The sequence below is a fragment of the Schistocerca nitens genome, chromosome 1 (genome assembly GCF_023898315.1).
Source record: "Schistocerca nitens isolate TAMUIC-IGC-003100 chromosome 1, iqSchNite1.1, whole genome shotgun sequence".
Classification (NCBI taxonomy): Eukaryota; Metazoa; Arthropoda; class Insecta; order Orthoptera; family Acrididae; genus Schistocerca; species Schistocerca nitens.
Window position 1 is genome coordinate 642,845,408 of NC_064614.1, and position 533,180 is coordinate 643,378,587.

Here is a 533,180-nt window from a genome sequence, read left to right on the forward strand (position 1 = left end):
ACTTGATTTGGTAACTGACTGATATTGTACTGCATTTCTACATTTTTGTGTAGTGCACCGTTTAGTCTAGGGTTACTATTAATACTGTCTGTTAGGTCATTAATGTATATAATCTACTGCATTGAAATTCCGAGAGTGGAGCCAAGCTAAGTGTGGTAGAGAGTACTTCTGGTACCACTATCATTTCTTTCCTTCCCTTTTACATTCGCAAGCTGTGCATGGGCTCTAATTTTTTCTAATTTCCTTGTCCATTTCGAGAGATGTATGTGGGAAGACATAATATGTTCCCCGACTTTTCTTGGAACCTACTCTCTTAGAATTTAAACAGTAAACCTCACTATGATGCACGATTCTTCTTTTGCACCATCTTCTAATAATTTCACTCAATGTTAGTGACAATGCTGTATTACTCCACCTCAATTTCTCTTTCTCAGTCTGCCAATCATGATTATGACAAGGACAGTAAAGGTTGCAATAGACAAAAAGTAATAATAGGTCACAAAATCTTTTTGTTGCTGCAGCTGTCTTTTGTCCAAAACATTCAAACTTCACCTTGATTCAGAAAAACATGATTTTAAGAAGTGTGTGATTTTGTTCTAATTACACACATCTGAATGCATCTACATTTTTCGAGTATTGCCAGCTATTTTTGCTGGACTCAAATATTACTTCTAGCACAAATATCAATGCCACATGCAAAGATTATTTTTGCTGTTGGATATAGTTTAACCAGTTATTACTGCATGACTATCAATACTTCATAGCTTGAAAGTTTAAGAAAAAGTACCAAGTGTAACAGACTGACAGCAATATTCAAGAATTGGTGAAATGGTTTGTCTTGGAAACCACTTCTTTCAAGGATGAATTAAATTTCTGTAAGATTCTTTGAAGGAATCTAAGTTTGGTACCAGCTTTTTCTGCAAACTAGTGTTATGTCATCTCCCACTTCAGTTCCCTCTGAGTATTTTGCGCTTGTAATTGCTTCTAGTGATTTATCACCAATATTTCAATCGAGTAACAATAAATCTCTTCAGTATTATAAAAAGGATAGATTGCTACTCGTCGTTTAGAGGAGATATTGAGTTGCAAACAGGCACAACAAAAAGATTGTTATACTTTTGAGTTTTTGGCCAACAGACCTTATTATGATGTAGAAAATGCACACACATTCACATGAGCACAGCGGCCAGAGACAGTGGTCATGTGAGTGTGAATTGTACTTCTGTGAATGCAAGATCTACCGTTTCTTAGGAGTGCTTCCAGCTGTGGGATTTGGGTTAAACATTATGGCAATTGATCATTATATTTTTACAGTCTCACCTGGGTATACACTAATATATTGGGGTCTCATGAGGCTTTAATTACCTGTACTAGACAGAGTAGCAAAAACCTTGTATACATTCTTCTAATAATTTCTGGGCATGCAGTCACACCTTGTACAGACTCCACAGAGTCAGTTTAGCTGGGTAGCAGTCTCCGATTTGTAGTAAACACCTGAGCCATTTAGGGAAACCCAAAAGTTTTCAACCTTGTAACACAAACCTAAAAATTTGCAGCCAAGATTACCATAATACCTTTGAAGTCCCTTGTTCAAGCCTTTCACTTAATACAAGGGGTTTACAATGAGTTCTGGGGACAATGCTGCAGACTGCGAGTTTTGTTGAAATGACAAGCTGCCTGTTGGCTTCTGTCTCAAGTTTCTTTGCCCGATGTTCATCTGATGCTTTGCCAGCACGAGTGACTGGCATTGTCTAAGTCTCATCCTCCATTGCTGGTGGTGGACTGGAGTCGATATCACTGCCTCAAACTATACACGCCAATTTCCAAGGGCTTCTCCCTGGTCATTTGTTGCAGCATCGAAAGCCAGGATCCATTTACCTTGAAGCTTTCTTCTTTATTGTTGAAGCTATTCTCGTGTTTATGTATTTCTATAGCATCTCTGAACAAGTAGGTTTGATAGTTCTTCTGTACAGGCTGAACTTCCATGTCAGCAAATTTTACTACATGGTCCATCTCAAACAGCACGTGCTTTGCCACAGACAATTTCTCCATCTGCCCCATTGTGCAATGTCGCTTATGTTATGCCTTGACCAACAACAGAAGAAGAAAGCGTGATTGATGTCCTCTCTCACCTTTCTGTCCCGGTGCTGGGATAAAGGTGCTACACCAACATTCTTGAAATGTATGTAGCTGTTCACCACCGTCCAGGCACATCCAACACAGAGACTTGGCAAGAACGGATGAGGAACTTCTGGATATTTTCTATCAACTAAGTAGCAGGATGCATCGAGACGACTGGGACAAGATCGACAGCATCACCCACAGAACCATGCAGAAAAAACTTGAGCGTTTCACAGTGCGACAGAAAAAAAGTTTGCAAGATGCCAGAAGCAGATCGACAAGGCGATTCCCGACATGTCACGCAGAGTGGTCAAACTCACTGAACAATAATGATCGAAGAGGAAGGGTCTGTCCTACAAAAAGGAGGGAATTTCACTATCATCCTGAGAACTATACCTATGGAGGACATCACTGCTAATACCGAAGTGGTCATTCGGACCCTTCCTTGTGGAAGAACAGAGGAAACACCTATGATACTGCACCAAGCAAAACCAGCAGCTTGCAACCTGAAGACAGAAGAGGTACACGCTGTTAAGAATCTTAACACTGACTAGAGTAAATTGGTATTGCCTGCTGCTAAGGGAAATGCGACTGTTGTAGTAATGAAGATGTAGATCATGAGCAGAAGATCAGTGAGCTATTAGATCTGACCATGTATTGAAAACTAAGCACAGATCCGATGCAGCATATCACACGAAATACAAATTGGTTAATCAAGGCGTCTTCTCTGGCGATGGATATATAGAGGAACCCATGCAACACAGAAGCCCTACCACCTCCGCTGTATGGATTAACTACGATCCATAGGAATAACATTCCACTAACAACGATTGTTAGCGCTCCTGGCTCACCGACGTATAAACTAGCAAAACAGCCCCAAATAGGGAAGACTGACACATACGTAAAGGGCTCAGGACATTTCATTGAGAAGCTGAAGAAACTAAAACTTGAACCAAATGACATTCTGGGCAGCCTTGATGTTGTTTCTTTGTTTATAAAAGTACCACTCAGTGACTCTCTGGAGCACATTGGTTCCGTCTCACCATGAGCTATTTCACATGGAATGGCAATGTCTATGAACAGTTGGAAGGTGTTGCCATGAGTAGTCCTCTTAGTCCAGTGTTGGCCAACTTCTTCATGGAACAGCTCGGTGACTTCCTAAGATACCTGAACAGCCTCCATGCCAACATAAAATTTACCATGGAAGTAGAAAAGGACAAAATAATACAACTTGAAGATGTGCTGATCACAAGGGATGGTGAAAACCTGAGACCCAGCGTGTATTGAAAACAAATACCCATGGACCGATACCTGCACAAACTTTCAAATCACCACCAGAGCCAGAAAAGAGGCATTATTAATAAACTCATAATGCGAACAAGATGAATATGTGAGCCGCATCATCTCGGACACAAAATACAACACTTGGAAAGTGTTCTGAGGAGCAATGGGTACTTCACAAGTTATATTAGGAGTATAACGGGGCCAAACACTCAGCGAAGTGACAAATCAGAAAAAGAGATGTCAGGTGTGGGCTTTCTGCCATACATTCCCAGAGTGACAGACAGAATTGGCCATTTATTGTCCAAACATGGCATAAAGACTACTTACAAACTGACAGAGAGAGTGTCAGATCGGCAAAGGAGAAAAAGGACCCACTTGCAATGTCGGGAATATACCACACACCATGCACATGTGGAAAAGTTTATGTTGGAATGACTGGACGATCAAACACCAGGATCACAGAACATAAGCGACATTGCAGGTTGGGGCAGGTGGAGAAATTGGCTGTGGCAGAGCATGCGCTGTGTGAGATGGACCACATAGTAAAATTCACCGACTCGGAAGTTCTGGGTGTGGAGAAGAACTACCAAACTCGCTTGTTCAAAGATGTTATAGAAATACATAAACACAAGAATAGCTTCAACAAGAAAGAAGAATGCCTTCAGGTAAACAGCTACTGGCTTCCCGTGCTGCAGTGAACAACCGTCGCAGGTAGCAAGAGAACTGCAGCCGACATTACTGCAGAGATACCTTGGATGTTGGCGCACCAGGTACATATAGTTCGTGGCCGCGAGCTCAGCTTCATTCCACCACCAGCAATGGAGGGTGAAACTTTGACAATGCCAGCCACTTGTGCTGGCAAAATGTCAGAAAAATCATCAGACGAACTTCAGCCGAAGAACCAAGACAGAAGCCAACAGACAGTTTGTCAACAAGTAGCCACAAAAGCCTTAACAATTATGTTTTGTTGAAATCCTGTGAGTAAGGCTGGTTTTCTTTACCCTATCTGCTAGAGGCTGGAATGAACTAAGTTTTGGGATGGTGCATAAGTTCGTAGCATTTCTCCGTATGTTTAATAAAACAATAGATACATGTAACAGAGATTTTAGTCATCAATAATGTATTCTCCTTCACTATTTATAACAGTCTGCCAATGCTGGGGTAACGTTTTGGTTTCACAACTGTAGAAATCACGTGCTTTTGATATGAAGAACTCATCGAGCCACGTTCGGAGCATTTTTTCATCCAGAAAGGAAGTTCCTTGAAAGTTGTTCGATAGACATCAGAAAAGGTGAAAATCTGAGGGTGCAAGATCAGGTGAACAACATGGGTGCGGAATGGCTTCCCAATTCAACTCAGTATACTGTTTCTGTCAGTCTAGCAGAATTCAGGCAAACATTATTGTAGAGAAGCATAAATTTATGCAGTCTTCCTGGTCGTTGTTTTTGGACTGTGTCTGCAAGACGACTCCATTGCTAATAATAAATGCCAGCAGTAAAGGTTACACCTCAGCGAAGCAATTCGTAGTACACCACACAGTCACTGTCCTACTAGATGCATAAAATTATCTTTTGTGGATGTGCAGAAGTCATTATATAGGGAGTTGCTGCTTTATTTGGCTTCAGCTGTTCCCTTCTTTTCGTTATGATGGCATAAAGACTCCATTTCTCGTCACTATTAATGATACAGGATAGGAGTGGTTGGTGTCATTCACAAGCCAATTGATGACGAGCAAGCAGAGTTGCACAAATGGCCACCAACTGACTGTGATTTTGGCTTATACCATGCAGTACCCATACACTTGATTTTTGAACCTTCTCCATTGCATGCAAATGTTGCACGATGGCAGAATGATCACAGTTCATCACATCTGCCAGTTCTGGAGTAATGTGTTTAAAGGAGGTGTTCCTGAATGTGGAGAGTCACTAATGTCATAAGATCCCGAGAAAACCATTTTATTGCTGTGCTCTGTCTAATGGCATTATCCCTATACATGGCGCAAGTGTTTCTGGCTGCTTCCGCTGCTGTCACCCCCTCAACTCAAACAGAAGAATATGTTGAAAAGGTTCCGATTTCTCCACTTGGCAATCCATTTTCTGGTAACCACAGCTCCACTCATTAACTCCAAATGATACATGACAATATGTAAACCAGTAACAGTGAACTACAAACAAAAAATGACAATCGACAAACTCATAGTAACCAGAATACCAAAATGCAAAATAAAAACATTACGAATTTAAGAGGGTCCGGATGACAGACGTATTCATTCCAATGCATGCTACAATCCGCAATCTTTGGTCATGCCCAGGTGCTGGGCCATAACAAGGTACCCTTTGTCAATACCTCTTTACATCAGTGGATTTCCCAATTTGCAGCTCATAAGCTGGCAAAGCTGGTCAGCTGTTTGCATGCTACTGTCATGACAATCTATGCAAAGTGATTGAAGGACGGGTGAAACTACAAGTAGGCAACAAGGTGTTGGATATTCATGCGTCATCACACAATATGAACGTTGGAGGCTTTTCTTCTCTGCAAAGCAGGAGAGACAGTGATCTGTGCCTGACCTGACAACAGATTATACAGTGCTGGTGCAGGCACAAGTGTTTCGGAACACACTGTTCGGCATGCATGTGGCCCTTCCATTTTCCCATGTTAAGACAGCAAAAATTATGATACCATTGGGCATACAGTTAAGACTGGAACATGGATTAACAGAAATGTGTTGCCTCGTTGAGTGAATCACATTTCATGCTACGTCAGGTTGATGCTCATGCCAATATACACCGACATTCAGGTGAACAGCTGCACAATAAGTGCACCACACTACAGATGCAGCCCAGTGAGGTTAGTATGGGACATTCACCTGGGCTTCCATGCAAGCCATGGAAGTAATCTAAGGCATCATGACAGCTATGGACTAAGTGAACATTACTGCATACCTTCATGCTTGGTGTCTTCCTCAATGGTGACATCATCTTCCAGCAGGATAATTGTGTGTGTCCCAAAGTCAGAAACATTCTACAGTGGTCTAAAGAGCTTGATAGTGAAATCACAGATATCTTGACCCTCAAAAACACCTGATATGAACCTGACGGAACACATCCAGGATGCTATCGGGCACCAGCTCCTTGTTCACTAAGCACAGGCCTGTAATTTACAGGACTTGTGTGACCAGTGTGTACACATCTAGTACCAACTATGGACTATACGACGCACCTTAATTTTTAAGCATTTTTTTAAAAAAATAGCATTTCTACCATTTTTGTTATTAGATTGCAAAGTCAGACTAAAAATATTCTTAGTTCATAAAACCGAACTGACCTTTAAAATCTATGTAAATTCATCTTCTGAACTTTCTTCTTCTCCTCCTCAGCACTTCTTGAAAGATTTAACAAAAATGTGTTCTCTCACTCTAGACCATGACTGTTTTATCCACTAACACACTTGTTTGATTTTAGGTCATTTTCAAGCTCCCTTCAGTGCGAATTAATGTTAGGTTTCATCCATTTGTTCCTTTCCTCTCTCATATACATTTTAAGTGGTTTATTTATCGTGACTTCAAGAGGTTGCAATTGTGAAGTTAAGTCCTTCCGGATTAACAGCAAGCTCTATATTCCCCCATCTCTGTTTCTCTTTCAAGGGACTGCTAAACTGATCTAGCACAAGAAGAGAACTCTTCTTCAGTAAAGCACCTTTCCCTTCCTCCCACACACTGTTAATCCATAATTTCGTACCAGCCTTCTCCATCCAACCCTTGTCATGTACGTGAACATCACCATCTGGCAGTATTTCAGAAGATTTTGGCATTGTTTTGCACTTGAAAAGCATCAGTGGATTAAGTTTAGTACTGTCAGCACAAGAAGAAAGAACAAAAGTGTAGTGCATTTTTTCATGTTCACTTGTTTTTATAGTTACAGTTTTAGCACCTTTCGTGGCAGTAGTTCTGTTACTTGGCACATCAAATGTCAGATGAGTTTCATAAATATTCGCTACTCGGCTAAGTTCCACACAGGTTTCCTTTCGAACCTGAATAATAATGCGATGGAAGAATAATATTTTCTCTTCAAACTCTTGTGGCATTTTATAAGATGTGGCTTTGGTTCGCATGCAAAGTCCATAATGCTTCATAAACCTGTGGCACCAACCAAGTGCCACAGCCTGTCAGGTTCCACTGCAGCACTAACTTACAAGCATGTATCTGAGTTATTTCTGTATAAATTCCAGTGCCATTTTGACAGTGTCCCTGAATCCTTTTCAACACATCACCTTCTAGTTTGGGCCATTTTGCACGCAGTCCTCTATTTACACATTTAGTCTTCCTCATTTTTTTCAGTTCTCCTTTACTAGCCCACTAATCACGAATGATTTTTTTTTTTGTTGGTGGAGGGACAAAATGCCACTCGGCTGCTTTATTTTCATGTTCTTCTGTGTCTCTATTACTCTCTGTTTACAGCCCCCATCACATGCATGAAACTAGCTACTAGGAAAAATATTGTACTGTTACCGATAACACAAATCACTTTCAATAAAAGTTCACTGGCACCATAGACGGCAATGATACATCATAGGCTACACAGTGTTCTGGGTTTGTCATGGGGGCTAGAGGGAGACAGTGTTAGCAAGCTTGTGAATCCCTCGGACTTGTGTTCATCGCATTGGTGCACTGCTGCTGCCGCCAGTTGAATCAAATGTCGCAAGCTAGAGATAGGTTTCCCGTTCTGTCTGATATATGGCCATTTTTAAGACTGGAGGGAATTTAAGAAAAGACATTTTTATATTTATTATGAGTATAAGATGCACTGGAATTTTGGAGTCAATTTTTTGAAGAAAAAAAAGGAGGTTTTAATAGTCCATAACATATGCTATCTCTGGAAACTTACCAAGGGCTTTTCGAATCCTTGCCACATAGAATAGCTGCTGTATTGCATCAAAAGGTGGACTGACTTGCTATTAAGCAGGTGGTAGTATTAATGTTATGGCTAATCTGTTTATTTGCTACATCACCAATCCCCTCCACACCACAACAGCAATCTTGACTCACAAGCTTTCCTCTCTTGCAACTACCACGCAGATCTTACTCACAAACAAATCCTCCAACCAGTATCCTCCTTTCACTCTATGATAAATACAGTTGTCCCTTCCAAACAATGCAGACGTGAACTCTGGATTACCCAGACCTCATCACATTACTCTGTTAAAATGATTATTTTCTTAAATCAAGCCCTGAAATGTGGTAAATTCTCCTTGATATCCTTTTGTCACTTTTTGAACTCTGTGACATCAAAGTCAAACCACATGTATTCTCAGGCCACTATGCATCCCCTAAGGTTCCTGCTACAAAACATGACTCCTGCATTCACCTACTGCTATTTACTCCAGCCCATTACTGAAAATCCTACATCAAAGGCATTGCAACAAGCAAAACAAAAGACCAAAGTGACAACTTAATGAAGGTAAATAGATGAACATCCGAAAATGTGGAGAAGTGACATGGAAGACCATAATGCATGTTATAGTCTAAAGAACACCTTTGTTCAACAGTGGATGTCAAATGAATGGCTGATAATAACAAAAGTTAAATTCATAGCAGTTGACAATAACAACACTCTTAGGCATAAGGATTGTTACAAAATAATTACACTTAATTGTGGGTCTCAATGCCAGTTTTATTGATATAATCTCAATAAACATACAATTTCCTAGCAAAAATATGTTTTCGTATTCCATGTGACTATAAATGTAAGGTGACACTTCAATTTATATGTACTTGTACATCTCAAAGATACAGTGACATTGGTTAGTGTTGAATGTCATCATGCCACAAACTTCTTCACTGTTCTCCCTACATTTCAAGAGCCAGTAGGCATCAAATTTAAAGTACATCATGTCAAGTCACGTTACATCACTAGAATTTGACTCATCACGCTTACGAAAGAAACCCTTTTCTGTTTTACACTCCCGGATTGTAACAGTCTTCAGATTGACTGTGACATCAGTGATGAATACCTGATCCGCCACTGGATTCACTGTTTGCCAATAGCGAGCACTTGGAATAACAGGTGCACGGGATGCCTTTACGCTTTGCTCTTCTGCTGTATTCCCAGGGCCCTCTGTTGATATTTCTGTGATTGGTGAGACGTGGCTGCTGCCTGTGTCTGTCTGGGAGTCTGCATTTTTCTGAAAAAAGGATAAAAATTTCGTGAGTAATTTTCTGTTAGAACTCTCACCAAAAAATTATCAGAGCTCAGCATGTGAATTCCATTACTACTTGGCTCACCATGTATCCTCACCAAGTCTTACTAAAAACAATAACAATGTATTAAAGGAATTGTGAACTCATATTCTACCATGGCAGATATTAAATATAAACCTAAAAAAACAGTTATTTATCTTGAGCAATTTGAACACGGAACACTCACAAAATCTAGTTAGAGGATGGCAGATATCTAAGTATGTGTTTTTCACCCATGGAGATTGTTTAAAACACCCATCTTTGACCAATACTTGAATATTATACATTTGCCTGGCACCCTTACCAATTTGTTTTCTGTTAATCCAGAGTCAAAATTTGAGGGACAGCTGTACAAGAGCATTGCTCAGTTGCTAAAACTTCTGTGGGATACAGCATGAGAAATCTACTGGCATCCATGTTTTATTGAAAGTCGAGAATCTTATTACTTGTTTTCATGAGTATGGGCATAAAATTACACACATTTGGACATAAACAAAGGTACTGGCAACTTTCTTCTCACACACCAATCACAAAGGAACAAAATGGGTGAAACATTATTCTGGTGCACCAGGTACTCTTCACCATGTAATACTGAGTGGCTTGTAGTGTAAAAAGGTAATGTTCAAAACACACACACAATCTAATGCAATGTGTAATGAACTAAATTTACAATTTGCAACAAATTTTCCTCGAATGTTCAGATCAAATAAGTCTACAGTTGGAAAATCAATTTCATTGCTGTACTACCCCACAGGAGATAAATTTGACGTTCCCATCCTTTCAAGTACCACAGTAGTCTTGTTATTCTTGCTTCAACATTCTTATTTAAATTCCTTTTTTTTTTTTTACTAACATAATGATAATTCTTATTTCAGCCCACTTCCTCATACCAACAATTGGTTCTCACTGCAAACTTCTGTTACACAGCATGGAATTTTATTAGGGTGAATAATTGTATCTATTTACAGTCTCTTGCTGTTTTGTCCAATTACTTGTTATAAAACAGAACCATTCTTGACAAATGAGGGAATTGATAGTAATGGCACAAGGTGATTGTTTGGAATTTTACAAGCTCACTCCAAAACCAATGGATGGTTCATAAGCAACAATTTCATGTCCTCACATCATAGGACACTATTGTGATTTGGATTTAGACATATAAGAAACTGATAATTTTTTTTTTCTTCCAGGAAATAATGTTCAATCATAACACTTTGTAACACAGTTACTTGGATAAATTAAAAATGTTTTATTGTAAGTTTCATCTGTAGTGAGAAAACTCATACTAGACAAACAGATAACAACAAAGATTCTGAGGCAGGTGAGCATGCTGGAGGTAGTTGGAATCAAGCAACAAGCTCGGCAACAATTCAATCTACTTCACCTTCCCTTACACAATTCCACATTCATTCTGAAGCAGTGTGATTTTTCTGCCAGTAAAAGTTCAACTTCCCTAGAGTCTCTCATACTTCCCAAATGTTTCCACAGAAACTATTTTTCGTGAGAATTTCATATCTTCCCAACAAGATGACACCCTTATGAACATGTGATCTTCACTCATGCTGAAAATATCAATTACCAAATTATGCATTTCTACAGACTTCACATCAAAATAAAAATGTAAATACAAATGTCATGCAGCACTATTGGCTGGGACATCCCACGGGTTGGATTCAGCCGCCTACAGAAAGGGTGTTCATCCATTGTGCTCATTGACACCTTTCCTTGCAGATATATGAGATATGTGTTATGTATGTACCTTTGGAGTGTAGGTGAGTGTAACAGATGTGGGTACACAGCAGTGTCATAATTGTGCTGTATGACGACAAAGGTGATTACAAGAGGGCCGCCAAGCTTAATGCTGCCCCAGTGGCTCATGCCCTGACTTCATGAGACACTGTAGAGTTGTTTGGAATTTAATCCAGGACATTGGTGTAAATACTGGTGATCAGGAGCTTTACACCACCGCCACTCCTCTCCTTGCTGATCAAATAATGGCAGTGGAAATTTCTTCCACCATCAGGATTTGACCCAGTTTACCACTGAGTTGAGAGCACCGCCACACATGCATGCATTTGCAATTTTGGCTATGGGGGCTACCTCAAGTTATATTTTTTCAACAATTCGGGATGTTTTGATACTCTGCGGATCAGAGCCGTGCATCGCACCACATTTTCCTGCCTGAGTCTGACCGCTCTGTCCTGTTGCCCACACGATTGGTAGTCAAGCTCAACTGCACTGGAGACAGAGTGCATGAGACACAATGCACCATGAGGCCTGTGACTCGTCAGGGTACCCGGCTGAGCCGGGAGGCAACAGGCAACACCACGCAGCACTGGTAAGGAGGGATTGACTGACCTCACCCTGTGGAATTCCTTTCTGAATTGTTTGCACTTCTTTAAGATTTGTGAAGGTTTGATATGATAGGAATAGAATGTAACACAAAAAAGTACTTATAGTCCAAATGCTTTGTATTCACCCATACCACATCAAAATGGCTGCTGACGCTTTTGCACAATGGGTAGATCTAGCACGCAATATTAAAGTACTTTACCCTTTTCTGTTAATTTACAAGTTTCCATTACAGGACTGACTGGCTCAACCCTTCCTCAGAATTCATTGGGGACGATCCGCCTGCTTTGCATGTGACATAATTTTGAAATTAGGAGCCACAGAAAGTAAAGATGGACAGTTTCAAATTACTTTCACTGTGAAGTTAGCTTATCGGTGACAAAGGTATATTTTCCATAACTTAGTCACTGGAAGTTTCTAGTAGCTTCTCGTTTCAGTTCACACTTTATGTGCATTCAATTTTTATTGTCTTTCCCAACTGATTGCGAATCAAGTTGTAATTACTACATACAGCAGGGAAATAAGTGTTTGAAATTTTCCCAAATGTCTTCAAATTTTCTTTAATTTTATTGAAATTTGGCATATTTCCCAAACTGTGAGGCTTTCAATCAACAATTCATATAGTCTTGCACATTACACAGGTTTGTGTTTGGTCCATGAAGTAATAAATTTCAACGGATGATATTTCTGTCAAATAAGCTGCAGTTGGAAGCCAGACTTTTCCCACAGCAAGGTGTACAATACGAGAACTATTCTGCTGTTATATAGCCATCTTACATCCATGTTACCCAATAAAAACTTTTAAATAATTAGTTTAGGGACCTAGAAACGACTGAGGCTCTGACCCCGCCACAGCCGCAGTGGTCCACAACCCCATGACGACTATCGCAGTCCACTTCACCGCTCCACCACCCCACACTGAACCACTCTTTCAGGGTTATTGTGCGGTTCCTATAGAACGCATTTGGGATGTTTTGGAATGCCGACTTTGTGCCAGGCCTCACTGACTGACAACGATACCTCTCCTCAGTGCAGCACTTCATGAAGAATGGGCTGCCATTCCCCAAGAAACCTGACTGAACGTACACCTGCGAGAGTGAAAGCTGTCATTAAGGCTAAGGGTGGGCCAACACTATACTGAATTCCAGCATTACCGATGAAGGGCGCCACGAACTTTTAAGTCATTTTCAACCGGGTGTTCAGATACTTTTGATCACATAGTGTAACAGCAACCAGTTTCTAAGCTTCGATAATTATATGAATATTATTCAATATAAATTAACACACTTTTAAATATAAAGTATTTTATTTTATAAGTTTGTGATTTAAAACTCAATAAAACTAAATTTTAATGCTAGGTTAAAAACATAGAATTTCTTGAGATTTTATGAAATTCCGTAGTTTTTCCTTATAAAATGTATGCCCTAAGAATTACAGGTTTTTCAAAAGAATTGCCACCCTGTCAACTAGCATTTATGGTTCTGAAAATAGTATCCTTTCATTAAGGCACTATAAGAAAAATTTGTGAATTTTGTGTTGGAGAGTGAAACATGAGAACTTCGTGCTGGACTGGAACATGAAGCCAGACCCAGAACCTTGCCTGCAAATGGCAATGCTCTGACCTATCAACCACCACCCACAGCTCACTTATTACAGTTGTGACAGTGCCCTGCACACTGTTCTAATGTACCATGAAGTTTCAAAACAGTGCAAGCTCCACTGCACAGTGAAACATTCACTCTGGAAATAGCTGTATTTTAGCAGCAGTCTGATGACTTCAAAACTGGCCACTGCGTAGGAATGAATGTGTGAGTTAGTGTATTACTGTAGCACATCTATGAAATTTGTGCATTCAGTTATGTCCATATTACACCCATGCAATATAAGATTTGTCAAGAACAGCAAGTTTGCTGTTGCCACTCACATGATATCATGACTGGAATGATCTTTTAAAGGATTTTTTGTTTAGTTCGAAATTATTTTTTTGCCTTCTCAACCTTCCATTTTGTTGGCACGACTTATTTCAATGTTTTGATTACTAGTATGAATTCTCAAGGTTCTGACTGGCAGCAAATTTGATAAAAAATGTATGAGAAGACAGTGATAAATGGGCATTAACAAGTTCATCTTCATAATCAGTCTTTACTGGTTTGTGTTCTATATACTTTAAAAGAACGGAACCATTTACATTTTACATGTGTGTCCAAGAAGTTATAAAGAATCTGTAACAAAATTGAACGTACATTTTGTTTACTGATTTGTTATTGAAATTAAACCTCACTAAATTTCAGTACAAAAGCAACTGTATTTTGATAGAATTATAACCTGTTTTGACATTTCATTAAAATATATTGTAGCACGACTACCATAAAAAATTGCAAGTATATTATATACAGCACTATGCATCCTAAAGTCGACCCACAGCCACCACTACTCGGTGTTACATTTTATTGCAAAAGGGCAAGAATGTGACGAGCAAAATTTATGTCACCAGATTCTATGGGCTTGACAGTACTATAGCTAAATCAGAATTACTTCATGACTGACAGATGAGTGTTGAGGGGTAGTATCAGTGTGCAGCCAGCCATGCATGGAAGAAAACACTGCACCCACCTAAAAACAAGGCAACACAGTGAACATGAGGCACTCAAGAGAGAAATACAGCTGGATGGTGGCTGTCACTCAACTTGCTGAAACATCAATCATAAAATTCTTTTAATTTTTGTATTATATTTCAGAAGCATCATAGTAAGGTAGATAACTACAAATAAAAAGATCTGTATCTCAAATGCTACACCTTTCTACAGAAAGCTTCTTGTAACTACTTATCACAACCATTCTCCTATGCAGCATCCTCCCCTCTTTGCCCCTGCAACCTATCATTTCACTGCTTCCTTTAGTACACTACGGGACTTCAACTCACGATGCCAATGCTCTTATTCAGTTGCCTTCACAACTTATGGGACTCTCCCACAACATTCTTGTATAACTGAGGAATGAATCATTTCTCTGCTAAACCAGTATTACACTGATTACAACTCAAATATACTGACCAAAGTATTTACAGTTGGAACATTAAAATGAGTAGTACAGTGTAATCTCAGTATGTAGTACATCCATTTTTTTGAAGTCCCACTCTCAGCTGCATTAAACCCATGTTAAACGACTTTATTATACAATCCACACCCCCCCCCCCCCCCCCAAAAAAAAAAATTAACATGTTCAAATTTTGTGGTATCAGTTCTGCCAGGCGACTGCAACTTTTGCCAACAAGAGTTCTGTGAATAATGCGAGTAGGATGTTTGCAGCGCACAGTGCTGGTCACTGACAGTAACTTTGGCAGCGTGCAGACTTTTGCTATGACAGAAATGACGTGCAGAAGTAGTTCTCATAGGGTTAACAATGACTTCTCACTTCTACTGACAAGTAACAATCAGAAGCAGGGGCAGTGGTCAAGCAATAAACATAATATTTATTAGCATGTAACTAATTTGCTGGTGTTCTATGTTTATGTTTAGCATTTGATCGACTTTCAGTCGTGTGTGTGTGTGTGTGTGTGTGTGTGTGTGTGTGTGTGTGTGTGTGTGTGTGTGTGTGTGTGTTTTGAACCTAGTAACAAACAAAGAAAAGCAGAACATGAGACAAAAATTCGCACATGAAGTGTGCTGATGTTGTACGAAAACTGAACACTCCTCCATCAGCATTAAATACAAAATTGAGCAAACAAAAAAATAATTGAAGCTGCACTTTCGGAAGTAGGAAACGAGAAACAAAAGTCAGTTTCCAAAACATGCTAATGTGCAACTAAGCTTGACAAATGAACTTGTACTCTGAATATTTCAAGTGATGTTACTGTTGTACATGCCAAGGCAAAATACTTGGAACAAGAGGTGGGACTCAAAAGGTTTCAAAGCATACAATGCTTGGAAAAACTGGCATTTAGTGTATAATTGTGTTCAACGAGAGGCTTGAAGCCTAAACATTGACACTGTTCAGTCACGGAAATATATACACACAAAGATGATGTGACTTACCAAACGAAAGCGCTGGCAGGTCGATAGACACACAAACATACACACAAAATTCAAGCTTTCGCAACAAACGGTTGCTTCATCAGGAAAGAGGGAAGGAGAGGGAAAGACAAAAGGGTGTGGGTTTTAAGGGAGAGGGTAAGGAGTCATTCCAATCCCGGGAGCGGAAAGACTTACCTTAGGGGGAAAAAAGGACAGGTATACACTCGCACACACCCATATCCATCCGCACATACACAGGCACAAGCAGACATTTGTAAAGGCAAAGAGTTTGGGCAGAGATGTCAGTCGAGGCGGAAGTACAGAGGCAAAGATGTTGTTGAAAGACAGGTGAGCTATGAGCGGCGGCAACTTGAAATTAGCGGAGGTTGAGGCCTGGCGGATAACGAGAAGAGAGGATATACTGAAGGGCAAGTTCCCATCTCCGGAGTTCTGACAGGTTGGTGTTTGTGGGAAGTAACCAGATAACCCGGATGGTGTAACACTGTGCCAAGATGTGCTGGCCGTGCACCAAGGCATGTTTAACCACAGGGTGATCCTCATTACCGACAAACACTGTCTGCCTGTGTCCATTCATGCGAATGGACAGTTTGTTGCTGGTCATTCCCACATAGAAAGCTTCACAGTGTAGGCAGGTCAGTTGGTAAATCACGTGGGTGCTTTCGCACGTGGCTCTGCCTTTGATCGTGTACACCTTCCGGGTTACAGGACTGGAGTAGTTGGTGGTGGGAGGGTGCATGGGACAGGTTTTACACCGGGAGCGGTTACAAGGGTAGGAGCCAGAGGGTAGGGAAGGTGGTTTGGGGATTTCATAGGGATGAACTAAGAGGTTACGAAGGTTAGGTGGACGGTGGAAAGACACTCTTGGTGGAGTGGGGAGGATTTCGTGAAGGATGGATCTCATTTCAGGACAGGATTTGAGGAAGTCGTATCCCTGCTGGAGAGCAACATTCAGAGACTGATCCAGTCCCGGAAAGTATCCTGTCACAAGTGGGGCACTTTTGTGGTTCCTCTGTGGGAGGTTCTGGGTTTGAGGGGATGAGGAAGTGGCTCTGGTTATTTGCTTCTGTACTAGGTCGGGAGGGTAGTTGGGGGATGCAAAAGCTGTTTTCAGGTTGTTGGTGTAATGGTTCAGGGATTCCGGACTGGAGCAGATTTGTTTGCCACGAAGACCTAGGCTGTAGGGAAGGGATTGTTTGATGTGGAATGGGTGGCAGCTGTCATAATGGAGGTACTGTTGCTTGTTGGTGGGTTTGATGTGGACGGACGTGTGAAGCTGGCCATTGGACAGATGGAGGTCAACGTCAAGGAAAGTGGCATGGGATTTGGAGTAGGACCAGGTGAATCTGATGGAACCAAAGGAGTTGAGGTTGGAGAGGAAATTCTGGAGTTCTTCTTCACTGTGAGTCCAGATCATGAAGATGTCATCAATAAATCTGTACCAAACTTTGGGTTGGCAGGCCTGGGTAACCAAGAAGGCTTCCTCTAAGCGACCCATGAATAGGTTGGCGTACGAGGGGGCCATCCTGGTACCCATGGCTGTTCCCTTTAATTGTTGGTATGTCTGGCCTCCAAAAGGGAAGAAGTTGTGGGTCAGAAAGAGGTTTTAGGTAGGGTGGCAGGTGATCAGCATGGTCCTACTCCAAATCCCATGCCACTTTCCTATACGTTGACCTCCATCTGTCCAATGGCCAGCTTCACACGTCCGTCCACATCAAACCCACCAACAAGCAACAGTACCTCCATTATGACAGCTGCCACCCATTCCACATCAAACGGTCCCTTCCTTACAGCCTAGGTCTTCGTGGCAAACAAATCTGCTCCAGTCCGAAATCCCTGAACCATTACACCAACAACCTGAAAACAGCTTTCGCATCCCGCAACTACCCTCCCGACCTGGTACAGAAGCAAATAACCAGAGCCACTTCCTCATCCCCTCAAACCCAGAACCTCCCACAGAGGAACCACAAAAGTGCCCCACTTGTGACAGGATACTTTCCGGGACTGGATCAGATTCTGAATGTGGCTCTCCAGCAGGGATACGATTTCCTCAAATCCTGTCCTGAAATGAGATCCATCCTTCACGAAATCCTCCCCACTCCACCAAGAGTGTCTTTCCGCTGTCCACCTAACCTTCGTAACCTCTTAGTTCATCCCTATGAAATCCCCAAACCACCTTCCCTACCCTCTGGCTCCTACCCTTGTAACCGCCCCTGGTGTAAAACCTGTCCCATGCACCCTCCCACCACCACCTACTCCAGTCCTGTAACCCGGAAGGTGTACACGATCAAAGGCAGAGCCACGTGTGAAAGCACCCACGTGATTTACCAACTGACCTGCCTACACTGTGAAGCTTTCTATGTGGGAATGACCAACAAACTGTCCATTCACATGAATGGACACAGGCAGACAGTGTTTGTTGGTAATGAGGATCACCCTGTGGCTAAACATGCCTTGGTGCACAGCCAGCACATCTTGGCACAGTGTTACACCATCCGGGTTATCTGGATGCTTCCCACTAACACCAACCTGTCAGAACTCCGGAGATGGGAACAGTACATCCTCTCTTCTCGTTATCCGCCAAGCCTCAACCTCTGCTAATTTCAAGTTGCCGCCGCTCATACCTCACCTGTCTTTCAACAACATCTTTGCCTATGTACTTCCGCCTCGACTGACATCACTGCCCAAACTCTTTGCCTTTAAAAATGTCTGCTTGTGTCTGTGTATGTGCGGATGGATATGGGTGTGTATGTGAGTGTATACCTGTCCTTTTTTCCCCCCTAAAGTAAGTCTTTCCGCTCCCGGGATTGGAATGACTCCTTACCCTCTCCCTTAAAACCCACATCCTTTCGTCTTTCCCTCTCCTTCCCTCTTTCCTGATGAAGCAACCATTGCGTGCGAAAGTTTGAATTTTGTGTGTATGTTTGTGTTTGTGTGTCTATCGACCTGCCAGCGCTTTCGTTTGGTAAGTCACATCATCTTTGTTTTTAGATATATTTTTCCCACGTGGAATGTTTCCCTATATATATATATATATATTAAAAACAAAGATTCCATGACTTACCAAATGGGAAAGTGCTGGTACATAGGAACAATAAAAAAACACACACAAAAAACTTCAAGCTTTCGCAACCCACGGTTGCTTCGTCAGGAAAGAGGGAAGGAGAGGGAAAGATGAAAGGATGTGGGTTTTAAGGGAGAGGGTAAGAGTCATTCCAATCCCGGGAGCGGAAAGACTTACCTTAGGGGGAAAAAAGGTCAGGTATACACTCGCACGCACACACATATCCATCAATCACAATGACATACACCCCCAAAGATGCTTTTAATGCGAACTAAAAAAGGTGGAAAAATAAGGCTTTATTTTTCCACCTTCTGCTCCACAAAACTCTCAGGTTCATAGGAGAGAGATGCCACAACACAAAATTTAAGTCAAGAGAAGCTAACTGTCTTACTGCATATTAATGAGAATGTGACGGGTCCACAATGATTTAAAAATGTGCAGACATCTCCATGAAGATATGCATAACAGGTCTGACGTTCCTGGGATGCAAGGATGGGCCTTAGAAATAGGAAATTCATCCATTTTATGGACCACTGTGCAGTGCATCCCTAAGATACATCACATCTGTGTATATGTTTTTTCTTCCAAATTGTACAAGCCACCTTCAGCCTGAAACGAAACTACAGTAAGATTCTTGTACAGAAGAGGTCGGCCTGTCTTCACACTATATTGAGAAAGATAATGATTTGGATACTACGCATTTTGTAAGAAGTGCCTGGGATTTCGTGCAAGAAAGCGCAATCTGAAACTGCTTGAAGGACAGTGGTTTTCAGCAGAAACTTACAAAAGACATCATGCCATAAATCAAAGGAATTGCAGCTGAACAATAGCAGCAAATACTGGGCAAGAAGAAAACACTTTGCTATGCCTCCCACGGGGAGATGCTCGATAAGAAATAATAAGACACAGGTAATCAAGAAAAAGGGGTTATTATGACCACAGTAGAGAGATTTAATCACAAAGGAAACTCTTCTCAACAAAAAGATGCAACTCCTCAGGCACTAACTAGCATACACCGTATACCTTAAAATGATCATATTCTTCGATTGGCCGGTGCTAGGAAAAATCTACATTGTTTATCACCTTCCCTGAGTAAGGAACGAGTGCTAGCCGCTCAAAGAATGTGACCTTTTATCATACTCATTTGTAGTGTTTCTGGTGCAGTTAGGCAGGGTTCTTTTTAGACTAGTTTTATCAACTTTGGAAGTTATTTTCAGCCACTTTACTTGTCATAGAGAAAAACTGTAAGTGTGGATTCATAACTTACCATACCTTAATTATACTTATTTTGTAACATTAGTGTAACTCAGCCCCGCTTCATAAGTAAAAATATACATCATACGCAAGGTTAAAGTTTTGGATGCTAGAGGCTATACTGCACATCACGTGACTTTCCTACACTCCAACTGGCTGACAGCAGAAGTGTATATGATTGACATTCTAGGTTTGGCCGATGTCACTGTATGTAACATATTTTTGCTTCTTGTATACTAACAAATAATTTTGAGAGCTTTTGAGAGTGACACCTTGAACATGTTCTCAAAAAGGTATATTTTGAATTACAATTTATTGAGATAGTGTGGCGTGAAGAGACTGCATATTGCCTCAAATCCCACAATATGGTACCTTTAATTCTGCACTTCCACCACATGATTTTTTTTTTTTTTCATCAGCAAATCAGCTATTTTTCAATAGTATTTTTCCTGCTAATGACATTCAAAAGACTGCGGTCCCTTCAAAAATGTGCTAATGAGATTCCACTGTACACTATAATGCAAACTGATGGACTGCTTGTAGAAACAGTAAGTTTATATGCTGATAAATAAAGTAATGTTAAGGCCTGTGAAAGTTTCCTACTTACCACATTGTTCACCTGAGCTGGTGAGAGCTCTGGTGCAATGAGGGTGGTGACTCCCACCTTCGGACTTGGTGGAGTAATCAGTGTTGGAGGAGGCGGTGAACCAGAGGCAGGTGGGGCCTGACCAGCACATGGGGAGCCCTGTGATGCCCTTCTGGCAGAAATAGGCTGTGGCTGTGAAGTCAAAATATTACACAATAACTAACAACTCAAAATTACATGTTTTATTATGTACTAATGTGCAACACCACAAGATATTTCTGTAAGTGTGAAATGTATCAAATCTTATTCCTGTCTAATTCTTATTCCCATCTAATAATACACTAATCGGTGTAAACATTAATAATACAAAAGTTAAGATCTGTTCCCAGCGCAAAAGAGACACTTGCAGGAATGTCATGCTAGCTGCAATAATAACTGCAATATATAATGAAAACTATTGTCATAATTCTAGGGAAAATCCTGTTAACAATTACTTCAACTAATCTATGACATTTCAAATACAGCAAACCCCTGATTATCACAGGGCAAATTATCTAATGTGCCCAATATCCTTGCATACTTTGGCAACTACTGATACAATAAAAAAGCCTGTAGTATTATGGTACAACTAGCACGAATTCTATTGTTTGGAATATGCTATTAAACTTCTTCTGAGACCAGAAAATGCAAATCATCTACTCCTTGAAAGAAGAAAAGAACACAGTATTATGCAAGTGACTCGTCTGCCAGAAGACGGTGGGAGCCCCAATCCTTTTGTCAGACATCCCTGAATTATTTTTCTGTTGTTTCTCATTTTATCTTCAATAAATGGAGGGACTCTACTTTTGTAACACGTCCATGACCAATTTCTTGTCTTTATATTTGCTTAGACCTTTCCTAAAAGCTATACCCAAGAGTAAAAGAAAATGATTTAGGTTTTCTTCTGGATCAATCCCTTGCAGAATTCTTGCTCTTTGATGATGTGAAATGAAAGCATAATGTTAAATATTACCAGGAGGAATGCACTGTCGATCGCACTTCTCCAGCCACCAATAAGTCTCAATAACACTGTAGCTTCTAAAATGAATCACTGACAATGAGTGTTAACATAAGCCAAGTTTCTTGTTGTTGCTGAAGTTATGGACAGTTTACGCGTGCTAGCAAGTAGGCAGAAAAATGCAAATATGCTGTTTTAAATACTGAAAAGGAATTAGAAGTTCTAGATATGTTATAAAAGGATGAATTTACAGTAAAATTATCTCAGGTGTATTGGACAGGCAAATAAGTAGTGAAAGACTTAAATAAAAATAAAGCTGTTAAACTTTGCAACCAAAGCTGACAACCGCACTGGAATGCCTGAGAACTTCAAGTCTGCACAAAAACATAAGCAGCACTACACATTAACACTTCATTAGGGTAGTTTTAAACATCACTACTGGATTCCAGAAATTACTGCTCCGTGTGAGAAACTTAGTGTTATAAAGATGCAATTGATGCTTTTTGTAATGAATTCTTCAGTTATATCTAAGAGAACAATTTTCTCCTAAAATAGATTTACAACTCTGTTGAAACTGGTCTGTATTGGAAGGGGCATGCCCGCATGAGCTTAAGCGTCTAAGACTGAGGTGCATGTTACCTTTTTTCCCCCTAAGGTAAGACTTTCCACTCCCGGGATTGGAATGACTCCTTACCCTCTCCCTTAAAACCCACATCCTTTCGTCTTTCCCTCTCCTTCCCTCTTTCCTGACGAAGCAACCGTTGGTTGCGAAAGCTTGAATTTTGTGTGTGTGTTTGTGTGTCTATCAACATGCCAACGCTTTCGTTTGATAAGTTAATCATCTTTGTTTTTAGACATATATGTTCTATTAAAGATAGGCAAACTGTTCTTTTGCTTACAACAGAAATAATCACTCCTCCTCCTTTTTTCATACCTTTACCCCATATCTTTACATGGTTGGCATGTTAATTTAAGAATTTGGCAACGTAGTGGTGGAAGATGGCTGGACATCTTTCTTGTAGTCAAATACAAATAGCCACACATTATTGGCAATAGAGAAAAAAACCTCACACAGTGAAGGGAATAATGAACCTACCACTTCATTACATGGTGTCAACAAGGAACTTGGACAGCCGGTAGTATCTTCAGAGACTGATTCTCTGTTCATTCCTGCTGTGTGTAAGTATTTGGAGGGAAAAATATTACCTGAAAGAGCTGCTGCTTTACTGGATAACACACTTTGTCATCATACTGACGACGTACTTGTTTCAGTTGACAGAATGATTTTCATGAGGTACCTTCCATCCAGTGTTATGCCGTTTATACAACCAATGGAATAAGGTGTGGTCGCAGCTTTGAAACAAAGTTATCGGTTGAATCTCATGAAAGTGCAAGAAGGTTCATACATCCTGTTTTCGCAAATTCCTCATCGAGCTCAATGCGATCCGCAGCATTTGCAAGCACGGGAACAAACTGACAATACAGCAAAAGCTCACTTGCAGAAGAAAATTGCAACACACTCTGCTGAAAATGGTTTTGAAACAGTGAGGAATGTGACACTGCTGCTCATCTGACCAATTTTGTGAAACAAATTACAAGTTGCAAAAATGTAGATGACATAAACATCTGCAAGTCGTTAAATAATGATGTCTATGGACCAAGATTTGAGCAGTTAAGAGACAAAGTATGTTCTACAGAAACAGTGTATGAAAATGAAGCGATCGAGGAACACGTTATCAAGCACAGTGAAACAATGAAATATGTTGATCTGTTATTAGAAGATGCAGGACAAAACCACTTTCTTTGTGTCAAAGTTTTGAGTCTCTGGTAAGTGAGAACAACTGAATGACAAATAAACCAAATAAAATGGGATGGTTACTTTCTTGAAGTGAACTGAACCTAAGTGATTTGAAACACACAGTATGTTTTACGTATAATTTGTAGACAAATTGTCAGTTGCCAATGAGTAACGTGTAAATGGCACAGAGTGTTATTGAATGTGACATGTTTTGTAAACAGCATTTTCCAGCAAAAATGTGTGTGTTTTGATACATGTATGTTTTTTGGTTATACATCCAGTCTTCAGCCTCATTAAAACCAGGATAACAGGGAGCTTTTCTTAGCAAATGAAACATTAAGGAAACATTCATCATATAACTTTTTCAGTTCAACATGTTTTACGGGATTATGGAGTGTAGACAATAATGTAAAGGTTACTACAAAACATATCTGCAGATGCAGAGATGTATTTACCAACATGAGATCATAAACTACTTCCCATTAGACAGTAATGAATACTTCTGTGAGTCGACTTCAGAAATCCTACTGAGAAATGAGGCTCTTTCCACATGCAGTTCACTAACAGCTGTCTTTTGTTGTAGTTACTTAATGTGTACATAATGTTACACAGAAATTAAATTAAAAAATAGCATGTATGCTGTCATCTTGCAACATCTTCAAATATCAATTAAACAGAAAATCTCTTATTCTCTTCACTGAAGATTTTCTTAATTGTAAGTTAATGCTAAATGACACAGCAGTAACTGTGGACAATAAAAAAATCCTGAATTACAAAAGGCGCAGAATCCATGTTAAACTGTGAGTTCTCCTAAAACTGACTGGTTAAGTCAATTCAATGGTCAAAGGAAGGCAATGACATACCAACTACAACAAGGCGTGCTTAATAAAGCAATGTGGTGTTCAAATCCACCTTTGTTGGACAACAGCTTAACGTTTTACTTTTTTTAACTTGGGGAACAATGTGAAATATAATTTACTATGATTGAACATGTAGTGGTACTTCAGTATTTAGGTGCTTATATATCTGACTCACCACTGAAAGTAGAGGTATAATGTTTTCAGAAAATTTTGATTTGATTTGCTACACTGTTAATCCACTAGTGTTAGAATGAGTCATTATTTTTAATGTTAGTGGGTGTTAAAATATTGAAACTAAAAAAAATTTTTAAAAATGGGAGTAGATATCAGTAATCTGTTTAAGGGTCTTCCAGAGAAGCAGAATGAAAACAATAAACAGTTACTAAAATATGGCTAACAATGTAGGAAAAGAGAGGTACGAAATGAGAATGCACATAATTTAGATTGTTCGTGTAAGTATATCTGCCAGATGGAGAAAGATGTCAAGGACAAATCAGATATGAATAAGATTGTGAGTTTGAATGTAGATATAGTTACATTGAAGTATTCTTCCACTGACTCAGATATTTGTTACTGACAGACAAAACACAGGAGAGAGATGTGGCATCTATAAATTTATAAAATACAGTATCCGTGAATTAAATTCTAAATTTTCAGACATATAATAGTATAACCTAATAGCATGCTAAACGAAAAGACAGACAGAGGAAACACTGCATTTCTCAATACTCCCCTTCACATAAATTGAGCCAACAATGCATATTTAATGAGATCAAGGAATTTTCCAGCTTAAAACATTCAGTGTAGAAGGTAAATCTGAGGAGAGACTGTAATACCAGCAATATGGTTTAGGATATAATTTCTCAAGCTACAGATATCTTCAGTATATGAGTTGCTTAGTTTATATACAATTTGGTATGTTATCTGACCCCTAATCTAAGTCAATATGTTTGAAGATTTAAATAATCCCACAGACTGTTCTTTTCCTGTGTCTCACTCATCACATCATCTATCATTCCTTCTAAAATATCAATTTTGTAACTCATACTTGTAAAAAAAAATTGTAAATACTGCAACGGAAATTTTGTTTTTGTACAATTTCATGTAAATGCAGAGTCAAATTACGTCTTTAGAATTAGACAGCACGTTTTCACGTCTGTTTGCTGTGACAACAGGGTGTGTTAATGATGAAGCAATTTAGCACAAATTAAGCATGGAAAAATAGTGAAGACTTTTGTAAAATCCAGGTATTTAACAGCACTGCAGTATTATTCAGGTTAAAGCTCATAGAAATTCTTTCTCAACACAACTTCCTTCAGGTTTGATTGCTCCAACAGTCCACAATGAATACCACACACACACACACACACATATTTGACGGGTTCTATGAATACAATCTGTACAATTATATTCCACTGTGTCCATATGCAAAAATAAGTCGTTACTGATTTGTTAAATTTGTTGAAAATGTTTACGTCTAACAAAATGTGTGCATTAAACACATTATATGGTGCTGAACCCAAAGTTACAAAATGAGAACTGGTAATTAAAGTGGAACTGTAGCAATGTCCTCCTATGGATAACAACAGAGGAAGAAGTTACCTGGTATGATGCAGGTATTATCTAGCTTACTTGCTAAGAACTTTCGTAAAGAAGCAATGTCACAGTGATGTAAACTTTGCTTGGGTTGCAAATAATAACGAACCTAAGTTTAACTGCTGTGCACAGGACAACAAAAGTAAAAAACCAAATAACTAAAAAAAATGTTTAATGGTTAATTTGACCTTACTAAAGTACAAAGAAAACTACACGACTGTGTCTAATGTTGAACAATTCTTCAAATATAAGTGTGTGAATCACTAAATAAATAAGCTGTATGTAGATTAATGAAGATATTCAATTTTACATTACTACAGTAATTTGTAATATGTCAAATCTTTTAGCCTTGGTAGTACTAATATTTACTTCAACAATGTAGGAAAAAGTATTTACATCAAGCTTTTGGCCACAGCCTTTATCAGTAAAAGACACACACACATCATTCACACACACAAGCCAGCACACCTCATACACAAATGACCACCAACTAAAGCATCTTGGGCCAGAAATAAATAATCACATGGGATGCAAGCAGTAATGTGGAGTGAGCAGGGAAGAGGAAGGGATATTAGTTTATGGGTGGGGAGAGAGACGAACGCTGTCTGCTGGAGTGTGCAGGGACTAGACTCCCAACAGGCGCAGTGTCAGGAGGTTGTGGGACAGGCAGGTGGGTGGAAAAAAGGAGCAAAACAGGAGTGGAGCGGGAAAAGACGAGCAGATATGTCTGCATTGGGCTCCAAATAAACAGGGTGGGAGATGAGAATGGGGAGGAGGTGACAGGGCAGAGGTGGCAGACACTATTGGGTAGAGGGTGTGGGGACAGTATGTCACCGTAGGTTGAGGCCGGGATAAATATAGGAGCAGAGAATGTGTGGTAAGGATAGTTCCCATCTGCGCAGTTCAGAAAAGCTGATGGTGGAAGGAGGGAGCCATGGCTCAAGTAGTGAAGCAGCCATTGAAATCAAGTGTGTGATGTTCAGCAGCATGTTATGCCAGAGGGTTGTCTACTCTGCTCTTGGCCACAGTTTGACAGTGGCTGTTCATCCCGATCGACAGCTGATGGCTGCTTGGTGGCCCGGCCACTGATGGGGTAGGATAAACTTGTGACAAGACTGGAATAAGAAGTATTTGGTGGATGGACTGGGCAGGTTTTGCATCTGGGTCTTCCACAGGGCTATGATCCTTGTGGCTAGGAGTTGGGACTGGGAGTGGCATAGGGACAGGCTAGGATGTTGGGGAGGTTTGGTGGGCGACCGAACACCACTCTAGGAGGGGTGGGAAGTACCTCGGGTAGGATGTGTCTCACTTCAGGGCATGATGATAGGAAATCAAATCCCTGGTGAAGGATGTGGTTCAGTTGTTCCAGTCCGAGGTGGAAATGGGTGATGAAGGGGACACTCCTTTGTGGTGGTTCTTGGGAGTGGTGGGTGGATTGGAGATGTAAGGCAGGTAGGTGGGTTTAATGTGGACAGAGGTGTGGCAGGAGCCATCAAAGAGGAGGATATAAACATGTACCAACACTCCTGCCATAGTGGACTATTGCTCCATCTATAAGCACCATTTCAGAAAAGTATCCCTTTTCCTGGCTAAACCCTGTCCCACATCCTGTTCCTCAAATGCTACATAAACCATGAAATTCCTCCACACAGCTGTAATTTTTCCTCCTATCTATGTAATTATGTAGTTCTCAATTCGTTCGAGCAATCAATCATTCATAATAGGAAACAAAGTCATAGCTCAGTCACTCAAAATGATTCAGAAATTTTACTTGTTAGAATGAAATCAGGCGTTTTCATATTCCAGAAATGCCTGGCCCTCACAAACCTGGTACTGCAAAAACACATCTCCATGGCACAGGCATCCCAGAACCACCTCTGCTTCTTCCGCGAGATACTACTACTCTGCAATCCATACTCCATACATCACAACTCTGAAACTGAATCCATTGCTCCCCAGCGTAAGTGCATTCCAAACACCACCTCTGTAAGTTATCCAACCTACTGACATCCTACTGCCACATTGGAGCACCCCTATTCAACCTCTATTGTACCCACAATGTTCCTCTCGTCCACCTTCCTTAGCAGCTAAACCCTCCTAGATAACCTTTCCGACTTGCCACATAACCAAACTACCTACCAACTCATCACCAAATCCAGGGACCAAATGTTCCCATAACAGTGTTGTTAACTTTTCCACAAAAACCCTCAGCCCCACAGAAGTTTCAGTCTCACTCAAAGGACTCACCTTTAGCCCTACATCTAAATTTAACCATCCTAGACTCGTCAAAGATCTGCTCTCCTTTTCCCGATCCCTGCAATGGAAGCAGTTCTTTGCTGCCAATCCCTCCAGACAAACCCACCCTAATTTCAACATTGAACTCTGCCTCTTCCAGTTCATACCACCATCCAACCGTGATCTCCCCCCCCCCCCCCCCCTCCACCCAGCCACCCACTGGTCACCTTCCAGGGATTCCTTACCTCCTCACCATCCTTCCCCAGGTTCTTTCTTTAGGACACCAACTTTTCAGTAGATGAAAGTACAGCAATACAGAACCTCAAAACAAGTCCTGATCTGTTCATCCTACCTGCAGACAAAGGTTCCACCACTGTTGTTATGAGTTGCAGTGACTACCTAGCAGGAGCCTCCACTGATCACCTTAAACTGTGCCAGAGTGATTCCATCCCCGAAGTCCAACACAAACTCCAATTCCTACTTAAAGCCCCTAAGAAAATCTCCCACAAATCTATTTCCCTCCTCACCCCTATGACGGTGCACACCCACCTTCTACATGCTCCCCAAAATCCACAAATCCAACAATCCTAGTCCGCCCACTGCGGCTGGTTATTGTGCCCCCGCTGAAAGAATTTCAGCCCTCATTGACCAACACTTCCAACCAACTGCCTGTAATCTAGCCTCCCATGTCAGACACCAACCACTTCCTTCACCGACTCTCCGGTTACCTCCTGGATCCCTACTTATCATTGTTGATGCCACCTCCCTATACACCAACATCCCCCATGCCCATGGTCATACTGCCGCTAAAACTATCTTTCCCACGTGATTCATCTGAGATTTATTTCGTTATCTTTCTCACGTTCTCTGGACTCCAAATCCACAACCTCATATAATATTATTATGGCTCAAAATAAGAAATTAAACTCTTTGTTATTGAACTAGTGTGTGTAGTGTCTCTGTATGTCTGTGAAGGACAACATCAATCTCCAGAGCGGTGTAAACTACTCCCACAGCGTACGTAATTTTGTACACGTAGACAAGTTATTCTTGTGGTGTAGAAGCAGAATCCGACTCCAACGTCGCCTGTAAAATTCTTGAAATGTAAGAGAAAGAAAACTTCTATACGATCTTCTCAAATTGGGATACTGCCATTCACATTTGGTCATTCAATGATTGTCTGGGAGTGAAATGAGCTCGTTTTAGCAGAGAAAACTTTCTCTATGCTTTTGACTGTTTATTGAAGAAGGTTCTACAACAAACATCGACCACCAATTGTTCGAAGTCCTATACAAGCTCATCGTACATTACAGTTAATCACAGAATCTTTTGATCAAAAATAAATAAGCGAAATTACCTTTCAAAATGCACCAGACTGTATTATGACTGTTACTAAACTCCACATTAATGTTACATATCGCCTGTGAATCTCAAAAAATACAAATTATACAATATGGTGGCTAACCATGACTGTTTCATTGCACACGCTTTATACACGTCTTCTCGTTATCCTGTCTCGTAACAAAGACGTGTCATATACCGATTTTCTCACATTTCTCTGCTTGTCAAGGAATAAATATTTCACTCGTGCACGAGAAATGCGCCGCCTAGCGATGAACCAATAACAATAGGAAGGTCGTTGAACTTATCAGTTGATCAATTCATGACTCCTAACTGCTAGTATGGGCCATGGGATGTTATACTCATTCCTCAAACACCTTACTAACTTTATCCTAACCCACAACTACTTCGCATTTGAACGTAAGGTATATAAACAAATCTGTGGCACAGCCTTGGGCACCAGCATGGTACCCTCCTATGCCAACCTCTTGATGGGTGTTCCAGAGAAGACCTTCCTAGCCTCCTCAAACACCAAACCCCCAGCCTGGTCCAGGTTCATTGACGATATCTTCGTGATCTGGACTCGGAGCCAAGACACCTTATCTCCATTCCTTCCCAACCACAACATCTTCTCTACCATCCACTTCACACGGTCCTCACCAACCCTGCACGCCACCTCCCTAACAGCTCCATCCACACCTCTGCCCACATTAAAACCACCAACAGTACCTGCATTTTAACAGCTGTCATCCCTTTCACACCAAAAAATCCCTCCCATAGAGGTTGGCCAACTTGAGACAGTGTATCTGCAGTGACAAAAACTCCCTTGCTCCGATTTCTGAGGATCTCACCTAGGCTTTCAAAGACAGGCAGGCAGCCTCCTCCTCCTCCCCCCGACCTAGTCCGCAAATAGATCTTCCATACCAATTTCCCTCACACCCCCAATCCTCCGTGCATCCCCAAGAACCAGCCACAAAGGAATGTCCCCTTTATCACTCAATACCATTCTGGACAGGAATAACTGAACCACATCCATTGCCAGGGCTTTGATTACCAATCATCATGCCCTGAAAAGACTGACATCCTACCTGAGATACTTTGCATGTCCTTCGCCCAACCAATCTCCACAACACCCTAATCCATCCCTAAGTCACTCCCAATCCCGACCCCTTGCCACAAGGATCATATCCCTGTGGAAGACCCTGATGCAAAACCTGCCCAATCCACCCACCCGAACTTCCTATTCCAGTCCTGTCACAGGTCTATCCTATCCCATCAGGGGTCGAGCCACCTGTGAAAGCTGCCGTGCCATCTAACAGCTCTGCTGTGATCATTGCACAGCCTTCTACGAGGGCCGTTCAGAAAGTAACCTCCGGTTGATTTAAAAAAATACACCAAGTTAAATAAAAATATTTTAATATATACATCTTACAACTACATCTTTGCACTATTTTTCTACATAGTCTCCATAGCGATTGAGGCACTTATCGTATCTCTTCACAAGCTTTGAAATTCCTTCTGCATAAAAATCACCCGCTTGTGCCTGGAGCCAGCCTGTGACCGCATCTTTGAGCTCTTCGTCGTCATCAAACCGTACAAGAGAGTCTTAGAAATCTGTGGAAAACCAGTAGACGACTCCGACATTGAGAAACGTCGATTTTCACGAACTTTTGCATCAACTGTCTGAACGAGTTCGTCAGTCACCAATGATGGTCTACCACTCCTCTCTTCATCATGAACGTTTTCTCGTCCACTTTTAAATAAACGTACCCATTCACGGACAACTCCTTCACTCATAACTCTTGGTCCGTACACGGCACAAAGCTCACGATGAATAGCTGCTGCAGAATATACTTTGGCTGTAAAAAACCTTATGACAGCACGCACTTCACATTTGGCGGGGTTTTCTATTGCAGCACACATTTCAAACTGCCACAAAAACTAAACTAGCGCAGGTACGACGATCACTCGACCACGGCTTGATGCCGACTGACCTGTTGAGTGCGTGAACGCACAGATGGTGTCACTACTCCCCCCACAACCCGCACTGTGACCAATCGGAGGTTACTTTCTGAACCGCCCTCGTATATTGGTATGATTATCAGCCATCAAACTGTTGCCAAGAGCAAAGTAGACCACCCTGCGGTACAGCATGCAGCTGAACATAACACACTTGATATCAATGGCTGCTTCACTGCCCAAGCCATCACGGTCCTTCCCTATACCACCAGCTTCGCTGAACTGCGCTGATGGGAGTTATCCTTACAGCACATTCTCCGCTCCAGTTATTATCCCGGATTCAACCTACAGTAATGTACTGTCCTCACACCATCTACCCAACATTTTCCACCCCCTCTGTCCTGTCACCTACTCCCTATTCTCGCCTCCCACCCCGTTTACTTGGAGCCCTCTGTCCAACGCATCCGCCTGTCTTTCCCTGCTCCTTTCCTTTCTTCCCCACCTCCCTGTCCCATATCTCTTGACCCTGTGCCTATTGGCAGTATAGTCCCTACACACTCGCACCAGATAGCATTCATTTCTACCCCATTCTGCACACTAACATCCCTTCCCTACCTCCTTCAGATTGCTGCTTGCATCCCACCTGATAGTTGCATTCCAGACCAAGATCCTGGAGTTGGCAGTTATGTGTACACGAGATGGACTTGTGTGTGAACGACGAAGGCTGTGGCCGTATGTTTTAATTGTGCCTGTCTGCAACATGATGTGTCTTCTTTATGGTAAGTAGCAATCTGTCTTTTCCTACATTGTTGATATTCCTATCAAGAGTTTCCATTGTTCAAAATTTACTTCAGTGTGCTGATTGTTCAAAATTTACTTCAGTGTGCTGCAACAACAAGAAAAATTTTTACTTATTATGTGTATATAGTATAGTAGAAAGAAAACATTAAATTTGTAGGTGATTTAGGGGTATACAGGATGCAAAATTAAGTGCCAGAGCTGCCACTACTGCCAGCAACCAAGCTATAAACTGGTTGGCCATCGAGCTGGACTTAGCTTGGATCACAGATATATGTATGTCACTCCACAATGATTCAACTCTGCGCCAGAGTTCAACAATCATAGTGGCTGGCAAATTGTGGCATTCCAGTCTCTTGGCAAACCAGAACCAGATTATTTCAGTAGATGAGAGCTCTGGAGAATGTGCTCGCTAAGGCAATTGTCAAACCAAGGTCAGACAGCGAGGGAACCTTATGACACAGATCTAAAGATAGATCACAGTTACACGTCATAACAAGCCAGAAACGTAACGCAACAGCAAACTAAAGCATCACGCCAGGTGCTGGGCCTTTATGATGTCGACGAATACAGTCTTGGCAACAGTTGTTCTACTCGGAGCCTCCACACACAGAAATGTTCTTTGTGGTACTGAAAGCTATCTTAAACCGCAACACGATGCTGTCCTCTTGTCATCTGGTGCACCACTGTTGGTGCGCCTCTTTTTGGTGGTGTGTGAATCACAAACCTAGACATGAAACAGAATAGCTGAAAGGCCTGGCAACTTCTTAAAAACATCAATAATGACCCCTCATCTAATACACAAAATTTGTATAAGGTCACACCAAATCAAATAGCAAATCAACTTCTACTTAATGGTAAAACCAATAGGAAGCACCCAAGAAAGAAACTACAGAGAGGCACTCAAGAAAAAGACCACCTAGGCACCCCTTTTACTCTGAAAGAATTAGAAGATTCCATCTCCATAATGAAAATTAATAAAGCCGCTGGCCTAGATGATCTACGCCCAGAACAAATAAAAATGTTCGGACCTGTTACCAGACGGTGGTTACTAGATATGATGAACAAATGTGTTCTTGAAATGAAAATCCCCAAGACTTGGCAGAAGGCAAATATAGTAGCTATACCAAAACCTGGAAAAAAAACCCACAGACCCTAAAAATTTTCGGCCTATCTCCCTGCTTTGTCAGCTCTATAAAGTCTTAGAAAGAATGATCCTTAACCGCATCTCAGAACATGTAGACAAGAATATAATTAAAGAGCAAGCAGGATTCCGCACAGGAAGGTCATGCTGCGGACAAATCCTCAACCTTACACAGTACATAGAAGATGGATACGAGCGGAAACAAATTACAGGTGCAGCCTTTATCGACCTTACAGCAGCTTACAACACCATAAACCACAGTAAGTTAATATCAAAAATACATAACACCACAAAAGACTACCGACTGGCGCAATTCATCCAGTGCCTGTTGCACAATAGACAGTATTTTGTCACGCTGCAGTCGAAGAAGAGCCAATGGCAGACCCAGAAAAACGGCCTACCTCAAGGTAGCGTCCTCGCTCCATTGCTGTATAATATTTATACCAATGATCAACCGATCAGCATGGATGCTCGCTCCTTCATCTATGCAGACGATACAGTCGTTGCCACCCAGGGGAAAACCTTTGAAGAGGTAGAAAGTAAATTAACTTTAGCGATTGAAAAGCTGGGTGACTATTATGATAATAATCACCTCAAGCCAAACCCAGCAAAAACCCAGGTCTGTGCTTTTCACCTACGTAATAAGGAAGCAAGGAGGAAACTCAACATAAGCTGGAAGGGACAACATCTATCTCACTGCGACACACCAAAATATCTTGGGATTAAACTTGACCGTGCTCTCACCTACAAGGAACACTGTTTGGCCACAAAGATGAAAGTGAGTGCCAGGCACAACATCATCCGCAAGCTAACAAATAGCAGATGGGGAGCGCAACCTACAGCTCTCCGCAGGTCAGCTTTAGCTTTATGTTTCTCCACTGCGGAGTACTCGGCACCCGTTTGGCAAAATTCCACCCACGTTGAACAAGTAAATATAGCATTGAATGAGACTGGACGCATCGTGACAGGATGCCTCCGCCCAACTCCCACAAAGCAGCTGTACCACCTCATGGGCATAGCCCCGCCAGACATCAGAAAAAGGACTGCCGCAGAAATCGAGAAACATAAACAGGAGACAGATCCCAGGCATCCAATGTTCAGATACAATCTTCAACCTCGCCGACTTAAATCAAGGAAGAGTTTCCTACGAACAACTGAAGCAACTCTTTTATCGCCTAGAGCACGACGAGAAGAGCTGTGGTACAATGTGGACCCAGGAAGACCAGGGAATAGCCCCAGGAAGAACCCACAGCTGGCTCTGAACTCCCATATACGACGTGGAAAGCCCTGAATAGACTACGAACAGGCGTATCAAGATGCAGAGCAAACTTGGAAAAATGGGGCTACATCAGTGCAGACGAGCCCTGCGAGTGCAGAGAACAGCAAGACCCATAACACCTACTGGTCTGCAGGAAACTAAACAACCCGTGTTCGACTCAAGACCTATTTGAAGCAAATGACAAGGCTATTCAAGCTGCAGTGTATTGGGCTTCATGTGGGATATGAAAATCGCTCTGTTTCGCATTCTTAGCGCTTATCATTATATGTTACATACTTTTCTATATTATTGTAGTTAATTTACCTTATAACCATGTATTATTGTATTATAACTGCTTCTCTTGCATTGTAATATAATTTTTTTTTTTTTGTAAAATGGTGATGTCTTGGATACGATAAATAAAATAAATTTGTTGGCGAGTTGTCTACAGAGGTACAATGCCCGAGCCATCAGTGATACCCATGCAGCTGGAAACAGTCTCGCACCATGGACACTGCAGCCAGGGATGTGATGCCACTGTCAATACTGTAGAACATGGGGAACCAGCTGAGCAAAACCTCTTGTACAGTCCTGGTCATAAATTGAGTTGATGGAGCAAACTCCTCAGTCCTTTGTATTCAAATGCCTTCAGCTGGACTTAACAAGCATATGAATGGTTTCTCTCCATGATGATCAGCATATTCCATGGACCTTGAAGTAGATCACTGAGTAAGGTTATTCAACGGGTAGCATACTAGGCTGACATTTGAAAAGTGTTAGTTCAAATCCCCATTTGCCCATAAAGATTTAAGTTTACTGTGGTTTCCCTAAATTTCTCAAGGCAAATGTGGGGTTATTTTTTTAAATCAGTGTCGACAATTTCCTTCCCTATCATCTCCCAATTTAAGATTGTGCTTTGTCGCTAACAATCTTGTAGTAAATGGGATGTTAATCTCGAACCTTCCCATGTTCCTCTTTTCTCTTTTGAGTGGGCCCTCTTCGAACTACTTGTGTTTTGCTGAGTATGATTCCTTGTTGTGGGCTTGGTTACAAGAGGAAACCAGCATAGGCTACACCCTGTGTCATTAATGAAAGCTGCACATTAATGGCAACCCTTACTTTTCTGCTGTTAAGCTTTTCAATACAGGTTGGGTGTGACTTGATGACACATGATAATGAACGACTTTACTAATACACTGCTCAAATCAAGTTAGCTAAACAAGTCTTGAAATTATGATGAAAATAACTAGAACAAAAAGAAGGGTGAAACAACAACATTCAGGAATAATGTCTTGCCCCATGAATATAACTTCATTAACAATGCAGTGTTACCCGGATACAGGCAAACCCTGCAAGGTACTCATAATACTGCCAATAAAACAACAGGTTTTTGAACAAGTAAACACCTGTACAGCAGCCACACAAACCAAGTTGGAACCTTGGTATAAAAAGCACACCATGAAAGTCTAATAGAAAACAAACTCATCTGAAAAAGGGATGGGTACTACATTTGCCACAAACAAATATGTTTCCTGTATTTGCCACAAGCTAACATGTGTGCTACAGTTTCTCCAAACGAACAGTTTACTTGCTATATGTCTTGAATAATTTTGAGCTCAAAGCTTTTGCTACTATCATATTAACCATTGAAGTACCTGATTGCATTTCACACACAATAAAATGATAAAATTAAAAATCACAGTATTACTGACTATGTCACTGCATCCGCTCACCATTCAAGATAGTGAGTGTTCCTGAAATTTTGTAATGGTATATGGAGCAATTAAATGATTCAATTCTTTTCGCTGTAAATTATGTGGACAATTCTCGCAATCTAAAAGTGCAAATTCTTTGAAGAGAAAGTTACTTTCAGAGAACATAAAGTTTTTTTAGTGAAAGTAAACTATTACATCAAAATAACTGTTGACTCCCACCTACAGAGGGATAAACAAACATCATAATTAAGTAAGAACACACGTACAAAAAAGGGTTTTGTATATGCAAGCTTTCAGAGCCAGTGACTACTTCTTCTGGCGGAGGGGTTGAATGGGAAGGAAGACGGGTGAAGGAAAAGGACTGGAGAGGTTTATGAAATTGGGTACAGTTTGGAAAAGTCACCCAAGACCCTGGATCAGGGGACACTTACCCGAAGGGATGAGAAGGAAAGACTGATTGTTGGGGACTGCACTAGATGAGATTTGAAAATCTGAGTGCTTAACGGTGGAAGACAGGGTAATATGCAAGACAGATACTACTGCTAAAACATTGTGCACAAGTTGATAAGAGTGAAAAGCTAAGTCACTGTATGTAATAAAGGTGGGAGATCGTCATGATACTTTTTCAATTAGAGGCCACATGTCCTATGGATACCCATTATGTGTCTTTAACGTAGTGGTTTCCATTGCCTTCTGCATCCTCATGCTGTTGATCATTGCTGATTCTTACGCCTTCAGAGGCAGTTTCTCACCCTAAGGACAAGACAGTGCCTTGAACCTATGTCCACCCTCGAAGACAAGGCCATTGGCAGAATGAGGGTTACTTCTTATGCCGGAAGTCTATGGCTGCCAATGCTGATTATTAATCAAAATTTAAGCAGCAGTGAGTTATGAATCCGGGACCAAGGACATTTTGGTTCAAATGGCTCTGAGCACTATGGGACTTAACATCTGTGGTCATCAGTCCCCAAGAACTTAGAACTACTTAAACCTAACTAACCTAAGGACATTACACACATCCATGCCCGAGGCAGGATTCGAACCTGCGACCGTAGCAGTCGCGCGGTTCCGGACTGAGCGCCTTAACCGCGAGACCACCGCGGCCGGCCAAGGACATTTTAATTATTAATCAAAGACGCTATCCCTAGGCTGATTACAGTGTCATTAAACTGTTCCCCCCCCCCCCCACTATTGTTCATTGTACAGAGTGGTCTGTGCTCGAGTGCAAGTAGTGAAATAACTGAGAAAGAAAAAAGTAGCTCAAAGGCAATACAGTGATAATCATTTATCTTACCTTTTTTCTGGTGTGATGATAAAACAAGCCAAATCCCCAAGTGTGTGTGTGTGTGTGTGTGTGTGTGTGTGTGTGTGTGCGCGCGTGCGTGTGTGTGTGTGTGTGGTGGGAGGGGGGACTGCTATGGTTCCCAGTAAACTAAAATGACATTTGCGAAACAAACATTCCTCTCCATTAAGGAAAGGTGTATTTGTTTCTCATCGGTTGTTGGAACAAAATAAAAACAAGTGAAACTCCAGACTATTTCAGCACATTTCACCAAAAGTACAGGAAGCTACCTATAAGGTAACATTTAACGTAAAGGCCAAATAACCACACATACTAGCAGAAAAGTCAATTACTCAAAATGACAGTCACAATCGCATTATTCATTTTGCCGCCAACCGGTTTCAAACCGCGATGGGGTTATCTTCAGGGCAATTTACACTATTTGGTCGCTCGCTCTGGAGTTACCAACCGTGCACAGGCAGGGTGACGACTCCAGCGAGCAACCAAATGGTGTAAATTGCCCTGAAGATGACCCCATCACGGGTTGAAACTGGTTGGCAAAAAAAGAGCATTTAAGTTGTTAATGTCCAATTTGAAGAAATGGTAAATGCAGTTCTTGGTTCAGAACCTGCTACTAAAATTTCAAAAATTCCTCTCCAGTGATATGGAAACCATTTTGAAGGAGAAAATAAAGATACAGTTATTGTGATCGTTTCATAGCTTTGGTTACTGATAACAACTTGACACCAGCACCTACAAGCTTTAATTTGTACACTAAAAGCATTGAAGATGGTCATTATGTGTGAAGATGGTCAATATGTGATCGAAAATCGATTTTGCTGTCAATAAACCATCAAAATTACGGCCAACACTGACCTTCCTTCTAATTACATTAGAATTACTACTTACGTATCTTCTTTAGGTCATTCGTTGGTACTTGAAGATGCGATTATGTCAGAAAATTAGTAGTGATTAATGAATCATTTTGTCGCAGCTCTTCAACATTTGAAATGTATCATCACAGCTGTGGCCGCCCCTCATACTAAGTCATCTGTAGTCACAAAAATCATTCTACTTTCTTTTTCCCCAATTTTGACCAAATGTATCACAAAAATGACACAGCCCTGAAATTTTGTGTTGAGCACAAAAGTTGTGCATCCAAACCAAATTATCTCCTTTGAATTACTATTAGCTTCATTTTTAAAGTCCTTAAATTTGACAAAGTGCCAAAATGCTCACAAGATACTTTGCACCTCTTCTCAGCAAGACCTTGTAAAATTACAACTGTTTCGTATGCTGTGTTCAAATTTTGAACAGTTTCGTTTTTTTTTTTTTTTTTTTTTTTTCTCTATAGCAAACAGCAGTTCAAGATTTCACTCAGATTGCAGATGGTCAGGAACAATCCTATGTGCAATCAGAAAGTGTGTCACATTTGTTGTTTGCAAGTAAGCAGATATACTGTTACAGTGTATACTGGTAGAATGTTTAAGGAGCACTTTCCAAGATGCCTTTCACCAAAAAATTCAATAACAAATTACGGTTCGCACTACTACATAAAACAATTATATTTAGAAACTCTACATAATTAGCTGCAAATTAGTTGCTTAATGAATTATATTATACCTAAAGCACTTATCCATAGGACTATTACTTACCGAGGGAAGTGGTGGTGAACCAAGACGAGGTGCTTTGGAGACAGGTGATGCGCAGCTTGTAGTAATTGTGACCCCAATTTTGCCCGACTCCTGGGACAGTACTTCTGCCTTTCGTTTTGTGCCAGTGTCACATCGAGGTGATGTGGAAATTGCATCTTCCACAGTTGCAGCAGTGTTTGTCTCTACTGCATCCTGAACTGCAGGTGTGGGAAGTGGAGTATGAGGACGTGTGGTCTTCACTTGGGCAATTACTGGTGGTTCGGACACTTCTCCGGGTTCACTGGCTGCTTCATTCAAATCTCCAGCAGTTACTGTTGGTTCAGGATCCACAGTGTCCACAGGTACAGGCCCTGAACATTGGGCAATACTCGTTAAATATTTGCTAATGCAATTAAGTCATCAAAATAGGAATATGGATATCTTTAGTACCCATTTAAGATAATGAGAGACACAATACTGAGGCATAAAAGTGGCTAAGTCCAAACATTTTCTGTTCAATAAGGCCCACAGCTTTCACAATGAAAAAAATACGTAACTCACGACTTTAATCTAAGAACATAAAAGCTCTTGTCCAGCTTGAGACTAGATACAGTTCTACACCTACATCTATACTCTGTAAGACACTTCACAGTGCGTGGTGAACAGTACTTCTGACACAACTACCCGATTCCCCCCTTCCCTGTTCCATTCATTAATGGTGCATAGGAAAAACTATTGTAGGTATACCTCTTAATTAGCTCTAATTTCTCGGATTTTCTCATTAGGGTCATTTTGCGAGACATACGTGGGAGGAAGTAACATATTGCCTGACTTTTCCTGAAATGTACACTCTCAGGATTTCAGTAGTGAACCAGTTCATGATGCACAATCTCTCTCACAGAGTCTGTCACTGGGGTTTGTTGAGCTCTGTAACGCTATCACATTGCCTAAATGACCCTGGGACGCAATGCATTGCTCTTTGTTCGATCTTCTATATCTCTTCTATTAGTCCAACCTGGTAAGCATCGCAGAATGATGAGGAACACTCAACAACTGGCCAAACGTATTTTGATGCCACTTCTTTCAGGGATGAGTTACATTTCCTTAAGATTCTTCATTCTGAATCTCAGTCTAGCATATCTATTTTTCTTACTGATTAGTTTATGTGTACTTCCACATTTCATTGCTACAGACTGTTACTCTTAGATATTTTATGGAAGATGCTGTTTCCAGCAATCTGTCATAATAGTGTAGTTCTACAGTAATGGAGTTTTTCTCCTATGTGTGTGCAATATGTTACATCTATTTACATTCAGGGTTAACTGCTAGTCTCTGCACCACTCATAAATCCTCTGCAGGTCCTTTTGCAAATTGCTGCAGTCTTCTGGCGTTGCTAAGCTCCTGCAGATAACAGCATCATCTGTGTATAGCCTTATGAAGCTTCTGACGTTTTTTACTAGATCATTTATATATATCTTGTAAACAGCAACATTCCTTCCACACTTCCTCGGGGTAGTCCTGAAATTGTCTTTACATCTGTTGATTGAGGTCCATTAAGAATGCGTTGAGCTCTCTCTGCAAAGAAGTTTTGAATACAGTTGCGAATCTGGTCCAATAGTCGATAATCTCATAATTTTTTCACAAAACAGCCGAGCAGGACGGTGTCAAATGCCTTCTTGAAGTCTAGGAACATGACAACAACCAGAGTGGTGATGTCTGCAGCACTGCGGATCCCATGAAGGAACAGAGCGAACTGAGTTTCACAAGATCTCGGCTTGAGATATCCATGTTAATTTTTTGAGAGAGGATTTTTGTTCTCCAAAATCGTCATAAAAAGCTTGTTCCATAACTCTAACAGACCGACATCAGCGATACAGGCCTACAATTATGTGCAATTGTACTATGACCCTTCTTGATAATGGGAATAACCTGCACTTTTTCAGTCACTAGGTACCCTTCATTGCTCCAGTGATTTATGAGAAACTGCTGCTACTAGGGATCAAGTTCTTTCGCATAATCTCTGTAAGATCTTACAGATACTTCACCTGGTCTTGATGCCTTTCCACTACCAAGTGATTATAGTTGCTTTCCTATTATGTGATCACTTATCAAAATATCTGGCTTTCATGTTCATACAATGATTGAAAGTAGCAACCATATTAAGAGCTTCTGCAGTGAAACAATTGCAGAAGATCAAATTTAGTATTTCAACCTCTCTCTGTCATCTTCAATTTCGGTGCCAGTATGATTCATTAGTGACTGAAGAGATTATATAATCTGCTTACTGATTTTACATACGACAAATAACTCTAACAGTTTTTGGTCAGATGGGATGGCACAATTTTACTTTTAAAGTCATTGAACACTTCTCCCATTGTTTCATTTATGCTTCATTCAGCTTTTGTTTGTCAGATAGGTTTTGACTTCTCTGGAATCTGTGGTGGTGGTGGTTAGTGTTTAACGTCCCGTCGACAACGAGGCCATTAGAGACGGAGCGCAAGCTCGGGTTAGGGAAGGATTGGGAAGGAAATCGGCTGTGCCCTTTCAAAGGAACCATCCCGGCATTTGCCTGAAACGATTTAGGGAAATCACGGAAAACCTAAATCAGGATGGCTGGAGACGGGATTGAACCGTCGTCCTCCCAAATGCGAGTCCAGTGTGCTACCACTGCGCCACCTCGCTCGGTCTGGAATCTGTGGTGAAGCTCTCTTTGTTTAGGAAGCAGTTTTATATAACACAGTTATTAAACCTAGTCTACGGCATACTGAACAATGCTTTTGGTTTTTTTCCATTTGTGCTTTATATCTTTGTCCTCAGCATCAAATATTTGATGTTGACTACTAAGATACTCAGCAATTTGTATCCTGTCACTCTTGCTCATCAAAAATACTTTCCTACATTTCATAACAATCCATGTAATACCCACATCATTGATGCATTCACTGCCTTATGATCACTCTGTGTTAACTGATTCTAAAAGTTCAGAGAGAAGGTCTAAGACTTTATCTTCATGAGTTGGTTCTCTCACTATCTGCTTGGAGCAATTTTTGGATTAGACATTCAGAATAATGCCACATGTAACCCAGTCTCTGGCACCATTTTTGGTCACATGACTCTCCTATGCTGTGTGGCAAGATGATGTCACCCCCTATTACAATAGCATGATCATCAGGAAACTTATTCACAAAATTCTGCAAGTTCTCCCTGGGCACGCAGTCTATAAAAGCATCCACTATCGTTTTTGATCTGCTGACTTCACCAAGATTTATTGACATTCAGAAACCATAATAACCTTAGTAGATATTACAGAATTCTTTCCTGCAATAAATACACCACCACTTTTGGCATTTAACCTACCATTACAATGAATATTCTAATTTGAATTTAGAATTTTGCTTTCACTCACTTCCAGTCTCAACCAACCTTCTGTTCCTGACACTGTCTGTGCATTATAACTTTCAATAAGAGATTCTAATACAGGGATCCTTCCTACGATGCCCCAACAGTTTATTAATATTACATTAAACTTTTCTACATCCAATATGCGAGGACGAACATTTTCTGAGAACATTGTGGCTGGTGTATCTTCGATTTTGGCTGGCAATTCGTCTCTGATCACAAGGGGCAAAGGGAGGGGGGGGAGGTTCACCAGAGGACTACGATTGACTCTTGGTATGATGCTACAATTCTAACTTTTTTTAAATTATTATTTATCCCTCTTAGAGCAGAAACAAAACCATACAACAATTCAGTACAATGACCCAAAAACCAGCATTTCTATCATTTTACACTTTCCTTCCCTAAAATAATATTGTGCAGATCTGTTTTGGTTTTTGCAAAACAGGTACATCAAAAATTACTGCACAGGGCATAACTCTCCCAAAAAAATAAAATTTTAGAGTTTTGCTGGTGACAGTACTGTTATTCACCAAATGACTAGCATTAACAATTTGAGCAGTTACCTTTCTGAACATTTACCAAAACAATCCCAAAAGACAAACTCTATTTCATTTTATGATTGTTAGAATGATTATATGTTATTCATATCTTAAGAAAAGCCAGTTGATAATTGTATAAGTTATTATACATTATGAAGACAAAATGTGATCCTCTAGTTACAGAAATCTGTATTGCCAGACTCTGTACCAATAATAAGAAAAACTGCCCACATTTTTAACCCTGTATGTCACCACATATTGTTACATCTGTAATTCTTCATACTAGCAATGCAATGTTCTTCATACTAGCAATGCAATGTCAATTTAGAGTGTACTTCTGTTACGACATCGCACAACTGATACTTTATGTCACATATCATGCAGACTGACTTCACAATGGGATAGTATTGCAACTACTTCTGCAACATAATCCATGTTCTCCTTCGTTTATATAAGGTAACCAAATTGACAACCAGGGCAGAACCTCCAATAGTACCATAGGAAATTCATTCTTTCAGTATTATTCCAAAGGATCTGTATCAATATTAAAATGGCTGAGTGGCCACGCGGAACATTAACTCAACTGCTCCTCATTCTTGGATTCCAAGTACCAATCGCAATCAGCTCTTCTGCAGAGATCTTCACGCTCTTAAGACAAAATCTTAGGCAGCTGCAAGGGTGTCTGTTCCCCATGTAAGCGACAGCCAGAATAATTCCTGGCAGTAGCTCTAAAATGCCTTTGGGAGTGGTGACACCACTGTAATCAAAGCTCCTGAATAAGGTTCAGAGTAGCCAACCCTGAAGGCTTTCAGCCTTCGTCCCTGGCATATCCCTTACTAGTTCACGCACAACGATAAACACTGACGCAGATGTCACTACCCCAGGGAGTATCCAGTCTCCCGTCACCAAGAGTGGCGCACTGAGGCCTTCAGATTCTGGGGAGCCTGACGTCATCATGCAGGGAAAGTCAGAGTTCCCTAAAATCACCACCTGATTGAGACCCAAAACTATCACACACTTTAGAACTATCAATATTCAAACCCGCTGTAAACCCGGAAAACTCTGGCAATTGACTGATATCCTGAATAAACGCAAAATTTCAAGAATGGCTGTCCAAGAAACCAGATTCACTGATGATACGGCTTTTGAGTCAGAAGGTTATAAAATAATTAAAGGGAAGCTGGCGTCTAAGAACACACATGGCTCCAGCGTTTTTGGAACAGCCCTTTTAATAAGACGTGATATGATGGATTCTGTCATAGGATTCACATGAGCTAGCAAATGCATCTCTCTGTTATCTACTCTATTGTAAATGCACACGCTCCAGTTAATGATGAAAACAAGAACCCTGAAAAGGTCCAAAGTTTCTGGCAGATGCTAGAAGAAGGGATCAGTAAGATCCCCGATCACCATGTCAAACTACTGGTAGGTGACTTCAACGCTCAACTGGGAAAAGAACAACAGCACCAAGACATACTGGGGCCTTAGACAACACATAGACAAACAAATGCTAACGGCAAACACTTAATTGAACTGTGTAGGTTGTATCAGTTGAAGATCACATCCACAGTATTCTCAAGAAAGGCAAGATACCAGACCACTGGCAGTCACCAAACGCTACTATTAGATCATTTCAAGTCGATCATGTTGGAATCAGTGTACAGAGCAGGAAAGAGATCACGAATGTCAGCGTACACAAAGGTTGGAATGTTGATTCTGACCATTTCTTCACGCAAATAAAGACCAGAATACTACCCAATCGAAAGGTACCTCCTACCACAATCCCACTAAGGATTGATCCCCAATTCTTTACAGAGAATAAAGAACGCTTTACAATGGACATCATGCAAAAATGAATGAAAGACTGGAACCAACTGAGGTCTTTTGTAAGCAAGGCGACCAATAACCTCAGACAACCTCGAAGGAAGCGAAGTCATAGGTGGTGGAATTCTGAATGTGACCTCACAGTTGCTGAGTGTGCCACAGCCTGGAGGAGGTGGAACTTGACTAAACGACAAAGACTGGGAGAATTTCACAACGGTGTGGAAACTGACAAGGCAGACTATCAGGTGTGTGAAGAGATCTTACGATCGCTCAAGACTGGAAAAGTTGGATGAAGAATTTGAAATGTACAACACCAGAAACTTTTATCGGGCCTTCAGAGGGGAATCATCAGGGTATAAACCACAATGCCTTCACTTTAAGAATACAGCCAGGGAGCTGGTCACTAATAACCACGAAAACGTGGAACTTTTGGCAAACTATTTTGAGCAATTGCTTAATTGTCAAGAGGCCACGGAAAGACTGCCTGTTGAAAAAGCTCAAGTGATGCTCTTACCATCTAACCCACCAACTATACAGCAAGTTGTTAATGTCATCAACCATAGCAGATCTCCAATGGCTCTGAGCACTATGGGACTCAACTGCTGTGGTCATCAGTCCCCTAGAACTTAGAACTACTTAAACCTAACTAACCTAAGGACATCACACACATCCATGCCCGAGGCAGGATTCGAACCTGCGACCGTAGCAGTCGCACGGTTCCGGACTGCGCGCCTAGAACCGCGAGACCACCGCGGCCGGCGCAGATCTCCAATTAAAACAAAAAAGGAGTATGAACATCACCGTGGTTTTCTTAGACTTTACGACAGCTTATGATTCCATCAACCGCCAAACACTCTTCCTAGTACCCCAAGAACGAGGTGTGGATTACAACGCACACACCCTCATCAAACACTTTCACGGATATAACCTCTAAGGTGAAGTTCAGAAAAGAACTATCTTGGAGTTTCAACATCCAAACGGGAGTATGACAAGGTGATTGTCTATAACCCATTCTGTTTAATCTGGTGCTTAAAAAGTCATCAAAACATGGGAATGTGCGCTGAGGAATCTAGGAATCAAACCAGTTACCATTGGAGTCAGGATCCGAAGAAACGAGATAAGGTGCCTTGTTTTCACAGATGACATTGAAATCTTAACCAGCAGCCTTAAGGATGCTGTCATTGCTGTCCAAGCCCTGCATGAGATGGCAGTGAAGTAAGGGTTACAAAAATCTTATAACAAGACCAAATACTTTGAGAAGTGGCACTCTAGTAACACCCCTTTGACGACTATACATGTAATGATTGGGAAGGTAATCGCTTTCGTTATATCAGTGAATGGGTCCACCCCAATGGTAGAGATGCATCTCTATCTCAGAAAGGAGTAACAAACTCAATACAGCATAACATCTGTCCCACAATCTGTACAACAAGAAGTGCATTTCGAAGAATGCTAAGGTCTGTCATTACAGAACTGCTGTCAGACGACAGTTTCTGTATGCTGCAGAGACCCTCTTGATGAACAGAACAGGCATGATGGATGACATGGAGAAAGCCAAAAGACATATTCTCAGAAAAATTCATGACCCGAGATTGCTCCCAGATTGAATTTACCAATTAAAGTCTAATTCTGAACTGTATCAACAGTTAGAACGAGCCAACACCAGTATGCAATGTAGGAGGCTCAAGTTCTAACGAATGAACAACAATAGGCTTCGTGGAGGTATGTACCATCTATGCAACTAAATGAAAGCAGTTTGTTTGTTGCCATACACTTTTCACTTCATTTATTTGGGAAGCATCATCAGTGGCCTGAAATACATGTTTCTTTTTATACGTACAATAAACGTATTATGTGATAGATATAATATACGGATATCTTACATTTTGTCATGTTTTTCTCTTACTTTTTAGGTTAGAAGCAACTTTTGTAGCACAAGTTTCGTATTAGGAATGTATCGTTTGGTGTTACTTATGATTTCCAGCGCTGTTAACACGTATGTTCCTGGAGATGTATTTGAAGGTCTTCATACTCCAGCTAGCCGATTTCTGGTGTTGTTTCATATGCACTTGTCACTTCGCATGTTTCACTTTCTCTTCCATTTGGTGATCAACGTACATGTGTTTTCAGTGAGTAGTGTTGCCAACTGTTGTGTGTGTGTGTGTTTTGTAGCGGGACTTTGAATTTCGCCGCGCTACACTCGTTCCCTCAGATATAAATTATACCGTCGCAGCTGTGTGAGTGCTCGACGGCAGAGAAAGTATTTATAAGAAAATGAAAGTACAAAAATTGGAACACTTTTTGTTTTCCACCCGCTATTGTCTCTCGTGAGCGAAAGCTTAATTTAACTTAATCGCTAGTCTTGATATGATTCAGACGTAAAACTTATTCGTTAGTCTTGGTCTGATTAAGACGTAAAAACTTATTGAAGTGCAGACATATAGTATTGTGGAAGCTTGTATTAAATTCAGAGGAGGGAAGCAGCTGTAAAATACATCGCATTCGATATCAAGATGGTTTTAATTTGTAGACATTAGTAATTCCTGGACGATGAAATTTACTGCAAGATTTTGGAGCAGCTACGACTTTTTCATGCAGAAATGAAGCAGGAGATCGTTGGAGAACAAGACCTGAACGCCGTACGAGAGAAGACATATTAACTTGGTAATGAATGTACTCTTATCTATGTCATGTCTCCCTGTTAATCACATTTTGTTATTCTCTGTTCTCTTTCAAATAATTTTTGTAGTGGAAATTGGTTTGACTTTTGCTCAGAAACACCACAAGGACCACCCCAACAGTAGCTTTTCTGAATCACGAAGTCCGACAGCTTTTCTGTAATTCGAAGTCCGATTTGCATTTCATTCTTTCCCTTTTTCACGGTCATAAACGATTTTAAAACCCCCCTTTTTTATTCACCATTTCTTCCAAAATTTTCAACCTTTTCTTTTCTTCTCTTTTTCTTTTTTATTAGCAACTACAACTGGCTTCTGCGACAGGACGCAATCTTCGGATGTATCGTTTTTGAGCAAACTTGAAACTTTAATCCGTATTTTTTCCCAACAGGGAATAACCAAAAATCCTGAAGTTTAAAGGGTAACTAAAAGACCAGCTTTATTGTACCTAAGCAAATGATTATAAAACAATATTGTAAAGAATTTTTGTAACTAATTCAATCTGTTTTTCTTTTCATGGCATATATATTGATGCAAAACTGTTCTTTTGAGACCTTTTGGTGATTATCTGATGGAGATGTATTAAGAAAATCCATATTTTGACGAATACGATTTATGCAGAAGTGATTGACCAGCCACTGCAGGACAGAAAATTTAATGCCAACTGCAGAATACATTTTTCCCTTTCCACACATCCTGTAGTTTTCTTCTACATTTTTCCAAAATTATCTACCTCTATTGTAGTTTGTGGTAATTATAGTATTGTTGTAGCATATGAAGATTGTGAATTTGACCGCCAAACAGTCATTTGTTACGAAAAATTTTACCCGCCCTGCTGCATCTTTCTCAAACCATTGTTGCAATAGAGCAATCATTTACATTAACGAGAAAATATTTCAACCTAAATTTGAGTCAAATCTTTATTAATCAGACTTATATTATTCCCTTTTTGATTTACGATTATACATCCTATTAAAATGGAATGCAGTGGTCATAAATTCAGAGAGCAAAGATGAGGGATGTAGCCTAACAAAGGAAACATATGTTGAGAGATTTGTGAAATGTTTGGCTTTTTTATTTGGCGTACTTCAATGACGGCACAATACAGATCCACCTTCCCAATGCACATCAGTCTCTTTTGGATTATGCTTATGTAAACAATAACAGCATGTTTTTAGCTCCTATTAAAATATATCCCTCCATCAGCAGCTTCTGAATTACTAATTGCCAATGAAGACTACGTAAGTTACATACTTCCACCCACCATCATCAAACAGAGTAATTTTCTGAGGAAACTCCACAATATGACAAGTTATTCACAACATGGAAAGATGTATTTATATCTGGCATTCATCCCCAAACTCTGTGTAGATGACCATTTAAAAAACTATGGATACTGCTAACAACACATTCACAATACATTTATTCTCTTAAGAAATTTATATGAAGAACCAAACACAATTTGGAAAAAAAAGAAAAAAAATTAAATCTTATAAACATAACACTAGGAACAAAAATGGCCTCCACTATTCATAACTTGATTTTACTTTTACACAGAAAGAACAAAGTATACAACTATTGGATATTTGATGACCACCCTTGAAAATTGAAGGTGGAAACAAAAACATTGCCAAATACAAAAGGAAATCATTTCTTTTTGGTAGTTCCTATTCTAATCTCTAGATACAATTATGCAATTCTCTAGCATATAGCAATATTTTCACTTGCTTGCGACATTAAATAGCTTATGAATCCTGAAAAAGGGAACAACTTTGCATTCACAAAAAGTGATCACAGACCTCTGCAGAAAGGAGAACCTGATCACTGTTTTAACTAAACAAATTAAACTGAGAATTTACCAGACAGAAAGGTAAAAGACATGTATTAGCCTACAATGACAAGACCATGGGTCACAAACTTTGGGACTACAGACAAATGGTACCTCGGTGTCAACTGAGTTGCATAATACTTTCCATGTTATTTTTAACCTTGGATCCAACGTTTATTATGCTTAAGATCATAAGTTATTGGCAGAAATTTAAATAGCCAACTGCAAAATGAATATGGGTTTCATTTGAACTATTGTCTGAAGTATGTATGTAGAATGAAGTGACAACTAAAATTGTAGCACGGAAGGAACCACAAAAATTCTTACTGAGATATTAAAACTTTTAAAGAATATGAGATATGTATTATTACTTAAAAAGTAATTATTCAAACTCCAACTTTTTAGTACTTCCATAATATTGCACTGTTTCAAAATAGCTTCTTTATGCAATCAATCAATATACTTCTGGCACATTCAAGATCAAGTATTACAGACACATACCATATCACAAGCAACTTCATTCAAAATCATAATTATTTTTCTGGTGCACATCCATACAAAGCACTCTGCTGCTGATCCACACTGAGAGACAGTGAACATTCAGATTATTGTGACTTTGTGTACCCCCCCCCCCCTCTCTCTCTCTCTCTCTCTCTCTCTCTCTCTCTCTCTCTGTGTGTGTGTGTGTGTGTGTGTGTGTGTGTGTGTGTGTAATGGTAGTCCTCCTTCCTGTTGTTGAAGAAGTAATACCAGTGACCAACAAATACCAGAAGAATGCAATTTATTGTTGACATTGTATGGAATGTCGAGAATTTGGTTTCTTTCCAGTTAGTGTCTTCACAGCGGATGAGAATGTACGCGAGTCACAATCTAAGATATGTCTTAAATTTAATCATAGAAAATGGAATTTGTTTACAACTTTCCAAGTAACAATACAATGCCCCATTACATTAATCTACAAACAAATTCAGCTAAAACTTCACAATATATAAAGCAGAAAATTTAATTTTATCTGGTACGTATGATGCAGAATTTTTCATATCTATTCTCAAACAGGTTACGAGAGTGCACTAATGATTCATTTAGTATTTCTAAGTTTAATAAATAATGTAACTGTATTTTATGCAGTGACATGCAAAACAGAGGATGTCGAAATGGACGTAAACTGGACAGAAGTGGAAGGAGTCATAACAACTACGAAAGGTAGAAGAAGCCTGGACTGGATGAAGCAACTGTGAAAATGGTGAGAGCTACTGGCATTGTTCGAGTGCATTGCTCTATCGGGTCATGAGAAAAGTATGAAAGAAAGAAGGAAGGAGCCCTAAAGATTGGAAAAAGGGAAAATTATATCAAAATTATTGGGAAGTTATATCTAAAAACAAATATGATGTGACTTACCGAACGAATGTGTTGGCAGGTCGATTGACACACAAACAAACACAAACATACACACGAAATTCAAGCTTTTGCAACAAACGGTTGCTTCATCAGGAAAGAGGGAAGGAGAGGGAAAGACGAAAGGATGTGGGTTTTAAGGGAGAGGGTAAGGAGTCATTCCAATCCCGGGAGCGGAAAGACTTACCTTAGGGGGAAAAAAGGACAGGTATACACACACACACACACACACACACACACACACACACACACACACATATATATCCATCCCATGGAAGGAGTCATAACAACTACGAAAGGTAGAAGAAGCCTGGACTGGATGGATGTGTGTGTGTGTGTGTGTGTGTGTGTGTGTGTGTGTGTGTGTGTGTGTGTGGGCGCGCGCGCGAGTGTATACCTGTCCTTTTTTCCCCCTAAGGTAAGTCTTTCCGCTCCCGGGATTGGAATGACTCCTTACCCTCTCCCTTAAAACCCACATCCTTTCGTCTTTCCCTCTCCTTCCCTCTTTCCTGATGAAGCAACCGTTTGTTGCGAAAGCTTGAATTTCGTGTGTATGTTTGTGTTTGTTTGTGTGTCTATCAACCTGCCAGCACTTTCGTTCGGTAAGTCACATCATCTTTGTTTTTAGATATATTTTTCCCACGTGGAATGTTTCCCTCTATTATATTCATATCATTTATTGGGAAGTTACTATGATGTGTCGTGCTGCCAAGATATTTGAGAAGATCCAGGAAAAGAAAGTACAGAAGACAGTAGGAGGAAGATTGAGAGAGGAACAATGTGGGTTTAGGCCAGAAAGGTAGACAGAGAACCTCATTTTTACTGTAAGCAAGCTTCAAGAGAAACACTATATACATTATAGGGATTTAGTAATGGTGTCCTAGGCACTGAGATGGTTATGACAGTGCGAATAGAAGCAAGATCTGGAAAATCCTTCGGAAAAGGGAAACTGGAAGGCTGACTATGAGAAGAATAAAGGAAACGTATTAAGGAAAAACGTGATGATTATGTGAAAGACAGCCTATAACTGGAAAGTTCTTCATGCAATTACAGATGGTTGCACGTTGCATGGCACACAGTGGCTCCCCAGTTTGCTTTTCCACACATATCTGAATACTTTTATAATACCTGGGACATCAGAAGTAATCTGGGTTGTGCTATCTTCAGCAGGAGGTAATTGAACTGCCTCCAGCTCAGGATTTGTATCACTGCCAGGCTCAGGACCACCTGCTGGATCCATTCCCATTTCAGCGTCAAGTGTCGTAGCATCTGTAGTAGCTGCTGCAGTAACTGTGCTGTCAGGAGCAGTTGTTTCTGGAGGTGTTGCAAGTTCTTGGTTTAACAGCTGTAAATAAATGAAACTCTAAATCACCTACAAAAAATTGCAGTATGGTGAACAAAGAAAGAACTCTGTCGCTGACTTAGAGCATGACACAGTGCACAATCTCTACGAGAGATAACAGGGACTTTTCATATAAAATTGCATTGATGGTGATACTTAAGAAAATCATTGTGCCAGCAGAAATTCTTTTAACAATGAACATAAGCTACTGAGATAAACTCACAGTAAAATTAATGCAAACTTGGAAGCCCTGCAGGGAATACAAATAATGGGAGGAGTAAAAGCGACCACTCACTATACAGTTCCATCAATGAGCAATTAACAGGAACACAAAGAGTATTCTGAAAATGTCCTGCCTTCTGAAAATGTCCTGCCTTGACAGTATATTTTTGAGGAGGGGTGTGAGGGAGGGATAGTAGATTCTACTGGTTAGACATCATTTCAGGAACAGACCAAACTAGGTTTTGTTAGGGACGGGGATGCTTTTTTGAACTGACATATGTAGATGGAGCAGGGGTCTACTAGAAATGTGATGTAGCTGTACGGAATAAGGAGCGAAAAGGAGTATAAATCACACTGGTGAGTGATCAATGGTGGTAAACAATGAAGGAAAGCACTAAAGATACTCCTGGAAAATGAACATTAAAAGAAAAATTCAAAGCAAGCATGCGAAATAAGGAAAAAAATATAAAAACGTCTGTAGAAAACTATTTCAGAAGTTGAGAAACAGAAATGGTGGCTCCCTCTCATTACAGTCTTGAGTGACCTGCCATTCCTTTTAAATCTTCTGCAACCTTCCCACCTCCCCCCCCCCCCCCCCAAAAAAAAAGAGGTAATCTAGGATGGTTTTGTTTACTTATATATATGTCCATCAGTGGCATTAAAAATTTTCCATACTTAAGGTAAGCACTGGCCAATAATTCTTTCTCTCTCCATTTTACAGTCTACATCTACATGGTACTCAATAATAGATGATAATTATGAAGTTCAAGTGAGGATAATTTTGAGTTGTCTGTCCATACTTATTTTTAACAATTTCAAGGTGTCCATAGGCAAATTGATGCCTTGAGATGTTGTAATTGGTATTTAGGGAGGTTACTTGCTCAAATTATAGTGTGAGTGTGGGCAGAGGGGGGCACATGAAAACTACTACAGTGTAAAGAGGCTCACTGAAGAACACCAGCCAGCGACTTCAATGTACTCTCATGACGGGTGTAGTAAAATCTTTATTTCTATTAGTGTTTTGATGTTTCATAGTTATGTGTCACACATCACAACAAATTTCTGGCCACTAAAACAAATAGTCAGCTTTAACTGAGAACAGGCCTCCACAAACTTTCTGAACTATCATCATTCAAGGCTAAGAACTAAACCCACTTCTAATATCTTAAATGTATACCGTATCTTTACATCAGGAAAGGATTGCTGTCTATGTGTACCACACTTCGCAATTAAAAAACTGCAAACTCTGTGTACTGAGTTGCATCAGTAAGAATTAATATTAACAGACATACTTCTGAATACCTATTACTATTCCCACTACTATGAAGAGGTGCCTCTTGATAAGCTAGCACAAAATACAAAAATTTCTTGAATGGAAACAATTCCACACCCGCACTGGCGTAGAGATTTGGTCCCATGTAATTTTTCCCACTAGTTCCAAAAAATAGACAATTCATATATGCTATGCATACCTTTATGACCTAAAAGTGGCTGTGTAAATATTTCAAACAAATTTCATATGGATGAAGGTTATGTAAAAATGAAAAAGAGTGGTTGCACAAAAGCTAAGGGAAGTTTATAGAGGAGACGTTACACACAGACAACTGATATAAATTTGTCATAGACTAAAAAGGAATTGGTCAGGCTAGTTACTCTTTGGTTGTGACTTTTACAAACATTTAACTGTAGGTAAAATACTAGTCTTGTATGAACTAAAATTACAGAGAATTTTACGCAGAGATCCTTTATTACTCCAGTAACAGAACACCAATTGAAATTCCTCACTTTCAGATACAACTACTACGTATTTCCAAGGGTACACAGTAGTGAAACCTTGGTTTGTTCTTGTAGCGGTCTCCCACTATTTTCTGATGGAAATGTTAATTAAGAAGTGCAAAAGCAAAATTACAACTAATTACTATAATAGACAATACAAAACATACTAATGGATTTTAATTACAAATGGATTCAACTAAATTTAACTGTAATATCACATATATACATAATGAGCACATGATAAATCTAAGATACAGTGAAGATATCAATACGAACAGAAGTTCCACATAACAAATTCACTGGCTTTCAGTACCAAAGAAAAGTCTGGTGCAGCTACTTTTCATACATAAGTAAAATATCCATTACCTAAGGTGGCTTTTCCCTTCCATTATGTCACACCATAAAACAACAATAACTTGATACATTTGTCTGCAGAACATATAAACAGTACCCTTGAAGCAGTAATGCTGAATAACAAAGTTTACCTATGAAATTTTTCAAAATGCTGGGTACTCTACAACTGAAGTCTTACCTGCTGGCATTTCACAATAGTGTCATGCAGTCAATTTCTTAAATACATGCAAGTATTAAACTGAAGCATGCACTCCGCAAACATGACTGAAAAATTAAAATTAGGCTGCACAGTACATCCCAATTCAATAGCTTCCACAGAGAATAAGATATTTTCGAACTTTCACTCTCAACAAACTTCCAGAAAATTGATATCTGCTCTCAGCTGCCGATGTTTTCAGCTTCTGAAGAAAACTTTGATAGAGCATGCCTTGGCATTACACTAAGGCATTATTACAGAATAATTTAAAATGAACCTATTATCAGCCATCACAGGATCAAATGTGCAGAACACTAAAAATATCACTACTAACCTGTATATTGTACTCAGGTATTAATTTCCACTATGAATGCATGAAACAAGATATAGTGGACGCAGATGAAAATTAAAATTGCAGCTATTTAATATTTTACATCCAACTAACATGTTTTCTGACAACATAGTATGATTACATATTTACAGTCCAAAAGACAATCCATGATATAACAAAGAAATAATTTTAAACAAAAAAAGAAAATGTAATTAACTACAGACAAGACCATAAAAGCATAAAAAAGTATATTTTCATTTGTCAAACAATGGAAATACCAGATTGGAACATCAACAATGTATGAAAAGATTTCCACTCTCAGTGGCAGATGTAATGCAGAAGTAGGTTTCATAATGAGAATGCAGGATTAGCTACTACAAACTGCGTAATAAATGCACTGTTGTAGCCAAGGTATACACGGAGCCCACACCTACCACAGTAGTCCAAGTTTATATGTCAACTAGCTCTGCAGATAATGAAGACATTGAAGAAATGTATGTAGAGATAAAAGAAATTATTCAGATAGTTAAGGGAGACGAAAATTTAATAGTGATAGGGGACTGGACTTCAGTAGTAGGAAAAGGAAGAGAAGGAAAAATAGTAAGGGCTAAGGTAGGAAGAATTTTGTACAAAGCATAACTTAATCATTGCTAACACTTGGTTTAAGAATCACGAGAGAAGGCTGTATATGTGGAAGAGACCTGGAGACACTGGAAGGCTTCATATTGATTACATAATGGTAAGACAGAAATTTAGGAACCAGGTTTTAAATTATAAGACATTCCCAGCGGCAGATGTGGACTCTGACAACAATTTATTGGTTTGAACAGTAGTTTAAAACTGAAGAAACTGCAAAAGTTACGAATTTAAGGAGATGGGACCTGGATAAACTGAAAGAATAAGAGTTTTTAGAGAGTTTCGGAGAGAGCTTTACGGAACAACTGACAAGAACAGGGGAAAGGAATACAGTAGAAGAAGAATGGATAGCTTTGAGAAATGAAATAGTGAAGGCAGCAGAGGATCAAGTAGGTAAAACAGACGAGGGCTAGTAGAAATCCTTGGGTAGCACAAGAGATATTGAATTTAACAATACTGTTGCATTCCATCCTGGATTTCCCATTGTTAGATATTGAATTTAATTGATGAACGGAGAAAGTATAGAAGTGCTGTAAATGAAGCAGACAGAAAGTAATATAAAAGTCTCAAAAATGTGATCAACAGGAAGTGCAAAATGGCTAAGTGGGAATGGCTACAGGACAAACGTAAGGATGCAGAAGCATATTATCACTACGGTTAAGATAGATGCCGCCTACAGGGAAATTAGAGAGACTTTTGGAGAAAAGAGGACCACCTGTATAAATATTAAGAGTTCAGCTGGAAAACCAGTCCTAAGCAAAGAAGGAAAAGCACAAAGGTGGAAGGCGTATATAGAGGATCTATACAAGGGTAGTGTACTTGAGGGCAATATTATGGAAATGGAAGAGGACGTAGATGAAGTTGAGATAGGAGATATGATACTGCGTGAAGAATTCGACAGAGCACTGAAAGACCTAAGTCGAAATGAGGCCCTGGGCATAGACAAAATTTCATTAGAACTACTGACAGCCTTGGGAGAGCCAGTCACGACAAAGCTCTTCCATCTGGTGAGCAATATGTATGAGACAGAAGAAATACCCTCAGACTTCCAGAAGAATCTAATAATTTCAATTCCAAAGAAAGCAGGTGCTATCAGGTGTGAAAATTACTATCAGTTTAATATGTCACGGTTGCAAAACACAAACACGAATTCTTTAGAGATGAACTGAAAAACTGGTGGAAGCAGACCTTGGGAAGATCAGTTTGGATTCCGTAGAAATGTAAGAACACGCAACTGAAGAGAAGATTAAGCACAACCGTAAGTTTACACTTAGTGCCCTTGCTATCGAAGTTCCACAAAGCTCACGATCACTAATTCATGAAATTGTTACTAAAAAACTGAAATTTCGAAAACTTGGCTCACGCTGGGGACCCACAATTCTTACTGAACTACACAAAAAAAGAATGGATGGACAGTGCACTTCAGTTTTTGACATACTACAATGAAGAAGGCGATGGTTTTCTTTCTCGGATAGTCATGGGGGATAAAACTTGGGTATCGTACGACATCCCTGAAACGGCAATCAATGAAATGGAGGCACACTTCAATCCCAACAAAGGTTAAGCCTAAGCAAATATTGACACCTCGGAAAGACATGTGCACCATTTTTTGGAACAGAAAAGGCATTTTGCTGATTGATTTCTTACCACGAGGCCAAACAATCAATGCACATGGTTACTGCAAGACCATTAAGAAATTGTGACGCATTTTCGATTACGGTTGACATTACAAAGAAGCACTACAAAGCACACGTCGGCAGCAGCAATCTGAAAATGGCGTACGTGTCTTCTCGTTGACTCAGAGTAACTGCTGCGTATGCTCGGAACTGCGATTGTAGTGCTGCCATGGATAAAAATAGAAACGGAACTTACTTTGTGGGTGACCCTCGTAATATTTCTTGCATAGCCCCAACGCAATTCCTTTTAGTATCCTTTCATCATTTCTACTCCACATCTATTTCTGCTACCCAGACTTCACTCTTCTGTTATAGCTCATTGTTGCCAATGCCCTACAAAAAAGGGCCACGCCACTTGTCATGTTCAAATAGCCCCATGGGCATATGTTTACCTGGCACAGGTGACAGTGGGTAAAATTCCATTCTTCCAGATAAAGTAGAACAATCCTCATTTTCAGAATCCTAAATGAGTCATAGCTAACAGTCGATGAGACAACATTGTAATGTTAAGTGATAAACATCAAATAACAACAATAATCATAAAACAGGCAAGATGCAGTAAGTACAGGAAGAGAAAACAGATTATATGACCTTTCTGTGCAGTACATAAGACAAAAGTCAGATACCCAATGTTCCAGAAGAAATTGAAATCTTAAAAAAAATCTCTGCTCCCATTAATGAACACACTAACACATATTTTTAAAAAAAAAGTTAATTATGGCGTTATTCTGGCAATTTACAGTGTGCATGTAAAGTGATATTTTTCCTTCTTTTCAGATATACAGGTCTCTTCCCTCATAAGATTGTATGGTTCTGCCTCCTTTCTAATGTAGCTTCCTGCTTTTCCAGTTAAAATAGTTTATCAATTACATATCTGTTTCATACCATGCCTGCATTATGGGTTGTGTATGCCCTCAATGCTCAGGAGTAGCAAGTATTTACTATTACACAGTTCTCTTGTTAGTGTTCCTAATCCAGCAGCACAGGGGAATGGTTTTTTATGGAGTTTATGTAAGTAATGTCATACAATAAGTTTTCTTTTGCTGACTTTATTCCATCTTATTTGTTTTATGATTTTGGAAACTCTGGTATCCAGTTGTGATGCTGATTTTTCAGGATTTTTCTAGGTTCCCCTTTTACTGTTTTAACACAGAACTTAAAAGTGTATGCAATAAAAGATTGTTGATTTGGCAACTGTTATGCAGTTTCTTCATTTTACAGAATGGCCTGATACAGTTGTGGCTGTCACAAAATGAGAACTCTTTGAACTAAAGTGTAGAATGTTACATCCTATAGAAAACAATGATACAAATGTAGACAACATGGACATTTGCACTGCTAAATCAAATTGTATACTGATATAATTGATAGTTTATGGATTATACATCCAAGAATGATGTTTCATTACTGGGGCACATGACGGTTTTCTTAAGACTATTGTTAAAATACCTATTTCTACTTAATAAACTAAAATACCATTATGACACAAACACATTCAGTTCTGTAGATAGATCTTCAGAACAGTTTAAATGTAAACTTAAGTCTTTGTTCAAAAGCTATAATGAATGATAGACATGAAAACAGCATATGTGGTAATTTCAGCAGGAATCTAGGAAACATAGAAAACTTTTAAGCTTTTTTACTATGGTCTCATTGTCACCTGAGTTGGAGGGCAGTAGTTCTCAAGGCAAACTGTAATCAATTAAAATATGGCACATCACACTACGCTTGTCCGTCCTTTTTTAGAATACTACTGCACGGCGTGGAATCCCTACCAGATTGGACTGAGGGAGTACATCAAAAAAGTTCCAACAAGGACACCACGTTTGGTATTATTGCGAAATATGGGAGAGTGTGTCGCTGAAATGATACAGGATTTAGGCTGGACATCATTAAAAGAAAGGCGTTTTTCGCTGTGACGGAATCTTTTCACGAAATTTCAATGACCAACTTTCTCCCCTGAATGCAAAAATGTTTTGTTGACGCCAACCTACATACGAAGAAACGATTACCGTGATAAAATAAGAGAAATCAGAGATCGTACAGAAAAATATAGGTGTTTGTTCTTTCCATGCGCTATACGAGATTAGAATAATAGAGAATTTTGCAGGTGGTTCGGAATAATAGAGAATTTTGCAGGTGGTTCGTTGAACCCTCTGCCAGGCACTAAATGTGATTGCAGAGTATCCATGTAGATGTAGATCAAGGTAATTTTTATTATTTTTACTTGTGAATAAGCTCTTTCATTGTATTTAAGAGAATTACTTAAAGGCAGGCCCAACTATATGTCTTCAGATGACTGTCACTCAAAATGGATCTTTTGCCCATGTTTATATAAAAATTAAACTAGCTTATCATTGATTGTGTGCTCTCAGGCTTCAGTCTCTGGGGACAATCCCCCTTCCTTTCCTCGTGACACAGCAGAATAAGACATCCTTGTACTTATACATCAACATCAGGGTTGCCACAAATTTCCCGTAAGTGAAATCCCTGATATTTCTCTGATATCCAGACAAGTTTAAAGATTTTTCCCCGGCAAATTTTGAGATCTCATGGGCAAGTAAAGATGTAAGTTGACAATCTGTCTTTGCAGCTACGGCACAAGAAACAAATCTGAAGTACTAACATATTCTGTGTGAACTTTTTTAGATGGAGAAAGCAAGCCAAATGGTGTGTGTGTGTGTGTGTGTGTGTTTCATTAAGAGCACTGATGTTATTTTATTTCAATAAAACAAAACATATTTGGTGACAAAAATCAGCATTTCCTTGGAGTCATGAGACAGATGTAAATATCTTCACTGATTTGAGAAATAACTTCAGAAAAAAAGAAGGCACCTTAAAAGTAGTGCATAAGGTGGAGAAGAATTGTGTAAACCAACACTGTAGGTGACCACCAATAAAATGTTGGTTCTACTATGTCCATTATTGTCGGTTATTACCCACTGTTTTGTATCTATTATTTTACAGGCATTGTGCGATTTTTCTTTCGAGAAATATATGAGTACATAGTGTAGAAAGTGCCAGCAACTGACACAACTTTCTTCTTCTTAACATCCATACTTTCTACCATATACACTACTTTTGAAGTGCCGAAGTGTATTAAAACAAGTAACACATTTGTGGTGAGACAGTCACAATTGCTGAAGTTGAGCACCCATGGCCTGTGGGCTGCTGAGGAGCACCACAGTCCTGGGTCCATGCATAAACCATGAAAATCTGCTGCATTATGCCATACACAAGCAGACCCAGCCTGTGGGCAGATTGGTGAGACTAGATCCGATGGGCAGGGCCTACAGATTAGTGAGAACCGAATCACTTCAGATCAGGAGGCCCAATCGATTACAGATACCTGCAGAAATGGCCTGCGGTTTTGGCCCACCGTGGAAATCCACTCACGTGGCCTGTTAGTCACGAGTCACAGACAGCATGTCGATGAAATGAGACTGTGGTGATCAATCCATGCAATAGATAACTTGTTCAAATACTCCGAGAGTCAATAATAATGAGGACAGGTAGCAACTCACCATAAAGATGATTGCTGAGCCACAGGCAGGCACATAGAAAAGACAATCACACTCTCACAACTGAATTTTCAGCCACAACCTTTGTTAGAAAATAAGAGTACACACAGACATTCACACAATCACTCAGAGACAACTCCTGCACACATGACCACTGTCTAAGGCCATTGTGTCTACTATCTCTGAGAATCAGATCCAAACAAAGCACTCCTCATGCCTCTCGTCAGCATCTGCTAGACTCTTGACAAGAACTGGTGGCAACAATGACTGAAAGCTGAGGGGGGTGGTAGGAAGGGGATAAGCTGTAGTAATGAGGGAGTATGGAAGTGGTGCACATACTCAGTAAACAAACTATTTCATCTACTGAGACAAAAACATGATTATTCCAGGTTTTTCTTTTCTTTTCTTTTTTTTTTTTTTTTTTTTTTGTCAAATTTTCCCTGATGGGTTTGAAATTCCGATTTCCCGAACCTTTGGCAACCTTGTACATATACACTCTGCAGGCCACCATACAATGTATGGAAAAGGGTGCCTCGCACCACTGCAAGTCATTTTTTTCTACTTGCAAATGGAGTATGGGAAAAAGGTTGTCTATATGCTTCTGCAAGAGCCCTGATATTTTTTTATCTTGTCTTCACAGTCCTTCCACAAGGTGTACGCTGGTGTCACAAGTATTGCAGTCTATAGCAAATTGCCAGTTCACTAAAAGTTCTTGATAGTGATTCATGACAAGAATGTTTCTTTTCTCCAGGGATTTTCATTTGAGTTCATAGGACATTTCCATAGTACTTGCATGTTAATCAGTAGCAAATCTAGCAGCATGTCTCTTAACTGTTTCGATGTCTTCATTTAATCTGACCTTACATAGATCCCAAGCACTTGAGAAGTACTCAAGACTGGCTCACGCAAGTGTTCGGTATAGTCTCCTTTATAAATGAATTACACTTTCCTAAAATTTTCCTCATAAACCAAAGTTAACCATTAGACTTCCCTTCAACTGACCTTATGTCCTCTATCCATTTCACATAGCTTCATAATGTTACATCTGGTTATTTTATTGGTGTGATTGTGTTAAGAAGTACACCACAAACACTGTATTCACACACTACAAGATTGTTTCTCCTACTCAACTGAATTGATTTACGTTTTTCTACACTTATAGCAAGCTGTCATACACCACGCTGAATAAAAATTCTGTCAAAGTCATCCAGTATCCTCCAAGAATCACTCAAAAACAACACTTTCCCTAACACAACACTGTCTCCAGCAAACAGTCAACAAATATTGTCACTTTGCCTGTCAGGTCATTGAAGTATATCATGAACAAGAGCATTTATATCACACCCCTTGGGGCACTACTGAAAATACCTTTGAATCCGCTGAACGCTCACCTTCCAGGCATTGTAATGGGTTCTACTACTTAAAAAGCCCTTGAGCCACTCACCCATCTGCGAGCATATTCTGTATGCTCTCACCGTTGTTAACAGTGTAACACTATGTCAAGTGCTTTCCAGAAATATAGGCATATGGAATCTGCCTATTGTCATTCATCTGGCAGCTGAGTTTCACACTGGCGGTGCTTTATAGATTTGTGGACAGAAGTTTCCATATCTGAAAGATTCTCGAGTAAACCTATTTTAAGGATATTGGTCTATAATTTTGCAGATGCATTCTTTTATATACTTATAAACAGGGATCAGCTACAGTTTTTGTCTCTGTACTGGGCAATAAATTCCTGATAACTGTGAGGTAAAGTGAGGCCCATGCCTAAGAGCACTCCCTATAAAACTGAACTGGGATTCCATATCAACACGTAGGCTTATTGTTTTCTTACTCTTCCAGCTGCTTTTCAATGCCAGGGATACCTATTTCCATTCACACAATGGTGTGTGTGTGTGTGTGTGTGTGTGTGTCCAGTTCTCCTGTTGTTGCCTGCTACAATATTTTTACAGACAGACGAATTTTTACTAACTTTTGTGTGTCAACATTTCTGTTTTCTTTATTGTACTGCAAGTTCAATAATCTCTCATTCCTTAACATTTTCCCAATTTTGTTATTAAACAACAGTTGGTCTTTTATTTCTTTAATCCACCTACTTGGCACACACTTCTCCGGAGTGTGATTTACAATCAGTTTAGGCTTCGCCCATAATTCCTCTATATCCATCACATTGGAACTGTATGATGTCCATTCCTTGTCTAAGTAGGATGCTAACAACTGCTTATCTGCTCTTGGCCAGCATAAAAACTCACCTAGCCCTTCTGATGGATTGATTAGCTTTAGAAATCATTGTGACTATGACGACAACATCGTGATCATTATACTAACACTGTCGATAAAGTCAAACCTGTTTGGAGCTATGGCATCTAAAATAGTTCCCTTACATGTGGGTTGTAAAGCTAATCATTCAAGACAGTTTTTGAAGAAAGTGTTTGGAAGGGACTGACTGACTGTACTGCCTGCAACAAATCCACAGAAGTGTCATAGTACACTCAGCAGGTTAAAGTTGCTTCCAACTAATACTGCATAATCAGTGTGCTACTGAATGTAGCCATTCTTTAAATGGTTTTGCATTTGTTACCCACTTAAGATAACTTCACAGTCAGACACAATTTCAACCTTGGCAGATATACTACACGGTACATGTTTGCCTACTAGTTGTCTGTGTTAAGTCTACATCAGGGCCAGCAGCGGACACGGCCTGCTTATCTGCTACTAACAGGTTGTCATCCATCTGGCTTCCTTTGTCTTTTGGATCCGTAGTGAGCTATCTTTTCCGGGGTAGGGTTGTCAGCCCCACACCCAGCAGTTGTTGCAGAGGTGGGAAAGGAAGATCCTTGAGAAAATCTGAAGGCCAGTGAGTGATAGGGATTTTGTTGAATCAGAAATAACAAGATCAGAGAGTTGTTAACAAACTAGATATCATGACAGAAAAAAACAGTAATAGACTATGTTGGTTAGATCATATGGAAAGAATTATGGATAACAGCACAGTCAAGAAAGTTTTCAAAGTAAAACGATGTGGACGCTGTGTAAGGGGCAGACAGGGACCAAGATGACTTGACAAAGTGGAGGAGGACTTCAGAAGAAAGGGAGTTACAAGATGGAGAGTCAAGGCAACCTGCGGAGAAGAGCTGGCCGAGATTGTTGAATGAGGCCAAGGCCCTACAAGGGCTGTAGTGTCAAGCAGTGGCTGAGTGGGTAATAGGTTGGCAACATGTCAGTTTCACGTAGCCAATGGGATGATTCTTAGACATAACCAATGACACGTGAGAACAGAGGCAATATATTTCTAGCACAAAAATTGAAACCATTGCCTTGTTTACTGTTTTTTGATGTATTAGTGAGCTTCAAGAGAAATATTTTGTGACTCCGGCAGCGACTGCTATAGATTAAGTGATTTAGTTCTGCATGGCAACATTGCCCATTGGTGCATATATCATGGATTAATTGCAGAGACACAAAATGCATCAAATGTGGTGGTGAAATTACTCCTTACAGTCAAAGGTTTTTACTGGATAGAATAATCTGGAAATGCAGCAAAAGCCACCGCTCTGAGTAAGTGGATCATTGTTTTCAATTTCAACGAGTAAGGTAGGTGGATCAAGGTTATTAATAACAAAGTCACACATTCGATGTATTAATAAACACTGATCCACCTACCTTCTCATATTATTCAATTACATAAAGCTGATCCATTTACTCAGTATATACTTGTGCAGATTGACTGTGTAGTAACACAAAAATATTTCACTGAATTTTCAAACATATGATGGGCTGTGAATACTAGCCCAGTTTAAAAATCTGTGACTGAATCAAAGTGCAACTAAATTTGTAGTCCTCATTTACAACATTGTTTCACCCTTTCTTTTGAATGTATTAATTCACATCATGCCGTATGCCTCATGTTCTCTCATTTGCTGCATAACACAAACAGCTGACACACCTTCTTTTGTTTCCATCATAACTCATGATAAAAGCTGACAACATTCCTGCACGGAACATGCCAAGAACGCCAATGGGCCGGTTAGAGACTTTTACCATTGTTTGGGCATGGATATGACATCCTACTACAACTAAATTTCAGATACACCTGATGATGGGGTCCAAGACCCTGAAATTGTGATAGCATACAGAAATTTCTGTCACGAAAGATTGATGTCAATAAAAACAATTTACAACTGGGGCAGATTTTCTCACCATTAACATGTAGCACAACAGTGGTGGATGACCCACAAATAAAAAATTATAGTATTTCTATCAACTGCCAGTATGGAAAACAACAGATTTGCAGGAATGTTACATGGTTATCAACTATAGCATTTGGTCCTCAGACTTTATATCATCTTCCATAACATCCAGAACAGATATACAGGAATGTTACATGGTTATCAACTATAGCATTTGGTTGTCAGACTTTATATCATCTTCCACAACATCCCCAAGAACAAAGGAGTTTCAGAGAAATTTCACAAATTGTCTAATATATTATGAACTGTATATTTACAGACATTTCAATCTACAATCAAATACATCTTTTAATCTTTACATCCTCAGATAAGGCATTCTCTTTCAATACCTTAACCACAACTCTGCATTCACTCTCATTCAACAATATGGACAGATACTAATGATGGTAACAACTGGACAATTTTCTGTATCCCTTTCCAAAACCTTCTGTATGCATCAAATATGCCACACTTCCAACTAATTAGTGAAGTTAGAGTTCTTTATGAGTCTGGTTTGTTACTCTGAAAAAATAAAAACTTTTCCTGTACTGCCTATTCATTGTAGATCTATTATTCTTGGTTTCAAATTTGGAGTGCTATACTGACAAAGCAAATGCTCTAAAAAAATTAAGAGGAAACATTTTCTGTGCACCATCACTTGTTCATAACTTTTTCCATTTATTTTATAGAAACACTTACGTAAATTAATCCAGTTTTTACACATATTTTCAATTAAGATATTTGGGATTGCTTAACCTTGGTAGAGATACAAACCTCCAGAAATGATCTACACGACATCCCTAACAACATCAAAACATTAGTAAACCAACAAGCAAATGAGATGTTTTTACAAAGTGCCACCTGTGAATTTTCTCTTATCTCAAGTATCACTGCAAATCTTCATCCTTTCAATAGGGTGTTCAACATTTCAACATTGTAAAAAAAGGAAAAGATCCACAGGGGTTGGGAAGGCGGGTGGGGGGGGGGGAGGGGAGGTGGGGGGGATAGGTCTGGAGAGTACCGAGGATGAGGCAGCACAGTGATTTCTTTTCCTGTGCAACAGTCACACACCAACAGGGAAGAATATGCAGTTGTGTTATGATGATGCAAGAGCCATGAATTGTCTTGCCACATTTTAGGCCGTTTTTCTTTTTTTCTAACAAGCATTGCAACACGTCCCGATAATACTATCGACAGTTTGTCCCTGTGGCATGAATTCATGATGCGCTACACCTTTGAAGTCACAGAAAACTATCAGCACAGCTTTGACATTTGACCTGAACTGACAAGCTTTTCTGGTCTTGGAGAACCTTTCCTGGCCCAATGTGAACATTGAGCCTTGGTCTCAACATCATAACTGTAGGTTCACATCTCATCACCAGTTACGATTCTCTTAAGGAACATCTTGTTCTGATGTACACATTCCAAATGCACTTCACAGATATTGAGGCGAAGGTCTTTTTGGTCTTGACTTATGAGCTGTGGGGCGAACTTGGCGACAGTATGATGCAATCCAAGATGCTGTGTCAGGATTTCATAACATGATCCAACTGAAATGTTACATTCTTCTGCAATCTCTCGGACAGTCAGTTTTCAATTGGCAAGCACAATTTCATTGGTGTTCCTGACATGAGTGTCGCCGGTAGACTCCGAAGGCCGTTCTGAATGAGGGTCACCTTTAACTTCTATCTGGCCATTTTTAAACCATGTGAACTATTTATAACATCAAGTGCAGCTTAAGCACTCATCACTGTAGGCTTCCTGCATCATTTGGTGTGTCTCCGTAAATGTTTTCTTGAATTTCACACAAAATTTAATGCAGGTGTGTTGCTCCTCTAACTCTGCCATCTCGAATTAGTAACTGGGTGAGACAGTATTCTATTCATCACAGCACTGAACAATGAGTATCAGACACACAACAATGAAACTTCTGGAAGTTACACATTAAACACATGCATGTGCCCGGGATGCTAACTACATTTTGCTCTAACATACCAATAGCGCAAAATTACAAATGTTCTGGAATTTTTTGAAACAGACCTCATGCACAATGTTTGTAATAAGATTTACACCTTCCAACCAAATTTAAGACTCAGGCTATGCTACACATCAATAACCACTGCCTTCATTTAAAAGAATATAAATAAAAAAAGAAATAGGTTTTAACGTAACACTTTCGTTGCCTTCACCAAATCACAACCAAAGCATAATCTTCCCACATAATATAGACACCAGGCTATGCTACACACTTATCTGCTGCCAAACCTGTCATTAACAATAAGTAAATAGATAAACAAAGGGATGTACAGAAGAAAGGAAAAAGACAACATGGAGAGAAGATGAGGGAGTACTGGAAAAATAGAAAACAACATGGAAAGAAGAGGAATTGAGGTTGATACGTGATCTTAGCTGGTCAATTGGGAGGGGGCAGCAGTGCAGTACTGCAACCTTCAATACACTCATACTTAGTACACCGACATAGACCTAATACGCAACACAATCTGAAGACAGTCTGCCACAAACAATACTGGTCTACTAGTCTAGTGCGATGACCACCTGACAGTATACCAGGTGGAACTAAGAGAATTAGCAAGACATATCTGTGTGCAGAAACAGACAGCAGTTCTCAACAGCCGTGAGTGCATGTGCACTACACAGCAATAACACACACACACACATAAGGTGATACTCAAAGTGCACATTGTGCTTGTTACTGTTTTCAACTAGGTGCCCAAGAAGGCCAAGAGTGTAGAAGTGTGTAATTCTAACTTGAGAAATAGTTATAGTTGTGCGGTTAAAAAGGGAGAACTGAAATGCTGAAATAACAATGCTAAAAGAATGAACTGCAGGTTACAATTCATAGTCAGTGCTTTAAGAAGCAATATTGATTCACTCAAGAAAGAAAATCTGGATCTACAATCGAAGCCAACACTGACTGAAGCAAGTCAAAAGTAATTGTCTGAGTGGATAAAAATGTTGTATAGAGATAGTTTTCCAACTGCAAAAAGAACAACAAAGTCTGCTAAAACTGTTACATTTTCCGATAAAAACAAATATCATGTTTTGCAAACAAGTGACTGTGATGACACTCCAAATGATTATAAACTTGTAAAAATCAGTGAGCTGAAAATGAATGAGGTTTTTGCAAAAAATGTCAACAACAAACACAGATCATAAGGGGAAAAGAGTAATGTACTATTACTAACAGACAGTCATGGCAGAAATCCATCCAGCATGTTCTGTGAGAAAAACCGCAACACAGCAGTGTGTAGTGTCATGAAACCAGTAGCGGGATGTAAAAATGTTGTAGACACTAACTCTCCGACAAAATTAATGCAGGAAAATGACTCGTCTGTATAATAGGATCAAACAATGTGGCAAAAACATGAAGCAGAGGTTTGCTTCAAAGCGCTGCAGAATTTTTTACAAGCTAACAAAATGCAGAGACACAGTAGTTGCGACACTGCCTCATAGGCACGATCTAATTTACAGTTTGTGCGTAAACAAAGAAATTTGGAAAACACACTTTAAAATAAGGAAACTGTGTTCACAATATCCTAAGTGCAACGTACTGGATATAAGCAAGCTGCATCGAAATCTGCACATAAAGCATGGAATGCATTTTAACTATGAAGGAAAAAGGTTGGTTTATGATCGTATTGGTGAAATAATTAAAGGAAGACTTTTAAGGAATGGAACATTCTATATTAAAGAAAGATTTTTGAGGAATAGAACAATCTCAGCTACCTGTACATCCTTCCAGCACCAATGAAGAAAATAAAATGAACTAGAAAATAGGACTCCCAATAATCAAATAGTGAATACGCCCAATCTAAAATTTTATCATCATAATGTGCAATCCCTGCGTAATAAGATCGATGAAATTAACATACTGTTAACAGATGAACTTAAAGATATCTCAATGTTGCGCATTTCTGAGCACTGCCTTAATCCAGAGTACGCAAAATAAACAAATTAATTTTGGCTTCTTACTACTGCAGGGAAAACAGCAAACAAGGTGGGGTGGCAATCTACACAAAGGAAAAAATATATATATAAATAGAGGGAAACATTCCACGTGGGAAAAATATATGTAAAAACAAAGATGATGTGACTTACCGAACAAAAGCGCTGGCAGGTCGATAGACACACAAACAAACACAAACACACACACAAAATTCAAGCTTTCGCAACAAACTGTTGCCTCATCAGGAAAGAGGGGAAGGAGAGGGAAAGGCGAAAGGATGTGGTTTTTGAGATGAAATGAGATCCATCCTTCATGAAATCCTCCCCACTCCACCAAGAGTGTCTTTCCGCCGTCCACCTAACCTTCGTAACCTCTTAGTTCATCCCTATGAAATCCCCAAACCAATTTCCCTACCCTCTGGCTCCTATCCTTGTAACCGCCCCCGGTGTAAAACCTGTCCCATGCACCCTCCCACCACCACCTACTCCAGTCCTGTAACCCGGAAGGTGTACACGATCAAAGGCAGAGCCACATGTGAAAGCACCCATGTGATTTACCAACTGACCTGCCTACACTGTGATGCATTCTATGTGGGAATGACCAGCAACAAACTGTCCATTCGCATGAATGGACACAGGCAGACAATGTTTGTTGGTAATGAGGATCACCCTGTGGCTAAACATGCCTTGGTGCACAGCCAGCACATCTTGTCACAGTGTTACACCGTCCGAGTTATCTGGATACTTCCCACCAACACCAACCTATCCAAACTCCGGAGATGGGAACTTGCTCTTCAATATATCCTCTCTTCCCATCACCCACCAGGCCTCAATCTCCACTAATTTCAAGTTGCCGCCACTCATACCTCACCTGTCATTCAACATCATCTTTGCCTCTTCACTTCCGCCTCGACTGACATCTCTGCCCAAACTCGTTTTGTGTGTGTGTGTGTGTATATATATACACGCTTAGAGCGTAAGTCCGCGGCTGGCACGCTGCCAACCTGACGTAGCACCGCCTTATCGGCGGGGTCAAAGGTCAAGCGCTCAGAGAGCTGACGTAACATGCTGTTGCATACTCTATGCCGACATATTCACAGGTACCTTTACCTTTACACCAAACAAATACAGATTCATTAACAGAAATTTTACGTCTACCACGTGTTGATAGGAAGAAGGGTGAGGGAGACATATAAGTAGATTTGCCAAAGTCTTTATTAGCATTTTCGGTAACATGATATGTCTTATAGGCGATGATGTCTCTGTCCACGAAAGATTCGAGTCCAGACACGCTTGACACACCTGTTCCTCCTCGTACAATGGCGACTGTTAACCATTTCATTTTTTGACACAATCCCGTACGGGCGCACTAGCCGTACTAGGTGCGCCCGCCGTCCGGTGGTCATGCAAGAGTATATGCGTATGACGTCATTATATACGCTTTATATATATATGACTTAACTAGAACAAATGTCAAAAAGAATTATGAAATTGCAGCTATAAAAATTATTCAGTTCAACCTGGTTATTGCTACAGTTTACCGAACTCCATCTGGAAATTTTGAACTTTTCTTAAACAGAACAGTAATTGGTAAATAAAGTAAATAAAATGGGTTGTAAGTTGATAATCTGTGGTGACTTCAATATTAATTTCCTCACAAGTAGTGGAAATAGAGAGACCCTTTTGAACCTTGCAACATCCTATATTTTAAAGGCTGAAGTAAAATCTGCTACCCGAGTAACAGAAACTTACCAAACAGCTTTAGATCAATTTCTAGTCAAGAAGAGTTTACACAACACTTCACTAAAATTTTTCAATGCAGATTTTGGTGACCATCTTGCTCAAATATTAAGCATAAAAGTAAAAGGCAGTATTATTAACAACAAGTCTTTAAGAACCTCATGTAGATGTTATAATTAGTCTAATGTAAACTACTTCAACAGCTTATAACAGAAAAAAGAATGGTCAGAAGAGTACAAAATGAATGATATAAATGAAAAATTCAACACCTTCATTGACACATTAACCCATTTCTTTCAAATTGCGTTCCCACTGAAAACTGTAACTGTATGGGGGCACTTGTTCGAAATAAGGGGAATAATCATTTCATGCCAGAAGAAAAGGCTACTTCATGAAGTAGGTAACTCAAAAAATTCCTCACCTGAAGTACATGCATACTATAAAAAAATACCCCAAAATATTAAGGAAAAAACGGCAAAAATAATGCATAAAGATGAAAACATTTGTAATTCAGCAAATAAATCAAAGGCTATGTGGAAAGTTACAAAAAAAGAATCTGGAGAATACAGAGAATCCTGCAAAAATATAAAACTATCACAAAAAATCAAAAAGTAACAAACCCCTAAGAAGTAGCCAACTCATTTGATAACTCTTTTTACAGGTTTTGCTGATAATATGTTACAATCAAACTTAAACACAGGCACCCAGGCAAACGAATATAAAATAAGTGCATGAAAAGTATCAATGAACATCAATTCTGTTTCACAAGATGAAGGAGCTAAAGCAATAAAAGGACTAAAAAATTCCAACTCTGCAGGCACTGATAGGAAACCTGCAACAATATCAAACAAGTGCGCACCAAACCTAATTGAAAGACACACCTATGTGACTGCTCACTTCTGGCAGGCACTTTCCCTGATGTATTGAAACAGCGAAAGTTATTCCAGTATATAAAAAGGATGATAAAGATAATGTAAATAACTACAGGCCCATCACAATTTCCTCCTGCATCTCTAAAGTATCAGAAAAAGTTATGTATGACAAACTCATGAAATTTATAAATAAAAACGACATCCTATGTAATGAACAACATGGATTCAAAAATAACCAGTCAACAACAACAGCTATTTATGAGTGCATCAATTCCATCCTAAACGTGATAGACAAAAAGAGGAATCAATAGGAGTATTTATTGACTTGTCAAAAACGGTTCACATGGTGGATCATAAAATTATGCTATCAAAAGCTTGAAAGGTATGGTATTCGAGGTCTGACCAAGAACTGGATCAGTTCCTACCGACTAATCGTAAGCAGACAGTCTGCACCAAGCACACAAATATCGAACTGACTATAAACAAATTAAATGTGGTGTACCCCAAGAATCATGACCCCTTCTGTTCCTTCTGTACATAAACAACCGAAACTTAAATGTTGATGCACATAAAACAATCATATTTGCAATGACACAACAATTCTACTAAAAGGAGACAGCAATTAACACATACAGCAGTCAGTAAACATGGTCACAAAACAACGTAGCAGCTGGGCACAGAACAATAATCTTGTAATGAACAGAAAAAAACCACTGCACTAAAATTCCACAATGCTCCTAATAAGGACATGTTTATCCCATCGGTCTCTATCAATGATGAACTAGTTGGTAACAGTATTGAAACCAAATTCTTAGGACTCTGCCTGCAGAGCAACATCATATGGAATAAGCATATTGGACATGTCAATGCAGAACTGAGCAAAACACATTATCCTCTTTGCTTACTAAAATCATGCTGTAGTGAGAAAATAGTATTGAATGCATACATGTCTACTTTCATTCTCATCTTAGATATGGGGTCACCTGCTGGGGTAACTCTAAAACAGCTAATAGCATTCTTAAACTACAAAAAAGGGCCATTACAATCTTGTATCTGGCATTCCTCCATTACCATGTGTATACATTACAGAAACCCCTCTATTCTTTAAAATAAATGTAATAGGTAAGGACTGTAGACTTCAAAAAAACTGTTATATACATGATCACTATATCAGACAAAACAGAAACTTACATATAAGCGAAATCAGCACAGCTCTGTGCCAAAAAGGTACTTTCCACGTGGGAGTTAAGCTTTATAACAAACTTCCTGAAAACATGAAAGCTATTACTGAGGTCAATACCTTTGGAAAATCTCTAGTCATATTTACAGCATCATTGCTTTTACTCCATTGAAGAATATTTTAATTTCTGAAGCGTGTTACATAAATACTCATGTATAAAGTGTATTATTGTAACCTTACATAAGTATGCCTAGAAATGACTCAGTTGTATACTTATAACTTGACTTGTACAATTTCTTGTGCATAAGCTGCTTTGTAGACAACAGGACCATTAATACAATACATACTGTTATTATTGTTGGCATCTCCGGCTTGCAGCTATTAAAAGAAAAAGCCACATGTTTTCATATTAGAGTTTTTTCATATTGTTCAATGAGTAAGTTTTCATAGATGCAATAATTAAACAAATGCAATATTTTTTTTGCTGGGAGAGTACCTTTTATACAAGCTGTTTACTGTGTTGTGTTTGTAGATGTCGTCTTGTTGTGGTTGGTGGTGTCCTCAGGTGGGGTGTGTATGGTCCGCGTGTTACGTGGTGTATTGGGTTCATTTTCATGTCGGTGCTTGAAGTGCGCATTTATCGGTCATGACTGCTACAGAAGAATAGAAATTAGTGTCAGTGAGTTAAGAATTAAGTTTCCGTTGTGCTTACGTTATTGTGGTGTCGTTTGATGTTATTGGTTTGCTGTTTGTCATGCGGTGAGTCGTTTAATTCATTTTTTTGCTTCTTTTGTTAGGTATGGATATGACTTCTACGTATAATAGTGCACATCTATGGGCTGAAATGGGGGATGACATGTTGTCTGTCATTAAGTTTCTGCAACTTTTTGAGCTTGTGATGGAGATAGTGAAATGCGGCATATGCAAGCAGAATGTGCGAGCTGGAGGTAAGTGCGTAGCGCCAGAACGTTTTTATGGTAAGTAATCGTTTTTTTTTGGGTCTATTGTTCGCGCCGTATGATGTTTGGTGGGGTTTTTGTGTGTTGTTGGGTCGGTGTTATTTACTGCATGTGTTGGTGGTTGATGTTTTGGTATTGGTATTGTGAGCTGTTGTTGACCTATATAGATCAAGGGAAATGTTCGATTCCAAAGTGTCGTCATAGTTATGTGTTTTTTGGTGTTGTGAGTTACTGTTGACCTATATAGGTCAAGGGAAGTGTCCGATTCCAATGCGACGTAGCTATTTTTTTCTATTGTGAGCTGCTGTTGACCAACATAGGTCAAGGGAAGTGTCTGATTCCAAGTTTTGTTTGTTTAGGTGTTGGTTTTGTGGTACTGATAGTTGCGGTGTAATTATGATTTTTGGAGTCGTTGGTTTCTTAATTTGCGGTATCGACAATTTTGGTCGAGCTATGTAGTGAAGGGAAATGACAAATTCCTGTCGATGATATAAGTGTAGCGGAATTTTGTGGTGTTTTTATGTCATCGTTTTGTGTGGTTTGGGATCATGGTGTGTGACTGTATGCATTTATATTTAGTTTGCCCCCACCCAAAAACCCCCACTTTCCCCTGCTGATCCTGTTCGTTTGATTATATTTTTGGAGAGAGATGTGTTTGTTGGTTTTGTATGTATTTTCGTGTTTGTTGTCGATTGTGCAATGACGTCATAGGCGCCATATTGGAGACATTGAGAATGGTCGTTTCCACCATATTGGCGATGTCATGGGTCAAAGCAGACGGGTGGAATCGGACGTTTCTGTAATTCCGATCCTCACACCTCATAATATCACTAGAAGGCACATTGGCAGTCATTTTTTTCTGTGTAAACATTCATATAACTTTAAATGTGTGCTGTTTGTTTTGCATATGTCGTGCCTTAATTAACGAAAGTTCTCATTTGATGTCACAGCATCTTTTGTTTTATATCAGCATGATAGGAAAGAGAAACCAGCAGTGTCGGCAAGATAGAATGATGAAAAATGAATAAACAAATGGTTTATAATTCTTATTTCTGACTAGGTAAAATTGGTCCTACATTACTGCGTCACTTGAGTGAAATTCATCCTGTACCATCAACAGCATTTTGTCAAAACAATCATGTCCATTTTTACAAACTTCCAAAATTCCACTGGATCTCCAGGGCTCAATACCTTCATTAATAGAGACTACATCCCCCTGTCTTTCTCGCTTCTCCCCAACCAGCTTCAAATTCAATGTCCATCATGTGCAAAATGCTGTATAAACATAAATGTAGGTATAAAGATGGTTATGCAAATAATAACCATACAATAAAATGAACAGTAGAGCCCATAATTCTGCACAACATATTATGTGATAGTTCCAAAGGGGAACAAGAACTGCTTAATGAACAGGAACCCTGAGTTCTCGGAAATTTTTGTTTTGGGTGAGTGATTGAGGAAGGAATCAATATACCCCTTCAAGTTCTGTGTCTTTTGCCATGTTTGTCGAGTATGTAGCAATTACAGTAACAATTCGGAGCAACTTCTCATAAACACTGCCATTTAGCTTCGGTTGAAAATTACTTAACTCACAGTTTCTTGTATTATCAATGACTTATATACACTGTAATAGTAATGCACATTTATGAAACATGCTTTGGAAATATTAGTTGAGGATGCAGGTGGTGGCAGCTATTGCAATTTCACAACTGCAGTATAGCCAACACCATGTGAGATGACATATTTCAGCAGCTGGATATAGTAGTGGAAAGGCAAGGACCACTTGAGATATCGTTAAGATTCTACAGAGATTATGCTACAGTACTTGCTCTCCTACTAGCAGCAGCTTATCATAGGTCGCTGGGGAAACAAAGGGTACGTAGCGACTGGAAAAAAGTGCAGGCCATTCCCATTTTCAATGAGTCATAGGACAGCTACATATAATTATATGCCTATATTGTGGTGTCAATCTGTTGTTGAATTGAGGAATGTTTCACACTCAAGCATTATGACATTTCTGGAGAACAAACATCTCCTCTATAAAAATTAATGTTGATTCTGCAGACATCTTGTGAAACTCAATTAGAGCTCCAGTGCTCTGGTTGATGCCCTCTTCCTAGACTTTATGAAAGCACCTGACACTATCCCGCACAGCTGTCTGGTGACACGAGCAACAGGAGTTGGCAGTTGTGTGTACACGAAGTGTGCTTGCTTGCTTGCATGAATGGTGTATCTTTCCCTTTTTCTGATGAAGGCTCTGGCTGAAAGATTCATGTAAGTGTCTCTTACTTGTGCTTGTCTGTAACTTAACGAATCTTCTTTACTGTGAATAGCAATCTATCTTTTCCTACATTGTTGATATTCCTACCTGAAGTTACCATTGTTTGGCAAGTCTCAGATGAGTATTTTAGTGCATATTATGAAATGCTTATCTTCCAGCAACTTTAAATTTCAACTTTCGGCACTCCTAATTTAATAGTTCCTGTTTCCTACCCCATGGATAATATTTTGCACCAATTATGGGAAACAAAAAGTAATGAATTAACAATACTATCAAGTGTTGTAACATATTAGACTTTTGTCAGAAGAACATTACACATACCTAACCTGGAAAGACCTGGGAAATACGGAAGCGTCCGATCCCGCCCGTCTGCTTTGACCCATGACGTCACAAATATGGCGGAAACAAAAAAAAACACACACTTTCCACAAGAAGCCTAATGACACTAACGGGACAAGCGCGGGAAATGGGGTGTTTTGGGTGGGGGGGGGGCAAACTAAATATAAACAAATTTAGACGCCTTGCGTAGCTACAACGTCTAAGTGAAGACAGCCATGCATGAATACCCACCCACCTCCCCAGGGGTCGTAACCCCTGCAACCCATAGAGGATAAAGATGCTTCAGTAGCTGATTAGTGTTTTTTGTCTTTTTTTAAAAAAAATCTCACGGGATAGAACGAACAGATCAGAAAAATAAATATAATAGGCTAAACTAAAACAGAAATTGGAGGAAGCAGATAATTAAAATTAGTAATAAGTGTTTTTAAATTAAAAAAAAAAAACTCACAAGTTAGAACGAACAGATCAGAAAAGTAAATAAAATAAAACAGAACTGGAGACAGCCACACTCAAACCAAACTCCGCGCCGTCATGACGTCACACACGACGACACCCTTACGTCACGGGTCAAAGCCGACGCGTGGGATCGGACGCTTCTGTCGACCCAAGACCGGTGAATCAAATTTCAAACTTACTTGGTATCGCATGTCTCTTCTGCGACCTGGCCGTCTGGCAGCTGCATCTGCTCTCTGACTCTGTTCAAATATTTCAATAAGACGTCTGTCGAGAATATTCTCTTCTGGCTCCCAAGTGCTGTGTCTGTATAATAAGAGTATTTTATTTACACTCACAGAAATTTACAAAACAATCCATATGGTATAATCAAAAAACTACATCTACAGGATAAATTCAATTAGTGTAGAAGGTATGAATGTAACAAATTTTAGTGCTGCTCAGTATTTAATAGTATTTAAATAATTATCACATATGCTAACCTTTGACTCCATCCTTTCCACTTAACGAAATATTCAACACGACCCTGAAAAAAAAAAAAAAAATTATTACACAAGTTTATGAAACAGAAGCAAAGCATAAATCACAACTGGGCAACTGCAAAAAATCTGTAGCATTTTCTAATACGCATAAAACAAGCTTTCAGGCAGTGTGTTACACACACTTCAACAGAAAACATTTTAATTTTGTCTTTGTACTGCCTCATTATCGTTCTACTAATATTCCGAGTTTATGTATAAAGCATCCTCCCATCCGTCAAGGTATAGCAAAATCAAATGCCACCCTCCAGGCCACAATTTACATCACTTTAGAAGCTAACCACACAAATTTAAGGCTACACGTTACCCTGATTATGGTTCCAGAACTTTTCTTTAAAAAAAATTAAAAGCTATTAAATTCCTATAGGAAACTATTCGCTTAATCGGTCTGAATAAAAGTGACAACAAAGTGAATCCTACGTTCATTAATACCACCAGCACATTGTAAGAGACAAAGCAAATTTCTAGGATGTATTTAATAAACCATGGCACAAGAGATAGTGAACGATTCACATATTTCTGGTGTTTTAACTGTGTTCACTCATTACGGGACGTCTTTCTACACTATGGGTGGTCGGCAACAGACTGCCATTACTACACCCAAAAATTGGAGGGTACAACATACCTTCCTCAGTCTCTTCCTCATAATCCTCTCAGCTGCATACACGCGATCACCCATTGGTAATTCCATTCGCTGCACGTAATCACAAAAGAACACGCTGTTATGAACAGCATCAAGTATCGAAACGCTGCATTTTGTAAATACAAATAAAAGCAAGTACCAGCTGGCTGTTCCGACCGTACTAGGTGTTTGTAAGCTAGTTGTAACTGTAGTTAACTAACAAACCACACAGTTATTATCAACTTCACATTTTCTCTCACTGTTTGAATGTTTCACAACACTGTGTTAAACAATAGTATAAAACACTTTCCACCGGCAAAACCAACGGTCTGCGTTGACACACAAGAGATACAAGAAATTACTATATTACAGGAAACATAGAAACACACATCACCAATTGTATGTCAATACACAATATAATAATGTTTCCACACTTGCGCAACACCTCCATTCAACGATTTCAGGTAAACCAAAGTTACTGCTATTAGAATATCGGGGATACAGATAACACATACAGGAACTGGCGACAGCAACCTAGCGTCACATGAAACTGCACAAGGTGACAACCCACGTCATTTATGGAACATGAAATTAATTAATCAGTCGCCTATCTACCTATCAAACTAGTCTTTTTACTCTTCTACTCGCGGAGTATTAAAGATGGTATTGTTATTTTAACTATAAAATCTACAATGTGGTTACAGATTACCATCACATACTGATATACAATGGGGAAGGTACCGTAATTACAAGTATCTTTGATTTACAATGTCACAAATTTAACAGTTTTTTCCGCAACGTAGTTTTTTTAAAGCAGCAAGTGCTATTCTATGGCTTACAAATAATTGTAGCAACCAAAGAAAAGCCTCTGTAGAACCACACGTATTGTATCATTTTAAAATAATTCTTAGAGTAAATCTGTAAGAAACCTTATCAAATGATCCTTCCAATTAAACTTTTGGTCTACATGTGTACCTATCAGTTTTCCAATGAGTAATCTTTCTAAAATGATAGTAGTCAACATACGATTAAGGTCTTCTCCCTGATTATCGCTCATATAGAGATCGTGAGGAAAAGATAAGGATAATTATATGTACTCAGGGACTTGATCAATAACTAAATACAAATATACCTTTATTCGGGAGAAATTACACAGTGTTATTCATCAGACATAGTTTTTGTTTAATTTTCTAAAGGGTACATCTCGTTTATGTACTGGGGGAAAGTAGAGGACCTAGTACACTATGTTTTGGTCATTGGCACCTGCAGAAATTTATCCAATGGGACGGAAAAGGCTCTAAAATTGTAATTGTTTATATAGATGGGTTGGTCAGTTACGAGATGCGTCATGCCTTGTAGCGTTCACATAATAAAAAGTAATGTACTGCACTAGAGTACCTCAATTAAATGCGAATAATTCATCAACATTTGAGCATTTGCGCTATAAAACAAATTCAAAGCATATTCTTTTGCGTTTGATACTGGAACTGTTAATGCAGTCTGTAACGCTTTATAGTCACATCAGTGTGGATTAATTATTGATTTTCACAGTTATTTAAATCGCAACACCTGAACGTCACAGTATTGAGGATAGTCTCCAATAAAAAAGAAGAAATCACCCACAATTGTACAGTTCAGGTTTCTAGATACAAATGAGAAGTGCATACATCAATTTACCTTAACATTAATATGGAATTCAATGAAATCCAGACCTTTAGCTGCTTACAGGCGTTGATAAATGTCAACGGGGGGAGTTGAAAATGAATGCCCCGACTGGGACTCAAACCCGGAATCGCCTGCTTACATGGTTGATGCTCTATCGTTCTGAGCCACCGAGAACACAGAGGATAGTGCGACTGCAGAGACTTATCTCTGGCATGCTCCCTGTGAGTCCCACATTCCCAACTTAGTGTCCATACACTACATTTGTAGAGCCCCAGCCCACTTTACTCATCACTCACAGCAGTCAATCTACCGATTTCCGTAAGAGTCTGGGCAATGTGACTGCATCCGCACTGAAGAAGATCACTGGTCAGTAAGTCTTATCTATATGAAGACAGTATCTATTCTTTCGGACATGTCTGAAAGAACAGATACTATCTTCTTCAGTATGGATGCACTCACATTGCCCAAACTCTTACAGGAATCGGTAGATTGACTGCTGCAAGTAATGAGTATAGTGGGCAGGGGCACTACAAATGTAGTGTGTGGACAGTAACTTGGGAATATGGGTCTCAAGGGAGCATGCCAGAGATAAGCCCCTGCAATCGCACTATCCTCTGTGTCCTTGATGACTCAGAAGGACAGAGAATCTGCCATGTAAGCAGGAGATCTTGGCTTTGAGTCCTGGTTGGGGTAGACATTTTCAACTGTCCCCATTGATATGTATCAACGCCTGTATGCAGCTAAAAGGTCTGCATTTCATCGTAATTTCGTTCTTTGAGAGCTGCAAGGTCACCAGTGGTATCTGTTCTTTCGAACATGTCCAAAAGACCAGATACTATCTTCATATTAATCTTAATAATCCGGTAAGTCCATTTAAAAAGCATTACACAAATCAATATGTCTCTGAGTGTTACACAACACTACGATATACATACATTATGCATGTAATACGCACTTTATGAGCGGTCCTGCTCATACCAGTACCAATGCTGGAAAGAGTGAGATGGAAGACTGAAAATTCAGACATCATGACAAATAAATAATATACAAAATTTAATCTGCAATGTGGTATAAAACGTTTTAGTAGCTCCTGTGGCTCAAAAATTAATTACTGAATATAATGCATAAATACTCAATACATATAAAACATATTATATTGCACAGGAATTATGGTTGTGCACCCAACATTTGTTATAAGAAGAAAACTTGAAGAAGTCAAGCATTAAAAACCTTGTACTACAGATTCCAAGAGGGACTAGCTGGGACATTTCTCCATCTACTTCACCTCCTTTACACCAGGAACCAATCATTATTTGTGCTTTAAATGAGTTGATTTGAGTTCCTTATCCTGTATTCTGCATTGCAGAAAATATTATAGCCACAGATCTCAAGCATGTGAATTCCAGGTGTCGGCAATTTATCTAAGAACAGGAAAAGTTGGAGAAATATATAAATACTTCCTTATCAATTTTTTTCGATTTTCTTGGTTTCCAATTACTACAAAATTCCAAACGTTAATTGATGTTACTATATGTCTATATTTCTCTTTTCAAATATGAATACTTTTTGTCTTTAGTGACATAACATGTCACCATTCTCAAAAATTCTTTGGAGAATACATGAGGCAATAATTTTCTATGTTATACCTGCTGTTGCCTTTGAACATCCTGCCACATTCGAAATTTTTAATCTTTGGAGAATAACTGAATCATAAATTGACAATGTCTGGTAACATTGCCTAATTTATGAAGTCCTTTTATCATACATTATATATACATCAACTACAGAAAGTGATGTATTATAGAAACAAAATCAGATTAGACAGTCAAATATTTACTATTAAAAACAGTCTTGATCACGATTTATTTATCAAGGTGACCAGTCGAAACCAGTCACCTTGATAAATAAATCGTGATCAAGACTGTTTTTAATAGTAAATATTTGAAAATATTTGTTAATAGTAAATATTTGTAAGACATTGATCACTGCCTCTCCCATAATGTATTCAAAAGACAGTCAAATAGCTGGAAGGTAGACCTATAATATACGAAATTTCAAGCAAAGGACTGAAATTCATGATTATCAACTAAACTAAATAAATGAAACCATTTTACTCGCTGCAAGTCATTGCTATTGAACCAAGTAAGTATGGAATTCTAACATATCACAGTTAAATTCAATACTTGATTGCAATAAACGAAATAACAAATTCAACTTCTATTCGTATGTATCCAACACATGTGGAATGGTGTGCCAAATCAGCATCTTCTATATTTCTTTTTTTCGTATAGTATAAAGTTATGTAATTTCGAGAAATTATTTCACAAAGAAACATTGAATGTGGATACAACATGTGTATCAACATCACTACAGCAAATATTTGATCAAGAGTCCCACTGTACAAACTCAGAATAACTGATGGCTAACCAGTATTCTATGAATGGAGCAGTCTAAACACTGATAAGATTTTACTCCCTACAGGATCACTGTCATGCCATATGACAGAACAGTTAAAAGGTGGTTAACTTACCAGCCACATGCACTCACCACCACCAACGAACAAGAGATATAGTAACTGATGCTAGGTGGATAACCTCTCATTCTGCTTGCACTATTTCGAAAGTACTTGAATTGTTTGTTTGTCTACATGAATAGTTAGCACCACAGCGAAAAATATTCTTTGCCTTCAACTAAGTGAATAAAATGACAATTTTTTTTCAAATCTTGTGAAAAGAATTCATTCTAGTTTCAGCAGTTCCTTATAGTCACTTATTTGTAATTAAGTAACAAGCATCATCTGAAGTGTCACTACATATTTCAGAAGTATGAGACTATGGTCTTGTTGACATTCATATTAGTTTGGAACAATCGATATTGCAAAGTTATTTTAATTTCAGTATAATGATAATAACTTTTTGCTTTAGCCATTGGGTGTAAATGTTGTAATAAAGTGTCAATAAAAAATTTATTTTCGCCTTTAAAGGCACTTCACAGACAAAGCTGGAGTGGAACTTCAAGGACAAGTCAAAGCCAAAAATTTCAATGAGGTCACCACCAGCCAACCGATGTTGGACATTGTAATGCATGATTAGCATCTGTGTCAGCAAATCACAAGCACTGGAAATGGGCCACCAGCCTGAAGTCATGTAATTGATGCAGCTTAGCCCATCTACTGCCAGTTACACTGCACATCCTAGACATCGACATGTTCCAGAGTTTCAGCGCAAACCAAAACATCATTGTTACTGCGGAATCAGCAGGGGGAAACAGTATTTAACCACAGCCAAACCAGCTCATCATTTTTCGACCAGCTAGGCAGTAGGTGATGCCCAGTCTGCGTCAATCAGAGCCATCTCTCCCGCCACTGGGCCATGAAGGAAGGACCTCTGCCTGTCTGACCAGCTGGACAACCAACGCCATGCCTTCAGTGTTGGTCCTGACTTCTTCGACTCTGGGCAACGCCAGCATCATGCCATTGTGACGACGTGATCTTCCGCATTCGACAAGACATGGTAGCTGCTCATGACCACAGTGTGACCACATCTTGCTGTCTCAGCTCGTCTCATATATCGGAGACGCCAGTGCAGCAAAAATTTGGAAATTTGTGGTAAAGTCTTATTCGACCAAACGTCTGAGGTGCTCAGTTCCTAAGCTCACACACTATTTAATCTAACTGAAACTAACTTACGCTAAGGACGACACACACACCCATGTCTGAGGGAGGACTCGAATCTCTGACAGGGGGAACCGTGCGGCTACCGTGCAGCTACCCTGCATGGCGCTAGTGCGGCACTTTGTCTCCCAGGCAGTATGTGCACGCCCTGCACAATATATGTCAGTGCCTTCAGCTATGATGCTAGAATATTATGGAGAAGCTCTGGGCCATGCCAAAGAATAGAGTGCACTCAAAAGAATATCAACTGTACTGAATGAATTGGTAGAGAACTAATAAAGAGTTGTTCCATCTTCAGGAAGAATCTCCTCAGCTCCTGTCCACGTCACACATCTTCGACAAACAACCCATCTCAGTCGGTAGAGCACTTGTCCGCGGAAGGCAAAGGTCCAGAGTTCGAGTCTCGGTCTGGCACACAGTTTTAATCTGCCAGGAAGTTTGATTACAAAGTTAAGCCAGGAAACGTTGAATTTGCATTAGCTGTGATATAACTTTAACCTTGGCTAACTTTAGAAATAAAAATAAAGCAGAAATGTTGACAAAAGCTTAACTTTCCAAAATATCCTCATGATATTGTAAGTAGCAGCCACAATTTTTCGCAAAATACTAAAAGGTATGCTTCTAGGAATGCAGTAAGGATACTGCAGCAATAGTAAAGAAGTCTCTACATTCCGGGTATTTTAGTGTTACTTGTAGTTTAATATGAGCTGCCACATCCTATCTCACATTTGTAACTGATTTCTGTATAATAGAGTAAGGAAAAAATCTCAAAGGAATTCAAAAGTATATTTACTGAATCATTTATTTTTCGAACCATACTTTGTGCTCTTTCAAGAATACTTTTATTAGTATACTTGACACTTCAAAACGATTATTACGAGATACCTACTTTCATACCCAATCTTTATGGTTCAAAATGGCTCAAATGGCTCTAAGCACTATGGGACTTAACATCTGAGGTCATCAGTCCCCTAGACTTAGAACTACTTAAACCTAACTAACCTAAGAACATCACACACATCCATGCCCGAGGCAGGATTCGAACCTGTGACCGCAGCAGCAGCGTGGTTCCGGACTGAAGCGCCTAGAACCGCTCGGCCACCGCGGCCGGCTCAATCTTTATGGGGCCATATCCTTTTCATTAAGGTTGCTGTGAGGCCCTGAGATGAAAAAATGTATGTTATACAATTTCCTATAGGCGATACTTAGAGCAGTTAAATAGGAAAGAACCTAACTCTATGAAATACCTGGATGATACTGTCTCAGCAAAAATTCCAGAAGAGCTGTTGCGTAATTTGAAATATATGCTTAAGTTTCTACGAGCAGCCAATCTGTAATGTAACATCGAGAAGTGCTGATTCTTTCAGAGAGCAGTATAATGCATAGAATCAATGACACCTGTAGGATGACACCATCTTGAGTAAGTACAGGTAGCGAATAAGATGTGTGCATGGACACCCTGGCCTCTACGGGCAATGATGGAAGAAAGCATATGAATGTTTCTGTTGCCAATGGAAATGCGGCTTAATAGTGGCTGTTAGTGTATTTATCTAGAATAATATTAGACCTAAGACGCTGACACAGTGAACTCTCAGTTCTAGAACAATATTAGACCTAAGACACTGACACAGTGAACTCTCAGTCATGATTACCAATGAGAATCTCTAAGCAAACAACATCAAAATTATCATATCTACTACATACATCAAAAAAAGTTTTGCATCACCTCGGTTCCGAGAATTCCGGAACCTGTACAGAAAACTGGAATCGAATTCAAGATAAACATCATTTCTGACCTTTTTATTGCTCATGAAAACCACACATTGCATGTTGCACCACCATACAATGAGACCTTCAGATGTGGTGGTCCAGATTGCTGTACACATCAGTACCCCTAATACCCAGTAGCACGTCCTCTTGCATTGATGCATGCCTGTATTCGTCCTAGAATACTATCCACAAGTTCATCAAGGCACTGTTGGTCCAGATTGTCCCACTCCTCAACGGCGATTCGGCGTAGATCCCTCAGAGTGGTTGGTGGGTCACGTCGTCCATAAACAATTTATCATTTTATCCCATGCATGTTCGGTAGGGTTCATGTCTGGAGAACATGCTGGCCACTCTAGTTGAGCGATGTCGTTATCCTGAAGGAAGTCGTTCACAAGATGTGCACAACGGGGCCGCAAATTGTCGTCCATGAAGACGAATGCCTCGCCAGTATGCTGCCGATATGGTTGCACTATCGGTAGGAGAATGGCATTCATGTATCGTACAGCCCATGATCACCAGCGGCGTACGTCGGTCCCACATAAAGCCACCCCGAACATCAGGGAACCTCCATCTTGCTGCACTCGCTAGACAGTGTGTCTAAGACGTTCAGCGTGACCAGGTTGTATCCAAACACGTCACCGAAGGTTGTCTGGTTGAAGGCATATGCGACACTCATCGTTGAATAGAATGTGATGCCAATCCTGAGCGGTCCATTCGGTATGTTGTTGGACCCATCTGTACCGCACTGCATGGTATCGTGGTTGCAAAGATGGACCTCGCCATGGATGTCAGGAGCGAAGTTGCGCATCATGCAGCCTATTGCGCACAGTCATAACACGACGCCCTGTGGCTGCATGACAAGCATTACTCAACATGGTGGCGTTGCTGTCAGTGTTCCTCCGAGTCATAATCCATAGGTAGTGGTCATCGACTGCAGTAGTAGCCCTTGGGTGGTCTGAGTGAGGCATGTCATCGACAGTTCCTGCCTCTCTGTATCTCTTCCGTGTCTGAACAACATCAGTTTGGTTCACTCCGAGACTCCTGGGCATTTCCCTTGTTCAGAGCCCTTCCTGGCACAAAGTAACAATGCGGACGCGATCGAACCTAGGTATTGATCATCTAGGCATGGTTGAACTACAGCCAATATGAGCCGTGTATCTCCTTCCTGGTGGAATGACTGGAACTGATCGGCTGTTGGACCCCCTCTGTCTAATAAGCGCTGCTCATGCATGGTTGTTTACATCTTTGGTTGGGTTTAGTGACAGCCCTGAACAGTCAAAACGACTGGGTCTGTGATACAGTATCCACAGTCAACGTATATCTTCAGGAGTTCTGGGAATAGTGGTGATGCAAAACTTTTTTTGATGTGTATATTAGCCAACAAATGGAATCAACATCAGTCATGCACAACTATGTCAAAAAGTCATGCAATACAGCAGAATAATAGCTGATAGCTTGAATATGTTTGTATTGTAAATGTATGATAAAAATCTACCATTTTATTACATTGAACACTGACTACGTTTAATGAATCTCGTTATTTTACTTGTTTGATTCGAGGAATAGTACTGATTTCCTAGAATGACATAAAAAGGATCACATTTGTAACATGATACATGTAGACAGATGTCTTTCTTGGGCCTCTGAAGCACCAAAACGGCTCGAAGCAAACGAGAATGTCGAGAAGGTATTTCTAACAAAGTACTGGTTTCAATGATTGCAAAAAGACAGTAGAATTTTACTCTTAATTCCTGAACACTTAGTTTCAGCAATAGTAGCTGCGTTCAACAAGTAATGCAAGACCTTTTTTTCTGAAAGCAGAACGGTTTCATTACACCATGTTATTCCCCACTATTTTGGCTGCAAAACCATGTTTTTCAACATAATTTCCGTTCAGTATGACTACTTTACGCCACCTTACTGGGAGGGCCTGTATGCCTCTACATGGTACCATTCAGATGGTACCACTCAGACGTCTTGCTACATCAGTAACCTCCCCATCATCCATGTACTGCTTCTCTGCATAGTGCATCCTTCATTGGGCCAAACAGATGGAAGTTGGAAGGTGCGAGAGCTGGGTTGTAGTGTGGATGAGACTTTCGTGAGCTCGTCTCGGAGACACAGACTTGTGTGAGGCCTTGCTCTGTCTTAAACAAGGAAAAGTCTGTTCACATTTTTGTGGTTATGGATTTCCTGAAGTCGTTTCTTCATTTTCCTAAAGCTAGCGCCATGTACTGCACAGGCGATCGTTGCACCTTGAGGGAGGACATCAAACAGAATAATCCTGGAGACTGTCACCATGACTTTATCGGGTGAGGTTGTGGCTTCGAACTTTTTCTTTGGAGGAGAGGAGACGTGGCCACACTCAATGGATTGCTTTTTTCTGGTTCTAAGTGATGTATTCATGTTTCATCGCGTGTGACGACGATCGACAAAAAAATTGTCACGATCAATCTCGTAACACGCAAGCTATTCTGCACAGATGGTTCTTCATTGATGTTTATGGTCTTCTGTTATGCAGCAAGGAACCCAGCGGTCACACAGCTTTGAGAATCGCAAGTGGTAAACGACTGTGTCAGTACTAATAACAGAGGCGTCCAGTTGTGCAGCGAGATATTTGATTGTGATATTTTGAGCACCTTGAACGAGTGTTCTACGCGTTCATGAAGCTAAAGGGTCTGAAGAGAGAATATTCAACGATGTGTCACAACAAATTCCGCATTTTTTTCAACCGAAATAGGCCGAGAAAAAAAGCGTGCTACATTACTTACTGAACTCCCCTCATGTAAAATATTTCAAAAAAGGAAAAATGCGACAGTTGTTTCAGAACGAAGATGGTCGCTTCAACGATTTTCGAAAACAAATTGGCTGCAAAAATACAAGAGAAGTCGATGTGTTGCCACTTCGCTTTTGTCTTTGATTCTGCAACTGGTGTCTCTTTAAGGATTTGTCTGACATTAAGTCATTGTAAGAAATTCGCTCTCCATTGCTGGTGCCAATTTGTTTCAGCGGACTGGATTTTCATAGCAGCAAAAGAAAGAGAATGAGTAATAGTAGAACATGGGCTGGAAGGGAGAAAAAAGGGGGAATCACCAGATAAAAGTTTTGCATAGAGCATAATTAATCATTACTAACATTAAGAATAATAAAGAATAGATGGAAGAGTTGTGGAAACCCAATAACGTTCCAGATAGGTTAAATATTAATGGTAAGACAGATTTTAAAACCAGATTATGAACTACCAAGTATTTCTGAGGAGAAATGCAGATTCTGACCATAATTTATTGGTTATGTAGTGCAGATTAATATACAAGATCGCAGTAAGTAAGAAATTAACAAGATGAGACCTAGATAAACTGAAAAAAGCAGTGATTGCTGAAAGTTTCATAAACAGCAGTATGCAAAGACTGATTGATATAGGTATACAACAGATGAAGAATGATTATATTTGAGAGATGGAATAGTGAAGGCAGAAGAGGATCAAACAGACAAAAGACAATGCTCAGTAGAAACCATTGTATAACCAAGACATAATGAATTTAACTGACAAACAGGGAAATACAAACATGCAGAAAAAGAGGTAGGCATGAAAAAATACAGACATATAAAAATGAGATTGATAGGAAGTGCAAAATGGAAGGGGACAATTGCAAGCCTATGGAACACTTCGGGAATAACAGATGCTACTTATAGGAACACTTCTGAAAGATAGAGAAGCACCAGCACTATAATATTAAAAACACAAACGGTAGGCCAATACTAAGTAAAGGAGCATAAGTTTAAAGGTAGAAAGAGTATGTAGAAGGGCTACGTAGGGGAAATGAACTGGAAGGCAATATTATAGAATAGAAGCTTTATTTGCCTTTCGGTATTTTTCCACATAATGGCTCTATCAGTGTGTTCAGTTCATAGAACAATAAAATAAAATTTATACGAAGACAGTAACTTGTTCTTGAAAGAACAGTTACTGTTGATGACCGTGCAGCTTTTCCCTGGAATAAATGATGACTAACTGAAAACCTCAGCTGCCGACAGGTGTTGTTGATATACCTCCATGTGGACAGCTGAAAATGTGTGCCCCGACCATGACTCGAACCCAGGATCTCCTGCTTACATGGCAGACGCTCTATCTATCTGAGCCACCGAGGACACAGATGAATAGCGCTTCCCGTGAGACTCACATTCCCAACTGTCCACAATTCTACATATGTATTGTACCTTATAGACATTTGCCCACCCACTCATTACTCGCGCACGCTTTGGCGATTCCCGTATAAATAGTAAAGGCTACCCAGCGATTGACCTTCGTCTGTGTGAATGCGCAGAGGTTGCCCAAACTCTTACGGGAATCACTAAAGCGTGTGCGAGTAATGAGTGGGTGGGCAAATGTCTATAAGGTACAATACATATGTAGAATTGTGGACAGTTGGGAATGTGAGTCTCACGGGAAGCGTGCAAGGGATAAGTCCCTGCAGTCGCACTACTCATCTGTGTCCTCGGTGGCTCAGATGGATAGAGCGTCTGCCATGTAAGCAGGAGATCCCGGGTTCGAGTCATGGTCGGGGCACACATTTTCAGCTGTCCACATCGAGGTATATCAGCAACACCTGTCGGCAGCTGAGGTTTTCAGTTATTCATCATTTAATAAAATAAAAATTATTTTATATAAATATGCTTGTAAACTCAATTATATATATTTGCTAAAGTAATAATGATAATCCAATAGTCATACACGCAATAGTACTGTATAGCATTAATATAGTAATAAGAAGAATAATATAATGATAGTAATAATAGTAATATTAATAATGTGTTATGGCACAATAATCACATACACAATAGTGTAATACGTAATTATGTTTTAACTTATGAGGAGCAGGACGAAAATAATGACACCTATTTTTGATGCACCAAAGCTTTTATTTTTTTCAAACAACAGTTTTGCTTGAAACTCCCTGGCAGATTGAAACTGTGTGCTGGACCAAGACTCGAACTCGGGACCTTTGTCTTTCACGGGCAAGTGCTCTACCAACTGAGCTACCCAAGCATGACTCACGCTCCGTCCTCACAGCTTTACTTCTGCCAGTACCTCGTCTCCTACCTTACAAACTTTACAGAAGCTTTCCCGCAAACCTTGCAGAACTAGCACTCCTGAAAGAAAGTATATTGTGGAGACATGGCTTAGCCACAGCCTGGAGGATGTTTCCAGAATGAGATTTTCACTCTTCAGCAGAGGGTGCGCTGATATCAAACTTCCTGGCAGATTAAAACTGTGTGCCGGACTGAGACTGGAACTCGGGATCTTTGCCTTTCGCGGGCAAACGCTCTACCATTCTGGAAACAGTATTGCTTCCTTCAAAGCAGGTCCCTTCGGCAGCTACAGACCAGCAGAATCATTGCTCCCAGGATTGGTAATAGCATGGAAAGGCTTCAAGTGGTAGATCCTTTAAATTTTGGTGACATTCTTTCGAATGTTCTCCAGATTCCCAAAATGATGTACTAAAAAAGTCACAAGGACTCAAATCAGGTGAACAGGGATGTGTGGAACAGGAATGCATTTTGAAGTCAAAAATTCCGTGACGGAATTGGCCGTGTGACATGGGGTTTGTTGTGATACAGCATCCACTTGCTTGCAATGTCTGCTCTCACTTGATTCACTCTTTGCTGGAATCTTAGAAGTACATATCTGTAAAACATTTGGTTGAAAAATTGTCCTGGAGGAACAAACTGTTTATTCACTATACCCCTACCATCAAAAAAGTGTATCATCACTGATTTGCTCTTTGTTTTGCTCACTTGAGCTTTTGTCACTCGAGGAAATATCTCTGTTAACGACTGCTCGCTTTGTCTCAGGACCATACATAAAAATCCAGGATTCATCACCCATGGTCATACAACTAAACTACTAATGATTATTGGCATTCCTTTCCCCTTTACCCAATTATGATATTTTTCATCACCATTTTGGCACAATCCTATCATGTGTGCAAAATTTCAGTCAAAATTTGATGTACAATGAATTCGTTTAAATTCAACAGGCCACCAATCAGCCTTACTGCTAAACACCTGTCAGATCTCACAAGATCATGTAGACATTTGACGACTAAGTTTTTTTTTAAGTTGAAGGACTTCCTGAGCAAGGTTTATCTCAGCCTTCCAAAAATGATTTGTGTCAGAGGAAAACATCTGCTCTTGACCAGGACCATTCCCCATAGGCCTGTTTCAGCTCTTCAAAGGCTCCACTCAGGGATTCCACAAGTTAAACACAAAACTTCACGGTATAATGTTGCTCTCAACAATCACTTGATGGCTGTGCATAACAGAAACCTGGACTGAGCTTCTGGAATGGATGAACACACTAGTCTCCATAAGTGGAACAACACAGTGTTGCCAGATTGCTCATAGTGTTGTTAGCCTCATTACTTTTGTCTCATACCTGGTAAGTATGCAAGTACAAAACAAAGTACATAATGTATGCTGATATAATACTGTCACACACTTACAGGCATAATATCCAGCCTGAGTCACTAACTATTGCACCAAGAATAACTGCAAAAGAATGATAGGAGCTGAAAAGTTTGTGGGACAAAAGTTGCTTGGCACAATGGGGGCCATTATATGGCGTAGGTTTTTTGTTGTTGGGTGGGGTCGCTTCAGAGATATGAACGTCAGCTTTATTTTTTTAAATGGGATGCTACAGTTTGGTACTTATTTTCTGATAGCGACTATCGAGACGAATCCAGTGATGTGTAACAGTAAGGTTTTGAAGGTCAACGAAGGTTGCAAAGGTGGCATGAACGTCCATTTACAGAAGGTGTTCGAAGGGATTACCATCGGTATCAATGCATTGTCACAATCTTCTTATGGATTGAGTGGTATTCCTTAGCACATTGGCATTTATCAAAGCACATGTTATGACAATTCTCTCTCATATATCGTGCAAGTAATAGATATTCGCCGAATATGGCGTATCCATCTACCGTGCCATTGACTTTTAAACACCATTCGATGGTTTTGCAATACAGCACTAATAGGAATGGTAAGGCTAGTATCGTCGAATCATGTCCCTGTGATTGATGTATTCCTTTGAAGAAAAAGTCGATACGCTTCTCATTTATGGAGAATGTTTACTACTCTCAGGGTTCATGCTACCTATTCTGACTCATATTCCATCATGATCAGATAACCATAACTTAATCACATCATAGTTTCAGTGATCCCTATTTTAGTACTAATTACATGGTCAAGGCAGCCTGCAGTCTAGCTTTTTTTTATTTGAGCAGTATAGGTTTTGTGCTTTTAGAGAAGTAATCAAGTGAGTAAAGTCTTTTCTACTTTCTCTTATGTCTATGTTAAAAACACTATTTTTCTGCTTAGTGAACAATCTGATTAATGCATTTACTTTATTTTTAAGAACTTCCTCATTTGATACTGGCATAACATAGACAGAAGCAATGATAATTTTTCGTATATGCAATACTAAAGCTGCTGTTTCAAATGAAGTCAGTTAAGTGTGCACTTAGGTCTATCTGTGACTGTTGCAAATTTAGATTTTCTTTGCTGTAAACTGCCTCTCCACCATGTGTAATATTTGTTCTACAATAATCTATAACTAATACGCAGCCCTAACGCACACATAAGTCTATTTCTGAGTTTTTCAGCCATGTTCATTAAGACACAGCATGCTGCAATTGTTTTTGCCTGACCAGCTTGTTTATTAGGGATTGTACATTAATATGCAACAAAATTGTATCATGTTCATTCATTAATTCTTCCTCTCTATTTTCTTTACTACTCATTGCAAAGTGTTGTGATCAAATCCAAAATGTGTCAGCATTATCACTGCTGGGAGTTTCCCTGTGGTAAGTGTTTAAACTGATGCCTACAGATTCTTTTTTGGGCACCTTAATCGGTTTCTTAAGGCCTCAAATACATTTTTGCTTAGAAGTGATTTTCCTAAAATGCTTAGGTGCTTCATATGTCTTATGAGGCAAGTTCTGCATTAATGAGAAGATTTCCTTAGAGGCAATAGCGTGGCTACACACCAGAAGTGTTTAAACCGATGCCTACAGATTCTTTTTTGGGCACCTTAATCGGTTTCTTAAGGCCTCAAATACATTTTTGCTTAGAAGTGATTTTCCTAAAATGCTTAGGTGCTTCATATGTCTTATGAGGCAAGTTCTGCATTAATGAGAAGATTTCCTTAGAGGCAATAGCGTGGCTACACACCAGAATATTGTTAATGTGAATCACAGTTAAATTTTTAAATGTTTACATTTTGAACATAGAGCTTATTTGAGGTCTTTGTTTTGTTATTAACAAATGAAGGCTCTATCAGATCATAACAGTGAGGTATTTTAGTTATTATTAGATTAGCATGTGTTAGCTTACCCAATGATTCTCAGTATTTTTGTTGCTGCAGCTATTCATTATGACGTACATCACAACTACCTACTGCAATTACTGCATAGCCTTTATATGATAAAGCATTGCAATTTTCTTTGACACTATTTTCTTTTGAGTGGACCCTGCAGCCTCAATTAATTTGGAGGAGGACATTATTTCATCAGACAGTGTTAAAAAATATTTTATTTGTACTACTAATTTTAGGCACTGACCATTCTCATGTGCATCTAGAAAACACAACACACTGTAACAAAAGATAAGAGGGCTAAAATATAACAATCATACAACTACATTGGATGAAGTGTCAAATGAACATAGTAGCTACCTGTAACAACAGATACGGGTACATCATCAACATTACATTAAAAAATCGCGTGTCATGCGTATTTATGAACAGAATGGTCGTCAATAATCATCATCTAAAATACAAGGAGCATGGCATGGAAATGCTTTCGAGAATAATATCATTACTACGTTATTAAAATGTCATATCTGGCTAGAAGCACAAAGGAAATAAACCTTGTAATGTTTACCACCAATCGGACAATATACACTTGTTCATGTGCATGACTGAGTGGGAACTCTGTAAGTATCATATACAGAGTAAAAATACAAGGATCTTATTTTACTATGGATAGAATTTCAGAGTACGTCTCTATCTTATACTAAAAGGTATATGGGAAACCAGGGTACTTATGTCCACAAAGTGTTGCATGCAAGCACCAGTACAGAAACTGTTAGAACAATTGTCAAGACATATCGCATGTACAGAATGTAAATATTTATACCATGTATTTAGTACAACATTAATAAGCCAGATGTAGAGTGTCGAATATAAAAACTAATATCTTAGTATATAAAGTTGAAGAATGTGTGAATTTTTACCTAACATAGGGAATATACATCAGAAATCAAGTGTGTGCAAAATGAACTTCGTAGGTGTCATAGATAACCAATACATGTACAGAAAATAATTAACGTAAAATATACACAGTTGTTCTAAGCTAAGAAGTAACATTACAAAGTCAATATGTACATGCACACCATGTTGTAAATGATATATCTTTATACTCGCTCACATTACACTGGTGTCGACACAAGGTGGGCACAAACAATAATACTTCACTTCTAAGTCTCAGAGCTAAGCTACCTCGCTCCCATTACACTGGTGTCGACACAAGGTGGGTGCAAAGAATAATACTTCATCTCTAATACTAGGTCAGTGGAAAACAAGACATCAGTGGTTCTGGTGAACCAGACAACGGATCTCCACAGAAATGCAATAGGCAGAACAGCTAGACTGGATCACATTAACTTAGTTAGTTGATGCAAGAAACGCTATTGGTAATGCAACAACATGTACCAAGGGCTTATACGAACCATTCCTAAATTGTAACAAACTCGTTAAGCAAGCTCGGCAGAGTGAGAACCCCTCGTACCTTCATAGCTGCAAGACCTATGTGACATGGGAAGTGATGTTGAGTAAACATTAGCCACTACTTCCTCCATAAATACCTGAACATTTTAGCTTCTAAGGCAGTTGGTCAGACAGACCGATAACGTAAATACTGTTCACATGCGATTCCCTGATTATAGCAAAGTGACTTCTGACCATGTCTGTTATAGATTCCTGCAGGCTACTGAGCAATGACAGCCGCTACAGGGAGAGATGGCTACATCACCATAAACACCAGTTGTAGAATTCAACACTACAGTCTACTACTGTTGCAGGTGGGTGGACACGGGGGTCTTCCATATCATTTTGGGTGAGGACACCAGCTTTCCTCATACTTTGGCAGATGGGCCAGAGCCTACTTGAATGGTAGGTCAGGATCGTTGCAACACATGGCTGCACATCAACCGTCATCATGGTTCAACAGATGAAGAAGAACTGTGGTGAGCGGGAGGGGTCAGAGCACCTCCTAAATCGGCATGTGTTAAGTCCAACACACACATTGCCTTCACTCATTGCTGCAGCATCGAGGTATAATCAGCGTCAGAGTCACAATGGGCAGTAAACCGCCATTGCAGCAGTCAGTCAGGATGGGCGAGTTTGACGTGAGCCACCTTGTGTGGCATCAGGCAACTACAGCCAATGTGAACGGCGGGTGAAAACACTGATTGTAACTTATGAAAACGACTAATGCTGAATCTTCTTTCACTACACCTACTGGCGATAACAGGTCACCACCATTCTTCCTTGGAAAACTGGCAAGGAGCGAACAAGGAGAATGCCTCCCGACACAGAACCAGCACTGCTTCCGCCCTCATAACAGTCGCTTCTTACAAACTTGTTGTCAAGAAGTGGTCGGACTTTGATGCTTGCAACATAGACATCAGAAGTCTGTATGAAGCGTTTGTACTGGAGCCACCCCAGCAGTTACAATTGGGGGGTGAGTCACTGAAAAGCTTTGTTTCTCACACAAATATGTTTCGGTCGTGATCATGTCCAGAATAGGAGAAAGTGAGTTAAGAGCTGCTTTTGGAAAGACTAGTGAACCTATAGATGTATCTGAATGTAAGAGGAATTATAGTGAAGTGTATTTAATACTGGCTGACTGTAAAATTTGTAATTTGCCTGGATACAGTGCGTGTGGTGATAAGTTTATCACTGTAATATGTTCCACATTTGGGAAGTATGGTCATGTAAAAAAGAACTGTGTCAAGTGTCATTCAGTGTCGATAAGACGAAGAATAAGCAATTTTTGATATTGACGATAGTGTATCAGCTCTGACAGAGCAGGTTAAATTATTAAAGGAACAGAAAGAGCAGACTGGCTCAGCAGTTGTTTAGTCGAACAAGAGATCCTTCAGTCAGGTCCTAGGCAAGTGAAGTCAATACTGGCAGTTTCTTCCCCATCCACAGATCCTGTAACCAATAGTTTTATCTTCGTTTTTCTCTCAAAACGTCGGAGGATGTCACTGTTTTCATTCAGGTCGCGGTATCCGCAACCAGCTTATGCAATTGGTCTGAACGAACATCATTTCATGTGGCCAAATTGGACTTGTCTGGTGAGGCTAAGGTGTACGTCATGTACCATGAGATTTTGAGTAAGACAATTTCAGTTACTGAATTGGTAAATGGCTTACAGTAAACAAAACAGTGTTCGAGAAAAGCCGAGTAATTTGAGACAAGTGCCAACTGAGACTGTAAAAGCGTTTTCGGACAGGATACGCATATTCAAAGTAGTAATTTTTGAGCTGACTAACAAACCAGGTACATTTTATTGTGAGAGTCTGACGATATGCCGCTGGATGTGTTTGTAAGGGAGATTGCTCCAGAAGTGTCTAGTAGAGTGACAATGGAAAATCCACAAGATATAGCAGCAGCGCTGCAAGAGACAGATAATACTACTAAATCTCGGAATGATCAGAAAATGTTTGTGTCAAATGAAGAATGTTACTGCTGTGTAAGAAAGGGTGATTTAAAGGCACAGTGTAGCCAACCACAATGTTGTAGTTGTCAATGGGTTGGTTATTAGATACAGCAATGTAGATCAAAGAAACAGCGTAATTATAATGGGAAAAGAAGTCGTTAAATGACAACAGGAATCTCCCTTCAGTCGAGAAATGCTCCCATTAAGTAGAAGTGTATTAAAAGCACTTGCAGAGAGTGATTGTTAGTTGGTGGCTTGCAGTGGCGGCATTAGGCTAGAACTGAACATCGGCAATGAATCAGCTTTGCGAGGCCTCTTTCAGTTTCCAGCCAGAAAGAAAATGTTAAATTAAACGAGCTGAATTAAACACTAATAATAATTCAAGACCACCTACAATAAATCAGACCTTAAGGCAGATATCGATAGTTGACAATATGTCGGCAATCGTGGGGGAAACAAACCAGCGTGATTGTGTTTCCATAACGCGTGTGTGTAACACTGTATACGTGACGTTCAAGAGAAGCGAAAGCATTTATTACTAGCTGTTATTTATGCTATATGCTATGAATGTCGTCAAAAGTGCTACGCTAGTATTTATTTTCTAGATTCTGTAGTAAGTTCGGCATAATTTAAAGTGTAAACTGTTCTTGCGAAGGGCCGTAGCTGTTGTGTACCAGGATGTAAATCCAATTACGGCAAAACATATGATACCTCAACATTTAAGTTTCCCAAGGAAACAGCATTGAGGAACAAATGGATTAAACTAATTCACAGAGATAATTTTGAAAGTGAAAGATAAAGCTGTGGTATGCATAAGCATTTTGAACCTAAGTTTGTGGTTAGGGAAGACATTTTTCCTGTGGAAAATAGTGAACCGATACGTGTGCCACGAAAAATACCAAAACTAACAAATGATGCAATTCCAACAATCTTTCCTAATCAACCTTCTTATCACACAGTACCAGTTCCTAAGCAAAGGAAGAATCCTGAAAATCGTGTTCAACGGCAACTGGAACGTGATGAATGTAGTTTCACTAAGTGGTGCGAAAATAAGAATATACCTGACTTTCAGCATTTTAAAAGTGAAGTGCAGAAAAGGAATGTTTGTCCATTTACAATTTTAGTAAAGGATGACTACGTATCTTTCATTAAATTAAAGGATGGTTCAGTCAGTGATGTGCCATTAGTTTCAGTGTGCTTCAAGATATCAAGTTCCTTGGAAGTAAAAGTGTTTCACAAAAATGTGTGTTGCGTACAGAAACCTTGAAATGGATACTACAGTCTGGGGAGGAAGAGAACTCGAAATGTGACAAGTGGACGAAATTTGATAATCTGGTGAGTCACCTAAATGGTTTCATAGATAACTCTACTGGCACCATTGACAAGATTATAATTTTAGTCAATGTTCTCAAGCACTAAAAGCTGGTAGTGATTTTGATGCTGAAATAGCACCTAAAATAGAATTTGTTTTGGAGCAATTACAACTCACAATAACAAAGCAAAGTAGATATTCTCCTGAGCTTTTGATATGGGCAGCAACCATTTGCTTTTCATTTCCTGGCGCCTAGCATCACTTGAGAAAAACAAATGTGTTAACATTTCCTCATCCTGTCTATTTAAGGCAGTTTCTATGCAAAATGGGTTCAAATAAACCTTGTATTGGTCCATCACAGGTAGCTTTTTTGAGGGGAAAGAATAAATTTCTTCAGGAAAGTGACAAGGTAATTTCAGTGATGCTAGATGAAGTTTATGTTAATTCAAAATTCTCTTATAAGGCAGGAAAGATACTTGATGTTGCTGAGAATACTTCAGATACTACAACAGCAGATACACTTCAGGTTTTCATGGCATCATTTTTATATTCTGATTGTAAAGAAGTGATAGCTCTCTTTCCTGTAAAAAATGTTAATTCTGATACTCTACTGAAAATGACAATTGATGTATTAACGTTAATGCATGAGCTTCAGTATGATGTTATATGCCTGGTAACAGATAACCATAGCACTAACAGAAAAATGTATCAGCTTATGTGTGGTGGCACTTCACAGCGGTGTATTACAAATCCAGTAGCTCCATCCAAATTTCTCTTTCTTCTGTTTGACAATGTGCACTTGCTTAAGTGTATCAGAAATAACTGGTTGAATGGAAAAAATGAATCCTTCATAATGCCAAATATTGAGGATACATTTGCTTTCATCAATACCTTTCTACACAGTGATGAAGGGAATGCTGCATGTGGATATACTGTCAGTGAAGCAAAGTTTTCAGATTTGAGGAACCTGTTTCATTCTGAGAAAAATAAACTGTTGAAACTTGCCCCAAAGCTAGTGAGAAAGGCAGTATATCCAACTTCTATTGAGAGACAGAATGTTACCCTTGCTCTCAGTGTTTTTGATTCTAAAAATGTGGCAGCACTGGAAATTTTGAAAAGTCAGGTGATTGAGATTTCTGATGGCACTATTCAGTTTATGAAATTAATCATTAAATGGTGGACAGTTTCTAATGTACAGCATCCCATGAAAGGTAAATACACATCAGATGATAATTCTAGCCCAATCACTGGACCTACTGACTCCAAACTTGTGTTTCTTGAAAATTTGAAAACATTTCTTGATATCTGGCATGCATTGCCTACTCATGGAAAATTAACCAATGAAACATATACTGCTTTCTCTCACACACTTGCAACAACAATTCAGTTATGCAGATACATTTTTAACACTTACAATTGGTCCTATATTCTTACAGCAAACTTACAAACTGATGCTTTGGAAGCAAGATTTGGAGCTTATAGAAGGCTAAGTGGCTGCACATATAATGTTTCAGTTCAGCAAATCTTGGAATCTGAGAGGAAACTGAAAGTAATAAGTCTAGTAAAGCTCAGATCTACTAAACATGGTGAATTTACATTAAATTATTTTGCAGCAAAAGTAAATTCCAGCATAAAACACCAAACGTATGAAAATTTAGATAAATTAGAACCTGCTCCAGAGGAACTAGCAAACATTCCCATGATGGACGAAGATTTGGAAGTCTTGGTTTGTGTTGCTAGCTACACCAGCAAAACAGTGCTTGAGAAGCTGCAAAAGGTGGAAAATGCTCAGGCTGCGAAGAAATGTTGCAGACACAGGATGAAATTTTCTTGCAGTGTGAAACCAAAGAACTCCTTTCCTATTTCAACCAACTGAATCGTGGGGGATTGAAGTGTCCTTCTTCTATAATGATTTCCTTGTGTTGTAATATATATAAACTTTTTCAAGTTCTGATTAGCAACACATATGAACCAGAATTCCTAAAACTTGAAAATCAGAGAGATGCAGTACTTGCCTTAGGAACTGACTTGTGTGAAAATGCCTTTAGTAACCTAAGTGATGTGTGCAAATGTGGCATTCCTTTAAAGACAATAATCAAGAAAAGTATTAAAGTGCTTTCAAATATTTTTATTAACAATTACACAAAACTGTTGAATGAAAAGTGTGTTTCAAAGGAAATTGCTCGAACACTACTCAAACAAAAAAGAGGCACTCATGAAGATATTGCAGCAAAAATAACAAAACGCAAAGTTGCCAAGCTGAGCAGCAAATAAATGCAACAGGTTCTCAAAATCAAACACTTCGAACATATTACATAATGACAGTGACTAGAATTAACTGCATATTGTTTAATACAATTTTGAGTTTTAGTTACACGCTTCATTTGTTATTGCTATGTAGCTTCTATTCTGCAAATTATTATTAGTGTCCAAATATGCCATTTACATGTGTTTTGTAGTAGTTTTTTGGACTTGATTTTGAGTTGCATCTCATAATTTTACTTCGTCATAGTTCTTATTACGTAATTTGTGGCTTTAGTGACAACTTTTTATTTAAGTTTGAAGATAGAAAAATACACAACAATACATTTCTTACGCAATTTAGAATCTACTTTCCATTTATGAAGTTTGTAAATTATTCGTATTAGGGTAGTGCTGAAATACTTGGTCTAAGACGGCCGCCATCTTGGTTTCTGTGTTGTGGTCTGATGTATTGTAGGTGGTCTTGTACTAATTACACCCAAATTTTATTATTATAATATACAAGTATTATTGCAATGACAAAAATTACATTAAACAAACACACATTTTAATTAACGAAACTTCCAGCTTTTCGCCTCACTGAATTTTTTAAAGATTACGTCATAATTAATACCAATCGTTATTTCTGCTTCAATTGATAGTACAGACAATGCAGATAGTCTTTCTTGGCACATCATGCTTCTTAAGTACCGGTATGTATTAATCAGTTTTAAGTTTGAGAAACCTCTCTACAGAAGCTGTACTGAGGGGAAATGTGAGCATTATTCTGATGGTCGAAGTAGAGAGGATGTAAAATGTAGACTGGCAATGGCAAGGAATGCGTTTCTGAAGAAGGGAAATTTGTTAACATCGAGTATAGATTTAAGTGTCAGGAAGTTGTTTCTGAAAGTATTTGTATGGAGCGTATCTCTGTGTGGAAGAGAAACGTGGACGATAAGTAGTTTAGACAAGAAGAGAACAGCATCTTTCGAAATGTGGTGCTACAGATGAATGCTGAAGATTAGATGGGTAGATCACATAACTAATGAGGAGGTATTGAATAGAATTGGGGAGAAGAGGAGTTTGTGGCACAACTTGACTAGAAGAAAGGATCGGCTGGTAGGACATGTCCTGAGGCATAACCGAACATTCGTTTTTACCGCGCTATTCTTTTTTTTAACTGAGGCTCAATTTCGTAACTACTTTTTTCTACAGACAGTCGAGCTTCTACAGTGCTTGTTTCAAATCCTGTGTTTCGGAACACTTGAATCCAGTCACTATATACGAGGTGCGTCTAGAAAAAAACCGGACTGATGCTGGAAAAAACATTTATTTACAATTATTTACAATTTCATGTTATCTCCTTCAATGTACTCTCCTCCTCGGTCTCTACACCGCTCCATACGAATTTTCCACTGTTCATAGCAATACTGCAGATCATTTTCGGTAAGTCCATATATTACTTCCGTCGCTTTTTCTTTTACTGCTTCAACAGTCTCAAATCTAGTTCCTTTCAAAGCTGACTTGACTTTAGGGAAAAGAAAAAAGTCACAGGGGGCCAAATCAGGTGAGTAGGGCGGATGATCTAAGATGGGAATGTTGTGTTTTGCCAAAAACGTCTTCACTGACAACGCACTGTGAGCTGGGGCATTGTCTTGGTGAAGGATCCATGACTTTTTTCTCCACAAATCGTTCCGTTTTCTCTGTACTCGCTCACGTAGGGTAGCCAGGACGCTAATGTAGTAATGCTGATTCACTGTTTGTCCCTCTGGTACCCAATCAATGTGCACAATCCCTTTGATGTCAAAAAAAAACAATCATCATTGCCTTGAATTTCGATTTTGACATTCGTGCTTTTTTTTGTCATGGAGAACCAGGAGTTTTCCAATGCATCGATTGGCGTTTAGTTTTGGGATCGTAAGTAAAAAACCACGATTCATCGCAAGTAATAACATTTTGTAAGAAGGTGGGATCACTTTCAATGTTTTCCAGTTTGTCAGAACAAATCATTCTTCGGCGTTCCTTCTGTTCAATTGTGAGACACTTTGGAACCATTTTTGAACACACTTTGTTCATGTTGAAACTTTCATGAAGAATCTGCCTAACACTTTCCTTGTCAACTCCTGTTAACTCAGACACTGCTCTGATTGTTAAACGGCGATCTTGTCGAACAAGTTTACCGATTTTTTCAATGTTTGCATCAGTTTTTGCTGACAATGGTCTGCCAGTGCGAGTGTCATCACTGGTGTCTTCGCGGCCATCTTTAAATCGTTTAAACCACTCAAACACTTGTGTTCGGGATAAACAATCATCGCCGTACACTTGTTGTAACATTACAAACGTTTCACTTGCAGATTTTCCTAGTTTGAAACAAAATTTGATGTTAACACACTGTTCTTTCTGTACACTCAACATTTTCCGACGCACAGACAAAACGTCAACTACTTAAAGCAGACGCCATGGGCAGACTGAGTGCAGGAGGCAGATGAAACTCGAGCAGTAGGGGGAGCGAGAGTCACGTGACAGGCCACGCGACTTTCAGCCTTATTGCATTCGTTTTATTGTTTCACCAGTACTAGTCCGGTTTTTTTCTAGCCACACCTCGTATATAGAAAAATAACATACCACACATGTATTGCAACAGTAGACTCAAAAGTTAACATTTCCCTCAAGACTGCTTCACAGTGGCTAACAGTTTCGGAATGATCAGTTCTATTTTTCAGTTCACTCACACTTTCGATGACATCATCAAATTGCAAAAATTTCCCTTTGACAGCTTCGATTCTACTTTCCCATCATGTTCCAGACAGAGGTTTCAGTGTAAATTTCAATTTAGTTTTTATAAGATCGCAATACTTGTTTGATTTTTTAAAAAGCACATAAACTTTACTGATGAAATCGAAAAAGTTTTAGCTGTTTTAGAAGTGTTAGCGGCATCTAACAAAAGCAAATTCCAACAATGGCATCCACATGGCGTGAACAAAGCTTGTGGATTGATACTGAGTACTCTTGTTCTAACACCTTTATTAACGATAACCATATTGGCACCGTTATCATATCCCTGTTCTCGACAGTTTTGGATGTCTAGGCCATTATTTTCTAGTTCCTTTAAAATGGATTTTCTTAAATACTATTCCATTAGTTCTGTGATGGCAATAAACCCAACGAAATGTTTCTCTAGTTCTCCAGTTGAGGAATTACAAATCTTAATAATATTGACATTTGTTCCCCACAAGTAGAATACCTGATACAATCACGCTTGAAGGCATAATATTTTGCTTGCTTGACTCTGTTTAATTTCGTTGATAACATATTTGACATTTATGTAATTAATTCATTTTATATGTCGTGGCTCAGAAAATGCTGGCAAAGTTGCTATTCGTTAATATGTTGTAAGTGTTCTTTTAGTGTTAGATCATATTTAGATAACAATTTAAATACCTCTATAAAACTTCCGCTATTTCCAATATTGTTCAGGTTAAGGGATTCTCGATGCCCTCTAAACGCCAGATTATGTGAAGCTAAGTGTTTTATAATATCGATCAATCTTTCAAACAAGTTATACCAATACCTTTGTGATTCCCTAATCAATCTCTCGTTTTCTTTATCGATCGTTTTTCCAAATTTGATTCCTTTACAGAATTCAATGCATCTAATCATGCACTCCATGTGCCTTTGACTGTGTTCATGCCTTTGCAATATCCTACTGAGATATTTCCAGTCACAACACCCTTGTTTTATCATCTGTGTCTGCAAATGTGAAAGAAGTCTACATGGAAAGTAGTGAACTTTGTCTTGAGATATGGAGTAACCAACCATCTGTGATGTTGCTTTTCGCTGTTACTCAGTCTTCTAGTAAAATAAAATGTCTTTTAATTGCATCCTTGGGGTAACTTTCATTAGACTTCTCCAGGTTTTGATGGGGACCATTTTGAATTAAATTAAGATGCTGTGATACTGTTGGTGTAAATATACTCTTTCCCAAATCTAATTCTATAAATAACTCTCTTATATGAAAGATTTGCTCTTGATTATCAGTTTTGAAGTCTTTATTTGGCTCAAATCTCGGATCACAGTAGTTTCACCCATCTCTGATGCTGTATCTGAAAGGCTAACAGATTCATTCGACCCCGAAGCTGGTTCTGTATCAGAAACTAAGGACAAGAGCTTCATCAGAGGCCTCTGGAAAAGTTACACCTGACGTTTTCTTAAGAAACTTCAACATACTCGAAATCATAGCTTGATTGGATGTAATCGTCTCAGCATTTTTTGTTTGTTTTTGTTTTTGATGCACTGGATTCCCATTTCCTCCCTATGTCTTTGTCTCTTAAGGGTCCTCCAGACATGATGATCTACAACACATTTTCTGCTAAGTACGTTGATCAGTACAGTAGGGTGCTTAAAGTACCCAATGTCATAGTATAGACCGAATAGGCTGTGCAATTATCATACATGGCAGAATATTTTTTTTAATTCTGTCATGTATGATAGCAGCCAAATAAATACGCCAAGAAATGTATTTGTATACTAACTTACCATAGGATGAGATTCCTGTAGTGTGGGGCGGCGGTTTGGATTAATTTTACTGTTGCATAAATGAATGTTTGAATGTAAAATCAGTTCCTGGCATTTAGAATGTTATTTATGCTGTCTTTTGCCGTTCTCAACACTGGCTCTCTAATTACACTTTAGCAACCAGAAAGTGATTTAACAAAACGTGAAGCCTGTAATTAGAATTCCTAGTGCCCACTTCATCTGAGAATATAATTATAGCTGCAGCTTATAGCTCTGAAGAATTAGGAGATTGTCCGGGAATTATAATCAAAAACGATATTCCAAAATAGTTGAGTATATTCTGAAAGTCACAGATAAAAAACACAAGTATCCATACAACCTAACTAACGGAGCAGTTCAGAGTCTAATGCGCTGATGCAACTAAAATGTTAAAATGTTAAAATGTTAAAATGAATGCTCACCATAATTTGATGATTAGTTTCATCAAACGCCACGCTAAATAATTGGTAGAATGTCTGTCACGCGACGGCACGTGAAAAAACGACAATACGCAAACTGAAGCTAGATAATTAAAATCATCCCAGAATTAACACTTCACTTGAAAATGATTTCATGGTTACGCGTATCTCGAGTAACTGAATACGGCATCCGAGGCTGTTTGTAGCAGTGATACCGACGCGACGCGACTCCCGACACAGATGGCGTGTTATTCAACGTCTGGAGAGAACTGGGACCTTGCTTCCTCGCGCAGCGTTCTTATATATAAAGCCGCGGTTCGGACGGCTAAGGGAACGCCTGATCAAATCGGCTCTCCCGACTAGCCGCTGGGCTAGTAATGTACCACATTAAGATAACGAATAAATCATAGCTTCTCTTGCTGATGGCCGATGAAGCTCTTAATTTAAATGTGCATTCAGCACGTATTTAAGTATTGATAATAAAATTTTGACGTGGCTAAGTTAAATATTCTGGGCGAGAGAATTAATTTAATTACACTACAAGCAGTAGATGAGCTCTGAACTGGTCCTTTGGAGATACGCTATCGCTATTGTTTTATAGGTATTCAAATGAAACTTTTCATATCTTCATAGCTATAGCGGATCACCAACCTATTTAAATCTAAACATCCTAGCCTTATTTATTAGCCTACTTAATCTATCTTGCTTCCTTAAGTTTTGAGATGAAAACCAGAAAATCATGAATTTCCACTACAATCTTAATTTGTGAAATCCAAAGTACTGTTTTTATTAAATATTTATGAAAAATGAATCTAAATATAAATTTTGAAGTCTCTAGCTCTTTTCTGTTGCGCCAATGATTTTTACAGAAAAACGTCCAAATTTCGAAAATGGCTTAAGTTATCGAACTGATATTCAACACACATTAATTTAGTATTACTTCTGACATGCTATAAAAGTTTTAGGTTATTTGCTTGATTTTTAAAATATTGCGCAACATTTATGACGTCAGAGCTAGTTACAGCGGACTGGCTGGCACACAATGGAAAGACTGATGTGAATTTACTACAGCGTGAGTAGGCTGCATCCCTACATCACCCTCTACTTAAATTTTTTGTTTTTGAATGTTAATGAATGAAAAAAAATTTAATTACAAAAAGGGAAGCAAGAGTACAGCTTAACTCCCTATGAAAAATCAAAATTGAAATGTAAACATGTAGAAACATTAAAAGAAAACTGATTACCTACATTAATTATTTAAATTGTGGGCATGTTCACTGCCTCTTAAGCAACATTATTACTCAAAATTTTTAAGCAAAATCAATGAAACACTTTGGCATACATATTGCCTTAGACAAACAAACACATACAATATGAAAAATTATGAAAATCTTAAATCCATTAAATACATTTTTACATACACAAATTCAGAGAAAATATAACATGATACATAAACAGATGATTATCTCTTAGCAGTCTTTTCTAAACCTGAAAGAAAATTTCACAAATAATTTTTACACACGTGGTTGTAGCCGCTTTGGCTGGCGTTCTACACTTCCATTCACAAGGGTAGAGGAGGGGAAGTTGCTATGGTGTGCGTCCTTCACGTTCACTCTTAATTACATGGGGAAAGGGGAGGGGTCACTGTGAGTTGTGTCCAAGTCACTCCACGCTTTCACGCAGCTATCAGGCTGCCATTATCTGGTTTGTCCTGTAGAACAAACAAAAAGAGTGCCTCAGACTCTGTTCACTTAATATCTAAGGGTGGGTCTCAATGAAATGGGGATATATACATTTTATCCTTCAATATTTTGCTGGAACATAGTTAACAGAACCTTTTTAATTTTGCTCTCGTAGTTACTTAATTGTCATAAAATCGGTAAACAAATGGCTTAAAACGCCTTTAGTCATGTACTCGAGAAAATTTATGCTCAAGGCATATAATCATAAATCATATTTAATCTGAATTTATTATTTCTGGGCCGGAACACTGAACCAATGCTCGGTACATTACTGACAAAGCTGTATTTTATTTACTTAACTGATTCATCTTCGATTACCTTATTCTTAGAGATAGTATGAGTATATTTGATTAGTAGTTGTTTTCTCAGCTTCTTTGTACATGTGAGTAACTTTTGGTAATAGTACAGTTGTGAGTGTTCAAAACATACTACGTTTAGTTGACTAAATCCACTTATTGGTCCTCTGCTGTTGTGTTAGTTCCACATCTGCAATTATGTACTTACTTTGAAGTGTATTTATGCTGAGCTAAAATAATGTTTCACGTCTGCCATTATGTTACTCAATTACTTTGCTAGTGTATGAACTTAAGTAATACTCACTCTATTAAAATTTAAAGCACAGGATAGCACATTTATTTCATATCCATAGTGTATTGCAGCTGATCAGCTTGCTCACGTGGCAATCCATTTCCACTCGATCGGACGCTGAAACCACAGGTAGTCTCTCTCGACCTACCACTAAAGTGCATCAAGTAATTATGGACGAGCGTAATGCTAAATTCCTTAAACCTATAGGACACCATGAGCTGCTCTGTCTCATCTAACATAAGGGTACCTATGGTCGCATTCACGCCTCCAACTCATAACCTCGATACGTGTAGGTGTGTCCTGTCACACACTACACCAAATAACGGCCAGCTCCAACCTTATAAATATTTCAAAGACATGTCCTTCACGTCTCAACCACAAACACTGTTCAATTCTATTACACTGCCATTCCTTGCTACACAAGGTGAGTTCATCCTTACTACTTATCTGCATATTTTTCATAACACTAAGCAATCTCTCTTACTATTTCTTAGTTAGCTCTACAGCATACACTAGGTTTCACTACCACTTCAGATCCTGCTTGTACATGAATTTGTACATCTTTTTAAAATATTATTGTGGGACCATTTCCAATAAAACAATACTTTGTACTTACTATATTACCAGGGTACTATACATACTTGTTACTCAAATACATTTGTATCTTAATTACATCATACTTCTCTATTGTTTGTCACTATTAGGTTTGTCATATCAGGTTTTGTTCTTCACTAATCGGTAGATAGAATGGTTACAGAACACATGGCTTAATAGCCATGACGAAAATTTTTCATGTGTTGGAAAGAAGAGGTCAAAACTTTTGTAGATAGGGAAGATGAAGAATGAGTGAGACCTGAAATGAGAAAGAAGATCTCACACAGCTGGGGCTGCACAGCTGCCACACTGTGTAGAGGTTACAGAACAACCTCCTCCCTACAGCATTCATTAGTTTAATGCTGGCTTGATAACCATACCGGAAAATTTAATGTTGGAAATAAGAGGTCGAAATTTTTGGGGACAGGAAATATGAAGATTGAGTGAGACCTGAAATGGGAAAGAAGATCTCACACAGCTGGGACTGCACAGCTGCCACACTGTGTAGAGGTTACAGAACAACCTCCTCCCTACAGCATTCATTAGTTTATCATTGGTTTGATAGTCATACCGGAAAATTTAATGTGTTGAAAAGAAGGGATCGAAATTTTTGTGGACAGGAAAGATGAAGAATGAGTGAGACCTGAAATGGAAAGAAGATCTCACACAGCTGGGACTGCACAGCTGCCACACTGTGTAGAGGTTATAGAACAACCTCCTCCCTACAGCATTCATTGCTTTCAGAAAATTTTCATATTGGAAAGAATGGGCCGAAATTGTTGGGGACAGGAAAGATGAAGAATGAGTGAGACCTGAAATGGGAAGATCTCACACAGCTGGGACTGCACAGCTGCCACACTGTGTAGAGGTTACAGAACAACCTCCTCCCTACAGTGTTCATTCATAACCTTTGACCACGCCACGTTGATCTGAAAATACTTTATGATGCCTTTTTAGAACTTGTCTCATTTCTTCCTTCTGATTAGCTGAAATCATCGATTTCCTGCAATTTAGCTTCTAGTTTGTCCAAAATAATTGCTTCTTCTTCTTCTGTGTTCAGCTTATTTTTACTATGATTAACACCTTCGTCCCAACACCTCCTATTTTTCAGAACTCATATAGGCAGCTCCCAAGTTTCATCATCAGTTACTACATGTTTATCACTAAAAGGTACTATAATTACTCCGGTTATTGGCAAGACCATTTTTAACTGGCTTCTTTCAAAGTCAACAACACTCTGATATTTTGACAAGAAATCTATGCCAATTAAAACCTCAATACTGAGATTGTTTACAATTAAACATGGATGATCAATTAAATTACCATTAATGTTAAAGGGCAGTAAAGCTTCTTGCTTTACCTTTTTTGACACCTTGCCAGTAGCACCAATTATTCTTAGTCCTGATACCCTCATTACTGTAAGCTTGTCTTTACCAGGTAATGCATCAAAGAAGGACTGAGATATCGCACTCACCTCACTTCCTCTGTCTAAGAGACAACGTACATTGATACCCAACATATTCACTATTATTATAGGGTGGCTTATTCTAGGTTGTACAGGTGGTTCCTCAAATTCATCTAATACTTCCTTTTGGATTTGTCTCCAACTAAAGTGATCGACATCTGTCTTCATTACATTTAGGTCACAGTGTGTAGGGGTTTCCTGAATTACATTTTTAGCTGCCTTTTCCAGTCGGTCTATTAATTTCAAATCGAAACACCGCACGACTTCATTACATTTAGTTTGCTGAACATAACCCAAATTACTGTAGTCTGGGCGATTCTGCGCCTCCAGGCCGGGCATAACATTAGTTTCAGCTAAACCATTATCGTCGGGTTCCTTCTCAAGTGACAACTGGTCACAGCTACTGGGTTCATCGACCCCCAACAGCCTACCCTCTACATTCTCACTTATCTCCTGTCCTAAATCTATTAGTACATTATCAACATCCTGCACAGGCACTTTAGATAAGAGCACATCATCTTCATCGTAAATATAAGCATGAATTTCTTCTGCCTCTTCACCTGACAATTCAGTATTTTGTAGCTCTTCCCTACCATTAAACTGCTGCGCCTTCTCTTTCTCTTCCCACTTAGAAAGCGTCTCTAACACGGTATCTATCAAATACTGTGAGTGATCTAATATTTCTGTTGTATCCGTAGATGCTACCGACTCTTCATCCACATGTTCAGTCTGAGTATTTTGATCTGTCTTACCAATTACCGTAACTACTGGCTTAGGAAAAGTAACCGCCTGGTGAGCGCCAGTGTCCTCATAGACGGGAACTAGTTTTCCTGCCTCGGCCTATTACTGTTTCCTTTATTTTCATTATAGTTAACTGGCACAGCATTACTTTCCGTACTGTTGTTTACATGCATACTTCTGTTTGGAACAAAATTATTATCCCTTGGACGCCATTGTTGGTTCTGATAATTATTTCCCCAATTCCTACCTCTCTTAGGATGGCGAACACCTACTGTTCTGATGTTTACATTGCCATTTTGCTCGTTCCTAAAATTACTACTATTGTTATTAGCATTTCTGTTATTACGTGCTTGCTCCTCATTGGCAGCAACACGTTCTACACGTTCCAAATATTCAATGAAAAGATCCAGATTGTCTCTAGGGGCAGATATAATTCTAGTTTGCCAGTACCATGGCAGTTTGGCTTCAAGACCCAGTATTATCATTTCAGGTTTCAGCTTTTCGTCCAAATGTGATAAACGTAAAATCCATGACCTAGCAAACTCTTTAATGGATTCCTTGCCTGCATTGAAGCGTTTTCCACTCCAAAATTCTCTCAACACTTCATTTTGCTTATTACTAGACCAATACTCATTAATGAAAGCTGTTTTAAACTCCGCTAATGTTTTACACTTCAACATAACATCAGCTGACCAACGCATGGCGTCACCTGCTAAATGGCTTCTAATAAATGAGATTTTCTCTCGTTCAGACCAAGTTGGTGGAATCACATCTTCAAAATCGTTCCAGAAATCTAGCGGGTGGATATTTTTATCTGGATCAAACCGCAAGAACTGCCGACACCCGATAAAAGCCGCGTTTGCAGCTACAACTTGTTGTATACTACCATTACCAGAAGTTACTGAAGCTACTTTACTCTCAATGTTAGCAATGTTAGTACTAATATTTTCTACTTTCATTTCAACATTATCTACTCTTTGTACAATATGAGTAGTATCAGTTTTGATTGCATCTACGTCTGCTTGACATATGTTTACTTTTATATTAACATCTTTAAATCTATCTGAGCACAGTTCAGATTCCGCCTCGATCTTTTCTGTTAACTTGAGCTCCAGCTTCGCATCTTCCATTTGGAAGTCTTTGCGAACCTCAGCAACTTCGGATTTTACTGTTTTATACATTTCAGAAAATTGTTGAGCAACCTTTTTCTTAATATCCTCATGATTGTAGTCAATTTTATAATTCAAACTGTCTAGATCCTCTTTCAACTTATTGCAACCAGCCTTGAAGGTATCGTCCATTACCTCCAATCGTTTATTAAAATTAGTTTGGCTGGCCACTATCCTGTTATTTACCTCAATTATATTAGATTTTAATTCAGCATTACTGGCTGACAATTTTGCATTACTGGCAGCTATTGCTTGTAATATAACATTTAAATCAATAGCCCCAGCATCTTTGGGTTGCTCACTAGCCGGCTTTTTATCACACTCAGGTGACGAAAAACTAGCTCCAACACCAGAATCATCAAAACTAAATGAAACTTCTGATTGATCAGTCTTATCTAACTTCTCCTGTTTAAACTCTACCATCTCTGATGGTTGATTCATTTTTAATTCAACAGAGAAACTATCATCCAATAAATTAACAATTTCTGCTTTCTGCTTTACTACAGGGGTCTCTATTATTGAATCATTGCCCCTTCCCACACTACTGTCAGGAGACAATACTTCATATTTCACTTTAACATTACTACTTTCATGCATATTTACACTTGAACCGTTGTCTGGATTTACAGTTCCCTCAACAGACATAGGTTCTGATTTAAGTTTAACTTCAGTTTCTTTTGGCGATTCCATCGCCGACAGTCTTTTAGTGCAGCTTAGTAAAATTTTTAACAGCTTTTCACTTAACTTAGTTCCTTCTGCACGATGTTGTCTGCGCGGCGTACCAGGATTACTGATGCGACGTGGCACGTTGAACTGCAGACGGCACTCCGACGGCTGTTGTGTGTTTGCGTGGCCCGCAATTGCAGGCGCGGTTCCGGCTGCTCCAGCGGACGACTGCGGTGTGGCGAAACTGGCTTCTCGCGATGCCGGCAGCACCGCTAGACTCAGTGCCAGCTCCGTCAATCCAGATGCGTTGTTAATCCAATTGCGTCGTCCACATGCACACGTAACACTTTCACTGTCTATTACTCAGCTGCGTGTCGCATTTCACTCGCGAATCCGAATAGTTAAAAATCACTTTCACTTAGTTGATTTCCCGGCCGATGCACCATATGTGGGGCGGCGGTTTGGATTAATTTTACTGTTGCATAAATGAATGTTTGAATGTAAAATCAGTTCCTGGCATTTAGAATGTTATTTATGCTGTCTTTTGCCGTTCTCAACACTGGCTCTCTAATTACACTTTAGCAACCAGAAAGTGATTTAACAAAACGTGAAGCCTGTAATTAGAATTCCTAGTGCCCACTTCATCTGAGAATATAATCATAGCTGCAGCTTATAGCTCTGAAGAATTAGGAGATTGTCCGGGAATTATAATCAAAAACGATATTCCAAAATAGTTGAGTATATTCTGAAAGTCACAGATAAAAAACACAAGTATCCATACAACCTAACTAACAGAGCAGTTCAGAGTCTAATGCGCTGATGCAACTATAAATGTCCGAATTAAATGTTAAAATGAATGCTCGCCATAATTTGATGATTAGTTTCATCAAACACCACGCTAAATAATTGGTAGAATGTCTGTCACGCGACGGCACGTGAAAAAACGACAATACGCAAACTGAAGCTAGATAATTAAAATCATCCCAGAATTAACACTTCACTTGAAAATGATTTCATGGTTACGCGTATCTCGAGTAACTGAATACGGCATCCGAGGCTGTTTGTAGCAGTGATACCGACGCGACGCGACTCCCGACACAGATGGCGTGTTATTCAACGTCTGGAGAGAACTGGGACCTTGCTTCCTCGCGCAGCGTTCTTATATATAAAGCCGCGGTTCGGACGGCTAAGGGAACGCCTGATCAAATCGGCTCTCCCGACTAGCCGCTGGGCTAGTAATGTACCACATTAAGATAACGAATAAATCATAGCTTCTCTTGCTGATGGCCGATGAAGCTCTTAATTTAAATGTGCATTCAGCACGCATTTAAGTATTGATAATAAAATTTTGACGTGGCTAAGTTAAATATTCTGGGCGAGAGAATTAATTTAATTACACTACAAGCAGTAGATGAGCTCTGAACTGGTCCTTTGGAGATACGCTATCGCTATTGTTTTATAGGTATTCAAATGAAACTTTTCACATCTTCATAGCTATAGCGGATCTCCAACCTATTTAAATCTAAACATCCTAGCCTTATTTATTAGCCTACTTAATCTATCTTGCTTCCTTAAGTTTTGAGATGAAAACCAGAAAATCATGAATTTCCACTACAATCTTAATTTGTGAAATCCAAAGTACTGTTTTTATTAAATATTTATGAAAAATGAATCTAAATATAAATTTTGAAGTCTCTAGCTCTTTTCTGTTGCGCCAATGATTTTTACAGAAAAATGTCCAAATTTCGAAAATGGCTTAAGTTATTGAACTGATATTCAACACACATTAATTTAGTATTACTTCTGACATGCTATAAAAGTTTTAGGTTATTTGCTTGATTTTTAAAGTATTGCGCAACATTTATGACGTCAGAGCTAGTTACAGCGGACTGGCTGGCACACAATGGAAAGACTGATGTGAATTTACTACAGCGTGAGTAGGCTGCTTCCCTACAGTAGTATGTATGACTTGGGTCAATTCTAGTGTCCGATACCACCCATCGGCTTTGACCAATGATGTAAAGTGTGATGTTATTTTGTTTGTGCCGCAGATTGCTGTCGATGAACGTTAAATTATTTCTCTGATTTCCTAGTTACATGTGTATATTAAAAATTCGATGTAGATTGTTTTGTTTTCATGTCGTAATTTGTTTTCAGCATCTTTTGTTAATGAATGGAGTAGTGATTTCTAAGTAGTCTTGATTTATAAGGTCTGTTAGTTGTGTTTACTACCAAAATTCTGCTTCAGAACATGAGTGACCATAAATCAACTATAAAATTTTTTCAATCATTTGATGTCATTGCTGAATTTTGCAAGTGCAGTGTCTGTGGAAATTATATGGTTTTGACAAAGGTTGCGTCATCACGAACTTCCAACGAATTCATGTGGAGGTGCAGAAAAAATAACATATGGAGATCCAAACGCAAGGCGACGTGGTTCGAAAGATCGAGGCTGAATTTGGAAGTAATTATCATGCTAACCTACTATTTTTGCTATGAATGTCATTGCAAATCTGTCATGCACGGAGCAGGGGTTTTGTGTGGCACTGTAGTCGACTGGTTCTCGTTTTGTAGAGAAGTCTGCAGGGAATTTATAAAGAATAGGGGGTCATTGGGGGGGGGGGGGCAGGTGTTACAGTTGAAGTAGATGAGTCACATTTTGGAAATAGAAAGTATGCAAGGGGGCACGAGGTTGTTGGGCTTTGGGTTTTTGGAGTAGTAGTTTCTGGAGGAGATTGTGCTGATGTATTTATTAGGGTTGTACCAAATTGGACAAAGGAAGTCTTGACATCTTTAATAGAAGAATATGTGGAAGAAGGTTCTATAGTTATGTCAGATGGGTTTGCTTTGTACAATAGGTTTGGTGAAATGGGTTATCATCATTTGGTCGTGAATCACAATATTCAGTTTAAAGATGATAAGACGGGGCATGTACTAATACTATCGACAGGTATTGGGGGGCTGTAAAATCTGTTGTCGGGTAGGGAAAGAGAAGAATTTCTGTGTTTCAAGGCCATTTAGAATTAGATGAATACTGTTGGAGGAAGAGTATTCCTAAAGGTTATTGTTTATTTCTTGCATTTATAGAGTACTCAGCAAAATGTACAAGAATTGTTTTGTTAGTTAAGTGTTGGTGGGTCTGATACTTTTTTCTTGTTTTACGTTGCGTCCTTTTATGTTACTGTATTGTGCCAGTACTACTTTTTTGGTTTCTCTGGACGGAGGTTTTTCTGTCGTTTTCATATTTTCTGTTTGCAATGGTGGGCCAAGGGATATTGCTGTGTCTTTGCCAGAGGGTTTATGTTATTGACTCGTGGTTTCATATTTTTTACTATTTTAAAATTTTGTGGCTGATTGAGGGCAGGTAATAGGGAAGAACTGATTTGGGTGGTACCTCATTTGTGCCTGGCAGTTTGTGTTTCTTATTATTTTTTCATTAGTTATTCTGGATTTTGCTTCCTTCATTACAGTTTGACCTTCTAACATTATTATTTCTTGTTATGCCCTTATTTCGTTGTTGTCAGCCTCGATCTTTGACTCCTTTGGAAGTTGATATGTGGTAAGTTTCTTTTTATGTAGCCACTTTTATGTTTTCCTTTTCGATGTTTCTGCTACGCTTCTCTTATTTTTACTGTCACTCATGGTGTATCAATTTTACTGAGTGTTATTTGGAGCTACTGTAACTGGTGTGACTTCCGTGTAGTATAGTTATCGGTTGTAAGGTTTGGTCATTTTTGCAGTTTTTCTTTGTGTGTACAGTAATGTGTGTAAAGATATTCATCTTTTTAAAGTCTAGTCGTATTCTGTAGTTCACTGACAAGATCATTTTTTAAGTAAATTTCTGATATGTTATAAGATTTTTGCGCAACAAACAGTAATAATGGAATCGGTAACTAAAATTACCTCCTACATAGGTTCCTTCTACTTACAGATTCCAATTATTCGACGGTTCATTATTTAGATCGTTTTTGCAGTACATGTGGAAAATATAATATATGCACTCGTAATTGCTCTCGTGCTCTTATTTGTTTGTCATCTCCAATTCGTGTAAATGAAATTCGCGCGGAAATAATAGTCGCGTTAAATGTATTATTTTATGGCATGCTACATTCGTTTGTTTAATAATTCATCCGAAATTAGTACAGCCACATCTTCAGTGCTAAAAGACTTGTTCACTTGTATCACTTCAATAACTTGAAAAAAGAGTGAATAGTCACTTGATAGCATTGGTTTTAGAGAACTGGCATGCTGGCCCAGTCAATACTCCTGCCGTCATTGTCTCTTTCACAGAGCACAGAGATCTGCCGTCTAGCGCGCATGAGCTGATTCGTGACAGCTGTATCAAGCGCAAATCGTGTAATGTAATAGGCCTAACAGAACCAGTCTGCAGTCCCAAACTTGTGCACTTGGCGCGCTGCCACATAGGTGTACATCTTAGATGCATCTTGTAATGCGGCTTAATTGTCATAATGTTGCCAAACATTCGTTTGGAAATACAGATGGACAATTAAGTAGCTAAAATTTTGACAGGTTCAACAATTTTTTTGCGAGGCCTCCAAAGTTGCGAGACAGGCAGCGGTCGCAGACGTCACCGATGCCTAAGGCCGCCATTGGTGGCTAGCTTGATTAGATTTAGATTAGATTTACTTTCATTCCAATTGATCCTTAATGAGGAGGTCTTCCAGGATGTGGAACATGTCAGAAAAACAACAATACATGACAAATAATTGCAACTAAAACAAATAAGCTAATGTACCATTCCACAGGTTCCAAGTGGAATGATTGTCAATTTTTAATGAACACTATATGAAAGTCATTTTACAAATACTAATGCACGGAATTTAAAATAAAAAAGGTTTTTATTTATTTATAAGGTAATAAACATGTAATACAACTACTATAATACTTATTTACAATGAACAAATTACTGCACTGGAATGGTGCAGAAGTTAGATTGTACTTACACACACACACACACACACTTACAATGAACTCATTACTGCACTGAAATTGCGCAGAAGTTATATATATATACAAATCAGTTGGTTTTACTTAGAAATTCATCAATGGAGTAGAAGGAGTTGGCCACCAATAAATCCTTTAGGTTTCTCTTAAACTGAATTTCATTGGTTGTTAAGCTTTTTATGGCTGCTGGCAAGTTATTGAAAATGTGTGTTCCTGAATAATGCACACCTTTTTGTACAAGACTAAGTGACTTTAAATCCTTGTGAAGATTATTCTTATTTCTAGTATTGGTTCCATGAATTGAGCTGTTGGTTTGAAAAAGTGATATATTTATAATGAAAAATTTCATTAAGGAATAAATATATTGGGAAGCAGTAGTTAGTATCCCTAGTCCCCTAAACAGGCTTCTGCAGGATGTTCTTGAGTTCACACCACATATAACTCTTACTGCACGTTTTTGTGCCCGGAAAACTTAAGCTTGGCTTGATGAATTACCCCAAAAAATAATCCCATATGACATTATGGAATAAAAGTAAGCATAGTATGCCAGCTTTTTCATTTTTATATTCTCTATGTCTAACAAAATTCGCATTGCAAACAGAGATTTGTTAAGACGCTTCAGTAGTTCTGTGGTGTGCTCCTCCCAGTTGAATTTATTATCAAGCTGTAATCCCAAGAATTTAACACTGTCCACTTCTTCTGTCTTCTTGTCATTGTATGTTAGACATATACTCGTGGGACACCCCTTACAAGTTCTGGACTGCATTTAGTGTGTTTTTTCAAAGTTTAGTGACAAAGAATTGGCTAGGAACCAGTGATTAATGTCCACAAATATTTTATTAGCTGATCTTTCTAAGACTACACTTGATTTGCTATTTATTGCAATGTTTGTATCATTGGCAAACAAAACGAACTTGGCATCTGGTAATGTTACTGATGAAAGGTCATTGATATACACAAGAAAAAGTAAGGGCCCCAAAACGGAACCTTGTGGGACCCCACATGCAATTAGTTCCCAGTTGGATGATGCCTGGTAGCTTGATACATGTCTCTTTCCTAATAACACCCTTTGTTTCCTCCCAGAGATATAAGATTTGAACCATTTTGCAGCATTTTCTGTTACACTATAATACTCTAATTTACTTAAAAGGATACTGTGATTTACACAGTCAAATGCCTTTGACAGATCACAAAATATACCAGTTGCCTGCAATTTTTTGTCTAATGAATTAAGCACATTTTCACTGTAAGTGTAGATAGCCTTCTCAATATCAGAACTTTTAGAAATCCAAACTGTGACTTTGACAGTATGTTACTTGAGATAAGATGGTTATAAAGCCGACTGTACATTACTTTTTCGAAAATTTTTGAGAATGCTGGCAACAGTGAAATTGGACGGAAATTTTATGCTATTTCTTTATCTCCCTTCTTAAACAGTGGCTTAACTTCAGCATATTTCAGCCATTCAGGAAATATTCCACTGATAAATGACTGGTTACACAGATAGCTTAATATGTTACTTAGCTCAGAATCACTTTCTTTAATTAACTTTGTTGACATTTCATCATACCCACTAGATGTTTTTGATTTTAAAGATTTTATGATGGACATTATTTCTGTTGGGGTAGTGAGGGTCAAATTCATATTATGGAAGTTGCTTGAAATTTCTGGTCTGAGGTATTCCATAGCAGCATCTACCGAACCTGACAACCCCATCTTTTCGGTAACAGTTATAAAATGTTTATTAAAAAGTTCTGCAACACTATACACATCTGTCACCAATGTATCATTTACTCTTAATGCTATTTGTTCCTCTTCATGTCTGGTTCTACCTGTCTCCTCCTTCACTATATCCCATATTGTGTTTATTTTGTTATCTGATATGACTATCTTTGCCTTGTAATGTATTTGCTTTGACATCCGTATTACAGTCTTTAATATTTTGCAGTATTTCTTGTAATGTGCTATAGCATCAACATCGGAACTGTTTCGGATTGACAGATACAGTTTTCTTTTTGTTTTACAAGATACCCCTATTCCTCAAGTAATCCATGGCTTTTTTGTAGACTTTGCTCCAACCTTGGTAAGTTTTGGGGGAAAACAGTGTTCGAATAAGGTAAGCACTTTATTAGCAAAAGTGTTATATTTTTCATTCATGCCATGAGCACTGTAAACATCAGTCCAGTGAATGTCTCTGGGGAGTGTCCTAAAACAAGCAATTTTTGGCTTATTGATTACCCTCTTGAGCTCAGATTTAACAGATTTTATATCCTGTTCAGTATTAACATTTAACAGAAGGAACTGCATGTCATGGTCTGAGAGGCCATTGACTATTGGTTTTGTAATATAATTTTGTTCATTGGACTTTCCTATAAAGATATTATCAATGGCTGTTTGTGAGTAAGTGGCTACCCTAGTGGGGAACTTTACAGTGGGAACTTTACAGTTGAAAGGAAAACGACATGAATTATAGTAGATATAATGGCACTCGTAACAGATATCAGTCAAGATCTCATGGATAACAGTAGACTACAAAAACCAAGGTACAGGCTATGTGCAACAGGTGACAATGCAGTTGATTCAGTTGGGAGTTTAAGATGCGAAACACGAAGTTCCAGGAGGTAATGGGAACGTTGCCAGCTGTGAGACAAGGTGTCGCCGCGATAACTGGGTAAGAAATTCTGATTATGCATCACACTAGAATCAGCCTCTGAACTTGGTGGTAAATTATTTCCGTCGGAGACAACAGTTGCAAATGTTTCTGTATCACAAGATACACCCGTTGGGAAGGTGGCATCGAATAAACTGTGTATAAGTGCATCAAAAGTTGTTTTGCATGACAGAGTAGTAGCAGGTTGAAGCCTGAAATTGATAGCAGCGAGATTTCTGGGGAAACTTGAAGTGGATATCGGAAATGGAGGTGTCATAGGGGACAGAAACTCCAATCAATTGAGATAGAAACTGAAGCTGGAAATGGAGGTGTCATAGGGGACAGAAACGCAAATCCATTGAGACAGAAACTGGAGCTGCATGTGAGGTTGGTTGAGCAAGACTCAGTATCAGAGGTGGACATAAACTAATAAAATGGTTCAAATGGCTCTGAGCACTATGGGACTCAACATCTGAGGTCATCAGTCCCCTAGAACTTAGAACTACTTAAACCTAACTCACCTAAGGACATCACGCACATCCATGCCCGAAGCAGGATTCGAACCTGAGACCGTAGCGGTCACGCGGTTCCAGACTGTAGCGCCTAGAACCGCTTGGCCACCCCGGCCGGCCATAAACTAATAGTTGGATCCTTCGACGTCTTATGGTCTCGAAAACTGACATACTGCAGGGAGAGTGATGTGCTGACACATGTCACTCCACATCCACATTCAGTGACAGCTATGGGCTGAGGATGATACAGTGGCTGGTCGGTACCGTTGGGCCTCCATGGCCTGTTCAGGTGGACTTTTAGTTCGACCTCTCACCAGACTCATCTCCTGATGCAACAGAAAACTTTAGAGAAAACCTCACTTTACTTGTATGTATGAATTGTACAGTCATACCGTAATTATCAGTGGAGAATTTGTAGAGGAACTATGGCTCAAGTTTAACAGAATAACTGACCATGCTCTGGGATATGTCCACTAGAACTCTTTGTAATGGGGCGACCCTACATGGTATACAGTCACTGTAAATATACTTGTAAAGAAACAGAAGTTACTGTATAATATGTGCAAAACAAAGCATGGGGCTATAGCTAGATAGATGCTTAATGGAATGCATCTGGCTGTCAAGAGAGCAATGTGCGAAGCTTTCAACGACTATCTTAGCAGAATATTGTCAAATGATCTTTCACAAAACCTAATTCTGGTCATATGTAGAGGTTGTTAGTGACTCCAAAGTTAAAGTCCACTGTCTAACGAATGAGACAGAAACGAAATTGAGTGTAGCAAAGCAAAAGCTGAGATGCTTAGCTCTGTTTTCAAACGTTCCTTTGTAAAGGAAAACCCAGGACAGTTACCCCAGTTTAATCGTTTTACAACTGAAAAGATGAATGAAATAAGTTTTAGTGTGAGCTTGGTTGAGAAATACCTGAAATCGTTAAAATTGAACAAAACTCCAGGACCTTATGCAATCCCCATCATATTCTATAATGAATTTGCGCCTGAGTTAACCCTCTTCTGACTAGAATCCATCGTAGAACCCTCAGACAAAAAACGGTACCCAGTCTTCCGAAAAAAGTATAGGTCACACCCATCTACAAGAAGGATGGTAGGAGTGATCCAGAAAACTACCATCCAATATTTTTGACATCGATTTATTGTAGAATTTTAGAACATATTCTGAGTTCAAACATAGTGACTACCCCATGTCAACCAATATGGATTATCTAAACATCGATCATATGAAACCAACTCGCACTTTCGTCACATGACATGCTGAAATCTTTGGGCCAAGGCAGTCAGGTAGACGCAGTGTTTCTTGATTTCTGAAACGCAGTACTACACCTATGCTTATTAGCACAAGTGCGATCATATGGGGTATCAAGTGAAATTTGTGACTGGATTGAGGACTGTTTGGTAGGGAGAACACAGCGTGTTATCTTGGATGGAGAGTCCTCGTCAGATGTAGAAGTAACTTTAGGTGTGCCCAAGGGGAGTGTGTTGGACACTTGCTGTTCATGTTGTATATCGATGGTCTTGCAGATAATTTTAATAGTAAACTGAGACTTATTACAAATGGTGTGGTTATCTATAACGATGAACTGTCTGAAAGAAGCTGCATAAATATTCCGTTAGATCTTGATCAGATTTCAGAGTGGTGCAGAAACTGGCAACTTGCTTTAAATCTTTAAAAATGTAGATCTGTGCACTTCACAAAAAGAAAAAACATAGTATCCTATGATTACAATATCAATAAGTTACTGCCGAAAGTAGCCAACTCATAGAAATACCTGGGTGCTACACTTCATGGGGATATAAAATTGAATGATCACTAAAGTTCAGTCGTAGATAAATCAGGTGGTACACTTTGGTTTATTGGTAGAATACCAGGGAAATACAATCAATCTAAAAAAGAAGATTGCTTACAAATCAGTTGTGTGACTGATTCTAGAATATTGCTCAAATGTGTGGGATTCAAACCAGATACGACTAACAGGGGATATTGAATGTATACCAAGAAGGGCAGCACGAATGGTATCAGGTTTGTTTGATCCATGGAGAGTGTCACAGAGATACTGAAGAAAATCAACTGGCATACTCTTGAAGATGTCTGAAGAAAGTCTGCTAACTATGTTTCCAGTATTCTTGCAATATACTAGAACCCCCCCCCCCCCAATGTATTGCTCACATAAGGATCATGAGGATAAGATTAGAATAATTACAGCATGTGTTCAGGCTGTCAGGCAATCATTCTTCTCATGCTCCATATGTAAATGGAATGGGAAGAAATCCTAATAACTGGTACCCTCTGTCATTTTCTTCACAGTGGTTTGCAGAGTATAGAGATGGATGTAGCTATAGATGTAGATGTAGCTACAGGAAAACTAATCTGTGTACCAGTAGACATTTATGTTTCACAGGATGTAGTGTATTTGGTAGAACAACTAACAAGTAATGAGCAACACGGTTTTGTATGTAGGTCTATAATGTGTTACCAGGGATATTAAGGGTCAGTTTATGGCGCCAATAAGCCTGCATAATTTTGGGAAAAACGAAGGTAGTCTTCTAGAGGGTTTACTGACAGCCACATTAGAATTTATTAAAGAGGAAGATGTCAAAGATTCTAGGATCTAAGGAAGAAAAAAGCGAACTATCAATATGTATATCTGCATTGCAAGAAAAAGTGGAGCATCTTCAGGGAGAAGCCAGATCATTAGTGGAATCGGTGTTAATATAAGGATTTGTTCAATCCACAAGTAGTTTTACCTGCTGTTTCAATCACAAAGAATAGAATATAACAGGAAATAATACGCCGATATTTAGAAGAAAGTATCGTTTACCTTAACATTTACTGTCTTTAGTAGAACTAATTTGTAGATCAACAGTTATCAAACAGTATCATAGAATGTAGCGATAGGCCACAGTCAGCAAGCATAGTAATTGAACTGAAAAAATCATTGACTCGAACAAAGGAATACCAGTTATGTTGCGACCATAGATTCTCAATGAAAGAACGGTCACAGATGTGAGAAGCAGGATAATGGGGCTCTGACCACAATTTTGATATCAAGTTGATATCAAACTGATATTCAAATTAATTAACTTGGTCAATTAATTACCAAACCCTCACCCACCCCCACCCCAGACAATTTCATGTGTTTTCCTCAACTGGCACGTGGGTTTCCGCCCCCTCTCCCGCTCCCTCCCCACTCCAATCCCTCCCCCTTCCCCAACTAAACTATTGGCGGGAATTTCGAATTTTGGCGGGAATTTCTTTCTTCCAGGGCTGTGCTGACGTTCCATTCCACCCTCCCACCTGGAAATTGGCGGGCAATTAAAAATGGAGATGCTCTTTCCAGAACTCGAATCCTGGTCTTTCTGGACAGAGCCCAAGTGCACCCCCCCCCTTTAACATATGGAAACTGTCCAAATGCTGAAGAGGAAGGTTAGGTTAGTGTACTTTATTTATTTTGGTTGGGAATCTGAGGTAGAGATCGGTCCTAATTACGTAATTACCATAAAGATCGGTCCCAATTACAAAACTATATGCATAGTGATACACAAGGACTGCCTAAAATCCCAATACAGCTCAATAATTGAATATGCCACACAACTGGTACTATCCTGCTGGAAAAACAGTTCACAATATGACTCGAAACTACCGGCAAATGTACTCAAACTCTAACCTTCAATTACAAGTTGGTGGGAAAAAAGGCGGGAGTGGGCGGTACTATCTTTATTTTTTTGGTGGGAAATATGTTCAACCAATGAGATGTTGTATTGGACAGAGGGGAGTTTAATAAGTGTATTAACTGTAAGCATACAGCTGAGGACTGTATCTACGGCTGTTTGACGTCAGAGTTTGCTACAGACGCCTCACCTTGCAATTCAGCTGATGGAAGTCAATACACGCTATTGCAACTGATGGAAAATGCTTCACTGCTCTAATTAATCATCGGAATTGTCGTGCAAAAAAAAAACAGCTCTTGTAATGAACAGGTCATAATGCAACACATGTACTGGGGAAAATTGTCATCCCAAAAGGTTGTAAAGGGCTAGGAGTTGAATGTGAACTCTCTTCGACATACAAACACAGACTGATGAAAGTAGAGGCCCTCTTATGTCTCCTCATCCGTCCCCCTCCTTCCCTCCCTCCGTCCCACCACCTACAAGGGGGCACAGGCTTTTGCAAATAGTCAACTCCTACCACCGTACGCCTCGCTGTTGTTCTGTGGCCTACTGTCCTTCCGCCAGCAGACGAGTTCGCTGCAGTTGCTGACCATCTTGAGGCGACGGTCCTTCACCAAGACAAAAGCATGTATAGTCAACTAAACAATAGGAGAATAATGGAGGGCTATTCTAAGTGCAACTTTTATGTTTGACTAGCAAACGGGAGGGCAACCGATGGCCCATGGGCCAGATTCGGCTTGCGATTGATTTGAATCCAGCCCATGGACAATATCTGCAGGAGAAGACAAAGAGCTCACACTGTACTCCGCCTGGGACCCATTGCCAGCTGTTCCTGCTGCAGTCAGCTAGGCTCGGCGTAGGTTATGATGTAGACCAGTGAAAGTCTTGCTTAAAGGCTTGGCCAGACAGAACGCAGACTGGTGACAAGTCTCTGGCCATGGCAGATGGCTGGTGTTTACAAGGCAAGGGACGTCACATAGGAAAAAGTTGGCCTTAGTGACTGGCTGTTGCTGCGTCAGCTGTTGCTGTGGAAGCAGCCGACACCTCATTAGCATCTTGCTTATGTAGTGCGGTACAGAGCTGACTGCCACTACTGCTGCAGCACAGTAGTCAATTGCACACGTTAGTTATGGCCTACGTCTGTGCTACAGACTGACAGTGCGCAAATGCTTGTAGTAGGCAACAATGCCACTCAAATTATCGACTGCCCCTGAAATGTGCCGATTCAACAACGGCAGCAGGTGCCGCTGAACTAACTAGTTCTGTGTTGTCAGTTCGATTGTGAAGTTCTGTGCTAGTTGTTTCTTAATTTCGTGTAAGTGTCTTTATGTGTCACGTTTATTCACAAAATGTCTGGCGTTAAGAAGAGGAAAGTAGATGCTGAATGCCATCAATTCCAGGAGAAATGGACTGAGGATTACTTCTTCATAATTTACAACAATAAACCTTTTTGCTTTTTGTATAGTGCATCATTAAAATGAAAGGCACGTTTCTTGGAAACACAGTGCTCAACAAGTTATTAATATCCAATTTGGACAAGCAACAGCAAATGTTCGCCAAACCGAGGACACTGTGTGACACTGTGTGACAATTTGGTTAAAGCTTGTTTTATAGTGAGCAGAAATATTGCCAAGCAATTGAAACGTTTTTCCGAAGGCGATGTACATGTCCTGATAAAAAAAAGTGTTTGACAAATAACCTTGTCACAACGAACAGTGGTTCGACGAAATGATGGCTGGTGACATTAAAAAAAGTGTATGTAATAGTGCCATCGCATTCAAAGCATTTTTCACTGCTTTGGACGATAGCACTCATTTATCACACACAGCTGAATTGGCGTTTTTTTGTTCCTGATGTAGATGTGGACTTCAAAATAATGGAATAATTATTAGCATTACGGTGATTAAAAGAAACTGCTAGTGGTGAATACGTTTTTCACGAAGTTGAAAAATCATCAAAACCTTCAACCTGCAGTGGAGTCAACTCGCTGGAGTTCGTTCTGATGGAGCACCTGTGATGGTCGATTTATGAAAAGGTTTTATTGGCACATTAAATAAAAAATCTTCTGTACTAAATGTTGGCAAAGAAAGTTTAACAATTCTTCACCAATAAAATCTGTGTGCTAAATCAATTAAAATGAAACATGTCATGGAGGTGGTTACCATGAGCATCAACTTCATTAACGTTCACACACTAAATCACTGCTATTTCAGTGTTCCAAACGTGAAGATTTAGCTTGCCATGGTGAAGCGAGATGACAGAGTAAGAGCAAAATGCGAAAACGTTTTTATGTCTTTGATAAGAAATATCAGATTTTTATGGCTATCAGAGGGGAACCATTGGCTGAAATTAATAATCTCCAATGTATTTGTGATTCAGCAGTTGTGGATGACATCACAGCTCATCTAAATAACTTAAATTACAAACTCTAGACACAAGGGTAGTTAATTCACGAATTACACAGTCATCTGAAAGCTTTTCAGACAAAGATGCGCTTGTGGGAAATGCAGATGAAATCTGGAAACTGTTACCTCGTCCCACAGCGTCAACTCATGAAAATGTTGATAATGTTACTTATGCTGATGAGCTGAAACCATTATTAGTGCAATTTACCACAAGGTTTTCTAATTTCAGGAATGCAGACAGCATATTCGCTCTATTTGCTAAGAATAACATGTGATGCAAAAAGGCCCCAGAAAACCTTCAAATGGAACTTATTGAACTTCAGGACATTTGTCTTTAAAATCCAAATTTCAAGAAGTAAACCTGGTCGAATTTTATAAAACTTATTTGACCAAAGAGAAATATGAGCAACTGAGATCATTTGCAAAAAGGAACATTTGTCTTTTTGGAAGCACATATAAGTGTGAACAACGTTTTTCTCTTATGAAGACAAATAAATGCAACACATATACAAGATTAACTGATGACATCCTTCAAAATACGTTAAGACTCTGTATCAGTGATAAAAATCTAGATATCAACAATTTTGTGTTAAAAATTCAAACTCAGAGCTCTCATTTATCTGCTGTTGAATATTTTTTAAAATCAATAAATCATTGTAAATACATTTATTAAGTGTAGTTTTTCAACTTTCCCAATGGCTGATAGCAAAATTTTAAATGTTTCATATGGGTTCCTGCAGAATCATATGAACTTGAAAGATTTTATTTTGGGGCATGAGTTATTTTGATGAATTATAAGGCACCAAGACGTTGAGCTAAAGTATGACATGAAAATAGATATAAACATCTGAAGATGAAATGTCATATATTGTCACAGTCATGGACAACAAAATTCACACTTACTTTCTGGACAAGTTGTTGTCAAGCCAGGTGAGTTTCCTTTTAGTTGTTTGGCGAGTTTTTGTATTACGCTATGTATGATAATATTCATGTCCTCTTGAAAAGCTTAGGGGTGAATCCAAATATATTATCTGCAAATCTGCAAGTCACAGACATCTTCGAACTTATGCATTACAGGTGTTGCTATCGTATCACCTGAGTACTGTCTTCTTATTGACTGTACCGTCTGTAAAGCCTCTCCTGTCATTGGTGTGAGTAGTTTTGGCCTTTTTAGGCAGTGTAAACAACATACGATTTGTGCATACCATTACCAATGGTACAAATTTCACATGGAAACTGGTAGGCCCTCTCACATTTAGTACTATTGTCAATACTTAAATACAATAACCGCCTGAAGGCGAGTGTTACCTTATTGTTAATACTAGAAATATTAAGAAAGAATATTGATGCCATCTGAAATATTCTAAGTATTACCAACTTGTATTGAGTGTGTCAATTATTATCAGTGTGACATATCACCATTCTGTTTACATGTTTACAGTTCTTTCTCATTCAAACATAAGCAACTAATTCTTGTCTGTTGTGGACATATTAGCACACATCAGCTGTCAAGATTGTCAGTAACTTATGATGAATTAACTGGAACCAGTTATTTTTATAGGAATTTATTTCTCCATGATGACATTTCAAGGTGCCCAGCATCCTATCTTCACATAATTTCATTAATTTGCATGTCATGAGCATAGTTTCTTTACTGATGGTGTTACACAATTTTCCAATAGAAGTTTTAAGCCAGGTATTGCAAAAACTCATAGATGAAGACAAATTGTTTATGATGTGCAAATAAATGAATACTAGAAGATTGGGTGAATAGAAACTTACATTCAACAATTTTATTTTCGAGTCATAATTTGTTGGCATGGCTTGGTGGGAAAGGAGTATCATTCAGATTGGTCCGTTACCCACAAGGGAACCTCCCCATCGCACCCCCCTCAGATTTAGTTGTAAGTTGGCGCAGTGGATAGGCCTTGAAAAAGTGAACACAGATCAATCGAGAAAACAGGAAGAAGTTGTGTGGAACTATGAAAAAAATAAGCAAAATATACAAACTGAGTAGTTCATACACAAGATAGGCAACATCAAGGAGAGCGTGGGCTTAGGAGCGCCGTGGTCCCGTGGTTAGCGTGAGCAGCTGCGGAATGAGAGGACCTTGCTTCAAGTCTTCCCTCATGTGAAAAGTTTACTTTTTTTATTTTCGCAAAGTTATGATCTGTCCGTTCGTTCATTGACGTCTCTGTTCGCTGTAATAAGTTTAGTGTCTCTGTTTTGTGACCGCACCGCAAAACCGTGCGATTAGTAGACGAAAGGACATGCCTTTCCAATGGGAACCGAAAACATTTGATCGCAAGGTCACAGGTCAACTGATTCCTTCACAGGAAAACACATCTGATATATTCTACACGACACTGGTGATGGCATGTGCGTCACATGACAGGAATATGTTGTCGACCCACCTAACTTGTACACTTGGCGAATGGGCAAAAAGATTCTTCTACCTTGCCCGATTTAGGTTTTCTTGGCGATGTGATAATCACTCCCAAAAAAGCGATGAAAACATAAGAATTTGTCAGCTAATAATCGTCTGAAAATAAAAAATTAAAATTTTCACTCGAGGGAAGATTTGAACCAAGGACCTCCAGTTCCACAGTTGCTCACGCAAACCACGAGACCATGGCGCTCCTGAGCTTACACTATCATTGATGTGGCCTATCTTGCGCATGGACTACTCAGTTTGTATATTTTCTTATTTTTTTCATAGTTCCACACAACTTTTTCCTGTTTCCTCAATTGATCTGTGTTCAGTTTTTCAAGGCCTATCCAATGTGCCAACTTATAACTAAATCTGAGGCGGGTGCGATGGGGAGGTTCCCTTGCCACTAAACATTGATGTCCCACACCCATTAGTATTGACTTCATGTGTTAGGAGCACTGTTGTGACATCATGTGAGAAAGTGGCCAGCGAGCTGAAATACGTACATGTGAGTCTGCCCCCTGGGCCCACGAAATGTTGTCCATCTCTGTCCTAAAATATAGCGACACAGCTCTGATCAGCATACTGAGGAGTAAACACTGAACTGTAACAGTTGTATTTAACATCAATGCATGTCCTATAATCGAGCATCTATTAAAACGAAGATACAATATCGATGATGATAATAAATCTCCTCTTTCCACGAAAATACGTGCAATCCACTTTCTTTTTCTAATGTTTTTCATTTGATCTCTTTTCGATTTTGATGAAAGGATATCAAGTGGAGAAACCACAAATTTAAGAGTGTCAATGAATCACGTTTTTTAACTCTCTATTTTCTTACAAAAATCAAATATAACTGTCTTCATTGTCTGGTATTAAATAAGTTTCTTTCCTATCAAAACAAAGTTATCTTCATAAACCCATGTGAATCATATCCCGATAAATGATCTAAAGAAATTGGTAAATATCTTCAATGTTTTAATTGTAAATTACATTTATTACATATTGTATTTATATATTTTCCAGTAAAAGAATCATGATTTTAATCTTTTTTGATGAATAATGATAGTTACACAATGTATGTACATTTTCTCGAACTCACATATCTTGATTGGTCTTCAGGAGTTAATGGATTCATTTCTTCATTTTCAGAATAAATTCTTCCAATTTCTTCAACCTCTTCTATACGTTTTTTATGCCAGTTTGGTCCTCTATAAACAACATGATCTTTATACACACCATTTAGATATTTCATATACTAACAGGTCAACTTGGTTCAAATTTTTGATGTTTCATTGTATATGAATTTTTTGGATTTGGTTGACAGTTATCCATCTTCAATAGAAAATTTCAAAGTCAGCACGAATAACAAATGAAACTTTCTGCATATTTTGATAATTTTTAAAACTTACATAGGAACCTTTCTCTGCCTTTTCGACTTTTATTGGTTTGTTAATTAACAGCTTGATGTGTGATTATCCAATTTTTCTTTACTAGTGAAATGGAGTAAACACATACCACAAATAAATTTTACTTCTTAATTTTTATGAATTTCCCCTGTAACAACCATGTATAAATTTTTTGTACAACAATAGTGTGAATTACTTCCTTCCAGAAAATAAAGAAGATTTACACATTTCTATTTCTTACTTTTCGTAATTTTTAATGGATACAATTGATACTATTCATTAAATGAATAAATGTTGATAGATGCGATGCATTAATTGTATTTTCAGTGTTTGGAATATGAGCAATCACTACAGCAAACTCAAAAGTTTCAAGTTTCTGATCAAAATCAAGACCAACATTTTTATATTCCGTGACTCTTTCTGAATTTTTATATACAGGATATAATGTACATTTTTATGCCCACAGAAAAAACTTCTGATCATTTCTTCACAATAATACATGCTTTATTTTATCTGGTAAAATGCTGTTAGGTGATTCTCTTAATGGAACGTATGTATTAATTACTAGTTGTAAACAATTGATTCTATTAAATGCCCATCCTGACTTGTGTGTTTGAAAATCACTCATTCTTGATAAAATATTTTGTTTACCAACTTTAAATTTTTTTAATTATCTCTATTTCATTGGTGAAACTATAGTTTTCTGTTAGAAACTGAAATTCTATAATATTTCTACTTGTCTGCATTTGGTATTCACAAAAAAGTCTTAAAGTTATTTTGAATCCACGATGTATTCTTTGATCATCTTTCACAATTTTCGTAATTTTCGGTTTTGGTGCAGTTAACAAATGATTATGTTTAGTTGAGTTTAAATTACTTTCAAAATCCGTTTCCACATGCAGTATCAGCTGCATACTCCCTAATTGTTCTTCTGCCTCCTGGTTTCCAAAAAAAATTACTACAAAAAGGTAATAATATTTATTTATTATCTCTCGTATTTTGTTTCACAAAAGCATCGACGGGAAATGGTAATATTTTTTCAATGATTTATCTTCATTGATTCTAGTTTTTTGCCTTAGAAACACATAGGTAGAAAATGTCAACGTTTTTTTCTGTGCTTTATCTTCGTTATTAGGTCTGGTTTGTTGTTTCTCATGGATATCGTTAGAAAATGGTAATATTTTTTTCTATGCTTCATCTTCTTTGATTTTGAAAAAATCATTATAATTTTAATATTCCAGAAAGGTATTGTTTACAAAGACTTTCACTTTGCAGATGTAATCTGATATCTTTTAATAAATCTAATTAGATCAGATCTATTTAATTACCAATATCTTCTTACATTATTTCTTTTACAATAATCATGATGTTCAATAACTGTGAATTGCTCCATTTGGCCTTTCTACTTATAGAAAATAAAATTCATTAGATTTGTAAAAATTAATTTTTCAAAATTAGATCACTGCGAATTCTCATTTATTAGATATTTAAAATTAAGTACAAGATGAGTGTCCTTTCTTGTTTTTCATACATTGTAAAACACATTTTTGTTTTTATTGTGTTTGGTTATCTTAATGAGAATGATTATTTAAAAACATTCTAAATTTTTCATCTCTTTACAGGTTTTACATTTCTTTGCCAATGTATCATTTTCTTGCTTTTCAATTTACAATAATATTTTCCAATATCCTTCACTTGGAATTCATTGTAAAACCTTTTCATAATAATATCTAGAAAATTTTTTTCTACATACACAAGAATTCGATTATTCTGGTAATTTTTGACATTATATTCATTTACACATTTTTTACACAGAATTCTCTATCCATCTTGTGTATATTTGTGTGAAATAAAATTACAGTTGACTTCTCTGTATTACAATATTTACAGATTTTGGATTTGGCACCATAAGACTGTTCTGCTTGTTTTTGAACCTGTTCCATTTATAGAGAAAAAAATTTATTAGATTTTGGAAAAGTAAAATTCAATAATTTTTCTATCATATTTTACAATATTCAGTAATGTTGCAAATTTAATACCAAATTTAATACCAAATAGAGATAAACCAACTGTACCAGATCTAACTACTTTCTTTTGAAAATTCATTATATTAATAAAAAGAATCACACTTGAAAAAATACAACAAATCATTAATGTAACTGAATGAAGATTCACTCTGGCAGGTAATCCTGGAAATTCTCTAGTTATAGCTCCTTGTGATTTATATGTAAAATTACATTCATCTAATTTCATATAGAAAAGTTCATTAAAAATAAAAATGTTCTACCTGAATATGTGTTGTCTACACCATTTAATAAAAAGGTTTTTACATAATCCTGTACTTGATATTGACTGGAATTAATTGTAATGTTTGTACATTTGCCATATATATCATACTCTAAACAAATAATACAATTTCACCACTTTGTCTTTGCATTCTTCCATCTATTATTTGTAAATCTTGAGATAAAAATTTTAACCAATTAGTTATTAACTGTGAATTCATGTCATCACCTATCCATACCGACTTCTGATAAAAATTTGTAGAACTCCACTCATAATTAATGAGTGATAAAGTTTACTAATTTGACATATGCTTTAACTAATTCATTTTAATTAACTGATGGTACAACTGGCGCTGATTTCATTATAGTCGTTTGTGATGATATTTTTTTACCATATAAACTTTGAATACCATCAATAACTACTTGAAATAATTCAAAAAGTGAATCATTACTCAATGGATACATTATTGATTCATAAACATCTGAATGATATATACTCAATGAGTGAACGATTTCGTGAACTATATATTCAAATAAATTTGTTTGATATTTTGGTGTATTTTTGTCAGTTTTCATATACCAGATATCATCTTTATCCATATTTATTTCTGTAGCATCACTATTCTTATTTGAAAAAAGTGCATGACCTAACACATTGCCTTTTCCATCAAATATTTCATGTGAAGGTACTGGTCATAGACTTGTTTAAAAATCAGATTATTATATCAGATTATTAATATCACAAGCAAACTGAACATTAATGTATTTTTGCCATAAACATAATGCTGTCTCTGTTACTTCTAATTTTTTATTTGTTCCTCTATAATTCCATATTATATTTTTCTAATTCCATTGATGCATACTTGTTCTATAAATACAAAAAAAATCTTTTTGACCACATCTAGGTCTGTTCATAAAACTTAAAGTTTCTTCACTTAACTCCTAAGTATCTCAAGATTGGTGTTAGTTGCAATAAAATTATTGATTTTCTTAATAAATCATCACTCGTTTTGACTAAGTACGTTTTGGGCATTAGTGCAATTTACAATGGTAATCCCAAAAGTAAGGTCTCCTATTTTTTTATAAGTACTTATACCTGTTTATTTCTACAATGGTTTACTTCAGTTTACAGCTTGAACATTTAACTATTTTTCGACATAATCACCATTTCTGTCTACGCATTTTTGTAGACGCTGTGGCAGTTTTTATATGTCCATATCATACCAGCTCGCCGCCATGCTGTTCAGAAAGTTATGAACCTCCCCTTTCACCTTGTCATCGAAGCTGAATCGCTTTCAAACCAAATGTTTTTTCATTTAGGGAACAGGTGATAGTCAATGGACGCCAAGTCAGGACTATAGGGTGGGTGGGAGATTATGTTCCACTGAAACTGTTGCAGAAGAGCAATGGTTTGACGAGCGATGTGTGGGCGAGCGTTGTCATAGATAATGTGTATGCTCTTGCTCAACATTCCTCTTCTCCGGTTCTGAATTGCCCATTTGAGTTTTTTCAGAGTCTCACAGTACCTGTCAGCATTAATTGTGGTCCCAGCGCTCATAAAGTCGACCAACAATACTTCTTTCCGATCCCAAAACACGGTTGTCATGACTTTACCATCAGACTGTGTTTGTTTGATTTTCTATGGCTTTGGCGAAGAAGGATTCCGCCACTGGCGTGTTTGTTGCTAGGTCTCAAGTGTAAAGTGGTATGCCCAGGTTTCGTCATCCGTGACAGTTGAGTCCAGAAAGTTGTCGTGTTTGGCCGCAGGGTGGTGAAGAAATGCCCGAGAAGCATCAACTCGTTGGCGCATGTGGTCCTCAGTCAGTATGCATGGCACCCATCTTGCACACACCTTCCGGTAGTTTAATGTTTCCGTTAAAATTCTGTGAGTGGTGCTTTGGGAAACATCAGCAACCAACATGCAGAGATCATCCAGGTTGATCGGCCAATGTTGACGCAAGCTTTGCTCAACCTTCAACACTGTCTCCTCAGAAACTGATGGTCTCCCACTCCTTCTTCGTCGTGAATTTCGGTCCGACCAGCTGCAAACTCTCTACACCACTTACGAATATTTTTGACATCCATGCACGACTCACCATACATTTCCGTCAATTGGCGATGGGCTTCAACTGGCGCAGCAATCTGCCTGAATAAATGCGCGCAATTCGCACTTGGCGGTAACATCCAGTGGGAGCTCCATTCTCAAGGCTGCCAATCAAGACTGAGTGTCTGAGAGTGGCGTGTGCATGTTTACACAGAGTGCGTGAAGCACTCTTCATAACAGTGTGACCAACTGCCACAAATAAAGAGTTCTGTACTTACAAAAAAAATAGGAGACCTTACTTTTGGGATTATCCTCATATATACAGTTACAATCTTATAATTTTAATCTATTCTCAAACATCATCATCATTATCAATATAAGTTTCATCAACAATTATTAAATCATCATCGAATTAATTTGTAGTAGACTCTTCATTATATCTTTTAATAACACTTTACACATTTGTTGTTTAATTTTTTAAATTTTGTTTTGAACTTCTCTAATAAAATCTTTTGATACACTTTTTTCGCTCGATATGTGATTTAATTTCTTTTGAAATTCTTTAATAAAATCTGCAAAAACTATTTGTCTATATCCAGTTAATTTTACCTTGAAATTCTCTTATAAAATCCTCAGATAATTTCAGATATTTGACATATTACTGCAGATTACTCTATCTTGAAATTCTCTTATAAAATCTTCTGATATTTTTTGCTCATGCTTTATGAAAAATATGATTACACTTTGTTTTTATAAACTGATTATTTTCATTACTTAAACATAGAGGACATTCAATTTTTTATTTTCCAGTTAACTTTATCTTCAAATTCTATTAAAAATCTTCAAATAATGTTTTTCACCTAATATGGAATCCCAGTTTAATTTGTCTTGAAATTCTCGCATAAAATCTTAAGTCATTTCTTGTGCATACAATATATTTTCCCTTTTTAATTTATCAGTTGATATATCTGCCCAATCTACTTTATCTTGAACTACTGCAATAAAATCTTCTGATAATCATTGTCCACTCAATTTATGATTCCAGTTTGATAGTGATATAATTATTATTTTGATCATTTCAGGGGTCAGTTTATTTGAAATATCGGTTTTGGGGACCAACGAAGGAAGCTTTTTCACCTCTGCAGTTTTAAATGTGGGGAGTAGACTTATTTCCGGTTTACAAGACCAGTGTTTTTTTAAAACTATTAATCTCTCTTCAAATCTGCAAATAACATATTTCTATACCCCACAAAATTCCAGTTAACTTTATCTTGAAATTTTTAAGTTCTCTAATAAAATCTGCAAACAAAATTTTTTAATACCCCACAATATCCCAGTTAATTTTATCTCTCATAAAATCTTCAGATAATTTCTGACATTTTATATATTACTCCAGCTTAGTCTATCTAGAATTTCTCTTATAAAAACTTCTAATAATTTTTGTTCAATCGATATATATTCCAGTCAAATTCATCTCGAAATTCTCTTATGATGTTTTCAGATAATTTATTGAACTTCAGTATTAGATGTTTCCATATGGATTCACAAAATGATCTTCCCTTTATAATTTAATCAACAACCATTTCATCAGTAAGCTCCATTTGTAAAAATACAATTCATATAATCGTTGAAAATTTAATTTTTTACAAATAAGATGAATTGTGTGAATAAGCGGTTGTTGCTTACTTTTTATTGCATTCATTTCATTGCACTGGCAAGAGCTCACATTTGACTTGTTAATATTATTATTCATTTCTTCATTAATATTATAGCTACTAATAAGGTCAATAAGTTATTATTTTCTCATTTTCTCATTTCAAAGGTTATTCCATTCTTTGAACGAAGAAACCCGTTAATTACAAATGATATTTTATCTTTTCTGTACATATTTCCAGGGTCTAGAGATTTAGACCCTGTACTTTTAAACAAATGTAAAACAGATTATATTGCTAAATCAGAACTATACTTACATTCAGATATCAGGTTTATTAATGAACCAGTGAGAGCTAAAGCTGTCTTTAGACTGCATGTATATTATATTCATTAATTAGCGGCAGCCCCAGAGCCGAGAGGACGTGCAGCAGCAGCACGTGATGATTAAAAGGAAATTAATTTAGTGTTTGGTTTTTTTCTCATGCTTATGGAAAGAAATGAACTATGCATATGTATTTCACAGGGTATACTAGTGGTTAGAAAATTAAGTTTAGTTTTTTGTTTTTTGCGTAAGTCTTATGTATATCTTTGTGTTGGTCGGCTTCATAGTGTATATTTTCCCACCACCAGACCGCCACGTCACCGGTCGTGTGACTTGGTTGAGAAATGACCGTTGACTACTCAGTGTAGAGGCTGCTGCCAAGCCAGGAGGACACACAGGAGCAGCAGCACTGGCCAGATAAACCGTAAATTAATTTAGTCTTTGTTTTTCCCACATGCTTCAGAAAAGAAGTGAACTACATATGTGTATTTTACTGTGTAGACTAATGGTTTCAAAAATTAATCGTAATTTTTGTTTTTGGGTAAGTCTTGTGAATATCCTCCTCTAGGGCGGCTTCCTAGTGTAACTTTTCCCATCGCCAGAAACTCTGTGCTATCAAACAGCTACGATCAGTACATCCTAGTTCGAATATTTATCTTGTGCAGTAACTTTTTGGTAAATGAGGTTTCTAATTACAGCTATCTGTAAATACATCAAATTCAATAGAGAAATGTATTCTGGTTTAATAGCTTGCAGTTTCAGAATACAGTAGGAAATCTGCGCAGCAACTTTTACTTTTACTTTATTCTACTTTGGTTTATTTTTGTATACATTTCAAACTCGCGCCATTTGAGACCTTATCTCTATTTTATACACAGTACGATTTGGCAAGGGGACTGTGCCTGTTGTGAGCAGACACAAGGAGAGTTTGGCTTCTGTCCGTAAACAGCTAGAAACTGTGTTGGCTACTATCGACAAGCTTATAGCTAATCTTCAAAGTTGCAGTGATGTCGGTTCACCAGTGATGAGATGTGCGACACCTTCGGTACCACCGGAAACCCTTGGTGACCCGGACGTCGCCTCGGCATCTGATAAGCAACAACTGAGCAGTCCATCCTCACTCCAGTGTGGGTGGCAGACAGTGAAGGGTTTGCGTGTCACTAAGCAGAAGGTGAAAGAGGGAGCAGGCCATGCGGTTGGCTCATTACATCTTAGCAACAGGTACAACGTGCTCCCCATTGTTGATGATAATCTTGAGCCAGCATGGGATACCTCTCCTGTTGGGCCAGCGACAGAGTGGTCGATTTTCCTGCCCAGTAAGGACAAGTACAGAGGGTGGGTATGCTTGTCGTTGGGAGCTCCAATGGTAGGCAGGTGATGGAGCCTCTCAGGGAGATGGCAGGAAAGGTAGGAAAGACTCCATTGTCCATTCAGTATGTTAGCCGAAAAGTCTCATCCAAGATGTGGAGGAGGTCCTGCCAGTGGCTGTTGGGTGCAGTGGGTGCAACTGGCTCCATGTGTTGGCACATGTCAGCACGAATGATGCCTGCCACTTGGGATCTGAGCCATCCTCGGCTCCTTTGGCAGCTGGCTGATTTGATGAAGGCAACTCACAATGCACGTGTGGTGCAGGCTGAGCTGTCTATGTAGCATTGTATGCAGGGTTGATCGTGGTCCTTTAGTTTGCAGAAGAGTAGAAGGTCTAAACCAGAGGCTCAGACGACTCTGTGATAGTATTGGATATGAATTTCTCAACCTCTGCTATCAGGTGCAGAATTGTAGGCTTCCCCTTAATATGTGAGGCGTGCACTACATGCAGGAAGCGGTTTTTAAGGTAGCAGAGTATGGGTGGCGTTCACATGAGGCTTTTTTAGGTTAGAGAACTCCTCCCTTGGGATGAATGGGGATTTGAATGTTAAATCAGCCACAGTGACCTCAGAGAATCTTGGTCCTCTCAGATCAGAGATAGAAAAGATTGATATGATATTAGTAAACTGCAGGAGCATCCGAGGAAAGATCGCAGATGTGTATCACTTACTGAAGGTTATAGTGCACAGATAGTATTGGGAACAGAAAGCTGTTTGAAACTTGATGTCAGTGACAAGGAAATCCTAAGCTCAGATTCGAATATTTAGCATAAGGATACGTTAAGCGCCAATGGTGGCGGCGTGCTTATTTCAGTAAAAAATTCGGTAAAATATATCGAGGTAAACATGGATTCTGAATGTGATTTAATGTGGGTGAATCTGAGTATCAAAGAACGGTCAAAAATAGTGGTTGGATGCATTTATAGACCACCTGGGTCAGAATCTGTAGTTGTAGAGCGCTTCAGACAGAACTAGCAAAATATCTTTAGTAATTTTCCTGATCATGCCGTTGTAACAGCGGGTGACTTTAACTTGCCAGGTATAGATTGGGAGTATTATGCCATCAAAGCTGGTGCCACAGACAGGGATTAGTGTGGCATTGTTCTGGATGTATAGCCAGAAAATTACCTTGAGCAAGTAGTTAGAGAACCAACTCGTGAGGGTACCGTCTTAGACCTCCTGGCAACAAACAAACACGAACTTATCGAATCAGTTAATGTAGAGAAAGGTATCACTTATCATAAGGCTGTGACAGATCTACGACGACGCGTCCTACAAGGTAGGTTAAGAAAGGTAGGAAAATATTATTGCTCAGCAAGGGTGACAGGATACAAGTTCCAGAATATCTGTGCAGTTGACATAAAATATTCGGTGATGAGGACGAAGATGTGGAAAACAATTGGAAAAAATTCAAAAGCATCGTTCAATATGCCCTAGGTAAGAATGTTGCGAGTAAGGTTTTAAGGTATGGGAAAGATCCAGCATGGTTTAATAGCTGTATTAGAAAAGCGCTACATAAACAAAGAGCACATCATCTCAGATTCAAGAGAAGTAAAAACCTAGTTGACAAACAAAAGCTGAACAAAATGAAAATGAGCGTAAGGAGAGCAATGAGAGAAGCGTTCAATGATTTCAAAAATGAGACGTTGTCAACCGACCCAAGTAAAAACCGTAAGAGATTTTGGTCGTATGTAAAATGAGTAAGTGGGTCAAAATCATCTATTCATTCTCTCAGCGACCACACCAGCACCGAAACAGAAGATAACAGAGAGAAGCCCGAAGTTGTTTCACCTGGAAGATAGTAACACTGTCCCTCCTTTCAATCGTCGTACGAATTTAGAAATGGCAGGTATTGTGATAACTGATCGTGAAACTGAAAAGCAGCTACAATTGCTTGGTAGTGGAAAGGCGTCAGGACCGTATGAGATACCTATAAGTTTCTGTAAACATTATGCGATGGAACTTGCTCCACTTATAGGAGTAATTTATCGTAGATCGCTTGAGCAACGAAAGGTACCTAACGACTGGCAAAAAGCGCAAGTCATTCCCATTTTTAAGACAAGCCATAACACAGATCCACACAATTATAGACCTATATCGTTGACGTCAACCTGTTGTAGAATTATGGAACATGTTTTACACCCAAGAACTATGACAGTTTTGGAAAATGAATATTTCCTCTATAAAAATCAACATGGATTCCGCAAACAGAGTGCCTGCGAAACAGCTCACTCTGTTCCTCAATGAGGTGCATAGCTGCAAGGGAGGGGAAGAAAACTAATGTGAACTCCGTGTGCATACCGGGGGGAGTCATTCCAGATGTGGAAAGGGTCCTTCCAGATGCCATGAAGGGTACAGGGTGCACCCATCTGCAGGTGGTCGCTCATGTCGGCACCAATGATGTGTGTCGCTATGGATCGGAGGAAATCCTCTCTGGCTTCCGGCGGCTATCTGATTTCGTGAAGACTGCCAGTCTCGCTAGTAGGATGAAAGCAGAGCTCACCATCTGCAGCATCGTCGACAGGACTGACTGCGGAACTTTGGTAAGAGCCAAGTGAAGGGTCTGAATCAGAGGCTGAGACGGTTCTGCGACCGTGTGGGCTGCAGATTCCTCGACTTGCGCCATAGGGTGGTGGGGTTTCGGGTTCCACTGGATAGGTCAGGAGTCCACTACACAGCAGGTGGCTATACGGATAGCAGGGTTTGTGTGGCGTGGACTGGGTGGTTTTTTAGGTAAGATGGCCTCTGGCAAGTACAGAAAGGGCAACAGCGTCAAAGGGTGCAGGGCAAAGTCAGGACATGCGGGGACCAAGGAGCAATCGGTATGGTAATTGTAAACTGTCGAAGCTGCGTTGGTAAACTACCGAGACTTCAAGCGCTGATAGAAAGCACCGAAGCTGAAATCATTATAGGTACGGAAAGCTGGCTGATTTCAGAGATAAATTCTGCCGAAATTTTTGCAAAGGCACAGACAGTGTTTACAAAGGATAGATTGCATGCAACCGGTGGTGGCGTGTTTGTCGCTGTTAGTAGTAGTTTATCCTGTGGTGAAATAGAAGTGGACAGTTCCTGTGAATTATAATGGGTGGAGGTTACAGTCAACAATCGAGCTAGGTTAATAATTGTCTCCTATTACCGACCTCCCAACTCAGCAGCGTTAGTGGCAGAACAACTGAGACAAAATCTGGAATACATTTCACATACATTTCCTCAGCATGTTATAGCCTTAGGTGGAGAGTTGAAATTACCAGATATAGACTGGGACACTCTGATGTTTAGGACAGGTGGTAAGGACAGAGTATCGAGTGACATTATACTGAGTGCACTATCCGAAAATTCCCTCAAGCAATTAAACAGAGAACAGAGTGCTCCCTGCCGCCGTTGGATAAGCAGCTGCCAGCAGCAAGTCGTATACTCTTAGCTCACTTATTTGCTACATAGTTTAATTCTTAATTTCTCTGCGTGTTTTTGGTATTTGCATTGTTTAATTCATAAATTTCGGGCTTATTATAGTATTTGAGAGTTGTAGCATCGCGTTTTAGTACCTGAATAGTGTAAAATCGCGTAGTCTCCTTCCGCCGCCGAGCAGTGTGCAAGTAGCAGCATTACTGCACTTACTAGGCAATCTTGTATTTTAATAACCGTTTAAATTTTGTGTCGAATTGTTTGTGCTTCTTGTAGATTAGTTCAGACGTTCTTTGCACAACAGTTTTTAGCATGGATAGGGACTGCATCTGCTGTGTTCGGATGCAGGCTGAGCTGGCATCCCTTCACTCCGAGCTTCAGGCAGTGTTGGCTTCAGTCACACAGCTTGAGGCTGTTGCCAATGGGCATCACTGTGGGGGCCGGATGGGGGTTTGCCGGGGACGGCCAGCTTGTCCCACGCATCCCCCGATCGGACTACGACTGTGGCTGCCCGGGATACTGCCGACATAGAGGCTGATCCCTCACCTGTGGTAGAGTGGGAGGTCGTCTCGAGGTGTGGCAGGGGGCAAAAGACATTCAGGAGGGCTGAACGGAAGGCCTCTCCAGTTTGTCTGACGAACCGGTTTCAGGCTCTGTCTCCAGCTGATACTGATCTTCGGCTGGACATGGCTGCTTGTCCTGTTCCAGAGGTTGCCCCTCAGTCTGCATGATCCGGGCGGTCGCAGAGGGTGGGCTTACTGGTAGTTGGGAGCTCCAACGTCAGGCGTGTAATGGGGCCCCTTAGGAATATGGCAGCAAGAGAGGGGAAGGAAACCAATGTGCACTCCGTATGCATACCGGGGAGTGTCATTCCAGATGTGGAAAGGGTCCTTCCAGATGCCATGAAGGGTACAGGGTGCACCCATCTGCAGGTGGTCGCTCACGTCGGCACCAATGATGTGTGTCACTATGGATCGGAGGAAATCCTCTCTGGTTTCCGGCGGCTATCTGATTTGGTGAAGACTGCCAGTCTCGCTAGCGGGATGAAAGCAGAGCTCACCATCTGCAGCATCGTCGACAGGACTGACTGCGGACCTTTGGTACAGAGCCTAGTGGAGGGTCTGAATCAGAGGCAGAGACGGTTCTGCGACTGTGTGGGCTGCAGATTCCTCGATTTGCGCCATAGGGTGGTGGGGTTTCGGGTTCCGCTGGATAGGTCAGGATTCCACTACATGCAGCAAGTGGCTACACGGGTAGCAGGGGTTGTGTGGCATGGACTGGGCGGTTTTTTAGGTTAGATGGCCTCGGGCAAGTACAGAAAGGGTAACAGCCTCAAAGGGTGTGGGGCAAAGTCAGGACATGCGGGGACCAAGCAGCAATCGGTATGATAATTGTAAACTGTCGAAGTTGCATTGGTAAAGTACCGGAACTTCAAGCGCTGATAGAAAGCACCGAAGCTGAAATCGGTATAGGAACAGAAAGCTGGCTGAAGCCAGAGATAAATTCTGCCGAAATTTTTACAAAGGCGCAGACGGTGTTTAGAAAGGATAGATTGCATGCAACCTGTGGTGGCGTGTTTGTCGCTGTTAGTAGTAGTTTATCCTGTAGTGAAGTAGAAGTGGACAGTTCCTGTGAATTATTATGGGTGGAGGTTACACTCAACAATCGAGCTAGGTTAATAATTGGCTCCTTTTACCGACCTCCCGACTCAGCAGCATTAGTGGCAGAAGAACTGAGAGAAAATTTGGAATACATTGCACATAAATTTTCTCAGCATGTTATAGTCTTAGGTGGAGATTTCAATTTACCAGATATAGACTGGGACACTCAGATGTTTAGGATGGGTGGTAGGGACAGAGCATCGAGTGACATTATACTGAGTGCACTATCCGAAAATTCCCTCGAGCTATTAAACAGAGAACCGACTCGTGGAGATAACATCTTGGACCTACTGATAACAAACAGACCCGAACTTTTCGACTGTGTAAGTGCAGAACAGGGAATCAGTGATCGTAAGGCCATTGCAGCATCCCTGGATATGGTAGTTAATAGGAATATAAAAAATGGGAGGAAGGTTTATCTGTTTAGCAAGAGTAATAGAAGGCAGATTTCAGACTAGCTAACAAATCAAAACGAAAATTTCTGTTCTGACACTGACAATGTTGAGTGTTTATGGAAAAAGTTCAAGCCAATCGTAAAGTGCGTTTTAGACAGGTACGTGACGAGTAAAACTGCTAGGGATGGGAAAAACCCACTGTGGTTCAACAACAAAGTTAGGAAACTACTGTGAAAGCAAAGAGAGCTTCACTCCAAGTTTAAACGCAGCCAAAACCTCTCAGACAAACAGAAGCTAAACAATGTCAAAGTTAGCGTATGGAGGGCTATGCGTGAAGCGTTCAGTGAATTCGAAAGTAAAATTCTATGTACCGACTTGACAGAAAATCCTAGGAAGTTCTGGTCTTACGTTAAAGTGGCTCGAAACATCATATCCAGACACTCCGGGATGATGATGGCATTGAAACAGAGGATGACATGCGTAAAGCTGAAATACTAAACACCTTTTTCACAGAGGAAGACCGCACTGCAGTTCCTTCTCTAAATCCTCGCACAAACGAAAAAATGGCTGACATCGAAATAAGTGTCCAAGGAATAGAAAACCAACTGGAATCACTCAACAGAGGAAAGTCCACTGGACCTGATGGGATTCTACACAGAGTACTCGAAAGAACTTGCCCCCCTTCTAACAGCCGTGTACCGCAAGTCTCTAGAGGAACGGAAGTTTCCAAATGATTGGAAAAGAGCACAGGTAGTTCCAGTCTTCAAGAAGGGTCGTCAAGCAGATGCGCAAAACTATAGACCTGTATCTCTGACGTCGATCTGTTGTAGAATTTTAGAACATGTTTTTTGCTCGAGTATCATGTCCTTTTTGGAAACCCAGAATCTACTCTGTAGGAATCAACATGGATTCCGGAAACAGCGATCGTGTGAGACCCAACTCGCTTTATTTGTTCATGAGACCCAGAAAATATTAGATACAGGCTCTCAGGTAGATGCTATTTGACCTTGACTTCCGGAAGGCGTTCGATACAGTTCCGCACTGTCGCCTGATAATCAAAGTAAGAGCCTAGGGAATATCAGACCAGCTTTGTGGCTGGATTGAAGAGTTTTTAGCAAACAGAACACAGCATGTTGTTATCAATGGAGAGACGTCTACAGACTTTAGAGTAACCTCTGGCGTGCCACAGGGGAGTGTTATGGGTCCATTGCTTTTCACAATGTATATAAATGACCTAGTAGGTAGTGTCGGAATTTCCATGCGGTTTTCGCGGATGATGCTGTAGTATACAGAGAAGTTGCAGCATTAGAAAATTGTAGCGAAATGCAGGAAGATCTGCAGCGGATAGGCACTTGGTGCAGGGAGTGGCAACTGACCCTTAACATAGACAAATGTAATGTATTGCGAATACATAGAAAGAAGGATCCTTTATTGTATTATTATATGATAGCGGAACAAACACTGGTAGCAGTTACTTCTGTAGAATATCTGGGAGTATGCATGCGGAACGATTTGAAGTGGAATGATCATATAAAATTAATTGTTGGTAAGGCGGGTACCAGGTTGAGATTCATTGGGAGAGTCCTTAGAAAATGTAGTCCATCAACATAGGAGGTGGCTTACAAAACACTCGTTCGACCTACACTTGAGTATTGCTCATCAGTGTGGGATCCGTACCAGATCGGGTTGACGGAGGAGATAGAGAAGATCCAAAGAAGAGCGCCGCTTTTTGTCACAGGGTTATTTGGTAACCGTGATAGCGTTACGGAGATGTTTAGTAAACTCAAGTGGCAGACTCTGCAAGAGAGGCGCTCTGCATCGCGGTGTAGCTTGCTCGCCAGGTTTCGAGAGGGTGCGTTTCTGGATGAGGTATCGAATATATTGCTTCCCCCTACTTATACCTCCCAAGGAGATCACGAATGTAAAATTAGAGAGATTCGAGCGCGCACAGAGACTTTCCGGCAGTCGTTCTTCCCGAAAACCATACGAGACTGGAACAGGAAAGGGAGGTAATGACAGTGGCACTTAAAGTGCCCTCCGCCACACACCGTTGGTTGGCTTGCGGAGTATAAATGTAGATGTAGATGTAGAGGTCCACACCACCATGGACAACCATGCTCAGGTTGATGCTGTGCTCCTGGATTTCAGTGAGGCATTTGACGCCGTCCCGCATTGCTGTTTAATGAAAAAAAGTACGAACTTCGGAGTATCGGAGCAGAATTACGATTGGATTCAAGACTTTCTTGCAGACAGAACTCAAATCGCCGCTCTTAATGGAACAAAATCGACAGATATCCAGAGTACCACAGGGTAGTGTGGAAATGTAGTAGCATCGTTGCTTTTTATAGAATATCTAAATGTAATATGTAAAATGCGTTTGATGCTCTTTAAGGCTATTCGAAGATGATGCAGTTGTCTGTGCCAAATTAGCAACGCCAGAAGATATTAAGACTTTACAGAACGACCTGCAGAGAACTGGTGAATGGTGCAGGCTCTGGCAGTTGACCCTGCTGTAAAATGCGACCTCAAGTGCAATGATCACATAAATTAAATAGTGGGAAAAGCCGACACCACACTCAGATTCATTGCAAAAATCTTAACGAAATGTAAGTCATCCACGAAAGAAGTGGCTTGTATGGCGCTTGATCGCCTAATTCTTGAGTATAGTTTATCTATCTGGGATCCCTATCAGGTAGGACTGATAGAGGAGACAGAGAAGATTCAGTGAAGAACGGCGCGCTTCGTTGCGGGATGCATTAGTTGCCGAGAGAGCGTTATGGAGATGCTACACCAACTCCATTGGTAAACGTTACTAGAGAGGCATTGTGTATCACAGAGATTTGCTATTGAAATTTCGCGACAGCACTTTTCAGGAGAAGTCAGACAGTATATTACCTCCCCCTCATGTGTTGGCAACGAGGAGGAAATTCGAGAATTTAGAGCTAATACACAGGCTTACTGACAATCATTCTTCCTGTGCACTACTATTCGCGAGTGGAGCAGGATTGGAGGGATCAGATAGTGGTACCGAAAGTACCCTCCACCAAACACCATAAAGTAGCTTGTGGAGTATGATATAAATGTAGATGTAGATTAATTTTTAAATCAGAAAATTAAAAGCATGATTAAAATTCTTTTCTCTTAAATGGAGTCGATTATAGATCTAATCGACTACAAGCTTACATGTTAATCATTTATGATTATTGACGAAAACAATAAAATTTGTTTTTGTGCGAATCAAGTTGCTGATCTTATAGGATATGCTTGTCCTTGAGATGCTGTCAACATCACATTAAAGAAAACTATTGTAAAAAATATGAACATTTCGTCAGTGGTGTGAACACGCTACTTCAGTACATCAAAAATTCAACAAAAGTTATGAATGAATCTGGCCTATTTTCTTAAGTTATGAGATCCAAATTGCCTTTTGCAGAAAATTTCCAAGATTGGGTTTATGAAGAAGTTTTACCATCCATTAGAAACCATGGAGAATATAAAATGAAAGAGAGAGTAACTCAATTGGAAAATGTAAGTAAAACCAAAGATGGAGGTATAAATGGTTTCAGAGAAGAAATTCATGATGCAGTTGGAATATTAAATGAAAGAAATGAAGGAACAAATAGTTTATACCTCATATTGTACCTCACTCAGATAATTAAAATTTTATACCAACTTCAGTTCTTGAAATTATTTGATGATGATTGTGAATACATTTACTATGTCCTTAGAACTCAGAGAAAAATTAACGAAAAAAGTTATATAAAATCGAAGATTGATATCCACATTGTGAAAAAAATGTTAAGACTTAGTTATACAATACTCATTTAGTAAATTTATATCAGAAAATGAATGAATCTTTAAAAATCATTTGTTGGCACAATTATTATAGTATTTTGTATGATTAGACTCAAGAACAACTGATTAATGATAAAATAAATCTGGGCTTGGTAAACTGAGTTTATATTTTCTGCATTGAATTCCAGGAGGTATGAGTATTATGCCTGAAAATTTTAAATGAATGAAATTTTATTATTTTTACAGGGGAATCGAACTATCCTTTGTGAGGGATTCACTTGTACGTGCAGCCTGATTTTGTTATAGATTTCATGAAAAATGACATGAAATGATTATCACATGTAGAAGAGGTTGTATCCTTGAGAGCACTGACCCAAAGATGTTGCCTGAGTTCAAAAATGGTTCAAATGGCTCTGAGCACTATGGGACTCAACTGCTGAGGTCATCAGTCCCCTAGAACTTAGAACTAGTTAAACCTAACTAACCTAAGGACATCACAAACATCCATGCCCGAGGCAGGATTCGAACCTGCGACCGTAGCGGTCTTGCGGTTCCAGACTGCAGCGCCTTTAACCGCACGGCCACTTCGGCCGGCTGTTGCCTGAGTGGCAGAATCGATTTTAAGTAAGGGTGCACAGAGTGCAGTAGTAGTTTCTGTTGTACTCTGTTAAAAGTGGGATGTAAGACTTTAAGCTAGTGGCCAGCTGTGAGAATTTAGCTATTGGCCTATGGACACAGAATAATACAGTTTTGTAATGTAATGTAATATTTTATATTTAGTTTTAAGTATGCAGCAACGCAATGTGGATTTTGCTAATTCAAATGGTACTGTCCCTTGACTGTAGGAACCAAGTATCTTCCATCAGATTTAATGTATAGGTTGATTAGTTATGCCTGAATTTTAATTTTGTGCATTTTGTAAACCTGATACAAGGAAGTTACATTTTGGAATATATTTTGTCAAACGATATAAGACCTTTTGTCACGTAACCGTCCAAGTATTGTTAACCATGGCACTAAGTGAGAATTGTAGAACAGTCGAGAAGTTCGCTGATTTGGAAGCTAGTGTGAAATGTTTCATATTAGATTTTGTGAAGGAGAAACTTTATTATGAATACAACTTCTAAACTGAAGAATTTGGTCTTAGCATATCCTGATATCACAATCTCATCCTCTACCATGTCATGGGACATTCTTTGTACAAAGCTATTTATTGCCAGCATTGCACTTTGCTGAGCTGATATTGAATATTTTTTATGGCTATTGTGGAGAGAACAGAATACCAAGATAACATCCATTGCAACTCAAGAGCTAAGGAAAATGTATTTCATTGTTTATTTGCATAAGGAATTTTATCAGTTTATTGAAGAGCCATAGAATGCGGAGGTCATGAGACTGAGTAAATTTCAGAGGAATTGATTTCATTATAGGCATTACATACTGGTTTTCCAGATTAAGATGTTTAATTTTTCTTTGGATGACAGTAAAACTGATTAAGTGAACCATTTGCTCAACAACAAATCACACAGTAAATCTGGACAACTCAAAGTTATTTTTAAAGAATGTTACACTTGTAACAAACAAAATGTTTTTAAGAACGTTACACTCATAACAAACAAAATTCTTTTTAAAGAACATTACACCCTGCCCACTCTGTATGAGTATACAGAGTGAAAAACAACAGATATTAAAGAGGATTTTACTTTGGGTTGCACCTACTTCCAGACGTTTTTAGTTGTCACCAGACTATTGATTACTAATGTTATTTTATTTCTTGTTTATCATAGAATTCCGGGCTGTATGAGTACAACACAAGCAAAAAATAGTAGATCATAAAGACATTTTCTTGGTTATCACTTGGTTTCATTACATGATAAAAAATGTATTAATAACTAAGGATATTTTATACTCTATGAAGATTTCCAGGAGACTACTAGTTTGCCCACCAGTAAAAACACAAATTTTTGTGTAAATTTCCAGGGTGGTAAATTTTACCCCCTCTGAAAACACAGATTGTCAGGTATGTGAAGATTTATAGATCTGCAATAACATACTTTTTCAGGAGGTCAAATATTTGACCCCATGCAAAACATAACACCAGAAAATTACATAAAAAGTCAGCAATCGAATATTACAATCACTGAAATAAGAATGAGAAAAACTATAAGATTATTGAAAAATTAAAAAGATAATAAAAATTATTTTTCGTAAATGGCAGCTATACCTAGTACATCTAATACAGTTGTCACTAATCTAACATAGTTGTCACTAGTTCAGAAACACATATGATAAATATATTTGAATTCATTCAAAAGAATAATTATCGGTGAAATTTGGGTGCTTGGTTTGGACATATTTAGATCCCATTAATGAGAAAAAGAAAGTAATAATTACTAATAATATTTTGTGTTTTATTCATTATGCAATTTCAGCCAAAATGAGCATCACAGCTGAAAATTATAGTAATATTAAAAGTGATTTCGTAAAAATACTTAAATGCTATAATATTGGTATACTGAAGTAAAATATAATGATCAATTAGCTTTAGAGAATGAATATATTCAAAACGAAGCTAATCAAATAAAACCAAATAATTTACATAAAAACCTGTATTTTATTACCTATTAAAAATTTCAAGAGTTTTGTAATGAACTTACGAACCAAACAAGGCAAGGAAAATTATAGATTATTACATTACTCTTGACGAAATATTTTTTGATTACGTTAACTATACAAAAGAAATATAAAGTCTTTCAATCTCAACAACAAGTTCTTTCAAAAATTATTCGATGATGACTGTGAATATCATTATTATGTCATTGGAATACAAAGAAGAAATTTACAAACATAACTATATTGAATTATAGATAGCATCCAAATTGTGCAGAAATGTTAAGACTTGACTACAATCCTAAATCAATAAATTTATACCAAAGAATGAAAGGAAATTTTCAGGATTGTCTGTCATCTGAACTATTTTGACATTATGGATGACTATACACAAGAACAATTGATTATTGATATAACAAATTTTCATCCAACTGAATTAATTAAGTCTGGTTTTTAAAATATTCATAAACAATAATTTCTTCCCCACTGACATTGCACAAATAATTCAGGTTTTCATCAGTAAATTCATCTATGAAGTTAGAGATTCTCTCTTCATTGTCACTTGGATAATGTATGGGTAGAAAAAATGAAAGAGCTAATTTTCTAATTTGTACTATTTGATTCATTCATATAGAAAAATTTTTATTAATAAAAAAATATTATTTCCTCCTAGACCTCAGTCTAAAAATTATATAGAATTAAAGTGTTACACTTACATACGGAGAAAAATCTTATTAATGAATTGTCCTAACTTTTATAAAATAACATTACTTTTATTTACCCAACTATTAAGTGAATTATCAAATCTGAACCATGGTCACAATTCTTTCTCAAAACTTTTTCGAGGTCATATAGATCAGAATATTTTTTTTAGTTCTTGTTCATAAAAAATTCCTTTTACTTCTTCACTATTTAAATGTTTATATTTATATGTTACTGGATCAGAATGAATAATATCTTTAATTTCAAAAATTTCTGTTGACCTATTGGCTGTATATCCTTTTTCTAAATGTTCTTTAAGTTTCCTGATTCAAACGTTATCTTCTCTTTTAAATTTATCATTTTCTTTAGCTACAATTACAGTTGGCTTCTAATCTTTTTCTTTAACTTCTCTTGGTTTCATTTTTATAGTTGAATGTTTTTCGTTATTATAGTGGTCAGCTGTTTTCGAAACTAAATCAGCATCAGCTGAAATGCACTTCAGATTGCTTCCAACCAATTTATAATTTTCTTGAAGAGAAAATTTTTTCCACATCTTTTCTTTCAGTTTTCGGCTACATCGTTCAACAACAGATTCTTGTAATTTTGCGAAGTTGAATAACGATCAGTGCTGTATTTGTTCAACAATTATTGAAAATCTTTTTTGTAAGATTTTTTGCAATTTTTTGATAGTGGCCTTCTCTAAATATTTATTTCAAAAGCATCAACTACATTCTTACCTGTTTTATTTTTAACTGAAATAGGCGAGGCAAGTTTTGAAAAAAGTCTATAACAGTTAATAAATAGTTATATTCTTTATTTGCTTCTGATATTCCTTTCAGGTCATCTGAATCCATTTCAATTAAATCAGCTTGCCATAAATCATCTATTTCAAAAGAAATTACATTTCTTCTTTTAAAATTTTTTCTCATTGCTTTATGAAATTCATTAATAGTTTCATCATGAATATTTAGGCCATCGCCCACAACTTTTTTTACAAATTTTCTCTTTTTTATTTTACAATCTGTACGAACTCCTTCAATTCATTGTCTTCCATTTTCAGTTGTTACATCTACATCTTCATCTACACTGATACTCTGCAAATCACATTTAGGTGCCTGGCAGAGGGTTCATCGAACCACCTTCACAATTCTCTGTCATTCCAATCTCGTATTGCGCTTGGTAAGAATGAACACCTGTATCTTTCCGTACAAGCTCTGAATTCCCTTATTTTATCGTGGTGATCATTCCTCCCGATGTAGGTTGTGTCAACAAAATATTTTCGCATTCGTAGGAGAAAGTTGGTAACTGGAATTTCGTGAGAAGATTCCATCACAACGAAAAACACCTTTCTTTTAATGATGCCAAGACCAAGTCATGTGTCATTTCCGTGACACTGTCCGTGGCTCGTGGTCTTGCGGTAGCATTCTCGCTTCCTGTGCATGGGGTCCCGGGTTCGATTCCTGGTGGGGTCAGGGATTTTCTCTGCCTTGAGATGACTGGGTGTTGTGTATCTTTCATCATCATTTCATCCTCATTCACTCGCAAGTCGCCGTAGTGGCGTTAAAGAACTTGTGGAGTGGCGGCCAAACCGCCCCGCGTGGGGTCTCCCAGCCACCAATGCCATATGCTCATTACATCTGTGACACTCTCTCAAATATTTCGCGATAATACAAAACGTGCTGCCTTTTTTTGAACTTTTTCGATGTACTCCGTCAGTACTATCCGGTAAGGATCCCACATCACATAGCAGTATTCTAAAAGAGGACGGACAAGGACAAGCGTAGTGTAGACATGTGGATGACCTCACACTTTTCGTTATTTAGGGTCTATTGCCACCTTTTGCACCATTCAGATATCTTTTCTAAATTGTTTTGCAGTTTGTTTTGATCTTCTGATGACTTTATTAGTCGATAAACGACAGCATCATCTGCAAACAACCAAAGATGGCTGCTCAGATTGTCTCCCAAATCGTTTATATAGATAAGGAACAGCAAAGGGCTTATAACACTACCTTGGGGAACGCCAGAAATCACTCTTGTTTTACTTGATGACTTTCCATCAATTACTGCGAACTGTGACCTCTCTGACAGGAAATCACAAATCCAGTCACATAACTGAGATGATACTCCACAAGCACGAAATTTCACTACGAGCCGTTTGTGTGGTAGTGGCAAAAGCATTCCGGAAATTCAGAAATACGCAATCGATCTGAAATCCCTTGTCCATAGTAGTCAACACTTCATGTGAATAAAGAGCTAATTGTGTTTCACAGGAACGATGTTTTCTAAACCCAAGCTGACTGCGTGTCAATAGACTGTTTTCTTTGAGGTAATTCATAATTTTCAAGCACAATACATGGTCCAAAATCCTGCTGCATATCGACGTTAACGATAGGGGCCTAGAATTTAGTGGATTACTCCTACTACCTTTCTTGAATGTTGGTGTGACCTGTCCCACTTTCCAGTCTTTGGGTAAGGATTTCGTCGAGTGAACGGTTGTATCTGATTGTTAAGTATGGAGCTAATGCATAGCAAACTCCGAAAGGAACCTAATTGGTATACAGTCTGGACCAGAAGACTTGTTTTTGTTAAGTGATTTAAGTTGCTTCACTAGGCCGAGGATATTTACTTCTACGTTACTCATGTTGGCAGCTGTTCTCTATCGAATTCTGGAATATTTGCTTCGTATTTTTTTGTGAAGGCATTTCGGAAGGCTGTGTTTAGTAACTCCGATTCGGCAGCACTGTCTTCGATAGTATGTCCATTGCTATCATGCAGAGAAGGTTTTGATTGTTTCTTGCCACTAACAGATTTCACGTACGACCAGAATCTCTTTGGATTTTTTGCCAGGTTTCGAGACAAAATTTCGTTGTGGAACTGTTATAGGCAACTCGCATTGAAGACCGCGCTAAAATTCGAGCTTCTGTAAAAGATCGCCCATCTTGGAGATTTTCCGTCATTTAGCATATTTGTTTCGTTGTTTCTGCAACAGTGTTCTAACCCGTTTTGTGTACCAAGAAGGATCAGCTCTGTCGTTTGTCAATTTATTTGGTATAAATATCTCAATTGCTGCCGATACTATTTCTTTGAATTCAAGCCACATCTGGTCTACACTTATATCATTAATTTGGAATGGGTGGAGACTGTCTCTCAGGAAGGCGTCAAGTGAATATTTTATCTCCTTTTTTGAATAGGCATATTTTTCGCTTATTTTTCGAGGATTTGGGGATTACAATATTCACTCTCGCTACGACAACCTTGTAATCCCTGAATCGGTTTTGAAGCTCGTTATTAACTCAGGATTATTTGTTGCTAAGAGGTCAAAAGTGTTTTCACAACCATTTACTATTCGCAGGGACTCATGAACTAACTGCTAGAAATAATTTTCAGAGAATGTGTATAGCACAGTTTCAAATGATATTTTATGCATACCTCCAGAATTAAACATGTATTTTCGCCAACACATCGAGGGTAAATGAAAGTCACCACCAACTATTATCATATGAGTTGGGTACATGTTTAAAATCAAACTCAAGTTTTCTTTGAACCTTTCAGCAACTTTATCATCAGAATTGGGAAGGCGGTAAAAGGATCCAATTATTATTTTATTCTGGTTGATAACAATGACCTCAGCCCATGCTAACTCACAGGAAGTATCTACTTCAAATTCGCGACAAGTTAAACTACTTCTAACAGCAACAAACACGCCACCACCAACTGTATTTAGCGTATCCTTTCAGAGCACCATAAGGTTCTTCGCAAATATTTCGGCTGAGTTTATACCCAGTTTAGCCAGCTTTCAGTGTCTATAACCATTTGAGCATCAATGCTTTCTATTAGCGCTTGGAGCTACGACAATTTACAACTGTTGTACGAATGGTTCCTGTTTCTACGTTATTCCTGTACTCAGCCTGCACTCTTTGCAACTGAAGCCTTCTTGTGTTTTCCTGAGACACTCTAACCTAAAAAACCACCCAGTACACGCCACACAGCCCCTGCTACCCACGTAGCCGCCTCCCGCGTATAGTGGACACTTGACCTATTCAGGGGAACCCAAAACCCAACCAACCTTTGGCGCAAGTCGAGGAATCTGCAGCCAACAAGGTCGCAGAACCGTATGAGCCTCTGATTCAGACCCTCCACTCGGTGTACCAGAGGTCCGCAATCGGTCCTTTCGACTATGCTGTAATGGACAGCTCTGCTTTCATCTTGCAAGCAAGACTGGCAGCCTTTACCACTTCTGTGAGCCGCTCTCTGTGAGGACCATGTCTTTCAGTAAGCGTTTTTACTTCAAAAGTCGATATGTTTTGCCATTTATCTAGAACAAAAATTTAAGAAGACTTATTTATTTCACATAAGATAATCAACTGTACATCAACTTGAAGAATTTTAACAGGATCGTTTAATCTTATAGTTAGAAAACTTGATTTATTTACTGTTATTGACTGATTAGTAGGAGTTATTTCATAATGATTGTCAAAAACTCTTACTGTAATATCAAAACCATTAAAAGATAATTCTTTATTTATATTTCGAACAATAGCAACAATTAAAAAAAATAAACTTATAGGGGAAGGTGGGGCAAAATGGGGAAGCTAACTTTAAACCCTTACAAAGGGGACGAAAATAAACAAATTCAAGTAGGTTTGATTATCATTTGCTTACTTAACCATTGAATTACAATAGCATGCAAAGAAACCTGCAAACTTGTTACATTTAGTTAGAAATATCTCGATTTGAAACATAAACTACGAATTCCACGTCTTGCCCCATAGGCGGGGTAAGATGGGGAACTAGCATGAATTCATCTCTAAAGCCTAAATAAGGACTGGAATAACGAAATCATGTGATGATAAGGTTCGAAACATAGTTCTGGGAATTGTAGAATCAGGTATTACGTTTTATTTAGGTCTCTTACTTTCACATACTACACAAGTGTGGACAGCCTCGTCATCATCACTTTCTATTCCTGCACAAGTGTCGTGGTCTCTCCGTCTGCAGCTAATACACCATATCCAGCCTCCTTCAGAGACGTCATAGCAGTATAAACATTCTTCACTCTCTTCCTCGTTGTCATTCGACCTCAGTTTATTATCCCTAGAGCATGAAGGGGTGGTTAAGACGTCAGTAAAGTTCGTCACTTTTTCATTGACATTATGTCCTTTTGGTGGTATCCCAGGTTTATTAAACGTCATTGAGAAGAGTTTTCATTTACATGTGGCACGTTTGGGGACTCCTTTTCCTTTAATTTCTTCAGATATTTCACTTCTATAAGGATATTCGGTTAAAACAACGGGTTTTCCACGCCTGTTATATGGTTTCCTTTTGGTTTTTTATTCCCCTTTGGAATAGCTAACACCATTTCAGGGCTGGTAACCTGAAAGTTAGACTAAACAGATGCTTGATCGTCAGATGTTAATTGTTCAGATGTTCTACGTCTTGACAACATCTCTGGTATTTGGTCTTCCGTTTCTGTAACTTCAAAAGGGGGAACTTGATGAATGTCTGTAGTTGAGCAGGGAAGGTAATCACTTTCTTGAAACACGTTTCTGTTTACAGGCCAAATGCCTGTTTTCCGAAACCCGTTCACTGCTGTGGACATTGTAGCTGAATGAATGAAGGCTTTGCCGAATAAACGTGCGATGTGATGCAGCGTAACAACTTTTCCAGGATGGGTGTGAAGCCACGATCTTACTAAAGCTACGTAAAATTTACTGAGCGGTTTCATAAATGCCACGTCCAGTGGTTGAAGACAAATGAGAAGAGTGGTGGCAGACACAGCAAGACAACCCTATTTTCGCGGGCCACATCTATCACTTCTAAATTCTTAGTGTGCGTTTTGTGGCAGTCCAATATGAGAAGTATTGGTCTTTTATTTGAAGCCCCAGTAAATGCAATAAACTTCTTAAACCAAGTCGAAAATATTTCTTTCATCATCCAACCAGTTTCTTGGACTTCTGCTCAGGCACCAGGGGGCAGGCCAGTCTCAAACGCTTGTTGCATTCGTTTTCGAGGATAAATTAACATAGGTGGTACGTAGCACCCTGACGCTGAAACACAGATTTCTACAGTCACAGTCTGGCCGCTTTCTGCTGAAGTAACTGCTCCCACCTGTATGCGCCCTTTCAAAACAACCTCCTTTGTGTGACCTTTTGGAATGACTGTTAAATCAGTCTCATCGCAATTGAAAATTCTGTCTCCCGTAGACTTTAATGTGTTTCATTGACTTTCTAACAGATCTAAAAACCGATCTACAGCAACTCGATTAAACCCCATCGATCGTGCGATTGATGTGGCCTCTGTTTTCGTACTGTTAAGGTAGGATTTCGTGCAAGAGACCCATTTAACCAATCTCTTCCTGCAGATTTGGCTGCAGTATTAAATGGATGTTTGATGTTGTTAAGGTTGAGCTAGCTGAAAAGCAAGTTTACAAAGTTCTTTAAGTGTTAGGCCCAAATACTGTCCTTCCATCTGTGTTAAGTAGTCTTTAAGTTCTGCCTCTTGTTCTGGGGTAAACACACTAGGGATTGGTCCTAACCTTTTCACAACTGTATAGCAAGGAATAGCACATTTCTTTGCCACATGTTCAATCGTTGTCTGTGGCACTTTGAACTGTCGAGCAGCCCTGAAAGAACCCATATGACCTTTTATAACAGCATTTACAGCGCCTTCCATTGACTCCAATGACCAATCTTGCCTAGACGTTTGTCGCCGATACTTGCGAACCATCTGAAATAAAACTCGGAACGTACTATTGAGTCAGATCATTCCTGGTAATCTATATTATATAGTAAATACCATATTTCCAATAGTCATTCGTTAAAGCATAGCAAGAATACTGACTTTGCAAGTTTTGTGTATTTGGATTCACCATATAGCCTAAGGCATACTTTGTAGTTAATTAGGAAACGTTGGACTAACGAATAACATTATATTTACAGTTGTATTCAACGTATAACATACGTGTTCTAAACCCGCAGCGAGGTAAACAAATGAGATGATAAGAACATAATGGTTGGACAAATAGTAGGGGCAAGATGGGGCAGCTCACCATCTTGCCCCACCCCGTCTTGCCCCCTACCATGCTGTCAGGTTATGTTACGCCTACATTAACACTATTTAGTGAACATTGACTACTGACAGAGCAGTTTACTGTTAATAGGATGTACTATTCAGTTCTATATATACAGTCTGGACAAATGTTCACGAAACACGTTTTAGTTCTTTGAAAGGTGTAAAACATTGCAAATTAGTATAACAATTGTATGTACCTTGCAAAGCTCACAGAAACCGCCGCGAAACTAAGGTTCAGCAATGTCAACACAGTGGGACCTGTGTATTGATGATGTTGATGTAGCTATCCACAGATGGCAGCACTCTAACTGCAGCTTATAGCCCTTCCCCGTCTTACCCCACCTCCTCGTCTTGCCCTGCCTTCCCATACACAAAATTTTGTATTTTTTGTTACCTCCAGTCGTAAAAACAAATTCGATAATTTGTTTACCATATGAATTTCTTTAAGATTACTTCAATCGTTTAAGTATTGAGTTAAATCTCTTTTACTGACATAATTATTCAACTGCATTAAAATACTTGTATATTCAGGTTTTGTAACATATTCCATTTCTAAGTATTGCTTAGTAACAGCATCATAACCATTTACTGGATCATTTACAAACGCAATTCTTCTAACTTTAAAACTGATATATCCTTAAGTTGTTTTAAAAGTGACACATAATTCTTTCTGGAATTGTTTAATTAAACTTGCTACTTTCTGGCCAATTTCTGCTTTTCATTCATCTTTTATGTATCCTAAATTTATTTGTCCATTAATTGTGTGAGTTTTAAGCTGTGCCTTATTTCCAAAAATGTACATTTATTAAAATTTGAATATCAAAAACCCTAATACTTCATACATAATAGTTTTAAAACAAATAGAGGCAAATATCAATAAATTGCTTCATATAAATTCTGAATTAGTTGTATATTATAGTCCAACTCACTTGAATCGAGATATTTAACCAGTTCTTTTGGAATATTTCCACAAAATGAATGAAATACAAATTTGTATTGTTATTCTTGTAATAACAAATCTAGTAGGTATCAGAATAATCAGATGTCTCTAAATTAATTATTCCACATTCTAATTTTTTTGGTTCATTAGGTAATTCATCAATCACAAAAATACCATGAAAATATTTGACTTTGAATTATTTAACGAACTCCTCTGCATCAAAATTATATAAAGGATTATTATGTACCTGCATGAGCAGGATAAGCCTTGTGGCACATTTTTTGATTATTTTTCGAATGTTTTTCTAGATGCAGCATCTTTTTTCTCCATTGCTTGATTATGTCTTTTCTTTTCTTCCAATTCTCCATTGGCTTTAGTCTTGTTTATTACCGCATTTGCGATTTCTACAGAACACCAGCAAGTGAACCAACAGTTGCTAGACATGGTAATACAGGTAATAGTAATGGAAGAAATCAACATTCATGTTGTGTTGATCCTTTACCTTCTTCCTTTTTTGTTATATATTCAATAACCTTTTTCACAACAGGAATACCTAATGTATTAAGTAAATTTCCACCAGTTTTTATTTCTCCTTCTTTTCTGTGCATCATTAAAAAATAGTTCAGTACTGTATAATTGTCCAGTATTCAATTTAATTTTATTTGATTTTGGTTTAGTTTTGCAACTTGGTAGTAAAGTATAATCAATTGAGAATGTATTGATTTATATAGGGTGGTCCATTGATAGTGACCGAGCCTGTATAGACAAAAGTTTATAAGGATTAAAATTGTTAGATAGTCGCACCATTTTCAACAACATCAATGCCCATTCTAATTTTCGTTTTCCATACATTATTCCTGTAACTGCAGCTGCAGCTATTTTTTTCTCATAATGAAGCATCACTTGCATGCATTCTTTCATGTCCCTTTACTAATTCTTTCTTATATATATAAGAAATATCATGTTCTTTACATGTTTCATGTAGGTAATCTTTCTTCTAATTTGGTTCACAGGCCACAAAATCGATAGCTGGAAAACGCATTTCAAATGGTAATTTATTAATCTCATTGTTTACTAATCCTTTACCATGTTTTTTACTTTACCAAAATGTGTGTGGCAAATTAATCAGAAATATAATTAAATACAGAATTCCTTTTGGGTTAGCAACTATGAAATCACTACATTTATTCGTTATAATCTGTGCTATACAAATTTTTTCATAAAGATAATTTTTATTTCCAGCTAATTTTTCTCGATGAATTACTGCTAATCTATCGATTAAATAGCTAACCTCATTCATCCAAACATATTCATCTGGTTTTTCTGTATATTTTTAAGTTAAACCATAAACTGTTTTTGCATCTGAATAATCTGGAGAATCTGAATCTAATGATAGTTGGTATACTTTTGGAAAATATATGTTAACAGTATCTTTTGTCAGTATATTGTATTTTTATACCTGTATTTTATTTTATTTGGGTACTCTCAGAGTATAATGCTCCTGGATGGTACAATATATCTGTATGATTTGATAAATCAACACAATCAAATTTTTCACATATATCATACATAGTAATTTGTTTTTTAGTTAAAAGATTCTGTAAACCATCTGTGCCTTCATATTCTTTTCCACCAATTTTTAATTTATCGCCATCGAAATAACTGCAAAACACCCAACAAATTTAAATCCCTCAACAGATTTTAATCCAAAACTTGGATATTCATTATGATTAATATACCTTAACAATCTTTCACTAACATTTATTTTTTAAACACCATCTTGAAGATTTCTGAAGCTATCTTTAGACTGTCTCTTTTTTTTATTGGACTGAATCTCATTTATTTTTGAACATCACCTTCAACATCTGATTCACTTAATGTAAAGTCATTACATACCAGGAATTCATCAGACCAATCGTCTACTTTTCTAATTGATTATAAATCCCCAAATTCTTCTAGATGAGGATGTCGATGATAATGAATGCTTTGTTTTTCAAATTCTCTATTTTCTTCAATAGCTTTAAAATCATTATCACCTAATCCTTCGATCCCTTGTTTTAGTTGTTCAATAACATCAATAACCGGTTGACCTTTTCTGTATATTTTTCACATTGTGTTTGTGGTTGTTTTTTCCAAACCATGAATTATTCTTTCAGTTCTTCAGCTTTCTTTCTATTTCATTTGGCTTTTTAAACAACTTATGGGTCATATTTTGCAAGCATTTATTATCTATATCTACATATCTACATATGTACTCCACTAGCCATAAGCGGTGTGTTGGGGAGGGAACTATTCATGCCAAAGTCATATTTCATCCCCTCTGTTCCACTCACGGATCGCATAAGGGAAAAACGACTGTCCGAACACCTCAGCACGAGCTCAAATTTCCCTTATCTTTGAATGGTGATCATTGCATGATATGAAAGTTGGAAGTAAAAATACATGCTCTACATCCTCGGCGAAGATCAGATTTTGGAATTTAATGAGCAGCCCCTTCCATTTAGCACATTGTCCATCTGCATGTGTGTCCCACATCAAACTTTCTATGAGATCTGTAACGCTCTCACAGTGGCTAAATATACCAGTCATGAATCTTGCCACTCTCCTCTGGACCTTCTCAGTCTCTTGAATCAGACCCTACTGGTAAGGGTCGCATACAAATGAACAATACTGTAAGACTGGACGAACTAAAGCATTGTAAGGAATTTGTTGAAGGACTGTATCGCTTCAGAGTTGTAGCAATAAATCGAAATTTAGAGTTCGCCTTACCTGTTACTTGTGTAATCTGATCGTTCTATTTGAGATCATTTCGAATAGTCACATCCAGATACTTGATGGATGTTACCGCTTCCCAAGACTGGGCATTTATTTTGTACCCATACATTAATGGGGATTTTCGCTTTGTTATACACAGTAGGTTACACTTACTAACTTACTAATGTTGAGAGATAGCTGCCAGTCATTACACCACGCATTTTCTACAAATCCTCATTGATTTTTTCACAACTTTCGTGTGATACTACTTTCTTGTAGACTACAGCATCATTGGCAAACAGCCTAATTTCGCTGTCAATACCTTCAACCAGATCGTTTATGTAAATCGTAAAAAGCAGCAGACCTATTACGCTGCCCCTTGTCACACCTGATGATATGCTTGTTTCTGTTGAAGTCTCCCCATTCAGGACGACATACTGCTCTCTGTCTGTTAGAAAACTTTCTATGCAACAACATATGTCATCAGATAGACCGTAAGCGCGCACTTTTTGGAGTAAGCGATAGTGCGGAACAGAGTCGAAAGCCTTTTGAAAGTCGAAGAACATGGCATAAGCCGTAGAACCGGTATCTAGAGCCTGTTGTATAACATGCAGAAAGAGGGCTGGCTGTGTGTCACATGACTGTTGTTTCCTAAAACCGTGCTTGTTTCTTCAGATGAGCTTCTCAGAGTCTAGAAAGGTCATTATGTCTAAACACAAAACGTGTCCCATGATTCCAGAGACAAATAAAGTGTTGATTAAACATTTTTAATGTCTAATGTTATTTGTTTTATGTTTTATGTTCTTGTTTATCAGTTACATTTATAAAGTTTAATTAGATGACGTATTTTAAATATACATCTTTCAAAAAAGTCATAACTACATGTAGCTGGTCCGGATTTAGATACATTAGTAGACTGTGAACAATTATAATAATATTCGCCAAAGTTTGATTCAATTTTTTCTAATTTTACCTACGTTTTAAACAATCAAGAGCTTCTTTAAATTCATTTATCTATTCAGGTAAATCACTATCTCTGTGGTCTAATACATATATGATACCACTGTTTAAAGTACTCATTTCATGAGGATAAAAAATATTAATACTTAACGAAATTCTGTATTTTATTTCTGAACTTAAATTCATACAGTTTCCTAGTCACATCAATCATAAAAAATTGAAACCGATCATTCCAACAATTACTGCACATTTCTTTAAAATAATGAAACTTTAAATTACCAATAACGAACTCATGATAAATATGATTTAAGTTTGTGTCATCTTGTCTGAAAATATTTAAAAATATAAGATTATCTCTAACTGTTATGGTATTTTTGAATAAGATTGAGATATATAAACATAATCTGTTCCTTATGTCTTCCTCTAGTAAAGTATTCTCCAAATATATCCTGATTTTCAAGAATGAAGTCATCAAATACTACTACAGAATTATCTAGACATTGATCTAATGGAATAATTTCTTCATTATTTTCAATAAAAGAAAATAACTTTTTCACTGAGTTTATCTTCAATTATTCCATTTCTTTTAAAAAATTCTTGATATATTGGTTGATCTGAACTTTTTCAATAAACATACAAATGATTAATTTTATTCCAATTCAACCATCCTGGAGATAGAATATAACCGTCAATCAATAATATAGTTTTTCCACAATCACTTGGACCTATGACAGCACATTGAATAGAATTTGATAGAAGTTTACGTTTATTCTTATGCTTTTTTTCTGGGATTCTTAGTTTTGGTTCCCAATCTATCATTTATTCAATAAAATAGTAAATGAGTAGATTATTTCAGTATAGTGATAAGTCATCCTTTCTTAAAAATGGGTTAACCATTCCAGAAGATAAACTTTTAAAAATGTTTCACTATTTGGCTTTTATTCAACTTAATTGCTTATAAAGAAAAATAATAAACTTTCAGTGATGCAGAAATAAAAAGTTTATCAAAAGATAAATTATATACTCTAATGGAAACTATTGAAATTCCTGTTTTCAATAAAGTTTGAAAAATTTAGAAAAATTTATTCAATCAAAAAAGTCAAATATTCATATAAAGCAGATGAAATTTTAAACAAAGTTGTTATTGAAAGTGATGTTAAATTATTTTTGGATAAAGATGATTGCATTGGTCAAAATTTAGGATTTAATAATCAAGTTATTGAAGCTAAAAAGGGACTGTTGCTAAAAATGTTCCTAAATTATTCCATTTGAATTAATAAATATAACTTTTAATCTAGCTGATGAAATATTTGTTAAACATAATGATCATTTTCATTGAAAAGTTAATATAATGCTTCATTTAAACCTAATGCTGAATCTGGTGGCCCAATAATTTATGAACCACATTATCTTGTAGATATTCCTATTTCTGGTCCTATTCAAGATGTAGAAATTACTGTAACTGATAAAAATAATAACCTTATTGACTTATGTTACAGTTTTTAAATTTCTTAATAAATTTTACCCTTAATAAATCATGTTCAAAATCGAGAGTTATCAGTTTCACTCATTCCATGTGAATGAGAAAATAAAACTAATTTATATGCACCCAATAAGGATTCAGAGATTGAAATAAATATTGGTGATCGATGGCTTTATCCAAATCATGCACAATTATACATGAACTTTACATTTGTTAGAGCTAATCCAGATAGATAAAACTCAGATTCTTGAACATATGACAGAAAAGCCATTAAAAAATTAATCGATCATTATGTGACAGAACTGTTTGATTTTGTGACCATAATGAAAGGAAATTATATTTTATCTAGAACTGAACATCCTTTTATTTCATCAACAGGTATGTTATAATTGACTTCATCTGTTACTGATAAAATAAGCTTGGAAGGACATATTGTTAATAATGGAAAAATAAAGAGTAAGAAAAATGAAGCACTTTTTCCATTATCAATGCTTGGTTTTTTTTAAAGATTATAAAGAAATTATGTGGAATGGAGATGTAACAGTAAATTTTATAAGATTTTTTATTTTTGCAGATGCAATTCTTAAATGGACTAATCATAATAATGTTGGAGTTTAAATTAAAGATACACTTCCTAAGCAAGGAAAACATATCATAGAGTCGATGGAAATTCTGTACCAATTGTTAACTATGAACCAACTTACGAGTTAGAACAACGAGAAAATATTCTGAAAAATCCGAAAGTTCCAATATCTTTTTATGAATTATAAACTGTAGAAACTTCAAGATTGAGTGCTAAGAAAAATTTTGGACTTGATATCACAAAATTTTATAACTCAGTGGAATTTGATATGCCATATTTCGTATTTGTAACGTTTCAGACAAATCGCAAAAATAATCAGTTACTTGACTCTTCATTATTCGGCCACAATAATCTACATAACATATACTTGAAAAATGGAAGAAAACGAAATTTTTCCACAGGAATGTGGAATATTGATGCTCCAAATAATTTTCTCAAAGCTTACAATGCACTTCTCGACTTTAGACGAGTTACACTACTCAAATCAGACACTGACATTACTCCATGTACGCTACTGGCCATTAAAATTGCTACACCACGAAGATGACGTGCTACTGACGGGAAATTGAACCGACAGGGAGAAGAAGCTGCGATATGCAAATGATTAGATTTTCAGAGCATTCACACAAGTTTGGCGCCAGTGTCGACACCTACAACGTGCTGACATGAGGAAAGTTTCCAACCGATTTCTCATATACAAACAGCAGTTGACCGGTGTTGCCTTGTGAAACGTTGTTCTGATGTCTTGTGTAAGGAGGAGAAATGAGTACCATCAAGTTTCCGACTTTGATAAAGGTCGGATTGTAGCCTATCGCGATTGCGGTTTATCGTACCGCGACATTGTTGCTCGCGTTCGTCGAGATCCAATGACTGTTAGCACAATATGGAATCGGTGGGTACAGGAGGGTAATACGGAACGCCATGCTTGGTCCCAACGGCCTCGGATCACTTGCAGTCGAGATGACAGGCATCTTATCTGCATGGCTGGAACGGATCATGCAGCCATGTCTCGATCCCTAAGTCAACAGATGGGGACGTTTGCGAGACGACAACCATCTGCAAGAAGATTTCGACGACGTTTGCAGTGGCTTGGACTATCAGCTTGGAGACCATGGCTGCAGTTACCCTTGATGCTGCATCACAGACAGGAGCGCCTGTGATGGTGTACTCAACGACGAACCTGGGTGCACGAATGGCAAAACGTCATTTTTTTGGATGAATCCAGGTTCTGTTTACAGCATCATGATGGTCGTATCCGTGTTTGGCGACATCGCAGTGAACGCACATTGGAAGCGTGTATTCGTCATCGCCATACTGGCGTATCACCCGGCGTGATGGTATGGGGTGCCATTGGTTACACATCTCGGTCACCTCTTGTTTGCATTGATGGCACTTTGAACGGTGGACATTACATTTCAGATGTGTTATGACCCGTGGCTCTACCCTTCATTCGGTCCCTGTGAAACCCTCCATTTCAGCAGGATAATGAACGACCACATGTTGCAGGTCCTGTACGGGACTTTCTGGATAAAGGAAATGTTCGACTGCTGCCCTGGCCAGCACATTCTCCAGATCTCTCACCAATTGAAAACGTCTGGTCAATGGTGGCCCAGCAACTGGCTCGTCACAATACGCCAGTCACTACTCTTGATGAACTGTGGTATCATGTTGAAGCTGCATGGGCAACTGTACCTGTACACGCCATCCAAGCTCTGTTTGACTCAATGCCCAGGCGTATCAAGGTCGTGATTACAGCCAGAGGTGGTTGTTCTGGGTACTGATTTCTCAGGATCTATGCACCCAAATTGCTGGAAAATGTAACCACATGTCAGTTCTAGTATTATATATTTGTCCAATGAATACCAGTTTAGCATCTGAATTTCTTCTTGGTGTAGCAATTTTAATGGCCAGTTGTGTAATTTCATAACCAACTACCCTATCTACATGATTAACATGACTTGTAGAAAGAATATTGTACCTTCATAGAAAACAACTATGAAACTATGTGCAACTTTTAATTGAAAAATTCTTACAGATACTTTAGCATACATAACAATGTATGGTAAGGAAAATTTAACTTATGGTGCACACCACAGAATACTTACTGAAAAAAGTTAAAGAAATCTTTGCAGCTTGTTTGCATTTCATTTTGAAGTATTTTCAGAAAGAAAGAGGAAATAAAATCCGAAAAATTTAGTATGGCAATTAGAAAAGGATATCCAATTCTCATTTTTCTGAATAGCTCTTTTTATGTACATTATGTTCACATTTTGAATTTTTAAAATCAGTTAATATTTGCATGAGATCGATGGACAGCTAGTTTACAACTGGTAATTATCTGGAAGCATGTGGATTCGTGACATCACAGCACTTCTTGATATTGCAACACTTTCTGTCATTGCAATCAAGGTTGTGCGATGAGTGAAGTTATGTAAACGTTTTCTAGTACTGTTCATGGTAGATCATTCTTTCGCACCAAACTAAGCAATTCATAACTTCATTCAGAGATGGTGCTGAAGTATGATCCATTGAAATATAATGGGAACATGTATCACTTTAAATAACTTTAAGGTTGTTTTAGGTATTCATACTAACTTCTATGTGTTATTTAAATTTCACCCATAATACAAAATAGGAAATTATGAAGAAAATAATTTATTATATCCGAAATAAACTGATGAAAGTTGTGCTTTGAGATTGTATTTTGTCACTCGAATATCAAATATATATACAATCTTAGAGGTTCAATACTCTGTCAAACTTCTTTACTGAGTATGTAGACTGAAGGATTTTGGCCATTATCCCACGAAGTCATCAAAACGTCGGTGGTTGGAGGAGAGCTAGCCATCTGACAAAACACTCAACATCATCACCTATGTACTTAATAGCAATGTGAATAAATGAAGCAGTTCTGTTAATTCAGTACATAGTCTTTGTGTTGGGCTGTGCACATAGGGTCAGAGGAGTCCAAAAAGGACAATTGGTGGTTATTTCGCAGTTTTGAGAATGAATTTTTATTTTTCCTAATAGTTTTTATAATCTTTAAATGGACGATACCAGATAGCTAAAGCAGTGTTGTGACTGTCTAGAGAAAAAGAATATTAATGATTTTCATAAAGATAAGTAGCAAAAAGATGGATTTTGTTGGATTTGTAAAGAATGTTTATTGAGACATTAGAAAATTAAAGTTACATGTGAATGTGGTAGAACCGTAAATAAGTTCTATCTCAAGAAACATATACAAACAACTGATCATAAAAATCTTATGGCTGCTCTAGAAGAAAGAATTAGAAACATTTTGCGGAAGGAATAGATCCCTTACATTCACCATAATTCATTTTATTTATTTTATTACGTTCACCTATTATAAAGAAATATTAAATTTTATTTTTTTATGTTCACCTTTTGTATGAAAAAATATTTGTTTTGAAAATTGGTGAATGTGATACGAAAAACTGTTCATTTTACTAACTTTTCTAAGTAATTTAAATGAAATTAAGTGAGTTAGACCTGAAAAAGTAGATTATAGTATGATGTTTTGGTAGGTTCTGGATACGTTTTCATTTTCTACTGAAAGAACGAGTGAAATGAATGAATGAGCCCATTAGTCAGATGGTATAGCACTGTACTCGAATGCACTCAGTCACTCTCAACCAAATATTCTACAGATGCAGTGCATTTGCTCTATTTTTGTATGTCTGTGTCCATGCATGTATTGTGGACGGCTCCAATAAACCAGACCCAGGCCTTCTGTTGCATTCGCCATGTATTATATCTGGAATGGTGTTCAAAGGATGGTTTCCAATCCAGTACACTCGGGATAGGATTCAAAGGTGGATTCATCAGCGGGAGGACTGGGTGAGGTTCATGGCAGCCAGCCATCCATCCCACTCATGTAGACATAGACACACAGAAAATAGAGCAAATGCTCTGCTTCTGTAGAATATTTTGTTGTGAGTGACTGGGTGCATTCAAGTGCATTGCTATACTGTCCAATTAATGCCCTGTTCTCTACTGTGCATAAGAATAATACTCATGAAGGACTGTCTCCCTCCATCCAATGGACATCTAGCACACAAAATAGTGGAACTGGGATGATTATGTTCTGCCATCTTTGTTCTTTAAGAATATAAAATGAAGTGTGATAGGTGCAGCAGCTTGCCTTGGTATGTTGTTATTACTGAAGGATCTAGACAATATTGTTAAGAAATATCGTTAATATAACTTACATCGAAGATGTTATGCACCTTTAGCAGGATAGTTAGTTACGTGTTCCATTGATCAATTGCACGGAAAACCGTTATGATGTGGAACGTCTGATAACTTTAAATGTTCTTCCATTCTCTACAGAGTCGTTTTGCGAAGAGTTTTTCGCTTTTTGTGGGTCTATAGCACTGTCGAAAATAACGTACAATCGGTTGAAACCGAGACTGGTAAAATGCATGCGTAGTCTCTATATGTATGTATGTTGAACTATCAGCGCCGGACAGGTGCGGTTCGAATGAATGATTTGCTAACTGTTCGTCTATAAATTACGTTGCCGGGAGTGCGCGTTCTGTAGGTAAAGGGAAAGCAAACTCTCACGTTCCAGGATGTTAAGTGCAGTCGACACGTTGTCAACTAACGAATATCTGATTACTAGGGAAAAAAAACGAAATTTACAGTTTGTAGATGTCCTAACATGGTTGTGGGGACATAAAACAGTTGGAAGGTGTTAACAAAAGTAACGAAGCTTCTCTGGTAAGCGGTAAGAGAATATACTTATGGAAAAAAAAATCAGAACAGCAGCATAAATCAGCTGTGTACACATGTTAAACTCCTGTTGCAGATCGCTACACGGTGGAGTGGAAGTCTGATGAATGTGTAGAACTGTGCCAGACTTTGGGTTTGCATCAAGTGCTATCAGTCTGCAGAAAAACACTCTGATGTACTGTAGCGGTACACTGATTTGTTTCCAGACTACGAGTTTCCAATCTACACCTTCATTGAGTCTCATCTAGGTACGAGGCGAGTGTAGATCATCAGGAAGAGGGGAAGTCTCAGGATTTTTTAGTAGGCTGGTGCATAGGACACGCAAATATCCTCATATAAAATCAAACGACACATGGGTATGTCGGTAATTTGACCATTTACATACGGATAAAGATAAAAATATGAAAAATGACAGAGAGTAGGCATAAATCGGGGAATACCTTCTATAATTAAGACAAATTGATGGTAAATACGTAAATCGAGGGAAATACGACGAAATATGTACAAACGTGAGAAAACTTGCAAAATTACGTAAACTGACTGAGAATACATAAAATTAGAGGAAAAGTATCACGAAATGCGGGGAATAGAAGTGAGTTGGGTGTACCCAGACACTCAAGACCAAGAAACGCACAAAAATTATGCTCTCGCTGCATCCAGTTTAAACCCTCCTCTGTAAACTATGTAGGTTTTCGTAACACATACTTAACAAAGGCGACATAATTATTACAGAGAAGCGCCATATTAAAACATGCAAAACAGATGTATCCCAATCCATAACTATGTTCTTACAAATGCAGACAAATAAACATATTACCAAATTACTGTTTGGCTCTCACAAACAATGTTATTCCTTAAGTACTCAGGAGGAGAATCAATGCGTTTATCAGACTTAAGCTATTCTCTAGAATGTTCTGTAGGACAGTGGACCAATGTCACATATATCACCTTTAATAGTGAGGGAAGTGTACCCGAGAGATGTTGTGTTAGGACAAAATTGCTATATTATCCTACATAAGCGCAAATCTACCAACATAAGACCAGGACTCCTTTGTGCAAGAGAAATGCTACTGGAGCTGTGGTGATGCTGCTGTAACAGCAATAAGACTGTTACATCTCCTTTGGCTACTGACTGTCGTGCTTAGTCCCTCATAAGAAGTAGCTGCTTCTTCGTATTTTCGTGTAGCAGGCCGTGGGTGATACCTCAATGTATCAGCTATCGAAAATATTCATGTCGGTTTTTCTTCACTCTACTTCCTTATTTCCAAGTGAGACAGCCGCATACATCAAAACCACCACCACCACCACAACCACCACCACCACCACCACCACCACCACTACTACTAAAGATAAGCACCACTGACACGGGAAGTGTGATTCAGGGTACGAACGTTTCCAACTTAAAAGTTACCAGGCTTCGTTGTAGTTGGTTTATAAGCTGCTTGTGCAGTGGAACTACAATGACAGTGCCTTCCTATGACACCAGAATAGTGGAGAATGAAGCAGTTTTACCATTTTAAAGTTTATCATAGTGATTGGGATAGGAGACCTGTGGGTGGTTATATCTCTGATGTTGGATCCTTCATTAGCGTATTAAGTGGTTTGAATTCTGCTCGACTAATACTTTGGACCATACGGCTTTAAAATATAGCATATTTATGTGCAGAACCATGTAAACATAGGAGGGTATGTTTATGCTCTATGATCATTTCTTCTGTGCCGGTACATTCCTGGTACTGACACCAGATTGTGGAATAATACTTCAGAATTGATAGCACAGTTGATTTATATGAAATGTTTCAAACTGCATACGTCTGGAGCTCCATGAGTATAAACCACACTTTTCCTCTTAACAGTCTGTTTTATCACTGAAACACTCTCATGTCTACTATACACCGAAAAGAGGCGCTACCCTCCTCAACACACTCGCATCTGACGTGATCTTGTGCATTTTGATGGTGTCATAGGTAAGACTGGTGCTGCGGGCAGGATTGTCAAGGACAATGTGGGGAGGATCTGTCAGTCTCCGACTTCATCCTACGAATGCGAGAATACTCTGTGACGTCCACCCACCCAGGGAAAGAAGGAGAGTCGTAATCGTAAATTCTCCACTATAATCAACGTGCTGGAAATATGTGGGTAACCAAATTGCATCGGTAGAGGACACTGTCTGGTATACTTTGAAGTGTAACGGATGTACTGCATAGTCACAGATTCTGCGTTCGCAATCTAGTACATTGTACCTGCAAAGTAATGGAGGGGTGATTTAACGACGATAAAGAAACTGGAAAGCATTGAGCTGTGTCAATGACTGGCGTTGAAATTACGGAACACTGGTTTACTTTGATGTACAGGGTCATTATAATTAAAGGTAAATTTTCAAGACACTGTAGAAATAACACCACTGGTCAGAATGACGTCAAGTTGCAACGGAAAATATCATAGAAGGGGGGAAACGTATGGCAAAAGAAAAAAAAAATTGAAGATTGATCAATAGATGGCGCTGTACATGACAGAATACGTAAATGAAAACACCTGTCATGCGCATGACCCATTGAAGTTGGTAAAACACGACGGTTACACGGCTTTTCCTCCTTTCGCGTCTGCGACGTTCCCCATGACTGTCTCAATACATGATCGCGCTCTGTTTGTAAAACTGTATTACAAGAATGATGACTGTGCACACGTCGCTCTGCAGAAGTTCCGGACACTGAAGTTTTTGAAAAAAGGCATTGTTCCGATGAGTGCCGTGGGTCTGGAGAAAACGATTCGGAAATTCGAAAAGACGAGTTCTTTTGGTGTGCGACCTGGTAGAGGGAGGAAACGAATTGATGCGACATCAGTAGAAGCAGTGGCCACAGCAGTGCAGGAGGAGACGAGTGGTAGTGTGCAAATGTGTAGTGCACAGCGAATTGCCCGAACATTGGACATACCCGTGTAAAATCCTATGAAACATCCTTCTTTGCTATTCATTCAAAATCACCTATGTGAACGAGTTGCTTCCTGTTGACCTGACAGCAAGAGAGACCTTAGCCCTAGAATTTCTTGCTCGCATGTAAGTAGACAATGATTGACCGTGGAAGATTTTGTGGACAGATGAAGCCCACTTCCATCTGATAGGATATGACAAAATAAGGAATTGTCGAATATGGGCAACGGAAAATCCATACGCAAATCAACCAGTACCACCTCATCCGGAAAAGGTCACTGTATGGTGCGAGTTTACGGCATCATTTATCATAGGGCCATATTTTTTCGATGAGACAGGTACTTCTGGTCCTGTGATCTGTACCGTCACTGGTAAGCGCTATGACTGTCTTTTGTGCAACCACGTAATTACAGCTCTCCAACAGCATGGATGTGTGGATGAGATCATTTTTATGCAAAATGGTGCACCTCCGCACATTGCAAATCCAGTTAAGCAGCTGCTGAAGCGCAATTTTGGAAATGCTAGAATTATCAGTCACCATTTCCCTACAGCGTTGCCGTCCTGATCACCTGATCTTAATCCGTGTGACTTCTGGCTATGGAGCTATCTGAAAGTATTTGTGTTCAGTGTTCCGAATGCAAACTTACTGCATAGAAGGCACACAGTGCACAACACATTCTGACCGTAACCCTGGAAACACTTCTATCAGTTGTAGAACATGCTGTTTCTCGATTCCAACTTGCCGCAGAAAACGGTGGACAGCATATTAAACATGTTTTGCGCCAGTCACACGGAAATTAATAATCCGATATGATTTTGATTGACGCTTTTTTGCGGTTTTTGTCCTCAGGACAATTAAAAACCGATTTTTCCCATCCGATGTGATATGACATTGCCATGGTGGATGGGCTTACATAACTAACAGTACCACACCTGTACACCCACGCACACTGAATAGTACAGTTTGTTTAGCATCAAATGTACACCTTAGGCATTGTTGTATGATTCATTTCTCATTTGTAGTCGGCCACTATTAAATTATGATACTTACAGCGCCATCTATTGCTACATTTTGAAACTATTTATTTTTCTTCTTCCATATGTTTTCCCCCTTTTCCGATAATATTCCATTGCAATTTGACGTCATTCTGACCAGTGGCGTTATTTCTACAGTGGTTTGAAAGGTTAACTTTAATTATAATCACCCTGTGTATGACCAAATGGGTGTACTGCACAGTCGCCTATCTGCATTTGCAATCTAATATATGGCTCACACAAAGTAGTGGAGAGGTGATTTAGCAATGATACAGAAATTGCTAATCATTCTGCCTGTCATTGGCTTGCGTTAAAATTACGGAACAACTGGCCTACCTTGTGGTATATGACCGAATGGACGTATGGCACAGTAATCTATTTGCATTTGCAATGTAGTATATGATACTTGGAAAATAGTGGACGGGTGATTTAGCGATGATACAAAAATTAGGAAGCATTCTGCTGTGGTATTGGCTGGTGCTGAAATTATGGAACAACTGGTAAAATTGCTAAAATTGATCACACTATCAACAGTGGTGCCTATTACAGTACATCGTTCTACATCAACGATGCCTTTCCCATCCCATCTGTCCACTGGGACGCTGAAAATTACTGATAATTATTGAGTGAAGCTACTCGTGCATGTTGTGAACAGTACCTTCTCATGGTGGTTAACTCCAGAACAGTAATCATGCACATGACTGCTAAATGAGGAAACAACGCTTCTCAAAATCTAACACCAAGACATCCGCTACCCCGTCACTGTGGAAGATGAGATTAATTGTATAGGTAATCACCTTCGGATAGCTGCTGGAAACACTCTACATTGCTGCAGTATCTTCCAGTTTCCATGTGTTCCAATGTTTTCCATATTTTTGTCACTGGGAAACATTGCCTCAGCGTTTTATTTCTACCAACCTGTGTGTTGTGGGAGCTGCTTAATTTATATCATACGATGTACAGCTTTCTGTGAGAGCTAATGGATCGAATTGTGCTATTGTCAGTTAGCACAGAGCACAGACCTCGAAGTCATGATAGAGAAACGAAGTGTATGGGCGTGTACAAAGGTGTAGTCGTACACTGCTTGGATGTTTTACAGCCAAGAAACAATGTATTACGAGTAAACTGCTTATGAAGAAGCAATACAGGAACCCTCTTGTGTGACTGACAGTTTGTTGGATATGGCCTTCCTCCAGTACAGTCAATAAAACTTTACTCAGGTCTGTGCAAGCGACTTTGACCACTGGTCACCTGTTCCAAATGAGTGATACATGTATATGTAATATGCTCGACGTTAACACACAGACAGTAATTGATTTTTGGTAAAATCTTATAGCTGGGTCTATTACAAGGGGTGGTAGAACTGGTTGATGTTAACTTGTAGGTGAAGGTTAGAGTTTGAGTAGGTCTGCCGCTATTTTCGAGTCCTATTGTGAAATTTTTTCCAACAGGATAATACCAGTTGTATGGCATCGTCAATTTTTCAGCTGTATTGCGACTTTAGGCAGTCCTTGCGTAGCACTATACATATAGTTTTGTAATTAGGGCCGATCTTTATGATTAATTATGTAATTAGGACCCATCTCTACTTCAGCTACCCAACCAAAATAAATAAAGTACACTAACATAACCTTGCACCAGGGGTATGCACTGGATATACACCACAGGGGTTAGACCTAGGATTTCCTATGGGGCTGTAGTGTGGTGGAAGAAGGTACAACAGCGAGTTGCTGCTAAGGAGCTTGCTAAGGTGCAGAGATTGGCCTTCTTAGCCATAACGGGCGGAAATAGCGGCACATCAACCGCTGGAATGGAAGCCATGCTGGATGTGCCTCCACTTCACCTTTGGGTCAAGATGGAGGCAGCAGCTAGAGCACACAGACTTAAAACTGGCTAAAACTGGGTCTCATTCGGATATCCAGAATCACACACTAACATAGTGAGTGAGGTAAATATAGGAATGGCTGGGGAAATGCCTGCCGACTATATAATAACTCCCAACTGCTTCAACAATCCTTACAACATAATAATTGGAAGTAGGGAGCAGTGGGAAAAACAGTTCGACAACGTACGGGGGACATCGTTTGGTTCACCGATGGGTCGAAAACAGACCAAGGTGTTCGGACAGGGGTGTAAGGGGTTCAGCCAAGACTGGAGAGCATCATCTCTCTAGGAAAACTGGCCTCTGTATTCAAAGCTGAAATTATTGCAATCAGGGCATCTGTGGAGGAGAACATGTGTAGGTGCTACAATGACCATTGCATCTACATCTATTCAGACTGTCAGACAGCCCTGAAATCATTGGCAGCTCCTGCAACAACATCTAAGATCATTGCAGATTGCCACAGGGCTCTGGTGGAGCTAGGGGGAGCAATAGGGTAAACCTAGTGTAGGTCCCTGTCCAGTCAGGGATCTGTGGCAATGAACAAGCCGATAGATTGGCTACGATGGGGGCAACAACTCCATTTATTGGACTGGAAACTGTCCTGACAATCACCAAGGCTATGATCAAATTAGAACTACAGAACTGGCTTGGGAAACAGCACATAGGATATTGGACCAAGGTCCATAAACAAAAACATGGTAAGGTAATGATGCCCAAGCCATGTTTTAAAAGAAGCTCTGTAATCCATGTATTGAACAGGAAAGAGATCAAACTCATGACTGGACTGATGACTGGCCATGGGAATTTCAAATAAAACGTTGGGTATAATGGAAGAGGACCCTAAATGTAGGATCTGTGATGAGGGTGAAGAACTGCATCACATCTAATTTCCGAATGCATGGCATTGGAGAGTGAAAGATACAGAATCTTTGGGACAACTAGACCTGAAGAAATTGTGTCCAACAGAAAACTGGTAGAGGGACTCCTTGCACTATTTAAGGGCACTGGTTGGCTTTACTAGATATACAGGGAGCGATACTGCACAATAAACCTAGTTTTGGTGCGGGCAGTGGCGAGTCAGATCTAAGCTGTTTTAGCTTCCCTCCTAAAATCAATCAATCATCAACTTAACCTTCCTCTCCTGCATTTGGACAGTTTCCATATGTTGACGGGAAGGGGGGGGGACGGTGTGCACTTGGGCTCTCCATCCAGAAGGACCAGGGTTCAAGTCCTGGATAAGGCACAGCCACTGTCATTTCCCGCCAATTCCCAGTTGGGGGGTGGCGTGGGACCTCAGAACAGCCTTGGACAAAGAAATTCCCACCAAAATTCGAAATCCCAGCCAATAGGGTAGGTGGGAGAGGGGGAGGGATTGGATTGTGGAGGGGGCAGAGTGGGACCCACATGCTGGTTGAGGAAAACACATGATGACATCCCGAGGTGAGTGTGGATGGGGTGGGGGTATTTAACTGATCAATTTAATTAATTTTCATATCAGTTTGATATCAAACTTGGTGTTAGAGCCCCATTATTCTACAACTGATGCATACGCAATCCCTAATGCATATTTGGTCAGCACAAGTTCTTTTCAACTATACATTTAAGAAGTGGATATTATGCAACTGAGGTACACTCTGAGGATAGTCCTAAGACAACATTTACCACATCTTCTGGTCACTACCAGTGTTTTAAGATGCCTTTTGGGCTGAAAAGTGCACCAGCTACATTGAAACATCTATTAGATGAACCACTCAGACGTTTAAAACCAAACAAATGCATCATCTTTTTACATGATATTATTGCATTAGCAAACAGTCTCAAATAGCATGGTCAGCATTTGTAGATAGTATTTGATAGGTTGGAAAAGGCTCAACTTAGGCTTAGTATTACTTTTCATGATCACAAGTAAATTAGCTGGGGCATGTACTTAGCCAAGATGGAGTAAGGAGAGATCAGTGCAGTACATAAAAAGTACATGATTTTCCAGTGCCTTAGACAATTAAACAATTACAATCTTTCTCTGAATTAGAAAATTACTACAGAAATTTCTTGAAGGAGTTTGCTGAAGTGGCAAAAACACTTACAAAATTATTACAAAAAGGCATTATTTGTAGGTGTAGGATGTTTCATAATTTAAAAGTTATATTAACTTTGGGTTTCACAAAATAATTCGATTGTCATGTGATGGAAGTGGTACAGTTGTAGGAGCAGTTTTGGAACAAATCATTGATGGGAAAGAAGACCAAATCGCATGTGTGTATCATAAGCTTAATTAGGCTGAGCAAAACTGTTCTACCACTGAAAAGGAGAGGTTGTCATTAATACACACTGAGGTGACAAAAGTCATGGAATACCTACTAATATCGTGTAAGATGTCTTTTTGCCTCGAATGGTGCATGAACTCTACTTAGCATGGACTCGACAAGTCACTGGAAGCCCTCTGCAGAAATATTGAGCCATTCTGCCCCTGTAGCCATACATAGAGAAAGTGTTGTCGATGCAGTATTTTGTGAACTAACTGACTTTTCGATTAAGTCCCATAAATGTTCGATTGGATTCAAGTTGGACGGTCAGTGTGGCCAAACCATTTGCTCGAGTTGTCCAGAATGTTCTTTAAACCAATTGTGACAAATCGGGTCCCAGTGATAAGGCGGATTGTCATTTATAAAAATTCCATCGTTCTTTGGCTGCAAATGGTCTCCAAGTTGCTGAACATAACCATTTCCAATCAACAATCGGTCTATTTGATCCAGAGGACCCCGTCAATTCCGTGTAAACACAGCCCACACCATTATGGAGCCACCATCAGCTTGCACAATGTCTTGTTGACAACTTGGGTCCATCGCTTTATGGGGTTTGCGCCGTACTCGAAATGTATCATCAGTTCTTACCGTTGAAATCGGGACTCATCTGACCAGGCCACGATTTTCCAGTTATCTGAGGTTCAGCTGATATGGTCTCGACCCCAGGAGAGGCACTGCAGTTAATATCGTGGTCTTAGCAAAGGCACTTGCATTGGTCATCTGTTGCCATAGCTCATTAAACCCAAATTTCGCCACACTGCCCTACATTTATCGTATGTTCCACATTGATTTCTGCAGTTATTAAACACTACATTGTTTGTCTGTCAGCACTGACAACTACGTAAACGCCGCTGCTTTAGGTCGTTAAGTGAAGTTCTTTGGCCACTGTGTTGTCCATGGCGTGAGATAATGCCTGAAATTGGGTGTTCTCGGCAAACTTTTCACATAGTGGTTCTCAGAATACCCAGTGCTGTTTTTCTGGGGGAAAACTGGGGGTTGCGTACCCTTAAACTTTTTCGTATACAAAGTAATTTTTTTACAATGTTGAGAACTTGGAAGAGTGCCAAAGATTTATTTCACGGACGTAAATTTTTTATTTCATTTTTTCGTGTTGGTAACTGCAATACGAACGATACCAGTGCAGTTTTTGGTGGGAAAATCGATGTCACTGACTGTTTCAAGCATTTCGAAGCTGCTGCAACCGTTCTCGACAACTGAATCGCTGGCAGCCAGTTCGACAAGCATGTAGTGCCTTCGCCCGTTAATAGTGGGCGATGGTAGTGGTAAACGGATAGTCGTATGCTCAAATCACATACTTCGTATGAGGTGATGTAAAATGAAGTGTTCGATACCACTTTCTTTTGTATGTTTGTGTTTATCGGTATCGCCTGCTTCATTTGAGCTCTAAAGTCAACTGAAGAGTCCGATACCCTTTTTTTTCGACATGTTGATGACGACATGGCTAAAAGCAGACGGGTGGTATCTCATGCTTCAGTTATAACTAATTTTCGCTGCATTATATCCCATGTCAGAGTACCCTCAAACTTTTGTTTAGAAAAAAAGCACTGAGAATACCAAACTGTCTAACGATTTCTGAAATTGGAATGTCACTTCCAACTAGCATTCTCCATTCAAAGTCTGTTAATTCCTATGGTGTGGCCATAATGACGTCAGAATTTTTTCACATCAATCACAAGAGTAGAATCACAGCTCTGCCAGTGCACAGCCTTACATGATACTACTGCCATCTGTATAAGTACATATCACTATCCCAAGGCTTTTGTCACCTCAGTGAATGGTATTTCTTATTTTAGATGTTATATGTACTGATGTAAGTTCACAGGGATTATCGATCATGCAGCTTTGAACTACTAGAGCTGAAAGTATCTTCAAGTCGTCTAATGAGATAGGCGTTGAAACTAAGCGAATTTCAGTATGATGTAATTCACAAAATGTGTGTTTAACACACAAGTACTGACACAGTCAATAGGAATATTGGGGTATTGCATGTGTCTGAGTTTCATATACATCTACATCATACTCCGCAAGCCACCTAATGGTGTGTGGCGAAAGGTACTTTCGGTACCACTATCTGATCCTTCCAACCCTGCTCCACTCGCGAATAGTGAGTGGGAAGAATGATTGTCGGTAAGCCTCTGTATTGGCTCTAATTTCTCGAATTTTCTCCTCATGGTCAATACGAGAGATGTATGTGGGGGGAAGTGATATGTTGTCCTACTCTTCCAGAAAAGTGCTGTAAATCTCTCCGTGATACACAACACCTCTCTTGTAACGTCTGCCAGAGGAGTTTCTTTAGCATCTCCGTAACGGTCTCTCGCCAGCTAAACGATCCCGCAACGGAAAAGGCCGCTCTTCGCTGGATCTTCTCTGTCTCCTCTATCACTCCTACCTGATAGGGATCCCAGATAGATGAACAATACTCAAGAATCGGACGAACAAGCGCCATATAAGCCACTTCTTTCGTGGATGGACTACATTTCCTCAAGGCTCTTCCGATTAATCTGTCTTGTGTCTGCTTTTCCCGCAGGCTGTTTTTATATGGTCATTCCACTTAAGGTCGCTCTGGATAGTTACGCCTAGATATTTTATGGCAGAAGCTGTCTCCAGCTGTTCGTCATCAATAGCGTAGCTGTAGAGTCGCGGATTTCTTTTCCTATGTATGAGCATTATCTTACAGTTATTTACTTACAGGGTCAACTGCCAGAGCCTGCACCATATATCAACGGGTTGGCAACACTGCGCCGACGCGGACTCTTCTAGTATTTGCTGCAATAAATAATTATAAAAAGCGGTTATTAAGCTGTTTTTAAACGTTTACAGTTGTTATGAATATAATCTAATTGTTGTTAAATTAGTGGAAGTGTTAGTGAAGTATAAAATAAGATTAAACGGGGTAAGAAGCGTACTTTTCTTCTCGCGCCTGTAGCACGAATCCTAGGCCTAATTTCACGCGCGCGTATCGTAAGTAAACAGTGACTTAAATGTAATCACCAGTTTTTCTATTCAGTACTCTTTCAATTTATTTATATCTGCCTGAATAGTTTCTATGGTCCTTTGTTTATGTTTTAGTCAGTACTTAAATCAGTTTATACGATTTCTGTTTTTACTATGAGTGAGAAGTGTGTGACATGCCGCAGGATCGTTAGTTCCGGGGTATGGTGTGATGGGTGCTGTAGTTTCTTTCATTGGGGCGAATGTAGTGGCGTGGGAAATGGGGACATAAATGAGGCGCACCAGTGGTATTGTAGGATCTGCAGTAGAGATAGGAAAATACTGGAACAGGAAGGGAAAATTGCAGCTCTTCAAGCTGACCTAGACAAGGCAAGGGAGGATCTGGACAGGTTAAAGAGGGAGAAGGTTGAACAGAGGTGGGAAGTGGCAACAGGTAATAGGGGGAACAGGCAAAGGAGAGCATCGGACAGCTTTGCCATAAATCTTGAAAATAGATTTTACCTGTTGCCTCAGTCAGAATCGGATGAGCCTCATGTAGCTGAAGCTGTAGAAAGGGCACAACAAGCTTTCAAGGACTTGAAAAAGGTAGGGAAATTTGTAAAGAGAAAGAAAGTTCTGTTGTTAGGTAGCTCCCATGGTAGAGGTGTTGGCCAACTACTGCAGGAAAATCTAGGTCCAGAGTACCAGGTCACAAACTTTTTCAAGCCTAGTGCAGATCTGGGTCAGGTAACAGAGGATGTAGGTTTTTTATGCAAGGATTCCACAAAGGAAGATGCTGTGGTTATATGGGTGGTCCAGGAAATAGCATTGACAGAGACTCTGAATATTGTGTTGAGACACCATGATCGGCCTCATTTGAACTCTTCCGTCGGGAGGATGAATTTGGAGTTGGAGTGGGTGCTTAGGACGGATATAGGGTCCCATATTGGGTTTGATTCCTGTGGATGCTATCGATAGGTGGGACTACACTAGGCATGGCCTTCACCTCAGTAGGAAAGGGGAGGGAAAACTGTCTGGGTTGATTGCAGAAAACTTAAGGGGGGACACTGTCACAAGTGGCAAAATACCAGTGATCACAGGTGTCAGAGGGATGCCTTTTTTAGGATAGGGAAGGGGGAAAGAAAACGAGTTTTAAGAGAGATTGGCAGACACACTCAGTTTGAGAAAACAGATGAACAGGAGTCAGATTTTATCATACAGCCTCCATTTAAACAATGTTTAACAGAAAGTAATCAGAAACTGCCAGTTCATCTTCGCCAAAGCAGTTATAATCCCATTAGTATGCAGTATCAGTTATCTTTATTACACCAGAACATTACAGGACTCAGAAATAAAGCTGATGAACTACTCATTTGTATTGATGAAATTAATTCATCTAAGCAAATTGACATAATCTGCGTCTCTGAACATCAAGTGAGCACTAGTATAGATATGTTAGACATTTCAGGATTTAAGCTAGCTTCCTACTTCTGCAGAGTAGATATGGATGGAGGAGTTGCCACATTTATTAAAAACTGCCATAAATTCAAGAACATTGACATTAATAAATTCTGTTTAGAGCAGCATCTAGAAGCATGTGCAACAGAAGTAGAGTTCCATAACAGATCCTATATAATAGTAACTATTTACCGAGCACCTGCAGGAAATTATAATCTATTCATAAATCATCTAGAAGCTCTTTTGGGTTATTTAACAGGAAGAAACAAAGAAATTTTGATTGCTGGTGACTTTAATACAGATTTTCTAATGCAATCTTCCAGTAATCATTTACTGCAGTTAGTAATGTTGTCTTTCAATCTAACTCACACTGTAAATTTTCCAACTAGGATCACTAAATCCTCAAGGACAGCCATTGATAACATTTTTATAGACATATCAAAGGAACAAAATCATATCATAAAACCTGTAATAAATGGACTATCAGATCATGACATGCAGCTCCTTGTTTTGGATGTAAACTCTAAGCAGATTATCAAGACTGCTACATCTGAGTACAGGAGAGTAGTCAATCAGCCAAAAATTGAGTGTTTTAGAAAGCTGCTCAAAGATATGAACTGGAAATATCTTTATAGTGCTCATGACATGAATGAAAAATATAACACATTTTTGAACAATGTCAGTTTTCCTCTAAAAGTTACTCAAATTAAACAGAAGTCTATAATAAAACATTGGATTACAAAAGGAATAAAGATTTCCTGTAAGACAAAAAGGAAAATGTATCTGTCGACCAAGAATAGCTCCAATGCTGATAATTTAGCTAAATACAAGGAATATTGTAAAATATTAAAAAAAGTAATTCAGACATCTGAACAAATGCACTAAGAGAAGAAGATAGCAATGTCAGGAAACAAAATAAAAACAATATGGGATATGGTGAAAGAGGAGACTGGTAGAACCAGAAAGGAGCAGGAGGAAATGGCATTAAGGGTAGATGACACATTAGTAACCAATGGGCATAGTGTGGCAAATCTATTTAACAAGCACTGTAATCTATATCCATTACTGATAGAATGGGATTGTCAGGATCAGTAAATAATGCCCTTGAATATCTGAAACTAGCCTTTACCAATGGCTTCAGGTACATGAATATGTCACTCACTTCACCAAAAGAAATAACTTCCATACTAAAATCTTTAAAAACAAAGCATTCTATTGGTTACGATGAAATATCAACAAAGTTAATTAAGGCATTTTCTTGTGAGTTTAGTACAATTCTGTTATTTGTGTAACCAGTCAATTATGACAGGGACATTTCCTGACTGGCTAAAATATGCAGATGTTAAGCCTCTATTCAAGAAAGGGGATAAGGAGATATCATCAAACTACAAACCAATTTCACTTTTGCCAGCATTATCAAAAATTTTAGAAAAAGGAATGTACAGGCAGCTTCTCAACCATCTGACCACAAATAGCATATTATCAAGTACACTGTTTGGATTTCTGAAGGGTTCTGATATCGAGAAGGCTATTTACACCTACAGTGAAAATATACTTAATTCATTAAATAACAAATTACAAGCAGCAAGTATTTTCTGTGATTTGTTAAAGGCATTTGATTGTGTGAACCACAACATCCTTTTAAATAAATTAGAATTCTATGGTTCACGGGCAGTGCTGCAAAATGGTTCAAGTCATGCCTCACTAACAGGAAACAAAGCGTGTGAGTGCAAGGGACTAGTGAATTAAGTCATCAGTCATCATCAGAATGCGAAGAAATTACATGTGGTGTCCCACAAGGATCCATCTTAGGGCCATTGCTTTTTCTTGTGTATATTAATGATCTCTCATCAGTTACACTGCCAGAAGCAGAGTTCGTTTTGTTTGTAGATGACACAAGTATTGCAATAAATAGTATGTCTAGTGTAGTTCTACAAAGATCTGCTAATGATATTTTCATAGATATTAATAAATGGTTTAAAGCCAACTCACTGACATTAAACTTTGAAAAGACTCACTATATGCAATTCAGAATCTGTAAGAGGTTTCCACCCAGCATATGCATGAAGCATGAAAAAGAGCAGATAGAAGAGGTTGACAGTCTTAAATTCCTGGGATTACAACTTGATAATAAATTCAGTTGGGAGGAGCATACCACCTAACTGCAGAAACGCTGTAACAAATCTGTATTTGCAACTTGGAGCATTAGCTGACATAGGCGACATCAAAATGAAAAAGCTCACATACTTTACCTACTTTCATTCCATAATATCATATGGTATAGTATTTTGGGGTAACTCTTCAAGTCAAACATAAGTTTTCAGAGTCCAAAAGTGTGTAATGCGTATTATTGTGGAGTAAATTCACGGACGTCCTGTAGAAACCTCTTCAAAGAACTGGGTATACTAACTACTGCCTCTGAGTATATTTACTCCTTACTGAAATGTGTCCTAAATAATATATCTCTTTTTCCAACAAACAGCTCAGTTCATACATACAATACCAGGAACAAAAATGATCTGCTCAAGGACTTAAAAGCACTTACTTTAGTTCAAAAAGGGGTCCACTATTCAGGAACACTCATTTTCAATAATTTGCCAGCAAACATAAAAAATTTAGTTACAAATAAAGATTAGTTTAAAAGGAGCCTGAAAGACTTACTGGTGGCCAACTTCTTCAACTCCATCGGCGAATTTTTTAATAGAAACAAATGATGTATTGTATATATTCATACTATTAGTATTGTTATTTCAGCCTAAAGAAAAATTGACATGTTCCACATCCACGAGGATCTCCTCAGCACGGATCTATGGAACGAAAAACTAATCTAATCTTATCTCTAATCTCAATTCTCTGCAGGTCGTTTTGTAAATTCTTACTATCTTCTGGCGTTACTACTTTGGTATAGACAACTGCATCATCTGCAAATAGCCTTAAAGAGCATCCAACGTTTTCTACTAGATCATTTATGTGTATTGTGAACAGCAATGGTCCTATCACACTTCCCTGTGCTGCTCCAGATATTACCTTTACATCCGCCGATTTTGTTCCGTTAAGAGCGACGTGTTGAGTTCTGTCTGCAAGAAAGTCTTGAATCAAATCGCAAGTCTGTTCCGATACTCAGTGAGTTAGTTTTTTTTTTTTCATTAAATGGCAATGCGGGACAGTGTCAAATGTGTTACTGAAATCAAGGAACACGGCATCAACCTGAGTGTGGTTGTCCACTGCGCTGTGGATCTCATGGAGGAACAGAGCGAGCTGAGTTCTGCAGGAACTCTGTTTGCGGAATCAATGTTGATTTTTATAGAGGAGATGTTCATTTTCCAAAACCGTCACAATTCTTGAGCATAAGACATGTTCCATAATTCTACAACAGAATGACGTCAACGATATAGGTCTATAATTGTGTGAATCTGTCTTATGACCTTTCTTAAAAACGGGAATGACTTGCGCTTTTTTCCAGTCATTAGCTACCTTTCATTGCTTAAGCGATCTACGATAAATTACTGCTATAAGGGTAACAAGTGCTTTTGCATATTCTTTATAGAATCTTATAGGTATCTCAACTGGTCCTGACGCCTTTCCACTACTAAACGATTGCAGCGGCTTTTCAATTCCGCGATCGGTTATCTCAATATCTGCCATTTCGACGTACATGCGACGATTGAAAGGGACAGTGTTACGATCTTCCAGGTGAAACAACTTTGGAAGACCAATTTCAGTATTTCAAGCTTCTCTCTGTTATCTTCCGTTTCGGTGACAGTGTGATCGCTGAGAGAATGAATAGATGATTTTGACCCACTTACTGATTTTACATACGATCAAAATCTCTTACGGTTTTTGCTCAGGTCGGTCGACAACGTCTTACTTTCGAAATCATTGGAAGCTTCTCTGATTGTTCTCCTTACGCTCGTTTTCACTTCGTTCAGCTTTTGTTTGTCAGCTAGGTTTTTACTTCTCTTGAATCTGAGACAAAGTGCTCTTTGTTTACGTAGCACTTTTCTAACATGGCTATTAAACCATGGTGGATCTTTCCCATCCCTTAAAACCTCATTTGGAACATACTTGTCTATGGCATTTTGAACGATGCCTTTGAATTTTCTTTCCATTTATTCTCCACACCTTCGTCCTCATCACCGAATATTTGATGCTGACTGTTGGGATATTCTGAAATTTGTATCCTGTCACCCTTGCTGAGCAAATATATTTTCCTACCTTTCTTAGCATTCCTTGTAGGATGCGTGGTCATAGATGCCGTCACAGCCATACGATAACTGATACCTTCCTCTACATTAGCTGATTCGATAAGTTCAGGTCTTTTGTTGCCAGGAGGTCTAAGACGTTACCCTCATAACTATCTGCCCAAGGTAATTTTCGGACTAGACATCCAGAACAATGCCACACGAACCCCTGTCTGTGGCACCAGTTTTGATGGCATAACACCCCCAATCTATATCTGGCAAGTTGAAATCACCCCGTTACAACGGGATGATCATAAGAATTACTAATGACATCTTTCAAGTTCCGTCTCAAGTGCTCTACAACTACAGATCCTGACCCAGGTGGTCTATAAAAGCATTCGATCACTATTTTGACCGTTCTTTGATACTCAATTTCGCCCAGATTAACTCACATTCGGTATTCGTGTTTACCGCGATAGATTTTATCGAATTTTTTACTGTAATAAACACACCGCCACCACTGGCGACTAACCTATTCTTAAGATAAACATTCCAATCTGAGCTTACGATTTCGTTATCATTGACGTCAGGTTTCAACCAGCTTCTCTTCCCAATACTGTCTGTGCATTATAACTTACAGTACGTATTACTAATTCTAGGACATTTCCTTGGATGTTCTTGCAATTTACCAAAATCATATTAATCTTTTTTATCTCTGATCTGTGAAGACCAAGATTTTCGGAGGTCATTGCGGTCGATTTAACAGGTAAATCGCCTTTGATCCCAAGAGAGGGGTTCTCTAACCTAATAAAGCTCCATGTGCATGCCACACGTACTCTGCTATCCTAGTAGCCATTACCTGCGTGTAGTGCACACCTATTAAGGGGGATGCTGCAATACTGAACCCAATAGCGGAGGTCGAGAAATTCGCATCCGATACCGTCGCAGAGTCGTGTGAGCCTCTGATTTAGACCTTCCACTCTGCCCCAAATCAGAGGACCGCAGTCAACCTTGCTTATGATGTTACAAATAGACAGCTTAGCCTGCACCCCGCGTGCATTCCTATTTGCATTCACCAAATCAGCCAGCCGCCGAAAAGAGTCAAGGATGGTCTCAAAATCAAAGTGCCAGGTGTCATTTGTGCCAACATGTGCCACTACATCTAGCCTGTTGCACCCAGTGCACTCAGTAGCTGACGGTAGGGCCTCCTACACATCACGAATGAGGCCTCCTGGCAAACATACCGAATACACACTGGAATTTTTTGCTGCCTTACCTGCTATCTCCCTCAGGGGCTCCATGACTCGCTTAGTATTGGAGCTCCCAATGACAAGCATACCCACCCTCTGTACTTGCCCGGACTGGGTAGTAAAATCGACCGCTGACACAACAGGGGAGGCATCCTGTGCTGGCTCAGAGTTATCATCAACACTGGGTAGCACCTTGTACCAGTTGCTAGGACATAGGGAACCAGCTGCACAGCCTGCTCCCTCTTTCACCTTCGATCCAGTGACACGCGAACCCAACACTGTCTGACACCCACTCTGGAGTGAGGATGGATCGGTCAGATGTTGCGTATCAGAAGCTGCAGCGACGTCAGTGTCGCCAGGGTATTCCAGTGGCGCCAAATGTGTCGAAGCAGGTCTCTTCACTGGCGCCCCGACGTCACCGCAACTTTGAACATTAGCTAGATGCTTGTCGACGGTAGCCAACGCAACTTCCAGCTGTTTATGGACAGCCAACTCTCCTTGTGTCTGCTTACAACAAGCACAGTCCCTAGCCATATCGTACTGTGCATAAAATAGATATAAGACCGTCAAGTGGCGTTACTGAGTTTTAAATGTATACAAAATATACCAAAGGAGAATAATGAAACAGTAAAAGTTGCGGTGAAGATTTCTCATTGTGCTTTGAGGCCACAAGCTATTAAACAGAAATAAATTTCTCTACTGAAGTTGATGTTTTTTCAGTACCTGTTCTTAGAAATCCTGTTTACCGAAAAGTAATTGCACGAGATAAATATTCTAACTAGGATGCACTGATCTAAATTGTATGCTCTCTACTAGCACAAAACTAATACTTAGTGGCGTTCAAATGGCTCTAAGCACTATCTGAGGTCATCAGTCCCCTAGACTTCGAACTACTTAAACCTAACTAACCTAAGGACATCACACACCATCCATGCCCGAGGCAGGATTCTAACCTGCGACCATAGCAGCAGTGCGGTTCAAGACTGAAGCGCCTAGAACCGCACGGCCACAGTGGCCAGCCACTTAGTGGCGTGATGGAGTTTCTGGCGACGGAAAAAATTACACCAGGAAACCGCCCTACACAAGGATATTCACAAAACCTGCGCAAAAACAGAAACCATGATTAATTTTCTAACCACTAGTCTACACAGTAAAATACACACGTATAATTCACTTATTTGCAGAAGCACGTGAGAAAAAAAACAAAGACTAAATTAATTTACTGCTCATCAGGCAAATGCTGCTACTACTGCGCGTCCTGTCGGCAGCCGCTACTTTTGATCCCAAAGTTCTGAAAAGAGTGCAAGCAAGTGATAAAGTGTGTCAGATGTATTGCAAATGGCCACAGTTTGTCATATAAGATGCGATATTGTGTAGATCAGCCAAGTGTGAACCATGTGTTGTAGTTACAGCAGCTCTGTGGAAGAATTATTACTGCAAAGACATGACCATATGTTATCAGTCCATGGAGTTAGAGAGCAATGGATATTAGCAGAAAGGTTCTGTTGGAAAACAAAACATGCTGACGTTCAGTAATATGTCAAGAACTGCATTCTGCATGCACAACGAGCTGATTTAGGCCATCAAAAGATACGAAGACTACCAGAGTCCGATTATGCTTTTCGAATGACAGGAGCCGATATTTTGGAGCTGTCTCACAAGAGTCAATCGGTTAACAGGTATGTATTAACAACTGTCGATCACTTCTCAACGTATTTAACAATGGTAGCAATACCAGATTAGAATGCAGGCACAGTAGCTCACGCTAGGTAAATCATTGGAGACTTAAGTTTGGGATACCTCAAACGGTTATTATGGACCAAGGGACAAGTTCCGATCTCGTTAAGCAGTTCTGTCGCTTATTGAAAGTTAAGAAATTATGGACAAGTCCATTCCATCTACAGGCAGATGATCACATCGAAAAAATTCGTGAGATTCTATAGAACATGTTAAGCCATTATGTGCATTCTCAATACCCAAACTAGGACGTATATTTAGATTTTGTGGCTAGTGCCTACATTTCAAAATCTCACACAGGAGCAAGGTTACTACCTTATAAGCTTGTATGCGGACCCAAAATACCATCTGCAATTGATGTGACTCAACCAAAGTTGTGCAAAGAAAGTTAACACTTTAAGTTATTTGCAAAAGCCCTTAAGGAAGTCTGGCAAAAGGCAAAATGGGCTGACATGAAAGTGCTGGTATATCAAGAGCGTGTGGGGTTAAGTAAGAGGAGTTTCTAAAATATCAGATAGGTCAGTGGGTATTACCTGCAAACCCTTACAGTCCAGAAGGTAAGACAAAAAAGTTCTTCAAGCAGTTTCAGGTTCCTAACCAGATGGTTACAGTAAAGTCCCTGTAATTCTAAAGCTACAATTGCCAGGACAAACTTCAGTAGTTCATGTCAGTAGAATTAAACGTTTTCAATGGTCCTTAGATTATTTTCAAGTACCAGAGGAAATGCCATGTACTGGAACTAAGAAGCAAAACAGAAAATAAATATCACAGAATAGGTCATAAGGATTGAGATGAAGGAATACTAGTCAGAGATGTAGAGATACATGAACATGTAGTAGATTTTTTGTTTTCATTGATCCATTTAGTGTACATATGACTATAGGTATTTATTGTTCTACTCCAACTTTTTTTCTAAGTGGAGGTAGTACATGTCAATTATTTCCACTATGTGATGGTGACAATGGCGCTTAGATAGAGTTTAGCAGGTGTTATTGTCTAGGTTAACTGAAGTATTCCATTTCAATGATATGTAAGTCTTTTCTCCGCTAGCAGTAGTATCCTATACTTTGGCTGACCTATGTAGATCAATTGGAGAATAGGATACTAGGACTTTCTACTGCGAAAAACGCGATATATATAACGTTACGTTCTAAATATGGATAGGTATATATGGTAGTGTCCACGATCTGTTTTCTCAGTACTACACGAATTTGCTTGTCAACATTCGTCTATGTCTTTGCAATACATCATTGGTGGAACCTTGTGATGTCATTTTTCAAAGTCGATGGGTTCTATCCCATACTTCACTATTCTCCTGAATACGCCATTGCCTTAGTAGCTCCATAATGCTTTTGTACATCCAATACCACTTCAATACCGTCTTGAGTTGTTCAAACGTCAATCTTTACTGCATTCATTGCTGCACTGTCATCTGTTGGAAAACGCGCGCTAAGATCTGTTGAGAAAACAACGGACTACGCTACTGCGCAAAATTGCAACGATTGTTCTGCAAATAATAAGGATCAAAGAGTTTGTACATATTTCTGGACCCCTCTGTATGTAACAACAGAAACGAAAAATAGTAAAGAAAGCAATCGAAATGAGAATAAGCAAGCGATATGGAAATAGGTAAGAGCAGCACACGTCTTAACAGCTACTTTCCGAGTGAAAGAACACGCATAGTCAGATGTTCTCTGAAGCCAGTTGGGTATGTTCACTTGATATCCATTTCCATTCCGAAACATCAGCGGAGCCAGGCATTCAACTGGCGCTAGGCACTCCCGAACCATAACCATACAAGAGATCAGCAGCAACCCATCGTAGCGGCCGGCGATTTGTTCACTCGCGGGCGTCAGTACGATCTACGGAAACAGCGCGATGTAACGACAAAAAATGGTTCAAATGGCTGTGAGCACTATGGGACTTAACATCTATGGTCATCAGTCCCCTAGAACTTAGAACTACTTAAACCTAACTAACCCAAGGACATCACACAACACCCAGTCATCACGAGGCAGAGAAAATCCCTGACCCCGCCGGGAATCGAACCGGGGACCCCGTGCTCGGGAAGCGAGAACGCTACCGCGAGACCACGAGCTGCGGACGATGTAACGACAGAGTAATAGTATCGGTCAGTAGTGTGTAGGCCAAAAAATGCAGAGATGTCAAAAATCATAAAAAAAGCTGCCGTTAATATTTGTAACCTACAGTATATCTCTCGGCTAAAGTGAAGTTTCGCTAGATATGGTTACAATCGTCAACAATGTTCGATATTGGTAGACCTCAGGAAAACGTATTGAGATTTTATTAGCCTCCAAAAATTTAGCATGAATAACTTCCACCACAGCAATATTTCGTGGTGTTTCTGATGCGAAACACTTGCTTGTTAACTGAACGCATGCGTTATTCTGTTACTTAGCAACACAAATCAACAAAACAGAACGGCACCATATTTTATAGTTTGACTAGTATACGTTTTACGATAATGTACAAAGTTAAAATACTGTTAATCGGGCCTGTGAAGGTTAAGTATTTCATTTTCTCTCTGTGATCAGGAAAATAAAATTAAGCAAACAATGTATAAGGTTAATTTTCGTCTGTTGATCTCCTGTGGGCCAGTAAGTGTCATTAGACACGTGAGTAGCAGGCATGTTAAAAATGCGTACATTGTTCATAACGTATACTGTATACTCAGTGGTAAAGTGATTAATAGGGTAATACAGAATTAATTTCACCATCGAACATGATCGTGTAAATTTAGGTTCTCCTTTTACTAATACTTTAAACGTGAAACTTAAAACAAATACGAGCAACCCAAGAAGGAGTACCAGACTAAAACCAAAGTTTTGCAATTGACAGTAAAATTATCACTCCAGCGCGCTGCCTTCCACAGGAGGAGGAGATCTACTGGACCGCACAAATGTATTCAGTTGACAAAAACATTTCTTGGTAAAACCAGTTGCCAGTAAAAATATTAAAACAAATTTGGAACATTGCATGTCAATAACATTGTAAGGGATATTTGGACAGATTTCAACATTAATAATACTCAAAGAGCCAGAAGATCTGACTGCATCACGCATGTACTCAGTTTCAGTTTTCAACTAAATTGTTAAAACATTATAATATAAAGACAGGAATTTCCAAACTGACCGTGTAATCAAAGATAAAAGAAAAAAAATATATTAAGTTCCTGAGTTCTGTTTCAGGGATGAAAATAAGAGTGCAATCTACAATGAAATCGTAGGAATAATCAAGATTTGAACACACAGGAAATTAGAAGCAAGAGATAGGGCAAGTTTGAATGAATGGAAAAACAGACAAACTAGAACAACAGATGAGACAAAACAAGGCAGCCAAACGAAAGAAAAAAATGAAAGTGAAGTACGAAAATACAAAAGAGAGAGGATTAGTAAAAATGCATGCAGAGGAGAGGAAGCAATTAGTAAATGGCTCTTGCAGGAAGACTTCAAACCATTGCTAACACAATGTAGACCTACAGATTAAGCTCCTAAGTATTGTTTCTCTTTTTTTAAATGTATATTGCACCTAGCTGTTTGTGTTCTGAATATTGTTAGCATCTGCTTTTGACTTCCCCTTGGAATCAAATTTCTTAATTTTTAATTATGTCAGATTGACAACAGTTATGTTTAATTGGTGATGTGCACAACACAGCACACAGACAATGCTTGGGAAAATGACAGGAGAACTAATAAGAATTTCAGCAGTTTGGCAAGGTAGTGACGGTGCTGTATGTATGTATGTATTTAAGAAACAGCCCCAACTCATGTACTTTCTATCTGGTGGTGTGGTAGTGTGAGACTCTGCCATGTATACAACTAAAACTACTGGTTGCAGACTGTGCTGTCTTTAATTTTGTCAGCACATTAGTTATTCTTTTTATTTCATAATTGTGTAACCTAAGGCATATTCATATTTCTTGTGTAAATTATGTTTTCACGTGTCATTCTACCTTCTGTATACACATTATATTGAAAATAAATATTTAATTTTCAGAGTGGGAAGTCAACAATAGCCAATTTCTTGTCAGAGGCTGCAGACACAATGTCTAATGACTACAGAGCAACTCGGGGTGTCAGGATTCTTGAATTTGAATCACCAAATGTAAATGTAAATGGCAAATTTGTAACCTCTGATGTTGAGCTTTGGGACTGCAGTGGGAATTTAAAGTACGTGTTCTCCATAATACTTATTTTAAGAACTAAAAATTTGATGCTGAAGAGTAACTGAACAATTAACTTAACATATATTTTGAGATTACAGGTGTCCTTAGCCAAATTTCTCTCATGAAATTTTTGGGATATCAGCTGAGAGGCAGAAGCTATGTTTAAACAAGCTTTCTACTCTTCATCTTCAAGCAAACTCGTCATCTTCAGCTGAATTACGAGTAGGGGACTCTGTGAAATATAATTTCAAAATGCAGTGGTTCACTTTATTTCCTGTTTCATGAGTGTGCGCGTATGTGTCATACTGCATTCACATGCATCTGCACACTTCTTTAAAATTTCTTTATTGGAGATTGGAAAGAATGATGTGGCAGATTATTCCAGCACTAAGTAGAAAGTGAACTACTGCTTTCCTTTTGCTCATAACAGGTGTGTTGTTCTCAGCATAGGGCCTAAGGGGGCTCTCCCCCTTCCCCTACACACATCTTTTTCCAGCCTACATAACCACATCCGGTTTCCTTTCTGAAGAAAAGGAACCTACTCTAATCATGTTGCACCTGTTATTAAGTGTTTCCATTGATAGTACCATGAGTCCAAAGGTAAATATTGGCAAACCTTTCTGACCCTCTGTGATTTTTTTCTGACTTTGTTTATGCAGCATTGATTATTTAACTGCATGTATTTAGTAGCTAAGAGTTCCCAAATCTTGGTATTAACCTGAATATTGTATACTACATGAAGAATGTTGATTGCAATTTTATCGCAAACAGTAACACTCCTGAATCATTTTCGCACTGTCTTTAAGTATCCATCTCAATTTTTCGGTTAGGTCAGTGATTATCTACTGCCTAATTTTTTCTGTTAGTAATTGTGTTCAAGTGCTTGTAGTCAAGAAGGCAACTAGTGAAAGTAACAGGTAAGTTACAAAAATCAGCGGTAACTTCTTATTACAAATTATGTCACGGAAAGTAAAATGAAGAGTCCCCTAAGGAAATTATTTAATTTCAGTTCATCATTTTGTGACACATACTCAAGAAATAATTGATTACACAATCTGACAACTGTCACACAGGAGTAATATTATTTTTTGACTATATGGGATAGGGTTTTATGGTTGAGAACTGATATTGGAGAATGATATGCATATTCTAAGTAGCCCATAAACAACAATATAGTGGGGTTACCTTTTACCTCTAGTAGTCATTCCCTGTCATGTTTCACTCACAAATGGAGTGAGGGAAAAACGACTATGTATATGATGATGATGGTGATGACGATATGTTGTTTCCTTTTGTTCCTTATGAATTCCAGATACATAATAGTTTACATTATTTTGCCTTATTTATACTGAAATTAATTTTTCTTTAGATCCAACCTTTACAGTATGATCTACATTATAGGAAGCTGTAACAACAAAAAGTGCATTTGAGATGGGCTTCGAACAGCCTGTTGATTGCTATAATAGAGATTAAATGTATGATATTTGATAACTTACCACACTACCACAAAATAAATTACATTTACTAGAACAATCTTGTCAGGCTCAAAGGCTATTATTAATCAACCCCACTTTTTAACATGTACAGCAGGTGTCACACAAGGGAGTGTCTTTTCCTCAATGCTTTGCAGTGCCTATATTACTAAACTACTAAAATTTCCAACTGCAGCTGCAGATCGCCTGTCTAATGGTTTCAAGGGGCAAAAGATTCTTTTATGCATATAATTATTGACTGAATATACAAATTGAAAATTCTGCCTTAATTAACACATTAAGAGGTATAATCTCATGTTAACGGTTTAAAACAATAAGTTGAGTGTTAAAGTTAGAAACTATGTGTATTTCTTGCGGCAGCATAACTCACAGGGAGCACAGAAACTTTTTCTGGTGGACATCCCCATGAAATAATGAGAAGAAAAAAAGTTTATTGCTTACTACACTTTCACTGTTCATGCAGTAAAACTTCAGCGTTAGGCATGATGTTTTAAAGTATTACTTCTTTACTTCTAACTCTATTAGCAACACACTTTGCCAACAGTATTCACATAAACCACAGAATGGGATTTCAGTTCTTTAAAGAATTAGGGCAGGAGATTGGTGATAGGTTAGAAATGGACGTACATATTCTTTAGATAACTAAATACACAGGTTTAAAAGAAGATCCACGATTAATGTACAGTCAATAAGATCATCACAGATGGACCACAAGCTTGAATTAGGCAAGGATGTGAGAGGAAACTGGCTGTCTCTTGAAATATTTACCTCAATTGGTTCAACTCGAATGCTTTAACCATTGCACCAACACATTTGGCGATACTTTGGTGAGGAGTCAATACAAATTTGTGCACCTGCTAATGATTTTGCTATTGCTAGTATAAGAATATTATTGTTAGGGGAAAAGAGACTGAACTGAAGGAATAGCACACTCAAGATGTTTTGCAATCAATGAAGTGAAAATTTTAAGAAGAGTCGATAATGTTTGCAGATTACCAGCAAGAAATTTCAGTGCGGGAGCTTTTTAGTTAACGTAACCAATAATACAAAATCTGTATCCCATGAAATAAGAGGATTCGTTTGTACTGGGATATTAATGTTTTCTGAGTATCACAACAGCCTCTTACAATGTCAGTCTGTAACAAACTTATTTATTTTGTTGCCATTTGTCATTTTGAGGCATGGTGACCAATCAGTGCTGATGGAAGACAGCCAGCCCAAATTATTTTAAAGGTGAGTATTGAGGAGCTCATAATGCAAGGATCACAGAGGGCAGTAAAATAACACAGCCAAGATATAGGTACCAGAAGAATAAAGAAAACATTGTTGAAACAGAAACCAGCTGTGATAAGACACAGAAAGGAATAAACAGATAATGTGAGAGATACAGTTAACACAGTCGGGAAGGAATGCCAATTATTGCAGAATAAAACACACCGTTGATAAGGCTTGGGCTGAGACACTGTGGGAGTATGTTAAAAAAAAAAGGAAAGAGCTTACTTCTGAGTGTCACCATAGTTTGATGTGTTAGTTTGTGCACGCAGTTGTATTTTTATGTTTAGTGGACAACAAAGTGTTTCTAATAGTATTGAAGCTACAAGAGCAAAACAGCAGTGTAGTAGATTAGTTTGCTCTGGACACCAGGCAAGTAAGTAATGTGCCCTTCATGAGTGTTATTCAGGTCCAACCAAGATGGACAAAATGATTAAGCTACAGCTGAAAAAATATCAACACTATCATAGGATGTGAATATAACAGAAGAAATCCACCAAGATGGTACCAGCAGAGTACTATTGCAACAGTCAACTGACTACTGGCTTTTTGCAGAAATCGATGAGTATTGCTACTACCAAACTGACAATAATAATTTATGCAGACAATGATTCACTTATAAGTATTGTGGAAAGGCCAAGAAATCAATTGGTAACACACCTAATGGCCACACAGAAAATGATATTCATTGCGGTTATAACAACCAAGCAAAACATAATATTGCCAAAGCAGGAATGTAAGTATAGAAAGAAATTCAGAATTAATGACAAACTACTTGTTAATAAAATGAGCACGGAGAGAAATTTGGAAGCATATACTGCAGACAGTGTAACACAAAAACAGAGTGTTACAAAAAAAAATAGATGTCTTTCTTAGTGAAGAGGAAATATGCCATGCCGAAAGTGAGAGCCCAGTGTTGCATGTGTAAAGATATGGGGGAAAAAGTCCCAGAATGGAAAAATAAAGCCAATTCCTGTCTCTGTTCCAATCTTCCAAGCACGCCACCTTCCACATGTTGCAATTTTGGACAGGTGTTGGCCAGTACACTGGTACGTTCAGTAAGCTTCCCAACAGTATTGTTGTTTTATAGTTTAATGAGATGAGTGCCATTCTAAGGTGTGTTCACTGTCCCGAAAACCACAGTTCAACTGACAGAACCTGCACTGAATTTAAGGAATGGGCAGTCATTAAATACATATTCCACTGCAAGCAACAATTAGTCAGTACCAGAACAGAAGAAGTATCCTGAATCCAATCCAAGGTGTCAAGGACATTTTCCAATCATCCCAACTGCAGTTGGCACATGGATGACAGTAAAGAATGATGTCATTTCAGTGCAAGGAATATGAGCTTGATGCCGTCTGTGTCCAGTGCCCTTTAGCACACCTGCAGCATACATCTGCTCCCCAACTCCATATGTTGTCACACCTGGTGCTCCTGTAGTCAGCAGCGATGACACAGCATCCTCTACAGTGCCAAATTGTCTGGGGTGAGGGTGAGTGTCATATCACACACCCCCCCCCCCTTTCTGCTAATTTCTACTTTCTACCCACTGCAACCACAGATAAATTTGCTATTATTAATGACATTTTGCCAAGTTAGCCTGATGTTGCAAATTACATCCTCCAGGTTTGATGTGTGGATTAAAGAACTCATTCTTTTAATGTTTGTCTTATCTGCAATCCAAAACTGCTAAAGCAATTAAACAAATATTACAGTGGAATGCTCTCTCACTGAAGTCAAATGGAAATATACCGAATGTACTCAAAACACAAAGCATCTCAGTCTGTTTTCTTGAAGAGGCTTGGTTACGTGTGACTCAACAGATTTCAGTTCTGGACTATCAGCTGTTTTAAAAAGATCGAGATGAGTACAGGGGAAAAGCTATCTTGATTAAACATGAAACTGGATGTACATCTCAGCTTAAACATCTGTGCAGATCCTATTTAGGCAGAAGGAATGAAGTTAAAGGCTTGTAGATGGCATATACAAAAAATTTTAAGTATCACCTTGAAAAACTTAAGCTACGACTGTGAAACTTTGTGATGTTGTTAGTCCTGCTCGTCATGTTTACCGTTCAGTGTGACACATTTTTCCCGGTGACAGTTGGAATGGTGGGGACGTTGGCTGTGGACTTCCTCATTTTAGCTGTTCAGGAAACTTTTCACCTCAAAAATCATCTCGTTGTCTTTTAGGAAATGCCTGCCATGAAATTGTTTCTTCATACAGGTAAAGATAAAAAAACCTCAGGGGTCCATACCAGGAGACTACAGGAGTGAGGCAAATTTGACAGCCCTAAGAAGCAGTATGTGAATCACACCCTGTGCAGATTGAGGTGGGGTGTTGTCATAAAGCAGAAACACTCCACAGGACAATTTCTTTGACAGTCCTCTCATAACTTTGTTATAAGATTTGTGAGTATGCTCCTGTGATAGTTTGCCCTCTTACAAGCATAATCTGATTCCTCAAAAGCACTCAGAATCAATATGCCCAATGAGTTAGGTTCTTACCTTTTTTTGGCAGTGGTTAATCCATTTTGGATTATCCACTGGTTAGTGGTTAATCCATTTTGGATTATCCACTGGTTCCTTTACTCCTTTATCTCAGGGTAATAGTGATATTCCTGGCACCCACGCATGGCAGCAGGGGAGGGGGGGGGGGGCAGCTAAACAAATTTTCTGGGATGTCCTACCACAGCTGCAACATTTCCGCAGCTGCCTCTGTTCGGCAGGCTGTTTGAGTGAGTGCAGTCAGTCACATACACTAGCAACACTTTCATCTTCAAAATATCATGCAAGATGTTGGAAACTCACCCATGACCGACATTGCCTATCTATATATGCCAGTCTTCAGGCATCGGGTTCCCATGCTTCATGCGACTCCAAAGCCTTCATAGATAGGGAGTCTTCCACTTTATTCCTCATCATTCACACTTCTTGACCTTGCTGGAAGCCGACCGCTTTGTCATATAATGATGTCATTGTTTCCGTATATTTCCATCAACTCACCCACAGATTGTTATAACATTGTACCTCTTCAAATGCAGAAAACAAATTACTGCATGATACTTCACTTTGTCAAAGGGTTGTCCCATTTAGTTTTGGGTCTTCTAGTGGTGAGCTACAAAGATGTAGTACAGGGACTTCAGATTCTACCAAAACTGCATACACACCTACAAACAAACAAAAAATTAACTACTTAATTTTATTTTTTGAGCTGATAATTAAAACTGTAGGAACCACTTGCCTCAGACCTCTTACCAGTTTTGGTAAGTATACTAATCCCAATAAGAAAAAAAAAACACTCCCATGTAAAGGTGGAGGACTGGAAAAGATGACTAGGAAGCATATAAAACAAAGCTTGAGGAGAAACTTAACAGCTCTGCCAATCATGGTAAAACTTGTGAAGATTCTGCCAATTATTTCTGATTATGGAACATACTGTTGGAACTACAATTCCACATTTTATTATGTTCTTTTATCCCACATTTTATTATGTTCCATTTGAATAGCAGACACCCACCAGTTTAGTGGGATAAGAAACAGACACTGCTACAGCAGAAAGAAGAGCAGGATTGGAGGCTTATGGGTGACATCCAGAAGTTGAACATATAGTCAATTCTGCCATCTATAGGTGCCAATGATATTTACACTCAACTCAAAATGAAAGTGCCAGCCAGGACAAAAACATTTTTGTAATAGTCTCTCATATGCCACTAAAATGAACTCTAACTGGAACCTTCCAACTGCAATTTTACTATCCGCAACGCCAGATTCAATGCAGAAAGACCGAGAACACTCAACCTGACAATGACTTACATCATATTCTAAATGAACCATTCTGTGTAAAGGACCTCCACAGGTCATTGGTGTGGAATGCAAATATTGCACATGGGCGAGACAACATATTGTAATCTGTGATTAAGGCAACTTTTGTAAGTTGAAAAATATTATTGCTCAGGATGTTTTATGCAGTATGGTTCCTGGAACTGAAAACTGGACAATTGTACCTACATACAAGAATGGGAAGCTACATTGTATAGACCAATAGTGTCACACCATCACTGTTTTATAAAATACTAGAAAAAAGAAAAGAACTAGTCATTTAAAGGAATGCACCATGTAAGGAATCTAAGATGGATATGAAACTGTTAAAGGGCATTTCAAGTGGATGGGAACATGCGTCATCTCCATACAGGTAGGTCACATGCTTCAGATGGTATCAGTGCATTTTTTGATGTTAAGACACATCATAGTGGCCAATTACAGCTTCCTCTGGAAGCCTCCGTGCTTACATGGGTCTCACTACAGCATTAGGGAGACTCAAGTATTCTAATGACCTAGATGAACACACAATTATTATTCTGACAGACTCACAGTCAGTATTGTGCGGTCCATAAAGAATCAAATAGACAGTAATTTCAACAGCTACTTGGTATACCAGATAACAGAAAAGATTGTAGAAGTATACTACTGCAACAAGGAAGTTACTATGCTATGAGTGGAGGGCCACTATGCTATTAGAGGAGATTAAATTCTCGACATTCTTGCTACAGTGCAGAACATACTTGCACGATTGTGGTTCTTCTTCGGAATGTAACATAAAAAGTTTCTTGCCACAATTTTTTATCTCCACTTTAATCACAGAAGGTTCAGACTGCACCCCTCACACCTGAAATGGACTAATACATCCCTGTGTGACTGATGTGGAGGAACAAACCACATCATTTCTGGCTGCCACTGTGATACCATCTGGCAAGAAATTTGCTGCAGAGCTTAGGGGGGTCAACAGCTGCTGACGAGGATGAATATGTTACTTGCGACAAATGATGTCGTCATATATAAACATATATTTGCCTTTTATATACTAAATTAATTGTTATTTATTAAATCGGGTTGCAAAACTTGAGGGCAAAATTAACTTTCAAATGATGTGCCACTGCCAAGTAACAGTTCGATGAAACTTGGACCATTGTTGTTGTTGTTGTGGTCTTCAGTCCTGAGACTGGTTTGATGCAGCTCTCCATTCTACTCTATCCTGTGCAAGCTTCTTCATCTCCCAGTACCTACTGCAACCTACATCCTTCTGAATCTGCTTAGTGTATTGATCTCTTGGTCTCCCTCTACGATTTTTACCCTCCACGCTGCCCTCCAATGCTAAATTTGTGATCCCTTGATGCCTCAAAACATGTCCTACCAACCGATCCCTTCTTCTAGTCAAGTTGTGCCACAAACTTCTCTTCTCCCCAATCCTATTCAACACCTCCTCATTAGTTACGTGATCTACCCACCTTATCTTCAGCATTCTTCTGTAGCACCACATTTCGAAAGCTTCTATTCTCTTCTTGTCCAAACTGGTTATCGTCCATGTTTCACTTCCATACATGGCTACACTCCATACAAATACTCTCAGAAACGACTTCCTGACACTTAAATCTATATTTGATGTTAACAAATTTCTCTTCTTCAGAAACGATTTCCTTGCCATTGCCAGTCTACATTTTATATCCTCTCTACTTCGACCATCATCAGTTATTTTACTCCCTAAATAGCAAAACTCCTTTACTACTTTAAGTGTCTCATTTCCTAATCTAATTCCCTCAGCATCACCCGATTTAATTTGACTACATTCCATTATCCTCGTTTTGCTTTTGTTGATGTTCATCTTATATCCTCCTTTCAAGACACTGTCCATTCCGTTCAACTGCTCTTCCAAGTCCTTTGCTGTCTCTGACAGAATTACAATGTCATCGGCGAACCTCAAAGTTTTTACTTCTTCTCCATGAATTTTAATACCTACTCCGAATTTTTCTTTTGTTTCCTTTACTGCTTGCTCAATATACAGATTGAATAACATCGGGGAGAGGCTACAACCCTGTCTCACTCCTTTCCCAACCACTGATTCCCTTTCATGCCCCTCGACTCTTATAACTGCCATCTGGTTTCTGTACAAATTGTAAATAGCCTTTCGCTCCCTGTATTTTACCCCTGCCACCTTCAGAATTTGAAAGAGAGTATTCCAGTTAACGTTGTCAAAAGCTTTCTCTAAGTCTACAAATGCTAGAAACGTAGATTTGCCTTTTCTTAATCTTTCTTCTAAGATAAGTCGTAAGGTTAGTATTGCCTCACGTGTTCCAACATTTCTACGGAATCCAAACTGATCTTCCCCGAGGTCCGCTTCTACCAGTTTTTCCATTCGTCTGTAAAGAATTCGTGTTAGTATTTTGCAGCTGTGGCTTATTAAACTGATAGTTCGGTAATTTTCACATCTGTCAACACCTGCTTTCTTTGGTATTGGAATTATTATATTCTTCTTGAAGTCTGTGGGTATTTCGCCTGTCTCATACATCTTGCTCACCAGATGGTAGAGTTTTGTCAGGACTGGCTCTCCCAAGGCCATCAGTAGTTCTAATGGAATGTTGTCTACTCCCGGGGCCTTGTTTCGACTCAGGTCTTTAAGTGCTCTGTCAAACTCTTCACGCAGTATCTTATCTCCCATTTCATCTTCATCTACATCCTCTTCCATTTCCATAATACTGTCCTCAAGTACATCGTCCTTGTATAAACCCTCTATATACGCCTTCCACCTTTCTGCCTTCCCTTCTTTGCTTAGAACTGGGTTGCCATTTGAGCTCTTGATATTCATACAAGTGGTTCTCTTCTCTCCAAAGGTCTCTTTAATTTTCCTGTAGGCAGTATCTATCTTACCCCTAGTGAGACAAGCCTCTACATCCTTACATTTGTCCTCTAGCCATCGCTGCTTAGCCATTTTGCACTTTCTGTCGATCTCATTTTTGAGACGTTTGTATTCCCTTTTGCCTGCTTCATTTACTGCATTTTTATATTTTCTCCTTTCATCAATTAAATTCAATATTTCTTCTGTTACCCAAGGATTTCTATTAGCCCTCGTCTTTTTACCTACTTGGTCCTCTGCTGCCTTCACTACTTCATCCCTCAGAGCTACCCATTCTTCTTCTTCTGTATTTCTTTCCCCCATTCCTGTCAATTGTTCCCTTATGCTCTCCCTGAAACTCTCTACAACCTCTGGTTCTTTCAGTTTATCCAGGTCCCATCTCCTTAAATTCCCACCTTTTTGCAGTTTCTTCAGTTTCAATCTGCAGCTCATAACCAATAGATTGTGGTCAGAATCCACATCTGCCCCTGGAAATGTCTTACAATTTAAAACCTGGTTCCTAAATCTCTGTCTTACCATTATATAATCTATCTGATACCTATTAGTATCTCCAGGATTCTTCCAGGTATACAACCTTCTTTTATGATTCTTGAACCAAGTGTTAGCTATGATTAAGTTATGCTCTGTGCAAAATTCTACAGAACTTCTGTAGTATAACACAGAAAGCAACTGAAAGAAATGCACAATGAGATGAACGGAAATGACACTTTGGATATTAAAAAAGGCAGTATGTGGCTCTCAATAAGCTGTGTGATCACTACAGATTGCAATACATGCTTTGGAATGTGCTTCCATGCTGGCTACAAGGCAAGTAAGCAACTTTTGTGGTAGGTGTTCTATTCCTCCACCAGTGTGGTTGACAACTGCTAGATAGTCATTGGTGCATGTGAACATGCTGCAATACGTCTCCTACACATCCCACACATGCTTGATGGTATTTAAGTTGGGGAAATGGGCAAACCAGTCCCTTCACTGAGTATCCCCTTGTTCTGAGAGCTCCTCCACTGACACTTTTTGATGCTGTCATGCTTTTTCATCCACAAAAAAAGTAAGTGCCAAATGCACCCCTGAAAAGACACACATGGGGAAGGAATACAGTGTCACAATATCGTTGACCAGTGAATGTACTGGTTCAATTACGTACTCCCAACTCTTGCCATATGAGGGTACGTCCTACATTGTGAAACATTTTGGAACACAGGTGTTATGGTGCAGGGAGGTGTAATAATGTTTGGGCATACAGACCTCCAAATCTTTAAACACGGTATACTCACTGATCAATGATATTGTGACTCTGTATTCCTTCCCCATGTGTGCCCTTTGGTACTGACTTCGGATGACAATGCATGACCACATCGAAAAGTTCAGGTGGAGGATTCAGTGAATGGATTGGTTTGACCGTTCCCCCAACTTAAATCCCATTGAGCATTTGTGGAATGCATTGGGCAGACATATTGCAGCATGTTTTGCATGCACCATCAACTGTTCCATAGCCATCAACCATGCTCGTGGAGCTATGGCACACCCTACCACAAGAACTGTTTACTTACCCTGTAGCCAGGATGGAAGCACATTCCAGAGCATGCATTGCCGTCTGTAGTAAACGCACATCCTATTACGAGCCACATCTTGCCTTTTTTTTTAATGTCCATGGGACCATCATAAATTGCAGTGACTTCAGTGTAAAGACTATCTTTGAATAAAAGTGTCATTTCATCTCACTGTGTACTTCTTCCAGTTACCTTCTGTACTATACTGTAGCAGTTCTTAGTATGTATGATCCAAGTTTCATTGATCTGTATTACCTGGCAGTGACACATCACGAAAGTGCTACTTTCATTCTTAAGTTTTGCACACCAATGTATAATTTATAGATATTATGTATCAAAGATTGGCTGAGAGGATAATGTCTAGAGACTATAAAAAAGGAAGAATACAGCAGCTGGCAATCCTAGTGGAGATGAAATCAAACAGGGTTGTAATCAATCTGACAAAGTATTTTGAAAGAACAGTCATCAACCTGTAGGATGATTTGAACATCACAGAGTTTTATTAGGTAAATAAGTAAAATTAAGAATGCCAAACAACAGTACTTCTAAAATATTTAACACTGAAGGAAAACATGTTAAAGTATAGTCCCCATATCCATTGAATATGAAGACATCAGCCCTGTAAAACTTTTCATCATCCCAGAGTTAATATCAATACTGTTTCTCACAGATAATTTGGAATTAAATTATTCTTCAAAATGTTGCCATCTAAAAGTAATAAGAAATGTCAATCTGTAAAAAAAACTGTATAAAAAAGGTCTGCAATATCTTGTGTGTGTTCTTGGGAAGCAGAGTAACTGGGGAACATTCTTCACTGTCCGGACTTGCACAAAGGGAAGGTTTGCCTATTATTGGGTGCTCCAATGTTACATAGGTAGTACAGCCTCTTGTAGAAGGAAGTCAAATGGGGAACAGATGTGTTTAGCAGGAGTCTTGGCCAAGATGTGGAAGAGGCTCTGCTGGCAACTATTGAACGCGATACATGCACCCAGCTGCAAATCGTGGATCATTTTAGCACCAAAGATGCCTGGTGCTAGGTGCTGTCCTCGCCTCCTTCCAGCCATTAGCTGAAGTGGTGAAGGCCATTAGCCTCATTCACAGGGTGAAAGCACAACTTACGATTTGTAGCACTGTCCTTAACAATGAATGTGGCCATGTGGTTTGGAGCCAGATAAAGGAATTAAATCTGAGGCTACCTCTATTGCATATTACAAATGTGTTGTAAGTTGTTGTTGTTGTTGCTGCAATGAAATGAAATGAAATATGTCACAATAGGTAAATGACATTAAATCTCTTAACATTATTAAAAATAAAATGAGTGACTAACAAAATGTGACACTGAAAAATTATAGCAGTGACACAAAATAACAGTAATAATATACTAATGTATAAAGTTTGTTTTAAGTCATCAGTCTTCTGACTTGTTTGATGCAGCCCGCCATGAATTCCTCTCCTGTGCCAACCTCTTCATTTTAGAGTAGCACTTGCAATCTACATCCTGCTGTATTCGAATCTCTGTCTTCCTCTACAGTTTTTGCCCTCAACAGCTCCCTCTAGTACCATGGAAGTCATGTCCTATCATACTGTCCCTTCTCCTTATCAGTGTTTTCCACATATTCCTTTCCCCTATGATTCTGCACAGAAGCTCCTCATTCCTTACCTTATCAGACCACCTAATTTTCAACATTTGTCTGTCGTACCACATCTCAAATGCTTTTATTTTTTCTTTTCCGATTTCCCACAGTCCATGTTTCATACCAAACAATGCTGTGCTCCAAACATACATTCTCAGAAATTTATACCTCAAAGTAAGGCCTATGTTTGATAACAGTAGACTTCTTTTGGCCTGGAATGCATTTTTTGCCAGTGCTAGTCTACTTTTGATGACCTCCTTGCTCTGTCAGCCATTGGTTATTTTGCTGCCTAGGTAGTGAATTCCTTAACTTCATCTACTTAGTGACCATCAACCCTGATGTTAAGTTTCTCGCTGTTCTCATATCTTTTACTTCTTGAAATTTCTTTTTTCTTTGATTTGCTCTCAGTCAATATTCTGCACTCATTAGACTCTTCATTCCATTCAGCAGATCATGTAATTCTTTCTCACTTTTGCTCAGGATAGCAATGTCATCAGCAAATCTTATTATCGATATCCTTTCACCTTGAATTTCATTCCACTCCTGAATCTTTCTTTTATTTCCATCATTGATTCTTCAATGTACAGATTGAACAGTAGGGGCAAAAGGCTACACCCTTGTCTTACACCCTTTTTAATCCAAGCACTTCACTTCATTCTTGGTTGTCCACTCTTATTATCCCCTCTTGGCTCTTATACATATTACACATTACCTGTCTTTCTGTATCACTTACCCCTATTTTTCTCAGAATTTCGAACATCTTGCACCATTTTACATTGTTAAACGCTTTTTGCAGGTTGACAAACTCTATGAACATGTCTTGATTTTACTTTAGTCTTGCATCCATTATCAACCGTAACATCAGAATTGCCTCTCTGGTGCCTTTACCTTTCCTAAAGCCAAACTAATTGTCGTCTAACACATCCTTAATTTTCTTTTCCATTCTTCTGTACATTATTCTTGTCAAAAACTTTGATGTATGAGCTGTTAAGCTGATTGTGCGATAATTCTTGCACTTGTCAGCTCTTGCAGTCTTTGGAACTGTGTGGATGATTATTTTTCTGAAAGTCAGATGGTATGTCGCCTGACTCATACAGTCTACACACCAACATGAATAGTCATTTTGTTGCTACTTCCTGCAATGCTTTTAGAAATTCTGATGGAATGTTATTTATCCCTTCTCCTTTATTTGACCTTAGGTCCTCCAAAGCTCTTTTGGATTCGGATTCTAATACTGGATCCCTTGTCTTCTTTGAAATCGACTCCTGTTTCTTCTTCTATCACGTCAGACAAATCTTCCCCCTCATTGTATTGTATGTTAACCGGGGACCTAGAAATGATGCAGAGGCTCCATCCCTGCTGCAGCCGCAGTGGTCCACAACTCCACGACGACTACTGCAGTCCACTTTACCCCTCCGCTGCCCCACACCAGAACCCCTATGTTTGCGTGGTAGAGTAATGGTGGTGTATGTGTACCTGGAGAACTTGTTTGCGTAGCAATCGCCAACATAGTGTAGCTGAGGCGGAATAAGGGGAACGAGCCCACATTCGCTGAGGCAGATGGAAAACCACCTAAAAACAATCCACAGACTGTCCGGGTGGATTCGTGCCGGGGACCAGGTGCTCCTGCCCACTCTGGAAAGCAGTGCGTTAGACCACTCGGCTAACCGGCTGGAATTCGTGTGTGATGGTCTGAACAGATGTCTGCCTATTGCACATTACGACCCTCTTCAACTGTCAGCAGTCTTTGTCAGTCAACAGGTGAGGTCGGCCTGTACGCTTTTGTGCTCTATGTGTCCCTTCACATTTCCACTTCACTATCACATTGAAAACAGTGGACCTAGGGATGTTTAGGTGAGTGGAAATCTGTGTACATATGTATGACACAAGTGACACCCAATCACCCGACCATGTTCAAAGTACTTGAGTTCCACGGGGTGCCCAATTCTGCTCTCTCACGATGTCTAATGACCACTGAGCTTGCTGATATGGAGTACCTGGCAGTAGGTGGTAGCACAATGAACCTAATATAAAAAACTTATGCTTTTTGGGGATGTCAGGATACTTTTGATCACAGAGTGTATTAGATTCTACTTCTTCAGGGTCTTATGACTGTACTGTTTGCACTATTAAGCATTTACTCTTGTTATCATTCCAAGTGGCAGCACAATCGTGTAAACACCTACTCAACCACTCTGTAACAGGTATTTAGACCTAAATTGCAAAATAGGTTCTCTAACAGACTACATTATTCATATCAATATAATAGAGGGAAACATTCCACATGGGAAAAATATATCTAAAAACAAAGATGATGTGACTTACCGAACAAAAGCGCTGGCAGGTCGATAGACACACAAACAAACACAAACACACACACAAAATTCAAGCTTTCGCAACAAACTGTTGCCTCATCAGGAAAGAGGGGAAGGAGAGGGAAAGACGAAAGGATGTGGGTTTTAAGGGAGAGGGGAAGGAGAGGGAAAGACGAAAGGATGTGGGTTTTAAGGGAGAGGGTAAGGAGTCATTCCAATCCCAGGAGCGGAAAGCCTTACCTTAGGGGGAAAAAAGGACAGGCATACACTCGCGCGCACACGCACACACACACACACACACACACACACACACACACACACACACACACACACACAGACGACTACATTATTCAATATTTTGCCTGTATTTTAACTGAAACTCTGAACTTATTATCCATGGAAACATTTAAATTTAAGAAATTGTTTCACTAGTGTAGTTACTACAGTACCATCCATTTATCTACACTATATTGAAATTGAAACTCAGATTTCTTACTTACCTCACACATCCTTAAGCAATCAATGCATTTGAGCACGTCTTTGATTGTCCTGATGTAGTCCTGCCATCATAATGAAAGGTGTAGCACCCCCCCCCCCCCCCCCCCGCCTCCTCCCAAATTGCTATAGACCCTTGTACCTCCTGTGAAATTTCTGGCAGAATGCTTGAATATTGGGGTGGGGGCTACAGTCAGATTTCGTCTGAGCTTATTCAATTCTTTGTCGAGTCTTATGGTAGAAAAACAAATATTTAAAGTTGACACCTTAGGTCTGAACTTGCATGCCCACTAATACATAGCCTGTGGTCAAATGTAATGCATGCTCAGCGTGGATGTTTGTGGGGAGGGGAGGTTGGATGGGAGGGGGATAGCTGAGACCTAAGTCTCAGTTTTGCAGGCAAAAGACTTTGGACACTTTGGGATGATGCTGAAAAATGCAAAACAGATCTACATCAGCAGTGATACCCCAACAAAATAAGGTCTGTACGTGTGGCAAGACCCAAACAGTGTAACATGTCCAACTACAGATTATGACCATCCCTCTACAATTTCAAATTTTTCACCTATTACGAAAACAGTGATACAAGTGTAGCCTGTTTCCAGGGTTGTTAACACTTTATTTCTTATTTTGTCTTTTTTTCCTTTTCATAATGCTCCTAATGCTTTTACATACAGTATTCTTCGGGCTACACAATAACAAAAATTACAATAGCTCCTGTTTTCTTATATCATATATGGAACTGTAAAGACCAGGTGCTTATAAAGTTGTTTTGTATTGTAAATTTTTAATACATGCATGAAAGTAATTTATTTAGGCTGATAATTATTACACTTTATCTTCCATTCTCTTCTCTCACTCTGTCTTTTTTCTTTAAACCAAGCAATGGGTACTACATGACTTATGAATTAATAATGATACAACAGGTTTCAGCAGCATTGGCCTGCCCTACAATATGAAACTAATGGTGTGGTGCTTGTGTATAAGCCAACTGTGAATGAACATGGCCAGCTGTTAGAAATGTTTTACAATTACTTTGTGATACAGAGTGGTCTTTCAGCAAGGAGTTGCATGGTCCTCGCAAATGTTGGCTCTGATGCTGAGCGTGATTCCAGACAACACATTAAACTCCGTAAGTGCTTTGAAAAATAATCTTAAAACTTTGTGATCTTCTTGTAAAGATAATTTTCTCACTGTCAAATTTGTTACAGCAGCAGATACATTTAGCAAAGTACTGCAAATAATAGCTGATGTTGATGGAAGTGGCAATCGCTTAAGAACAGATTTTGGAATTTTTTTGTCAAATGTATTTAGTGGAATGAGAGAGAAACATGAAGAGGAGGAACTAAATGTAATGAATGTGCAAGCAGTGTGACAATACAGAAGTACTAACAAAATATGTATTTTTAAGCCTACATGTTATAAACATGAAATCACGTATTAACAAATAAATCTTAAAGAGAATTTAAAATGTTTCTGTTACTTCCCATCCATGAAAGATTTTTCAGTCTCTGTACCATTTTGTTGACATACTTGATGCTATTTGTTTTTTGCTAATACACTCCTGGAAATGGAAAAAAGAACACATTGACACCGGTGTGTCAGACCCACCATACTTGCTCCGGACACTGCGAAAGGGCTGTACAAGCAATGATCACACGCACGGCACAGTGGACACACCAGGAACCGCGGTGTTGGCCGTCGAATGGCGCTAGCTGCGCAGCATTTGTGCACCGCCGCCGTCAGTGTCAGCCAGTTTGCCGTGGCATACGGAGCTCCATCGCAGTCTTTAACACTGGTAGCATGCCGCGACAGCGTGGACGTGAACCGTATGTGCAGTTGACGGACTTTGAGCGAGGGCGTATAGTGGGCATGCGGCAGGCCGGGTGGACGTACCGCCGAATTGCTAAACACGTGGGGCGTGAGGTCTCCACAGTACATCGATGTTGTCGCCAGTGGTCGGCGGAAGGTGCACGTGCCCGTCGACCTGGGACCGGACCGCAGCGACGCACGGATGCACGCCAAGACCGTAGGATCCTACGCAGTGCCGTAGGGGACCGCACCGCCACTTCCCAGCAAATTAGGGACACTGTTGCTCCTGGGATATCGGCGAGGACCATTCGCAACCGTCTCCATGAAGCTGGGCTACGGTCCCGCACACCGTTAGGCCGTCTTCCGCTCACGCCCCAACATCGTGCAGCCCGCCTCCAGTGGTGTCGCGACAGGCGTGAATGGAGGGATGAATGGAGACGTGTCGTCTTCAGCGATGAGAGTCGCTTCTGCCTTGGTGCCAATGATGGTCGTATGCGTGTTTGGCGCCGTGCAGGTGAGCGCCACAATCAGGACTGCATACGACCGAGGCACACAGGGCCAACACCCGGCATCATGGTGTGGGGAGCGATCTCCTACACTGGCCGTACACCACTGGTGATCGTCGAGGGGACACTGAATAGTGCACGGTACATCCAAACCGTCATCGAACCCATCGTTCTACCATTCCTAGACCGGCAAGGGAACTTGCTGTTCCAACAGGACAATGCACGTCCACATGTATCCCGTGCCACCCAACGTGCTCTAGAAGGTGTAAGTCAACTACCCTGGCCAGCAAGATCTCCGGATCTGTCCCCCATTGAGCATGTTTGGGACTGGATGAAGCGTCGTCTCACGCGGTCTGCACGTCCAGCACGAACGCTGGTCCAACTGAGGCGCCAGGTGGAAATGGCATGGCAAGCCGTTCCACAGGACTACATCCAGCATCTCTACGATCGTCTCCATGGGAGAATAGCAGCCTGCATTGCTGCGAAAGGTGGATATACACTATACTAGTGCCGACATTGTGCATGCTCTGTTGCCTGTGTCTATGTGCCTGTGGTTCTGTCAGTGTGATCATGTGATGTATCTGACCCCAGGAATGTGTCAATAAAGTTTCCCCTTCCTGGGACAATGAATTCACGGTGTTCTTATTTCAATTTCCAGGAGTGTATTTTGTATTTTCTATTTTTCTGTGAATGCTACCATTTTTAGGCATTAAACGTGAAACAAAGAACTTCTAAGCTTAACTTGTACCATTTGCCTATCTCAATATGTTCCATAAGTGTGGCCTCACAGCAGTCTCTTATGATATAAAGCTGAAGGATGACTATTGGCAATGACAGCAAACCACAAAGAATAATAACATCAGATGAACGACCTTTTTTGTGTGTTATTTCATTTAATATATGCCTGCAAATTGACAGGGAGTAGATTTCACTAAGCTTTATCGGATATGGAGAAATTGCAGAAAGAGATGTATGAGCATAATCTGCCACCTCTAGGCAATAAAGTGTCTTATTTGTAATCCACTTGTGAGTACATCCTCTCTAACATAAGACACAAAATGAAATACAGGCAGCAGAGTAATTAACTAAATGGCTGTTGGTTACTGCAGGTGACAGCTGAAAACTGCAAAATTAAATATTTTTTTTTAGTTGGCTGGGTATTTTTTATAAACTGTAAGAAGCTTTTAAACTGTAATAAGCTTTACAGTTTTATTCCAATTCTTAAGTAGAATGTAGATACGTTTTGAGAGAATATTTGTTTTTTACCAACAGGACACGAGTTAACAGAGCAGTACAGAAGAATAATTTCAGAGTGCAAGTACAAGAAGAACAATCCTATAACCAGTTCGTAATTCTGAGAATTTGTAAGATTAATCTAAATTCTCAGTTTACAGCACCCTTAATCATTTGCTACAGAAAACACAAGTTGTTATTTGCCTTTGCTGTCAGTGTCAATAAAGTGCCCTCACGGTAAATAATGCAGCAGGCAAATACTGCAGCAGACTTTAAGATTACTCTTTTGGATGGCTAAATAAAATTACATTTTAAACAACATTTTGTGTGTGTTATTTTGTTGACTACTGTTGAGGAATCTTTGTTTGGGCTGACTTAATCTAAACCTTACAAACAAATGCATTTGAAAAAATTTACCAGAAGAAGATAAAGACATTTCCGTCAGTGACTAAAGATTTCACCAAAAAGAAGTTACTGATAACCTCGGGATGGTATTATAGCTCTACGCAATGTTATTGAGTCCTGAGAATGCTTGTAATAGAACTGGAGCCTGTGTACATTTTGACTAGTGCCTGTTACATGAAGAGTGTAGCTACAAGAAATAAAGTTTAAAAAACTCTTCATTTTGCTACATGACACTAGCATTTTATGTCTGATTTATATACAAGTATGGTTTTATCATTAAAAAATGTAATGTTTGGTTTCCATTTAACACTTCTCTCTTCAACTTAATTTGCATATGTATTTTCCAATAATTTGCAATTTTTTAATATAAGAAAGATTTTTATTTACACGATTTAAAAAATCCTAGCTTTTTCTTTGATAGATTGCTGAGGTAGTCACATTTTATAACAAGTATTTTCTGTTCTTTTAGGATACATGCAAACATAACATCATGCACTCAAACAGAACTAGGAAATACAGTAATCACTCCTAATCAGCAATATGCAGAACACAACACACAGATAACAATTACATTCCTGTTTAATACATTATATATAACTCATGATATGCCAACAAATAATGAATATTTTTCATTGTACAAGAAGATGAAAATTTTAGTAAAAATTTGTAGCATCAAAAATATATTGCAACAACTAACTCTCAGTCTTAACAGTAAACAAATTTTGTATCTAATCTGTTGACACACACTTAGACAAATATACTGGTAAATATACATTGCCTAAAAAGCTCTAAGTTTTGTTATTTAAACTATCTACATTGCCAAATCATTTAACACAGGCTATGCTGTTACAAATTAATAATAATTAATCTACAGAATTATTGACATAACTGTGTGACTGACTGTTAGGAGAACTTAGAGGAGCGTGTTATCTGGAACTTATCACTGCACTTGAATGCTGTCTTGCCTTCATATGAGAATAAATTTAAACTTGAGAAAAATGAAATTATAATACACTGTGCACCATCTGGGAATACTATTTTCCATTTGTCAGTCACACTGTTATTTCAATTGTTCTGTACTGCCTGTAACTTGATATCCCCTAAAACATTTTTCCACTGATCTTAGTCACATATAAAATTCAAAACACATATCCAAGGCACAACATCAAGTGTTTTCCAAATATGCGTTTTCCAGCATTTATATTTTTTCATTGTTTTTAAAAGAATGAACAGTCTCTGCAATTTGTACAAGAAGAATTTACAAGTAAAGATTACACTGTATTTTCATTTATCACAAAGCAATAGCACACACACACACTTCGAGCTCAATTCAAACTGATTCTTGTAATGTTCTTGCCAGAAAGAATAATTTTTTTGGAAGATCGTAAACATTCAGCTGCCTATTCCAGCTCGCTCTGAATAATCATTACTTATGTATACCACTCTGATTATTTTGCACATTTATAACATGAATAGAAAATTTAACAATCTATCACAGGACCAGATGAGCACCACCTTTATTACGAAGAAATTGAATGATGAAATCTGGGACTCTCACAATATTTAGTATGCCTACAAAGACTGGAGTGTCCCTGAACACACCTGCTGTATATTTAGATTCTAAATACCCAGTGAGATCATCAAAAATAGACGCTATAAGTAAAAAACTCTGTCTGTGTGATCATAGTAAAAAGAACTCTAACAAAGATATCCACACAACGACAACAACAACAACAACAGGTGAACCACATATACAACCACAAAAATGTGCTGTACATATGTAGACTATATGTACCTTGTAACAATTAATGTCCAATGTAGTTTAGTAAATTTTTTCATACTGTTAACAGCTGATATCAAAATCTCAAAACCAACACATTACTACTGGAATTTAATATCTCCATATATAAAACAATCTTTATGATCGTGTGTAGTGATAGCAGCTCATTAATCAGTTCTGCAACATATTTTTTTCCATGTAATAAAAATATCAGTAACATGAAATTATGAGTATGAACAAACAACAATGAAGACGCACAAAAATTTATTCCCACTTTTTATTGAAACTATAGCATATTCTCTTGGGAAATGAAATAAAAGACGAAGAGAAGTAGATAAATTATAAATGACAAGATTATTAGGAGATGACATGCACTAATTGAACAATGAACAAAGAATTAATAAAATTTGTCGGTCATAGGCCTTGAAAATAACTTGGCAACAACAGAACAGTCTGAGTTCCTGGGAAGAATCAAATGAGGATTAATGGAAAACATTGTGAGTTAAGAAAAGTGTAACATTTAACCAGTATGTAAATGGCATCAAAGGAATATGGGAAGCAGATCATTCTGATGAGTTGAGAGAACCGACAGCTGGGAGAACTGAATGACGGAGTTTGTGTATGGGAATATGGCAGACGTTTTAAAGATGATAGAGCCAAGGAGGAAGAGAATTTGGGGAATAGCAATTGCGATGGTATGGTACAGATGTGAGGATAAGAATTTATGTACTCTTGGGACATAGTTGTGCTAAGTGGTAACAATGGAACAGTTCTGCACAACTTTTTAAATAGCCAACAAATAATGTTCTTTCTCTGTAGACTCAGCTTAGACTTCTTGTTAGCAATCAACTGGGCAACTGCTAACTTTTCTTTGTTATGCGATCACTTTTTTTATCTTTATTTAATTTATTCCTTATTTTTTCAAATGCAATTACTCCATATGTTTCTTCTTCCAATTCTTACTGTACAGTTCAATTCATCATCTTATATTTTTTTGCATAATTTGCAACTTCTTTTAGACTGCCACCTCCCTTGTTGCATTAAAAACTCTTTCTTCACTGAATGTCATGTCCTCCTTACTGTATTTATGCTCTTATTATCATTTAACATTAACAGTATGTCTTCCCTAGCCACTATTGCAACTGACACTCACTATCACACAATGCACAGTATCTAGGGATTAAATTCTATGTTTTTATTTGAATTCTGTTCTTGACCTGTGAATTAGCAGAACTTTCTACTAGATTAGTTATTCAGAACAGCTTTCATCCAGTGGCTAAATAGACCGATTTTCTGAAATCGCTTATTGCTTTCAAGTTTCTCTAAGAGAACATTACATTCTACAACTTAAAAATATTCATTGCTGATACATTGATTCTGGTAGTAGCCACATTAATGTATCATTATGAGAGTGTTCATTTTTAGTAACTGGATCAACAGTTAAAAAAATAATTAGTAGCTGCTGTTATGGGTTACCAAACCAAACAGGTTCAGTTACGGATTACAACTATCAGTTCACTTTTACTCTTAGGGATTATTTGACATGGGTAGATTCTGCCACAATATTTGCACTAGTTAATTGTGATCTATGCACAACCAAGGGCAAAACACACACTTCCAGCCACTTTCATTCATCCATTATGTTAAAATTATCTTTTGGTACTTTTTACAGGTTATCAAGTAGCAACTTACACATATCACACAGTGTCAGTTTCCAAGTGGAAGCCAGCTGAAGGATGTTATTCTCTAATTAATCCATCAAATCCCTTTTGCAGTTACCTCCACACTTTGTAAGACATGTTCTGATGTCAGTTTTATGGTTATAAGAACTCATGATCAGGGCAACACTGTTTTGAAATTACTCCGTAATTTATTTGCCACCTACGTAATTCGTTTACCACTAACAGCCATGAAGAGTTAAGGGTGAGATTTCCAAATTTTGTTTAGAATCTAAATTACATTGTAATTCAATTGCTTATTACGTATCATGAAGTACCTAGAAAATTTATTTGCTGCTCCATCATTTAACAAAGCGCCCCCCTCCCCCATTCCAACCACGTTCGTAATTCATTGTCAAAGGCCACATGAAAACAGAAGTGATATCATAACAATTTGACAACTCAACTTAATCTATTCTGTTGCTCTGTTCAACTACAGAAATAGGACACACAAATTTCACAAGCTGTAATTTCTGCAGCTTGTCCGATGAAAATAGTCTTCAAATATGTCACACAATAAAAATATACTGATTTAACTGTTTGCACATGCACTGACATACTTTCATTAATGCACATACCTTATGTGGTCAGACTGATTACTAAAATTTTGATTAGGATCATGACATTTACAAAATACCAATTTTCTAGCACTTTAAATTTACACATAAACCACTAGGGAAGCACCAACACAGTAGACATTCATATAATCACCTATTACAACAATACCGTTGAAACGTTTTGTCTCATACTAAATGAAAACTAAGGAAGACTATATAATTCAGACACTAATGACAAACTCTATGGACTGAGTAACAATGACAACTGTGCACCAAACTGCTCATACTTTGTGCTTTTGGAAGATTTTGAGAACCAAACAAAAATAAATTTTTATAATTCTCAATTTTTATCTTGTTAATCCAGCAAGTAATTCAATAAGATAGCTTGTTGATTGCATATTCATTCTGTGCCTCACTATGCCTTCAACTTTCAGAACATTCACTTACTGGAACTGTAAACAATCAGTGATTAATAAGCTGACTGGCAAAAAGCCAATGGTCCGTAAGTTTTTCAACTAAACAGACACTACAGCATGTGATAGATCAACATAACCAAAGTCAGACAATAAACTCAGTAAAGCAGCAATTTTACACTGCTCAGATTGTATCTATACACCTATTAGTATTTGTTCATATACTGGAGGTTCTGAAGCATAGAAACAAAACTCATCTAGCCATGAGGCTGTACTTTCTATCTGCATGCAGAAATTATTGTGGAGTTCATTAAAAACTGGAATAATGATATTTTCATTTTCAACATGACTTATCCCTCTCAGCAGTCATCACTATGTGCCATCTGTATAGTTGGTTTTTTTTCTTCCACTGATTTTTCACTGTTGGAATATTTCACCTGCTTCTTACAGAGCTACAAATTTAAAGTGTACCTTGTATTTTCATAGAAACACAAATAAAATGCAGAAATATATCACCTATCAACAGACTAATCACTGTGGAGTGTATGTCACTAACTGCTTTGTTGCTTTTGCTATGTCATATGCACAGGAACGTACTTGTTGAAGATAATATGACCGATCTGTCTCTCCAGTGCATCTCTGCAGGTTAGCACAAATTGTCTGTAGGCGAGCTGTGTTGCCATTCAGCTGACGAAGTGGTATACGGATATGCTCATCAAGAGGATTCTACAAAACAGGTAAAAATAAAAACTTTAATTAGTAACAGTTCTTTTTATCTTTAAATGTGGATGATGAAAACTAGTGTCAAAGAAATTAAAAATACTTTTCTACCTCTGTAATAAAAATTTACTATTTTTCTTCTTCTTCTTCCTCCCTCTCTGTAACTTATCCCCCACCCACCCATTCTCTTTCCCCCTCTCTTGCTCTAGCTTTTTTTTTTCATATTTCTTACTAGCACTGTATTTCAAAACACAGTTCTAAAGTACTTCGCTATACTGTCTGACCTTTGCTTCTGTAGAAGCAGTTCAATAATTGTGTTTCATAAACCAGCTGGGTTCTGTCTAAGCTCTATAGTGTTAAAAGGAAAGGAACCAAAAATTGAAATTTGAAAAAGTAATAAAAAATCAACATACCTGATAACTAGGTAACAGATTCCTGTTCCTACACCATAATGGTACTGAACAGATGTGGTTGGCATTATCAACAGAAATGCAAGTTATTTTTGTGTTCTGTGATACATAAGGATGTACAAGTGATATCAAGTTCCATTGTAAAAAAATTCTGTGAACTTTTAGACTGTAATGCTCATACTCAAGAGAGGAAGCATAATGCTATTCAAACACATGCATAAAAGTTTGCAAGTGTAGGGATTTTTAAGTAAGGTAGAGGTTGAAAAGTTGCTTAAGTCTGAGTTAAGGAAAGACTACATACACAGCAAATGTAGAAAGTGATGATTGCACACATGCATGTGGACGGACCCTATATTGTGCCGGATGGGCACACAATGTTGGGATTGCATTTTGGCAGGTGGACTAGAGGACAGGGGATCAGATGGGGTGCGTAGAGGGACAGAGAGGCAGGAAGAGGGGTTGGGGGAGTGTTACTAGTGGGTGGCTTGGAGGAAGACAGCAGACTGCTGGCTAGGAATGTGGGAGTGAGGGGTGGAAGATGCATGAGCTAGGCATGCGATGAGGTGTGGCACATAATGGTGATGTGGCGGTATGAATTGTGAGTGAATGACAGAACAGATCACGATCCTATCCCTGTGATTCAAACTGACCTGCAGTCCTCCTAAAAACCTCAGGCCCCTTACAAGGACTTACACCTCAATCCATACAACTCCTCGCCTCACCCAAACCACACACCCTCACCTTTTACCTTCTTCCTAATATCCTCAAACCCAATCATCCTGGCCGTCTCATAGCTGCTGGCTCCAAAGCACCCACTGAACGTACATCTACCTTACTTCATTAACACCTGCAACACAGGGTACAAAGACTTCCCTCCTATACTAAATATACCAACCATTTCCCTGATTGTCGAAATCCGTGCCCGTCGCATTTCCACCACACCCCTTGCATGTCACCAATTGATGCCACCTCCCTCTATACAACATCCCCCATGTACGTGGTCTGTCTGCAGCTGAACATTTAGTCAGTCAATGCCCACCTGATTCCAAGCCTGTGACATCCTTCTTGCTCACCTTAATGAACTTTATACTTACCAACAATTACTTCATCTTTGAGGGACAGACATACAAACAAATCAAGGGTACAGCCATGGAACCAGGATGGCTCATTTCTATACCAACCTTTTCATGGCTAGCTTGGAGGGGACTTTCCTGGAATCCACAAGTCTTCAGCCCCTGGTTGGTTTAGATACAATGACATATTTGTCTCGAATGAAAAACAACCCACAGTTACACTAAATTATGTTTATTTTAAACCTTGACCATGGTTTCTGCTATAATAATATAGCCTTCTTCAGAAGTTATACACAGTAATAAATGAAAAATGTCTTAGCCCAGCGGCTGCGTCAAGACCCATAAAATTACTTCAACAGACATAAGCCTGTTTCAAACACCAATGTTCCTTATGTTCAAAACAGGCTTATGTCTGTTGAAGTAATTTTATTGGCCTTGACGCAGTCACTAGGCTAAGACATTTTTCATTTATTAAAATGTATAACTTCTGAAGAAGGCTATATTATTACAGCAGAAACAATGGTTAGGGTTTAAAATAAACATAATTTAGTGCAACTATGGGCTGTTTTTCATTCAAGACAATTTCGTAAAGGTTGCTGTTGTCGCTGCCATGATGAAAATAATGATGACATATTTAACATATGGACTCATGATGAGGCTTCCCTGCTAAAATTCCTGGAATCTCTGAATACCTTCCCCCAATTAAATTTTACATAGTTCTATTCCAAAGTATTTGCGGGCAGTGTGGAGGGTAAAAATCTTAGAGGGAGAGCAAGAGATGAATACAATAAGCAGATTCAGAAGAATGTAGGTTGCAGTAGGTACTGGGAGATGATGAAGCTTGCACAGGATAGAGTAGCATGGAGAGCTGCATCAAACCAGTCTCTGGACTGAAGACCACAACAACATTCCGAATCCCATGCCACTTTCCTTGAAGTTGATCTCGTCCTCACCAAAGGCCAGCTACATATCTCTGTCAACATTAAATCTACCAACCAACAACAGTACTTACATTTTGACAGTTGCCATCCTTTCCATGTCAAACGTTCCATCCCATGTAGCTTTGACATCCGAGGCAAACATATTTGTTCAGATGCAGGCTCTTTACAGCATTGCACCACCACTCTCACTTCAGCCTTCACTGGACGTAATTATCCCAAGAGCCTATTCAAATGCAGATTTCCTGGGCCATCACATCCAATCCTGGTATTGGTGATCCCTCCAACCAATGTTGGAGCACACCACTTGTCACCCAGTGTTATCAGCTACTTCAACAAGGCCATGACTTCCTAAAATCATGTGCACTGAAATGAGATCCCTTCTGTCCGAGATTTTGCCCACGACACCTAGAATAGCATTTTGTCCCCCTCACAATCCATGCAATATCCTTATCAGACCTTCTACTCCTTTGGCACCCATCTCCCTACCCTATTGCTCCTACCCCTGTGACAGTCCCTGCTGAAAGACTTGCCTCCACTCCTGTAACTGGCAAAACATATACTATCAAAAGGAGAGCCACATGTGAAACAATGCATGTCATATATAACAGCTGTTATGTAAACACTATTCGGCTTTTTACATTGGCATGACTACCACCCAGCTATCAGTCAGGAAGAATGGACATAGGCAGAGGGTGTATACAGGCAACTTGCAATATCCTGTAGCAGAGCATGTTGTACAACATGACAGTCATGACCTCAGTGCCTGATTCACCAGACACACCTTCTGTGTTCTTCGCCCAGACACCAATTTCTCAGAACTCCGCAGGTGGGAACTACCGCTACAACATGTCCTTGGTTCTCCCCAAGTACCTGGCCTTGATTTACCTTAATTCCTTCCGTCTTGGCATTTCTTCAAAGTAACTACTCCTTTCTTCACACCATTTTAGTTTCCTACATATTTCATTTTCTGACTATTTTTTGCCGTCCCCCCTCCCACCTCTGTTACATACAAGACACTCAGCTTTTCACTGTTTTAATAGTAATCTCTGTCTTGCATGTTACCCTATCTTCCACCTTTAAGCTCTCAGATTTTCAAATCTCGTCTGATGCAGTGTCCAACAATTAGTCTTTACTTCTCATCCTGTTCAGTAAGTCTCCCCTGAGCTGGGTTTCTGGGCAACTTTTCTGAACTTTTGCCCTTTCCCTAAACCTCCCCAGTCCTTTTTCTTCACCCCTCTTCCATTCACTTCAACTCTTCTGCCAGGAGGAGGAGCCAATGGCTCAGAAAGCTTGGAAAAGTTAAATCCTTTTTGTGTATGTTACCCTGCCGCCGCTTGGTGAGTAGATTTTTTGTCTATCCATTTATATTATATTATCAGGAACAGAGGAAGAGATAGACGGTGTGGATTGGCTGTGACTGAGATCAAGAGAACTGCAGGAGAAAAGGATGTGTTGCAAGGACAACTGTCATATACTTAAATCGGTAAAGCTAGTGCTGGAGGAAAGGATCTGAGTGGCCCCAGTTGTGAGGCATACATTAAACCCTTGGATATTGTGATCGGTTGCTTGTTGTGCCACTGGGCGGTCAATTCTGTTCTTGTCTACAGTTTGGCACTGGCCTTCATCCAGGTGGACAGCGGGTTGGTTGAAGAATTCTGGAAACATCCCCCAAGCTGTGGATAAGCCATGTCTCCGCAATATCCTTTCTTTCATGAGTGCTAGTTCTGCAAGGTTCGCAGGAGAGCTTCTGTAAAGTTTGGAAGGTAGGAGACGAGGTACTGGCAGAAGTAAAGCTGTGAGGACGGGGCATGAGTTGTGCTTGGGTAGCTCAGTTGGTAGAGCACTTGCCCACGAAAGGCAAAGGTCCCGAGTTCGAGTCTCGGTCCGGCACACAGTTTTGATCTGCCAGGAAGCTGGTTGGTTGACATACCAACATTAAATGCTGTGTAGTCATTGCAGCAGAGTTGGTATATGTCATGACTGACTTCATACATGGCCCTGTCTTTGATGTGTTTGGTTAAACCTCTGACAGGACCTGAAGTAGGAAGTACTGGGTGAGTGGATTGGGCAGGTCTTGCACCTAGGTCTTCCACAGGGATATGACCCTTGTGGCAAGTGGTTGGGAGTGTAGGGATGGATCAGGGTGTTGTGTAGGTTTTCAGTGGGTGACAGAATATCTCTTCAGGAGGGATGGCAAGGACATTGAGTAGAATCTCTCTCAATTCTGGGCCCGAATAGAGGTAATTAAAACCCTGGTGAAGGGTATTTATCAATTGTTCTTGTCTGGGACGATTGAGTGAAGAGGGGAGAACGCGCCTTTGCAGCCAATTCTTGTGGGTGGTGGGAAGATTAGGTGTTGGTGTGTGTGTATGTGTGTGTGTGTGTGTGTGTGTGTGTGTGTGTGTGTGTGTGGATATGGCATGGGAAATCTTTTTGCAGACTAGGTGTATAGCAGTGCTGCCTGTCTGTGAATGCCCTGATGAGATGTTCAGCATACTGGGTAATGGAATTCTAAGTCACTGGAGATATGCCGTAGACAGGAGGCTAGGCTGTAAGGAAGAGAATTTTTTGTGTGGAAACAGTGACAGCTGTCAAAATGCAGGCACTTTTGGTGGTTAGTGGGCTTAATATGGACAGAGGGAAAACCTGCATAAGACGCTTCGCAACCCTCTTAAAGTGGTGTTCTACCCAACTCACACAACATCCTGGCCCATCCCTGGCCACTTCCACTCCAAACCCATTGACACAGGGTCATATCCCTCTGAAAGACTCAGGTCCAAGATCTGCCCAATCCATCCACCAGCATTTCCTACTCATTATGTGACAGGTTTGTCCTATTCCATCGTAGTCAGGGCAACCTGAAAAAGCAACTGTGTCATATACTAACTCTGCTGCAATCGCTGCACAGCTTTTTACGTTCATATGTCAACCAACCAGCTGTCTACCAGAATGAATGGCCACCACCAAACTGTCGCCAAAAATGAAATTGACCACCCAGCGGCACAACATGCAACTGAGCACAACGTACCAGCGTTCAACGGTTGCTTCACAATCATGGCCATCTGGATTCCTCCCTACAGCATCAACTTTTCTGAACTTTGTAGATGACAGTTATCCTTGCAACACACTCTTTCCCCCTGTAACCTTCCTGGCTTCAGTTTTCACTAACCCACTGTCCGAACACCCTCCACTTCACAGTTTCCCTTTGCTTTGTCCGTCACCCCACCCAATCCATGCCATCTTCACTGTACATTGCATCTCGCCAGCTCTTGCACCTGTATATCATATGCCTAGCCCATACACCTGCCACCATTCCTACCCGCATTCCTAACCAGGGACATGTCCGTCCGTGTTGGCATGAGCAGTGTTCTCCACATTAGCAAGGATGGACCTGCTCCACGCCAGTGATTCCTATTGTCATCGATCTGATGACAATCTCTTATCAAAACCTGCTGGCTCTATCTAGTCATCGCCATTGCCTCTTCCTGCCTCATCTCTCTCTCTCTCTCTCTCTCTCTCTCTCTCTCTCTCTCTCCCCCCCCCCCCCCTTCTACCCACCCCACCAAACACATCCCCCACCCCACCCCATCCCATCCCAGTCCACCTGCTGATACGCAATCCCAGCATTTTATGTCCATCCACCACAATGTAGTATTGGTCACGTGTGTGCATCTGTCTGTCTGTCTGTCTGTCTGTCCTGCAGCTCATCAAATTTGTACATTCTGCCAGAAAGTTCCTGTTATTATCAATAACTATATCATATCTGTAAGATTCATAACAAGATATACGGAACAAAATGTCTCACCTGTGGAAATATAGCAGTAAGTTCTGCAACAGCAACTCTTATTCTTTCAGCACAAGGCACAAAAGCATCACAACCAGCAGATCCTTGCATTGACACAACCAACTCCTGTATTCGTTTCGTTACTTGGTCAGTTCGCCTAATAACTTCCTCACTAACAGGCATAACACCTCCAACAGTGCTACTGCTATAGAGACTTTGGGTGACAGCAGGCCGAACAGGTCCTGAAGGGCAGTCATAGTCCCCCGATGAATCCTTCTGAAAGATCAGAAATTATTAGATTTTATTGCTTTTGTAAAAGTAAAACTTAGGATACAACAACAGCAGCAGCAGCAGCAAGAAAAAAGTAGTTTTTGCTATGATTCATGCACAAACAAGTTGTAAATAACTATTGATAATTCTATGGCTTGTAAAAGAGCTTAAAAAAAAAGTATCAGCCTTTCCCTTTAAACGATTGCTTACAGGAAAATATCTTTGACCTCATCAATTTGTTGAACCACACTACTTGGAGACTGATTACTGAAACTTAATGTTAATTATCAGTTTTTGGAATAAATGACATTTCATCATGAGATAACATTTCACATAATGATTGTGAACTTAATATTTTCTTTGTGACAATCACATAAAAGTTTTATGCTGCTTAAAGGTACTGGCCCGTATCAAAACAACTGAAGCAGTATCTGCACGTTCCCACCAACTTGATCCGCCACCACTACCTCAAAATCATCCCTTACAAACCTTCCAAGAATTTCTGACAACCAGCATTGCTTCACAACTCTTCCCCAGGTCCCTACAACATGACCCTAACCTGTCCTCTGCACTACTCCAGGCTGTACGTTTCCTAAAAGCTGATGACTCCATCATTATCCTCCCAGGAGACAAGAGATCTACCACTGTAGTACTTGACCAAAAGGAGTATGTTAGTGAAGGTCTATGCCAGCTGTCTGACACCTCTACATACAGTATCTGCCACCAAGATCCCATCCCTGTGATTCAGACTGACCTGCTGTCCCAACCTCAGGCCCCTCACAAGACTAACACCTCAATCCATACAACTCCTCATCCCACCCTCTCCTTTTACCTTCTTCCTAATATCCACAAAACCAATCATACTGGCTGTCATAGTTGATCAACACCTGAAAGCACAGTACAAAGACTCCCCTCCTACGTCAAAGGTACCAACCATATCCTAGATCGTCAGAAATCCATGTCCCTCCCACTCCCACCACACACCTTGCTTGTCACCACTGATGCCACCTCCCTCTATAACAACATCCCCCACATACATGGTCTGTTTGCTGCTGAACATTTCCTCAGTCAGTGCCCACCTGATTCCAAACCTAAGACATCCTCCCTACTCACCTTAATCAACTTTGCGGGTCAGACATACAAATAGGGGTATGGTCATGGAACCAGGATGGATCATTCCTATGCCAACCTTTTCATGGCTCACTTGGAGGGAGCTTTCCTGGGATCCATAAGTCTTCAGCCCCTGGTTAGGTTTAGATACATTGATGACATATTTACCATATGTACTAATGTTGAAACTGACCTGCTAAAATTCCTGGTATCTCTAAATATCTTCTCCCAATTAAATTTCACATGGTCCTATTCTGAATCCCATACTATTTACCTCAATGCTAATCTCGTCCTCACCGAAGGCCAGCCAAACACTTCCATCCACATTAAACCTACCAACAAACAACAATATTTACATTTTGACAGTTGCCAGCCTTTGCAAGTCAAACATTCCCTCCCATACAGTCTTGGCGTCCAAGGTAAACATATTTGTTCGGATGCAGGCTCTTTACAGCGCTACACCACTCTCACTTCAGTCTTCTCTGGACGTAATTATCCCAACAGCCTAGTTCAAAACCAGATTTCCTGGGTCATCACATATAATCCTGGTACTGGTGTTCTCTCCAAAAAACAATGTCGGAGCACACTACTTGTCACACAGTATTATCCTGGTCTTGAATATATCAATCAGCTACTTCAACAAGGCCATGAATTCCTAAAATCATGCACTGAAATGAGATCCCTTCTGTCTGAGATTTTGCCCACAATACCTAGAATAGCTTTTTTTCACCCTCCCAGCTCCCATCTCCCTACCCTATGGCTCCTACCCCCGTGACTGCCCCTGCTCCAAGACTTGCCCTATGCACCCTCCTACCACCATCTATTCCAGTCCTGTAACTGGCGAAGCATATACTATCAAAGGGAGAGCCACCTGTGTAACGACACGTCATATAACAGCTGTTATGTAAACACTGTTTGACCTTTTACATTGGCATGACTACCACCCAGTTATTACTCAGGATGAATGGGCATAGGCAAAGGATGTATACTGGCAACTTGCAATATCCTGTTGCAGAGCATGTTGTACAACATGACAATCGTGACCTCGGCACCTGTTTCACCACATGTGCCATTGGATTCTTCCCCCAGACACCAGTTTCTCAGACCTCTGCAGGCAGGACCTGGCACTACAACATGTGCTTGGTTGTCACCATCCTTAATTTATGTTAAGTTCTTCTGTCTCAGCATTTCTTCATTGTATCTACTCTTTGCTTCACTCCATTTTAGTATTCTACATCTTTCATTGTATTACCCCTCTCCCACCTCTGTTATGTACAATGCACTTCATTTTTCACTCTTCTTAACTAATGCACGATGTTTAGGCAGTAATCTCTGTCTGCATATTACCCTGTTTTCCACCTTTAAGCTCTCAGGTTTTCTAATCTCATCCGATGCAATCCCCAACAATCAGTCTTTCCTTCTCATCCCATATGGTAAGTCTCTCCTGACCCACAGTTGTGTGTGACTTTCCCAAAATCTACCTCTTTTTCTAGTTCTCTCCAGTCTTTTTCCTTCACCTCTCTTCCTGCCCCTTCAACCCTTCTGCCTGAAGAACGACCGACTGGATCTGAAAGCTTTCCAGTTACAACCGTCTTTTATGTGTGTGTTCTGCCGGCACTTGGTGAGTAGATTTTTTATCTATCCAATTAAATAATTTTTCCAAGTAATGCTTTACCAGCCTTTCTTGGGAAACCTCCTGTTGGTGCACCAATTGTTCTGGTTATGACCAATGATGACCAAGAATCATTTATGTGATTGTGTCAAAATATTAAGTTTACAATAGTACCAGTATTCTTAACATTGTCCCCAAAATTTGAGATGGTTTCGAAAGGACTTTGGCCCTCTTTAGTCTTGCTGATTATTTGGGTATTATTTTCATTTTATTCTGACTGCTATGTGCGTTATTACTACAGAAGAATGCTGAAGATTAGATGGGTAGATCACATAACTAATGAGGAGGTATTGAATAGAATTGGGGAGAAGAGGAGTTTGTGGCACAACTTTACAAGAAGAAGGGACCGGTTGGTAGGACATGTTCTGAGGCATCAACGGATCACAAATTTAGCATTGGAGGGCAGCGTGGAGGGTAAAAATCGTAGAGGGAGACCAAGAGATGAATACACTAAGCAGATTCAGAAGGATGTAGGTTGCAGTAAGTACTGGGAGGTGAAGAAGCTTGCACAGGATAGAGTAGCATGGAGAACTGCATCAAACCAGTCTCAGGACTGAAGACAACAACAACATGTGTGTTATAGCTCCCAAATCTCAGGCAGCAGTACTGGGAAAACGTAAGAAAGTACTGTTCATGTCTAATTGAAATGAGAGGATTTTTAACTTATTAAGTAAACAGAGTTGTTATTGCATTTAAGTTGCTAATTTTCGTTTTCAGATGACCGGTTTTGATCTTCTAAGAGATCATCATGAAATCTACATTCCTTGACATCAAAGATCTACATTCCTTGATGACAGTAGGAATTGCTGGTGTGGAGCATGTCCGTCCATGGTGGTGTGAAAAGTGAGCAGTGTTTTCCACATCAGCATGGACGGACCTGCTGCATGCCAGTGATTCCTACTGTCATAGATCTGATGACAATGTCTTACAAGATCGAAACCGGTCATCTCAAAATAAAAATTAACAACTTAAATGCGATCATGACTGTGTTTACTAAGTAACACACACACACACACACACACCCCTACTGTTTACTACTGACTCTGCATCCTGACAGTAATGATGGAATCAGACAACACTGTGTCAACATGAATCATGTAAGTGTGGGAAAGGTATGTGGGGCATACTACACTCAAAGGAATGAGGTCAAGGCAAAAGACAGATAGGAACAACAATGTGTACAAAGGAAGGGTGGATGTTTCGTAGTGGGAGAAGGGGATCAAGATTTAAGCAAAGATTAAAACTGGTGCACTTGGATGGAGTTGTTGTTGTTTTTGGGGAAGGAGACCAGACAGCGAGGTCATCGGTCTCATCGGGTTGGAGGAGGACGGGGAAGGAAGTCGGCCGTGCCCTTTGAAAGGAACCATCCCGGCATTTGCCTGAAGCGATTTAGGGAAATCACGGAAAACCTAAATCAGGATGGCCGGACGCGGGATTGAACCGTCGTCCTCCCGAATGCGAGTCCAGTGTCGAACCACTGCGCCAGCTTGCTCGGTTTGGATGGAGTAGAAACATAACTAGAGAAAAGTGCGGCTGATTTTTAAGCAGAGGAAGGACTGATGCGGTAGCAGAAGACAGTGCACGAAAGGTGGAGGACAGCATTAAACAATGAGTGAGACACAAGAAACTGAGGGGTGAATGATATATGACAAGAGTTCTCAACTGTGCAAATTCAGAAAATCTGGGGCTGGAGAGAAACATATTCTTAAGCAGCTCATTAAGTCAACCACATTGTGCTGAAGAGCATGCACTGCATGGTGGTGGCTATTCATGGAGGTGAGTAGATTGTTCCTGGTCATACTCATGAATAACGAGCAGTGAGGTTGGCGTATAATGTAACTACATCCTCAACTGGCCTGTCTTGAGAGAGAGAGAGAGAGAGAGAGAGAGAGAGAGAGAGAGAATACCCATTACTGGCTTGGATGGGGTTATAGGACAGAGCCAGTCCATGGCAGGGCAAGAGCAAGAGCAGGATAGGCACACAATACCCAGTTGTTGTTGACTGAATGGTGTAACAGGTTTATTCCTCTTAACAGCTTCTGTTCTCTTCTGTGTTCTCTCTTCCTATTCTCCTTCAATTGTCTCTGCTTTTCAAAATTAAGTGTTCCCTGGTGAACAATTTGTCACCATTTTGATCTATCTAGGGCTGCAGTTTCCCAATCATTTGTGTATATTTGACATTTTGCATATTTGACTTGAGGGCATCTTTATATCATTCTGTTTGCCCTCCCTGATTGCACTGGACATTCTTTAATTGGGAGAACATGATTTGCTTAGGGAGACAGGAGTTTGGCTCGTGGATGATACGACCAGCCCAGCAAAGTTGGTGTTTGACAATTTTTGCTTAAATGCTGGTGGAGTTGGTTTCTTCCAAAATGCTGTTGCTTGTTCACCAATCCTACCACTTTACATTCAATATTCTCCTTAGGGAGCATTGGTGGTATTTTTCTAAGGACTTCAAGTGACGCCTGTAGGTGGTCCAGGTTTCACATCCATAAAGAAATGCAGGCATGACAATTGCACTGTATACTGTAAGCATAGTTTTAACACTCAACTCATGGTTATCAAATACTCTACTCAAAAGAAGACCATAAGCAGTACTTGTAAACTTTAATTGTTTTTTAATTTCTGCATCTATGTCTGAATTTGCAGAAAGATGGCTTCCCAGGTATGGAAAATACTCTACAATCTCTAGAGCTGTTCCGTCAACTGTGATAACTGGAGCTGCTGCAGTGGAATTTGTGGCCGGCTGTGTTAAGCTCAAGACCAACAGATTTCTATGCCAGAGTGAATGCATTTACAGTTGTTTGTAGATCCTCCTCTGTGTTTGCCAAGATAACATTGCCATCAGTGAACTGAAGCTCAATGACAGCTGTTGTGGTTATTTTACTTTTAGCTCAGAGTCTGCTAAGGCTGAGTAGCTTACCATCAGTCCTATAAGCTATTTCAACACCCAACAGTAGGTTTCCTTAACAAGGTGAAGCATGGTTCCCACAAATATCGAGAGAAGGCTAGGTGCAATAACACATCCCTGCTTGACTAGCGAGGTAATCTTAAATGTTTCTCTGGGTCCACTGCTGGCAAGGACAGCAGCATTTATGTTGTCATGTAGAAGTCTAAGTATTTTAATGTATTTTCCAAGACATTCATTTGATGCCAGAATTTCCAAGAGAGCTCATTGATTAACAGAGTCAAAGGCTTTAACAAGGTCTATGAATACCGTGTACAGGAGTGGGTTCTGTTCTTTATATTTTTCTTGCATTTGCCTTGCACTGAAAATCGTAGCCACCATGCCTTGATTAGATCAAAAGCAGCACTGAGTTTCAGGTAGGCGTTTTTCAGCCAGAGAAAGTAGTCTGTTGGAAAGAATCCTAGCAAGAATCTTTCCAGCTGTTGAGAGTAGTGGTATTCCTCAGTATTTTACACAATGTGTCTTATCACCTTTTTTGAATATAGTAATAAAATCAGTGTTAGGCAGATCTGCAGGTATTGTCTCAGTGTTCCACACATTGGTAATAAGGGTTTGAAAGTTTTTGATTGATTTGGTGCTGCCATTTTTAAATAGTTCAGCCGGGATTCCATCCAGTCCAGGGGATTTGTCGTTCTTCAGTTGCTGGATAGCTTCAACCTCTCGAAGGGAAGGGTCATCACTCATATGGTCTTGAATGGGCTTTTGTGGTATTTTCGTAAAAATGTACTCCCACACATCTGAATCTCTTTTTAGAAGTTCTTCAAAGAGCTCTTTCCACCAAGAGCTGATAAATGCCAAATCTCGGCTTTAGATCGAAGGGGGTTTAGGCTTATTTTGGAGGGGCCATAGATAGCTTTTGTGACAATGAAGAAGACTCTTTGGTTGCTGCTAAATTTTCCATTTTGGTTGATTTTATAGTCTACCATTGGTTTTTGAGAGCTCTGGTTTTCCTTTGAACATCGGCTTTGGCATGGAGATAAACTTATTGTTGTGAACTGGTTGTGGATCATTTTGTCAGGCGTTGTAGGCCTTTCTTTTTTTATCTAACATGCTTTGAATTTCATCACCATTTTTGTCAAACCAGTCTCAATGCTTTCTTTGGATGAATCCAGTTGATTCTTGGCAAGTTGAAAGCATGATGGTTTTTAATCTTGACCAGTGTTTTTCAACATTGTCAGGATATTCAGCAGGCAACTTTTGCTTCACAATGTTCTGGAACTTCTTTTGGATCTCTTTATCTTTTAGTCATTCAAGATTTAGCAGATATTTTGCTTGTTTCTTTTGGTTCCAATGTTTGGGTGGCACTTTTAGAGTCATTACTGAACAGACCGTTTGATGATCTGTCCAGCAGTCATCAGCTTGAGCTACAGTTCTTGTGATCCTCACATCATGTTGATCTCTAGATCACACAATCACATAATTATGTGAGCCGTGGTGAGCTGGTGCCAGTCTTATTTTGTTCATTTATCATTGAGATCGGTCGTGGTTGAGGTAAGCTATCTTTGCTTTTCACATGTATTATCTTGCGGCTTCACAGGCAAAGTGAGTTGGTTGTTAGCCTTCGACGGGAACCCTCAAGATCTCGTGTCATTCATGGGGGGAGACGAGTGTCAACGGCTGCCGAACAAGTGTGACAAGTGTGATGACCGTTACACGTTATGGTGTGAAACTGGTTGGGTGTTTTGCCGATATGGGCAGCTTGGAGATACAAGTCCTGTGACTTCGCTGGGAACAAAATTTGAAGGGAAGCGGTCAAGCTATGGAACCCGCTCCCTTGTATTGTGTTCCTGATATGGAGTAATTCATCGTAACTGTTTTTTCACTGACACACTCAGAGATTTTAAATTTTATAACTATTGTGGGAGACCTTATTAGCCTAGTTAAATGGTGGCTGTTATTTGAAAATGTTCTCAGAAGTTTTTTTGTGTCTCTTGCAATCAAATGATTTTATGTTGCTGTTTTTAAAGCCTGCACTCTATTAATACAGTTGGGTCCATGTGTAAGTGAGTCAAAGGTTCTGTCCAGTGTTTCTATGTTTCAGAGTTATTGGAATGTCTTTGTGATTCGGGCAGAAACCTTTAATTGTGCCAGCGCCTTGGCAAGGAGTGAAATGCCATCCGAGGTCTAGTCCTGGCAGTGTTTAAGAACCTGGCCACTACCCGAGTTGGTCACATACCCCCTTCCAAAGTTTAGTATTTTTCTTCCTTCCGTCAAGGCGGGGGTTAAGCTGGTAGATGTATATATTTTGTATGTAACCTGTTTGTATACAAACTTTTTTTCTTAAATATTACAGACTAGCAACTGGCTAAACCTTAAACTGCATAGCATCTGCTGAGTTCCTTGTGCAGCTTTTCAAGTGATTTTTATTAACACTTATTTTTTTAAGATCAGTGTCTCTGTTGTAGTTTTGTTTGATTAAGTGATTCTATCATGTTATGTAATGGCATCTTAGTTTGGCACTAGTGCTCAAGTGTTATCAAGTCACCCTCTACCTTTAATTGTTTCATTATATCTATTTTGAGGGAAGTCCTATATGGGAGTTTGAAGTTCTCAAGTTTGTCAGTAACCCCCTTTTCTTAATTTGGAATTGTTTGTTAGAGTACTGAGTACGCTGGGTTTCTAATTGTATTTGCAAAGTTTTATCTAGTGGTTTGTCCACAATTTTTAATTTCATAATGCCAATAAAGTGTCTTAATTATAAAGCGTGACTACCAAACATGATTCCATCCCGCTTCCTCTTTTATGGTATTTAAGATATATGTGCAAGTGTGGCATAACTAAGGAATTTCATATCACTATGAAATGCCAGTGTTTTGACCTGGGGTGTTGCCATGTGGTTTTATACTTAGTTTTCTGTCAAAAGAGTGTGTTTGTAATGACGAGCTCGTGTTCTGAGCATTTAGTCAGAAGAAGGGTTCCACTGCCTATACCCTCCTTACCAATGATAACTTTCCCTAGGGCATAGTCTTTACCAACTGGTGCATTGAAATCACCTAGTAGAATAATTTTATCTGATCGAGGTATGATTGATAAGAGTTGGTCTAGTTGGTTATAGAATTCTTCATTTTTACCATCTTCTGAGTGTAGGATTGGTGTGTATGCACTAATTATAGTAGCTTTTTGGTTGTTCACAAGTTTGAGATGAAGGGTCAGAAGTCTTTCATATATTCCATAGGGTAGTTCGTCTAGATCATCGACAAATTGATTCCTCACAGCAAACCCTACTCCATGGATATGAGGCTCATTTTCATGTTTCCAACTGAGCAGCAGTAATATTGAATAAACAGCGAGGTAGGTGAGAAAAATTTATGATGCGTTTAACGAGATGATGCAGATTCCCACAATGAGGTTGTTATCTACAAGTTAATTAGTAATTTAATAAGTGCAAATATGCTTCTCGGGTTTGCTGCCAGATCGTATTGTGTAACTCTCACAATATTTCCTCGATGCAACTGCTCGACATCATCAGCTGCTGCTGTCACTGCTGCAAGGCGCAACTGATGATAATCGTGCACCAGCGTCGGAATTTGTCATGACGGGAGCAGGCAATACACGTGCGCGGGAGGACGCTCGTAGTTGGAAGAATGCGGCACACCTGGTGTCCCCTGCTGGGAGCCACAGAAATGCCATCCGCGCATGTGCTATGGGCAATGACTGTGCTGCCGGACGCTCCTGCGGTTAAAGTCTGAACTAAATCTCAGTTATGCGTTGCGTCACTTGATGAATCGGAAGTTCTTGTTTTCCCTGTTTTTGATTTAATGGTAGCCAGTGCTGGATTCCAGGCGGCACTTAGTTGAAAACCTGCATCCCTGTTGATAAGATTGTCCGCCGTGCAGATACGTATGGCCTCCTTAACAACACGGTCCCAGAAAGATGACACTGGGGATAAAATTTCCTTGTCGTCTTTGACTGAGCACAATAAATTTCTCAATTCTGCTGGTGCCCAAAAAAAACACTTGATGTCGTGCTTTTTGAGGATTCTTTCTATTCTCTAAGACATGCTGCCAAAATAGAGCAAGAACGATGTTGCAGTGGGTGCCTCCGTATCTTCATTTACAGCCCTGCTTCGAGTTTGCTTGGAATGGAATGCATAGCATATCTGCCTATCGGAACAGCCATTCTGTTGGAATACCGTTCTCAGATGTTGTAGCTCACCAGGTAGACTGTCGGCATCTGAGACTACATGTGGCCCTATGCACCAAAGAGCATAGGACACTACCGCATTGCGCAGGATGATGGCAACTTGTGGCCTGCAAATATAGCTCTGCACGAGTTGATTTGCGATAGACACTGTGTCCCAGTGTACCATCAGCTCTTCTTCCGACTACGACGTCCAGGAATGGTCAGATGCTATCCTTTTCCACTTCCATAATGAACTGTATATTGGGATGGAGCGAGTTCAGATGTCGGAGAAACACAGGTAATGTCTCTACTCCATGGCGCCACACCACAAAAGTATCATCTACATACCACCAAAAGCAAGAAGGTTTGAGACTTGCCGACTGCAGTGCTTTTTCCTCAAAGTGTTCCATAAAATAGTTGGCCACCATAGAGGACAGGGGACTTCCCATGGTGACACCGTGCACTTGTTCAAAATATTGGTCACTGAATAAGAAACAAGTTGAGGTAAGCACATTTTAAATAATGTCACAATGACTCTCAAACGGCTGCTGATAAGTTCTAACGAGTCCTTCAGAGGTACTTTCGTAAACAATGATATAACGTCAAAACTAACCAAAATATCCGACGCTTGTAACTTAAGTGTCTTCAGGCGTCCTATGAAGTCCTCTGAATTCCGGATATGGTGATCACATTTGCCTATGAGAGGTCCCAATAGTGTAGTAAGATGTTTGGCCAGAAAATAATTAGGAGCTCCAATGTTGCTCACTATTTGGTGAAGAGGTGTCCCATCCTTGTGAATCTTGGGTAGGCCGTACAGTCTTGGGGGAATTGCAGCCTGTTGGCATAGGCTTTTGGTCACTTTAGAAGGAATAGAACTCTTCTTGAGAAGATCTACTATTTTTCTCTGGATTTTGCCAGTCGGATCTTCTCTTAGCTTGCGATAGGCACGATTGTCGAGCACCACCTCCATCTTGCCATTTTATTCAACTCACGGTGGCATTCTCCTTGTCAGCAGGTTGGTTGGTTGGTTGGTTGGTTTGGGGAAGGAGACCAGACAGCGAGGGCATCGGTCTCATAGGATTAGGGAAGGAAGTCGGCCGTGCCCTTTGAAAGGAACCATCCCGGCATTTGCCTGGAGCGATTTAGGGAAATCACGGAAAACCTAAATCAGGATGGCCGGACGCGGGATTGAACCGTCGTCCTCCCGAATGCGAGTCCAGTGTCTAACCACTGCGCCACCTCGCTCGGTCCTTGTCGGCAGGTAAAATGACGAGTTCTTTGTCCGCTCTCAAGTCTCGCAGAGCCTTCCTTTCTGCTGAACTGATGTTGAACTTGCTCGGTGGGGCTCATGTTAAAATTTGGCAGATGTCTCTCCTGATCTCTTCTGCAACGTCACTGGGAAGCTTCAAAATTGCCTGTTCTACGCCAGCTATGACATCTCGGATTGGAGCTGTCCGTGGTGTTGGTGCCTAGTTCAAACCTTTCTCGAGCACTGCAACAGCTGCGTCGGCGAGGATTCTACCCATTAAATTAAACACGGTGTGTCGACGTGGTGCATTCCCTTCTTGCTGTTGGGCCTCGAGACGAGAATACTTGGACATTTGACGGACCTTGGCTTGTTGTTTTGACCAGTCAGCTAGCGCCCAGGTAGCGCTATCTACCCAATCCCAGGATAACGCACCAAGGGAATGTTCTCCATCCTGGATCCTTCCGATGATTGTGGCAGTGTGTGCGCGCTTTCAAACATTCAAACTGTACAAGTCAAAGGTAATCTGTCCGATCGAGCACAAAACATGATTCATTTGACAAGGCTACCTGTCACTAATCAGTGTATGTCCAGTTGCAATACTGGTGTGTAAATTGCAGCCTTCATTGCTGATGAACAGCAGATAGTACGGCTGCATGAACCAGGTGCCTGTTGCGGAGGCACATGTGCTGCAACATTTGCTGAACGATCAATGAGGAGACATCAACAGTAGCCCGTTGGTTCATCTGGGAGGTCAGTTGCACAATAGTTGCATGTCCATTTGTTTGCACCCACCTCCACAGCTGACTGTCTATGGCCTGCTGCCTATGGCTCATGTTACACCACAGCTGCCTTGGCAATGGCTTTGGATAGTGCTATTTTGCCACGCACGGTATACTTTAACCACAGTGGCATGCAAACAGTTGATCTGCATTGTATAGCCTCCACTGCTAGTGCTGCCACCTGCCATCTGTGAGTAGTTATCACACATTGAAATCTAACATAGATGGTGGTCACATTAATGCGACTGAACTGTGTATAACAACATTTCTTCATCACAAACATATCATTTTCTGACATTTTAAGATAGCAATTTGTACCAACAATGACACATATGACACTTTAGATCTGTAACCAGTATAACAATATGGTGTCTTCTCGGTTCAGTGACACAAAAAGCAATCTTGCATCGAATTGATTCATATAGTTTCACAGTGGACTGCTGAAATCCAGCAGGACTTTACATGTGTTTTCCATGTAAGTAAATTTTTCACTATGTGAAAATCTACATTGTGACGTTACAAAACTCATCCCTCTCCACATTCAACATTCAAATAAAACTTTTCCTTCCCATGTGAGAACAGCTTTACTGCTGATGTTTGGTTTGTGTAATTTGCTTACCTTGTTTATGATAGAAACAGCGCTCCTGATCCCCTCCCGTGTTTCATACATGGATGCAGGTCGCTGAATGGTAGAGCGACCCCTCATATCTTGAACAGGTTCATAACCATTAGGCTGAGGAGAGGCGACTGTGGGAATATTGAGACCTGCTGACTGCAGCAACTGCCGAAGTTCCTGATTTTCAGCAAGTAAGCTGCTGACCTGCAAGTAAGATTAACTTTTTTGGATGCAACGAACTGGAAAGAAATTAAGTGTTATCACATTTAAAAGGCAAAACATGCTACTGTTTACATTGTAACAACCTTTACCATATAGTTTCATAATTATTTATGGACAAAACTACATTTCACTCTCAGATTCTTCTGAAACTGGAAACGGATAGATTCTGAAGCTCGGAACCTTTTTCCACTTCCTCTTATTCCTTGCTCTTTTGTTGCCACAAATAACTGGAACTAACAAGGTATTTAGACAGCTACCTGGTGGAAGTTAGGTTGCCACATAAATACCTATGCTAATTAATCTTGGTTTAGGGCTTTGTGCACCATGTGAATGTGTACATCAACTGTTAGAGAATCCCAAAGTGAATGTTTTGAGACAAGGAACTAATGGTCAGAAATGAATATTTCAAGTAGCATTGAGGACATTAGTGAGCAATGTGTATGAGACAAATGTTGCATACTGTTTTTTTTTTCTTCACTAACAACTGGCTGCTTCATCAACATTAACAGTACTGCCATAACGATATCAAATAATATACAAAACAACAACATTTGTAAAACCACATTTGGTTATGAGCATTACTTTGATGTATGATCCAGCAGAATATAGCACTTGGGAAGCCAAACAAATGTACAGAGGAAAAGTTCCACTACAGGTATCATCCTAACGTATAATTTTATTGGTGTGGATGCCAAATTATGAAAAACTGTTTTGCTCAAGCCATAAATGGCTGGCCAAGGTTTTAACAAATAGTTGCTCACACATTAGAATTTGAGGAGATGATGTTGGATTGTGAAAGAAAATACTGATAAATAAGCACCCATAAATGTTCTCATAAAATACAGTGTGGTTACTGGTGGAGCAGCAGTTGGATTCCAGTCATAAACAATGCAAACAAGCAAGGGGCCAAATGATTTTATACCCCGAGTTAAGCTTTTTCAGTGGGTTAACCAGCACAATATTGCAGCAGTGAATTTCCTGTATTATAAATGAAACTATACGGTTCTGGAGACCTTTTCATGTTTCAAACATGAGATAAAGACGTGAGATAAAGACATTTGTAGTTCTTATAAACCTTCCTATCAAGTTACTTTAAAATGGGACAATCTGACACTTTCCCCCGCTTTCTACAATTTCTTTATTCTTCCAAAATATTGTAACTAGTCTATACAGATGCCTCATCCACTCCTACTGCTTTACCACTCTTCACCTTCTGTATGGTTTCCTCCATTCTAGCACCTTAAGATGTGAAAAATAATTGTGTTTGATTAATACAGGGTGTTTCAAAAAAGGCTTTAAAAATTCATATAAATTTACTGAAAGAATATAGAGAGCTGGGTTTAGTGCTATTTTGTAGAGAAACACATCAAGTTTTTTTTACTTTTAACTGAAGGTGTTGTATGTGGCTTCTGTTGGTTATCCTGCACACCTCCCATTGGAAGTAAATTTCTTCCCAAACTCACTCTAGCATTGCAGGTGTAACTTGCTGCTCTGAGTTGAAGTAGAGAAGCCGGCACAGGAGGTACAAACACGATATCCTTGATGAGCCCCATTTAAAAAGAGTGGTGTCAAGTCTGGGGAATGTGGGGGCCATGCAATTGGCACATCACAGCCAACCTATTGACCTGGAAAGCAGTCACTGAGAAAATCCCAGACATCAGCAGGTAGTGGTGTGGTGCACCATTTTGCATGATGTAAACATTTCAGTTGGTCATCTTCATTGATCTGTGGTGTCAGAAATAATTGTAACATATCCAGGTACACTACCCTGTTGCTGGTTCTCTCACAGAAAATAAGGAAGGAGCCATACACTTTGTTCTTGCTAAGTGCACAAAAAATGTTCAGTTCAGGGCTAGCACGAACATGTTGCAATGTTTGATGTGGATTTTCACTGCCCCAAATCCTACAGTTCTGTGTGTTAACCTTGAGTGAAAAGTCAACTCATCAGAAAAGATTATTTTGTCCAAGAAATGTTCATCCTCGTGTAATCAATTTAACATATCCACGCAGAAGTTCTTGCGAGCAATTTTATCAGTGTTTTTTATTGCTTGTAAGATCGTCAGTCTGTACAGTTTCAAATGCAAACAGTTTCTCAACACACGCCGAACAGTCGTATGTGGGATTTGCAGTCCGCGAGATGCATGTCGGATTAATTTTGTAGGACTGTTGACAAAATGTCGTCTCACTCGTTCAGTGACATTGGCAGTTGTGCTTGGATGACCTAATGATTTCCCATGTCTTACTGAGCATGCTGTTTCTACAAAACATTTATGCCACTCAAATGTAGGCATTCTAGGAGGACCTTTAGTGTACTTGGTATGGAAATTATCTGAACTGTTGTCACCAACTTCGATTCTTCAAACCAAAACACACAGCCAGCATGCACAGTCCAGTGAAGGCAGCTGTCTTTAATGCAGCTGCTGCTAGCACTCCTTATGGTGTGATTTGACATTAGCAAACTACGCGAGACAAAACTTGATATATTTCCCTACAAATTGACACTACAACCACCTCTGTAGGTACTATGAATTAATTTATACGAATTTTCGAAGTTGTAAAGTTCTTTTTGAAACACCCTGTATTTTAATTTCTCTAAGGGCAATGAAGATGAAAAATACACAACCAGAAAATATATTGTTTAATTAAAATTAAAAACTTTGGAATATTTTCCTCCAGTTTATTGCCTTCCATATTGGATTAAAATACATAAAATATTAGCATATATTGTGCCAACTACCTGCTTCACGGGTATCATTTTTATTGTTCTTGTTTGTTGCTGAGCTTTTACTTAAGAGACTATGAAGCACGATTAATATCAGTTTTGCAAGGCACAACTTTACTGTAATACGCATGTACAAACTTAAGTTCTATGGGAAAATGTCTGCATAGGAGAGTGATTTTTTTTAATGTTAACTGGCTCTACTGTACATTTATACAACTGAATTTTATAGCATGATATCTATTCAGTAATATTGTGAATACTTGCATAAAATGTGCTAAATAAATATGTTAAAAGTGTTTATTATTTTGTGCTTGCTTTTAAAAATAAAATTAAAAAAAAGAAAGGAAAGAGAGAGAGAGAGAGAGAGAGAGAGAGAGAGAGAGAGAGAGAGAGAAATGACTCAAGAAAAACTAAGAAAAAATGGACAAGAATATGGGTAAATTGCCATTTTGCTTAATGTTGTACGTATCACTCACATTCAATGTTTCTTGGCACACTTTCAGTTACACTGGTGTGCCATGATGCCGTTTCACAATCCCAATGTGGCATAATTTATTAGAACAGACACTGGGTAGTATGTTCAAGTGTAGCACAAAATCTAAGAGTGTGACTTGTCATTGCTTTTTACACTTCTATGCTTTAAGCCAAGTTCATTCCAGATCTGAAGCAAAAACTGATAAGATGTCCATGAAACAAATATACAAAATCCATGGTATTTTTGGACAGAATCTGCCTGTACTGGTCATGTAATAACATTCAAAACCTGCAGTGTGCTTTCTGAGCAAATTTGTTCCATATTGAAGTCACATAGCCAAGGGAAATTTATGTTGTTGATGAGAAACTTTCTCCACATTTGAATATTTACTTTACAGATATTTCTATTGTATAGTACCAAACTTCCTTTCATTTGATAAAAAGCTCTTCGGGTGCTCAGCAGGTGGCAGCATTATGATACTGTGACATTTTGACAAGTGCTGTAATCTTCTGGAGAAGCAATGATAAACTGTGGATGGCTCAAATTTCAAACTAGTGGTGCACCCTCTTCACCCAGCTGCAGGTTGCTGGGTCCAGTATGGGTGATGGAGAGACAGGGAGTTGTCAGTGCAGAAGTTGGAGTGGCAGATGCGCTGGAGACTGCACTCTTATCTTGGCATAACCATCACATCTATTGAAGAGATTCTCATGGATTCGTTTACAATACTGCCCCAACAGTCAGATGCTCAGCATGGCAACTGGGTGTTCTGAAATTCAAAATGTGGGATCCTCATTTATGCTCTTGTCTGTCTCTACTAATTTCTGTGTATGTCCCAGTCATACTCGCCTGATGTGCGCTTACACTGTTGCAAGATCCAAAACTTCATTTGTCCAATGTATTGTCCGGTACATTCCCTAGGGATACAAAAGAGGAAGGCTAGCCGGCCATCTTGTACATTTTGATGTGCCAATCTGTAAGATTATTTTAGATGAGACTATAAGCTCTCGTATCCTTTTTAGTTCTGTTCCATGTGGACATTATTATGAGTGGGATAACAGTTGTTTATCAAATTAACAGGCCAGCAAATTGGAGCTGCAATCTTCATAATTAATTGTTACTGTAAATTTAAAATATTAAAATAAATACCTTTACTGCTAACTGTCAGTTGGACAAGTGAGTAGGCACATTGCATTTAGTGCAATATACTAGCCATGGAACTAAGAGGTAAAAAGCTGAAAGTTGAAATATAAAACACATAAAAAAATCTCAAACCAAATACAATACACTGGCAACCACGACATGATGTAATACAAGTTGATGTTCAATACTACAAAATAATTTTGTATCACTATACAGGGTGTTACAAAAAGGTACGGCCAAACTTTCAGGAAACATTCCTCACACACAAATAAAGAAAAGATGTTATGTGGAGATGTGTCCGGAAACGGAAACGCTTAATTTCCACGTTAGAGCTCATTTTAGTTTCGTCAGTATGTACTGTACATCCTCGATTCACCGCTAGTTGGCCCAACTGAACGAAGGTAATGTTGACTTCGGTGCTTGTGTTGACATGCCACTCATTGCTCTACACATCAGTACGTAGCATCAACAGGTTAGTGTTCATCAAGAACGTGGTTTTGCAGTCAGTGCAATGTTTACAAATGCGGAGTTGGCACATTCCCATTTGATGTATGATGACGGCAATAGCCGTGGTGTGGTACGTTTGTTTCCAGAATGAAGGTGTCCCGACAGGAACACATTCAAAGCAATTCATCGGCGTCTTAGGGAGCACGGAACATTCCAGCCTATGACTCGCGACTGGGGAAGACCTAGAACGACGAGGACACCTGCAATGGACGAGGCAATTCTTCGTGCTGTTGACAATAACCCTAATGTCAGTGTCAGAGAAGTTGCTGCTGTACAAGGCAACGTTTACCACGTCACTGTATGGAGAGTGCTACGGGAGAACCAGTTGTTTCCGTTCCATGTACAGTGTGTGCAGGCACTATCAGCAGCTGATTGGCCTCCATGGGTACACTTCTGCGAATGGTTCATCCAACAATGTGTCAATCCTCATTTCAGTACAAATGTTCTCTTTACGGATGAGGCTTCATTCCAACGTGATAAAATTGTAAATTTTCACAATCAACATGTGTGGGCTGACGAGAATCCGCACACAATTGTGCAATCACGTCGTCAACACAGATTTTCTGTGAACGTTTGGGCAGGCATTGTTGGTGATGTCTTGATTGGGCCCCATTTCTTCCACCTACACTCAATGGAGCACGTTATCATGATTTCATACGGCATACTCTACCTGTGCTGCTAGAACATGTGCCTTTACAAGTACGACACAACATGTGGTTCATGCATGATGGAGCTCCTGCACATTTCAGTCGAAGTGTTCATACGCTTCTCAACAATAGATTCGGTGACCGATGGATTGGTAGAGGTGGACCAATTCCATGCCCTCCACGCTCTCCTGACCTCAACCCTCTTGACTTTCATTTATGGGGGCATTTGAAAGCTTTTGTCTATGCATCCCCGGTACCAAATGTAGAGACTCTTCGTGCTCGTATTGTGGACGGCTGTGATACAATACGCCATTCTCCAGGGCTGCATCAGCGCATCAGGGATTCCATGCGACGGAGGGTGGATGCATGTATCCTCGCTAACAGAGGACATTTTGAACATTTCCTGTAACAAAGTGTTTGAAGTCACGCTGGTACGTTCTGCTGCTGTGTGTTTCCATTCCATGATTAATGTGATTTGAAGAGAAGTAATAAAATGAGCTCTAACATGGAAAGTGAGCGTTTCCGGACACATGTCCACATAACATATTTTCTTTCTTTGTGTGTGAGGAATCTTTCCTGAAAGTTTGGCTGTACCTTTTTGTAACACCCTGTATATTACTGCAATTATGAAATGTATTTTGTTTTCTGCCTTGCGTGGCAGAAAAAAATAATGATTACACGAAAATTTGCCAATGTCAAGAACTTCATCAGTGGAGCAGCAGTCAGAGAAATACATCTTACTTATTTCTATGAGCTATCTTACTTGAAACCAAGTTCTCTTACACAAAGGTCCAGAATTCTGCTTGTTGTTGTACACTATTTTTCATGACAGATATGGTGTTATTGTAGAAATCTGATTTTTAGTGAATTAAACTGCGCGACAAGTAAGCATCATGGCGAGCTGCTCTTGGACTGCTTTTAGATTCAGAGTAATATTAGAGCATGGCTGTTGAATTGCTCACCATTATGTGTGTGTGTGTGCTAGGATTAGTTATTTATTGGTTAGTGGTTAAGTAGTTATTTTGGGAATTTTGATTAATTTTATGATTTATGCGAAGCAACTGCTCAAAGGAGTCAACAAAAGGAGTCATTAATGGAACTATTCCAAAAATTGGAGTTAGTAACTGGGACAATACTTTGCAGTACTCAATCACAAAGGCGCTGTGTTGTCTAAGCAGGGAACTATGTCGACAAAGCAAGGTATCATGCCTGAAACGAAACAAAATATCTGTAGCGCAGTTACAGAATAAAAACAAGCTCAGGTTAGACTACCCGACCTGTCACTAAATTAACTGATAAAATATTAGAAATAAAGCAGGTTCAGGAATCATCTGAAACCATTCGCCAGTTGTCCAAATGTATTAGCAACCTATCTTTTGAACAAATAATAAACATACAATTCGAGTTGCAAAGCAAGCAGTTTGCAAGTGACTTTAGAAACCGGACATCCATTAAGGATGAACAAATTGCATAAGACATATACAGTAAAGTTCAGGCCACAACTGATTGCATCTCGAATCAACGTGATAATCTGGCAGATGCAATAGTAAATGAGCTGCACAAGATAAAAAACAGATAGGAAAAGTTTTCCTGCAATGGTGTAATGCCATTACAGGGTGTATACACGAACAAAGGAAAAAAATCCCGGATTTCCCGGTTAAAAATACACTTTCTCCCGGATGAAAACACACATTTTCCGTGTTATTAAGTGATGGTATATTTTCCCTCGGACCTGTAAAACTTCAATCCTTTGGGTGGTTATGTTTTTATACATGGGCGTAGAATTTCCCGGCACTTTAGAAAACGAAAGTCAGGGAAGAAAACTCCTTTTGGAAAGATTTTTTATGTGCAGCAACGTGTATGCTGCATATTTTCGTATTATGAAAGTATAAATTCGAATTCCACCAAACCCCGCATGTTACTTTCCAAACCACTGTAATCGAGATTGCGATGCGCTTTTGTAAGTCAGTCATAGCTCATGTCACATGATCCCGCCAGCCGATGACCACAGGACATGTGATGTAGTCAGTTAATAACAACATCACTATTAAGTAGGTGGATACACAAACAGGAAAAGTTAATGTTTTAAATTAATATACATAGTGTTGCTACAAGAAAAGAAAAGCTTTCACATATACCATTGGTCTCTAAGGTTAATAAGCTGCAAGAAAAGAAAAGCTTTCACATATAATGTTGATTTTTTTGCATGTGTTACACTTTAGGATATATCACACAAATGTGCCTGTAAAAATTTTAGCGGAGTCCAGTCACTTGTCCTCAAAGTTTTCCACAAATAAATTAGCTACTGCAGAGGAGAGAGAACTTCCTGTAGCACTACATCAATTTGATCATAATAATGACATGAATGTCTGATCTTCTGGGCTAGGAAAACTTCTAAATGGCTCGTCATCAAACACTCTGTGATTTATGAAATTCATCGTACATTCTCGCACATAGTGCAATTTGTGTAAAAGGAAATTTACTTTGAAAGTAACGCTTTTCAAACCACCATACACAATATTTTCCCGTGACTTGTTAGAAACAGGTTCGCTTTAGTACTCATCAGAGACTGCCAGATAACAGGCGCCACCGCACTTTGGCAGCTGCTATGACACAGGAAGCCCATATGTTCATTAAAAGATCTTACATTATGTCATAAAAGAAAAAAGACATCAGAGGATACTCCAAGAGCATCGGAATTTCATGAACCATACTAAAATGGTACATTTAAAGTGCATACTTAAAGAGCACATTTGTATGTCCAGATTCCCAACGAAGTAGGTCTTGACCTGATATTAAGCTTTTCGGTGTGGGTTTCGGGATGCAAATCATCTTGGAGTACCAGTACTGTATTAACTCATTTTTGATTCTTTCTTGTGGCATACATGCTAGAAGATGAAAACAAGCTACAAGATGAAAACGTGCACTTGAAATTCAGCGAGCAGTTGAAATTAGCCAATAGTGTGGTACTAAACACTTTGTTTCAAACACATTGACTGCCTCAGCATAAAAGATTGATAAAAACCAAAGTGGAAATAAAATCTGAAACTACCTCTGGTGGAAATGCAGCCATGTATTCTCACATGCAAACGATCATAAAGGTGCCAAATGACATCATGCAATAAACTGCCCCTGCATCTTGCACTCTTTGCTGCAATTCAGCAATGGTTTTTGCACGGTCTCGAGGATGAATATGTTTCTACTTCACCGTGTCCTGTACGTACTCAATTGGCGAGAGATATGACTCTTGCTAGCCAGGGCAGTAGTTGTGCACCACGCGTAGCACTTCGTGTAGCAGCAGTTGGGTGTTGATGCACATTGTCCTGCTGCAAAAGCACATCACCTTTCTCTTGAAGAAATGGCAGTAGCACAAGGACAACAACCTGCACAATTTTGCAGGCACTGGTTACTTTACCCTGGAGAAACATGAAATGTAATCGCAAATTGTAACTGATGGTTCCCCACACCATTAGGTCTAGGGTGGGACTGTGTGTCATGGGCACATGCACTCCAAGATGGGCCTCTCACTAGGTCTACACTGTACACGTTACAAAGAATTCTTCGTATCACATAGTTTTCCCATTAGCATTCCTGGTCATGCAACACGGGGAATGGTTGTTATGGAATTTATTTCCCTTTTATCCCTTTGACACAGAACCTTTGGTTCCATGACAACAGTGAGGTCAAGATGACCTCAGTTGATCAGCGATTTTTTTTTCCCACCAGATGATGGATGTTCCAAAACCAGTTGTGTGTACACAATAAAAGATTGTGGATTACGCAACTGTCCTGTGGTGTCTTCACTTTTCAAAATGTACACATGTACATCCACTAGTAGCATACAGACAGAACCTAATCTCATCACTGAAGATAACAAAGCGCTATTCTACTCTCCAGTCACTTCTTTCATGACGCCAGAGCAGCCATGCTCAGCAACGCCATGGTGTCGGTAGCTGTCTGACCAGAGGTATAAATGATGTTAATCTTGCTACAAGCAGACAGTTTACAATGATCCTATGTGCCATAGCAGGTGCAACATGTGCTTGACTTTCTTCCCTGGATGATAATCAGTCGGCCACTGCTGCTCAAAGAATGTGTGTGTGTGTGTGGGGGGGGGGGGGGGGGGGGCGTGCATGCAGACATCCAGAACCTGGTCTACAAGTGTGGGAATGTTCCACAGATGAATGCCAAAAGCAGCAAGACACTGCCAACACATTGTGACCACAATGTGCAGCAATCTGGCAACATGTCCACTAACTTCCTGCAGGGCAAAATGCGCCACTCTTCAAATGGCTGCAGTTGTTCAACAGGAATATGTACTCATCCATGGGGTATGGTTGCACCCTAGAATGAATGTTGCAATTACTGTTCACCTGTAAACTCAGCACAGTTACTGTCTGCTGAGAACAAACAACGGGCACACAGAGAAGGCTCCTGAGCAAAATCTGATTGCCAATGACTGTGACAAATGAATCACTAACACAGCGTGTATACGTCCCGGGACAACCGGGAAAAACCCCGGAATTTTTTCATCTGGAAGAAATCTGGGAAAAAAGCAGGGCTGTTTTGGAATTCCAGGATTTTTTATTGTTTTAGTTTTAAGTTAAATTTTTGTAGTTTTGCCTAGTAAAAACTGATACTCGAACAATTTTATTTTAACTTGCTATGCAGAACAATACTGTGTCAATAAAACATAAATGAGAGAATAACACCAAAATAAAACTTCAATTGCAAAGAAAATGCACCGTTTACAAAGACAAAACACAGTGCACACACAAGTGTCTTCCAACAGCACAATGTGTCAAAGGCTGTGCAATATTTCAAAAAAACAAACTGCTTTTAATGTATCTTTCTCATGGGCCTCATTTTGATGAGACTGATGTCATAACTATTTACGTTACCAACAGATTGTGAGAAAATATTGACTGGTGGTTTGAGAAGGGTTACTTTGAAAGTAAATTTCCTTTTACACAAGATGAAGTATGTTACATGTGAGAATGTGCAATGAATTTCTTAAATCAAGGAGTGTAAGACTCTTAATGAACACTTAACATTGAGGACCAGGCTCTTAGAAAAATTTCAGGGCCAAAACACCAGCCATTTAAGTCACTACTTAAAATGTCACTGGCACATTTGCATTGGATGTGTCTCAGAGCGTAACACACGCTTTTTAAAAAAAAGGACCAAGTTTCAAAGTCAGTTTGTCTTACTTATTTTAGTTCTTATGCAATAGCGATGGCAAAAAATATAATTAACCTTAGGGTGGGGGGAAGTGCGATGTGAATTCTTGAGCAATTTCACAAGTAATTGGCTTTCCCTTGCAAAAGTAAGTGCTTGATGGAACATGTATTCTGCCATGTAACCTGTGAAATGTTTGGTGCACACTGCAGTCATTAGCCAGCAAGATCACGTAACCTGAACTACAATTGGCGGACAAAAGTGTGTTGCAATCTAGATTTCAGTGCTTCAGAAGCTACCATGCTATATTTGGTGGCATTTGTGTTTCTACTTTCGTAATACGTAAATACACAGTGTATATGTTGCTACGCATCAGAGATCTTTACAAAAGACGTTGTTTTTTGACGGGTTTTGTTTCCCAAAATGCCGGAACATTGGATAAAATGTACTTTCAACCAAGAAAATATGAATTTTCAACTGGGAAAAATCAGGAACTTTTTTCCTCATCCATGTATACACTCTAACACTACAACTCCTCAGTATACACATGTTATACCATGGTGCCACTGAACACAGTCCTTGAGGGTGCTGCATTTTTCTTCCAGCAGGGAACACACAATATATTAAGTTACAGAGTTAAGCTCTTTAAATGGAAGGCAACATTCTGAATTGTTAAATACTTAACTCAAGTTTTAAAATGTGTTTGAAGAAATGCCTGGAAAAATCCAAGGCTACCAGTTCTGCCTGTATATCATGCCACACAAAATGTTTTGCCACAATTCATCATTTCATGCTCAAAAAGATCTGCTATAGGCAAAGAGATACAGAAGATTCTTGAATGGAACATAAAAGAATCAACAGGCAGCCTCCAATGTAGTCTGCTTCTTGCAGTTATGAAACGGTGGAAACATGAGGTTGATATTAGATGCAAGAGCAATTAATCAAGTTATAGTTTTTGTCCAAACACAACCACAGAACATATATGAATTAATCCACAAGTTTCAAGGAGTTAAGCACCAAACAAGTATTGATCTACAACATTCACACTGGCAGATTTCCCTGGCAAATGATTCCCTTAAGTGTACAGCTTATATTAATGAAGCTAGCAGTTACCAATTTAAAGTGTTGGTTTTTGATCTTAATATGAGTTCTGGTGTATTTGTAGCAGCACTTGGCACTGAGCTAGAACCTAAGATGCCACACCAGGTGACACTGTTTGTGGATCATTTGCTGATAGCATCACAAACATGATAGATCATATTAGTTTTATATAACTTTACACAAATTCTTGTAGGCTGGTGTTAATGACAAACTACAGAAAGCAAATTAGGTTCCTTGGTCATTCAATTACACAGGTTGACATAGGTTCTGGGGTTTGGAAAGTAAGTGGTGTTCTTTGCTAACTTGCCACCCCTGAACATGAGAAAGACATCTGTTTTTTCCATCACCCTCAGTTTTCTCTGCACAGCTATCCCTCCTCCCAACCAACTACTGGTTGTAAACACTATGGTATGCAATGTAATTTAAATTCTTCTCGCACAATTATCTGCCTCAGAGCCTTTAACAATTAGCCCTAATGCTTACTCTGGTCCTGCCTGAAGTCCCAATAATTTTCATCCAGCTTATCCTCAACTAATACTCACACCCTCCTTTTAGTAACACTTGGGAAGATTTTGTCCACAACTACAGAAGTGTGACCACATTGCACTGTCTGTAGGTCAGTAAGTCGAGGGGGCTAATGACATTCCGTTATTGCCGCAGAAATCAGTGAGTGAGCAGAAGAAGGTGCTTATGTGTGTTGCTGTCAATTGTGTTATTTCACTGAAGCCACGTTAAAAGGTCAGGGAGGCAGGGTGTGAATAGCTCAGATAAATTTTGTTTTCTCTGTGGAACTTATGTAATAAGTACAAGACATCAACAAATAACACAGTTTGTGCAGAAATCATATTTTGCTTATTTTGGCATGAACCCAAAGATAAGAACAAATCATTTGCTCCACACATCGTGCGTCATACATGCATGGTGCAATGAAGGAAGTGGAGAGAAGGTAAAATCAAGTGCTTGAACTTCACTATTCCCACAGCATGGTGTGAACAGAAGAACCATGTCAATGATCATATGATGAAAATAACACTATACGAGAGAAAAAACATGACAAAATCTTGTATCCAAACTTAGATTCGGCGATTAGACCTGTCCCTAGGCTGCCAATATCCTGTCAATGGACACATTTGAATTCTCTGAACCACAGGTAAGTCAAGAAAGTATTGAATCTGACTATTCTGAATGTGGTACTGATAGCAACGCAAAACCTCCTCAAACAGAACTTAACAATCTGGTGTAAGAGATGGGTCTCTCAAAAGATGCAGCTCAGCTTCTGGGATCATGTCTCAGTGAAAATAATTTACTTGCACATGGTACATCACATTCATAGCACATAAACTGTGATAAAGACTTTGGCAGTGTTTTTGCACAACATCATTAACCCATCTTCAGCAAAAAATTCTCTAAAGTAGCGATGAAAGTGGGAGCTCAGAAGTACGAAAGTAAGCAATGGACATTATTTATAGATTCTTCAAATCAAAGTTTGAAAGCATTATTGTTACATACTGGAATTGGGCTAGGATAAATTCCAACTGCATACTCAGTACACCTTATAAGAGAGATACAGTACCACAAAAGTACTTCTTCAAAATGTGAAATATGAAGAACACCAGTGGCTTGTGTGTCATGACTTTAAAGTAATTGGCATTCCTCTTGGCCAACAAGCAGGATACACCAAGGTGCTTTGTTATATGTGTGAATAGGACAGTGGAGCATATCATGAGCACTGGAGTAGGAGAGAGTAGCCTAAGAGGCAAAACTTGATAGTGGGATCAAAGAACAAAGTGAATGAACATTTGGTTAATACAAATCACATTTTACTACCTCCCTGCACATCAAATTAGGACAGATGAAGCAGTATGTGAAAGTACTGGACAAAATAAGAAACTGTTTCCAATACCTGTGTAGCTAACTACCAAATCTGGCTCCAAAGATGAAAGACGGGATATTTGGTGGAGCAGTTATACATAAGTTGATATCTGATGAGCCCTTTGAGAATGTAAATAGAACAAGCTTGGAGAAGATTAAAAAAATGTGCTTCATTTCCTTGGTCAGAATGAGCAGCCCATTTACAAGGAAATAGTGGAAGATATGCTACAGTCATTTAAACAGTTAGGATGCAAAGTCTCTCTAAAATCACATTTTCTAATGTTACACTTAGACAATTTTCAAGAAAATTTGACTGACATCAGAGGAACATGGTGAACGGTTCCATCAGGAACCTAAAATTCTGGAACATGGTTATCAAGGTCGGGGAATAAACATGATGTCTGACTACTACTGGCGCATCACACGTGAAGGAGAAGTGACACACAAAAGGAAGGATATCAACCACTGATTCATGGGATGTAATACCTCTACCTGGTGTCCATCATAATATTTGCTTCTAATTCATATATCTTTGACAATTCTTTTTGAACCATTTTATTGTTCCATTACACCTCCATTGTACTGTAACAGCTTTCAAATTTCGTTGCATGCAGATTTCGATGATGACAACAGTAACAATGGTGGTGGTGGTATAAAAACCTCATGGGTTGTAGATAAACATGTTTCAGATTCATTAACAGTGGAGTCGATTTAGTCAGCACTTCATGTTTACATGCAAACCCCAGATAAAATGTAAAAATTTGTCAACCTGTGTGGCGTTATATGGTGTGCTGTCTGACAGCGCAAAGCTCAGTTCAAAAGCAAATTTCCCTGCTCCTCACACAAGGAAGTAATCAAAAGGCTGCATTGGACTTTCATTGTTTAACAGAGATTTGTTCCAGAAACACTTTTAAACTGATTAAGACAAAATATGAGGTGGCAATGGTCACAGAATTGCCAAATGGAATTTGAAAATATCAAACATGCACTATTTGTCTCTAAGACATGTCAGTCGGTTTCTGGTTGTTTACTGATGTTTCATGAGTAAGCTTGGGGGCCACATCTCTGTAAAGTGAGGAATGTAGATGGAAAAACTCCATTCTGTATAATCACTTTCACAGGCTGGATCCTACCTGACTGTGAGAGGACATACTTGAATGGAAGCACTCGCAGTCATGTGGACATCCAGAAAGTTGCATTGTTAGCTTGCTGGAACCCATGCAAAAGCATATTGTGAACACCAGGCATTAAGTTTTTTACAGAGCTACACACACACACACACACACACACACACACACACACACACACACACACACACACACCCCTTGCTAGATGGTCTCCAACACTTCAGGTGTATTGACTTTAAGATTATTCATCTCAAAGGGAAGGATAATATAGTGGCAGATACTTTGTCATGACTTCCTGAAGGCCGCATGAAATTCCGAGACTGAATGAGCAACCTTCAAATTTCTGAGAATTATCGATGAAGGACAAAGACCATAGAAAATTTTACCTCGATTTGTGCACAAATATATCAAAATTGCAAGAAACAGATGCTCCTTGGAACACTGTGAAGCAACAACTGCAACCAAATCAAAATGAGATGCTCATAGAGAACTATAAAATAGTTAATGATGTCCTATCAATATACACAAAACTGTGACCAGTGGTTCATTTGCATTCCTGCAGACATGCTCATATGGTTAACTCACTATGCATGAGGACATTTTGCTGTCATAAAATGTGCCAAGAAAATCAAGCCTTATTACCATTTTGAAATATGTATATGAAGTGCAAAAGTTACTGAGAAATTGCACTGTCTGCCACAAGGCAAAACCATCAAACACTTGCTGTAAAGGTGAGTTGCACAGTAACATTGAGGTAACAAGTACCTTGAAGACTTTTATGATCTGTTCATGAAATACGTAAAACTACATCCTAGAAAAAGTGCTAAAAGTTTGTTTATAATCAAAAAGCTAGTGGAGGATTATACGTATTTCAAGAAATGGAAAACCACTTGCTTTCCTGTCTGACAATGCTACTAGTTGCACCTACTTGCATGGGAGAAATTTCTTAGATCATCAACAGATTATACAGATACTAACATTGATCCAACACCCTGAAGTGAATCATGCTGAACAGGTGTTCAGAGAATTAAATAGATTCATAAGGACATACTGCAGATAACGTGGAGCAATTATGTGAAGCCCTTTGAAGAGATTATAAGTCAACTTTAATACATGTCAACAACTTCCACACCAAATGAGTTAATTAAAAAAAAGACAGAAGAATAAAGGGTAGATATACTCCCTCAGATTCCCAAGAATGGATATTCTTTGGCAAGAGAAAGTGTGACAAGCAATAATTTTACTCTGACACATACATCTAGTCAAAGAACAAGGTATTTGCATAAGAATTTACCGAAAATACAAACATTTGCTGCAGGCGATGGAGTTCAGTTAGAAATATCATCAACTCTTAAGTTAAAAGAATAAGAAATGACTACTACTATACACAGGTTCATGTGCAATCACTAAGTACGAGGGCGGTTCAGAAAGTAACCTCCGATTGGTCACAGTGCGGGTTGTGGGGGGAGTAGCGACGCCATCTGTGCGTTCACGCACGCAACAGGTCAGTCGGCATCAAGCCGTGGTCGAGTGAACGTCGTACCTGCGCTAGTTTAGTTTTTGTGGCAGTTTGAAATGTGTGCTGCAATAGAAAACCCCGCCAAAGGTGAAGTGCGTGCTGTCATAAGGTTTTTTACAGCCAAAGGATATTCTGCAGCAGCTATTCATCGTGAGCTTTGTGCCGTGTACGGACCAAGAGTTATGAGTGAAGGAGTTGTCTGTGAATGGGTACGTTTATTTAAAAGTGGACGAGAAAACGTTCATGATGAAGAGAGGAGTGGTAGACCATCATTGGTGACTGACGAACTCGTTCAGACAGTTGATGCAAAAGTTCGTGAAAATCGACGTTTCTCAATGTCGGAGTTGTCTACTGGTTTTCCACAGATTTCTAAGACTCTCTTGTACGAGATAGTGACAGCAAGATTGGGTTACCGTAAGTTCTGTGCACGATGGGTGCCCAAAATTCTTACTGACCACCACAAAACTCAAAGAATGGCCTCTGCATTAGACTTTCTGTCACGTTATGAGGACGAAGGAGAACCATTGTTAAACAGAATCGTGACCGGTGACGAAACCTGGATTAAGTACGTGAACCCTGAGACAAAAGAACAATCAAAGATGTGGGCACATTCAAATTCGCCTACCAAACCAAGAAAAGCCTCGCAAGATTTTTCTGCCAGAAAACTGATGGCAACGGTGTTTTGGGATGCCAAAGGGGTGTTGTTGGTTGAATTCATGGAACGTGGTACGACCATTAATCAAGACGTGTACTGTGAAACAATAAAAAAGTTACGACGGGCTATACAGAACAAACGCCGTGGTATGCTGACTTCCGGTATCGTTTTTTTGAACGATAACGCCCGTCCTCACTCTGCTCGCAGAACAACGGCCCTTCTTGAGTCCTTCAAGTGGGACGTTATCAACCATCCACCTTACAGCCCAGACCTGGCGCCAAGTGATTATCATCTCTTCATGCATTTGAAGAAATGGCTCGGGTCACAGCGGTTTGATGACGACGAAGAGCTCAAAGATGCAGTCACAGGCTGGCTCCAGGCACAAGCGGGTGATTTTTATGCAGAAGGAATTTCAAAGCTTGTGAAGAGATACGATAAGTGCCTCAATCGCTATGGAGACTATGTAGAAAAATAGTGCAAAGATGTAGTTGTAAGATGTATATATTAAAATATTTTTATTTAACTTGGTGTATTTTTTTAAATCAACCGGAAGTTACTTTCTGAACGGCCCTCGTATATCACTAAATATTGTTGTCATGTGAAGGGGGTTACATTGTAGTGTTGATTAGTAGAAAGCTATTTCACATTGAGACGAAAGCTGTACATAAGCACTGAATGAATAATACTCCAGTGGTCTACATGTATGATGTAACATGTATGTGTACTTTAATGTTGGAATAAAATAATTGTATGTATGGGTTAAGGAAAAGCTCTCTTCACAGTTAAGAACTAAAAACATTTCTGTGCGGCTTTACAGCAAAGTATTATTTGCATTCCTTCTTTTAAATTAGTGTGTTTATCAAGTTAGTGGGAGAAAAATCTTAATTTACAGGAAAACATAAAGTCAAGTGGTGTAAATATGTGGTTTAGTAAATGTCAATTCAAGAGAGAGAAAGGAACAGCATAGAACGTTTGATGTAAAAAATTAAAGTTGCGAAACTAGATTTTCAATTGTCTTTGTGTTAGTTACATTTAACCTAACTGGCAGATTTACTGCACTTTGTACAAGAACTGATGGTTCCTCACTGAAACAAGCAACAATACATCGTGCATTCTATGAATGTCTCACATACTCGCAAAAACGTTAAGTGCATGTTCATAAATATCAGGTATGGGCGTGTCCAAGAATCCAGTATTGTGGGGCAGACATTTTTTATGGAAAATCCAGGATGATATGTAACAATATTATGAAAAAGATAGTTGCTACTCACCATTTAACAGAGATGCTGAGTTGCAGATAGGCACAATAAAAAGACTGCCAGAAAATAAGCTTTCGGCTAACAAGGCCTTCGTTGGAAATAGACAACATACACACATACACTCATGTAGCTTAGCCAGAGACTGCAATCATGTGTGTGTGTGTGTGTGTGTGTGTGTGTGTGTGTGTGTGTGTGTGTGTGTGTGTGTTCTGTCTCTGACAAAGACCTCGTTGGCCGAAAGCTCATTTTCTGACGATCTTTTTGTTGTGCCTATCTGCCACTCAGCAACTCTGCTATATGGCGATACATTTTTGATGGTCGTTTATGAGTAAACAGACTTGCTGTCTTCAGTACTGATGTTTCCCATTCCAGCACTACACAGCCGTCATTTCACCACCACACCCAGTCTTTTAATTTATTTTTATTTTTATTTCTCTCCTTTCCACTACTTACCCCCTCCCCCCCTCCGCACCTTCTGCCCTGCCCTCCGTCTAAACTGCAACACTTCACTGTCCGCCACTCCCACCATACTATCGCTCCCCCTCCCCTCCCCAGCCTCCTCCTTACCCCCCCCCCCCCCAAGTCGCCACTCCCATAATGCACTGGTGCTGCTACTCACAGTGTAGTTTCAGCTCTCTGAGACTGCAGAGGTGTGTGTGTGTGTGTGTGTGTGTGTGTGTGTGTGTGTGTGTGTGTGTGTGTGTGTACTGATCCGCTATATGGTGAGTAGCAGCTTTCCTTCTCTGGTATTATTACATTCGATCCTGGATTTCCCATTGTTTGATTTGTACTGATGTTTCAGACGTACAAACTGAAATCACAAGTAATTCTGGTGGCAGTCTGAATTGTTGTACAGTAGGGGCAAGATCGAAATCATACTGACTTTTGCACTCAAATTAGCCATATTCATATTCACATCCTTGCAGTAATGGAGTGAATCAGTAGTGATTAAACTGTTACCTGAATCGGCCAGTTAACGGAAGAAGTGGAACTACTCTTACTTAGAATGTGAATGTTCACTAACGTTATGCTGGTGACATGATGGTGTGAACACATGAATCTCAAGTGTGATGTGTAATGTTTAATCATGAATGCGAATTACCAAAGTGTCATGAAGAATATGCTATAATTTCCCAAGCACATGTTCTATGAACATGTAGGCCACTTAGCTCAATTAAACTGCCAGTCGATAATCGCAACTTGCAAGTCAATACTGTTGGTGCAATAACTGTGTGAGCGTGTTACCTTCATTTGAAAATATTTTGTGAAACACTGTAATTAATGCACTGCAAAGATGCTGAAACACTGTACTTGTAGATGTCTGAACAGTTTCCCGGATACTAGAACCTAGGACTTGTTTTTTAACGGTCAGTTGATCGCTAATGAAGAATGCATAAAGTAGGTCAGTGATAGTATCACAATGTTTGTGCTGCACACTGCTATTTCCCTGCTGCAAACTGCTATTTCCCCAATCACTCCCAATTTTGGTTGAAGTGACAATAAAACACTGACAAGTCCAGGGTGGCATAACAATAACATTATGAAAAGGATAGATTGCTGTTCACCATATATAAGAGACACTTAGTTGCAGACAGGCACAGCAAAAAGATTGCTATACACTTAAGTTTTCAGCCAATGGGCCTTCTTCCAAAATAGAAGGACACACACACACACACACACACACACACACACACCACTGTCTCTGGCTGCTGTGGCTGAACTGGCAAAGAGGTCACAGACAGTGGGGTCATTGTGTGTGTGTGTGTGTGTGTGTGTGTGTGTTTATTTTGAAAGAATTCCTTTTAGTTGAAAGCTTGAAGGTCAGCAGTCATTTTGTTGCACCCTGTCTACAACTCAATATCTCCTCTATATGGGAAGCAGCAACCTACCATTTTCATAATGCTGTTGATGCTGGAATAAGGAATTTGTGGAAAGGCATGGCCTGCTCTTATGTAAGCGTATTAAAACCCATTTTACCTTTCAGGAAGTTTTTTAAATTTTGGTAAGAACTATGGGACCAAACTGCTGAGGTCATCGAACCCTCAGCTTATGCACTACTTAATCTAACTTAAACGAACTTACACTAAGGGCAACACACACATCCACGTACGAGGAAGGACTCTAACCTCTGACAAGGGTAGCCACGGGGAAGTTTTTTCCTTGTTTCATTTCTGATACTTGCTGTTCGAATCTTTCATGTAATCTTGTTATCGGCTACGCACATTCCAAGAGCTGATTTCCTGTAACCATCCTGAGGATCACCGCTGCCAACATGACGTCACACCCCTTGCTGTTTCACAAGAGAATGTTCCATCCACAACACACTGACTTTACACCAATAATAAAATTGTGATACTGATGAGATCAGCAACAGTATAAAAACTTAACAACACTCTGAAAAAGTATTGTCTTTTGCAAACACTTGTAAAAAGTAAATTCTCTTTCTTCATTCATCTCAACTGAAGAACAGTATCTACACATGTCAATCATTAGTAATTAAAATGTACATTATTTATATGAAATTCTAATCTCTGCACAAGTTAAACAATACAAAAAATTTTAATCCACTTGTACAAAAACCTTGTTGTTCAAAATACTCAACCCTTGAAGTGTTACTGTTCTTAATTTATGAAGGCTGAATTTTTGAAGGCTCCTCTTGGCATTTTTCCAATGACTTGACCAAATGGTGGAGAACAGAACAAAGTAACAATAATGATGATGATGATGATAATAATAATAAATCCTGCATGTAATATTTTCCGAAGTTGGGAGAGAGAGAGGGAGAGAGAGAGAGAGAGAGAGAGAGAGAGAGAGAGAGAGAGAGAGAGAGAGAACTGCAACCCTGAGTAATTATTGTGTGAATGCTGTATGTCAAAGATGCTACACACGCGTATTTGAAAATCTGTCTCCCTTCAATTATTCCATGACTTCTTTCTGCTGAATATTTTATCTTAGAGTTACTCTGGTCTTTAAGCTCATAATGAACAGATTAAAACTGCCAGGAAGTTTCATATCAGCGCACACTCTGCTGCAGAGTGATAATCTCATTCTGGAAACATCCCCCAGGCTGTGGCTAAGCCATGTCTCGGCAGTATACTTTCTTTTAGGAGTGCTAGTTCTGCAAGGTTTGCAGGAGAGCTTCTGTAAAGTTTGCAAGGTAGGAGACGAGATACTGGCAGAAGTAAAGCTGTGAGGACTGGGCATGAGTCGTGCTTCGGTAGCTCAGATGGTAGAGCACTTGCTCGCGAAAGGCAAAGGTCCCGAGTTCTAGTCTCGGTTGGGCACACAGTTTTAATCTGCCAGGAAATTTCATATCAGCGCACACTCCGCTGCAGAGTTAAAATCTCATTCTGGAAACATACTTATTATTTTATTTGAGAATATAACCTCACACATCTTGTTATTTCTGTTCTATGTGATTATTATTATGAGTGGCATGGATAGCTGCTTGTCATTTCAATGTTCCAGTAAATAGGACCTGTAACCTTTGTAATTAACTATCAAAAAATAACTTACAACAGTTAAATAATTATCTTTGTTGCTAACCGTCAACTGGACAAGCAAGTATGTGCACTGCACATAGCACAACAGTTTGCCAGCCACAGAGCTAAGAGGTAAAGAGGTAAAGAGCTAAAAGCTGAGTGGTAAAATAAATAAAAAATCCAAAATCAAATGTAATAAATTGGCAATATAAGTATAAAGTAAAGCTCTGGCAGAACGTAAATATTCAGAAGTACAGGAGACCACTCACTACGTAACACCTCTTGATCACAACCAGTCAAAATGTTTGATTAATTTGTGAGTTAGTCAGTATCCGATAGTCAAACCATACAGCACTAAATGCAACTCAGTCCTCAATGAGACATCAAAATGTACACATATTGTTTGAGTGAGTCTGCATAAACTTTTTACTTAAGTCAGTTTGTATCCAAGTAATATAAAAACCAAACAGTAGGTTCAGTGACTACGTAACTGAACTCTTGTCACGTTAGTAGACAGTCTGAACTCGACAAGGAAAGTTTATTGTAAAAATGGTGCCACACTGTCAATACACTGCAAGTGTAAAAGCTAATCTGCGATAGACGAACTGTTAAAATTATTGAGTGCAAGCTGATCATTGATATTTAATTAATATTAATAAATCTGAAAAGACCGCAACTCATATTTGCGCGTACATTGTGCCTAATCTGATCAGCAACAATGTAAGAAACAATGTATATTTTTCCATGGGGTCCTGTTTATCATTTTTAGCTAATACCAAGCAACTGGTGTCACAAAAATACATATAATTATTTCACCATTTGGTTTAACTGAATTCTGAAGTAATGAGACAGAAGAGCAAGAAGAAAGACATTGATGAACAGAGGCACTACTGAGGAAAAATCCAGATTAGTAAGCTTATAAATATTTTCTTATCTGAAACTCAGTTTTTTGAATTTAAGACTCATATTTTGTTCTCATGCTCAGTGAAGTTACAAAATAACTACTGAAATAGCTCAACAAATTCCACAAATTCCAGTAGCAGCCTACTGAAAGAAAGCCACTTTTCTTACAATATCTGTGGGCATAATTGTTAGGGAGGCACTTTTTCAGGCCAGTTAACAGAAGAATTTCACACAGAAGGAATTAGAAAAGTGTCTATATTACAACAGTATATACATTCAGTATTCCAGAAGCAGTCAGTTGACAATGGAAAACAACAGTCATTTCAACAATTAGGACATTTTTACGAGTTCCCCAATCAGGCATTCAGACAGTTCAGTCTCATTACTTTAGAATTCAATTAAATCAAATGACCAGCAACAAACTGTCCATTCACATGAATGGACACAGGCAGACAGTGTTTGTTGGTAATGAGGATCACCCTGTGGCTAAACATGCCTTGGTGCACGGCCAGCACATCTTGGCACAGTGTTACACCGTCCGGGTTATCTGGATACTTCCCACCAACACCAACCTATCCGAACTCCGGAGATGGGAACTTGCTCTTCAATATATCCTCTCTTCCCATCACCCACCAGGCCTCAATCTCCGCTAATTTCAAGTTGCCGCCACTCATTCCTCACCTGTCACTCAACAACATCTTTGCCTCTGCACTTCTGCCTCGACTGACATCTCTGCCCAAACTCCTTGTCTTTAAATATGTCTGCTAGTGTCTGTATATGTGTGGATGGATGTGTGTGTGTGTGTGTGTGTGTGTGTGTGTGTGTGTGTGTGTGTGTGTGTGTGTGTGCGCGTGCGAGTTTATACCCGTCCTTTTCCCCCTAAGGTAAGTCTTTCTGCTCCCGGGATTGGAATGACTCCTTACCCTCTCCCTTAAAAACCACATCCTTTCGTCTTTCCCTCTCCTTCCCTCTTTCCTGACGAAGCAACCGTTGGTTGCGAAAGCTAGAATTTTGTGTGTATGTTTGTGTGTCTATCAACCTGCCAGCGCTTTCATTTGGTAAGTCACATCATCATTGTTTTTAGATATAAAAGGTGATATCAAATATATATATATATATATATATATATATATATATATATATATATATATATCAACTGCCCAGTATTAGCTAAAAATAATAAACTGGACCCCATGGAGAAACAGATATTGCCTCTTACATTGTTTTGCGCATCAGATTAGGCACATGTACATGCACATATATCCATAAATACACTATGTGATAAAAAAGTATCCACACACATGGCTGAAAATAACTCACAAGTTCGTGTTGCCTTCCATCAGTAATGCTGGAATTCAATATGGTGTTGGCCCACTCTTAGTCTTGATGACAGCTTCCACTCTCGCAGGCATACGTTCAATCAGGTGCTGGAAGGTTTCTTGGGGAATGACAGCCCATTCTTCACGGAGTGCTGCACTGAGGAGAGCTATCGATGTCGGTTAGTGAGGCCTGGCACAAAGTCTGTGTTCCAAAATATCCCAAAAATGTTCTATAGGATCCAGGTCAGGATTCTGTGCATACCAGTCCATTACAGGGATGTTATTGTCATGTAACCACTCCGCCACAGGCCGTGCATTATGAACAGGTGCTCAACTGAGTTGAAAGACGCAGTCGCCGTCCCCAAATTGCTCTTCAACAATGGGAAGCAAGAAGGTGCTTAAAACATCAATGTAGGTCTGTGCTGTGATAGTGCCACGCAAAACAACAGGGGTGCAAGCCCCCTCCATGAAAAACACGACCACACCGTAACACCACCGCCTCCGAGTTTTGCTGTTGAGACTACACACGCTGGAAGATGACGTTCACCGGGCATTCACCATACCCACACCCTGCCATCTGATCGCCACATTGTGTACCGTGATTCCACAGTTCAATTGTCTAATATTTACGTTCCTTACACCAATCGAGGTGTCGTTTCGCATTTACCAGCACGACTCGAGGCTTATGAGCAGCCGCATGACCCTGATATCCAAGTTTTATCACCTCCCACTTAACTGTCATAGTACTTGCAGTGGATCCTGATTTAGTTTGGAATTCCTTTGTGATGGTCTGGATAGATGTCTGCCTATTACACATTACGACCCTCTTCAACTGTCGGCAGCACAAATAAAACTCAAAACTAAGTCTGCCATTGCAGCGTTATCTGCTAAAAGTGCAGGGAGCGTATCAGGCAGCGCAAACGTCTGCCTGAGCGCAGTTAAAAGCAGACATGCCAACAAGATGTGGACCACTGTCAACAATGATCTACAGCAACAGATAGGTGGGTTCTCACGGCGCAAGAGATGACGGCGTGTCAGCCAGGTGTGGCCAATGCGTAGCTGGCAGAGAACAACCGAGTCCTTGCGGGAGGCTCGCAAGGAAGAGCGCCACACGCCTGTAGTCTCCTTGATGACCCGAAATTTGTTGGGTGAAGGCAAGGTGCGCCATTTATCACCCCAGGTGCCAAGGACCTTCTGCTGCAAAACTGATTGGAGATCACACTCCAAAAGGCCAATCTCCAAGGCCGGTGCACCGAAAGCCTGTTTGGCCAGCGTGTCAACACGTTTATTACCCGGGATGCCGACATGACCTGGAGTCCACACAAAGACCACGGAGCGGCCGCAACGGGAAAGAGTGTGGAGGGACTCCTGGATAGCCATCACCAGACGAGAGCGAGAGAAACACTGGTCGATAGCTCGTAAACCGCTCAGGAAGTCACTACAGATAACAAAGGACTCACCTGAGCAAGAGCAGATATACTCTTGGGCACGAGAGATGGCGACAAGCTCTGCAGTGAAAACACTGCAGCCAGTCGGCAATGAGCGATGTTCAGAATGATTCCCAGGAGTAATAGCATAACCAACTCGACCAGCAACCATCGAACCATCAGTATGGGCCACGTCAGAGCCACGAAATAAAGCAAGGATGGAAATAAAGCATCGGCGCACAGGAGGGACAGAGTCCTTCGGGCCCTGTGCCAAATCCAGCCAAAACATGGGCAGGGCACACACCACAGGGGTATACGTATATGAACCTGGAAAAGAGGTGGGACAGGGAAAAACTCAAGCCCAGAGAGAAGAGCCCGAACACGAACCGCGATCGTACACCCTGACCTGGGCTGCTGTTCTGGAAGATTGACAACCGAGTTAGGGAAGAAGAGATGGTAATTTGGATGCCCGGGCAAGCTACAAACATGTGCAGCATAAGCGGCCAGTAGACGTAGGCGCCGGATCCGCAATGGAGGGACAACAGCCTCAACAAGTATGCTTTTTACAGGGCTTGTGCGGAAAGCTCCAGTCGGATCCCGCAGTGAAGAATAGGGTCAAACAACCACAATGCGGAAGGCGATGCCGAACCATAAGCTAGGCTGAAACTGTGGCTAAGGCCGGTATTACACTATCAAATTTCTTTGTCAAAGATTTGATCAAAGATGTGATCCAATATTCCGTCCAATATATTTGACAAAGATCTTTGACGTAGCGCTACAAGGGGTATTACACTGTCATCAAATTTTTCGTCAAAGTTCAAGATGGCTGACAACAACTTGTTATTAACTGCAGCAGTTCTACGTACTCCAATTGCATTGTGTGCACATGCGGAAAAGAAGTGGGGGGAAAAAATGGAACCATACATACGAGGTTGACAGTCTTAAAAGTCCTGGGATTACAACTTGATGATAAATTCAGTTGGGAGGAGCACACCACAGAACTGCAGAAACGCCTTAACAAATCTGTATTTGCAATTCGAGTGTTAGCAGACACAGGCAACATAAAAATGAAAAAGCTTGCATACTTTCATTCCATAATGTCATATGGGATAATATTTTGGGGTAAATCTTGAAGTCAAACAGAAGTTTTCAAGGTCCAAAAGCGTGTAATACGTATTATTTGTGGAGTAAATTCACGGACCTCCTGCAGAAACCTCTTCAAAGAACTGGGTATACTAACTACTGCCTCTCAGTATATTTACTTCTTAATAAAATTTGTCGTAAATAATATATCTCTTTTTCCAACAAACAACTCAGTTCATACATACAATACCAGGAACAAAAATGATCTGCACAAGGACTTAAAAACACTTACTTTAGTTCAAAAAGGGGTCCACTACTCAGGAACACTCATCTTCAATAATTTGCCAGGAAACATAAAAAATTTATGTTAGAAATAAAGATCAGTTTATCAGTTTAAAAGGAGCCTGAAAGACTTACTACTGGCCAACTCCTTCTACTCCATTGGCGAAATTTTTAATAGAAACAAATGATGTATTGTATTTATTCATACTATTAGTATTTTTATTTCAGCTTAAAAAAAAATCGACATGTTCCACATCCACGAGGATCTCCTCAGCACGGATCTATGGAACAAAAAACTAATCTAATCTGGGTGAAGCCGTGGGTTTTACGAAGACACGATAAAAGCATTCAACAAAACTTGTTACGTGAGCTTACAGTGGAAGACGTCAAGTCGTACATCAATTACTTAAGAATGGATGAGCATACATTTCTGTATGTGCTCAATGAAGTGTATCCTCATATCACAAAGCACAATTTTCACTTAAGAACTGCTACATCTTCAGAAGACAGGCTCACTATAACACTCCGATTCCTTGCTACAGGAGAGGGTTATGTTAGGTTAGGTCAGGTTAGGTCTCCAATCTTCTTAATCTATTTTTGTATTCAGGGTGCCTCACGTTGTAAAGCGCCTCATCAGCTTCAGACATCTCTATTAATTCTGTAGTTGTCGGCACACACCAATTGTATTTACCGGCAATGATTATAAAAACACTACAGACGACAGAACGCTGCAGCGATGCTAGCGCTCCGCGTGGTAACATATCGCATTGCAGTGAACAGAAGACTAGCGATTTCTTTGATCAAATATACGGCCTCGGCCTAGATTTGATCAAATATTGGACGACATTTGTCAAAGATTCCTATTACACTATCAAATATCTTTGACAAAGATATTGGACAAAGAAATTTGATAGTGTAATACCGGCCTAAGCCATGTCTCCGCTATATCCTTTCTTTCAGGAGTGCTAGTTCTGCAAGGTTCGCAGGAGAGCTTCTGTAAAGTTTGGAAGGTAGGAGACGAGATACTGGCAGAAGTAAAGCTGTGAGTACCGGGCGTGAGTCGTGCTTCGGTAGCTCAGATGGTAGAGCACTTGCCCGCAAAAGGCAAAGGTCCCGAGTTCGAGTCTCGGTCGGGCACACAGTTTTAATCTGCCAGGAAGTTTCATATCAGCGCACACTCCGCTGCAGAGTGAAAATCTCATTCTGATAAGCTAGGCTCCCATAATCAAGATGGGACTGAATCAACGCCTGATACAGTCGTAGAAGGGTAGAGCGATCGGCACCGCAGCTGGTGTGACTCAAGCAATGAAGATCGTTAACATGGCACCAGTACGTTTGTTTAAGCTGCCGAATATGAGGGAGCCAGATCTCACAGCATACGTACAGGAAAAACTACACGAAACCTCACAGGTTATTGAACACGTCGACTGTGCACAATAAATTTTGTTATTCAGCCATGATCTGGCTGGCCAACTGAATATGACATGTGCTTTTTCACATCAGTTGCACTCAGTGACTTTCTTACATGATCCTAAGACTTCCTCCGAAATATCTTTTGTTGTGAGTGTGCTCCATGGATGTTCAGACTGCAAATCCTAAGATTCTGGGTTCAATCCTAGCTGGGTCTAGAAGACTGTAATTTATAATTTGAGTTACATTTCTGGTAATGTTCAGTACATATGAAAAATAACAAGTTTCATGTTCATTCAGATTTCAAACTGATGCTATGCGATTGCTATAAGAGTACTGTGTGTGTTTGCCATTGGTTAGCAAGGCTAGCTGGCGAGTATGACATTCTGGAACTTTTGGTACATTACAATGAAATGAATATCCTTACCTGCCTACAGGCATTGATATAAGTCAACGGGGACAGTTGAAACCTTGTGCCCCGACTGGGACTCGAACCCTGGATCTCCTGCTTACATGGCAGACACACTATCATCTGAGCCACCGAAGACACAGAGGATAATGCGACTGCAGGAACTTATCTCTGGCATGCCTCCATGTAAGGAGGAGATCCCAGGTTCGATTCCTAGTTGGGGCACACATTTTCAACTGTCTCCGTCGACTTATATCAATGCCTGTATGCAGCTAAGTGTATTCATTTCATTGTAATTTCATTCTAACGAGCTGCATAGTCACTGATGGTACCTGTTCTTTTGGACATGTCCGAAAGAAGAGATACCATCTTCAAATATATATTTTGGTACATTATGTGCCTTTTCAATGGCAAGAGCATTGTTGAGACGCACTGGTATTGTACCAGTATATAACAAGTGATAATGCAAGTATGTAGGTGCCTGGGGGCTGGAAGTGTTGGGCAAATCATAAAGATAAGAACTGGTTGCAGTAAAAGCTATAGACAGTGTTGACAGGAAGTATTGTATCAAGAAGTCAAGTGGTTGTTAATTAATGAGTTTATCACCCAGAGCAACTGTCAGTTTTTCTAGTGTGAGCAGAGCTACTGGAATTACTAATTTGAGCTTATGTGAATCAACAATCAACAGGAGACTGCAGTAACAGTTCGGAGTAGTATTGCTGAAAGTATTAAGATCAATTAAATAGTGATACCTCCAGAACGAAAAATTGTCAGTGTGCATAACAAAAGTGTGGATTTGGAAAGCATAGTTTGGAACATTCATTGTTTGGAACCAATAAACTAAGTTTACATACACCATGTTGTTATTTAAAGCAAGTTGATGGCTATTAAGCACCAACACATCAAAAACAGGAAGACAGTTTATTACCGTGTCAGACATGATGTGTTGGAAGTCATCCCCTTAAATAATCCAATTACCAAACGAACTACTAACCCACCCTCTGAGAGCCCCCTATTAACTAGCTGATGGGTCTGGACTGGTTCGTAGCTAAAGGACTGCATTTTTCACACCAAACTTCTGGTGATTGCTTCACTTAAAATACACAAAACAAAGAGTAGTTGTACCATCTATTACTATTCATCTTATCACCATTTTTTCCTCCCACTAACACTAAACTTCTGTTTCTCGGTTTTCCCTAATCCCCAAAAAGTCTCCAAGAACAAATTTAGAAGACTTTAATTTTTTAAATTCTTTAACCTCTTCTTTTAGTCTTTGCAGCAACAAATGTTGCAAATTTTTTACCGCCTTTCAGGGACGTATGTTTGGCAGCAACTCAAGACAGTCAATTTTATTTTGTATTGTATTAGAATTGTGATCCATTGACAGCTTTTTTTACATAATTTTGTTTTTGTGACTTAGAACCAAAAATTATGGTGGTATGAATACCTCCCATGGCTCTCTTGTGAGCTGTTATTTTGGTGGTAAGTGTGTTTTCCACTGTAGAAACGAAGCAGTTTTTTCCAACTTCACAAATGACAACAGTAATGGTCTCATGACAAACAGAAACTGTTATGGAAGTTTTTGTACACATGATAAAATGTACTACCACAAGAAGTCAGACACATGGAAATGCAGTAAGGCATATTCCCAAAAACTTTGTGAAACCACTAGATTGGTGATAAGTATGCTTCCCAACGTCTACAAAAGGTATACTAATTTTGTCGTAAGTATACCTCTCAAGCCCAATTGAGAAGCTACTTTGGTGGTAAGGATACTGCGGGAGAATCTTTCAAACAATGTTATTTGGTAGTATGTGTACTTACAAAGCCCTAAGAGCTATATTTCACAGCAAACAGAAGCTACAGCTGGTGCAGTAGACTACAACTAGATGCCAGGAGCACACACGATCAGTAAAAAGTATTCCATAAACACAGTTATTGATAAGTATATACCCCGATGTCTGTGAAGGGTCCTAGATTTTTTTGATAATGACTTTCTGATTTTTCTTCCAGTCATTTAAACATGTACTCATAAACTATGTCATTGCCTTAAACACAATGCAAATCTAAACTTTCTTTAAAAAGTATTTAGAAACTATCTCATGAGTTGCCTATGCACAGAACAGAGACGTACATGGATAATTGAGAAGTTCCAACAGTTTTAAAAGAAGACAGGTAGATCTTTAACATCATACCGTGGATTGCAGAATGTTCAGTTGCAATCTGAGTTCATCCATTCTTGCTTCTGAAGTAGCAAGCTGCAAGCGTAGTGAATGCTCTATTGTAGATGCAGTACTGTTCTCCTCTGATGTGGAAGGAGATTGGTCCTGTTGACAGTCAGTGACAAATTAACCAAATGCTCCACCCCCCCTCTTCTCTTCCAACATGAAAAATTCTACAGTGAAATGAATGGGGTGGGGGGATCATCATAATGAACTACGAAATGACAGCAATAAGAGGTCTAAGAGGCAGTGAGTAATATCATACTCAATACATGTGACAAAATTAACAAAATCTGCCGACTGCTTGAAAATTTTTAATAAAGTTTTAATCAAATAATAATAATAATAATAATAATAATAATAACAATAATAATGATGATAATAATAATTTCAGCTAGTTAAGTGAAATGTAAGAAAGTAATATTAAATTAAAATTTGATACAACAGTAAGTTCAGCAACTTTTCGCTAACACTAATCTTTCAGCAACATGAAGAAAATACCAAAAGGGGTTCAAACAATCCCATCATTAACAGTACATCTAATGAAATATAAATTAAAGAATAATTTATCTAGTAGAACTATAAATGAACATACACACTCAAGTTCACAAGGATTGCAGGAACAATGCATATTCAACAAGGAATTGCCGGGCATGTAATACAGGATGATTAGAAACATGTGAATTATACTCCGACATATGTGAAAACAAAGACCAAGAAAGGAACATGTGATTTCAATAAACTTTTCTTTACAGATTAAGTAAATTAACAACACATAAATGATAAAGATTACCAGTAATTCCATATGGTGTGCAGCCCTCACATTCACCAATCAAGCAATCAGAGCTTCTAAATAACTGAGCATGAAACCAGAGTGAATCTTTATATGTTCCTGTGAATCTTCTTCAACACTGCTTGAATGCCAGTCCCTAAAGCATCAACACTGGTTGTTGGAGGACTGATGACCCAGATACAAGACATGTTTGACTGCTTTTACTGATTGGTCTCAAATTTGGTAGTTTTAATGTTGCATCTATGTTTAATTCCTCAGCTGCAGAACACTTTTGACAAAGCACTCATCATTCAGTGTATCTTCAATACATAAGTGTCAAGAGTATAGCCAATGACACCTCAAAAAATCACATATGGTGTCTGTCCACTATCTCTCAAACAATGCAAGTTGCCAGACTGCAGCCACGTCAGTAGCAGCTAAAAAGCAAGTGATCATCAGCATAGTTGTTGTTGTTGTGGTCTTCAGTCCTGAGACTGGTTTGATACAGCTCTCCATGCTACCCTATCCTGTGCAAGTTTCTTCACCTCCCAGTACCTACTGCAACCTACATCCTTCTGAATCTGCTTAGTGTATTCATCTCTTGGTCTCCCCCTACGACTTTTACCCTTCATGCTGCCCTCCAATGCTAAATTTGTGATCCCCTGGTGCCTCAGAAAATGTCCTACCAACCGGTCCCCCCTCCTTGTCAAGTTGTGCCACAAATTCCTCTTCTCCCCAATTCTATTCAATACCTCCTCATTAGTTACGTGATCTACCCATCTAATCTTCAGCATTCTTCTGTAGCACCACATTTCGAAAGCTTCTATTCTCTTCCTGTCCGAATTATTTATCGTCCATGTTTCACTTCCATACATGGCTACACTCCATACAAATACATTCAGAAACGACTTCCTGACACTTAAATCTATACTCTATGTTAACAAATTTCTCTTCTTCAGAAACGCTTTCCTTGCCATTGCCAGTCTACATTTTATATCTTCTCTACTTCGACCATCATCAGTTATTTTGCTCCCCAAATAGCAAAACTCCTTTACTACTTTAAGTGTCTCATTTCTTAATCTAATTCCCTCAGCATCGCCCAACTTAATTCGACTACATTCCATTATCCTTGTTTTGCTTTTGTTGATGTTCATCTTATATCCTCCTTTCAAGACACTGTCCATTCCGTTCAACTGCTCTTCCAAGTCCTTTGCTGTCTCTGACAGAATTACAATGTCATCGGCGAACCTCAAAGTTTTTACTTCTTCTCCATGAATTTTAATACCTACTCCGAATTTTTCTTTTGTTTCCTTTACTGCTTGCTCAATATACAGATTGTCTCACTCCCTTCCCAACCACTGCTTCCCTTTCATGCCCCTCGACTCTTATAACTGCCATCTGGTTTCTGTACAAATAATAAATAGCCTTTCGCTCCCTGTATTTTACCCTTGCCACCTTTAGAATTTGAAAGAGAGTATTCCAGTCAAAATTGTCAAAAGCTTTCTCTAAGTCTACAAATGCTAGAAACGTAGGTTTGCCTTTCCTTAATCTTTCTTCTAAGATAAGTCATATGGTCAGTATTGCCTCACGTGTTCCAACATTTCTACGGAATCCAAACTGATCTTCCCCGAGGTCGGCTTCTACCAGTTTTTCCATTCGTCTGTAAAGAATTCGTGTTAGTATTTTGCAGCTGTGACTTGTTAAATTGATAGTTCTGTAATTTTCACATCTGTCAACACCTGCTTTCTTTGGGATTGGAATTATTATATTCTTCTTGAAGTCTGAGGGTATTTCGCCTGTCTCATACATCTTGCTCACCAGACGGTAGAGTTTTGTCAGGATTGGCTCTCCCAAGACTGTCAGTAGTTCTAATGGAATGTTGTCTACTCCCAGGGCCTTGCTTCGACTCAGGTCTTTCAGCGCTCTGTCAAACTCTTCATGCAGTATCGTATCTCCCATTTCATCTTCATCTACATTCTCTTCCATTTCCATAATATTGTCCTCAAGTACATCGCCCTTGCATAGACCCTCTACATACTCTTTCCACCTTTCTGCTTTCCCTTCTTTGGTTAGAACTGGGTTTCCATAAGAGCTCTTGATATTCATACAAGTGGTTCTCTTTTCTCCAAAGGTCTCTCTAATTTTCCTGTAGGTAGTATCTATCTTACCCCTAGTGATGTAAGCCTCTACATACTTACATTTGTCCTCTAGCCATGCCTGCTTAGGCATCAGCATAGGACAACCTGAAAATAGAACATCTTGCACTCAATGTATCAGTGACATTATTCCTGCACTCACAGCAGTCTGTGACATTTGTAGTTTGTAGAGACGAGCTGATGCAATGGCCTTTGTGCCGCCAGTCCAGACCATTGCAGTCTATGTCAAAACAGACAGATCCATACCTGTTGCAGTTCTTTAGAGTTAAGTCAACCGTGGACAAAGCTGAGGAGTCCATTGCAGACATATGAACAAAACAGCAATGTGATCCAGTACCCTCTGGTTGCTATGTCTTATCTACCCTCTACTGATTCCGAACTTGCATCACTGTTATAGTGGTGTACTCAATATAAAGCGGTGTCATGGTATAAAAAAAAATTCAGCAACCAAGAGACTGATCATACCAACTCTCATATGTTCACATGCTAGTACTCTTTGATGTTATTGCGGTACACTGACACAAATTTTCGAGCTTCCACTACATTTCACAGTTCTTTACTGACCAAGCTTAGCAAGGTCATGAGATTTTGGGTCACACAAGAAAGGGCACTGCTGGACCCACATGTATGCCACTTCTCTCCACTCTTAAGCACTTTTTGCTAGTATGCTGTTCTACACATCATCTCAGTTTTAATTCATTTGGGTCATTCTTTCATTATGTTGCAATTTTCACGAAATGTAGTGCTTTTTGTAACTCAAGTCAGTAGGTGTAAACTGTTCTCCTGGGATTGTTGGGTACCACCAGAGGTAAAGGACATCAGAAAAAGAAACAATATACTTCAAATAAAGATGAATGAATGCCTTTAATGCAGAAAGACTACTTTTACTGAGGTAATGTTGCCCATACAAGTTATAACTTAATCATTAACTTAATAATTATTTTCAGAATAACAGCCTAAAGGTGCTAAGACATTCAATAGACTGTGCTAACCACTGAATGTTTATTTCTTTTCAAATGAGACATTTTAAATTGAACATCCGTTGAAGTTTATTCAAATGGATTGGATGGAGTCCCACAATACATTACAACAACAACTGGAAATCATCATCATAATCAGGCCAATAGCATACACTAAAATGGAATCAATGACACCACATTCATTATCACCTGTACAGTGGTTGCCATTAGTTCCAAGTCAAGAGGTGCTTTGGGAACTCAAATGGGAATCCCTGAAGGGAAAGCGACTTTCTTTCTGAGGAACACTACAAAGAACTGGCATTTTAAGCTGACTGCAGAATGATTCTACTGCCACCAACTTACACAAAGCACCACAAAGATAAGATACGAAAACTTAGGGCTCATATGGAGGCACACAGACAATTGTTTTTTCCTTGTTCTATTTGCAACTGGAACAGGAAGAAAATGGCTAGTAGTGGTACAAGGTACCCTTCACCATGCACTATATGGTGGCTTGCAGAGTATGGACATAGATGCAGATGTAGAAGAAATCTTGCTCTAACATATTCTAACAGTGCTGCAAAGCTAACAGTTACTATGGCCACAACAGTTCTTTCCAGATTCTCATTTATGTTCACTATTATGATAGCAAATTTATCAGAATTAACAAAATTATGACTCTTGGACTTTATCATGTATTTTCAAGATGACACACTGAAAATCTGTGTAGCCTGTCTTTGTTTCAAGAAAATGTGACATTCTGCAACAGTGTTTCTGTTAAATACAGTTACTTTTCCTTCATTTCACACAAAATCATTTGGACAAACGCAAGTACAAACCTGACAATCCAACCATGACTCAAAATGTGATAGAGTGTTTTCACAAGGAAAACACCATTTTTGGAAGCTGAAAGCCAGCAGCCAAACCAGCATTTACAGACTCAATACTGGATTTCTTGTATCACGAAGTGAAACAATGCATTTTTTAAACCTAATGAAAATATATAAAATTCACTATGTACTACTCAGTTACACAGTGTAAAGAAAACATTATGGCAGAGATTAGTTTCTGAATTCTAAGATTCCGCTTCCATATCTTTATTATTTACCTTTTAAGAACAACGAAATATTACTATCCTGTTAAGATTTTTTCCATTTGATTCTCTGGCTTCATCTTGGTTGGAAGTATATTGTAAATGTTACGGATGAAACATTTTTGAATAATTACCAAGTCGTTTGAATAAAAAGCATTTTAATATCTTGGACCTGCATTTCGAAAGTTGCCATCACAAAAAAATCCCTCCCATACAGACTAGCCTGCCATGGACAACTTATTTGCATGACGAGAACCCCACTGCCCAGTAGCTGAAGGCCTCACAAAAGTCTTTGCAGACAGACAATATCCCCAAACCTCATCCACAAACAGATTTCCCATTCCATATCCTTAAACACACCCATATCCTCCCACCATTCCCAAGAATCAGCTACAAATGAAGGCCCCTCATCACCAAGTATCACCCTGGACTGGAATAACTGAACCATATCCTTCGCCATGGCTTTGATTATCTCTCATATTGCCCTGAAATGAGGAACATCCTACCTTAGATCCTTCCTACCTCACCTAAAAAAGTGTGACATCACCACCCAAGCTACGCAGCACCCTAGTCTGTCGTTATATCACTCCCACTCCCAACCCTACCAACTCCTACTCCAGTTCTGTCATACGAGGGTTGTTTTTTTAAGTAAGGGTCATTTTTATTTTTTAAAAAAGATACAAATACTTTTGTAAAAAACTTTTATTTTCTGATTCTACACACTTTTACCTATTTTTCTACATAGTTGCCTTGTTTTATTTAAGCACTTGTCATACCTTACAACTAAGTTTTTAATTCCCTCTTCAAAGAATTCGGCCGCCTGCTCCGACAGCCAAGAGTTCACGGCCGCTTTCACTTCATCGTCGTCATTGAAGCGCTGCCCGCCAAGATGGTGTTTCAGGTACCGGAAAAGGTGAAAATCACTACGAGCAAGGTTGGGGCTGTATGGTGCATGGTCCAAAACTTCCCAGCCAAAAGAATCAATAAAATCCCGAGTCTTTTGAGAGGTGTGAGGCCTAGCGTTATCGTGCAGGAGCAAAACTCCTTTTGTCAGCATGCCGCGCCTTTTGTTTTGAATTGCTCTGCGGAGCTTCTTTAAAGTTGCACAGTAGGCATCTGAATTGATTGTCGTTCCTCGTGGCATAAAGTCCACTAGCAAAACACCGCACCGGTCCCAGAACACAGTTGCCATAATCTTGCGCTTTGACAGCGTCTGTTTGGCTTTGACCTTGATGGGTGAGGTTGTGTGTCGCCATTCCATCGATTGTCGCTTGCTTTCGGGAGTGATAATGGATACCCATGTTTCATCTCCAGTGACAATTTGACTCAACATGTCATCCCCTTCTTCCTCGTAACGAATCAAAAAGTCCAATGAAGTGGCAAATCTCTTCCCTTTGTGGTCCTCTGTGAGGAGTCTGGGTACCCACCGAGAACACAGTTTCTCAAAGTTTAGGTTTTCAGCAATTTTGTACAAAACCGATCTTGAAACTTGTGGAAAATCCAAAGAAAGAGTGGAAATTGTGAATCTTCTGTCCTCACGAATCTTTGTTTCGACTGCAGCCACCAAATCATCAGTGATCACAGTGGGCCGGCCTGAGCGTTCTTCGTCATGGACGTTTTGACGACCATTTTTAAACTCTCTAACCCACTGACGCACTTTACCTTCACTCACTGCATTCAAGCCATAAACTTCCGTTAACTGACGATGAATTTCTGCAGCTGATAGGCTTCTCGCGGTCAAAAAACGTATCACTGACCGTATCTCACACGCGGCGGGCGATTCAATAATCGTAAACATTATAAAGTAGCACAGCGATGCGTACACGTCAGCTACAGAGCTGCAACTTGCATCAGTGTGAACGGGAAGGATGCCAGCGAGTGGCGCGGTGGCTTGTTGCGGTGTCCGCACTAACTACGGGACTATACGCGCGAACGGCCCTTACTTGAAAAACAACCCTCGTATGCTTATCCTACCCTATCAAAGGCCAGGCCACCTGTGAAAGCTCATAAACCATTTCTGCTGCAAACACTGCACAGCCTTTTATATTGGTATGACTAGTAACCCGCTGTCCACCAAGATGAATGGTCACCACCAAACTGCTGTCAAGAACAAAGTTGTGCAACTGAGCGCAACATGCTCAACTTCAGTGGCTGTTTCACCACCAGAGCCATCTGGATTGCTCCATCCATCACCAACATCTCTGAACTACACAGATGGGAGTTATCTTTACAACACATCCACCACTCCCAAACTTGTCCTGAGCCCAATCCCAGGCAACCGTCTCCGCACCCTTCATCCAATAGTTTCCCCTTCCTCTGCACTGTTACCCTTCCCCCATTCACATTCCCAAGTAGACTTCAGTGCTTGCTGCTTTGCACCGCTGCTATAACTATACCTCCCACCTATCCCTCTTGCATTCCTGGCCAGAAAACCAGCCTCTCTCTGAGCCACTAGCCACCCACTTCCATTCCCTCTCCTTACCTGTCTTCACCTCCTCCTCCCTTTACCCACCCCACTCAACACTACCTCCGCCATAACCAGCCCACCTGCCACAAATCAGATTTAGTACTGTCGGTCGACTGGCACCATGTAGGAGCATAGGTGTGTGTGTGTGTGTGTGTGTGTGTGTGTGTGTGTGTGTGTACTCCAGCTCATCACCAAAGGATAACTCCGAAAGCTAGCTAGTTTTTTCTTTCTTTAGCGGGTGCCTAACGACAATTCAATGCTTCTGCTTTTCAATGAGTGGTCTCCTTTAATCCTAAATAAAGTATTTATATTTTACAGGAGCTATCCTACAACATTCACATCTTAAAAGTCACATGATGTAATTTTCTGTAACTTCAAGACATGTTTCACAATGAGAAGTGGTATTGGGAAATCTCTTAGTGATAAAACAGATGAGAGAACCCATAATAAGCTAACAGTCAAGGAATAAGATGAAGCCAGAGTAGGAAAATAAGAACGAATCAGAGTAAAGTTACTGAAGAAAAGATGGATGATTTGAACTAGTTAAGCAAGCAGGAAAATAGAAATTTGAGAGGAAACATGGGCAGAATGTTGAGTTATTAGTAATTAAGTCTTAATATGAAAAGGCCAAATTTGCATTAAAATTTTAAAAAGTGGACCCAATTCACGATTTAAAATGAAATGAAATACACCTATGACATGGTTAGATGAAGGAAGCAGCACAGAGAATGGAGTATGCAGTTAATCCAATGGAGAAAGGCACGTTTACAGATACAAGATCACAGGCTGGGAGTAAAACATTTGAAGAATTTATGCAGAAGTATTGAATATTCACTGCTCTAGTGACATACAAGTCAAGGTAGTGAAAACATTTACGAATAGTGTGAATTCTAACCAGACAATCAGCTGAGCACTCATACAACTATAGTGCACACAGGTCAGAAAAACGAAGAAATTGAGAAACTGAGTAATTGTGACATGAATTCGTGTTGAGTTTTCTTAAGTGAAATGCAAGTGCTTCTAATACCTGTCAATGTACGAGATGCAAAACAGTATCTATAAGCACAATTTTAATTATCAGATAAAAATTAAGATGTGAACAATTATGAAAATGATAGATTGCTACTCATGATAAATATGACACACTGAGTTACAGACAGGCAAAACAGAAAGACCGTTATACACCAATCTTTTGGCCAAAACTTTCTTCAGAAAAGAAAGGAAAAACACACACACACAAACACACACACACACACACACACACACACACACACACACACACACGAGATCACTATCTCTAACTGCTCCAGCCAGATTGCAATTGCTGCTATTATGGTTTTTTCCTCACTAAGGAAAACTTTTACTTCATCCTTGTGACATGTTGCCAGTCATAATGACCACCTTCAAACTGGATCTCCATCAATGAGGTCTTTCATTTACCACTAATGTTTCCTTACTACCCACTTCTAATTAAAACAATCTTTTCGTTGTGTGTGTCTGCAATTCAACATTTTGTCTTTATAGTAAGCAGCAACCTATCATTTTCATAACTGTTGATATACCAAGCTGGACTTTCCACTGTCTAAATTAGGATGTGAATTGTTTTACATTTATGAGTAACATGTGTAAAACTGAGCCAATGACCTTGCCGTAGTGGTAACACCGGCTTCTGTCAGATCACTGAAGTAAAGCACTGTTGGGCTGAGCTAGCACATGGATGGGTGACCATCCAGTCTGCCTAGCTTTGTTGGCAAGTGGGTTGCACTCAGCCCTTGCGAGGCAAACTGAGGAGCTACTTGACTGGGAATTAGCGGCTCTGGTCTCGAAAACTGACAATGGCTGAGTGTGTGGTGTGCTGAGCATATGCCCCGTCATATCTGCATCCAGCAACGCCCCTGGGCTGAGAGGACGACATGGCAGCCGGTCAGTACGGCGGCCTGTTCAGATGGAGTTTAGTTTAGTTTATATGTAAAACCGATATTATTCCACACCAGAACATGAAATGCATCTGGGAAACAGCAATACTGCAGCATGGGATAGTAGTAGTAGTAGTAGTGGTAGTAGTAGTAGTAGCAGCAGCAGCAGCAGCAGTGTTTTAATAAATAAAAATGTGATAAATAAAAATGAGAGTGAGCTGGATGTAGAGGAAAAGGAGGAGATATAACGACAGAAGATTTTGTGGACACAACAGTATGACAGAATATACTAATTAGAACAGAGAAGTGAGAAATCTTAAGTGATTACAGGAATAATAATAGGAGATAAAATATGGGAAGTAATAACACTGATGTGGAAAATGAAGGACCTCATTAATGGGAATCCAGTTTGAAGATGGTGATTATAACTGACTACTTGCCACAAGGATGAAGTAAAAGTTTTCATTAGTAAGACAATAACTATAAAAATAAATGAGGTGTTGGCATACCTCAGCAAAGATAAAATTTTCCCATCCTCAGCAACTGTAGTCGCATATAATGAAATTGTAAGTAACCAGATATGTGAGAGAAATTTAATTTCTTTACTGGTTTCAGGCACTTAGTGCCCTTCTTCAGAAGATTATACCTATTGCATTATTTACGAATGTCAACAATAAGATGCCTGTTCCAAAATACCATGGTCATATGGTTCACAATGTCAGTACCAAATTACTATAAATAACCGAAACAACAAGTGCAGACATCATACCGGAACAGGAGCTAATCACCTAATGACAGCAATTAGCTGATTAGTTCCTGTTCCGGCATGATGTCTGCACTAGTTTTGCTTATTTATACTAATATTGTACAGATACTGCAAACCACATGGCCATGGCATTTTGATGTATGCATCTTATTGCGGACACTCACAAATAATGCGACAGGTATAAGCTTCTGAAGCAGAGCACTGTTGTTGTTGTTGTTGTTGTTGTTGTTGTTGTTGTCTTCAGTCCAGAAACTGGTTTGATGCAGCTCTCCATGCTACTCTATCCTGCGCAAGCTTCTTCATCTCCGAATAACTATTGCACCCTACATCCTTCTGAATCTGTTTAGTGTATTCATCTCTAGGTCTCCCTCTGATTTTTTCCCTCCACGTTCCCCTCCAATACTAAATTGTTGATCGCTTGATGCCTCAGAACATGTCCTACCAACCGATCCCTTCTTCTAATCAAGTTGTGCCACAAATTTCTCTTCTCCCCAATTCTATTCAGTACCTCCTCATCAGTTACGTGATCTATCCATCTAACCTTCAGCATTCTTCTGTAGCACCACAGTTCAAACGCTTCTATTATCTTCCTGTCTGAACTACTTATCGTCCATGTTTCACTTCCATACATGGCTACTCTCCACACAAATGCTTTCAGAAAAGACGTCCTGACAAATCTATGCTGGATGTTAACAAATTTCTCTTCTTCAGAAACACTTTCCTTGCCATTGCCAGTCTACATTTTATATCCTCTCCACGTCGACCATCATCTGTTATTTTGCTCCCCAAATAGCAAAACTCCTTTACTACTTTAAGTGTCTCATTTCCTAACCTAATTCACTCAGCATCACCTGATTTAATTTGACTACACTCCATTATCTCTGTTTTGCTTTTGATGATATTCATGTTACATCATCCTTTCAAGACACTGTCCATTCTGTTCAACTGCTCTTCCAGGTCCTTTGCAGTCTCTGACAGAATTATTATGTCATTGGCAAACCTCTTCTCCATTGATTTTAATTCCTATTCTGATTCCTCCCCCCCCCCCCCCCCCCCTTTAATGCTTGCGCAATATACAGATTGGATATCATACGTTACAATCCCATCTCACTCCTTTCTCAACCACTCATTTCCTTTCATGTCCCTCTACTATTGTAATTGCCATCTGGTTTCTGTACAAATAGTATATAGCCTTTCGCTCCCTGTATTTTACCTTCCGAAGTTCAAAGAGTGTCTTCCAGTCAACACTTTCAAAAGCTTTCTCTATGTCTAAAAATGCTAGAAACATAGGTTTACCTTTATTTAATCTATCTTTTAAGATAAGTCGTAGGGTCAATTTTGCATCATGTGTCCCAACATTTCTACGGAATCCAAACTGATCATTCCCACGGTCAGCTTCTATCAGTTTTTCCATTCGTCTGTAAAGAATTTGGGTCAGCATTTTGCAGCCAATACTTATTAAGCTGATAGTTCAGCAATTTTCACATAAGTCAACACGTGCTTTCTTTATGATTGGAATTATTATATTCTTCTTGAAGTCTGAGAGTACTTCACCTGTCTCATACATCTTACTCACCAGATGGTAGAGTTTTGTCAGGGTGGCTCTCCCAAGGCTATCAGTAGTTCTAATGGAATGTTGTCTACTCCCAGGGTGTGGTTTCGACTTAGGTCTTTCAGTGCTCTGGCGAATTCTTCACGCAGTATCATATCTCCCATTTCATCTTCACCTATGTCGTCTTCCATTTCCATAATATTGTCCTCAAGTACATTGCCCTTGTATAGACCCTCTATATACTCCTTCCACCTTTCTGCTTTCCCTTCTTTGCTTAGAACTGGGTTTCCATTTGAGCTCTTTATATTCATGCAAGTCTTTTTCTTTTCTCCAAAGGTCTCTCTAATTTTCCTGTAGGCAGTATCTATTTTACCCCTAGTGATATATGCCTCTACATCCTTACATCTGTCCTCTAGCCATCCCTACTTAGCTATTTTGCACTTGCTGTCGATCACATTTTTGAAAAGTTTGTATTCCTTTTTGCCTGCTTTATTTACTGCATTTTTATATTTTTTCCTGTTGAGAGGCCAGTACCAGCATAGCAAGGCCGTTTGGTTATTGTTACATGGCCAGATCAGTCAATCATCCAGACTGTTGCCCCTGCAGCTACAGAAAAGGCCGCTGCCCCTTTTCAGGAACCACATGTTTGTCTGGCCTCTAAACAGATGCCCCTCCCTTGTGGTTGCACCTACATATGGCTATCTGTATCGCTGAGGCACGCAAGCCTCCCCGTCAACAGGAAGGTCCATGGTTCATGGTTCATGGTTTATGGGGTGGGGTGGGGTGGGGGCGGGAGGGGGGAGGACGGAGCACTAAGTGCCCAAAGTCAATGAAATAAGTTCTTTTATGTAACTGTAACTGAAGGTGGCAGGCGTAAAATACAAGGAGCGAAAGGCTATTTACAATTTGTACAGAAACCAGATGGCAGTTATAAGAGCCGAGGAGCATGAAAGGGAAGCAGTGGTTGGGAAGGGAGTGAGACCAGGTTGTAGCCTCTCCCCGATGTTATTCAATCTGTATATTGAGCAAGCAGTAAAGGAAACAAAAGAAAAATTCGGAGTAGGTATTAAAATTTATGGAGAAGAAGTAAAAACTTTGAGGTTCGCCGATGACAAGTATTTGTATGGAGTGTAGCCATGTATGGAAGTGAAACATGGACGATAAATAGTTTGGACAAGAAGAGAATAGAAGCTTTCAAAATGTGGTGCTACAGAAGAATGCTGAAGATAAGGTGGGTAGATCACGTAACTAATGAGGAGGTATTGAATAGGATTGGGGAGATGAGAAGTTTGTGGCACAACTTGACTAGAAGAAGGGATCGGTTGGTAGGACATGTTTTGAGGCATCAAGGGATCACAAATTTAGCATTGGAGGGCAGCGTGGAGGGTAAAAATCGTAGAGGGAGACCAAGATATCTATACACTGAGCAGATTCAGAAGGATGTAGGTTGCAGTAGGTACTGGGAGATGAAGAAGCTTGCACAGGATAGAGTAGCATGGAGAGCTGCAACAAACCAGTCTCAGGACTGAAGACCATAACAACAACAACAACAACAACAACAACAACAACATGTAACTGGATGCGTATTATTTCTTTACATAGTGAAGAAGCAAGAATTCAATGGTGATAAGAAGAGAGCAGATTTTAAAATACTGAATGACAATTTGATAACATTAATACCACCAACGAAACTACACGAGTAATTACAGAATACTGTGAAAATGAAACGAGAAAATAGGTGGACTAAATAGGTTTGGGAGTACTTGGGAAGAAAAACACAAATGAAAGTAATGAGAAAGAAAAAAGTCAGCAATGATAAATTAGTGTAGGAGGTATTCTGAATGTTGAAAGATGTGTCCTAAATGCAGCAGTACCAAACGAAAACAGTATAGTGAAATTAATAAGTTCATGAAATTACTTGCCGTACATAAAAACACCTAATAGGAAATTATTACTCTTACCTCTTTCATTTTAGTCTTTAATTCATGAAGAAAGAAACATTATATATTATCAACCTGATGGGAATGAATTAATGCCAGCAACATCTGAAATTGGAATAATTAAGCGACTAAAATTTACAAGCTGATGGAGAGTGTAGATTATGCGTATTTTAGAGCAGCTTGCATGCAGTTTTGTTGTTTGTTCACTGCAGCATAAAGGCTTATTTCACTAGTGAAAATTTGAAATAGTGGATTAATGTTACCAATTACACCTGTATTATTAGTTACATGAAATGCTTACCTTGGAAATTTCTGACACAGGTGAATCAACATTCTCGGAACTGCTTTTCTCTTCTTGCATCTTCTCCTGCGGAATCTGCAAAATAAAAATGTATTCCTTCAATGCTATTGTTCTCACAATGACTTACTGCAACATACATGCCGCAACACCAAAAAAGTTGTAATTAATAAATGCTATCTCACAAAATATAGTTGATGTTTACCTTACTGCACATACAATAGCTCATATTAGATCACAGATGGTGAGAAGAACATATAATTTCAAAGTGAATATGCTCTCTCTGACTTACTGCATGGATTGAAACAAGATTTAAAGTTCTAACAGAGAAATAATGTACGTCAACAACTGTGGACACTACTTGCATATCTTTTGACACTTTATTTCATATCAACAGCAAGATGAAAAGGGAGGAAGGGAGAGAGAGGGGAGTGGCGGGATGACCAGCAGGGCGGGGGGGGGGGGGACGACAGGCAGTGGGGGCGCCGGTGGTGACTGCGCCAGCGAGGGGGCGGGGATGGCGCCAGCGAGGGGGCGGGGATGGCGCCAGCGAGGGGGCGGGGATGGCCCCAGCGAGGGGGCGGGGATGGCCCCAGCGAGGGGGCGGGGATGGCCCCAGCGAGGGGGCGGGGATGGCACCAGCGAGGGGGCGGGGATGGCACCAGCGAGGGGGCGGGGATGGCACCAGCGAGGGGGCGGGGATGGCACCAGCGAGGGGGCGGGGATGGCACCAGCGAGGGGGCGGGGATGGCACCAGCGAGGGGGCGGGGATGGCACCAGCGAGGGGGCGGGGATGGCACCAGCGAGGGGGCGGGGATGGCACCAGCGAGGGGGTGAGTGCTAGAGGGAGCAATGGGACAGAGTCTCACAGTCCAAGGAGGGAAGGAGTAGAATGTGGACACTTGGGGGACGGGGGCAAGAACTGGGTAAGATAGGGTAGAGAATCTGGTAAAGCACAGAGAAGGACCTTCTTGTACAGGGAAACGGGGAGAAAAATGATGTTCTTCGAGATTCCCTTTTTTAACAAACTTTTTCCATAAATAACATTTGTTCAAATTCATTCCAGAACTATGTATTGAAAGTTTTCTAGTCTACCTCCCTCTCATTTTCCCAATCTTTGCAGAATCAATCAATGAATATCTGTGTGTGTGTGTGTGTGTGTGTGTGTGTGTGTGTGTGTGTGTGTGTGTGTGTGTGTGTGTGTGTGTTACGCGGTTAGTTTTTTAAATATGCCAAGCTATCACTAAATGTCTTACATAAGTAGTTAATTCCACACCACACGTTATTAGTATCATACACTGAAGGGTCAAACAAAACAAAGTGGTACATCTGCCTAATACACTGTAGGACCGCTGCAAGCACTCAGAACTGCTGAAATGTGTTGTGGCAATGACTCAACTAATGTCTGAAGTAGTGCTGGTGGGAACTGACACCATGAATCCAGCAGGGCTGTCCATAAATCCACAAGGGTATGAGAGAGCAGAGATCTCTTCTGAACACCACATTGCAATGCATCCCAGATATGCTCAATAATGAGCATGTCTAGGGAGTCTGGTGGCCAGTGGAAATGTCTAAACTCAGAAGAGTGCTCCTAAAGCCATTCTGTAACAAGTCTGGATGTATGGGGTGTTGCACTGTCTTGCTGGACTTGCGTAAGTACGTCAGAATGCACAATGGACATGAATGGATGCAGGTGATCAGACAGATGCTTATGTACATGTCTCCTGTCAGAGACATATCAAGATGTATCAGCAGTCCCGTAATACTCCAACCGCACATGCCACACACCATTACAGGGCCTCCATCAGCTTGAAAACTCCCCTGTGGACATGCAGGGTCCACGGATTCATGAGGTTGCCTCCATTCCTGTACACATTCATCCACCCAATGCAATTTGAAACGACTTGTCTGACCAGGCAACATGCTTCTAGTCATCAACAGTCCAGTGACGGTGAAGACGGGCCGAGGAAAGGCGTAAAGCTTTGTGTCAGGCAGTCATCAAGGGTACACGAGTGGGTCTTCAGCTCTTAAAGCCCATATCGATGACTTTAGTTGAGTGGTTCTCATGCTGACACTTGCTGATGGTCCAGCACTGAAATCTGCAGCAATCTGCGGAAGGGTTGTACTTCTGTCATGCTGAATGATTCTCTTCAGTCATCATTGGTCCCGTTCTTGCAAGATCTTTTTCCAGCCACAGCGATGTCGGAGATTTGATGTTTTACCAGATTCTTGATATTCATGGTACACTCGTGAAATGATTGTATCACAAAATTTCCACTTCATTGCTACCTCGGAGATGCCGTGTCCCATTGCTCCTACACCAACTGTAACACCACATTCAAACTCACTTAAATCTTGATAACCTGCCATTGTAGCTGCAGTAACTGATCTAACAACTGCACCAGACACTTGCTGTCTATATAGGAGTTGCTGATCGCAGCACCATATTCTGCCTGTTTACTATCTCTGTATTTGAACACACATGCCTATACCAGTTTTTTGACACTTCAGTGTACAATTTCAGTATTCTATACACTTTAAGTCATATGCCAGAATGAGACTTAAACCTAGCTGCTTTCCAAATGCAGGCGATTTCAAGCACTCACAAACAGAAAGTCCATCCCAAGATTGCAAGAGAAAAAGTGGACAAGCTACATTACAATCAAGAGACAGGCAAAATTAGTTTTATTTTTTACATATCTTGATGTTATTCTGTAAGGTTTATTTGTCAAATATGTTTTTTTTTAATTGTACTGTTTCCTCTCCCCCCCCCCCCCCGTCCCCTTAGTGTTTGGCTATGTTGAACAATAATGCCTCTCAGCTGTATTATCTTTACTGACGTCACATGTCATTTATATCCATTACCTTTAAGTTAGACCTATCAGATGAAACCAAATTAAAAAAGAAACAACTTTGCAACCAAACACTGTTGGAAGTTTTAGCTTGGGGTATGGAAATCAAACTGCCTTAAGCAGAACACCAAATGTTTGACTAATATGCTAGCATGAACAGTTGTTTTTTCACCATGTTCTGAACGGATTCATATCCCTTCATAATATCTACATTGCCAAGACCTGCTATATCTGGAGTACATAACAGGCTCTCTGCAATCCCTTCATTAATAAGTTCCATTACCATCCTAGGATACAAACAAGGACTATGACTGTGGATATAGACGTGCTTGGGTTTGTGAATATAAATATTGGCAGCCTAGTTTGCAAATGCAACCCAGCTTGTTTCCTTCACATCTACCTGAAGTATTCGTATTCACAATTTGAAAATGTTCACAAGTTTCATCCTTAAAAATTCTTTTCCTGATAATAATGAATCCATCTTCAGAAAGATTTAACTTTGAATTAAGGGGCAGTTTTATCTGGTAACATCACACTTCCCAACACTTTTGTACAAGAAATCATGCCAGAAACAACACATTTTCATGATACCTTTAAAGTAAACATTTTATAGTACATACGTATAAACTTGAAAACCACATAATGTGACACTTTGGCTTCGCAAACATGTAGACAAACCTGGTGCCTGCTTGGTTTGCTTTTGTCAGCACAGGACATTTTATGACACACAGATGTCTCCAGTGGTACAACAGAACACTGAGAATGTTTGTCTTGGTATTTACTCAATATTATTTTTACTGTTTTTCTGAAATGGAATATATGGTGACAATCTGGTACGTAATGTCTTACTTGCTGTTGGAAGAAGGTATATGCCTTGTTGATTTAAAAGTTTGTAAAGTTTAATCATTATATTTGGTTATTTCCATATTTATACTTGTGTTCAACCAAAATATGTAGTAGACCCAATGCATTATATTAAAAATCTTTCCAGAATAAACCATTTTAGCTACAATTTGCTGTACAAAATAATCGAGATATATGGTACTGTCAGATAAAACTGCTACTAGATGCTATCACAGCTAGACCATCAGTACTTTAAATAAGAAATGAATCAGTCATTTTATGGTTATACAGAAAACTTAGCCGAGAGATAAAGTCAAGACCCAATTTCAACATAAAATAAATGCCAGTGAACAATATTAGCAATATACAGTCTTCAGATTTACAACATTTTTATATGGGGATGGGAGAAGTGACAATTTTTGTGACTTTTGTAAAAACTGCCAATTTTGTTGTATTTGTCATGTTATCATTTAAGCAAAATTTACCTGTCCCTAGTTACTGGTTAAAAACTGAATGGTATGTCACTCACAGGGATGTTCCATATAATAGTTTTCCAGGTGACAATTCATTATACTAATGGTTATTATAAGCATTCCATTATTACTGTAGTTTAGTACATTACAGAACATAATTTTTGAGATGAACACCAAGTCATGAGAAATGACACCTGCCCTAAGCATTCAAAAAATCAAAGTTAATTCTCGAAGACCACCATATTTTGGATATAAACTGAAAACATCACAACAGCTATGATCAAGATATTACTAACTCACCTGTGATTCATTCACAGACTGTGCTTGCTGAGGGAGCAATTTCAGTTGATCTGTTCCTACATAGTCTTCATCTGATGCAACACTATCATATAATGGTTCATCATCAGACACCTCAGAGCGATGTTTTGTTCCTGCAATAGCAGACAGAATTGGATGCCTGGATGATGACATTACTGATGATTTTGATGCTTCCATGGGATGCTGCCGGTGCTGATATTTGTTACCCCCTACAGCTTCTGCCAAAACAAGCATTTGAATAAAAATGAGGGAATTGAACTTGAAAAGTTTTGCAACTGAAATCAATATATTTAGAATGGATTCTCAGAGGTCCTGTCAATACCAAATTGCAGAAAGTCTATGTACTCTAGGCATACATAAAAAAGGAAAAAATTAACTTCTTAACATATTGATTTTTTTTTCAAATTATGTTCTAAAAATAGTTTTTAAAATTTTAAGGACCACAATTAGTAAAATCCCTAAGTATATGTGTGCACTGGACTTTGACTAAAATATCCTGAAAAGTAAAATAGTTTTTCATTTTTTACAAAGTTAGACCACATATTTCACAATTATTTCCTGTGACCAAAATTTTGGAAGTGCTGGGTCAAGGACAGTGGACATTTTGATCTTGCACCACTGGTGAGCGGCTGTCAGTCAACTGACGAACTGCCACCAATTTCATTCTCCAAAGAAATAACATCACATTTTTCTTCACTTCCTGAGCTGCTTATTTCAATGACAAACTAAGGATCACTATTATATCCATTAGTTTTTGGAAGCACTTCCTAAACAACAATACAAGACAGAGGCTGAGAGCATATTTCATTGTTAAGTATCCATTGCTTCACACAGTCAAGATGTAGTGACAAACAGCTCAACCAAAATACAACAATCAGGCTACAAATATAAAACTGGATGCTCTCTAGCAGTCTAACACTTAACCATCAGCACTTAAACTGATATATGGGAAGTGTTATTTTTTTTCGAATGTCTGTAGGATATTTAAATTTCTGTCAAAATAATAAAAACAAGGTAAATCAAGATAGCATGTTAAGGGGTTGGTAAGGAATGTGTTATTTTAGTGTCATATAAATATAGACCTCCCCCCCCCTCCCACCCATGAACCATGGACCTTGCTGTTGGTGGGGAGGCTTGCGTGCCTCAGCGATACAGATAGCCATACCGTAGGTGCAACCACAACAGAGGGGTATCTGTCAAGAGGCCAGACAAACTTGTGGTTCCTGAAGAGGGGTAGCAGCCTTTTCAGTAGTTGCAGGAACAACAGTCTGGATGACTGACTGATCTGGCCTTGTAACACTAACCAAAACAGCCTTGCTGTGCTGGTACTGTGAACGGCTGAAAGCCAAGGGGAAACTACAGCCGTAATTTTTCCTGAGGGCATGCAGCTTTACTGTAGGGTTAAATGATGATGGCGTCCTCTTGGGTAAAATATTCCGGAGGTAAAATAGTCCCCCATTCGGATCTCCGGGCAGGGACTACTCAAGAGGATGTTGTTATCAGGAGAAAGAAAACTGGCGTTCTACGGATCGGATCGTGGAATGTCAGATCCCTTAATCGGGCAGGTAGGTTAGAAAATTTAAAAAGGGAAATGGAGAGGTGAAAGTTAGATATAGTGGGAATTAGTGAAGTTCGGTGGCAGTAGGAACAAGACTTCTGGTCAGGTGAATACAGGGTTATAAATACAAAGTCAAATAGGGGTAATGCAGGAGTAGGTTTAATAATGAATAAAAAAATTGGAGTGCCGGTAAGCTACTACAAACAGCATAGTGAACCCATTATTGTGGCCAAGATAGACACGAAGCCCACGCCTACTACAGTAGTATAAGTTTATATGCAGATGACGAAGAAACTGAAGAAATGTATGATGAAATAAAAGAAATTATTCAGAGAGTGAAGGGAGACGAAAATTTAATAGTCATCGGTAACTGGAATTCGGTAGTAGGAAAAGTGAGAGAAGGAAACGTAGTAGGTGAATATGGATTGAGCGTAAGAAATGAAAAAGGAAGCCGCCTGGTAGAATTTTGCACAGAGCACTACTTAATCATAGCTAACACTTGGTTTAAGAATCATGAAAGAAGGTTGTATACATGGAAGAACCCTGGAGATACCAAAAGGTATCAGATAGATTATATAATGGTAAGACAGAGATTTAGGAACCAAGTTTTAAATTGTAAGACATTTCCAGGGGCAGATGTGGACTGACCACAATCTATTGGTTATGAACTGTACATTAAAACTGAAGAAACTGCAAAAAGGTGGGAATTTAAGGAGATGGGACCTAGATAAACTGACAGAAACAGATGTTGTAGACAGTTTCAGGGAGAGCATTAGGGAACGATTTGACAAGAATGGAGGAAAGAAATACACTAGAAGAAGAATGGGGAGCTCTGAGAGATGAAATAGTGAAGGCAGCAGAGGATCAAGTAGGTAAAAAAACAAGGGCTAATAGAAATCCTTGGGTAACAGAAGAAATATTGAATTTAATTGATGAAAGGAGAAAATATAAAAATGCAGTAAATGAAGCATGCAAAAATGAATACAAACGTCTCAAAAATGAGATCGACAGGAAGTCCAAAATAGCTAAGTAAGAATGGCTAGAGGACAAATGTAAGGATGTAGACGCGTATAACACTAGGGGTAAGACAGATACTGCCTACAGGAAAATTAAAGAGACCTTTGGAGAAAAGAGGACCACTTGCATGAATATCAAGAAATCAGATGGAAACCCAGTTCTAAGCAAATGGGGCCAACATGTAAACTATATTAGTAGTAAGCTACCTAGAGTAATTTATTTATTAAGACAACTCAGAAATTGTGTACCTGAAACATACATCAGATCATCTTATTTTGCATTTTTCCAAAGTATAATATCCTATGGCATTATCTTGTGGGGTAACTGTAGTCATATACATGACATCCTATTATTGCAGAAGAAAGCCATTAGGATAATTACAAATTCTTCACGTAAGGCTCACTGCAAACCCTTATTTACAAAACAAAAAATTATGACAGTAATAAACCTCTATATATACAATGTCTTAATCTTTACGAAGAAGAACCTACAAGATGTGAAACATAGAGAAAATGTACATTGTTACAACACAAGAAGCATCAAACACATATACACGCCTCACCACAGATTATCAAAATCAATAAATAGCTATGAAGTCACAGGGCACAAACTATTTAATAAGCTGCCACATGCTATGCAGGATCTTCCTGAACATACATTCAAAGAAAGACAGCATGAATGGTTTATGGCCCACCCATTCTATGATATCAATGAATTCTTCAACTGTAAAATGCAGTAATCCAACAGATGACCCACTGTACATTTATTGTAATATAAGCTAAAATATTTCAGTTGTCAATACCTTATCACACTGTATTATAAATTGTATCTTCATTTGACATTGTCAATTGCTGTAATGGCCTAAAGACAATAAAATCTTTATTATTATTATTTCTTTCTTGATCAAGCGTCACTTCCTTTTAACTGTACGGTATATGTTATATTGCATTTAGGAACTTTCGGGTAATTGAACATGTATCAATAATTACAGATTTCTGTAGTTGTATATGTAAGTTTGGATGTAGCTGTATTGCATTGATGTACTGGTGGATATTGTGTGGTATGACTCCTGTCGTTGATAGTATAATTGGTATAATGTCAACTTTATCCTGATGCCACATGTCCTTGAATTCCTCAGCCAGTTGGATGTATTTTTAAATTTTTTCTCCTGTTTTCTTTTGTATATTTGTTGTATGGGGTATGGATATTTCGATTAGTTGCGTTAATTTCTTCTTTTTATTGGTGAGTATGATGTCAGGTTTGTTATGTGGTGGTGTTTTATCTGTTATAATGGTTCTGTTCCAGTATAATTTGTATTCATCATTCTCCAGTACATTTTGTGGTGCATACTTGTATGTGGGAACGTGTTGTTTTATTAGTTTATGCTGTATGGCAAGCTGTTGATGTATTATTTTTGCTACATTGTCATGTCTTCTGGGGTATTCTGTATTTGCTAGTATTGTACATCTGCTTGTGATGTGATCTACTGTTTCTATTTGTTGTTTGCAAAGTCTGCATTTATCTGTTGTGGTATTGGGATCTTTAATAATATGCTTGCTGTAATATCTGGTGTTTATTGTTTGATCCTGTATTGCAATCATGAATCCTTCCGTCTCACTGTATATATTGCCTTTTCTTAGCCATGTGTTGGATGCGTCTTGATCGATGTGTGGCTGTGTTAGGTGATACGGGTGCTTGCCATGTAGTGCCTTCCCCTTCCAATTTACTTTCTTCGTATCTGTTGATGTTATGTGATCTAAAGGGTTGTAGAAGTGGTTATGAAATTGCAATGGTGTAGCCGATGTATTTATATGAGTGATTGCTTTGTGTATTTTGCTAGTTTCTGCTCGTTCTATAAAGAATTTAAGAAAATTGTCAACCTGTCCCTAATACAGGTTTTTTTATGTCGATAAATCCCCTTGCTCCTTCCTTTCTGCTTAATGTAAATCTTTCTGTTGCTGAATGTATGTGATATATTCTATATTTGTGGCATTGTGATCATGTAAGTGCACTGAGTGCTTCTAGGTCTGTGTTACTCCATTTCACTACTCCAAATGAGTAGGTCAATATTGGTATAGCATAAGTATTTATAGCTTTTGTCTTGTTTCTTGCTGTCAATTCTGTTTTCAGTAGTTTTGTTAGTCTTTGTCTATATTTTTCTTTTAGTTCTTCTTTAATATTTGTATTATCTATTCCTATTTTTTGTCTGTATCCTAGATATTTATAGGCATCTGTTTTTTCCATCGCTTCTATGCAGTCACTGTGGTTATCCAATATGTAATCTTCTTGTTTAGTGTGTTTTCCCTTGACTATGCTATTTTTCTTACATTTGTCTGTTCCAAAAGCCATATTTATATCATTGCTGAATACTTCTGTTATCTTTAGTAATTGGTTGAGTTGTCGATTTGTTGCTGCCAGTAGTTTTAGATCATCCATGTACAGCAAATGTGTGATTTTGTGTGGGTATGTTCCAGTAATATTGTATCCATAATTTGTATTATTTAGCCTGTTGGATAGTTGGTTCAGAGCAAGGCAGAACCAGAAAGGACTTAATGAGTCTCCTTGGTATATTCCATGCTTAATCTACACTCCTGGAAATGGAAAAAAGAACACATTGACACCGGTGTGTCAGACCCACCATACTTGCTCCGGACACTGCGAGAGGGCTGTACAAGCAATGATCACACGCACGGCACAGCGGACACACCAGGAACTGCGGTGTTGGCCGTCGAATGGCGCTAGCTGCGCAGCATTTGTGCACCGCCGCCGTCAGTGTCAGCCAGTTTGCCGTGGCATACGGAGCTCCATCGCAGTCTTTAACACTGGTAGCATGCCGAGGCGGGGTGGACGTGAACGGTATGTGCAGTTGACGGACTTTGAGCGAGGGCGTATAGTGGGCATGCGGGAGGCTGGGTGGACGTACCGCCGAATTGCTCAACACGTGGGGCGTGAGGTCTCCACAGTACATCGATGTTGTCGCCAGTGGTCGGCGGAAGGTGCACGTGCCCGTCGACCTGGGACCGGACCGCAGCGACGCACGGATGCACACCAAGACCGTAGGATCCTACGCAGTGCCGTAGGGGACCGCACCGCCACTTCCCAGCAAATTAGGGACACTGTTGCTCCTGGGGTATCGGTGAGGACCATTCGCAACCGTCTCCATGAAGCTGGGCTACGGTCCTGCACACCATTACGCCGTCTTCCGCTCACGCCCCAACATCGTGCAGCCCGCCTCCAGTGGTGTCGCGACAGGCGTGAATGGAGGGACGAATGGAGACGTGTCATCTTCAGCGATGAGAGTCGCTTCTGCCTTGGTGCCAATGATGGTCGTATGCGTGTTTGGCGCCGTGCAGGTGAACGCCACAATCAGGACTGCATATGACCGAGGCACACAGGGCCAACACCCGGCATCATGGTGTGGGGAGCGATCTCCTACACTGGCCGTACACCACTGGTGATCGTCGAGGGGACACTGAATAGTGCACGGTACATCCAAACCGTCATCAAACCCATCGTTCTACCATTCCTAGACCGGCAAGGGAACTTGCTGTTCCAACAGGACAATGCACGTCCGCATGTATCCCGTGCCACCCAACGTGCTCTAGAAGGTGTAAGTCAACTACCCTGGCCAGCAAAATCTCCGGATCTGTCCCCCATTGAGCATGTTTGGGACTGGATGAAGCGTCGTCTCACGCGGTCTGCACGTCCAGCACGAACGCTGGTCCAACTGAGGCGCCAGGTGGAAATGGCATGGCAAGCCGTTCCACAGGACTACATCCAGCATCTCTACGATCGTCTCCATGGGAGAATAGCAGCCTGCATTGCTGCGAAAGGTGGATATACACTGTACTAGTGCCGACATTGTGCATGCTCTGTTGCCTGTGTCTATGTGCCTGTGGTTCTGTCAGTGTGATCATGTGATGTATCTGACCCCAGGAATGTGTCAATAAAGTTTCCCCTTCCTGGGACAATGAATTCACGGTGTTCTTATTTCAATTTCCAGGAGTGTATATTGGCTGTGATGTGATATTATTTGAATTTGTTTGGATATTAAGTGTGGTTTTCCAATTTTTCATTACTATGTTTAGGAACTGTATCAATTTAGGATCTACTTTGTATATTTCCAATATTTTTAGTAACCATGAGTGGGGTACACTATCAAAAGCTTTTTGGTAATCAATGTATGCGTAGTGTAGCGACCTTTGTTTAGTTTTAGCTTGATATGTCACCTCTGCATCTATTATCATTGCTCTTTACATCCTCGTGCTCCTTTACAACAGCCTTTTAGTTCTTCATTTATAATTTTGTTCTGTGTTGTATGTGTCATTAATTTCTGTGTAATGACTGAAGTTAATATTTTGTATATTGTTGGTAGGCATGTTATGGGGTGATATTTAGCTGGGTTTGCTGTGTCTGCTTGATCTTTAGGTTTCAGATAAGTTATTCCATGTGTAAGTGTATCAGAGAACGTGTATGGGTCTGCAATGTAACTGTTAAATAGATTAGATTAGATTTACTTTCATTCCAATTGATCCGTAGTGAGGAGGTCCTCCAGGATGTGGAACATGTCAGAAAAACAACAATACATGAAAAATATTTACAACTAAAAAAAATAAGCTAATGTACCATTCCACAGGTCCCAAGTGGAATGATCGTCATTTTTTAATGAACACTAAGAGTCATTTTACAAATACTAATGCACTGAATTTAAAATAAAAAAGTTTTTTTATTTATTTATAAGGTAATACTTATTTACAATGAACACATTACTGCACTGAAATGGTGCGGAAGTTATGTTGTACTTATATACAAATCAGTTGGTTTTACTAAGAAATTCATCAATGGAGTAGAAGGAGTTGGCCACCAATAAATCCTTTAGGTTTCTCTTAAACTGAATTTCATTGGTTGTTAAGCTTTTTATGGCTGCTGGCAAGTTATTGAAAATGTCTGTTCCTCAATAATGCACACCTTTTTGTACAAGACTAAGTGACTTTAAATCCTTGTGAAGATTATTCTTATTTCTAGTATTGATTCCATGAATTGAGCTGTTGGTTTGAAAAAGTGATATATTTTTAATGACAAATTTCATTAAGGAATAAATATATTGGGAAGCAGTAGTTAGTATCCCTAGTTCCCTAAACAGGCTTCTGCAGGATGTTCTTGAGTTCACACCACATATAACTCTCACTGCACGTTTTTGTGCCTGGAAAACTTTAGCTTGGCTTGATGAATTACCCCAAAAAATAATCCCATATGACATTATGGAATAAAAGTAAGCATAGTATGCCAGCCTTTTCATTTTTATATCCCCTATGTCTCACACAATTTGCATTGCAAATGTTGTTGTTGTTGTGGTCTTCAGTCCTGAGACTGGTTTGATGCAGCTCTCCATGCTACTCTATCCTGTGCAAGCTTCTTCATCTCCCAGTACCTACTGCAACCTACATCCTTCTGAATCTGCTTAGTGTATTGATCTCTTGGTCTCCCTCTACGATTTTTACCCTCCACGCTGCCCTCCAATGCTAAATTTGTGATCCCTTGATGCCTCAAAACATGTCCTACCAACCGATCCCTTCTTCTAGTCAAGTTATGCCACAAACTTCTCTTCTCCCCAATCCTATTCAATACCTCATTAGTTACGTGATCTACCCACCTTATCTTGAGCATTCTTCTGTAACACCACATTTCGAAAGCTTCTATTCTCTTCTTGTCCAAACTGGTTATCGTCCATGTTTCACTTCCATACATGGCTACACTCCATACAAATACTTTCAGAAACGACTTCCTGACACTTAAATCTATACTCGATGTTAACAAATTTCTCTTCTTCAGAAACGATTTCCTTGCCATTGCCAGTCTACATTTTATATCCTCTCTACTTCGACCATCATCAGTTATTTTACTCCCTAAATAGCAGAACTCCTTTACTACTTTAAGTGTCTCATTTCCTAATCTAATCCCCTCAGCATCACCCGATTTAATTTGGCTACATTCCATTATCCTCGTTTTGCTTTTGTTGATGTTCATCTTATATCCTCCTTTCAAGACACTGTCCATTCCGTTCAACTGCTCTTCCAAGTCCTTTGCTGTCTCTGACAGAATTACAATGTCATCAGCGAACCTCAAAGTTTTTACTTCTTCTCCATGAATTTTAATACCTACTCCGAATTTTTCTTTTGTTTCCTTTACTGCTTGCTCAATATACAGATTGAATAACATCGGGGAGAGGCTACAACCCTGTCTCACTCCTTTCCCAACCACTGCTTCCCTTTCATGCCCCTCGACTCTTATAACTGCCATCTGGTTTCTGTACAAATTGTAAATAGCCTTTCGCTCCCTGTATTTTACCCCTGCTACCTTCAGAATTTGAAAGAGAGTATTCCAGTTAACGTTGTCAAAAGCTTTCTCTAAGTCTACAAATGCTAGAAACGTAGGTTTGCCTTTTCTTAATCTTTCTTCTAAGATAAGTCGTAAGGTTAGTATTGCCTCACGTATTCCAACATTTCTACGGAATCCAAACTGATCTTCCCCGAGGTCCGCTTCTACCAGTTTTTCCATTCGTCTGTAAAGAATTCGCGTTAGTATTTTGCAGCTGTGACTTATTAAACTGATAGTTCGGTAATTTTCACATCTGTCAACACCTGCTTTCTTTGGTATTGGAATTATTATATTCTTCTTGAAGTCTGAGGGTATTTCGCCTGTCTCATACATCTTGCTCACCAGATGGTAGAGTTTTGTCATGACTGGCTCTCCCAAGGCCATCAGTAGTTCTAATGGAATGTTGTCTACTCCCGGGGCCTTGTTTCGACTCAGGTCTTTCAGTGCTCTGTCAAACTCTTCACGCAGTATCTTATCTCCCATTTCATCTTCATCTACATCCTCTTCCACTTCCATAATACTGTCCTCAAGTACATCGCCCTTGTATAAACCCTCTATATACTCCTTCCACCTTTCTGCCTTCCCTTCTTTGCTTAGAACTGGGTTGCCATCTGAGCTCTTGATATTCATACAAGTGGTTCTCTTCTCTCCAAAGGTCTCTTTAATTTTCCTGTAGGCAGTATCTATCTTACCCCTAGTGAGACAAGCCTCTACATCCTTACATTTGTCCTCTAGCCATCCCTGCTTAGCCATTTTGCACTTTCTGTCGATCTCATTTTTGAGACGTTTGTATTCCCTTTGGCCTGCTTCATTTACTGCATTTTTATATTTTCTCCTTTCATCAATTAAATTCAATATTTCTTCTGTTACCCAAGGATTTCTATTAGCCCTCGTCTTTTTACCTACTTGATCCTCTGCTGCCTTCACTACTTCATCCCTCAGAGCTACCCATTCTTCTTCTACTGTATTTCTTTCCCCCATTCCTGTCAATTGTTCCCTTATGCTCTCCCTGAAACTCTGTACAATCTCTGGTTCTTTCAGTTTATCCAGGTCCCATCTCCTTAAATTCCCACCTTTTTGCAGTTTCTTCAGTTTCAATCTGCAGTTCATAACCAATAGATTGTGGTCAGAATCCACATCTGCCCCTGGAAATGTCTTACAATTTAAAACCTGGTTCCTAAATCTCTGTCTTACCATTATATAATCTATCTGATACCTATTAGTATCTCCAGGATTCTTCCAGGTATACAACCTTCTTTTATGATTCTTGAACCAAGTGTTAGCTATGATTAAGTTATGCTCTGTGCAAAATTCTACAAGGCGGCTTCCTCTTTCATTTCTTCCCCCCAATCCATATTCACCTACTATGTTTCCTTCTCTCCCTTTTCCTACTGACGAATTCCAGTTACCCATGACTATTAAATTTTCGTCTCCCTTCACTACCTGAATAATTTCTTTTATCTCGTCATACATTTCATCAATTTCTTCATCATCTGCAGAGCTAGTTGGCATATAAACTTGTACTACTGTAGTAGGCATGGGCTTTGTGTCTATCTTGGCCACAATAATGCGTTCACTATGCTGTTTGTAGTAGCTAACCCGCACTCCTATTTTTTTATTCATTATTAAACCTACTCCTGCATTACCCCTATTTGATTTTGTATTTATAACCCTGTAATCACCTGACCAAAAGTCTTGTTCCTCCTGCCACCGAACTTCACTAATTCCCACTATATCTAACTTTCACCTCTCCATTTCACTTTTTAAATTTTCTAACCTACCTGCCCGATTAAGGGATCTGACATTCCACGCTCCGATCCGTAGAATGCCAGTTTTCTTTCTCCTGATAACGACGTCCTCCTGAGTAGTCCCCGCCCGGAGATCCGAATGGGGGACTATTTTACCTCCGGAATATTTTACCCAAGAGGACGCCATCATCATTTAATCATACAGTAAAGCATTGCAAATAGAGATTTGTTAAGACGCTTCAGCAGTTCTGTAGTGTGCTCCTCCCAGTTGAATTTATTATCAAGCTGTAATCCCAAGAATTTAACACTGTCCACTTCTTCTATCTTCTTGTCATCGTATGTTAGACACATATTCTTGGGACACCCCTTACAAGTTCTGAACTGCATGTAGTGTGTTTTTTCAAAGTTTAGTGACAAAGAATTGGCTAGGAACCAGTGATTGATGTCCACAAATATTTTATTGGCTGATCTTTCTAAGACTACACTTGATTTGCTATTTATTGCAATGTTTGTATCATCGGCAAAAAAACAAAACAAACTTGGCATCTCGTAATGTTACTGATGAAAGGTCATTGATATACACAAGAAAACGTAAGGGCCCCAAAATGGAACCTTGTGGGATCCCACATGTAATTAGTTCCCAGTTGGATGATGCCTGATAGCTTGATACATGTCTCTTTCCTAATAACACCCTTTGTTTCCTGCCAGAGATATAAGATTTGAACCATTTTGCAGCATTTCCTGTTATACTATAATATTCTAGTTTACTTAAAAGGATATTGTGATTTACACAGTCAAATGCCTTTGACAGATCACAAAATATACCAGCTGCCTGAAATTTTTTGTCTAATGAATTAAGCACATTTTCACTGCAAGTGTAGATAGCCTTCTCAATATCAGAACCTTTTAGAAATCCCAACTGTGACTTTGACAGTATGTTATTTGAGATAAGATGGTTATAAAGTTGACTGTACATTACTTTTTCAAAAATTTTTGAGAATGCTGGCAACAGTGAAATGGGACGGAAATTTGATGCTATTTATTTATCTCCCTTCTTAAACAGTGGCTTAACTTCAGCATATTTCAGCCATTCAGGAAATATTCCACTAATAAACGACTGGTTACACAGATAGCTTAATATGTTACTTAGCTCAGAATCACATTCTTTAATTAACTTTGTTGATATTTCATCATACCCACTAGATGTTTTTGATTTTAAAGATTTTATGATGGACATTATTTCTGTTGGGGTAGTGAGGGTCAAATTCATATTATGGAAGTTACTTGAAATGTCTGGTCTAAGGTAATCCATAGCAGCATCTACCGAACCTGACAACCCCATCTTTTCAGTAACAGTTATAAAATGTTTGTTAAAAAGTTCTGCAACACTATACACATCTGTCACCAATGTATCATTTACTCTTAATGCTATTTGTTCCTCTTCATGTCTGGTTCTACCGGTCTCCTCCTTCACTATATCCCATATTGTCTTTATTTTGTTATCTGATATGACTATCTTTTCCTTGTAATATATTTGCTTTGACATCCGTATTACAGTCTTTAATATTTTGCAGTATTTGTTATAATGTGCTATAGCATCAACATTGGAAATGTTTCGGATTGACAGATACAGTTTTCTTTTTGTTTTACAAGATATCCCTATTCCTCGAGTAATCCATGGCTTCTTTGTAGACTTTGCTCTAACCTTGGTAAGTTTTGGGGGAAAGCAGTGTTCGAATAAGGTAAGCACTTTATTAGCAAAAATGTTATATTTTTCATTCATGCCATGAGCACTGTAAACATCAGTCCAGTGAATGTCTCTGAGGAGTGTCCTAAAATAATCAATTTTTGGCTTACTGATTACCCTCTTGAGCTCAGATTTAACAGATTTTATATCCTGTTCAGTATTAACATTTAACAGAAGGAACTGCATGTCATGGTCTGAGAGGCCATTGACTATTGGTTTTGTAATATAATTTTGTTCATTGGACTTTTCTATAAAGATATTATCAATGGCTGTTTGTGAGCAAGTGGCTATCCTAGTGGGGAACTTTACAGTGGAAATTAAGTTGAATGTTAGTGTTACTAACTCAAATAAGTTCTTATTGGGAGAGTCTTTAAGGAAATCTACATTGAAATCACCAGCAACCACTATTTCTTTGTTTTTGGTTGTTAAATGGGCCAGTACAGCTTCAAGGTGGTTGACAAACAGATTAAAGTTACCTGCAGGTGCTCGATATACACTTAATATTATGAAGGATTTTTTGTGAAATTCTTATTCTGTTGCACATGCTTCCATATGCTGTTCTAGGCAAAATTTATGAATGTCTATGTTCTTAAATTTATGACAGTTCCTGATGAATGTGGCAACTCCTCCTTTCTCCATTTCTGATCTACAAAAGTGAGATGCTAACCTAAACCCTGTAACACTTAAAAGTTCTATACCAGTGGTCACATGATGTTCAGAGAGGCAGATTATGTCAGCTGGGTTTGAAGACTCTAATTCATCTATGCAGATAGTTAATTCATTAATTTTATTTCTCAGTCCCCGAATATTTTGATGCAATAAAGACAACTGACATTTCTCACTGACTGAGTTAAAATTGGGTGGAGTTAAAATATCTGCTGACAGTTGAAAATTCTTAACCAATGGCTGTTTATGCTGATGTAATAAGCTGGAATTATGTTTTTTGATTTCTTTCTCAAACTGAAGGTTTGTCTCAGTTCTAACCTCTCTTAAAATTTGCTTTCTTTCTGTCCTCCCTACCCTAAAAAAGGGTCTTTTCTGAATCCTATAACCACTGGTATTTTACCACTCATGACAGTGCCTCCCCCCTTTAACTTTCCTGCTATTTCCCCAGCCAATTTACCCTTCCCCTTCCTGTTGAGGTGAAGGCCATGCCTAGTATAATCCCACCTACTGAGAGAATCAACATGAACCACACCAATGTGTGACCCCGCACCCAACATGAGCAACCATTCCAGCTCCAAATTAACTCTCTTGACAGAAGAGTTCAAATGAGGTCGGTCATGGCGCCCAAGAACAGATACAAACTCAACACTAGTATGCCTCGGTGCTGATGCAATCTTCGCCAGGTCACACTCTATACTGTACCCAGGATCTCTGTCAATACTGTTACCTGCCCCACCCACTATAACCACAGTGTCTTCCTTAGTGAAATCTTTGCAAAGTGATCCTAAATCCTCTGTCACCTGCTCCAGACCAGCACTAGGTTTAAAAAAATTGGTGACCTGGTATTCTAATCCTAGTTCATCCTGCAAAAGTTGGCCAACACCTCTTCCATGGGAACTACCTAACAACAACACTTTCTTTCTCTTTACTGATTTCCCTACTTTCTTACTTTTCAATTTGCTGCTGAAAGTTTGTTGTGCCCTGTCTACACCTGCAACTGCTTGAGGCTCACCAGCTTCTAACTGAAGCAACCGGTCAAATCTATTTTCCACATTCACCATAAAGCTGTCAGACGAAGTTCTAGGCCTGTTCCTCCTGTTGCCAGTTAGTTAGATGTGAATGTGTTGAGGTTAACTTCTTTAGCCAGAAATTTGCTATTTTATCTTTTCCAGGGGCTTTCCAATTGTGAGTAGAATTAATTGCTCGGGTGACTCCATGTTGCAAAATTATCACTTCAGGCATTTGTGGTATCATCTCGTATGTGTCTGTTTCTGCTTGTATCCATCGTGCATGCCTGTTATGTTGTACCGGATTTGACCATATGTTGCTCCAGAAGTGTTCCATGTCTGTTATGTTTGGTGGATTGTCTATTTTAATGTGTGTGTTATCTATTGTCTGGTAAAATTTCTTTTGGTTTGTGTTGAATGTTTGGTTTTCTTTCCTTCTATTTTCACTTTTTTTGTATCTTCTAAGTCGTTTGGCCAATGCTTGTAATTTCTGCTTCTTTTCATCTAATTGCTCTGTCGCTTCTTGTTGTGGGATTTTACCTAACCTAGGTTGGTCTAGGTGGAGGAGCGGGGGAGGGGGGGGGGGACGACCAAACTGCTTGGTCATTGGTCCCTTGTTCCTGGTAAACAATTCCACGACGGAAAGAATAAAACAAAGGCACGTACAGCACAATACTGAATGAAAGGAAAAACCACAAGAACGAAAGAGATGCAACAAACACTACAAGGAACAAAAAGAGGGCAAGAAAACAACAGAGACACACAAGAAACAGTTAGAAGAGATTAAAACAAGACAGCAGATTACCGTGGCTAGCTGACCACAAGAATGAAAAGGAGAAGCCAACCACTCTGCAATGCAGTAAAACCTCCAGCCTAAAAGCAGTAGAGTAGAGAAAACTTATATAGGATAACACACCCCCCCCCCACACACACACACACATGAAACGTAAAACTATTAGCTGATAAGGCGTTGTCTGCTAAAATTAGCTGTAACGAGTCCGGTAAAGGAAGTTTACAGCGCAGAGCAGCCAAAGGAGAACAGCTTAGAAGTATGTGGGCCACTGCCAATTGCGAGCCGCACCAGCACTGAGGCAGTCTTCATAGCGCAAGAGGCAGCCATAAGTCGCCCAAGTGCCAGAGGCCTGCATGGAGGACTTCCACACATTTGTAGTCTCCTTAATGGCACGCAGTTTGTTATGCATACCGTGACTATGGCATTCCCAAATTGTAAGCACAGGTCAGTTATTGACATGCCGATCTCCGTAAGTGGTTTCCGCTTAGCCTGTTTGGCCAGCCTGTCAGAAATTTCGTTCCCGGGATTCTGACGTGATCTGGGGTCCAAACAAACACCACTGAACGACTGGACCGTTCTGAACGACTGGACCGTTCCAGGGCATAGATGGACTCCTCAATGGTCGCTACCAAAGGATGACGAGGGTAGCACTGGTCGATAGCTTGTAGGCTGCTCAAGGAGTCAGCACACAGAAGAAACGACTCTCCAGGGCATGAATGGATGTGTTCAAGAGCAAGAGATATAGCCACCAGTTCTGCAGTGAAAACACTGGAGCCGTCGGGCAAGGAATGCTGTTCAATATGGCCTCTGTGAATTTACGCGAAGGCAACATGACCATCAACTATCAAACCGTCTGTGTAAACCACTTCAGAGCCCCTGAACCTGAACACGTCAAGAATCAAGAGGGAGTGGCAGCAGAGAGCCACGGGACTAACTGAGTCCTTAGGGCCATGTGAAAGGTCCAACCGAAGCTTCGGCAGAGGTTTACACCATGGAGGTGTACATGAATGGACCTCAAGTAGAGGTGGTAAAGGGAAGGACACCAATTCAGACAGAAGCGATTGGATGCAAAAAGCAATCATAAGCCCTGACCTGGGCTGCCGATTCGGGAGATGAACTGGCATGAGTGAGAAAATGAGATGGTAATTCGGATGCTCAGGAGAACTACAAATGTGTGCAACGTAACTGGCAAGCAGCTGTGCACGCCTAACCTTCAATGGAGGGCCTCCGGCCTCCACCAGGATGCTGGTCACCGGACTCGTCCTAAAAACTCTCGCTGCTAATCGAAAGCCACAGTGGTGCACTTGGTTGAGTGAACGCAAGGCTGAGGGCACTGCCAAACCATAAACCAGACTCTCATAGTCAAGGCGGGATTGAACAGGGGCCCTGTAGAGCTGCAGCAGCTTTGAGTGACCTGCACCCCAGTTGGTGTTGCTCAGGCAGCGGAGGGCACTGAGGTGCTGCCAGCTGACAAAGGTGAGGAAGCCAAGTCAATCAAGCACCAGAAACCAGTCCTAAGAATCAATATGCATCAACTACCATGAGTGGATCATCATTATGGTAAAGTTCTGCGTCCAGATGAACGGTACGACGCCGACAGAAATGCGTGACACATGACTTTGGGGCTGAAAACTGGAAGCCATCAGCTAAAGCCCATGACTGCGTCTTGTGAATGGCTCCCTGCAGTACTGGAGCAGCAGTATGAAATGCAGAAGTCTACTGCATACAGAGAAGGTGAGACAGACGGCCTACAGCTGCTTCTAGGCCATTAACGGCCACTGAAAATAGAGATACACTCAATACACAGCTCTGTGGGACCCCATTCACCTGGATATAGAGGGGAACTATGGGAGGCACCAACTTGGACACAGAAAGAACAGAGTGGCAGGAAATTTTGGGTAAAAATCTGGAGCAGGTCCTGGAGACCCCACTCATATAATGTGGCAAGGATACGATGTTGCCAGGTCGTGTCGTAAACTTCTCGTAAATCAAAAAAAGACGGCAACCAGGTGTTGGTGTCTGGAAAAGGCTGTTCGGATGGCGGACTCAAGGGACACAAGATTATCAGTGGTAGAGAGACCCTGGTAGAAACCGCCCTGGCACAGAGCCAGTAGGCCACGTGACTCCAGGACCTAACACAACCGTTCCTGCAGCTTACAAAGAACGTTGGTGAGGCTGATGGTCTGATAGCTATCCACATCAAGTGGGTTTTTACTGGGTTTGAGCATCAGAATGATGGTGCTGTCCTGCCATTGCGATGACAAGACACCATCACACCAGATCTGGTAGAAGATGACGAGGAGATGTCACTTGCAGTCGGACGAGAGATGTTCAATCATCTGACTGTGGATCCAATATGGCCAAGAAGTTGTGTCAGGGCAATGTGCAAGGGCACTGAGCAGCTCCCACTCCATAAATGGGGCATTATAGGGGTTTACTTTGGTGTGTAGTGAACGAGAGGACTTTCCTTTCCATACACTGTTTAAGGGTGCGAAAGAATGGGGGGGGGGGGGGGGGTTAATTGTCCGATGCCGAGGCTCGAGCATAGTGCTCAGCAAGGTGCTCGGCAATCGCATTTATGTCGGTAGATAGCACGCCACTGATGTTAATGCCAGGGACACCTGTTTAGGTCTGGTTACCCAAAAACATGTCTGATCTTCACCTAGACTTGGGAAGGTGAGGTATGGCACCCAATTGTCAAGACACACCTCTCCCAACACACTTGTTTCAGTTTTCTTATAAGCTGGTGAAAGTGGGCTTGGAGCCATTTAAAAACTATTAGGTGCTCTAGGGAAGGGTGCCGCTTATGTCACTGTACAGCCCTATGCTCTTTAATGGCCTCAGAATTTCTGGTGACCACCAAGCTACTGTCTTTCGCTGGGGGTACCCTAAGGAACAAGGAATTCTGTTTTCTGCCGCAGAAACGATCATTGTAGTGACCTGCTCAACCACTACACCGATGGCACCACGTGCGGGAGATTCAATGATGACAGCAGAGGTGAAGGCTTCCCAGTCTGCCTTGTTTAAAGCCCATCTGGGTAGGCGACTGTGGGCATGATGTTGGGGGAGTGTCAGGAAGATGGGGAAGTGGTCACTACTACACAAGTCATCATGGGCTCTCCAGTGGACAGATGGGAGAAGTCCTGGGCCGCAAAGTGATAGATCAATGGCTGAATAAGTGCCAAAAGCCACACTGAAATATGTGGGAGCCCCAGTATTTAGGAGGCAGTGGTCGAGCTGAGACAGTAAATTTTCGACATCTCTACCTTGGCCAGTAAGCATGGTGCCACCCCACAAGGGGTTATGGGCATTGAAATCTCTCAAAAGTAATAAAGGTTTATGAATTAGTGCAACCAGGATGTTCAGGGGTACCACACTATATGGAGGAAGATATATGTTGCTGACAGTCAATTCTGGCATTGTTCGTATCGTGACAGCCACAGCTTCAAGAAGAGTTTGAAGAGGCACAGGTTCGCTACATACTGAGTTCAGGACAAAGATGCAAACCCCACCTGACACAGTATTATATTCGCTACGGTTCTTGTAATATCCCGTGAAGGGCAGGGTCCGCATTGCTGGGAACCAGGTTTCCTGTAAGGCAATGCAGAAAGCAGGTGTACAGCTTTAACAGTTGCCGTAGCTCAGCCAGGTGGTGGAAAAAACCAGCGGAATTCCACTGGAGGATGATGTTATCGTGGGGTAGGGAAGGCAAGAAACGCTCAATGAGGCAGTATACCTCAGGGTAACCTGCTGCTATCGACTGAGTACCTATGCGATCAACATCCATTGTGTATGGGGGCCCAGTGAGGTCTAGGTCCTCAGTGGATGCCCAAATCTCCACCTTATCCTCTGACGCAGAGCTTGTAGGTAGCAGTGGTGCCACCACAATTTCCTTGGTCTTTGAGTCTTTCTCTCACTACTCCTTGGGTTTCTCTGGCTGGGAGGGCTTCACCGATTCAGTCTCCGGGACTGAGGAGGATCGTGAAGCCCTACGATCAACTGCTTTTGGGCACTGCAGCCACTGGCAGGTGTCATCTTTCCCACTAGTAGAAATCTGGGAAGGGAGGGAGCCAAGGGACCCCTTCCTAGCGAGAGGAGCTGAAGAAGATTAACACTTCTCCAGCTGAGAAGTGGGGACTGATGTCCCCGATGGCTGGGTGGTGGGTACGGGGTGGGGGGTGGGGAGCAGTGCTCTTGAGGTAGGTGGTGTGGGAGCAGCAGGGGGGAAGTGCCCCACACCATCAAGGGGGCAGGTGTAGTCTTCCAGCTCTGAGAGCCGATTGGAATAGGCAAAATGAAACGGGCTGGAACCATTGTCATAGCAGCGGCGTATGTGGATTCCATATGCACAGGACGTAGCCTCTCATATTTTCTCTTAACCTCAGTATAGGTCAGTCAGTCCAGGGTCTTGTATTCCATTATTTTCCTTTCTTTCTGTAGAATCCTACAGTCCGGCGAGCAAGGGGAATGTTGCTCTCCACAGTTGACACAGATGGGAGGCAGGCGACATGGAGTATTGGGATTTGAAGGACGTCCACAATCTTGACAGGTGACACTGGAAGCACAGCGGGAAGATATATGGCCGAACTTTCAGCACTGAAAGCACTGCGTTGGGGAAGGGATATATGGTTTCACATCATAGAGGTAAACCATCACCTTGACCTTTTCGGGTATGTGTCACCCTTGAAGGCCAAGATGAAGGCACCAGTGGCAACCTGATTATCCCTCGGACCCCGATGGACGCGCTGGATGAAATAAACACCTCATCGCGCTAAGTAGGCACGCATCTTGTCATCAGACTATACAAGAAGGTACCTGTGGAATAGGGTCCAAAAAAATCTATCCACTGTTTAAAAGTCCATAACTTACTAATTGACAGAATTGTTTCACTTTTGGTGAAAGTGTAGCTTACAGTCCAACTTAAAGATATCACTGTAGGTGTTCGAAATGGTCACCATTAACATCCACACACAAACTATGCCGCCGAACTGCAGCACGAACTACTGACTGCAACGTGCTCAGTTGGATATTGGCACATGAATGTACGATGGATTCTCAAAGTTCATCCAATGTGCGTGGCTTTTGTCGATAAATGACGTCCTTTAGTGTTCCCCACAGGCAAAAGTCCAGAGGAGTCAGGTCTGGGGAATATGGTGGATGCTCCACAGCACCTCTACGGCCTATCCATCTTCGTGGTGGATTTTCATCGAGATTTTGGTAGTGGGCTGGGGCACTATCATGTTGAAAGTAAATTCTTCTGTCTCCATACAAGTCTCAGATGGCAGGTAAAATGGATGTCTGAAGCTTCTGAAGGTACACCCCACCGGTAACTGTGGCGTCAAAGAAGAATGGCCCAATCAAGCCCTGGTAAGACAACCCACACCACACATTTACTCCTGGCAAATTCACGGCTTTGTCTACATGGACGTTTGGATTTTCGGCGGCCCAGTAGATGCAATTGTGGCGATTTACTGTACCATTGAGTTTGAACTGTGCCTCATCAGACCACACAATCATCTCTGCAAACTCTTCATCGATGCGCACCATATTAGTAAACCACTTGCAGTACTCCCATTCTACGATCTGGGTTGTCTTTGTTCATTGCATGTAGCAATTGTGGGATGTAGCACTTCCACTTTGCTGTCTTCAAAATTCGCCGAACACTTGAGCGACTCACTCCAGTTTCACGGGCACACTGTCTCACAGACTTCTGTGGTGAGCGAGTGAATTATTGTAACACATGACAGGAGTTAGCTGGACTTGTTACTGTTAAAGGTTGTCCAGATCATTGTTTGTGTACATCTTTAACACAGCCTTCGGCTTCAAATTTGCCTCAAATTCGACTAATCGCTAAACGTGTTGGTGGCTCTGTTTGATACTCATTTCGCCATTGCCGTTGAACCTCATTAATGCTTTCGTACTTAAAATACCACTTCAAAACTGACTTCCTTTCATCGAATGTAAGCCTTGCGCCAGCGATGTTTCCTTGAGTAACTAGGTGCAACTAAGAACAAAACACTGACTATCTGACAACAATCATCTGACAAAACAAAACAATGCTACAATGCTTGAGAGGCACTTGCTGGAACTACAAACTATTACACTACCAAAGATGAGACAACTCCATCAATTAGTTTGCCAGTTATGGACTTTTAAAAAGTGGATACATTTTTTTGGACCCCTCTGTATAATACCCTGTACCATATTTAAGCTCTTATGGGATGTGATGGAAACAGAAACATCCCCCAGCTTGTCACAGGTGAGTAATGCCCGTGACTGGGCAGAAGATGCTGTTTTTATAAAGACTGACCCTGACCTCATTTTGGGTCGGGTCGTTTGGGGAAGGAGACCAGACAGCGAGGTCATCGGTCACATCAGATTAGGGAAGGATGGGGAACGAAGTCGGCCGTGCCCTTTCAGAGGAAGCATCCCGGCATTTGCCTGGAGTGATTTCCCTAAATCACGGAAAACCTAAATCAGGATGGCCGGACGCGGGATTGAACCGTCGTCCTCCCGAATGAGAGTCCAGTGTCTAACCACTGCGCCACCTCGCTTGGTACCGTATTTTGGGCATGTCCTCCACCTCTCCCCAAACTTGTCCTCTAAATGCTCCACAAAAAACTGAGGCTTCACTAACATGAAAGATTCCCCATCAACTCTTGTACATACGAGTTACCAGGGCGAATAAGCTTCACTGCCATCCTTAGCCTAGCGTTCCTACCATTGTGTGGACAGGGAGGGGAACAACTTTGGGTCGTATTTCTTTGCATTGTAGTTAGACCTCGACCGCTTAGAGACTGCTGGTGGTGGACCACCAGCAAGAGATGATGTACTTATGCTTCATGACTTGTCACCTGCCCTGATGCCACCCACTCCAACCAGGGGCCCTCCCCACAGGCGCCACCCAGCCTCAGCAAAGGGGGTGGTCATTGCTGGGAGTCCCGATGCTCCAGGGGGATGGGCATCTACTACTTGGCATACATGGGGAGTTTACAGTGCAGGCATCAGCAGAGCAATCCCTGTTTAGTCAGAACACTACAACCAACAGGGTATATGGCGGCCCCACCACAATGGAGTGGCTACCGTGCTGGATAACAGGTGCAAACAAGCAAACAAGTCCATTATCATAATCAGTGCAGAAAACGATACTGCCCTGTGGATGGAGGAAAATGCACTCAGGAGGGTGACCTCACCCAACAGCTGGAGAAGGAGCAGAAGAGCAGATCCACATTGACGAAGGATGCAAGAGGTCTCAGCCACTGATGGACACAATGCACCATCTAAGGTGCCCTTCCCCAACTGGCTCACTCTTCGGGAAAATTTAGAAGAATGGATGTCAAATCTGACATGGGATCATCACACAAGATCCTAAAAGTGTGAGACTCCTTTTAGTCACCTCTTACAACAGGCAGGAATTGAACCAAATGTGGGCTCTGAATGTTTTCTTTCACGTATGTCTTTACGGCAGCTTTCAGATGAAACTTAGTCAATAGAAATGTCACATTTAGTGAGAAAACAACAGGACAGAACTGTTTCTTATAAACCACAAAGGTATGAGGATGAAGAACTTGGTGTGGAAATGATGAAAACTGTTCAAATGAAAATATTACTGTTTGTTGGAACATTTAATATAAAAGGAAGGGGCTTCCAGAATGTTACACAACAGAGAAGCACTTGGACTAGGTGATAAAATGAACACAAACTTAACAAAGAAACATGTAAGTTAATTCAGGAGATGAGTTACGCAACCCCCGCCTCTTTATCTTTATGAATCTTTAAATTGTTAAATGCATCTGCAACACACAATCAAGAACTAAAAACAGGGTAAGTGAAATTCAGAAAAACACCAAAACTCACTTTTAATTTAGTGAATATTTTTAATAGTGTAATTCTGTGCGGTAACACGACAAGTTGTACAAGTAAAATATAATGTGTTCTAAATTCAAAGAGCCCTGTAATAGTTACTCCTATGTAAGAGAAAAAAAATCATTTCTTCTTGTCAGCAATCACAACCTTGATAAATTCCTTCATGAAGAAACATTTCCACACAAGCTGTTCACTTAAAATAAATACTTTATTCAGCATAATTGGCCACTTACCACCTTAGGTCATTGTCAGACACTCACACTGCTGTGGACACATCCTTGTAGTAGGTACCCACAAAAAATAACATATCAATCAAGTCTGACATGGCACTGCCAGAAGTGGGCACAACCTTGGTCATAAATTAGTAGTATGTTTTTCTCACAGGTATACACAAATATGAAAAACTTTCTAGCCCAATATATGCCATAACTTTCATCTATATAGCCTTTATACACTAAATACATTGTATTTAGTTTACTACTTACAGAGAATACAAGGTAACTGCAGTAAAAATACTGAGAAATAACTTGGCTGCACAGTAATGAAGCAATCTCATCTTTGCACTTTCCCAACAGATCAAATCTGATACATTGTGCATGTATTTTGTATTATTTGGATATACTGAAAACATTAATTATTTATACTTCACAACAACTCTAAATTGATAATGGTGTATGTAGTAGTAAGTAACACGTGAAAGTGAACTGATATTACTCTTATGCAACAGCCCAGTTTATTATTCCATCCCTCGTTTACACTACATCCAAGCCTTTCCAGTACTAATGCTAACAGTTTAGTGTTTCATTATCTTCTGATTTATCTATCCCAACTTAAACACCTGTTTCCATATTTTATATCTGTGTGTGTGTGTGTGTGTGTGTGTGTGTGTGTGTGGAAGGGGGGGAGGGGGTGGGGGGGTGCATGTCAGAAATGTGAAGTAATCAAATCTAGTGCAAGCAAATGAAGTTTAACAAGAGGTGAACCTAGCAGTTCTGAATGGTTTATTTTTATTACCAGATGTTATGCAAGGTTGCAAAGTTCTGCATCATTTATCAGATTAATGTCTTCAACATGTTGGTAGTCAGTGTCAAAGTCATTGAAAGGAGATGAAAGAACACTGGCTTCTTGGATTTTTTCATGAACAGTGTACCTGCAAGTGGTGCTGGCAATGGAGAAGAGATAGCATCATACTGAACTCGTTCAGAATGTTTGTGCACAGATGCAACCCCTACTGATGGTAAATAAACTTGAAAATTTTTCAATGTATGCAAAAATCATATCCACAGGACAATTTCACTGGTAGTTTATTGTGTTGCATGAAAAAGAACCAAAAGCAATTAAAAAAATGTTTGTTGCACGGTATTCAACGAAAATTAAATTTTGCCAATATCTTCAAAACCTGATAAGATAGTGCGGAATGGTTTTCAGATTTGTAACCAGCATGAAAAACTGATTTATGAAAAGTAAATATGTCAGCAATACACAGCTTGTTTATCAACTCAAACATTGAAGCTACTTTAAAATTATATTCACTACAAATTTACATTATGTTCAATGATTTCTCACAGTAAAATACCAAAAAATTTCACTGACTGTGTGGAAAACTGGCAAATTAATAATTTGCCCTGTTAACACAAGTTGTTACTTTCATTTTCCCTCTTGTCTGAATAAGGTAAGGTCAACATTAATATGAACTATTCTCATACAAAAGGAAATATCTCCAATTGAATTACCTTGTGAAATCACAAGTGAAGACGTTGTGGCAGTGCTATTCTGCCGTCGACGTGCATCAGCTAATATATCTATTATAAGCGTAGCAAATTCACGGGCACTAAATCGGGCTAACTTCTGACGACCCTGATTACGTGTCGCTGAGTATTCTGGATTCACTGGTAGGAAAGGAACCACAGAACACCAATCAGCAGGCACTGTCGCATTACTGCCTCGATGAGATGATAGCCAAACTGAACAAGAAAGGAGAAAAAACAAAATTGATGTATTTAGAACACAAATGGTAAAGCAAATTATTCTTATGCATTTTAGTAACCATCTGCAATTTAATGTCTCTCTTGAAGCAACTTCTTAAAAATATTATCATCAAGTTCTACATGCAACCTTCATGAATCATAAATAACATTATATAAAACGGAAACTTCTATTAACAAATATATTATAGTCATAGTGCAACAGATGGGCTTACTTTCAGATTTTGCAATTCCTTGTAGAGCTGATAGAAAAACACAAATTAACAGCAATAGTACTTCCGACTTCCAAAAACCACAATTTCCTTCTTCAGTAGTGAAAACAGTTAGAAGATTTTGGAGGAGTATTGCAAGTAAGTCAGAACCCTTGTCAAGAGGTCTCCATCAAATAAGAGAGGACGAGAGCCAGTACGGTGGCAAAGACAGATGGATACAGATGAAAAGAAAATGGTAAGGGTAAAGAATGATAAAAGGGAAGTATAATAAACAGAGTAAAATAGGGGAATATATATTACAGAATATCAACAGACAAAGGCAGATGAGGATGAGAGGATACATAGAGAGAAATTTCTCCTTTCTCAAGTTCAGAGAGAAATTTTCTAGGTAGGAAGATCCAAATGGCCTGTATAGTATTGCAGTTTCACATGGCTCTGCTGTAGAGAACACCCATTAACTAGGTGCTTGATATCACTAAGACCGACAGTTCATGTGCCTTTTCATATTTTCAGTCCGTTTCACTCTAGTTGTACCAATGCAGAAAGCCACACTATGAACATGTCAACTGACAAATGATGCAAATAATTTTGCACATTTCCTCCTCCTATCTGTTAGTTTATCTTCAAGGTGGATTCTGAGTATCCTGATCCAAGCCCCATCCTCCAACCTCTTCCATACGCAATGTACTTTTGGCACTTGGTGGCAGAATTTGTGGTTTTAAAAGCAGGGATTATTGTCATTATTCATTTGTAAAACTTCATTTTGGCTTTATGGAGAGCTGCACTTACTGATGCTAAGTACATAAGCAATATTATTTCATTTCTGTGTTTTCTTGTGATGTACACTAAAAACTAGCTCAGTATACCGAGTAACTTATGAGCCTTCTTCCTGCAGTTTAACCTACATTCTTCAGGAAAGAAACTTTAAGGTTAGAGTTTATCATGTGTTCCCATAATCATAGTTGCTATTGCTGCCCTTCAGTGATTCTACAGGTAACTTTAATTTTTAATTTTATCCATTATAAGTGATGTTATTACTTACTCATATCTATTTCTCTTCTATCAACTTCATCATACACATCCATTGCTAACTCTTCAAATACATGGTTTGGCAGCTGTAAAATAAATTGAGTACATTAGCTTAAAAAAATAAATAAAAAAGTAAAAAAAAATACATATAGCTCAAAATGAAAACTGAACTGAGAAAACTGTGAAATTATGAGGAAACATCAATTGGTTGGCAAAGATCAAAAGGAAGAGCATGTCAGTCAGACTCCGGGATGTGAATGGCCTGCCTGATGTGAAGACAAGAGCAGAGACAAAGATGAAGGGAGAGGTGTCAGAGAGAACTATGTATTTATATGGCAAGCAAACCTCCAGCCACTGCAGTTTAGATACATCTGTATAACCCAAAATACTTTCAGATTTGAGGTGACCAATCACCAAAAAGCAGAAATGTTGAATTGCCAATAGTTAAGAAAGAAAATTGCTAACTTTCTGAGCTATCCTTCGACAGGTTAGAGTAGAAACAAGAACGCACACGCACACACACCTGTGCACCCACGTGGTGCCTGCTGAACTAACAGTGTAAACACTATAGTTTTTCAAGTGAACTAGTTGTGGTGGGGTAGAGGGAGGCTAGAAGCAGGAGGGGGGCTAGGGCGGGGGGGGGTCACTAATGGCTCGGGCAGAGGTGGCTGGTTTGCTGGCTAGGAATGCGAGGAAAGAAGGACGGCATGTATATCGGCTGGCAGGATTGTAGTGGCCAGCGAGGAGCAGCAATGTGAATTGGGAAGGGGCGACAGAGATGAGGAAGGGGAAACTGTTGGGAAGAGAGAGTGGTGACAGTGGGCTACATGGGATTGACGCCTGCTTTTCAGCAAGTGGAATCCTTTAATTCAAAAGTATTTACATTCTACAGGAACTTTCCTGCAACATGCATACACTGAAACATATTGCTCAGTTAAAAAAAAAACATTAATTTAAAACTGTATTCTGAGATACAGTGCTTTCTGTGGGGTGGCCACAAAAAGTTGTGTGGCTTAGTGTACCATGACCAACTGCCACTGAACAGAGGGTTCAGTATAGAGTCTGGCAACAGGAATGGGCTTATATGCACCTTGTTGCCAGTGTATCCTTACTGTGGACAACATCTGTGATATGAAGATCTGACGAACTTGCATGACCTGCAGCTAAGGCCCTTTAAAACATTTAGTGTCTTTAGACCTTTAAGTTAAACAGGTGCAGAAACCACATCAGTCTCTGCAATGGTGGCAGTGACAAAGGAGCTACTGCCAACAACAACCTGATACACAAAGAATGACTAGCTCAGTCCAGCTAATATCACTTGATGGGTTAAAGTTCCCATAATGCATGCATACCAGCAAACATTTTAACTTAAGACCCATCCATCTCATTCAACGATTGCTAATTTTAGGGCTGAGCTGTTTTCATACAAGTTTTTGTCTTCTTCACAAAGATGAATGGCAAGACCTCTGGTTTCCGTAAAACATAACTGTTTTAATCATGCTTAACAATGATTCCTAAAGAATAGAAATGGTTATTTATCCAGGAATATCACACAGAGTCTACTAACAGTAAACGATCCTCCAGCTTTGTGCTACAACAGTACAATAACTTCTTTAAGTTCTAGCAGACAGCATCACGAAGACTCCGAAGATTTCAAAGATATTAGTTGCATACCCATTAGTTGTTTCCACAAAAAATCTGAGCTCTTTGGCATTGTATTCGTGTGCTGTGCAGCATTGTGAGCATGTTTGTAACCATGCACTGCATTGTGGAGAATATGCTGCATTGTGTTTAAGTAGAATAATTGCATTTCATTAAAAACAATGCAGAAAATCATTAAACACTAACTTTTTTTGTTAAGATTTTGAAGTCAGCCACGTCAATTAGCATTATAGTGTGTAAAGGCCTAATAAGTCTGTAACTAACAAGTAATTACAGACAGTTTTGCAGTTTAAAGTATTGTTAAAGAAAAATTTTGACCTCCTGTTAGATGCTAAAATACTATGGACATCATAATATATTGTTGTCACTCAATGTAGCACTTACGGTTATTTAAACAAACTGGGCAGCTGCAACGGTTTCCCAAGTAAAATTTTCTGTTTGAAAATTACTGTCAGGCTATACAACATTTGTTCGTCAACATACCTGCTGCAGCTTTTTGCGGGCAACTTTTGACAGTTCTGAGAGCTCAAGTGGATCGGCCATCTCAGGTATGATGTAGTGCTGACCAGCCACATGGTCAGGTCGACGAGAGCACAAGTAGTAAGCCAAACGGTCTGTCAGTTCATATGCGCACTCCACTAGCCTCTCTGCCAGATCTCTGTGACCTGCTGCCCTGCAGAACATAAAAAATTGTGTCTTCAAGCTGGTTAGTACGGGTAATACAGAGGCATAGGGCAGAGATGAGGAAGTGCAGCAGTGTAGGGGTTGGGGAAGATGCTAGTGCTACCTATGGGAGTGTGCAGGGATATTGTGGAGACAGGACAGGGCAGGGCAGGGCAGCATCAAGATGCTGGGGAGGGGGGGGGGGAGGAGGTGGAATGGGGAGAGAAGTAGAGAAGGGGACAGGACTAAGTAGGTGCACAGGCAGGATATAAGCAATATGTAGTGCTGGAGTGGGAGCAGGGAAGGAGATAGGTGGGTGGAGGACAGGGACTGGTGAAAGTTGAGACCAGGGGGTTACAGGAACAAAAGGATACATTGTCGGAAGAGTGCCCAGCTGCACAGTGCAGGAACTATTGCTGTGGGAAGTATGCAGGTGTCACAGGCTGTGAAAAAGTCATTAAGGTGAAACACATCATGTTGGGCAGCGTGTTCAGCAACTGAGTGGTCCAACTGTCTCTTAGCCATAATATGATCTTAGCAATTCATGAGGACAAACAGCTCACTTGTTGCCATGCCCATGTAGAAAGTGGCACAGTGGTTGCAGCTTAATAGATCACATGGCTGCTAACACAGATGCCCTGCCTTTGATGGGGTAGGAAATGTCTGTGACAGAACTGGGGTAGGTGATAGTGAGAGGATGTATGGGACAAGTCTTGCATCTATGTCTATTGCAGGAATATGAGCCATGAGGCAAGGGGGTGGACACAGGGGTGGAGAAGGGATGGATAAGGATGCTGCATAGGTTAGGTGAATGACGGAAGACCACTGTGGGAGGGGTGGGGAGGATATTTCTTATTTCAGGGCACAATGAGAGGTACTCGAAACCCTGGCAGGAAAGTGAGTCAGTTGCTCCAGTCTTCAGTGTTGCTGAGTCACTGAAGAGTGTTCCTTTGTGGCCGAACAGTGGGTATGTGGGGTTGGGGGGTGGAAAGGAGTTGGTAGGAGACTGGTGCAACAAGGCACAGGAGATCTGTTTCTGGGCGAGGTTGGGAGAGTAATTTTAGTCGATGAAGGCCTCAGTGAGACCCTTGGAATATTTGGAGGAGGACTGCACATCACTACAAATGCAACAACTGTGGGTGACTAGTTGGTATGGAATGGACTCCTAGGTGTGAAATGGATGGCAGCTCCCAGAGTCAAGGTATTGTTGGTGGTTGGTAGATTTGAAGCGGATGAAGGTCCTGCTGAGGCCATTATTGATATAGAGGATGACATCAAGGAAGGTGGTTTGTTACGTTGAGGAGGCTCCAATGAAGCAGCTGGGAGGGGGGGGGGGAGGTACTGAGGTTCTTGAAGTATGTGAATAGGGTGTCTTCGCTCTTAGTGTAGATCTTGAAGATGTCATCACCGAATCTGAACCAGGGGAGAAAAACTGATAACCTTCTGTAAATGATTTGATCTCTAGATTGCTGACACTTAGTTTAAGCACTGTCAACAAAGACTGTACACATGGAAAGCTCCAGGTGACACTGCCAGATATCAAATATACTTTGCTATTATCAACCAGAGATTCAAAAACAGTGTTAAAAAGGCAAAAACTATTTGAAGTGGAGATGCTGATACAGATCACAAATTATTCATAGCAGGTATTAGGCAAAGATTAAAGCATATTACAGAAAGACAACAGATGAAGAAATGGGATGTTGAGAAATTGAAGAACGATAACTTTATGAAAGATATCTGTCAACTATGTTGAAAATAAATTGGAAAATATAAGGAGAAGTGTAGAGGTCACTGAAGAGCAGAATACCATTAGAAATACAAAGTTACAGGGATTCAAGATAGAAATTGCAGAGTTGAAAATCAACAAGAAATAGGAAAAAAAGGATAATAGGAAGTATGTTGAAAAAAAAAAAGGATGAGTGCAGAAAATGGAAAAACGATAATGCAGAAGAAGGCAGAAGACAGTGCAAGAAACTAACTATGAACTAAGAAACTTAACTGACGAGGCTAGAGAGCATTTGGGTGAGAAAACAATGTGAGAAAATAAAAGAAATGGAAAAGAAAGGAAAATTGGAAGAGATGTACAAAACAGTGAAATCCTTAACAAGAAGAGAAGTAAGGAAAATAAGCAAACAAGGAATTTTACACAAACATGGAAAGAAGATAGTATGAATAGCAAAGGAGGAGAAGAAAGTTTGGATGGATTATGTGGAAGAGTTACGCAGTGCAGAGTCAAATAGTACCAGACTGGTCTTGGAAGAAGAAAGGGGAAAGAATAAAGAAGACCGAGGTCCTAAGATACTGAAATGCAAATTGGAGAAAGTAATTCAGGAGTGCCAGGAAAAGAAAGCATTGGCCTGTGATAAAATACTATCTGAGGTACTGAGGGTCTTGGGTCCACATTCAATAGCCGAACTGACTGAGGTAGTAAACAGAATTTATGACAGAGGAATTTGTCCTCAAGATTTACTGAAGACCATTCTAGTAACTTTACCTAAAAGTGCACAAAAGAATGCAAAGATTATAGGACAATTAGTTATATTAGTCACATTCTAAAGTGAGTCATACTGAATAGGATTGAAAAGTAAATTGAGGAAAATACTGGGATAGACCAATATGGGTTCAGAAAGTGTAAAGGAAAAAGAGATGCTATAGACTGAGGATAACTGGAGAAATTGTTACTCACTTTATAGTGGAGGTGAGTAGCAAGCAGGCATAACACTTAAGCTTTCAACCAGAAGGCCTTCTTCTCAAATAGACAACACACACACACACACACACACACACACACACACACACACACACACACACACACACACACAATAACAGTCTCTCACTGCTGAGGCCAGCCGAAGACATTGGTCATGTGTGTGTATGAGCCGAGTTTGTGAGTGAGTGTGAGAGCGTGTGTGTGTGTGGGGGGGGGGGGGGTCTATTTAAGAAGAAGGCCTTCCAACTGAAAGCTTACGTGTTTGGTAGTATTTTTGCTGTGACTGTCTGCAATTCAGCATCTCTGTTATATGGCAAGTAGCAATCTATCTTCTTCATAATATTGTCATTATTCCATCCTGGATTTTTTAGCGTTTGATGACTGCAGAAAGCGTGACAGAAATGAACAAGGAGGTGTACATTTGTTTTATTGACAGGGAGAAGGCTTTCAATAGTCGACTGGAGTATACTACTGAGAATTTTAAGTGATGTTAGTATAGTCTGAAAAGATAGAAGGTTAATAAAGGTTGTGGATGAAAAGCAGAAAGTGAGAGTAGGAATGGAAGGGATGAGCTTATGGCAAGAAAGTTCACTTTCACTGAAGTTACTCAACTTATGAGGACAAGAATCAATAGGTAAGGCCAAAGAGGATGCGAGGAACACTGTAACTGGAGCAGAAAGGATAGAGACTGTAAAATATACAGATGACCAAGCAGCCCTGGCGAAATCAGAAGAGGAGCTACAGAAGATGTTAAAGAGTACTGCAAGAAGGCATGATGAGGATAGAATGAGAATAAATATGGAAAAGACAGAACTGATGAGAATAAGCGAGAAGGAAGCTCCAGTTAGCATTCTTAAATGGAAGAAAGATAGAATAAGTAAAATCCTTTCCGTACCTTGGAAGATTAATAGCATGGAATGGAAGCCATAAAAAAGAAATAAGAAGGGGTATATCTACGGGACAGAGAGCATTTTAAAAGGAGAAGCAGTTACTAACATCTACAAGAAATCCAATGGAGCTGAAGAAAAAATTTGCTAAATGTTTTGTGTGGAATGTAGAGTTACACAGCAGGGAATCATGGACATTTAAAAAGAAAGACGAATGATATTTAGAAAGTTCTGAAATGCAACTATGGAGAAGAACACTTAATGTGAAGTGGATTAACAGGCTTAAGAACAGAAATATAATGGAGGAAACAGGGGAAGAATAATATTGGAAATGATCAGCAAGAGGAAAATATCTTGGTTGAGTCATAAACTGCGTAGGAAGTGTTTTCAACAAAGAATTATAGAGGGAAATGTAAAAGGGATAAGAGGAGGAGGTACGAAGAGAATTGCAATGATGGATGACCAACATACAAACACATGAAAGGTGATACTCAGAAAAGGACATAATGGGCAGCATCTAGATTAAACCTGTCATAAGACAGATGCACTGAAGAAGAAGAAGAAGAAGAAGAAGAAGAAGAAGAAGGTGCCTTCAAAAAGAGTCCTGCAGCTTGTAAACAAGAGTGACGAAGCCCTTAGTAGGTATGATTATGAGGGGGGGATCAGATTTGATGTGGTGTTGCAGTTCTTTCTGCAGATGTAAGTTTGTTTTCCATGTTGAGTGATTTGGGGAATTATGGTGAGGAGAGGTTAGGAAATTCTGGATAGTTAACAGAGGGTGATTTGGAGACAGTAAGGGTAGATTATTCTTGAGTGGAATAGTGAAGTGAGTCAGGCAGGATTCAATGTTACTTTTAAATTAAGTCTGACTCTGCAGGGTGCATGGGGAAAAAGTGTTTCTGTTGTAAGGACCAGGAGAAGGGGAGAATGTCTTTAACAAGCCCAGCATGACTGAATTTAGGGATGTGGCAAAAGGCCAGGGATTTGGAAAGGACTGATACTTCTGTGGGACTGAGGCTTTTGGAGGAGAGGTTAATGACTGTTGTGGGTCTATCTAGGTTCTCAATTCTGTATGGTAGTGAGAGGAAATTTCTGAGGGGATGATAAATATAGCAGGTCTCCAAGGCAGGGTTTGGAGGTATGTGGGAAGACAAGAGACATTTGACAAAGTCTCTTCTAAAGGTTGTGAGCAGTGGAAGATGACAAGTGGTAACTTCAATGTTCCTGGTTAAAGTTTACACAGGGAAATCAACTTTATGGTTTAAAACCACACTTCCACATATTATACCTGCAATATTTGCAGTTACAGTTCTTTACTAGATTAAGGCAAGATTTAGCATATAGATGAGGCACTGAGTCAATGTCCTCTTTCAGACCTAACTAACACAGAATACACATTCACATGAGAGGCTACATTGTCTTATCTGATTACTTTCCAGTCAAGCTGCAGCATCAAGACAGTGTGGTCAGCCAAGACAATGTTGCTGTACTGGTGTAAGTGTATATGTACTAGCTAGCTCCAATGAAGCGCTGAAAGCTTAGCAATGGTTCCAGTTTTGTTTCCGTGCCTGTCAGAAACTCAATAGCTCATATAACAGTGATGTGTTATTTTTATTGCTTCCATTTCGTACATTCCAATGACTTTCCAGTCCCATATTTTTAAGGGTAATATCTGCAACAGAAGTTAGTTATCGGTCAGTCACTGTTGGACTTGGCCAACTTGTACAAATACCTGGCTGTAACACTTTGTAGGTACATGAAATGGCATGATCACAGAGGCTCAGTCTAGTATTGGTAGAATACTGGAGGAGTGCAATCAGTCAACCAAGGAGATCGATTACAAATCACTCATGCAACTGGTTCTAGAATATTGTTGAAGTGGGTGTGGCTTGTACCAAATAGGACTACTAGCGGATACTGAACATATACAGAGAAGGGCAGCATGAATGGTCACAGGTTTGTTTGATCCGTAGGAGATTATCACACAGATATTGAAGGAACAGAACTGGAAGACTCTTTAAGATAGACATAAACTATAACGAGAAAATCTATTAACAAAGTTTCCAGAACCGGCTTTAAATGCTGACTAGGAATATACTACAATTCCCCTGCATATCACTTACATAGGGACCATGAAGAAAAGATTGGAATAATTACAGCATACACAGAGGCATTCGAAAAATCATTCTTCCTGCACTCTATACATAAAGAAAGAAACCCTAATAAATGATACAAAGGGATGTACCCTCTGCCAAGCACTTCACAATAGTCTGCAGAGAATGAATGTAGATGTACATACCCTCTAGCAGCTTCTAAAAAGGGCATGTTAAGAACCTAAAATATACATGCTTAATGTGATTTCCATATACTAGCTTTATCAGTCAATTACAATATCCATTTTTTCTTTAGTCTTAGAACTATCTCACTTACTTCCTCTGATAGCAAACTATTAATGTCTGTGACAGGTATCTCTGCAGTGATGGGATTTAGAACTAGTTTTCTGCTTGATGTACCCACAATTTTTAAAATGATACCATATTTGTAGCACATATCAAACTTCAAAAACATTCAGAAATGTATCAGGGTTGCCCCCAAATGAAATTCCCCAATTTCCTCACAAGCTCATCAGTCCCCTAGACTTAGAACTACTTAAACCTAACTAACCTAAGGACATCACACACATCCATGCCCGAGGCAGGATTTGAACCTGCGACCATAGCAGCAGCGCGGTTCCGGACTGAAGCGCCTAGAACCACTCGGCCACAACAGCCGGCCAGAAAACTGTTCATCAGATAAAAATCAATAACAAATTTGAAGTTTGTCAAAACTGCTTTCATATCTAAAGCACTGACAATCTTATGATTAAATGAAAACCAAACAGAAGTTTTGCCTTTTAATTAGGTGTTACAATACACGAAAGTTCAGTAATTTTCAGCAAATTGGGTGACACTTTCAATCCTTTCATGTAAAATTCAAAAAAAATTATAAGCTGTGAGAGAACACACTGCATGTACAAAATGAGCAATCAAAAGACTCAGGCTTTATATTCAGTCTTAAATTCTTCATCCTTTGTATACAAGGGTTATCACATTTTATTAGGTGCATGAATAGAAATTTAAAATTTGTACTTGAAGGTAATTTTAGCAAATACTGAATTACCTGCTCAATATCATACAAACGGTATCTGAAAAGTTGTTAAGGAAGAAAGTAAAGAGTTTTTAACAACAATTCAAATCATAACTATAGTACAACCAAAACAATCAATTATTGATAAAATTATTTAATTGGACAGATAAAAAATCTACTCACGAAGCGGTGGCAGGAAACACATGCAAAAGACTGTTGTGATAGGCAAGTTTTCAGAGCCAGTGGCTCCTTCTTCAGGCAGAAGGACTGAAGGGGAAGGAAGAGGGGTGAAGCAAAAGGACTGGAGAGGTCTACGAAAAGGGGTAGGTCTTGGGAAAGTCATCCAGCACCGCAGATCAGTGGTGACTTACGGTACGGGATGACAAGGAAAGACTGATTGTTGGGGACTGCATTGGATGAGATTTGAAAACCTGAGTGTTTTAAGATGGAAGACAGGGTAATATGCAAGACAGAGATTACTACTAAAGCATTGTGCATTGTACGTAATAGAGGTGGGAGAGGGCGGTGAAAACTAGACGGGAAAGACAATGAAATATGTAGAAAACTAAAACGGAGTGACACAAAGAGTAGTTACAGTGAAGAAAACCTGAGACAGAAGAAATTCATGTACTTAAGGAGAGGTGGATGTAGTGCTGGTTCCCATCTGCGGTGTTCTGAGAAACTGGTGTCTGAGGGAAGAATCCAGATGGCACGTGAGGTGACACAGGCACCAAGGTCATGAATATCATGTTGTAGAGCACGCTCTGCAACAGGATATTGCGAGTTGCCAGTATATTCCCTCGGCCTATATCCATTCATCCTAATTGATAATTTGGTGGTAGTCATGCCGACGTAGAAGGCTGAATAGTGTTTATATAACAGCTGGTATATGACGTGTCATTTCGCAGGTGGCTCTCCCTTTGATAGTATATTTTTTGCCAGTTACAGGGCTATTATAGGTGGTGGTAGAAGGGTGCACCTGGGAAATCTGCTTTTTAAGTAGGCTGGTTGAGTAATTAGGTGTAGTGAAGGCTGAGGTGAGAATGACAGTGTACTGCTGTAAAGAGTCTGCATCAGAACAAATACGTTTGCCTTGGATGCCAAGGCTGTATGGGACGGGACGTCTGACATGGAAAGGATGGCAACTGTCAAAATGTAAGTACTGTTGTTTGTTGATAGGTTCTTCCATCTCAGCTTTTCTTCACTTCGTTTTAGTTTTCTACATCTCTGATTATCTTTCCTGTATATTTTTCACCACCCCCTCCCACTTCTTTTATGTACAATTCACTTAGCTTCTCACTCTCATTACTTCAGGCATGATGTTTTAGTAGTAATCTCTGTCTTGCATATTACTCTGTCTTCCACCTTTAAGCTCTCGAGTTTTTAAATCTCATCAAATGCAGACCCCAACAATCAGCCTTTCCTTCTCATCCCGTATGGTAAGTCTTCCCTGACATGTGGTTCTGGGTGACTTTCCCAAAATCTACCCCTTTTCCTAGATCTCTCCAGTTATTTTCCTTCATCCTTCTTCCTTCCTCTTCAACCCTTCTGCCTGAAGAAGGAGCCACTGGCTCCGAAAGCTTGCCTATCACAACAGCCTTTCATGTGTGTGTTCTGCTGCCACTTGGTGAGTAGATTTCAGAACTATAGTACACATCCTTTGTACCACATTGCTGGAAATGGCAATTCTCTACTGCATTAACAATGCTGATCTATGACTATCTCGTTTTGTCTCAAACTATATAGGTCATTTTTCAAATGATGGGTTGAGAACAAATATTGCAGCAGATATGACATCAAAAACCACTCTTCAGAATACATCTGCCTTTGCACAGAGGATTATAGTTGTAACATACCCTCCTGACAGATTACAAATGTCTGTTGGGTTAGGACATGAACCTACACTCTCGCTTAGAACTCCAACAGAATTTGGAAAGTTGAGATAGGCACTACAGACTGAAGTAGTGATGTGGGTAACAACAAGTGCAAGAAAAGGCTGTGAAGTAAGAGGTTCATCCACAATATGGTTGCGAGGTTCCTTCACAACTGATAGAAATGGAGTAATGAATTTTTTTTGATACATGGCTTGAAATACTTTGTCATCAATTTGTGTCACACACTTTGTAACTAATTTCTTTATGAATTTTCTTTTTTATGTGCAATCTGCATCTGGCACATAAAATGCCTGGCCATTATTTCCCTAAATTAGCATGGATTGTTTGGGCTGTCTGCTATGGTCAAGATTCTGGCACTAAATATTACAAGGGAGTTGGGAAAAAATGGACACAAACTAGAGTGTATAAAACACCATATCCTGACAAGCCTGGCAAAATGAACATCAAAATATAGAGAGGTCTTTTCAGTCACATTTTTCATTACATTTCATAATTTGGTAACACTTTCATCCTACCATATAGGATTTTTTAACTTTCCAGGCAAGATAATGCATCATACCAGCTGCTTCATCTTCTTTATGTTGCTTCTGCTTTAAAGCCCCACCATGACGATCTCGAGTGCTCCGATAGTCCAGAATCACTCTCTTGTTAACGTCAATCCTAAAAACACTTCCAGCTGATTTCAGGCCTTCATGTACTTGATGTATGGCTACCAATGACTTGATTTGTTGGTTGACTATCACACACCCTTTCTTAATGGAAAAACATTGCTCTACAAAAGCTTGACCATGGTTCAGAATGAGAACCTTTTGAAGAAAGCTATACAAATGCTGACCGTTGGTATCACCATCCAGTAAGTATCTCCAAAAAGAATTGATTTTTAACTGTAGTTTGCACAGAGATCCAAAAATATCTCCTTATCGAGAAGTTGCACATTTCCTTTCTCAACTTTATCACATTCCTTAGCACTTAATAAATTCTGTGAAGAGAATCTCTGCAAGGCATTCATGATTCTAGCCTTGCTAGGTCTTGGGCTGCTATTTATCACAACTGGATCACAAAAGCTTGCAGGTACTTTCTTCAACACATTATAAATCGATCTCAGAAAAGGTACAATGCCCCAGTTTGTCTAAGACTGCATTCTTGAAACTCTCATCAATTGTATGAAGGCCATAAGATCCCATATCAATAAAAGTTGAGGCACTGTCGCCATGAATACTCTTCAGATCAAGATGCAAATCCTTCAAGAATGCCCAATTGACAATACGTTCATCAGTTGGTACCTGAAGCATGTTGGTCACAAGCTTCTACCTTAAAACCGTCCTACATATTGGCAGCAGTGGCATGGCCTTAAAATGCAGATAAAAACAGTGCATTTCAACATGTTTTTTAACTCTGTGCCAATATCTGAGCGCAATATCCATTTGCTGCAACTCAGCCACCTTGTTAAGGCTCTCATCAAATCAGATTACAAAAGGAATATCCCTTCAATATATCCAAGAATATTTTTCCTAAAGTGAGGATCTAACCCATGAAAAATACTTAATGATGTCTTGGTCTGCCAAAGCTGCATCTTACTAGCTACATTATCGTTAGGAACATGACCGGAAACAAAGCAGTCTGCTATGCTGTAGTAGAAAACAAAACACGATTTTTGACAGCCTGTGAAGTCCATAATATTTTCGCCCTTTTAACATTTTACTGAATCAGGAAATTTGAAATAGGACTGTTAGCCAATGCAGTGTTAGTCACAGTTGTGGAGGTGACAATACAATTGTTAGTTGATGCAGCATTAGTGGCAGTGGTGGAGGTGATGCCAGGATGCTACAGCTGGGAGGTCAACAAATTGACTGCCAACTGCAAGCTTTCCAATTCACCAGCCACTGCTATCTGATGAAATGTCAAGCGAGCATTTTCATTATGTCCAGTTATCTTGCTAGACAAAAGGGAGCATGATCTGGAAGTACCAGCACCATGAAAACAACCAAATACCTGAATAAGATGATGACTTGACCCTTGTGATACTATACAGGGTGGTCCATTGATAGTGACCGGGCTAAATATCTCACGAAATAAGCATCAAACGACAAAACTACAAAGAACAAAACTCGTCTAGAATGAGATTTTCACTCTACAGCGGAGTATGCGCTGATATGAAACCTCCTGGCAGATTAAAACTGTGTGCCAGACCGAGACTCGAACTCGGGACCTTTGCCTTTCGCGGGCAAGTGCTCTACCAACTGAGCTACCCAAGCACGACTCACGCCCCATTGTCACAGCTTTACTTCTGCCAGTACTCGTCTAGCTTGAAGGGGAAAACCAGATGGCGCTGTGGCTGGCCCGCTAGATGGCGCTGCCACAGGTCAAACGGATTTCGATTGTGTGTTTTTTATTTTTTTTTAAATAGGAACCCCCATTTTTTATTACATATTCGTGTAGTATGTAAGGAAATGTGAATGTTTTAGTTGGAGCACTTTTTTTTTGCTTTGTGATAGATGGCGCTGTAATAGTCACAAACGTGTAACTATGTGGTATCACGTAACATTCCACCACTGCGGATGGTATTTGTTTTGTGATACATTACCCGTGTGAAAATGGACCATTTACCAATTGCGTAAAAGGTAGATATCGTGTTGATGTATGGCTATTGTGATCAAAATGCCCAACGGGCGTGTGCTATGTATGCTGCTCAGTATCCTGAACGACATCATCCAAGTGTCCGGACCGTTTGCCAGATAGTTACGTTATTTAAGGAAAGAGGAAGAGTTCAGCCACATGTGAAACGTCAACCACGACCTGCAACAAATGATGATGCCCAATTAGGTGTTTTAGCTGCTGTCGTGGCTGTATACTTGCCAACCTTTAAAATAAAAAAAATCGGGAGATGTAGTTCAAAAAAATGAGGAGATACGGGTGATCAAAAATTGCAGTTCATTTTCAGTATAGTCCCGAGACAACTGATGAGAGTCTTTTCAAAATGTTCAAATGTGTGTGAAATCTTATGGGGCTTAACTGCTAAGGTCATCAGTCCCTAAGCTTACACACTACTTAACCTAAATTATCCTAATGACAAACACACACACCCATGCCCGAGGGAGAACTCGAACCTCCGCCGGGACCAGCCGCACAGTCCATGAGAGTCTTTTCCCTTGACATCAAAAAGATATATAAAGGCTATAAAAATACAAATAAAGAAACTGAAACTAACCAATGGGTCAATTCCATATTCATTATCGTAGCATAATTCAACTGCAATACTAAGTTGGGATGTTTTTTGACCATTTCTCCTACGACTGTGGCGGTTTTTGTTCTTGCAGAGCTGTATTTTTTTGCTACATTGCTATCCAGTAAGATTTTCTTGAACAGGTCATTTGCATGGTCAGTGCAATTAACTGGCAAATTGTAAGTGATGTAAACAATGATATATGTACATAACGATGTAAAGGATTCTAACACCAAATTTCAATTTCTTTTTTCTTTATTAGTCACAAAGTTAACATTTTCTCGGTGATTTGAAAATCATTTTTTCCAACATGTGACGTACAAATGTCACATCAACAAAGATAAGATATCTGTATGCTGTGAAAAGTGGCAATTGACCCTAAATAAAGAAAAGTGTGAGGTTATCCACACAGGTACTAAAAGAAAGCTGTCAAATTTTGCTTAGACCATAAATTGCACGAGTCTCAAGGCTGTCAATTCAACTAAATACCTAGGAACTACAATTACGAACAACTTTAATTGGAAAGACCGCAAAGATAATGTGTGGGGAAGGCAAACCAAAGATTGTGCTTTGTTTGTAGAACACTTAGAAGATCCAGCAAATCTACTAAAGGGACTGCCTGCACTGCACTTGTTCGTCCACCCACTGCTGGAGTACTGCTGCACAGTACGGGTCCTTGCGATATAGGATTGATGGGGAACATCGAAAAAGTCCAAAGAAGGGCAATTCGTTTTGTATTATCGCAATATAGAGGAGAGCGTGCCATTATAATGATACACAAGTTCGAGTAGCAATAATTCAAACAAAGGCTTTTTTTCTGTGACAAGAGCTATTAATGAAGTTTCAATCACATTCTCCAGAAAGCAGAAATATTTTGTTTATCCGCACCTGCACAGGGAGAAAGTAATATCATAATAAAATAAACCAAAGTGTGAACAGAAAGATTTAGGTCTCTTGTTCTTCCTGCATGTCATTCGAGGCAGAATGGTAAAGAAGTAACTGAAAATGATATGATGAACCCTCTGCCAGGCACTTACATAAAGATTATGTAATGCAAATAACGGATCTTTCCTTGACACAATAATGCACGGAAATTGTTGCAATATTGCTCCACGAAAACAGAATGAAATGTTTGAGGTTAGTTGATTTAAAAAATATTGAAATGATTGCATTGATTGCAACACTGTAAGTAATGTTATTCCCGAAATTTGGCCATGCTACTGTCAGTTGGTTCATCAATTACAACGTTATACACATTCTGTCACTGATGTCTTGCCACAAATTTTCCACAAAATAGGGGCTTAGTACATGTTTCATCACTGCACTATGTTTGTTCTATGTATTTGAAGTTTTCTGACAACTTCATTCTCTGAATTTACTCACATACAACTCACTTAAGTGACCACATGATGATATTGCACAATGACGAAAATGCAAGGGAACCCTCTGTTATCATTTTGAAAGGTATTTTTGTTTAGGGTGCTGCAGATGATGTGTTTTTTTTTTTACCACAATGGCTTGTATGTCGGCATATTGTGCTAACAAAGTGAGACGACGACGACGATTATAGGTGTGCTCAATGCAGGCAGCTACAGATTTATTAATACTGGAACACATAACAATACAGGAACGAAGATAGAATACCATGTATTATAAACGTCTGGTTGCTAAAAATTCCAGAGCTAATAGACGTTAATAAATAAAATACTGCTCTTTTCTGTGTGTTGAATGGATCAAGTGATTTTTAAAAGTAATTTTACCATAATACCACCCTGATATGTTTAATCTCTATCTTAATTCCCACTAGCCACTGGGCAGGTGTTCAAAACAACCAGATTTAGTGGGAACACCACAAACTTGGCAGCACCAGCACAGTGGCAACACACAAATACAAGTTCAAACAGAGCACAAAACATGAGCAATACAAGAACACATTCAACAAAAATCTGCAGGAAAGAGAAAAAAGTACAATCTATGAAATGTCATGCACAACTTTCTGATTTCTGTAAACTCGGAGAAGCACAGCGATTAAAAAGACTAATAACCGAAAGACTTTCCACAATTGGCCACAAACTGAAATGATGGGTTTTCAAAACAATCATCTTAGGTTTGATGACCATTAGCTAAAAAAATCAGGAGAAGTAATGAAATAATCGGGAGGTCAGAGAAAAAGCTGAAAATCTGGAGTCTCCCACCTAAATCAGGAGAGTAGGTTGGTATGTACCATCAGTGGAAGAACGGCAGTTGTCAATAGATGGGTATGTCCGGTTTCAGAATGCAAGTGAGATTAAGGAAGGGTCAATGAAATCAACCCCTTTGTCTAAAAGAGGAAGCAAGAAGAACAGAAACATTGGGAAAGCAGGGCGGTGAGGCGTACCTTGCCAATCCTCCCTCTTCACTGAAAAACCAGTGGCAAGTTTCCACAGCGAATGCCAAAAATTGACATTAGATAAGATAGGTTACATCAAGATGCGCAATGGTATGTCAAAAATGCCACCATGTTATCAAGGTTTCTCACCTCACCCGATATTCCTGTTCTCCTCACCTACATTTTAAAGCATTATTGGAATACCCTTTTATAGCCTAATGCATCACCAAAACGGCAAGGTAAAAAACCAATGCAGCTATCAAAAATAAAATCCCACTAAGGTCAGTGAGATGACATGCAGCTTTTAAGAGTCTATTATTTAATTAGATAGATAAAAAAACCTACTCACCAAGCGACAGAAGAACTCACGTATAAAAAACAGTTGCAATTGGCAAGCCTTCGAAGCAAGTGGCTTCTTGTTCAGGTAGAAGGGTTGAAGAGAAAGGAAGAGGGGTGAAGGAAAAGGACTAGAGAGGTCTAGTAAAAGGGGTAGATTTTGGTAAAGAACCTTGGGTCAGGGGAGACTTACTGTAAGGGATTAGAAGAAAAGACTGGTTGTTGGGGACTGCAAGACTCTTCCCTTCTAATTCCATATGGTAAGTCCCCCTTACCCAAGGTACTGGGTGACTTTCCTGAAATCTACCGCTTTTTCTAGACCTCTCCAGTCCTTTTTCTTCAACCCTGCTTCCTGAAGAAGGAGCCACGGCTTCGAAAGCTTGCCAATTACAACTGACTCTTATGCTTGTGTTCTGCCACTGGTTGGTGAGTAGATTTTTTTATCTATCTAATTAAATAATTTTGTCAATAATTGATTGTTTTTGTTGTTTAAGAGTCTATGCATCACTTAACAATAGTAGCACTTCACTTACCATGGACTGACGAAAAAGACGAATGCCTGCTGTCACTGCCTCTGAGTGTTTAGCTCCCTCCACATGACTGATTATGGTCATTTTTCCCACACTGCTGAGAGCAAAAGACTTGCTGCATATTGTGCAATATGCCAGCAATTCTAATGTCTTGTGGGCCCTGATGCTCTCACACCTCTAGTCATTCAGCCATTCACAGCATTTCATTTCACCTTGCTTGGTTTCACCATGATATACTACTAGAATACTGTGAGGGCTGCCCAGATGAACGAGGACAACACTCCTGCTATTATCAAAAGTGGTGTGCCGTCGAAGGAGACTTGCTACACAAATAATGGATTTTCCAGATATTTGTGGCAGGTTCGTTGATACCTGCACCCCCTGCCTGTGTGTTTGTGGAGGTCTTTAGACTATAGCCACAGAATGTGAGAATAAAATATTCACAGCATCCCTCATGTCTCCAAATCGGCCCCAGTTTATCTAAATGAAATTTTGGCAAATGGTAGCATGGAAATATTTAATTATTTTTCTACATGATAAGAACAAGGAATTTTCATGTCTACCATATTATACGAGGGTAATCCCAAAAGTAAGGTCTCGTATTTTTTTATAAGTACATAGACCTGTTTATTTCTAGAATGGTTTGCATCAGTTTACAGCTTGAACATTTAGCTATTTTTCAACATAACCACCATTTCTGTCAGTGAATTTTTTTGGACTTCGTGGCAGTTTTTGTATGCTCATGTCATACCAGCTCACCACCATGCTGTTCAGAAAGTTATGAATCCCTTAGATTCCCTCGTCGTCAGAGCTGAATCGCTTTCCGGCCAAATGTTCTTTTAACATAGGGAACACGTTATAGTCACTGGGCGCGATGTCAGTACTGTAGGGTGGGTGGGTGATTGTGTTCCACTGAAACTGTTGCAGGAGAAGAACGGTTTGCCAAGCGATGTGTGGGTGATCATTGTCATGGAGAAATGGTACGCCCTTGCTCACCATTCCTCTTCTCCGGTTCTGGACTGCCCGTTTGAGTTTTTTCAGAGTCTCACAGCACCTGTCAGCATTAATTGTGGTCCCAGCGATTCAGCTCCGACTACCAGGTGAAAGAAGAGGTTCATAACTTTCTTAACAGCATGGCGGCGAGCTGGTATGACACGGGTATACAAAAACTGCCACAGCGTCTACAAATGCATCAACAGAAATGGTGATTATGTCAAAAAATAGCTAAATGTTTGAGCTGTAAGCTGATGTAAACCATTGTAGAAATAAACAGGTCTACATACTTTAAAAAAAATACTGGAACTTACTTTTGGGATTACCCTCGTACAAATAAATCTAGACTTAAGTAATTGAATGATGCAATTTTTGTAAGTCTTCGATAGCTGCTGAAATGAGAATTCATGTGGCTTTGCAACAAGATAAGTTAAGAAACTAAATGTTTGTTTTTATATTGAAAAACTTTTTCCTAAACTTCTGACCTGAGCTGACCACATTTGGTTGTTTAATAAACCACTATTTTAGGATTCTGTCACAAGTGCAAGTGCATTAAGATATTAGTGAGGTGACATTGTGGAAAGTCCACCTTGTTTTGCCAAAGGAAGTACATTTTAACAAGGAAACAAGAGAAATGTATCTGTTACTCGAAATCTGCCACTTCTGAGTGAGTGGTTTTCAAGAGATAGCAAGTTTTAGTTGTTACAAATATAATGAAAGGGTTGGACCAATGATCACCTCGAAAAACATACAACTGTATCATGAAATACGTTGTTTGTGAAAGTGACACATGAACATTAAACAAACAAGAATGTAAAAAATTGGACGAACAAAGACATAGTTGAAAAATTTCTAGATGAAATTCCAACTGTATTGTTATAAAGACTAAGCTACACAATTTGAAATGAAGTTTCACAAAAAAATTCTTTGATTGTGTGACCATATTGTCCATAACAGCATTATAACAACTGAAGATAAATTAAATCTGTCTTTGAAGCTACGGTACAACAAACAATAGAGCCAAACGAGGGAATAATTGGGGCGTGGTGGGAGGGGGGGAAGAACCTTGCAAGCAGGCGGCATTTCCTGATGTAAGCAAAAATCGTAAGTACTAACATCAACATATTTTGTAACAAACTGTTGTTAGATGGAGAAAGCAATAAATCCAGCCAAATAGTATATCTGTTTCTTTAAGACCACTGGTGTTGTTTTATTTCAATAAAATGAAAAGCATTTGGAGACAAAATTACGCTGTTCCTTGAAGTCGTGAGACACATTTAAAGTACATTCACTAATTTCAGAAATAACCTAAGAAAAAAGTAGGCCTCCTGAAAGAAGTGTATAAGATGGGGAAGAATTGTATAAACCAACACCATAGGTGACCGCCAATAAAATGTTTGTTCTACTATGTTCATATTTGTCAGTTATTAGCCTCTGTTAATGTCTATTATTTTACAGGTATTGTGTGATTTTTCTTTCGAGAAATATATGAGTACGTAGCAAACAAACTGCCAGTGACTGCCATAATTTTCTTCTTCTTCTTATCATTCATACTTTTTAATATATAAACTACTTTCAAAGTGCCAAAATTATTAGAATAAATAAAATGTCTATAAAACACGACACTGTACAATGTACTTGTGTGGGAAAGTCACAATTTCTGAAATACACCACACACAGCATCTGGCCTGCTGAGGAGCACTGCACTCCTGGTTCCATGGATAAATCACAAAAATCCGCTACATTATGCCTCACACAAACAACCCAGTCTGGAGGCAGATCGATGGCACTAGATCCAGTGGGCAATGCCGGCTCATTAGTGGGAAACGATGAAATGAGACCACAGTCATCAATCCATGCAACAGATAACTTGTGCGATTACTCTGAGGATCAATAATAATGAGGACAAGTAGCAACTCATCATAAAGATGATCACTGAGCTGTTGACAGGCACGTACGAGGGTGGCTCGAAAAGTTCTCGGAATCATCACAAGAGGTCAGTGTTAGCGCCAGGACTGTTGCCCGTAAACCCATGTCATGTCAGTGCTCTTGGAAGAGAGCTGTGGTGATGACGCGGCTCTTCTGCTGTTCCCGCACAGTGATTTGTGAAGATGGGGGAGGGGGGATGGGAGGTGGGAAACGGGATTCGAGCAGTGATTAAATACTTCGTAAAGAAAGGTATGAAAGCAAAGGACATTATGTCAATTTCCAGAATGCACTGAGGGACTCTGCTCCTTCATATTCAACTGTTTGCAAGTGGGCAAATGAATTTAAATTTAGTCGGAAAAGATTAGATGATGATCCGCACAGTGTTCAGCCAAGATGTGTCACTATTGCAGAAATCGTTGCAAAAGTGCACAAAATGGGCATGGAGGACTGCTGATTGAAAGTGCATGAAATTCCTCACACTTGGCAGATGTCATCTCAAAAGGGTATATCACATTTTAATTGAAGAATTAGAAATGAAAAAATTATCTGCAAGATGGGTGCTGCGACTCTTGATGCTGGATCAAAAATGCATGAGAATGGACATATTGGACCAATGTTTTACCTGTTTTAGGAGAAACAAACACTTTTTTGCACCAGTTTGTGACCACGGGTGAAACGGGTGCACTACTATACCCCAAAGACAAAACAACAGTAAAAGCAATGGAAGCTTGCTGATTCTCCGCCACCAAAGAAAGCAAAGATAACTCCGTCGACGGGAAAGGTCATGGCATGAGTATTCTGGGATGCGAAGGGGATTCTGTTCGTACATTATCTCCCCACTGGACAAACCATTACTGGAGAGTACTATGCTAACCTCCTGGACAAATTGCAACAAAAGATACGTGAAAAAAGGCCAGGTTTAGCAAGGAAGAAAGTCATCTTCTATTGGGACAAGGCACGCCCGCACACATGTGCCATCACTACGGCAAAATTACGCTAACTAAGGTATTAATTGTTGCCACATTCGCCTTATTCACCTTATATGGCTCTGTCAGACTTCTGTCTCTTCCCAAAACCGAAAATTTTTCTTGCTGAATGAAGATTCACTTCAAACGAAGAATTGATAGCCGGAGTTGACACCTACTTTGCAAGCCCGGAGGAAACTCATTTTTGACATGGGATCAAGGCAGAGGAGCATTGTTGGACCAAGTGCATTAATTACAAGGAGACTACACTGAAAAACAAAAAAAGCTTCAGCAATGTAAGTACTTATTTTCTATTCTGTTCCTAGAACTTTTCAAGCCACCCTCGTAGAAAAGACAACAAGCCACCCTCGTAGAAAAGACAATCACACCCACACAACCAAATTTTGTGAGAAAGTGAGGGCACACAAACATTCAGACACAACTCGTGCACAAGACTGCCGTCTCTGGACGCTACGGTCTCTGAGAATCAGATCCCTGCTAGGCTAGCAGCAAGAAGTGGTGGCAGCACTGACTGCAAGCTGAGGGGAGTGGTAGGAAGGGGGGAAGCAGTAGGAATGAGGGAGTAAGGAAGTGATGCATGTACTCCACTGCGCCCAGCCAGCAGCAATGCATGACATCTCAGAAAACAAACCATTTCATCTGCTGAGGGGGGAGGGGGGAATCCAGTTCTTTTTTCCAGATTTCCCTGATATTTCCCCAAATTCCCTGACATGTTGGAAATTCCCAGATATTCCCTTATTTCCAGAACTTGTGGTAACCCTGTGTCTACACCTCACCATGACACCCATATGATGGGTCTTTTGACATTGTTAACTGCTTCAACATAAATCACACAACATGCACTACTCATGCACATTGTCTACACAATAACTCAGTTATGCAATGTAAATGTGTAGTATGTTTGGTGGGATTCGTGCTACAGATGACAACATGTATAAATATTCGAAGATTTTTAGATTTTGACATGTTAAATAACTGTAATTGTCATTCACATTGTTTTATTTGTGACTTTATTGCACTGGCTTGATTTCTCTTCATTCAATAATTCATAATGAAGAATTTGTAACACTGTCTTAGAGTTCCCATACTTAATCTGGATATGTCTTATCATAATCTCAAATTTGCTCTCTCTTTATTTCTTAGTTTTCAGGTATTTCCAGTAAAGGTGAAGTTATGGACATTTAAAACTTCAGCAGTGACCAACAGAATGTTCAATGAAGAGAAAATCAATGCACAGAATCACAAATGTAACAAAATGAATGAACTTAGGTCAAATGAATACATTGTAATAACTATACATGGCAAAAACATGAAACTGTTTAAACCTACACACACACACACACACACACACACACACACACACACTGTAAATAAAAGGATGAGATCTCAAAGTGTAACTATGGTGTCTATAACAGTAAACAAATCTGACTGGTCAGTGCCTACAACTAGTCATTGGGTTAAAGTAACGAAGAAGCATATAGGCAAAAATGAGAAATGCCATGAAATTAAATGGAGAATTAAACAAGCTAAATCAGACTTCAGTGCAAAGAATGAAAAAGAAAATACTAGTAACCTAAGATGATCATACTTTAAACATAAAGAAATAGTAGACGAAAGGCTTTGATTGAAATTATGGCCCCTACAGTTTACAGAAATGGATATTGGAAGTGCCAAAAAGGAAAGGCTTTGGTAGCACAGTTTCCATTTTACTGGTTGATGAGCTCTGTGGCTGTGGATTACATTACTTGAAGAAATACTGTGATCAGTCACTTTTTATGTACTTTATTTAATCCAAAATCAAACAACAGAAAATCCAGAATGGAATAATGACAATATTTTGAACAGGTTACATTGCTACTCACCATATAGCAGAGATATTGAGCCGCAGATATTCACAACAACTGTCCATGCAACTCACATACACGTGACAACTGTCTCTGCCTGCTGAGGCCAGACGCAGGCACGTGCGCGCGCTCATATGTGTGTGTCTATTGTTGACAAAGGCCAATGGCCGAAAGCTTTAAGTGTGACACACTTTTTGTTATGTCTATCTGCAACTCGGCATCTCTTCTATATGGCGAGCAGCACCTTTCCTTCTCATAATATTGTTACATTCCATCCTGGATTTCCACTGTTTGATTTTAGTACTGTACATTATTGAGAAAAATTACGTGAAATGCGTAACAGAAAATACTGTAGCGCACAACACTACTTATGTACATATTTATTCAATTTAGAAAAAGGATAAGATATTGAGTATGTAGTGTGGGGACCAAATTTTAGTTTGCACTATGAATTATCCAAAACTCTGTTTAAGCAGTAGATTTTTTAATATAATTTGGCAGGAACTGAATAGCTAGCAAGGATTAAACGAGTCTTCCTTTTATATGATTTGGAAATAACGAGGGTCAACTGTAAATAGATAGTATACATAAGGGAAACCAACATTAAAATAATGTTACAGGAAGACGAGAGGAAATCAATGAAAATCAAGTGAGAGAGACCATACTGCAAAAAGAATTTGACTGAGTTCTGAAAGACGGTGTCCTGCAGTAGATGACTTTCTCTCAGGGTTATTGAGATCCTTGGGAGAAAACGACATGACAAAATATTGTACATTGTATGCAAGATATATCAGACGTTAAAATGCCCGAAGACTTCAGGAAATATGTAGCAATTCCTTTTCCAAAGAAGGGAGGTGCTAACAGGTGTGAATATTAGCGAACCATTGTAATGGATCATATTAGATAATGTTGGAATACAAACAAAACAAGTAGAGATACGCTCTTCAATTGATTAATTTCTGTATCTTCACCTGTTTGTGGTAGCAGGCAGAAGTATGATGAGTTCCGCTGTTTTAGTATTGTTCAAAACTGTTTATTCTAACCGTACATCAAAGAAGTGTTACAAAAGTAATTAGGGGACAAAGTTTATATATGTATATTTATATACATAACCCTATCTGTTCATCATTTCACTCGCACTGAGAATCTTGCGTCAAGAGGATCGGAGCAGACAAGGAATTTGCATGAGCAGAGGAAGAGCAATCCAGCAACAGCATCGTAATAACCAGCTCTACGCACAATGGTGATAACGAGAAATATGTAAACTTAAATGATGAATGTTGATGTTAAAAGTATTGAATATTGAAGGTCTGTTGATATTAGTGCCAGTTAAAGTTCACTCAGAATATTTGTACCTTGAAATTTCTTTCAATTATTCTTTCCAATTTTTTAAATTATTCAAGCAACAATTATTAATCAGTTTCCATTATATATGATATTTCATGCCCCCCCCCCCCCCCCTATTCTGACACTATTCAATGGCGATTGTTTAAAGGACAGTGCCGAGCTGAATATGAACAGAACTTTCAATTGTTGAAATAAAAAATTTTTTGAGATAAATTATCCATTTTATCGTTACATGAAACTAGTAAGACCTGTGTTGCATTTGTTACATGTCTGGGAGATTGAGACCAATAAAAACTTGAAGGAGCAAATTAAAATTAAATTCTGCTTACAAACGATATGTGCCGGAAATGCTGATTTCAGCTGTTAAAGGAGGATGCTGCTACGCTGTATGCTTATATGGCTGCACTTGGTGCCATCTCTCTCACAGTATATAATCTCTTTTCCTTCCAATTAACCCTTAACTCCTGAGGTGTGGTCTCTAAGACCACACCAGTATTTTCCAAGTCGCTCTCGTAGATCAATTATGGTGGAACGTTTTTATGCACCACCTACCCTCTTTTGATCGCCAACCCTATAAATTATTATTGTCAGTTGTGTTATCGCCTTGTTTGATTGATTTGACATGTGTTGTTGAAATGTGATGTGGTCTCTTAGACCGTGCCCCATGAACCCTGCACCTGCTTTCGTCACTTCAGTACAAAATGTGTTAGCAAAAATGACAATTTTACACACACTAAGTTCCATGAAATTTTTAGTCAGTGGATGAAGAATGACGTCAATGATACAGAACAAGAAATAGACGTAGAAGACAATGACTTTTCAATGGCCAGTGATCACAATTCTGTAAGTGAACAGAACAAGAGTACCATTCAGAGAAAGAACTTCAGGACAATGGTGATGAAGACCTTTCTGTTTCTCCAACAAAATACTTAGTGTTCGTTAAAATTAAATGTGTTCTGAGTGGAAGTGAAGAAACATTTAAATCTCAGTGCTGAATATTAATTTTGCAGCCTTTGTTTTTCTAGCTATCAAGTTCAGTTTTTACATGCAAGTTTAACCCCAGGAAATTAGTTTTATCAGAAAATTTGCTTTCTGCAGAGATACCATAATTTTTCAGAACATAAAATTCAATTCTCTAACAGTTTGTTTTGTGTACTATTGAAAAAGCTTCACAAAATATGTGACTTTTGCTTGATACAAAAATAAAATACTGTTGGCTTTATTTAGTGCAATAAAATCAACAAGGAGTATTTAAACAACACTTACATGTTTGTAACCATAAATGTCATGTAACATAAATTTAAATTTCAAATGATTTACAGCTTAAATCTTGGTTTAAAGACAGGAGTCTCAGAGACCGCACCTCGTAGTATTCGTAACAGAAAAGTCACCTTACGAGTTAAGGGTTAATATCCTTTACAGAAAGTGCATTTCTATAGAAAAGACAATAATTTGTATAAAGTCAACACTGAAGTGCAAAGTAAGTCACTCAAATTCTATAAAGTTGTATCAGATAATAATAACGTTCATTAATGAACACACACATAAATCTGCTTTAATTGAAAAGTACCAATACAAACAAAATTTCATTTTTGAATTTTTTTTTTTTCATAATTATGTTAAACACTGTTCACAATGAAGTCACAGGAAATTGCCATTGTTGAAAACTCATTACAAAATGCAATATGCCAAGATGTTGGAAATCTGAGCTTGGCAACAGTTGAAAGTAATGCGCCAACTTGTGAACAGTCCGAAGGCTACCAAAACAACCAGGTTGGCGGCCTACTATTAAAAATGATGACACTGGTAATATAACTAATTATGATTTCACTTTTATGATACAATTTATGAGACAATTTCTCTGTTCACACCAGGAAACATTTTTTCCACATAGTGGAACTGAAGTGCGCGACTGCAAAAATTCCTTTGATTATTTGACTTCACGAACGCAAGAGCAGGAAACAGTTCATAAAAGCAATGTAAATACTAGCGAGACACACAATTTGACACAACTCGTGCAACTAATAAAACAACAGTTTACAAGACATCAGGAAAATATAAGACAACAGTTTACGCAGCAGATCACAGAACATCAGGAAAATATAGGACAACAGTTTACGCAGCAGATCACAGAACATCAGGAAAATATAGGACAACAGTTTACGCAGCAGATCACAGAACATCAGGAAAATATAGGACAACAGCTTACACAACAATATCAGGCATTTAACAATTTCAAGAATAGTATTAGTCAACAGTTAAGTAAGGTGAGCAGAACTATATGCACTGAATTATCTGACGAACTATCCGGGAAGTTGACACAGCTAGGTAAACAACTAAAACAAGAAATAATTACCAATATGTCCCAAAATATAAATACGTTAACGGAAAAAGTAACATCCGTAGACTATAAACAAGAACAACTTGCAGGTGAGTTACAAAACCTTAGTGAAGCATATCCTCAAATTCTGGAGACGCAATCCCAAGTGCACGACTCAGTAAGAAATGTGACAAACGCACTCAGAGAGCTGCAAGTCATAAGCAATAACCTATCTACAGAAATACAGAAGTTGAGTCTAAGAGTAGACCCGTTAAGTTTAGAGTCAGAATTTGCAAAAACACAGAGATAAGTTATGTGCGGATGTAAAGGAAATAACTGAAAAAGCTGAAGCTGGGATGCTGGATAAGGGAAGCACTCTTGCTGAAAAGGTAGTGTCAAAGTGCAAAATTTACGTAGATACTGTAGAAGAAGCACTAACAGAGAAAGACAGTCAACTTCTAGTTAAAACAGATTTAGGTTTAAAGGAAGCAGAGGAAAAGTTACAAGGCACTGTTGTTAAAACTAAAGACATTGCAAAACAACATATGACAGAAAACAAATCTGTGCTTTTAGAGAAGTTAGATACCTTCACTGGTTACCCACAATACAGGGCTAGCCAGTCTAAGGAAAATAGCAAAGGTTGCACAATGCAACAACACTTACCGGCAGATGCAACTGTCAAGCAAGCGCAGTTGCCACGCGCTACGCCACAAGTGAACATGAACATGTATGTCACTGACAGCAAGGCGTGTTTTACCAACATTACTTGCAGATGAGGGATTACTTAGGAATTGACAATTTCCGATATTTACCTCTGAAGAGAAAAGAGCACACCCCGTGGTCTTTATCAGAGCATTTCGAAATGTTTTACCTCTTACCTCGACTGAAACTCTGAAAATTAGATTGTTGGATACACACAGGGTGACATTCTGATATGGGCTATGGACATGGTGGAACGTTGCCGCTACTATGAACACTTTGAGGTAGCCTTTCTGGATAAATATTGGTGTGAGGCCATACAAGAGAGGCTCAAATGTGAAGTATTCACCCCAGCTCTGTTCAATAGCAAATATGGAAACTTAAGGGGCTATTTTGAAAAATATTTGAATAAACCAGACACTGGACGAACCCGGTATCTCAAGTAGACGTGCTGAAAATTTTAAAGAGTCATCTTCCTGCCCACATTAGAGAAAAACTCATTACCATTCCTGAACATGACACTGAATACTTTCTATCTTTACTGGACTCAACAGTTTTAATATACGAAGAGAGACTGGTACAACCCAAGTCTGTTAATACACTGACAGTGCCACAGAGATTTACGGACCAACAAATAAACAACAAATTCATAGTGTAACACAGATGGCAACCTTACCCTGCACAGACCTATGGGTAATGGTAACAATAATCATAATGGTGATGGAGAAACCCATAAATTCAAAGGGAATATAAAAGAAATGGGCAAAAATTTAGCAAAAACAACTACAACGGGCAAGTAGCACATGGCCAGCCTGTACAATATGTACAGATATAAGCTATCAGCAATAATCAGCCGATCACTTGGCAAATGCAAAACAATACCCGACAACCGCATAACCCACAGACAGGGGAACTCGGCCAGCAAAGTAACGCACATATGCCGAATAACACGCAGTGGCAAAGATCATTTCAGTCGAGAGCCTCACAGGATACTAACTGGCATAATCAAACACCAACAGTCCACATAGTGGAAGTTACGCGTAAGTCAGAGGCCATTGCCATGGCGACGCCAGAAGACTTGAACTGGTCATGGTAGGCCCCCATTCTGTGACCTTAGAGGAGAGTGTGGGCACAAGCTTGATCAACACTTGCTTTATCAGATACGATCAAGGTAGTAATGTAAAAGATAATCTGTATCCAAGGTAAAGACGGTACGCAGAAAAACTTGATGGAGGACAAGGTACAAGCTATTATTAAAGCCAAAATATTTGACCTTGATGGACCCATTGTGCTTGACACAGGTGCTACAACTAATTTGATGTCACAGGGGTTCTTTCAAGAATTGAAGAAATGTGGGCATATACCCTCACTGCCAGTGCAAAACTGCAAGGTACAAACTGAAATCAAAAGGACTCAAGATACAAGCCTTCATTCCTGTACAATTAGGACAGTTTTCTGTATGATGCAATTTTTTGATAGTAGAGAAATTAATAGTTGATTGTTTAATCGGTATGGACAAAGAGGGAAGTAGCAAGAAAAGAGAGATCAACAGGATGCTTGAATGGGGCATAACACAACTTCATTTTCCCCTTATTGTAGTCCTATTTTGGCTGTGAGCAGGCCAGATGGCAAGGTGAACTAGGTCCTTGATGCACGTAACATGAGTAAGATTATTGTACCAGTCTGAACATGTCCAGACAATTTGGAGGAACAGCTTATGAAATTCCGTGATGCTAAATTTCTTACTATAATCGACCTCCAGTCATCATATTGGCAAATAAAACTGCATGAAGAAAGTCAGAAGTATACCGCCTTCTTATGTGAGGGCAGGAGCTTCAAACTTAAAGTATTACTGTTTGGATGGAATATAAGTGCAGGTGTATTTACCTCTGCACTTGACAGAGTGCTAGGGCTCGAACTTTTGAGTAAGGTAACAGTATACGTGAATGATGTTTTAGTTGCTATACCCACTTGGGTAGAACATTTAAAATTAATTGAACAAGTATTGAGCCACTTTTCCAAATATGGAGTAACAGCAAATCTCAAGAAATCTAATTTCAGAAAAGAAAAGGTAAGACTTAGGACACACAATCTCTTTGGAAGGCATACTGCCAGATCAAAAAAAACTTTATGCCATTAGGAACTGCCCTGTTCCGCAAAACAGGAGACAATTAAAGGAATACTTAGGCCTAGTGTCATTTTTCAGGAAATTCATCCCTAACCAACATATGAACAGTGATGCTTTACTCAATCATCTCCGGAAAAACTGACCTTGATTATGGGACAAGCAATGTCAAACCGATTTCGAGAACATGAAGCAAGCCTTATTACATGCTAATATTTTATCCCAAACAGACATGAAGAAAGATCTTTTTTATGCACCGACGCATCTTCTCACGGTCTGGGTCCATGCCTTTTCAAATGGTAGAAGAAGAGGGAAATCTGATCCCTAAAGTAATTAGCTTCACCAGCCGCACCTTACCGACAGATAGCCAGGTGGTGTATGTATCTCCAAGAACTCAATTTTGAAATAGTATACATAAAAGGAAATCAAAACATAATAGCTGATGCTCTTTCTCGACTACTACAAGGCCTAAAACAATTCAGCAATCTTTTAGAGGAGGAAGGTGGAATAAGAGCTATGTTGATAGAGGACAAAACACTCTGGCCATAATATGTCCACATGTGTTAACACATGAGGCAATTACAACAGGAAGACACATGCTGTAGTAAGGTAAGAGCAAAACTTACACATAACAGTGATGAAACGTTCAAAATGTTTTTCACTATTCACAAAGGAGTTCTATTCTATAGGAACCCTCCCGAACTAGAACAATGGCGCATGTGTTCTCCAGAGGAATATGTGGATGATTTCATCTTATAACACACAATACTTGGGGCCATTATGGCACTGCAAAATGCACTGACAAAATAGGTAAATACTGTTATTTCCCCAACCTTAGACAGAGTGTACTATAGGTGGTAAGAGAGTATTGTTTTACAGTAAGCAAAACATTCTAAAATTTCCAAAAGGATAGAACTACATCCCATTGTGGCTAAGAAACCTCTAGAAAAGGTGTAGTTAGATGTGCCTGGACTCTATCCCAGAGGTAAGGGAGGAGTAAAATATATAGTAGGCCTGCATGATATTTTCACAAAAAACGTAAAACTGTATGCTGTACAGAATGTTACAGCCAGTTCAATTTTAAGACGAATTAAAGAGGATTATTTTGCAAGAGTAAAAAAAACCAGAAGTCATGTTAACAGATGATGCCTCATATTTTGTTGGACGTAAATGGAAAAATTTTGCAGATTCCAACCAAATCAAACACATTTTAGTACCCAAAGTTCATCTCTAAGCAACCGCAACAGAAAGGGTGTTTAAGGAATTCAACATGTTTGTGAGGACCTATATACCTCGTAAACATACCAAGTGGACTGAATATGTCACTCCTTTCTTACAAGTTGTTAACAGCCTTCCCCATATATCAACTGGATTTACACCAAATCAGCTCATGTTCAATTGCAAAGAGATAGGCGAATGGGAAAATCCTTTGCTCAATATACCAATACCAGAATTATCATATGATAAAATAAGACAACCATTAATCAACCTTGAAACCTGGGCTAAACATGGGAAAGGAATTTACGACAGAAAGCTGAAATGTACAACACAATTTTATATAGGACAATAGGTGTTATTTAGAACACATCCCAAATCCACAAAAATTGGAAAACTGAACTGTAAGTGGCAACTACTATACACTGAACCATACATAATTACTAAAATCCCCTACCCGGCAACGTACAGATTGGCACACGCAAACACGGGAGAAGGCAATGGCCTATACTGATACAAAGACTCGAGAACATTTATGTATTGAAGAAAGGCTGTACATCCTCTAAATTGTATATATGTATAATAATATTAGATTTGGGATGCTGGAAAATCACATTCCAGAATTTATGTTCTTAGTTGATAAGGGGAAAAAAAATTTTTTTTTTCTTATATGTCAAATATGTAAATGATAAGGTGAGTGGATGTAACAAGGAAGAATTTTACTTTTGTGTTTCTAGAGATGACAATACTTTAAATACAACATTTCGCCTTGCATGTAGCCCAGTTGTAAATGAATAAACGAACTTGTGAAACACACGGTAGTGCACAATGCAATACACAATTCATCGCAACGTTAGTGGTATCAGAGCGTCGCAGTGCACGCGCATTGGGGTGCAAGCTAGTCAATAAACCGCAAGTGCGTGGGGCCAGACAGACACAGCTGAAAGTGTTGGAGCTCCCAAAACAAACAAACCCCCTGAGCTACAGCCTGGACTAGTATTTGTAAAGCCTACTGCATAAACAGGGACATAGAAAATTAAGGGAGAGTCTATATTACACCTACGACTAGCTACACAATAAACACAAACTAAGATAGGCTAAGGGATTATATGCACGGAAAGAAATGCTGAACTACGAGATATTTACTGAAGTTAATCTAATATATACATTAGATCTATATATTTACAAATTTAAGTATTGAAAGTACAAGCACTAATTATATTTGATGGACCAGAAAACTATCGCTACAGGTAAACAAATATAAGTGGCAAACTGAAGAAGAGGTCGCACCGTGCCTATAATGCACTTTATCTTTCAGATTTATAAGGTAAGTAGAGATGCACACATGACATTAAATGAGTTTGTGATAGCACGACTGCACCCTGAAGTAAATGAATACGTTGTTGAATATATGAAAGAGGTGTATGAATGCAGAGTCTCGCAGTGATAACATTGAATAAAATGTTCTTGAGTTTCAAACTGCGTCAATTGCTTAAAACTACACGTAGCACGACTGCACCCTGAAGTAAATGAATACATTGTTGAATATATGAAAGAGGTGTATGAATGCAGAGTCTCGCAGTGATAACATTGAATAAAATGTTCTTGGGTTTCAAACTGTGTCAATTGCTTAAAACTACATGAGCTTTCGGCGAAGCACTCCTTGGCCATTGTCATACCACTTAACAATGGGCAAGGAGTGCTTGGCCAAAAGTTCGTGTAGTTTTAAGCAATTGATGCGGTTGGAAACCCGAGAACATTTTATTCATAATAAAGAGGTATTAGTAGCCATCGAGCCACTGTACACTTAGCTTTGAAGATTTAGTTTTAAGTTAGTATTAAGTTTTTCTTCCAGGGAATGACGCACCGACATGTCCTAAAGTGAAGAAAGATATATGCTTGTAGTGTTAGGTACCATATAAAAATAAGAAGGACTGCACTGCAAGACAAATGTGATAGCATAAAGTATGTGAATAGGAAAATGGTTTCAGTACTTCATATATCACAATGCTGAACTCAGGTTGAGCACTATAAAATAATGAAGGGGTCAAAACGAAACAACTATGAGCATCGACTACCCATGGAAGCATCAAACACCTGACATACATCGAAATTTTTATGCATGTTTGTTACTTATACAAACACTGTTTTACACTCGTTGTATGTGACATATAGTACTGATGATACAACTCTCTCTACCTCAGCATATGAAATAGTTATTATTTATACAATGAACATAACAAGTTAATATGAGCTGCACTTTGAACACTGAATAAGTATTCGATACAACTGGCGTCGTCAGATTTGCAAAAACTATTTTGTTCTGGGGAACACAGTTAAGACCAGCAACGAGACATAACTGAGCACATAAATCCCTTTCCGTGAACTTTTATCACCCTGTAGTGAGTAGATCCTTTCTGGAGAATGCTAGAGAGGAAAGGCCATGAGTAGTTACTTGAGCAGTGCGTAGAATCTATTGTAGCGACTATAGTTTTCTTCTTTAATTCTTTGAAACTGACAAATATACTCTGACAAGAAGCCACTGTGAATTGGAATGAGATGTATGTCAATTTATGCCATAAAAGGAAACAGAATCCATTATTGTATGAAAGTTATGTGAATAATGTAAAACCAAACAAGAGTAAAAAGTGTACTCATATAATTTGAATTGAACAATGTAATGAAAAACAAAATGACAATCAGATTATAAATCATACGAGCAACAATAATGGCATGTCAGCAAATTAATAGCATGAGTTTATTTCTGTAGTTGTATTTTTTTCTGTATAGTATGTGGAAAGGACACCACAGAAACTCTGTGTAATACAACGGTATGAAAGACGCTCAAAAACAAAATGCTAAAACATACGAAGCCTGCCTGCAAAGTGTTAAATGTGTGTGTTAATACATGGGAGTGCACAAAGTAAACTAAAGATGACAATACTTCATGTAACACGAATTTTCTGTGCTCAACAATGTCTTAAGAGCTGCAAGAAACTTACCTTGTCAATGGATGTCTGATGTACGGCTGGTGTCTCCACAAAGTGTGAGCAACAAGGAGAAATAAATTCCTCGGGCCACTGTTATGGAAACCAGTTGTCACTGCATCGAAGATTTCACAAAGGATCAAGCCACTTAACATGAGCTACACGAATTTGTGCAGTGAAGGCTAGTGTGAATACACAAAACGGACACACTGACTTTGTATTACACATGAGAGTGCGAACTAGGATGGTAAAGGACATCGATATGCGCACGCAGGCTTCGCAAACTAAACTCTAGGCAGATACTTACTGATAATAATGGGACTATGCAGTTACAGCATGCACTTTGTTACCTAAGAAAACTTACGTGTGTGTGTTAAGGGAAGCTGACATGCCCTTATAAATTGATAGCCACAAAGGATAAATCCAATAGCCGAAAAATAAAGGCTATGCCCATATCGGCCTGAGTTATCAATCCTCAAAAAGTGAAAAAAACCCAGACACTGTGCATTTCTGTATGATGTCAGTGCACAGTTGGGGGCAATTGTATTGGATCTTCTTCTTCTTCTTCTTCTTCTTCTTCTTCTTCTTCATTATTATTATTATTATTATTTCTTTACTTTCTCAGACGTTAAGTCTGGTTGAGAATGGAATATGACGCGGACCTTGATCAAGCGTCACTTCCTATTAACTGTACGGTATGTGTTATATTGCATTTAGGAACTTTCGGGTAATTGAACATGTATCAATAATTACGGATTTCTGTAGTTGTATATATGTGTTTCGATGTAGCTGTATTGCATTGATGTACTGGTGGATATTGTGTGGTATGACTCCTGTAGTTGATACTATAATTGGTATGATGTCAACTTTATCCTGATGCCACATGTCTTTGACTTCCTCAGCCAGTTGGATGTATTTTTCAATTTTTTCTCCTGTTTTCTTTTGTATATTTGTTGTATTGGGTATGGATATTTCGATTAGTTGTGTCAATTTCTTCTTTTTATTGGTGAGTATGATGTCAGGTTTGTTATGTGGCGTTGTTTTATCTGTTATAATGGTTCTGTTCCAGTATAATTTGTATTCATCATTCTCCAGTACATTTTGTGGTGCATACTTGTATGTAGGGACTTGTTGTTTTAAGAGTTTATGTTGTAAGGCAAGCTGTTGATGTATTATTTTTGCGACATTGTCATGTCTTCTGGGGTATTCTGTATTTGCTAGTATTGTACATCCGCTTGTGATGTGATCTACTGTTTCTATTTGTTGTTTACAAAGTCTGCATTTATCTGTTGTGGTATTGGGATCTTTAATAATATGCTTGCTGTAATACCTGGTGTTTATTGTTTGATCCTGTATTGCAATCATGAATCCTTCTGTCTCACTGTATATATTGCCTTTTCTTAGCCATGTGTTGGATGCGTCTTGATCGATGTGTGGCTGTGTTAGATGATACGGGTGCTTGCCATGAAGTGTTTTCTTTTTCCAATTTACTTTCTTCGTATCTGTTGATGTTATGTGGTCTAAAGGGTTGTAGAGGTGGTTATGAAATTGTAGTGGTGTAGCCGATGTATTTATATGAGTGATTGCTTTGTGTATTTTGCTAGTTTCCGCTCGTTCTATAAAGAATTTTCTTAAATTGTCTACCTGTCCATAATGTAGGTTTTTTATATCGATAAATCCCCTTCCTCTTTCCTTTCTGCTTAATGTGAATCTTTCTGTTGCTGAATGTATGTGATGTATTCTATATTTGTGGCATTGTGATCGTGTAAGTGTATTGAGTGCTTCTAGGTCTGTGTTATTATTATTATTATTATTATTATTATTATTATTATTATTTCTTTCCTTTCTCAGACGTTATGTCTGGTTAAAAATGGAAAGTGACACGGACCTTGATCAAGCGTGACTTCCTTTTAACTGTACGGTATAAGTTACATTGCATTTAGGAACTTTCGGGTAATTGAACATGTATCAATAATTGCAGATTTCTGTAGTTGTATATATACGTTTGGATGTAGCTGTATTGCGTTGATGTACTGGTGGATATTGTGTTGTATGACTCCTGTAGTTGACAGTATAATTGGTATAATGTCAACTTTATCCTGATGCCATATGTCCTTGACTTCCTCAGCCAGTTGGACGTATTTTTCAATTTTTTCTCCTGTTTTCTTCTGTATATTTGTTGTATTGGGTATGGATGTTTCGATTAGTTGCGTTAATTTCTTCTTTTTATTGGTGAGTATGATGTCAGGTTTGTTATGTGGTGATCTGTTATAATGGTTCTGTTCCAGTATAAATTGTATTCATCATTCTCCAGTACATCTTGTAGTGCATACTTTTATGTGGGAACGTGTTGTTTTATTAGTTTATGTTGTATGGCAAGTTGTTGATGTATTATTTTTGCTACATTGTCATGTCTTCTGGGGTATTCTGTATTTGCTAGTATTGTACATCCGCTTGTGATGTGATCTACTGTTTCTATTTGTTGTTTGCAAAGTCTGCATTTATCTGTTGTGGTATTGGGATCTTTAATAATATGCTTGCTGTAATATCTGGTGTTTATTGTTTGATCCTGTATTGCAATCATGAATCCTTCCGTCTCACTGTATATATTGCCTTTTCTTAGCCATGTGTTGGATGCGTCTTGATCGATGTGTGGCTGTGTTAAATGATACGGGTGCTTGCCATGTAGTGTTTTCTTTTTCCAATTTACTTTCTTCATATCTGTTGATGTTGTGTGATCTAAAGAGTTGTAGAAGTGGTTATGAAATTGCAATGGTGTAGCCGATGTATTTATATGAGTGATTGCTTTGTGTATTTTGCTAGTTTCTGCTCGTTCTATGAAGAATTTAAGAAAATTGTCAACCTGTCCCTAATATAGGTTTTTTTATGTCGATAAATCCCCTTGCTCCTTCCTTTCTGCTTAATGTGAATCTTTCTGTTGCTGAATGTATGTGATGCATTCTATATTTGTGGCATTGTGATCATGTAAGTGCACTGAGTGCTTCTAGGTCTGTGTTACTCCATTTCACTACTCCAAATGAGTAGGTCCATATTGGTATAGCATAAGTATTTATAGCTTTTGTCTTGTTTCTTGCTGTCAATTCTGTTTTCAGTAGTTTTGTTAGTCTTTGTCTATATTTTTCTTTTAGTTCTTCTTTAATATTTATCTATTCCTATTTTTTGTCTGTATCCTAGATATTCATAGGCATCTGTTTTTTTCCATCACTTCTATGCAGTCGCTGTGGTTATCCAATATGTAATCTTGTTTAGTGTGTTTTCCCTTGACAATGCTATTTTTCTTACATTTGTCTGTTCCAAAAGCCATATTTATATCATTGCTGAATACTTCTGTTATCTTTAGTAATTGGTTGAGTTGTTGATTTGTTGCTGCCAGTAGTTTTAGATCATCCATGTATAGCAAATGTGTGATTTTGTGTTGGTATGTTCCAGTAATATTATATCCATAATTTATCTAAAAACAAAGATGATGTGACTTACCATACGAAAGTGCTGGCAGGTCGATAGACACACAAACAAACACAATCATACACACAAAATTCAAGCTTTCACAACCAACGGTTGCTTCATCAGGAAAGAGGAAAGGAGAGGGAAAGACGAAAGGATGTGGGTTTTAAAGGAGAAGGTAAGGAGTCATTCCAATCCTGGGAGCGGAAAGACTTACCTTAGGGGGAAAGAAGGACTGGTATACACTCGCATACACACGCATATCCATCCGCACATACACAGACACAAGCAGACATTTGTAAAGGCAAAGTGTGTGACACTTTAAATGATGAATATTGGTCTTAAGTGCATTGAATATTGAAGGTCTGTTGATATTAGTGTCAGTTAAAGTTCACTCAGGACATTTGTACCTTCCAATTTCTTCCAATTTCTTCCAATTATTCTTTCCAATTTTTTTTTATTCAAGCAGCAATTATTAATCAGTTTTCATTATATTTTATGCCCGCCTCCCTATTCTACCACTGTTCACCATACAGTCAATAAGTCATAGTTACAAAACACTGACATGAATTATTTACTGAAGAATGGAGAACCTGGTAAAAAGCAGTCTCTGAGAAGTTTAGGAACACACGAGGCCGTAATGAGCTTGTGACCTATCTCACAGATACACTGAAGAAAGCCAAATATATATGTATAGCGTTTGTAGATGTAAAGAAAGCTATTGACAATGTTGACTGGAATACACTCTTCGAAATTCTGAAGGAGCTGGTGTAAAATACAGAGAGTGAAAGGTTACTTACAACTTGTACAGAAACCAGGCTGCTGTTATGAGAGTCAGATGTAAATTGAGGAAGATGTAATGGAAACCAAGTAAAATTTAGGAAATTAACTGCCATTAAAGAAGAATGACTAAAAGCTTTGAGGTTTGCCGATGATACTGTAATTTGGTCAGAGATCACACAGCACTTAGAAAAGTTGCTAAACAGAAAAGTTAGTGACCTGAAAAGACGTCATAAGACAAATATCAACAAAAGTAATACAACGGTGCTGGACTGTGGCTCTATTAAATCAAGTGATGCTGATAGAATTAGATTAGGAAATGAGGCACCAAAAGTAGTAGATGAATTTTTTATTTGGGCAGCAAGATAAAAGACGATGACCAAAGTAGATAGCATATAAAATGCAGACTGGAAACAGCAAAGAAAACACTTCTGAAAAAGAGAAATTTGTTAACACTGAAGTGATAGGATGTCTGTTCTGAAGATATTTGTGTGGACTGAAACATGGACAATAAGCAGTTCAGATAAGAAGAGAATAGGAGCTTTTCCAATGAAGTGTTACTGAAGAATATTAGAAGTTACATGGGTAAATCTAACAACTAATGAGCTGGCATGCAATCCAATTGGGGCGAAAAGAAATGTATGCCACAACTTAACTAAAAGAATGGATCGACTGATAGGACACACAATAGGCATCTGCTAGGGCGGACATGAGGGGACTCTGTTTCCCGCTCCCGAAATCTAGAGCAGAGAGTTTTTATTCATTACAGAATTCTCACACAGTTCTAAAAATGGTTTCCTACGATCCCACAAAACCTCTCATTTAGGCAGTTGTATCACTATGTGGCTGATAACAGGGAGAAAATACAACAGCTTCTCGAAACTGACCAGCTCATTTATATCCAAAAATGACAATTTTAAAGTCTGCATCCCCCCCTCCCCACGGATAAATTTCTGCGGGCACCCATTAATGGTAGCAAAACTTGTAGGAGGAGATTAAGGCATGAATGCAGTAAGCAAGTTAAAACTGGTGTAGGCTGCAGTCATCATACTGACATTAAGAGGTCTACACAGGACGACTAATGTGGTGAGCTGCACCAAATGAGTCTTCAGACTGGAAGCCAAACAACAACTCAATTACTATTTATTTGCCTGAAAGCATCTTCCAACACTGTGTAGTTTACAGAATATTTTCCTATTTACTTAGGAAATGAGACATAGCTAATGGAATGAATATCACTGTAGGAGATCTATAAGCAACAATCATGCACTATTCCACTGAATAAAATCCTATATGTGCACTCCATTTATTTTATACCATTTCTGTCTAGATCAATGAACGTACCTTGCATAGTCAACTGGTGTCTGTTCATGTGCATCATGAGCCATAGGATCAGCTCCCCACGCAATAAGCAGCTCTCCCTGGCAGGTCTGTCCCTCTTTTGCAGCTACATGAAGAGGAGTTGTACCCTTCTCCTGAGAGATGAAACAATTATTTTTTTTAAATTTTAAGTACCAGCATTTTACACACTTTTACAACACAAGATATTACTTGATCTAATGAGCCACAACTCTGTTTATAGTGAAACAATAACTATATTCAATTTCTGGTCACAGTGTTAGGCATAGGTACTAAGATAATGACAATTTATGAAAAAGGGAAACAATTTGCAACACATTATCTAATCACCAGTAGCTTTACAGTTTTTTCTCTCTCATTCATCAACCTCATGGCAGGTTCAGTTATGTTCTCCATTCCTACTGCTTACCAGCTACTCCTTTCTATACCTAAAGACTACTCAGCAGTTCACAATAAGTGCCTGGCAGAGGTTTCATCAAACAACCTACAAACTATTTCTCTACAGTTCCAGACTAACAGTGCACAGGAAAAACCAATACTCAAAATTTTTGGTGCAGTCTCTGAGTTCTCTTATTACATTACAATGATCATTTCTCACTACATAGGAGGGTGAATATGGAGGAGGAAGTTGGTGATTGAAATTTTGTGAAAAGACTTGCCGCAATGAAAAAGCCTATATTTTAATGGTTGACTGCCCAACTTATGTATCGTATACATTAAACACTTTGCCCTATTTCACAATAACAGAAAATGAACTGCCTTTCTTTGAACTTTTTCATTGTCCTCCATCAATCCTATCTGACATGTATCCCACACTGCACACTAATACTCCAGAAGAGGACAGGTAAGTATGTAGTAGTGTCTTTAGTACATCTGTTGCATATTATCAGTGTTTTGTCAATAAAATAGTCTTTGGTTCACTTTCCACATAACATTATGTATGTGATTGTTCCAACTCAAGTTACTCATATTTGTAATCCCTAAGTACTTGGTTGAATTGTCAGACTTTAAATTAGTGTGGTTCATAAAATAACTGAAATGTAATGGATTCCTTTTAGTACTCATGTGGCTGACCCTACACTTTTCATTATTTAAGAGCCAACTGTAACATTTTGCACCACATATATATTGTGTATAAATCATTTTGCAATTAGTTTCGATCTTCTGATACCTTCATTAGACAAGGCATCATATGCAAACAATCTAATGGACTCCTCAAATTGTCTCCTAAATCTTTTATATAGATCTCGAACATCACAAGGCCTAAAACACCTCCTTGGGGTGCACCAGATTTCATACCTGTTTTACTCAATGATTTTTCCATCACTTAGTACAAACTGTGATCTTTCTGACAAGAAATCATGAATTCAGTCGCACAACTGGTAAGATACTCCACAGGCATGCAATCTGATATAATTTCCTTGTGAGGTACAGTCTCAAAAGCCTTCTAGAAATCTAGAAATATGAGACCAACTTGAGATTCCCAGTCAGTAGTACTCATTACTTCATATGAGTAAAGAGCTAGTCATGTATCACAAGAACAAGACTACTCAATGCACAGTAACTATTTGTCAATAAATCGTTTTCTTCAAGGTAATTCGTGATGGGTGAACACAGTACACATTCCAAAATCCTACTGCAAATCGATGTCACTGATATAGATCTGTAATTCAATCGATTAGTCCTATTTGTTTTGTTTGAGTATTGTTATACCAAGTGCAGCTTTCCAGTCTTTAGGTATGGATCTTTCATTGAGCCAAGTGTCGTATACAGTTGTTAAGTACATAGCTACTGTATCAGCATACTCTGAAAGGAACCTAATTGGTACACATCTAGATTGTTAAGATTTGCCTTTACCATATCTTATGGTCTATAAAATGCTATGACCTATAAATGCACCTTAATTTTTAACCAATTTTTAAAAAACAACATTTTTATGATTTTTATTATTAGATTGCAAAGCCAGACTAAAAAAATTCCTTGTTTATAAAACTGAACTGACCATTAAACTCCTTGAAAATCGTCATCTGAACTTTCATCACCACCGCCACCACCACCACCACCACCACCACCACCACCACCACCATAATCATAATCATAATATATAAGATGGTCTTCACTGCCATCGAGAGCGTTATTTTGCTGTACTACTTGAAAGATTTAACAATAATGTATTCTCTGACTCTAGACCATGAATGTTTTATCCACTGACACGTTTGATTGTAGGTCATTTTAAAGCTCGCTTCAGATGTGAATTCATGTTTGGTTTCATCCATCGTCCATTTGTTCCATTCCTCTCACATATACACAATAAATGGTTTATTTATTGTGACATCAAGGAGTTCCAATTGTGAAGAAAGTCCTCCTGGAATAACAGCAAGCTCTGTATTTCCCTGTATCAATTTTTCTTTCATAGAATTTTTCAAATCTAACACACAAAGAGAACTTTTCTTCAATAAAGCACCTTTCCTTTCTCTCCCAAACTCTGTTTAATTTCATACCAGCCTCATCCATCTAACCCTTGTCAAGTACATCAACAACTACACCTGGCAGTATTTCAGAAGATTTTTGCATTGTTTTGCACTTTAAAACGATTACTGGATTAAGTTTAGTACTGTGAGCACAACATGAAAGGACAAAAGTGCAGTGAATTTTTTCATACCCAATTGTTTTTAAAGTTACGGTTTGAGCATCTTTTGTGGCAATAGTTCTGTTACTTGTCACATCAAATGTTAGACGAGTTTCATAAATACTCGCTATTTGGCTTAGTTCCACACTGGCTTTCTTTTGATGTTGAATAATAAAAGGATGGAATGATAATACTTCGCTTCAAACTCTTGACATATTGTGAGATATTGTGGTTCTGGTTTGCATGTGAAGTCCATGATGCTTCTTAAACCTCCTAAACATGTAGCACCAACCAACTCCACCCTTAAAGCCTGTTAGGTTCCACTGTAATGCTAGCTTACAAGTGTGTATTTGAATTATTTTTGTATTAATTCCAATGTCATTTTGATGGTGTCCTTGAATCCATTCCAATATGTCATCATCTATTTCTGGTCATATTACATTCAGTACTCTATTTGCACATTTAGTCTTCCTCATTCTTTTCAGTTGTTCTTTACTAGCCCACCAGTCGTAAATGATTTTCTCTGCTGGCGGAGGGCCGAAATGCCTTTCAACTGTCCTGTTTCCATTTTCTTCTGCATATGCTATTACTTTCCATTTATAGCCCACGTAATGTGAGTACCTTTTATTGTTTTCCATTACAAAACTAGCTGCTAACAAAAATATTGTACTGTTACTGCTAACACAATACACTTTCAATCCAAGTTCACTGATACCGCAGACTACAATGATGCATCATATGCTAGACAGTGTTCTGTGATCATGATGGTGGGACAAGAGGGAGACAGTGTTAACAAGCTTTTGAATTCTGACTACTTACGTTCGTTGCATTGGTGTACTGCTGCTGCAAGTTGAACCCAATGTTGCCAGATCGAACATATAGCAATTTTTATGACTGGCAGGTATTTTAAGCCAAACACTGGACATTTTTATATTAATTTCAAGTATAAGAGGAACCTAAATTTTGAGTTAAATTTTTTGAAGAAAAAGTGCGTCTTATAGTCCGCAAAATATGGTATTAAGTCTGGATATCTACTTCTGAGGAGGATATATACATGGGGGAGTTGGAAAATAAGTTTCCCTTGTCGGCTGTGGTCAGAGTTGTGTGTGGGGGAAAAAAAATGAAATGAGACATTAAAGATAAGACATATCTTTATTTTTATACATAATTTCCAAGTACATTGAGACATTTGTCATACCACTTTATAAGCTTCAAAAAGCCTTCCAGGAAAAAATCAGGGCCCTGCATACGGAAGAAGCGTTGGATGGCTTGTTTGACGTCAGCATCGCTGCCAAAGTGCCTTCTGCTGAGAGTCTTCTTCAAAGCAGGAAACAGATGGAAGTCACTTGGTGTGAGATCTGGACTGTTAGGCAGATGGTGTAGGCACTTCCAACCAAGAGTCGCAATATGGTTTTGCGTTGCCGTCGCCGTATGTGGTCTCGCATTGTCATCCAACAGCAGAACACCAGATCTGAGAAGGCCAGGCCGCTTTTTCTGAATCACCTCTTTCAATTTCGACAGAGTAGCACAGTACCATGCAACATTGATGGTTGCATCCTCCAGTAAGTCCAGCAGCAAAACTGTGGCATCCCAGAAAATTGTGAGTAGCATTTTATCTGCAGACAGAGTGCTTTTGTATTTCTTTCGGACAGGTGATGATGGATGTTTCCACTCCATGGATGCGGCCTTCGATTCAGGCATGTAATGGTGGACCCATGTTTCATCCCCCGTCACAATCCGAAACAGAACGACATTGCCAGATTCATGGTAACGCACGAGCTGTTCCAGGCTGAACATCATGCGTTGTTCCATGTGTGTCAGGGTCAGTTGGCAGGGCATTCATCATGCTGACACCTTCCTACTTCGAAGAATGTCGTGGATCATCTTGTGAGCTTGCTCATGTCCAATTTCAAGTTCTGCCACTACTCCATCGATGGTGATATGCCAGTTCGCTTTAATCATGTCATCCACCTTCCTGACATTTTCACCTGTAGTGGCCGTGCACATCCGTCCCGGTCTCCGTATGTCCTGCACTTGCTGACATCCATCAGTGAATTGCTGGCACCATCTCCGCACCATTTGCCTCGACATCACACCTGACAACAAGGCAGCTATGAATTTCTGTGCCTGATACTCCATGTACCCATTCATAGCGGATAACAACTCTCACTTCCGCTTTTGACCAGGACTCCAAAATGCACCTTTTCTCCATAGCTCCGGCAAAAGACTGAGCAGTTGGCCTCTGCTTCGCGCAGGCACTGCGACAGTGCCATCTGCTTGATCGTGATCGACCTCTACCCAATGGTGTATTGGTGTCTTGCAAGTGCGCGTTCAGATGCCGTGTCATCTTTCGCCCATATCACACAACTATGCCCACAGTCGAGAGGGGAAACTTATTTTCCAACTCCCCCTCATACTTCTAAGTAACTCATGGTGGCAGCTGTTCTTCATTCGAGTTCCAGAATACTTACTTACTTCTCTGGTGAAGAAATTTCAGAAAACCACGTTTAGTAACTCCGCTTCAGTGGCACTGCCATCAGTAGCATTACAAATGCTAGTGCAAAGTATTGAGAGAATCTCGCTTTAGATTCACAAACAGATTTCAAGGCAGAGTTTCATTGTAGAAAGTAAACATCTCGCATTAATGTCATGCCAAATTTTGATCTCCAGTAAAATACTGCCAATCTTGGAGATTTTCTGTTATTTGAAAAGCCTTTTTCTTTGCTTCCACAACAGTGTTCTGAGCTGTTTTGTGCACTATGGAAGATAAGTACCACCAATCTCAATAATTTATTCATTATATATCTCTGAATTGCCGTTGGTACTATTTCTTTGAATTCACGCCACATCTGGTCTATGTTTACGTAGTTAGTTTGGAAGGAGTGAAGACTTTCTCTTAGGAAAGTGTCAAGCGAATTTTTAACTGATTTTTAAGTAGGTACATTTTGCGTTTATTTTTTGTGGATTTGGATGTTACGGTATTTAGTCTCACAACAACCTTATAGACACTTATCCTTGTGTCCATCATAATTTTCCATATTAGTTCTGGATTATTTGTTGCTAAGATGTCAAGTATGCTTTCACTACTTGGTTGGTTAATTTGGGGGAACGGGACCAAATAGCGAGGTCATCAGTCCCATCGGATTAGGGAAGGAGAGGGAAGGAAGTCAGTCGTGCCCTTTCAAAGGAACCATCCCGGTATTTTCCTGAAGCAATTTAGGGAACTCATGGAAAATCGAAATCAGGATTGCCGGACATGGGTTTGAACTGTTGTCCCGAATACAAGTCCAGTGTGCTAACCACTGTGCCATCTCACTCTTGTGTTTTCACTACTATTTACACTTCAAGTGTGCTCCTGAACTAACCATTCAGAATAACTTTTGGAGAAAGTATGTAGTATTATTTCGGATGATCTCTTATGCGTATCACAGACTTTAAACATGTTTTTTGCCAGAGTATCTAAGGTAGATTGAAGTCACCACTAACTATAATTAAAAATGAGACTTATGTTTTCTTTGAACTTTTTAGCAACTGTTTCATCTGGGTCATGGGTTGGTAAAAGGAAGCAATTATTAATTTATTCCAGTTATCAAGTATAATCTCTACCAACATTAACTTGAGATATAAACCAATTTGGAAACTCCTTCATCTGCAAATGTTCTCTACTCCCATGAATAACTAATATTTTTTTCTGATTTTTCCTTCTAATTTTAATACAGTTGCATCCATGATATTTATATGAATGTTCCAAAAATGTTTTTTAGACAAAGTTCCACTTAAATTTAGTGTTAAAGTTAATTCTACTGATTTTACTGGTTACAATGATGCAATCAGTTTTACTTAAAAAATAACTGGAAATGAAAGCCTGGACTAGCATAATTGCCACTGCCCATTTTGCCCCAGGGCTTGATAGATTCTGACTTTTCACAGTGTACTTTTGTTGCTATGTTTTTTCTAAGTCAAGTGATGTGTCTCACTAATTAATTAAGCCATGACTTAGATTTTACATAATTTGTTATTACAGGTATGTAAAATTATTTTTAAGATGGGTGCCATAGACATATGGCGGGTTTTCCTAAAGTGGACGTGTAATAGTAATTCAAAACAGCAAAATCTAACCTAGCTAGTTTTCAAAACATTACAGACGGATACTCAAACTTAAAAAAAATTCTGGGAATTTCAGGTATGGGGGGCATGATAGCATCATAGTAACTTCATGATCAATTTGGGTGATGGGGGGAGGGGGAGGCGGGGGGGGGGGGGTGTGTGTTGAGCAACTCACAATAACGATTTCTCTTTCCTCTCTGAAGAGAGATACTAGCCATAAGCAGAAGTTGGAGTGCAGTTTTTAAACATTGATAATTTATATGAAATAATATTCATATAATTAACACAAACTGAAACATTAAATACAGTAAACTCCCATTTATCTGAAATTATCAGGATGGCGACTGATTCAGATAATAATAATTTCGGATAAAACCAAAGTTATTGCTTTTTGACAAAGCAGAGGACTTGAAACTTGCATACCTTTAGCTCTTACTTGTTGGTGCCACAAAAATAAGGCCTCTTCTAACTGAGGATGTGCACATTTTCTCATTGTTTTTTGAGATTTCACTGTGCTGCCTGACGCTTGGATGCAACAAAATTTTTCAATTTCTGATCAATTTGTCCTTCAATCAATAATCATAATCCTACCGACATTCAAATCTGCAGCAACTTTTGCGGGTGGCTCACCAGCATCAGAACTCTGAAAAGCGTGACACTCGACTGATTCTTTTTTGGTTTTTGGCCACTTTTAACTTTGGACATTTTAATGCATGTAGCGCGAGTACTAAACATTAAATCGAAAATGCACAGATGCACGACTTGACAACACTCGAGACGCACTAGACAAAACTTTTGACTTTTGAAACAAGGCTGTGGCAGCTATCAAATGAAAACCTTCGATACTTCTATCCCCTCTCCCTGTCCCGTCCAAGCCCACAAGGCAACACAACAGTGTGCAGTATGTTCAATGTTAAACTCTTAAATGCTGGGCTTCGTCTGATGTACCAACAACAGGCAGAAAGTGTTTGGTGCCGCAGTCTCATTGTCGGTTTTGACAGGGCTACGTCAGGCTGCATAGAGTGATACTGTACGTACTGTACTTCCAAGGAGTTCCAATAAATGGCAATAGCATGAAACTACACAATACAAACAAGAAACACACTAAAGCTTCAACCAACACACGCACGAATTGACGACACTCGGACTTTTGACACAGGCCAGTGCACTGATTAGCAGTAGACGCATGGCTCCAGGTGCAGACAAGTTGAAACTTGTCAAGTGTCAGTCTAGCTAGCCAAAAGTGTAGCTGCACGAAGTGCCAGACAGCGCCAATGTGAGCCGCAAAAAATTGTAAAAAATTGTTCAGGTAAAGCAAATTTCGGACCAACACAATTCAGATAAATGAGAGTTTACTGTATTTTAAAATTTGTGACTTGTAAAACTCAATACACTTATACTCCAATGTTAGGTTAAAAACATAGCATTCCCTGAGATTTTATGAAATTTGTGAAATTCTCCGAGATTTTCCTGATATTTGTAGATAAAATGTAATTCCCCAAAAATTCTAGGTTTTCCAGAAGAATCGCCACCCTGTATTATGTGGTTTCACAGATAAACAAATATCAGTACACCAGTCTTTACATAGCCCACACCTCCCCAAAATCTCCAGTCCCCAACGCGATCTAAAAAGTGTGACAACTATGTCAGTTAGAGTGAAAGTCTGCATCCTGACAGTGTAATATCTCTGACCACGTAACAGCTGCGCATCTTAAAATGCCGGGCAGAAAAGCAAACACACAACAGAGTGTAACAACTATATAACAAACCAACTTACTGCATAATTTAATGACAGTGTCAACTTTCTGTACTACAGCAATGTGTACACTGTGTCTGTTGTAATGCCTTGCAACTGACTGACTAGTTTTCACTGTGACATTCAGTCAATCATTATTGTGTCAGAAAAGGGGGGCTCTAAGCACTATGGGACTTAACTTCCGAGCCCATCAGTTCCCTAGACTTAAAACTACTTAAACCTAACTAACCTAAGGACATCACACACATCCATACCTGAGGCAGGATTCGAACCTGCGTCCGTAGCAGTAGTGCGGTTCCAGACTGAAGCACCTAGAACCACTTGGCCACAGCAGCCAGCTGTGTCAGAGACATGACTTGCTTACCTCTATTCCGGATGAAGAGAAATGTGAATATCCTGATCTGTTTGATTTGTGAACTGTAAAACTGGAACTGGCCATCAAACATGTTAAGAGTGCCAATAATGTGACAAAAAACCACTTAAATTACAACTATTGTGTGGTCAGTATCATTTTGGTACTATCCTAACTAGAGCCAGTTCTCAAAATATTATTCCAGAACATCCAGATACGAGTCATCATACAAGTGAACGGAGTGCAAAACAGGTAAGGGAAATGTGACAAATTCATATCTACTGCAGTTTCACTGCAAAGTGAACTACTACTATCAGCAATAAACACAGCACTACCACCTGGCTTTAATCTATCCTTTCTGAACACGATTAGGTCCTCTGTAAAAATTTTGAATGCACTTATCTCTGGCTTTAGCCAGCTTTCAGTATCTATAACAATCTTAGCCTTGATGATTTCTATTAGCACTTTGAGCTCAGCTCTGGTTCCTTCCCAACACAGCTACAAGAATTTATAACTATATTACTGACTACTGCTAGATCTACCCCTCCTCCTGTGTTTGCCCTGCACCCTTTTGATACTGAAGCCCATTCTGTACCTTCCTGAGACCTTAGCCTAACCTAAAAAAAATGCCCAGTCCACTCCACATAGCCCCTGCTACCTATCAGCTGCCTCCTGTGTGTAACGAACCCTTGACCTATTAAGTGGAACCTGAAATCCACCACCCTAGAGTAAATTGAGGAATTTGCAGTCTACATGGTCACAGAACTCCGAGTCTCTGATTCAGACCTTTCCATTTGACTCTGTACCAAAGGTCTGCAATTGGTCCTGTACTAATGCTGCAGAAGATGAGCTCTGCCTTCCTCTTGCAAGCAAGACTGGGAGACTTCACCACCTCAGATAGCCACCTAAAACCAGAAAGAATCTTCTGATCCAGAGAGACATGCATCATTAGTACTGACATGGCCCTCCACCTACAGCTGATTGCACACTGTGCTCTTCATAGCATCAGGAAGCACCCTTGGCAACCACATCCCTAAAGATCCCATTACACGCCTACATTGGAGTTCCCAACTAACAGTAACCTCACCCTCCGTGAATGCCCAGATCTTGCAGGATGGGAGGCTTCCTCTGAAACAAGGCTGCATCTGGCTCAGATCTTTATCAGTCACACATAGCACCTGAAAACCAAGGAGGCCTTTCAATCAGCCCCTAGAAAGTCCTCCACTGCCTGCCACACCTTGAAACAGTCTCCCATTCGACCACAGATGATGGGGTCAACATCAATGTGGCAGTAACTGGGGCAGCCACAGTAGTGAACTGATCAGGGGGAACATGGGATGTGCAGGGGCGGAAGCTGCCTTCTAACTCCTCATCAGCAGATCTTCTGCCATCTACATCATCAACTTTCTGCCTTATGTATGAGGTTCAAACAAAGTCATGAGCAGCCCATGTTGCAACTGCAGTCCCAAAATGTCTGGGCCCCCACAGTGATGCCCACTGCCAACAGCCTAAAGCTGTATAACTGAAACTAGCAATGCCTGGAGCTGTGAGCAAAGGGTCAACAACTGAATTTGTATTTGATAACAGCAATCACTGTCCCTACCATACTACAGACAGTATAATGATACACAAGACAGTTATTAAACACGGGATCTAAATAGCTGACAGGAAAATCAATACAAGTTACTTCTAATTAGAAGCTCATAACAGCTCTCAAACATAATGGTATGCTCGATGTTTTGCTGCAGGGGTGAAAGCTGTCACCTAACTCCTCATATCAGCACAACTCCTGCCTTCCACAGCAAATTTCTGCCTTATGTATGAGATTCATACCGAAAGTCATGAGCAATCCTATGTTACAACTGCAGTTCCAAAATGTAACAAGAATGACTGCTTTACTGAATTCTACACCCCTGAAGCTATGTGTGACACACTGTGATGCCAATAATTTCTATCGCATGACACAGCTCTATTGACAAAATGGCCAAAATCAATGTTCCATTTCTTTGTTGAAGAAGAAAAACCTGCTGCCGAAGTCATCTAAGACATCAGCATATGCCTGGAGATGTGTGCTAACATTGTTAAAAAATAGGTGAAACACTTCCCAGATGGAAAAACCAGTGTCCAAAGAAGAGACTTGACATGGTTGGCCTCCAACTGCGTCCATGATAAACAACAAAGAAAAGGTTGACGGACTGATTAGAGATGACTTATGTGTCACCGTTGTGGTATCGATAGCAATGACGGTGCATTGTTTCGGGGGGAGGGATGTGGTATCGATAGCAATGATGCCACGGTGTAAATAGAAGTTCTAAAGTTGGCACTACGACAGACACCAACGACAGTGCACTCTAGCCGGAGCAGGAGAGATCTACGAGCTCCGCTCCTGATTCTGCCCATTTGATCAAGAGCAGATGGCCGGGACACTTCACTTCGGCTTTGCTCTACATACGACGGGTCTCAACATCGCTCCTCATTGCAAGTTATGTAACCATGTATCAACTTCTTGTTTGCACCAGTAAACCACTTTTACTTACGTGCAGTACCAATGTATTTTTCCTGCTCCTGGTCCTAACCACGTGCCGCCTTCCAGGCGGGATACAAAAGTTGGCGACAAGGACTCCCCTTTCCCTTCCTATCATTTCCTTTTTTGCTTGGTACTGCTTTGGCTTTTTGTGATACCCCCGTGTATTGAGTGACTGTATCTGCGTGCTCCCATCTTTCACTATATAGACTTTCATTTGTGTAAACCATGGCTTTGCCACAGGAACAGGCTTCGCTGTCCGATCTTGTACGTTTTCAGGCTCAGCAAATGGCGCAGCTGCTTGCTGCCATAAATGGACTGGTCACACTACAAACTGCAGCTACTTCGGCACCTCCGACGCTACCGCCTGTACTGACGCCGTTGCTGACAGCGCCGCCATTTCGTGCCTTCAGTCCTGACGAATGCTGGCCAGAATACTTCGCCCAGCTCGAGGCACACTTCGCAGCCTACAACATACCAGGTACAGAGCGGCTTGCCTTTTTCCATTGCCAACGCGGGTGTTTCCCACCACCGGTCCAGAAACTAAAACTTACAACAAAGTGACTGCTGCTTTGAACTCCCACTTCCGTGACAGTGTAAATGTGGTAGCTGCACGCTACAAACTCTTTCGTCTCCGACGTGGCCCTACTCAGTCGAATAAATCTTGGTTAGCGGACCTTCAGGGACTAACTTCCGATTGCGACTTCAATTGCTCATATGTGGATATAATGATTAGAGATGCTATTGCGCAGAATGTGGCAGATCACCGTATTGAGCAAATCCTCAAATTTAAAAACCCGTCTTTGCAGGAAGTAGTGGACTTGCTAGACAGACAAGATACATTAGACATGGCTACTTCAGCGTTCGACGTGACCCCGGGTGTGTGTACTGTTAGTGCGGCACAACACAGGCCTTCCTGCCCTCCAGCCCAGCCAGCCAGCCAGCCAGCCAGCCCAACCACGCCAGGCCACACCACGCTGCTTGCACGCATGTACACACGTTTCCAAACAGGCACCCTCTAAGAAACTGAAATCATGTCCGAACTGCTTTCGTGTCCACCCACAGGACAGTTGCCCATCCCGTCAAACACAGTGTTATTTATGTAACAAGAAAGATCATGTGCAAGCTGTATGTAGTAAGAGAAACTCTAATTCACAACTTGTCTCGTGTTCGCGTGGCTCGCATGGGCATCGCCGCAACGGCAACCGCCGTGATCATGATTTACATCAGCCTATGGACGTTAATGCCATTTATTCAAAGCTTTCTGCTTCATGTGCTTTGACAGCTTGTCGTGTAAATCAAGTTTTGCCAGACACTTCCTCTCGCATTCAGTGCAATGCGAGGAAACTTTTTGTGACTTTGAACATTTGGGGACGTTCTGTTCGCTTGCAGCTGGACACTGGTGCATCAGTTTCTTTACTGAACAGATCAATGTATGACTTGCTTGGTTCGCCCCCGCTTTGTCGTTCACATTCCATTCTGACTGCATTTACTGGACAGGAAATCTCAGTGCTCAGCATGTGTAGTTTGCAAGCCACGTATGGTGAGACGACCCACAGTGTATTTCCATGTGCTCCGCTCTAGTGATGCTTCGAACATTTTTACCATGGACACATTTGAACTTTTTGGCCTCGCAGTTCAGGACAACATCAACACTAGTGACCATGCAGCAGTGTTGCCGCACTATGGGATGATTTTGCTGAACTCTTTTCTGATGGCCTTGGTTGCACCACATACTTTGCATGTTGTAGTTCAAGACAATGCCATGCCTATTTTACGGAGCGCACGCCCAGTACCGCACGCATTGCACGACGCCATAGCTGCTGAACTTACGCATTTGCAAGACAGTGGTGTCACTGAACCTGTTTCTGCTTCGCCTATAGTGTGTGTGAAGAAACCGAACAGTCGACTCTGTATTTGTGCTGACTTTAAGTCTACAGTAAATCCCCAGACACTGGTAGCTACATTTCCATGACTGTGTCCTGAAGACATTTTTGATAAGCTTGGTGCAGGAAAATTCTTTTGCACAACTGACTTGCGGGATACATACTTTCAGATTCCGCTAGACGAACAGTCGCAGTGCTATTTGGTGATCAACACTAACCTTGGTTTGGTCAAGTTTCGCCGCCTTCCATTCGGTTGTGCTTCGGCTCCTGCTATTTTTCAGTCTTACTTGCAGCAGTTGTGTGCCACTATCCCTGGTTGCTCAAATTATCTGGACGATATAGTTGTATGAGGTCGCACCCCTGACGAACATTTGCAGAATTTGCGTGCCTTATTTACAGTACTTTTGCAGGCAGGACTAAAGTGTAACAGAGACAAGTGCAAATTTTTTCAAACTGAGATTCAGTATTTAGGACATATGATTAACGGACAAGGTATCCACCCCTCGCCGTCACATCTCATCCCAGTGTGATTAGAGACTTGCCAGCACCAAGGAACTTGAGGACTCCACCGACAACGCCTCCACCGCTCGCGCCTCTGCTGCGGAAGCGCCTGCCGTCGTCGCCGCTGCCGGTCTGGTCACCTGCACCAGACGGATGCCTCTTGCCACAGCCACGGCCCCACCTCTGGCCACCGCTGCCGCCGCTGTGTTCCTCCGTGGTGGCAGAACCAATGGATGCTGAGGCTGAAGTCACGCCGCTACCACTGCCGCCGGCGCCCATGGAGGGCGTTGCTCCGCCTCCTCATCCGAACATACATAGTGGCGGTGCACGGCCTGGCCAGGTTTTCCATGGGATGTTTTCCTTGCCCCTTCACGATCAATTCGCGGTTGCGGGTGGACAGCTCGCCCCGGCAGTTCCGCTATCTGCCTCCTCAGCTGTGCCGTCCCTGGGTCCCTCCACCCGCCGTCGGAAGCCATACTCAATGACTGTGCGTCGTTTCATGGGGAAGGGATGTGGTATCAATAGCAACGATGCCACGGCGTAAATACAAGTTCTAAAGTTGGCACTACGACAGACACCAACAACAGTGCACTCTAGCAGGAGCGGGAGAGATCTACGAGCTCCGCTCCTGATTCTGCCCATTTGATCAAGAGCAGACGGCCGTGACACTTCGCTTCAGCTTTGCTCTACATACAACGGGGCTCAGCATCACACCTCACTGCAAGTTATGTAACCATGTATTAACTTGTTTTTTTCACCAATAAATCACTTTTACTTACGTGCAGTACCGACATATTTTTCCTGTTCCTGCTCCTACCCATGTGCGGGATACAAAAACCATGAATGAAATCACAGTAGAATTTACAATATGATATAGTGCAGTGCACAAAAAGGTTCACAGCTTGGGTTACCACAAAGTTTGTGCTCACAGGGTTTAGAGAAGAACCATCACCCAAAGCCTTCTACTACAGTCCTTTCAAAACGAATTTGATAATTTTTTACTTACGAATACTTTGATAAGGGATGGAAGCTGCCCCCCCCCCCCCATTAAAAACCTGATACAGTGTGCCAGATAACAGAATGGCCACATTTGGATTTGTGATCAAAAAATTTCAGGAAGGGCAGATATCAGCTCAAAAGTTACAGACATTGTATTCTGAGGTACGGACAGTTGCATTCTGGTTGCCTGGACAAGCAATTAATGCTGTCTGCTTCATTCAGACACCCTGCGAAGAAGATCATCCTGCAGCACAACAACATGCAGCCTCATTCTGTGGAGAAAATTAAGATATTTGACTGTATAAGTTTTTCACACCCTTCCTACATGCCCAACTTAGCAACCTCTGGCTATTGTGCTTTCAGCTCTGTGAAAGAACAGCTGCAAGCCACTGGAGGTGTATCACTGTCTTTAGGAAGCTGGAATAGCTCCTACTGCAATGAAATTTTCACTCGCAAAAAGTTGACAAAAATGGGTGTCAGAAATGGAGACAGTATTGAATAGTTACAGAAGTTAATTTTTCCATCACTTCAAGTACTTTCACAGGCACTTACCATAAAATGAGAACAACAATTTTTCTCTCTCTAATTTGTTACATTCCTTAATAGACATCTTTTTCTCTGAGAAGGATGTTTTCATTTCTCACTTTGTCAATCGCATTCATCTTCAATGGTCTCCCATAATACTATATTTCTGTCTTCCCCATTGCCCAGGTTTCGCAACCATACAGAGCTGTCCTTTTGAAATTCTTGTTGATATCTCTTTATTGCATCTTCCTTCTTTATCAACTTTACTTCCAAGACAGCAAAATTCACCAACTCACCAAGACTATTCTTCGAGTTCATCATTTAACCATCCAGCATTTCCACCTGTCACATACACAATTACCTTAATTTTACTTGTTACAGCCATCAGCCAACATTCACACCAGCTCAAATTCTGTTTATCATCTCCGATCACTGTTATGTCATCAGTGATTCATACCATGCTGATATTCTGTACATTACAAATGTACTTTCACACTGAAACAGATCTTTACTCAGTGCCTCTTCAATTTTCAAATTTAATATCAGTAGTAGCCCCATAGGGTGGCTTGCAGAGTATCTATGCAGATGTAGATGTAGAAGTCACCTTCACCTATTGAACCATTCTATTGATACTTGTTTGCTTTGCAAACAGAGAAAAGATTACATTTCTATTCCTGTCTCAGAGCAAAAATATTTTATTCTAATTCACATTATCTATTTTTTTCCTCCAAATTTAAAATTGCCTTTCCTAAATCTAAACAAGTAAAATGCTGAAACTATTTCCCAGATATCCATTCTACTAAAGTCAAACTTGTCCTTTCCTTGTATACTTTCAATTTCCCCTTCTTTTCTTTAGTAATAAGTACTGTTCTACATCTGCATCAATACTCCGAAAGCCACCTGACGGGATATGTCGAAGGGCACTTTTGTACCATTCACTGCCCCCCCCCCCCCCTTCTCTATTCCACTCGCAAATGGTGTGTGGAAAGAATGATTGCCAGTAAGACCCTGTATTAGCTGTTATGAGTAATTTTGACACATGTGACACCAGATCAGTTGTTCCCAACTTTCCTTAGACCATTACCTCTGAATGCAATTAGACATTAGCTAGTATCCCTCCCCCCCCCACCCCACCCCCACCCCTCCCCCAACATTATCACCAACTTCAGCAACTAACTAAAGTGTACAATCAAAGACTTTTCCAGGAACGCTTATTTTTAAAATTATGGATGAATGATATATAGAACGCGCGCGCGCGCACGTGTGTGTGTGTGTGTGTGTGTGTGTGTGTGTGTGTGTGTGTGTGTGTGTGTGTGTGTGTCGCGAGTGCTGCATACAATTCTTTCTCAGATAAGAAAGCTAACTATCCACAGTGAAAATAGACACTTGTTACAAAACATACTTCCTCTGCTTTACTCCTCACCATTGTGGCATTTGCTTTACATGCACAATGCAACCCCATTTAAAGTCAACCAAGTTAAAATGTGTGCACCATACTTACTGTTCGTTATCACTTGACTGCTGCACTCTGTGCTTCTGAACTGGTAGAAATTGGAATATTTCAGGCTGCTAATGCTCTTTGTCTGACCACAGCCACAAAAAATAGTAGTAGTAGTAGTAGTAGTAGTAGTAGTAGTAATAGTAATAATAATAATAATAATAATAATAATACTGTGTACAGCACTACAGTAGCCTCTAAGTAGTTTCTGCCGTGTAATACTGTCAATTAATTCATTTATCTCTTTCAAAGCAAGTACTGAAGCAATTTCTGGACTACTGCAGTAACTATCTACAACATGGAGAAGACTTTTCTTGAGATATTTAGCATTTGTTATGTATCTCACTTTTATCATCAGCAATGTATGGGAGAAAGCACAATGTATGTATGTAATGGGTGGACTATGTGAAGAACCTGTAACCTCACCTCACTAATGACACTAACTGAGGAAATTAATTGTTGATAAGCCATATAATTAAGCCATATATTTATTATTAGAGTCCAACAAAATTATGATAACAGTAATGATCTTTTGAAAATAATTTAGTTTCATGACTGAAACAGAATTGAATCTTTTAGTTTTCACCCCTCAGAAAATTTCATTTTACGCCTCAAGGGCTAATTACATTACTTCACAAATCTGAAGAAAATACCCCAGTTTCACAAATTTCATTTGCATGTTTAACTCTTGCTCCTGTGCTTTGGCCAAATACTTATAACAGTAGTTCAACTAGTGTTTTATCAATATACAGAAATTTTCCTTCAGATAGTGTGCAAAGCATTTTCAAATTCATACCCCTCTCCCTCATTCAAAAAACTGAGTTTTAGCGAAGTACCCAGGACCTGCCAATTTTATGGTGTTTTGCTTTAGTGGGTTACATATAAATGTATAGTAGCTTTTTCTTTAGAGCCACATATTACAAAATATACTTTTAATAAAGCCATGTTAATTCACTCATACAATTAATATAGTGCAGCAGGATGTAAATAGTCTTATCAGACTGGAGAAACAAACTACACACTAAATGACACTTTTAAAAGAAAACAATGGAAACTCCAGATTTGCAGACAGGCACAATTAAAAGACACTTACACAAATCTTTCAGACAGAGCCTTCATCAGAAAAAGAAAAACACACACCATCCATACACACAAGCCAGCTCACATCGCGCACAAGAGACAACCAACTTCAGCAGCTCTGGCCAGAATGCAACTAACATGTGGGATGGAAGCAGCAATCTGGAGGGGAGGGCATGGGAAAGGGATGTGCAGGGACTAGAATGTCAACAGAAATTCTTTTGTTTATTCACCACTTTCAAAACCACATCTACTTCCTAGCCAGGCTGTATCAACAATCGTCCATGCACAACAAAGGCTTTGTGACCACATAGATTGTTGATGTAGCGTCTGTGCCACACAGTTTTTCTCCAATATTGACAATTATATTTATCTTACTGATCCCTCCTCATCCCTCATCCTGATGTACTTTAGCATTTTATTTTTCACACCTGACCATGCCACACAAACTTGTGACCCTCGACCTAACATACAGCACATCTCTGAAATTGAATCCCTTGCTCTCCAGCACCTGGAGAAGCATTCCAGACACCACTTCCATAAGTTATCCAAACTGCTGACATCCTCCTGCCGCCTCAGGGCATCACTATCCAACTCCTGTGTTTCTCCTCGTCCACTCCTCATAGCACCTAAACCCTTCTTAGGTGACCTTTACAACTAACCACATATCCCAAACCTCCCTGCTAACACTCCACCAAATCCAGAATCAAAACATTCCTGTAACATTGTTCTCAACCTTTCCACCACAATCATCAGCTCCACAGAAGCTTCAGTTCAATACCAAGGCCTCAGTTTTAGCCCTAAACCAAAATTTAACCATGCTGTACTTGTCAAAGCACTACTCTCCTTCTCCCAATACCTGCAATGGAAGCACTTTTTGGCATCAATCCCTCCATCCAAAACCAACCTAATTCCAACATTGAAACCTGTGTCTTCCAGATCATACCACTATCCAACCATCATCCTCACCCCTTCCCACCTAACCAACCATTGGTCACCTTCCAGGAATTCCTGACCAACTTAGCCTCACCATCCTAACCCAAGTCCCTTCGTCAGAACACCAACTTTGCATATAGAAGAAAGAATAGCCATACGCAACCTCAAAACAAATCCTTACCTAATCATCCTGCAAACAAAGGTTCCACACTCTTTTTATGAATCACAGTGACTGCCTAGCAGTAGGCTCTGCCAGTTATCTGTTCCTTCACCTGTAAGTTCTGCCAGAGTGATCCCATCCCAGAAGTATAACACAACCTCCAATCCCCCCTTACAGCCTTAGAGTGGAATCACAGTGGTGCCAATAACAGTCATTCGACACGGTCACCAGATGTCATCTGAAAACATCATCAGACATAGTGGTCACAGTGCATCCGATCTCCTGTCAGTTTTCAGCAGTGTCATTGAGGTTACATTAGGTTAGAATCTATTCTGTGTATGAAGTAGATTAGATTTTAATCTCTTAGGATGGAGTGGATACCATGACACCTCTGTGCTTGGATATGAGTGCTGAATATCAGCTTCTGCCGTTAAAGACACGCTGAACACATGTGAATGAGCTTTTCTTTTTCATAAAGAACATGACGAGTACTATACACACTCAGTTATCAGAATAAACAGACAAGTTTTACTAATAGATATAGGCTCACCTTGGTGACCTTCACTGTTGTTTATTTAAAGTTGTGCAGACGTATGTCAATCTTCAATGACTGTCATTTAGCAATCAGGTGAAAGAGAAGCATATAGTGTAGCGCAAGACATTCTGAAAAACTAAAGTGCTTAAAAGTGGAAATAAATACCATATATCACATTTGCAAACCACTTCATACTAATAGAACCATTACCCTACTGGCATAAAACACCAGTAGGCAGTAATAATAATTTGTAGAGAAATAGTGACAACCTACCACTTGTAAGCATATAAGATACACCACCCTTTTCACTTGATCAAATTAATTTTTGATGTTATAATCAACTCCTAAAATTTCCAATAAAGATTTTGGCTATTTTAGGTTTCCAATAAACCTACACTTTCAGTCCATACATTCTGAACTATACGACAATTATGATATTTTCATTCTCAGAATGCCACAAACTCACTCTTTCTTGGACTAAACTTATCATTTTCCCATGCCCCATATTTCATGTGCGAAAACATCAGTCGATTGGACCAAAGAAAACAAACTGATATGAACTGCACTGATTGTTGTCCGAAGTCTGTATGTTTGTGAGATAAGATCAGTTATAGTGTGACTGCACAAGTAGTGGTGTACTGATTTGAAAAGATCAACTGTCTCTGGCCTATGTCTGTCGTCGGCAGAATCATCAATATTAGAGCAAATGTGACCGCAGCCTTTGCACCTTCCCAGAACCTCTCCCCTGAATCAATTTCCCTCCCTCATCCTTATGACACCCTGACACACCCAACTCCCACATGCTACCCAAAATCCACAAACCCAACAATCCTGGATGCCCTATTGTGGCTGGTTATTGCGCCCCAATGAAAGAATTATGGCCCTCATTGACCAACACCTCCAACCAATTGCCTTTAATACATCCTCCCACATCAAAGATACCGACTACTTCCCTTCTCCTACTCTCCACCATCCCCACCCCTTTACCTCATGGATCCCTACTCATCACTGTTCACACCACCTCCATATACACCACCATCCTTCATGCCCATGGTCTTATGGCTACATTACCTTTGAACATTAATTTTCCCCAGATCCTTCATACTCCAAACCCCCCTACCTCATTCCTCATACACCTTACTAACTTTATTCTAACCCACAACTACTTCTCCTTTGAAGGCAAGGTATACAAAAAAAATCTGTAGCACAGCCATGGGCACCTGCATGGCACCTTCTGAAGCCAACCTGTTTACGGGCCATGTAGAGGAGACCTTCCTAGCCTCCCAGAATGCCAAACCCCTAGTGCAGTTCAGGTTCATTGACGATATCTTCATGATCTCGACTCAGGGCCAAGACACCCTATCTTCATTCCTTCACAACCTCAACACTTTCTCTCTGATCCACTTCACCTGGTCCTCCTCAACCCACCATGCAACCTCCTCCTCTCTGCTGGCTCCATCTCCTCCTCTGTCCACATTAAACCCACCAACCACCACCAGTACCTGCATTGCAACAGCTGTCATCCCTTCCACACCAAAAAATCCCTACCACTCAGCCTGGACATCTGGGGACAGAGTATCTGTAGTGACAAGAACTCCCTTGCCCAATATGCTGGGGGTCTCACCAAGGCCTTCATAGACAGACACTACCCCCCCCCCCCCAAAACCTAGTCTGCAAACAGATTTCCCGTGCCATCCCCCCTCCCCCCCCAACCTCTCACCACCCCCAAGAACCAGCCGCAAAGGAGTGTCCTCTTCACCATCCAGTACAATGCCAGACTAAAACAACTGAACCACATCCTTTGCCATGGCTTCGATTACCTATAATCATGTCCTAAAATGAGGGCCATCCTACCCGAGATCCTTCCCACTCCTCATAAAATGGTGTTCCATGGACTATGCCTCTTCCAATCCTAGCCCCTTGCCCCAAAGATCATATCCCTGAGGAAGACCCCGATCCAAGACCTGCCCAGTCCAGCCAACCAGCATTCCCTTCTCCAGTCCTGTCACAGGTTTATCCTACCCCATCAGGGGCTGGGCCATCTGTGCAAGCAGCCACATCATTAACCAGCTCTGCTACAATCACTGCACAGCTTTTTATATTGGTGTGACTACCACCAGCTGTCCGCCAGGATGAATGGTCATGGCCATACTGAGGCCATGAAAGAAGTTGACCACCCTGTGGCACAACATGCAGCTGAACATAACATACTTTATTTCAATGGCTCCTTCACTCACCAAGCCATCTGGGTCCTCCCTGATCCGTACAGATGGGACTTATCCTTACAACACATTCTCTGCTCCTGTAATTATCCTGGTCTCAACCTACAGGAACACACTGTTCCCCCACCCTCGACCCAGCAGTTTCCACCTCCTCTGTCCTATCACCTCTTCCCCAGTCTCATCTCCCATCCTCTGTTTGCCGCCCTTTGCCAACATGCCCAACCATCTTTCCCCGCTCCTCTCTATTTTCGTTCCTTTTTCCACCCCACCTCCCTGCCACAAAACCACCTGATGCTATGCCTGTTGGTATTCTAGTCCCTGCACACTCAGCCAGACAGTGTTCCTCTCTCCCTCCACCCATACACGACTATCCCTTCTCCTTCCCTGCTCCTTCCAGACTGCTGCTACCATCCCATATTAGCTGCATTCTGGCCTTTTCTGTCAGAGTCAGCAGCCATGTGTGCGTGAAATGTGATTAACAAAGTGATATATCTGTGGTCATAATATTTTCCCAGCTTCATTCTAGACAACTCAGTCTTCTCCTAATGACTCGTGGTCAGATACAGAAAAATAATTATTTATCTCACATTAAAATTATTATTATCCCCCTCCCCAGTTTGACATTATTATTTCCCCACAATAAAATCTATTCTGCCAGTATATCTGACAGCAATATAAATATTTTCAGTATTGTCTCATTCAGATAGAACAAATACACCAACTATCTGATTGGATATACTAAGACCTCCAGTTATTCGCTAATACTGTTATTCTATTAGTCACAACAATGTGTGAATTCCTAAGAGACCAAACTGACGAGGTTCAGTCCATAGACTTACACACTACTTAAAGTAACAAACTAACTTATGCTAAGAACAACACACACACCCATGCCCGAGGAAGGACTCTAACCTCTGGCGGGAGGGGCTGCTCAATCTGTGACATGGTGCCTCAAACCGCACGGCCACTCTGCGCAGCCTACAATGTGCAAATAAGAAACTTTCTGTAGGCCTGTCTGGGACCCAGTCACCCAAAATGTAGTTAGCTAATTTAATCAATCACAGATTGTAAGCCTACATGGTACCTCATAATCTAAAATAACGTTAGCTAATTTATTTGCAGTTAAACAACATCCCAATCCCCCTTGCTGTTACAAATTCTACTAATTGAAGTTACTTCAAAACTGCTATTTGGAACCCACCTCTTTTTTTCCCTACAGATCTAGTGGATACCGTCTAAATTTTTAAAATAAAATGCATAAATAAATAAAAAAGAACATTTTATTATCAGCAACGTTACCTGATGGAAGTAACAAGGATCTGCCCCCTGTGATAAAAGGCGAAGGCTAGTCTCCAAATTGGCAGTCCGTACGCTGGAATGCAGCTGCTGGCTTAAATCATCTTCCTGAAGGGGAGGTTCATCTTTCCCGGGTCTAAATACGAATGCAAGATGCAGATATTTTGCTCGGATGAAGTCAGTTTTCTTTGGACTGCAATAAAGAGGAATCCCTTTACTTGGTCTCAGATGCAAACAGTTCATAAATTTACTGACATGTGAGACTATTTACAATATTATTGCTGTGGAAAATAAAACTCTGAATTCAGGTTACCTAACTGTTCAGGTACCACGTACCAAAGAGTTCAGTGTGAGACAGAGAAGAGACTATGTCAAAAGTACAATTTTACTGTTTTACAAAGAAAGTCCTACACTTTTTAATAGAAAATAAAAAAAATAAAGCTAAGTAATTAGTTTCTCAAACAACGGAAAGTCCTGGATCGAATAACAATAACATGGGAAGGAGAGGTTCCTACACACCATATAGAGATGATGATGATGAGTTACAGACCGGCACAATGAAAAGAAACACTAAAATATTACGATTTCAGGCAAAGTCTTTCTTCTCAGAAGACACACACACACACAAAACTCAAGACACACATGGCAACCAGGCTGCAGCACCCGGAGACAGTCGCCATGTGTATGTCATTGTGTTAATGTAGTGTGTGTTGTCTACTTCAGAAGAAGAACTTTGTCCAAAGCTTAATATTTTAAAAGTGTTTTTTAATTGTGACTGCCTGTGGTTCAATGTCTCTTCTATGGGGTGAGTAGCATCTATCCGTTTTCATTATTGAAATTAATTTTTTGTTTATTTGCAGCTACATGTCTGCAATGTGTGCGACTAATATATATATATATATATATATATATATATATATATATATATATATATATATATATATATATATATATAGAGGGAAACATTCCACGTGGGAAAAATATATCTAAAAACAAAGATGATGTGACTTACCAAACGAAAGCGCTGGCACGTCGATAGACACACAAACAAACACAAACATACACACAAAATTCAAGCTTTCGCAACAAACTGTTGCCTCATCAGGAAAGAGGGAAGGAGAGGGAAAGACGAAAGGATGTGGGTTTTAAGGGAGAGGGTAAGGAGTCATTCCAATCCCGGGAGCGGAAAGACTTACCTTAGGGGGAAAAAAGGACGGGTATACACTTGCGCACACACACACATATCCATCCACACATATACAGACACAAGTTGTGTCTATATGTGTGGATGGATATGTGTGTGTGTGCGCGCGAGTGTATACCCATCCTTTTTTCCCCCTAAGGTAAGTCTTTCCGCTCCCGGGATTGGAATGACTCCTTACCCTCTCCCTTAAAACCTACATCCTTTCGTCTTTCCCTCTCCTTCCCTCTTTCCTGATGAGGCAACAGTTTGTTGCAAAAGCTTGAATTTTGTGTGTATGTTTGTGTTTGTTTGTGTGTCTATCGACGTGCCAGCGCTTTCGTTTGGTAAGTCACATCATCTTTGTTTTTTGATATCTCAAAGCAGGCCTATTTTAATCACTAGTACGAAAGACTAGCTAACAGATACCCCCAGGGATAACTATTTGCAATAATATATTAATGAAATGACACTATAATGGAAATTACAGAAGGAAAACCACATTTACATTTTCTAATGAATAATGGTGTATGAGTACGCAAACTTAAAGCTCTGAAAATTTACACAAAAACACAAACACAAACACTTTGTTTAGTGTTCTCATGACCCACGAGATACTCTTTTTGCTTAGAGAATCCAGGTTTTTATGAAACCAAATTTTGTTACGTTTTCCCTACATATACCTTACTAATTTATAGGAACAAATGAAGCATGGGTAAAAATGTTATTCTTTACCAACTACACATTTGCACATGGCCAAAAGCAGGGGACCAGCATGACACCCATTTCAAACTCCATCAAATGAATCCATCTCCCTTTTCACCTTTTACTTGTTCTGCAAGCAATACAAACCTAAATACATTCGTCTTTTACTAGTTGTCCCATCAAGGCTCTTTGATGAATGGGATTGCTGTACAATTACACTGAACAACAAATTTGAATGATGACGATGATGATGATTAGTGTTTTAGGGTGCACAACAACGAGGTTATCAGCGCCCGTAACAAATTTGAAGTGAAAGTGTGTAAATTGCATGATTTTGAGTTAGGTGTGTTTATTTCAGTATAAAATTATACAAAATCATCATCTTCATAAATATTTAGCTCTAGCTTTTTAAAACTGTAATCTACATTTTTGTATAAATAACTCACTAGCTACTGCGATGGAGCACTTCCTTTCATGCCGATCACCTGCCACCCTACCTAAAACCTCTTTCCTCATTACCTTAGCCAGCTTCATCCTGACCCACAACTTCTTCACTTTTGAAGGCCAGACATACCAACAATTAAAGGGAACAGCCATGGGTACCAGGATGGCCCCCTCGTAAGCCAACCTATTCATGGGTCGCTTAGAGGAGGCCTTCTTGGTTACCCAGGCCTGCCAACTTAAAGTTTGGTACAGATTTATTGATGACATCTTCATGATCTGGACTCACAGTGAAGAAGAACTCCAGAATTTCCTCTCCAACCTCAACTCCTTTGGTTCCATCAAATTCACCTGGTCCTACTCCAAATCCCACGCCACTTTCCTTGACGTTGACCTCCATCTGTCCAATGGCCAGCTTCACACGTCCGTCCACATCAAACCCACCAACAAGCAACAGTACCTCCATTATGACAGCTGCCACCCATTCCACATCAAACGGTCCCTTCCCTACAGCCTAGGTCTTCGTGGCAAACAAATCTGCTCCAGTCGAAAACAGCTTTCGCATCCCGCAACTACCCTCCCGACCTGGTACAGAAGCAAATAACCAGAGCCACTTCCTCATCCCCTCAAACCCAGAACCTCCCACAGAAGAACCACAAAAGTGCCGCACTTGTGACAGGATACTTTCCGGGACTGGATCAGACTCTGAATGTGGCTCTCCAGCAGGGATACGACTTCCTCAAATCCTGCCCTGAAATGAGATCCATCCTTCATGAAATCCTCCCCACGCCACCAAGAGTGTCTTTCCGCCGTCCACCTAACCTTCGTAACCTCTTAGTTCATCCCTATGAAATCCCCAAACCACCTTCCCTACCCTCTGGCTCCTACCCTTGTAACCGCCCCCGGTGTAAAACCTGTCCCATGCACCCTCCCACCACCAACTACTCCAGTCCTGTAACCCGGAAGGTGTACACGATCAAAGGCAGAGCCACGTGTGAAAGCACCCACGTGTTTTACCAACTGACCTGCCTACACTGTGAAGCTTTCTATGTGGGAATGACCAGCAACAAACTGTCCACTCGCATGAATGGACACAGGCAGACAGTGTTTGTTGGTAATGAGGATCACTCTGTGGCTAAACATGCCTTGGTGCACGGCCAGCACATCTTGGCACAGTGTTACACAATCCGGGTTATCTGGATGCTTCCCACTAACACCAACCTGTCAGAACTTCGGAGATGGGAACAGTACATCCTCTCTTCTCGTTATCCGCCAGGCCCCAACCTCCGCTAATTTCAAGTTGCCGCCGCTCATACCTCACCTGTGTTTCAACAACATCTTTGCCTCTGTACTTCTGCCTTGACTGACATCTCTGCCGAATCTCTTTGCCTTTACAAATGTCTGCTTGTGCCTGTGTATGTGCGGATGGATATGGGTGTGTGTGCGAGTGTATACCTGTCCTTTTTTCCCCCTAAGGTAAGTCTTTCCGCTCCCGGGATTGGAATGACTCCTTACCCTCTCCCTTAAAACCCACATCCTTTCGTCTTTCCCTCTCCTTCCCTATTTCCTGATGAAGCAACCGTTGGTTGCGAAAGCTAGAATTTTGTGTGTGTGATTGTGTTTGTTTGTGTGTCTATCGACCTGCCAGCACTTTCGTATGGTAAGTCACATCATCTTTGTTTTTAGATATATTTTTCCTGCGTGGAATGTTTCCCTCTATTATATTCACTAACTAAATATGCATTCATGTTCCAAGATTCAGCGTAACAAATTTTAAGTGAATAATTACTCGAATTGTGTGTTATGCATTGATAAATTTCAGTGCCATTCTGGAAGTACAAAAGTGAAGCATTAAAAAAATGAAGATAATATTACATGAATGAAAACTGTAAGTCTACTTTGTACCAGAACTATGTAAAGCACAAAAGAAAATGTATAAACTAACTGGTCACAAAGATATATAATGGATTACAAATGTTAAATGTCCTTATGTACAGTACATACAATTACAAATTTTGTTCAGAGATAAATTCAGAAGATGACCATTTTCACTTGGCTTGATGTTTATACACATACTCAGGAACATCCCTTATGACAGTCCAGCAGTAATCGGCTAAAATAGTAGGGCTCCACTTTCTGGCATACCTCTTCTCAAATGTGGCAATATCTTTACGAAATCGCTCCCCATCTTCATCATCAATTGCACCACAATATTTGGGGAAGAAGTCAAGATGACTATGCACAAAATGCATTTTCAATGACATTTTGCAACCAAGTTTTTCATAAGATGACAACATGTTATCTTACAATCTCCTTGTAATTTATTGCTTGTTTGTTCCATATTAACTGTAAACAGACTGTCTTAAAACATTCCCATGCCTGCTTCTCATCATCTTGTATGATTTCATCAAAAGTATGGCCTCCAAAGAGCCTACGAAGGTGCCCTCCTCACTTAAGAGAATTTTTACCTTAAGTACTAAAATGTGTCAGCATCTTTGTTCATTCCCTTAAAGTTTTTCATGAGACCCAACTTTATGTGCAACGGCAGGAGCAGAATCTTTTTAGGGTCTACTAGAGGTTCACTCTTAATGTTCTTTATACATGGTTGAAGAGATTTTTTAGTGGACCATTCATGTTTCCTGTAATGAGATGCATGAGCTCAGCTATTCCATTCACAGAGAAAGCAGCAATATTTAGTATACCCTAACTGCAAATCTAATAGCACCGCAACCACTTTCATGTCACCACAAATCTATCATTAAGAGTCGTTATACTTGATGGCTCTTTCATAAGCACACTATGCCCAACTGGAATAGAAGGGAGCTCAACTTTGATGAATCAATAAAGAGTCTCCACTAATCAGGATTGAAATTAATTGTGAGGGCCTTCATTAGACCGTTTATATTTACACGTGGCACAAGACTATATTGCATGTTAAAAAAATTGAGTGAATTGCTGCTCTCTTCTGTGGTAGAATGAAATATTTACATTGCTTTCCAGAAAACTGTGCTGCTGCAATCTTGATGCTAAGATCTCAGCCTTAGCTTTAGAGCGCTCCAAATCTCTAATGAGATCACTTAACTCATTTTGAGGCTATTTTTGTGGATCATCAGTTGATGATATATTTGGAAGAAACTCTGGATCTTGTGATGTACATGGTTCAGGACATTCAGAATCTCCATCAGAAGTAATCTCGTACTCTGTCGGCGTTTCAGGTATTGGCAATCCTTCCCCATGTAGAACTGGACATATGGCAGATGGAATGTTAGGATGGATCACTCTCCGCTTCTTCTTCTTCTTCTTCTTCTTCTTCTTCGAAACTCCCTTCTTGATAGTAGGAACTATACAAAAGTAGCAGTCACTGACATGGTTAGTTGGCTCACACTAGATCATAGGCACTGCAAAAGGCATTGAATGTCCTTTCCCAAGCATCCACTTCCTGAGGTTGCTGGCCCAAGTGTTGCAGATCACATGTGGAGCCTAGGATTTATCCTGATCACCTATCTTGCACCCAAAATAAGAACTGTAAGCTTTTTAAATCACTGGAGTTATTTGCTGTTTTTGTGAAGCAAATATCACTTCTCCACAAACATAGCAACATGTGTCAGCACTGTTAACATAAACTCGTGTCATTTTTGTTCACTCCAATAGCAGTCAACTTGAACAACTGGTAGTTAATCTGGAAACAAACGTGTAGAAATTATTACATGCATTAATAAAGTCACTGAAGTTGAAGAGGTGGGAGACAAAAAGATCACTAAAAATGGCATCATAATGTTTATATCCAAAATATTGCACACAAGTAAGACCAGGAACAATAATATAATACATTGTTACTAGTTATTATGACTTTGACAAACCATTATAATGTTGTTGTTTTGGTCTTTAGTCCAGAGACTGGTTTGATGCAGCTCTCCATACTACTCTATCCTGTGCAAGGTTCATCATCTCCCAGTACCTACTGCTACCTACATTCTTCTGAATCTGTTAAGTGTATTCCTCTCTTGGTCTCCCTCTACGATTTTTACCCTCCACACTGCCCTCCAGTACTAAATTGGTGATCCCTTGATGCCTCAGCTTCTATTCTCTTCTTGTCTAAACTATTTATCATCCACGTTTCACTTCCATACATGGCTACACTCCATACAAATACTTTCAGAAAAGACTTCCTGACACTTAAGTCTATACTCAATGTTAAAAAATTTCCCTTCTTCAGAAACGCTTTCCTTGCCATTGCCAGTCTACATTTTATATCCTCTCTACTTCGAACATCATCAGTTATTCTGCTCCCCAAATAGCAAAACTCATTTACTACCTTAAGCGTCTCATTTCCTAATCTAATTCCCGCAGCATCACCCGATTTAATTCGACTACATTCCATTATTCTCGTTTATTATAATATTTGATTTTAAACTTAACATAAAAATCTGTATATAATTATCTCGCTGTAATAAAACAGTGTAAAATGAAAACCAGAGCTATTTTGAATTGCCTTTGTGATATTCGCCATCAGCACATTAGAACTCATAGGAATTGAGTATTTTCATTCAATTTACATTTTCATTATTGCACAGTGTTATCTGTAGCTCCCTCTCTACACCCAAGGCACTTATCAATTTCTCTATTACATTTCCACAGTGCTTGTCACATCATCATCACAAACTTTATCACCAGGGATGCTCCGTCTTTAAAAACCAACATCCTCATGCCCATGCTGCCACGGACAACACTGTCCCGACACCAAATCCATCATCTCATTCAAACTTGCTAGTTCAATCACATTCTGACCCATAACTGTTTCTCCTTTGAAAGCAAAAGACACATTCAAATCCTGTAGAATTTTACTACATACAGACAAGGCATCTTCCTATGTCAAAGTGTTTATGAATAACCTACAGGAATTCTTCCTATTCCTTCTGCAAAACACACCTGAAATCCCTTGACTGGTTCAGATTCACTGATAGCGTCTCTCTGATTTAGACCAAAAGCAAGGGAAGAGTAACACCACTTACGCTAAAATGCACTTCACCTGGCAAATGACACCAATAAACCTGTCATAACTGCAACAAATCAGCCACCATGCAGTACTCCCCTTATAAAATTGGTTTGGAAGTGATTCTACGCAAAGCTCAGTCGATGAAAGGAAAGAAAGCTAGAAAGAAGGACTTCCCCTTGGAGAAAGGTCCACAAAATACGCCATACAGACAACAGAGTTCCCACACCAAAGATTAAATGTCTTTCGCCATATTGCTGTGACAGATAAAAAGTAAAACACAATCGACAGCCCACGCATTTCGCTAAAACTGCCAATAACTCAGATGGCTAACATACACTGGAACGTAAGTTAAAAAAGGGGCACTGGGTCAGGAAAGGGCAAATCGTCAAAGATTGATGACAATGAGCACAAAGTGGTGGGGAATCAGCATGTAACAAATGGTGATGGCTAAAATGACAATGCCCAATAAGCACCCTAGCTAAAATCGTCTCACGACGTGAGAGATCACAAGAAGTCAGCCAAGCCATTGGGAGAGGTTTAATTCCCCAGAGCTTGTTCCCATGAAGAGAAGACGAGTGGTGATGCCGAAGTGACACGCATACTGAAGATACCCAAAACATGCAGCACGGAAGGGGAAGAAGTGCTACAAAGACTGGGGCCCCATGGTAGCCAGGCACGAACTCACCAAAGGGTAGTGAACCCCCTGGGGAGTTTTGGGAAAGTTTGATGATATTTGCTACAGGTTTTGTCTACCTATCACCATGTGTCATACTCTGAGCAAAGGATATCTTATTACAACAATTCCTCCCTCCACTCCACATGTCCCCCAAATGATTAATTTCACTCAACTGACAACATCCTAGTCCTTTGTTGCTCCCAATTTTGCACTCCACTGATCATTCTCCTGTAGATAACAGGGGACAAGACTCACCCCATTCAACATTTCATACTGGATTTCAGGCACAGGAATTTTATATCTAATGAAACATACAGCCACATATGAAAGCAATCACACCAAGTATCAGACGAGCTGCAAAAGGTTGTATGTAGCTATAGCTAACCAGCTTCTTAGCTGAATGAATGAATGAATGATCATTAAAAAAATGTAGCTAGCAACAAACTCTTTATTTCAGTCACTAATCCTGCTCTACACCACAGCTCTCATGACTTCAACAGGTGGTTCAATACCTTTACCATTTGCATCTTCTGTTCCTGCCACGCACCAAAAAACATCAAACACATCTTCCATGATGAAGTAGGTGGTAACTCTCCCTCTATTACGTACCCTGTTTCAGTAAGTCCCCAAGCCTTTAAAGAAGTCCATGCATTATAAGGAAACATCACACAAGAAAGACAAAATAAAAATGTGACACCACCATACTTTTTGGTAGCATTATTTAGTTAAAATATTTAGCCTGGTATGATGTTCACTGCTGATATTATTGGCAAATTTATTTATTTATATTCTGCATCAGATTGTTGCAAAAAATGAAGACAATCTATATTAGATGTCGTAGATATTGTTGTTGTGTAACAGGCAAAAATAGACATTACAAAAAGGAACAATAAATTTCTTAATGTGTCATCCATTAGACAAAATATACCCTTACACATAAGTCTTGTGGGTGTCACCATTTTTTTAAGTACTTTATACCCCGTGATGAGTTGAAGGAAAAGAGCTCTAACATTTTATCTTCATTCCACAAGTAGCTAGGGTAATGAACGTTGAGCAGTACAGAACCTGCCAGTAAGTGGACAGGTCTAAAACAACAATCGTGTGACAGGTGTCTTGGAGACTGATCGCTAAGACCTTTTGTTTGCTTCAACAGGCACCCTATAGTTTTTTATGTAGCATATTTTGAAGTTGCAGTTTTTCCAACAGCACTGCATCGTCTCTGCAATCCTACAGTTAAGTCCAGATCCTGACAACCTGTAACACACAGTGTTGCACCATCAAACTTCATGGTGAGCACTGCGGCTGCCACGAGTTTACAGTTTTAGAGAGATTTAGTACTCATAAGCTCTCGGCTTGTTAAAGCCTAGATTTGATCAGATCAGCACCCAGCCCTGAACAGCTCAATTTCTTGATGTGTTCACATTTGGGACCAATCATGAGTGGGGTAAGCATTATCAAAATACCATAGAAGCCGCAAGCATTCTCCCCTATTCTGGAAGAAATTTTCGATATGATAAGCCACTAAAATTACTATCCTGTTCTTGTTGTAAATCAAAAACACTCTTACTAAGTTTTTAAGCAGTCCATACTGACAGTCTTTTGGACTTTAAAGTCTCTGAGCAGTAGCTAGAAATGTGTCCTTATTTAATGGAAGCTTTTTTTTGCTGTTATTTTCTGGTATTTTTGTACCAATGATTATTGTCTTTTAAGATAAGGTAGAATAATAAGACAGGGCTGGTAGGTGAAAGTCCCAGATGAACTCAATGCAGGCATAACAATTCGCATTTTGCAGTTCCGTTGGGTGTCACATTTTTGTGCACGCCTGCTGCTCAGCAGAAGCATGTAAGCAACAATGTTAAAATTTCTTTGAGTCAGTTATCCAGTATGGCATAAGTTTATTGGAAAATTTAACTAACAACATAACACCTCTAACACCGTGGCAAAAAGCTATCAACAACATATAATGCCCAACAGAGAGATTCACATTCCTAATTAATTAAAAATACTAGCAATTGCTTCTTTTCACTTTTGGAAATTTTGATTATCTTGCAAAATAACTGAAACACAATTTTAAAAATTCTACTTCAAGCAATACAGCAGCACTTAGCACAAAGACAATTTCCCACATGATGAATAAAATTGTCCAGACACAACAGGATATAAGGTTAATTTATTATAACAAATTAGAAAATAAGAGTGTATTTAACCTGCATTTTTGTTATGTGGAAGGCTGCTCTGTATCCTCATAGTATAGAATAGCTGTTATTCTTCCAAGGAATGGAACTAAGTTTAAACAAGAAAACTGTAAATTATCTGGTGATTTTTGTAGTTATAAATACTGTAGTAATTACGAGAGTAATCCCACAAGTAAGGTCTCCTATTTTTTTTTATAAGTACATAGACCTATTTAATTCTACACTGGTTTACATCAGTTTACAGCTTTAACATTTAGCTATTTTTTGACATAATCACCATTCCTGTCAATGCATTTTTGTAGACGCTGTGGCAGTTTTTGTATGCCCATGTCATACCAGCTCGCCGTCATGCTGTTTAGAAAGTTATGAACCTCTTCTTTCACCTCGTTGTCAGAGCTGAATAGCTGGGACCACAATTACCGCCGACAGATGTTGTGAGACTCTAAAAAAACTCCAACGGGCAGTCCAGAACTGGGGAAGAGGAATGGTGAGCAAGGGCGTACCATTTCTCCATGACAACGCTCACCCACACATCACTCGGCAAACTGTTGCTCTCCTGCAACAGTTTCAGTGGAACATAATCACCCACCCACCCTATAGTCCTGACTTGGCACCCAGTGACTATCACCTGTTCCCTAGGTTAAAAGAACAATTGGCCAGAAAGCGATTCAGCTCCGACGACGAGGTGAAAGAAGAGGTTCATAACTTTCTAAAACAGCACGGCGGGGAGCTGGTATGACATGGGCATACAAAAACTGCCACAGCATCCACAAAAATGCATCGACAGAAATGGTGATTATGTCGAACAATAGCTAAATGTTCAAGCTGTAAACTGATTTAAACCATTACAAAAATAAACAGGTCTGTGTACTTATAAAAAAATAAGAGACCTTACTTTTGGGATTACCCTCGTATATTGCACTAATGCCCGAAACATTATGCTTGCACACTCTCTCTCTCTCTCTCTCTCTCTCTCTCTCTCTCTCATTCATATTTCATGTATAAAACTGGCAGTCACTGAATTATAACCTCAATCCAATTATTAACTGTGCATTATGGTCAGAGAATCTTCATGTAAACTAGTAGTGCTTTGTGATTGAGTAATTCAAAAGGTAGTGGGCATTTAAATCTGATGAAAAACAATTTATCTATTATTGTGCAGGGTTCGTAGAGAATGCTGGCAGGGCTCATGCTTCAGTCCTTTTAAGTTGCAGCTTGTTTTTGACAGCTGTCATAGTGAAGCGTATCAAGATTAATGTCTAAGTAAGATACAAACATTACAGTTGTCAACAACATCAACACATGGATTCTCTTGGTACAGTTGTGGATAGCAGAGAAGGTTAACAGATACTAGCAACTTGTGCATGCCAATAGGTAAAGCAATGTGCAGAAGCTGACCATACAACACAATAACAGTCACTTTAATAAGCTATTCCTGATTAGAATGCTGCACACACACACACACACACACACACACACACACACACACACACACCTATTATACTACCCACCAGGTTCATCAGTGCAGTCAACATGTTAGTTGCACGGAGAAGGTCCACGAGTTTTATCAGTCATAATTTTTACTCCATTTGTAAATGGGCATGTTCTAGTTCAAAATTAATTGCTTGACACGATAGATTCTTTGCGAAAGCTCCCTCCAGCACAGTGGTGATGGTTACATATTGTGAAAATGTTTACAAGCTCTGACTCTGGACCTCTCTTTTTCCTAAAGAAATGGGGGGATGCACCAATACTGCATTGCTTCCTCAAATGGCAACGGAACCTTGTCTTTTAAGGTAAAAATGTACTTAATTGTACTCTTTTGTGTCTTAATGGCTGGAAGAACAAAGTGTGGACTTCCATCACCCACAGTGACTCCAAAAGCCATTGATGTCACTTTGGTTCCTCAATAGGTTCATACCCTTCCCTACATACTCAGCACTTAAGATCACAGTGCAGACAACATGGTTAGCCATAAAACATCATTACAGTTACCATCCAATTACAACAATCTTGACATGGCAAAGAATTAGCTAGGTTAAGTGGTCACACCTCAGTGATCACACTGTATCAGGAAAAAAGGAAAAATAAATTAACAGATTGCTACTCACCATAAAGATGCCATGCTGAGATGCAGACAGGCACAATGAAAGGACTGTTACACATTAAGCTTTCTGCCAAAGCCTTCTTCAGAAAGGAAAGGGACACAAATACACACAAGCAAGAATGTGTGTGTGTGTGTGTGTGTGTGTGTGTGTGTGTGTGTGTGTGTGTGTTTTTCTTTCCAAAGAAGGCTTTGGTTGAAAGCTAAATGTGTAACCGTCTCTCTGACGTGCCTGTTGGCAACTCAACATCTCAACATGTCATCTTTAAGCTGAATAGTACTTTATCTTTTTCATAATATTGTTGACATTCAAAACTGGACTTTCCATTGTTTGGGAGAAAAAAAAAAGGTCAGAAACACATAAATACAAACTGAAAAATCAAACAGTGGCACAGAAAGCTTCAACATGCACCTGACTATCACTACAGAACTCACTGCAATGGGTCTCTTGGATGCGGTTTGCGGTGACTAGCCAGTCGCCCAGGTTCCAGCAATGCATGCTCCCATACACTGTTAACAGCATGGCTGTTCAGTGACTGCAATAACAGAAGCTGTGAAGCACTCCACACACTGCGCCGAAGGGACTTTATTTGTGATACATGTCGCCCCAGACTCCGATGTACAGAGCAACAGTCATCGCAGAGGACAACACATCTATTCACCGATGCCCAAGCAGGGTCTGCAATAACAGGTTACCATCAGTAGAAGTAAAATAACTAGTTTATAAAACAGCTGCAAGGCATCACTGATTAAATTAATTATTTCACTAGATATACATCTCAATCTTTGCAAAAATAGCTCTCAAAATGTGTATGTCTGATCGAGATAAAGCTTTCCTCAACTCAGAGATTGGTTTGAATACCATCGTCTACCATAGTCATACTAAACATGGCCATTTGAAGTAAATTACCAGACAGTTATGAAAGGGATGCATAGTTTAATGTGTACATTGGACTCGCGCGACTAGATTTTCACACATTAACAAATCAGTGTGAGATGTGAAAGAAGTGATAAGTAACTAAACAAATATCCTAGGGCTGATAGAGGACTGAGGTCCCAGGTCTTTGGAGTCATGGACTGACACTTATCCCATCAGCCAATAAGCCACATTACATTTGATTATAACAAATATTTATATTGCACTACCACATTAGCAAACAGCAGTAACAACAATTTAAAACACACAGTGGGCCTTCCTGTCCAACTAACATCATAACTGAATGGCTCTACAAACTAGCATCATTTCTGTAACACATAGCTCAAGAACTAATTTAAAACTCCAATTTATCATTTGTTCCTAACCACACATTCCGAGGTCCACAGGTCATCTGCCTTAATGCTATGGGGCTGGGTAGAGAGCATGTGGTGTAGAGTAACAACCATGAGACTCAGGTTGACTTGAACTCTCAATCGTATCCTTTCTCCCAGGGATGCTAGTCCTGCAGCATTATGATACAACTCTCCAGTCTCGGAAGGTATGGATCGAATTTAATGACAAGTTCATAGTTTGCATTGGTCTGTGAAGAATGCTCTAAATAGCACAATTGCGGCAGCACTCCCTGAGAAAAGCAGAGTCCCTGTCTGGCAGAAAGTTTTAACTCACCATAAAACATTTAAATATTTCATGTTTGAAAAGCATTCTATGCTTTCATGAGGGTGCCTATTTCCTGACTGTTGTAACTTTTCATTTCCACAAACGAAGGTGGGTAGAAACAGAAATAACCCCTCCCCCCCCCTCAAGCGGTTAAACTAATTTCCATAACAATAGTGGGCGCAGGACATACTTTGTACATATGTAAAGAATGTTACAAAGATAAACGTGTAAGAGAAAAATCATAGTTTAATTAAAGACAATGATGAAAGAAACTTACATAATATGCACTAAAGAACTGTCTAATTAAGCAATAATGAAATAGAAATCTTGCAGAAAATTGCCTCATTGTGGGATTGCGCTGCTAGCTCGTAATGTGGGTCATTTTCCTGCACGGATCGTAATCTTTTTCTGACCTAGCTCACTGTTTATTTTACACTACTGTTGCTCACTCTGATGTATGACAACACAGTTTACCACTCTTAGCTGAAGCAATAATGAGGGAGTAGGTATAGGCTCACAATTGTGAAACAATAATGGAATGGTGCAAAACAATTTTATTTGCGTTTGGCACGCTTTTTATACATAGGCACACCCACCTGAGGGTTAATGGGCACACAAAAACCTTTCTGTACTTCACATTACATCAGACTGATAACATCTTTTTAAGCTACCTATTCACAAATATGAGCGTTTCTATAGAATAGATAATGCTTACAGGTGCCAGGAATTTCCATGTGCAGAATGCAAACAGCAAGAAAATTTCTCCTTACCATCAAAGAGACCTCAAAAAAACATTGGCCAATTAAGAAATCTTCAGAGGTGCCCCTAGCAAGAAGTACATTATCCTAAATGGAACGAACAATCAAATGCTACAGCAGGTGTGACTAACACAATTTCTGTACCCCTGACTGAACTTGCCAAAGTGTTTTTGCCACACAAACAGCAGCAATAAGTTACAAACTGTGATAGGTATTTATCTTATCTATGTCTGGTGTAAAAAGAGTATCATCAATTGGATTTATATCCCACAGCCCATCCTATGATGTACAGCTGAGGAGACAACTTACATTGTATACCAATATCATTACCTCATTACCATTTCCTGATCCATTAACAAATTACTGTTTTACTTTCACGGTCTTTTAACTAAATACTCAAAGGAGGAAATAAAAAGATGCTGCTAAATACTTTCTAGTGTGTGCACTTCTTGTATTAAACAATAAGACTTTTCATGAATATCAATGTTTCTCATGCAACGTTCACCACATAAGTTCTTAAATATGATAACAATATGAATCTTCTCCCAGTCACTTTGAACACTTTTGCTAATCCAGTGACTTCACACCAACTGCCGCTAAAAGGGGAGCAAGTTCCTGCACATAATCTACAGGTAATCAAAAGGTATCCTATCAGGTCAAGTGTGATTGATTTTAGTTAATTTTCGGTTCCTTAATCTTTTACCTCTATATGAAGTTGAAAAACGAACGAACTCTCTTTGTTCTACTAATATTTGTTCACTCTGAACCAGTTTTTAGCTTACTGGGCCATTTTATCTATTGTGTCATTTCCTTAAACAGTGGAAAATCCAGGGTGGAATGTAACAATATGATGAAAAGGAAAGTTGCTATTCACCATACAGAGGAGATGCTGAGTCGCAGATACACAAAACAAAAATACTGTCACAGATAAGCTTTCAGCCAGCAAGGCCTTCGTCAAAAATAGATGACAGACACTCGTCGCACACATGCAAACCAACTCACACACACACGTTTGTGTGTGTGTGTGTGTGTGTGTGTGTGTGTGTGTGTGTGTGTATTTTTGGTGAAGGCCTTACTGGCCTAAAGCTTATTTGTGACAGTCCTTTTATTGTGCCTATCTGCGACTCAGCATCTCTGCTATATGGTGAGTAGCAACTTTCCTTTTCATAATACTGTGTCACTTCCTCATCTGCACAATAATTGAAAGGATTGCCATCATCTTTGGTAAAATAATTTTGGAAAATAGAATTCGTTATTTCGCCCCCTCTCTCCTCTCTCTTTTTCTCATTCTAAGTATACTAATGAATTATCAAGCCGCCCTGGATTCACAGTAACAAATTAACACACACAACTGCTAATTGTGAAACAGTTTATTAGTGATAATATCAGAATCCCTGCAGTAGTTCCTGCAATTATGGTTAGCATACAGGCAAGAAAATAAAATGGAAGACTTTAAATTGGGTATACCTATAGAGAACTGAACAGATGACTGAGCCACCAACTGCCTTATGGGGTTTTTGTCAGTCCAATATACAACATTTTACTTTCAAATTCATTGAATATTTTTCACATTGCTCACCTAACAGTAATTTTGTTTCGGAACAATGTTTTGGCTCTGTTTACTTGCAATGAAGAGATCTCTACATAGTGAAATAATTTTCTAACATAGTTACTCATAACCTTGCATGGCACATACCTATGTAAAGTACACTGTATTATATATACTCTTTAGCTTTATTCACCGATAATTCACTTTTTCAGTCCGCGAGATGAATGTCTAATATTGGCTGCTCAAGTACACTAGACTCTTGCCCTCAGTAGTCCGGCCTCCCAGTAATCCAGCACACATTCCAAAAACACATGCACAATGAATTATCATGCACTGCAATGCTTAGTTAACCAAAGCTTTATATACTGTATTTGAAATTTTAGCTTTCTTTATAGTTTGGAATAATGTCTTCTAAAAGGAAACACGTTATGCTAGACTTTAAGCAGAAACACAAAATTTAAAGCATAGAGGATGTACATTATTAAATCCAAAAATTCATTAATTTTCAAAGAAAACTTAGTCCTTGAGTGTACAGTATACTGTACATAATTATACAGTTGTCGTCAGGTCACTGAAGTTGAGCACTGTCGGGCTGGACTAGCATTTCGATGGGTGAACGTCCGGTCTGTCGAGCGCTGTTGGCAAGCGGGGTGCGCTCAGCCCTAATGAGGCAAATTGAGGAGCTACTAGGTTGAGAAATAGAAGCAGCAGCTCCGGGGTCGCAAACTGACACACAGCCAGGAGAACGGTGTGCTGATCACATGCCCCTCCATATCCGCATCCAGTGACTGTTATGGGCTGAGGATGACACAGTGGCCGGTTGGTACTGCTGGGCCTTCATGGCCTGTTTGGGAGGAGTTAGTTAGTTAGCATTACAAGCATTACATTGGTACTGCATGTTTCTGGTTGTCATATAATGTATTCCAGGAAACCTCGGCAGCTTCAGCATCAGCAGTGTGAGACATCTTCATGCTGTCTCCTCCTGTGTCTTCTTCTTCATGACTTTCATCATTATTTTCTTGCACGCTTTTGACTATTTCTTCATCTGTTAAAGTTTGGTCCATATCACAGTTTTTGTCATTCAGCCACTTAGTAACAACTTCATCAATTTCTTCTCATTCTGGAAGGTTGTGGAACATGTCAGCGTGCAAAGTAATTGATAATTCTGAATTGACTGGCTCATCACTGTCGCTCACAACTTGATCCAACTTAGCTTCAATGGGTGGCCACAATTTTCTCCAGCTATTTATTATGGTAGCACTCTCCACTTTATCCCATGCTTCGGCTGCTTGGGAAACATTATCACATATGTTAATTGCTTTCTACGCCTTCAGCATAGTCTCAAAAGTTGGACCTTGATTTAGGCTTATCGGAAATTAAATACTCGATAAGGAATTCAGTAGAATATCAGGACAACTGCATAATCACCAAGAAGTGAACAAATAGGGATGTGCCTTGGTGGAATAACTTAGAAATGCAAAGAAAACAGGTATGGAGACTATTTAATATTGCGAGACTTAAAGGACAATGGACTAAATAGCGTTGAGGCCCTTGTCAACTACAATCTTGCAATCAGACAAGCAAAGAAGGCATCCTGGAAGGCATTCTGTGAGGAAGTGGAGAGCACGGTTGCGCAAGTCAGACTTCACAAGATTCTCACTAGAGTACCAACCAATTCAGGAGGTATGTTGAGGAAGGAGGATGGGGAATATGCAAAGACAGCACATGAGATGCTGGAACTGCTCCTCAAAACTCACCTTCCTCAATATGCTCTGCCAGACAACACAGTCCACAAAGTGATCCCAGGTAGACAATGGTTCTCAGGCACTCAAAGAGAGGACTGGGAATCGGCCAAGGAGACTGTGAACTTTAATAAAATCCAACGGGTGGTGGGAACATTCCAACCATTCAAGTCACCCGGCCCAGATGGAATTTTTCCAGCTCTCCTGCAACATGCAGGAGAGAAGCTCATTCCTATGTAGGCTATTCAGGGTTAGCCTAGGAGCAGGCATCATTCACAATGCTTGGAAGGCAGTGACGATTGTCTTCATTCCAAAGCCAGGGAGAACTGATCATACCAAGGCTAAGGATATGAGACCAACCAGTTTGTCCTCCTCCATTCTCAAAACATTGGAAAAACAGGTTAATGTATATGTTGGTGAGAGGAGGCTAAGTAGGGCCCCTCTACATTCAAACCAACATGCATATCAACCAGATAAATCATGCGAGTCAGCTCTCCACCAACTCGTTGCGAAGATGGAGAAAGCACTTTGCTTCCAAGAAATAGCCCTCTGCGTCTTCCTGGATATTGAGGAGGCCTTCAGTAACAATATCGATACCATGGTAAGGGCAGCAGAGGTGCATGACCTGGGGACCACTATATGCAGGTGGACCATGGCCATGCTTAGTGGAAGGAAAGTAGAGCCTACCGTGATGAACGAAAAGATGGTAATTAACACCACTAGAGGCTGCCCACAAGGAGTAGTTTTGTCCCCTCTATTGTGGAATCTAGTGGTGAACAAACTCACTGAGGAATTAAATGCCAGACAATGCTTCTGCCAAGGATACGCAGATGACCTTCTCATAGTAATACTTGGCAAATTTACTGACACAGTTAAAAATATGGCACAAGGAAGTTTGGACATCATGCAAAATTGGTGCATTAAACAGGATCTGAGGGTTAATCCTACGATTCAAGTTGGAATCTAAAGCTCTTTGATGAAACTCTATCTTTGAAGGGAATAGTGAAACATCTAGGGGTAACCTTAAATGAGAAGCTAACATGGAACCCTCACATTAAGAGTATCTGCTCCAAGACAACAAGTACTCTAGTGAGTACTAGAAGGGCTTGTGCCAAAAACTGGGGCCTAAGCCCCAGGGGTATACATTGGACATACACCACAGTGGTCAGACCTAGGAGTTCCTACGGGGCTGTCGTGTGGTGGAAGAATGTAGAACATCTGGGTGCAGCTAAGGAGCTTGCTAAGGTGCAGAGATTGGCCTGCTTAGCCATAACAGGTGGAATTAGCAGCGCACCAACTGCTCGAATGGAAGCCATGCTGAACATGCCTCCTCTACACCTTTGGGTCAAGATGGAGGCAGCAGCTGGGGCATACATACTTAAAACTGGTAAAAACTGGGTCTCATACAGATATCCAGAATCACACACTAACATAGTGAGTGAGGTAAATATAGGAATGGCTGGGGAAATGCCTGCCGACTATATAATAATTCCCAATTGCTTCGACAAGTCTTAAAACATAATAATTGGAAGTAGGGAGCAGTGGGATAAAACAGACACCATATGGAGGACATTGTTTGGTTCACTGATGAGTCAAAAATAGACCAAGGTGTTGGGGCAGGGGTGTACCGGGTTCAGCCAAGGCTGGAGGGCATCATCTCTCTAGGAAAACTGGCCTTTGTATTCGAAGCTGAAATTACTGCAATCAGGGCATGTGTGGAGGAGAATGTGTGTAGGTGTTATAAGGATCATAGCATCTACATTTATTCAGACAGCCAGGCAGCCCTGAAATGATTGGCAGCTCCTGCAACAAGATCTAAGATTGTTGTAGAATGCCACAGGACGCTGGCAGAGCTAGGGGGAAGCAATAGGGTACACCTAGTGTGGGTCCATGGCCACTAAGGGATCGGTGGCAATGAACAAGCTGACATATTGGCTACGATGGGAACAACAACTCCATTTAGTGGACCTGAACCTGCCCTGACAACCACCAAGGCTACGATCAAATTAGAACTACAGAACTGGCTTAGGAAACAGCACGTAGGACATTGGACCAAGGTCCATAAACAAAAACATGGCAAGGTAATGATGCTCAAGCCATGATTTAAAAGAGGCTCCGTAATCCTAGGACTGAACAGGAAAGAGATCAAACTCATGACTGGACTGATGACCAGCCACGGGAATTTCAAAAAACACCTACACACAATGGGCGTAACAGAAGAGGACCCTAAATGTAGGATCTGTGATGAGGGTGAAGAAACTGCATCACACCTAATCTGCGAATCCATGGCATTGGAGAGTAAAAGATACAGAATCTTCGGGACAACTACACCTGAAGAAATTGTGTCTAACAAAAAACTGGTAGAGGGACTTCGTGCACTATTTAAGGGCATTGGTTGGCTTTACTGGATATACAGGGAGCAATACCACACAATAAACTTAGTTTCAGTGTGGGCAGTGGGGGGGAGGTGGGGGGTGACCTAAGCTGTTTTAGCTTCCCCGTTAAAATCAAATCAAAGCTTCCGCATACATGTAGACTTTAGGTGGCGAATGTGGGGCAGCCATGTCAGCTTATTATCAAAAATAAGGTTCAACAAATGAGACTGCTACAACATCGAGGAGCTGGTCACCGAAATAAAGTTCTGGATAGGGGTGTACTGTAGGTAGACAATAAAATTGCGTGACCCGCATTTTAAGAGGGACAAAACTGGAAGCCATGGGTGGTGGCCCACATAAATGCTCATCGGATGGCGTCTTGGAGCTGGCACTCAACAGATGCTACCGAGTGGGAGATGTACCAGATGCAAAAATTGTTGATGTACAAGGCCAAGGTAGCCAGGGACCCAACAGAGGTCACAAGCCCATTGATAGCAATGAGGAAGAGTGTGACACATAGCACAGAACCCTGTGGGATACCATTCTCCTGAATCCAAGGGGCGCTGAGTGAAGTACGAACTTGAATCTGGAAGAGCCGGTAAGATAAGAACTTGCGGATAAAAATCGGAGGAGTACCATAGAAGCACCAGTCTCTCTCTCTCTCTCTCTCTCTCTCTCTCTCTCTCTCTCTCTTTGGTGGGGTTTTAGGGCACAAAACATTTAAGGTCATAAGCGCCCAGTATAGGACTGCAGAATGCTGGGTACGCAAGAGTAAAAAACAGTTGCGAGGTCCAATACAAAAACGAAGAATAAACAAATCTAATACATCAAGATGTTACAGAAGAGTACCTAAAAGACGTCGACAAGACACCGGAGTCACCAGGTAGAAATCAAATCTCTTGTAATATTACTGCTTCTTAAAAAACTTAAAACGTGAGCCACAGCTCGCACGTCATCCACTAAAATGTCTGGTAATGCAGGTGGCAGCCCGAGCCTGAGACATAAGTGGCTAAAATAGGGGCAGAGGATCAGGAAATGTCTGACGGTTAATGGCTGGCTACAGAAAGGACAGCTGGGTGCAGGGTCACAACTCACAAGTGGCAATGACTAAAGCGGCAGTGCCCTATTTACAACCGAACTAACGTTACTTCCTAATGGCGAGACGGCTGGGAGGAAGTCGACCAGGCTGTTGGGAGAGGTTGACTCTCTGAGTTTATTCCCATGAAGGGAGCATCAATGGTCACGCCAAAGTGACATGATACACCGATAGAGAAAAGTACAAATATCTTGTGAGGGAACAGAGTAAGAGGCGGGCTGAACGAAATGGACAGCGGCCTTGGCTGCAGCATCAGCAGCATCATTCCCAGGCACAACAATAGGGCCAGGAACCCACATGAACATCAACTGGGCTCCCCCATCCGGGAACACATGGAAGCAGTCCTGTATCCGTCGAATGATGGGATGGACTGGATCGGGATCATCTAGACTCTGAAGGGCAATGAGGGAGTAGAGCATATCACACAGCGAGTGAGCTGGAGCCTCTGAATGTAGTGAACAGCCTGAAAGAAGGCAAAAAGCTCTAGTGTAAAAATTGTGCATTGGTCAAGAAGCCGGTATTGAAACTTATCAGCCCCAACGACAAAAGCACAGCCAACACCATGGACAGACTTGGAGCCATCAGTGTACAAAAATATGCTATCAGCAAGTTGTGAGCGAATTTTGAGAAAGTTGCAGCGATAGGTCAGCTCAGGAGTCTAATCCTTCGGGAACGAGCTGAAGTCAAAACAAACACAAATCTGTGTCTGAAGCCAAGGTGGTGAAGGGCTCTCCCCCATTCAGAAAGTGGCAGGTAGTGTGAACTGCAGCTGCTGAAGCAGGTGACGAAAGCGGATGCCAGGAGGCTGCAGAGAAGAAACGTACATCTCATACTGGCGGTCAAGAATGTCATTAAAAAAATGGGTCAAAGGTTGGGTGGTCTGGCATGGAAGAAAGCCGACATGCATCCCTACTGAGTAGGATGTCACGCCGCTATGACAGTGGTAGTTCACTGTCTTCTGCGTAGATACTCTCAACAGAGTTAGCACGAAAGGCACGAGTGGCGACATGGATACCCAAATGGTGTATTGTATTTAGACGGCAGAAGATAGATGGCCGTGCAGAGGAGTAGACAATGCATACATAATCCAACTTGGAGCCGACAAGAGATCGATAGAGGCGGAGGAGGACAGTCTGGTCAGCTGTCCAAGAGGTACCACTCAATACACGGAGGACATTTAGAGACCGGGTGCAGCGTGATGCCAGATAGGACACTTGGGGAGACCAACTGAGTTTCCTATCGAACATAAGCCCTAAGAACTTCGTTGCATCCATGAACGGGAGAGCATTTTGGCCCAGTCACAAGGACAGTGGAAGAAACGCCTTGTACCGCCAGAAGTTGACACCAATGGATTTGGTAGCAGAAAAGCAGAAGCCATTTGTGACAGTCTATGAATATAGACGGTCCAGACAACGCTGAAGACAGTGTTGCAGGAGCTGCAATAAATAGCAAAGTCGTCAATGAAAAGAGAACTGGAAATGCCAGCTGGAAGGCAGTCCATAATGGGGTTGATGGCTACGGAGAAGAAGACGACACTGAGTACGGAGCCCTGAGGCACCCCATTCTCCTGTGAAAAGATGTGGGATAAGGAGGAATCCACACGTACCCAGAAAACTCGATCTGTTAAAAATTCTCGGATGAAAGTGGGAAGATGACCACGAAGGGCCCATGTGTGCTTAGTATGTAGAATGCCTGTCCGCAAAAACAGATACCATAGACTTTCTCCAAATCAAAGAAAGCAGCCACTGTTTGTCACTTCTGCAGAAAATTATTCATGATTAATGTTGACAGGGTGAGACGAGATGATCAACCGCCAAGCGGTGCTTTCAGAACCCACACTGAACATTAATGAGAAGATGGTGTGTCTCCAGCCACCACACCAATCGACCACTGAACATGTGTTCCATCACCTTACAAACACTGCTGGTAAGGGAAATTGGATGATAGCTGGAAGGAAGGGATTCATCCTTACCAGGCTTAGGTAGGGCAACACTAATAGCTTCACACCATAGCATGGGAAATACACCGTCAGTCCAATTACGGTTGTAGGTATCGAGAAGAAAGCGTTTTCCTGCAGGAGGAAGATTCTGCAGCATGAGGACGTGGATTGTATCGGGTCCAGGAGCAGAAGACCTGGATGAGGAGAGAGCATGTTCCAGCTCCCTTATATTAAAACGAGTATTGTAGTATTCGCGATTCAAAGAGAGAAAAGAGACTGCACAAGCCTCATCTGCCTGTTTCTGAGGAAGGAAGGCAGGATGGTACTGGGTGGAGCTTGAAACCTCCGCAAAGTACTGGCCCAAAGTGTTGGCAACATGTACAGGGTTGACGATGAAGTTTCCTGCCACAATCAGACTAGGAATCGGGGAGTGGGCGGTAGTCCCAGAAAGCCGGCGCAGGCCACCCCAAACGAGAGAGGATGGAGTAAAACTATTGAACGAGCTGATGAAGGAAACCCAGCATGCTTTATTGCTTTCCTTAATAGTGCGGTGGCACTGCGCACGTAGTTACTTGCAGCGGATGCAGTTCATTAACGTAGGATGTTGGTGAAAGACGCGAAGCGCATGTCTTCGGGCACGATCATATTGCTGCACTCCACAGTCCACCAAGGGACCAGGACCTGATGGGGAGAAGTAGCAGTATGAGAGATAGAGGATTCGGCAGCCGAGAGAATAACGTCCATGAGGTGCTTGATCTGATCATCACAGCTGGGAAACGGCTGTTTGTCAAAGACTGCCAAAGAGGAATATAGCCTCCAGACCGCAAGAGAGAATTTCCAATGAGTGGGCTGCTGTGGTGGGGTATGACTGTACAGGCTAGTCATACTAGGGAAGTGGTCACTCGAGTAAGTATCGGAAAGAGCACGCCACTCGAGACGTCGAGTGAGCTGGGCAGAGCAGATCGAGAGGTCTAAGTGGGAATAAGCGTGCGTGGAATCAGAGAGAAACATGACTTCACCGGTGTTAAGGCACACAAGATTAAGATGATTAAGAAGATCCGCCAAAAGAGAACATCTCGGGCAGGCAACAGGTGAGCCCCAAAGAGGATGGTGGGTATTGGTGTCACTGAGGAGCAGAAAGGGTGGAGGAAGCTGAGCAACAAGCTGCATCAGGTCTGCCCTAGTGACAGCAGAAGACAGAGGGATATAAATGGTGCAGAGGGTAAAGGTAAATTCAAGAAGGAAAACACAAACAGCAACTGCTTGCAGGTGGGTGTGCAAGGGGATAGCACAATGACAAACATCACCTCATAGAAGCAGCATGACCCCACAATGAGCAGGAATCCCTGCCCTAAGTGGAAGGTCCATCCAGAGCAAAGTAAAATGGGAAAGAGCAAAATGGTCTTGAGGACATAGCATGGTTTCTTGGAGACAGATGACGAGCGGACATTGCGATCGCAGGAGCAGCTGCAGCTGCAGGTCCGCCTGTTAAACCGAAGGCCACGGATATTCCATTGTAAAAGGGCCATAAAATTTAGGAACACTGGAGAATGAAGAAGAAACTCACCTCGACAGCCGATTAGAGCGAGCTGTCAAGGGATGACGGCCACTGGAATCCACAGGTGGAGGATCTTCGTCCATCAACTCAGCAGGATCAACGGAGCTTCCCTGGTGTCAGTCAGTTGAAAAGGACCGACAAGGCGGAGAGGGGGAAGACTGTTTGCCTTTGGATTATTGTTTTGGCGTTTGGCAATTGGCAGAAGAGCCACTGGCTGTGAACTCTAGGTACACAAGAAATCTTCCCGGGAATAAACCTTTTTGAATTGATGGTTCACTGGCTGCATTGCAACTGTCTTCGCCGGTGAGTGCAAAGAATGGGTAGCAGAATCGACTGCCCGGGAAGTGGGAGAAGGAGTGTCAGCTTGAAGGCGAGGTGACATAACACCATCGAACTGAACTGTAAGTCACAAGTTTGCATAGCAATGTTTTTTGTGGGACGGGGAGGGGCTAACACGGTGCTGTACCTTCCAGATGAAGGGACATTCAGTTTACGGCTAACCAACAGTTTCCAAACAACAGGAAAATGTACCTTCTCCTTCACCCTTATCTCCTGAACACCCTGCTCGTCTTGATAGATGGGACAAGAATGAGAAGAAGCAGCATGTTCACCATGACAATTAATGCAGCGGGGGGAAGGAGGTGGACAGGTGCCCCCTCATGTGCATCCCTGCTACAAGTGACACATTTGGTCATGTTTTTACATGATGTGCTGTATGATTGAACTGGTGGCAGTTTTAACACCTCAACGGATTGGGAATGTAAGGGCGCACAGAGATGACTTCATAGCCTGCCTTGATCTAGGTAGAGAGCGTTAACCGATCGAAAGTCAGTCAAATCAGCAGCTTCCTTCTTCATAACTCTATGACCAGCAGTAACGCCCTCATCCGATAGATAATTAGTTATTTCGTACTTCGTCAAGCCATCCAACAGCCGAGTTTAGATAACACTTTGGGACGAGTTAAGTTTCCTGTGAGCCTCCACTTTTATAGGATATTCATGGAGGGTTTGGGCCTTGATTAGTTTCTGGGCCTGGAGAGCACTATCAATTTCCAAAAGCAGCGTTCCATTGCGGAGACGAGAGCATGACTTCACAGGGCCGGCAATGCCATCCAGGCCTTTCTGTATAACAAAGGGGTTTACAGAAGCAAAAGTCTGGTTTTCGTCTAAACGTGAGACTACTAGATATTAAGGAGCAACAGGAAGAGACATGAAGGCAGGAGCCTCATTCCACTTTCGTTTATGGGAAACACTCAGAGAAAGTGAAGGAAAATCAGTCATTGGGAAGAAGTCCCCCATGATTGCCAGCGTCTCTGATGGTGCGCTCCTTCCAGCAGGGGACCTCCAAAGGGGGGCCCTCCAAAGGCCCCCCCCCCCCCCCCCCGCCTCAGGTGATTGTCCACACCTTAGGTCACACCTCCCGAAAGATAGACGGAGGGACCAATCGGCAGAGGAGGAAGGTAAAAGCTCAGGCAATCACCCCTCCCTGGGCCAGGCCGGTACCAGGGGGTACATGCGGGCCCTACATGCCAACCCGGGGCTGGGAATAACCCGTTACCCAGTCTCCTGCTATGTGTCAAACGCGTGGGTGGCCATCAGGCAGACACAGAGAGAAGAAAAGATAAGAAGGAAAGGAAGAAAGGAAGGAAGGATGGCCTCAAACGGCACAACAGAGGAAAAGGAGAGCAGAACAGGGAAAAGGGTGGAGCAGGGAAAGAAGAGCAGCGCAGAAGGAAGAAAGAAAGAGCAGCGCAGGAGGAAAAAAGAGCAGCGCAGGAGGAAAAAAGAGCAGCGCAGGAGGAAAAAAGAGCAGCGCAGGAGGAAAAAAGAGCAGCGCAGGAGGAAAAAAGAGCAGCGCAGGAGGGGAAAAAGAGCAGCGCAGGAGGGGAAAAAGAGCAGCGCAGGAGGGGAAAAAGAGCAGCGCAGGAGGGGAAAAAGAGCAGCGCAGGAGGGGAAAAAGAGCAGCGCAGGAGGGGAAAAAGAGCAGCGCAGGAGGGGAAAAAGAGCAGCGCAGGAGGGGAAAAAGAGCAGCGCAGGAGGGGAAAAAGAGCAGCGCAGGAGGGGAAAAAGAGCAGCGCAGGAGGGGAAAAAGAGCAGCGCAGGAGGGGAAAAAGAGCAGCGCAGGAGGGGAAAAAGAGCAGCGCAGGAGGGGAAAAAGAGCAGCGCAGGAGGGGAAAAAGAGCAGCGCAGGAGGGGAAAAAGAGCAGCGCAGGAGGGGAAAAAGAGCAGCGCAGGAGGGGAAAAAGAGCAGCGCAGGAGGGGAAAAAGAGCAGCGCAGGAGGGGAAAAAGAGCAGCGCAGGAGGGGAAAAAGAGCAGCGCAGGAGGGGAAAAAGAGCAGCGCAGGAGGGGAAAAAGAGCAGCGCAGGAGGGGAAAAAGAGCAGCGCAGGAGGGGAAAAAGAGCAGCGCAGGAGGGGAAAAAGAGCAGCGCAGGAGGGGAAAAAGAGCAGCGCAGGAGGGGAAAAAGAGCAGCGCAGGAGGGGAAAAAGAGCAGCGCAGGAGGGGAAAAAGAGCAGCGCAGGAGGGGAAAAAGAGCAGCGCAGGAGGGGAAAAAGAGCAGCGCAGGAGGGGAAAAAGAGCAGCGCAGGAGGGGAAAAAGAGCAGCGCAGGAGGGGAAAAAGAGCAGCGCAGGAGGGGAAAAAGAGCAGCGCAGGAGGGGAAAAAGAGCAGCGCAGGAGGGGAAAAAGAGCAGCGCAGGAGGGGAAAAAGAGCAGCGCAGGAGGGGAAAAAGAGCAGCGCAGGAGGGGAAAAAGAGCAGCGCAGGAGGGGAAAAAGAGCAGCGCAGGAGGGGAAAAAGAGCAGCGCAGGAGGGGAAAAAGAGCAGCGCAGGAGGGGAAAAAGAGCAGCGCAGGAGGGGAAAAAGAGCAGCGCAGGAGGGGAAAAAGAGCAGCGCAGGAGGGGAAAAAGAGCAGCGCAGGAGGGAAAAAGAGCAGCACAGGGAAAGAGAGATACAGGAAAACAGCAGTGCAGGGAAAGAGCGATACAGGAAAACAGCAGTGCAGGGAAAGAGCGATACAGGAAAACAGCAGTGCAGGGAAAGAGCGATACAGGAAAACAGCAGTGCAGAGAAAGAGCGATAGAGGAAAACAGCAGTGCAGGGAAAGAGCGATAGAGGAAAACAGCAGTGCAGGGAATGAGCGACACAGGAAAAGAGCAGTGCAGGGAATGAGCGACACAGGAAAAGAGCAGTGCAGGGAATGAGCGACACAGGAAAAGAGCAGTGCAGGGAATGAGCGACACAGGAAAAGAGCAGTGCAGGGAATGAGCGACACAGGAAAAGAGCAGTGCAGGGAATGAGCGACACAGGAAAAGAGCAGTGCAGGGAATGAGCGACACAGGAAAAGAGCAGTGTAGGGAATGAGCCACACAGAGAAAGAACAAGATAGGGAAAGAGCAGTGCCAGAGAGAAGATACCTACAAGTAAACCAACGCAAATGAGCTTCAAGAGCCCATGGAGGCACGAGACATCTCCCCAAGAGAGGGGAAAAGGACAGAAGAAGAGGAGACAAGCAGCACTGAAAGTGAAGCAGTGCTGCGAGGGCTGGGGCCCCGTGGTCGCCAAGCACGTACTCACCTAAGAGCGGTGAGCCCCCTGGGGGAAAACCCCAGTCATGGAGGGTAACTAAAATGTGATGGCACCATGCCATGTCGTATGCCTTCTGTAGGTCAAAGAAGACCGCGACAAAATGCCAGCAGCGAGTCAATGCCTATCAGATGGATGATTCCTTACTGAGTAAATGGTCAGCTGAAGATATCTTGCCTGGAAGCCACACTGATATGGGGACAAAAGACCCAAAGATTCGAGTACCCAACATAATCTGAAGCTGACCATTCTTTCAAGCATTTTACAAAGTACATTGGTCATGCTAATTGGACAGTAGCTGTCAAGAGACATTAGGTTCTTCCCGACCTTAAGGACTGGTATAACTATACTGTCTCGCCATTGTGACGGAAAAGCCCCTGTGGACCAAATGTGGTTGAAGACCCTGAGGAGATGTTGCCTCCAGAGAACATATAAGTGTTGCATCATCTGGTAGTGGATGGAATCCAGGCCTTGGGTCATGTCTGAGGAGGAGGTAAGAGCCTGCAGAAATTCCCCATACAGTGAAGGGTGCATTATAGGGCTCAGCATGGTGTGGGATGAAACAGAGGAGGGTCTGTTCAACTCTGCAATTCTGCCAGATAAAGGTAGTAGGATAGGAAGAGGACGCCGATGTAGTCGCAAAGTGTGTGACAAAGTGTTCCGCGAGGACCAATGGATCAGTGCACAGAGCATCTTGGAGGTTAAAACCCTGGACAGTTGAATGTTGCTGGTGGCCCAGAAGGCTAAGGAACTTAAGACAAACCTGCAACGAAGAGGCATACGAACCCAGGGAGGAAACACAGCACTCCCAGCATTGTTTTTTTACTCCACTTAATACATTAATCAGCCTTAGCTTGTAGAGGCTTGAAAGCAAGGAGGTTGGGTTGTGAAGGGTGTCGCTGCAGAGCCCGTAAGTGGTCCTGGACAGTGACAGCGACTCTTTGGTCCACCACAGTACCGGTCAACGACGAGGGGTCTTGTGGATAGGGGGACAGAGTGCCAGCAGCATGAAGAATAGTGGCAGAGACGCCTTACATGACTACATTAATAGAATTCGAGAGGGAGGTGTTCAAGTGTGCAGAAGACATACATAAAGTCCAATTGGGCCTGTGGAATGCCCAACATGGGGGGGCTCTCTGCCTGGCAGCCACAGCGGGACGATAGAATCACCGGAAAGTGGTCACTGTCACAAAAGTCATCATGAGATGACTAACGTAGGGAAGCCACAAGTGCAGGGGAGAAGATCATGAGAGCAATAGCAGAGAATGTGCCACGAGTGGCACTGAAGTGGGTAGGGGAACCATCACTGAAGAGAGAAAAATCGAGTTTCGTGATAAGTTGGTCAATTATGAGACCCCTACCAGTTAAAGTGACACTCCCCCAAAGTGGGTGGTTGGCAATGACGTCCCAAGAAGGATAAACAGAAGCGGGAGTTGCTGGATTAAGATAGACAGTGCAACGTCAAGCAGTGGCCTACCTGGAGGTGGTGGAGGTGGAGGAGGAGGAGGTGGTTCGTGTTTAGCGTCCCGTCGACAACGAGGTCATAAAGAGACAGAGCATAAGCTTGGATTAGGGAAGGTTGGTGAAGGAAATCAGCCGTGCCCTTTCAAAGGAACCATCCCAGCATTTGCCTGAAATGGTTTAGGGAAATCACGGAAAACCTAAATCAGGATGACCGGATGCAGGATTGAACCGTCTAACACCCGAATGCAAGTCCAGTGTGCTAACCAGCCTACCTGGAGGGAGGTAGACATTGCAAATGGTGATTGCCAGAGTCATTTGCACTCCGGAGTGAACCAGAGTGCAACCCCACCAGATGCTACCCCGGGACCAGCACAGTGCTGACAGAATTCCCGATAACCATGCAATGTTGGAGAGTATTCATCACAGAAATGCATTTCTTGAAGAACAAGACAATGCAGAATAGGAGGAGACAAGACATTGCATTTCTAGTGGGTGACTATACTATCTGTTGTGTGGCAAGAGTCTAAGTTAGATACAATGCAGCCGAGAGGAGATCATGTCACTTTGTCAGTAGTCGTCACCAAAGGACTGGGTGATGACACCCAGTGGGGGGGCGGGCGCTTGGTATTTATTTACCTTCTACTTCTTCTTCTTCTTCTCCGCCACCTCCTCTTTCAGAGGTGGAGGAGCACAGGGCACAAAGGGCGTACAGCTGTCAGCAAGATCTGGAACCAAAGGAGAGCGGGCGACCTTGGGGCACACAAACCACAAATAATGATGCGTCTCATGGCCAAGTGGTGGGTTGGTTGGTTTGGGGGAGGGGGGGGGGGGGACCATGGGAAAGAAGAAAACAAAGAAAACATGCGGCAAATTAACAGGAGAAAGGAAGAACATGAAGAATGACAGAAGGACAACACACGCTACAATGGACAAAACGGGACAAGAAAACCACAGAGAGATTGAAAAGACAGGGAGAGGAGATTAAAATCAAGACAGCAGATTACCATGGCAGGCTAACCATGAGAATAAAAAAAGAGAAGCCAGCTGCTCTGCAACACGTTAAAACCTCCACCATACAAGCCCTAGGGTGGAGGGCATAGAGGGACAAAGTACATGTGCTAAAACTCAGGTCAAATGATAAAACCCACTCTCACGGATAAAACTTAAAACTAAAGCTGCTGTTGAGGCATTGTTGCCCAACACCGAAGGTAGGGTGCTGGGAAAGTAAAAAGTCTGCCGCAGAGCGGCTAAAAGTGGGTAGTCCAGCAAGAGGTGGACGACCGTCATTTGTGAGCCACAGCGACGGAGACGGTAACCATGTGTGAGCCACTTGTGGCCAATGCGGAGTCGACAAAGGACAAATGATTTCCTGCGAGAAGTCCACAGAAGTCCACACATTTGTAGTCTCCTTAATGACACGCAGCTTGTTGTGCATACTGTTATGCCATTCTGTCTCTCAAAGCTGAAGAAACCTTGCGGCGTATGACAGAACGCAGGTCAGTTTTAGAGATGCCCATCTCCAGGAGCTGTTTCCACGTAGCCTGTTTGGCCAGCCTGTCAGCAAGTTCGTTGCCTGGAATTCTGACGTGTCGTGGGGTCCACAAAAACACCAAACACCACTGAACGACTGGACAGTTCCAGGGCAGAGATGGACTCCTGGATGTTCACTACCGAAGGATGGCAAGGGTAGCACTGGTCAATAGCTTGTAAGCTGCTCAGGGAGTCAGAACAAAAAAGAAATGACTCACCAGAAAAGGAAGGGATGTACTGAAATGCACGAGATATTGCCACATACTGCAGCCAGTGGGCAAGGAATGCTGTTAAATATGGCCTCTGTGGTCATAGGCGAAGTCAACATTACCGTCAGCCACTGAGCCGTCGGTGTAAAGAACTTCAGAGCCCCCGAACACGTCAAAAATCTAGAGGAAGTGACAGCGAAGAGCAACATAACTGGTGAGCAGTTGTGCATGTCAGATCCACAACGAAAGGACTCCGGCCTCCACCAGGACACTGGTCATAAGATGCGCTCTAAAAGCTCCCATCATTAGGCGAACGCCACAATGGTGCACTGGGTCGAGGAAATGCAACACTGAGGGCACCACTGAACCATAAACCAGACTCACATAGTCAAGGCAGGATTGAACAAGGGTTCTGTAGAGCTGCAGCAGTGTAGAGCGATCTGCACCCCAGTTGGTGTTGCTCAGGCAGCGGAGAGGAGCACTGAGCTGATGAAGATGAGGTAGCCAAGTAAATCGAGCGTTGAAAACAACTCCTAAGAATCGATACATCTCCACTACAGTGAGTGGATCGTTGGCTAAAGCCCATGACTGTGCCTTGTGGATGGCTCCCTGTAGGAGCCGCTCAGCACACCAGTACTGGAGGAGCAATAAGAAATGCAAAAGTCATCTGCATACAGAAAGGGGAGACTAACGGCCCTACAGCTGCTGCTAGGCTGTTGATGGCCACTAAAAATTGAGATACACCCAATATGGAACCCTGCGGCACGCAATTCTCCTGAATACAAGGAGGGAGGGAACTATGGCAGACACCAACTTGGACTCTGCAAGTATGAAGCAACAGGAAGTTTTGGATAAAAATTGAGAGCAGGCCAAGGAGACCCCACTCATACAGTGTGGCAAGGATATGATGTTGCCAGGTCGTGTTGTATGCTTTACATAAGTCAAAAGAGACTGCAACCAGATGTTGGCATCTGGAAAAGGTCACGTGACTTCAGGACCCAACCCAACTGCCAACTTGACATACATTTCAGCAGCTTACGGAGAACGTTTGTGAGGCTGGTGGGCCGATAGCTAACCACATCAAGTGGATTTTTACAAGGTTTCTACACCAGAATGATTGTGCTCTCCTGCCACTGCGATGGAAAGACACCATCGCACCAGATCCGGTTGAAGATGACGAGGAGATATACACTCCTGGAAATGGAAAAAAGAACACATTGACACCGGTGTGTCAGACCCACCATACTTGCTCCGGACACTGCGAGAGGGCTGTACAAGCAATGATCACACGCACGGCACAGCGGACACACCAGGAACCGCGGTGTTGGCCGTCGAATGGCGCTAGCTGCGCAGCATTTGTGCACCGCCGCCGTCAGTGTCAGCCAGTTTGCCGTGGCATACGGAGCTCCATCGCAGTCTTTAACACTGGTAGCATGCCGCAACAGCGTGGACGTGAACCGTATGTGCAGTTGACAGACTTTGAGCGAGGGCGTATAGTGGGCATGCGGGAGGCCGGATGGACGTACCGCCGAATTGCTCAACACGTGGGGCGTGAGGTCTCCACAGTACATCGATGTTGTCGCCAGTGGTCGGCGGAAGGTGCACGTGCCCGTCGACCTGGGACCGGACCGCAGCGACGCACGGATGCACGCCAAGACCGTAGGATCCTACGCAGTGCCGTAGGGGACCGCACCGCCACTTCCCAGCAAATTAGGGACACTGTTGCTCCTGGGGTATCGGCGAGGACCATTCGCAACCGTCTCCATGAAGCTGGGCTACGGTCCCGCACACCGTTAGGCCGTCTTCCGCTCACGCCCCAACATCGTGCAGCCCGCCTCCAGTGGTGTCGCGACAGGCGTGAATGGAGGGACGAATGGAGACGTGTCGTCTTCAGCAATGAGAGTTGCTTCTGCCTTGGTGCCAATGATGGTCGTATGCGTATTTGGCGCCGTGCAGGTGAGCACCACAATCAGGACTGCATACGACCGAGGCACACAGGGCCAACACCCGGCATCATGGTGTGGGGAGCAATCTCCTACACTGGCCGTACACCACTGGTGATCGTCGAGGGGACACTGAATAGTGCACGGTACATCCAAACCGTCATCGAACCCATCGTTCTACCATTCCTAGACCGGCAAGGGAACTTGCTGTTCCAACAGGACAATGCACGTCCGCATGTATCCCGTGCCACCCAACGTGCTCTAGAAGGTGTAAGTCAACTACCCTGGCCAGCAAGATCTCTGGATCTGTCCCCCATTGAGCATGTTTGGGACTGGATGAAGCGTCGGCTCACGCGGTCTGCACGTCCAGCACGAATGCTGGTCCAACTGAGGCGCCAGGTGGAAATGGCATGGCAAGCCGTTCCACAGGACTACATCCAGCATCTCTACGATCGTCTCCATGGGAGAACAGCAGCCTCCATTGCTGCGAAAGGTGGATATACACTGTACTAGTGCCGACATTGTGCATGCTCTGTTGCCTGTGTCTATGTGCCTGTGGTTCTGTCAGTGTGATCATGTGATGTATCTGACCCCAGGAATGTGTCAATAAAGTTTCCCCTTCCTGGGACAATGAATTCACGGTGTTCTTATTTCAATTTCCAGGAGTGTAGCTCGTAGTCAGACGAGAGATGTTTAATCACCTGACTGTGGATCCAATCCGGCCGAGGAGCTGTGTCGGGGCAACATGCAAGGGTGCTGAGGAGCTCCCACTCTGTAAATGGGGCATTGCAGGGTTCACTGTGCTGTGTAGTGAATGAGAGGACTTTCCTTTCCATTCCGTTCGCCGTTTAAGGGTACAAAAGGCCGGAGGGTAGTTCTCCGATGCAGAGGCTCGTGCATAGTGCTCAGGAAGTGCTCGTCAATCACATTTGCATCATTCGTAGAGAGTACGCCATTTATGTTAATGCCAGGGAAACCAGTTGGGGTCTTGTACCCAAAAAGACATCTGATTTTCATCCAGACTTGGGAAGGTGACATATGGCACCCAATGATCGACACATACCTCTCCCAACACTCCTGTTTCCGTCCTTTTATAAGCAGGTGAATGCGGGCACGGAGCCACTTAAAGGCAATTAGGTGCTCTAGGGAAAGGTGCTGCTTATGTCGCTGTAAAGCTCACTGACGTTCTTTAATTGCCTCAGCAACTTCCGGTGACCACCAAGGGACTGTCTTTCGCCAGGGGCACCCTAGACAACAAGGGATCACCTTTTCCGCTGCAGAAATTATCGTTGTAGTGATCTGCTCAATCACATCATCGATGGCACCATGTGGGTGAGACTCAACAATGACAGCAGAGGACAAGGCTACCCAGTCTGCCTTGTTTAAAGCCCATCTGGGTAGGCATCTGTGGGCATGACGCCGGGGGAGTGACAGGGAGACGGGGAAGTGGTCACTACCACACAGGTCATCATGTGCTCTCCAGTGGATAGATGGGAGGAGTCCTGGGCTGCAAATTGATAAATCAATGGCTAAGTAACTAACATGAGCCACACTGAAATGTGTGACAGCCTCAGGATTTAAGAGGCAGAGATCGAGTTGGGACAGTAAGCATGGTGCTACCCCACGAGGGGTTATGGGCGTTAAAATCTCCCCTAAGTAGGAAAGGTATAGGGAGTTGATCAATCAGTGCAGCCAATATGCTCAGCGGTACCGCACCATCTGGAGGGGGATGTATGTTGCAGACAGTTATTTCCTTCATTGTCTGTATCCTGACAGCCACAGCTTCAAGAGGAATTTGAAGGGGGCACGGTTTCACTACATACCGAGTTCAGGATATAAACTCAAACTCCACCTGACACTGTTATATTCGCTAAGATTCTTGTAATATCCTCTGTAGTTGCGAAGGGGTAAAGCTTAACAGTTGCCGTAGCTCAGCCAGGTGATGGAAAAAACCTCCGGAATTCCACTGGAGGGTGACGTGATCGTGAGACCGGGAAGGCATGAAGCACTCAAAGAGGTAGTCTACACCTCAGTCACCTGTTGCCACCAACTTATTTGATGAACAGGCTACATCCTTTGTGTCTGAGGGTCTGGTGAGATCTAGGTCTTCAGCAGACGCCAGAATCTTCACCTCATCCTCAGACGCAGAGCTTGTAGGCAGTAGTAGTGTGGGTGCCACCGAAATTCCCTTGGTCTTGGGTGTCTTCTTTCTGGATTTTTCTTGCTGATTCTGGGTTTCTCTGGCTGGGAGGGCTTCACTGATCCAGTCTCTGGGACTGAGGATGATTGTGAAGCCCTACGACCAGCTGCTTTGGGCACTTCAGCCACTGGTGGGTAACATCTTTCCCACAAGCGGAAACCTATGAATGGAGGAAGCTGAAGAAGACTTATGCTTCTCTGGCTGAGAAGTGGGGACTGGTGTCCCTGATGGTTGGGGGGGGGGGGGGGCAGTGCTCTCAAGGCAGGTGGTGCGGGAGCAACAGGGAGGGAGGGCAGGTGTAGTCTTCCGGCTCTGAGAGCTGACTGGAACTCGCGGAACTAATGGGGCCCCAAATGTTCTCGTAGTGGCAGCATAAGAGGTGGTCGCAGCCACTGGATGTAGGCACTCAAATTTCCTCTTGGCATCAGTGTATGTCAGTAGGTCCAGGGTCTTGTAGTCCACGATTTTCTTTTCTCACTGTAAAATCCTGCATTATGGTGAGCAATGGGAATGATGCTCTCTGCAGTTGACACAGATGGTTGGTTCGATGGTTTAAAGGTGGGAGACGGAACCAAACTGCAAGGTCATCGGTCCCTTGTTCCTAATAAAACAATGCCACAAGTGTGAGAATAAAACGGACGAAACATATAACACAAAACGAAAAGAATGGAAAAGGCACAAGAACGAAGGGAAGGCAATGAACTCTTAAAAAAACAGAGATATGCTAGAAACAGAAGAGAGTAAAACATGAAAGCCGATTATAGTGACACTAAGGTGGGTCCTTGTGACGGAGTAGGTAACCATGTGTTAGCCACGTATGGCCGATGCGAAGGCGGCAGAGGACAACTGATCCCCTGCGAGAGGCCTGCATGGAAGACTTCCACACATTCATAGTTTCCTATTTTCACATTCAGTTTGGTGTGCGTGCTGTTACGCCATTCCGTCTCCCATAGCCAGAAAACCCTGCGGTGTAAGACAGAACGCAGGTCAGCTCTGGAGATACCTATCTGCAGCAGCTGTTTCTGCGTCGCCTGTTTGGCCAGCCTGTTGGCAAGTTCGTTGCTGGGGATTCCGACATGTCCTGGGGTCCACACAAACAACACAGAGCGGCGGGACTGTTCCACAGCATAGATGGACTCCTGAATGGACGCTACCAGAGGGTGGTGAGGGTAGCACTGGTCCATAGCTTGTAGGCTGCTCAATGAGTCAGTACACAGAAGAAATGACTCGCCAGGGCATGAGCGGATATATTCAAGAGCACGAGATATGGCAGCCAGCTCTGCCATGAAAACTCTGCAGCTAACTGGCAAGAAGTGCTGCTCAATATGTCTTCCATGAACATATGCGAAGCCTATGTGACCATCAGCCATTGAGCCGTTGGTGTAAACCACTTCAGAGGCCCGGAATACGTCAAGAGTCGAGAGGACGTGACAGCGGAGAGCAGTGGGGTTAACGGAGTCCTTAGGGCCATGCAAAAGGTCCAGACGAAGTTGCGGCCGAGGTGTACACCATGGAGGCATACGTGAACGGACCGCAAGTAGAGGTGGTAAAGAGAAGGACTCTAGTTCAGAGAGAAGGAACCGCACGCGAACTGGAATCTTTAGCCCCGATCTGGGTCGCCAATGCGGGAGATGGACTGCCGCCGGCGGGAAAAGGAGACGGTAATTCGGATGCTCAGGGGAATAATGAATGCATACTGCGTAACTGGTGAGCAGTTGCGCATGTCTGATCTGCAGTGGATGGACACCAACCTCCACCAGTATGCTGGTCACTGGACTTGTCCTAAAAGCTCCTGTCGTTAATCGAACCCCACAGTGGAACACAGGGTCGAGTAAATTCAATGCTGAAGGCGCTGCCGAACCGTAAACCACACTCCCATATTCAATTTGGGATTGGACAAGGGCTCTGTAGAGCTGCAGCAGTGTACAGTGATCTGCACCCCAATTGGTGTTGCTCAGGCAACGGAGGGCATTGAGGTGCTGCCAGCACTTCTGCTCAAGTTGACGAAGGTGAGGGAGCCAAGTCAGTCGAGCATCGTAAACCAGTCCTAGGAATTGATATGTCTCCACTACAATGAGTGGATCGTTATTAAGGTAAAGTGCAGATTCTGGATGAACAGTACGATGCTGACAGAAGTGCATGACACATGACTTTGCAGCTGAAAACTGGAGGCCTTGAACTAGAATCCATAACTGCGCCTTGTGGATGGCTCCCTGGAGGCACCGCTCAGCAACAACAGTACTGGAGTAGTATGAAATGTAGCAGTTGTCTGTATACAGAGAAGGTGAGGCAGAGGGCCCGACAGCTCCTGCTAGATCGTTAATGGGCACTAAAAATAGACACACACTCAATACAGAGCCCTAGGGGACTCCATTCTCATGAATGGAACTATGGGAGTCACCAACCTTGACACAAAGTATGGTGCGACAGGAAGTTTTGGATAAAAATTGGGAGTGGTACCAGAAGACCCCAATCATACAATGTGGCAAGGATATGATGTCACCAAGTCATGTCATATGCTTTATGAAAGTCAAAAAAGACGGCAATCAGGTGCTGCCATCGGGAAAAGCCTGTTCGGATGGCAGACTCGAGGGACACAAGATTATCAGTGGTAGGGAGACCCTGGCAGAAACCGCCCTGGCACGGAGCCAGTAAGCCACGTGACTCCAGGACCCAACACAACTGCAGACACACCATTCGTTCCAGCAGCTTACAAAGATCGTTGGCGAGTCTGATGGGTCAATAGCTATCCACATCAAGCAGGTTTTTACCGGGTTTGAGCACCGGTATGATGGTGCTCTCCCGCCATTGCGATGGAAAGACGCCATCGCATGAGATCCAATTGAAGATGACAAGGATATGTCGCTTGTAGTCAGACAAGAGGTGATTAGTCATCTGGCTGTGGACACGATCAGGCCCAGGAGCTGTGTCGGGGCAATGTGCAAGGACCCTGAGGAGCTCCCACTCTTAAAATGGGGTGTTATAGGATTCACTGCAGCATGTAGTGAATGAGAGGATGTTCCCTTCCAGCCGCCATTTGTGTGTGCGTAAGGCTGGAGGGGGAGGGGGGGAAGGAAAGACTGGGGGGGGCAGGGGGGGGAGGGAATTCTCCAATGCAGAGACTCTAGCAAAGTGCTCGGCAATCGCTTTTGTGTCCGCACATAACTCGCCATTTATGGTAACACCGGGGACAACTGTTGGGGCCTGGTACCCGAAAAGACGTTTGATCTTTGCCCAGAATTGGGAAGGTGAGGTGTGACACCCAATGGTGGAGACTTATCTCTCCAAACACTCTTCCTTCCATTGTTTGATAAGGTAGCGAACACTGGCACGGAGCCGTTTAAAGGCTATGAAGTGCTCCAGGGAAGGGTGCCGCTTATGCCACTGTAGAGCTCGCCAACACTCCTTAATTGCTTCAGGGACTTCCAGCAACCACCAAGGGACTGCCTTATGCCTCAGGCACCCTAAAGAGTGAGGGATCGCATTTTGTGCCATAGAACAATTGTGCTAGTCACCTGCTCAACCATCACATCAATGTTACCACGTGGGAGAGATTCAGCGGTGACAGCAGAGGTGAAAGTCCCCCAGTCTGCCTTATTCAAGGCCCATCTGGGCAGGCGTCCATGTGCCTGACGCTGGGGCAGTGACAGGAAGATGGGGAAGTGTTCACTACCACACAGGTTGTCATGTGCTCTCCATTGGATAGATGGGACAAATACTGGACTTGCAAATTGATAAATCAATGGCCGAGTAACTACTATGAGCCACACTGAAATGTGTGGCGGCCCCAGTATTTAAGAGGCAGAGTTTGAATTGCGACAGTAAAGTTTCGACATCTCTGCCTCGGCCAGTGGGCATGGTACCACCCCAAAAGGGGTTATGGGCATTAAAATCTCCCAGAAGTAGGAAAGGTTTAGGGAGTTGATCAATCAGTGCAGCTAATACATTCAGGGATACTGCACCATCTGGAGGAAGATATACACTGCGTACAGTTATTTCCTGCGTCATCCTTATTCTGACAGTCACCACTTCAGGTGCGGTTTGAAGGGGCACATGTTCACTACAGACTGAGATTAGGACATAAACGCAAACTCCACCTGACACTCTATTGTAGTCGCTATGATTCCTGTAATATCCTTTACAGCCGTGGAGGGCAGGGTTCCGAATTGCTGGGAATCAGGTTTCCTGGAGGGCAATGCAGATAGCAGCTGTAAAGCTTAACAGTTGCTGTAGCTCAGCCAGGTGGTGGAAAAAACCACAGCAATTCCACTGGAGGATGGCATCGTGAGACTTTGAGGGCATGGAACATTCAATGAGGCAGTTTACGCCTCAGTCTCCTGCTGCCACCGATTTATTGCCTGATCAGTCTATATCCACTGTGTCTGAGGGTCTGGCGAGATCTAGGTCCTCGGCAGATGCCAAAATCTCCACCCCATCCTCAGCCGCAGAGCTTGTATGTAGCGGTGGTGTGGGTGCCACCACAATTTCCTTGGTCTTAGGGGTTTTCTTTTTGGATTTCTCTCGCTGCTCTTTGGGTTTCCCTGGAGGAGAGGGCTTCACTGGCTCAGTCTCCGGAACTGAGGATGAGTGTGAAGCCCTATGACCAGCCGCTTTTGGGCTCTTCAGCCATTGGCGGGTGTCGTCTTACCCACTAGAAGAAACCTGGGAAGGGAGTGACTCAAGGGACCCCTTCCCAGTGAGAGAAGCCGAAGAAGACTTACTCTTCTCCAGCTTAGAAGTGGGGATGAATCTCCTCAATGGTGTTGCTCCCAAAGTAGGTGGTGCAGGAGCAACAGGGAGGGAAATGCCCCCCACCATCAAGGGGGCAGGTGTAGCCTTCCGGCTCTGAGAGGTGACCTGGGTAGGTGGAGCAGATGGTGCCAGAACTGTTGTAGTGGCGGTGTAAGACAATGTCATACGTACAGGATGCAGGCGTTCAAATTTTCTCTTAGCCTCATTGTAGGTCAGTCTGTCCAGGGTCTTGTACTCCATGATTTTCCTTTCTTTTTGGATAATCCTGCAGTCAGGCGAGCACAGCGAATAGTGCTCTCCGCAACTGACACAGATGGGAGGCAGGGCACATGGAGTATTGGGATGTGATGGGCGTCCACAATCTCGGCATGTGACGCTGGAAGTACTGCGGGAAGATATATGGCCGAACTTCCAGCACTTAAAGCACTGTATCGAGGGAGGGATATAGGGCTTTACATCACACCAGTAGACCATAGCATTGAACTTCTCAGGCAATTTATTACCCTCAAAGGCCAAGAGGAAGGCACCAGTGGCAACCTGATTATCCTTCGGACCCCAGTGGACACGACGGACGAAATGTACACCTCGCCGCTCTGAATTGGCACGCAGCTCATCGTCAGACTGCAAAAGAAGGTCTCTGTGAAATATGATACCCTGGACCATAATTAAGTTATTATGGGGTGTGATGGTTACAGAAACATCCCCCAGCTTGTCACAAGCGAGTAACTCCCGTGACTGGGCAGAAGATGCTGTTTTCATCAAGGCTGATCCAGATCTCATTTTGGACAAGGCCTCCACCCCTCAAACTTGTCCTCTAAATGCTCAACAAAAAACTGAGGCCTCATCGTCATGAAAGATTCCCCATCAGCTCTCGAACATACAAGGTACAGTGGCGAATAAGATCTGTTGCCATCCTTAGCCTGACGTTCCTCCCGTGGTGCGGCCAGGGAGGGGAATGATTTAGGATCATACTTCCATGTGTTGAATTCAGCTCTTGATTGCTTAGAGACTGCTGGTGTTTCACCACCAGCAAGAGATGATGGACTACACTTCATTGCAGGTCATCCGCCCTGATGCCACCCACTCTGACCAGGGGCCTTCCCCACAGGCGCCACCCAGCCGTAGCAAAGGCCACCTGGCAGGATGGCCTTGCCGGGAGTCCCAATGCCCCAGGGGGATGGGCATCTACCCCTTGGCATATGTGGGGAGTGAACAGCGCAGGCATCAGCAGAGCGATCCCAATGTGGTCAGGGGGCTACAACCAACATCGTACATGGCGGCCCCGCCACAACGGACTGGCTACCGTGCTGGATATCAGGTGCAAAGAAGTCCATGGTCATTGTCGATGCAGAAACCAACACTGTATAGTGCATGGTGGAAAACGCACCCAGGAAGGTGGCCTCACCCAAGAGACGGAGAATGGGCAGGAGTGCAATGCGACGACAAGAAAGTGGACTGCAGGTCTCAATGCACCTTGTATGGCGCCCTTCCCCAACTGGCTCGCTCTTGAGGAAAATTTTGAAGAATGGAGGTCAAACCCTACAGGGTACCATCACATAAAGGTCAAAATGTGTGGAACTCCTTTTAGTCGCCTCGTACGACAGGTAGGAATACCTCGGGCCTATTCTAACCCCCAAACCCACAGGGGGGGAGAGGGAGGGGGGGACACAGATGGGAGGTGGGGCACATGGAGTACTGGGATAGGATGGACATCCACAATCTCAACATGTGATTCTGGAAGTACAGTGGGAAGACATACGGCCGAACCTCCAGCACTTAAAGCACCACATTGGGGGAGGGATATATGGCTTGACATCACAGCAGTAGGCCATCACCTTGACCTTCTCGGGTAATGTGTCACCCTCGAAGGCCAAGATGAAGGCACCGGTGGCAACCTGTTTATCCCTCGGACCCCGATGGATGTGCCGGTCATAATGAACTCCTCGTTGCTCCAAGTTGGGGTGCAACTCGTCGTCAGACTGCAAAAGAAGGTCCCTGTGAAATATAATAGCCTAGACCATATTTAAGCTCTTACGAGGCATGATGGTAACGGAAACATCCCCCAGCTTGCCACAAATGAGTAAAGCCCGTGACTGGGCAGAGGGTGCCGTTTTTATCAAGACTGACCCTGACTACATTTTGGACAAGCCCTCAACCTCCCCAAACTTGTCCTCTAAATGCTCTACAAAAAACTGTGGCTTCATCAAGAGAAAAGAGCCCATTGGCTCTCGTACATTCGAGTACTGGGGCAAATAATGTTCACTGCCTTCCTTAGCCTAGCGTCCTAGCGTTCCTCCCATGGTGTGGCCAGGGAGGGGAATGATTTAGGATCATAGTTCCTTGTGTTGTACTGAGAATGGAACACTTACAGACTGCTGGTGCTTGATCACCAGCAAGTGATGACGTGGCACGCTATGCCACCCACTCCGACCAGGTGCCCTCCCTATGGGCACCACTAGCCGCAGCAAAGGCCACCTGGCAGGATGGCCACTGCTGGGAGTCCCGATGCCCCAGGATGATGAGCATCTACTCCTTGGCATATGTAGGGAGTTAACAGCGCAGGCATCAGCAGAGCGATCCCTGTGTGGTCAGGGGGCTACAACCAACAGGGTACATGGTGGCCCCACCACAACGGACTGGCTACCGTGCTGGATAGAGGTGCAAAGAATTCCATGGTCCAAGTCGGCACAGAAAATGACACTGCATGGTGGGTGGAGGAAAAGGCACCCAGGAAGGTGTCCTCGCTCAAGAGATTGAGGATGAGTGGGACTGCAATGCCACGATGAGAAACTGAGCTAAAGATCCCAATGCACGATGGACTCTATGCACCATGTAAGGTGCCCTTCCCCAACTGGCTTGCTCTTCGGGAAAATTTTGAAAACTGGAGGTAAACCCAAACAGGGAACCATCACATAAAGGCCGAAAGGTGTGAGACCCCTCTTTTAGTGAACTCTTATCGGGTGCACTGGAGGGGGGGGGGGGGGGGGGCGCAAGTGGTGGTAGGAGTCTTGAGAGATGCCGGGGGAGGGGTCCCATGAGGGCTGTTCATTTTTGTAACACAAACTACGACCAACTTAGAGACAGAACTGATGACACTTTCTGCACGACCTGGCCATCATTTTGCAGGAGAATGCTCAAGCACTTACAGTGCAAGCTGTTACTGATTTGTTTGACTGATGGGGGCTGCTAAGTGCTATACCACCTACTGCACTCCCCTGACTTAACCCCTCGTGTGTTCAACTCTATTTCTAAACTGAAGGGAACACTTCATGGCATTCGCTTCAGAACTGCTACAAATTCGTCAGGCAAAAGACCGCGTCGCTCAAACTGTAGGCACAACTGGCACTGCTAAGAGTATCCTACGACTTCCACATCACTGGCAACATGTTATACACAATGCTGGTGACTACTCTGAAGGTCAGTAAAACTTTGAAACATGTATCTATTTTGTATGAGCTGTAAATAAATATTTGCAAAAACAGACATAATGTCTTACGGGATAACCGCAATCAGTGATTTTATAATGTTACTTAAAATCCGTCTTGATTGCAAATTTTTTTTTTTATTATTCATATGACCGGTTTTGGTTCATTCAGAACCATCTTCAGATCTGATATTTCAGTTACAGGAGTAACCCGTCCAAATCCAGCAACTTTCACGTGCTACGTCACGTCACGATGTGACGTAGCATGTGAAAGTTGCTGGATTTGGACGGGTTACTCCTGTAACTGAAATATCAGATCTGAAGATGGTTCTGAATGAACCATCTTCAGATCTGATATTTCAGTTACAGGAGTAACCCGTCCAAATCCAGCAACTTTCACGTGCTACGTCACGTCACGATGTGACGTAGCATGTGAAAGTTGCTGGATTTGGACGGGTTACTCCTGTAACTGAAATATCAGATCTGAAGATGGTTCTGAATGAACCGAAACCGGTCATATGAATAATAAAAAAAAAAATTTGCAATCAAGACGGATTTTAAGTAACATTGTAAATAAATAGTTGCCACTATTCAAGTTCCAACCCTCATATAATACCACACGACAAAAGCGAATGAAAATAAGCAAAGTAGACTAATTTTCATGTCGAATGATCACTTACTTTCAGATACCGTTCTAATAGTAAAAATGGCAGCATTAAGTCTCCGAACAAGATCCTGAACGTGGGCTCTCCACAATAGTTTACTACCTATCTGAACACCTAGAAATTTGAACTGTTCAATTTCACTAATCATATGCCCACTCTGTGAAATTAAAACGTCAGGTTCTGTTGAATTGTGTATCAGAAACTGTAAAAACTGAGTCTTACCAGGATTTAGCGTTACTTTATTTTCTACAAGCCATGAACTTGTGTCATGAACTGCACTATTTGAAACTGAACCAATGCTGCACACAACATCCTTTACTACCAAGCTAGTGTCATCAGAAAACAGAAATATTTTAGAGTTACCCGTAACACTAGAGGGCATATCATTTACATAAATAAGGAACAGGAGTGGCCCCGCACTGATCCCTGGGGCACCTTCCAATTGACCATACTCCACTCAGACCCCACTTCACAGCCATTATCAATATTTTGAATGATGACCTTTTGCTGTCTGAGCTACTCCCCGTATTCCGTAATGGTCCAACTTCTGGAGCAATATTTTGAGATCAACACAATCAAATGCCCCAGTTAAATCAAAAAATATGCCTAGCGTTTGAAACCTTTTGTTTAACCCATCCAGTACCTCACAGAGAAAAGAGAATATAGCATTTTCAGTTGTTAAACAACTTTTGAAGCCAAACTGTACATTTGATAGCAAATTGTGCGATACAAAATGATCAATTATCCTTAGATACACACCCTTTTCAATAACTTTAGCAAACACTGATGGCATAGAAATAGATCTAAAATTGTCTACATTATCCTTTTCTCCCTTTTTATAAAGTGGTTTTACTACTGAGTACTTCAATCATTCAGGAAACTGACCATTCCTTCAGGAAAAATTACAAATACGGCTAAATGCAGGGCTAACATATGCAGCACAGTACTTTTAATATTCTGCTAGGCACTCGATCATAAACATGAGAGTCCTTAGTCTTCAGTGATTTCATTATTGACTCAGTCTCCCTCTTGTTTGTATCACAGAGGAGTATTTCAGACATCAATCTTGAAAAGGCATTTGCCAAGAGAGTTATATGATTCCCTGTAGACACTAAATTTTTATTTAATTCACCAGCAATGCTCAGAAAATGATTGTTAAATACTGTACACATATCTGATTTATCAGGAACAGAAATATTTTTATTGCGAGCTGACTTTATTTCGTCGAACTTGTGCTGCTGACCAGACACTTCCTTCACTACTGACCATATAGTTTTAATTTTATCCTGTGAATTAGCTATTGTATTGGCAAACCACATACTCTTTGCCTTCATAACAACATTTTTAAGTACCTTACAATACTGTTTGTAATGGGCTACTGTAGCTTGATTGTGACTACTTCTAACATTTTGATATAATTCCTTCTTTGTTCTACATGATATCCTTATCCCAATAGTTAGCCACTTGGGCTGCCTGTTACTGCTAGTACCCCATTTAGAATCTTCCAATGGAAAGTAACTCTCAAAGAGCATGCGAAATGAGAAATGTTATCAGCACTATAAACATCCTGCCACTCGTGTTCCTTGACAAGGTTTAAAAAAGTCTCTATTGCTGTTGGATTAACTTTCCTACATAGTTTGTAATTAAATGTGACATTTGTTTGAGTACTAAAGCCTTTCAGTGTTAAAATTTGTGCATCACGATCTGAAAGGCCATTCAATCTTTTACTAACTGAATGCCCATCTAGTAATGAAAAATGAATAAAAATATTGTCTATGGCTGTGCTTATCTTAGAAGCTAGATTAAGGAAAGGCAAACCTACGTTTCTAGCATTTCTGGACTTAGAGAAATGCTTTTGACAATGTTGACTGGAATATTCTCTTTCAAATTCTGAAGGTGGCTGGGGTAAAATACAGGGAGCGAAAGGCTATTTACAATTTGTACAGAAACCAGATGGCAGTTATAAGAGTCGAGGGGCATGAAAGGGAAGCAGTGGTTGGGAAGGGAGTGAGACAATCTGTATATTGAGCAAGCAGTAAAGGAAACAAAAGAAAAATTCGGAGTAGGTATTAAAATTCATGGAGAAGAAGTAAAAACTTTGAGGTTCGCCGATGACATTGTAATTCTGTCAGAGACATCAAAGGCCTTGAGAGCAGTTGAACGAAATGGACAATGTCTTGAAAGGAGGATATAAGATGCACTTCAACAAAAGCCAAACGAGGATAATGGGATGAAGTCGAATGAAGTCGGGTGATGCTGAGGGAATTAGTTTAGGAAATGAGACACTTGAAGTAGTAAAGGAGTTTTGCTATTTGGGGAGCAAAATAACTGATGATGGTCGAAGTAGAGAGGATATAAAATGTAGACTGGCAATGGCAAGAAAGGCGTTTCTGATGAGGAGAAATTTGTTAACATCGAGTATAGGTTTAAGTGTCAGGAAGTCGTTTCTGGAAGTATTTGTATGGAGTGTAGCCATGTATGGAAGTGAAACATGGACAACAAATAGTTTATACAAGAAGAGAATAGAAACTTTCGAAATGTGGTGGTACAGAAGAATGCTGAACATTAGATGGGTAGATCACACAACTAATGAGGAGGTATTGAATAGACTTGGAGAGAAGAGAAATTTGTGGGACAACTTGACTAGAATAAGAGATCGGTTGATAGGGCATATTCTGAGTCATCAGGGGATCACCAATTTAGTATTGGAGGGCAGCGTGAAGGGTAAAAATTGTAGAGGGAGACCAAGAGATGAATACACTAAGCAGATTCAGAAGGATGTAGGCTGCAGTAGGTACTGGGAGATGAAGAAGCTTGCACAGGATAGAGTAGCATGGAAAACTGCATCAAACCAGTCTCAGGACTGAAGACCACAACAACAACAACAACATGGCTGTGCTACTGTTCCCCTGCATCCTAGGTGGAGGGAAGGGAGGGGGGGGGGGGGGGGGAGACAGTCTGCATCGGATCATATGAATTTATGAAATCTACCAACATCCTTTTTCTTGCACCATCATATACAAAATTTATATTCAAGGCACCGCATATAACTAATTTCTGGTACTTCCTACAAAGTAAATCAAGCACCCTCTCTAGCTTGAGCAGAAATGCTCTGACGTCAGAGTTAGGGGACCTATGAACAACAACAATTAGAAGTTTCGTTTCACTAAATTCAACTGCCCCTGCACAACATTCAAATATCTGTTCAGTGCAGTTTAGCAATACATCTATGGACTCAAATGGAATACTGCTTTTTACGTACATAGCCACTCTCCCAACCCGCAAGGAACTCCTTGAAAAACAGCCAGCCAATCTGTATCCTACTAAAGGAAGCCTCTGAATTGTCAAATTGTGTAAGTGGTGCTCTGATACACCAATAATTTCAGAGTCAACATCTATAAGCAGTTCACATTACCTCTAATACTTCTTATATTCTGATGAAATATGCGAATTCCTTCTCTACTTGGAAACACTACATCCTCTGAAGGTGAGCCCTTAGAGGGACTTCCTTTAAGGAGGTATACCTATCACCTGATTTAAATCTAAAAAAGTGCAGCTCTAACACCAACTACTACAGGAATTTTTCTATGAGTGATCCTCCCACCACCACCACCACCACCACCACCACCACCACCACTCCCCACTACACTGTCACCTGTAATCACCTGTAAGTTTTGCCAGCCTCCCCTTCCCATACCTATTGAGGTGCAGGCCATGCCTAGTGAAATCCGATCTACTGATAGACCCAACTGGCACCACTGAAATGTGACTCATGCCCTCTGCCATCAGCGCCCTCTCCAGCCCCATGTTAACGCACCTAACAGCCGCATTAAGATGAGGCCGATCATGACGCTGAAACAGTTGCACGAAATGCGCATTAGTGCTACCAGTTTGAGTAGCTATCTTTACCAGGTCACCACGTACATCCTACTTCCCATCCCTATCAAGACTGTTCCCTACTTGATCCTCTTTTGTAAAATTACTCCATAACTCCCCCGTGCTGTCAGTCACCTGAGCCAACCCTGCACTAGGCTTCACAATGCTGTTGACCTGGTACTCACTCCCAACACTACCTGCAACTGCTGGCCCACTACTCTACTGTGCAAACTACCTAGCAGCAGAACCTTCTTCTTTCTGTTAGACTTTGCAACTGACCTAGGCCTCCTGACTGCTGATGACTGCTGCATGTTCCCTACAGCTACACAAGGCTCCTCTCCACTCAAGTCTGACAGTTGGTCAAATCTATTGCATATATGCAAAGCAGAACTGTCTGAATACCTCTACTTTCTGTCTGCCCTCTTGCCAACTGTCAGTTCCCATTCCCCACCACCCTTCACCCTCCTCAATGTATCTAGTTCCTCCTTTGCACATTGTAACTGCACCTGAAGGGTACAGATCTTGCGGTCCTGCTCCTCTATCAACTTATTTCTACTACAGATTTTGCATTCCCAGGAGAGGATCTCGCTAAAATGCCCACTGGCTTCCCCACTGCATCCCCAGGCACTAAAATTGTGTCTCTCCACGAGTTGAGAAAGCCCTCAGTCAACCAAACCACACTGAAAAGGGACAAGAGTATTTCCTTTGCATTCTGGTGAAAGTACTGTACCACACTGTACAGGATTCGATCCTTACCCAGGGCAGTTCCCTGGAACTGAGATAGGGCACACTCAAGAGCAACTGTATTCCTTGGTGTTGCTAGAATTAAAATTTCAACCACCTCTCCCCACCAATGACCAATGGAGTCAGGATTCTGGATTCTGGATCTTAACTTGCAGTGACAGTGATCAAAGCACTGTAATCCGCCATGGCATTCACTATGTCCCGAGGTGTAGGTTGTAGACACCCTTGCCGCAGCATAGCAGTTACAGGTCATCTGGCACATTTGCCAGATATCCTCCGTAAGGCTTCCCATATCTTTGTAGAGCTAATGGAACAATTTATCGAGTCCAGAAACACTTGCCAAGACCTCTTCTAGTTCTCCCTGATTGTCTGTTGTACCTCTGCCCTCATAATTTGGAAGTCTATGAGGTTCGTAGCAGAAGGCTGACATTTAAACTGTCGCATGGCTATGCATCTCTCCCTGATGGCAGAGTGACACTCACATTCCACTATGGGGCATGTTGCCGCTGAAGTTGGTCTGAAGACTTGGGGATACATGCATCAGCATGGTGGATCACATTAGTAATGTTATCCACCCTTCCTATATCTCAATATTTAAAAACAGCTAACTAAAATTACAGTGTCCAGTTCGCTCTGCTGAAGTGGTCACCGGAACACAAGTCATCAACCACTTCCCAGTGAACAGCTTCAACAAGGGCAGGAGAACAGAAAGCAAGGTCTACTGCCGAGAATGACCCCATGGCAGCACTAAAGTGTGTACTGCCACCACCATTAAGAAGGCATAACTTCTCTGACACAATAAGTCTTTTGACACCTCGGCCCCTGGGGCACGTTGATAGAGAATCCCATAGCACACTACATGCACTGAAATCTCTTAAAAGTAGGAAGGGTGGAGGTCAGAAAGACCCACCCTATCCAAACTTTTCATACACACTGTAGATGGTAACAGTAGGTGGAATATGCACCTTGACAACAACTGCCTGAGTAGTTGCTCTGAGGGAGACAGAAGTGGAGTGGTACATGTCACTCACAAAGATAGTCACTCCACCTTTAGCCCTGTTTCCACCAAGGTCATCTTTCCATAGGGGCTCTATCACCTGATCACAGGTGTATCACTATGTTTAAAATGTGTTTCCTGTAGACACAGACAGAGGAGACTCCCATATGCTGATAGTTTCAGGTCCTGCATGTTTTCTGTACCCATTCACGTTTCACTGAATCACAGGAGCCATTTATCTAGGAGGTTTACATTTCCCCCTTGCCTCTCTGCGTGTAGGAGAAACCATTTCAGAAGGGGAAGAACTCAGTGGACTCAAGGTTCATCGATACAGACTTCCATGGCCAAGTTGTCATCCTCTTGAGTGTTCCTGGATCTAACGAACCACCCACTTCGATCCTGCCTTCTTGACAGTACGCTTAACCTTGGCCTTCTTCTTCAGATTCGATGACAACCAAGGTAGGCTGTGTCAAGCCAGTGTGCAGCATTTGTCCTGACAAGGCAGCATCAGCAGCAGGAGGAACCAAAGCAGTGGTCACCGTTGGAGTTTGTGTAGAGAGAACAACAGCAGGAGCGGAAAAAGTGGTCACCATAGGAGTTTGCATGGAGACAGCAAAAGTTCCATTCAAACTGTCACTGCCACAGGTGCATGTGCAAGAGCATTTCTTGGTGTCAAGGTACTGTCTGGATGGAAACACACACAGTCGCAGGTTTCTTCGCGAGTATAGCAGCAAATGAAGTGGAAAATGTTGGCTGCTGAAGTGAAGCGATCTGTACATCATCTTTGCTTCACCATAAGGCAAGCAATGAGTCACCTTTAAATCTTGGATTTTCTTTTCTTCCTCGTACACCATATACATTCTGCTCCAAGCTGGATGTGGACCTGAACAATTGAAACTAAGGTCAGGGGAGGTACACATTGGCACTTTAAACACCTCGCAGGTCTGAGGAAGTACGGTATGACATTCACTCTTAAAAATCCAGCTTCAATATGATCTAGCAAAGCCAGCGAATCTAATGTCAATGTAAATGAGTCTGATTTTTCCAGTTTTCCATCCACATGATGCCTTACTTGTTTAACCTCAATGATCCCTTCATCAGCCCATTTCTCCCACAATGCGCAAGTGTCCATATGCACGATGTCACTGCATGTGAGCACTGCTCAAGGGGGTCTAAAGCAAAACGGTGAGATTGGAAGAAAGTAATCTGCGGTCCCTTGTGATGGCCAGCCACAGAAGGAGGTTCCCCACCTCCCAACCACCCCTAACACTGGAAGTTGGAAGTGGAGAAGTATTATAGGTAAGTGTAAAATCCACTCTCCCTCAAGAAATGCAACACTTTGGTAGTGGCTGTCTTGTCATCCGCAAGCATCTGAGATAGTGAGGAAGGCAACCTGAGAGCATGCCACAGAACTGCCAGCAGGACGCACTCAACAATAACATGTGCTATCATGTCCTGACAAGGCAGCATCAGCAGCAGGAGGAGCCGAAGCAGTGGTCACCGTTGGATTTTGTGTAGAGACAACTGCGGTGAGGAGGATCCTCCTGAAGCAGAAGGAATTCAAGGGTGAGTCTCATGTGGCCAATGCATAGTCAGCACAAGACAATGGAATCTTTCCCAGAGGCCTGGAAAGATGTTTGCCACATCTTATCAGACCCTTGAATTGGTCTCAACTTGTTTTAGGTTGTAGTAGCCTGCCATTCCAATTCCCAAGCCTCAAAATATTATGCCAAGTTGTAATCGTAAATTAAGGTCATTGTCATTCCAGAGCTGTAGAGGTCAGCCAGTAGATTCTGGATTTTGGTGACCAAAGGATTTTCGAGATAGCACAGGGTTAGGCCTTTTAAGCAACTCACGGAATCGCCAGATGTCAGAAAGTTCTTTGTGGCCTGGGATTTGACATACCGCAAAGCCTGAGAAATAAAAACCAACTTTGTAGTGTATAACTGCAGGCACTCAGCAGAGAGCACTTCTCGTTTTTCTTTGCGTTAGCAAAGGTGTAACCGACCCTTTCATCGATTACTGTTCCGTCTGTGTACATGCGTAACAAATTAGAATAATCATGACGGATTGAAAGAAACAAGCATCCGAGAAGAGTAGGATCAGCATCCTTCTTGGAGTCACAAAAAAGGTTCATCCACACATAGCCCATACACAGCCCACGGCAGCTGTTGAGATGGAGCTCTAGGAACATAGACTAACAGGGGCTGTTGGAGGTCCCTCAGTAGAATATTCAGTCAGATCTCAGTTGATCTGCCCCGTTTTGGGTGACGTGTAAACAGTCTGAACTGTTGTGATGTTTAAAGCTTTCCCGGCGTACTGATTGTTCCATAAAAACACGGGAGAACTGCCGGATATCAACAACGTCCTGCCACGATATTTCGGCGCAGACTTTTCTGGCCATCTTCAGGTGAGTGCCACTACAATAGTACTGGCGAGTACGCGCTGAAGCTCCGCTATTTAAAGCCGTACTGCATGCGCAATGTCACCTCAGTACGGCTTTAAATAGCGGAGCTCAGTGCGTACTCGCCAGTACTACTACAGTGGCACTCACCTGAAGATGGCCAGAAGACTCTGCGCCGAAATATCGTGGCAGGACATTGCTGATATCCGGCAGTTCCCCGTATTTTTATGGAACAGTCTAAACTGTTGGTTGTGGAACAGAGTTGAGCGACATAGGAGGTTAAGCATCTGACAGGTTGTGACTGCATAACTAGCCAGAAGCTTCTGTCATCTAATCCACAATGGTGGGACATCAGCTTTCACAGGAGGCTGTCAACAGGGCTCGTACAAAAGGCCCCCGTTGCCAACTGCACGCCAGTTTGGTGAACAGGGTCCCGCAAGCTCAGTACAGGTGGTGCTGCCGACCAATAGACAACACATCCATAATCAAAGTGGGATACAATCAGAACTTTGTAAAATCTCAGAAGAACTTTGTGGTCTGTAACCTGTGAGGAGTGATTAAGAAAACGGAGAGCATTCAGCTTATTCATGCAAGTTGCCTTGAGCCGGCAGATATGCCGCAGCTAAGTTAGCTCGTTGTCAAATAAAATACCTAAGAATTGGAAAGTTTCAACGACTTCAAGTAACTGGTCACCAAGATAAATTTCTGGGTGTAAGTGCACAGTCTGGAGTCAACAAAAATGCATAACTCATGATTTTGCAGGAGAAAACTGATAGCCATGATTCAGGGCCCAGACATGGGCTCCAGACAGCCTTCTGGAGTTGTCGCTCAGCAGTGCACACTGATGCAGAGGCATAGTACAAGAACACATCATCCATGTAAAGTGACGGAGAAATTATGGGGCCCACTGCATTTACGATACTAGTGATGACAACAGTGAAGAGCGTTACACTCAGAACCGATCCCTGAGGACTCCAGTTTCCTGTATATATTGGTTGTTGAGAGTTTAACCTATCTGAAAAAAAAAAAATATCGGACAGATAGGAAATTCTGTATAAAAATGCTTAAACTACCCCAGAAACCCCACTCATGCAGTGGAGATAGGATGTGATGTCGCCAGTGGTGGTGTATGCCTTCTGTAGGTCAAAGAATACAACAATCAAATAGTGGCAATGTGCAGAAGCAATGCACACTGCAGATTCCAAACGAGTCAGGTGATATGTGGTGGACCAGAAAGCCCAAAAACCACTTTGGCATCATGACATATACCCTCCAGCTTCTAGACACCAACAAAGACAGCATCTGACCATTCATTCAAAGAGCTTACACAGCCCATTCGTCACAGAGATTGCCAGTAGTCAGTTAAAATGTGTGGGTCCTTTCCCGGTTTCAGGGCATGAATAATAATACCCTCCAGCCATTGACAGAGAAATACTCCCTCCTGCCAAATGCAATTAAAAAGCACGAGGATACGTTTCATGCTGTCAGAACAAAGATGTTTGAGCATTTGGTTGTGGATTTTGTCGGATCCAGGGGCGGTATCTAGACGCTCTGCCAAAGTGCTGTGATGCTCCCATTCACTAAAAGGGACATTATATAATAGAGAGCCATGTCTATGGAAAGACAGGTACTCACTAAGGTGTTCCCAGGCTAGGGAATCAGGACAGTAATTACTGTATGCAGGACACTTCAGCAAAGTGTGCTGCAAAATGCTTGACAAGTACCACAGGGTAAGTGCAGATGTTACCACTGATATGGATGGCAGGAGCTGCTACGGATGGTGGATGGCCAGAAATGTGGTGGAGTTTAGTCCACACTTGTGACAATGGGGTGTGGGATTACACAGTTGATACACACTGCTCCTCACGCTCCAGCTTCCTTTCCTTTATTAAACACAGAACTTTAGTCCAGAATCTCTCAAATTCTATTAAATTATCTATAGACAGATGGAGCTTGCATTGTTAAAGCGCCCTGTGGCATTCCCTGATAGCTGTAGCTATATCTTCAGACTACCATGGCACAGGCAACCGTCAGGATGAGCCATAGGAGTAGGGTATCAATGCTGCTGCAGTGCGAGTAATAGTATCAATAGTATCCTGTACCAAGTTGTCGATATCCATCACACGACTGGCTGCAAAAGTAGCTCTTGATGAGAAAGCCTGCCAATCAACTTTTCAAAGCAACTGACACAGAGCTTGTTCTATGAGTGGGAAGGAGAGAGAGAGAGAGAGAGAGAGAGAGAGAGAGAGAGAGAGAGAGAGAGAGAGAGAGAGAGAACAATAGAAAAATGGTCTCTGTCACAAAGGTCCCCATGGATGCGCCACTGAATCGTGGGTGAGATACTCGGGCTGCAAACTGTGAGATCAATTGCTGAAAATGTTCTGTGGGCCACACTGAAATGGGTTTCAACTCCAGTGTTAACTAGGCAGACATGTAATTCTGAAAGGAGGTGTTCTAGCACTCGGCCTCTGTGAGACATAGTGTTGTTGTCCCCCAATAAGAGGAAGGGCGCCGGGAGCTGTACCATTAACTCTAACAGCTTGTGATAGTGGAAAGGTCTGTCTGGAGATTGATAAACATTACATAGTCATCCGAACTGACAGGTAGACACTCTTGGCCATGGCTTCGAGTACAGTGATAAGGGGCACCTGCTCACTGAAAATATCAGAGCGTATGAGGATATAGATCCCACTGGACACCCTCTCAACAATAACACAATTGGTACAGTACACTTTGTAGTTTTTCAGAGCAGGGAATTGTGTTGTAGACCGTGTTTCCTGAAGAGCTATGCCAATTACGGAGTAATCAGCCATTAAATGATGGAGGTCGGACAAATGGAAATAATAGCCGTTACAGCTCCACTGAAGGAGTGTTGGAGCCACGTCTGAAAAAGCAGTGAATGGAAAAGATGGGTGTGATTACTTCGCTATCAGGTCATGGTCCACGTGACTGCTTGACCCGTTGTCCGTGTGCACAGGCTCGACCACTGCAGGGTTGGGGAACGGAATATCTGAAGCCTCAGAAAGTAGCTTATCTTTCTGCTTATCCTTCTTAGACTTCAATTTCTCTATTTCATCTTCTGGGAGAGAAAAGGGTCATACTTTTCTTCGGCCCACAGCCTGTGGCTGCTGGTCCTCGCCTTGAGAGGGGAGTGCCTTGACAGGTGTCCTCATCCCTGATTCCAGAGGACGACTAAGCATCTCTGTCCGCACCGATGGTGTGTGAACCACCAGTGCTATAGGCGTAGGAGATGAGGAAGCTGACGTTCCCTCCCCCAACTGTAGAACAGGTCCTGGAATACTTTCATGGCCAGGAGGCGTTGTGCAAGACCTTGTCATCGTGTGATGTGTAGACTGTGATATGACAGTTGCAAAATTGGAGGCCATATTAGTCGGATGAAGTCTTTCAAACCTTTTCCTTGTATCTTGGTAAGACAGGTGGTCAGGCATTTTATACTCTTTAATTTTTTTCCCCTCTTGAACACTGAGCATTGCAGTGAATGAGGAGGGGGGGGGGGGGGGGTTCTGGACCACTGACACATTGAGGGGGTTGGTCACAAGGGCTGCCCTCATGGGACACCTGTACACATGTCCTACAGATAGCCTCATTGGAACAGCAGGAGAACATGTGTCCAACCCTCTGCCACCCAAAACATCTAACTGGAGGAGTAAAGTAAGGTCTGACATCACACCTATAAACCATGATCTTAATCTTCTCAGGTAAAATGTTTCTGTCGAAAGCTAGGACAGAAGCTCCAGCATCCACTCTATTATCCTTGGGTCAATTTTGGATGCAGCAACCAAAACTGTCTCAATGCCATGCCAGAATAGTATGCAGCTCATCATCATTTTATAGTATTAGGGCCCAATGGAAGATAACACCATGAATTCTATTGAGCTTGTTATGTGGAGAAATGGTGACTGGTATATCTCCTAACTTGGTTGGTTGGTTGGTTTAAGGATTAAAGGGACCAAACTGCAGAGGTCATCGGTCCCTTTTTCCAAAAGACTAAAAATACCCACAGAGAATAAAAACTGTTCAACAGAAAAGGAGACAGACGACACAGAACAAAAGAAACATAGACAAGGACCAGACAAAACTAAATAAAATCACACCGAGTGTGACGGTGGTTGGCCGACCATAGGAACAAAAAAAGGAAAAGCCAACCACCGAAAACACATTAAAAACTTAGTTTAAAACCGTAGGCCAAAGGCCAGAATCAACATAAAACAATAAAATAAAACAGAAACACTCAGAGTAAAGAATAAAATCCCCCTGCCCTAATAAAACGTAAAACTAAGCCAGCCATAACAGGGTCATCAGATAAAAGGGCAGGGAGCGTCTCAGGCAGCGCAAATGTCTGCCTGACCACAGCTAAAAAGGGGCAGGCCAACAAAATGTGGGCCACTGTCAAAGCCGCCCTGCAGCGACATACAGGAGGGTCCTCCCGGCGCAGTAAAAAACTGTGTGTCAGCCGGGAGTGGCCAATGCGGAGCCGACAGAGGACGACTGAGTCCCTGCGGTTGGCTCGCATGGATGACCGCCACACAGTCGTCGTCTCCTTAATGGCACGGAGTTTATTGGGCGTGATCCGATCGCGCCATTCAGCTTCCCAAAGCGCAAAAACTTTTCGGCGGAGGACTGCCCGCAAATCAGTCTCTGGGAGGCCAACATCCAGAGACGGTTGTCTCGTGGCCTCTTTCGCCAGGCGGTCAACATGTTCATTGCCCGGGATACCGACATGACCGGGGGTCCACACAAAGACCACAGAGCGGCCGCTACGCGCAAGAGTATGCAGGGACTCATGGATAGCCATCACCAGACGAGAACGAGGAAAGCACTGGTCGAGAGCTCGTAAACCGCTCAGGGAATCGCTACAGATAACTAAGGACTCACCTGAGCAGGACCGGATATACTCTAGGGCTCGAAAGATGGCGACTAGCTCAGCAGTGTAAACGCTGCAGCCAGCCGCCAAGGACCATTGTTCGGAATGGTCCCCTAGAGTTAGCGCATATCCGACACGACCAGCAACCATCGAACCGTCGGTGTAAACAATTCCAGAGCCCTGATACGTGGCCAGGATGGAAGAAAAGCGGCGGCGGAAGGCCTCTGGAGGGACAGAGTCCTTCGAGCCCTGTGCCAAGTCGAGCCGAAGGCAAGGGCGAGGAACACACCACGGGGGTGTACTCAGAGGCGCCCGGAAAGGAGGTGGAACAGGGAAAAACCCAAGTCCACAGAGAAGCTCCTTGACGCGTACGGCGATCGGACAACCCGACCGGGGCCGACGGTCTGGCAGATGGACGACTGACTGTGGGAACAGGACACGGTAATTTGGATGCCCGGGCAAGCTAAAAACATGGGCAGCATAAGCAGCCAGTAATTGTTGGCGTCGTAACCGCAGTGGAGGGACACCTGCCTCAACAAGGATGCTCTCCACAGGGCTGGTGCGGAAGGCACCAGTGGCAAGTCGGATCCCGCTGTGCAGTATTGGGTCTAGCACCCGCAACGCAGAGGGGGATGCTGAGCCATAAGCCAGGCTCCCATAATCCAGACGTGACTGGATTAACGCCTGGTAGAGCCGCAACAGGGTAGATCGGTCGGCGCCCCCAGCGGGTGTGGCTCAAGCATCTCAGAGCGTTTAGATGCCGCCAACACGCCTGTTTGAGCTGCCGGATATGAGGCAGCCAAGTCAACCGGGCATCAAAAAGGACACCCAAAAACCGGTGGGTCGCCACCACTGAAAGAAGTTCGCCGGAAAGATAAAGCCGCGGCTCCGGGTGGACAGTGCGTCGCCGGCAGAAATGCATTACGCAGGTCTTGGTTGCCGAAAACTGGAATCCATGAGCTACAGCCCAAGACTGCGCCTTGCGGATAGCACCCTGTAGCTGACGTTCAACAGCTGCAATGCCAGTAGAGCTGTAATAAAGGCAGAAGTCGTCAGCATACAGGGAAGCAGAGACAGAATTTCCCACGGCCGCAGCGAGCCCGTTAATGGCTATTAAAAACAGGCAGACACTTAAAACAGAACCCTGTGGCACACCGTTCTCCTGGACGTGGGTGGAACTGTATGAGGCTGCGATTTGCACGCGGAAGGTACGAGACGACAGAAAATTTCTGATAAAGATCGGCAGAGGGCCCTGAAGACCCCACCCATGAAGCGTAGAAAGGATGTGATGACGCCATGTCGTATCGTACGCCTTCCGCATGTCGAAAAAGACAGCGACCAGGTGCTGACGGCGGGCAAAGGCAGTACGGATGGCCGACTCCAGGCTCACCAGATTGTCGGCGGCGGAGCGGCCTTTACGGAACCCACCCTGAGATGGAGCCAGAAGGCCCCGAGACTCCAGTACCCAAGTCAAGCGCCGGCTCACCATCCGTTCGAGAAGCTTGCAAAGCACGTTGGTGAGGCTAATGGGGCGGTAGCTGTCCACCTCCAAAGGGTTCTTGCCTGGCTTCAGAATGGGGATAACGATACTTGCCCGCCACTGCGACGGAAACTCACCCTCGACCCAAATACGGTTATAAAGATCGAGGAGCCGTCGCTGGCAGTCCACTGAGAGGTGTTTCAGCATCTGGCAGTGGATGCTATCTGGTCCAGGAGCGGTATCAGGACAAGCGGCAAGGGCACTGCAGAATTCCCACTCACTGAATGGAACATTGTACGATTCTGGATGGTGGGTGCGAAACGAAAGGATCCGACGTTCCATCCGCTCTTTAATGGTGCGGAAGGCCTGAGGGTAATTCGCAGAAGCGGAACTCATAGCAAAATGCTCTGCTAAGTGGTTTGCAATGACGTCGGAGTCAGTACAAACTGCTCCATTCAGTGAGAGCGCAGGGACGCTGACAGGTGGCCGATAGCCGTAGACACGTCGAATCTTGGCCCAGACCTGCGATGGAGTGACATGGAGGCCAATGGTGGACACGTACCGCTCCCAGCACTCCTGCTTGCTTTGGCGGATAAGGAGGCGGGCTCGCGCACGCAGCCGTTTGAAGGTGATCAGGTGTTCAATGCAGGGATGTCGCTTGTGACGCTGTAGCGCCCGCCGGCGATCTGTAATCGCTGCAGCGATCTCAGGTGACCACCAAGGCACAGTCCGCCGCCGAGGGGACCCAGAGGAGCGGGGAATGGCAGATTCGGCGGCAGTAACGATGCCGGTGGTGACCGATTGAACCACCGCATCAATGTCGTCATTAGAGAGAGGCTCAAGAGTGGCAGTGGAGGAGAACAAGTCCCAGTCAGCCTTATTCATAGCCCATCTGCTAGGGCGCCCAGAAGAGTGACGCTGTGGTAGTGACAGAAAGATCGGAAAGTGGTCACTACCACACAGGTCGTCATGCACACTCCATTGGACAGACGGTAAGAGGCTAGGGCTACAGATTGAAAGGTCAATGGCGGAGTACGTGCCATGCGCCACACTGAAGTGTGTGAAGGCACCATCGTTTAACAGCGAGAGATCGAGCTGCGACAATAAATGCTCAACGATGGCGCCTCGACCTGTTGCTACTGACCCACCCCACAGAGGGTTATGGGCGTTGAAATCGCCCAATAGCAAAAAAGGTGGCGGCAATTGGGCTATCAGCGCAGCCAGGACATGCTGCGAGACATCACCATCCAGTGGAAGGTAAAGACTGCAGACGGTAACAGCCTGTGGCGTCCACACCCGAACAGCGACAGCCTCTAAAGGTGTTTGGAGAGGGACAGACTCGCGGTGCAGAGTGTGAAGGACATAGAGGCAGACGCCACCAGACACCCTTTCATATGCTGCCCGGTTCTTATAATAACCCCGATAGCCACGGAGGGCGGGGGTTCGCATTGCTGGAAACCAAGTTTCCTGAAGAGCAATGCAGAAGAAAGGGTGAAGGCTGATAAGTTGTTGGAGCTCAGCGAGATGGTGGAAAAAACCGCTGCAGTTCCACTGGAGGATGATATATTCCATGGCTGAGAAAGGCGTGAAAGGACTGGGAAGGCAATTTACGCCGCTTGTTCACTCACTGCTACCGATTCAGTACCCGTACGAGAGGCATCCATGACGTCTGAGGGACCAGCGAGATCAAGGTCCGCAGCGGACGCTAGAATCTCGACTTCATCCTCAGATGCAGAGCGCGAAAGGTGCGGTGGGGTTGGTGCCATCGCAAGTTCTTTGGCCTTAGAGCTCTTTCTCTTGGACTTCTCTCGCTGAACCTTGGGTTTCACCGGCTGGGAAGGCTTCACCGATTCAGTCTCCGGGACAGAGGAGGATCGTGAAGTCCTACGCCCGGCCGCTGGTGAGGACTTATGCCACTGTCGGCCGTCATCCTTCCCGCTGGTGGAACCCTGGGAAGGGAGGGTCCCAAGGGAACTCTTACGGGCGAGAGTAGCCGAAGAAGTTAGACGCTTCTCCGGCTGAGAAGCGGGGACGGACGTCCCTGACGGGTGGGAGGAGGTTGCTCCTGAGGTAGGTGGTGCAGGAGCAACCGGTTGGGTAGAGCCCCCCACGGGCAAGGGGGCAGGAGGAGTCTTACTGCTTATCGAGCTCGCTGGAAGTCTCGAAACTGATGGGGTTAGCACAGTTGTTGTAGCAGCTGCGTAAGACGATGTCATTCTCACAGGATGGAGTCTGTCATATTTCCTTTTGGCCTCAGTATAGGTCAGCCGGTCCAGGGTCTTATATTCCATGATTTTGCGCTCTTTCTGAAAGACTTTGCAGTCAGGCGAGCAAGGAGAATGATGCTCTCCGCAGTTGACACAGATGGGAGGCGGGGCACATGGAGTATCGGGATGAGATGGGCGTCCACAATCTCGACATGTGAGGCTAGAAGTACAGCGAGAGGACATATGCCCGAACTTCCAGCACTTAAAGCACCGTATCGGGGGAGGGATGTAGGGCTTGACGTCACAACGGTAGACCATCACCTTGACCTTCTCCGGTAATGTATCACCCTCGAAGGCCAAGATGAAGGCACCGGTAGCAACCTGATTGTCCTTCGGACCCCGATGAACGCGCCGGACGAAATGAACACCTCTACGCTCTAAGTTGGCGCGCAGCTCGTCGTCAGACTGCAAACGTAGGTCCCTATGGAAAATAACTCCCTGGACCATATTTAAACTCTTATGTGGTGTAATGGTAACGTGAACATCCCCCAACTTGTTACAAGCAAGTAACCTGCGTGACTGGGTGGAGGATGCCGTTTGTATCAGTACTGACCCAGAGCGCATTTTGGACAAGCCCTCCACCTTCCCAAACTTGTCCTCTAAATGCTCGACGAAGAACTGAGGCTTTGTGGATAGAAAAGACTCCCCATCAGCTCTCGTGCAGACTAAGAATCGGGGCGAATAACTATTACCTCCATCCTGAGACTTACGCTCCTCCCACGGCATGGCCAGAGAGGGGAACGTTTTCGGATCGTACGTTTGAGCATTAAATTGAGCCCGAGAATGCTTAGAGACTGCTGGCGGCTGGCCGCCAGCGAGAGATGATGTACCACGCTTCATTGCGGGTCATCCGCCCTGATGCCACCTACTCCGACCAAGGGCCCTCCCCACGGGCGCCACCCAGCCGCAGCAATAGCCACCTGGCAGGACGGCCATTGCCGGGAGTCCTGATGCCCCAAGGAGATGGGCATCTACTCCTTGGCATACGTGGGGAGTTAACGGCGCAGGCATCAGTAGAGCGATCCCTGTGTTGTCAGGAGGCTACAACCAAGAGGGTACATGGCGGCCCCACCACAACGGACTGGCTACCGTGCTGGATCTTAGGTGCAAAACTGTCCAAGGTCGTCGTCGCAGTTAAAAGAAACACTGCAGAGTGCAGCGTGGTAATCGCCCAAGAGATGGAAAACGAGCGGGACACCATTGCAACGACGAAAAAGCCGGCTAAAGGTCTCAATGCACGACGGATACAGTGCACCATGTAAGGCGCCCTTCCCCAATTGGCTCGCTCTTCGGAAGAATTTAGAAAGATGGAGGTCAAACCCGAGAGGGGACCATCACATAAGGCCGAAATGTTTGAGACTCCTTTGAGTCACCTCTTACGACAGGCAGGAATACCGCGGGCCTATTCTTACCCCCGAACCCGCAGGGGGGGGGGGGGGGGGGGTCTCCTAACTTGACACAGGCCTCAATCTCCCGTGATTGTCTGGCAAGCAATGTTCTTATCAGCAAAGATCCATTTCTCATCTTCTCTACTTACACAATATCCTCAAACCGATCTTCAATATTTTCGACAAAAAAACATTGCCTTTGTTGTAATGAAAGAGCCGCTGTCTGTGCGGGAACAAACCAACAACTCAGCAAACTTTCCACTTCCATTTCTCCTCACCTGGCTCTCGTCTTGAGGCATCGTCAATGACAGAAACGTCATAGGATTGTAAACATCTGCATTAAAATTACTATTCCTGATTGATGGGATGGCTGTGTCAGCATGGCCACTAGTAAGTTTGTTCCATTTCACTGCGGATCATCGGGCCCGATGCCCCTCTCTCCCACTGGAGGCTCTACCCGTGGGTGTCACCCTACCAAGGCAAAGGCCACCTGGCATGGTAGCAGTTGCCCAGAGTCCTGGTACATCGAAGTAGACAGGCACTGACTCCTTGGCAGATAGGAGGAAGTCAGAGCTCAGGCATTGGCAGTGTGATTCCTGGAGGGGACATGATAACCCCACCATGACGGACTAGCTATCGCACTGGATTTCAGGTGCAGAGGTAGATCCACACGATTGGTAGGTGAGGAGAGAACACTGCACAGTGGAGAGAGAATGTACCCCCAAACGGCTCGCACTTCAGTAAAATTTGGAAAGCTGAAGTAAAATCCAAAAAGGGGACCTGAATTTAAAAACCTAAAAAGGTTAAGGAAAAAGCATTACTAAAAATGTGAAAACAGCGGAAACCTTCAACTGTCCAGAGATCTGTTACAAGACCAAGGTAAAAAAAACTTGACCCAATAAAAAGAAAGACTCCTGTTAGCCACCTCTTACAACAGACAAGGACGGTTCTCGAGTGTATTCTAGCCCCCGAAACTGTAAGGGATTGATTGTAATTAGAGATATGGTGGTGTTCAATTGGAAGAGGGTAGTCACCCAAAACTTTGGACTTCAAATGTTTAGTAACTAGCAGTGATGTCACTTTTTTGACCAGCAATGTGCCTTACACAACTGTTTAACACATTTTTGGGTTCCAGCCAAACCATCAAGGCCTTTCCGCGTATAGAAGGGCAATACCTTTTCAACACATCGTCGTCTCTCTTTATCATAAGGAACGTATTTTGACATGTTGATACAATACTTGAATTTTAGAGGAAGATTGCTCAGCAGGGCTATCCTCCCGTGCTCACTTTTGGTGGTGCATCTCATCGGTGTGTAGCACACCTTAAGACTGAGGTTTTTTTTGTGCTAGTTTTTACCATCTTCGCTGTCCAGGCAGTCAAGCCAAGATCCCTATTCCCCGTGACACAAAACATGTTACCACCACGAAAAATGGTGGCCACTGAAGCATGCCCAGAGCTTACAGTGACAGGGGACAGCATTTACCAGTCCCCAGCTCACGAATCCCAAGGTTGAGAAGCCCATAGCCAGCAAACAAATGTCGAGTCTCTGGGGACGTTCATAAGTAATATACTGATGGAGAAGGATGAAGGGTTAGGGTTGATGAAGTCACAGAGTCTAGGGATGAATTCGGCTGTGGCAAACCTTGTTATTCTCTTTTCTAGTAGGTCGTCTGAGCATGTGTTATCATATGTAGAGGGCCAAGTGTCACTGGCTGACAGAGGGTTGGTCAGAAAAGGGTCGTTACAGGTAGCAAGTTTGTACCTGTCAGAGGAAGCAAAGTCATTCATACGTTTCACAGTCGTACTAGACAAATCAAAATACTGAGCAGCTCAAGCAGGTATTGGAACACCTGTGCTGGTATTTCTAAGATGCCTAACGAAGCTGGGGAGGATACTGTGAACAGAACTAAAAAGCTTAATGTACATACTTATTAGTGAATATGTAGTGAGGAGGTAAATAAGGTATTACTACAGGAAACCAAGCAAAGTGCACTCAATGCTTTGCCGAGGGATTAGACACCAGAGATGGCGAGGAAGGTGTGCAGTCATGTGCCTAAGGATCTCCATGCAATAGTGAAGTTGATGCTGGAATATGAGGAAACATGTTTTGACAACCAAGTTTAGGCAATGTGTGGATGTGGCGTCTCCTGCAAGTGAGGCCTATAATATGACACTAGGATTAGACTTCCTGTATCAGCATCACACTATAATTGACCTCTGAGGACGTGTAATGGAGATTAGTGGGAAAATATTCTGGCTAGGAGGAGTTGTCGTCAATATCGATTTGTAGTGTTGAGCATCTGTTGTACAATGCAATCCGGGTAACCTTATCAACAATGACATTAAGACTTAATTCTCATGGCTGTGTGCCAAATGGCACCGGGAAACCAATATGGGTAAATGTGGAGCCAGACTTATCAGTTAGTACGTTGTGTGTATCCACTGGGAGATAGTGAGGTATTACATGCAGCTTCTTGTTTAGTGAAGCAAAATATTGTACACAGATGGGAGGGGGGCAGAGGTAAGGTTGTACCCATCACTGTCAATAATTTTCATGTTGAGGTGATAAAGTGTTAAAGGAAACACTGGAGGTGACATCTAAAACTCTGGACGAGGAGGAGGATTGCTCCACATAAGGTGTAAGCTATAAGAGCACAGGATGCTACTAACAACGCATTTTGCAGAAAGGTGAAGCATTTGGAAGGAACAGTGAGTGCGAAGATGGAAGAGCTATTGTTAGAATTTCAGGACTTGTTCTTTCCAAGAGGGCCGTTGCCTGCAACACCCATGATGCAGCACAGCCAGAGGCAGTATAGAATACCATGGTCTCTGCAGCCGATTTTAGAATAGTTTACTTATCAACAGTCGGCCAACAGCATAACAGAAGAGTAATAGCTGCTGTGGGGCGGGAACTGTAATTGTACCAAAGAAGTCTGCAGATCTGAGGTTATATCTATTCTGTTGCGATTACTGTTATTTGAAGAGTAAAACTACGACACATGCCTACCCAATTCCAAACAGCATGGAAACGATGGCTTTAAATGTTCAGAAATGTAAAATTGTGCACTTCACTAAACAAAAAACCATAGTATCTTATGACTAAAATATCAATGACTCAGTGTTGGAATCAGCAACTCGTACAAATACCTGGGTGTAACACTTTGTGAGGATATGAAAGGAAATGGTCACACAGGCTCCATCTTGGGTAAAGCAGGTGGTAGATTTTGGTTTACTTGTAGAATACTGGGGAAGTGCAATCAGTCTACAAAGAAGATTGCTTATAAATCACTCATGCGACCTGTTCTAGAAGATGGCCCCAGTGTATGTGACCCGTACCAAATAGGACTAACAGAGGATTTGATGTATACAGAGCAGGGCAGCACAAATGGTTACAAGTTTGATACATGGGAGAGTGTCACGAAGCTACTAGAGGAAACGAATTGGAAGACTCCTGAAGATACATGTCAACTATCCCGAGAAAGTCCAATAAGAAAGTTTGAAGAACAAGCTTTAAATGATGACTCAAGAAATATGCTACAATCCCCTACTGAGGATAAAATTAGAATAATTACTGCATGCACAGAGGCAGAAAACTATGTTTTCAGCAGCCTTGGGACATTATCCGCATAGAAGAATGCCATTTGGTTTAAAGAACAAACCAACAACATTACAGAATTTGTTGAAAGGATGGAATCCTTGTAAATGACCAGTGCATCTAGATAACATCACTGATTTTTCAATGGATATGCAGGATCATAGTCAAATAATCAGGGAGGTGTTCAAAGCATTAAGAGCTGGACATCTAACAAAAAGTAAAAAACAAGACACTTTGCATTGCAAGAAGCAAAATATTTGGGTCACATAATTAGTAAGGATGGCGTTGAGAACTGATCTGACATTGATAAAGGCAGAATGATATCTTCCAGTACCAGGAACGAGTTACAATATTTTCTGGGTCTTTCATATTATTATAAAGTTCACAAGAGGATCTGCAGATACAGCACAGCCGTTTACACAGTTGTAAAAGGAAGGTATCAATTTTGTACACTCTGAAGAGCATCAGACAGTGTTCACCCAACAGGTCTCTCAGCAGCAATGCAGCACCAAGACACACCTGGTATGCCTGCAGTGCACAGGTCTGTGCAAGCGATATGTCACAAACCATGTACACTTGCACTGCAAAGACTTGACATATTTTCTATGAATCAGAGTTGACCTACTTCTGCAAGGTGTCTATCAGTTGGAAACCAAAGCTCATCGTGAACTGACAATAGCATGACGTTTCGTGACTTTTTAAAAGTTTTTGGGACAGAGAATTTATCCTTGACTAGGAAGCATACCTAATTCAAAGAACGATAATAAAAAATAAGGAAAGGTAACTGTGGCTCCCAACAACACCTGTTTGTTTACTAGTTACTTGAAAACAATCTCATTAGCAGACAGCTCACATGAATGGTGTCATCCAAAATGCAACGTCAATAATATAAGAGCAACATACATACAGAAAAAAAAGAAAAATCCACTGTATGGTTAAACAGAGGGATAAATACATGAGCATCTACACATTAATAACTTGCAGACTATAATTGTTTATTCATTCAGTTGTCATCACTAACTCAAAAACTAAGTGGATTGTTTTGAAAGTCAATATTACTGCTGCAGGGAGAAAAATTACCAACATCAATGGTCAGATGAAGGTAACCAAATGTTACCTATTACAGGAACTGTTTGATAATGAGAAATCAGAAGTAACACGTGATGAATAAAGTATACAAAATTGTGACTGCAACGAAGATCAACCTATGAAACACTTTTCAATCTTCACTGTAGCCAAATTCTTTCACATGTCTGTAAGTACCAAAACTGCACTCCAATTTGCAGTAAAACAAAGAATACTGGATAAATATCTGTGATAAATAATAATCTTCAGGTATTCTTGACTGCCACACAAATCAATTGATACTGCTGAATTTCACATATTCTTCCAGAAAATGAAGTTAATTGGGGATTTTATTATGGGAATTGGGCCAGAGATGTGAATGATTAACTCCTATAACCTTCACTCATGTAGACTGTTTACTACTTTCACCCACCCCACTGCTCTTATCCCATACAGCTTTCAATGATTTCAGAAATCCCACCACTGTCATAAGGGGACTTTTTTCAAGTAATTTTACTTTATAATCTTCATTAGCCCCAATACTTGATGGCCGTTGCACATACACTAGGTAAATATTTAAAGTATGTGCTACATATTATTTTATATTACGTTTGTAGATGGTCTGGCGATTAAACGCCCAAATTATTCTCTCATATAAACAAGGCCCTACACGATATAATGCTCGTTTACATCGTGTTTGGCATAAACAACTTTTTCAATGAATTTCAATTGGAAATGAGCAACACTAAGAAGTTTAAAATCTACACTTAAATTAAATGTATAAACAAAGAGGTGCTCCAATTTGATAGACCCACTTACAACACCTTGAATTTCAGATTACTACAGTATTGCGTAACCCAACAGCTGATAGTTTATATGTCTTAATAAATTGCCATCATGCTTATGTTTCCAAACAACAGCTTTCATGAACTCTTTTTTTAACAGCACTACCTTGTGAACCGCAGTCTGCACAGACGTCGGTGATAGTTCGTAGTTTTCCTTTTGACATTTTCCAAAATGTTCATTTCCATTAATACTGTCGGCAGTGAACACTTTCTTCGTGGAAAGGCGTGGAAAACGAGTAACTGTCACCGAACAACAAGATTTATGTTTTCTACATAGTAGTACTTCGTATTAAATTTAATTGTACTCTCCTTCAATTAAATGTCACGAAACACCCCGAGTCATCGCACAACCGAACGAGCATATGCACTTCACGTATTTGCACCAAACTAGACTCCCAACACTCGTAATTTGTGAGGAACATTTCCACAATAGCAGAAATGATTTACCATTTAACATCTGTAGACATCACATCTGAAAAATAGTATCTCTGAACCAATTGTGTCTAAATGAATGTGTAACAGGTAATTTTGTTGACAGACTGTTAAAGTTCTAGAACAACATTGCGAAACGGAAACAAAGCCTTCGATGATTGAAATTTACGTTATTTACATTTTTCCTGGGCTGTGTTAAAAACACACATGGAAACTATCGAGACCTGCATCGATTTGATGATGTTAAGGCCCGTCCACACGTTACGATCTGTCTGCGCAAATGTCTGCGCACATCACATCTGCGCAGACAGATCGTTGCGTGTGGACAGAAGATTTGCACCAACCTGAGGTGTGTGCAAACCTGGAAGTTGGAGTTGGAGGTTTGAGCGAAACCTCTCAAATCTGTGGGTTCAAACCACATCTGCGCAGACAAGTTGGAGCGTGTGGACAGGAGATCGCCGCAAATCTGGCGCGAAACAGCTGTTTGCTCAGTCTAGTGTTTGTATTTGTGCACACTGGGCATTAAATTGGCTGATACTCGTCAGTGTTCTCGAGAGTTTGTAAGTGAATTCATTGAAATATGTAGAAACCACCCATGTTTGTGGAAGATTAAAAGTAAAGAATATAGTGACCGAGACAAAAAGACTGCAGCATACAATGCTCTAATTGAGTTATCCAAAGTTCAGAAATCTAGATCTGGTGTAGGACTAGATCAAGTATACCAGCCAACGTTATGGTATTTTGATCTGCTTGGCTTTCTTAGTGATCAAGAAACACCAAGACCAAGCAGGAGTACAATTGAAGGTGAAATTGGAGTGTCAATGTTACCGCCAGCCGTTCATGAGGAGAAATTGCCCTTCCCATACAAGTATTTTTTCTCATAATATGAAGGGTTACAAGCTTTAAGAGATAATTATAAGTTTCGACATCCATCCGCAAATAATTTCGCCAGTCGTTAGGTTCGTCCTGCAACTCTCTCAGTAAATTTACGTGAGAAAACTGCTTTCGCTTTAGCAGCCACTGTCTACACCATTTTGCCCGCTTTCTCTGTTTCCTGCGGTTGGTCTGAATGTTTTTTGCAACACAAGTTGCGAACACAGACCACAACAGAACTTCCTCCATTTCTATATTTCAAAATAACTGAATTAAATGTTTGACGTTTACGGGGAGCGTAGTCGCTTGCCACTGATATTTCTTTTCTACACCGACAGATGGCGGGCGAGTAGTAGATTGGGGTTTGTGTCGTGTGAACACACCACATTTGCAGCGATCTTTTGCATGTACAGACATCTGCACCGATGTCTGCGCAGACAGATCGTTGCGTGTGGACCGGGCTTTACTCCCACAGCCCGCAAATCACTTTTAAGTGCGCGTGCCGTTTTACTGAAATTTCAAACCGTCTCGTAGCGGAATGAAACGCCGGATTAATGACAAGGTAGGTATTGACGTGAAAAATATTCAGACATCTAACTAAATAACAACCACTGGAATTACCGCCATATGCCCCAATTTGCTAATGTTCCTGACACACTGTTGGAAATCACTATAATAAGCCCAAAAATAAAAATTTCATTGCTAAATAGAACATGGGTGTTAATAACTGTTTCAAAAATGAAAATATTATCAGATGTTTCCGTTTTGGCGTTTTCCATTGAAAACACTTACTGTTCTACCAAATACATCTTCAGATTTTAGACGATGAGGTGTTTACTACAAACGTAATACGCCTACGTTACAAGATGCACAATATAATTAATATAATGTGCTATTTATGTTCCAAAATAGGCACACAATATGAAGACAGTATTGTAAAGTTAGTTATCATCAAACATTTGCTGAGAAAACTGAAAGCTAGATGTGATTTTGGACAACAGGCATTGGCAACAGAATGAGATGTTGTTTTTGATCTCCGACAGCAATTATCACTCCCTACACTTCCCCCATTAGCAAAACTGACGATTCCTTGATACCTCATGATATGCTCATCAACCATATCCTTCTTTTCTTCGAGTTGTGCCGAATTCAATTCAGAATCTCCTCGTTAGTATTTCTGTAGTACCACATTTCAAATGGTTCTGTTCTCTCCCTGACAGAATTTCTCATCAGCAACGATTCAATTTAGCATACTGTTACACTCCTGACAATTAGTTTAAGAAAAGTCTACTTTCCACTTAAATTTACAGTAAACTGGATGTTACATGTTAGATGTCTACAAGATGACATTTAGTTGTCAATCGATTTTATTTTAGTGATTCCCTGAGTGTGTGAAGACACGAGTTTGACCTTGTAAAAATTCTATGGTGTCTACCATAGAATAACAGATGTGGAGGAGACAATGAATATTCATATAATATTCGCTGAAAGACGTAACAGAAGGTTCGTTGAACATTTCATGCGTGTTCAGATATTCCAATACCTGAGACAGAATATCAAAGTCTGCTGCAGTGCACCATGTAAAATTATCAATACCCAATCTACATCTTATTTAATGATGGATCTGAATTACAAAGTGGCAAGGTACTCGGGCCAGCATTGTTTATTCACTACATACATTATTTGCCAGAATTTATAATACAGAAACAAAGAATGCATACTGATGACACTGCAATTGAGGCGTTGAGAACCATAAGGGCCTAAAACTGGGTTCACACAAGCAACAAAAGTGTCACCACAACTAGTGGCATATTGCGATTGCAATGCAGTTTGTAATGCGACACCCTCCTCTAACATCACCTTCTCCTTACAGAAATAACCGATATTATTTATACTATCGATTCTAGTATAGGTGAACATTAGTTCATCTGTTTAGCTAAAAGAATTTCATATGACTTCGTATATGATGTATTGTATTTCAGACGAAAATGTTTAAAAATAAATTACAGTAGAGCGTCGATTATCCGAACGTCGGTCAACCGAACGACCGCTTAACCGAACTGTGTTACTGTTAGAAAGAGAAGAGGATGGAGAAGAAAGTCTCTTAAGAAATCATAAGAATATTGACTTGAAAGATGCGTCCTACATGATCAGCGCAACATGGAATAGTGTAAAGGAAGAGAAATTGAAGAAAACCTGGAATAAAATTTTGGACACATAAGAAAATTCACAAGGTATGATTGAAAATGACGAACAGAATGATATGTCCGAAATTCTCGGTATGCTAAAAGAAATAGATTGCCACGAATGTGATGAAGAAGACGTTCATGAATGAACGAATATCGATCATGCAGATCCAGGACACCAAATCATGCAGGACAGCGAGATTGTAAACGTCGTTACTGATAAAGAGACGCCGCGAGCATCTCATCAATCAGTGCTCCAGAAAGTGAAGATGAAAGTATACAAACAGCTTCTGAGGCGTTCACATGTTTAGATACTGCCTTGCGATGGTTTGAAGCTGAAGATGAAAGTGACCAGTTTTAGATATCTGTAGTGAAAAAAGTACATGACTTAGTTGCTCGTAAGCGTGTAGGCTTGCTTCGACAGACCAAAATAAAGGATTTTATTAAACATTAATTTTGTATACTGTGTGTATCGTTCATGCAAAATGCGTATGTAATATGTATATATTTTTGTTTGATAAACTATGCCACATACTATATATTTCTACTGAAGTTGCCTTTGTATGTTACTTTGTAATACTAAAAGAGATGCCTGGTTTTATGGTTGGTTGGTTTGGGGAGGAAGACCAGACAGCGAGGTCATCGGTCTTATCGGATTAGGGAAGGATGGGGAAGGAAGTCGGCCGTGCCCTTTCAAAGGAACCATCCCGGCATTTGCTTGGAGCGATTTAGGGAAATCACGGAAAACCTAAATCAGGATGGCCGGACGCGGGATTGAACCGTCGTCCTCCCGAATGCGAGTCCAGTATGCTAACCACTGCGCCACCTCGCTCGGTGCCTGGTTTTATGAATAAATTTACTGTACAGTACTTCTTTTTGGCAAATAAACATGTACAGTTCGATTATCCAAACAAACCAGTTTTCTGAACACCCATGTCCCCCAATTAATTCGGATAATCGCCGCTCTACTGTAATTTGTTATACACTGTATGTACAGTTAAAATTATTATTCTTGTAGAAATTTTTGAAATTACAAAATATCTGAAGTACTTAAAATTCCTATTATTAGTTGCACAATCTAACACTAATTATTAAATTTATTTCTGAATTCATTTCAACAATAATGTTATATCTTGGTGATGGTTCTTCTTTTGTCACGATAGAACGTAAACTCCTTCACTTTCTAATTTCTTTGGAATGTTGTGAGTTCAACAGAACTTTAGTAGTAGTTGGCAAGCCTCTGAAGGAAATGCATGTAATTTTCTAATCTTGTCAACAAAAATTTAAAAAATCGGAGCTTCTCAAAGATTTCTCACACTCTCAAAACGAAACGCAAAAACTTCATTGGCACAATTAATGTGAACACCCTGACTAAAACAGGCAAATTAAAGAAACCCCCCAACGCGATGTGAAAATTTGACTTGAAAATTACTGCACTGCAAGAGACAAGACTCATGAATGAATGACACTTTAACACAGAAAATTACGCGATCTACAAGGGTAAACCTGACATAAAAGTAAGAGACAAATTACCACTTTTTGGAACTAGATTCGCTGTACAAACTTCCATAATCGACTCAGTTATTGAATTCACATCTCCCAATGAAAGAGTCTCCCTACTTACAGTAATTTCAGCTAATAAAACCCACACTTTTATCAATGTCCACGCCCCCACAAATCACCACAATAAAATCGACCCTGAAACAGTGGACAATTTCTGGGAAACACTGAAAGAAACAACAAATAAAATACCAAGGCACCATGTGAAAATCTTATTAGGCGATTTTAACACACATTTAGGCAAGGGAAAAAATTTCAGAGATACCACTGACCCCCATACGAATCACAAGCGTACCAGCAAGAATGGTGAAAAACTAATCGACTTCTGCAGAAACTTCGGACTTCAAATCATAGGTACCCAATTTCAAAAACCTTCACATAAATTAACCACAAGGGTATCACCCAGTCTTACACAGGGTGAATGCCAAGTTAACCATGTCGCAATTTCTAAGGAAAACATAAAATAAATTCTAAACATCAGAACCTGCAAAGGTGTCTTTGAATCATATCATCATCTTCTCCAAATGAAAACAAAATTCCAACCCAAGAGAACGCAAAAAGGCCTCCCAAAAGTACCAAACCAGATCCGGAATATCTGGAACTCAACAAAGAAAAAAATCATCATGCAAATCAATCACGAAAAATCAACAGAGACGAAGAAATTAACAGAGAAAATTCAGGAAGCCATCAAATTAGGACAACCCTCCCACACCAGAATACATCGCTGGTGGAACGCAACCTGCGATCAGGTGGTCGAGAATCGAATCACTTTGTGAAAAAAATTTAGCAGTCACGAAATAGAAGAAAACTGGAAGAACTTTTTTAGAACCCAAGAACAGACCTCAAAAATAATTAGAAAAGAAAAACAGGCATATGACAACAACAGACTCAGCGAAATCCAGCAAGATTTCATCAAAGATAATACAAGAAATTTCTATAATACTTTCAGAGAAAACTTACAGGGATACTAAGCACCTAGCTTGTGCTTCAAAAAACCCAATGGTTCTTTGGAAACTAATACGAAAAATAACTGCAAAATCTCAGCCCAATATTTCAGTTCCCTCCTAAACCGCAAACCATCCCAAGAAAACTTGTCTTCTCTTCTTCAGTATTCACACACCCAGACTCACATGCCCCAGATCTCGAGGAAATTATGGAGATAGTAAAACAGTTGAAAAATAACAAAGCACCAGGAGAAGATGGGATCATTGGTGAATTCTGGAAACTAAACGATCCTATACTTATGCAGAAACTACATCATATAATATCAGATATATGGATGCGGGAGCAAATGCCAGAGGATTGGAAATGCTCTCTAATTCACCAGCTACACAAAAAGGCCGACAAGACAGATATCAAAAATCACAGATGAATTTTCCTGCTCCCAGTTGCTTACAAAATCCTTTCCTAAGCGCTTTTATACAGGGTAAAATCACAAGCAGAGCCACTAATTGGTGAATTTCAGGCTGGATTCAGAAAAGGACGATCATGTGTGGAACAGATCTGATGCTTAAAGACGGTATTACAGATGAGGAAATGCAGAAACACAGTGATTACATTCATTGACTTCAGGAAAGCATTCGATTCAGTGGACCGTAAAACCCAGTTTAAAATCATGAAACAATTTGGGATCGACCGAAAGACACGAAAAATCACAGAACAGACACTTACAGGAACAACATCCAAGGTGAAATTCATGGGCGAAATATCAGAAGCCTTCGAAATCAAAACTGGAGTCCGTCAGGGGGACTTACTATCCCCAATGCTTTTCAATATTGTTCTAGAAAACATCATCGGGGAATGGGAATCTCATATAAAGGGCATCAAAATTGGTATCAAAAAAGAGAACCGATTTAAAGTCAAGCGCCTTGCAATTATCATCAATAACAGAAGAGAAGCGATTCACGCAATGGAAAAACTATATGAAATTTCACAAAACACCAGTCTGCAGATATCTTATGGAAAAACCAAATATATGGAGAAACAGCGAGAAAATAAATCCCCTTTAATCACAAAACATAGTAAAACTGCACAATTCTACCCTCCGTGAAGAAACTATACAGAATCACCAAGCTCCAGCAGGCCTACAAGCTAACATGGACACATTACAACACGAAGTGCATTTCGACAGACACAAAATAAGGCACTAAAGAACATTGATTCTTTCAGAAGCAAGCTATATAGCTGAAACAATGGTGATTCATGGTCATTCAAAAATTAGGGAAATAGAAAAGCAAGATAGAAAAATTCTCAGGAAGATCTATGGGGCAATCAACAAAAACGGCATTTGATTGAAGAGACCACAAAACGAGCTCGATATATAGACCAACACAGTAACAATGAATCAGAAAACGCCAAGCCAAATTTTATACACATATCTACGGGATGGAAGACTTCCGAACAGCAAGGAAACTTTTCGCTATTATAACAAAGAGTGAATGCGACACAGAATTGCTGAAGGAAGTCCAGAGGAATCTGCAGCAGATCAATACAAAAGATTCTCGAAGACAGTACTGAGTGCCAGAATAAAACCACAGCTCCCTCCTGTCGGACGTTCGAGTCCTCCCTCGGTGTGTGTGTTGACGTTAGCGTAAGTTAGTTTAAATTAGATTAAGTAGTGTGTAAGCTTAGGGACTGATGACCTCAGTAGTTTTGTCCCACAAGACCTTACCACAAATTTCCAATAAAATCACAAGTGTGAAGTGCGACGAAAGAACATCGCGCTAGCCTGGTTAAAAATGGGCAGAAGAACGGAAGATAGAGCATTCTGAGAGGATGAAGAGTTTTTCGGAAGCAAAGAAGAGAAACGTCCAGAGATGGAATTATGAAGTCATGTTCAGTCGCTCTCCTAAAGGGGAACAATCTTCATAATAATAATAATAATAATAAATAGTAGAAAGAATAAATAATAAATAAATAAAATAATAATAAATAAAAAGAACATTATTACTTACTTGGATGTCAGACTGAAAATACATTAACACAAATTCACAGTCATCCAAAATAAATTCTCTGAATGTAAATATTTTGGCACCATCCATGTTAGGTATACATAAACTACCTATTAGTGATATGAAACTTTGTGCCAGACTAAGAGGCGTGCATGACAGCCCAAGTGTTTAAAGCAGCCACTCTCGATAAGTGCAAAATTCAATTCTGTGTCTTGGTATGGGACAAATTTTCGTGTGTCATTGACAGGAAATATATCTATACCTAATGCAGCTGGTGCCAAAACATTTATATTTAGCGAATTTATTTCGAATGCTCTTTTTCTTACTGTGAATAGGCCATATAAGGACGACATTCTAATTTCAATTCTTTGTTCTTTTTTCTCTTCCAATAGGCTTTCATTTCATTGTGTATCTTCTTTTTATCTTAAGACAGTTTTCAACCAATATTTTTAGCTGCTATGCCTGTGAATCTTTCCATTTTCAATACTTTTTCCCAAAAGGTTTCTCTGTTGTTTATACTGTTTCTTTCAAAATCATTTTTTTATTTCGATGACCCTACTTGTTGTGGATTTATTATCCCACAAATATTTGAAAATCTTATTAGTTAATCTGCTGTCTTGCATTCTAAATAAATGTCAAAAACATGAGATCTTTTTCTCATTCCATTTGAAATATTTTAATTATTTCGGTATATTTCAGCATTACTTCATAATTTTCAACCTTCTGCTGTGCTTTGTTGTCCTAATCCTTATAATTCGCCTTTCAAGTACGTTTAATTTATCTAAATTATAGCTTAATGCTAGGTATTCTCCTGAATATAGGCATTCTGGCTTCTCTTCTGTGTTGTAATGCCATATTTTTGCATTTTAGGATAAGTACTTTTTATTGTAGAGGTCTTAGGTGATATGATATGCTCTCCCCGTTTAATACCATCTTTCCTGTATTGCAGATTTTTTAAAAGCATTTTCTATGATTATCTGTTCTAAATATTTGAATTTTTTACGCTCTCTATTTGCCCAATAACTGTTTTCAGGAATTTTGCAGCATCCTTAGCGATTGTTGCAAATTTTGCTTATTCTGCAGAAATTCTTAATTCAGTTCTGCTGACTATTTCTTCCAGGAGATTTATTTGTGTTATAACAGACGCCACACTTTCGGAAAGTATAGGAATATCATCTGCAAATGCAAGACAGTTGATTTAGATCTTTTTGCTTTTTATCCCTAACTTTATTAGTAGTTAAAATTTTTATGGCTGCTGACAAGTTATTAATGATCTATTTTACTGAATAATGGACACCTTTCTGAACTAAAATAATTGATTTTAATTATATATATAGATTTACCTTTTCTCTAGCATTGATTCCATGACCTGATCTGTTGTTTGAGCAAGACATATCCTTTTAACGATAAATTTCATTAAGAAATAAATACTGTATATTGGGACACAGTAGCTAGTATCTCTAGTTCTTGAACAAGTCTCTGAAGGATGCTTTTGAGTTCGCATTGCAATTAATTCTTATCACATGTTTTGGACCCAGAAAACTTTAGCTCAGTTTGATGGGTTACCCCAAAAATAATCCAGTATTATTTATGGAATGAAAGTAAGAATAGTATGCTAGCTTTTATTTTATACCACCTATGCCTGACAACAATTACGCCGCAAACAGAGATTTGTTTAGGTGCTTCTACAGTTTTGTGAAATGTTGCTCCCAACTGAATTTATTATCAAGCTGTAATCACACGAATTGAATACTGTCAAATTTTTGTATCTGTTTGTCGTCATATTTAATTTATATACTAGTGGGGAACTTCTTACAGACTCTAAACTGTATGCAGTGCTTTTTTCAAAGTTTATTGACAAATAAATTGCCTAGGGATCTTTTTCAATGTCCTTGAAATTTTCATTAACCTTCCTCTCTAAGACAATATTTGAGTTGCCATTTATTGCAATGCTTGTATAAACTGTAAACAAAATAAATCTGCATCTTTTAATGTTACAGATTGATGGCCATTGATATAACCAAGAAAATGTAAGGGCTCTAAGATGGACGCTTGTGGAACACAAGACGTTATTAGTTCCCAGTTGGTTGATGCCTGGTATCTTAATCCATGTCTCTTTCCTAATGACAGCCTTTGTTTCCTGTCAGAGATGAATAATTTAAACTTTATTGTAACATTTTCTGTTACACTACAATATTCTAATTTAATTAGAAGGATTTTGTGATTTACAAAGTCGAATGCCTTTTACAAATCATACAATATACCAGTTGCACGTGATTTATGCCCAATGCATTAAATACATTCTCTCTGTATGCATAGATAGCCTTCTCAGTGTCAGAACCATTAAAAAATCCGAAGTGTGACTTTGATAATATGTTATTTGTTGTCAGACATTTAAGAAGCCGACTTTATATTACCTTGGCCAAAGTTTTCCAGAATTCTGACAAGAATGACACTGGGTATTTCTTTGTCTCCTTTCGTAAACAAAGGCTTAACTACTTCATATTTCAACTTTCAGGAAAGGTTTACCAGTGAATCGAAATATGCTGCTTGCTTGACACACATTTGAACCTATGTAATAATATCTATCGGTACACAAATTGTTAAATGAAGGTATTTGTGTGTGTTGATTACTTCAAATTGTGATTCATTGACATTGTTGTCTTAGGACTGTATCTTTATTTGTTATGCAAACTGCATAAATTTGCATTTATGTGTATTTAATGCAATTTGCCAATCTTTGCAGCACTTTGAAACCTTATCAAGATATGACCAAATATTTAGAAAGAGTTCTACACATAGTAGTTTATTACAAATGACTGCATCATCAACAAAAGTCACAGGTTATTATTAACATCATTCGGAGGTTCACTAATATACAACATGAACTAGAATGTGTCTATACACTTCTCTGGCGCACCTCCGAAGTTACTTCTACATCTGTCGATGACGCTCCATCCAAGACAACCTCCTGTGTCTTCCCTACCGAGAAATCCTCAACCCAGTCATAAATATCTTTTGGTATTCAATGCAGCCGTGTTTCATTAACTAAAGTTAATATCTAGAGAGTGGAATGAATTTAAGAAATCGAGAAATGTGTATCTGACTGACTATTTTGATCTTCTGCTTGCAGGATGCCATGCCAGAAAAGCACTAATTCAGTTTAGCATGATCGATGTTTTTGAAATCCATGCAAGCTGACATGGAGAATGGCTGATTATACAGGTGGCTGTACACAGAAAAAGTAATTCTTTTCGAGATACCTGACTACGTTTGAGCTCAGAATATGTCCTGGCCAAATGCCAATAAAATAAGAAAGTATATGTTGTAAGATTCTACAAACGTCAAAGAAGTCGTGTGGTAGTTATGTGGATCACTTCTACAACCTTCCGCATACATGTGTATGACCTGCACTTCTGTCTGTAGCTTTGCTTTGAGGGTTCTACGGTATACTATTGCTAAAAGAGGAGCTAATGTAGCTGCAAATTCTGTATACAGCCGATAGATATTACGCCAGGCCCTGAAGCTTTACTCAGTTTTAATGATTTCACATGTTTCTCCACACCACTGACACTAGTGGCTAAACTGGTCTGCAAACATTAAGAATCTAACTTTCACATGGTGTGTCACTGCCAAGTAACATAGCTTGATGAAACTTGAACCATTCAGAGAAAGAACCGAAATAATACTTTTATTCAGAGACAATAATTACACTGAATTCACCACAATTCATGATTTTCTCCTGGACATAGCAAACGGTGGGAAATGGTTTTTAATAAGGTGTGTAATTACCAACAACGACAGTGTATGCTCTGCAACATGCTCCCATGCTGTACACAAGGTAGGTAAGCAGTTCTTGTGGCAGGACGTTACATTCCGCCCCCAGCGTGGTTGACAGCTGTTGGATTTTCCTTGGTGCTCATGGTCATGCAGCAGTATGTCTCCCCAACGCATGCCACAACTACTTGATGGGATTTAACTCAGGGGAACAGGCAAGCCAATCCATTAATCAAATATCTCATTCCAAGAGCTCCTCCACCTGGGCTGTTCAATGTTGTTACACATTATCACGCATAAAATTTAAGCCAAGGCCGAATGAACCTCTGAAAATAAGCACAAGGGGAATGAGTACAGGGTCACAATAGCATTGACTGGTGAGAGTATTGTGTTCAAAGATTTGGAGGTCGGTACAGCCATGTAATATTGTGTCTTCCCACACCATAACATCTGGACTGCAAAATCGATCATGTTCGACAATATTCCTGGGTGTAATACTTGTTCCCATCTCGCCATATGAGGCATTGCCACATATGATCCTACAAATAATGAATACAGTAAAAGTCATGAGAATGAAATTAGATCTTTTGTACGATATGAAGTGATATATAAATAATCGCTTGTGCCAGACTTTATCAATAACAACAATAATAAATCTATTTATTTATAAAGCGATTATTTTATACAATGGTATGGTGAAATCATTTCAAAAGGTATTCAATACCTTGGTGATATATATTACACTGGTGTCCAAAATTAAAGCAAGAAACCGCTATTTCCCCATCCTGTGTCTAATTTACGATATAACCATACAAACGGTCAACAGATGTCGTTAAGATCGTGTTCTACGCGCATGATGGCATCTGATCAACGGGCGATCAAGCCAACAACGTCAGAGCACCTATCAAGTCGGGTAGTGTTTGCATGGTAGTCCCATATCCACAATCGATGCAGTATGCCACAGAGAAGACGCCTACAAACTCTCTGCTGTGGATGGCCATAGGAAGAATGAAAGCAGGAGCGTCGTAAAACGATGCGGCCCGATGGCTTTATGTGAATCGTGCTGTTGTTTCTCAGATGAGACCACGGTTTATAGAGACCGAAACTATATCTTGGAGAACAGGACAGGACCGACCACATTGATCATCAGAAAGTGGACCGTTATTTGTCCGTAAGGGAACGACGGTACTACATTGGTACTACACTGCAACTGGCATCCCCTAGATGTGTTTTATCGAGGAAACGGAGGACAGAAGTCTTCAGTGGAGGGCCCTTATTGCTTGAGGTCTGCTGTCTGTTTACCTCTGGCGTTTCTTCACAGAAGGGAACGTCTAGAGTGGAGCTATCAACATGCCACATCGACAGTCGAACACTGGGCGAATGTTCTTTCACAGACGAGTGCCGATTTGGTCTGTACAGTGAATCTCGACGGATTCGCATTTGGAGGGCACGTGGAACACGGTTTTGGGACCCAAACATTATGGATAGGGACCTATCTCGAGAAGGATCCTTAACGATGTGAACAGGGATTATGTTGACTGCTCGAACACCTCTTCATGAGTATGTATAGGTGAATCAGTAAGATTTAACTGTTGTCAGGTACCGTGAGGAGATCTTGGGACCTCATGCGCGGTTTTTGCGAGGTGCTGCGGGCCCAGACTTTGTACTGATGGACAATAATGTTCGATCTCATAGTACATGGATGATTGATGTTTTTCTATTTTGGAAACGAAAGATATTGCACGCATTGCGTGGCCTGCTCGCTCCGATTTGAATCCCATAGAGCGTGTTTGGGATGCACTACGATGATGGGTTGCATCACATGCGCTTCCATCAACCACTCTTCAAGACTTGGGAGTAGCTCCGTTGAAAGAATCGGCGTTATTGCCTCAACAGGAGATTGCTGACATCATTCACCGCACACTCCATCATTGTCAGGCCTGTATTGGTGTCAGAGGTGGTCCCACCCCATACTGAGCACGTTAACAAGTTGACAGATTGTGTGTGCAAACCTGTTAAGTTGAAAAAATAAAAACAAATAACATTATTGCCTACCATTATGTGTGTTGCAGTTGATTGCGTTCTGTATTCTTTACACTTTTTCTACTTTACTATTACCTGTTTATGCTGTTTTGTGGCAAAATAAAGGCAACCTTGCAAAATTTCCGTTTGTTGCTTTAATTTTGGACACCAGCGTACTTTAGAGAAATGTTGCTTATCCTTACGTCTTCTTACCAACGAATGATACTCGAAACCAAATGTTATTTATATAATTAGAAAATAACATGTCTGGTATGAATGTGCAGATATTTTTCGTTGCTTTTATGTTGTATGTGGTGAGCTATATCGAAGGACGACGTGAGTCTTCAGTAGGGGACGCCAATCACAGAAATTTTGATCGAGAAAATACCAACTCGAAGCGTGATTAAGCATTCCATGAATCGCCATCCTTCCCTGAAGATTTCCAAAGAACAATTATATTAACAACAATCACATGTTGTAAGAGTTGAAAAACGAAGTTTGAGAAGATTACTCTCTCTTGTATAAGAACAACTGAAGGTGGTGGTGTAATGTGCTTAATGTATCTAAAAATGAAGAGTACATATGGTTTGTTAACTTAAAAGTAATATGGAAAGTAATTTGTAAAAATGTGGTGTTGCAAAGATATCAGTTCTGAATATTAAAGTATTACGTTGGTGAATAATTTCGAGTGTCTTCATTTTGCATGTTGGTAACCTGCAGCTAGGATTTATTTATCGATTGTCATTTTTTATTTGTAGTTCACTGTTGCTATTTGAGTTTAGATATTGTCATTTTGTCATTTGGAGATAGTGATTGGTGCTGTGAACTCTAGAAAATGAAGTACCAAGGGGAAAATCGGAACATTTGCGACATACTCTTTTGTTTGAGTTCAATAGAGGGGTAATAGCAGTAGAGGCAACCAGCATCTGATCCGTGTATGTGGATAATGCCACTAGAGAGAGCACAACAAGAAAACAAATTTCACATTTTCAGGAGGATTGTTACGACATTAGTGACTCACCACATTCAGGAAGACCTTCTAGGTGTGCTGAACATCATTTAAACACATTTATCCAGAATCATCCTTGCCAATGTACTCGAGAACTGGAAAATGTAATGAACTGCGATCGTTCCACCATCGTGTCACATTTTCAAGCAATGGATAACGTTCAAAAATCCGGTTTATGCTCTAACCCAAAATCACAAAAATCAGTGGATCGTTGTATGTGCATCTCTGCTCACTCATGATCAATTGACTCGTGAACGACACCGACAATTTCTATCCAGTATCGTATATGATGGTGAACAATTGTCTATTTATTCGAACATGAGGAAGAACAGGAATGGTTGAGCCCAAACAAAGCAGCAACTCCGTTTATTAACACCTAAGTGCACCCACAAAAGATAATGTTATGCGTCTAGTGGAACACTGACGGTGTGGTGTACTAAGAATTGCGCTCTCAAGGTTTAACAATCACTGGTGACTTTTGTTGTCAACAACTGAGTCACCTTTCACACGCAGTCTAAGAACAACAACCAGGAAGACTGCATGAAATGATGCTGCTCCATCATAACTCCATGTCAGTCTAACTTTTTTTCTGTCTAATATTCTGATAGACTGACAAAAAAACTAGCCAGGGAATTCATTGTGCACCCACGTTATTAACTGATCTTGTGGCTTCCGATTTTCACCTTTTCCACACTCAATCGAACAATCTTCAGGGGACTTCCTCTTGGGATGAAAATACGCTCCGAACATGACTCGACGAGTTCTTCGCCTCAAAAACACATTATTTCTGCAGTTGTGGAATCGAAAAGTTACCCTAGCATTGGCAGATTGTTGAAAATAGTGAAGGAGAACATATTACTGCAGACTAAAGTTTCTGTTACATGTATCTGCTGTGTTTATTAAACTTATGGAAAAACGCACCAACCTAATAATTATGACATACGAAATATTGATTAGGTGAACATTTACAACTGAGGAACATGTTTTTAAAATAAAAAAGTGCTTCAGTTGTTAGTAAGTTTGTTAATTTATTTCACGACCAGTTTCGAAGCTTAAAGCTTCATCTTCAAGTGCTACTATCTCTGAACAAGAAGAGCTACCACTGTAGAAAGTGGTGTACTCACATAATTATGTAAATATGAATGCATGACGCCCAGGCCAGCCAGTCATTGGGGATCATAACCATGCCAAACAAACTCATGGCACTGGAACAAAGGCGCTAACTTTGGGGAGGGTTCCAGATGGAAATGGACTCAATAATATTGTAAATAAATACGTAATTGAATTCCCACATAGGACCAGCAACCACAATGCCCACCTGGACAGCACAAAATGGAAGTGGCTAGTGCAGACGGCCCAAAAGCCAGCTGATCATGGGGACGGAAACGAATGCCATAGGAAAAAATCAGGTGGGGAACCGAACTAAATAGCTGAAAATGGGCAGGAAACTGGGGTTGAATGATTTGTACATTTACATAAATGTGGTTCACAAGATCAGTACAAACTAGGATTACAAATATAAGAATTTCAAAATAATATACAAATGTGGGGAATCGTCAAAAATGCCTGGAAGCAAACTAAGACAGTGGATACACATGGTATGTGAAAAAAATCTAGAAAATGAGCAATAAGACAACGAGAGGTTAGGTGTAGTAGGAGAGTGATGTAAATCGTTAGGATCATTACCCATGCATAGACTGGTCCTTACAGAGCAAAAATGTGTTTTTGCTCTGTAAGGACGAGTCTAAATACTGAACTACACTCCTGGAAATGGAAAAAAGAACACATTGACACTGGTGTGTCAGACCCACCATACTTGCTCCGGACACTGCGAGAGGGCTGTACAAGCAATGATCTCACGAACGGCACAGCGGACACACCAGGAACCGCTGTGTTGGCCGTCGAATGGCGCTAGCTGCGCAGCATTTGTGCACCGCCGCCGTCAGTGTCAGCCAGTTTGCCGTCGCATACGGAGCTCCATCGCAGTCTTTAACACTGGTAGCATGCCGCGACAGCGTGGACGTGAACCGTATGTGCAGTTGACGGACTTTGAGCGAGGGCGTATAGTGGGCATGCGGGAGGCCGGGTGGACGTACCGCCGAATTGCTCAACACGTGGGGCGTGAGGTCTCCACAGTACATCGATGTTGTCGCCAGTGGTCGGCGGAAGGTGCACGTGCCCGTCGACCTGGGACCGGACCGCAGCGACGCACGGATGCACGCCAAGACCGTAGGATCCTACGCAGTGCCGTAGGGGACCGCACCGCCACTTCCCAGCAAATTAGGGACACTGTTGCTCCTGGGGTATCGGCGAGGACCATTCGCAACCGTCTCCATGAAGCTGGGCTACGGTCCCGCACACCGTTAGGCCGTCTTCCGCTCACGCCCCAACATCGTGCAGCCCGCCTCCAGTGGTGTCGCGACAGGCGTGAATGGAGGGACGAATGGAGACGTGTCGTCTTCAGCGATGAGAGTCGCTTCTGCCTTGGTGCCAATGATGGTCGTATGCGTGTTTGGCGCCGTGCAGGTGAGCGCCACAATCAGGACTGCATACGACCAAGGCACACAGGGCCAACACCCGGCATCATGGTGTGGGGAGCGATCTCCTACACTGGCCGTACACCACTGGTGATCGTCGAGGGGACACTGAATAGTGCACGGTACATCCAAACCGTCATCGAACCCATCGTTCTACCATTCCTAGACCGGCAAGGGAACTTGCTGTTCCAACAGGACAATGCACGTCCGCATGTATCCCGTGCCACCCAACGTGCTCTAGAAGGTGTAAGTCAACTACTCTGGCCAGCAAGATCTCCGGATCTGTCCCCCATTGAGCATGTTTGGGACTGGATGAAGCGTCGTCTCACGCGGTCTGCACGTCCAGCACGAACGCTGGTCCAACTGAGGCGCCAGGTGGAAATGGCATGGCAAGCCGTTCCACAGGACTACATCCAGCATCTCTACGATCGTCTCCATGGGAGAATAGCAGCCTGCATTGCTGCGAAAGGTGGATATACACTGTACTAGTGCCGACATTGTGCGTGCTCTGTTGCCTGTGTCTATGTGCCTGTGGTTCTGTCAGTGTGATCATGTGATGTATCTGACCCCAGGAATGTGTCAATAAAGTTTCCCCTTCCTGCGACAATGAATTCACGGTGTTCTTATTTCAGTTTCCAGGAGTGTATAAAAATAATAGAAAGTACACCAGTGGTCAGATTTTGAAGATAGTAGCAGTTGAAGTCCATCTTTTAGTTATTTATACGGTCAAAAAAGAAAAGTTAGTTTTAGTTTAATAAACCTGGTTTATATGTATTGGAGTTTGAAAGACGTATACATTGCCAGCGATGGGCGAGGCATGACAGAATCTCTGACCAGAGATTAGTTTATCGTTAGCTGTTGCTAGTCTGCGCTTGACCGCGCGAGACGGCAGTAGTAGTAGCGAGTCGACAGTAGTAGCTAGTCCGTGCTAGTCGGCGGGAGTCGGCATGCGTCAGCAGTGTGCTGTGCTCGCGACTCTGGTCAGGACTCTGGTAGATAAGTATTGTTGTAGAAGGTAAAGAAGCAGCCTTGCGCATATTTAATAATGTATGTTAATTGTAATTTAATTTGTTCAAAGAAATGCCCCAATAATAATTTTTATAATATAAAGCAACTCTTTTAAAGAAAAGCATTCATTTCAATTTAAAGAATTTCCAATCCATTATCATTGCATCGAAGAATCAAAAAGATATATATATGCCTGCAATGCATGAAGCTGTGTCGAGAAATTCCAACTTAAGAGCAGATATAATTGCGATTTTTATTGAGGTAAGAATTTTTGCCTTTTTTTATTCAGAATACAGGGCCGAAGGTCAGTGCTGCTGTCCTCATAAAATTTATCAGGTTACAAAACTCTTTTTATTATTTTTGGTGTTCAGGAATTTTTCTATTTCGAACTTGACATTAAATGAGAAAAAGAATTTTGTGGGAATATTAAGTGTGAATGCATTCTTTGCACAGAGACTATAAATGGGAGCCAATTTTGTTCAGAGGTTACATTAAAATCAACTTTGTTCAGAGGTTACAATATTTTAAAAAAATTCATTTAGTTTAATAATTGTATTGGGAGGTTACACATGGCTCATTATCATTGTTATATTTTTGCAGGGAGGTTACACTTGGCGACATCCGGCCAGGATCGTATTTCTTTGTGAATCTTCTGAGAAGTAGTCATATATCTGCTCTTATATACTTAAACATAGTTTGCATCTGGCGCAACGCATTTACTAATTTGTCGCTCTTTCTTTCACAGATCATCAGCAATTTGTTGCTCGTTGTTGTATTTGTGTTTGTTGCTTTTTGTATTGTCTTTGTTTCATTTGTGAATAATTTTGATTAGTGAAAAATGCCGCGAAAAACTGTTAACAGTACATCGCGATGTGCAATGAATGAAATAGCCGACTCAAATAATTTGACCGATAGTACTTGTGATACTCAGTGTAATGCTGACAATCTTCCATTTACAGACAATCAGTGCGTACTGACCACTTGTAATGATTTCGATCCCAGTGATGTGCAAACAAATTCAATTGTGTCCTCTGTTAATTTAACGACAATTGATGATGCGGGACGTTCTGTTACAATGAATGCTGCGCAGTTTGACACACCCGGTTTGCAAAATTTACGTAATGAACAGACAATTATTTCTAACGAAAATGAACAATGTACCCAAAGTACGTCAGATTTATTTGTTTCCGATTTTGTGACCAACAGTGCACATTCGTTTGGCAAACCTTTTCAAGAATTACAGAATAACCAAATGGTTACACAAAGCATGACAAGTGCAAATACACCATCACACAGTACAGAGAATAGAGTTGCTAATTTTTGCTTGGATCAAATTATGGCAGTATTACTACAAATCAAGAAACAACAAGACGACTTTCTCAAAAAACTTGGTGAACAGAATAAACAACTTAATGAAATTACGACAACCTTAATGAATCGTGCAAACAACTCAATGAAAATATGACAGGTCGATCGAAATAATTAATGAAAGTTTCAAACTGACGAACGAAAAACAAGACAACCTTAACGAACAGAACAAACAAGATAGTGAACAGATTACAGCTGTTACCGTGCAACGTCACGACACAAAAGAACAATCATGTGAAGAAAGTAAGGCTCATGCTAGGAACAGCAATGAAGAAATTACATTTGTTGTACAGGAATTAAGTAGTACACGTGTAGGCACAACAGAATCACTTAAAGATGAAATTAATGCATTCACTGAACAATGTTCAGAAAATACAACATAGATACAGGACGAGTTTAATTTAAAGTCACCAGAACTTTCACACACTCTGGATACGGAAGTCAATAAGAAATGTGAACAACAGAACAAGCAAATTGACGAACGTATTAAAGTGACAGAAATGAAAAATGTTTCAGTCACTAACACGTCACAGCATACGGCACATTCCGAACATTTCTCACACTCACACAGCCAGTATAATTTACGTAATTTACAGAGAGTACGTGACTTAAAATCCGAAAAGACACAGGTAAACAGATTCTTATGCAATCGTGAACACATTCAGAGACGATAACGATTACGAGCAATTTTTATCCGCAAGAAAATCTAAGGTATTTGAATATGACAGAGCAAAGGGACACGCTTTGAACTGGATACGTCGATTTATTTTTGTACTTTCACCAGCTTGGGCTGTAATGCAGAAACTAGAATTAGCATGGATACAGCTATTTGTTTTTGAATTTTCACCAGCATTGCCTGTAATGCAGAAGCTAAAATTTATTTGTAGCGCGTAATGAACCTCAGGGGATTCATTATGCTTTAATGAATATGTGCCGTAGCGTGCACAGGGCCCCGAGCCGTAGTGGTGCTGTTTCATCTTTAGTTTTCTGCACTGCTGCCTTCTCTTCTACTATCGTTTATATCTATCAAAACAGCTCTTTAACTATTGCTCTATCTAGAATTAAGAAACGTGTAAAAGAAAACCTGATGTGCAAGTTATACCGAAAATGACAATTTTTTCTCTTTAGACACTCCCGAAATGACAACTGTCGCCGTAATTTTGATATTAGATAAAATTTTAATGATCAGTATGTGTAAAATTATCAGCAACAGGAACCGCATTTTGGTAGCAATAGAGGTTTTTCACTGCAACAGCATGAAAGCCAGCCGGTTAGCATACCTAACCAACAATGTAATGTACAAGGTCAACCAAGCTTTAATGTTTCGCCACGTGCACATATAGCATCTGCCCCAACAAATAGTAACGCACAGCAACAAGGGAATCAGTACGTACAGAAAACACACTATTCCAATTCCTATCACAATGCGCCGTATAGAAATGATTGTCATGACAGACGCAAATATAATGAGCACAACTTTCAGCGTACATTTAATAACAGTCGATCTCATCAGCAGCAAGAAGATCAGCAACAACATATTATCATGAGTGAACCAGAGACTAGGTATCATCCCGAACGCAATACATCAGGAAGAAATAATAGAACAGTATAAATAGTTGAAATGCTGCAGCATCCTCCTGCAAATAATAGCACGTCAGATAGAATTTGACTAGATACAGTACAGGTTGCATTTTCCAGTAACGTAAGCAATAATTTTGACACGCAGAATCTTGTTCACGAGAATGTTATTTGAAACATGCTTTGTTGAATGCACCACTTTTATCGCACCCAGATCTTACCAGAAATTTTTCCATTGCCACCGATAGTTCTAACACCGCTTTAGGCATACATATTTTTCAGGAAATTGAAGAAGATGGTTGTACAGTAATTAAAACATCGCTTTCGCAAGTCGCATTCTGTCACCTGCTGAACGAAATTATTCTGTTACTGAACTTGAAACATTATGTATTGTTTGGGCATTTACGAGATTTCGGCATTTTCTTTATGGAAGACATACCACCGTTTACATAGACCATAGAGCTATACAATTTTTGCTTTCGGCTAAATTTACACAAGACAGATTAAGCAGATGGAAACTTTATTTGCAGAAATTTAATTTTTCAATTGTTCACATTCCCGACACACAAAATATTGTAGCAGACGCACTATCCCGTTCTCTCAGGAACAATCAGCAAGACATCGCAACCAACTTCTGCAAAGCAAATTTCAGCGTCATGTACATTCAACAAGTTGTATTTGAAAATTTCATTTCGTCGTCATTACGAGATACAGCACAGGAGCAGAGTAAAGACAGCGTGTGGAAAGAAATTAAACACCTTTGGCAAGATAGGAATAATGTTACCATTAGAAACCATTACACTATATGCAATGACATTCTGTTTCGCCACTCTCAATCTGACAGCAACAACTGGTTATTATGCATTCCTAACGAGCTTGTTAACAAATTAATCTGGTATACTCATTTCAGTTACGCACATTACGGAGCCAAAAAATGTTTTCTTATACTGAGACAGAACTGTTATTTTGCCAACATGGAAAAACGTATTCGACGAGTTTTAGCGTCATGCAAAATCTGCCAGAAAGCTAAGTCAGACACGACTTCACATGTTCCTCCATTACATCCCATTGTACCTGTTAAATTGAGACATATGGCCGCTGTAGACATTTTTTGTCCGATTCCCAGAACTAATAGAGGTTTTTGCTACATCTTTGTCGCTGTTGAACTCACTTCAAAATTTGTTACCTTCACTCCGTTACGCAAGGCTACTGCTAAAACTGTTTCGAAAGCGTTTGTAAATCATTTTCTATTTCATGTAGGGCATGTATTGAAAGTAATTTCCGACAATGGATCACAGTTTCGATCTGCTATATGGACACGTATGTTACGAGCTAGAAACATTTCTCCGATCTATATATCCAGGTACCATGCTTCTTCGAACCCTTGTGAACGAATAATGAAAGAAATTGGTAAACTGTGTAGAATATACTGCCATAAAAGACATATTGATTGGGACACACACATACTCTCATTCCAAGATGTAATTAATTCCATACCAAATGAATCTACTATTCTATCTCCGTCTGTTATACTGTAAAATGTTGAACCACCTAATAAAATTAAAGAATTAGTAACCTTTCCTACATCTCGTCGACTACGACACAATGAAATAATTGACATTGCGCTGAACAACATCAAACGTGCCGCAGAGCGCCGGAGAAGACAGCAGAAACAGGTTTGTACACGCTGTGACTTTCACATTGGACAGAAGATATTAGTACGTACACACTATTTATCCAATAGAGGAAAAGGTAGGTGTAGTAAATTTGAACTTCTATACGCAGGTCCATATCGGATTCGCAGCATTCCTCATCCCAATGTTGTACACGTCGAAACTTTGAGAACCAGAAAAACCAAAGGGAACCACCACATATCCAACATCAAACCCTTTATTGAATGAACATACTTTATGATTTATCATACTGTAATGCCATTTCCTAATTTTTTATGACCACTTATGGAATTATATTTACATGAATACTTACTGATGATTATCGTATTTTTTCTTGGCAAGTGCCCAGCAAGGTAAGGTTAGCAGGTCGCTCTTCTTGTCGTTACACATCAGACCGTGCATATTTTTCCAGATGAACTTACACATTTTATGACTACTTATGCAATTATATTTATGTGACTACTTACTGATGATTGTCGTACTTTTTCTTGGCAAGTGCCTGCCAAGGTAAGGTTAGCAGGTCGCTTTTCTTGTCGTTACACATCAGACCGTGCACATTTATCCAGATAAATTTACGTATCTTATGAATAATTTGCAATTTTATCTAGTGACATATTAATTTTATTAAATTCTCTCTCCATTAAAGTCTTTAATTCTCGCCTCTATTAACTACACAACATACAAGTTGAACACAAAGAAGGTCACATTTCTTGTCATCATTTTTTATGTATGTATGATTGTTTTCCTGTTTTGTTTGTATGCACTATGAAATAGTTAAGATATAGCAAACACCAGTTGACTTTGACATTTTGCCTTATGATATCTCAACATCGTGACTATTTTACATTTTTTTTGCTGCTACATTGTGATACACTGTGTACATTTTTGCCTCTGAACACTGCCTATGTTTTTGACATATTACGTTTGCTGTCATGCTATGATGTATGCTCAATTATGTTACTATAAACCAGTTTTTATTTAATGAGTATATGATTTAAATGCAAGACATTAATCTTTGTTCATCATTTTCAGAAAGAAATAATGTGTAAAAGAAATAAATTAAACAGAAATGGGAATTTCACCTTCGGAATGAACGAAAGTAGATCCAATACCTCGTGAGGAAGAGTAAATGGATCAGAATTAACAAGCATTAACAAGAATATACTATACACATCGTAGAATAGCAGTCTTAACTAAATTTTTCTTTCAGAATACGAGGCGATTGATGCAGGCTGTCAGACAGAACTACACATCTTAGTTTTAGTGAGGAAATATGCTAGGAATAAGGAATAGTTGTATAATGAATAATGAAGTGACTCTTTTGCAGATGTTAATGAATGATGATGAATAATGATGAAGAATATGCTACTATGGATAATGAAGTTTTTCTTTACAGGTGATGATAATAATGGAGTTATGATAATATGGATAATGAAGTTTTTTCTTTATAGATGAGGATAATGTTGAAGTTTATGTATTTATGCTATGTAGTTATTTAAGTATTTGTTGCAGTTCGTTTTGACAGTATGTCTTATATCGCATAGTATGATGACTGAAGGTTTTGGAAACGACAGCTACGGAACACGTATTTTTTATACACATTTCACTAACTGTTAATTCGAAGTTCACTACTTTTCAGCATAATATGCATTTCTTCTTTCAGTTTAATAATCCATTTTTGTATATTTTGCCGGAGAAATTATTCATGAAATTAATGTGCTATAAGCAGTTGTTCATTAAACCTATGTCATTTATGAATGTGATCACATATACTCTTCTTGTTTCATAACCTTGCTACAGCTGACTCATGACGAATGACGTTACACATCTTCATTTCCAGCAATAACTCAAAAGCAAATATTATTATTAATTATCGATCCCAACGCAATGCATTGCTAGTACAAAAAAAATGCTTTGTAACTGGCCAATGAATGCCACTGATTACTGTAATAAGATGACCTATGATGCCAATGATTACTATAATTAGATTAATTATGTAAAAATGCTATGCCAATAATTAACTCATTTTGAATGTTGTAACGGGCCAATGAATGCCACTGATTACTATAGTAAGATGACCTATGATGCCAATGATTACTACAATTAGATTAATTATTTTCAAATGCTATGCCAATAATTAATTCTTTTTGAATGTTGTAACTGGCCAATGAATGCCACTGATTACTATAATAAGATGACCTATGATGCCAATGATTACTATAATTAGATTAATTATGTACAAATGCTATGCCAATAATTAACTCTTTTTGAATGATGACTTCTGATGGTTTGTAGCTGGGCAATGAGTGCCAATGTTCTCTGTAAACAAATGATTTATGAATATTATTCTGTAATACTATGCCATTTATTAGCTCCTGTTTTGAATGATGACTTCTGATGGTTTGTAGCTGGGCAATGAGTGCCAATGTTCTCTGTAAACAAACGATTTATGAACATTATTCTGTAATACTACATACATGGTACAGAAATGTTCAGTAACTGGGCGATGAGTGCCACCAATTACTCAAATCAGTTGTTAGACTAGTGTAATTCTCAATGAAGACTAGTATGTGACTTAATGTCCTTCACCTTCTGCCCTAATTACCAAGAATTACTGCAATATCCGTTTGTCCTGTGTATCCTCATGCTCATGGAGCACTATATTTGGTTTTTGCACTAATTCTACGTTGGTGTACCTTACAAGAACGTGGTGTTGACACAACATGCTGACCACCACTTTGAGCGATGGAAATGTTATAATAGCCCCACTGTTTGGTGTACTTAATGTACTACCAAACTGATAACATGAATATTATTACGACATTTCAGTGTCTTGGCTACACTGATTAATACTTCAAGGAAAAGAACTTCAGATTGTCTCACTTGGTGTTGTGCTTCTGCAGAAAGATATGGACTTTCAGTGCAGCTGCGTGCAACGCAAAGTGCTACAACCATGACGCAATCCTTCGCATTCCTTTCCTAGTTCTTGTAAAATGGTAAACACTCATACAATCCGTTTAAATTCTTGTAAAAATGATAGACTTATACAGAGCGTGTGCACTTTATTTTACTCCATGATAGGTAAAAATACTAGGACTTATACAGTGTGTGTGCACATTACTTCATTCCATGATATGTTATGTAAGAATGCTAAAGACATATACAGTGTGTGTGCACTTCATTTCATTTGTTAATAAGATTAGTTGTCTTAAATATGCTAAAGACTTCTACAGTGCGTGTGCACTTTATTTCACTCCTTGATATGTTTATTTGTTGTAAAAATGTTTAAAGACTTCTACAGTGCATGTGCACTTTATTTCATTTTAGGGTAATCAGTTCTTGTAAAATACTAAAGATTTTTACAGTGTGTGCACTTCATTGTTAATAAGATTAGTTGTCCTACAAATGCTAAAGACTTCTACAGTGCGTGTGCACTTTATTTCATTCCATGATATGTTATGTAAAAATGCTAAAGACTTCTACAGTGCGTGTGCACTTTATTTCACTCCTTGATATGTTTATTTGTTGTAAAAATGCTACAGAGCTTTACAGTGCATGTGCACTTTATGCCATTTGTACTCATTACGTATACATTTTGTGATTCTCTGATATGTTCTGTACTACAGTGCGTGTGCACTTTCGTCATTTTGTTAACATGATTTGTATTCATTACTTATACGTTTTTTTTGTAATTTCCTGATATGTTCTGAACTACAGTGCATGTGCACTTTATGTCATTTGTCAGTATGATTTGTACTCATTATGTTTATTCATTGTATATACATTTTTGTGATTTGCTGATATGTTCTGAACTGCAGTGCGTGAGCACTTTCGTCATTTTGTTAATATGTTTTGTATTCATTGTATATAAATTTTGTCATTGCCTGATATGTTCTGTACTCAGTGCATGTGCACTATATTCTACTTCATGTTCTGCACCTATATATCTGTATATATTCTGTGATAGTAAAGTTAGATAATTAAGATAAAATTTGTTGCTCATGGCAAGTCCAATTGACTCACCATCGCTGCCAAATTTTTGCCCCCCCAGTGGAGGGTTATGAAAGACGTATACATTGCCGGCGATGGGCGAGGCATGACAGAATCTCTGACCAGAGAGTAGTTTATCGTTAGCTGTTGCTAGTCTGCGCTTGACCGCGCGAGACGACAGTAGTAGTAGTGAGTCGACAGTAGTAGCTAGTCTGTGCTAGTCCATGCTAGCGGGAGTCGGCATGCATCGGCAGTGTGCTCTGCTCGCGACTCTGGTCAGGACTCTGGTGGATAAGTATTGTTGTAGAAAGTAAAGAAGCAGCCTTGTGCATATTTAATAATGTATGTTAATTGTAATTTAATTTGTTCAAAGAAATGCCCCAATCATAATTTTTATAATATAAAGCAACTCTTTTAAAGAAAAGCATTCATTTCAATTTAAAGAATTTCCAATCCATTATCATTGCATCCAAGAATCAAATATATATATATATATATATATATATACACCTGCATTGCACGAAGCTGTGTCGAGAAATTCCAACTTAAGAGTGAAGGTCAGCGCTGCTGTCCTCATAAAATTTATCAGGTTACAAAACATTTTTTGTTATTTTTGGTGTTCAGGAATTTTTCTATTTCGAACTTGACATTAAATGAGAAAAAGAATTTTGTGGAAATATTAAGTGTGAATGCATTCTTTCCACAGAGACTATAAATGGGAGCCAATTTTGTTCAGAGGTTACATTAATATCAACTTTGTTCAGAGGTTACAATATTTTAAAAAAAATTCATTTAATTAAATAATTGTATTGGGAGGTTACACGTGGCTCATTATCATTGTTTTATTTTGCGGGGAGGTTACACTGCAAAAATATGACAATGATAATGAAAATGTGAAACAAGTGTAACCTCCCAATACAATTATTACATTAAATGAATTTTTTAAATATTGTAACCTCTGAACAAAATTGGCTCCCATTTATAGTCTCTGTGCAAAGAATGCATTCAGACTTAATATTCCCACAAAATTCTTTTTTCATTTGATGTCAAGTTCGAAACAGAAAAATTCCTAAACACCAAAATAATAAAAAAGGTTTGTAACCTGATAAATTTTATGAGGACAGCGGCGCTGACTTTCGGCCCTGTATTCAGAATAAAAAAAAAGCAAAAATTCTTACCTCAATAAAAATCCGCAGTTATATCTGCTCTTAAGTTGGAATTTCTCGACACAGCTTCGTTCAATGAGGGCATATATATATTTTTTTGATTTTGGTATGCAATGATAATGGATTGGAAATTCTTTAAATTGAAATGAATGCTTTTCTTTAAAAGAGTTGCTTTATATTATAAAAATTATTATTGGGGCATTTCTTTGAACAAATTAAATTACAATTAACATACATTATTAAATATGCACAAGGCTGCTTCTTTACCTTCTACAACAATACTTATCTACCAGAGTCCTGACCAGAGTCGCAAGCACAGCACACTGCCGACGCATGCCGACTCCCGCCGACTAGCACGGACTAGCTACTACTGTCGACTCGCTACTACTACTGTCGTCTCGCGCGGTCAAGCGCAGACTAGCAACAGCTAACGATAAACTACTCTCTGGTCAGAGATTCTGTCATGCCACGCCCAACGCCGGCAATGTATACGTCTTTCAAGTTCCACAGATTGCAGCTGCGGTTGGACTGGCACATGTTCCAGGCTTGTGAAGAACTGGACGAATTGATTGTGTTGCTTCATCTTCAGTCATGATGAGATAAATGAATGAAATTGGCGGACGATTATTGTATAGGACAACTTTAATCACAATGAAACTCTGATGACTGATTTCTGTCGATGATTACAACCTGCAACTCTGTCACTTCTTCCTCCATTTTACAAGTTATAGCTTACCTGTAAAAACTGCATGTCTTCTTGACGATTCAATGTTATAGTTCGCAGTACAGCAGTTGTTTCAGTAGCGGCTATTCTGAGTTTCTTGGGGGTAGGCGGAAGAGCTACAGACAACTTATAGAGGTGATGAAATTGAATTCAGAATCCGTATATTGACCTCAATGGAAAACAGTGAGGCAGCCATCAGAATATGGGAACATCCATGAATTTACGATTCTGGGCTACCAGTGGCACAAACAAGCTATCTACCAGGAAAACAATGCATAAAAAGAATAGATCGAACCGACTAGAAAATAATTAGAGTTCAATGATACAGGCAAATGATCATATTGCTTACCGCAAAAGCACCGATGAGCTGATGTTTGACTGCTTGCAGAACCAGACTCCAGCTTATTTGTTGGTACAGCGATCGCAAAAAAAAGCACATCTTCTAACTGCTTACAGTAAAAGACACGAGCGCATATTATTACAGCGATCACCAAAATAGCGCGCATCTAGTAGAGATGCAAACGAATTCGTATCATGAGTTCAAGGTAATGAAGGTCTGCACATGTTGGAACTGAGATGACAGTAGACAAGCTTCCCAAGATTCACATTGTAAACGTACACCACTCACAGATTAGGACTTAGGCCTGTTTCGATTGGCTATCTGCTACATAGAAAGCAGTAAAAGGAGCGATCCGTGATAGTGGAACAAATGATTAGCATGTCACCAGTCCCTCCAGCCGTTATTGCAAGCAGATGACTCTTGATCGTTTATTGAAGCAGCTCGTCATTTGACGACCAAGGTTGTCTGAATACCTTTGAAGACCTCCCTTCCTCAGAAAAATCGAGGATGTACTGGGAATCTAACCCGGGGTTCTTCTGCGCCAAAGGCAGCGACGCTAACTCTCTGGCTATGGAAGTCGTCAATCTCAACAATGTACCAAAAGCAACCGACTCTAATTAGATACTGCTTCAGAGCTGGCTTGGGAAGATGTTTTATTTGCTCGGAGGAGACACTGTGGGCTAACTCTACCAGCAAGAAGCAGTTACTTACAGCCAATTTGACCAGGGAGACAGCCCTGAGCCTCATTTGACGTTTCAGGTATTATGTCATTCTGCAGTGGTGCCAGTTCAACATCCCCCACAGTAAAAAGTCTCCTTTTGTGGAAGAGTTGCGTCTGAACAGATTTGAATGCAATGGTCACTGACTTCCTTTGCAGTGAACACACCATCTTGGAACTAATTTGTTAAAATGATTCCCAGCTATCTAAAAATTATGCAGACCTTCTAATCTTGTGGTTTTTTTCCCTTGACATGTTGGTCAGTTTTGTAATGTAGTGAAATTACTTTTGTGGGAGAAATTTGTCTATCAAATTTACCAGCTCATTATTTAGGTATGTAATCAAACAGTGCTGTCTTCAGCCATTATTGGTCATCTTATGGACAGAATAGCACTGCTTTTCTTTGTATCACAGCACTGTGCAATACTTCATCAAGGAAGAAAATAAAAACAATTTTCATCATTTATGGAATGAAGTAGAGTCGTTACAGAATTATCTCTTTCACCAATAGTTTTTAACATTTATTTAGAGAATGTCCTTAAAATTTCACATCCGATAATAACAAAGAAATAAGTTAGAAGAAAAGAGTTATGTACCCACGTAACTATTTGCAGATGATAAGGAAATAATACAAAAATATTAAAATGACATCCAATGAAAAGTAAATTAGCTAAACCAAATTTGTAAAGAATACAAAATTACATTATGTAAAAAGTTATGACCATCCAAGATAAATACAGAATATGGTCAAAAGTAGTAAGTACCAATGAAAGAATAGGTCAAGTGTAATATCTTGGCTGTAATACCAGATATAAGTACCACATTGATGTAGATGAAAAGCTGTACAGAATGTAATAAATATGTGGAACAATAAACAGAACACTTAACTACAAGATAAAAAGTTCAGTTTTATAAAATGATGGTGATAACGTTACTTTATATGGAAGAATTACAAGCATCCAAGATGAGATACAATCGAACACTTAGTTTCAATCTCCTAGGTACAGGTAACAGACTTTACCTCTAATGTCACAAAGTCTTAGCTAATAGGAATTGTGCCCTCTGAATGCTACAGTATTCCCTTTCTGAGGCTTGAAGCTAAAAAGATAAAAACAATTCAGAAGTGAGTGGCGGTTGTATATTTGCAACCTGTGTCTGTATTTCGATGATTCTTCTGCTGATAGACTAGTCTTTGCCATGTTGAAATAGGGACAGTAAAACGAAATGTAAAAGCATGTTGTCTGTTTTGCATGCTCTGAAGCCAATTGTTAGTTAATGAGCAAAACGTTGTCCCCAACATTCTCCATGCCTTGAGGAAATGGCTATGCACTTCCCAGCACCCCTCTAGGTGGGTGCGCCGCCAGCCCAGCATTGTCAAAACGGTCCTTGGCCACTGCAAAGTGCTCCCTGCTGTAAACTCATTACTCTGAACCCGTAAGACCAGCGCCTGTGCTCGGTCAGTCCTTTGTGAAGATTGTATGCCTTGTCCTTTACTGCTCAGCTCTGACAAGAGCCTCCTACACTTATAAGCTAACCCCAAGTACACTGTGATGGCAACTATATACAAATTAAAAAGGAAGTTACATATATAAAAAAAGGAAATACATGCACACCCATTGTTTATATACTATTGAGGCATTGCAGATCTGTATATCACATCATTTATATGATCTAATAAGCTATAAAAAAGGGAATTAAAAATAAATTAAACATGAGAAACGTCACGTTAAATCCATGACCTTTTTCAATAATATGGAGCTTAATTTCAAACAGACTTTGTCTATACATTTTCTCTGTTGTCCATTTTGTTTCCAAAAAATTTGCAGAGTTAATATCTACTGTTTTATTGACGAAAATGCCTATGTGATCTTCTTTTTCTCTATTCATGAACAATATGAATACTATCGTATTCAGATTTATAATTAAATAATTCTGCATGAGTCACAGTACCGTGTTACTTGTCAACATAAATGTACTTCTCTCCAGTGTTTCCATATTTTCTTTTACACTCACTAATGTCATGTTATCAACATAAAGAATTTTTTTATCCTTCTCACTGTTTCAATATTTTTACAAACAGTTTGACCAGAAGTGGGTCAAGTGCAGATCCTTGAGATACACCTTACTGAATATCTTAGATTTCAGATCTGCATGCTGATACTGTTGTCACCTTCTGCCTTCTGTTATTTGCATACGATTTGATCTATTGCACTGTCTGCCCACATATGCCATTGCTTTCAAGTTTTTCAATTATTGCTGTATGAGCAACTGTTCAAAAGCTTAAGACAAATCCAGGAACATAGAGGATACAGAGTTTCTTTTGTATAATAATCAATAATATTTTCTGTTAGGGTTGAGATAACAGTTCCTTTAGGTTTCCCTATTGGGAAGCCGTGTTGTGCCGGGCTCAAAATCCTATGTTTCACTAGGAATGTGGTCATTCTGCTATTCTAGAGATTAAAGATTCTGGCCTGCAGTTACTCTGGTCGTCTTTATTATCTTTCTTATATATTGGTACTACTTTGTTTATTTTTAATTTTTCGGGAATACTCCTTCCATGAATGAGTTGTTTGCTATACCCAAAAGAGATTCAGTTATTTCTTTATTCGCATGATTTATTAGGTAATCTGATATTCCATTATCTCCTGCAGACATCTTGGCTTTCAATTTACCAATTACTTTTATGAGTTCTGTTTTTGTCACTGGAGCCAGGAAAAATTGAATGGGATGGTTGCCCAACTGTGCTAGGATGCTTTAAACCATGATGATTTCCCCCCTTTATATTTTGCATAACATCTATAACACTGTTGATAAGTATACTAGCAATTTTTGTTCCAGCTGTTACTGTATTGCTCTCAGTTTTCATTTACTTAATCAGATTTCTATTATTTACTCTGTTTTGACTACATCTTTCATCATTGATTACGTTGCATGCTGCTTCACTTTTATGATTTGAATTTGAAATGGCTCTGTTAACTGAACTGGCTTTTTCTTCTCTTACTGGCTGCCTGCACTCCTTTTGATACTGTTTTATGTGGTTGCATGCTTCCTGTTTGTCTAAGTTCCTTCACTCTAGTTCTAAAGACAATTATGTCTTTGGCGATCGATTGGCTACTGTGAACTTGCTTTTCTGACTTATCCTTTTGCGGAAGACTGCATGAAAATGTTGCGTTAGTATGTTTAGAACTGTACCATACTTCTAATTTTTCCTTTGTGTCAAAGACAACGATAGCCAACATTCCACAAGGATCTATGATCACTTTAAAGGCACATCTGCAGGAAGAGCAGATACAAAATATTTTAAACATAATAAATAAATAAAGTATCAACTAAAAATTAACTACTATGAAAGGTTGTATCAACTGTAGGATACAACTGCAGAAACAAATGTAGAATTACGTCCCTCAGTTGTGTTCATGAAGGGGAGGACACATTTTTCTTTTGGAAGCGAGTCAAGACGAACGCTTTTCTGTGATTACAGGTGATTATATTTTGCAGAGTCGCAATCATACTACACACACACACATATTCTTGCATACAGCAACTACATGAATTCATTCTCAGCTAGACTGTGTCTTGACAAGATGAACGCCACTGTGTGCATTAAATATACTTTAACAGTCGAGTGAGTAAATGTTTTTGAAGTCCGATAAAAGAGGTTTTCATTTGAAGATATCCACAGTCAAGTAAAAGAATCAGAACGGACCTTACACACAAAGCCATCATCAAGATTAAAGTATTAACAAACATTATTTATTTAATAAATAACCTAATTATTATAATAAGTGTAGCTCACTTCCTAGCATTTATCCATGCACAAACCAGTCTGGTTTAAGAATAGAAAATAAAATTTAAACTATCGACTTTAAGGCTGAACCAATTATTGTATATACTATACTGTATTCCTTTACTGCATCGACGATGCCAACATGCCTGAGGAGCCATTACCATTGAAAAAATTGTAACGACCAAATTGGAGAGAAATTTAATGGAAATTATGATCAAACATGGAATCTGCATTGAAAAATAGGATCCAAATAACATACCACATTTATAGTTTAGCACACTAGTTCCAGCACATTCCATGTTTGTAGTTTGTTTCATAGATTCCATAAATTTTTTTCGCAATTGTAGCTATTACTATTGCTCAAAATCGTGAATTGCAATTTATTTTACCAAACAGTCGACTACAACAATATAGACTCACACTATTTTACAAAATGATCGAATTTCGTCTTGTACAATGCAAAATGGCGAGTAGCCACTACAATAAAATATTTTTCGATCCACTGCTATTCTTGGTCAGTAAAACCATCATTGTTGCTATACTTATTTTGACAAGATTTACGTTCACAAATTTAATTTCTCGCAAGTTTAAAGATTTTTTCTTTCCACAGCACATTATATATAGCATGCCAAACATGCAAAAACTTCGCAAAGATAGAGCATGATAGAAAGAAAACGCCAGAAGGATCTGACATGGACACTGAACAGAATATTGGCAATAGCTCTAACGTTGACACAGACATTAATGAGCAATGAATAGTTTAAATGCCTAATGACGTTAATTTTGTTGACATGCTGACCACTAGCCAACTATTAAAAGCCAGCTGTGAACCAACTCTTGACTGTGACATCATGTGAAAACGAGTGGCTGTGGCAGAGCAGTTTCAGTCGGCAAATATTGCTAATACGAGTAATATTATAATACAACAAATGACCGTAAAAAAAAACAGTGACACTCATATGACATCAATGCAAAATTATATGAGCCTAAATATACAAAATCATATGACCAAGAATACAAATGACACTGATGTGCATATTGATATAGTACTATAGTTGAAGTCTTTTATCTTGGCGGCTCGCGCATGCCCGCCCAGACGCGGGAGATTGCTGCGTTGCCAGTTGCACACGACGCACGCGCCAAGAGAAGCAGCGCCATAGTACAGCATAGCTCGCAAGCTTACGTTTAGGGGGGAGCGCGCAGTTTATGAAGTAAAGCCACCACGGCCGCATTAACCCTTTCGCTGCTACAGAGACGTGCTCCCCGCATTCCGCGCTGTGCGCGATTTTGTCACTGCACTGATCACCTGTGCTGACACATGGTGTTTCCGACTGCTTTGACACACTTATCATTCGATTCCACAACAACTATTTGGCCCAAAAATTATATTTTTACACATCTTCTTGACTGATACCTTCCCCCCACTTCCTTTGACTGACTGAAGTGCTTTAAAATAAAGCCAAACGCGCCCGGTGTAAATAAAACTTTTATTACAGTCGCGAAAGACGGAATATTTCTCAATATTACATACGACACCTATGAGTTACTTAAATTAAATGAGATATTGTTATACAGTAAATTTTATATGAAATTTAGGTACCTTGTCCACATTTCATTCTCAACATTGTGGCAACTAAAATCGACCGTACGGAAAGTATACGCTATGGACTTTTACCTCTGCAAATTCTTCAAAATTTCGTGCAATGGTTTACTATATTTAATGCTGCACAATAACTGGGTTGAACATCGAAACAAAATTAAGTCATTTATGGGGGGAAGGTATCAGTCAAGAAGATGTGTAAAAATCTAATTTTTGGGCCAAATACTTTTTGTGAAATCGAATGATAAGTGTGTCAAAGCAGTGGAAACACCATGTGTCTGCACAGGCGAGCAGTGCAGTGATGACAAAATCGCGCACAGCGCGGAATGCGGGGAGCACGTGACTGCAGCAGCGAAAGGGTTAATGAAGAGACAAAGCACTAGAAATTTCAAAAAACTGCATTCAAACGAATAAAATTCGTGACGTAAGACACTTCGATATTGTTTTAAAATAAAAAAATATTTAGCATAGCACAAGGTTTGAACTCGTTACCTATCGTCTATCTAATCCAATGCCTTAACCATTACGCTAACGTAGCTCGTCCTGCAATATCTCTCCGTAAGGACTCTAACACGTCACGCAAAATTCTGACAAACACTGTTGGTATGCCTATGAATTACTCGCACTTCGTCGAAGTACAATAGGAAGTAAACAATTACCGCTGTTCTTTATTGCGAAAAAGCGGTTCGTGAAATTGATACAAACATCTTTCCTTGCTATCGCCTGAATTAAGAGTCTTGTTGCTTGTTTGGTTTAATTAATTAATAGAAAATGAAGCAATTGGCATAAAGAATGGTTTTTCCAAACTTTCAAAAAACAAAGTCTGCTATCAAGACATTGCTTTTGTTCTACTACTTTATTTATGACTGAACGTTTCTAAAACTGAAGACACTCGTCCGTGCTCTGTACTACAGTCGAGATCTGGCAACGTCGTTCTCTGTTCATTGGCTGATTGTATGTTTTGACGTCAGATGCGCAGAACGAACCTAAACTCGGCCGCCAAGATATATGACGCGCACTTTAGCAGAATACAAAAGGACATGACAGCACTAAAAACGGGACATGACGAGTTTATGACGGATTTGTTAAAATTAAAAACCAGTAACGACATTTTACGAGAAATATTAGACGAAATAAATACAAATCTGAGCAGAAAAATGCCTGAACTTGATTAAAAATTTTCCGAACTAAATTTACAACAGGAAAAAATCTATCTAGGACGTAGGAAACATTCAGAGTGAAGTCAAACAGTTAAATACCATTTACGACGTTGTTGTGACTCAAGTGAAGTCTTGCCCGTCAGTACATGAATCAATAACTAAGCTGGTTACACAAATTGAAGACAAGGTAAACACGTTGACCAATAATTAACAAACATGCTTCAGATAGACACAGACAACCATTTCACAAATATAAACGAAGAATTTCAGCAGTGGATTGATGGGAAGAACAAATATTTGGATCAATGCTTTGGTGAAAAATTACTGACAGTTGTGTTTATTTTATTTACACGTCAAGTTCCGTAGGACCAAATTATGGAGCAAATCTCCAAGGTCATAGAACGTGTCAGTACGTGAACTTACAACATAAAAGTAATAAGACATAAAAATAAATGTTCATGAACCTGAAAAAAAGTCTATCCATAACTTTAAGTAAACGCTATCAGCAATACAATAAGAATCAGCTTAATTTTTCAAGGAACTCCTCGACAGAATAGAAGGAGTGACCCATGGAGAAACAGCAGTTTCGATTTGAAAGCATGTGGATTACTGCTAAGATTTTTGAATTCGAGTGGCAGCTTATTGAAAATGGATGCAGCAAAATACTGCACAACTTTTTGCACTAGCGTTAAGGAAGTCCAATCCAAATGGAGGTTTGATTTCTGCCGAGTATTAACTGAGTGAAAGCTGCTTATTCTTGGGAATAAACTAATATTAGTAACAAGAAACGACAATAAGGAATATATGTATTGAGAGGCCAATGTCAAAATACCCAGACTCGTGAACAGAGGTCGACAAGAGGTTCGTGAACTCACACCACTTATTGCCCGAACCGCCCGTTTCTGAGCCAAAAATATCTTTCTAGAATGGGAAGAGTTACCCCAAAACATAATACCATACAACGTAAGTGAATGAAAATAAGCAAAGTAGACTAATTTACATGTTGAAGTATCACTCATTTTTGATAACGTTTGAATAGTAAAAATGGTAGTATTAAGTCTTTGAACAAGATCCTGAATGTGGGATTTCCACGACAGCTTACTATCTATCTGAACACCTAGAAATTTTAACTGTTCAGTTTCACTAATCATATGTCTGTTCTGTGAGATTATAACGTCAAGTTTTGTTGAATTGTGTGTTAGAAACTGTAAAAACTGAGTCTTACTGTGATTTAACGTTAGTTTATTTCCTACAAGCCATGAACTGAGGTCATGTACTGCACTATTTGAAACCGAGTCAATGTTGCACACAACATCCTTTACTACCAAGCTAGTGTCATCAGCAAACAGAAATATTTTAGAGTTACCCATAATACTAGAGGGCATATCATTTATATAAATAAGGAACAGGAGTGGCCCCAACACTGATCCCTGGGGCACCCCCCACTTGACAGTACCCCACTCAGATCCCACATCACAGCCGTTATCAACATTATGAATAATGACCTTTTGCTGCCTGTTGCTAAAGTAAGAGGTGAACCAATTGTGAGCTACTCCCCTTATTCCGTAATGGTCCAACTTCTGGAGCAATATTGTGAGATCAACACAGTCAAATGCCTTTGTTAAATCAAAAAATACGCCAAGCATTCGAAACTTTTTGTTTAGCCCATCCAGTACCTCACAGACAAAAGAGAATATAGCATTTTCAGTTGTCAAACGACTTCTAAAGCCGAACTGTACATTTGATAGCAAATCGTGTGATATAAAATGACCAATTAACCTTACATACACAGCCTTTTCGATAACTTTTGCAAACACTGATGGCATAGAGATAGGTCTAAAATTATCTACATTATCCCTTTCTCCCTTTTTATAAAGTGGCTTTACTACTGAGTACTTTAATCGCTCAGGAAACTGACCATTCCTAAAGGAAAAATTACAAATATGGCTAAATACAGGGCTAACATGTGCAGCACGGTACTTTAATATTCTACTAGACACTCCATCATAACCATGAGAGTCCTTAGTCTTCAGTGATTTAATTAGTGACTCAATCTCCCTTTTGTCTGTATCACAAAGGAGTATTTCAGTCATCAATCTCAGAAAGGCATTTGCTAAGAAATTTATATGATTTCCTGTAGAAATAAATTTTTATTTAATTCACCAGCAATGCTCAGAAAATGATTGTTAAATACTGAACATATATCTGATTTATCAGTAACAGAAATATTATTACTGCGAACTGAGTTTATATCATCAACCTTGTGCTGCTGACCAGACACTTCCTTCACAACTGACCATATGGCTTTAATGACACTGTGACTGAATTTGTTAAAGATAATAAACACATCATAGCTGATGGAGCACATAAAAAGCAGTTTAATGACTATATGCAGCTAGACTGTACTAACGGTTACAGTCAAAATGTTCAATATGAAAATGAAAATCGATACTGGTAAGGTATGTATCTCATGTACACCAAACCACATTGTCAACACACCAGCATACACATCAGCAAATCACAATTGTGATATCAGTGAACAATATGTTCCCTTGCATTCAGCAGGTGAGCACAACAATAATTACAGTGAAGGAAACAGGCATTACAGTTCTAAAGATGAAGAAGGCCTTATCAAACATCGTCAATTTTAACCGTTTATTCCTGAAAAACGTTGTGTACACGCTACGATTTTTTTCAAAGAAGAAACCCGTTCCCCAGATAATCGAGTGGCCAGAACGGAATTTCATATTTGGGAGGTTACATCCAGGGAGACGCAGCTGTTCGAGCATACAATGAAGAGAACAGATGTGCAACTTACAAACCATTCGAAAAAGCATTCTTGGCAAAACTTTGGTCTCAAATTATTCAAGAGCGTCACACACAACAGATCACAGAAACAGAACGTTTCAATGCCAGATGTAGTAAATTTCGAAGGTAATTTGAAAATACCTAAATATGACACACTCTGTAGACAAACACATTCCTACCCGTGATATGCTCCATGCACTAAAACCTAGACTAGATTCTATATCAAAGAGAAGCTACTGCACGTTCCCAACAACGATGAGGAATATTTTGACAATGCTGAATTCAGTTGATTTTCTGTTGAAGATCAACAGCGAGAAGGGGCCAAACAGTAAGCACAATGTTTACATGAATGGTATGCAGGGCATGCAGGTTAGTCAACATGTTCCTAGCCCACCAGCTGTGGTGGGTTACACAGTGCAGCAGAATCCATAGCTTGCTTCTGCAAACCAGTTTACTTACCAAATTCAGCAGATACGTTCTAACATGTATGGTAATCATAACATCACATACACAACAGGTGGTGACCCAAACAAGAGATACTGGTAACAATAGGGAACAGAAACAACTGGAACTGGAATATGAACAAAAACAACTAACAGCCGAGACACAGTTAACAGCAAAACTGGAACACTAATTACGGGAATGTGTACTAAACATTGCTCCACCAACATTATACAACAGCGCATGTCTGTGGCAAGTGCCACCACAATCAATGCAGGGCCAAAACATGACATTGCTTATTAATCAGCAAGTAAGTCACGATGTTCCACCACAAAAACCGCAACAGATTGGAGAGTGGAATCGGCAGAAGCCGAATGTGAATATAATTGAAGTATCAGGTGAAACTCCATCTCCACCTGCACCGAATAGGACGTCGACAAAATAATGACAGTCACCATTGAGCCTCCCAGGTCATAGCTGATGAAGTTTGAGTGTTGATTTCGGCATTGAATCATTCTTTAATACACCCAAAAAAGAACAATACTGTGACAACATTGTAAATAATTTTAAGTAACAACTACTATTGTTGATACGCTATAATCACAATGAGAATTTATCCAATGAACTGTTGGAGGAACACACACAAAGCCATTCGCTGGCCAATGAAATAGTTTTAGCTGCAACTAATGTATAGCAGGAGGTATGCCAAACAGTATTGCCTTGAATACAGGAGCTGGTGTGTGTGTTTTATTGCAAAAAATTTATAAGAAACTGATAGAATTTGAAGCAGTGCCTGTGTTTCCTGAACAAAAATGTAAGATTTTGACTGCCATAGGAAATAAGTCACGTAAAGTTACAAAACCAATTTTTGTGACCATTAAGGCAAGTTACGGAACAGTAGTACAAAATCTAGTTACTAACTGTATAATAGGTTTAGATATGCTATGTGAGAAGGAAATTATCATGGACTTCTCGAAATTTGTTTCATTATACATGGGGGCAATGAAATCACTATTAATATAGATACCAGGACGCTAAAACATGACAAGTATTGCACTGACTACAAAATCCAATTAATAAAACAAGGCTACAAAAGAAACACCCAGACATTTGTATCAGATGCAGAGTGTCATGATTTAAGAAGATTGATTAGTCATAAGTTAGAAGAAACAACTGTTCTTACTTGCTGTAACGAAACCTAACGGAAACATGAGACTGTTGCTAGATGCTCGAGCTGTAAATGACATCATATTACCAGTGCGCACAAAGCCTGAGAACTTAGAAGAACAATAGCAAAAAATTTTAGATACTAAATATTTTTCCACCATTGGCATTAAAAACTAGCTTTGGCAAGTGGCAATTACTCCTGATTCCAGGAAATGTATTGCTTTTATATTAGGGGAGTGAACATATCAATTCTGCATCCTATGTTTCAGAGTGAACAAGCTGGTGTAACAGCAAGCGTTAAGACATCTAAGTTCGCATGTAGTGAGACAAGATATCTAGGGCACATAATAAATGCACAAGGTACGCACCTGATCTGCATAAGTTAGATGCTATTAAAAATTTTCCTAGTCCATACACTAAAAAACAATTGAAATCGTTTCTAGGACTCTGTTCTTTCTTCCAAAATTTTCTGTTACAATAACAATTAAACAATAAACCCCTTTTAATATTCCTTAAGAAAACTCATGCATGGATCTGGAAAGTGCAGTGCGAGCAAGACTTTCAAAACATAAATCATGTATTAGTCATTTCAAACATTTTAAACCACCCAGATTTTGTCTAGATTTTTGTATGTCATGTGACGCATTGTGCAGTTGCTTAGGATTATGCCTATTTCAGTTGGTCAAGAACAGAGAACAGAAACAGGTAAGGATCACAGGATTTGGAAGCTGAACCTGAAGCGATTGTGAATAAACGTATTCAACAACCGAATTAGAAACTCTTTCAATTGTCTGGGCTTTTAAAAAGTTTAATTATGATAAAATCTATTTGATCACCAAGCTCTCAGATTTTTATTAATCTGTAAGTTAGTTTATCCCAGATTATCATGCTGGGCTTTGTCATTGCAGAATTACTAATTTGAGATTGTATTAAGAGAAAGGACACCACCATTGCTGACACTTTGTATCGTCTTCCACGAGGTCTGAATGATAGTAACACTGATCTAGAAAATGAGAACGACTATAAAATACTATAAATTTACAAAAGTCAGATCTGCCTGGGAACAAGACGATGACTTAACTGACTAATCAACCTAATCATCTACTGTCTAGCCATTATAGCATATATCAAGATGTGTTATTCTATCATCAACATCCAGATGGTTCTAATTGATATGTATGTATACTCCTCAGAACACAACTTAATTAGACACACACACTTAGTTTGGGGACATTATAAGGCGAAGAAGTTCTAGCAAAACTCAACACATATTGTTATTCTGAAAACACGAGGAGAAAGGTTCACAACATGCTCAAAACTTGTATATCTTGTAAGAAAGATAAACCACAGACTTCACCATAGAATGCTACCCAGTGAGCCTGTGGAAATCGTTATTAGACATAAGTGGACCCCATCGTACAAGTAGCAGTAGTGTAAAATATGTATTACCATTTTATGAAATACGCCATAAAATATGCAACTGCATACACTATAATAAGGCAACTTACGATTGATTACTTTCCACACATGGGAAAACCGAAGACAATTTTATCTGATAACGCCACGTACTATGCTGGGTACAAATGACGCAAATTCTTAATAGATAATGACATTAAGAGCATTTTTACATCGAAAAGTAGTCCTCAGTCTAATCCCACAGGACTGATTTTCAGGGAAATGAACAGATTCATGAGGACATACATACCTAAACAGCATTCTAATTGGGCAAGCTAATTAACTCTTTTTGAAGATGTGCATAATAATCTCATCATATATGATAGTACACTCCCAATGAACTAATATATGACTGTAAGGAATCTATTGAATAGTGCAATCTGTTGCCAAAATTTCCAAGTGATCTGGTCTCATGTAATGAAAAGATTAAAGAAGTTCTAACAAGACTGACAAAGAATGTCGATGATAGAGACCGATTTTACGCTAATTCAATAAAGAGAAGGCAAGATTTCAAAGTTGGCATGCAGGTTTTATTGCATACTCACCACAGATTTCTGCACTGAAGCGGCAGAATGCAAAGTGGCGTCTACTGCACGAAGGCCCGTATGTAATCGTTAATATACCACATCCAGAAAATCAGAAAACAAGCAAAATTATTGGACTTCACACTCACAGAGATTTGAGAGTATTTCATTCCAAGCAATAAGCGTATGTTTATCTGTAATGGGGAAGTAAACAGAATACCAGCGAGTTATAGGTACTGCACACCTCTTCAGTAAGAAATATAGATAGTGTTAGAAATTTTATTTTCAGCACATCCGGCCTGCAGCAGCAAGAGGAAAAAGTAGGAAAGAAGAGAGTAGAACTTTGCCTTATATATATGTACATGAATATTATCAGAATGGAATATTAGCACAAATGTTATGATGATACAAAAAAAGGAGAAAGTGAAATTGACAAACTATACCGTCGATCTATACCAATCCATGACTGATAAACGTGTACATTAAACGAGATGACAACCAAACACTTCAACTTGAAGCAGATTAGGTACACACCATGTAGAATAAATTATGATCACGTCAAGCCAAGGTCATATACATGAACTACACTTACCCAAAACGTGAAATGTGTTTAGTTTTGAACTAAAATTTGTTTCGTAAGACATTTGTCTATTAATATGTGTGCAGTTGAGCTTGTTTGCTTATCTTAACAAAATAATATGTCTAATCTTTCTTGCTTCACATGACATCATTTGCTAAGACAAAGCTCAGTTGCGAAAACTATAAAAATCTGTAAAATTTGTAAATACTTGCAAATTTATTTAAAGTAAAATGCAATATGTTTACATGTAATGCAACAAAAATCAGAATTTGTAATATGTAACAAATGCGGGAAAGCACAAGACTAGTGTAAAAAGGTGGGTGAAGAAACATTGTTGTACATGGCAATGAGTGTAATTGCTATGAGACGTGTATAAAACTACTAAAAACAGTTCTTTGTACGTCGCAAAGCAGACTGTAATCACAATGGAATAGTATAAGTGAAAGTTAAATCACATTTTTTGTACATTGCCTACCACAATGGAACAGTACGCAAATTATAAACGGCTAACCTACTCAAAATATGGTGGAAACGGATAAGCACTGCAGATAGCTCTTCGTATGGAAGTCTTTTGGACGAGATTTCAGGGAATAAAATGTTCTCGCGATGCGACGGCCTCTCACTTGGATTAATTGTGGATCCATGCCAGAATACTGCCATCTGAAGTCCCATATCCATGCCTTCATGGAACAGGATACTGTGGAATGGTTATGCACTGGTCCTCATCCACGCGATACATGACCTAGGAAAACAGTGAAGATAAAAGTAAATAAACAGTGCAAAGTGTGAACAAAGTCACGTATCTAATATCAAACAGTGAACAATAATGTCGATGTGCAACAATGATCGCATAATAAGAAATTCTAGAAACAATGCTTACCTCTGTGTTATTATTGTAGACAGGGTGTTACAAAAAGGTACGGCCAAACTTTCAGCACACATTCCTCACACACAAATAAAGAAAAGATGTTATGTGGACGACTCGTCCTACAAAGATTGGAAACCTGTAATGAAAAGACATTCTGAAAGCAATAAACTTTGTTCAATGGGACAGTCAATAAATGGGGACTGTATTTGTATAAACAGATGTAATCCTAAATTGCAAATGATGAGCTCGTCACATAGGCAGGAAAAACGACGCCACCGAAGACAGTGGTTATGTCAACGACTTGCCCCCCCCCCCCTTGTAACAGCCGTGTACCGTAAGTCTCTAGAGGAACGGAAGGTTCCAAATGACTGGAAAAGAGCACAGGTAGTCCCAGTTTCCAAGAAGGGTCGTTGAGCAGATGTGCAAAACTATAGGCCTAGATCTCTGACATCCAACTGTTGTAGAATTTTAGAATATGTTTTTTGCTCGTGTATCATGTCATTTCTGGAAACCCAAAATCTACTCTGTAGGAATCAACATGGATTCCGCAAACAGCGATCGTGTGAGACCGAACTCGCTTTATTTGTTCATGAGACCAAGAAAATATTATATACAGGCTCCCAGCTAGATGCAATTTTCCTTGACCTCCGGAAGGCGTTCGATACAGTTCCGCACCATCTTTTCATAACAAAGTAAGAGCCTACGGAATATCAGACGAGCTGTGTGGCTGGATTGAAGAGTTTTTAGCAAACAGAACACAGCATATTGTTCTCAATGGAGAGACGTTTGCAGACTCTAAAGTAACCTCTGGCGTGCCACAGGGGAGTGTTATGGGACCATTGCTTTTCACAATATACATAAATGACCTAGTAGACAGTGTCGGAAATTCCATGCGGCTTTCCGCAGATGATGCTGTAGTATACAGAGAAGTTGCAGCATTAGAAAATTGCAGTGAAATGCAGGAAGATTTGCAGCGGATAGGCACTTGGTGCAGGGAGTGGCAACTGACCCTTAACATAGACAAATGTAATGTATTGCGAATACATAGAAAGAAGGATCCTTTATTGTACGATTATATGATAGTGGAACAAACACTGGTAGCATTTACTTCTTTAAAATATCTGGGAGTACGCATACGGAGCGATTTGAAGTGGAATGATCATATAAAATTAATTGTTGGTAAGGCGGGTGCCAGGTTGAGATTCATTGGGAGAGTCCTTAGAAAATATAGCCCATCAACAAAGGAGATGGCTTACAAAACACTCGTTGGACCTATAGTTGAGTACTGCTCATCAGTGTGGGACCCGTACCAGATCGGGTTGACAGAGGAGATAGAGAAGATCCAAAGAAGAGCGGTGCGTTTCGTCACAGGGTTGTTTGGTAAGCGTGATAGCGTTACGGAGATGTTTAACAAACTCAAGTGGCAGACTCTGCAAGAGAGGCGCTCTGCATCGCGTTGTAGCTTGCTGTCCAGGTTTCGAGAGGGTGCGTTTCTGCATGAGGTATCGAATATATTGCTTCCCCCTACTTATATCTCCCGAGGAGTTCACGAATGTAAAATTAGAGAGATTCGAGCGCGCACGGATGCTTTACGGCAGTCGTGCTTACCATGAACCATAAGCGACTGGAACAGGAAAGGGAGGTAATGACAGTGGCACGTAAAGTGCCCTCCGCCACAAACCATTGGGTGGCTTGCGGAGTATAAATGAAGATGTAGATTATAGATGTAAGTGCATATTTTCTTCTAAATACTCCATGTAGTGTTCTGTCATCTGATGATTTCCGGACAAGCACAAACGAAACTGCTTATAAACCGTCAACAGCGTGTTGGAGATGGACTAGTAGCGTAGTGGCTCTTAGCCAAACTTGAGATACATGACTGCAAATGCGCGCGGCATACGCAACGACCATTGAAATATTCCTGGCGCACTCGCCAAATTCAAATTTGGGTACCTTGCATTGTATACGAACATGACTTGTAAATATAGAATAAGATGTGCTTTAGGGTGAATTGCTCGTTTGCAGGTGTGTCCTTTCTGCTGTCAATTTATAACACCAGCTTCATTATACGTCACTCTTCCTTTAACTACCGAACATTTAGTCACCGGAAAAGCAACGTATAACACTAGCCTATCAAACATTTAGTCTTGTCACCAGAAAAGCAACGTATAACACTAGCCTACCGTGACGTAAGCTAAATGCTAGGTAGTTAAGGGAAGAGTGACGTATAACAAAGCTGGTGTTATATATGGCGACCGTGACAGGCTTGAATGTTCGGTAGTTAGGGAAGAGTAATCTACGAGGTGTGGCTAGAAAAAAACCGGACTAGTACTGGTGAAACAATAAAACGAATGAAATAAGGCTGAAAGTCGCGTGGCCTGTCACGTGACTCTCGCTCCGCCTACTGCTCGAGTTTCATCTGCCTCCTGCACTCAGTCTGCCCGTGGCGTCTGTTTTAAGTAGTTGACGTTTTGTCTGTGCGTCGGAAAATGTTGAGTGTACAGAAAGAACAGCGTGTTAACATCAAATTTTGTTTCAAACTAGGAAAATCTGCAAGTGAAACGTTTGTAATGTTACAACAAGTGTACGGCGATGACTGTTTATCGCGAACACAAGTGTTTGAGTGGTTTAAACGATTTAAAGATGGCCGCGAAGACACCAGTGATGACACTCGCACTGGCAGACCATTGTCAGCAAAAACTGATGCAAACATTGAAAAAATCGGTAAACCTGTTCGACAAGATCGCCGTTTAACAATCAGAGCAGTGTCTGAGTTAACAGGAGTTGACAAGGAAAGTGTTAGGCAGATTCTTCATGAAAGTTTCAACATGAACAAAGTGTGTTCAAAAATGGTTCCAAAGTGTCTCACAATTGAACAGAAGGAACGCCGAAGAATGATTTGTTCTGACATCCTGGAAAACATTGAAAGTGATCCCACCTTCTTACAAAATGTTATTACTTGCGATGAATCGTGGTTTTTTACTTACGATCCCGAAACTAAACGCCAATCGATGCATTGGAAAACTCCTGGTTCTCCACGACAAAAAAAAGCACGAATGTCAAAATCGAAATTCAAGGCAATGATGATTGTTTTTTTTTGACATCAAAGGGATTGTGCACATTGATTGGGTACCAGAGGGACAAACAGTGAATCAGCATTACTACATTAGCGTCCTGGCTACCCTACATGAGCGAGTACGGAGAAAACGGAACGATTTGTGGAGAAAAAAGTCATGTATCCTTCACCAAGACAATGCCCCAGCTCACAGTGCGTTGTCAGTGAAGACGTTTTTGGCAAAACACAACATTCCCATCTTAGATCATCCACCCTACTCACCTGATTTGGCCCCCTGTGACTTTTTTCTTTTCCCTAAAGTCAAGTCAGCTTTGAAAGGAACTAGATTTGAGACTGTTGAAGCAGTAAAAGAAAAAGCGACGGAAGTAATGTATGGACTTACCGAAAATGATCTGCAGCATTGCTATGAACAGTGGAAAATTCGTATGGAGCGGTGTAGAGACCGAGGAGGAGAGTACATTGAAGGAGATAACATGAAATTGTAAATAATTGTAAATAAATGTTTTTTCCAGCATCAGTCCGGTTTTTTTCTAGCCGCACCTCGTATAACGATAAGCAAGTGTTATACATGGCTCTGCATGATACGACATTTGTAAGTTTTATTCATAAAAATGGGCGAGAACTTGCAATAGATCGGGCAAAATAATTATTAAAAAACTTCAGAGGTCCTAAAAAGATAAAACATAAACTATTAACAAAATTTAGAACGGATACAAAGGCGACAGTAGGTCAGGACGAGTGGGACAAAAGAGTACCTAGTGTACTAGGTGGCAGTAGTTCACTATATAGGAACACAGATTACGCCACGGGACGGCAATAGGCTTACATGGAGTATCATATGCACATCAACAATAAATTGCAAATGATGAGCTCGTCACATACAATACAAGGCAGGAAAAACGACGCCGCCGAAGACAGTGGTTGTGTTAACGACTTGATGGATATATTCAATTCATCAAAAGTCGAAAGTGAACCGAGGGAAACACGAGAAGTAGAATCTGAATATGAGGGCACATTAGAACAAGAAAGCGAAAAACCACTGAGCATGAACGATTTGTTAAAAATGTTATCTGCACAATTCGCAGCACAAGGTAGCAATATTAACAACCGAATTAAAACACAAATTGCAGCACAAGGTAGTTGTATTAACAACAACCTTAAAACACTTGAAGCCATCAAATTGAATTGCAAGGTGTTAAAATCAGTAAACAGATTGAAGAAGTAGACTCACAGTACGTGTCGTGAATAATGAAATCGAGGACTTAAAAATTGACATAAATACTATCAATAACAATGTTGCTACTATACAAGGACAGATTAATGACATTAACAGTAGGTTCGAGACTGAAATAATGAAAATCCAAGACACTGTAGAACCTTTGGTGATAACAAAAGTTGATGAAAAACTTTTCGGCCTCAAAACTGAATTAATAAACAAATGTGACACCGAAATTTCTCAACTGAGACAGACGATGAATGATTCCGAAAAAGAACTGAGCAAACCAGTGGCAACTTGCGAAAAGAAGTGTAAACAGAACATTTCCCAGATTCAAAGTAAAGTGAGCGACCTTGAACGAAAAATAAAGGAAAACCTGAATTATGTCACTGATAGAATAATTTGTAGCAAATTGCTGGAGGGCGAAGAATGATTTGATCCGGCAGAACGACATAATGGATGGCACCCCTTAGATTTTTTGAAAAATTGTGAAAGGAATTTTACTGATTATTTAACAGACCAGGAAAAGATCAATGTAGTTATTAGCACCTTGGCAGACGATGCGAAAAGATGGGGATTAAATTTGGATATGCAATAAATCTCATTCGACGGATTTTTAAAAAAATCATAGAGGAATACTGGTCAGAGCAAAAAGAGGATTGTCCATGGCGGGAATTTATCATGGCCAGATTGTATGACAACAGGAGCAGGAGCTCAATGAAAGAATTTTGCGAAATGTGGTTTCGAAAATTGACACACTTGAGAAACAGACGGACAGAATCAGAAATAGTGCAGGAACTACAGAAAAAGCTCCCAGAGGATTCGAAACGTTACGTGGGAAGCAATCACAAAAGCTTCTCGTCGTTTAGGACAGAGTAGGAGACGAGGGTCACTGGAGAGGGAGCCATGATTATCGTCAAAGAGTAACAACCGGACGAGGAAAAACCACGAGCATAATGGACAAACTGAGAACGAACGTTACCGCGTAAATATGATGCAAAGAGGTAGAGGCAGCGGTCCGGTAACATGTCATTTCGCGGTAGGGGGCTTGTACCGCGAAACTTTCAAAACCGAAAACACACAGAAAACTAAGGCCCGCGTGTTTTATGGGCCAGATTCGCGCGGACAGGTATTACGGGCTGAAACTAAAGAAATCATACCGACTGAAGCAAAATTAATTTAAAACACGAGCAAACGACAGAGCTGCATAACAAGGCGGTGTGCACAGAACGACAGGTGCTGGCATGTATGAGTTAAGTACGGGAGAATATGCGACAGGCGGTAGCATGCGAACTAAGCCACCGCGTGCATTGAACTTGGCGGAGCTATCAGCTGTGCATCGTGCGGCTGTAGTAGCGGCAGTAGGAAGAGATGACATTGCAAGGGAATTCAGTGGACCTGTTTCGGTGGGGAATATTACCGAAATGAAAAGAGAATCGGACATGTCGTTGAATAAAAGCGAAAAGACAGAACATTTGTTCAGAAGGGAGTCTTTAGGGATCGCAGAAGGGCGTGACGATTTCTTTTACAGTATAAAGCAATATTAGTGAGAAAATTTAAGAAGGGTTATACGACCAGAGATTTAATAAAAGGGGAAAATGAAAGGGGAAACGTCGGTAAGAGGGCATTGACCGAAAATAAAAAGGGGGTAGAAGTAGTCAGCGCCGCGCAAAATGAGTGATCAGCAATTTTAGAGGAAGAGGTTGGTAAGAGAAAGGAAGGTGCCACGCAAAGCATGCGAGCTACCGATGCTAGTGAAATTGGTGCTAAAAATATAAAAATCATCGGTATAAATAGGGATCAGGAGGAAGATGAAATACCCAACAATAGTGTGGATGCGGCGATCCTGGCTGACGATAAACTCGTACAAGCAAAGATTGTTGATGGTCATGAAAATATAGATTTAGATGAATATAGGCGAACCACTGAAATCCAGGACGGTTATACGAAATATGAAGTTAAAGTTGACATAATCCAAAGTGATAATGAAGAAACGCCTGTGACTGAAAATCAGATACAAATTTTAGGAAAGGGGCGGAAAATTGAAAATAGTGAAACTAACGAAAGATCAAAAGAAGAGCTGGCTCGTAGTCTTAGAGTAGCGTTCATGCCACAATCTGACAGTGAATGTGCAATAAGTGATAGTTAAGGCTACGAAAATGTAGAAATAGGGGAAAGAGAACCAATCATAAAGGAAAATATATCTGAAAAGCAAAATGAGGTCTTTTCTAAACAAATATCGGCGGTAGATACCGAACCGAAAAAGAAAGAGCCACCAGACGATACAATGTGATAGCAACAAGCCACCAGACATAGGAGATTGGTCAGTAAATAACAGCTTATTGCCACCACAATTATAATGCATGGGGCAGGTTTATGCAGACTTTGAAATTGTAATGAATACCTTCCACCATGAAACTACAGGATTTACACCTAAGGAAAATCTACATAATTGTAAGAGCAAAAGTATAATTGAAGGAACTTTACATTTTCCACCCTATGTAGAACTAGAGAAAAAAGACTTAGCAAGGAAAGAAAAAGCAGAAGCCAGATGTAAAAGCCACGATGAGGGTCTTAAAGAGACCAAATTCATAACTGGTGATTTTGTTCTCGTAAAGACTCACGAGAAATCTAGTAAAATAGACCAGGAAATTTCTAAGTTCAAATATATTTATAATGGTTCCTTTGAAGTGCAAAGAACTCCGCACAATAATGCCTATTATCTTGTTTACCCTAAATCAAAGACGCCATTGGATTTTCGTAACATTGTAGACTAAAACCTAACATCCACAGAAATGAGTAATAAAGGACAAATTGAAAAAGTGTATATGTATTTAATCAAATAGTATTTTACTCCATATACCTAAGTGTTGCCATGTTGGAATTTTTTTTTGTTATCAGACTACTGATGCATGTCTATAAGTTTCAGATTCGATATAACATAATTGGATATACAAATTACATATAAACGTCCGGCTATGAATTATAGAAGGACTGCACTGGACGAATATAGCAGCATGATCAGAAGCAATGCCAAAAGTGTTGAAGATGAAACTAACAAAATACTGCCATACCTCAGTAATAGCAGTGATCGATACTGAAGTCCTTTTGGGTGTCAGAAATGAACTGCCATAAAATCCAAAGTGGGCAGTGAAATGTCTAATGTATTATGAACATACAGTGTTAAAATATGTGCAAACATGGCTTGCTAAATGCTATTGCAGGCAGCAAAATCTTTTGGTTATTATCTTGATTAATGTTGTATGCATTTTGCTATGGTTTTGAAAAATGGACTGTCTGTTTCAAGTAAGGGCAGTGAGAAAATAATACTGGGTTCAATTTAAATATGTTCATATGTCTATGTAAATATCAAAGAATGGACTTCTGCTATTAAAAGCAGATCCAAATATTTCTCACTTAATGATTTCAAAATTATACTACAGTATGTATAACATGTACAGTGTTAAAATTTCTTGTGATATTATTGGGTGTACACTTATATATGTATACCTACATTTCTGAATGCATACAACATGCTACTCAATATTCTCAGTAACACAAAAAAATTGATTTCTACTTAACTTATTGTTTCACAAAATGAGAATAAATTACAATAGGTGTAGAGAGATGAATATTGATACTTACATCTTGTTTTGCTAAGGATGTACATAAAGTATATTGTGTTTTAGTGTATTTTGCGACATTCTTTTTTATTCCCAACTGTGGTGGGATCGATTATACTTTTTTAAATGCTCAACTCTGTTTACATGTTACTGATGTTTCATTGGTGAATCTCTACCAGGAAACCTCAATGAAACATGGTGCATGTGTAACGCTTATATTGATTAGTGGCAGGTTTATATTAGGTAACTGTGTAACTGTAATTATGAAATGTGTGTACTTTGTTCGTTAAGGTCATTGATTTGTGACAGGAAATATAGAGTTCTGTGATGTATATAGGGAAAAGCTAAATGATGTTTAAAATAATGAAATTTTACAATATGTCTATGTTTAGAAGAAAAGCTATGTATATTGGGAACTGGTTCATGCTTAGGGCACTTGTATTGTAAAATGTAAAAGATGTACGGAAGTCCCTCCACAACAGAAGTGGCTCGGCGCGATGTAAAAGGTGCTTTTGGTGGTCAAACTGGGTGGCCACTAGTTGGGAATGGTACACAGTCAGTGGCTAACCATTGCATGGAATACAACGACGGCGTCAAGGGAGGCAATTGGAAGCTGCTTTGCAGGGAAATGTGCCCCAGATGTGGATCTGGTTGTTGCATGGTTCACTTGGCAATAAGGAATGGCTCTAACACATTAAAAATGTATATAAGAAAAAATTGCCAAGAAGAAATTGTATAGAATATTCAAACATCAAGAGCCATGAGTACAGTTAGCTGCCACATCACTTGCCACCACTACTTCGCCCCTGCTGCACCAACTTCTTGTGCACAGATATCTATCCGAGTATGGACCAGTTAATTTATGTGAGTGATTGAATAATAATCGAAGTGCTATAAACCTGTGTTTAGAGCCATATCTTTTCTCCTAATCATGAACCTACGCAAGATCATCTCCTTAATGTTCAGAAAACCGAGTATCCTGTTTCAAATGAACTAGTGATTTATTTATGTTGTTAAATGTGCAAGGACTAGCAAGAGTGGAAGTTAGTTAAAATGTTGCTAAAGTGATCTCAGTTAATTGCAAAGTATTGTTTCACAAAAATTCAGTGCCAGACTATGTAAATGTTGTTGTCTAAAATACCTGCTTCATAGGTAATGAAAAAGGCACATAAGTTACACTTATTTGAAACATAATTGAGCCTTGATTACTATCATGAACGATTTTTTGAAGTTAATCGAGCACAGTGTCGAATAATTTGCCTTGAAAAAATAAAAACATAAATTGTTCCAAGTGAAACTAAGAATTTAATTTAGTTGAATTGGATTTTGCTACTGAAATAATCATAGAGTTTCACTAGTGATACAATATCATTTTATGGCTCCCCACCTATTCTTCTCATATTAGAAAAGTAATTGGAATATTATTGTTGCTAAGGAAATCTGATACATTTCTATAAATGGGAGCATAAACAGTGTAATTGTGGTAGTATTTAATTTTATTTTTGGTTGTTAGACATCAATTAAGTTAGATGCCCCTCCATGTCCAACTTCATGCAGTAACATCTCAGTATGGAGTCACATAATGATCATTATTATTACGAGTTGGGTACCATTGTGCTTTCTATGATCACTGGTTTGCGCATTATTGGTAACTACTGCTACCTACAGCTTATATTGCCCTGTGCCCATTTGTATCCTGTGTGCTATTCAGAGGGAGTCTTAATGAAAGTCATTTCAACAACTATCATTCAATTTTCATAAATATATATTTTCAAATTAATGTTCCTAATTGGGCTGGCGGCCGATCGATTCTTCATTCATATACAAATTTTACTATGTTTATTCCCCCAAAGTTAAAGTATGTTTAGCTTTTCTATTATTAGCACTATATTCAAAATTATAGTCTGATACTTTCCTTCATTAGGCAAACATGCGGTCAAAATTTCCCAAATCCTCTCAGAGGGTAACATTAGCTTTTGTCATGGCAGGTTAGTGTTATACACGGCTTTTCCCGTGACAGGACTTAATGTTCGGTAGTTAGGGAAGAATGACATACACTGCTGGCCACCGTAAATGCAACACCAAGAAAGACAAGAGGTAGCACAACCAGATTTATTTTGTAGATAACATGTTGACCAAGTATCAAATGATTACGTTTAGAGACGTCTGTGATATGTGGTTCCTGCCAGAATCAGTAGCCAGAGTAGCCGCCATTGTTAGAGATCACCACTGCCACACGTCTCAGCATTGAGTCAAAGAGACGTTGGATGTGTTCCTGGGGTACAGCAACCCAAGCAGCTTCCACACGTTGCCAAAGATCATCTGGTGTGGCAGCTGGGGATGTAATCTGGGTCACTCGTTGAGCAACCATGGACCACATGTTTTCTATCGGCGAAAGATCCGGAGAGCGAGCCGGCCAGGGAAGCAATTCAATCTGGTTATTGACGAAGAACCTTTGGACAATGCGTGCCACGTGTGGTCGCGCATTATCCTGTTGAAATATGGCTGTGGCCGAGCCCTGAAGGTAAGGAAGGACAACTGGCTCCAGCACCTCGGATATGTAGCGCCGGCTATTTAAAGTACCGGCAATGCGTACTAGAGGCGTGCGAGAGTAATATCCAATACAGCCCCATACCATAATACCCGGTGCAAGACCAGTGTGGCGGTGCATAATGCAGCTGTCCAGCATCCTCTCTCCACGGTGTCTCCACACTCGATTCCGACCATCGTGGTGCTGCAGACAGAAGCGTGCCTCGTCAGTAAAGACAACGTCATTCCATTCTGCCGTCCACATCCGTCTGTCATCACACCATTGGCGACGGAGACGTCTGAATGGGTGACGAAGCAATGGACGTCTTGCGTACAGACCACTCTGCTGTAAACGGCGTCGAATGGTACGCGCAGACACTGGATGATGCGTTACAGACGCAATGTGCTGTGCTATGGTTCGGGATGTCACTGAGCGATCCGTTACTGCCATGCACACAATTTGCCTATCAGCACGTGCAGTGGTGCACCGAGGTGAATGCGATCGACCACGTCTGTCCGTCGTACCCTCCTGCACCAACGGTCACATATCCGCATTACAGTTGTTTGGTTTCGTCCAACACGACTAGCGATTTCTCTGTATTATAATCCACAATCTCGGTAAGCCACTATCCTTCCTCTGTCGAACTCGGATACTTGATCAAAAGATGTTCGCTGTTGTCTACGAGGCATAACTGATCGTCTTGTGAAACAACCACAAGGTAAACACACGTGCCGAACGTACACTCGTCGAAATCGCCAAGCCTTAAATGGGGCTATGAGGTGGCGCCACAGGCGCGCGTGATGTGCGTCTGCGCTGAAATTCTAATCAGTTGCATATCTCATCGCTGCAAACCCATGGTATAAATTTCACTTGATTCGAATGCTTCCTTCAGGGTGTTGCATTTACGGTGGCCAGCAGTGTATAACGACAAGCAAGTGTTATATATTCAGGGAACAATTTAAAGGCACATCTGCGGGAAGAGCGGATTTTACACACAAAATATTTGAAACATAATAAATAAATAAAGTATCAACTAAAAATTAAGTACTATGAACGGTTGTATCGATTGTAGGATATAACTGCAGAAACAAATGTAGAATTGTGTACCTCAGTTGTTTTCGTGAAGGGAATGGCACATTTTGTTTTAGAAGCGAGCCAAGACGGACGCTTTTCTGTGATTACAGCAGATTTATATGGCACACCGCCATTATCATTTATATTTTGCACAGGCGCAATCATACTAGGTGCACATGCATATTGCTGCGTACAGAAACTGATGTAATTCATCCACAGCTCCATTGTGTCTTGACGTTCCATGTTAATTAAACACACATAAACATACCAGTATAAACCAATTCTTTGGTGAATAAATGTTTTCAAAGTCCGATTAAAAAAGTTTTCATTTGAAGAGATATCCACAATCGAGTAAAAGAATCAGAACGGACCTTACACAATAAGCCATTGTCAGGAGTAAAGTATTTAATCCTTATATGAAAAAGAGAAGAATTTCGAATGTACAAGTAAACCAAATGTAGTAAGATTATATCCGAATGTAAAGACATTCGATACTGTTTCTAGGAAAAACTGTTGTTAATTACGGCAGAATTGACAATCTTATTTTAATTGACAGTTACTGTCGAGTAAACTAATCGCCACCACTTGTGATAAACTTATCAGATGTCTACTGTAAGAAAAAAAACATTCGCAGTATGTCCTCTATAAATGAAAAGAATAGACAAACATTTAAATCAAGTCAGCTTTTTACATAGACAGCACTTACCTAAATTGGAGGATCTTCTGGCTCTGTGTCTTCAGATTCACTGTCGCTTGTTTCAGCCAGGTGTCTCATCAAAGATTCCACTATGGTGTCTCTTAACACCGGTTCAAGAAATCAGTATATTGCAATGCTTCTGCGTGTTTTACGCACCTCTCCCGGTCCTGCTGAGTAACATTGTCAAGAGCTTCGTGTGTTAGCTTCTCGACATCATCAAGTTAGAAAGAAATATTTCTTTTCGCTACTTCTCGCTTTACTTGGGCTCATATCAATTCAATGGGATTACACTGTTATGGTGGTAGACGCACCATTTCGTGTCTCATATCGTTTGCCAGTTGATCTAATTCTTAAGTCTTTTTGGCACCTACGATTTCTTCCTTAGACAGAAGTTCAGCCTTCGTTTCATCGACCGAAAATGAAACATTCTTTCTCTTTAACCACTCTATAATATCTGCCTTGCGCCAATTTGAACGTGGCAGGTTTTCTATCTGAATGCAGTGGTAGCTGGCGTTATACGTCACGATAATTGACCCTTCTTCCAGCGTAGACATCAGTTGAAGAAACTCATTCTTAAAAACTTCTCCATTCATTTCTGAATGCTAATCGGATTAGGAAGAACTCTTCCCACCGCGAAGAACAAGTTTGGCCTCTGGTATGAAGCCTGTGGTTAATGAACCAGCGTGGGCGATGATTAATCATCCACTTCTACCAGTAGGCACTTTAAAACCGCCGTTTCCTTTGGACTCGCCCGATGTATACTTACTGGAGTGGTTCTGTGAAACCCAAGTTTCATCTAAGTACACCACTGGTCTAGTGTCTTCAGCACGCAAGCAGTGCATTGTACACAAAAACTTCGCTCTTGCTGCTGCAGTGTCTCTGCGTTCCATTAAGAATTTCCGTCCGTCATCATACTTCTTGAATCGGAAACCAAGTCAGCGGAGAAGACGAGGAATGGAGGTCTCTGAGCGCAGTAATTAATTTTTTCACGGAGGTCAGCCTGTATTTTTTAGTCGTTGGATACTCTACTCTGTCGTAATATCCAAGTACAGTTCTACGCACGAGCTCTTTGATAAAATCGTCAAAGTCGGTTGATTTCCGTTCACGTCGTATTGTTTTCTTGGAGAATCGAATCACTCATTCGTGTCTGGAGATTCTGCCAATGACACAGATTTGCTAATATGGCCTACACTTGACTTGGAGACACTACACTCTAACTTTAAGTTATTCCTCGCTTCTTCATTGTCGGCCAGATCAGTAAAAAACTGGAGTACATTCGATATGATAATTTTCGATTGTTTACTAATGTCTTTCCGCCCTTTATACACACCGACCGGAGGAGTATTACAAGTAGACCGTTGCTCCTACATTGTTGTTCACCACTGAACACACGTCAAAGCACCTTTCTAAAGACAGTAAGACACTGAGAACAGAAATGAACACTCGATATAGCACGGTAACACTGAGCTTTCAGCTACTCTGACCTACTGCACCGCTAACGGTACCTACATGGCAACAAAGACGAGAGGCGGGCGAATCACAGCCAGCAGCCCCTTCTGGTGCAGGCAGCGGCCGTGACCTTGAGGACTCTACCTTCGTGGTGGCCACTATAGCCACAGGACTGTATTTAGACTTCAGAATGGCTTCTGTATCACAGAAGTGTTCCAATCAGAGAGCTTGTCATTGTGTTTCTTTTGGCAGAAACACACATATTCATAGGCACTTGCAGAATGTGTACTGAGACCTGGCAGTCAACGAAAGCACAATGGCGAGATGTCTGTAGTTATCACAATAAGATCTTGCAAACTTGTCAGATCTCCCATGTGCTGGCGGGCCACAAACAGCTGTGACTCTTGCGATGTTACAACATGTGGACACACTGATTTGAGGTGATCGACAGATCACAATCGAACACTTCTCTGTATAACAGGCCTCACACAAGTCTGCACATCCAAGAGGAGCTCACAACACTTCATTGCACTTCCTTATCCACCCTACAGCCCTGATCTGTCTCCTTTCGATTTCCATCTGTTTGACTCTATGAAGGACGGCATATGTTGGTGACGGGGAGGTAAGTGTTGCAGCAAGATGTTGGGTGTCACCAATAGAGTGGTACCATGTGGGCATACAGGTCCACTCAGTAAGGTGGCCTAAGGCTGTCACATTGAACAGAGATTACGCTGAAAAACAGCGTGGTGTAGCCAAAATAGTGGGGAATGATATGGTGTATTGGAATATCGAATAAAACCAACCTGTTTTCAGAATAAAAATTGTTTTTTACTTATGGAACACCCCTCATATTTATTAGAATATGTCAACATTTGCCGGCCGAAGTGGCCGTGCGGTTAAAGGTGCTGCAGTCTGGAACCGCAAGGCCGCTACGGTCGCAGGTTCCAATCCTGCCTCGGGCATGGATGTTTGTGATGTCCTTAGGTTAGCTAGGTTTAACTAGTTCTAAGTTCTAGGGGACTAATGACCTCAGCAGTTGAGTCCCATAGTGCTCAGAGCCATTTTTTTTGTCAACATTTGTTATGTAGCACACACCGCTGTACTGGTCTAACTTACAGGTTAAAGTGCATTAGTCGATGAGGATAGTTCGGTTTTTGCCCCAAAATTTAGAGAAATCAAAAATTGCCTATATTATTTGTCAAAATACGTAAAAATTTGTGCTATAACAGTACAAACAAGTTGCTCACTTTTTGGCACCATTGATCTAACTTGGAAGTTTATGTAAATTTGGTGAGGATTGGCTTACGGTCTCACAGACTGAATACTACATTGCACATAAAAGAACTTGCAAATTGAACAGTAATTTCAACATCTGAATGTAATACACATTCATATAGGTAAAAAAAAGAGGTTTGCTATGTTTTCAACAACCTACTATCATCTACTTTTCGAAGTCACCCATCATTATAGGGACTCCATGATTTTATATGGTTGCCATGCTTTCAACTACCCATTTTAAGCTACTTTTCAAAGTCAGCCAAATATTGTAACGACGCCAAACGTTTCGTTGTTGCTCTGATGAATATAATTCACTGGCTGAGACAGATTAATTGGGAGCTGAAGTTTGTGAAGCATAGAATGGAGTACCCAGAATGAGATTTTCACTCTGCAGCAGAGTGTGCGCTGATATGAAACTTCCTGGCAGATTAAAACTGTGTGCCCGACCGAGACTCGAACTCGGGACCTTTGCCATTCTGGAAACATCCCCTAGGCTGTGGCTAAGCCATGTCTCCACAGTATCCTTTCTTTCAGGAGTGCTAGTTCTGCAAGGTTCGCAGGAGAGCTTCTTTAAAGTTTGGAAGGTAGGAGACGAGATACTGGCAGAAATAAAGCTGTGAGGACCGGGCGTGAGTCGTGCTTCGGTAGCTCAGATGGTAGAGCACTTGCCCGTGAAAGGCAAAGGTCCCGGGTTCGAGTCTCGGTCGGGCACACAGTTTTAATCTGCCAGGAAGTTTCATAGAATGGAGTAGTTTATCCGTAAATGAACCTGGCTCACAGCTAACGAAAAAATTCCAGACATTAGGTGTTGGGTTTCCTGTTCTCTCTGCAATTCATAAAGTACTTTATCGTTACAATTTCCTGCTAGATATATCAGTGTTCTTTTATTTGCTCTCTTAGATGCAAACTATTGGTGAATTAAAGTGGCTTGTAAAGGAATTAGAACGGACTTGTCAAATCAAGGGCCCAACAGTCAGTCTTCTTCTTCATCATGTATTTATCAGAACTAGAAACGAATGTTTTTATTTTACTTAGGTTTTTCTGTGTTGATTTTATGTTGTTAGGAATTGTACACAGTTAATTAGTGTCATTCTACCAAAGCACTAATGTGAAAGCAAATTTGAAAAACTGGATCTTTTATCAAGTAAATGCTCTAAGACTATGCCCCAATCAGAGAGAGTGGCAGACAGGCACATGGCTGTTGCACATGTCTACCTGCCTGAGATGGGGACACTTGCGTGGCAATACTCGCTAGCCCATGCACACAAATCTGAAGCATGTGTGACTTTGGACCAGTGTGTGTGCCTTATTGATCTTCAAGCAAAGGTTACCTGCACCTAGTGCCTAAGGAAGTCGTACAGGTGTACATGAACCTTTAAGCTGATAAGAATAACCAACCCAAAAATATCCAGGAAGAGACAATGTATCACTGAGCCTTTTACATCTAGTTATGGGATCAACGTGGTGCATTACTTTACTTATGCAAGTAATTCTCTTCTCTTGTAAGTGTCAAATTGTAATAACATATTTTAATACAAGTTCCCAACTTTATTATATGGCATTGGAAAAACCATTTGAAGAGGACTTCAGTGGTTTAAAATTTGTGGTACTTTATCAAACGGTGAAATATAATAGTGTCACAAACCACAGTACTGCTGTTAGGAGAAAATATGAGCCGCTGTACCAGACATAAGTAAATACATAAGTAATATATTCATTTTTAATGGTTTTATCCTCTACACCATTTTCATCACATTAATCATAATTTGATCTTCATAACTAGTTTCATTTATTGACTTTATGTATAGTACTAACTTTGTTTTAAAATATTTGCTGAAACTGATATAAAGTTTATCACTGCTAGCAAACGAAAGGTACCATGGACTTTTAAAATAAGTTTTATCATTACTACACAATGATCTCTATTTAGATAAGATTGTTGTTGTTCGTATGAAGTCATGCACAGCAAGTTTTACACAAGCCAGAGTCATGACAAGAGGCAACGCTGTGAAAATAGCCTACGACCAATACAGTAGTGAATGCATAAATATTGATTATTTTGACTTCAGTTGTTGTAAGGTCTACAGGTCTGGTAAAATGTTTTCTATCGAAGTTCAAAGACCACTGATGTTTCAACAAAGAAGAGGCTTCTTACAAATTTTAATTATAGAAATGATATTAAAAGATATTGTGAGATTGCGAAGACACATATTTAACTGCACAGATGTAATATGCTTATAAAGAGTTGTTTGTCGCATGTAGTAAATGTGTCTTATTATTAGGTTAACATTTTCGAAAGTTATACAAATATGTTGTCCCAGGATGTGCAAACAGTTGTCACAGTGACGATAAGAGCTATGCCATGATATCCTTTTTCTCAACAGTTGAGGACATGCACAGAACAACTCAGAGGAAAACACACATAACACTTTCCTAAAAAACTGTGGCCTCTGCAAAACATCTTGAAGAAAAGTTTAATAACAATGAATACTTTTCAAGATTTGCAAGTAAATGAGCAGAAGTACCCAAGAAGTCGATGAAAATTACGTGAAAGTGCTATTCCAAAAAATTTTCCCAATCTACAACATTATTTAAGTAAACCACCTAACATCTGTGTTTGGGATATTTATATTTATTCATTTATTTAAATTCTGCTGGAAGAAGACTGAAGCAAGAGCAAGAGCTTCATAAGAGAAAAGAAGATTAACTTGTAGAAAATGTTATTAAAAGTTTCACCGACATACATGAAAATGAACATAATACTGTAAAAAGCGACAAGTTGTTCCATATTGTAATAAATGAGTCATTGTGCTTCTGCAGGTAACCAGCAGAGGACATTTAAAAAATTCAAACTACTGTAAAGATGAACAGTTGTCAAATTACTGCTTACACAGTTCAACTGAAAAATATGTCAAATACGCCTACATTCAAGTAATCTCATACAGTGTTCTCGTATACATAATTTTAATTTGTACTTGTTGTGTTTTCTTATTAAGAAACTGTGACGATAAAACAACCTAAAGTGAAATACATACTAAATTCAGCTAACATCACACAAAATCTTATCCTACCACAGAATGTTGAAAACATTTACTTAAGCGGAAGTTATATTTATGTTCACTGGAATGAATATAAGGAAATTGTTGGAATTGTGTGAACAATATATTTCATGTGAGATGGCGACAAAGTACATCATGTGAAATATAATAAACTTCACTGGTGCTACTGTACAGTCTGAGTTTGATGTGTGTAGTATAATGTTCCTTGTTGGTTGTGTTCGATGTATTTTACCTGGAGGTGCAAATGTAGTTACTGATGCTACATGTCTTTTACTCACTATTACTTATTTAATTGTGTCGACTCTAATAGGTTATGGGCCCAGCGATGCATTTGGAATGAGTATATCCATAATATAGTAGAGATGCATGAAGTACGAGTTATCCGTACAAGACGAACGCAATTCTTTTGTATTATTCTTCAGTATTATTCTTTATGTCAAGACAAATCAAAATTACAGTTAAAATGAGTGTGGCACAAATTCTGTAGACTGAAAGACTTATGGGTCGTGTAAAACTATGCAACATGGAAATTTACAGTAGAAGCGTATTTACATTAGGACGACCTGTGGGATATGGTTGATGGGACAATGAAATCCACAGATCAGAATTATTCAAGTAAGGATAGGAAAGCAAAATCATACTTGATATTACTGGCTGATTCAGTGAATTATGTTCACGTTGAAAAAGCTGCAACAGTGAAAGAAGTCTGGGACAAATTACGGAGTGCATTTGAGGATGGACGTTTTACATAGAAAGTAGGATTATTACATGAGTTAATTACCACTCAGCTGGACAAATGCAAGAGTGTAGACAGATACGACAACAAAATAACGTCGAACTGATTGAGAAACAATGGGTTTGAGATCGCTGACCAGTGGATAGGGTTACTATTGTTGGCAGGACTGCCCGAAAGGTATGCTCCTATGATTATAGGGCTGGAAAGCTCCGGTATACCGATCACGGGCGACAGTGTTATAGTGAAAATCCTTCAGGATGTAAAGAGTGCTACAAGCTGTCATGTACTGTAGAAGGAAAATTTATTCAAAAAACAAAAGGAAGATATGAGTGAGGTGCTATAGATGTCAGAAGAAGGGGCATATTGGTTCTCAGTGCAGAGAGAAAGTAAACCCAAGATCAGACATGCAGCAAAGTAGGTATGTTGCTGATAGCCCGGAGAGCGGGACCAATTATATAGGTAAGGCACTCTCATATTTTTATTCTTTTGGAGATGTAGGTAACTGTCAGCTGGAATAGATTTAAGACTCAGGTGCATCAGGGCATATTGTTAAAGACAAATCTCTTCTTTATGATATTAAAGATAAGACTCAGATGGGAATATCAACTGATAATGGCAGCAAGCTCCAATGTCATTTGGCTGGAAGACTAGACCTATATTTAAGTGTAAATGGTGACCCAATATGGTTACAGCACATGATGTTCATTATGTAAAAAATGTTGCAACTAACCTACTGTCTGTAGCGGAAATTGTCAAGAATGGAAATACAGTCATTTTTGACATGGATAGAGCAAGAGTAATGAACGAAGATGGTGACATTATAACTACAGAAAGTAACAAAAGGGGTATTTTTAAGCTGGATACCATTGACAGTAAACATAGAAATGTTAGTCATTCAGTGTACTCAGCAAAAGGTTTTTATGGCATCGCAGACTTGGGACACCTAAATAGGAAGAGTATGTCTTTAATAAGGGATATAGTAAAGGGAATGCAGAATTATAGTGTATCCAAGGACCCTTGTGAGATATGTAGAATAGGAAAACAAGCGAAGCTACCTTTTAACACTAGTAGCAGAGGTCTAACAATTAATCCATACAGATGTATGTGGCCCAATGGAGTGCAAATCCATAGGTTGGACTTATTATTTCTTACGTTTATTGATGATTATTCACGATATACTCATGCTTATTTCTTTGATTTCAAAGACCAAGTGAGTGAAACGTTTGAGGAATATCGTAATATGGTCGAAAGGTGGACAGGAAAGAAGATTAAGATCTCCAGGTCTGTTAACGGGAGAGAATATATTAACCAGAAATTGAAGACACTGCTAGCACAAATGGGAATCAGGTATCAAACTACCATAATGTACAGCCCATCTCAAAACAGGATTGCTGAGGGGGCTAATAGGACCATGGTCGAAAAAGCAAGGAGCATGACAACTGATGCTGGACTATCAAAAGGATTTTGGACAGAGGGGGTCTCAACGGCCTACAAAAGCATTAAGGAATAGAACCCCCTACAAGATATGAGTAGGAAGGAAGCTTGACATAAGCAATATAAGGGTTTTTGGGAGGGATGCATTGGTGCACATTCCAAAACAACTGAGAGGAAAATGGGACCCAAAAGCTAAAAAGTATATTTTTGTAGGTTATTGTGATAATTCAAAGGGCTACTGATTAATGGATCCATTGGATAAAAGGATAGTTACAAGAAGAGATGTAGTATTCTTTGAAAATGGAAAGGGGACTGAAGAGGGCAACACCACTAAGTTAACAGCACCTAGTTCTGAGAGTGAAATCTTATGTGAGGAAGGAGAAATTGAAGAACAGGAAGAGAAAAGTCAAAGGCAAATGGAGACTATTTATAATGACATTGAGTTTGAGGATGAACAAAATGAAAAAAACAATGTAAAGCATTCTTCTCGCATACCAAAACCGAAACAATATCCGGATTTTGAGATGTATGCAGCCCAGTCTTTTAATGATGAGAGAGCAACAGCAGAAGAAGCAAAGAACGGTCCAAACTCTCAAGAATGGAAAGAAGCAATGGAGATAGAATTGGCATCTTTATCCCAGAATGAAACCTTTGAAAGGGTAAATATGCCAGCAGATAAGAAACCATTACAGGAAATATGGGTATTCACTTTGAGGAGCCCGAAAAATAAGGTATAAAGCACGACTTGTAATAAAAGGGGTAGATTACAAAGAAACTTTTCCATCTGTTGTCAAGTATGCCTCATTGAGATATCTTTTACCCTTGGCAGCAAAACGAAATTTAACAATTCATGATTTGGATTTAAGAACAGCATATTTAAATGGGAAATTGGAATGGGAGATATATGTCATTCCACCAAGAGAAGTCATAAAACCAGATCAGAAAGGGAAAAGATTTGGCGTTTGTGAAAAAGTATTTATGGATGTAAACAGAGTGGACATTGCTGGAATCGATGTCTACATAAAACTCTAATAAATATGCATTTGAAGCAATCTAAGACAGGCCCCAGGGATAGTAATAATGGCAATATGGGTGGACGACTTCTTTATCCTGACTGAAAACGAAAGCAAAATGAGAATTTTTAAGAAACAGTTGCAAACCAAGTTTAAGGAGCTTGATTTGGCAGAAGTTAAATGTTATTTAGGTATGCAGATCACTAGGGATGAAGACAGACATGAATTGAGCATAAAACAATCATCAAGTACAGAAAAAATTTTAAAGAAATTTTGCATAACTACTCCAGTGGAAGTAGGAGTGCGGTTAGATATAAATAAGACATGTGGAATGTGATAAGAATAATCCATATGTAGGAGCATTAGGGAGTCTGTTATATTTGTATAAATCCGCACAGCCTGGCATTGCTTTTGCCACCAACACAGTGAGCAGATACTGCAGAGACCCAAAGGAAAAGCACTGAAAAGCTGTGGAAAGGATATTCCAATATCTAAAAGGAACTTCAAACCACAAATTAAGATACCATAAAGAAGGTAATGAAAAACTAGAAGGCCACAGTGATGAGGACTGGGGGAGTGAATTGGGAGATAGGCACTCCACTAGTGGCTGCTGCTTTAAATTAATGGGGGCCTCATTTCATGGTCCTGTCAAAAGCAAAAAACTGTTGCATTGAGTACCGTAGAGGCCGAGTATATGGCGCTATCTTACATCACACAGGAAGCATTGTGGCTAAGAGCATTAATATGTGAAATAAAACCCAATTTAATCGTGGAACCTATGACGATCTTCTATGACAGTAAAGGAGCCATTAACCTAGCTAAAAGTGATGCCACTAGTACTAGGACACAACATATTGATATAAGGCACCATTTTATTCAGGGCCACATAGAGCGACAGAACATTGCCATAGACTACCTGCACACAGAAGACATGTTGGCTGACCTTCTGCCAAAACCCTTGAACAAAGAGAAATTTGAAAAGATTGTGGGGCTATTTGGTTCATCTTGTGAAGGCAAACCACAAAATATATGTTCAAAGGGGGTGTCGGAATTGTGTGAACAGTATATTTCGTGTGAGACGGTGGCAAAGTGCATCATGTGAAATATAATAGTCATCTCTGGTGCTATTGTACACTCTGAGTTTTATGTGTGTAACATATTGTTCCTTGGTTGTTGTGTTTGGTGTATTTTACCTGGAAGTGTAAATCTAGTTACTGGCACTGAATGTCTTTTACTCACCATTACTTATTCAACTGTGTCGACTCGAGTAGAAATAGCTCAACAGAAGACTCTTGTTTGTCAACCAAACATCTTGCTATGTCTTACTGTTTACACTGAGGAAACTCATAATGAAATTCCTTTGAATTAAACAGTTGTATAACAACATTACAAGTCACTTTTTGCTTCATGCATCTTGCACTTAATATGTGATGGTAATTTGTCATTTTTACACTTTTTTTGAAAAATTTGTTTTTTAATGGGTTGTGTATATGCATTCTTACATTCCACAGTATATTTGACAGCTGCACTATGTTTATTTTCATTGTATTACAACTTTGGTCATTTGTTAAAATTCCATTCTTGCCCGTTTAACAGGAATAGTATTATTCATTTGTGCCTGTGGATATGTGTTAATCGTAGCACTGTGTTCGAGAACATGACACTTCTTGTCAAATGTGGTACTTTATTTCTACATTGTGCACAATGTTGGATTTTCGTGTTTCATAATTTTTGACTCTCATTAAAATTTCTTTTGTACACATTTAAATTGATAGATAAAAATAGTTTTTTGGAAAGGATGTATTAAACACACAAATGGATGTATCAGAGAGTAAAATATATTTGATTTTAATGTGGAAGGATATATCAGATCTCTGAGTCTGGCCATCTGTTTGACAGCAGCATGGTGTTGTCCTATTGAAAACTCCAGTTTGTGTAGAGTAGGCTATTCTCCATGTATGGAGGTTACAAAGACAGAGTGTGTTACACATAGACCACTACCAGATTGTTAGTCTTCTCCTCTCACGAATTCTCCCAGCACTGAAAAAACTTCCAGCTGGTCTTGACTGAGTTTATATGTCAATAAGAAAGTCATTCCTGGTGCAGATCTGCTTGTACTAGCACCTTACACCAGTTCTTGTTGTTCAGTACTCCAGAAACGTTCTCCCAGCAGATTCTTTTTAATGTAAATAGCCAATCTTTCACGTAAGTCCCAGTGTCGTTGTACGTGGCAAAAGTCGTGAAATATAAACGCCTATTTTGTTTAAAAAAGGGACATTATGAATATCAATTGATTCCATTTAAATGGTAATAAAATGTTTCGTGTATATTCTTGAGAAATCATCAGAAAACTGGTACTGCCTGCCAAACTGATATTTTGTCCTCTGTTCCTTTGGAAGTGATGAACTAAAAGATTTTCAGAAAAAAATAGTTATTCACCGTGGATCTGTATATGTAGATATCTGTGTAAATGTCTGTGCGTGCAGTAAATTGCTGCAAAGGTGGTGTGTCCAGAGTCATATGACAAACTCCAATCTAATGCTCACCAGCCATGTGTCAACATAAAAAATAAATTTCAGCAGCAACTGTCTATTTTCTCAAAAGCACAAAGTTCATTTCATTTATTCAGAAATTCGTAATGCAGGAAATTTTTTTATGGTCCACGTTCACAACTTGTGTTGCAAAAAAAAAGTTGCAAGAAACAGAAAGACCAGTCAGAGTGGTTTAGACAATTGTACCATAAGTGGTGGCAGCTTTCGAACAAAAATTTACTTCATGAGTATTGCTGACTATCGTAATTATTTGCGGATTGCTCTGTAGACATATAATTATTTTTGACAATCATGACTTCTTGTTTAATAGGAAAATACCTGTATGAGGAGAGCAGCAGCTGATGGTGATACTAAAGCTGGGTTCAAACACGCAACTAATGTAATGCCCAGTAGTGGCACTGTGAGCTATTGTTCACGTAGGATGCCAAAAATTCTATGTAGTTGCACAACTCTCAATTTGGCAGCAACTGAAAACAAATGGGTGGGTATTATGTTGTAGTGCAGGTTATTGCATTAGAGCTGTGACATTGAGTTCAGTACAAGGAAGACGAAATACAAATGTTACATCCGAAAATATGTTCTGTAGTATTAAGAATAACTGATTCCAATAAAACACAACACTGTAAACCTCCATCTATTAAATTACAATGCCTGAAAGTAGTAAACTTATTCGTATATAGTTTTGTGGTATGTTCGAAACAATGTTTCTAATTTTGTACCAAGAAGTTATATTCATAGTTATAATATCAGAAACAGAATATTTGTTGGTGTGCCACTTAATAAATTATCTAATCACAGAACTCCTATGTAGTTCTTGAACTAAGAATTTTTAACAGGCTAAGCACAGACTGTAAAGAATTGCCTGTAAATATTTTTAAAGGTAAATTCTGTTTGCTACTAGTTAACAATCCTTATTACACTGTTGATGAATTTTTTGAAGATGTAAGTACTGCTTCGTAACATGCAGTTTCTACTTTTGCCTGTTTTTTGTAAGTCGAAGAAAGGTGATATACTAGATGTGCTGTGTTCATGGTAAGAATTCATAAGAATAAACTATATGTAAACATTACTCAATGTTTTCTTCCATGTTTGCTGGAATCTGATCGGATTTCGTTTCACATGGAGCCAAAGCCAAGCAATCACAACTACAGTCAAGTGTGATAGCAGGGATACATTTTATACTGCGTGTTACTTGCACACCGACTGAGCTACAATACGGGACAACAGCTTTACTGGCGCATCTATCTTGGACAGCACAGATCAACTAACTGCAGTGATGTGAGCAGCTGAAGCTAAGACACAAAGAGAGACGAGCAGGGAAACAACATAGCTTCGATCGTCATTTAATTTTCAACAGAATTCTGCAAAACTCCAGTAATACCATATACTTATTAGGGGACCAGACAAAAGGTGTACCATGCTCACATTCTTAACTAACATAGTACCGTAATTGGAAACAAGAGAGATGAAAATTCCTGAACCATGTGTGACTTAAAAGCGTATCGCCGAGATTTCAACACATAGCTAAATACTGAAGCCATGAAAGGTACTACTTTCAGTCATTTGTCTCATAATCTCTGAACTCCTTCCATTTCCAAATGTGAGAAATGTATTTCAGTATTTGAAGTTTCATCTGCTTCGTTAATTACTAATCGATCAACAACAGAATCCACAATACTACTTCTTTTATGGTGTGATGTTCTTTATTCTGCCAGTGTTCGGCAGTGACGTGTGACAAATCTTTGTGAATTAAATCCAGTACGTATGGCACCTTAAATGTCTGGCTGTTTCTTGCAACAAATTCCTTAACTTGGTTCTAGATCAGCCCATATTGTAGTGGTACGGTGACAACCATAAAGATGCTGGATTTGTATTGTGTGCTTGAAGCCATAAAAATTATTGTTTTCCATGTTTTTATAACACTTACCACTCTGGTTCTTACCACACCTGTCCAAATAAAGAGTATCTAATTTTTCATTTATGCCCTAAAAGTTTAATTTACGTTTTCATAATTTAAACAACCTTTATCAACAATCTTTTATAAAATATTGACAATGAAGGATTAATATTTGCAATGAAAACTGGAATATTGTGGCCAACATGTAATTAGAAACAAGACAACGTACACATTTCGTAAAATGGTGATTAGATATATGTTAATCAGCACATATTTTATGAATTTTTATTTAAAATATAGTGGTATTCCAAACTGGAAGAACAAAAGAAGACAGACGTAAGATTTGAACCAGCGATCCATAGATATTAACATATGATTGTCCAATGCTACCGATTAACTGAAACGTCTTTACTTCCTTTTTAAAGTTTGCAAAAACTTGCAAGGTGATTTTTTCTGTAAAATTATGAAAAAGATTGTGAACAATTTGTTTCTCGCCATTTTTTAAGGTGTTTCAAGCACGTTTTTCGCTGTGGAGCAGGAAGCAGGTTCAGCCATTTCCACACTACATATTAATAGCGCGACAATCAGAGCACAACGGTTCAAAGATTCGACTGTACACGACTTTTGAAATGAACACCACATAGCTAAAATATCATTAAGGAGAATGTTGATGGCTGTTAACACGTTAGAATATCTTAATGTTTCAATTATTATAACATAGTAACAAGCTATCTAATATATAAGTAGGGTCTACTTTCAAAAGTGTAATAAAACCAATGCATGTTGGTATGTCTGGAGACCGATCATCGTGTTTTTTTTTTACATCTGGTTTATTTTTACCATGAACAAAGTACCGTATAGTGTAGAATTGTATGCTCCTGACTTTGCATATTGCTGTAACGAGTCGAATGACAGTAAAATTTTATTATTATTATTATTTATATAACTTTAAACATAGGTTCTTGTTATTTCTGTTCCAGAAGCTGCGAAAGTTTACCTGCCGACCACTGTTTCGACTTTTTCAGTAATAAATGAAGAAACATTGAAATCGATTGGAGCACAGCAGCAATTACTTCACAATACCAGCATCAGAATGCTCGGTTTTTTAATTTTTTTTAATATGGTCACCAGGGAACATTGCTGGAAGGAAAATGATATAACAAAATAGGGTCAAGTGGAACTTACTGTGGCATGCCAAAAATAGGCACCTCTTAAGCTGCGCCACTGAAAAGTGCGAGTTCACCCATGTACCATAACTGCATTGCAACAGCATTATGCCACAAGGGGTGGCGACACTTTTTTTGTGTGTGTGAATCTGGCTTAAAGTACAAGGCTTCAGACAGCAAAACATGGGAGGTGACGTAGGTCATGAAAGTCAGCACACCCAGTTGAAGGAGTTGTGAGTATTGTGTCTGAAGGCAAATTTTTGACAGGTACCAAAGTCTGTGTTTGTTATTGTTTACGACTAGATTCCAGCGTGCTACGCCAAACTGTTTAGTAACTCAGCAAAAAGAAACTGAGTATTATGATTTCTTAGGAGACGAAATCCTATGTTTGTTACCGTTTTCGTCAAGGTTTCGGCGTGCTGTGCCGAATTGTAGTAGTATCTCAGCAAAAATGTACCAAGTTATTCTGATTTCTAAGAGACGAAAATCGGAACGCCAAATGGTTGCAAAATTATTGGAGATGAAAACAGAAACGCACCTTGGCAACAGGAAGAAACTATAAGGAGCTAGGACTCTCTTGCAATTTCGAAACAACTATTGAGTAAAATCATACCCAACAAATATAAAGCTAATTTGGCTGACATGGAGGAAGACTTCACGAAGGCAAATAAAGTTTTATGTTTGTTTCTTGGATTAGATTTATTTATTATGCACCTTTAAGCATTAAAAATGCAGTCAATGTCGTCCTTCAATGTATTCACATTTTCATTTGCAGTTACATGAATAACATATGTGGTGTAACTACATCAGTGCTAATGGTCATCTATAGGGCATGTTTTGAACTCTTCTATTGTATAACATGCTTTTTCTCTTAGCGATTCCTGTGTGAACTTTTAAAGATACTCATTGCCACATTGTGTGCATGTACTGGCAACATGTTAAATAGTTTTACCCCATGTACCTGTAACTATATCTTGATTGTTCTTAAGTCTATCAACTTTCATGTAAATATGCTGTTTTAAATATTTGTTACATTGATGAAAAGATTTGTCATAGTTTGTGACTGTTCTTTTGTATATATTAGATGATACATGTACAGAGGGATGTAACTGTTGGTATTTTTAGATTTTTGAAACATGATCGACAGGACTCATTTTGGACTCCACACAAGCATCTGATTGCCTACTTTTGCCACATGAGCACTTTTTTGCCTTAGGGAATTCCCTATAATAAAATGACATATGTCAAGTTTATGTGGAAAAAGGTATAGTTTACATTAAGAAATAACTTATTACTAATGGAAGACGTTAGTTGACCGAACAGATATGTCACATATTCTAACTTAGTACAAATATAATCGATATGACTCTTCCATGGTAATTTTGAGTTAAGATGGAGCCCAAGTAATTGAGCTGAAGCAAAGTCATTACTGTCTTCTTCAGTATGTGAGCTAAAGAGGATGTTCACAGTTTTTTCATGATTAATATGCAATTCATTAATTTGGAACCACTTAATGGCTGCTCTTAATGATCCATACACTCCTGCTTTAATGTTCTTAACTGTTTCCCAACTGTAACAGAAGTGATTTCAACTGCATAGACCTTGGAGGTTTGCTTCTTAATTTGATCCTACAGAACTTGACGTGTACATAAATTAAAAAAAGGAATAGGGTGTGGATTTACACAACATAGTGCTGCACAAATCAAGTATAAATATTATGAAGAGTAAAGCTCCAAACACAGAATCTTATTTGCACACCCTGGGTGACATTCAAGACATTTGACTTCATATTGTTGGACTATGCAATTTGTTTTCTGTCACTCAGGTAGGATCTGATGAGAGATAGTCTGGGCCTTTACAGCTGCAGCAGTAGATTTTCCTAGAAGTGTTCTGTGGCTGACTTGCTGAGATCCATAAAGATGGCATTGAAGAATAATATTGATTAAAATGAAGATAGTATAAATGGAACAATATGTTCAACTGCTTTTACTGTTGACAAGCTGGAGAGTGATTGAGAATATTATTCACCCAGAGATGTTGACTGATTTGGAGCAGTATTCTGTATTCCACTGTTTTTGAAGTGATGGGTACAGGAGCAATTCAGTGGTAATCATTAGGACAAGATTTGTCACCTTTTGTGTGCAGAGGAGTAACGACTATCATTTTTAAGGATCAAGGGAAACAACCACTGCCAAACATCAGGTTTATGAGAGAGTATGTGCTGTTCCATCCACACCTTTTGAGCGTAGAATTGGAGAAATCATAAGAAGAAGGAATAAATCTAAGTGTATAAAATCAAATTTTTGAAGAAGAAAATAGAAGAGAAGATCCAAAAGAAAAAAGAATCTGAATGAAGAAGAGGGGAACCAGAAGAAGAAAGAAGAGACGAAAAAAGAAGAAAGAAGGGAAATTCCAGAAGAAGATAAAAATGTAACAGAGATAAAGACGTCAAATTCATTTGGCAAATACTTATGATGATTATATCATGTTCCCATGCAAGGAATGTATTGAAGGTGAAGACAAGGAAAATTGAGCAAAAGCTATAAATGAAGAGAAAGACTCATTTAAGAAAAATGAAACATGGGCTGTCCTGGCTAATGAAGTTTCCCATGGAAAAAAAATAATTTTACAGGAAAATAGATTTTCAATGAAGAGGATAATGGAAAGTACATAACTAGGCTTGTGGCAAGAAGATGTCAACAGGATCAAGCAAAACTCGATTTTAGACATATTTTTGGTTGTGTTGTAGAAATTAATTCCCTGAGATCCTTATTTGCACTTTCTGCACAAGAAGATTTGATATTATGACAGTTGATGTCAAAACAGCCTTTCTCAATCGTGATCTAACAGAAGAAAGTTCCAGTGAGATACAAGGCACCTGGGAAAATTTGCCTGCTCGAAAAGGTGCCGCATGGTTTGAAACAACCTCCTACATCCACATCTGTATGGATATTCTGCAAATCACACTGAAGGGCCTGGTAGAGGGTTCATCACATCACCTTCACAATAATTCTCTGTTATTCTGATCTCGAACAATGCATGGAAAAGACGAACACATATATGTTTCCATGTGAGCTCTGTTTTCCCTTATTTTATGATGATGATCGTTTCTTTCTATGTAGATCGACGTCAACGAAATAATTTTGCATTCAGAGGAGAAAGTTGCTGATTGCAATTTCATGAGAAGATACTGCCACAACGAAAAAAGCCTTTGTTTTAATAATGCCCACTCCAAATCCTTTATCATTGCAGTGACACTCTCTCCCCTATTTCTGGATAATGTAAAACGTGCTGCTCATCTTTAAACTTTGTTGATGTACTTCGTTAATCCTACCTGGTAAGGATCTCACATGATGAAGCAGTACTACAAAAGAGAATGGACAAGCATAGTGTAGGCAGTCTCTTTAGTAGATCTGTTGCACCTTCTAAATATTCTACCAATAAAATGCAGTCTTTGGTTCACCTTCCCCACAACAGATTCTGTATGTTCTTTTCACGTTCAGTTGTCTGTAACTGTGGTTCCTAGGTATTTAGTTGAATTTAAGGCCTATAGATTTGACTGATTTATTGTGTAACCGAAGATTAACGAACTCCTTTTAGCACTCTTGTGGATAACCTCACGCTTTTTACTATTTAGGGTGACTTGCCAATTTTCGCACAATACAGATATCTTTTCTAAATCGTTTTGCAATTTGTTTTGATCTTCTGATGACTTTACTCGATGATAAACGGCAGCATCATCTGCAAACATCCTTAGATGGGTGTTCAGATTGCAACTGAATAAGAAACTGAACGGGTTTCTTGAGAGTGAAAAATCTGACCTATTTGTTTACGAATCATCTTGAGTAGAAAATGTATCTCGATGTAGGCATTGATGATGGGATTCTATTTTCAGAAGATACCTGTCAAATGAAAAATCTTCTGCAAAAACTGAAGAAAAATTTTGAAGTTACATTGATGAAGAACGAACATCGTATTTTGGACTTGAAATCAAAATAACAAAAGAAGATATTTATGTTCACCAAAAAAATATGCCAAAGAAGATGCTGAAAAGGTACAGGATGGAAACATGAAAAACTATAACAATTCCAATTTCACCACAAAGAGAAACTGAAGAAATCAAAGCAGCAAAGTCAAACTTTTCATATAGTAATGAGATAGATAGTTTGTTGTTTTTAGCATGTAATACTTAATTGGACTTGACATATGCAGTGAACTATGAAAGAAGATCAATGAATAATCGAAATCATTCAGATGTCTAAGCTCTGAAGAGAACCTTAAGACACCTGAATTCTAGGACAGCAAGTCGAATATTATACTCATCAGAAGAACTAGATAAGGAATAGTGGCTTACTGTGACACATAATCTGCAGGCGACAGAAAAAATAGAAAAATTAAATCAGGTTACATATTTCTGTAAAATGAAGATCCAATCACTTGGTGCCACAAGAAACAGTGTATTGTTGCACTACCTACTACTGAAGCAGAGTACATATTTGCAGCTCAATGTTATCAAGAGATGGAAGTTTTGAAGAGTTTCATAGAAGAATTGCTGAATAAAAACGTGAAAACTACACTTTGTGAGGACAACCAAAGTGCGGTATCAGTGATCAAATTGGGTTAAATGTTAAGAATAACTAAGCACATAGATGTGAAGTATCATTTCATCACTGGTGAATTAAATCAGGGCTAGTTCAACATATGATTCTATCAAACTCAAGAACAACTTGCTGACATTCTAACTAAAACTCTCCAAAGTGTTGTTTTTAGAAGGCTGAAAGAAAAGTTGACATGTCATCGAAATTAAAATCTTTTGTTTGCTTTTATTCGTTCAGAGACTGTGATCAAAATTGTTTTGTGAAATATCATATTGTTTTGTTTAATGGAGTGTGTTGAAATGTACATAGATCATAATAAGCAAAATAACTTGTATGCATGAATGTAAGATCTCTTTTGGTTGCTGTTTATAATAACAGGTGAAGATTCTCGTTCTTTTTAAGTCTCGTGAGTTTGTGTGCTCTCTTAAAATACAAATAAAAGACAATCTTCAGAATTTTCCGAGTTATCTAGACAGATAGTTCATAAAAATTTAGCTTTGGTACTATTCCACACACAAGCCTTAACTATGCTTTTATCTTTAATGAACATGTTTACATCTACCACAAATGTTTCTGCTCTCTTTCTAATAATATGTTCTTCTTCAGTCTCTTTGTGTGGCATGACTGTAGTAATATGCATGCACAAAATATTATATTCTACTTTGAAGCCACTGATAGAACGAAAAGATGCATTAAAATTGTCCAGCGCAACTGCCCTAGAAGCTACCGGAACCCACATTTGAATATGCCAGTAGTGGCCTACTGATCCATAGTCTTTGGCTTTGTCAAACTATGCCATTATTTTACAGCCTTCAGTTTTGATGTTTTGTTTTCCCTGAGGTGGCCTGGGTCTTATGTTTTATATGTCACATAATCTAAAATTATCTTGTAGCTGGATTTCAAATGGACGCAGCTATAACAGCTCATACGTTTTCTGTAAGAATAGTAACCATGGTTAAAGTAATCCTCATAAATATTGTCCTATGTTTGACCATCAATACGGTATTGCACATTGGGTGATAATGTTTTTGGGTGTGAAAGTGCATATTCACTGTGACTTGCAGATACTTCATTTGCTGGCAAGGACGCTTCAGAATTTTTGTAACTCTCATACCCATGTAGAGTTTCTTCTCTCCTGTCAACCTCACAATCACTATCCATATTCAGAGTGTATGTATGTATTTCTGTTAAGTCCCCGTAGTATTTTTGCATTACTATGTCGCAATACGCATGCAAATGGCTCATTCTCCACTCCAAATAAATCCTCATTATATGGTATGGACATTCGATGAATTCTTATGCATACCAGCTTGACAACATTCACAAGATTAATTGGCTTCAGCTTTGCTTATGTTTGACTTGCACTTCACCGTCCTACACTACGAAAGTCACGGTAGTACTGTCTACACAGCTACACTGCTGTGTGGGGTAGTATGCTGACATTCAGGTGGCGCTAGAAGCTGCAGACGTAGTTTTACAAATGAGTGACGTTGATAGCTATTCTAGCAGGTACAACATTATACAGGGTGTATCAAAAAGAATCATCCGATTTCAAAAAATCATGACTATTATGTTATTTGAGATATGTGTGTGAACAACATACAGTTGCAAAGTGCGAACTCTTGAATATTACATGGTTCCTGCTAGGTGGCAGCAGTGTGCATCCACTTCAGTTCTAGTAAAAATGATGTCAGGACAACAGAAAGTGTTTTGTTTTCTACGTTTTGTGCCGTGCTGGTCAGTAATAACTGTTCAGTGTCACTTTCGTACTAGGTATGGTGTGGAGCCTCCTACAGTACAGATCGTTAGACGATTGCATGAATAATTGCCAGAAACAAGTTGTTTGTGTAAATTAATATCGTTGGGCTGTCCCCAAGTGTCTGCAGAAACCTGTTCGTCACGCAGATCGACAGCTCAACATGTCCCTGATGTCCGTCTGGGGTGTGTTGCGTCGACGTTTACATATGAAACGATACAAAATTCGGCTGCTACAAGCTCTTCATGAAAGTGACAAACAACAAAGTGTGGTGGAGTTCTGTAATTTCGTCTGTGGCAAGATGAATGATGACAAACTTCTTCCACACTTAGTGTTTAGTGATGAGGCAACATTCTATTCAAATGGAAAGGTGAATTGTCATAATGTGAGAATATGGGGCATGGATCAACCACATGAAGTTGTACAACATGAAAGGGACTTGCAAAATTTAAAGTGTGTTGTGCAGTTTCACTGGAATAGGTATATGGTCCATTTTTGTTTGCCAAGAACACTGTTACAGGAAGCACATATCTCGATATGTTTGAGAACTTTCTTTTCCCACAGTTGGAGACGGATTCGAATGACTTCATTTATCAACAGGATGGGGCACTGCCACACTGGCATCTGGAAGTGAAGGAATTTTTAAATAAAAGGATTACAAAACACTATTGTATATCTACCATTTTAAAAAATGGCTCTGAGCACTATGGGACTCAACTGCTGTGGTCATAAGTCCCCTAGAACTTAGAACTACTTAAACCTAACTAACCTAAGGACAGCACACAACACCCAGCCATCACGAGGCAGAGAAAATCCCTGACCCCGCCGGGAATCTACCATTTTAAAATTCATTGTGCACGCACAGATGAGACGCTAGAATGAACAAACTGCTGGCTCATATATATTTTGCACGCCGTATTTGCGGCGATCTTACATTCACAGGCTACGATTTGTGTGTATAAGTATGGCGGGTACCAATAAATTTGACAAGTTTTGCGCAAACCTCCAACTCCTACTTCCAAGTTTGTACACATCTCATATCTGAGCAAGTATTCTATTCACATACAACATTCAATCTCCATAGAAGTGATGTGTGCATATTTTAGTTCAGACAGCAGTTTCGTGTGGATATGTCTTAATTCTTCTACTTGTAAAAAGAACTATCAAAAGGCTGTGTTTCACGTGGCCATGTGTAAAAATGATAACCATAGCATTAATATTAGCAACTTTGGAGAAACAGGATTAAGTGTACTAATTCATTCCAACAGCAGCATGACAAGTGTTTTTATTGTGAAAGGGACATGTATATGAATAAATGTCAAAAAATTTCTTTTTTTTAATTTTGTAATTCTGTCAGAGACAACAAATGACTTGGAAGAGCAGCTGAACAGAATGGACAGTGTCTTGAAAAGTGGGTATAAGATGAACATCAACAAAAGCAAAACAAGGGTAACGAACTGTAATCGAATTAAATCAAGTGAAACTGAGAGAGAATTAGAGTAGGAAACGAGACACTTTCAGTAGTAGATGAGTTTCGTTATTTGAGCAGCAAAATAACTGATGATGGCTGAAGTAGAGAGGTTATAAAATGTAGACTGACAATGGCATGAAAACCTTTTCTGAAGAAAGTTAATTTGTTAATGTCGTTTACAGATTTAGTGCCAGGAAGTCTTTTCTGAAAGTATTTGGGTGGAAGTGAAAAATGGACGATAAACAGGTTAATAAAAAAAGAACAGAAGTATTTGAAATGTGGTAATACAGAAGAACGTTGAAGATTAGATGGATAGTTCGTGTAACTAACAATGAGGTAGTGAGCACAATTGGGGAGGACAGATCCTGACTAGAAGAAGGGGCACATTCTGAGAGATCAAAGGATAACCAATTTAGTAAAAATAGTACAGGGAGACCAAGAGATGTATACAGTAAGCAAATTGATATGGTTGTAAGTTGCCATAGTTATTAGGAGATGAAGAGGCTTTACACAGATAGAGTAGCATGGAAAGGTGCAGCAAACCAGTCTTCGGCGAAAGACCACAACAGCAACAATGGGAGTAGGCAAACGTAAAGTAGGTATGTTCAGAATGGTGGAACATGCACAGCCAGTTGTTCTCTGAAGCCAGGTGGCTAGAGTCACATGACTTCAATTTTTGGTCCGAAAAGTCAACCCAGCCGGACGTTTTACCACAGCGTAATAAATATAGTTGCGACGCTCTCTGGTGGGAAAGTTTTTACTGTTTAACAGTGGGAGCAACAACAGTGCTGCAAGAGAAAGCAGACAGTGACATGTGTCGAAAGATAATCTATGCTATATTTATTTTTCTGATTAAGTAACGAAATAAATGTTATATTTTTGCGTTCCATGCATTACTAAATTACCAAGGGACGTGAATTATCGTGAAATAAATGTAAAAACAGCCGAATTTCAGTCATTCAGTGACATAAGCTACAACTTGTTTATGAAGAAATACTTTTGAATTTGTGAATAATTGCAGCTTACTTCACTGACAACAAGAGAATATAAATATATATTTCATGCCAAACTTGCGTATATTTCTGTTACTTTCTGTTCTTATTGCGATAGGCACTCCCCTTGACACATAAAAATTCGTTATGGAAACTACTGATTCGTTCATTCTTAGACTTTATTCAACTTTCTGATACATGAATATTTTTGTCAGTATAATTACTTCTGTTTCAAATGCGAATATGTTGAAGATTCTTGCCGTTCGTGGCTCAGTTGTAGCAACAATTTTGGAATTGGTTTCTTTCCTGTTGCGAAACAACTTTATTGCTTTTTGTCGTTTTATTATGTCTGTGAGGTTTTCCTACAGCTACTTGGGCGGTGGCTTATTTGGTACATTAAATAATGCAAGTATTGCCTTTCATATCCATTTACTACATTCCACATTCACTGATTTCACTGGGCATGTAGTGAACAAAATTTCATGTTTTTGGAGAAATCTATGAAGTCTTTCTGTAAAAGATCAGATCTTCTGGTGTTTAATGGAAAGTTTTTTTTATTAAAGGAGACTGACATTCTTCCATAAATATGTACGTTACAAGAGAATTGTAAGGAAACAGCCTTCTAATGTATAGGTTCATACCTCTCAGGGTCCTTAAGTAACTGAAGAATGACAGATGTAGTGTCACTTATTGGTAATTGTCGATTTTTATGGCACTAAATACGCTCTCTACTGAAAAAACTATGTTACGCCGCTTCCTATGTGAGTGACAGAGGCGACTGACAGCAAGAGACTTCTGGATATGTGACACTCCAGCGACAGGCAGCAGCATCAGGGGAAAAGCTCAGATGTCCTGCATACAAGCGAGCATGTCACGCTACAAGATGGCTGCTTAGAGCCAACCAGCTATTTCAATAAAACGGCGTCCCTAAACTGCAGAACACCTTAGCTGGAGAGTAAGGCTACAAAATTGGGTTTACTTAAGAAAATAAAGTGAAAAGGAATGCTGCGCATGAAATTTACAAAAGGAGGGATCTCCATGGAGAATTTCATAAATATCATCATCTACGAAGATGAATCCAGAATGTGGGCTTTCCAGGACTGTTTATTATCCATCTGAACACCTAGAAATTTGAACTGTTCAGTTTCACTGATAATATGCCCATTCTGTGAGATTAAAATGTCAGGTTTTGTGGAATTGTGTGTTGTAAATTATAAAAACTGAGTCTTACTGTGATTTAGCGTTAGTATATTTTCTACAAGCCATGAATTTAGATCATGAACTGCACTATTTGAAACTGAGCCAATGCTGCACAGTGAAATTTATAAATAGTTAATTGTGAATAGTGAGTTGTTTATAAACAAACGAAATCATACCCTACATATATCTGATTGACAATGCATATATTCCTTTCTGTTAGTTAAACTGTACACACAAAGAAGAGTTTTAGGGTATTATTATTCGTTTTTAAGACAATTTTAGTACTGTTTTATACCTATATTATTATCTCTAAGTTTAATGGCATGTCACATAGACTTATATATACTACCATTTCTATTCTAATGTCTGGTATTGAAGTATAACAGATATAACCATGTATATTTAACATAATTTGTAATTGTTTGAAACATAAAAATTGTTAATGTCAAGGTAAACTGCATCTTAGTGAAAATGAACGAAATGTAACTCCTTTTAATGAATTCATTCTGTATGTAATATGTTTATAATATATTTATTTTGTACACTAGCTTACAGACTACTGGTGTCTCACATTGTATGTTTTATATACGGTGTTGTTTAAAGGGTCTGAAGATAGTATTGACACATTGTTGAAACTAGTAGCCAAATATATATAAAATCTTCAGTACAGCTGGAGGAGTTCCATTTTTAATAAAAATTATACCAGTTCTGTCCCACCTCCATCAAATTTAAATATGGATGTGCAAAAAAAGAAAAGTTATTTAAGTGGTGTTCTGATATACCAATAATTTCAGAATCAACATCTATAAGCAGTTCACTAACTTTATGTCTAATACCTCTTATATTTCGATGAAATGTGCTAATTCCTTCTCTACTTTGAAACCCTACATCGTCTGAAGGTGAGTCCTTAGTTAGAGGGACTTCCTTTAACCAGGTATACATATCAGCTCACTTCAATCTAAAAAAGGTGCAACTCTAACACCAACTACTACAGGAATTTCTCCATGAGTGATCGCACCACCACCCACTACACTGTCACCTATAAGCTTTGCCAGCCTCACCTTCTCATACCTATTGAGGTATAGGCTATGCCTAGTGAAACTCGATCTACTGATAGGCCCAACTGGCATCATTGAAATGTGATCCATGCACTCTGCTTTCAGCGCCCTCTCCAGCCCAATGTTAACGCCCCTAACAGCCGTATTAAGATGAGGCCGATCATGAGACTGAAACAGCTGCATGAAATGCACATTAGTGCTACCAGTTTGAGTAGCTTTCTTTACCAGTTCACGACCTACATCATATTTCCTGTCCCTATCAAGACTGTTTCCTACTCCACCCACTATAACTACCTGATCCTACTTCATAAAATTCCTACATAGCTCCCCTACGCTGCCAGTCACTTGAGCCGACCCTGTACTAGGCTTCACAATGCTGGTGACCTGGTACTCACTCCCCAACGCTTCCTGCAAGTGCTGGCCAACACCTCTACCATACGAACTACCAGCAGCTGAACCTTCATCTTTCTGTTCGACTTTGCAATTGACATAGGCCTCCTAACTGCTGCATGTTCCCTACATCTACAGCTACAAGAGGCTCCTCTCCACTCAACTCTGACAGTTGGTCAAATTTATTGCATATATGCAAACTATAACTTTGAATACATCCTCCTCCTAGGTGCCTTCTTGCCAACTGCTAGCACTCATTCCCCACCACCCTACACCCTCCTCAACGTATCTAGTTCCTCCTTTGCGCGTTGTAACTGCACCTGAAGGGCGCAGATCCTGCTCCTCTATCAACTTATTTCTATTACAGATTCTGGATTCCCAGGAGAGGATCTCGCAAGAATGCCCACTGGCTTCCCAACAGCATTCCCCCCACTGAAAATACTTTGCACAAATCCCACACCTTTATCCACTACTTACAAACCTGTAACAGAGCCCACATTTCTCACTCATGGTAAAATTTTACAATTACTGGAGGAAACTATATGTCTATGCTACCTAAGTTCAGTTACACCAGTAGATCTATTTATAGAACTAACAATAACCGTCTCGAAATTCTCTGTCTACTAAGAAAAGAACTACTTGCATTAATACTACTACACCACAGCTAATACCAATACCAGCGAAACATCACAAAATTACTAGCTAAAACCAAAAATTCAAGTGGCCACTGGAACACTCGACAAAGTTAAAACACTGAATGAAAATTTTACTGGAATGTTTCATTAGAAACAATAAGAAACATCAGCTGAAAACTAAAGAACGAAATTTACTGAACAACCTCAACACACAGAAAACTCTAAAAAACACAGCGAGCGAACGTGTCCAAAAGTTTATTAAATCGTTAAATGTAGCGGTAGTGTTACAGTTGGTGGTGAAGACCTTCGAAAAGGTCGTTTCTTGTATTTTAACTGACTCAGTTACAATTGTGTATACAAAGTTTTATGTATACTGTTTACACTTATCACAAAGTATATTTTTAAGGTCTTGCCAAAGAACTTGATCTTTAAGTGTACACACACCTATCCCAGCACATCATACAAATTAAATTCCTAATAAATTACAGATATTTGATGTTGTGAATGTAGTTCGTCAGCAGTTAGTTTTAAGGACAGACGTTTCAATTAATCTAAATAGTCTATAAAAGTAAAGCATACAAAATTTTTGAAAAGAAAGTCAGAATTTTTGTTTGACAATTTATCTAAAAGTATGAAATAAAAAATATTAGGGACACATTTGGTGTACCTCATTTTCTGTTCATGATTTTGAGCATCATTCAGAGGCAAGTAGATCGCTTCACTGATCTTCTTATTTCTTTTACACAAATCATTTCGTAAAATATTTGACAGATTTCTTTAATTTTTTATTTTTAAGTTTTATTCAGAAAGCATGATCTTACTGACTCATAGTTTGCCTCCCTAATGCACTTGATTCGAAGGAATCCTTTTTGACATTTAAATACCACACCAGCATATCTTTTTATGTGCAAAAAGCTAGGCCTTTAACAGATGAAACTTTTGACACTTCAAATAAGTAGCTTGGCAGCAGCTTTTCCTGAAACATTTTAATGTTTCCTGAATTCATTAATTAAGTTTTCGTTAATTACCCTGATTACTTTCAAGCAGTTAAATATGTTCTTGCAAAACTAGACCGCACGCTGGTCAGTTTGATACCCTATTTACCTGTTTCTCTCTCTTTGTTTGGCTATGAAAATTCGGACAAAAACTCATGGTGTAATTCATAGGGAGTCTTGATTTCGCTCTGTTCACGCGTATCGAGTGCTACTCATATGATAAAATAGTCCTTTCTGCGTGCTGTAATTTCCAAAAATCGTCGTTTCGATACCTTGAACCGTTTATGAGATACGACGATTTTTACGACCACTTGATTCCCGAAGCACAGCGAAGGTACGGACGCGGCGCGAGCGGCCCGTCCGCGGATATAACAACCAATACCTTAAGAATGAAAAGAAATATCATTCCGGTCTCAACTTTAAATACAATTTAGATATATTGGTTACGTTTCATTCGCAATGATGTATGGCCTTAAACGAACTATATGGAAAGTCTACGAAATTTGATTTTACCTCTGCAAATTCTTAAAAATTTCGTGCAGCCATGTGTTCAACTTAGTTCAACACATTAACTACGACGAACAACGAAAATAAAGTGAGACCTTTATCGTTTAAAGATATCAAGATATAAGATATGGATGAATAAAAATTTTTCACCAAATACTCTTCTTAAAATCGGATGACAAGTATTTCATAGCTGCCATCGTGTCCGCTCTACTGCTTTTTCTAGAAGACACGTGGCTGTCGCTTTCTGTTGCACGTACTGCAGCGACACGATTCAAACACGTCTGAATTCAAACGTCGCCAGTTGCAAGAGAGACAGGCACCGACACAGGTGTCACTCATGTAGGACACTTTCGTAACTATACCAGCTGTTGTGTTTTGTCGGCTGAAGCTGTCGCGCGCTGTCGGTCGCTTCTGCCGTTTACGTAGGATGAGGGCATACAGATCAATGTAAGCTACAGTATCCTCACTCAGCCGACATCGCACTCAGAAGTGTCACTAGCTGGCCGCTTGCGCACTACTATCGTAGTGGGAAACAAAAACGAGATGTCGATGAAGTGCAGACACATACCTCTACGTGCAAAAGGGATCGACGCCAAATTTATTGTTCTGTAGGCCTACTGTGTTTTCGTCATTGTCGCTTGTTGCCACATTATATAACTATAATTGGGAAAACCAACTGTCAAATAGTGGGAGAAATATGTTTGTAAACCCCAATTCCTTAGCCGGCCAGTGTGGCTGTGCGGTTCTGGGCGCTTCAGTCTGGAACCGCGTGACCACTACGGTCGCAGGTTCGAATCCTGCGTTGGGCATGGATGTGTGTGATGTCCTTAGGTTAGTTAGGTTTAATTAGTTCTAAGTTCTAGGCGATTGATGACCTCAGAAGTTAAGTCGCATTGTGCTCAGAGCCATTTGAACCATTTGAACCCAATTCCTTGACCGAGCGAGGTGGCGCAGTGGTTAGACACTGGACTCGCATTCGGGAGGACGACGGTTCAATCCCGCGTCCGGCCATCCTGATTTAGGTTTTCCATGATTTCCCTAAATCGCTCCAGGCAAATGCCAGGATGGTTCCTTTCAAAAGGGCACGGCCGACTTCCTTCCCCGTTCTTCCCTAATCCGATGAGACCGATGACCTCGCTGTCTGGTCTCCTTCCCCGAAACAACCAATGAACCCAATTCCTTAAAGCCAACAACACAGTCAGAAGTGCTGTCATAAGTTAAACTTGCAATTAGAGACATTTCATCTAATGACATATTCACTAGTTTATCTGTATCAGAGAAATGCTGTACCGTCTGCTTTATAAGATGGAATATATTATGACTTATCACACATTTTATTGGCGTGTCTTGCATATACCTCTGTAATGTACGCAGTGGTGGAAGCATAAATCGTTTTGACAAAACGTGTATGTCTGAGTGCTGTAATATAATAAATTTAGAGCAAACGCCTTATTTTCGTCTTTCCACCATGCAGCACTTTTCTGCTTCAATGGCATCCTAATCCAGCTTAACAACAAGTCAAGGGTATCTTCTTTTATATATTGGGATCGTATAGTCTTCAAAATTTGTTTGTCCTTCTTCAGTTGATCCTTCTGATACAGTTTCTGTTGCTGTCTGTATTTGAAATGATAGGAACTTTCCTTGTCCTCCAATAGTTCTGCACAAAGTCTAGGGATATGCCCATTATGACACTTCACACACTTTTGCAGACATGAATAACTGCTCTTAATTTAACCACTTCTTCGTCAAAGGAGATCTGTGTTGACGATTCATATGAATCTGGCACTGATATACTGAGAGTTGAAGCGGCTGCTTCTGTGGCATATGACTGTTTTACAGATTTAGACGGATTGTTGAACCTTTGTGGCAGTTTCTCTTCATCGTCAGTTGAGGTGACTTATTTTGGATGTCAAACAGTGTGGGTACTGCATTCCACACGATTTATTTATTGTCTGCATTCATGAACTGGTTTGGTTCGAAATATATCGAACAAAACTAAACATTATTGTAAAGATAAATAGGGACTTATGAAATAAGATGTTCTCGTCTGCTAATCACTAGCCATTTTCTGCTCCTAAACCGAAACATTAAGAATTAATGCACATGTTATTTGCAAGCTAATCCTGATGATATAGTTTAGTTACATGGTAGTATATACTTCGCAGGGTCCTTGGGATACCTAAAAAAGATAGATGTGGTGTCTTCTTCCTGTTGTTGCTGCAGTTTATTGCACTACAGATACTCCCGTTTGTAAAAACCAGTGTACAAACCAAAATAAAATTCTACTATTCGCTTTCGATCTCACGAGCGCGCCGAACTCAATAGTTTTACAAGCTGCGGTATGGTCGCGAATTGAACAGTGAGCCGAAAATAGAATAAATTTGCTTTACTTCACATCTGTGGTCACAAATTCGTATGTCATCAGAGTACCAATTTCACTCTATAGTGACATCTTCAGACCTGCGGCAAAATATGGGAAAAAACAAATACAATTAGAAGATAGTCTATAGCTTAAAACAATAAAATAGATCACGAAGAAAAACATTACTGACATACATGTCCTTTTGTGTTCTTAAAATATGACTAGGCATACCTGCTTTATAAAAACATTCTAAACACAAAATCAGCTCTTGTATTGTCAAACATAACGAGTCATCTTGTCTGCTGCACTACTGTTCAAAACAAACTGCAGTACAGTAGTACAGCTGCAAAATGTTTGAATTGCAAGTTCATCAGATGTCATTACTGTAGGTGTACACATAGTCTTCAATGATAAATGTATGATTACATTACATTTATCGTTTTCCAAGGATCCCTTGTCAGAGAGTCTCTGGGATGTGGAAAGGGTCGAAGCTTTTTTTTTTTTTTACTCGGATACATGGATAGTGTACAATTCTAATACAGACAGAGTTATGAGCTATCATCCTTGTGAAGATATTCATTGATGGAGTAGAAGGAGTTGGCCAACAAGGAGTTCTTTAATTCACTCTGAAACCGATCTTTATCACTTACAAGACCTTTGATATACCTTTGATACACTCTCATAAGTTATTGAATATATGAGTACCTATGTATTTGACTCCTTTTCGTACTAATGTTAAGCTTTTATACTCCTTATACAGATAGTTTTTGGTTCTGGTATCATAATCATGTTTTGCACTATTTTGTGTAAAAAGAGACATGATGGAAATGACAAAGGACATCAATGAGTATATGTACTGAGAAGTAGTAGTTAGAATACAAAGTTTCTTAAAGAGTTTTCTGCATGATGATCTAGGACTGACACCAGATATAATTCTAATGACTTGTTTCTGTAGTTTGAAAATATTCTCGTTGTGAGAGGAATTTCCCCAAAAGATGATTCCATAACTCATTAGTGAATAGAAGTAGACCAAATAAACTAACTTCTTCATTTTTAAAATTACCTGTTTCTGCTGTCAAGAGTACTGCAAATGTAACTGAACTAAGGCGTTTCATTAAGTCTAGAGTGTGAGTTTTCCAATTTAGGTTGTTCTAGAATTTGTAGCCCTAAAAATTTTACCTTGTCTACAGCTTTACTTTCATTGTTTGAAAACATTATACTTATAGGGTCAGGTATTCTTTGTGAGGTACTAAACTGTATGTACTGGGTCTTGTCAAAATTCAGTGACGATTCATTTGGTGTGAAACACTCATTCCCATTGGTACTTACAAATATTTCATTAGCTGATTGCTCAGTAAGATCATGATTACTGTTTTTTATACCAATACTTGAAACATCTGCAAACAAGACAAAATTTGCATTTTGTGACACTGCATATGGAAGGTCATTAATATATAATAGGAACAACAAGGGACCTAAAATAGAGCCCTGGGGCACCCCTTGTCTGTGGTTTCATATTTTGAATGACTATTGTTATTTGGTGAGCCTGATACAGACACACACTGTTTCCCATTAAAAAGATAGGATGAGAATCATGAGCCTGCTACTCCCTTTATCCCATAATACTTTAACTTTTGTATAAGGATATCATGCTTAACACAATCAAAAGCTTTAGCCAGATCATAGAATATTCCAAGTGGTAATAACTTTTGATATATTGATTCTAATATATCACATGTAAAAGTGAAAATAGCTTCTTCAGTTGACAATTCTTTCTGAAATCCAAACTGATTGTGAATGAGAATATTTTTCTGCACTAAGTGTTTATAAAGTCTATTGTGCATAATCCTTTCAAACACTTTTCAAAATATTCCCAATAATTAAATGGGACAGACGTTTTCCACTGATGATTTGTCTCCTTTTTTATGTAATGTTTTGACAATAGCATATTTAAACCTATCTGGAAAAGTACCACTGTGGAGGGATTCATTACAAAAGTAACCCAGTATGTCACAAAGTTCTGAGGAGCAACATTTAATTGTGGTAGTGTTTATTTCATCATAACCACTGGAACATTTGATTTTAAGAGAGCTAATAAAATTAGAAATCTCTTCCAGTGAGGTAGGATATAGTTGAATTTTGTCAAACTTATCCGGAAATGCATTTTTTTAAATATTTTAAGGTGTCTTCTGAGGAACTATGCAAACCTAAGTTGTCTGCTACTGAAAGGAACAAGTTGTTGAAAGTGTCTGCAATTTTGGAGGTATCTCTAACCCACTCAATATTTACATTTAACATAATTTCCTCATTTGTCTGATTAGTTTTTCCTGTTTCACTTTTTCTGTGTTCCATATATTTTTTATCTTGTTATTAGAGGCATTTATTTTTTCTGCATTAGACAAACAGTTATATTTTTCATTTACCCTGGGTCTGTATTCCTCAAACAGTTTTTTACACCTTCAATTCCTGTTTCATTTATTATTTGTATAGTTTTCCACTTCCTGTTATTAGTCGAATCAGACCAAACTATGTTAAATGTAAGCAACTGGGCATCATGACCTGAAAGGCCAGTAAATAGTGGATTTATACTATGATTTGCTAGTGTGGTAGTATCTATGAAAATGTTATCAATAGCAATGCTGCTGGTACCCATAATCCTGGTTGGAAACTGTACTAAGGAATGATATTATAAGAAGTGGTAAGAGACTCTTGTATGTTTCTTGAGTGACTATCCTCCAGAAAATTTAAATTAAAATCTCCACTTAGTATGAGATCATTATTTTAGAAGTTAAGAAATTTAACACTGCATAAAGCTGTTTAATGAATAGCTGGAAATTACCAGTTGGAGCCAGTTATATTGTGACTATAATTATTTTTCTTTTGTGTGTTTCTA

General features: G+C 40.0%; 3 protein-coding genes across 11 annotated transcripts; 1 reads left to right on the forward strand and 2 right to left on the reverse strand.

Moving 5' to 3' along the window:
• Positions 1-9,053: 9,053 nt before the first annotated feature.
• LOC126258200 (polycomb group protein Pc) lies at positions 9,054-78,907 on the reverse strand. Its single transcript, XM_049955622.1, has 8 exons — positions 78,599-78,907; positions 78,442-78,510; positions 77,760-77,803; positions 77,460-77,583; positions 52,333-52,549; positions 39,566-39,915; positions 20,949-21,119; positions 9,054-9,585 (listed from the first exon to the last, which is right to left on the reverse strand). Exons 2-8 carry the CDS (start codon positions 78,505-78,507, stop codon positions 9,301-9,303), a joined length of 1,257 nt encoding a protein of 418 aa, XP_049811579.1. The 5' UTR covers positions 78,508-78,510; positions 78,599-78,907; the 3' UTR covers positions 9,054-9,300.
• Positions 78,908-132,707: 53,800 nt separating this feature from the next.
• On the reverse strand, positions 132,708-443,832 carry LOC126258184 (ARF GTPase-activating protein GIT1). The gene is made up of 15 exons (XM_049955621.1): positions 443,328-443,832; positions 387,731-387,974; positions 375,002-375,191; positions 351,981-352,111; positions 314,689-314,878; positions 312,557-312,629; positions 311,051-311,281; positions 286,520-286,755; positions 282,055-282,129; positions 268,106-268,237; positions 237,175-237,375; positions 224,404-224,658; positions 218,052-218,180; positions 180,525-180,601; positions 132,708-132,812 (listed from the first exon to the last, which is right to left on the reverse strand). The coding sequence occupies exons 1-15, from the start codon at positions 443,383-443,385 to the stop codon at positions 132,734-132,736; spliced, it is 2,301 nt and encodes a 766-aa protein (XP_049811578.1). The 5' UTR covers positions 443,386-443,832; the 3' UTR covers positions 132,708-132,733.
• LOC126258216 (intraflagellar transport protein 22 homolog) lies at positions 190,913-210,534 on the forward strand. 9 transcript variants are annotated; one of them, XM_049955632.1, is made up of 4 exons: positions 190,913-191,021; positions 193,410-193,582; positions 209,957-210,162; positions 210,242-210,533. In XM_049955632.1, exons 2-4 carry the CDS (start codon positions 193,458-193,460, stop codon positions 210,403-210,405), a joined length of 495 nt encoding a protein of 164 aa, XP_049811589.1. In that variant the 5' UTR covers positions 190,913-191,021; positions 193,410-193,457; the 3' UTR covers positions 210,406-210,533. The 9 variants fall into 9 exon arrangements, with proteins under 9 accessions (XP_049811589.1, XP_049811585.1, XP_049811583.1 ...); XM_049955628.1 differs by lacking the exon at positions 190,913-191,021 and adding an exon at positions 191,624-191,685 and having other exon boundaries at positions 210,242-210,534; XM_049955626.1 differs by lacking the exon at positions 190,913-191,021 and adding an exon at positions 191,821-191,916 and having other exon boundaries at positions 210,242-210,532.
• Positions 443,833-533,180: the final 89,348 nt, after the last annotated feature.

Coding starts and splice junctions, on each gene's coding strand:
- LOC126258200 (XM_049955622.1), bottom strand. CDS start 78,507: ATGGAATTACCAATGGGTGATCGCGTGTATGCAGCTGAGAGGATTATG. Junction 77,584..77,759: donor TGGAAAGGATGGAGTCAAAG/GTTAGCATATGT, acceptor CTTATTATACAG/ACACAGCACTTGGGAGCCAG. Junction 52,550..77,459: donor GAAGAGACATGCGATACCAA/GTAAGTTTGAAA, acceptor ATTTATTTACAG/CTGTTAAACCAAGAACTTGC.
- LOC126258184 (XM_049955621.1), bottom strand. CDS start 443,385: ATGTCAAAAGGAAAACTACGAACTATCACCGACGTCTGTGCAGACTGC. Junction 352,112..375,001: donor ATCCTTGTTACTTCCATCAG/GTAACGTTGCTG, acceptor TTCATCTCTCAG/GAGAAGGGTACAACTCCTCT. Junction 237,376..268,105: donor TGAACATTCTGCAATCCACG/GTATGATGTTAA, acceptor TCTTACTTGCAG/GTCAGCAGCTTACTTGCTGA.
- LOC126258216 (XM_049955624.1), top strand. CDS start 191,969: ATGTATAAGGTTAATTTTCGTCTGTTGATCTCCTGTGGGCCAGTAAGT. Junction 192,029..193,409: donor CAGTAAGTGTCATTAGACAC/GTGAGTAGCAGG, acceptor TTTAATTTTCAG/AGTGGGAAGTCAACAATAGC. Junction 193,583..209,956: donor GACTGCAGTGGGAATTTAAA/GTACGTGTTCTC, acceptor ATGATACAACAG/GTTTCAGCAGCATTGGCCTG.